We start from the raw sequence: 574,394 nt of genomic DNA, 5'->3' as shown, positions 1-574,394 counted from the left end.
AATAAGTGTGATGTGGTGCTGAGAAGAATGTATATTCTGCTGATTTGGGGTGGAGGGTTCTGTAGATGTCTATTAGGTCTGCTTGGTGCAGAGCTGAGTTACGTTGCTGGATATCCTTGTTAACTTTCTGTCTCATTGATCTGTCTAATGTTGACAGTGGAGTGTTAAGTCTCCCATTATTATCGTGTGGGAGTCTAAGTCTCTTTGTAGGTCTCTAAGGACTTGCTTTATGAATCTGGGTACTCCTGCATTGGTTGCATATATATTTAGGACAGTTAACTCTTCTTGTTGAATTGATCCCTTTACCATTATATAATGACCTTCTTTGTCTCTTTTGGTCTTTGCTGGTTTAAAGTCTGTTTTATCAGAGACTAGGCATGCAACCCCTGCCTTTTTTCGCTTTCCATTTGCTTGGTAGATCTTCCTCCATCCCTTTATTTTGAGCCTATGTGTGTCTATGCACGTGAGATGGGTCTTCTGAATACAGCACACCAATGGGTCTTGACTCTTTTTTTAAAGTTATTATTATACTTTATGTTCTAGGGTACATGTGCACAACGTGCAGGTTTGTTACACATGTATACATGTGCCATGTTGGTGTGCTGCACCCGTTAGCTCATCATTTACATTAGGTATATCTCCTAATGCTATCCTTCCCCCCTCCCCCCACCCCACAACAGGACCCGATGTGTGATGTTCCCCTCCTATGTTCAAGTGTTCTCATTGTTCAATTCCCACCTATCAATTCCCACCTATGAGTGAGAACATGCAGTGTTTGGTTTTCTGTCTTTGCAATAGTTTGCTGAGAATGATGGTTTCCAGCTTCATCCATGTATCTACAAAAGACATGAACTCATCCTTTTTTTTATGACTGCATAGTATTCTATGGTGTATATGTGCCACATTTTCTTAATCCAGTCTGTCATTGATGGACTTTTGGGTTGGTTTCAAGTGTTTGCTATTATGAATAGTGCTGCAATAAACATATGTGTGCATGTGTCTTTATAGCAGCATAATTTATAATCCTTTGGGTATATATCCAGTAATGGGATGGCTGGGTCAAATGGTATTTCTAGTTCTAGATCCTTGAAGAATCGCCACACTGTCTTCCACAATGGTTGAACTAGTTAAAAGCCCCACCAACAGTGTGAAAGCGTTTCTATTTCTCCACATCCTCTCCAGCATCTGTTGTTTCCTGACTTTTTAATGATCGCCATTCTAACTGGTGTGAGATGGTATTTCATTGTGGTTTTGATTTGCATTTCTCTGATGGCTAGTGGTGATGAGCATTTTTTCATGTGTCTGTAGCCTGCATAAATGTCTTCTTTTGAGAAGTGTCTGTTCATATACTTTGCCACGTTTTCATGGGATTGTTCTTTTTTTTCTTGTAAATTTGTTTGAGTTCTTTGTAGGTTCTGGATACTGGCCCTTTGTCAGATGAGTAGATTGCAAAAATTTTCTCCCATTCTGTAGATTGCCAGTTCACTCTGATGGTAGTTTCTTTTGCTGTGCAGAAGCTCTTTAGTTTAATTAGATCCCATTTGTCAATTTTGGCTTTTGTTGCCATTGCTTTTGGTGTTTTAGTCATGAAGTCCTTGCCCATGCCTATGTCCTGAATGGTAGTGCCTAGGTTTTCTTCTAGGGTTTTTATGGTTTTAGGTCTAACATTTAAGTCTCTAATCCATCTTGAATTAATTTTTGTATAAGGTGTAAGGAAGGGATCCAGTTTTAGCTTTCTACTTATGGCAAGCCAGTTTTCCCAGCACCATTTATTAAATAGGGAATCCTTTCCCCATTTCTTGTTTTTGTCAGGTTTGTCAAAGATCAGATGGTTGTAGATGTGTGGTATTATTTCTGAGGGCTCTTTTCTGTTCCATTGGTCTATATCTCTATTTCTGTACCAGTACCATGCTGTTTTGGTTACTGTAGCCTTGCAGTATAGTTTGAAGCCAGGTAGCCTGATGCCTCCAGCTTTGTTCTTTTGGCTTAGGATTTTCTTGGCAATGAGGGCTGTTTTTTGCTTCCATATGAACTTTAAAGTAGTTTTTTCCAATTCTGTGAAGAAAGTCATTGGTAGCTTAATGGGGATGGCATTGAATCTATAAATTATGGTGGGCAATATGACTATTTTCACGATGTTGATTCTTCCTATCCATGAACATGGAATGTTCTTCCATTTGCCCAAAGGTGGGCAAAGTATATGAACAGACACTTCTCAAAAGAAGACATTTATACAGCCAACAGACACATGAAAAAATGCTCATCATCACTAGCCGTCAGAGAAATGCAAATCAAAACCACAGTGAGATACCATCTCATACCAGTTAGAATGGCAATCATTAAAAAGTCAGGAAACAACAGATGCAGGAGAGGATGTGGTGAAATAGGAATGTTTTTACACTGTTGGAGGGGCTGTAAACTACTTCAACCATTGTGGAAGACAGTGTGGCGATTTCTCAAATGTCCTCTTTTATTTCATTGAGCACTGGTTTGTAGTTCTCCTTGAAGAGGTCCTTCACATACCTTTGTAAGTTGAATTCCTAGGTATTTTGTTCTCTTTGAAGCAATTGTGAATGGGAGTTCACTCATGATTTGGCTCTCTGTTTGTCTGTTATTGGTGTAGAGGAATGCTTGTGATTTTTGCACATTGATTTCGTATCCTGAGATTTTGCTGAAGTTGCTTATCAGCTTAACGAGATTTGGGGCTGAGACAATGGGGTTTTCTAAATATACAATCATGTCATCTGCAAACAGGGACGATTTGACTTCCTCTTTTCCTCACTGAATACCCTTTATTTCTTTCTCCTGCCTGATTGCCCTGGCCAGAACTTCCAACACTATGTTGAATAGGAGTGGTGAGAAAGGGCATCCCTGTCCTGTGCCAGTTTTCAAAGGGAATGCTTCCAGTTTTTGCCCATTCAGTATGATATTGGCTGTGGGTTTGTCATAAGTAGCTCTTATTATTTTGAGATAGGTTCCATCAATACTGAATTTCTTGAGAGTTTTTAGCATGAAGGGGTGTTGAATTTTATCGAGGACCTTTTCTGCATCTATTGAGATAATCATGTGGTTTTTGTCTTTGGTTCTGTTTATATGCTAGATTACATTTGTTGATTTGCGTATATTGAACCAGCCTTGCATCCCAGGAATGAAGCCCACTTGATCACAGTGGATAAGCTTTTTGACGTGCTGCTGGATTCCATTTCCCAGTATTTTATTGAGGGTTTTGCTTTGATGTTCATCAGAGCTATTGGCCTAAAATTCTCTTTTCTTGTTGTGTCTCTGCCAGGCTTTGGTATCAGGATGATATTGGCCTCATAAAATGAGTTAGGGAGGATTCCCTCTTTTTCTATTGATTAGAATAGGTTCAAAAGAAATGGTGCCAGCTTCTCCTTGTGCCTCTGGTAGAATTCGGCTGTGAATCCATCTGGTCCTGAACTTCTTTTTATTGGTAGGCTATTAATTATTGCCATGATTTCAGAGCCAGTTATTGGCCTACTCAGGGATTCAACTTCTTCCTGGTTTAGTCTTGGGAGGGTATATGTGTCCAGGAGTTTATCCATTTCTTCCAGGTTTTCTAATTTATTTGCATAGAGGTGTTTATAGTATTCTCTGATGGTAGTTTGTATTTCTGTGGGGTTGGTGGTGATATCCCCTTTATCATTTTTTACTGGGTCTATTTGATTCTTCTCTCTTTTCTTCTTTGTTAGTCTTGTTAGCGGTCTATCAATTTTGTTGATCTTTTCAAAAAACCAGCTCCTGGGTTCATTGATTTTTTGAAGGTTTTGTGTGTCTCTATCTCCATCAGTTCTGCTCTGATCTTAGTTATTTCTTGCCTTCTGCTAGTTTTTGAATGTGTTTGCTCTTGCTTCTCTAGTTCTTTTAATTGTGATGTTAGGGTGTCAATTTTAGATCTTTCCTGCTTTCTCTTATGGGCATTTAGTGCTATAAATTTCCCTCTATACACTTCTTTAAATGTGTCCCAGAGATTCTGGTATGTTGTGTCTTTGTTCTCATCGGTTTCAAAGAACATCTTTATTTCTGCCTTCGTTTCATTATGTACCCAGTAGTCATTCAGGAGCAGGTTGTTCAGATTCCATGTGGTTGAGCAGTATTGATTGAGTTTCTTAATCTTGAGTTCTAGTTTGATTGCACTGTGGTCTGAAAGACAGTTTATTATAATTTCTGTTCTTTTACATTTGCTGAGGAGTGCTTTACTTCCAACTATGTGGACAATTTTGGAATAAGTGCAATGTGGTGCTGAGAAGAATGTATATTCTGTTGATTTGGGGTGGAGAGTTCTGTAGATGTCTGTTAGGTCTGCTTGGTGCAGAGCTGAGTTCAATTCCTGGATATCCTTGTTAACTTTCTGTCTCATTGATCTGTGTAATGTTGACAATGGGGTGTTAAAGTCTCCCATTATTACTGTGTGGAAGTCTAAGTCTCTTTGTAAGTCTCTAAGGACTTGCTTTATATATCTGAGTGCTCCTGTATTGGGTGCATATATATTTAGGATAGTTAGCTCTTCTTGTTGAACTGATCCCTTTGCCATTATGTAATAGCCTTCTTTGTCTCTTTTGATCTTTGTTGGTTTAAAGTCTGTTTTATCAGAGACTAGGATTGCAACCCCTGACTTTTTTTTACTTTCCATTTGCTTGGTAGATCTTCCTCCATCCCTTTATTTTGAGCCTGTGTGTGTCTCTGCACGTGAGATGGGTCTCCTGAATACAGTACACTGATGGGTCTTGACTCTTTATCCAATTTGCCAGTCTGTGTCTCTTAATTGGAGCATTTAGACCATTTACATTTAAGGTTAATATTGTTATGTGTAAATTTGATCCTGTCATTATGATGTTAGCTGGTTATTTTGCTCATTAGTTGATGCCGTTTCTTCCTAGCATTGATGGTCTTTACAATTTGGCATGTTTTTGCAGTGGCTGGTACTGGTTGTTTCTTTCCATGTTTAGTGCTTCCTTCAGGAGCTCGCATAAGGCAGGCCTGGTGGTGACAAAATCTCTCAGTATTTATTTGTCCATAAAGGACTTTATTTCTTCTTCACTTATGAAGCTTAGTTTGGCTGGATATGAGATTCTGGGTTGAAAATTCTTTTCTTTAAGAATGTTGAATATTGGCCCCCTCTCTCTTCTGGCTTGTAGAGTTTCTGCCGAGACTTTTGCTGTTAGTCTGATGGACTTCCCTTTGTGGGTAACCTGACCTTTCTCTCTGGCTGCCCTTAACATTTTTTCCTCTCATTTCAACTTTGGTGAATCTGACAATCATGTGTCTTGGGGTTGCTCTTCTCAAGGAGCATCTTTGTGCCATTCTCTGTATCTCCTGAATTTGAATGTTGGCCTGCGTCACTAGGTTGGGGGAAGTTCTCCTGGATAAAATCCTGAAAAGTGTTTTCCAACTTGGTTCTATTCTTCCCGTCACTTTCAGGTACACCAATCAGATATAGATTTGGTCTTTTCACATAGACCCCTATTTCTTGGAGGCTTTGTTCATTTCTTTTTACTCTTTTTTCTCTAAACTTGTCTTCTCGCTTCATTTCATTCATTTGATCTTCAATCACCGATACCCTTTCTTCCACTTGATCAAATCGGCTACTGAAGCTTGTGCATTTGTCACGTAGTTCTCATGCCATGGTTTTCAGCTCCATCAGGTCATTTAAGGACTTCTCTACACTGCTTATTCTAGTTAGCCTTTTTCTAATCTTTTATCAAGGTTTTTAGCTTCTTTGCAATGGGTTCAAATATCCTCCTTTAGCTCGGAGAAGTTTGTTATTACCGATCATCTGAAATCTTCTCTTAACTCATCAAAATCATTCTCCATCCAGCTTTGTTCTGTTGCTGGCAAGGAGCTGCATTCCTTTGGAGGAGAAGACATGCTATGATTTTCAGAATTTCCAGCTTTTCTGCTCTGGTTTCTCCCCATCTTTGTGGTTTTATCTACCTTTGGTCTTTGATGTTGGTGACGTACAGATGGGGTTTTGGTGTGGATGCCCTTTCTGTTTGTTAGTTTTCCTTCTAACAGTCAGGATCCTCAGCTGCAGGTCTGTTGGAGTTTGCTGGAGGTCCACTCCAGACCCTGATTGCCTGGATATCACCAGTGGAAGCTGTAGAACAGCAAATATTGCAGAACAGTAAATGTTGCTGTCTAATCCTTCTTCTGAAAGCTTCATCTCAGAGGGGCACCCGATTGTATGAGATGTCAGTCACCCCTACTCGGAGGTGTCTCCCAGTTAGGCTACTCGGGGGTCAGGGACCCACTTGAGGACGCAGTCTGTCCATTCTCAGATCTCACACTCTGTGCTGGGAGAAGCACTACTGTCTTCAAAGAAAGGGACATTTAAATCTGCAGAAGTTTCTGCTGCCTTTTGTTCAGCTATGCCCTGCCCCCAGAGATGGAGTCTACAGAGGCAGGCAGGCCTCCTTGAGCTACGGTGGGCTCCACCCAGTTTGAGTTTGCCAGCCATCTTGTTTACCTAGTCAAGCCTCAGCAATGGTGGATGCTCCTCCCCCAGCCTCACTGCTGCCTTGCAGTTCAATCTCAGACTGCTGTGCTAGCAGTGAGTGGGGCTCTGTGGATGTGGGAGCCTCTGAGCCAGAAGAGGGATATAATCTCCTGGTGTGCCGTTTGCTAAGGCCATTGGAAAAGCACAGTGTTAGGGTGGGAGTGTCCCAATTTTCCAGGTACTGTCTGTCATGGCTTCCCTTTGCTAGGAAAGGGAATTCCCTGATCCCTTGCACTTCCCAGGTGAGGCGATGCCCTGCCCTGTTCCATGGGCTGCACCCACTGTCTGACAAGCCCCAGTGAGGTGAACCCAGTACCTCAGTTGGAAATGCAGAAGCCACCCATCTTCTGCATTGCTAACGCTGGGAGCTGCAGACTGGAGTTGTTCCTATTTGGCTATCTTGGAACCTCCCCTCATAAGTATCTTTTTAAAACTAAGCAGAGCTTGAGGAATTGAAAAACTCACGGAGTTTCAAAATACTATTGAAAGCTCTATCAATAGACTAGATCAAGCAAAAGGAAGAATTTCAGAACATGAAGACCAATAGTTCTAGTAACTCAGTCACACAAAAGTAAAGAAGAAAGAATTGTTTAAAAGTGAATAAAATTTTTGGCCAGGCGCGGTGGCTCAAGCCTGTAATCCTAGCACTTTGGGAGGCCGAGACGGGCGGATCACGAGGTCAGGAGATCGAGACCATCCTGGCTAACACGGTGAAACCCCGTCTCTACTAAAAATACAAAAAATTAGCTGGGCGTGGTGGTAGGCACCTGTAGTCCCAGCTACTCAGGAGGCTGAGGCAGGAGAATGGCGTGAACCCGGGGGGCGGAGCTTGCAGTGAGCCGAGATCGCACTACTGCACTCCAGCCTGGGGCACAGAGCAAGACTCAGTCTCAAAAAAAAAAAAAAAAAAAAAAAAAAAAGAATAAAATTTTTTAGAAACACAGGATTATGTTAAGCAACCAAATCTACAAAAGATTGGAATTCCTGAGAGAAGAAGAAAAAGTAAACAACTGTCTTGTAATCTATTTTATCTGATACAAGTATAGCTACTCCTGCTCTTTTTTGGTTTCCATTAGCATAGAATATCTTTTTCCCTCCCCTTATTTTCAGCCTATGTGTATCTGTATAGGTGAAGTATGTTTCTTATAAGCAACAGATCATTGAGTCTTGCTTTTTATTTATTTATTTATTTATTTTATTATACTTTAAGTTCTGGGATGCATGTGCAGAACATGCTGTTTTGTTATGTAGGTATACATGTGCCATGGTGGTTTGCTGCACCCATCAACCCATCACCTATATTAGGTATTTCTACAAATGCTACCCTTCCCCTAGCCCCCACCCCCTGACAGGCCCCAGTGTGTGATGTTCCCCTCCCTGTGTCCATGTATTTTCATTGTTCAGCTATCACTATGAGTGAGAACAGGTGGTGTTTGGTTTTCTGTTCTTGTGTTAGTTTGCTGAGAATGATGGTTTCCAGCTTCTTCCATGTCCCTGCAAAGGACATGAACTCATCCTTTCTAATGGCTGCATCATATTCCCTGGTGTGTATGTGCCACGTTTTCTTTATCCAGTCTATCATTGATGGGCATTTGGGTTGGTTCCAGTTCTTTGCTATTGTGAATAATGCTGCAATAAACATATGTGTGCATGTGTCTATATAGTAGAATGATTTATAATCCTTTGGGTATATACACAGTAATGGGATTACTGGGTCAAATGGTATTTCTGGTTCTAGATCCTTGGGGAATTGCCACAGTGTCTTCCAGAATGTTTGAACTAATTTATGCTCCCACCAACAGTGTAAAAGCATTCCTATTTCTCCACATCCTCTCCAGCATCTGTTGTTTCCTGACTTTTTAATATCACCATTCTAACTGTCATGAGATGTTATGTCATTGTGGTTTTGATTTGCATTTCTCTAATGACCAGTGGTGAGGTTTTTTCATGTGTGTGTTGGCTGCATGAATGTCTTCTTTTGAGAAGTGTCTGCTTATATCCTTTGCCCATTTTTTGATGGGGTTGTTTTTTTCTTGTAAATTTGTTTAAGTTCCTTATAGAATCTTGATATTAGCCCTTTGTCAGATGGATAGATTGCAAAAATTTTCTCCCATTCTGTAGGTTGCCTGTTACTCTGATAATTTTTTTTTTTTTGCTATGCAAAAGCTCTTTAGTTTAATTAGATCTCATTTGTCAGTTTTGGCTTTTGTTGCCATTGCTTTTGGTGTTTTAGTCATGAAGTCTTTGTCCATGCCTATGTCCTGAATGGTATTGCCTAGGTTTTCTTCTAGGGTTTTTATGGTTTTAGGTTTTACATTTAAGTCTTTAATCTATCTTGAGTTAATTTTTGCATAAGGTGTATGAAAGGAGTCCAGATTCAAGTTTCTGCATATGGCTAGCCAGTTTTCCCAACACTATTTATTAAATAGGGAATCATTTCCCCATTGCTTGTTTTTGTCAGGTTTGTCAAAATCAGATGGATGTAGATGTGTAGCATTATTTCTGAGGCCTCTGTTCTGTTTCATTGGTCTATATATCTGTTTTGTCACCAGTACCAGGCTGTTTTGGTTACTGTACCCTTATAGTATAGTTTGAAGTCAGGTAGCGTGATACCTCCAGTTTTGTTCTTTTGGCTTAGGATTGTCTTAGCTATATGGGCTCTCTTTAGGTTCAATATGAAATTTAAAGTAGTTTTTTCTAATTCCATGAAGAAAGTCAGTGGTAGCTTGATGGGGATAGCATTGAATCTATAAATTACTTTGGGCAGTATGGCTATTTTTACAATACTGAATCTTCCTATCCATGAGCATGGAATGTTTTTCCATTTGTTTGTGTCCTCTCTTATTTCCTTGAGCAGTGGTTTGTAGTTCTCCTTGAAGAGGTCCTTCACAACCTTTGTAATTGTATTCCTAGGTATTTTATTCTCATTGTAGCGATTGTGAATGGGAGTTCACTCATGATTTGGCTCTCTGTTTGTCTATTATTGGTGTATAGGAATGCTTGTGATTTTTGCACGTTTTGTATCCCGAGACTTTACCGAAATTTCTTATCAGCTTAAGGAGATTTTGGGCTGAGACAATGGGGTTTTCTAAGTATACAATCATGTCATCTGCAAACAGAGACAGCTTGACTTCCTGTCTTCCTATTTGAATATCCTTTATTTCTTTCTCTTGCCTGATTGCCCTGGCCAGACTTCCAATACTATATTGAATAGGAGTGGTGAGAGAGGCCATGTTTTTCTTGTGCCAGTTTTCAAAGGGAATGCTTCCACCTTTTGCCCATTCAGTATGATATTGGCTGTGGGTTTGTCATAAATAGGTCTTATTATTTTGAGATATGTTCCATCAATACCTAGTTTATTGAGAATTTTTAGCATGAAGAGGTGTTGAATTTTATCAAAGGCCTTTTCTGCATCTATTGAGATAATCATGTCATTTTTGTCTATGGTTCTGTTTGTACGCTGGGTTGTGTTTATTGATTTGGGTATATTGAATTAGCCTTGCATCCAAGGGGTGAAGCTGACAAGATCGTGGCAGATAAGCTTTTTGATGTTCTGCTGGATTCGGTTTGCCGGTATTTTATTGAGGATTTTCGCATCGATGTTCATCAGAGATACTGGTCTGAAATTTTCTTTTTTTGTTGTGTCTCTGTCAGGTTTTGGTATCAGGATGATGCTGACCTCATAAAATGAGTTAAGGAGGAGTCCTTCTTTTTCTGTTGTTTGGAATAGTTTCAGAAGAAACGGTACCAGCTCCTCTTTGTACCTCTGGTAGAATTCAGCTGTGAATCCTTCTGGTCCTGGGCTTTTTCTGGTTGGTAGGCTATTAATTACTGCCTCAATTTCAGAACTTGTTATTGGTCTATTCAGGGATTCGACTTCTTCCTGGTTTAGTCTTCCAAGTGTGTATGTGTCCAGGAATTTATCCATTTCTTCTAGATTTTCTAGTTTATTTGCATAGAGATGTTTGTAGTATTCTCTGATGGTAGTTTGTATTTCTGTGGGACCAGTGGTCATATTCCCTTTATCATTTTTTATTGTGTCTATTTGATTTTTCTCTCTTTTCTTCTTTATTAGTCTGGCTAGATGTCTATCTATTTTTGTTAATCTTTTCAAAAAACCAGCTCCTGGATTTGCAACGCCAAAGATTCTTGCCTTTGCCACGCCAAAGATTTGGTGTGGCAGCAGCCTGCGATGAGAGACACGGATCAGACAAAGAGAAAAAACGCTGTAGTCTTTATTAAGCAGAGTGACAGTACAAAGCTTCCACAGCATGAAAGGGGTCCTGAGCGGGTAGCCAGTGTTAGATTTTTCAATCACCTTTTAAACTCTTTAAGGTGGGAAATACGTGCAGCAGGAAGATGTTACCAGAGCGAGAAACAAAGACAATTAACATGGCTCAGATCTTGAGGAAAACTGGAATTGTAATTTAAGTTTTATATACTTTATAACCTTGCTGTGGCATGACAAAGGAGACAAGATCTCATAGGATTTTACAAATTGTGTTTACAAGGAGTTGGAATTGGGAGCATAGATAAGGTCTGCTGGTCACAGAAAAATGGGCTTTTAACATTCCTTTTAGTTTCATGGGAGGGGGAAGGGAGAGAGGGAGAGAGGACACCAGGAAGCATACAGCAAAATTTTCGCTGTTTATAGCTTTCTTGGGGAAGAAAACACATGCACAAATTCTGACGTTAGGAATATTTTAAGCGTATGTCTTCAGTATTATTCATGCAGGACCAAAGTAAGTCCCGATGCAGGAAATGAGTGAGTTTCATAGCTTTCTGAGCCCCTACTTGACCCAGGAAGCCCAGCAGGCACCTCCTGTCAGTCCCCCGTCTAGACAGGACACCCCGACTGCTGTTGGGAACTGAGCAGCGGTCGTTCTGGCTACTTCCTGTTGATTAGGGGAGAAGAAAGCGCCCTGTAGTTGTGGTGTCCTCCAGAGGGGAACTTTTTAGGCTAGTGAGGGACTAGTGGGTCAATCCAGGGTCCTCGGTAGAAGCTGTGAGTTGAACTCTTTTGAGGTTCCATTTGTAAGTCCATTTGTAGCTTGATGGCCTCGATTCTGGAGGAAACAAAATTGACAATGAGGTTAAAGATGCAAGGCCCCAAAGCGAGTAATAGTAGGATGGCTGTCCCACGGCCTAGAAAGGAGAGGAGCCAAGGTATCCTTTGGTTAAACATATTCCGGGGCCCTGAGTGTTCAAGCTCCTTTTTTCTACTTTCTGTCTGTTTTCTTATTTCTTTGACTTTTTAGTAATGACTCCTGACTGGTTAATGAAATAGCAACATTTTTCTCCTAAGAAGAGGCAGGTTACTCTTCTTTGAGCTGTTAATAAGTCTAGGGCTCTCCGGTTTTGAAGGACTACTGCAGCTAGACAATTAAGCTGGTTTTGTAGGGTCACCAGGGAGTTGGCAACTTGTTCCATGTCATCATTTAATTCTCGTGATAATTTATAGTATAATTGGGTGGAGGAGGTTATGCCTCCAATTTCAGTCCCAAGCCCATCCAGTATTCCAGCTCCTACAATAAAGGCTCGCGTGTGGCAAGATTGGGGTATAAGCAGACTTTGTAACTCTTGTTCAGTATATATGGACATGAGAGGTGCTAGAAAGGAGAGAAAGCATAGTTCTTTTGGAGTGCCGTTTAAGCATCAATAGGCTGTGTTATCACAGATGAAAAAAAATGCCTGAAATTAAACAGGTGAAACCTGAGGTTATTGATATCCAGGACTGATATTGGGAGGTATTCTCGAGAGCCGTGCTTAAGTTTATGCTTGTGAGATTTGAGGCCTGTGTGACTGGTAAATTGGTGATTATGGGATCGATTAATTTGGTGGTGTTTAGGACTGGGGTGGATAATGGCCCCAGCTTTGGCTAATATGTCCCTCCCTAATAAGGGCGTGGGACTTTCGGGCATAACAAGAAAGGCATGTGAAAAGAGCAAAGTCTCCCAATTGCAGCTGAGGAGGCGAGAGAAATCCCTGATTACAGGCTGTCCTAAGATTCCTCAGATAGTAATGGACTTTGAGGACAGTCGTCCGAGGCATGAGATTAAAACTGAGAAGTCCGTGCCAGTGTCCAGGAGGAAGTCCACTTCCTGGCCCTCAATGGTCAAAAGTACCCAGGGCTCTATGAGGGTGATGGCATGAGCTGGCGCTTGCCCCGGGCACCCTCAGTCCTGTTGCTGAATCATCTGGTTGGGTGCTTCTGGCCTAGGAGGCCTTCGTCCTCTGGGGCAGTGTGCCTTCCAGTGATTGCCTTGGCATATTGGACATGGGTGAGGGGGCGGTTTGTTTTTTGTTGGACGGTCTTTCCTAAAGTGTCCTTGCAAACTGCACTGATAACAAGGTAATTGGCCTGCTCCTCTCTTGGTTCCCTCTAGCCACCAAGATCTGCCTGTCTGAGGGCCATGACTAAGGCTGCAGCCTTTCTTTTATCTCACTTTTTCCTTTGCGCCTATTCCTCTTGGTCCCTATTATAGAACACTGAGGTTGCCAAGTTTAATAATGTCTCCAAATTTTGTTCTGAACCTAAAGCAGACTTTTGGAATTTTCTCCTAATATCAGCTGCTGATTGGGTGATAAATTTATCTTTTAAAATAAGTTGGCCTTCTACAGAATCTGGAGTTAGGGAGGTGTGCTTTCTTAGGGCCTCTCTTAACCTTTCTAAAAAAGCGGAGGGGTTTTCCTCTTTTCCCTGTGTAATTGTGGATAGCATTGAGTAGTTCATTGGCTTTTTCCTATTCTTCCTCAACCCTTCCAAAATGCAAGTTAGCAAATGCCTGTGACTCCAATCTCCATGATCTGAGTCAGTATCCCAATGGGGGTCTACAGTGGGGACTGCCTGTTGCCCTGTGGGGAATTTTTCCAACTCCTCCAGGGTCATACAATCATTTACTTGGCTAAGGTACCACAGATCCCCAAATTGCTGGGCTGCTGCTAAAGCTTCTTCTTTTTCAGTAGAACTTAAGGTCTGATCAAGAAGCAACATGATATCTCTCCATGTTAGATCAAAGGACTGTCCCAATCCTTGCAGGACATCTATAGAGTTATCAGGATCATCCAAGAATTTCCCTAAATCTACCTTTGTTTGTTTTCTGCTCTTTATTTGTTTTAAATCTGAGAGTGAGAAGGGGGCATGCATGTGAATGGGCCCAAATACTCCTCCTACTGCTTGTAAGAGACATAGTTTGGGTGCCTGGCTCACAGAGTTTAAGTTCTCTTTCTGGTGTGCTTTTAACACTTTGGTGGGGCCAGATGCTTCTCTAGTTCTTTTAATTTTGATGTTAGGGTGTTGATTTTAGATCTTTCCCACTTTCTCCTGTGGGCATTTAGTGCTATAAATTTTCCTCTAAACACTACTCTAGCTATGTCCCACAGATTCTGGTGTGTTATGTCTTTGTTCTCATTGGTTTCAAAGAACTTATTTATTTCTGCATTAATTTTGTTATTTACCCAGTAGTCATTCAGAAGCAGGTTGCTCAGTTTCCATGTAGTTGTGTGGTTTAGAGTGAGTTTCTTAATCCGGAGTTCTAGTTTGATTACACTGTGGTCTAAAAGACTGTTATATTTCCATTCTTTTCCATTTGCTGAGGACTGTTTTACTTCCAATTATGTGGTCAATTTTAGAATAAGTGTGATGTGGTGCTGAGAAGAATGCATATTCTGTTGATTTGGGGTGGAGAGTTCTGTAGATGTCTGTTAGGTTCACTTGGTCCAGAGCGGAGTTCAAGTCCTGAATATCTTTGTTAATTTTCTGTCTCATTGATCTGTCTAATATTGACAGTGCAGTGGGGTGTTAAAGACTCCAACTATTATTGTGTGGGAGTCTAAGTCTCTTTGTAGGTCTCTAAGAACTTGCTTTATGAATCTGGGTGCTCCTGTGTTGGGTGCATATATATTTAGGAGAGTTAGCTCTTCTTGTTGCATTGATCCCTTTACCACTATGTGATGCCCTTCTTTGTCTTTTTTGATCTTTGTCAGTTTAAAGTCTATTTTATCAGAGACTAGGATTGCAATCACTACTGCTTTTTTTTTTTCTTTCCATTTGCTTGGTAAATATTCCTCCATCCCTTTATTTTGAGCCTCTGTTTGTCTTTGCACGTGAGATGGGTCTCCTGAATACAGCACACCGATGGGTCTTGACTCTTTATCCAATTTGCCAGTCTGTGTCTTTTAATTGGGGCATTTATCCCATTTACATTTAAGGTTAATATTGTTATGTGTGAATTTGATCCTGTCATTATTAATGCTAGCTGGTTATTTTGCCCATTAGTTGATGCAGTTTCTTCGTAGTGTTGATGGTCTTTACAATTTGGCATGTTTTTGCAGTGGCTGGTACTGGTTTTTCCTTTTCATATATAGTGCTTCCTTCAGGAGCTCTTGTAAGGCAGGCCTTGTGGTGACAAAATCTCTCAGCATTTGCTTGTCTGTAAAGGATTTTATTTCTCCTTCACTTATGAAGGTTAGTTTGGCTGGATATGAAAGTCTGGGTTGAAAATTTTTTTCTTTAAGAACGTTGAATATTGGCCCCCACTCTCTCCTGGCTTGTAGGGTTTCTGCAGAGAGATTCGCTGTTGGTCTGATAGACTTCCCTTTGTGGGTAACCTGACCTTTCTCTCTGCCTGTCCTTAACATTTTCCTCTCATTTCAACCTTGGCGAATTTGACAATTATGTGTTTTGGACTTGCCCTTCTCGAGGAATATCTTTGTGGTGTTCTCTGTATTTCCTGAATTTGAATGTTGGCCTGCCTTGCTAGGTTGGGGAAATTCTCCTGGATAATATCCTGAAAAGTGTTTTCCAACTTGGTTCCATTCTCCCTGTCACATTCAGGTACACAAATCAAATGTAGGTTTGATCTTTTCACACAGTTTCATATTTCTTGGAGGCTTCATTCATTTCTTTTCATTCTTTTTTTTCTAATCTTGTCTTCACACTTTATTTCATTAAGTTGATCTTCAATCTCTCATATCCTTTCTTCCATTTGATTGATTTGACTGTTGATACTTTTGTATGTTTCACGAAGTTCTCATGCTGTGTTTTTCAGCTCCATCGGGTCATTTGTGTTCTTCTCTAAACTGATTATTCTAGTTAGCAATTCCTCTAGCCATTTTTCAAGGTTCTTAGCTTCCTTGCATTGGGTTAGAACATGCTTCTTTAGCTCGGAGGAGTTTGTTATTACCCACCTTCTGAAGCCTACTTCTGTCAATTCATCAAACTCATTTTCCATCCAGTTTTGTTCCCTTGCTGGTGAGGAGTTGTAATCCTTTGGAGGAGAAGAAGCATTCTGGTTTTTGGAATTTTCAGCCTTTTTGCGCTGTTTTTTCTCATCTTTGTGGACTTATCTACCTTTGGTCTTTGATGTTGGTGACCTTTGGATGGGTTTTTGTGTGGACATCCTTTTTGTTGATGTTGATGCTACTCCTTTCTGTTTGTTAGTTTTCCTTCTAACAGTCAGGCCCCTCTGCTGCAGATCTGGTGGAGTTTCCTGGAGGTCCACTCCAGACCCTGTTTTCCTGGGCATTACCAGCAGAGGGTGCAGAAGAGCAAAGATTGCTACCTGTTCCTTCTTCTGGAAGCTTCATCCCAGAGGGGCATCTGCCAGATGACAGCCAAAGCTCTCCTGTATGAGGTGTCTGTTGACCCCTGCTGGGAGGTGTCTCCCAGTCAGGAGGCATGGGAGTCAGGGACCCACATGAGGAGGCAATGTGTCCTTTAGCAGAACTTGAGCACTGTGCTGGGAGATCTGCTGCTCTCTTCAGAGCTGGCAGACAGGAATATTTAAGTCCACTGAAGCTGTGCTCACAGCTGCCCCTTTCTCCCATGTGCTCTGTCCCAGGGAGATGGGAGTTTTATCTATAAGCCCCTGACTGGGGCTGCTGCCTTTCTTTCAGAGATGTCCTGCCCAGAGACGAGGACTCTAGAGAGGCAGTCTAGCTACAGCAGCTTTGCTGAGCTGCATTGGGCTCCACCCAGTTCAAATTTCCCAGAGGCTTTGTTTATACTGTCAGGGGAAAAATAGCTACTCAGGCCTGCGTAGTGGTGGATGCCCCTCCTCCCACCAAGCTCACACATCCCAGGTCAACTTCAGTCAGCTGTACTGGCAGTGAGAATTCCAAGGCAGTGGATCTTAGCTTGCTGGTCTCCATGGGGGGTAGGATCTGCTGAGCTAGACCACTTGGCTCCCTGGCTTTAGCCCCCTTTCCAGGGGAGTGAATTGTTCTGTCTTGCTGGGGTTTGAGGCGCCAGTGGGGTATGAAAAAAAAAAAAAAAACTTCTGCACCTAGCTCAATGTCTTCCCAAATGGCCACCCAGTTTTGTGCTTGAAACTCAGGGCCATGGTGGTGTAGGCACCTAAGGGAATTTCCTGGTCTCCAGGTTGTGAAGACCATGGGAATAGCATAGAATCTGGGCCAGAATGCACCATTCTTCACACCACAATCCCTCACAGCACAGTCCCTCATGGCTTTCCTTGGCTAGGGAAGGGAGTTCCCTGACCCCTTGTGCTTCCTGGATGAGGCAACGCCCCATCCTGCTTTGGCTCACCCTCCATGGGCTACACCCACTGTCTAACCAGTCCCAATGAGATGAGCCAGGTCCCTCAGTTGGAAATGCAGAAATCACCCACCTTCTGCACTGATCTCACTGGGAGCTGCAGACTAGAGCTATTCCTATTCATCCATCTTGTCAGTACCCTCCCTTTTATAAAATTTTTCATGACTTACACGGATAATTTCTGACATGCCTCGACTTTCTGACTTGTAAAGATCCCTCTCCTTAAACAATCAGTTAATTTACTTTAGGACAAGAATTTACCATGTAAGATTCTTCTTTATATAAATTCTTTTTTCTTTACTATCAAGATTAGAAGTTAGGGTATTTCACTAAATAGTTCAAGATATAGCTATCTTTATTAAACCAATATTAATGTTTCACTTATTAAAAAATTACAGAAGCAAAGATTATTGTGTTTGGACTGAGTTATAGTTTTGTGGCCTCTATGCCAAATTTTGACACCTTATAGTCTTTGGCAGAAATAACTATGAAATTACTTGATTAATAAATGTAAACAAAAATGTTTGCTGGCAACTCTTAAGACATTTCTAATCTTACTGTACCAGTAAGTTTTAAAGATTCAAGTCACGTGAACTGAAAGTTCCCACAGGTTTTACTTTTCCATTAAATATATTTGATTTAAGTGCTTATTTTTCTTAGGTCAATTAATTAGAGCTTTTTAAATAAGCATTGCACGTATAACACATATATATCCACACAGACAACCAGAAGAAGATCCAGTAATTAGATTTTTTTTTTTTGGCTAATTTCCCAATTGGATCACTGGCCTTTGGGTGAGACCCATTAAGAACAGGGCTAGGAAAACAGTTTCCCGGGCCTAATAAACAAGTCTAGTTGGAAGACAAAGACAGATTTTGAGAGGTACTTATTCATCTTTAATTCCAGGGGTTCCATAAGGAAAACAGATTTTTCCCAAAACGGGATTTGTGGCACCTTTTCTGTTTTCCCAAGGAATCCCAGGCCACCAGAAGTCATTTTAGGATTTTTCATATATGCACCAAGAGTGGCAAGACAGAATGGAGAAAAGTAATTCAGTTGACTGGGAAAACCTTTTCTATGAAAACAAACATAGGAAGAGAAAAACATAAAGACCTTTTGAATATGCTCATAGTTTGAATATTCATTTTAATTAAATCGAGTGCTGTTTTTCTTCAGGGGTGAGGGTGGAGGTTAGAATTATATAAATATCATGCCACATTAAATTAAAGGATTGGGTTATGTGCAGGAATTCGCTGCACTAATGAGGGGGATTTTCAGAGAAAGATCTCAGGCACTGTTTGATCTGCGACAAAATCAGACGTGGAGAAAGGGCATGAACACAAGCAATGCCTTCAACCCCAGCCACTTCCTGAAGAGGGAGAATGACAGAGGTGGTTTGACTGGTTGGAGCAGTTTTTGAACAGGTAACAAATGGAGAAGGAGGAGGAGTGGGGTTTGGGGCTGAGACTTGGGGGCAGGAGGGGTCACTGAAGTGGAGGGTTCAGACAGGTTGAGGAGCAGATGCAGGGGGATAAGAATATGGAGGGAGTTCATCTGCAGGATCAAAGGGGTTTCAGGGGAAGGGGTTTTGGAGGAAGGAGTTTCAGAGGAAGGAGAGACCTAGGGAGGGTTTTCATTAAGAAGAAAGATTTCATGAGGGGCGCAAGTTTAGCACAGGGAAGGTTGGGATCTAAGGTAAAAGAAAACCTGAATATAGAGAGCCTCTTGCCATTTGCTGTTCCTGGTTATAAAGTTGTCAAGGTCCCTGAGAATTTGAAAGTCAAAGGTGCCATTTTCAGGCTATTGGCTGTCATTATCTAATTTGTACTGGGGCCAGGCCATGTTGCAATAAAAAAGCAAATGCTTTGGCTTTATGCTTCCCATAAGCCAAGTTTGGCAACATTGTGAAGAAGACAGCCCAATGGAGAGGACTTAGGAAAGTGGGATTGTTTGACACCCATGTGGACTGGTAAGAGGAAGCTGAGGGTGTCCGTTTTTGTTCTAGGCATCCCCAGATAAAAAACAGAAACCTGGAATCCTCTTTATAAAGAGGATGATCAAGCTGAAGAGAAACTGGGCATCTCCAAGATTTCTTCTAGCTTAGTCCCACTGGTCCTCCAAGGACCCAGGACAGCTGACCTGAGAGAGTGGATCTTACCAGTCAGCTGGATTAGTATCCAATGTTGGATGTTCTGATTGGAATTGGCAAAGGGCCCCTTGGACTGGAGCTGCACAAGGAAGAGAGAGAAAGAGAGAGAAGAGGATGAGGGAGGAGGGAAGAGAGCAAAATACCCATTGTGGGCAACCAGAGGTGGAAGAGTTAAAGAAAGAAGAAAGAAACACGAAAAGTGACTCACCCGTCAAAGACACGAAAAGTGACTCACCCGTCAAGGATGGTTTATTTTGGAGAATAAACCTGAGAGGGGCTTCTGGATGATTTTGGTCAGGAGCACACTCTCTCACAGACTAAGAGCATTTGTTGGTTTTAGGGTCAGAGAGCTTATCATAGGCTTGGAATGTTTCTGTTTGGAGGAGAAGTTTAGTGTGGGATTGGAATGTCTCTGGTAGAAGGGGAGGTTATCTTGGGGCTGACATCTCTCTGGGGAGGGGTTTATCTTATGGTTGAAATGTTTGTGGTCAGAGAAGTCATTTATGGTTTATGGTCATGCTGACCTTAGCCATTAGGCTGATGCCCTTTGGATTTAGGCAGTTTTTGATCAAGGGGAACTTTAGAATGGTGGTGCTTATCCACGATGGTGATGCTCCTGCTCTGTCAAAGTCCTAGGCTGCACACAGCATGGGAATACTGGGTCCAGCCCAGCAAACTACTTTTTCCTCCTGGGACTCCAGGTCTGTGATGGGAGGGGCTGCTGTGAAGGTCTCTGACATGGCCTGAAGACATTTTCCCCATGGTCTTGGGGATTAACATTAGGCTTCTCACTGCTTATGCAAATTTCTGCAGCTGGCTTGAATTTCTTCCCAGAAAATGGGTTTTTCTTTTCTATTGCATAATCAGGTTGCAAAATTTCCAAATTTTATGCTCTGCTTCCCTTATAAAACCGAATGCTTTTAACAGAGTGCAAGTCACCTCTTGAATGCTTTGCTGCTTAGAAATTTCTTCCACTAGATATCCTAAATCATCTTTCTCAAGTTCAAAGTTTTACAAATCTCTAGGGCAGGGGCAAAATGCCACCAGCCTCTTTGCTAAAACATAACAAGAGCCACCTTTACCCCAGTTCCCAACAAGCTCCTCATGCCCATCTGAGACCACCTCAGCCTAGATCTTATTGTCCATATCACTGTCAGCATTTTTGGTCAAAGTCATTCAACAAGTCTCTAGGAAGTTCCAGACTTTCCCACGTTTTCCTGTCTTCCTCTGAGCCTTCCAAACTCTTCCAACCTCTGGCTGTTACCCAACTCCAAAGTCACTTTCACATTTTCTGGTATCTTTTCAGCAATGCCTCTCTACTGTTAACAATTTACAATATTAGTCTGTTTTCATGCTGCTGATAAAGACATACCCAAGACTGGGAAGAAGAAGAGGTTTACTTGGACAATTCCACATGGCTGGGGAAACCTCAGAATCATGGCAGGAGGTGAAAGGCACTTCTTACATGGTGAAGGCAAGAGAAAGTGAGGAAGAAGCAAATGAGGAAACCCCTGATGATCCCATCAGATCTCATGAGACTTATTCACTATCATGAGAACAGCATGGGAAAGACTGGCCCCCATGATTAAACTACCTCTCCCTGGGTCCCTCCCACAACACACGGGAATTCTGGGAGATACAATTCGAGTTGAGATTTAGATGGGGACACAGCCAAATCATACAATGACTATACTAATTTACATTTCATCCAACAGTGTACAAGGGTTTTCTTTTTTCCTCATCCTCTCCAACACTTGTTATCTTTCACCTTTTTTGTAATAGTTAATCTAACAGTATGAGGTAATATATTATTGTGGTTTTATTTACATTTCCCTGTTTAGTGATGTTGAGCATTTTTCTAAATATCTATTGGCCATTTGTGTGTATTTTGAGAAATGTGTATTCAGATTATTTGCCCAGTTTTTAATCAAGTTATTTGTTTCTTTCTATTGAGTAGTTTGAATTCCTTGTATATTTTGGATATTAGCCCGTTTTATGCTGTATAATTTGCAAATATGTTCTCCCAATCCGTGGACTGTATCTTCACTCTGTTAATGATTTCCTTTGCTGTGCAGTAGTTTTTTTGCTTCATGCAATACCATTTGTCTATTATTGTTTTCATTGCCTGTACTTTGGGACCTATCAAAGAAATCACTCCCCAGAACAAGCTCACGTTTCTTACGGTGAGAAGGAAAAGTCTATATTCTGAAAAGATGGCAGATGTTTTATTTAACCGGAAAATAACTCCCTGCAAGGACCCTTTTTTAGATTCTTCCTGAGATTCTTCCTGAGGATCCTTGAAGGGGAGTTAATTTCTGGGAAATTAACTCAGGAAATGGAAGTTTCAAGGACTGTGATTCTTTAGGCATGAGTATAGTCTAGAGGAAGATGTGACAAATCACATAATTGGGCTTCAAGCAGTGATGGCCCAGGAAGGCCTAACTGGACTCCTAAGGACTCAGCAGAACTGAACAGACTCAGCATTTGAGAGCACTCACTCCTTCTGTCAGACTCTTTCCAAAATTAAATCAAGGAAAAATATTGTTTTCCCCATGATGCTGATGAAGCCTGACTACTGTGAGGAAGGTGGGACTTTACAAGGATGATGTTAAAAGTAGAGATAAACAGGCAAAGGAAAGGAAAGAAAATGGCGCTATAAAAATATATTAACTAAACAGCCAAGGTAAGTGAAAGGAGAGAAAAAAAAGAAAATTCAGTGTTGCAAAAGTGATAATTTGCAACTGACAATGTTTGCTCTGATTCTGTTTTTCTACCCTGCCCCTGCCTCTGCCTCTCTTGGCCTCTCCAAGACGTTACACGATCAAGACGTTACACGATGCCCACCACCACCACCCCCAATCCCATCCTTCATATCCACGCTCCATCACAGTGTGAATGTCAACACTGAGAAGCACTTTCCCTAGGGTTTCACATGGCAGCTTTTTGCTTACTGAGGCCTCCCTCACTTCCCAGTCTAATGTACCAACCCCTCTTACCAGATAGACAAACCAGACAGACACATATTTGCAGATATCAAGAGCCTTTCTATTGTACTGTCTTGCTTTACAACCATATTATCCCTTTTCATGCTCTGCCATTCTGTGTACCCATGTTTGTTCACATATTCCAGAACTTTCCTGTCATGTCTGCCTCTGGACTCCCAGCACCTAGATCACACACAGGCTGGAGTGGGAGCTACTTCTCTCTTCTTAGATGGAAAGCCTTCCAATCAGTTATCACCCTTTAGAATATACAGTTGTGTCTCACCCTGGAGGCTGGAAAGAGTGGAAGATTCTGTACAACAATTGCTTCAGCTGCCCTTGGAGGGGTCTGAAATGTGACCTGCATCTTTGCCAATATCTGTTAGGATTTTTGACTTTTTAATAATAACCATTCTGATTCATGTAAGATGATATCTCACTGTAGTTTTAATTTGCATTTCTCTGATAATTAGTGATGTTGAGACTTTTTTATGTGCTTGTTGGTCATTTGTATGTCTTCTTTAAAAAAAAAGTCTATTCAAATCCTTTGCCCACTTTTGTTGTTGTTGTTGTTGAGTAGTTCGAGTTTCTCATAAATTCTGGATACCAGTCCCCTGTTGAATGGTTGAATGGATAGTTTGCAAATATTTTCTCCCATTCTGCAGGTTGTCTGTTCACTCTGATTGATTTTTTTTCCTGTGCAGAAGCTTTTTAGTTTCATTAAGTCCCATTTGTCTATGTTTGTTTTTGTTGCTTGTGCTTTTGAGGCCTTAGTCATAAATTCTTTGCCTAGATCAATGTCCACATGGTTTTCTTCTAGAATTTTTATAGTTTCAGGTCTTATAATTGAGCCTTTAATCCATCTTGTATATTGTGAGAGATAGGAGTCCAGTTGCATTCTTCTGGATGTGGCAATCCAATTTCCCTACCACCATTTATTGAAAAGGGTGTCCTTTCCCTAGTGTATGTTTTTGTCAACTTTGCCAAAGATCAGTTGGCTGTACATGTGTGGCTTTATTTCTGAGTTCTCTGTTCCATTAATCCATATGTCTATTTTTATACCAGTACCATGGTGTTTTGTTTACCATAGTCTTGTAGTATAGTTTGAAGTCAGGTAATGTGTTGCTTCCGAGTTTGTTCTTTTTGCTTAGGATTGCTTTAGCCATTTGGGCTCTTTTTTGGTTCCATGTGAATTTTAAGATTTTTTTTTCCAAGTCCGTGAAAAACAACATTGGTATTTTGATAGATATTGCATTGAATCTGTAGATTGATTTGTGCAGTATGGTTGTGTTAATGATATTAATTCTTCAGATCCATGAGAATAAGATGTTTTTCTATTTGTTTGTGTCATCTACAACTTCTTTCATCAGTGTTTTGTAGTTTTCCTTGTAAAGATCTTTTATCTCCTTGGTTAAATATATTCCTGGGCATTTTATTCTATTTTACTTATTTTTTGTAGCTATTGTAAATGGGATTGCTTTCTTGATTTGGTTCTCTGCTTGATCATTATTAATGCATAGAAATGCTAATGACTTTTGTACATTGATTTTGTATTGTGAAACTTTACTGAATTCATTTATCAGATCTAGAGGTTTTAGGAGAAGTCTTTGGCAATTTCTAGATATAAGGTTATATTGTCAGGGAAGAGAGATAACTTGACTTCCTCTTTTCCAACTTGGATACCTTTTATTCCTTTCTCTTGCCTGATCGCCCTGACTATGAGTTCAGTACTATGTCGAACAGGAGTGGTGAGAATGGACATCCTTGTCTTGTTCCAGTTCTTAGAGGGAAAGCTTGCAACTTTTTCCTGTTCAGTATGATGCTGGCTGTGGGTTTTTTGTATATGGCCTTTACTATTTTAAGGTAGTTCTTGTTAAGTTTGATGAGGATTTTTATCATGAAAGGATGCTGACTTTTATCAAATGCTTTTTCTGCATCTATTGAGATGATTCATGAAGGATTTTTGTATCACTGCCAGGCAGATGTTTTTCATTCTGTTAAAATTTTTAGAAACCAAGTCATGTTTTCCCAGTTAACAAAGAAGCAAAGTTAAATACTAAACTGCAATGTATTGAGAATATGTAACATTGCTTTTACCAATGAAACCACAAAGAATCCTTCTCTAAGTTATTTAGGAAAATGAAATGGATAGCAAATAAGTACTAAGATTTATTTGTTATCATCGCAGTCAAATTGCTTACCTAACAAACTTACTTGAAAGCAAATTTCCACAAATGCTGAGAATGCTGCCACAGTAAAGCACATTCTTAATCTTTTCCATGATCTTCATAGTCAAAACTACCTCAGGTAAGCCACAAATTCTTCATTTGTCTTGAAGCAAGTCTTTAAAGGCAATTCATGCTGTTTGTTTATGAGTAAACTTATACCTCAGATCCAAACTGGCCACATAAGAATTTGCTAAACCCAAGCAAGACTGTCAGAAGGAACATTAGCATAGCTTCATGTTTTAGGTGGCTGTAAGCTGATAAGACTCAAGATAAATTATTTGCAAGCCTGAACCACTTAGGAGCTGTGTGTTTCTCTCAGATCCCAGAGTGAAAACCATAATCAAGACACATATACTTCTATGTTTCATTCATATTCACTAACTTCACTAGCGTGCATAGGATGGCCCCTCCACCCTGCATCATTCCATACTCTAGACCCAGGTCTACAGCCCCACTGCTTAAAAAAAAAAATCAATGCTTTTTGAGAAACAAAGCACATTTCCTTATTTATTTATTTATTTATCATAACAGCTGTATTGAGATACAATTTACATACTATTAAGTTCACTCTTTTAAAGTATACAATTCTGGGATTTTTAGTATTCTCATAGAGTTGTGCATCCATCTTCACTACCTAATTCCAGAACATGTTCATCACCCCAACAAGAAACCCCCATACCCAGAGCAGTCACTCCTCAATCTCCCCTTCCCTACCTTCAGTTCCCGGCAACCACTAATCTACCTTCCGTTCCTACGGATTTGCCTTTTATGGATATTTTATATAAAGAAATACATACAATATGTGTCTGTACTCTTTCACTTACTCAGCATAATGTTTTCACAGCTCATCTGTTGTAGCATGTATCAGTACTTCATCCTTTTTTGTGAGTGAATTTCATTGTGTACCACATTTTGCTCATCCATTCATCAGTTGATTGATGTTTGGACTGTTTCCACTCCATACTATTACGAATAATGCTGCTATGAACTTTTGTGTACAAATTCTTCCAAAGACATATGGTTTTGCTTTCCTTGCTGAGTCATATAACTTTTTGAAGCACTGCCAGACTGGTTATTTGTTTTGTTTTGTTTTCTTAGAGACAGGGTCTCTATCACCCAAGCTGGAGTGCAGTGGTGCAAACATATCTCACTGCAGCCTCCAACTCCTCAAGATCTTCCTACCTCAGCCTCCTGAGTAGCTAGGACTTCAGGTGCACCGCCACATCCTGATGATTTTTTATTTTTATTTGTTATGGAGACAAGGTCTTTCTATGTTGCCCACACTGGTCTTAAATTCCTGTCCTCAAGCAATCTTTCCACCTCAGCCTTCCAAAGTGTTGGGATCACAGGCATGAACCACTGCACCTGGCTATCTTTTCACTTTATTAATGATGTCCCTTGAAGCACACACAAAAATTTAATTTTAATGCAGTACAGTCATCTTTTTTCCCCTCTTGTGCTTTTCCTGTCACATCTAACAAATCATTGCCTCATCCAAGCTAACAAAGATTTGCTCCTATGTTTTATTCTAACAGCTTTCTAGTTTTAGCTCTTACAAGTAAGCCTATGAATCATTTTGAGTAATTTTCTTGTATACAATATGAGGTATAGGTCTAACTTGATTCTTTTGCCTGTGGATATCCAGTTGTTTCAGCACTATTTGTTGATAAGACTAGTCTTTCTCCCATGGAATTAACTCGACACTCTTGTTAACAATCAGTGAATCATAAATGAATTTATTTCTGGGCTTTCAATTCTATTCCATTGATTTATATGTCTACCTTCATGCAATACCATGCCGCCTTAAATTTTTGGATCAAGAAGAGTGAATCGTCTAAATTTGTTCTCTTTCAAGATTACTTTGACTATCATGGATCCTTTGATTTCCATACAAATTTTAGGATCATGTTATCAATTTCTGCAAAAAGAGAAGCTGGAATTTTGATAGAGATTACATTGAATCTATAGATCCATTTGGAGAGTATTGCCATCATAACAAAATTAAGCCTTCCAACTCATGAACATGGAATATTTTTCCATTTGCTTAATTCCTTTAAATTATATCTCATAGTTTTCAATGGACAATTTTTTTTGAGACAGGGTCTCACTCTCTTGCCCAGACTGGAGTGTAGTGATGTGATCATGGCTCACTGCAGCCTCAACCTCCAAGGCTCGAGTGATCCCCCAATCTCAGCCTGCCAAGTAGCTGGTACTACAGGCATGTACCACTATGCCTGGCTAGTTTTTTGCATTTTCTGCAGAGATGGAGTTTTGTAATATTGCCCAAGCTGATTTAAAACTCCTGGACTCAAATGATCCACCAACCTCGGCCTCCCAAAGTTCTGGGAACACAGGGATGAGTCACCATGCTCGGCCGATGGACAAATCTTACATTTTTCTTATTCTTAAGTATTTTATAATCTTTGATGCTTTCACAAATTGAATTGTTTTCTAAATTTTATTTTCAAATTTTGTATTGCTATTACACAGAAATACAACCAATTTTTGTAACTAGATCTTGCCTCTTGCACCTTACTTAACTCATTTATTCATTGTAATAGTTTCCAACTGGATACCTTAGTTTTTATATCATATAATATGCAAATAGAGATACTTTTAGTAATTTCAGTGTCATCTCTTTTCTTGGTCAGTCTAGCTAAAAGACTGTCAATTTCCTTGATCTTTTCAAAGAAACAACTTTCAGTTTCATTAATTATCTCTATTCCTGTTCTCAGTTTCACTTATTTCTGCACTGGTCTGTTATTTTCTTCCTTCTGCTTGCTCTAGGTTTAGTTTGCTCTTGTTTTCCTAGTTTCTTAAGGTGCATGGTTAGGTTATTGATTTGAGACCTTTCTTCTTTTTAAATATAGACATTTACAGCTACAAATTTCCCTATAAGCATTGCTTTAGCTGCATCCCATTAATGTTAGTACATTGTGTTTTAGTTTTTAGTCATCTCAAAGAATTCTCTAATTTCTTTTGTGATTTCTTCTTTGATCCTTGGTTATTGTAGTAGGTTACTTGGGTTGTCATCAAATACCACAGGCTGGCTGCCTTAAACAATAGACATTTATTTTCTCACAGTTAGGGAGGCAAGAAGTCCATGATCAAGATGCTGACAAATTTGGTTTCTGGTGAGGGCCGTCTTTCTAGCTAGTAGATGGCCACCTTCTCACTGTTTCCTCACATGGCCTTTTCTCTGTGCACTTTGGGGTTGGGGGTGGGGAATCTCTGATCTCTGATGTCTCTTCCTATTCTTACAAAAGCCCCAGTTTTATCAGATTAGGGGCCCACTCTTATGACCTCATTTCACCTTAATTACTTCCCTAAAACCTTCAACATGTGAATTTTGGGGGAACACCATTCAGTCCATAAGTTATTTTTCTCATTATATTCCCATGTTCATTAACCCTCATTCTTTCATGTTGAATAAAGATTTCCATAGAATGGGTTGAAACAACTATTGTACAAGATCTTCCACTCTCTCCAGCCTCAGAGTGAGAGCACAGCTTTATATTCTATAGGGTGATAACTGATTAGAAGGCCTCCCATCTAAGAAGAAAGAGGCAGCTCCTGCTCTTGTCAGTGGCAACTAGCAGGTCTAGGTTGTTGGCAGTCCAGAGGCAGACACGACAGGAAAGTCCTGGAATACGTGAACAAATACAAGTACAAGTATAAGGAATAACAGATAAAAAAAGATTGTAAAGCAAGGCAGTACAACAGAAAGACCTCTCAGTATCTATGAGTGTGTCTGGTCTGTCTTCTTGGTAAGAGGAGTTGGTAAATTAGACTGGGAAGTCAGGAGGTCCCACTGAGGAAAGAGCTGTCATGTGAAACCTGAGGGCAGGTACTTCTCAGTCTTGATAACCCCCACAGTGAGGAAGCAGAAATGCCTGAGTCTCTGGGGTAGGGTAGGTATGAAGGACAGAGAGGGGCAGTGCGTCAGGCCTTGGAGGGGCCAAGAGAGGCAGAGGCGGGGGAGGGTAGACAAACAGAATCAAAGTAAACACTGTCAGTTACAAGTTGCTGTTTTTTGCAACACTGGATTGAATTTTCACGTTATTATTTTATACTTCTTTTTTTTTCCTTTCATTGGCAGGATTAGTCAGTATGTTGCCAAAACACATTTTTCCCTTTGTATTATTGTGAAATTCTGCTGTTTATTACTACTTAATATTATCCTCTTTGAAGAACATTTTATGTCTCTCATTGCCTCAGTGTTCCTGGGAGAAATATTTTCCCCTTGACTTAACCTCAGAGAGAGCCAATAGGAGGAGCCAGCCACCCCCAAGTGTTTTGGGTTCTACTGAGTCCATGGAAGTCCAGCTAGGCCTTCTTGGACCATCCCTGCTTAGAAACAAAATCTGTGATTCGTCACTCCTTCCTCTAAAATACAACAAGGCCTAAAGACTCACGAGCCAAAAAGACCTAGATTTTCTAAGAAAAGGAAACTAGAAAATGATTATTTGAATAAGTTATTTTTTTCAGTTATATATATAAAAGTAGTCCCATTATCTGCCTAGAATATAGACTTTTACTTTTCATTCAAGAACTGCACGCTTGAGTAGACATGTTGATCACACATGAGAACCAGCTCTGGTAATTATGTAAGGGATTGAGAAATTTGCTTTATAATCTTAAATACAAGACATGGTCACAGAAAAATGCAAGATTTGCCTATTGTAGAATGACATTCAAAATCTCATAATTGGGCCAGCGTGGTGGCTCACGCCTGTAATCCCAGCACTTTGGGAGGCCGAGGCAGGCAGATCACAAGGTCAGGAGTTCGAGACCAGCCTGGCTAATATGGTGAAACCTCATCTCTACTAAAAATACAAAAATTAACCAGGTGTGGTGGCAGGCGCCTGTAGTCCCAGCTACTCAGGAGGCTGAAGCAGGAGAATCGCTTGAACCCGGGAGGTGGAAGTTGCAGGGAGCTGAGATCGCGCCACCGCACTCCAGTCTGGGTGACAGAGTGAAACTCTATCTCAAAAAAAAATTCATATTTGTTTTGTATCCTAGAGCTGTATGTGCTGATGTTTTAGTACAATACTTCATATAAAGTTTAGAACTCTGACTAGTAAATGTCAGAGTAAGTCCAGACAACAACATATATATATATATACACATATATATATATATATATATTTTTTTTTTTTTTTTGAGACAGAGTCTTGCTTTGTTGCCCAGGCTGGCGTGCAGTGGCACAATCTCGGCTCACTGCAACTTCTGCCTCCCAGGTTGAAGTGATTCTCCTGCCTCAGTCTCCCGAGTAGCTGGCACTACAGGCGCACGCCACCATGCCCAGCTAATTTTTGTATTTTTAGTAGAGACAGAGTTTCACTATATTGGCCAGGCTGGTGTCGAACTCCTGACCTTGTGATCTGCCCACTTCGGCCTCCCAAAGTGCTGGAATTACAGGTGTGAACCACCATGCCCAGTCTTCTCCCCCAGTATTTTATAAAATGGATGAAAACTGTAAAGATATAGCCAAAAATTAGCCAGCAATGGTGAGATGCAGAGAAACAAGCAAACTTTTGTTTCTTTTCTTCATTACTTTTAATGGCAAAAACTGCAATTACTTTTGCACCAACCTAATAAAAAGAATAGTCAAGAAAAGAAACAGAGAATTCTGACCTCATTATATGACTCTTGTCTCTATCCATGCCTCAGAAGCAGAACTGAAAAAGAAGTGAAGCAACAAAAATCTGTTGAATTTTTATGAAAACATGAATTGAAAGAGAAGCAGCTAAAAGGATGAGTGGCAATTCACAATTGCAAAAATGAGGAACCAGCCCAAATGCCCATCAATCAATGAGCAGATAAAGAAATTGTGGTGTGTGTGTGTGTGTATATATATGTATATATGTGTATGTATGTATATATGTGCACACATGTGTGTATATATGTGTATTATGTGCATATATGTGTGTATATGTATATATATGGAATATGACTCAACCATAAAAAGAAATGAATTAATGGCATTTGCAGCAACCTGGATGAGATTGGAGACTATTATTCTAAGTGAAGTAACTCAGCAATGGAAAACCAAACATTGAATGCCCTCACTTATAAGCGGGAGCTAAGCTATGAGGATGCAAAGGCATAAGAGTGATACAATGGACTTTGGGGACTCGGGGAGGAAAGGGTGGGAAGCAGGTGAGGGATAAAGACTACAAATTGGGTTCAGTGTATATTGCTCGGGTGATGGGTGCACCAAAATCTCACAAATCACCACTAAAGAACGTACTCATGTAACCAAACACCACTTGTTTCCCCAAAACCCATGGAAATAGAAAATCAAAAAAAAAAAAAAAAAAAAAAAAAAAAGTGAGTGGGCAGTTCTAGGAAACAGCCAGGAAAATCCTGAAGTACTGGGGCCTCTGGTTTCTTCCAAAGGAACTCTGCAGAGCTGTGCACGTACCAGCGGCTGACTGGGAAGTTCTTTCTGGGTGAGGCTTGGCATTATTTCTAACAAGATTCCAGGTGATGCAAGAGCTGCTAAACCGAAGACTTCACTTTGAGTAGCAAGGGTCTAGAATATTTCCTTTCTACTAGAAATAGATGAATCCCAGATCTACTGACTCAAAATCTGTGTTGTAACAAGATCCCCCATGTGCCTCATATGCACCTTTTAGAAGTGCTGGCTAGATGCTGTCTTTCCTAGGTCCATATTATTAACCTGGTGTATCCCACAGGAGGCCTGGCAGGACACATGTTAAATTAAACTAAATTTGACCTGAGGATGCCTCAATACCTGAGTCCATATGTAACAAATGAGCACCTAACTTACTATGCAAACAAACTGAAAGCCTAACTTAGAGTTTTATCATCTTTTTTGTAGCAACTGAGTCTCAGCCAATCCCAGCAGCCAATCACAGGCTGCCAACTGATTAGACTATGTCCAAATAAGGCAAACGCCATGCTGTAACCAAGCAAGCTGTTTCTATACCTCACTTCCGTTTTCTGTCTATAAATGCTGCCTGCCCACATTGAGGCTCAGAGCCCTCTGAATCTCTTCACAAGTCCTTCTTTTCTCAATTAAATTCTGTTAAATTTAATTTGTCTAGTCTTCCTTTAACAAACACAAGGTACATTTAAAGGCATAATTAGAGAAGAGTTCAAAAGGGACTATTTATAAAGGTGTGGACAGAGAAGAGGGAGGCCACAGGAGATAGTGTATAGTTTGGGGCTATTGGTGAGGGGCAGGCAGCTCTGTTGAGGGGAAGAAGGAGATCTTCCTGGAACCAGGAGATCAAAAGACCTGTCAAGAGGCTGCATCATAGGAACTTTAGCTGTGGGTCTCACATCACTCTCCTCCCTCCCTCTCATCTTCAGCCATTGTCCCCATTGACCAAGCAGCCAAAATTCAGATGGCAAGGGAGCCCTACTGATATTATCCAACAGCCTCTTGCAGCCCAGGGCAGGCTAGAGAAGGATGGAGAATAGAAGCGGAAGGAATAAATGGAGGATGTCCAGCACACCAACTCCCCATTCCCCTCCTACCCCAATCTTATCATTCCTCTGGGTGAAGAGTTAATGTCCCCAACACAATGAAGTGTGTTAAGCTGCCATGGTATCAATTCAGTCAAATGTTTGTTTGAAACCAAAAATGTTAGCTATGGCCAATCTTCTTTTTATAAGGCCACAGGGGAAAGAGGAGAAAGAAACATCAATAATTAGCAATTTTAGATTAAACTAAATTTGGCCTAAAACTGCCTCCGTACATAGCAAACTGTAACCTAATGTAGTATGTAAACAAACTGCAACCTAACTTAAGAATATAGTCTTGTAACAAATAGCCAAGCCCTATCCAATCCCATCCACAGCGGCCAAACTTCAGCCCATCACAGGCTGCCAGCTGATCAGACCGTGTCCACAGAAGGTAAATGCCAAACTACAACCAATCAAGCTGTTTCTGTATGTCACTTCCCTTTTCTTTCTAGAAATACTGCCTGCCCAGGTTGCTAGGGAGTGCTCTCTGGACGTCTCCTGGGTTCTGGATGCTGCCTAATTCATGAATTGTTCTTTGCTCAAGTAAACTCTGCTAAACTTAATTTGTCTAAAGTTTTTCTTTTTGTAAAATAAAACCAATCTGTAGTTGTACCTACTTCTGAAGCTAGTCAGCTAGTCACAAGGCCTCAGTTGATAGTTATAGCATCCTTCTCCCATAACCCTCTCTAAGTTCTGCCTTCCCACCTCAGTTGGATGGGATTCTTTACTGGGTGGGGTTACTTAAACTTTCATTTCCCTGTGGGTTCAAGTCCATGGAGATGGCTATCATTTCACCCAAAATACACAAACATGTATACCCACTTAGGTGACTTCCCTTCATCATTGTCTTGCAGTGTTGCCCCTGAGTGGAGCTGGAGAGTAAAAGCCATCCACTCTTGTTGAGACCTATGGATACGAAGCTTCATTTGCAAACCAGGCCCACACCTTTTTGTCCTCCTTTAGCTGGTCATGTGCCCCAAGAGGTTATTGCTGTAAGTGGAGAGAAAGGCAGTGAAGCAGTGGACATTGATCGTATGCAAGTCTGAGCCACCTGCTGTTACAGCTTATTCATTTCTTGCAGACCTATGAGGCCCCAGTCTTATATATATGAGTTCCATTATGTGATGAATTGTGCTGTGTATGATTTAGTGGAAGGGATGACCCCTATGGATTTGATAAGAGTTCAGGTCACACAGATACTTGGTACCCATGGTCAGATATTCAGTCTCAACAGGGTCCCATGGGAAGTGAGATACTGATTTCATATGGACAGTATTTGTTGGCAGAAGAGGGCATAGCCTTCCTCCAGAACCCTAGGGATTCTGTTATTGGGGATTTTGGTAGATCTCTGACTTCTGCAGAGTCTTCTATTATCATTAGGTCTGCTGGGTCTTTGTGTGCAAATAGTTGGATATGTACACCACAACTTGGACTTGCTAGAGAGAGCTTTCCTTCTCTGGCAGTCTTACTGCTTGCCAGAAAATGGATTAGCCTGTCCAAAATCCAGATAAACCAAGCAAGCATGGGGCTTGGTAGGTTATTCTTTCTTTTAGAGATGCTGTTTCAACATGCCCCAAGGTACCAAACTCCAGAAACACCACTGATGTGACAGGCTCTGAAACCTGTGAAGTTTGTCACCTACCCTCTGGCAAGCATGTATCCAAGGCACACTTGATATACTTATTCATCAGGTCCAATTAGCATAATGTCATCCTTATGGGATAATAAAATAATCAAGAATTATCCTGATTACATCACGACAGAGTGCATTTGAGTTGATGTAGTCATGAAGCAAGATGGCAAACTATCCTCTTGCCCCACCACTTAGATCAAAATGCTTCTCATTTCCTTGTCTTGTGGAAATTGTTTGGAGGAGCAGAGAAGCCAGCAATAGCTGCAAACCAGGTGGCCAGGGACTGTATTAACTTGCTCCAGTGGAGATACCACAACCCAGAAGAACAGGCGATATTGGTATCACAGCCTGTTTGTGAAAATCACTGGCATTCGCCATGTCCATCTACTTTTTCACCAGTCAAAGAGATGGGTTAAGTGAGGATGTGGTAGGAATCACTACTTCCCATTTATTAGGTTGTTGACGGTAGGATTAATCTCTGAAACTCCCCCCAGGAATGTGTGATTGCTGTTTTTTTTTTTTTTTTTGAAACAGAGTCTAGCTCTGTTACCCAGGCTGGAGTACAGTGTTGCCATCTTGGCTTACTGCAACCTCTGCCTCCCAGGTTTAAGCAATAGACTACAGGCATGCACCACCATGCACAGCTCATTTTTTGTGTGTTTTTAGTAGAGATGGGGTTATTGCCATATTGCCCAGGCTAGTCTCAAACTCCTGAGCTCAGGCAATCTGCCCACCTCAGCCTCTCAAAATGTTAGGGTTACGTGAGACACCATGACTGGCCAAGATTGCTATTTTGATGTGGGTGAAGAGTACAATTCTAGGGACTTCTATTTGGCCCTTCCTAACATAATAACTCTCACTTTTTGAATCTGGAAACTGATTTGGGAATTCTGGCAGTTTCCGATTCCTATGTCTACCATACATTGTCCAGACTAGAGAAATAACCAAAGGACCAGTGATTATCTGGCTCCCTGGGCCCCCGCTCTGCCTGCTGGACCAATGTGGCACTTCAGTCTCTGCCAGAATCAGAGCCAGAATCATTCAGAGCCAGAATCTAGGAATCCCTGGATAGTTCCATTTCCCCAGTACAGAGTCACCTTATTAAATGTCTGCAGGTCCCTCTGATGAAGGACTGAGGGAAGATTCATAGAATGTGTCTGCAGCCATGTAACAGGATTTTTCTCAAAGGTCTCTTTCCCAAAAAGTTGTAGAATTTTGGATTAGTTTATATTTGGAGACTGGATAAGGGGTTTTGATTCCCCACCATGACAACTAGAGATAGGGTTATGCCCAGTATATCTGGGATTTTTCTGCCTATGTAAGTCAAGCCACATTTTAGTAGACTGCCCATCTATTTAATTTGTAAGGATGCCATGATCATCACTATGGATCCCTCCTGTTCAAAACATTCAGATTACCACTCCTATCCTATGGTTTATTGGAATAATTATGTCCATCTTGTCTTGGCTGTTCAATAATGACTGCAACCTGGCTTCTACCACTGCGGGATTCCACTACTCCCATTTAGGTAAGGGAAGTCAGTTCCAGTGCTGCATACCCCACTGTCATTTCTGGCCTACAGAGAATAGTCACCAAAGAGCTTCACAAGCTTACCAGTGCCCACGGCTAGTGAAGCACCCTGGCACAAGATATTTAAGGGGGCATTCACTTTCAGGCTCATGCATTCAGGATCAGTACCTGAGGGTGAGTGCCCGGTTAAATGTTGTATCCTGGGTGTCTGCTTGCCTCCCCCCTCACTCCAGCACTGCTAGTACCTTCCTCTCTGATGCATTTCTTAATTCCTTGGTGATAGGTGCATCCCCTGGGCTTGCTCAGGGATTCTGGCTAGGGGGTAGTGTTGAAGCATGTTGCACACAGTAGCTCCATTTCAATATTCTCATATCCCTGAGTCTTTGAGCTCCTTCTAGAACAATGCCTCTCAAACTGTAACGTATAATGTGCATATGAAGCACATGGAAGTGTTGCTAAAATTCTAATTCAGAAGGTCTGGAATGGGGCCTGAGATTCTACATTTTAAATAGCTCCCAGTGATGCTGCTACAGCACCTCCACAGGACACATTTTGAGCAGCAAGTTTCTACCAAATGCCGTGTAAGTCAGGGCATCTCAAACTCATTAACTGTAGACCAACATTGAGTCAAGGCATCAGTAAGCCAAAATCAGTTGGCCAAATCTAGCAGAATATCAACTAATCCCAAGCCAACACATTCAGTCCCCACTGAGTGTCAATGCTTTCAGCCAGATCAAGCCTTTATTTCATTCTCCTTCATATAACATCTTTAGTATGTGTTCCCGTACATGCTGCCCAGGTTCTGCCAATACACACTAATGAGATCTGGAACACTTTTATGTACAAGCTCCGTCTTCAAGGAACAGGCCTTTATTTCTGCATTTGGATTATGTTGAGATCTAATTCTTATTATGGACTGGGGAGCAGTCATTCAGTCAATAGAAGGGTTTTTTGTTTTTTGTTTTTTGTTTTTGCCAAGGAAGGATAGTCCCCTTAGGCACAGTGTAGCTGCCTGTCTGAAAGGTATTTGGGGCTCCAAAGTTCTCAGTATCTGCCCAAATATCCTTATGCCATGTCTCAAGGTCCCACTGCTTCCATACCAGTGCTTTTCCCATAGTGTAAGAGATGTGATGTGGTTGCAGATTTAATTGGCATTGAACTCATCATCCGTTACAAACAGGTCCTTGGCTTGGTGCTCAGTCATATCTACCCTGCATCTATAGAGGATGAGGGACTTGTCCAAAACTGTCATCAAGGAGTTCCAGTTTTCTATGGATACTCTCAGCTGGATAGTTTTGCTTTCAATCTCAATTTTTCCATTGTCTAAACTTCCTAGAGCTATCGAAAATGCCAATTTACAATCTTTATAATTACTATTGTCACCATGGAAACTAAATCCCTTTAGCAACTAAATTCATAAACTGGAATTCCCAGTGCCTTGTCCTCTATCTTCCCTTCATCTTATGCCACCACTAGTGATAATTAGTGTGATCTGATGTGTGTGTGTGTGTATGTGTAAAACTGTTAATAAATAGCCTGAAAGATACCCACCAAAGTCATGATAGTTACTGCCTCTGGAGGAAGGGAAGATACACTTGATGTGAAAGAGAAGAAAGAACTCAAATTTAATTGCAATATTGCATTTCTTTTATTTTTTTTAAAAAGGCTTGAAGCAAATATAAAAATGTTAACACTTATATTTTTGTATATATAAACACTTTTTGTATTTTCTGCATTTTTCAAATTTAACCCCTCCCCACTCTCCACACATCATTATTCATTATGATCATGAGGGGCTTATCCCAGGATATTGATTGATAGAAAACTAAAAGAGTAATTTATAAAATCATTACATGAACAAGTAAAAACACACACAGCAAAATTTACATCAAAACTGTTATGTGGTACAGAATCCAAAAGCCGTAAGAAGCAAAAGCTATCTTTTTTCACCCTGGCACCCATCTGCTCTTTCCTGGAGTCAAACACTGTACCACTTTTTTAGGTATACTTCCAAAATACTGCATTTACAAGCACATACCTATATTGGTTCTACAAGAATAAGATAGACATTTTCAGCATGTTGCTTTGTTCAACACCACAGTACAACTTAAAGACAGCCCGACATCAATACATATAGAGATCTCCCTTTTCTATGGCTTCATAGTATTATCATGTGCTGATATGCCAAAAACTAATCCCTTAAACCCTTTTGGGTAGATACTTACTATTTTGCAGTCTTCTGCTCTTAGGAATAAAGTGAAATTCAATAACCTGTATAGGAGCATTTCACACATGTTTGAATATATATGTAGAATAAATTCCCAAAAGAGAAATTGCTAGAGAAAGAGATAGAAGGATTTACAATTTTGATAACTACTGCCAGATTTTTCTCAGTACAAGTTGTACCAATTTACAGCAATGCATGGAAGTGCTTTTCCCCTGCCAAACAGTTTGTTACCAAGCTGAATAATTTTGTCAATTGATACTTCTGCTATCATGAGTAATGATTCCATATGTTTAGGAGCTATTTTAAATTCCTTTTCTGTATTCTACCACTTGTCAAATCCTTTGTTCATTTTTTCTTTGAGACCTTAGAATTTTTCTCTTTGATTTGTAGAAGCTATTTTTTGAAAATAAGAAATTAACTATTTGGCTGTGATATTTCTTGCAATTCTTTTCCCAGTGTGTTGTTTCTTGATCTTTTATGCTGTTTTTGGTACAGAGATAATTTTGTTTAAAATAGTCAATATTTTCCTTCCTGGTTTCTGATTGAGGGCCATACTTAGAACTTCCCCAGGTTGAGATTATTATTTTTTTAAGTCCTACTTTTTCTTCATGCATTTCCATGATTCCGTATTTTTACTTTTAAACATTTGGTCCTCCTGGAATTAATTTTGGTATCTAGTCTGAGGTATGGCCCAAGCTTAAATTTGTTTTAGCTAGGTACCAGAATTGTTAATCATATATTGAATAATCCATCTTTCCCCAATTAACTTGAATGCCACCTTTAACATATGCTGTTAATACATTTCAACATGTATTTTAAGTTTATTTTTGGTCATTCCATCTTGTTCCATTGACCCTCCACACATCAGCACCACATTGTTTTAATTATTGTAGCTTCATAAGATGTTTTAACATTTGGTCATGCTAACTCACTCAGGTTTCTTCTTTTCTAGATTTTTCTTGGATATTCTTGCCTTGCAGTTTCCAATAATTTTTTTTTTTTCTTTTGAGACAGGGTCTCACTCTAGCTGCCCAGACTGGAGTGCAGTGATATAATTTTGGCTCACTACAGCCTTGACCTCCCAAAGCTCGGGTGATTCTCCCACCTCAGCCTCCCAAGTAGCTAGGCCTATGGTGCGCACCACCACACCCAGCTAATTTTTTGCATTTTTAATAGATACAGGATTTCACCATGTTGTCCAGGCTGGTCTCGAACTCCTGGACTCAGGCAATTCACCTGCCTCAGTCTCTCAAAGTGCAGGGATTACAGGCGTGAGCCACCATGCTTGGCCTTCATTACATTTTAAAATCATTTCAATGCTATTGGGGAAAATCTGTTGGCATTTTTATTGGAATTACACTGAATGTATAGATTAACTTAGTGAAAATGGATATATTTATAACTTTTAATCTTCTTATCAAAAAACGTGGTCTGATTTTTATCTGTTTAAGTTATTTTTTGTGCTCTTCAGTTTCATTGTATAGTTTTATTCTTGCAGAACTTATACTTTCTTCTTGCAGTTATTCTTAATTATTTTATCTTTTTGTTGGAATTATAATATGGCTTTTTCTTTCATCATATTTTCTAATTACAGGTAGTCTGACATAATAGGCAATTAGAAAATAATATGTATAGACTTAACCTTATGTTTCACTAATTTATTTGTTCTCCTTTCCTTCTTAAAACCACTACTTTCTTCTCAATTCATTTTTTTCTTGTTAGAGTACATTGTTCACATACTCTTGCTAATAGCCCATCGCTATATGAATAGTTTTTCTGACTTGGAACAAGCAGGAAGTTTTAAAAAAATCACTTATAGCCCATCCCTATATGAAGATGAATAATATAAGTACATTATTCGTACTTGTTCCAAATCAGAAAATCTATTTATTTTGCCCTTGACTCTGAACGAGAGTTTGGGTAGAGAAGTCTAGGTTCGATGTTGTTTTTCCACAGCAGTTTGAATATGCTGCCTGTATTCTTCTTACATCTACTCTTGCTAGTGAAATAATTATTGTCAAATTCACTCTACTTTTGTAGATTTTCTAAATTTTTTCTTTTAGGATTAAAAAAGAATCTTTGATGTTCTGAATCTTGACTGTAATGCGTTATGCTTGACCTATACATTCTGCACTATTCTGGAAACTCTTTTAGTCAAAAGAGGTATGGTGGTGGTGATTTTATCCCCAAGGGACATTTGGCAATATCTGGAGACATTTTTAGTTGTCACAACTGACAACCAACCCTGGGGTAGGGGAGGGAGGGTGGTGGATTTGCTACTGGCATCTAGGGAGTAGGGCCAAGGATGCTGCTAAACATCCTACGGTGCGTAGAGAAGCCTCTCACAATAAAGGGTTGTCCAGCCCAAAAAGCCAACAGTGCCAATGCTGACAAACCTGAGGTATGGATATTTTAGTTCTAGTCCTTGGTCTTGCCACTGGGGGCAAAATGAATTTGGCCTCAGCCTCATGGCAACACTTTCTGACGGCGAGATTCTGTCCTGGCTTTGTGACAACGGTTGTCCTGGCCTGTGGTGGTGCCAGCCTCAGTGTATTACTGTGGTTTACCTAGCTCTTCCCTACCTGTATGAATGCCTCATAGGTGTTAGTTCATGGAGAGGTGCTTCTTGTTTGTGAGGATGGCTATGCTTATGGCAATGCTTTAAAATATCTTCCCCATTATTACTATGAATTTGTTTTAGTAGAGGGCGATTTCAGCATGTGACCTTCAAGGTCTTTACACAAAGGTGCAAAGTCAATAAAATTAATTCTAGCAATACTGAGAGAGAAAAGGAAGCAATAAATCACTCATAAACTTATCAACTAGAAATCAAGATTAATAATATTCCAGAAAGCTTTAAAAATATATCAGAGAAAATATAGGAACAGCTAGATAGAATTATGTTAAATCGAATAATGTGAACATACTATTTTACATACTATTTTGAAATTATTTTTACATTTATTTCACTTGAATGAAAGAAAAAGCAACTAATAAAATTGAAGGAAGAGTTGAACTACAGAATATTTTTTATTTAACTCAAGAACTTTTAGTTATAGGAAGATTTATCTAATATTAAAATGACTAAATTGCAAAAAGCATAAAATGTTTGGAGCCATTTTAAAAGTTGTTTTGAAATACATATTAGCACTCAAACTTCCCCACTCTCTAACTTTTGTTAATTGCTATAATGGATATCTGTTGTTTTGATGTATCCAACATCCTTTCATCCTACTGATATTCTTTGGGGGAACATCTTTCCACTTTACATCATGTTTTGTGGAAATTTTTCAACCAAGGAACTTGCCCTTTGCGGGCTAAGAGTTGAGTACAGTATGCAAACTAGATAATGCAACTCTCTCACTGTAATTTAACCTTCTTAAATCAAGTAAAGAAAATGACTGTGGCCGAGTCACCCCTGCCACGTAGGTCCTTGTAACTTCCCAGGCACCTCTCCCCTCTAAGGCCTATTTGGTCAGCTTGTCCTTTTATTCTATCAGGTCCTCCCTAATGATTCCAATAAATTATTTTTGTTTGTTTTTTTAAATGATCCAAACCCTGGTTTTATGGATTGAAACAGAAGAATCTATCTGATATGTTTGCAACATTCTTTTCTGTAATTATAATTCCTACACATCTTAATTATATACATGTGAATGGATTTAAACTTAACTTTGGCCCAACTGCAATAATCTTTTATTTTCACATATTGCTTGCTTATCTAGATTTCCTTACTAAGTAACTTTTCTTCAAGAATGATTCATGGGTCCTATATTTCTAGAACTATTTTATGTTCAAAAATACACATGTGTTGCCTTTGTACTAGAATAATATTTTGACTAGGTTTAATATTTTTAGGTCAAAATTTATTTCCCTAAGAACTATACACATGTTGCTTCACTGCCTTCTAAGATGCTTCTGGTCAAGATAGAGGAACAGGGACCATATTTATCCTCCCTCCTGAAACAATTGCAAAATCAGACAAAATATATGAAACAACAGTTCTCAAGATATTGGAAATCAGTCAGTGAAGGATACTGATCCCTGATCCCTGTCCTAATGCAGCATGTGGGAAACAGATGAGGTCACCTCTGTGACTGCCCCAGCTTACTGTCTGTAGAGTTTCTAGGCTGCAGTTCAGAGAGGGAGAAGTTGGGTACAGTGGGACAGGCTTTCAACTCTTGTGTTATTGAATTTATGAACTTCTCAAGTTCTTCTATGGCATGAGACATCAATGGGGAGGTGTTGTTTGTTTTTTGAGACAGGGTCTCACTTTGTAACCCAGGCTGGATTACAATGGTACGATCTTGGCTCACCGTAACCTCTGCTTCCTTGGTTCAAGCAATTCTCTTGCCTCAGTCTTCCGAGCAGCTGGTATTACAGGGGTGCACAACCACACCCAGCTAATTTTTGCCTTTTTAGTGGAGACAGGATTTCACCATGTTGGCCAGGCTGATCTTGAACTCCTGACCTCAGGTTATCCACCTGCCTTGGCCTCCCAAATTTCTGGGATTACAGGCATGATCCACTGCGCCCAACCTGTGGTGAGTTGTCTTTTGTACCCTGAGTTATAATCCTTTCAGGATGGGTTCTTCATCTGGCTCATGCCATGTTTCTTTGCTACATTTTTCCCCATTGTCTTTCTGCCTAATGATCAGACCACTTATCTTTCTAATGCTTAATCAGGGCAGCTGGGTAGAGTCTTTCTTTTTACCTTAAGATGGTATAGAAGGGCTCTCTTTGGCAACTTTCTTAGATGAAGTAGACTTGTTTGGCTTCTTCTCCAGTGTGTAGCTGGAGGCCTGGGTGGTGTCTTCCATCTATTTTTCTGTAGTCTGATCTGATCTGGTGTGAGATGAGGGCCTCGCTGTTAACCTGGTTTCTACTCTTTATTGTTGCCTAGGAAATTCCATTAAATCCACTGAATTCCATGAAGGAGGCAAAGCATCCAGGAATAAGACACAGCTCCCTTCACTGAATTCATGTGAAATCCTGGAAAACCCCTCCTGTATCCACGAAGACTGCTTGGGGACAGTCAGGAGTTTTTGTGCTCAAGGGTCTCCCTGACGTTTCCCTGAGCTGCCTGCTCAATACCTCCGCCACCACCCTTCAAATTGCCATATTAACAAGAATTCTGGTTTTCTTTTCTTTATGTGACATCTATTCATGACTACACTGGGCAGGTGAGATAGTAGCTATGCCTTTATATAAAACTTTTAAATCCTATTTTTTATTTTATTTATTTTTTAGAGACAGGGTCTTATTCTGTCACCCAGACTGGAGTGCACTGGTATGATCACAGCTCACTGTAACCTCAGACTCCTGGGCTCAAATAATCCTTCCTCAGCCTTCTGAATAGCTAGGACTCCAGGTGCACACTACCATTCCCAGCTAATTTTATTTATTTATTTATTTATTTATTTGTTTGTTTTTGTAGAGACAGAGTCTTGCTATGTTGCTCAAGCTGGTCTTGAACTCCTGGGCTCAAACAGTCTTCCCACTTCAGCCTCCTAAAGTCCTGGGATTACAAGCATGAACCACCATGCCTAACCTATTCCAGTTTTTAAATTTTCATACATATCTGTTAGATGTTTATAGTGTAAGGCTGAACTCCATTCTTTGCTTCTCTGTTGCTGGTAAATTTTTGGCTATATTTTTACTAATTGTGCACATTCGTTCACATATTGGTAAAGGAACAGTCTGTGATCTGGATTTATTCAGATCTTTATTCAGAATTACCAACTGTTTTATTAGTCATTTTATCTTAAATGTGTCTCTACTTACTAGTGATTTGCAGTATATTCCAAGTTAGTTATAAAAACATTTCACAATAGACTAATTTCATGCTTTCCTGTGAAACTGTCTTAAATTTAAAAAGTAAAGTTTTTAATATTGTAAGTAGCTGCCAGGAATAAACCAATGCTAGCTTCAAGTTCATACTTCTTACAATGAGAATTTTAAATTTCTTTACTCTTGGGAAATAGCAGGGCCTTGCTGTTTTTAATAGTGAATCAACGCTTTGAATTTTTTAGTTTCTGTCTCTCAGAAAAGATGGATTTGTTTGGCTTTAAATATTGAGAAAGTTTCTAGAGACCCACGGGAAATGAGAAATATGCACTTTTGTAGCAATGACTTTTGAAAGACTAGCTAAAATCCTGAAGACTCAGCAGAAGAAAGATGTTAAACTGACTTTGTCGTTTTGTTGATTATTAAATTAAATGGAAACACAAAATGCAACCTTTGAGTCCAATACATTCATCCCCCTAGGCCCTCTGTCATCTTCAAATCAATCAGTGAAACACAGCGTGTCTCCCTGGGGGACTGTGGCAGTCTTACCTTCATGTAGTAACCTAAGACGCTCCGTAAGAATAAAAAATTAGAGCTAAGAAACAGATTTCAAATAACCAAGAGGCACACAAAAAGCATTTTAAAATATAGTGATCAAAAACACTAACGCCGTTAAAAGAAAAAGCAGAAAATGATAAAGTAATATAATGTGGTCTTGCAAAAAACAGCCTGTGATCTTACATTTCAAAACATGTCTCTCCTGTTCCTGGAACATACAAGGCCAGATGCGCTACCCGCTCCATCCTTCACATTCTCCCTGCACATCCCATTCAAACTTTTCTGCACACGGCCATGTTAAAAAGTAATGAAAAGATCTGAGTCTGCCTGGCACACTCAGAGATTCTCATGACAAGTTCTTCCCTCACTGAGCACTTCCCTGACCACGCAAAATAACCACCCCCTCCCTCCATCTACCTACACACATGTGCGTGCGCACATGCACACATACACACACACACACACACACACACACACACACCCCTCTGAGTCTCACGGTCCTCTAATTACTGATATCCCTTATTACTATGGGAAATTCCTTGTCTATCTATGTACTTGTCAGCGGTATGTCTCTGCCCTAAAGGAGAAATCTTACATCGATTGGTCCTCAATCCCCAGCACCTAGAAAAGTATGTGACTTAGTAAGTGAGTGTGTGCCTACATGTTTGGATCAAATGGTTTCACAGTTAATTAGAGATGAGAATCACTTAATTGTTTCTTAGGCTTGGGTTTTCCTGTCACACAGAAGCCTTCAGAATATACAGATGTCTTTTTGCCCTAGAAGCCAAACAGAGCAGAAGATTGTAGACCCCAGCTTGTTGGGTTACTCCTGGATTGATTCCAAATACGATATTTCTTTCCAGGCCAGAAAATCGACAGACACTGTCCAACACAATGTGATTGGTCAGAACATCCAATGCGTCACCAACCTGTAGTAACAAATCACATTCCTCATCGAGCTGAGACATTTTTCTCTTCCTCATTGCTGTTAGAAGCCTGTCTTTATATTTTTCCACTTCACTTGCTTTGGTGAAAAGCACAGCAATATCCCTCGGAGAATAACCATTCTGCAAGAGGAAACGGCATTTATCCGCTACATAGACCAGTATCTCCTCCAAGTTCAAGTCTTCAATAATCTCTAAGTTGCCTGGGACACCTTGAGCCCATTTAGGTTCATAGAGCATCACCAGGGACCCAGGGGGGAGGTTAGGTGGAAGATTTTGTCTGGCTTCCTGCATTATTTGTTGTAGGTAATTGGCTATTGGATCTGCACTGCGGACCACTCTGGTGATCTCTTCTCTTGGATACTGGTCTGAGAGAGGTGGGAGGCCACTGCAACTCAAGTGATTGGTCTGAAAGTAGTCCAGAAAGATCCAGAGAACTCCTGGGCCATCCCTTGCTGTCTGAGTGATGAACTTTGCTTTCCCATACCAGTCCCCATCTTCAGTGCGGAAATTCTGAGCGTCATCAATGACAATGTGCTGGACACGTTCAAAGTTGTTTTTCATGAAGGTTTTCCGGGTCACTGCCTGGCAGATGTTTTTTTTGCTGAAATAGTAAGAAACACAGTCAAGTTTTTCCCCAATGAAACAAACAAAGCCAATTCTACTCTTAAACCCCTCTGGGCATAGTAAATACAATATGAATTTTAGCAAGTAAACTGAAAGCCACACCAGCCACAGTCACTCAAGAAAAGAAAGTGAACACAGACAGGCAGCATACCTCACCAACTTCTTCAGGGGGTAATTTTCACAGATGTAGAGAATGTCAGTCGGTTCACAGTGAAACACATTCTTGATCTTCTCCATGATCTTAAGAGCCAAGATGGTCTTCCCTGATCCAGGTAAGCCATGAACAAACAACTCTTTGGTCTTGCGAAGGTTCTTTGAAAGCAACTCATACTGTTTATTTGTCAGTAGGTTCAAAACCTCAGAGCCCAGCTCTTCACTTAAGAAGGATTTGAACCCAAGCAAGACTATCACGAGGGACTGTAACAGGGCTTCCATGTGCTGGGGGGTCATGAAGTTATAGGATTCAGGGTAAATTTGTAAATATGGACCGCAAACGCTCTGTGCTTTTCTATCAGAATTCAGCACACAGACCAAGGGGGTAATGCATAACCTCCCAGTGTAGCCACCTTTGTTTACCAGCTTCTGCTTCAAAGAATAAGCAACTACCATAGAATAGCCCTTGCACCCTGCATCCCACTTGCTGAAGATGGTGTAGAGAATAGGGGTGTTGTTCTGGGAAATTAGAAGAGCATCACAGATGACTCCCTGCTTCTCTTGCAGACCTAAGTCCACAGCCCAGCTTTGAGAAAAAATCAATATTCCTTGAGAGAAAGGGCGCATTTCTGTATTTATTAAGTCTCTGAGTCCTTTATGTTGTGAGAAGAGTTCCTTGTAGAGGCTTTCTGGAGTATACACCACTCTGTCTGAAAATACTAGACAGGGAAAGAATGGGAAGAAATTAGAAAAGCCTCAGACAAGCTAGTAATCATCATTATACGTAGAAGGTTCAATCAACACTGGCACTCTACCATGTATCTACAATAGCTTATACATTAGTAATAAAAAGATAAACAATTCTCGTTTTGATGGAGCACTAATTAGCTGGTATAAACAGACAATAATAATTATGGTACAAAGTGGTCAATACAACCAGAGGGAAGGACAGAAAGTATTATGTGAATACCAAGGAAAGGTACAATTTAGGAAAGAAGAAAATATGAAAGTATGAAGAAGGAAACACCTGAGCTGATTCTTTTTTCTCTTTTTTCTTTTCCTTTTTTTTTTGGGATGGAGTCTTACTCTGTCACACAGGCCAGAGTACAGTGGCATGATCTCAGCTCACTGCAACCTCTGTCTTCTGAGTTCAAGTGATTCTCCTGCCTCAGCCTCTGGAGTAGCTGGGACCAACGGTGTGCACCACCACGCCCAGCTAATTTTTCTATTTTTTGTAGAGATGGGGTTTCACCATGTTGGCCAGGCTAGTCTCAAACTCCTGGGCTCAGGTGATCTGCCCGCCTGGGCCTCCCAAAGTGCTGGGATTACAGGCGTGAGCCACCACACCCAGCCCTGAGCTGATTATTAAAGGATGACTTTGAGTTTGTGAGTTGAAGAGGAGAATAGAGAGATGGTCAAAAGAGGGCACATGAGTAACACTCAGGAACAAGAAACAGCAAGGAAGCCGGGCGCGGTGGCTCATGCCTGTGATCCCAGCACTCTGGGAGGCTGAGGCAGTTGGATCACTTAAGCCCAGGAGTTCAAGACCAGCCTGGCCAACATGGTGAAACCCCATCTCTACAAAAAATACAAAAATTAGCCAGGCATGGTGGTGCATGCCTGTAATCCCAGCTTCTCGGGGGGCTGAGGTACAAGAATCGCTTGAACCCAGGAGGCGGAGGTTGCGGTGAGCTGAGGTCACACCACTGCACTCCAGCCTGCGCAACAGAGTGAGACCCTGTCTAAAAAAAAAAAAAAAAAAAAAAAAGCAAGGTCCATTCAGGTCACTCACTCCAAGCAGTTTGTGTTGCTGACATCCAAAGCGTGAAGCAAAGAGGTGGAAATGAGGATGCGGAGGAAGGCATTAGAGTGCCATCTTAACACCTGGCAAGATTACGTACTGTATGGTTTCACTTATGGATGCCAGAGGTTAGGGATTTGGGGAGTGTTTGACTAAAAAGGGACAGCATGGAGACTCTTTTTTGGCGGGGGGAGGGACGTGGTCTTGCTCTGTCACCTAAGCTGGGGTACAATGGTATGATCATGGCTCACTGCAGCCTCTACTTCCTGAGCTCAGGTGATTCTCCCACCTCAGTTTTCCAGGTAGCTGGGACTACAAGTACATGCCACCATATCCAGCTAATTTTTGTATTTCTTTGTAGAGACAGAGTTTCACCATGTTGCCTAGGCTGGTCTTAAACTCCTGGGCTCAAGTGATCCTCCCACCTCGGTCTCCTAAAGTGCCGGGATTACAGGTGTGAGCCACCTCACCCGGCCATCTCCCTTTTTCTTTCTGGTAGGATAAAATGATTCTAAGCTTCTTCCAGAAGAGAAATGCCATGATAATATCATGTTGGTGAAAGTGTATTTGGATATATGTTTTGGATTACAATCTGGCGATATCCATCTAAATTTACAAGCAATTATACTATTTGGAATTTTTTTCTTTTCTTTTCTTTTCTTTTTTGAGATGGAGTCTCGCTCTGTCACCCAGGCTGGAGTGCAGTGGCACAATCTCGGCTCACTGCAACCTCCGCCTACCGGGTTCAAGAGATTCTCTTTCTTCAACCTCCTGAGGAGCTGGGACCACCGGCGCATACCACCACGCCCAGCTAATTTTTTGTATTTTTAGTACAGAAGGGGTTTCACTCTGTTAGCCAGGATGGTCTTGATCTCCTGACCTTGTGATCCACCTGCCTCGGCCTCCCAAAGTGCTGGGATTACAGGCCTGAGCCACTGTGCCCGGCCACCACTTGGAATTTATCCTTAAAGAACACCTCAGGTATATTATGGTAAAAAGTATACTGTAGCAATGTTTAAAAATGAAGAAATTAAACATCATATAAAAGTCCATCAAAAAAATGACTGGGCTGGGTGCTGTGGCTCATACCTGTAATCCCAGCACTTTGGGAGGCTGAGGTGGGTATATTACCTGACGTCGGGAGTTTAAGACCAGCCTGGCCAATATGGTGAAACCCTGTCTCTACTAAAAATGAAAAAAAAAATAGCTGGGTGTGGTGGCATGCACCTCTAATTCCAGCTACCTGGGAGGCTGAGGCAGAAGAACCGCTTGAACCCGGGAGGTGGAGATTGCAGTGAGCCAAGGTTTCACCATTGCACTCCAGCCTGGGCAACAAGAATGAAACTTTATCTCAAAAAAAAAAAAAAAAAAAAAAAAGACTGGTGGCTGGGCATAGTGGCTCATGCCTGTATTCCCAGCACTTTGGGAAGCTCAGGTGGAAGGATTGCTTGAGTCCAGAAGTTTGAAACCAACCTGGGCAACACAGGGAGACTCCATCTCTACAAAAGTTAAAAAATTAGCCGGGCATAGTGGAGTGCCGCTACTTTGTAGAGATGGGGTCTTGCTATGTTGCCCAGGCTGGTCTCAAACTCCTGGACTTAAGCAATTCCACACCTCACCCAAGTGCTGGGATTATAGGTATGAACCACTGTGCCCAGTCTTTTCACTTTCTTTAAGGTATATTTTGAGGAACAGCTCTTAATTTTAATGTAGTAACATTTATCAATCTTTTTGTTTAAGTTTGATCCTTTTGTGTCTGGTTTAGGAAATCCTTTCCTACCCCAATGATATAATTACTCATATATATTTTCTACTGACAGTTTTAAAGGTTTGGCTTTCATATTTAAGTCCTTAAACCTCTGGAATTGATTCCGTATATAATATAAAGTAGGAGTCAATTTTTTATATGAATGAACAATCAACATATTCCAAAGCAACCAGAGATGGCCAATTACCTGGAAAGTAGCGTTTCTGCTGCTCTTTCAGACGTTCCAAATTCTTATGAATGCACACGGTCTTGCTGCGGGGTGTGGCAGATGACAAACTCAACACAAGGACCATCTCAGGACACCTGGAAAGATCTTAGGAAACAAGAACCAAGGATTCAATATGCAAAAAGGCAGACCCCAACTTACAGCTGAACTGTGCTGCAAAGTCTTTCACCTAGTCTTACAACTCAAGCCACAGCCCACAGATATTTGCCTTTACATCTCGGGTCAGCTCAGGAAAGCCTACTGAGGTTTTTGAAGGAAAAAACCTAGCATGAAGCAACACTTTTTAATTTTATTATGTCAAAACGAAACTATATTTCTATTATTTATTTATTTATATTTTGAGACAGTCTCACTCTGTTGCCCAGGCTGGAGTGCAGTGGCATGGTCTCAGCTCTCTGCAACCTCCGTCTCTCAGGTTCAAGCGATCCTCCTGAGTAGCTGGGATTACAAGCGTGCATCACCACGTCCAGCTAATTTTTTGTATTTTTGATAGAGACGGAGTTTCACCATGTTGGCCAGGCTGGTCTCGAACTCCTGACCGCAGGTGATCTGCCCCCCTTGGACTCCCAAAGTGCTGGGATTATAGGCATGAGCCACCATACCCAGCCTGTTTTTATATTTTCAGAATGCTATTTTTAAAAGAAAAATGATGAGAAGATGCAAAGGCCAATGGATATAAATATCCAAGCAGATTCTGAAGTGGACTTTGTTTTTTCTGGACTTTTGAAGAAGTTACTATTGGTTTTCTCTTGTCTAATTTTATCTCAGGCTTTCCTTTTCCAGAGTAGATGCGTGTCACCAACCATCCTCTGGCTTATCACGTACTGGCTCCCCAAAGGAAAAAATGGGAAAACAGAGCGAAAGCCATGATTTGGTCATGTTTTGGTCCAAAAAAGGGAAGTGGGCAGTGAGAAAGGGCGAATATTTAAGAAGGGAAAGTCAGGTATAACTCCCAATGGAATCCCTCCCCCCATGTAAATGACGAGTTGATGGGTGCTGATGAGGTGATGGGTGCAGCACACCAACATGGCACAAGTATACATATGTAACAAACCTGCACGTTATGCACATGTACCCTACAACTTAAAGTATAATTTAAAAAAAAAAAAAAGAAGGGAAAGTCAGAGGAAAGTGTCAGTAAATTAAAGGCGACACATCTGTACATGTGAAAAAAAGAAATTTCCTGACTAATTAAATGCAAGCTCATAATAGAAAAATAAGAGAAGAGGCTTGAATATGTACATAAGAAAGGATGTGAAAATTGAAATAACTAGGTCAAACAGCCCCCTGCACCAGCCTTTAATGGGGCTACTAGCCAGGGCATCTATTGAATGAAGACTAATTAAGATGGCAGAAAAAAGGAAGGGCAATAATCCATGAACTGCATCTACAGGGATTAATAAGTCAGACAATTGCAACTGAGAGAGTAAATCTCTTTCCCCAGATTCCAAGGAATACCATGTCTCGCTTTCCTCCCTAATCTGCCCTGCCTTGCTGCCAGCAAACATTACAACCATTTTGGATATTGCTCCCTAACCTGGGTCGGCTTCCATCATCCAAGCAGTCCATTCTCTTGTGGGCAATTGTCTCACACGGTTGTCCTTCACCTGCCAGGAACTAGGCGCTTTGGCAAACACCGCACAGCAGAATTGCTCCACCTTGATTGCACAGACATATCCACGAAGGGCCCCCTTATCATGCACTTCAAGGAAGTTAAGGACATACTGTATCTCAGGCCTTTGTGTGCAGAAATGATGGACAGGTAGCTTCTTAATACAGCCATCAATAGAAGCCCTCAAGCTCGTAAGGTCTATTTTCTCTTTTTCACATCCGATCACTTGACAAGTCTCATCGTGCACACCAAAAAATACATATCCTCCTTCAGTATTTGCTAACGCAGAAACACACTTCGGAAGCCTGTCTTTAACACGGTGTGACACGTCTGTTGAGAACATTACAAATTCAACATGTTTGGACTCAGGAAAGTTGAGTTTTTCCAGATACTGAAGCCGCTTTCTATCAAATAAAGCAGCAGCTAAGGCCTTTGTGTTACCTTCATATTGTACACTACTCTGAGCTGCCTGTGGACTTAATGAATTGGAAACATTAATATTCGTAAGAGTCTGAGTCCTCCGTTTGAGGAATGCCAGAGCTTCCTGAGAATCCATGACATCAGTGGATGTTCTCTGTCTGTGGTACAAATTGGAGCATAAGGTAGCAAGTGGCACACCAGCCTCTGTGTTCCATGATTTCACAAAAATCAAAAAGTGGTTTTCCTGCTGCATCTCATCTAAATGGCTTCTGAAAATTGGAGGCACATCCAATCCTACTCCATGACTTTCATAATTGTAGCCTTTGTTCTCAATCTCAGCCTTGATTATGCCCCCACCAGAATTCAGCAGAGCACATACTGCTTGCAGGATGATTTCATTCTGTTTCTCCCGCAGGCGAGGGTCCATCTCCTGCCTCCGCCGAGTCCCAAGGATGACTTTTCCTGCATCTACAACACACTCCGGAAAGTTTGTATTCGAATCAATCCTAAGACTCATCTTCTCAGCACTTGGCCTATTCCTATTCTGAAATGTTCTCCTGAAAAACAGAAAGATAGAACCATTAGAACAGGACAAGAATAGGAGAGGCAGGAAAATCAACAGATTAAGGCCATCCTGCTGAGGTTGGTCCATTCATTTATTCGTGATATGATTTGACTGTGTTCCCACCCAAATCTCATCTGGAACTGTAGCTCCCATAATTCCCATGTGTTGTAGGAGGAACCCGGTGGGAGATAATTGAGCTATGGTGGGCATTTCCCCCATTTTGTTCTCGTGGTAGTGAATAAGTCTCACGAGATCTGATGGTTTCATAAACCCCTTTCACTTGGCTTTCATTTCTTTCTTGCCTGCCTCCACGTAAGACGTGGCTTTCACCTTCCGTCGTGATTGTCAGGCCTCCCCAGCCATGTGGAACTGTGAATTCATTAAAGCTCTTTTTCTTTATAAATTAGTCTCAGGTTCGTCTTTAACAGCAGTGTGAAAATGGATGAATGCAATTCCCACATAGCTGGAGGTCAGATTTATACATGAATTTGTAAGGGGAGTTGAGGAACTGAGTCTGCTGGAAGCACACCACCCCTGAGTTCAAACTCCCAGTATTTGCCAGCTTTATGTCTTTGGGAAAATTGTTTTAACCTATTTTCATATACTCTGAAACAGGTTTAAAGGAACCAACCTGGTAGTGTTTTGTGAGATTAAAACAGAAAAAAAAAGCAGATATCCTGGAGAGATGAACAAGAATTTTCAAAGCATTGCTGTTCAAAATAGCAAAAAATTGGAAATAAATGTTGATAAGGTCATTCTCAGTATGGAAAATGACATTCACTTTCACTAAAACAGGCCCTATTTTGTTTTGTTTTTTTGAGACAGAGTCTAGCTCTTGTTGTCTGGGTTGGAGTGCAGTGGTGTGATCTCAGCTCACTGCAAACTCTGCTTCCTGGGTTCAAGCGATTCTCCTGCCTCAGCCTCCCGAGGATCTGGGACTACAGGTGCCTGCCACCATGCTTGGCTAATTTTTGTATTTTTAGCAGAGATGGGTTTCACCATGTTTGCCAGGCTAGTCTTGAACTCCTAACCTCCAGTGATCTGCCTGCCTTGGCCTCCCAAAGTGCTGGGATTACAGGCGTGAGCCACTGCGCCTGGCCTATATGCACTATTTTGAAAGAACTCTAAGAATACGATGTCGTAAAAAATACACAAACCACAGAACACATCTATTATGATTCCATTTATATGAAGTTCAAAAACAGGTAAAACTAAATAGTATATTATTTAGGGAGACATATATAGGTAGTAATATCATAAAGAAAAGTAAGGAAATAATAGACATGACATTCAAAATAGTGGCTACCTCTGGTTGGGGAGGAGGAGGATGGAATTAGGGAGACAGAAATAGGGGAGAAATATACAGGAAGCTTCTTAGCTTCTAGAAATGTGTTTCTTAATTGGGGTGAATACGTGTGTGTTCATTTTAATATTATTTTTAACTATGCAATAAAGTTATATTCTCTGTTGTACGTGTGGTATACTTTACAATAAAATTATCCCAAAATGAAATAAGTTTTCATTTTTTCCTCAGCCATCGTTATACAAGTACAAGCTTTCTGCTTAGGCAGACAATGGTCCCCTGCAGGACTCCATCCATTGTTCCATGTATGCCTTTTCATCTCTAGTTAAAGCCCTAGGGCGCTACCTCCTAACTCTGACAGACACACAGATTAGATCAGATTCTGCTAAAATACCCATGCCTACGCACACATGCGCAGACATACACACACACACACACACACACACACACACACACACGCCATAGAAGTGGTTTTCTAAAAGCAGATTCAGTGTTTTCTACATTGTTTTTATTCCAACTTACATATTTCCCAGCAGTAAATGTAATATGTGCTCCATGTCCAAAAAAACAAAAAAAACCTAAAGGCAGAACTGAAGAAAAAGAACACTTATAAATTCACCATTTAAAGATATAGCATTTCTAATGCATTTCCTTCAGCACTTTTCTCTAAATATTTTTGTGTTGTTGGTTTGCAGAGCGATTAACAATAAGATTTGTCTTTTTTTAACATAATTAATCCTTTTTCTAATTAGAAGAATAACAGGAGATTCCAACGTAAGAATCCCAAGAAAGACGTCTGTCCCTCCTTCACCCCCATAGACTATTGAAAACAACAGTGAGTGTTTTAAAATCCAGAAATTTATTTATCTATTTATTTTTATTTTTTTGAGACAGAGCCTCGCTCTATTGCCCAGGCTGGAGTGCAGTGGCGCGATCTCGGCTCACTGCAGCCTCTGCCTCCTGGGTTCAAGTGATTCTCCTTCCTCAGCCTTCCGAGTAGCTGGGACTACAGGCGCAAGCCACCATGCCCAGCTAATTTTTGTATTTTTAGTAGAGACAGGGTTTTGCCATGTTAGCCAGGCTGTCTCGAACTCCTGATTTCAGGTGATCCACCCGCTTCAGCCTCCCAAATAGCTGGGATTACAGGCATAAGCCACCACGCCCAGCCGAAATTCAGAACTTTAAACCTCGATATATGTGCAAAAGGAATGCCAAGTGCAGTGAAAACCTGACCAGGGAAGTTGATGACACCAAAATAGAATGCCTGCAGTGACGGATGCTGGGCATTGCCAGCAAAATTTGAAGTTCTCTGAAGTAGGAAGAAAACCAGTGACTCATGCATGATTACAGAACCCTCTGTCATAAGAGTTGGCACCGTGAACTGAGATTTCAGATTTCGCACTATCTGGACAGTGTCCTTGCCCTGCCCCCTGCATTTCTTCCCTCAAAAAACTGGATGCAGGAAACAAGAGACTCAACAAGGAAAAGACGTTTAAAAATTCCCTGGCTGTTTGTGAAGGGAGGTCCGGGAACGACAGCTGTACAGCAGGCCTATAGATCACCAGGAAAACTACACAACAGAGCAGTAGGCTTCGGTGGACAGCGCCTAAGACCATGCAATTGACAGATCACTTAATCAGTTAGTAAACTGAAAGGGTGGAGAGTAGGGGATGAATTGGTCATAGGCACTTAGGAAGATAGGCAAATACAAAAGCAGTATAGTAAATAAAAGATAACCATAAAGCATTATTTGGCACCATTGTAAATAAAGTCCTAGTCATGATAATATAAGCCCTGAATATTGTTCTGATAAAAAATGATGATATAAGATACAGTTGTATTGGCAGGATGTGGAGAAGGAAGGCATAGGATAAGAAGTGTTGGCCAGGTGCAGTGGCTCATGCTTGTAATCCCAGCATTTTGGGAAGACAAAATGGGTGGATCACCTGAGGTTAGGAGTTCGAGACCAGCGTGGCCAACATGGTGACATCCCATCTCTATTAAAAACACAAAAATTAGCCAGGTATGGTGGCACACGGCTGTAGTACCAGCTACTCAAGAGGCTGAGGCATGAGAATCACTTGAGCCCAGGAGCTGGAGACTGCAGTGAGCTGAGATCATGCCACTGCACTCCAGCCTGGGTTACAGAGTGAGACTCCATCTAAAAAAAAAAAAAAAAAAAAAAAGTGTTAGCTATACTCAGGCCAGGCACAGTGGCTCACACCTGTAATTCCCCCATTTTGGGAGGCCAAGGTGGGAGGATTGCTAGAGGCCAGGAGCCTGGGCAACATAATGAGATAATGGGTCCCCATCTCTTCAAAAACCAAAATACCAAGCATGGTGATATGCACCTGTAGTCCTACCTACTTGGGAAGCTGAGGTGGGAGGATCTCCTGAGCCCAGTGGATTGAGGCTGCAGTGAGCCAAGATCATACCACTGCACTCCAGCCTAGGTGATAGAGTGAGACCCTGTCTCCAAAGATTAGAGAGAGAGAGAGAGAGAGAGAAAGGGAGACAGAGAGAGGGAAATATACAGTCATCTTACAGAAACAAACAATATCTTCTGTGGTCTGAATGTTTGTAACTCCCTAAAGTTCATTGTTCAAATCCTAACCCCGAAGGAGATGGTATTAGGAGGTGGGGCCATTGGAAGCTGATTAGGTCACGAGGATGTACCCTCATAAGTGAGATTAGTGCCCTTGTGAAAGAGGTCCAAGGGAGCATATATGCCCCCCTACCATTCGAGGACCCAGTGAGAAGGCACCATCTATGAGGGCCCTCTCCAGATACTGAATCTCTCAGCACCTTGGACTTCCCAGCCACCAGAACTGTGGGCAGTAAATTTTTGTAGTTTATAAGCCGCCCAGTCCGTGGTATTTTGTTACAGCAGCCCAAATGGACTAAGACAATATCTAAAATAAGAGAGGGTAGGAGGGAGAACGGAGAAAATAAGCATGCTGTTTAGAAATACAGAAACAAATGCCGGAAGAAAAAGCCAGAGACACAAGAGGCTCCTGGCAAGCAGGAGAAGTGGGAGAGGGCAAGGCCATTCCTTACTGTGTCTAAGGAACTGTGATTTTCCAAACTACATTCATGAGACTTCCACTTCCAGTCAGAATAGAGTACTAGGGACTAGGCTACTCTCCTGTCTGAAACAACTAAAATATTTTTGAAGAAAATTTGATGAACACTAGAAAAAAATCAAGATCTAAGATGTTCCACAAACCTTAAGCACAAGAAATGTGAAAACAAAACAAAACAAAACAAAACAAAACAAAAAACATACTGAGGAACATCATAATTAAGTTGTTCAAAACCAGTGATACAGAAAAAAATCTTCAAAGCATCCAGAGGAAAAAGGCACACTATATAGAGAAACAAAAAGTGACATTAGAATTTTTCTAGTATTATGTTGTTGACAGGTGACACACAACCTGAAAATAGCCTCAGCTGTCCTTTTTGGTTTTTGGTTTTTTAGAGACAGGGTTTCACTCTGTCACCCAGGCTGGAGTGTAGTCATGGCTCACTGCAGCCTTGAACTCCTAGGCTCAAGCTATCCTCCTGCCTTAGCCTCCCAAGTAGCTAGGACTACAGGAATGTGCCACAATGCACAGCTAATTTTTAAAATTTTTTATACAGACAGGGTCTTACAATGTTGCCTAGGCTGGTCTCAAACTCATGACCTCAAGCAAACCTCCTGTCTCAGCCTCTTAAAGTGCTGGGATTACAGGTATAAGCCACCATGCCCCACGGCTCAGCTGTCTTTTTAGTTTTCCCACGGATGTTGATTTAAGACAGTGACCAATTTGTCTATATCATAATGAGTAATTTCATGTAGAAATTTAGCTAATATCCATTTTAAATAATTTGGTGCCAGCAAGTGGCCATTTTGAGAGCACCAAAGATTATCAGAGTAAAGATTCAACCAGATTTTTTCATGGGCGGATCACCTGAGGGCAGGAGTTTGAGACCAGCCTGGCCAACATGGTGAAACCCTGTTTCTACTAAAAATAAATTACAAAATTAGCAGGGTGTGGTGGTGTGTGCCTATAATCCCAGCCACTCGGGAGGCTGAGGCAGGAGAATCACTTGAACCTGGGAGGTGGAGGTTGCAGTGAGCCGAGATCATGCCACTGCACTTCAGCGTGGGTGACAGAATGAGACTCTGTCTCAAACAAGCAAACAATGGAATGTCTGTGTTGCATGAGAAACCATGAGGTCAGGCGAGGAGCGAGCCTAGAGTTAGTTTGGCAGAAGCATCATCAAGTTTTCCAGTGACAGCTAATGACCTAAAACAAGAGAAATAAGCCTTTTAAACAGGTCAAGAGTGAGGCTACAGTAAATAACGGGGTTTTAATGGTTTCCATGAAGTTAAAGGCCCAAGGGCGTGTCCAGATCGCTCTTGCACAAATAGAAAAAAATGGCTGTCTACGGTTGGGGTGCTTTGGGAAGGAGGCTGTTGAAGAACTGATTTCAGGTTCCAGGAGGTCTTTATGTTTGGACTTTCAAAGGAGAGAATCCCTCACTGAAGACAGTCAATCCGTAAAGAGGTGCTCCAATTTCAGAAAACTTTGGCACCTATTGTCTTCAATATCCAGTTAAACCTAGAAATTCTCCATCTGTCATTTTGTGAGGGATTTACAATAACTTTGGATAATCTTTAGTCTATCAGGAGAGAATATTTATCCCTTCTTAGACAGGTTTACCTCAAATAATGAATTGTGTTTTGGCAAAATTGTAACTTAGCCTTAAAAATTTTATGTCCCTTTTCTACTAAGGGTGAGAGCAAATAAATGGAATCCTTTTAACAGGCTTCCTTGTTCTCTGAACAAAGTAGATCATTTTTATATTGTATCAGAAGTGAATCACAAGGGAAAACTTATATCTTTTAACTCTTGATTGAGCATTTGGACAAAAACAGGGGCTTCGATGAATCTCTGGAGCATGACTGTCCAGTTATACCATTGTCCTTCCCAAGGCAAAGGCAGGAAAGTATTGACTGTCTTTGTCTAAAGGTGCACTGAAAAAGGCAGAGAAAATTTCTACTACAGTAAAGCAAGTGACTTCAGGTAATATTGATGACAGATGGTGTGTGAGTTAGGCACTACTAGGAAAAAAGAAATGACAATTTTGTTGATGGTTCTGAAGTCTTAAATCAGTATCTCCATCTACTTGGTTTCTTTGCTGGCAGGACAGGAGTGTTACTAGGGGATATAAGAGGACCTTTGCATATAAGGCCTTCAACTGTAAGTTCGAGTCCTTCCTTTGCTTCTCACTTCAATGGATATTGGGGAAGTTTGAGTAATCGTTTGACAGGATCTGTCTGAATTTAGTAAGTTCTGCTTATTATTTTGCTGCTCCAATTATTCGTCCTATGTGAGTGGAATTTTTAGCCCCTTACACTGTCAGGTTTGGTGTCAAGATATTTATTTGGAGTAGGCATCAAATATAATAGAGAAAGCAAAGGTGTATTCAGAGCAGGTGCAACTTGATTATGAATAGAGAAGTCTCTGAAACATCAGCACATATTACAGTTCCATTTGCAAATTAAGTCTCTATTAAATTTGGCATGGTATCAAAGAGCAGGAAGGAATGTTTTTCAGTCAAGGACTAAGGGCTACAGTTGAGGGCTGGGAGATGGAATAAATATGTGGCTTATATGTGGGTTATTTGAAATACCTACCACCTGTGTGGTATGTTTACTCAGAGGAAGAGATTGAGCAAAAGGGACAGGGTTTAACTTAGAAAGAGTAGCACCATGTTTACCAGAAATCCAGAAATTGATGAGTTTGACCACCTGTATTTATAGTTAAATCATCTTGAGTGTTTAGGGAAAGGCAGACTATTGGGTAGTTTCTCCTTCTTCTGAGCACCCTCGTTGATCTGAACTGATGGATTTTTATTTGTCTTGATTCTGTTTACAATATCTGTAAGTGTCCTTGTCAATAGGTGTTGATTGGGAAGTGAACCACAAGTTTATTTCGAGTCCTGTCTCATTTTAGTTCTAAAGCTCTTTCAAAATGTTCTGCCAGGTGTTACAATTCAGAAAAAGGGGTTGTTTTCCATTCTAATTTCTGTTTTAGAATTAAGTCTCCAATTTCATAATTAACTCCACTGACAAAATGAGATGAAAGGGCTGCTTTTTACCACCTTCTTTAACTGATGTGTTGGAAGGTATTTCCTAGTTTATCCTGAAAAAGTCTGATGGCTTTATTTTTTTGTTTGCATGGTCCGATGGATTTTTATTATAAATGTTTGGGGTATGGCTTTTAGGAGACTTTGCCTTACTTTTTGGATCCTTTTGCTTAAACCCTCAGATTTACTGGAAAGAGGGATACTGTGGGTCCCTTTCTGAGTCTGTCCAATTAGCTTTTGCCCTCCAGGATTTAACACCTTAGCTTCTGACCAACATGTGTACACGTTGATAGAGGTTAGGTAACCCTACGTCATATGTACCTAGAAGAATTCTAAATTCTTTTATGAATTTTTGCTGGTCTTGTCTGGGTTTAGGGAAACAAACTTTAAGTATGATTCTTAATTCAGCTCGGATCCAAGGTTTAAATTCTACAGATGCCTGCATACCTAGCTTAAAGAGAGGGATGGATATTCAGAAGCAACTGGAATTTTGGAGTTTTACGAGAGTTATTGGGCAAAGGGAGGGGGTCTGAAAAAGGGGAAGAGAAGTGAGCAGTTGACTGAAGTACAGGAGAGAGATTATTGAAAGTAATGGCAAAAATCGCAATTACTCTTGCACCAACCTAATAGAAGGACAAGGGGGAAGAGAGAGAGCTGGATACAGGGAGGCAACTGGAAGACAAGAAAAAGAAGTATTTACTAGGGAAATTAGTCTAGTTCGTTGTTGCTTAAGTTTGTCAAATTTCCCATTGGCTTTGGGCAAAGAATCTTTCAATGAAGAAATTTTTGATCAGAATTTCATTTGGAGGCCTCTGCCTACCAACAAAAAAACTGCAGCCCCATTGATCCTGAGAAATCTTACTCCTGCTTTTCTAAGGTGCATGTCAAATGAACAATTTTGTTCAAGTCAAATGTTCCCCAAAGTAGCCAGTAAAGGCCCAAATCATCCTTGGAGTCATGCCATTAGGAAGGTAGGAAAGTAGGTGCATGAGTTAGTATTGTACAAAGAAGAAACAGTTTCTCCTAGGTGAGGAGGGTATGCAGACTTAGAAGACCCCATGAGAGCTGTTGGCCATCAGTAGGAGTATAATTCTTGTGCATTTTGCGTCTCAGGTCCCCAACCTTACAGTTGGCCACCTCCTAACACAGACCAGACAATCTTTGCCCCCAGTAGGCAGAAAACCAGAGAGAGCACTCCCTGTGGACCAAAGTGAAGCTCTCAGGACAAAAACGCAAGACGGAAGGAGAACCTGAGCTGGTTTTATTGGTGACTCCACAATAAAATTTGTTCACATGGACGTGGGTTCAGGGAGAACCACAAACTCGCTGGACTGTGAAGCGAGCTTGAACAGGCTTATAGGACCTATGCCTGTGTCCGACCCTGCCATTCTCCTTCTTCAGACAAACCATTTTTAAACAGCACAACACAAACACACACAAAAGAGAGCCAAAAAAGGTGAAAGAGAATGGCCTGATTCCACCTAGGGCGCCAAATAAATGGACACCAATAACAAAACCCAGGTATCAAACGAGAATAAGTAGCTGAGGAACTCAACACAAAGAGACATTCAGAGCCAGTGCTGACTTATCACATCAGTGCAAACTCAACAAGCCACTCACTGCAAGGTGCAAGATGCCTCCGTAGCAGCCATCCTGTTTGAAAATGGGAGTCCACACAGTGGGCAGTGCAGATGGTATCTTGGTGGAACCTCCAAAGAAACTAAAGACATTAATGAAGTCTGCCTGGATGAGAACAAGCAGAGGCTGTTTATTCAGAGCTCACTATAACGAGGGAGTCAGTCGCCATCATCACTCACATTCGTCAGAGCCTCAAAGACAGGCAGGGGAAAGAAAGACTGATAGTGACAAAAAGGGAATGCTCAGGTATGGTATGATTCAAGGGTGTTGTCATAGGGAAGCTGGAAGCAGGCTAATCAGAAATGAACATCCTGTATGATTAGTTTGGGGAACATATTTGGCTTTCTCTGACTGGTCCTGAGTTGGAATCTGGAGCAAAAATTAAGGAAGCTGTCAGTTATTGACCAGGTCCTGACCACTACCAGTCAACTGCTGCAGAAGCTGTGGTTTGGCTTCCCAGGCTGGTTACTGCAGCAGTTGTGGGTCAGAGTTCTATTTTTGTATATGTCCTGGCCAGAGTTTATATAAAATTTCTAGAGAAAAATATAAGAGAAAATATTTTTGCCTTGGGTTAGGCAAACAATTCTTAAAGATGATGTTAGATGAACAAAAGAATTTTTTTTTTTTTTTTTTTTTTTTTTTTTTTTTTTTTTGAGATGGAGTCTCCCTCTGCTGCCCAGGCTGGAGTACAGTGGCGCTATTTCGGTCACTGGAATCTCCGCCTCTTGGGTTCAAGCAATTCTCCTGCCTCAGACTCTCGAGTAGCTGGGATTATAGGTGCCCGCCGCCACCCCACCTGGGTAAATTTTGTAATTTTAGTAGAGATGGCATTTCACCATGTTGACCGGGCTGGTCTCAAACTCCTGACCTCAAGTGATCTCCCTGCCTCAGCCTCCCAGTGCTGGGTTTATAGGCATGAGCCACTGCACCCGCCCTAGATGCACAATAAATTTTTTCTAAATGATATATTGGACTTTAAGAACTTCTCTTTCTGAAAGACACTATTAAGAGAATGAAAATATAAGCCCCAGCCCATCAGAGGAGGGGGCAATAGAAGGAGCGAGAGCATCAGGATGGTGCTAATGGATGCTGGGCTTAATATCTAGGCGATGGGATGATCTGTGCAGCAAACCACCGTGGCAACACATTTACCTATGTAACAAACCTGCATGTCCGGCACAAGTACCCCTGAACTTAAAATAAAAGTTTAAGAAAAAAAAGAAAATATAAGCCCCTGACTGGAAGAAGATATTTGCAAATTACATAACTGATAAAGAACTTGGACATAGATTACATACAGAACACTCAAAAAGTAATGATTAAAAAACCCGAATTTAAAAATGAATAAAAGACTTGAATAGACAATTTACCAAAGAAGATATATGGATACAAATAAGCACATTGAATTACGCTCAACATCATTAGTCATTAGGGAAATGCCTATTAAAACTTCAGTTTTACACATCTATTCATCTATTAGAATGGCTAAAATGACAAACCATACTAGTTGTTGGTGAAGATGTGAAGGAATGGGCATCCTCATAAACTCCTGGTAGGGATCTAAAGGGGTATGACCATTTTGGAAAATAATTTGGCAGTTTCTTAAGAAGTTCTGCATATGCTTGCCATTTGACCCAGCCATTCCACACTAAAGTGTTTACCTAAGAGGAAAAAAAATAGGCATATGTCCATACAAAGACTTGTACATGAATGTTCATAACATTTTTATTTGTGAAAGCTATAAACTGGAAACAATCCAAATGCCCATCAGCAGGTGAATGAAGAAGCCAATAATCATTATCCATATAATTGAAGACCACTCAACCATAACAAAAAGGAAAGAACTATTGGTACCCACGACAACATAGATGAATCTGAAAACAATGATGCTGAGTGACAGAAGCCAGACATAAAAGAGTGTATATCATATGATTCAATTTGCCATGACAATAATACTGGAAATGATTTCTATTTTCTAATAGCATAGAGTAGTCCTCCCTTGTCTTTGGTTTGGCTTTCCATGCTTTAGTTACCACAATAAGCTCTTGTCCAAAAATATTAAATTAAAAATTCCAGAAATAAATGATTCATAAGTTTCAAGTTTCATTCGGAGTAGCCTAATGAAATTTCATGCCATCCACTGCCTCTCACCCTGGGACATGAATCGTTTCTTTGTCTGGTGTACTCACCCTGTATATGCTACTAGCCCTTAGTCACTTGGTAGCCTTCTTACTTATCAGATGGACTCTAATATTGCTTATATTCAAGTAACCCTTATTTTATTTAATGGCCTCAAATCTCCAGAGTAGTGATGCTGGCAATTCAGACATGTCAAAGAAAAGCCTTTCTTTAAGCGAAACAGTGAAAGTATAGGAAAAAAACATAGTAGATACACAGTTTGGTGCTACCCATGGTTTCAGGCATCTGGTTTCAGGCATCAACGTAGGGTCTTGGGACATATCCCGTGGTTAAAGTGGGACTGCTGTAAACACCTGTGAATTTTTACAATCAGGCCAGGAGTCAACCACAGCATTTTCCTCTTCTTCCTCTTACATGGAAATAATAAAACTGCTTATTTTCTTAAACAAAAGAGTTTAAGTCTCGTGACATTTTTATGGTGGGGGGAGTTCAAGCAATTCTCCTGCTTCTGGCTCCGAGTAGCTGGAATTACAGGCATGTGCCATCACACCCAGTTAATTTTGTTATTTTTTGCAGAGATGGGGTTTCACCCTGTTGGCCAGGCTGGTCTCGAACTCCTGACCTCAAGTGAACTGCCCACCTCACGCGATACGCCCACCTTGGCCTCCCAAAGTGCCGGGATTACAGGCATAAGCCACTGTGCCCCGCCTCTTGTGACATTTAAAGGAAAGTTTCTGACACAGGATGTTATCACACTGAATTGCTTGCCTGTTATCCTGCCACAGGGACTCGCACTTCCCATCAGACAAACAGATTAGGAATCGGTTTCTTTTTCCCCTACAAAGGCAGGCACTGACTCCGCCCCCTTCTCACAGGGCAAGACCAGACAAACTCAAGCCACTGTTCTCACGTCCTAGAGGCTTGGCTCTAAACCAGCGCCCTCCCACCCGCTATTGGTAGGGGAGGGGGAGAAACTATTGAAAAGTTTCCCCTATCCTCCCTCAAGCATCCCCTCCTGCCTGCATTAGTGCCAAAGGATCCCTTTCTGGTACAACCGAGACCCTCGAGATTTCAGCACCCCAACATTTTTAGTGACGAAACCATGAAAATTCTGATGAGGCCCTTGCTTGTTTGCACGTTAGCTACCCGCTTTTTGCCCAATATTCCTTTTTCTAGCAATATAATTATAAACTTTCGATGCACCGTTTCTTTGTCAAGCAGGAGGATATTGCCTCAGAGTCATAAAAAATTTTGCAGAAGGAATGAATGCCTTTAAGGGCATTGCGACCAGCTGCTGACGCCCGGAAGTCCAGTGGTTCAAGGTGTAATCTGAGACTAAGAAATAGACTTTCCCCCTAGGTTCCCTGAAAGTCCCCCTCCCTTCCTTCCTAGTCGCATAAAAACTCCCCGCTACTTATTTTTGTTAGGGTGGATTCGAGAGTCTTGCCCTCTTGCCTTCTCGCTTTTGCCAAATGGAATAAATCTTCCTCTGTCTCCAAGCACCTGTGTGTCAGTGTTTGGCATCAACAGCACATCTGGTTCCTGAGCCTGAGCCTGAATTTGGGCTTCTACAACTCTGGCTCCCGGGACACATGCAAGAGGGAAACGGACGGAATCACACCTTAGTCTCAGCCACTGCGGACAGAACCCACAGGGGCTCTAGTTAGTCACTGTATGGGGGATACAGGGCTTCGTGGGCTGCCCTAGTAGCCTGCCCCCGTTGTTACAGTTTCAAGACTGACGTTCCAAGCCAGGGGCTTATAGGCAAGGCTCTGGAACAAAGCCTCTTGTAATAGACTGGACATTGGCCCTATTTGTCCCCAGGCCACACCCATTTATCTTCATCCTCGGGAGGATGTCCTTCGTGCTCCTGAACCATGGGGAAATGTTGCCAGGCTTGGTTTGGCAAGATTTAGGCTGTGCTAGGTCGGCGTCTCTCCCTCCTCCCCAGCTCGCCCCGCTTTCCGAGCCTCCCCAGCTCCCGAGTCCTCCGCCGCTAGCTGTCGTTGGAGGTGCTCCTGAGTCAACAAACTAAATCTCCCCAGCGGGAAAGACGCTTTTCCGGCAGCGCCCAGACCCGGGGAGCTGCAGTCGCCGCACCTTGCCTTCACCACAGCCCCATAGGAGAACCCGCGCAGACTGGAGGAGGTTTGGGGAAGGCCTGGGCAAAGAAGCGCGGGGGATTCGTTACCCGCCGGGGTTCTCCTCTGCAGCGCGTCTCCCTCCAGGAGCAGGAAATGGAGCCTCCCAAGTCCAGAGCAGAGAAGATGAGCCCCCGGGGTCCCCGGCTTTTATCAGCTGAGCTACGTGACACCTCCCGGGGCGGGGCATCGTGCAGGAGACAGACAGAGGGACAGCCCAATCGCATCGTTACGTAGAGCGGGAAGCCCACTCCTGAAAAGACAACAGCCTTGGTAAACTTTGGGTGAACTGGGGAGAACTGAGGAGGGGAAGCGCTTTGTTGCTTCTCTGTGTTTTCTATTTTATTTTATTTTATTTTTAGATTTTCAGTTCTTATTTCACCCAGGGAAGCAGACCTGGGTATCCACCCCCACCTCCTCCAGAACCTCCTGGGCCCCCCTCGGAGTCTTCCTGGGACGCCACAGGCTTGGAGAGCTCTCCGCAGGTTTCTCCGCCAGCGCCTCCAAATCTTTCGATTTCTATTCGAATTACACAGTCAGCTGCTCCAGCTCTGTGCTGGAAGGAGGGCAAGGCGTACGGCGATGGGGCACTGGAAGGAAGGGAAAGCAGAAAATTAAGCCTCTGTTTTCGCCTCCCTCCTTCCCCCACTAATTTCAGAATGTTGCTTCCTCCTCCTTACTTTTGCTGGCGCTAAGGGCTCGGACCAGCACCTGCCAGGCGTAGGTGTGGCCACCGGGGCGAAACCTGGCAGGCTCTGGAAAGAGCGTTTTGCTGACAGGAAAGAGAAACTGTTCCTTGTATTCATCACCTACCGCAGACTTCATCACGCCCGGGTCTTAGACGGGGCTGTCAGATTTCAGTGTGTTTCTCCTAATTGTAGTACCAATTTGTACTGGGCGCTGGCGAAGGGCCTGGCTCCCCCAAGCGCAGCCCTCCCGAACTGCCCGTGCGTGCGGCGAGCGCTGCTGCCCTGTGTGGCCTGTGCTGGGAATCCGAGGGCCGAAGTGGGCCCCGCCGCAGCACGAGGGGACGAGGGAACCAGGAGCTGGCTGCCTGGGGGCGGATTCGAACCCGTGCTCCCGGCGGATATAAGTAGCACTTGGGGACTCCTATTCAGCCCAATCCTGATTCCAACTGCCCTCTCTAGGTACCTACCCTTTACCCTTTTTCCGTTTTACAATTCTGGTGAGTAGATGTTTCTCTATCCCTTCTCCTCCAACTCCAGCACCCAGAGCCAGGAGGACTCCCGGAGCCCGCCCAGCAAGCCCCTCTCTCTTATATCTTCTGCTCAAGAGCTCGAGGTCTCAGTAGACCCAACTGAGGAAAGGCCGCCTGTGGAGCCTGAGCCAGGCGCAGACTGGGTCGTCACAGTCTGGCCTGGGGCGCTGGAAGTCTTACTTCTCAAGAACGGGCAAGAGATCAGGCCTGACCCTTTGCAAGTGACAGAATCAAAGCTTTGAGCTCATGGGAAAGTGGCTGGAAAGAAAGTCACTGCAGGGCCACACAGGTCTCTGACGAGGCTACCCAAGAACATTTAAATCCCTGCCCAGAGAAGAAGAGGCTCCAGTTGTCTTGCACTTCCTGGGAATTGGCAGTCCCTCAGAGCAGGGGTTCTGCAGCGACCGGGAGCGCGAGGAGATAAGGATGGTGGCCAGTTAGCAGAAAATCAAGGCAGACAGAACAGTCTGGAAAACACCACCTACGGTCACCTCTGGAGCCTGGGATTATGAGATAACTTTTCGATTTTTATACGTATTGTCAAATAGCTAAAGTATACGGAAAGTACAAAATAATAGTAAATTGAACACCCGTGTATTCACCACACATTTTAAGCAATAACATTAGCAATATTTGTGTACCCAGCTGGTCTCATTCCCTCTTTCCACTTATCCCCTACTCACCTGATAACCAGTACAATTTTATGAATTTGAAGTTACTAATTCCCACGCAATTGTTTATACTTTTAGTACATGTGTATATGTCCCTCATCAACAAATGACACTGTTTCAACACATTTATATGCATTTAAACTGCATGTAAATGGCATCATGTTGGCCAGATGCAGTTACTTACGACTGTAATTCCCGCACTTTGGGAGGCAGAGAGGGAAGATGGCTTGAGGCCCAGAGTTTGAGACCAGCCTGGGCAACATAGCAAGACTCTATCTCTACAAAAAAAAATTGTTTGTTTGTTTGAGACAGCATCTCGCTCTGTCACTCAGGCTGGAGTGCAGTGGCGCAGTCTCGGTTTGCTGCAACGTCAGCCTCCAGGGTTCAAGTGATTCTCCTGCCTCAGCCTCCCAAGTAACTGGGACTACAGGTGTGCGCCACCACGCCCAGCTAATTTTTGTATTTTTAGTAGAGATGTGATTTCACCGTATTGGCCATGCTGGTCTACAAACTCTTGACCTCATGATCTGCCTGCCTCAGCTTCCCAAAATGCTGGGATTATAGGTGTGAGCCACTGCGCCCAGCTAAAAAAGTTGTTTTAAATTAGCTGGGTGTGGTGGTGCCTGCCTATAAAGTCCCAGCTACTCAGGAGGCTGAAGCGGGAAGATGGCTTGAGCCCAGGAGCTGAAGGATGCTGTGAGCTCTGATTGTGCCACTACACAGGCAATAGAGTGAGACTCTGTCTCTTAAAAAAAAAAAAAAAAAGGAAAAAAATGTATCATATTGTAAGTGTTCTGTAGAACTTGCTCCCACACTTTAACATTTTGCTTTAAAGATTTGTTCATGTATTTAGATCATTGCTTTTTCACGGCTGTATGAGCTGAGTCATTTCTGCTCTTCTTTCCATCCATACCCATTGGTCTCCAAACTATCCAGGCCTCCCCAAAAGTTCCTGCAGGAGACCTCAGTTCCACTGGCTTTCAGGTCATAATTGTTCCAGCACTTCTTTTCCATTTCTGCTTCCAGCCCACCTCTCCCAAATTCTCAAGCTTCTAGACGGTCATGAGAGAGGAAAGATGCCAAATGCTTTTGATAAAATGTTGCCTTTCCAGTGGTTTGCATGTTTGTTTGTGTGGAGTAGGAGGGAAGTGAGGGCAGATGTGACTTATTCTGAGTATTAATTCAAGTTTAAAAGTAAAATCTTTAGGTTTGCCTTGTCCAGTAACAAATGCCAAGAGCCATAACTGCTCATTCTCTCTCTCTCTCTCTCATACACACACACACATACACACTTGCTTAATGCAATATCTACACTGTTTTTGCTTCAACAAACTAAATAGGAGAAGAGAGGTGGTAGGTTAAAGGGGCATGCTATCTTATTAAGGGCAGTCATTCTCTCACAGAAAGAATCACTGTATTAGTGTAGGGAGAATCACTGCCTACGTCAGCTGTGTGTCAATGACCTCTGTCACTGCCCCCAGTCTGCACAGTGAGACTGGAGGCTGCGTGCCATGGTCTACAGATTCCTCACTACAGAAAACTTGCTCCAACATTCTCCATGAGAGTCACAGCGAGATTGATTATGGCGGTCAATGCTCAATGGCATTGTGGCTGGCCAAGTTTTTTTGCAGACACTTTTACTAGGGGACGGAGGATTATAGCAGCAAGCCATCTTAGCATAGAGCCTTATCTGTGTTTCCACAGACTGTCTTTCAAACCCAAGCAACTTGTTCATAACATTCACTTTTCAGGCAAAAACGTATTTTCCACTTTTTTTCTTTTCTTGATAAAAAGTTTAAAAACTAAAGTTTGCATAAACACGTGTGTGATGTTTCTTAGGAACAATGTTTGCCATTTGACAAAGTGTGGTGAAATTTTGTCAGAACAAGTTTACTTGAAGGAGGGATGAGACATCCTTTATCAATGTTTATATGAATCACACGCATCAGAGAGAGTGGGAGGGAGAATCTTGGTTCTCTGGCACTCTCAGTACCCACATTGAGATCCAAGAGTGTCCTGATGATTTTCCTGTCTCAGTAAGTAATTAAGCTTTTCCTGAAGGAGCTCAGTTAAGTCCAAGCTTAATTTCAGTCCAGTCCAATGTTTAATTTGCTTTTTCAGCTACAGGAAATGAAAGCGTGACTCAGAATTTTCTCTATGTATCCCCTCAGATCTTTAGCACACTGAGAGTAGTTACAGAGTCTCAAAGCATATCCCCACAAGATGCTTTATTTATTACAAAGGAAAAAACACTAATTTTCCAGAGAATCCTGGAATATATCACCTTAATCAAGTTATCAAGGTTAACATCATTAGTAACAGGAAAAATTAAATTGCCTGCCACTAAAAAGAACAATTTTTATTTCTTATGTATTCCTGACCCAATAAAACAAAACAAAACAGCGCAATGAGAACGTAACTATAAGGAAACATTAGAGGGTTCAATGATGCCCACCTGTAGTCCCAGCTACACGGGAGTTTGAGGCAGGAGGATTGCTTGAGGCCAGGAGTTCAAGACCAGCCTGGGCAATATAGCAAAACCCTGTCTCAAAGGAAAAAGAAAAGAAAACATTAAACAAATCCAAACCCAAATTGAAAGACTGTTCTAGATTGAAAAACACTAAAAAGACAAGACAAAGTCACCATGTAATCCTAGGCGGGAGCTTGGACTAGAAAAAAATTTCTTTTTGCTATAAAGGACACTCTGGCAATTGTGAGAATGCACTTCAAAGACCACAACTTGGAGCTTAATTCACAAAGGACCCCAGCTGCCTCACTCTTCCATTGCATGTTTGTATGAAGGCCATGCTTCCATGGGTTGCTCCCAGCTGATGACTGAGTATAGCAAGGACAGGAGGGCAGGCCTTCTCCTGGGAGACAAAGGATGCCTATAATGGCCAACTTTTGCTTGACTTTGAGTGAATATCTAGCATAGTTCCACCCAATCTTTTTCCCCCTCTCCTCCACACAGGATCAGACTTGCATCATGGTGTGACAGCTCTCTCATCTTTCGTTGACTCCCAACTCTCAGCAAGATGGAAATGCCCAAATTCCCCTGACATATGGTAGAGGAAGAAATAAAGAGTTTGAGGGAAATGAGCATGAAGGAATGGCTATATTAGGTAAGACCAGAAGTAATCCTGCTAGAGGATTTTGTTCTATGACATGTCCCAGATTACACACCATTCACCAAGATCACCAGAAAGCACTGGTGAGAGGGGCATCTGCATCAAAGAAGTCCAGTGACGGCGGTCCACTGCATGCCAAAGAGGATGGTAGGTGAGGCAGTCTCAAAGCTGGGCCCATTAATACCCATGGGAATGCATGATGGGGGCCCTCAAGTAATAGAAGCTAGGAGGTCACAATTACCACAGTGACTGGCATAGTTAGTCAGACAGCCGCCGGGACTAAAGCCACAGGAAGTTGTGGAGATGGTTAATGGAGAATGATGTCCTTAGAGGCAAAATAGACAGGCAGCCAATAAAAATGTTACTTAACATCCATAACCCACAAAGAGCAAGAATAAAGGAGCAGGAAGCTGTGGGTGATTTCCCCCAATAAAAATCCACAACTTCTTGTTTAGTTCTCAAACCCAAGTCAATTTGCAGATCTGAAACCCACTGACTGAAGTGATGGGTTCCCAGGAGGAAGGCTCTTACAATGCCATGTCAAGTATATACCATGACAATTCCTCCAGCTCTTCCCCAAAGGTACCTATGGGCATTTATTCATGTGACCATATGCTGGGGAAAGGAGATAACCAGACATTTCAAGGGCTGTTGAATATGGGATCTGAGTTAACACTGATACCCAGAAACCTGAAATATCATCACAGTCCCTGTTACAATGGGACCAGGTAATAAATGGAGTCCTGTCTGAAATCTGACTCACAGTGGTTCATTTGGTCTGTGGATGATTTCCCAAGCAGCCAAGTGCACAGTTGGAATACTCCCAACATTAGGCCCTGGTATGTAAAGTACAACTATTATAGTGGGGAAGGTCAAAAGGAAACCTCTGAAGCTGCCCACAACTCAGCCAAGATGATAAATCAAAATCGGTTTCATATTGTAAGAGATTCATGCCACCATTAAAGAACTAAAGGATGCAGGGAAGGTAGTTTCCATTATATTTTCATTTAATTTGTTAGCCTAGCCCCTGAAGAAATTGGCAAGATCCTGAAGAATGACTGTAGACTACCACAGGCTTAACCAAGGAGTAGCCCTTATTCTGGCTGCTATTTGGTATCATCTAGATCAACATTAGTAAGCCTTCAGGTGAAAAGTATGTGAGCACTGATTTGGCAAATGCATTCTCTTCTATTTCAGTTAGAAAGAAGATCAGAAACAGTTCACATTAATGTGGAACAGACCAAAATATTCAGCTACATTTTGCTCCAGGGTTATTTTAACTCGTGCTCTCAATCATAATACAGTACAAAGAAATCTGCATCATCTGGACAGCCCAGAGAACACCACATGGACCCATTATGTTGACATCATGCTTCTGAACAGATGAACAAGTTGGTGGCTCTGGGGGCCATGGTAAGACATATGCATTCCAGAGGACTGGAGATAAACCATGCTAAGATTTCAGGAACCAGCCACTCCAGTGAAGTTTTAAGGGATTCAGTAGTAAGAGCTGTGCTAGGTGTTCCCTCTATAGTGAAGGACAAATTGCTGTATCTTGCATCCCCTACCACAAAGAAGGAAGCATAGCATCTGGTAGGCCTATTTAACTTCTACAGGCAATATATTCCATACCAAAAATCCTACACTGGACCACAAATCAGGTGACATGGAGAGCTGCAAGCTTCAAGGGGCCTAGAGCAGGAAGTACTGCAGCAGTACTGCAGTATGTGGTGCAATCACACCCTGCAACTTGGGCCCTGTGATCTGACAGCCTGTGGCATTCTATCTGGCAATAGTTGGGCAATGCAGTATAGGGATCGCGGCAAGCTCCATTGGGAGAATCCCAAGGCAGGCACCTGGGATTCTGGAATAAGACCATAACATCTGCAGTAGAGAATTATATGCCATTTGAGAAATAGCACTTGCGTGTTAGTGGACCCTGATAGAGACTGAACACTTATTCTCGGGTCACCAGCTAACCATGCATCTGAAACTGTTCATTATAAGCTGGATTCTGTTGGACCTAACAAGTCCCCAAGCTGGATGGGCCCAGCAGCAGAACATGCTAATGTGGAAATCCAGGATGGAGCTTGAGCAGGAGCAAAGGACACAAGTAAACTGCATGAGCAGGTAGTCCACACTCTCCTATACTCCCCTATGTCAACCACCACACGTGCACTAGTTTGCACCTATTTCTCTACAGGAGCTGGAGAGGTGCCCATACAACTGAGTGAAAGGGAAAAAAAAAAACTCAAGCATGGCTTATAGATGAGTTAGCTTAGTATGAGGGTGCAGACCAGAAATGAACTGTGACTGTGTTATAACCACATGCTGTAGGGAGTAGTTCTGAAAAACAGTGAAGAGGGAAGATTTTCCCAGTAAGCAAAGCTCTGAATCATGCGCTTGATTATTCACTTTGTGTGGAAGGGGAAGTGGCCTGAAGTAAGAATAAATAAGCTGAGTGTAGGGGTGTGCACCTGTAGTCTCAGCTTCTTGGGAGACTGAGGCAGGAGGATCACCTGAGCCTGGAAGTTTGAAGCTACAGTGAACTATGATGGCACCGCTGCACTCCACCCTAGGTGACACAGCAAGACACAGTCTCTTTCTTAAAAAGAATAAGAAAAAGAAGGAGAAAGAGAAGAAATATAGATCCTTGGGTCACACAAAAGAAACTGTCATCAGAGGGAATAGGCAACCTATGGAATGGGAGAAATTTTTGCAATCTATCCATCTGACAAAAGGCTAATATCCAGAATCTACAAAGAACTTAAACAAATTTACAAGAAAAAAACAAACAACCCCATCAAAAAGTGGGCAAAGGGTATGAACAGATATTTCTCAAAAGAAGACATTTATGCAGCCAACGAACATGTGAAAAAATGCTCATCATCACTGGTCATTAGAGAAATGCAAAATCAAAACCACAGTGAGATACTATCTCACGCCAGCTAGAAAGGCAATCATTAAAAAGTCAGGAAACAACAGATGCTGGAGAGGATGTGGAGAAATAGGAATGCTTTTACACTGTTGGTGGGAGTGTAAATTAGTTCAACCATTATGAAAGACAGTGTGGCGATTCCTCAAGGATCTAGAACTATAAATAAATACTATTTGACCCAGTGATCCCATTACTGAGTATATACCCAAAGGATTATAAATCATTCTACCATAAAGACACATGCACACGTATATTTATTGCAGTACAATTCACAATAGTAAAGGCTTGGAACCAACCCAAATGTCCATCAATGATAGACTGGATTAAGAAAATGTGTCATATATACGCCATAGATTACTATGCAGCCATAAAAAAGGATGATTTCATGTCCTTTGCAGGGACATAGATGAAGCTGGAAACCATCATTCTCAGTAAACTATCACAAGGACAGAAAACCAAACACCACATGTTCTCGCTCATAAGTGGGAGTTGAAGAATGAGAACACATGGACACAGGGAGGGGAGCATCACAGACCGGGGCCTGTCAGGGAGTAGGGGGCTAGGGGAGGGATAGCATTAGGAGAAATACCTAATGTAGGTGACAAGTTGATGGGTGCAGCAAACCATCATGGCACATGTATACCTATGTAACAAAACTGCATGTTCTGCACATGTACCCCAGAACTTAAAGTATAATAATAATAATAATAATAATAATAATAATAATAAAACACTACATCCCTAAGAGTCACAAATAGAAAAAAAAAGAAATATATACGTTTGGGAAGTGGCCAATGGTCTGGCTGCCTGGTCAGAGCCTTTAAAGAAAACAACTGGAAAATCAGAGCCAAGGAGGTCTGGGTAGACTCTAGAAGCATATAGACGGACATATAGGAATGGATATAATGTATGAACATTTTGTATCACATGTTAATGCTCAACAGAGAGCATCTACCATGCAAGAGGCACTGAGCAGCCAAGTAGACAAAATGATTCAGCCAATTAACATCAGCCAGCCTTTGTCATCAGTCACTCCAGAACTGGCACAATAGGCACATGAACAGAGTGGCCATGGTGGCAGAGGTGGCTACATATGGGCCCTATAGAATGGACTCCTACTTACCAAAGCCAGTGTAGCCACTGCTGCCTCTGAATGTCCAACTTGTCAGGAACAGAGACCAACACTGAACTCCCAAAGTGGCACTAGTCTTCAAAGAGACCAACCAGCCACATGGTGGCAAGTTAACTGCATCAGCCCCCTTCCACACCGGAAGGGCCAGCAGTCTGAACTCACAGGAACAGATACCTATTCCAGGAATGGACTTGCCTTTCCCTCCCACAGAGCCTCAGCTGTGGGAGTTTGTGGAATATCTAATCCACAGGCATGGAATCCCACATATCACAGCATCTAACCAGGAGCCCCTCTTCACAGCAAAGGAGGTAGGCCTGTGATCATGAGGTCACTATCTGTGTCACATACCACACCACCCAAGGCAGACAGCCTCAGAGAATCTTGTAACCACCTTCTAAGAGTACAACTGAATGGCAGCTCAAAGAACACACTCTAAAAAGATGGGGTGCCATCCTTCGGGAGACAATATATTTATGAAATCATAGACTCCTCGATGTTGCCATATCTGCACGAGGAAGGATACAAGGTCCAGGAGCCAAAGGGGAGAAATAGGAGCAGCCCCACTTACCATCACTTCCAGGGACCCACTAGGGTATTTTGTGCTTCTTGTCCATATAGATCCTGAACCCCAAAAGGGATGCACACTTGCCAGGGGACACAGCGAGCATCCGAGGGAACTATAAGTTCTAGCTGCTGAAGGGGCACTTTGATCTCCTTATGTGTAAGAAGTTACCAGACTGGCAGGGATCATGGATCCTGCTCAGCAGAAGAGGGCAAGGCCATTTTCACACAATGGGGGCAGGAAGGAATATGTGTGAATCCCAAATGATCTACTTGATTGCCTTCTGATACTCTGATGCCCTACTGTAAGGGTGAACAGATACATGCAATAACCCCAAACCGATAAAGGTATGATTGCCAAAGGTTCAAACCACTTAGGAATGAGGTTTCTGGCCATATCCCTGGGTAAGCAAGCCACCAAGACCTGCAGAGGTGAGAGCTGAGGGTGAGAGGTGTTTAGAATGGATAGTGGAGGAGTGGAAGGATGAGAACCAGTTGCAGCCCTGAGATCCATTGTAGTGACAGGGCCTGCAGTTCATCCCACTAACCTTACACTTCTGATTTCCCCTCGGGAGGAATGGCCTACAGGGGCCATGCAGAGGCTGTACGGAGAATTGGTCAGTACACACAGAAGTGGATGGCAGTGGGCCAAGCACAGTGGCTCACACCTGTAATCTCAGCACTTTGGGAGGCCGAGGTGGGTGGATCACCTGAGTCCAGGAGTTCGAGACCAGTTAGGACAACATGACAAAACCCCATGTCTACTAAAAATACAAAAACTAGCCGGGCATGATGGCATGTGCCTGTAATCCCAGCTACTTGGGAGGCTGAGACAGGAGAATCGCTTGAGGTGGAGGTTGCAGTGAGTCAAGATAGTGCCACTACATTCCAGCCTGGGTGACAGAGTGAGACTTCGTCTCAAATAAATAAATAAATAAATAAATAAATAAGAAGTGGGCTGCAGTGGTGTGAGCATGCACCTGACAGACCTCTCATTACGGAGAGCTTATACAGCCAAGAACCCCAGCTGCTGCTCTTTGAAACCCATCCTGCTTTTGTGCCGAGGCCACACTTCCCACAGGCTGCTCTAGCCAGTGACCAAGCACAGCACAGACACTAAGACGGGCCCATTCTGGGAGACACGGGATTCCTCTGATGGCCAACTTTGACTTGGGGACTCCCTGATGGCCTTGCCAAGCCTTTTTGATAAAGCACTTTGGTCTAGGAAGCTTCTACCCAACCTTCCTTCCTCTCTCCTTCACTCAGGGTCAGACTTATAATGTGATCTGACAGTTCCCCCAGCATTTCCTGGCTCTTGCTCCTTTCCTCTCACAGGTGTTTCTCCTGAGAAAATTCTTGCATGTTTAATCCCAATTTGAGGGATTATTGGGATGATTATTGGGACTACTGTTGGAACAGTTGACAAACTGTCACTGGGGGTGTGTAGATTAAATGGCAGTATTGTATAAATCCATGTTAATTTCCGGGTAGTGATAACAGTACTGTGATTATATAGCAGTGTGTCCTTGGTGTTTAGGAATTACACAGTGAAATGTTTAGGATAATGGGGCAACTTACTTTCAAACGGTTCCCCCAAAATCCTAGATAGATAGATAGATAGATAGATGATTGATACATAGATAGATAGATAGATAGATAGATAGATAGATAGATAGGCAGGCAGAGTAAGAAAGAAAGTGAGAATGATCAAACAAATGTATATAATGTTTTGTGGGGAGAGTGAATAGGAGTTTTTTGTAGTATTCTTATGACTTTTCCATAAATTTGAAATTATCAAAAATAAAAAATGTTTAAAACATTCTGAAGACACACATTCGGCCAACAATCATGAAAAAAGGCTCTACATCACTGATCACTACAGAAATGCAAATGAAAACCACAATGAGATGTCATCTAACACCAGTCAGAATGGCGATTATTAAAAAGTAAAAAAATAACAGATGCTGGTGAGGTTGTGGAGAAAAAAGAACACTTATACACTGTTGGTAAATTCAGCCATTGTGGAAGACAGTGTGGTGATTCCTCAAAGACCTAAAAACAGAAATGCCATTCAACCCAGCAATCCTATTACTGGGTATATACCCAAAGGAATGCAGATCATTCTATTATAAAGACACACACACATGTGTTCATTGCAGTACCACTCACGATAGCGAAGACATGGAATCAACCTGAATGCTCATCAGTAACAGACTGGATAAAGAAAATGTGGTACATATCATGGAATACTATGCAGCCATAACAATGAATGAGATCATGTCCTTTGCAGGGACATGGATGGAGCAGGAGGACATTATCCTTAGGAAACTAACACAGGAATAGAAAACCAAATACCACATGTTCTCACTTACAAGTGGGAGCTAAATGATGAGAACACATGGACACATAGAGGGGAACAACAACACTGGGGCCTTTTGGAGGGTGGAAGGGTGGGAGGAAGGAGAGGATCAGGAAAAATAACTAATGGGTACTAGGCTTAATACCTGGGTGATGAAATAATCTGTACGACAAACCCCCATGACACAAGTTTACCTATGTAGCAAACCTGCACTTACACCCATGAACTTTAAAAGTTTAAAAAAAAAACTTAAACAACGCTCAGAATCTTGATTAAAAGTCTTAGTGCAAAAGGGCTTGCATAACTAATATGGTTTGAGTCTGTGTCCCCACAAAAACCTCAGGTCGAATTGTAATCCCCTGTGTCGGAGAATGGATGTGGTGGGGGGTGACTAGATCAAGGGGGTGGATTTCTCCCATGCTGTTCTCATTATAATGGGTGAGTTGTCCTGAGATCTGGTTGTTTAAAAGTTTGTAGCACCTCCCCCTTCCCTCTCTTCATCCTGCTCCAGTCATGTAGGATGTTCTGGCTTCCCTTACACCTTCTGCCACGATTGTAAGTTTCCTGAGGTCTCCCCAGCCGTGCTTCCTGTGCAGCCTGTGGTACCATGAGCCAATTAAACCTCTTTTCTTTATAAATCACCTAGTCTCAGGTAGTTCTTTATAGCAATGTGAGAACGGACTAATACAATAGCCTTCTTCTTTATCTTGAAACTCATCAAGGACACTGAGGCCATTCCACCCAAATTAAAAGTTTCCCTTTTATCCTCCAAAGTGATTTATAGCAGGAAGATGGAATGCTGTTTACACTTTCATTGATTGCTTAGTTTTGTTCATATAATTATACATTTTAACATTCTTGCAGAATTAGTTTGCTAGGGCCACCATAACAAAATACAAAGACCGGGTGGCTTAAACAACACGAATTCACTTTCTCACAGTTCTAGAGGCTGGAAGTCCAAGATCAAGGTGTCAGCAGATACTGTTTCTTCTGAGGCCTCTCTTTTTGGTTTGCAGTTGCTGCTTTCTCACTGTGCCCTCACATGGTCTCCACTCTGTATACATGTACCTCCCTGGTGTTTCTTCCTCTTCTTAGGAGAACACTGATTGTATTGAATTAGGGCCCCACTCTTATTACCTTAGTTAGCTTTAATTACCTCTTTAAAGATTCCATCTCTAAATGTATTCACATTTTGAGGTAGTGAGGGTTAGGGATTCAACATACAAATTTTGGAGAAACACAACTCATCCCATTACATAGAGTATACCTTTCTCCCTTTAGTTAAAGGTTACTTGTGTCACCACCACCCCTACACATACACCAGAAGGCAGCTTTTTCTAAAAGAAAACCACTCTAAGATTCAGTCCTCTGAAGAACAATGTAAATCTCAACTCTTTTGAAAATCTGGTTAATGTTAAACCTATAATTTTATTTTCATTTTCTTCCAACCTGAATGACTTTTCTTAAAGGGTTCATACATTTAAAGTTTTGCCTAGATTTTTGGCCGGGCATGGTGGCTTATACTGGTAATCCCAGCACTTTGGGAGGATGAGGCGGGCAGACCATTTGAGCTAAGAATTTTGAGACCAACCATGGCACCAAACATGGCAAAATCTCACATCTACCAAAAATACAAAAATTAGCTGGCCTTGGTGGGGCACTTGTAGTCTCAGCTACTCAGGAGGCTGAAATGGGAGGATCGCTTGAGCCTGGGAGGTCGAGACTGCAGTGAGCCGTGATCGTGCCACTGCACTCCAGCCTGGGTGACAGAGTAAGACCCCATCTCAAAAAATAAGAAGAAGAAAATTAAATTTTGGCTAGATTTCCTTCCTTTTTTCTGGGAGGGTTTTGAGCTTTCTTATGTTAGATTATTACGCACTTAATAGCCTCTTGAAGCTACTGAAAATAGGAGATCTATACAATTTAAGGAACTATATGGACTTTACTTTCTAATTACATCTGAAGGTGTATTATCTTATCTAATTTGATAAGCTTCTTTCCATTGTCACTCCTTATATGTTCATATGAATCCTCCAGGAACACATACTCTAGACATACATTGTTTCGATCAGAAAGGTTGAAGCCTCTTTTGGGGCCAGTTTAAGAATCTTCACATTCTAATTTCTATTGTACTTTAACAGGACTCAAACCTTACAAAGAAAGAAACTTCACTCATCTCTTATCACAATAAAAACCTAACTTGATCTACTCTCAAGCTTAGAAAGCTTTATTTCAGAAGACAGAATTGCAATAGTTCTACCTATAATTTAAGTAAGAGCAGGGGCTGCATGCAGTGGCTCATACCTGTAATCCCAGTACTTTGGAGGCCGAGGTGGGCAGATTGCTTGAGGTCAAGAGTTCAAGACCAGCCTGGGAAACATGGCAAAACCCTGTCTCCACAAAAAATTAGCCAGGCGTGGTAGTGTGCATGTGTGGTCCCAGCTACTTGGGAGGCCGAGGTGATAGAATCACTTGAACCTGGGAGGCAGAGGTTGCAGTGAGCCGAGATTGTGCCACTGCACTCTAGCCTGGGTGACAGAGTGAGACCTTGTCTCGAAAAAAAAAAAAAACATTAAGTGAGAGCAGCCTCCACCTATCCTATGGACCCAGGACAAAGTGACATCTGTCAAAAGCCATAAGACAACAGACAAAAACAAAACAAAAATCAATGTTTTAATTTTCCAGTGATCCTGATTTTAAGCAAAACTAATCCTTTAGCAACAGAGTTCAAAGTTGGCCAGCACTAGACAGCAGTGACGGGCAACCCTCCTACCTCCCCACCCCAACACTGTTATTTTTACTTATTCAGATTTAGGCTCCAATTGGAGTTACCGCCTGTATTCATTTCCTAAGCCTACTATAACAACATACTATAAATTTGGTGGCTTAAAACAACAGAATTTATTTTCTCTGTTCTGGAAGCTGGAAGTCTGAAATCAGGTTGTCAGTAGGGCCCTTCTCCCTGAGACTCTCAGTAGAATTTTCTCTTACGTCTGCCTGGTGGTGGCCATCAATCTTCCATGTTCCTTGGCTTGCAGCTGTGTCACTCCAATCTCTGTCTCCATCACTATGTGGCCTTCTCCCTGTGTGTCTCTCTTCACACCATCTCCCTTCTTATAAGGACATCAGTCATATTGGATTAAGAGCTCACTCTACTCCAGTGTGACCTCATCTTAACTAATTACTTCTACAATGACCCTATTTCTAAGTAAGGTCACATTTTGGGGTACTAAGTGTTAGGATTCAACATATCTTTTGGGAGAGCACAGTTTAAAAACATAATATCATCCTTCCCAGTTTTCTTGAGTACTTTATTTCATGGTCTCTCATTTGTAGGTTTTATTATTTCCATGCATATTAACAAATGGGAAAGATCAACTGTCATCTTCTGGCTTAATAAATGCAAGGCTGGGCACAGTGGCTCACGACTGTAATCCCAGCACTTTGGGAGGCCGAGGTGGGCGGATAACTTGAGGTCAAGAGTTCAAGACCAGCCTGACCAATATGGTGAAACCCCATCTCTACTAAAAAATACAAAAATTAGCCAGCTGTGGTGGTGGGCACCTATAATCCCAACTAGTTGGGAGGCTGAGGCAAGGAGAATTGCTTGAATCTGGGAGGCAGAAGTTGCAGTCAGCCGAGATCACACTACTTGCACTCCAGCCTGGGCAACAGAGCAAGACTCCATCTCAATAAAAGAAAGAAAGAAAAAGAAATTCACAAATATTTATGCCTTTATTTTAAAAAGGAGGCTATGTCAATTTAAATATTATTACATGAGCAAGAAATCATTACATAAGTAACCAAGCAAAATTAGACTTTTTTTGGAAGTTACTTTCCCAAAATACAATAACTCATAAATCTGAGTGTCTTATCAAACTAATTTGATAGGAGCTAATGGCAAATGCAGTTTGGTGACATGGAAAAGCATCTCATTCTCTGCAGGTGCAAGAAAAAGGAAACCATCAGTTGTTTCTTGCTTGCTGGCTTGTCTTGCTGAGTTTTCTTTCACCAGCAGTAGGAGAGTTTAGAGTTTCCAGGCTAAATACTGGAATTTCAATAATTAGCACTCAAAGAGGAAAAAAAGTAGTCTTTCAAATAAAGGCCCACTCAAAACTTCAAATAACTTCAGTTTCAAAAAATAGTATAAGAAAGAAGCAGAATAGGCTTGTGTTAAAATAGATTATAAAACATATGATATTTGCTGCTTACATTTGTCATCCAAATGTTTTATGGTTAATATCAATTTTATCAATTTTTTACTAATTTTGTATTCACTGGTAAACAAGTACTTCCACTAGCAACATTAAGAATCAAGGTTTTCAGTTAGAGAAATAATCACATGGCTCACCAAGTAATAAGTAAAAAGGAATTATGAGTTGAGAAAAGGGTTAAAATTCGATTATGTTTTGTAAAGCAATGCAGGAAATAAATTCATAACTTTCAGTATGAATTTGTCAGTAAAACAAAAATTAAAATATTAAGCCTTCTAGGGTTCCTTTGAGGAGTATATGTGATGGTATATACAAAATACCTGGCATACAGTATGTGCTTAGTAAACATTAACTTCATTCCACACCCTCCTTTGTTCAGTGTCATTGAACCTCAAACAGTTCCCTGAAAAGTTCCCATTAATTGGGGATGAAGAAACCCACCCAGGAATTAAGTGCTCATTTCATCCCCTACATGTGGAAAAGACAAGTCTCACAGCACCCTGATTGGTATGGAACTCCACGCTGCCCAAGAATGAGTGCCCCTTAGATCTTGAGCTAACCAGCTGGTGGCAAGGCCCTTGCTTCACACCCTCACAGGGTACTCAGTAGCTCCACCGGTAATAAAATTTCCCCAGTTGTCATGGGGGCGCAAGATGCTTAACTGACATGAGACTAAATCTGGTCTTTATGGTTTGAATTTCATTTTGATAATTATTTGTTTTGAAGAATACAAATGTAAAGATCATTTCTGTCTTCATATGAGTCTCAAATTATAATCTTGATTCTATAATAAATCTTCTTTAGCTTTCAACTGGCATATTCAACCGGAAATGGGAGGTACCCATTTCCTCTATATTTCAAATTGACCTTCATATATAAAAACGCGTGAGTTCATAACGATACTTGTTTTTAAAAACTTCATGGTTCACCGTTGTAAGTTCACGCTAGGACATCAGCTCATTGTTTTGAAAACTGATGAAGGGAAGCAATCAAGCATTTGTACTCCTTTCCTGTATGCATTCTATTTCGGGGCCACCAAAGAGATGATGAGGAAAGTCCTTCACAGAAATATTCCTGGTTAATAAATTGAGATGGAATGATGGAATTAGAAAAATTGTCATTTTGCAAGACCTAATGAAATCATAGATCTAGGTAACAATCATCAACTAATGCTGAAACTACCAGGATGGTGGTTTTCAACCTCACCTGCCCCCAAGAGCTGTTACAAGCCTCAGTGTGCAGGCTGCACTCCAGACCAAGTGAATCAGAATGTCTGGGCTGATTGTAAAGCTCCCCAGGTGATTTCAGTGTGCAGCCAAGATTGAGGATCACTCACTAGATGAAAGGGGCATGGGGAAGTTTATAACAGATGGATCAGACAGAAAACACTTCAACCTACTCACCAATTCTAACGTTAGTATGAGTGGGACAGCCAGACACTGTGTACATTAGCACAATGTCTAATACACAGCACTACCTAGGAGGTGTTCTAGCAAAAGCCTTCTCCCTTACTCCTTACCCCTTTACACACATAATTGAACCTACATGTAGTCAGTCCTTCGGGTCTAATTTTCCAGTTTAGATGAAACACAGGCATAGGAGAAGTTAAATGGTACCATGAAGAGGTAATCAGCTGACTCATGAATGTGAGAGATTCAACAGGATATATGAATTGGATTTTTCCACAAATAACTGAGGAGGAAAGGCAGAGGGCTAATGTTATAAATTAAAAGAGACTTAAATTACCTATCAACTAAATGCAATGTGTGGGTCTTGTTTGGCAGCTGATTTTTAAAAAATGAATTCGCCTTGAAGAAGGAGTCTGATTTAAACAAACAAAATGTTTTTTAAAAAGAAAGGAAGAAAGAAAGAAGAAAAAACTTGTGACAATCAGGAAGTTGTGATTTGGTATTAGATTACAATAAAAATGATTATTTTGTGAAGTGTGTGGCTGGACGTGGTGGCTCATACTTGTAATCTCAATGCTTTCGAAGGCCAAAGAGGGAGGCATCACTTGAGGCCAAGAGTTCAGGACCAGCCTGGGCAACATAGCAAGACCCCATCTCTAAAAAAAAAATGTTTTTAAAAATTAGTGGGGGAGCCAGGTTTGTTGACTTGGCTCATGCCTATAATCCCAGCACTGTGGAAGGCTGAGGCAGGAGGATTGCTTAAGCCCAGGAGTTCGAGATCAACCTGGGAAACATAAGGAGACCCCATTTCTACAAAAAAACAAAATACAAATATTAGCCAGGCATGGTGATGCACACCTGTGGTCCCAACTACTTGGGAGGCTAAGGCAGGAGAATTACTTCAGCCTGGGAGTTTGAGGTTACAGCGAGCTATGATTGTGCCACTGCCCTCCAGACTGGGCAACAGAGTGAGACCCCATCTCTACAAAAAAATTTTTTAAAAAATACTAGCTGGGCATGGTGGCACTTGCCTGTAGTCCTAGCTACCCTGGAGGCTAATGCAGGAAGATGGCTTGAGTCCAGGAGTTCAAGGTTGTAGTAAGCCATGATGTTACCACTGCACTGCAGCCTGGGTGGAGAGACAGAATAAGACCCTGTCTCTGAAAGAAAATTCTTTTGGTTAAATCTGATAATGGTATGCATGGTAGTTATACATTTTTAAAAGTCCTTATCTATTAGGGATATATGCTAAAACATTTATAAGTAAAGTCATACGTTGTCTAGGATTTGCTTTAAAATAGCCTAGGGAGTCGCACCATTACACTCCAGCCTGGGCATGCTGGAGTGCAATGAGCGAAACTCTGTCTCAAAAAAAAAAAACAAAACACAAAACCCTAGGAAAAGAAGTTGGGTGGAAGTTAGATTATTAGAAACATGTTGGTAATTGTTGAAGCTAAGCTATGAGTATATGGGGGTTCAATATATTGTTATCTCAACTTTCATGTCCATCTGAAAATTTACATAACAAAAAGTTATATGTATGTGTGTGTGTGTGTGTGTGTGTGTGTGTGTGTGTGAACTACGTGAGGAGCGGTGAGGAATGGCGAATAGCCTTATGTAGCTGATGCAAAATATATAGGAGGTAGGGGAATTTCATGCCCTCAAATTTGCTAACTACTCTGTTAAATACAAATGACATCAAAGAAGCACTTTCTGCTCTCAAGGAATATTTTCCTTGAGGAACATGTGCCATTGTACAGTCAAAGAAAAAAAACTAAATAATGACGTGAATCACGTAAGACACCAACATCAAGGGTTACAGTTGGAACTGCTCACTGTTGGGGAGACGTAGTGATTTTGGCTTAAGATAGTGAGTGAGGTATAGTAGAGAGATAGACTTAGATTTAAACCCTGACTCTGCTGTTTCCTGGTTTTGTGACTGCCTGCAAGTCATTTGACCACCTTGAACCCCAGCCAGTCTCAAAGCCAATGTTACATGTGTTAGATTTTTGTTACATAAGCACTCCAGTTCCAGGTATGCATTTTTATTTCAGTTATTGTTTTATAACAAATCACCCCAAAACTTAGTGGATTCAACCAAAGCCATTTTACGTCCTCATACTTCTGTGGGTTGGGCAGGGCTCAGCTGGACAGTTCTTCTGCTGGCTCTGCTTGGTATCTCATGCAGTTGCAGTCAGTGGGTAGCTGGGGCTGGAACCTCCAAGACAATGCTTCACCCATATTGCTAGCACCTTGGAGGTGAGGCCAGGAGCTGGACTGGGCTGGGACATGGTTTGTCTGGGATTTTCTCTCTCTCCATGTGGCCTCTGCAGGTGGGGATCCATACTTCCTTTTTTTTTTTTTTTTGGAGACAGAGTTTCACTCTTGTCACCCAGGCTAGCATGCAGTGGCTCGATCTTGGCTCACTGCAACCTGCAACTTCTGCCTCCCAGGTTCAAGTGATTCTCCTGCCTCAGTCTCCTGAGTAACTGGGATTACAGGAGTGCACCACCATGCCTGGCTAATTTATTTTATTTATTTATTTATTAGTAGAGACAGGGTTTCACCATGTTGGCCAGGCTGGTCTAGAACTCCTGACCTCAGGTGATCCACCCTGCTTGGCCTCCCAAAGTGCTGTAATTACAGGAGTGAGGTACCACGCTCAGCCCCATACTTGTTATTTGGCAGCTCAAGATTCTCAAGAGCAAGCAGTAGAAGTTGCCAGACTTTTTCAGGCTGAGGACCAGACCTGACACAGCATCACCTCCACCTTATTCTACTGGTTAAAGCCATTCATGGGGTCAGCCCAGATTTAAGAGGAGGAAACTATGCAAAAGCATGGATACCAGAATGCATGGCTCTTGGGGGCTGCTAATGTAACAGACTACTATACAATACAGATTTTATTTTTGCAAGTTTTCAAAAAAGCATTTAAAAGCCTAGCTATACATGAGACCACTTAGCAGTACTTGAGTCAGATGACTTAGAGTCCCAGCTCGGCCACTTTAGTAGCTCTGTGACATGACCAAGCTAATCTCCCTGAGCCACATACGTGGCTCATCTATAGATGTGTCCTTCATAGGGTGATGGTGGAGTTTAAGAAAGATAATGGGTCTAAGAAACTTGCACAAAGTAGGTGTTCTGCAGGTAATAACTGTTGCTATATTGTTAAAATTGTCATTGTTGTTGCTATTATTATTAATTACTGAGACATCTTGCCCTCAATGCAGAGACAAGCAGCTAATGTAACACATTTCCCATAAACTAAGGAGGCATGAGGCAGCTAAAGTAACACACTTCCCATAAACTAAGGAGGCATGTTATTTTTATTATTTTCTTCAATTTCAGTTCACCATTTTACATCTTCATTTTGTCATTTTTTATCAGTATGTTGTATTAACAGGTTTTCAAGTCATTCTCAAATTTAAATTCGTTGTAGGTTCACATTAGCCAAGCAATTGAGAAAACAAATTCTTAGATCAAATTTGGATTTAAAAACTCCTACCTTCCACAAAGTCATGAAAACACATATTTTAAAGGAGATGGTGATATATCTCAGTCAATTTACACACACATACACACACATTGCAGTTTTTATTGTTGTTGTTATTGTTTAAGACAAATCTTCTTCCGTCATCCAGGCTGGAGTACAGTGGTGCGATCTTGTCTCACTGTAGCCTTGACCTCCTGGGCTCAAGCAATCCTCCCACCTCAGTCTTTCAAGTAGCTGGAACTACAGGCACACACCACAGTTCACAGCTAATTTTTTTGTATTTTTTGTAGAGACAGGGTCTTGCCATATTGCCCAGACTGGTCTCGAACTACTGGGCTCAGGCAATCTGCCCGCCTCAGCCTCCCAAAGCTCTGGGATTACAGGCGCGAACCACCGTGCCTGGTCACCACAGTTCTCATGTAGAAAAATATGTTTTATCATCACTGTGTCATTCCATGTAAGTTCAAAGATGTTTCAAATTGGGACTATAACATCAGTATTATGACTTTTTTAGTGAGAAAAAAATACCTGTCACTGTTGTCATGGAGTGTTGTGAAGTAAACGCTCCCTAGACTTTTGGGCAACTTAGTATTGAGTATAACCTTGAAGACTTTTTGGCATTTTGTGAGCTCATCTTCACGTTAAAACTTTAAAAACAGTTGCTTTGGGGTTAAATTCAGCTGTGGTAAAAACTTAGTAAGTTTTAATGGTCTTTGACACTAGAGGTTTTAGTGGAAAATTAGTTCAGAATATTATTAATCAACATGAACAATGTATATTACAGTTTCTTTCTTTCTTTCTTCTTCTTCTTCTTCTTCTTTTTTTTTTTTTTTTTTTTTTTTTTTTGTTGTTGTTGTTGTTGTTGTTGTTGTTTTTTGAGAAAGACTCTCCCACTGTCACCCAGGCTGGAGTGTAGTGGCATGATCTTGACTCACTGCAGCCTCCACCTCCCGGATTCAAGTGATTCTCCCACTTCAACCTGCCAAGTAATTGGGACTATAGGCACATGCCACCACACAGGGCTAATTTTTGTATTTTTTGGTAGAGACAGGGTTTCACCATGTTGGCGAGGCTGGTCTCAAACTCCTGGCTTCAAGTGATCCTCTTGCCTCCGCCTCCCAAAGTGCTGGGATGACGGGCGTGAGCCACCACATCACCTACAGTTTCCTTTTTGAAGCCTTGAGTTGTTTATCATTTTTATTCTTCCTAAATGTACTTTGTTACAAATCACCACAGTTGCTTTTGACATGATGGCTAGATAGCCTTTGAGGCTGAGCAGTTGTCTACCATGTAATACTTGAGGCAGGGGCAAGAATACATGTTAAAGCAGGAAGTGTCTTCAGCCAACATATAATTTACAGGGTTATCTAGGAACTCCTTAAAATGGGATTTGTAGGTACTTAAAAGCTTAGTGTGGCGAAAGAGCATAGTCTCTGGGGTTGGACTGACTTGGGCCCTATGAAGCCTTGGGTAAATTATTTTACTTCTTTGAACCTCACTTTCTTCAATTATAAGCAATACAATTATAATCTCTCAGAGTCATTATAAAGATTTAATGAGTTAGCAGTGAATACATTGGAACATGTCAAGGATTCATGCTTTAGTGCCTCCTATACTTTGAATTCTGAATTAAACTTTAACCAGCCTGGACAACATGATGAGACCCCATCTCTACAAAAACTATTTTAAAAAATTAGCCAGGCATGGTGGTGCATGCCTTCAGTCCCAGCTACTTGGGAGGCCAAGGTGGGAGGATCACTTGAGCCCAGGAATTGAGGCTGCAGTGAGCTGCATTCACGCCACTGCACTCCAGGCTGGGCTATGGAGCAAGACTTTGTCTCAAAGTAAAAAAAAAAAAAAGAAAGAATTAAACTTTAAGAAATGATATTTAGTAAGATGAAAATAGAAACTCAGCTAAAATGTGTAATATGAACATCTGTAGAAAATACCGTAGAAGACAATTCCACTTGTGCAACGTCGAGTATGAAGAAATTCACTCAGCAGTGAAATATGCATTTTAAAAATGAGTTTCATAAAGTCAAAACAAATGAATTTAATTAGATGTGGCTGGATTAAAGATGTCTGAGGCTTTAATTTATGAACTACCTTATGGAAAATAATATAATTCCAAGATAGTATGGCATTTGAAACAGCAATGGTTGGGAGCTATGAACAAAAGGAACCAAGTTTATGAGATATGAGAAGCTGGTTTGGAAATAGCCTTTCGCTTACCTGGCCCTCTTGTTGTTTTTTGTTCACATACTTCCTTCTATTCTGAGGTTCTGAAACAAAAATAAATCATAGGCCCTGCAACAACTGAAGAAACTTTCCAATGCTCTCTAGAAAGGAAACTGACTGGACCTAAGCAAGTACTTCCTGCATGTGCCACACCTATTAAAAATTAAGAAATGACCTTGGTGTTATTGTCCTCAGAGGAGTTTTAGAGCAGTGAAATTATTCCATATGATGCTACAATGATGGATACATGTCAAAATCTGCAAACTGTACAACATTTGTCATTTTGACATTTGTCAAAATCTATAAACTGTACAACACCAAGACTGAGCCTGAATGTAAACTATGCACTTTGGGTGACTATGAGGTGTCAATATAGGTCCATCTATAGTAATTAATGTATCGCCTGATGCATGATATCAATAGTGGGGAAGTTGTGCTTGTGTGGAGACAGTGGGTACATGGAAACCCTCTGTACGTTCTGTTCAAATTTGCTGTGAATTTAAAACTGCTTTAAAAAATGAAGTGTGTTAATTTAAAAATCAACAAATAAACAAATAATGAAAGTGAGGAACCTACCTCCAGGAGAGGAAATTGACTTTACCTAACCAATGTGCTTCCTTTGTGAGCTGCACCTGTTAAAGATCAAGAAACCACCTCAGTGGTACAGTGCTTAACTACAGAGTGTCCTGACATTTGTTGGTGGGGTTGCAAAAGACGTCATAATGTCATAATGTCACCATTTATTATGGTATCTGTAAGGTCTATATGAATCACTCAGATGTTGTTAAAAAATGCAAGTATAGGCTGGGCACGGTGGCTCACGCCTGTAATCCCAGCCCTTTGGGAGACTGAAGTGGGTGGATCACCTGAGGTCGGGAGTTCAAGACTAGCCTGACCAACATGAAGAAACCCCGTCTCTACTAAAAATACAAAAATTAGCCGGGCGTGGTAGCGCATGCCTGTAATCCCAGCTACTGGGGAGGCTGAGGCAGGAGAATCACTTAAACCTGAGAGGCGGAGGTTGCGGTGAACCAAGATCAAGCCACTGCACTCCAACTTGAGCAATAAGAGTGAAACTCTGTCTCAAAAAAAAAAAAAAAATGCAAGTATAAGCCTGGCATGGTAACTCACTCCTGTAATCCCAGCACTTTGGGAGTCCAAGGCGGGTGGATCACTTGAGGTCACGAGTTCGAGACCAGCCTGGCCAACATGGCAAAACTCTGTCTCTACTAAAAACACAAAAATTAGCCGGGTGTGGTGGCGCGTGCCTGTAGTCACAGCTACTCAGGAGGCTGAGGTGAGAGGATTGCTAGAACCTGGGAGGTAGAGGTTGCAATGAGCCAAGATCACGCCACTGTACTCCAGCCTGGGTGACAGAGCAAGGCTTTGTCTCCAAAAAAAAAAAAAAGAAAAAAAAAATGCAAGTGGCCGGGCATGGTGGCTCATGCCTGCAATCCCAGCGCTTTGGGAGGCCGAGGTGGGTGGATCACCTGAGGTCAGGAGTTTGAGATCAGCCTGGTCAGCATGGTGAAATCCCATCTCTACTAAAAATATAAAAGTTAGCTGCGTGTGGTGGCATGTGCCTGTAATCCCAGCTACTTGGGAGGCTGAGGCAGGACAATCTCTTGAACCTGGGAGGCGGAGGTTGCAGTGAACCAAGATTGTGCCACTGTACTCTAGCCTGGGCAACAGAGTGAGGTTGTGTCTAAAAAAAAAAAAAAAGAGAGAAAAGAAAAGAAAAGAAAAAAAATCATGCAAGTATACTTCAGTGGTTTTACCATTGGGTCTGAGATTCTGCCTTTTTAACAAGCTCCCAAGTGATGCTTGAAGAATTTAGAGGGCACTGGGCAAACATGCGTCCCCTTCCTCACCTAAATTACTGCTATTGAAGTCAAATAAAATATAGAGACAAATCTCTGAATTTAAAACATTTTAATCTGTGCAGGAGGTGGGTTTAAATACATATGTATAAATATATTTTTAAAAACCATTTTATTTGAGAAGCAAGAACTGTAATGTGGGGCGTACAGAGAGACCAGGCGGTCTTCAGTATGCCAGAAGAACAAAAACTTCAGAAGTTTTATAAAAAGGAGAAATGTTACAAATTGTTTTGAAAGTAAGTTTATTGACACTAGTAAAGTTTTGGGGAGCCGGCAGACTCAGTGATTGGTGGGTGACAGCGATAACTAAAACTACTCTTAGAGTCCTAGCAGACTGTTTCAGTAGCTATTCAGTAACACGGGTTTCAGATTACAGAAGCCAAGCTAGCAGAGGATTATATCCTTGGTGCAATGCTGTATGCCCTGAGTGCTTTTATTCCCTGGCCTCTCCACCCTGTTTTAGCTGAGTGTGACAAGAATGGCCCAATTTGTATCATCAACTTTCACTGTGCCTTTGCTGCATACCTTTGCTGCATACCCAGAGATTCATCATTAAAGAATAGTTCCTTTGGGTCTTGGACACATGATCTGTTCAGCATCGCTCTCCCTTCTCTAAATCTCATTAGTGCTTTGTTGTGGTTCTCTTATGGAACTTAGGATGTTCTTTTGCTATACTTATGTGTGTATATCTTATACCCCTACTCTGCCCTTCTCCACCTCCACTATCCCCAACCCTCATACTAGATTAAGGCCCCACTATAAAGTGTTCTTATAGATTTCTGTGCTTTTCATTAATAGCAGTTATAAAAACTCTAATTTAGTAATTACGTAATTTTTGTAGGTGTCTCCACTACTAAATAAAAAACTTCATGAGGTCAGGGATCCTGTATATATTGCATAACACTGTATCCCCATCATTACCACATTATCTGGCACGTAACCGGTGCTCAACGAACTGTAAAGTTCATGAAAAGGGAAACTCTGTATTCCCTGAAGAACCCACCATAGAGCCCTGTATATCATAATTATTTGGCAAATAATTATCAACTTAATGGCAATAATCTTAGGAGATAGTAACCATTTTCTCATTTACTCATTAATTCCTTCAACAGCAATTTATTGACTAGCCACTGTATGCCAAGCATGATTCTGTCATCAAAGATCTAACAATATCCAGAGAACACAAATGTAAAAACAACTCACTGCTTCAAATGAAGTTCTCTTTCGTTGATTTAAATTGAGTTATTTTTTGGACTAACAGGTTCCCAAGGTCATGCTTATGCCTTTATGAAAGTTTTTAGGTGAGAAAGAGACATGGTCCAGTCTACACTTTTAGATGGTATATTATTAACTCAGGATAGAGGAAGGATGTGGGGAGGGAAGACTAAAGGCAGAGAGACTATTAGAGGATCGTTGGAATCATGCAGTTGAGAGATGGTCTGGACTATAGCAGTGGCAGTGGGGAAGGAGAGGCTTGGGTAAATTTGAGAGAGATTTAGGAAATCAAATGACCAGGACACTGTGATCAACTGGATTTGGTAGACGAGGAACGTGGAGACTTAAATAACATAAGTCTAGATTTCAAGAAACAGGCCTAGGATGGAGATACAAATCCAGGCACGATCAGCTTGAAGCAACAGGATGGAAGAGATCACCCAGAGACTGTAGAAGAATCTGAAAACATCCCATTCAGAACAAAGGCTGAGGAAGGCCCCCATCAAGGAAGAGGTAAATTAAGTGTACATTGCAAAGTAGCCTGCAAAGAAGACTGAGTGAATGGCTAGAATGGTGAGAGTAAAAGAAAAGCAAGCACCTGTGAGACAATAAATGTGGTATCAAGGAAGTCCAGAGACACCGGACACAGGGGTACATACCTGTATTCCCAGCTACCTGGGAGGCTGAGGCAGGAGGATGCCTTAAGCCTAGGTGTTTGGAACTGTACTATTTTTATAACTTTTCTGCAGGTCTACATAGGTTCAAAATGAAAAAGTTTTAAAAACTCAGAGCTCCTTACAATTTTCAAGTTTGTTTTCTTTTCTCCCATTGGTTAACATACACTGTCCATCTTGACATTTTGGGAAATCTGGAAAAAAACTTTAGAAATAGGGGCAGGGAAGGACATAGATTTATTTATTGTCTGAAGACTGTTAGCATTGTGACATGTTTCATCTGGACTTTTTTTCCCCTAGAATTTTTTTTTTTTTTTGGCAGAGCAGGAATTAAATAATAGTGGGCCTTTTTTTACATTTATTTTTACTGAATTTTTTTACACTTATTTTTACATTTATTATAGAATAGGAGACTTTTAAGATGTTACAGCAAAGACATCTCTGTTCCCTTTTTTGCAATACCACAAACCAAAAATAAGATGTGAGACACCTGAAACCTCAGCCCTGATTATGTGGGAAGAAGGGCTAAGGCTGCCCCATGCAGTGGAGGTCGAGGACACCAGGAGGGAAAACCTGCCACTACAGATGTTGGGCACAGTCAGCGGAACACAGGGTGGTCTGTGTTGGGTGGCTTGTAGACCCTGGGCAGAAGATTCAATGACTACTTGTTTGGAGCAACCAGAATGAAGGGCAGAGGGGGCTTGGAGTTTCCTTACCCTTGTGTTAATCACAGGATTGGCAAAGGACACATCATCTTTGAAATCGGCCTTCAGGGCTGAAAAACATCTGTGAGTGACAAGCAGCCCTGACTAATATCTAGCCTGTGAAAAAGAGGAAATCGGCACCAATTGTCAAAGCAATTATATAACCCTGTACCCTATGCAACTTTTCTGTGAATCAGGGAGGCTTTGGCACCCCCAAGCCCCGTCCTGGCCCTGTTCCCACACTATATCCTGCAAGCATCTCCTTCAAGGAAGTAAGGATCCACCCTGGGAGAAGAGCCCTCTGGATACATGTGAAGGACAGCCCAGGATGACAGCTGAGGGTGGGCCCAGAGAGCCCCCAGACAGGATCTAAGGGCAGAAGGTTCAGGGGGACCTTCCCCTGAGGATACAAAGTTGATGGTAGACTTCATGTACTTGATTAACCAAAAAAAAAAAAAGTTATGAAGCAAACAAAAAGTAAGATGATATGAATCCTGAGGAAAGCAGATAGTTGTGTGAGAAATGAAATGCACCCATAGTACCTCACCTAGCACAGCTGTGACTAGAGAGATTCATAACACGGTGAACATCGAATATTGTTCTAACCCAAAATAGTGATAAAATCATCTTGGCAGGATGTGGGGGGAGCAAAATAGGGAGGGAATGTAACTGAGCTAAATCTTCCGGAAATAGATAATATCTAGTTAAACCTCAAAATGGCACCATTTAGAGCTAAGTACCAAAAGAAACATCAAAGTGATGGCCCCTAGGAACATGATGGGGGCAGGAGCAGGAGACTGCTGGTGTTATACTAAGCCCTGTAGAACTATTTCACTTCCAATACTATGTGCATGCACCACTTAGATTTTTAAAATTTATAAAAATCAGAACTATCTGGAAAGTGGTGGGCAATGTGTCTCCTCTTACAGAGCTTTTTCCCCCATATAATTGGAGGAAAAACCCCGGCAGATTCTGTGATAGATCGGCATTTCATACACCCATATTCATGCCACTCCTGTGGATCTGAAACACAAGATCTATAGTCCACATAATAATCCTATCCTGACCTTTGCCTTGCATCTTCTAAGTTTTGAGCTCTGGGGTGTGGCATTTGTTCTCTCCAAAATAACTAGTGAAACTTCAGTGCTTAGCTCTGAAAATTACAGACCTGGGTGGGGAAAAAACCCAACTCAGCAAGATAAGTAGACAATGTCTCTCTGACCCGTGACAGCTGCTGAAAACTAGGTATGATTTCGCTTCTCAAAATTGTCTTTCCAAATGTTGTGTCTAGCAAAGGAAAACTGTATAAAACATCTAGACTTCAGAGAATATTATTGTGTCCTATGAAAGTAATCACTAACTGCTACCAAGTCTGTCATCCTGAAGGCTTGTTTAACTCTAAGATGTGCTGTTCTGATAACATTGAAATGAATGCTTTTCCCTTCATTTCCTTCCCATGAAGGGCTATACACGTAAGAATTTATTTTGTCGAGCCAGAAGAGAGAGGAAGAGCTCTTTCCTGTTTTCCCGTATGCACAGAGATCACAAAACCTATGCTTCTGTTCAATTTGTTAAGAGTTTAGGAGTTTGTGGTCCATTGAAATGAACATTTCTTACCTGGACACTGCTTCCTTGTCCTGGAGCTGACCATCCCCTCTGGCCTGGCAGCAGAAATTTTCACTCCATCCCTAGATAATGAGAAATCCGTCCCTTGTCCCACTCAACGCACACCAAGTAACTGCCACCTGCTGGTAGCCCCAACCCCACCAAACAGTGGTTGTTCCTCTGTTCTTTCCTACAGCCTCTATTACTTTTTTTTTTCTCTCTCTCTTTTAGACAAGGTCTCCTCTGTTGCCCAGGCTGGAGTGCAGTGGTGCATTCACAGCTCACTGCAGCTTCAATCGCTTGGCGTCGAGATCCTACCACCTCAGTTTCCCAAGTAGCTGGGACCACAGGTGCATGCCATTATGTCCAGCTAATTTTTTGTATTTTTTTGTAGAAACGGGGTTTCGCCATGTTGCCCAGGCTGATCTTGAACTCCTGAGCTCAAGCAATCTGCCCACCTCGGCCTTCTAAAGTGCTGGGCTTATAAGCATGAGCCACTGTGCCCAGCCTACCATTTTTTTTAATGTTAAGATTTTATTTTCAAGGCTTCTCGTGTTGTAGTGAAAGTAAAAATGGTGTTCCAACCTCAGTGTAATTGGCAGCTGTGACTGGCTATGACTCACATGCCAATCACAGCTATCCACACTACCAGAGTCTTACGTGAAAAACTGGTAACACTTAAAATTTTGGGGGGTGAATTCTTCAAGCATGGTGGTGGATTTCCAAGAGGTGCAAATGGAAGAAGGCAGACTACCACTCTTTGGGTGGGTGGGTAGGTATCCTGGCATTTGTATCCTAGGCACTTCAGCTACCAAGCAACTCCATATGAGCAGTAAAACCAATCCTGAACAGTCTCAGCACTTTCCCTTCCCAGATTCCTCTGCTTCCAATATCCTCAGCCCACCTTCTATGCCCCCGACCCAGACCCTGCCCTAGAGGGTTCCTTTCTAGTTCCCACATCCGCAAGCAATAGATGGGAAAGGAAATCTCTTTTCACACAGACCTCAATCTCTGGGAACTGGTACCCAAAAGGAATCTAATTGATTATTGATTGTTGATTGATTGATTGATTGAGACAGGGTCTCACTCTGTCACCCAGGCTGAAGTGTGGTGGCGTGATGAGGGCTCACTGCAGCCTCAACCTCCCAGGCTCAAGCGATCCTCCTACCTCCACCTTCCAAAGTGCTGGTATTACAGACACAAGCCACTGCGCCAGACCTAGTTGATCTTTGAGATGGGATACCCTGGGCTCTATGGGCTAGCCTGGGTCCTGCCAACCCCATTCCATGTTGTTGCCCTACAAAGATTTCCACCACACCTGCTCATACACAGGCAACCATGGGGACCACAACCCCTAGTGAATAATCTCAGGAACCTGTTTTTACCCAAGATACAATACTCACCTACTTGCGCAGGACCTAGAAACTTGGCTCATTGTGTGGCTGTTTCCTGTGAAATCTTTCACGGTTATGAACCGCAGTGAAATCTATTGTCTTGGTATTTAGGTGTATTGGGTTTTGGACTTCCATACTAGTAGGTGAACAGCCCACAGACCTCAGAACCCCAAAGATCAGGGCCACAAAGGTTATATTAAACAGTGCATAGAAAAGAAAGGTGTGGCTGAGCACGATGGCTCACGCCTGTAATCCCAGCACTTTGCCAGGCCAGGGTGGAAAGATCGCTTAAGCCCAGGAGTTCGAGAGCAGCCTGGGCAACATGATGAAACCCTTCTTTACTAAAAATAAAAAAATTAGCTGGGCATGGTAGCATGTGCCTGTGGTCCCAGCTAATCAGGAGGCTGAAGTGGGAGGATTGCTTGAGCCCAGGAGGCGGAGGCTACAGTGAGCTGTAATCACCACCACTGCACTCAAGCCTAGGTGACAGAATAAGACCCTGTCAAAAAAATAAAATAAAATTGGTCTGGGTGTGTTTATTTTCATCAAGCTTGAAATGTGCACTTTTCTGTGTAATGCTATGTTTCACATTGTAAAAGCTTAATTTAAAAAGTGAATAATACCTTTCTCTTAGAGTTGTTGTGAGGAACACATAAAATAACAGATCTAAAGCAACTTTTTCTTAGTGTAGGAATAAATGCTATTCTTATACTAGTAAGAATATACTATGGCATAAATTCTATTCTTATTCTAATAAGAGTATACCATAGAATAAATGCTATTCTTATACTAATCAGAATATACTGTAGGATAAATGCTATTCTTACACTAGTATGAATATATTATAGAATAAATGTTATTCTTATGCTATTATAATAAGAATATACTGTAGAATAAATACCAGTCTTATACTAATAACAATATACTATAGAATCAATGCTATTCTTATACTAAGAACCAGTTGCTTCAGATCCGCTATTTTATGTGTTATCACAACAACTCTAAGAGAAAGGTATTATTCACTTTTTAAACTAAGCGTTAACAAAGTGAAACGTAGCATTACACAGAAAAGTGCACACATCTCAAGCTTGATGAAAGTGAACACACCCAGACCAAAACTTCAAAGCTGCTATGGTGCCCCTCCCCACCACTAACTAACCTTATGCTCTGCTTGCAAGTAACCACCATCCTGACTTTTAACATCACCTACTAGTCTTGCCTGGTTTTGAACTGGTATAAACGGATCATTCACTGTACGGTGTACTCTATTAGGTCCAGCTTCTTTCACTTGAATATTATATTTGTAAGTCACATCCTTGTTGTTGTACTTAGCAGTAATGTGGCATTTACACTGGTGTATCGTTTTCTCCTGTATCCATATTGGACAATTTTTCCATTTACTATGGACATTGGGGTTATTTCCATTTGGGAGCCTGATGAAAAGTGTTCTCTCTCATTGTGACACACAAACACAAGTACATATTTCTGTTGGCTGTGTACCTTGGAGTTGCTGGCTATGCATATGTTCAATTTTATGTCAAGCACTTTTAGGGGATACTGCCAAATACATCTTCCTAAGTTTTTGTAGCAATTCACACTCCCATCTGCAGTGTATAAGAGTTCCAGTTATTCCATATTCTCACCAACACTTAGTTTTGTCAGCATTTTAATTTTTTTTAATTTGCTTTTTTTTCACACAGGGTCTTCCTCAGTCACCCAGGCTGGAGTGCAGTGTCACCATCATGGCTCACTATAGCCTCAACCTCTAGGACTCAAGCAATCTTCCCACCTCAGCCTCCAACTCCCAGGCAGCTGGGACTATAGGCATGCGCCACCACACCCAGCTAACATTTTTAATGTACTCTTTGTAGAGACGGGTGTCTGTACAAGTAGCTTGCTTTGTTTTTTTTGTTTGTTTGTTTGTTTTTCTGAGACAGGATTCCCTTTGTTGCCCAGGTTGGAGCGCAGTGATGCAAATCTGGCTCATTGCAGCCTCGACCTCCTGAAATCAAGCAATTTTCCTGCCTCAGCCTCCTGTGTAGCTGGGAACCACAGGCACAGGCCACCATGCCTGGCTAATTTTTAATTTTTTGTAGAGATGCAGTCTCAATTTGTTGACCAGGCTGGGACAAGTTCTTTACTGATTAAATGTTTAGCAATCTCTTTCCACTCTGTGGCTGACTTTATTACTGTCTTAATAGTGTCTTCTCATGAATTGAAATCTTAATAATGTCTTTTCATGAATGGAAGCTCCTATTTAACAAAGTTGTCCTCTTTATCAACATTTTCCTTTATGGTTAGTGCTTCTATGTCTCATTTAAGAAATACCTGCCTCCTCCAACTCATGAAGATAGTATCTAGTGTTACCTTCTAGAATATTTCTTTTTTATTTTTTTAAACTGTCTAGCCCTGTGTCATAAGAATATTTCTAGTTTTACTTTTCACATTTAGATCTCTAATCCACCTGATGTTTGAGTGTGTTGTGAGGGAGGGGTTAAGTTTAATTTTTTTCATATGGATAGCTAGTTGACCCAATATCATTTGTCGAAAAGTTCATACTTTCCCCACTGTTCTGTAGTGTCATCTTCATCATAAGTCAAGTGCACCTATATGTGTGAGTCTATTTCTGAATTCTCTCTTCTGTTTCATTGGTCTATTTTCATATTCTTTTGCTGACATCATACCATCTTAATAACTATGACCTTATATTGATATTCACGGTTAGTCTTCCAACTTATTCTTGTTTTCTTTTCTTTTTAGTTAAAAAAAATATATGTAGAAATGGAGATTCACTATGTTTTCCAGGCTGGTCTGAAACTCCTGGTCCCAGGAAATACCTTCTGCCTAAGCCCCCCAAAGTGTTGGGATTACAGGAGTGAGCCACCATGCCTGGCCAAACTTTATTATCCTCCAAGATGGTCATTGCTATTCTTGATTCTATGGCTTTTCATAAACATTTTACAAATAACTTACCAATGTTTGTCCCACCAAAAGCCTCAAAGTTTTATTGGGCTTTCATGGAATCTATATATCAATTTGGGGAGAATGTATATCTTTATAATGTTGTCATCCAATCCATGAATATAGTAATATCTCTCTATATGAGTTTTCTTTTATTTTTGTAAATAATATTTTATAGTTAGAATTCTTAAACATCTTTCATAATTTATTTCAAGGCATTGATGTTTTATGATATTACAATGGCACCATCTTTAAAAACTTAATTTCCTGTTATAGGTATGTAGAAATACAATTGATTTTTGAAAATGGACTTTGTATCTAAATTCACTTATTGGTTCTAACAGTTTGTAGCTATCAGATTTTTTACATGTACAATCCTGTCGTGTGAATAATTTAAAAGTTTTATTTCTAAGTTTTCAATTTTATGCTTCTCTTTTTTTCTTCTTTTTGTATTGTAAATTGATAATTTTTAATTGTATAGATTGATGGGTTCCGTGAAGAGGGAGTTGCGTGGGGAAAAAAATTTATGGGGTATAAAATGATGTTAATGATTATGAATGCAGTGTGAAATAATTAAATCAAGCTAGTTAACATTTCCATCACCTCAAATACTTAACATTTTTTCTATGGCAAGAACATTTGAAATTTACTTAGCAATTTTGAAATGTACAACACTCTACTATTAACTATATTCACCATGCTGCGCAATAGAATGCACAAAAAGAAAAATCATATTGTCCCTACTTGAAATATCCTATGACCATCACCTCCCCATTTTCCCATCTTCCAGCTTCTGTCACCACCATTATACTCTCCACTTCTGTAAGTTCATTGTTTTAAATTCCACATATAACTGAGAACATGTGGTATTTATATTTCTGGGCCTGACTTATTTCACTTAGCATAATGTTCTCCAATTCCGTCAATGTTGTCACAAATTTCAGAATTTCCTTCACTCTCTCTCTCTCTCACTCGCGCTCTCTCTCTCTCTCTTTTGAGATGGAGTCTCACTCACTCCGTCACCCAGGCTGGAGTGTAGTGGCACAGTCTCAGCTAACCAAAACCTCTGCCTCCCAGATTCAAGCCATTCCCCGGCCTCAACCTCCCGAGTAGCTGGGATTACAGGCATATGCCACCACACCCAGCTAATTTTTGTATTTTTAGTAGAGACGGGGTTTCACCGTGTTGGTCAGCCTGGTCTCAAACTCCTGACCTCGAGTGATCCACCCACCAAAAGTGTTAGAATTACAGGTGTGAGCCATTGTACCCAGTCCAGAATTTCCTTCTTTTTAAAGGCTGAATAGTATTCCATTGTATATATGCACTACATTTTTTAAAATCCATTCATCTGTTGATGGACTGAGGTTGATTCCATTACTTGGCTATTGTGCATAGTGTTGCAATGAACATAGGAGTGCAGATATCCCTTCGACAAACTGATTTCGAGTCATTTGCATTAATACCCTGAAGAGGGATTTCTAAATCACATAATAATTCTATTTTTAGTTTTTTTTTCTTTTTGGGCGGGGGGATCTCCATACTGTTTTCCATGATGGCTGCACCAATTTACGTTTCCACCAACAGTATACAAGTGTTTCCTTTGTTCTACATCCTCACCAACACTTATCTTTTGTTTTTTCATTTGAAAACACTCTGTTTTGAAATAAAGTACAGGATGATTAAAAATATAATAATAAATATTCTGACAAGTGAGAGATTATATCTCATTGTGGTTTTACTTTGCATTTCTCTAATGATTAGTGATGCTGAGTATTTTTTCATTATCTGTTGGCTATTTGCATGTCTTCTTTTGAGAAATGTTTTTATCACTGGAATGCAAGGATCTATAAATGTGACATGCCACATTAACAGAATGAAAGACAAAAACCATATAATCATCTATTAGATGCCAAAAATCATTTGATAAAATTTAATATCCTTCTATGATAAAAACTCTCTCCTATCTTCCATTCCCTAGGCAGAGAGTCAGAGCAACAGAGAGAGAGAAAGAGAGAGAGAGAAAGATGACAAAAAATTTCACCAAATTAGATGTAGAGGCATATATCTCTTTGAGGATAACCCTGAGTGCAAATTTTTAAAAAAGAAACGTAACTCGGCACAATAAAGGTCATTTATGAGAAGCCCACAGCTAACATCACACTCAAAGCCTTTCCTGTAAGATCTGGAATAAGACAAGGATTTCTATTGTTTTAGTCTGTTTGTGTTGCTCAACAAAATACCTGAGCCCAAGTAATTTATAAAGAAACAAGGTTTATGGCCGGGCGCGGTGGCTCAAGCCTGTAATCCCAGCACTTTGGGAGGCCGAGGCGGGCGGATCACGAAGTCAGGAGATCGAGACCATCCTGGCTAACATGGTGAAACCCCGTCTCTACTAAAAAATACAAAAAAAAAAAAAAAAAAAAAAAAAAAAAAAACTAGCCGGGCGAGGTGGTGGGCGCCTGTAGTCCCAGCTGCTTAGGAGGCTGAGGCAGGAGAATGGCGTGCACCCGGGAGGCGGAGCTTGCAGTGAGCTGAGATCCGGCCACTGCACTCCAACTTGGGCGGCAGAGTGAGACTCTGTCTCAAAAAAAAAAAAAAAAAAAAATATATATATATATATATGCTTATCAAATGGCAAAGGATTAATATGATACAGACCAAGTTATCTGATAGCAACATACTTCAGTTAAAAGTAATGATAAAAATGATGAAATTTTCCATTATATGTTGGGACACTAAGAAACATACCTCTAAGGTATTCATAGGTTTTCTGTAAGAGAATTGGTTGGAAAAACCTAGAAAGTTGGCAGGTATTGGCTGTTCCTTGCTGGTTTTGAGCAAGCTACCTCAATAAAGAGATAATCTTAGGCTAGCATCGGTCTGTTTGATCTCAGGCTAGCATTGGTCTGTTGGAAAGCATAGATGAAAATAAATAGGAATCTGCAAAGAAGGGTCCTCTTACAAGCAATGGTGACTAAGAGTCTAGGCTGGAAAAGCCAACCACTTATGTAATCTAGGCAGTGGGAAACAAAGGTATTTGTCACAGCTTTTCTTAAAGGCCTCCCACGAAGACTTAGCCAGATAGTAGACCAGTGGCAAAAATCAGATGATGGAATTCAGCTTTCCTCTGGATCTTGTTGGACTATTTATAAAATATTCATGTTAAAGAATGTGGTTGCCCAGGCTGGGCAACATAGTGAGACCCTGTCTCTAAAAAAAAAAAAAGTTTTTAATTAGCTGGGGGTGGTGGTGTGTGCCTGTAGTCCCAGTTATTCTGGAGACTGAGGTAGAAAGATCACTTGAGCCGTGGAGACCAAGGTTGCAGTGAGCCATGACTGCACCACTGCCCTTGAGCCTAGGTTACAGAGCAAGACCCTGTTAAAAAAAAAAAAAAAAAAAAAAATCCCTGCAATCCAAACAAGATGAGCTTTATCTAACTAGCCCTGAATGCCACTGGCAGATGTAACCTCATGAGAGTCAAAATGAGTAAGAGTATGGCCCTATCTCTGAAAGAGTTTTGTTTAAAGGAGCTAAATACACCCACTCAAGCCCACATATGAAGAAAGAAGGAAAGGATTTGACAGGGGTCAAATCATGCCATTTATTGATGATGAATGTTGTATATATCTTCAGAAGGGCCACACCTTTTTGAATGTTGTCATTCTCTATCATAAGGATATGATGAGTATAGTTTCCTGCTGTGAAACAAGCCCATGCAAGAGTTAGTAAAATGTAGGCTATATGTAAAGATCTGAGAAACTAAGGTTTTAGTTCTCTAGAGGTATAGCGGGTATTATGTTGGATTTGGCCCATACCGCAACAGTGCAACTTTCTGATAGTTTGTCTCTTTTCCAGGCATATGTACACTTACACTTACTACACAACAGAACGTTGTAAATTGTTTTCACCAAGGACCATAAATCTAAATGTCCCACCCTTTACCCAATGCTGAGATCAGAACTGTTGACCCTTCAATAAATGTAGGTAGAATTGGGACATACCTGAGTGACAGTACTAGATCTTAGCTATCTCAACCATGCTAAAAAGGCAGTATTAAAAGAGAGGTTCTGATCTATGGCACAGTACTTGTGTCATTCTTTTGTGGCCAAGCCTGACGTACAGAACATGTTCTTTGATCTGCCCAGGGTACATTCTCTTGTGGTGGCACACCTCTTCCATTAATACCCCTAATCAGTCCATGTCAATTGGACAGGGATGAAGCTCCTTCTTAACCTAGACTTGTATATATGACCCAGGCCTGGCCAATTAGCATTCCACCTCTGAATATGATTGGTTCATAGATGGAAATGTGACCTGAGACATAGACATATCAGAGTCATTCCTGGGAACTTTGCTGAGTTATTGAGAATGCTCTTCTCTCTTCTCTTCCATAATGAACTATAATAGCTATGTAAGCCTGGGGCTGCTGGGGACTCTCTTTCCTATCACAGAGAGAGAGCCCACCAGGGAATGAGATCAACCTATAATAAATAAAAGACAAGATATGGGGAGAGAAAATGAGAGAGAGAAAAAGACACATCCATGGTGATGACATTTGAAACTCTGGATCTAACAATGTCAGACCTTCCCTGGATGGCCAAGATACATGAGCCAATGAATTATTTATTTTTTGTTTGAAGATGATCTTATTTGTATTCATCATGTCCGTCTTGCTTGGAAGACTTTCCCAAGCAAATAGCAGAGGTCATGTCTCACTGTTGAACATAAACTCTATTTCCATCACAGTGAAGTGATGGGAATGGGCATAGGGCTGGGACAGAGCACTGAAGGTGAAACACATCGTTCTGAACAGACTGATTCAAATAGTGTGGGAGAGAGGTCATGAAAACAGCACAGATCAGCATCCAAATACAACAGCATTAACCTTTATATGCACACACTCGTTAGTTCCTACCTTACCACAAAATCCATTTTCCAAAATATAAAAAACTTCAACCTATTATCCTGGCCTTCAAAATGGGTACAAAAAGAATGATCCAACCTATGTTCTAATCATGGATGAAAATTATTCTTGGAATTTCTGAAACTTGACAGATGTAAGGAGATAGGAAGCAAGAGAGAGAATGAAACATCCAAACTCTGTCAGGACAAAGGAGAAGATTCACAACTCAGGGAACGGCCAAGTCTTTCCTTTATATTGAGACTTCCTTGTCACTGCTATGATCCCTAGATGACCTGACACTCCAGGAGAACCCAACCCAGGACTCTGCACAGTACAGGACCACTCCCAGCATCCCTGAGGGTCCCTGTCTAAGACACTGGTTTAATGAAGCCATAATCCATGCACTTGATGAGACATTCTCGGGCTGTCTGAACCACTTCTGCCTTCTTCTCATCTGGCTCCTGTTTGCCCACCACAGTCAGGATCTCCAGCAGCTCACTCTCCACCAGCTTTTTGGCCAGCTCAGCATCGGCTGCCAGTAGGTTGTAGGCGATGACCAGGCCCCGGTGTTGGACAGACAGCTGGTCGTGCAGGCAAAGCCGCTGGAGGATCTCCAACCACTGGGTTGTCTGGAGGCAGGAAAAAAGGTAAGGAGGGTGCTAAGTTTGAGAGTGTCCCCAGAGTTCATGTGTTGGAAATGTGGGTCCCTGGTGTGGCAATGTTGGGAGGTGGGGCCTTTAAGAGGTGATTAGGTCATTAAGAGGAATTAATGCTGCGTCACAGGAATGTGTCAATTCTTGCAGCAGTGAGTTCTCGCTCTCAAGAGCTAGATTAGTAACCATGATAGCCAGTCATGGCCCCAGTTGCCACCTCTTGTGTTTTATCCTTTTCACACACACACATTTCCCCTTCTGCTTCTAAATCATGCTATGACACAGCATAAGACCTTCACCAAAAGCAAATGAGATGATGCTGTCTGATCTTGGACTTCCCAGCCTTCTGAGCTGTGAGCCAAAATAAACCTCTTTTCTTTTACCTAGTCTCAGGTATTCTGTTATAGCAACAGAAAATGAACTAAAACAAAATAATTAAAGGAATCAGCATAACTTAGCTATGGTCACGCATCTGGAAATAGTAGAGGATTCATATTCCAAATCCATTTATTTCTTAAGCAGCTTAAGAAGCAAAGGGCCAGACCCACTGCAAACCTGAGAAGAACAGGGATGCAGAGTGTTCAAAAGGAGGATTCTCACCCTGGGCACATGGGCAATGCCTGCTTCTGCCAAACCAGGTGCCCTTTGAGACATCAGCTCTAGACATTCAGACATGCTCTCCCCCAGCCCTGTCTTTAACTGGAATCAACACAAGAGTCAAATGTATCCTCACTTCCATTCTTCTCCATTCCCAGCTATGAAGCAACCCAACTACTATTCTTGGGAAGGTAGGACTCTAGACCCCTCTGATCATCCCAGGAGACAGAGATAATGCTGAGAATAGAACCAGGAGGCTTTACTCCTGTATCATTCAACAGATATACTTGGGGCAGCAGAGTAGAATGGTCATCAGCATGGGGATTTGGAATCAGAGAGGCCAGTGTTCAGGTCCCAGCTCAGCCACTTACCAACTACATGGCCTCAGCTAAGTTATTTAACCTCTGTAAGCCTCAGGGTCATCTTCTACACCTACCTCTAACATTGTGGTGATTTAATGAGATAATACATGGAAAGAGCTTAGCATGGGGGCTGGAGCACAGTAAGTGCTCAACAAGTAGAAGTGGATACAGGGCAAGTAGGTGATGATTTAAGACACCAACCCAGGCCGGGTGCGGTGGCTCATGCCTGTAATCCCAGCACTTTGGGAGGCTAAGGCAGGTGGAGCATGAGGTCAGGAATTCAAGACCAGCCTGGCCAACATGGGGAAACCCCCTCTCTACTAAAAATACAAAAATTTGCCAGGCGTGGTGGCACACGCCTGTAATCCCAGCTACTAGGAAAGCTGAGGCAGGAGAATCGCTTGAACCCAGGAGGTGGAAGTTGCAGTGAGCCAAGATTGTACCACTGCACTCCAACCTCGGCAAAAGAGCAAGACTCTGTCTCAAACAATAAATAAATAAAAATAAAAATAAATTAAAAAAAAAACACCAATGCAAAGGTTTTCCCTTGAGCTTCTTTGCACCTGTTACCCTCACCTGGCATTTGTCAGCAGGGCTCGCTTTCCACAAGCACATGGGGAGACAGATGCAGGGGGAAGAAAAGGCAAATTCTTGGCTTTTGAGCATCTAACCCAACTTTTGTAAACTCTGCACTGAATGTCCTTCCAAGGAAAGAACATGAAAACTCAGCTAGCTGTGGCACGGTTCTAGGCTGGAAAGTTTCTATGCTGAGGTGTAACTGATAATGGGTCCCGGGCCCATCAGTCCCTGGGATGAGTCACCGAGGGTCAAAGGAAGCAGTGATAGAAACTCAACAAGGATAGGATTCCAGGGCAGGAAGCATAGCCCAGGGCATAGCCCAGATGACATGAGACTGTAGAGATGTCCAGCATCCAACATGGCCATGGGGTGGCACAAAAGATGAGTCTGAGCAGCTTCACAGAGTCCCCAGGAAGCCCCGTGTCAGAACAAAAATGCAGCCAAGATTTCTGAGCACCGCAAGGAAGAACGAAGAAGTGGACAGGAGTGGGTTGGCAATCCTGAAGGGTTCCAATCCCTTCCCAACTAACAGGCTGTGTGGCCTTGGTCTAGTTGCTTTTCTGCACTTCAGTTTCCTCATTTGTTAAATAGGGATGATGATAATAATAATATCCACCTCACAGGGTGGTTTGGATGATTAAATGACTTAATAAATGTAAACACTTAGGGCAACACCTGGCACTCAGTAAGTGCAAGAAGTCACAGAGGGTCCTGTGAGGACTTACAAGAGTTATGTGCCCAGTAACACCAGAAGAGGCTGCTTTAGGGCAGTGGTTTCAAAGTGTGGTCCCCAAGCTGTTAGCATCCCACCCTCAATCTACTAAATCAGAACATGTGGGGAAACTGTTTTAACAAGTTGCCTAGGTGATTCTTAAACACATTACAGTTTTGAGAAGCTTGCCTTAGGGAAAGAGGTTGAAGTCCAAAGACCATGCAGGATGAACTACATTCAACAGATACACCCTTGTCAGATGCCAGGACAACATAACCCCCCTTGGAACTTAGAGAACACACCCGCTGATACATACACACCTTACACTGACTATCTAAAAGAGCCTGCCTTTAAACCAGACATGAACACCTTTGAATTGAGATGTCCACATTTTTCACCACGGGGAGAGATGAGTGCCCACAAACTCTTCAGTTTGGTAAAATAAGGAAAGTTTCATTGTGCACTCCCATGTTTGTGACTATACAGAGATCATTTCCATTACACCTGCTGCAATGGAAACAGTCTCATAGCAGCTGGTCATTGTGTCCACTTAAGAGAATCTGCAGCTTTTTTGCCAAACCTTAAGTTCCTTATGGCATCCCAACCACAATCGTGCTTCTCTTGGGAAGCTCTGAAGCTCCCTGGCAGTGATTAGCATTGCTGTTGTTCTTAAGCAATGAGGTATATGCACCTCTAAAGGCAATGGGTGAAACTCCAGTGGGAGGGGTTGAGCTAGCACACTTGGGAAGACCAAATAATGAACGTAAGGCACTGAAGGGAATAGACACTCCTTTCCTTAGGCAGTAAGAACAGATGTCTGGCAGCTGTGAGAGGTTTCTTTAGGAGCTGGTCTCCCCAAAGGATCATCCAGTGTGGTCTGTGAGTGGGGAGATTCCCTGGAGCCCATCCAACCTTTCCTATCCCCAGGGCCAGCTCTTACCACTTGAGTCATCTTGAGGCACAGTTTCTTGTGTGCTGCTGTCAGCATGGCCAGAGCCCCTGCAGCCGCATTCTGCACCTTATCATCATCCTCCCCGCAGAGCAGCACCACCAGCTTCAGCCGGTCGTTCCCATCAGCCAAGAACCTTTCCTGTACCTGTGGGAGGCAGGAACATGGCTCAGAGAAAACTGTCCCCAATCTGCCCAGCCTGAAGAGGGTAAGATGCATCTGAAGTTCTCCAACCCAAGATCCCTTAGCGTTTCCCTCTGAGCAGCTCACTCATGCTACCTCCCCCAAGAAGCCTTCCCCGATTGGTTGAATGAAGGGGCTACAAATTCTTCCAAGTAAAGAAAACAAAGAATTCCCCGTCTAGTGTGCTTCACCACCTCTGTTTGCATTCAGCCTCCACAGCAGGGGAAGGAGGCAGGCGCAGACTCCTGCAGGGTAGATGATGCCTGAGGAACTGTATTTCCCATCGCTTTGGGGAAGCTTGGAAGGTTTCTCCCACAATGGATGGGCCTTCAGGGTCTTCCATAAAATGATTTTGCAGGGACTGGGGCAGAAGCAGGGAACAATTAGGTGGTTTGCTCGGTATTAGAAAGCTACAGTGCCGTCTCCACCAGGTGAGAGATGAGGCTTCCCAAGGATCTGAAAACCAGGAGAAGAGCTTCCAGGGGACCAGTACCCTGACATGTCTCAGAGAGGTATTAACCCCTCACAGCATCTCATCCTCAACCCTCTGCACTACTGTAAAATCTAGGTGGTCAAGTCTCAGAGCATTCTACTGGACCAGGTTTCTTAGAAGTGGAACTCCAAAAGGGGACCAAGATCACAGCTTCCCAGGTGTGACCCTCTATCTTCATCTCCCTGAAACTGGAGTAGTGGTCATCGGAGGTGAGAGCATGGCAGAGGTCACCATATATCAGACGGGTCAGCATGGCCCCTTCTCATGGGATACAGTTGTTTCTGGGAAGCAGCTGCCCTTACATGGACTACATTCCCCCATTTCTCACATCTCGATGTGGTGGTGGCCTAGTTCTCATAGATGGAACATGAGCGGAAGTGATGTGTGTCACTTTTAGGCACCTCTCCCTCGGTCTGTCTCCCCATTCACCATCAGAGTGGAATCCACTCCCAGTGTGGCAGAGGAGAAGGCAGTTCTTGATGATCAAAGAAGCCTGGATCCCTGAGTCAGCTTGAAAGTGAGCCACCCGGCTGGGCGCAGTGGCTCACGCCTGTAATCCCAGCACTTTGGGAGGCCAAGGCGGGCAGATCATGAGGTCAGGAGATCAAGACCATCCTGGCTAACACGGTGAAACCCTGTATCTACTAAAAAATACAAAAGATTAGCCAGGGGTGGTGACATGCGCTGTAGTCCCAGTTACTAGGGAGGCTGAGGCAGGACAATCGCTTGAGCCCAGGAGGCGGAGGTTGCTGTAATTCGAGACCACACCACTACACTCCAGCCTGGGTGACAGAGCCAGACTCCATCTCAGAAAAAAAAAAAAAGTGAGCCATCAAATCCAAATCCAAATACGACTTTGACATGGTGAGCAAGAAATGAACTTCTATCCTATTGGGACCACTGAACATTTTGACTTGAGTTGTTGTAGCAGCCGGTACTCCCATAGGAAAGGTTGCCTCCCTCCTCCCATTACCTCCCTCAACCTCTCAGCCTCTCAACCCCATCTCCCTGGACACACTCTCTGTCTCCCCCATGGCTTCCAGGCCCCCAGCCTAGCCTTAGGCCAGCTCCCTGGTAGACCCTGGTAGCTTCATTCCCCCTGACTTTAATATGCTTTTTTTTTTTTTTTTGAGATGAAGCCTTGCTTTGTCACCCAGGCTGGAGTGCAGTGGCATGATCTCGGCTCACTGTAACCTCTGCCTCCCAAGTTCAAGCAATTCTCATGTCTCAGCCTCCAGAGTATCTGGGACTACAAGCACCCACCACCATGCCTGGCTAACGTTTTGTACTTTTAGTAAAGACAGAGTTTCACCATATTGGCCAGGCTGGTCTCGAATTCCTGACTTCAAGTGACCCACCCACCTCGGCCTCCCAAAGTGTTGGGATTACAGGTATGAGCCACTGCACTTGGCCTTTAATAGGCTTTAATGGGTTAGGTTTTCCCCCTAAAACAGTGAGAAGATCTAAGGTTCAGGCGTTGGGGGTAAACAGACTGGGTCTCTCGCTAGTCCCTATATGGGGGCCCAGGAGGGTCATTCAGCTTGGCCCTCATGTTAATGAAGGGCCTCATATTTAGACCCTGCTGTTATATCTGATAAGATTATACCTACAGGCACAGCAGTACTCTGACAGGATGGGAAGAAGAAGACATTCACCAGATGGGTATCATTTGTCCCATGACTGGACCATGAGGCCTATAGCATGTTCTGAATTCATTTTATTTTTATAAACCCTATAATTATTCTGTGATGAGTACAGTTATATTGCATTGCAATTTCTATGGGAACAGTGGTAGCTCATTAAATGCTGACATTTAAGACATCCCGAAATGGTTGATAACTGTATTTGGCATTTCTTCATTTTTTTATGTATGTGGAGTTTCAATAAATGCAAGCGGTCTAGCCTTCCTTGACCTCTGAGAGGCCCTGGTCTCATATCCTGCTTTGTTTTAAGTTTATTAAGGCCTAAGTAACTTAGGGAAATGGTGTCTTCCACCTCATCTAGCCCAGGGTTTGGATTCAAAGCCCTAGCTTTGTATTTTTTCTTTTATGCATATCTGTCTCTCAGGGCCCCTACAGGGAGGGGGACTGTTATCTAGGAAAGATTTAGGGATTCCTGGATTTTCTGCCCAAAGCGTTACCTTAATGCCATCATAACAGCCCCCGATCTCACCCCAGGGTCTGACGCTGGCCTGTCTCTCTGTGCCTTGATCATGCCCGGGTCTCCGTCCTGAGCCCCTGCCTCACCTCCTTGTGGAGCACCATGTTGCACATGCACTCGGTGGCTGCCTGCCGCAGCTGATCATGATTCTCAAACATGTAGTTCTCGATGTCCGGCAAGGCCCTCTCCTTAAAGATCTTCTGCCTAGGGTAGGAGGGTGGAGGAAGACAAACCCTTGAGTCTTCTGCAGTGATCATGGGGGTTTTCTGGCCATCTAGGGACCATTCTTCCATTCTGGTGCTATCCTTCCCACATCCTCAGCCAGCATGGTTTATGTGGCATCAAACAGCCCCCAGCTCTAGTAGGGGCACCATGGGCCTAAACTAAATGATATAGCATGGCGTCCTGGCCACAGCAGTGGGTTCTGGATGTCACCCAACTGGAAAGCCTCTGTATTATTGCAGTAAAGAAATTCTCTCTCTCTCTCTCTCTCATCCTGGATGTAGATCCAAGAAGATGTAAGGGCCAGAGCTGCCCTCACAACCATGAGAGAGCAGAAAAGCCCATTGAGAATTAAAACAATACAGAAAGGAGAGGAGAGACAGAGAGAACAGGAACCTAAGACAGCTTTGTAAGCCCTGCATCAAGCCACACCTGAATCTTGCTACCCCAGACTTCTTATCTACATGAGCCAATAAATTTCCTTTATGCTTAGGCCTATTATAGTTGAGTTTTCTGCTACTGGCAACCAAAAGAATCCCAACCCAGTACATGCTGACATACTCCTGCTTCCACAGAGGAATACATTTCATCCCACTATCGACCTGGATATCTTTTTTTTTTTTTTAATACTTTAAATTCTAGGGTACATGTGCACAACGTGCAGGTTTGTTACATAGGTATACATGTGCCATGTTGGTTTGCTGCACCCATCAACTCATCATTTACATTAGGGTATTTCTCCTAATGCTATCCCTCCCCCAGCTCCCCACCCCACAACAGGCCCCAGTGTGTGATGTTCCCTTCCCTGTGTCCATGTGTTCTCATTGTTCAACTCCCACCTATCAGTGAGAACATGCAGTGTTTGGTTTTCTGTCCTTATGATAGTTTGCTCAGAATGATGGTTTCCAGCTTCATCTATGTCCCTGCAAAGGACATGAACTCATCCTTTTTTATGGCTGCATAGTATTCCACAGTGTATATGTGCCACATTTTCTTAATCCAGTCTATCATTGATGGACATTTGGGTTGGTTCCAAGTCTTTGCTATTGTGAATGGTGCTGCAATAAACATACGTGTGCATGTGTCTTTTTTTTTTTTTTTTTTTTGAGACGGAGTCTCATTCTGTTGCCCAGGCTGGAGTGCAGTGGTGCAATCTTGGCTCACTGCAAGCTCTGCCTCCTGGGTTCACGCCATTCTCCTGCCTCAGCCTCCTGAGTAGCTGAGACTACAGGCACCCACCACCACGCCCAGCTAATTTTTTTGTATTTTTAGTAGAGACAGGGTTTCACCATGTTAGCCAGGGTGGTCTCGATCTCCTGACTTCGTGATCCACCTGTCTTGGCCTCCCGAAGTGCTGGGATTACAGGTGTGAGCCACCACTCCCAGCCATGCATGTGTCTTTATAGTAGCATGATTTATAATCCTTCGGGTATATATCCGGTAATGGGATTGCTGGGTCAAATGGTATTTCTAGTTCTGGATCCTTGAGAGCCAAATCATTAGTGCACTCCCATTCACAATTGCTACAAAGAGAATAAAATACCTAGGAATCCAACTTACAAGGGATGTGAAGGACCTCTTCAAGGAGAACTACAAACCACCGCTCAACAAAATAAAAGAGGACACAAACAAATGGAAGAACACTCCATGCTCATGGCTAGGAAGAAGCAATATCGTGAAAATGGCCATACTGTCCAAGATAATTTATAGACTCAGTGCCATCCCCAATTCTTCAGAGAATTGGAAGAAACTACTCTAAAGTTTATATGGAACCAAAAAAGAGCAGGCATAGCCAAGACAATCCTAAGCAAAAAGAACAAAGCTGGAGACATCACCCTATCAGACTTCAAACTATACTACAAGTCTACAGTAACCAAAACAGCATGATACTGGTACTGAAACAGATACACAGACCAATGAAACAGAACAGAGGCCTCAGAAACAACACCACACATCTGTAACGTTTGACAAACCTGACAAAAACAAGAAATGAGGAAAGGATTCCCTATTTAATAAATAGTGCTGGCAAAACTGGCTAGCCATATGTAGAAAGCTGAAACTGGATCCCTTCCTTACACCTTATACAAAAATTAACTCAAGATGGATTAAAGACTTAAATGTAAGACCTAAAACCATAAAAACCCTAGAAGAAAACCTAGGCAATACCATTCAGGAAATAGGCATGGGCAAAGACTTCATGACTAAAACACCAAAAGCAATGGCAACAAAAGCCAAAATAGACAAATGAGATCTAATTAAACCAAAGAGCTTCTGCACAGCAAAAGAAACTATCATCAGAGTGAACAGGCAACCTACAGAATGGGAGAAAAATTTTGCAATCTACCCATCTGACAAACGGCTAAGATCCAGAATCTACAAAGACCTTAAACAAATTTACAAGATAAAAACAACCCCATCAAAAAGTGGGTAAAGGATATGAACAGACACTTCTCAAAAGAAGACATTTATGCAGCCAACAGACACGTGAAAAAATGCTCATCTTCACTGGTTATCAGAGAAATGCAAATCAAAACCACAATGAGATACCATCTCACGCCAGTTAGAAGGGTGATCATTACTACTTTAGAAAGAAGTGCTGGCTGGGTGCAGTGGCTCACACCTGTAATCCCACACTTTGGGAGACCAAGGCGGGCAGATCACCTGAGGTCATGAGTTTGAGACCAGTTTGGCCAACATGGGGAAACCCTGTCTCTACTAAAAATACAAAAATTAGCTGGGTATGGTGGCACACTCCTGTAGTCCTAGCTACCCGAGAGGCTGAGGCAGAAAAATAGTTTGAGCCCTGGAGGTGGAGGGTGCGGTGAGCTGAGATGGCGCCACTGCACTCCAGCCTGGGCAACAGAGTGAGACTCAGACCAAAAAAAAAAAAAAAAAAAAAAGCCTTACAGCATCTTTTGGCTTTGGTATATTCACTGTGTGGTTTACTAAGTGCTAACTCAAATCCCACACCTTGCCTTTGATGTTTTCTTCTGAGAAGAGCATTCTCAGCACATTATGTGAAATTTCAAACAAACACTTTTTGAGCCACCTCTCTCCACCCCTGCCACACTCACCACACTCACCGGAGTTTGTCACTCCGCCCAGACAGGTTGGTGAGGCCTAGGAGAGCCTCATAGTTCTGAAGCCCATCCCTCTGTGTGTCCAAGAGGCTTACGAGGGGCCGCACCACCTCATACACCTGTTGGGGAGGGGTCAAGGGTTTGGTCAGGTGAGGACTTTGTTCCCTGAGTGCCTTACATTTATAGGTGCCCAGCTGCAAAGTTTCCAAAACACTTTCTCGTACATTGTCTGATTTAATCCTCGCAATGATCCTGACAGGCAGGATTATTTTCTTTATAGACAGGATAACGGAATTTTGGAAAGGGCAATCCTGTTTGTCAGGGGTAGAACCAGGCCTGGAATCCAGGTGCCTCCAATGCAGCACCCTTCCTGTGACAGTACCATGCTCCTCTCCCAGGCTGGAGGTATAGTGACGAAGGGAAAGGCCTCTAGGAGCAGAGGAGACCCCTCCCATCGCCCTATCCCATCTACCCAAGCACCTACCCGCTCCCCAGGGAAAGCAATGTCCGGATTGGAGACAGCAGCGATCTTTGCTAGAGCGTGGGCTGCCTTCACCTTGCCCACATCTGTGCCCTCCAAAGCCAGGGGAATCAGGGCCTGTAAGAAAGGGCAAGGTCACTACTTAGTCACAGACATCCAGAGGCTTCCCTCCTATCCTCCTGCTCCAGGTGGTGTCTGTCTGTCCCGGTCCGGGAAGACTCTGCCATATAATCAGCCCTTGCACATCATGGAAAACAATTAAATCCTTAATCACATATTCACTCCCCTTCGTTCCCAGTGCACATCCAGGTCTTTGCCCAACTTCCTCCCACCCACCTAAATGTTCCTTCAGCTTTTGGAAAAATAAATAATTCAATCAACAAATTTTTTACTTTCTGTCCAAGCCAAACCCAATCTTTTTGTTTGTTTGTTTTTGTTTTGTTTTTTTGAGACAGAGTTTCACTCTTGCTGCCCAGGCTGGACTGCAATGGTATGATCTCAGCTTGTTGCAACCTCTGCCTCCTGGGTTCAAGCAAGTCTCTTGCCTCAGGTTCCTGAGTAGCTGAGATTACAGGTGCACGCTACCACGCCCAGCTAATTTTTGTATTTTTAATAGAGATGGAGTTTCAGCCAAACCCAATCTTAACATCAGACATCTATTGAGCACCTACCATGAACCAATACTTTCTATATTTTCTCTAATTCTTGTGACAGTCTGCAAAGTGAAAGTGTGATTTTTTCCCCTATTTTACAGATGAAGAAGCTGTGGCTGAGAGATTAAGTATTTTGCCTGAGGTTATGCAGACAAAAAGGGGCAGAGCAAGAACTCAACTACAAGTCTTCTACATCAAAGTCCAGGGTCTCTATCTTTGCACGGTGCTTCCTTCCAATAGCAAGGAGGATAGATGGGATTCCAAAGTACATACCATCATAGCATAAAGTCAAGCAGAAATTGGCTTGGGGCTATGAGCACAGACAGCACAGATAAGTGGTGGCCATATTCCAGGAAGTTGAGTTGGGGCAGAGGGTACATTATTCTTGGGCTGGGCAAAGAGCATGCACAAAGGCACCTTCTAGGATGGCAAGGACCATGTCCTGCCCAGTTACCTTGCCACCACCTTGAGCCACAATGGTGCCTCGGTCCTTTGGGTTGTCACACAGTGCCAGGAATACCCTGTGGGACCGAGAAGAAAGGAAAACATTTAATGCACCGGAACACCTTCCCAGGCAGCAGCAGCAGCAGCAGCAGCAGCAGCAGCAGCAGCAGCAGCAGCAGCAGCAGCAGGCCAGTTAGTCGGAGCCAGTGAAATCCTGGGATGAAGAGGGAGACCATGGAAAGTGCCACTTGTGTGCCTGTGCCCCAGAATTAGCCACCTTGGGAAGATGACCTCATGGAAATAATTGTCTGGGAAGGAATTAAGGCCAAGTGAGGTTGCAAAGAGCGCCCTCGCTATCCCTATTTAGGGACACAATCACCCAGGAGAAACTTTTCAACATGGATGTGCCCCAGGGCCTCCATGATCTGGCTCTGGCTTCCTCTCTTGTCTCATCTAGCACCAGTCCCTCCTGTGTATTCCCTGCCCCAGACATATTGCAGGAGAACCCCAAATTCACTCATTCTCTCTCCATCCTCGGTGTCATTGCAGATGCTATTCTCTCTGCCTGGAACCTTCCCTCTCCTGCATTTAGGTGGCTCCTTTCCTTCCTTCAGAGCTTGATTGAGTTGTCACATCCCCCAGGAGGCCTTACCAGCTGCCCACCCACTTCCCCTCCAGTCTGGCTGGTTGGGGGACACTGCTTGTGCTCCAACCAGCCCTTTGTGCCTCCCACATCATGGCACCCATTGTATTGGACTGTAGCTGTGATCTTGCCTGCCTCCCTGGCCAGACTGCACAGAGACTGTGCCTTTAACCTCTGGGAACAAGGTAACAAGAAGGAACAGTGGCCTCCTTTCTCCTGATGCAAACTTCCACCTGTGATCACCTGCCCACCATGTCACTTCTCTTCCTTCCTTTCCTTCTTTCCCTCTTTCTTTCCTTCTTCCTTCCTTTCTTTCTTCTTTCTTTCCCCTCTTTCTTTTCTTTCTTCTTTCTTTCTTTCCTTCTTTCTTTCCTTTCTCTCTCTCTCCTTCCTTCCTTCCCTCCTTTCTACCTTTCTTTCTTTCTCTTTTTTCTTTCTCTCTCTCTTTCTTTTTTATTTCTTCTTTCTCCTTCCTTTCTTCTTCTTTTCCCTTCCCTCCTTCCTTTTTTCCTTCCCCCCTTCCTTCCTTCCTCTCTCTCTTTCTTTTCTTCCCTCCCTCCCTCTCTCTCTCTTTCTTTCTTTCTTTCTCTTTCTTTCTTTCTTTCTTTCTTTCTTTCTTTCTTTCTTTCTTTCTTTCTTTCTTTCTTTCTTTCTTTCTTTCTTTCTGTTTGTCTTTCTTTCTTTCCTCTGTTGTACAGAGACAGGACCTTGCTGTGTTGCCCAGGCTGGAGTGCAGTGGTACCATCATCATTCACTGCAGCCTTGAATTCCTGGGCTCAAGTGATCCTCCTGCCTTAGCCTCCCAAGTAGCTGGGAGTACAGGTGCACACCACCAGGCCAGGCTAATTTTAAAATTTTTTGTACAGATGGGGTCTCAATATGTTTCCCAAGCTAGTCTTGAATTCCTGGACTCAAGCAGGCCTCCCACCTCGGCCTCCCAAAGCCCTGGGATTATAGGCATGAGCCACCACCCCTGGTCCCATGTCACTTTTCAAAGCTGATCCCCTCAGACCTTTCTCCAGGCTTTCCCAATATCTTATCTCATTTAGGCCCCCAGCATTTCTATCTCCCTGCCCAACATGCTACACTCCAGGCCCCTCAGCCCTCAGCCCTAGTTCCAAGCCTTGGTCCACTGCAGCCCCACCTGGCCAGCAGCTCCTTGGTCTGGTCGGTGAGGATGGCACTATCTGCTTTCACCATGCAAGCCAGAGCAGAGATGACACCCGCCTTCAGAAGCCGCTTCACCCGCATATCTATAAAGTCCTTTTTGTCCTGGGGAGATGAAAAGATGGCAATGTGAGAGGGTCCTGGGTGCTAGGTCAATCTGAATTGGAACCAAAGATGGTGCATTTCTGAATTCTTGGGGTCGGTTGAATAATGGCCTCCAAAGATGTCCACGGCCTAATCTCTGGAACCTGTGAATGTGGGACCTTACATGGTAAAAGAGATTTTGTAGACACAATTAAGTCAAGGATTTTGAGATGGGGAGGTAAGCCTAGATTTCTGCGTGGGCCCAATATAATCACCAGGATCTTTATCAGAGGGAGGCAGGAAGATCAGAGATAGCACTAGGAGATGTGACAATGGAATGGAAGTGAGGTCAGAGTGGTTCAAGGTCACCAGCCAAAGCATGTAGGTGGCCTCTAGAAGCTGAAAAAGGCAACAAAATGATTCTCCCTTAGAGCCACCCGAAGAAACCAGCTCTGCTAACACCTTGACTTTAGCCAAGTGAGACTCATTTTAGGACTCTTGACCTCCAGAACGATAAGATTTTTAAAACTGGGCCAGGCGCGGTGGCTCACGTCTGTAATCCCAGCACTTTGGGAGGCTGAGGTGGGTGGATCACTTGAGCCCGGGGGTTCGAGACCAGCCTGGGCAACATGGCGAAACCCCGTCTCTACTAAAAATACAAAAATTAGCTGGGCATGGTGGAACATGTCTGTAACTCCAGTCACTCAGGAGGTTGAAGCAGGAGAATTGCTTGAGCCCAGGAAGTGGAGGTTGCAGTGAGCCAAGATTGCACCACTGCACTCCACCTGGGTAACAGAGGGAGACTCAGTCTCAAAAAAAAAAAAAAAAGTAAAAATTGTGTTGTTTTAGGTTACAGTGCTTGTGGCAATGTGTTCTAGAAACAATAGGAAACTAAGACACTTCTCCAGATTCCCTCTTCCCAAACAACTGCCAAGGGGTATATAGCACGCTCTGCTGTCGTGTGTCACTGTCTCTTTTCTTCCTTGCCTTCCCCAATCCCAAGACAGAGCCTGAGGAGTTGATACCATAGAAAACCAGTCCCAAAGGTTCTCTCACTCACAGAGGAATGAAATAAAAGAAAGATAATCCAAAAGACTAAATGATGCTTATATTGTTTTTCTTGGAAAAGGCTGGGGTGGGAGGGGAGGTAGAGAGTATAAGCAGGAGAGAAAGGACACAGCGGATGAAGCCACCATAACAATAGATTGGGTTTGCTGGAAACCCAAAGTCAACCCAGGGTTAAAGAGTCCCTACAGACAATCCTCAGAGTGGGGAGTGGTGGGGAAGGGGATGACAACCCTGGGCAAGCCCTGGAAGCCACCTTGGAACTTCACAGCCACAGCACGTGCTCTGCACCCTTGCCTGGATGAAACATCATTCAGCTTTCAAAAATGATTCAGAGGCCGGGTGCAGTGACTCATGCCTGGATTCCCAGCACTTTAGGAGGCCGAGGTGGATGGGACACTTGAGGTCAGGAGTTCAAGACCAGCCTGGCCAACATGGTGAAACCCTGTCTCTACTAAAAATACAAAAATTAGCTGGGAGTCGTGGTGCATGCCTGTAATTCCAGCAACTCAGGAGGCTGAGGCAGGATAATCACTTGAACCTGGGAGGCAGAGGTTGCAGTGAGCCTAGATCTCACTACTGCAATCCAGCCTGGGTGACAGAGCCAGACTCTGCCTCAAAAAATAAATACAATAAAAATGATTCAGAGAATGAGATGGCAATGTGGAAAACATATTTTTCCAAAATCGGGCACAAAATGATAAATATATTCTGATTGTAACTGTGAAAAGAAAAAAGATACATAGAAAAAAAGCCCCTGGTAGGTAACATAGCGTCAAAATGCCAACAGCAGTCATGTGGAGATGACGTAATCATGAGTGGTTATTCCCTTTTCTCCACATTTTAACTTGTTTTGCAGCATGATTATTTTACTTTGATTATTAAAAAAATCTAAATGATTTTATTGGCTGGCTATACCTTGCATATATTCATATGCAAATCACACACAAATCATATCTTCATGTGTAGGGAATTGTTGGAGAGGTGTCCAGGGGATCCGTGACTTCTGGGTTAATGCTGAGCATGCCTCTCCACTCATGATTCCTACTTAGCACCCATGTCACAAAACCCAGCAATCTGAGAAAATCAAATTGTTATCTGTTGGAGACATGAAATAAAACTGTCTTTAATCCATAAAATCAACAACACAAATTGCAAAGTGTCCATCATAGCTCCGTTTGTTTTCTCAGATTACAAATTGTTGGATTTTTTTCAAAATAGAAAATAAAAACAAAGAAAAAGCATGAGCACCATCTGGTGGGAAAGTTTACCATTGACATCTTCGGTGTATGTGTATCCTACCCCCGACCACCCAGACACACACCACGCCGCTCCTGACACCACTCCTTTTGCCATGCCGCCTCCTTTGGAGGCCTGGTGGCACAGACCAGATCCCTCCCACGTCGCGCCTGACCCTACCTTGGGGTGCTCCTCGGGCACGTGCTGCTTGGAGAACTTGGCGAGCTGGACAAGCTCCGGGATGACCTCCTTGACATCGTAGCTGTTGGTGCAGTTCACCAGGGTGGTGGCCACCGAGTACAGGATGGTCTTGTCACTGGTCTGGAAGGCACAGGGTCGGGGAGAAGGAAAGCAGAAAGGAAACTTTAGGACAAATCCCTGCTTCCAGGATGCTCCCTCACGTGGCCGGCAGGTTGGTGTGGGAGGAGTGCAGCTGGTAGGGCCCATTCTGAGGAAAGACAGCAGTGCAGGAGAGGCTCTGTCCATAAAGGCGGGCAGCAGTGTCTCCTGTACCCTCCAACAGCAGCTCTGGCAGTATGAATAGGAGCTGTCTCACAAAGATCCTCAGTTTGTGCCTATTCCAAAAGCCCAGTCTAACACTTTCCCATCCAACTGGAGATGGGGCGGGAGCTGAACATTCTCAGGTCCTGGCGAAAATCTCTCCCAAACTTTCTTCCTTTACTGGTAGAAAAGAGCCAGGGAGTTGGCCCGGCAGACAAGGAAAGGAGTCTGGGAGGGTCTCGGAGGGAGGGCAGGTTCCCAGAAAGGCCAGGCACAGCCTCTTTTATTTATTTATTTTCTTGAGGCAAGGTCTCTCTCTCTGTCACCCAGGCTGTAGTGCAGAGGTGCAATTCTGGCTCACTGCAGCCTCGACCTCCCAAGGCTCAAGCAATCCTCCCACCTCAGCCTCCCGAGTAGCTGGGATTACAGGTATGTGCCACCACGCCCAGCTAATTTTTTTATTTTTTGTAGAGATGGGGTTTCACCATGTTGCCTAGGCTGGTCCCGAACTCCCCTGAGCTCAAGCCATCTGCCCGCCTCAGCCTCCCAAAGTGCTGGGATTACAGGCGCATGCTACGATGCCCCCTGCTTTTTTTTTTTTTTTTTTTTTTTTTTTTTTTTTTTTTTTTTAGCTGCCTCAGGTCCTTCAAGACCTTACCTCCTGAGGACCCCAGGAAAACAAACTGCCCTCCTGTGCATCTTCCCACTCTGGAAGGCATTAGGAGTTGGGAGTCCATTTTACAGTCAGGTAAAATGAGGGCCAGAAAAGGGGAAATAACCGATCAGGTTTACACAGGGGTAAGGAGTAGAGCCAGGAGGAAGACTGGGATCCAATCCCTGTGGGTCTGGACCCAACAGACCTTTCCTGAGGTTTGTGGTCAGGCCAGACTCCTCCACACTTGCCTTGGCCAGCTCAAACATGGCCTGCAGGGCAGGGATGTCCTGGACAAAGTCGTCCTTCACATCGGCGTCCAGCGTGAGGTAGGCCAGGCCCTCCACTGCCCAGCGCCGGGTGCGGGTGTCTATGGACGTATTGCACAGCCACCTGGAAGTGAGGAGGGAGCACACGTGGGAAGGGGCCCAGGGCTCAGGTCAAGAGGGTGAGGCGATTTCAGGGTGGTGAACCGATGATAAGGTCCCTTTCACACTTCACTGGAGCACACCCCAGAGACTCCTGCCCGGAAGGCGCGTGAGGAGGTGGAGGGCCTGGGAAACACACCCCCCTTACTTGCGACACTGTTTGGCCAGCTTTTCTGTCGACCCTTCCGCAAACTGCCTGAGACCGTAGTCTGTGCCACCTGCGGAGCCAAGCTTACAGAGCCCCTGTGGAGGAGAGGAGACAGCGGACGCATGCAGGATCAGAGACACCAAGGCTTGTGGATGAAGCCCTGCTCCAACTGGTTTCTATGGCCAGAACACTTCGCCCCTCTTTCTTTGCTTGGATCCACCTCTGTGCAGACTGTAAAAGTCAGCTCAGGTATCACCTCTGCTGAGATACTTTCCCTGATGCTCTGGGTTAGAGGCCCATCAAGTTGCAAGTTCTTGCCCTCCATTTTGACCCCCACCATTTTGACCCCACAGATGTATTGTGCCTGCCATTTTGAAAAAAACAGCAAGACCAAGTTAACCACATCTGAAGCTTCAATAAGGAACCTTATTATGGCACAGAAACTGGCAGAGAAATCCTATCTTCTGGATAACAGATTCAGATGTGCAAAATTCTACCCAGAGAAAAATGGACTTTTCTTAGGGGGGCCATTTCATAAGAGAAAATTCACTTTTTTCAGAAGCTAAAATTTGTTTTTAAAAAATTGATGCTGGGTGCAGTGGCTCACGCCTGTAATCCCAGCACTTTGGGAGGTCAAGGCGGGTGGATCACTTAGCCCAGGAGTTTGAGACCAGCCTGGCCAACATGGTGAAACCCATCTCTACTAAAAATACAAAAATTAGCCAGATGTGCTGGTAGACACCTGTAATCCCAGCTACTTGGGAGACTGAGGCAGGAGAATCATTTGAACCCAGGAGGTGGAGGTTGCAGTGAGCCAAGATCATGGGGGTTGCAGTGAGTCAATATCGTGCCACTGGACTCCAGCCTGGGTGACAGAGGGAGACTCTGCCTCAAAAAATAACAACAACAATAATAATAACTTCAGGCCAGGCACAGTGGCTCACGCCTGTAATCCCAGCACTTTGGGAGGCCCAGGGGTTGGATCACCTGAGGTCAGGAGTTCAAGACCAGACTGGCCAACATGGCAAAATCTCGTCTCTACTAAAAATACAAAACTTAGCCGGGTGTGGTGGCACACATCTATAATTCCAACCACTCTGGGCGCTGAGACACGAGAGTCAGTTGAGCCTGGGAGGTGGAGGTTGCAGTGAGCTGAGATTACGCCACTACACTCCAGCCTAGGTGACAGAGTGAGACTTCATCTCAAAAAATAAATAAATAAATAAAATGAAAGTGGAAAAAAAATATCTTATAGAAACTGATTAAGGAAACTGGCTTTTCAGAATTTGCTCTGAAAATGCATCGCAAGCTCATCAGTGTTCGTGTTATTCGTAAGCAGGGAGACGAACGTCCTCAGGGTTAAGCAGCAGAGTTCACCATTCTGAATCTACAACCTCACAAACCCCCTGGATATGCCCGTTCTGCAGGGGTCTGTGGCTGGGTCTGGTGCCCCCTTGAACCTGGTCTCCCCAAGGACAGCGGCCTCAACTCATTCATTTCGGTGTCACTGGTGCCTGGCATGGCTCCTGGTACCGAGTAGGAGGGTGGTACCGAGCCCACTCACCACCAGTGTGCGGATCTTGATCTTCTCATTTTTGGTGGTCTTGTAGATCTGTTTGAGCAGTGACACTCCATTGGTGATGATGAAGGTGGCACGGCTGAGCTTGGTGGAGGCATGGATGAGGGCCTCCACGGCCACCAGCTGGTCCGTCTCACGCTCTGAGCCACATAGTGCCACCATCATCTCCATCACACCTTTCAGTCCCAGCAGTTGGTTGCCCAGGTCAAAGGGGCCCTGCAGGATCCCTGACACCGTCTGGATGGCATTCAAATTCTTGTCCATGTCCTGGGGGTCAAACTTGCCCCTAAAACAAAGTCAAGGGTGGTCAAGAGAACTGGTCCAAGAGAGTGGAAAGAGTGTGAGATTTGGAGGCAGACGGATTTGGATTTGCATCCTGGCTCCACCACTCATGTGCTGTGTGATACTGGGCAATTCAGCGAACCTCTCTGAGCCTCAGCTCCTGTAAACTGAGGATAGTACTACTAGTTCTCAGAGTTGTGGTGAGGATAAATGACATAACAGATGTGTCACAGGGTGTGCCTCTGGGAAATACACTGTGACTCAGGGATTGGCATGCAGGAACTTTATTTGAGAGAGCTCTTGGGAAGAGAAGGAAGCAGGACTGGGGAAGAGGGAGGCACTTTGCAGTCACCACAAAGCCTCAGCCTCCAAGAAGTTCTGGAGCTGGAACATCCTTCACAGTTGTTCCAAGTTGGAGTGAGTTTTTTTTTTTTTTGAGACTGAGTCTTGCTCTGTTGCTGGAGTGCACTGGTGCCATCATAGCTCATTGTGATCTCAAACCCCTAAGCTCAAGCAATCCTCCCACCTCAGCCTCCTGAGCAGTTGGGACTACAGGTGCACACCGTCATGCTCAGATAATTGTTTAAATTTTTGGTAGAGACGGGATCTTGCTTTGTTGCCCAAGCTGATCTGAAACCCCTGGCCTCAGGTGATCTTTTCACCTGGCCTCCCAAAGCACTGCTATTATAGGTCTGAGTCACCTCAGCTAGCCTGGGGCGAGTCTTTGCACACTGGCTTCCCTGGAGAGGGTGAAACAGCTCTCCCCAACTGAGGCAAGTCCCAGAGAGAGAGAACAGCTGAGAGCTGTCAATTGACAGCCTTTCCAGAAGCTGCTGTGTCGGGGAAGACAGTACAGCATCGACAACACAAAAAGGCCTAGCATGATGCCCTTCACACTATCTCACTGTGACATGGCCTGGGCCGGTCACTCCCCTCTGGTGATCTGGTTTCAGTCCGTCCCCTGTCAGTGAGCATGTGGGTTAGATATCCAGGAATGTTCTGCCTTGCTTTCAGAATCTATTACCATCTACTCTAGGGGAGAATCTCTACATGGGAATGTCAGAGGTGACATGCCTTCTGATGCTTCTCATCTGCCCAGATTGGTGCATTGTGGGAAACAGGGCAGATGTGCACAGTGGACATGCAGCTGTGTATAAATGCAAGAAGGTAGTGTGGACTGGTCAGGAGAACTTCACACCGAGAGTCCAAGACCTGGGCTCTGGTCCCATGTCTGCCTCTGATTGTTGGAGGATCTCGGGTAAGTTCCCCTGGGGAAGAGGAGTCAGCTTTGGAAGCTCTGAGAGCCCCTCCAGCTTCAGTATCGCATGTCCTGTGCCTCATCTCTCCACTCAGTGCCAGGGAACCAGCATCCTTCATAATTAGTTGGGGTCTGACCTTTGAGCTGGCACTGGGTCCCCACACAGCCCCCGCCCCTGATGAAGCAGGGTGTATTCCACTCTTGCTAGGGGCAGGCTGGGGTACCATTTGATGAAGGCAGTGATCCCTCCTCTCAGCATTCCACAGGCTGACAGGAGGGGGGGTTCAATCAACAAGCCCAAAAAAGAACTAGCTGGATGACAAGTAATGGAAGTCAATTGGGGACCTCATGAGGGACTCAAGAAGTCAGCAGGAAAAGTTGAAACTGAGATAGAGAAAGAGAGAAGCCTTAAGAAGAGATCAGTGAACCAAAGTCAGGGTGAGTAGAAGCCATGGGGTAGAGAAGGAGTTGGCAAATCCAGGGAGTTGAGAATAGCTTTCACATGATTTTATTTTATTTGAGACAGGGCCTCACTCTGTTACCGAGGCTGGAGTGCAGTAGTGCATTCACGGCTCATTGCAGCCTTGACCTCCTGGGCTCAAGTGATCCTCCTACCTCGGCCTCTCAAGTAACTGGAACTACAGGGGTGCACCATCACACTTAGCTAATTTTTAATTTTTTTTTATTTTTAGAGATGGGGTCTCTACGTTGCCCGGGCTGGTCTCGAACTCCTGGCCTCAGGTGACTCTCCCACATCGGCCTCCCAAAGTGCTAGGATTACAGGCATAAGCCACCACACCTGGCCAGCAGCTTTTTGCATTTTTTTTTTCTTTTTAAGATGGAGTTTTGCTCTGTCACCCAGGCTGGAGTGCAGTGGTACGATCTTGGCTCACTACAACCTCCACCTCCTGGGTTCAAGTGATTCTTCTGCCTCAGCCTCCCTAGTAGCTGGGATTACAGGCATGCGCCACCATACCCGGCTAATTTTTGATATTTTTAGTAGAGATGGGGTTTCACCATATTGGTCAGGCTGATCTTGAACTTCTGACCTCAGGTAATCTGCATGCCTCAGCCTCCCAAAGTGCTGGGATTACAGGCATGAGCCACTGCACCCAGCCAGTTTTTTGCATTTTAAAGGATTTTTTAAAATATGTTGACAGAGACTTTTATGTCCCACAAAGACTAAAATATTTACTCTCTGGCCCTTCGTAGAAAAGGTTTGTTGACCCCTGGAACATAGAAAGGAAAAGCAGAGTAAAGGCAACGTCTTCACCCACCTAAGACTCACCTGGAGTGTTTTTAAGCATGCAGCTTCCTGAGCCACATCGCAAACTACTGAGTCAAGAGGGGATATCTCAGAAATCTGAATAATTTACAAGTCTTAGAATCACTGCAATAAAGAATTAAAAGGTCATGCACTGGAGTCACACTGATGCTGGAGTGCCAGTAAGGAGACCCAGGAACTGCAGCTGCTGAGGGCCCTAACCCCTGTCTAACTCTGCAAAGCCACACAGTTCTTAGTCTTGAAAGAACGGGGCCTCCCTCCTTGACAAGCTGGCATTTGTTCCTTTCAACCACAGAAGCCAGTGGTAGGTTTAAAATGTCCATGGCTGGGCAAGGTAGTTGATGCCTGTAATCCCAGCACTTTGGGAAGTTGAGGCAGGAAGATTGCTTGAGCTTTGGAGTTCAAGACCAGCCTGGGAAACACAGTGAAACAAAAAATACAAAAATTAGCCAGGCATGGTAGTGCACGCTTGTAGTCTCAGCTACTCGGGAGGCTGAGGCAGAGGAAGGAGGCTCACTTGAGCCCAAAAGTTTGGGGCTGCAGTGAGCTATGATTGTGTCACTGCACTCCAGCCTGGGGGACAGAGTGAGACCCTGTCTCAACAAATAAATAAAATATGTTCAAAAATATGTTGACACTCCTCCCTGCAAAAAGTGAAACCTAATTTTTTCCCCTTAAATGTAGGCCAAACTTACTGACTTGCTTCTAATGAATAGAATGTGGCGGAAGTGATGACATGTGTCTTCTGAGGCTAGATAGAGAAGACATCTCCCTGCGGCCTTGCTCCCTCTTGGATCTCTTACTGTGGGACAAGCCAATGGCATGCAGTGAAGACGCTTCAGCAGCCTCTGGAGAGGTCTGCAGCGGGGGGAACCGAGGCCTCCCACCAACAGCCGGCACCAATGTGCCAGCTGTATAAGTCCATCATCTTGGAAGCATTTTCCAGCCCCCATCAAGCCTTCAGATGGCTGCAGCCCCAGCCAGCACATGACTGTAACTTCATGAAAGATCATAAGCCAGAGCCACCCAGCCAAACCACTCCCAAATTTCTGTTCTGGTGTGAGATAAAAAAAAAACATTATTGTTTTTAGCTGCTAAATTTTGAGATAATTTGTTACACAGCCGTAGATAACTAAGACAGAGCCTGACCCTGTGAGTCCTCCAGGAAACTTACGTGATGTATTCCTCGCAGATCTTGCGGAAGTGATCGCGCTCCGGGTCACAGCGCAGGTCATCGTAGAGCTTGTTGATGAGGATAGAGGCCAGCATGCGGGTGTTGTCAGTCAGGGGCAGGCAGGATGGCAGATCTGGAACCTGCCCCACGACCTTCAGGATCTTCCTCAGACCTGCAGGGTAGACAGTGGCAAGCCTAAGATTCCTGCTGGGCTCCATCCTCACAAACACCCCTCACTCAGTGACGTGTTATCACCAGCTTCTCTCCAGCCCTGTCTGTAGAACACATGTAGTTCATCCAGAATGAAGGGACCTAGAATGGGGTCAAGGGACCCAGGTTCTACACCTGACACTGCCCCCACCTTGACCAATTCACCTCCCTCTAGGGGCCTCTATTTTCATATGTACAAAATCAGGACTAGTTGATCTCAGGGAACTCTACCAATGCTGACATTCCACAGGTTGATGTATAGACTTCTCCAAATACTATTTCATATTCTCTTCCTCAAGCCTCGGCTTCTTCATTTATAAAATGAGAACAATACTACCTACCTCATAAAGTTTGAGGGCTCAATGAGATAACGTATGGAAACCCTGCTGTCAATCCAGACACATCACTATCACTCAATAAATGTTCATTATTGAGTGTGTAATTATTATGTATTTAGTAAATGCCATATTTACATTTATTACGATGATGTCTTCTCATCTCTTCTGTTGAAAAATCTTCAATGGCTTCCTATTACCATCGGGCAAATTCAACAGTCATGTCTTTGTTGAATAAATGAGCACCTTTGGGGTACTGGCTACCAAAATAAACGATACGATTCTGACCTCCAAAAGCTCACAATACAATAGGGAAAACTGACATATGAAGATTACAATGAGATGTGATAAGTATAGAAGGGTAGCACTGAAAATGGGGTCATTCACTTCAACAAAATAATATCTGCAATTTATTCTGAGCACTTATTACATGCCAAGAGCTTTATACACATTAACTTCATCTAATCCTAACAATACCCCTACCGGTTAGATATCATTATTCCCATCTTTCAGAGAAGAAAAACAAGCCTTAGAGAAGTCAAGTAAGTTGCCCAGTGACATAGCAAGGACACACTCCCAATCACGTCTGATTTCAAAGCCTGTGATGTAAGCCGTCACACTATATTGCCTCTGGGGCAACAGACAGGTGGATTTCAGAGCCAGGTTTTAGAGGTGGCTTGGGGCTGGTCAGACCTTGGGTAGTACAAGGAAGTGGGAGGAAGAACATTCCGGGTAAAAGCTGGGAGGCATGTAACTCTAGATGTTAGGAGGGAATTAAAAGTGCCTGGAACCAGCCTGGCCAACATGGCAAAACCCCGCCTCTACTAAAAATACAAAAAAATTAGCTGGGCGCAGTGGCGGGTGCCTGTAGTCCCAGCTACTTGGGAGGCTGAGGCAGGAGAATCGCTTGAATTCGGGAGGTGGAGGTTGCAGTGAGCCAAGATCACGCCATTGCACTCCAGCCTGGGCAACAAGGGCAAAACTCCGTCTCAAAAAAAAAAAAAATAGTGCCTGGAAGTGGCTTAGTGGTTCATGCCTATAATTCCAGCACTTTGGTTAGGTCGAGGTGGGAGGATCACTTGAGCCCAGGAGTTTGAGACCAGCCCGGGCAACATAGCCCATCTCCACACATGAAAGAAAAAGAAAAAGAAAGTGCCTGGCATTAAATTTTGTGCAACCTACATTTCACCACTTAAAGGAAAACTTCTGTTTCCTCCCTAAACTGCTTCTACTCTCAGAGCCTACTTCTGACACCAGATGGGTATCCTACAATTCAACTCTGACACTATCTATTTGGGGTTAGCACAGACCCCATAGGTTAAGGGCTCAGTCCCACAAGACTACCCTCCTTCAGATGCCAGCAGTCCCAGTTGCCACCTGTGCTTCTGACTGGCCAAGTATAAATCAGAGATTCCCATGACCCTCTCCCTCGGGTTTGATAATTTGCTAGAATGGCTCACAGAACTCAGAAAACCAGTTTAGTTACTTGATTACCAATTTATTATTTAAAAAACAACAACAACAAAAACAAAAACTCAGGAACAGCCAGATGGAAGAGATGCAGAGGGCAAGGTATTGGCAAGGGGCATGGCGCTTCCATGCCCTCTCCAGGTAGCCACCTCACCAGCACCTCCATGGGTTCACCAACTTGGGAGCACTTTAAGCCCCTTTGGTTAGGGATTTTTTTAAAACAGAGGCTTCATTACGTAGGCACGGTTGATTAAATCATCGGTTATTAGTGATGAATCCCACCTCCAGCCCCTCTCCCCTCCCTGGAGGTAAAGGGTAAGGGGCTGAAAGTTCCAATCCTGTGATTGCATGGTTGTTTCCCCTGGCAACTGGCCCCCATTCTGACATTCTGAGGTTACCTAGGGGATTCCAGCCACCAGTTATTACATGAGCATACAAAAAGATACTTATCACTTCAGAGGTTAGCTGTGTGCCAGGAAACAGCAGCAGAGACCAAATATGTATATTTCTTATTATGTCACAACCACACATTTAAAAAGTGCTCAACAGGGCTGGGGAGTAACAGGAAGTGCCTGATGAGCCAACCCAGAGTCCCCAGCCTGGGTCCCAAAAGCCTCCCTCAAATGCACCTCTCCAATCCCATCTCCCACTCTCCCCTTCCATTCTTGCCCACGCCTTGAGCATCTCGTTTCTCTTCTGTTCAAACACTCCAGACCTTCTTCCTGTTAATCTTTGCCCCTTCCCTCACCCAAAAGCTCACTTCAGGTTTGACATCCTGACGGCTCCTTTACCATGTCTCCCAGCCCAGTCTGCACAACACGTAACACCTCAACATTGCAGCTTTGTATTCGAATATTGGAATTTTTAAATCCACATTATTTTTACCCAAGTGCTATCCATGTTGGTGCCCTTTGCAAAAAGAACAGAATAAAAAATAGTGCTCTCCACCTGTCCCAACCCGTAACACGTGGATGAGCCTAGATCCTGGTGCAGAGAGAGAAGGTCTGTTGTTAACGCTCACGTTTCATGATACATGCGGAGAAGACCAGAATGAGGCAGGGAGGAAGTGGGGTTTGGGCGTTTAGCAGTAGAGTAATGTGCTGAAGTCTAAGCACTTGCACATGTACTTTGTTGAGGTCTGTAAAAACCAAACAAGGGAAGTGCAATATCAAAAGATATTTTTTAAGCTGGGAAAAGCTGATCTGAGTCTTTTAGAACAAGGGATAGTCTGTGTGTCATAAAATCTTTGGAAGAATTTACCATAGCAGATCATAAAACCACAGGTATGATTCCTTAACAATCAAAGAAGTTGACTGAGGAGAGGGGTAACATCTCGGAGCTGACAAATTGAGTGACTGCCAGAACATGTGAAAGGAAAATAAAATCTTGGCCTGGTGCCGTGGTTTGTGCCTGTAATTTCAGCACTTTGGGAGGCCAAGGCAGGAGGATCATTTGAATCCAGGAGTCTGAGACCAGCCTGGGCAGCATAGCAAAACCACATCTCCACAAAACATAAAAAAAATTAGCCGGGCATGATGGTGTGTGCCTGTGGTCCCAGCTACTTGGGAGGCTGAGGGGGAGGAGGATCGCTGCAGCCCAGGAATTTGAGGTTGCAGTGACTATGATCACGCCACTGCACTCTAGCCTGAGCAACACAGTGAGACCTTATCTCTAAAAAAATAAATAAAAATAAATTTAAAAACTAAAATAAAATCTTGGGATCCCCCCCGATTCCCTAAACCAAAGGAAAAAAAATTAAGCTGAAAGCTGAGTCATGCAAGAGACTGCCTTTCCTTTTATTCCTAAGCAGGTAGCTACAGATAAAAAATTAAATATCTCCACAGGTTTAGTAAATTAGTGCTTAAATATGTCCACTCTATGTTCACCTTATCTTGTGTAAAGTGGTCATTTACTGAGCAGGAGACAAATATGTAATTGACTATTTCCCTGCCTCCTCCTTTCTCTTCCAACGTGTGCATTCATATAATGTGAACGTACCCTTCCTCTTTCCCCTCCAGGCTGCTTTTCCCCTTGAAATATTGAAGCCCTTAAAATCATCTTTGGAGAAAGGCTCAGACCACAGACTGTTTCTGTGATTCTGTGTTTCCTCTCTGCGGGGCGTGTCTGTAACCTTGGCAAAATAAATTTCTAAATTGATTGAGAACTGTCTCAGATACTTTTGGGTTTACAAACATTCTCACTGTGCTTTATGTAAAGTATACTTGATACAATTTCCTCCCTTTTGAAAGGCCTGTGAAGTATTTTACCAACCATGAGACTTCTGGAATTTTACCCTGCGGTTGGTGGAGTCCTTGTCCCCATTTGCTAGGTAGCTCCACCCACACGTTTTGGGGATGTGTTTGGGCACTTCCTGGGCGTGTTCAGACTCTGAATTCAGAGCCTTGACCTGCACCTTCACAAGCCCACTGGTGATCCTGATGTGCCAACGCGTTTTCTCACCTTTTCAGTTAGGACTAAAGACCTCTTCAAGAGCCTCACATCTTCCATTTTCTGTTTAGTGCCCTGGTGCCCACTTAAAAGGCTTGAGCAAGCCCCAAACCCTCCCCTCTTCTCACCGTTATCCACCACATAGATGGTGCGTGAGTTGTCGTGAATGGCAAGGTCCTTCCTGGGGACGTTCTTATTGAGCAGGTTGAGCGCCTGATCCCTGCCCTGGCCAGATACCTTCTTGCTGACTAGCATGTCCAGCAGGTGGCTGGTGATCTGCTTCAGGTCCTTCTTGGTGTCTGAAAACAAGAGGACAGGGGTAAGTAGAAAGGGGTAGGAAATCTCACATATATATGACCAGGAAGGGCAGCAGCTTCTAGACTCTGGAAATACTGAATCCACTACTTCCTGAATATGTGAATTCCCAGGAGAGTATAGTATTGCCCATCTCACCTGAAAAAAGGGAGAGAAATCCCTAGACAACACCCGCAAGCGGTCCTCCAGCCACCCTGAACACTGACTTCTACAACAGCTCATTCCATCCTTGAGCAGTTTGGATTCTTAGAAAGTTCTTCACTCTTAGCAGTGAGCGGCAGAGCTCCAGGGATGCTTTATGTGGTTTTTAATAAACTGATTTAATAAAATGCTTTTCAGAAAGGGAATTTATACTCTTTAGAGACATTTCACTCCCCACAGATTCAGGCATGCTGGGTACCTGAATTCAAGCTTTTGCCTGTGACACCAGGACTTCCTGCCCACTGGTAGATCTTAAAAGACAAATGCCTTTTTCTGATTTTGCCCTCCCTGAGACTTAGAGATTTTTGTTCTCATCCTAGGATGGAGCCCAAAGGCAGGCAAACTGAAAAGCAAAGCTCTCCAAACCACGTCAGATAAATAACTGATGAAGGAATACAGCTCCATCGCCTAAAGAAGGAAAGATGTAAGTCGATGTGACAGCTCATCTTCAGACAAAGGCAAGTCATGAGAGTGAGATAATAGACTCCTTCTGTGAGACTCCAGAGGGCAGACTTTGGGTCAGAGGCAGATGGAAGCTACAAGGGGATAGAGTGGAAATCAATATGTGGAAGAATTTTGTAGCAGAGATGCTCAACCCAAGGAAGTCATGGAAGATTGTGAATTGGTGTCTCCCTGGGAAACACGACCCTCAGTATAAATGCTCTTGGGTAATCTCCTCCCACACTGGCCTTGGGCTGCTTACGTGACCTGTGGCATAACCAGAGACTTACATGGCACTTGCACGTTGGGGCTTGTCCATTTAGAATCCAGCCACCATGTTCTATAGAAACCCAAGCTGGCCACTAGCAAGGCCATAAGGTCAACATTTCCAGTTAACTGCCAGCCACACAAGCAGGGCCATCTTGGATCTTCCAAAGATTCTAGCTCAGAAAAGGAAAGTGACTAGTTGACCATTATAATAATAGTAAGTCAGAGTCACATCTAGAATCCGGGACTTCAGGGCTGGGTGCAGTGACCTGTAATCCCAACATTTTGGGAGGCCACAGCAGGAAGATCACTTGAGGTCAGGGGTTTGAGACCAGCCTGGGCAAGAAAGTGAGACCCTGTCTCTATGAAAAATTTAAAAAATTAGCCAGGCGTGGTGGCATGAGCCTGTAGTCCTAGTGACTCCAGAAGCTGAGGTGGGAGGATTGAGCCCAGAGGTTTGAGGCTGCAGTGAGCTGTGACTGCATTACTACTGTCTAGCCTGAGTGATAGACAAGACTCTGTCTAACAAAAAAAAAAAAAAGAAAAGAAAAAGAAAAAAGCCTCTTATAAACAAATAAGGAAAACATTAAAAAATAGGTAACAACATGAACAAACCATCCAGATAAAGGAATCCAAATGGCTAACAAAGATACAGAAAAATGATCAATCTCATGAGTACTTCATTTTGAATCAAACAAGATAATTTTAATCTACATCCAAGGCAAATATCCTTAAGAAGGATAGCATTCAAATCTGATGAGAATGTGTTGAAATGCGGACTCTCATCATTGCTTGGTGAGAGTATAAATTGATGCAGCCTCTCAGAAAGAAATTAGAGAGCAAGATATAGAAAGAACATTAGTTATGCTCCATTTCTAGGAATTTGACCCCAGGAAATAATTATAAATGAGGCCAGGCATGGTAGTTCATGCCTGTAATCCCAGTACTTTGGGAGGCAGAGGTGGGCAGATCACCTGAACTTAGGAGTTTGAGACCAGCCAGGACAACATGGCGAAACTCCATCTCTACTAAAAATACAAAAATTAGCCAGGCATGGTAGTGTGCTCCTGTAAGCCCAGTTACTCAGGAGGCTGAGGCAGGAGAATTGCTTAAACCTGGGAGGTGGAGGTTGCAATGAGCCGAGATCATGCCACTGCACTCCAGCCTGGGCAACAGAGCAAGACTCTGTCTCAAAAATAATAATAAATAAATAAATAAATAAATAAATAAATAAATAAATAAAAATTATAAATGCAAGCACAGATGCAAAAATGGCTCCTGGAGAGTTTTGTATAAACATACAAATTGGAAATAATTGAAATCTCCAATAATATAGAGCTGATTGATGAATTATCCATACAAGGGAAGATTATGATGTTCTTGAAAATAAAGTTTTCTGAGCGAACCTTCCTCTTTGACCTTCCTGGCCAGAGCAACATTTTCTTTATTTTTATTTTTATTTATTTTTTTTTGAGACGGAGTCTCGCTCTGTCGCCCAGCCCAGGCTGGAGTGCAGTGGCGCGATCTCGGCTCACTGCAAGCTCCGCCTCCCGGGTTCACGCCATTCTCCTGCCTCAGCCTCCCGAGTAGCTGGGACTACAGGCGCCCACAACCGCGCCCGGCTAATTTTTTGTAATTTTTAGTAGAGACGGGGTTTCACCGTGGTCTCGATCTCCTGACCTTGTGATCCGCCCGCCTCGGCCTCCCAAAGTGCTGGGATTACAGGCGTGAGCCACCGCGCCCGGCCCAGAGCAACATTTTCTAAGTTGATGCCTAGGACCTGGATGTGCAGGGAGAAGCATGAGTCTGTATATGCATGTGCAGGAAACAAATGTAAAATTAATTATTAAAATCAAAGGAATCCTTTTTAAGAATATTAAATGGTATGCAATATTAATATAATGCTCAATGAAGAAAAGAACATGCAACTATTCATAGCAGAATTCCAATTTTGTTAGATATTGATATGGATGGTTTAAAAAAAAAAGACAGGAAAGATACATGTGGTAATGGTAATAGTGATTATCTGAATGGGTAATTATAGGCATTTATTCTCATTTTTACATAGTTCTATATTTTCCCAAATGTCTTCAATAAGTCTCTGTTACTTTTTCTAAGTTGTGGTAAAATTTACATAACGTAAAATTTACCATTGTAACAATTTTTAAGTGTACAGTTCAATGGCATTAAGTATATTCATACCATTGTGCAAACACCACAATCTATTCACAGAATTATTTTCATCTTGCAAAACTGAAACTCCATCCCCATTAGACAATAACCCCCCATTTCTCCTCCTCCAACCCCTGCCAAACACTGTTCTACTTTCTATCTCCATGAATTTGACTACTCAAGTATCTCATATGAGTAGATCCATGCAGTATTTGTCCTTTTGTGGCTGGCTTATTTCACTAGCATAATGTCCTCAATGTTCATAGACATTGTAGCATGTGTCAAATTTTCTTGTCTTTTTAAGACTAATACTCCATTGTATGTATATACCATATTTTTCTCATCCAGTAACCTGCCAATGGACATTCGAGTTGTATCCATCTTTTAGCTATTGTGAATACTGCAGCTATGCCTGTTGCTTTTATAATCAGAAAATACATATGACAGGCCGGGTGCAGTGGCTCATGCCTGTAATCCCAGCACTTTGGGAGGCCAAGGTGGACAGACTACCTGAGGTCAGGAGTTTGAGACCAGCCTGGCGAACATGATGAAACCCTGTCTCTACTAAAAATACAAAAATTAGGCGGGCATGGTGGTGTGTGCCTGTAGTACCAGATACTCAGGAGGCTGAGGCAGGAGAGGTGCTTGAACCCAGGAGGCGGAGGTTGCAGTGAGTCTAGATCGCCCCGCTGCACTCCAGCCTGGGTGACAGAGTAAGATTCCATCTCAAAAAAGGAAAAGAAAAGACATCAAACCAAGCCATCCCCACATACAGGTAATGCCCAGTCTGAGGTGGCAACTGACTCTTTCTTTCCCCATCCCCTTGAACTAAAACTGAAGAATATTTCCTACCTAGAACCAGGGCCTCCTCCTTCCCTCGATGCTCCCGCTTGTCCTCCCCAGACAGGGAGTCAATGATGGCTTGGAGCAGATTGCAGACAGCCAGAGACATCTCCTCATTCTCCACCGCCATGAGGCTACAGATTCGGTCTATCCGCACTGCATGCAGAATCACTGTGGCCTAGAACCCCAGCAAGAACCATGGTCAGCTGCCTTGCCCTTCCATTCCAGCTGCCATGCAGGTTAGAGAGGGTGCGATAATCCTCCCCACCCCATCCCATGCAGTAGAGAAATCAGCCCAGGCAGCCATTGCCTCATGGGGCTCCCCGGTCCTGGAAACCTCTTGACACAAGCCATGCCTGTCCCCAGAGGTCAGAGCTGTGCCATCCAATACAGTGGCCACTGGCCACATGGGGCTGTTGAGCTCTTGCACTGTGGCAAGACCATATGGAGATGTGCTGTAGTGTAAAATACACACTGGGTTTCAAAGACTTAGCATGAGAAAATGTAAACTATCATAGCCTTTGCATTCACCACTTCTGCATTAAGCACTTTCAATAACTTGTCTTTGCTTAGTCAAACCCATTTCTAACTCAAAGGGAAAAAGAGACTGGAACACGCTTTGACTTTTTATGAGGTTCCATTGATGCCAGCCACAGCCCTGACCACGCATCACCCTCCAGATCCTTGGACCAGTAGCCATCTGCTCCACATGCCCTACAGCCAGGGGCTCACCCTGGCTCGGTGGCTGCTGCACATGCCCGACAGGGTCCGCACTGCAGCCAGCACCAGCTCAGGCTTCTTAGTGTCCAGAAGCTGCAGTAGTAAGGCTACCCCATTGTTCTGGAAGATCTTCTCAGCTCCTGCTTCCTCACGGCCTAGGACAATGAGATTGTTGGCAGCCTGAAGGAGGAAGAGGTAATGAGGGTTACGAGGGAGGTATGGCCACCCAGGCCTGTACCGTGGGCCAAGTACAAGAGCCAGTGCAAGGACTGGATCTTCAGAACATTGTTCTGTTATCTCACCTTGTAATCCCCCTCCTGGAAACACAGCCCAAGAACATAATTCAAGAAAAAAAGCCAAGTAACTTGCATCAAGACCAACTGGATGAAATATATTGCAGTCATTAAAGTCATGAATAAAAAGACTAAGAGCAATGGAAAAAGCACTGGTATGCAGAATCAGAATCATATGTTTACTCCAATTGCACTTATGCTAAAATAAAGATGTGTATAATGCTTATAGAGAAGGACTAGAAAAAAGGTGGAGAAATGTAGTGTTTTTACACGGAGAATCATGTCCTTAAACATTTTGTTGATTTTCCTGTTCAGAGGAATCTGAAGTTCCCAGGAAGTGAGCAGCAAAAACACTAGATGAGACCTGAAAACCCTGGGTTTCAGTTCTGATTCTGCTCCCTGGTAGCTGTATGAGCTCAGGTGAGTCACGGCACTTCTCTGGACCCCAGACTCCTCATCTGTAAATTTCAGCAGTTGAGCAAGCAGGTTCCCAAGTCTCTTCCCACCGAAAGCCTTCCAACTTAAGGATGCACGAACCTTAAAAGGCTCCAGGTCTCAAGCAGGACCTGAGAACCCAGGGCTGAGAAACACAGGAGGTAGAAGAAGGTGAGGAGGTGGGCAAAGAGATGTTGAGTTGGGTGCTGGGGAGAGGGCTTAATAGAGAATTTCAGGCAAGCATGCCCAGAACCATCACTATCAGCTAAGGGCTTTGCACTTTAAAAAAAAAAAACAAAACAAAACAAAACAAAAAACTTGTTTTATCTGTAACAACTCATTATGTTCTCACAAGAGTTTGTTAGGAAAGATATTTGCCTAGTTTATGGATTTATTGACCATAAAACTAACAAAAATTCCGTGGACATTGTTTCTCAAGTTCTTACAGATGTAAAACACTCAAATGTTCAATTTTTTTCCTTTGCAGAAGCACTAGAAGGGAACATAAAAAAAAAAACAAGATAACAAGTTTGGTTATGAGGATGATTATGTCTGTAAATATTTAAATTTTTCAGAAAGACTTCTTAACAATATTTTTTAATAAAATAAAACATGATTTTAACGGGCTGTTATTTCTTAGGGCTGAAGTTACAGTGAGGCAAATGAGGTACTTGCCTTGGGTGCAAAATTTAAAGGGACACCAACGAACTCAATAATCAAATAATAATCAATGCTATATTTTTAAAAATCAAAATCAATGCCAAAAAAAATCCACGATGAACAAAACATCAAAATTTCAAATAAAGACAGGATCCAACCCTGCTGCATGACCGTCCTCACTGGATTCACCCAAATCTCAGTCTTTCTTACGGTTTACACTGTGTTCCAATGTGATTAATCTTTGGCCAATTTTCCTTCCTGGGCTGCAAAGACAGGCCTCCGGTCCCCCTTCCCCCTCAGAATGATGTCACTGTCCAGACTAGTGGGTCCTTCTGCTGGCTGGATGATATTGGCCAGCACTTACCTTTTCCCGCTTGTCAGCCTCACTGTTTTCGTCCAAGAGGATTTCAAACATTTTCTGTACCCTCAAGTCTGTGGAGAACTGCACTCGGAGCTGAGGAGAGAGGAAGGAGTAGGGAAGGAGGCAGGTGGGGTCCACGTCATTTCAGCTCCACATTCAGTTCATCTCAGTAAATATCAGGGCGTCTACTCTGGGCTCTCACACATACATTCATTCATGTATTCATTCGACAAACACTTACCGGATAACTACGATGAATGAATAAATACAGTCGAATTGTGGACAAAATCAAGTCCTTGCCCCTGAAGGCTTACCATCTGGTTACATTCGTTATCCCACTGAGACATCGCAATAGTCTGGGAAGGCCTAAAGGGTCTTCAGCCCAGTTTTAGAGTCTAGTAAACCATTTGCTATTAGACATTTAAATAGGGATAAAACAGAAATATGTCTCCATGCTCAGAATCCTGAAGCAGCTTTCTTTCTTTTCTTTTTAACACACCTGAAGTGTAGATGAAGCAGCTTTCAAGCTCTGTTTCAGGCAAATCAAACTCATTTTGTTGGGATATCTAGTCCCTCGCAGTCCCCAGTCCAACCCCACTGCTCTGGGTGTTTCATAAAGTGACCGAACTGATCAACATCCTCCACCTCGCCAGCCTGTTTTGAACCTCCTGCTACTTTGTTCTGGGGGTCCACAGTACTCCCACCTACTTCTGAGCTCATTTTTTAATTTTTTTTTTTTTTTGATATGGAGTCTCACTCTGTCACCCAGGCTGGAGTGCAATGGCACGATCTCGGCTCACTGTAACCTCTGCCTCCCAGGTTCAAGTGATTCTCCTGTCTCAGCCTCCTGAGTAGTTGAAATTACAGGCATGTGCCACCATGTCCAGCTAATTTTTATATTTTTAATAGAAACGGGGTTTCACCATCCTGGCCAGGCTGGTTTTGAACTCCTCATGCCAAGTGATTCACCCACCTTGGCCTCCCAAAGTGTTGGGATCACAGGCGTGAGCCACCCCACCCAGCCTATTTTGTGATCGATTACCTTACCATTCTTACAGAGAGGAAACCAACACCCCAACAGATGCCCCACAAAACTAGCAGCTGAGCCAGGACTAGAGTTCAGGATTTCTCACCTCTTGTCCAGGTTCTCCCTACCCTACTCCATTTCCTAAAAAATATTTTATGCTCCTGGCTCACATTGTAATCCCAGCACTTTGGGAGGCTGAGGTGGGTGGATCACATAAGGCCAGGAGTTCGAGACCAGTCTGGGCAACATAGTGAAACCCCATCTCTATCAAAAACACAAAAATTAGCCAGGTGTGGTGGTGCACATCTGTAATTCCAGGTACTCGGGAGGCTGAAGCACAAGAATTGCTTAAACCCAGGAGGCAGAGGTTGGAGTGAGCAGCTGAGATCATGGGCCACTGTACTCCAGCCTGGGCAACAAAGTGAGAGTCTGTCTCCAAAAAAACAATCACGCTCCTAATGGGGCCTGGCTCTCCTCTATCCCTCATCCATGTGCTCAGTTCCCAGGTATTTTATAATACTTAGAAAGAGGGATAGATCATGTTGCAGACATACTAAGTTATAATAATATTTCTAAGTCTCCATCTGGAATTTTTTTTTTTTTTTGTGGGGGGTGTGAGGGACAGAGTCTCTCTGTGCCATCCAGGCTGAAGTGCAATGGCACATGATCTCAGCTCACTGCAACCTCCGCCTCCCACGTTGAAGCAATTATCCTGCCTCAGCCTCTTGAGTAGCTGGGATTACAGGCACCCCCACCCATACGGCTATTTTTTGTATTTGTGATAGAGACGGGTTTCACCATGTTGTCCAGGCTGGTCTCAAACTGCCTGACGTCAGGTGATCTGCCTGCCTTGGCCTCCCAAAGTGTTGAGATTATAGGCATGAGCCACTGCACCAGGCCCCATCTGGAATTTAAAAGACCTGTGTTCTAGCCTTGGCTGGCTTGTGCCCTCAAACAGGCATCACAGATAGAAGCACCTGCTTAGCTGTTCTGTGCAGCCTGCCCATGACACTTGCTGTCTCTATCTCAGAGTGTGGAGGTAGGGCTAGCCCTGCTCTGATGACCCACCTCCCTAACCCATTCCTACTAGGAATGAAGAGAGGGACTGGGCAGCCAAGGGTTGTGGGAAGAGGCCCAGCTCACCTTCTCCTGAATGCTGGTGTTGAGTCTCCTCAGCGTCTCCTGGAAGTTCTGGTTCCGTGGCTCGAGGGTGGCACAACGCTGCACGTCCTTGAAGGCCTGGTCCAGCTTCCCCAGGTGCTCCAGTGCCTGGCATCGCCGATACAGAGCCTTGATGTCCGAGGAGTTGATGTCAATGGCTATCGAGGCAAGTCGGAGGATGAGGGCCTTAGGGAACCAGACTACAGACCACCAGCCCCACTGCCCCAACCCCAGGAAGCATGCTCTTGCTGGGCTTCTGTGTCTTCCTTGGAGATTATCCACCCATGTGGACTCTCTGGCCCATACCTCCCCTTTATTAGACAGACAGTAAGAGCCACAGAGTTTCAAGGTGGAAAGAGAGCTTGAGGGTCATGTCATCCAATTCCTAATGCTCCAGTCTCTGCTACAGGATCCCTGCCAGGGGCTTAACCAATCGGTGCTTGCATACCTCCAGCAATGGAGAGCTCCCTCCTTCTCAAGACAGCCAGGTAGGCCTGGTGCAGTGACTCACGCCTGTAATTCCAACAGTTTGGGAGGCCATGGTGGGCAGATCACGAGGTCAGGAGTTCGAGACCAGCCTGGCCAACATGGTGAAACTTTGTCTGTACTAAAAATACAAAAACTAGCCAGGCGTGGTGTCAGGCACCTGTAATCCCAGCTACTTGGGAGGCTGAGACAGGACAATTGCTTGAACCTGGGAGGCAGAGGTTTCCGTGAGCTGAGATCGTGCCATTGCACTGTAGTCTGGGCAACAGAACAAGGCTCCATCTCAAAAAAAAAAAAAGAAAAAGACAGCCAGGCAGCTTAATCAGAAAACCTTGCCCTCTCCACACCTGAAATGCGTTCCCTGTAACATTGCCCAGCCCTGGAGCCCCTGAGATGAAATCCAATCCTTCTTCCTTGTGACAGCCTTTTAGGAATTTGAAGGCAGCTCTGTCCCACCTGGGAGTTGCCTTTTCTGGGCTAAATATTGCAGCTTCCCTGAACGGCTCTTCAGAGGGTATGTTTCTAGTCCCTTTTCCAGCTTGTTCTCTCCCTTCTGAAGTCACTCCATACTCACTGTTTCTTCCCCCAAAATGGTAACTAGATTAAAACCCAGGCCATGCAGAGGAGAAGGTGACAGGGCAAGCTCGGGGGTGGGAGGGACTCACCTCTGGAGGCATCTGAAGCTGCCTGGACATAGCTCTCCTGAGGAAAGGGGAAGGAGAAGGAGACACGGTTAATGTGGGCCCAATGCAGAGATGGCCAGAGAGTGTCCCCACTGTGAGTGGAGAGGGTTTGCTGGGGGAGCTGCAGGCTGTCAGAGGCCCAGGGCATGCTCCTCGTAGGCATGGCAAAGAGGACAGGCTTTGACATCAGGCAAACCCAGGTTTGAATCTCGGCTCTGCTACTACTTGGGAGAGCTTGAGCAAGTTAATGAAGCCCTCTGGATCCGAGTTTCGTATCTGCAGTAGGGGGAGGACAGCAACAGCTATCTCATAGCCATTAGTAAGATGCCATGAATAACATATGAAAGCACCTGGCGTTGGGCTGATTCTGCTCTGGATGAATTTCTGCCTTTCCAGGGCATGGGTCAGGGGAGACACCCTTCTCTAACCCCAGGCACCCAGTGGAGCTGGCTGCGATGAAGGGCAATTCCTATCAGGGTGAAGGGGCTGCCACTCAGCCCCAAGGCCCCTCTGCCTCACTCCCGCCCCGTGCCCTGCCCTGCCCCAGACCGTTTTCAGACCACAGGCTGCCCGGTTCCGATAAAGTGTGGCCAGCAGGGCCTTGTCCTTGGTCAGCTTCAGGGCCTGGCTGTAGCTCTTTGTGGCGGCCTTGTAGTCCTGGAGCTGGAAATGCCGGTTCCCTTCCTCCTTCAGCTGTACCGCTTCCACCTCTGCCATCTGCCGGGACAGGAGCAGCTCTGTCTGGTCAGCCCCTTACTCCAGACCCAGGGCTGGGCTCCTGGTCTGAGGTCCGGAGCTCCAGGGTCCCCTCACACCAGAGAGGATGGTGGGGATTCTGCCTGGAAGGGATCCACCCCCAGAACCCCCAAATTTATTGCCCCATGAAGGCATTAAAGCATCTGCTCAGAGCTTGGCCCAAGTTGAAAGTCCCTGTGCCTCACTCTCTGTCCCTCCCAGCCTGAGCAGGTGAAGCCACTCAGTTGGTGCCAAAGGCCTGAACTCTCGTCGCAGGTCTTAGAAGTCCGCGTCTCCCTCCCCATTCCGAGGCACACCCCAGGCCCCTGCTCACTTTCTCAGTGAGGACAATGCTTTCGATCTGCCCTCCTGTGATGCTGCTCCCCTGAGCACTCCTGCGTCAACCTCCAGCCAGCCAGCCTCAGTCTGCCCCTCCCAGCCCCCACCCAAAAGATTTTCTTGCCTCAGCCAGTGGCTCTGGACCATATTTGGCCACAGGGGCAGGTGCCCCTGGAGTCTGTCACTGATACTCAGGGCCCTCCCCCTCCCCAGACTGGTCAGTCATGACCACGTGGAGGTGCTGACCGGCCTATACCCAAGCACCCCACTCTGGGGTATCCTGGGGGGGCTCAGGCACTCGCACGCAAGAGAGTGGCAGAAAGATCCAGAAGGGACAGGAAGCCCCCAGCAGACTCCCTCCCTGGGCACAGCTCTAAAGCCCCTTTCCACCTCTCTCTCAGATAAACAGCGCCCTCTCCCTCCCCTCAACCACTGCTATTTTTGGGAGCAGAGTGACAGCTGAGGGGCTGACAGACTGGGACACACAGCAGGTGCCCAGATCCCAGACCAACTGGAGACTTCCAGAAATACCTTTCTGGAGGGAGGGGGAAGGAACAGAGGAAGAAAGTCCCTTCCCTTTTCCACTTCTGTGCAACACCTCAACCCACGCTGCTTCCACGTGTTCCAAATGTCTTTGCTTTTCAGAAAGACCGGCAGGACTTGCTAACTCAGTTTAGTGTGAGTGAGTGGTTCATTAGTTTGGTTCCTCATGTGGTCTCCTGTTCCTCCCCCTGTGTATGGAGTGGATATATTCAGCCTACCTCTCCCATCCAACTGGGAACTCCCAGAGAGTGGGTTTGGTGTGTCCCCCATCAGGCTGAGATCTCTTAGGGCAAGGGCTGGGTCAGACTGTGAATTCCCCTGAGACCAAAGGTCCCCCTACCCAACTGAGAACTCTCCTGGGACACACTGAGGCTCCCTCCTCAGAAGGGGGTCTTCCTGGGACAAGAACTATGTATTCACCATTACAGAGGGGTCTCTCCTGAGGCGGGAATGTTTCTCCTTAGCTAACTGGGAGTTCCTGAAGCAAATTTATGACATTGTCCCTACTTGGACCCAGAACTCTTCTGCCTTTCAGTGCCCCCAAGCCTGGGCTGTGAGCTCCCTCCTGGAAGGTAAATACAGCATCCCATGTAGCTTGTCCCCCAACCCCCTTCCTGCACAGGTTCTGGCACAGTTGGTGTCCAAAGTGTGTTTCCTGAATGGAACGAATGGATGAATGAATGAACGAGTGGTGTCTTCATGCTGATGATTTCCTGCACTCATCTCTCGTCCCTCTCCCCTCCACCCCACACATATCTTCAAACTTACCTGACCAGAGCTGAGAAAGACTGGTCTGAAGAAAATCCCAGGTGGAATCACTGACACTAGATTCTATTCCCAGACCTGCGACCTTGGACACACAGCTTTGTGACCTTGGACAAGTTCTACTGCCCTGCTGGACACAAAGCCCAGCCCTAACACATGTTTGTTGAATGAGCAAATAAATGAATGAATAGATGGATGAATTTCCTGCCTTCATGTTACGGCAAGCCCTGGGCCCCTTCGTGGGGCAAGCTCTCTGCAGCAATGAGGTAATAGGATAAGGGATCCTGACATTGGCAGAGACCTGCAGTTCTGTGACTTTAGGTCCAAGGGAACTTATATTCAAATACTGATTCAGAAATTCATTCCACAAGCATTTCTTAACATCTTTTTTGTTGTTGTTGCTGTTGTTTGAGACAGAGTCTTGCTCTGTTGCCCAGGCTGGAGTGCAGTGGCGTGATCTCGACTCACTGCAACCTCCACCTTCCGGGTTCAAGAGATTCTCCTGCCTCAGCCTCATGAGTAGCTGGGATTACAGGCATCCACCACCACGCCTAACTAATTTCTGTATTTTTAGTAGAGATAGGATTTCACCATGTTGGGCAGGCTGCTCTCAAACTCCTGACCTCAAGTGATCTGCCCGCCTTGGCCTCCCAAAGTGCTGGGATTACAGGCGTGAGCCACCATACCTCCTAGTCTCATTTCTTTTTTTTTTTTCTTTTTCTTTTCTTTTTTTTTTTTTTTTTTTTGAGACAGAGTCTTCCTCTGTCACCCAGGCTGGAATGCATGGCACAATCTCGGCTCACTGCAACCTCCGCCTCCTGGGTTCAAGCAATTCTCCTGCCTCAGCCTCCCGAGTAGCTGGGATTACAGGCACGTGCCACCACACCCAGCCAATTTTTGTATTTTTAGTAGAGACAGGTTTTCACCATGTTGGGCAGGCTGGTCTCAAACTCCTGACCTTGTGATCTGCCCACCTTGGCCTCCCAAAGTGTTGGGATTACAGGCGTGAGCCAACATACCTCCCAGTCTCATTTCTTTTTTTTTTTTCCTTTTTCCTTTTTTTTTTTTTTTTTTTTTTTGATGGAGTCTTCCTCTGTTGCCCAGGCTGGAGTGCATGGCACAATCTCAGCTCACTGCAACCTCCACCTCCCGGGTTCAAGCAATTCTCCTGCCTCAGCCTCCCAAGAAGCTGGGACTACAGGTGCGTGCCACCACGCCCAGCTAATTTTTGTATTTTTAGTAGAGACAGGGTTTCGCCATGTTGGCCAGGCTGGTCTTGAACTCCTGACCTCGTGATCTGTCTGCCTAGGCCTCTCAAAGTGCTGGGATTACAGGCGTGAGCCACCGCACCTGGCCCACATTTCTTAAACATTTATTATGTGCAAGGAATTGTGAAGCATAGAACACTCATGAGGGCAAGGATTTGTGTCTATGTTGTTCCCTCACATATTCCAAGCATTTGTAATGGTGTGGGGCACAGTGGCTCATGCTTGAACCCCAGAGATGGAGGTTACAGTGAGCCAAGATCTTGGCGACAGAGCAAGATTCCGTCTCAAAAAAGAATAAAAAAAGAAAAAGAAGGTGCTCAATGTTATTTGTTGAATGAATGAATGAAATAATTCCATGGATCTGTGATTCTGTGATTTCTTTTTTTTTTTTTTTTTTTTTTTTTGAGACAGGGTCTCACTGTCACAAGTGGGATGCAGTGGCATGATCATGGATGACTGCAGTCTTGACCTGCCAGGTTAGGTTCAAGCAATTCACCCATCTGAGCCTCCTGAGTAGCTGGGACTACAGGTGCATGCCACCTGGCTATTTTTAAAATTTTTTTGTAGAGACAAGATCTCACTATGTTGTCCAGTCTGGTCTGAAACTCCCGGGCTCAAGTGATACTCCCACTTCGGCCTCCCAAAGTACTGAGATTACAGGCTTGAGCCACTGTGCCCAGCTGGATCTGTGCTTTCTAAATATGAGGGATACCAGGATGTTTTGAAAACATACAACAGGGAAGTATGACATCATTTCAAAGGTTTCCCTGTGTAAGTGATAAATGAGTTAGTATACACAGAACTCCTATAAAAATGTCTGGCAGAGAGTAGATGCTCAATACATTTATTGGATGAATGAATAAATATTCAAGGCAAGACCTAAATAACGAGGAACTGTTCCTGTATTAGTCTGTTCTGGCTGCCATAATAAAATAGCACAGACCAGGAGGCTTCAACAACAGAAATTTATTTTCTCACAGCTCTGGAGTAAAGAAATCCAAGGTCAAGGTACCATAAGGGTTGGTTTCTGATGAGGCCTCTCTTCCTGGATGCAAACAGCCACCTTCTCCCTGTGTCCTCCTGTGGCCTCATCTTTGTGTGTGCTCAGGGAGGCAGTGGGGGTGGGAGGGACAGAGAGAGAGCACTCTGGAGTCTCTTCCTCTTTTCACAAGGGCACCAGTTCTATTTGATTAGGGTCCTACCCATACAAACTCACTTATTAGCCTTTATTATGTCCTTACAGGACCCATCTCCAGGCCAGGCATGGTGGCTCACGCCTGTAATCCCAGCACTTTGGAAGGCCTAAGACAGGAAGATCATTTGAGGCCAAGAGTTCGAGACCAGCTTAGGCAACATAGTGACAGTCTTGTCTCTACAAAAATTTTAAAAAGTTAACCGAGTGTCAGGTACAGTGGCACACACCTGTTGTCCTAGCTACTCAGAACACTGAGGTAAGAAGAGTACTTGAGCCTGGGAGTTTGAAGCTGTGTGAGCTATGATCACACTACTACACTCTAGTCTGAGCAACAGAGTGAGACCCTGTCTCTAAAAAATAAATAATAATAATAATAATAATAATAATAATAATAGAGCCTATATCCAAATACAGCCACATTCGGAGCTAGGGCTTCAGGATATAAATTAGGGCAGAGGTGTCCAATCTTTTGGCTTTCCTGGGTCACATCGGAAAAAGAATTGCCTTGGGCCACACATAAAATACACTAATGAAAGCTGATGAGCTGAAAAAAAAATCGAAAGAAAATCTCATCATGTTTTATGAAAGCTTATGAATTTGTGTTGGGCTACATTCAGAGCCGTCCTGGGCTGCATGCAGCCTGTGGGCCAGGGGTTGGATAAGCTTGAATTAGGGAAAGGGCACAATTCACTCCATCACCGTTCCAGACAGAAAAAAACTGCACGTGCAAAATCACTGATGCAGGAAGAGCTGTGCCTTGTAAGAACTCAGAAAAAGCCAGCAAGATGTAACCTAAAGAAAGGGGTGGCTGGATGTAGCAAGGCTGAATGGACCATTATAAGGAGTTTTCTTTTTTCCTGCACGTAAGGGAGCCATTGCGGGGTTTGAGGGTGAAGAGCAACAGGCCAGATTTTTTATCTGAAAAGATAACCCTGGCTGCATCGTGGAGAATGGGTGGAAAGAGGCAGGAATGGAGACAGGAGGGTTCATCGGGAGGCTGTTATAGTGGTCCAGGCAGGTGATGATGGGGACTCGGACCAGAGTGGGGCGGTGGAGATGGGGAGAGCAGATCCAAGCTGTGTTCATGAGGATGACTTGGCAGAGCTTGAGACTTCCGAGCAGTAGAGGGAGAGAGAGGAGAGTTGGCAAGGGAGATCCTTCGTTTCAGGCAAGAGAGCTCAAGTTCATTGCTGATAAGTTCATTACAGATAAGTTCTTTATCTGTAATATAGGGAGAAAAGGGTTACAAGAATTAAATGAGCTATGTGGAAAAAGCACTTAGAACAATTCCTGATTCGTTGATGTCATTATCACTGTTATTGCTTTACAGGGTTGATGACTGTAGAAATGGTTTGCTTTTGTACTCAAGTATTAATTGAGTTGATCCATTTTATTTATTTATTTATTTATTTATTTACTGAGACAGAGTCTTGCTCTGTCATCCAGGCTGGAATGCAGTGGTAAGAGTTTGGCTTACTGCAACTTCTGCCACCTGGGTTCAAGCGGATCTACCACCTCAGCCTCTCAAGTAGCTAGGACCATAGGCGCATGCCACCACGCCTGGTTAATCTTTTTGTATTTTTAGTAGAGACCTGGTTTCACCATGTTGGCCAGGCTGGTTTCGAACTCCTGGACTCAAGTGATCGGCTCCCCACGGCCTCTCAAAGTGCCGGGATTACAGGCGTGAGCCACCACGCCCAGCCTTAACTTGACCCATTTTTTAAAAGGATACTAATTTCTAGGCCAGGCGTGGTGGCTCACACTTGTAATCCCAGCACCTTGGGATGCTGAGGCTGGGGAGTTGGGGAGTCTCTGCCTGAGTTCAGGAGTTTGAGACCAGCCCGGGCAACGTAGTGAGAACTCGTCTCTAAAAAAATGAAGAAAAATAACCGGGCAGGGTGTCGTGTGCCTGTACTCCAGGCTACGCGGGAGGCTGAGGTGGGAGGATCCCTGGGTCCGAAAGTTCGAGACTGCAGTGAGCCATGATGGCGCCACTGCCCCCAGTCTGGGCAAAGGAGTGAAACTTTGTTTCAAAATAAAATAAAATTAAAATGGGACTAGAATCCCTGTTGTGAAGAGTCAAAAGTTGACTGTGTCCTCTAAGACCCTGGGAAAAAATAAATGTGAAGGCTGCTGAGGGGCGGGAGGAGCACCAGGTAAACCCATTTCTAATCCCTGAGGCGTGCGCAGCGGGACGCTTCTCCTCCCCAACAGCAGAGGGCGATGTGGCCGGCGGCTACCCCGCCCGACCACGGAGATGGCGCTCTGTCTGCCGGGCTCTTTCTCCTCCACGTGGGTACGCAGGATGGCGGCGGCAGTGGCGGTGGGTGTGCGTGGATGGGGGCGGGGGGCGTCGCGGCGCTAGGGCCCGGGTCCCTGAGGCCGGAGGGAAACGAAGTGGGGCTCTTCCGGGCGGGCGACGAGACTGACTCCCGCCCCGCTTTCTCGCGCAGGACGAGTCGGTGGCGCGCGATGTGCAGCGGTTGCTAGTGCAGTTCCAGGATGAGGGCGGGCAGCTGCTGGGCTCCCCGTTCGACGTGCCCGTGGACATCACCCCGGACAGGCTGCAGCTCGTGTGCAACGCGCTACTGGCCCAGGTGAGCGGCTGCCAGGGCGGTCTCGCATCTCCACCCCCGGGCGGGTGCGGTGGGGGAATCAGATGACCGAGGGTCTGCGGTTCACGGTCCCCCCGCTAACGGTCTGTGGTGACCCACCCGGCGTGAGTTCCCACCTATGTCAGAGATGGAATCTGTGGCAAAGCGCTTTACACGCCAACCATCGGCGTCCACCTGTGGAGACGGGCCTAGCTTTGAACGCATTGGATACTGTATTTCATTGATTCCTTGTCACAGTCCCCCAAGATGGGGCACGTTAATATCTCCATTTTACAGCGTGGCCTGGAGGGACTCAATTATTTGCACGATACTATGTAGTAGGTAGCAGAGTTGGAATTGGAACCCAAAACTATCTGAGTACCCCTGCCTTTTTTTTTTTTTTTTTTGAGACGGAGTCTCGCTCTGTTGCTAGGCTGGCAAGCTGGAGTGCAGTGGTGTGATCTCGGCTCACTGCAATCTCTGCCTTCCGGGTTCAAGCGATTCTCCTGCCTCAGCCTCCCAAGTAGCTGGGACCACAGGTGCGCGCCACCACGCCCAGCTAATTGGTAGAGACGGGGGTTTCACCACGTTGGCCAGGATGGTCTCGATCTTTTGACCTCGTGATCTGCCCGCCTTGGCCTCCAAAGTGCTGGGGATTACTGGCGTAAGCCACCGCGCCAGGCCTTTGCTTTTAAACTTTAAGCCAGTGTGTTTACTGAAGAGCTGCCCTGGGGACAGAAAAGGTCCTTAAAATTGCAGTTCCTGGACCCCGTCCCAGGCTTACTAAACCAAACTCTAGGATGAAGTAGAAAGTCTACATTTTTTTAACAGGCTTTTTGGGTGCTTTTTACAGAAATACAGTGTGGTGTGGTAGTTTGGGAAACACTGCATAATGCTATATGTTAATCCTATCTTGGACCTAAAGAACCTGAATTAATCATTGGCAATGGGACATCGAACAAATTACTTAGTTGTTCTGAGCCTCTGCTTTTGAAACTGTCAGTAGGAATATTAGTATCTACTTCCCAGGGTTGTTATGAGATGCAGATAAAGAATTTCAGGCGGGGTGCGGTGGCTCATGCCTATAATCCCAGCACTTTGGGAAGCTAAGGTCGGCAGATCACTAGAGGTCAGGAGTTCGAGACCAGCTTAGCCAATATAGCGAAAACAGTCTCTACTGAAAATACAAAACTTAGCCGGGCGTGGTGGCAGGCGCCTGTAGTCCCAGTTCCTCAGGAGACTGAAGCAGGAGAATTGCTTGAACCCAGGAGGTGGAGGTTGCAGTGAGCTGAGATTTCACCACTGCACTCCAGCCTGGGCAACAGAGCGAGACTCCATCTCAAACACAAAAAGAAAAAAGAGTTTCGGAGTGCAGTGTAAGTGTCCTACAACTGCTGTTTAGTGATTTAAAAGGTCTTGCTCGGCTGGGCACAGTGGCTTACACCTGTAATCCCAGCACTTTGGGAGGCCGAGGCAGGTGGATCACCTGAAGTCACGAGTTTGAGACCAGCCTGGCCAACGTAGTGAAACCCTGTATCTACTAAAAATGTAAAACAGCCGGGCGTGGTGACGGGCGCTTGTAATCCCAGCTACTCGGGAGGCTGAGGCAGGAGACTCTTAAACCCAGGAGGCAGAGGTTGCAGTGAGTAGAGATTGCACCACTGCACTCCAGCCTGGGTGACGGAGTGAGACTCTTGTCTCAAAAATAAATAAATAAAAGGTCTTGCTCAATGGGCAATGATGGGGGTGTCCCTAGCACAGTGGCTGAAAAGAATAAGCTTCACCTCCCACAGCTCAGCAGGGAGCATCCCCGGCAGAGGGTGCCCCTGCACATCCTTTGATGAAGGGTTGCCCTTTACCATTGTCCTTCAGGAGGATCCCCTGCCACTGGCTTTCTTTGTCCACGATGCTGAGATCGTCTCCTCACTGGGGAAGACGTTGGAGTCCCAGGCAGTGGAGACTGAGAAGGTCCTAGACATCATCTACCAGCCACAGGCTGTCTTCAGAGTCCGGGCCGTGACTCGCTGCACCAGCTCCTTGGATGGTCACAGTGAGGCAGTCATTTCTGTGGCCTTCAGCCCCACGGGAAAGTAAGGACAGCTGCAGACTCATGGAGGGGGTATGTGGGGGTGCAGCCTCTGCCTGGTGTGGGGAGGGTCCCCCAGAGTTGTAACTGATGGGGCCTAAGGGCTGCTTACCATTGACCCAAGCTCTGGACTCAGCTTGCCATTAAGGGACTTCCTCAGTAGGGCGTGGTCCCCAAAGGCTAAGGACCCCTGCCTTGGACAAACCTTTCCTGGACTTGATTTCTCAAGATCTGAGCTGTGTGACTTGTATAAATCACTTAACCTTTCTGAGTTAATTTTTCATCTGTGAAACCGGGATTAGTTGCTTATCTCAAACTTAGGAAGGCAATGAGAACTTCAAAAGCTGGTTATAGCTGTGGAGAGGACAGAAATGGCCTCCTGGGGTATTCTCCCAGAGGGCGGCATCATTATTGTCTTTCTCCTTTTCAGGGTCGAGGAAAGAGTCCAGTTCCATATTCTGTTCACAGAAAGTGATTGAATAGGTGGCAGGAATGCACATATGCAGTATCAAGCATCCTCTGTTCTTCCCCCAGGTACCTGGCCAGTGGCTCTGGTGACACCACCGTGCGCTTCTGGGATCTCAGCACGGAGACACCACATTTCACATGCAAGGGTCAGTATGCAATTAGCCATTTAGGGGATCTTCTTTCTTTTTTGAGACAGGGTCTTGCTCTGTCGACCAGGATGGAGTACAGTGGTGCAGTCATAGCTAACTTGAACTCCTGGGCTCAAGCAGTCCCCCTACTTCAGGCTCCAGAGTAGCTGGGACGACAGGCACTTGCCACCACACCTGGCTCGTTTTTTGTTTTCATAGAGATGAGGGTCTCACTTTGCAGATTACAACCGCTTAATATCCAGTTGGTGGCTGTCTGTTCCTAGGTAGAGACCATGTCCTTGAGCGCAGCCAGCCACTTAGACACAAGCAGAAACTGCACCAAGGAGTCGATATGGGACGTGGGGAAAGGCTGACTGACTGGTAGCAAGGAGAACCTAATTTAAATCCTGCCTCTGCCACAGTGGTTTTCAAACTTGAGCACAAATCAGAATCGCCTCACCTTAGGGGCTTGTTAAAATACAGATTGCTGGCCGGGCACAGTGGCTCACGCCTGTAATCCCAGCACTTTGGGAGGCTGAGTCGTGCAGATCACAAGGTCAGGAGATTGAGACCATCCTGGCTCACACGGTGAAATGCTGTCTCTACTAAAAATACAAAAAATGAGCCGGGTGTGGTGTCGGGCGCCTGTAGTCCCAGCTACTTGGGAGGCTGAGGCAGAATGTCGTGATCCTGGGAGGCGGAGTTTGCAGTGAGCCGAGATGGCGCCAGTGCACTGCAGCCTGGGTGAGAGTGTGAGACTCCGTCTCAAAAAAACAAAAAATACAGATTGCTGGCCAGGCGTGGTGGCTCATATCTGTAATCCCAGCACTTTGGGAGGCCAAGGCAGGCAGATCACTTGAGGTCAGGAGTTCGAGACCAGCCTGACAGTGAAACCCCATTTCTACTAAAACTACAAAAATTAGCCAGGCATGGTGGCATGTGCTTGTAATCCCAGCTACTCGGGAGGCTGAGGCAGAAGAATTGCTTGAATCTAGGAGGTGGAGGTTGCAGTGAGCCGAGATGACACCACTGCACACCAGCCTGGGCGACAGAGTGCGACTCCATTAAAAAAAAAAAGAAGAAAACAAAAAAAATACAGATTGCCGGGTCCCACCCCCAGAGTTTTGGTTCTACTGGGCCTGGGTTAGGGCCTGGGAATTTGTGTTTCTAACAAGTTCTCAGGAGATGCTGATAATGCTGCTCTCGGGACCACACTTGAAGAACCACTGCTATACCAGATTGGTTGAGTGAACTTGTGTGTGTAGGGCATGTTCCCTTTCTAAGCTTCAGTCTTCTGGTCTGGAAAATGGGGATGATACTTCTTGCTTTGCTCCATACCTTAGAACCCTTGTGAGAATAACAAGGGATGACATGTACGAAAACACTTCATAGTATGTGTCACATAAGGAATCATTAGAGAGTGATGGTGTTATCCATGCAGCAAGATGCAGAGCTCTAACACTTGGGTTGCATTCTCTCCATCCCCAGAAAGCCTCATCGCTCCTTTTGTTCGATCATTCATTTATTCAAATGACTAAGGAGTACCTGGCACCTGCCAGGCACCGCTGGGCACTGGGAATAAAGACAGATGTAGTCCCTTATTTCTCCCTTCTCTGCTTTCTTAGGACACAGACACTGGGTCCTTAGTATATCGTGGTCTCCAGATGGCAAGAAGCTGGCCTCAGGCTGCAAGAATGGCCAGGTAGGTGGTGCTCAGGTTAACTAGGCAGAGACTCAAGGGCACCTTCCCTAGGGGACAGTTCAGAATCAGGTTCAGGAGTCTTCGGGGAGGGTTGGGTTGGAAGTGGTAGGCAGGGATTTTTGGTGGAGCCAGAGACCTGTTGGGGAGGATTATTCAGTGAACTTCTATCCTTCAGATTCTCCTCTGGGACCCAAGCACAGGGAAGCAGGTGGGCAGGACCCTCGCTGGCCACAGCAAGTGGATCACAGGCCTGAGCTGGGAGCCCCTCCATGCGTAAGTGACACTGATGGAGCTGGGACAAATGAGTCAGGGGATCAGAGACATCCCCTTTCCCTGCCCAACGCATAGAAGTTTTACGTGAGAGGACGAGATGGGCATGAGCTGAATGACCATGACGGCCTGTCAGGCATGGGAGAAGCGTATTCCAGGTGCGGACCTGCGTTGCTGCTTGGGAGAGGCTGCTCATCACAGGATCTGCTCGTTGCAACCACCTTGCAGTGCAGCCAGGTCTTGGTGTCAGAAAGCTGTCAAGAGATTGTCCATGGCCTTTTGAGTTGGGAATGGGGAGGTGCCATGGGCAGACAGATGTTGCCAGGTCACAGATGAGGTCACATCTCCCTTCTCTGCAGGAACCCTGAGTGCCGCTATGTGGCCAGCAGCTCCAAGGATGGCAGTGTGCGGATCTGGGACACAACTGCAGGCCGCTGTGAGCGCATCCTCACCGGGCACACCCAGTCAGTCACCTGTCTCCGGTGGGGAGGGGACGGGCTTCTCTACTCTGCCTCCCAGGACCGCACCATCAAAGTCTGGAGGGCTCATGACGTAAGCACTGGGAGGGTTCAGTAACCAGTCCAGAAAATCTCACGTCACAAGATGCTGGCACTCAGAACAACCTTGACATCTGCGAGTTCAGTGTTTCCCAGATGTGTGCTGGCAGCCCTGGTCAAGGAAGGTGTTTTGGGAATGAGGAGTTCTGTGGTTGGTGCTGCATCATAGTGGAGATTGCAGAGTCCCCATGAGATCGTCACACTCCGGAAATTCCTCCTGTAGGACACCTGTTGAGCTTTGTCAGATCTACCATATCCCAAACGTATTGGACTGGAGCTGTTTACTCTGCCATACCTAACTCCTCTTCTCTTCCGTGAAACATTTTCATGATCTGGACTCCATTTTACAAGTGGGGACAGACTTGACCCCAGAGGGGTGGTTTGATTAAGATCACAATGCATGAGTGAAGATGATTCTTAGTCCTGTACCACCCATCTCCTGGGGCTAATCTCCCAGGGATGGGGAGGAGTGTGTGTGTCTGACCTGACTCGCTCTGCCCTAGGGTGTGCTGTGCCGGACTCTGCAAGGCCACGGCCACTGGGTGAACACCATGGCCCTCAGCACTGACTATGCCCTGCGCACCGGGGCCTTTGAACCTGCTGAGGCCTCAGTTAATGCCCAAGACCTCCAAGGATCCTGTGAGTGATTGGGAGAAGGAAGAGCTGGGGCTGCTTGGGAAGGAGCCAGTTCTCTAGCTTAATGGGGAGTGTTTGCTCTTTGTATCAGATTTTCTAATCAGCCTTCTTCCTCATCTCCTCTTCTCCCCTCTGGTACCTGGACACAGTGCAGGAGTTGAAGGAGAGGGCTCTGAGCCGATACAACCTCGTGCGGGTGAGTGTGTGCCAGCCACATGCACCCCCAGCTCTGCCAGTCCTTAGCCAATCACTAAAACCCTCTCAGACCCTTCTCCCTTTTAGACCCAGCTCAGAAGTACCTGTTCCAAAAAGTTGTTCTTCATAATCCTAGTTTGCAGTCCTAAAATATTAATGTGCTAGAGATCATTTTATTTCATTTTTTGTTTAGTTTATTTGCTTACCTATTTATTATATTTCCGACATGCTTCTTTTTTATTTTAGTTTATTGTTTTATTTAAGATTGTTTACACATTCACGTTCAAAAAATACAAAAAGGTAGATCACGGAGTCTCCCATCTCTATTGTAGCATCCAGTGCTACCAATATCCTGAATCACCTTCCAGAGATTTAATATACACATATACACATGTCTATATACAGTATGTATGTATAAGCACACACACATACGTACATACATAAAATCCTACTCCTTTTAACACATTATTTTGTGCCTTGCTTTTTCTGTAATTGTGTGTCTTAAAAATATTTTTCTACATGCACGTAGAGTTTCTTTTGCCTTTTGGATGAAGTGACTTGCCTGGGATCACGTGCGAGTGAGTGTCCAACCCAGTCCTCATTGCTTCTAGTGCTGGCCTCTCTCTGTCCCTGGCATTGAGTAATCAGGATGTATGTTTGCTGCCAAAGTCGGGCCCTCCTTCTTTCTGAGACCACACCCAACACAGTGTGCTTTCTGCCTCCCCTAGGGCCACAGTCCAGAGAGGCTGGTGTCTGGCTCAGATGACTTCACCTTATTCCTGTGGTCCCCAGCAGAGGACAAAAAGCCTCTCACTCGGATGACAGGACACCAAGCTCTCATCAACCAGGTGCTCTTCTCTCCTGACTCCCGCATCGTGGCTAGTGCCTCCTTCGACAAGTCCATCAAGCTGTGGGATGGCAGGACGGGCAAGTGAGTGGGGGTGGGTACTGCCCCTCTGTAAGGAGTGAATAGTGGGAGTGGCTTGGCACTGCCACTTACTAGCTGTGTGGCCTTGGCAGGTATTTGGATTTTCTAAGCCACTGTTTCCTCTTTGGTAATATGCAGACCCCCTACCTCTCAGCTTTGTTACAAGGGTTTGTTTGTTTTAGAGATGAGTTTCACTCTCGCCTGGTGTTCAAGTGGCTGGAGTGCAGTGGCACGATCTTGGCTCATTACAACCTCTGCTTCCTGGGTTCAAGTGATTCTCCTGCCTCAGCCTCCCAAGTAGCTGGGATTACAGGCCTCTGCCACCGTGCCTGGCTAATTTTTGTATTTTTAGTTGAGACGGGGTTTCACCATGTTGACCAGGCTGGTCTTGAACTCCTGGGCTCAAGTGATCCAAATGCTTTGGCCTCCCAAAGTGCTGGGATTATAGGTGTAAGCCACCACGCCTGGCCTAGTTACAAGGATTTAATGAGACAGTATGTTTAGGACCCACACTAAATGGTCACTAAAAATGCTAGTTCAGGCCAGGTGCGGTGGCTCATGCTTGTAATCCCAGGACTTTGGGAGGCCGAGGCAGGCGGATCACCTGAGTTCAGGAGTTTGAGACCAGGCTGACCAACATGGCAAAACCCTGTCTCTACCAAAATACAAAAATTAACCAGGCGTGGTGGTACATTCCTATAATCCCAGCTACCCCTGAGGCTGAGGCAGGAGAATCGTTTGAACCTGGGACACGGAGGTTGCAGTGAGCCGAGATCACACCACTGCACTCCAGCCTGGGCAACAGAGTGAGACTCTGTCTCAAGAAAAAGCTAGTTTATGTCTTAGGAGAGAAGTGATCTTAGAGCTAGCTGAAGTGGTAGGGCTGTAGCCTTGGAGAAGGTGAAGTGGTGGTAGGTAGGCTTGTGGTACAAATGTTACTTGGACCTCCTCAAAGTGTGGGCCACAGACCAGTGGCATCAGCATCACATGGGAGCTTGATAGAAATGCAGAGTCCTGGCCCCCACTCAGACCCTGTGGATCTGATTCTTCATTTTAATAAAGTTACCAGGTGACTCTGCTACGCATTCTAGTGTGGGAACCCTTGGTGTGATGAGGCACAATGCCCTTGGGGTTAATCGGATCAGAGGAGAGGCAAAGGCAGAGGCAAGGGGAGAAAAAGAGCCAGGAATACCTTGTTGGGGTTGAAGGGGGACCTCTGCATCAGTCACTGTGTTTTCACACAGCAACCCTTTAACGTAGGTAATTGGGTTCCTTTTTAAAATAAGGAAACTGAGTCTCAGAGAGGCCTGATGGTTTGTCCAAAGAGAAACAGCTCGACTGTGTTGATGTGAAAGTTCAGGTCGGCCTGGCCCACTGTTACTCCATGCCACCTGTCAGCAGGCACCTGCTGCTTGGGGGGATGTCAGGCAGATGGGCTAAGCAGATGGCCACGTTGGAGTCTAAGGCATGCAAAGTTGTGCAGGTATGGAGGGCAAGCAAGAGGCATGCTAGAAGCTACTCATTTGCAGAAGTTTTACAAATTGTAATGACTGGTAATGATTAAAATGGCCTCGGATGGGGACCAGGCAGTATGATTTTGTAAAAGTTCCCAGGTATTTCTAACAAACAGCCAAGGTTGAGAACCATGACCATGAGCATAGGGGACCCTTCAGACGTGTTGGAAGATCTAACTCAGACTAAGATCCATCATTGTCTTCTGGACCAGGTACCTGGGTTCCCTACGCGGCCACGTGGCTGCCGTGTACCAGATTGCATGGTCAGCTGACAGCCGGCTCCTGGTCAGCGGCAGCAGTGACAGCACACTGAAGGTGTGGGATGTGAAGGCCCAGAAGCTGGCCATGGACCTGCCCGGCCACGCGGATGAGGTAGGGTCAACCCTCGGGCAGAGGCGGGATTGGGATTGGAGCCTGGCTGTCTCCCTCTCACCACCTCACCTGCCTTCCTCCTCTGCCTCCCTCCTCTGCCTCCCTTTAGGTATATGCTGTTGACTGGAGTCCAGATGGCCAGAGAGTGGCAAGTGGTGGGAAGGACAAATGCCTCCGGATGTGAGTGTGGGGGAGGTGGTGGTTGGCGTGCTTGGCCCTCCTGACCCTAAGCCAGTCCCTCTTTGCACACTTTCCCTTATGGCATAGAATTCCACAGGGTCCTCCAGGTGCTCAGACTGTCCTGAGGAGGTGTGTGGAGCCAGGTTCTCAGTGGGCAGGTGGGAGGGCAACCGGAATAACAGAGGCAATAGGATACCCTCTTAGAGGACGCGTCCAGGTCTTTCTGTCACTGGACTTCAGAGTCCCAAGACACGAGTTCAAATCCTAGTTCTGCCAATGAGTAATTACAGAGAACTTGGTTAATCAGTCTCCTGGGAATTATCAAACCATCGTAGACAGGATCAAAAATAGGAGGGTAAGCACTCTGGAAGCTAAAGTGTCGTGTGCTTATAAGGAATTGTGACTATTTGGTGGTGGGCATCCCAGGGGCCAGGCCCTGGGTGGAGGTCCTGGAGGCAGCAGACAGTGGGTGGGCAGCCTGAGTTTGGGTAGCCAGAGCAGAGACGGTCGCCTGGCTCTTGGTGACTCTGAGGGTGGACCACAGGCCGTCCGTCAGTTGACACTGGGATTATATGACAGCTTCCCTTTCCTGAGGTGGCATCTCCATCCTGACACCCTTCCCTTCTCCACAGATGGAGGAGATGAGAAGGCCTGCAGTTCTCTCTGACCCCCACCTGGACTCGGCCTCTGCCAGCCGCCTTTCCTGCCAGAGAACAAAGACTCGGGTGGCAGCGCACACACCCTTCCCACCAGTGGGGACCTGAGAATGCGCGTGGCCTGCTGTCCTCGACAGACCCGAGTGGGGTCTTCCCACAGATCCCCTGCTTGTGGCACACCCCAGAGCCAGAAATCGAAGGTCACAGGAAGTTGTCACCGAACTTGGCCTGTGTCTGCTACTCTATACCTTACTGGTACAGACGGGGGTGGTGGGCGGCCAGGCTCTGTGAGTGGGCCGCTAGTGTCAACTCTGTACAGGGTCAGACCCCAGGTTCTATGACCAAATAAATAACTTATGTTTTGTGTGTTGGGTTCTAATTCCTTGTCCTAGAATCCCCAGAACTCAATCAAGGACTGTGCTAAATCAGATTGTCCAGCCCCCTCCCTTGCACTGGACTACGCCAAAACCACACTGACCAGGCACTTGCCTTCCCTGTCTTCCCCCGTGTCGGTAAGAGAGAGGCCAGTCGTGATAGTGGCCAAGGAGAATCTAGGGCTGTATTGTTGTCCACTGCAGTAGGCACCGGCCATATGTGGCTGCTAGCACGAAATAGAAGTGCAGTTCCTCTGCCACACGGGGTAAGGCCTCCAGTATTGGACAGCGCACAGAAAGGTTTTCGTCATTCAGAGGGTTCTGCTGGCCAGCCCTGCTCTAGGGGACACCTCTGCCTTCCCGTAGCACACTGCCTGAGGCCCTGCCAGGCACCAAGCACTTCCCTGGGCCCTCAGGATAGAGCGGGGAAGGTGATGGTTCTTCCAGAGGATTCCCTCAGATGGGGAGGCAGCAGTAAGCTCTGAGCCCAAGTGGGTATGGTTGATAACAGAGGATAGTTCTCTGCCACATGAGAACTTTCAAGTAATGAAAGGAATTCCCATCAGGACTCAGACCGCAGGCCGAGATCTTGCCCTGCATGCACCCTGCCTCCGCTTTCTCCTGCATCCCATGCTAAGCTGGGTCATGGTATGAACTACTCAGATTGGATTTCCAAACCATCCTTGTATAAACTGCTCAGAACTAGCATATGGCTCCTTCTTACCCTCCTCCACCCTTTGTGCTTTTGGGTTTTGCGCGTCACCTAGCTGCGGTGCTTGGCCTCCACCTTGCACATCTCTGCAGTGAGGCTACATGAGAAGCGAACAAAGCTATCAGCCACTGAGCTCCTTGGTGTCAGGTGCTTGTCTGCTGTGCCCTCAGACTGTACCAGGCCTGGAAAGTTCTCAAGCCCCCAAACTTTTGATGAGGAAACACCACAAGAAGCTTAAATGATTAGCCCGCGCCCCCACATCCAGTAAGAGGAAGAGCTGGGATTAAACCAGACCCTTCCCCAAAGCTTATTGTGCACTTTGTACCACATCCCTTCCTCCAGAGCTCAAGCTAGTTTGACAGCTCATGGGCCACCACTTCTGTCCATGACAGCTATTTCTGTGTTTTTCTGGTGTAAGAGGCTTTTAGTCTTACAGCACCAGTCTCCCTGCCCCTGTCCCCCGCCCCACTGGGGAAGGGGTGATGGCAGCATCCTATTGCCTAGCTGCCTGTTTTCCATCTCCCTACTCATGTAGAGTCCGTCCTGGTGGAAACTAAGAGGTGGGTGACAGCCCATCTGAGGCTGTCTGCAGCATAAAGCAGATTTTAGGGTGCTAGATGGCCTGCAGTTCTTTAATGAGGGACCTGGACCCAGCCCAGATTTGTGGGAGGACGGAGTCTAGCAGCTGTGGGCAGTGGCTGAGCCTAGCATGGCCTGGCCTGGGATGTCTCCGGGTGAATGGGGCCCTTATCTATCTAGCCTTGGTCCCAGCCCAGGGGTGGGGTTCCCATACCACTCTGCCAGGCCCTTGGGCCTGCATAGTGCTGGTGGTACGGTAAGTCTCACAGTTCTGGTTCCTAAGGGCCCGGGGCCAAAGCTGAAAGTTGGTGAGGGGTGTCCTGGGGCCCTCCCTGTTAATAGGGAAATAGGTATTCCAGATCCTCCAGCCTCCGCATCTCCTCCAGCCCGATGGACACGATCTTTCGCTGGGGTTCCTTGCGCCGCACGGTGATCTGGATGGGGTTGTTCTCAGGAAAGCTGCTGAAGTCAGTGGCCAGGGTTGCAAACTGAAGTGAAACAAGAAAACCCTTCAGAATTCCTTCCGAGATCTGAGCCTGGCTCTCTATTACCTCCTTTTTTTTCTGTCTGCTAACTCAGACCTGTTTTAAACAGCCTTATCCAACCTAGCCATTGGTGCAGGAAACAGGTACAAAGATGCATGACTCAAGCCTGTGCCTCCTCAGTTATGGGATGTTTCCAACCAAAGGGCTGTCTCTACTCAGGCCTCTACACCCCTGTACCCCTACCCATACCCAGCTGTTCCCTTCTTCATCCCCCTTTAGCCTCTTGTCTTGCCTGTTTCTTTCAATGCCGTTGACTTCCCAGCCTACTCACAATTATTGGCACTGAGTTGCAGAGTCTAAAAACCAATGGCTTTGGAAGGGGAACATTATAGTGATGTTGAAAAATACGTTCGTTGAAAAATACGATGTTGAAAAATGCATTCCTAGTGGGCCCCAGAGGGCTTAATCCGTAAACCTTCCAGAAGCATGCATCCTGGAATTGATGCTTCTTGACCCAGGCGGAAGGAAAGCTAGCCAGATGAGACATGTGGGTATAGGGGTGTTCCCAACCTCCAAAGCCCTGGTTCCCTGGTTTGGGACTTCTCTCCACCCCCAAGACCCCTCTTTTCCCAGGGCTCACTTTGTAGGGCTTGCACCACTTCCCCACCCCAGCTGTATTGGCTGCACGGACAGTGAGGCAGTAACATGTGTTAGGCTTCAGCTCCATCAGCTTGACAGTGGTGCCCAAGATCTTGTTGAAGATCCATGGACGATTCTTTGCCTTGGGCAACTCATTCTCCTGTGTCTCGGCCGCCTCCTGCAACAGGACCTGGTAGAAACTGACCGGCTGCTTGCCCAAGGCGTAGGTCCAGGAAATCTAGGGTAAGAGAGAGCCCCAAGGCTTCCTCATATCTGTCCTGTCCTTCCTGTCCCCTCACCCTCCCAACTGGGGTCAGGATGTCCCACGCCCATCCCCTGCTCCTGCTGCGACCCAGGCAGGTCAGATGGAAGGTGCGAGGTACTGCAGCACTGAGTGTGGAAGCCCTGCCCCGCAGCATGTGCTACTCTCCTGGGCAGCCCCGCCCACTTTAGGGTGCACCCTCGTTCCATATTTCTTCTACACCGGGGTTCCCAACCCTTGGGTCATGGACTGATAGCAGATATCCTGTGCAGAACTGGATAGCACAGCAGGAGGAGATCGGTGGGCGAGCAAGCGAAGCTTCATCTACATTTACAGCTGCTTCCCACGGCTCACAGTACCACCTGAGCTCCGCCTCCTGTCAGATCAGCAGCGGCATTAGATTCTCACAGGCGAGTGAACCTATTGTGAATTGTATGGGAGGGATCTAAGCTGAATGCTCCTCATGAGAATCTAATACCTGATGATCTGTGACTGTCTCCCATCACCCCCAAATGGGACCCTCTTGTTGCAGGAAAACAAGCTCAGGGCTCCCACAGTTTCTACATTATGGTGAGTTGTATAATTATTTCATTATATATTACAATGTAATAATAATAGAAATAAAATACACAATAAATGTAATATGCTGAATCATCCTGAAACCATCCCCCCAACCTGATCCATGGAAAAATGATCTTCCATGAAACCAGTCCCTGGTGCCAAAAAGGTTGGGAACCCCTGTTCTAGACTCTGTCAGCTGAGAAGGACCTTAGAAATCTTCTTAACAACTAGGTCCAGAGAGGGCAAGTGACTGGTCCATCATCACACAGCAATTAAGTGACAGCCAGGGTTCAAACCCATAGCTCCAGAGCCCATACACTTTGTACTACAATGGTTGCTAAGCCTGGTTAAGCATCTCAGGGAGGTTTTATAACTGCAGATTTCTGGGCCTGCTGCCTCCTGTCTGGTTTCTCCTCCATCTAGGCCAGTGGTTGTCAAACTTGGTGTGCATTAGAATACCTTGGAGGACTTATTAAAAGATAGATTGCTGGCCTCCGCCCCAAAAGTTTCTGAGTCAGGAGGCCCAAATGTGATGGAGGGAGACGAGAATTTCTAACAATTTGCTGAGCGATGCTGACACTGTCCATCTGGAGAGCCCTTTGAGAAACACTGCTCTGGGCCATCCAAAAGTGGGAATTCCAGGCATCTTCCCAAGATACAGCTCGAATTGCTTTCATCATCTGATGTGAAGCTTTGTACAAAGCTGTTCCCTGTTAGTTACAGAAAAATCTATACAGTATCCTAACAGTAGAGTACTCTGGAAGATGACCCCAGACTAACATTCCCCGTCCTGACCCCTGTCTTCACTTCCCATAGTGTAGGACGGTGTTGTTCGGCGTGTGGCCTGCGGACTGGAAGCACCAGCATCCTCTGCGAATCTGTTACTAATGCAAATTATCAGGCTTCACCCCAGACCCTCTAGGGAGGAGGCCTAGGAATCCCGAGGAGCCTCACTTGAACCAGGTCCTCATCCAGGGCTTCTCATGCTTTCCTATTCCTACAGATCACCTGCCATCTTGTTCAAATTGAGATTTCCTCCCATACTTTCCTATGAGCTTTTGCTAGGGTCCGCCCCTCCAGGGAATGCTTTCCCTCCTCCACCTCTAGATGTTTACATGCTACCTCTGCTTCCCAGTTCAGATGTTACCAAAAGCCACCAGGCTTATTTCTGCATCTGGAAGTAATATATCTTTCCTCTGAAATCCTAGTGGCACTTCGCCTGAACTTTTCCTACAGCACTGAACGCTTTCTGTCTTGCACTGGAGTTTTTACAGACACGTCCTCTCCCTTCCTAAACCATGAACTTGAGGTCGAGATGCAGGTGGCAGGCACCTTCTCACTACCTATGGAGCTCAGCTCAGTGCCTGGCACAATAAGCCTCTGCTGAACGCATGAGCAAGGGAAACGCACCACAGCTGTGGAATTGCTGACAGTGTGCTCGAAGATGAAGGGGGTGTCCGGCAGGTCCACAACCACAGAAGATTCCGAGTGCGTTGAGGAGGTTTCTGTCTCCAGCTCAGGGTTGTCAAGGTCCAGCAGGCCCCTCGTGGCCATTTGGCACTTAGATGGGCATGGGCAGGGGCCGAGGGCCAGGTCCTCCTTTTCTGTATTCTTGGCCATCGGGGAGAAGCTGAGTTTGTTCAGCTCCCCCTCCAGCATCCCTGCAAAGAAGCTGCTGTTGGGCTGGGTCACAGCTAATTTGATGGGGTTCAGCAAGGTGGATGAGAAGGCAGAGATGCTGGTATCATCAGAGCTGCAATCTGAATCATCCACTGGCATCGGCTTCCTGGAGCAAGAGGGGAGACAGGTGAGTCAGATGAAGGAGGCCACCCCAGCCCGTTCCACCTGAGGGCTCCTGAGGACAGGCCTTGGGCCTGACTTACCAGCATGTCCAGCCACTTGCAAACAGCTTGGAACAGCCTCATTGCTCTATAGCATTGCATTAGAGTCACCAGGGCACTTACTAAAAATGCGGACTTTTAGTCTCTGGTCCCCAGTTAGCATGGGACTAGGGAATCTGCATCTTTAATAAGATTCTGACTGGGCACGCCGGCTCACGCCTATAATCTCAGCACTTTGGGAGGCCAAGGCGGGCGGATTACTTGAGGTCAGGAGTTAGAGACCAGCCTGGCCAACGTGGTGAAACCCTGTCTCCACTAAAAACACAAAAATTAGCTGAGTGTGGTGGTGGACGCCTGTAATCCCAGCTACTTGGGAGTCTGAGGCAGGAGAATTGCTTGAACCCGGGGGGCGGAAGTTGCAGTGAGCCGAGATCGCACCACTGCACTCCAGCCTGGGCGACAGAGGGAAACTCCGTCTCAAAAAAAAAAAAAAAAAAAAATCCTTAGAAAATCACAATTTAAAAAACATGCTAAAATGGCAAGTCCTCCCTCCAAATGCGGTGCAAATGCCCCAGGGAATAACCACAAAGACCTACTGGCCTATGGAAGTAACACATTCAATTTCATTAATATTTATTTACTATTGTTTAAATTTTAATGGAATTACTAATATTTACTTACATTTTAGTAGCATTTAATAATATCTATTAATATCTAGCATGTAAAATTAACAGGAATACAAATACACATATGGGCCAGGTGCAAAATCTCAGCACTTTGGGAGGCCATGGCGGGTGTATTACCTGACGTCAGGAGTTCAAGACCAGCCTGGCCAACATGGTGAAACCTTGTCTCTACTAAAAATACAAAAAATTAGCTGGGCATGGTGGTGGGTGCCTGTAATTCCAGCTACTTGGAAGGCTGAGGCAGGAGGATCGCTTGAGCCCGCTAGGTGGAGGGTGCAGTGAGCCGAGATCGTGCCACTGTACTCCAGCCTGGGCAATAGAGCAAGACCCCGTCTCAGAAATAAATAAAATAAAACAAATGTACATATGTTGGGGTGGATGCTCAAAAACTTGTTTCTTCCATTCTGAATTTTTAAAAATTATGAAGTATTTTAAACTTATACAAAAATATCAAGAATATTATATTAAACCTCCATTTACTCCTCATCTAGCTTTATTTTAAATTGTGTATTTATTAGGCAATGTGCGACTCTATAGGTTTCTTACACATTTGTTATCTCTAGATAAGATCTATTATTTTTCACGTTTGTAGACGTCATATAAATAAAAGATATTATTCGGCACATATCCATCTGCAACTTGCTTTTTTCACTCGACTTTGTGCTGACATTCATCTATAGTGATACATGTAGCTCTGGTTCAGTCATTTTTACTGTTATATGATTTGCCATTACACGGATACTTGTTTTTGTTTTGTTTTTTTGAGACAGGGTCTCCCTCTGCTGCCCAGGCTGGAGTGCAGTGGCGCAAACTCCTAGGCTCAAGCCATCCACCCACCTTATCCTGAGTAGCTAGGACTACAGGTGCACATCACCATGTCTAGCTAGTTTTCATACTTTTCTGTAGACGCAGGGTTTTGCCATGTTGCCCAGGCTGATTTCGAACTCCTGGGTTCAAGTGATCCTCCCAAAGTGCTTGGATTATAGGTATCAGCCACTTTGCCCGGCCTATGTGGATATTTGTTTTGTTATCAATTTTTTGCTATTACAAAGAAAAACCTTGTACATGATCCCCATCACTTAATATTTTTTTTCTGTTTTTACTCTCTTTGTTTGTTTGTTTGTTTGTTTTTGAGCCGGATTCTTGCTCTGTTGCCCAGGCTGGAGTGCGCTGGTGTGACCTCGACTCACTGCAACCTCTGCCTCCCTGGCTTAAGCGATTCTCCTGCCTCAGCCTTCCGAGTATCTGGGATTACAGGCCCATGCTGCCACATCTGGCCAACTTTTGTATTTTTAGTAGAGATGGGTTTTACCATGTTGGCTAGGCTGGTCTCAAACTCCTGACCTCAGGTGATTTGCCCACCTCAGCCTCCCAAAGTGCTGGGATTACAGGCATGAGCCACGGCCCCCAGACAAATAAAAAAAAAACAATATTTTTTTAACTGATGAAGAATACCAAGCCAAAAAGTTTGGCTTTCAAATCTTTTTTTTTTTACCTTTACCCAGAGTAAAATACACTTTCCATGGTAACTTAGTACGGGTATATATACATCTATAACTAAAACAAACATTTTGCAGACCAATACTTACTCTGTGTGCAATGGGCTCTGGAATTTCCAATTATATTATAGTTTATTTATTTATTTGTTTGTTTTTGGGACGGAGTCTCACTCTGTCGGCCAGGCTGGAGTGCAGTGGTGTGATCTCAGCTCACTGCAACCTCCCCTCCTGGGTTTGAGCGATTCTTCTGCCTCAGCCTCTCAGGTAGCTGGGACTACAGGTGCAACCACCATGCCCGGCTAATTTATGTATTTTTAGTAGAGAAGGGGTTTCATCATGTTGGCCAGGATGGTCTTGATCTCTTGATCTCGTGGTCCACCTGCCTTGGGCTTCGAAAGTGCTGGGATTACAGGCGTGAGCCACTGCACCTGGCCAGTTTAGTTTTATCATAGTGGTCTTCACCAACTAGAAGGACTTCTTGACCCATTAATAGGTCATAATCCAGTTTGTGGATCCCTTACTCCCAGCCAGCCTCCCATGTCTTGGTTGATGAATGGGCCAAGTTTTTACTCCCCAAGTTCCAGCCTCATCAGCCTCCTTCTGGGAAATCCTGATTAGCCCAGATGGACATTTGGACAAGGGATAGCACAGGACAATCCTATGCTAGCCCTTGGTGGACATTTGGAATAAATGATTCCCCCACCAAGGTCTTTTGTAGACTGAAGAGTCTGGGTATTAGGCTGCTAGGCACTGGCTACATGCTGAACATCTCCTCCTCCTGATGTTCACAACAGCTCTGCTGGATGGGTGTTAGCCCCATTTGGCAAACGAGAGGTTGAAGGTCCCTGATCGATTTTTTTTTTTTTTTTTTTTTAAATACAGAGTCTTGCTCTGTCTCCCAAACCCGTGGCTGGAGTGCAATGGCACAGTCTTGGCTCACTGCAACCTCTACCTCCCAGGTTCAAAGGATTCTCCTGCCTCAGCCTCTCGAGTAGCTGGGACTACAGGCGCGTGCCACCACGCCCAGCTAATTTTTGTATTTTTAGTAGAGACGAGGTTTCATCACGTTGGCCAGGCTGGTCTCAAACGCCTGACTTCACCGCCCGCCTCAGCCTCTCAAAGTGCTGGGTTTACAGGTGTGAGCCACCCTATCTGGCCTCTGATCTTAACTAACTTGTCTAAGACCATAAATCTCTAAGTGGCAGAACTTGGATTTGAATTTGGGCTTCCAGCCCAAGATTCCCAGTATACCATGAAGTTTCCTACAAGTATCCATCACTTTAGCCACACCTGCTCGCTTATGGGCACTTTCAGGAATGGACACCACAGCCCTTTCATAGAATCAAGACCAGCTATGTAGTTTGTGGGGCCCAGTGCAAACTGAAGTACATTGAGCCCCTTATTCAAAGATTATGAATTTGAAGATAGTAACAGCAAAGCGTTAAACTAAGCACAAGCCCCTTGTAAGTGCAGGGCCATGTGTGCATAGGTCTGCACAGGTCACCCAACCATAAAAATACCCTGCATGAGGCCGGGCGCGATGGCTCACGCCTGTAATCCCAGCACTTTGGGAGGCCGAGGCGGGTGGATCATGAGGTCAGGAGATCGAGACCATCCTGGCTAACACGGTGAAACCTCGTCTCTACTAAAAATACAAAAAATTAGCCAGGCGTGTGGTGGGCGCCTGTAATCCCAGCTGCTCAGGAGGCTGAGGCTGGAGAATGGCGTGAACCCAGGAGACGGAGCTTGCAGTGAGCTGAGATCGCGCCACTGCACTCCAGCCTGGGCGACAGAGCGAGACTCCATGTTGAAAAAAAAAAAAATACCCTGCATGTAATTCCCCCAGCCCATATCACCCTGCACCACCACCCCTTCACTGGCTAACTCCTTTCTTTCCTTGGAGACTCAGCTCAAATATCACTTCCTTCAAGAAGCCTCCCTCAACTGCACCCAGTCTCAAGCTATACTAAGCGCCTCTGGTCCTTCAAGGCATCCTGTCCTGGCACTTACCAGACTATGCTGTATCATTCTCGTTATTGCATGATCCCCGTCCTTTCAACCCTGACCTCCATATACCAGTCTGGGAGCTCCTTAAAGGCAGGGACTGTGCTTTCCAGCTGTACGTTCCCAGAACTTCAACACTGGGCCAGACACCTTGCAGGTGCTCAAAGAGTTTTGTGGAATGAAGTAGAGGAAACCCAGACTCGGTGAGGAGGAACAGCAAAACCCAATCCGAAGGAAGGCAGGCTACTGGGGAACAGTCAGGTAAATGAAGTTGCCAAACAGGGAGGGTTGAGGAAGAGGAGCCATGGGGGTGTTGGGGGTTTGGTGGTGGTGAGGACCACAGCCAGACAAGGCAGGACAACGAGCACTGTCAATAAAACTGACTAATCCAGGAAGGCCTCCTGGAGTGGGAGCGCCATATGCCTCCAAGAAGTGATTTGGGGCTTAGGAATACATAAATAGATCCAACCTGCTCACACACTCTTCTCTGGGAGTCAAGGAACTGGATTGTGACAAGTCATGGAAGTACAGCTTCTTTAAGTCTCTCTGCCCAGCCCCCAGCTCCAGCCTTTCTTAGAAACTATAGGCACGGTGGCTCACACCTACAACACTGTGGGAAGCTGAGGCGGGAGGATTGCTTGAGCCCAGAAGTTCAAGACCAGCCTGGGCAACATGGTGAAACCCTGTTTCCACAATAAAAAAAAAAAAGAAAATGAAAATTAGCCAGGTGTGGTGGTGGCGCATAAATAGTCCCAGTTACTTGGGAGGCTGAGGTGGGAGGATCACTTGAGCTCAAGAAGTCAAGGCTACAGTGAGCTGAGATTGCACTGCTGCACTCCAGCCTGGGTGACAAAGCCAGACCCTGTAAAAAAAAAAGAAGAAAAGAAAAAGAAAGAGAGAGAGAGAGAGAGAGAGGAAAGGACCAGATTTGTGTCTTACGGTAGGTTGATGGTATCATCCTCCAAGAAGTTGACCAAATTGCCCTTTGAGGAAAGTGGGAGTCCTTTGGTAGTGACGGTCCGGTTCATAGACTTGGGGTTTGGAAAGGGTTTTGGCAGTTGGTCGAGGGCATTCATCATGTTGAAGTTTTCTTTCTTCAGTACAGCCTCCTCCCCATCTCCCACTTGATGGAGTGCCTCTGATGCCATCTGGTTTGTTTGGGATGACAGCCGTCACTGTGCAGGACAACCCAGCTGACCAGAAGCAGAGAGAAACTGTGGTGGCAATGGACCACCTTTAGTCTGGGCAGGATGCGGGTGCAACGAGCTGACTTCATAATCATCACAGAGTGTAACAATTACGGGCCAGCCTCCCCCCTTGATTTGAGGCCACTGCTGTCCCGCTAGCTATGTGGCTGGCCAGACCAAGGGCCAGTGTGACTGAGACGCAGCATCATGAGAGGGGTAAAACCAAGGAACAGACTGCATGAGCCCTTGGGCCCCTTCCAGCTCTAATACTCCATGGTGAGAGCAGCCCTGCCCTTCTCTGAAGATCTCAAAATGCCTGACACCTGTGCCCTTCAGCACTGCCCTGCGAAGGAGAAGAAGGATGGTGACAGACGGGCATGTAGAGGATGGCGGTGTGGCCCTGAGAGATAGGCAGTATTAGAAAGTGTCTGTTGGGGAGGGAAACTTTGTCCGTAGATGCCAAGGCTCTCTATCCTGAAACCACAGGCGGCAGATTCCACTGTGCCCAGTAGGTTGGGGAAAGGGAAAGCCCAGACGGTTTATAGGGGTTCATGGCTCACATATGATCAGACTTCACCGCTAGAATTCTAAATGTGCTTCACCGACACTCCCAATACCTTCCTGTGTGGAGGGACAATGGTGGTTGTTGCAGCAGAATACAGAGATAGGCCACACCTGATCTCTGCTCTCAGAGAAACCACGTTACAGTAGGAAAACATGTACACAGCTTCATGGGTGGGGAGGGGAGCTGTTAGAAAGCACTGGCTCTGCAGTCAGACGTGGATGTGAAGTCCAGCCCTGTGCTGCCTAGCTGGGTGACCTTGGGCAAGTGACTTAACCTCACCGAACCTCAGTTTCTTCATTGGTGAAACAGGGATAAAAAATAGCGCCTCCCTCACAGGTTTGTGATGAGATAACCATGTACAGTTTTATTTCTTCCTGTGGATGAGGCAAAGAACATTTAAAAATGCCAAATTATGCCGGGCGCGGTGGCTCAAGCCTGTAATCCCAGCACTTTGGGAGGCCAAGACGGGCGGATCACGAGGTCAGGAGATGGAGACCATCCTCGCTAACATGGTGAAACCCCGTCTCCACTAAAAAAATACAAAAAACTAGCCGCTTGAGGTGGGGCGCCTGTAGTCCCAACTACTCGGGAGGCTGAGGCAGGAGAATGGCGTAAACCCGGGAGGAGGAGCTTGCAGTGAGCTGGGATCCGGCCACTGCACTCCAGCCTAGGCGACAGAGCGAGACTCCGTCTCAAAAAAAAAAAAAAAAAAGCCAAATTATGTATTTTTGTGTGTGTTCTATATAACTAAGGTTTTCTGCCTTAAAAATAAATAAATAAATAAATAAATAATAAATAAAGGCCAGGCACGGTGGCTCACACCTGTAATCCCTGCACTTTCGGAGACGAACGCAGGAGGACTGTTTGAGCCCAGGAGTTCGAGACCTGCCTGGGCAATACGGTGAAACCCCATTTTGTAGAGGTGAAACCTCTACAAAAAAAATACAAAAATTAGCTGGGCAATGTGGCGCCTGACTGTAGTCCCAGCTACTCAGGAGGCTGAGACAAGAGGATCGCTTGAACCCAGGAGGTCGAGGCTGCAATGAACTGAGATCTCACCAGGGCACTCCAGCCTGGGCGGCCGACCAAGACCCTGTATCAACCAAAACAAAACAAACTTTTGAAAAACAGACGCAGGTGTCCCTGGGTGCTTTGCTGCTTCTTGGCACCTGTCGTATAATCTGTAATGATGTGATTTCTGTGATTCCTTTTCATTGTCTGTCCCTCGCTCACAGGTAAGCTCCCTGGGGGTAAAGGCGGGTCGTCTTGGGTCGCATTTTGTCCCCAGCGTTTGGAACGGAAATTGGCACACAGAAGGCTCTTTAGAAGGCCGGTGTGTGTGCTGCGTTAGAAAGTAGAGGCCGGATGCGGCCGTGGGTGGCGTGTTGAGCGCAGAGCGGGTCGTGGGCGGTGGAGAGTGGCGCGCCGCGGGCTGGGTGTAGGGGGCGCAGCGGCTCTGCCCCACGCGGCCCGCAGATGGCGCTGCAGGCCAGGTCCTCGCCGCGCGCCAGCCTGGAACCCGGAAGCGGCAGCGCGGCCCGACCGGGCTGGCGGGCTCTGGAAGCGGGAATCCCGGCGGATCCCGGGAGGGCCGATAACCCCCAGCCCTACCCTTGGTGCCGCCTCCTCCTCCCTCCTTCCTCCTCCTGCAGCCAGCGCGCCTGTGTCCCCTCTAGGAAGGGGTGGAAGAGGGGCGTCTGGAGAGGACCCCGCGAATGCCCACGTGACTGGCAGTCCTCCTTGGGGCTCTTCCAGCCTGCAGGGAACATGGGCGTACTCAGAGTCGGACTGTGCCCTGGCCTCACCCAGGAGATGATCCAACTTCTCAGGAGCCGCAGGATCAAGACAGGTGACCGGGTGTGCGCGTGCCAGAGAGCCGCGCGGGCCGCGCACAGCCTGGGCAGGCCCCGAGGGCTGGCACCCTGCCCTGGCATATTTGCAGGGAGCTTCTCCTCCATTCCTAGAGGGCCACGCTTCTGGAGAGGCTCAGGAATGGTGGGCGTGGGGAGCCAAGCTCTAAAGCAGGGTGGAGGATTCCTATTGTGTGCAGGGCACCGCGCCGGCTCTTGCAGCTTTGTGATTTCACAGTGGCCTCCTGAGAAGGCCTGCTGAGAGGTAGAATTGACACCCCATTTGACAGATGAGGAAGAACCAAGTGTGGGAGGGCCCCCGCCTCTCTGCCAATCCGCTATACGTGTTTTGTTTTCAGTGGTGGACCTGGTTTCTGCAGACCTGGAGGAGGTAGCTCAGAAATGCGGCTTGTCTTACAAGGTGAGCTCCGTATCTATCTCCACACTCCAAACCTGAGTGTCTTTAAAAGTCCATCGCAAGCCAGCTGGGCGCGGTGGCTCACGCCTGTAATCCCAGCATTTTGGGAGGCCGAGGCGGGCGGGCCACTTGAAGTCAGAAGTCAGGAGCTTCAGACCATCCTGGCCAACATGGTGAAACCCTGTCTCTACTAAAAATACAAAAATTAGCTGGGTGTGGTGGCGGGCGCCTACAATCCCAGCTACTCGGGAGGCTGAGGAAAGAGAATGGTTTGAGCCCAGGAGGCAGAGGTTGCAGTGAGCCGAGATCATGCTACTGCACTCCAGTCTGGGCGACAGAGTGAGACTCTGTCTAAAACAACAACAACAAAAGTCTATCCCACGCCAAAGGGAGCAGAGGGGTCTCAGATATTGAGAAGTGGGGTGAATGAGACCCTGGGATGCCAGCTTCTATGGGCAATTCGTTGCTGAGCAGTCTGGGCCCCTTTGGCAGGCCCTGGTTGCCCTGAGGCGGGTGCTGCTGGCTCAGTTCTCAGCTTTCCCCTTGAATGGCGCTGATCTCTATGAGGAACTGAAGACCTCCACTGCCATCCTGTCCACCGGCATTGGCAGGTTTGTATGTGTACTTGGGGAAGAAGGAGAGAGGCAGGAAGATGGGGCTGCCTCTCAGCTCTGCTTTTGATGCTTGAGTAGACAGGAGTTTTTTTTTTTTTAAGCAATAATGGACGGGAAGGAAAGGGGTCAGGACTTCTGAGTTCTTATCCTATAACAGGGTTATGGGTTTCTCAGCCTTGGCACTTGATATTTAGGGACAGGTAATTATTTGTTGGGGGTTGGAGGCTGTCCTGTGCATTGTAGGATGTGTAGCAGCATCCCTGGCCTCTGCCCACTAGATGCTAGTAGCACCACCCTTGCTCCAGTTGTGACCATCAAAAATGTCTCCCGACATGGCTAAATGTCCCCTGGGAGGCACAACTACCTCTGGTTGAGAAGCACTTTCCTATCACACAAGATGTCAGTATCTCATTATTTTCACCATCTTCTCTGGCCCTAATTCTTGTTTTACTTAAGGATATGGCAAGAGAGAACATTTATTGAGTGCCTACTATGTGCAGGCATTGCCCGTATGTTCTAGGTAATCTCTTCAGTGACTCTGCCAGTTAGAGATTATTAACCTTAGTTGACTTTAACCTAAGAGGAGCAAGTGGCAAAGGTGAGGCTCAAGCCCGGGAGTATGTGGCCCAGACCTTGGTTCCTTCACCACATCTGCAGCAGTAGGGAACAGGAGAGTTCAGATAAAGGAGGAGTTGCAGGCTGGGTGCAGTGCTCATGCCTGTAATCCCAGCACTTTGGGAGGCTGAGGTGGCAGATCACTGGAGGCCAGGAGTTTGAGACCTGCCTGGCCTGCCTGCCTGCCCAAAATGATGAAATCCTGTCTCTACTAAAAATACAAAAATTAGTCAGGCGTGGTGGCAGGCACCTGTAGTCCCAGCTACTTGGGAGGCTGCGGCAGGAGAATCGCTTGAATCTGGGAGGTGGAGGTTGCAGAAAGCTGAGATCACACCACTGCACTCCAGCCTTGGTGACAGAGCGAGACTCTGTCTCAAAAAAAAGGAGCAGTTATATTCTGCCACGTTGTTTGGTGGGTTGGGGAAGAGTTGCAAAGACGACAGACGTTTGCTGACCAAGTGAGTCTTGACCTTTTTCCTGGTCCATTTGTTCAGAAATTGATGAATAATTGCCACCACAAACGTCTTTGGATTGGTTTGGCCCTTTCTGTTTCCTTAACACATTCTCTTGGCAGGGTTCATGCAGCATGGTGCTTGCTTTCCCTGGTTGGGGGTCTGAGTCTGTGATCCATCCAGCACTGGCTAAGGGCCTGCTGGGTGCTTGGTACGGGCAGATGATACACACGAATGAGGCAAGGCCCCTGCCCTTAAGGCCTCTAGTTGGGTGTAGGGGAAAAGCAAGTGAATACAAGAGAGGTGTAAGCACCGAGGGAGGCAGCAGTGAGGAGGAAGTGGTGAACAGGAAGCCGATTGGCCTTGGGCTTAGGGAGTTTATAAATCCAACAGATATGGAGGGTGCACTCAAATGGTAAGCTGGGAGGATTGCAGCTGCCTCAGGTCCCTGCAGGGTGATTGTGGAGTGGGTTCAGGAATGCTCTGAAGAAGGCAGAACTTGGGCATGGAGGAACAGATGGACTTTTGCTGAATGCTTTCTATGAACAAGGCACTGCACTGAGCACTTCACGGTACATTATTTCATTTATTCATCATAACCACCAATGAACATGTTACTGTTTAAATCATCATTCTAAGCTGGGCGAGGTGGCTCACGCCTTTAATCCCAGCGCTTTGGGAGGCAGAGGCGGGCGGATGACGAGGTCAGGAGATCGAGACCATCCTGGCTAACATAGTGAAACCCCGTCTCTATTAAAAATACAAAAAATTAGCCGGGCGTGGTGGCGGGCGCGTGTAGTCCCAGCTACTCGGGAGGCTGAGGCAGGAGAATGTCATGAACCCTGGAGGTGGAGCTTGCAGTGAGCCGAGATTGCACCACGGCACTCCAGCCTGGGTAACAGAGCAAGACTCTGTCTCAAAAAAAAAAAAAAATTAATAAATAAATCATCATTCTAAAGGCAAAGAAATTGGGACTCAGGTTAAATGACTTGCTCAAGATCGTGCAGTTAGCAAACGGCAGACCAGTTATTTAAGGTCATGCCTGTCACACTCCTAAGTCTAAGAATGCGGCTCTTAACTCATCTGCCGGGCTGCCTCCCTGGAGGCGGGAGGCCATTGTGAAAGCAGGGTTATAGGCAGTGGGGTAGAGGTGTGCAGGGTGGAAGGGTGGCAGAGGCCAAGCAGGGCCCTGGCAGTGCTGGCCCGGGGTGTGTGAGTCCAATCTAGGACCTGTTGGTCCTAGTGGGAGACCTGTTGAAGAGGAACTGTGACAAGGCCTACTACCAGGAGGAATATATTATGAAGAATCAAAGCTGACTCACCAGGTTTCTAGCCTCTCCCCTCCCCTCCCCTCCGCTGCCCTCCCCTCCCCTCCCCTCCCCTCTCTTTCCTTCCTGACTGAGTTTCACTCTGTCACCAGGCTGGAGTACAGTGACGCGATCTCAGCTTACTGCAACCTCCACCTCCCAGGTTCAAGTGATTCTCCTGCCTCAGCCTCCCGAGTAGCTGGGACGACAGGTGCATGCCACCACACCCAGCTAATTTTTTGTATTTTTAGTAGTGATTGGCTTTCGCCATGTTGGCCAGGATGGTCTCGATCTTCTGACCTCGTGATCTGCCCGCCTTGGCCTCTCAAAGTGCTAGGATTACAGGCGTGAGCTACCGTGCCCGGTCTCTAGCCTTTCTAACGATGTGCTATGGACAGTTAATGGTGTAACTTTAAAACTTGGGAGGAGGGGAGTTCTGTAGTCAAAAGTTTGAGAAATGCCTGACTAATCCAAATTAAAAAGGTTTCTCTGTTGTAGGCTGCCTCAGAGCCTTTAGTGCTGAGGTGCAGTGATTCCTTACAGGGTGTTATAGCGTGTAATGTACCTTGGGAAAAGCTATGTTGATGAGGGAGATTGATTATTCCTTACAGGCCAGAGCTAGGTCTGTTCATCCCAGAGTCCCCTCATTTTAGAATAAGACTCAGGAAGTATGAGGCATTGAGGTGGTGTGTGAATGGATGACTGAAAGAATGGCTAAAAGGCAGTTCAGAGGGAAAGGCAGAGGATAAGTCCCAGAAAACCTGTATTCTAGTCAGTGGTAAAACCCAGGTGCACTTCTCCTTTACAGGGCAAGACAGGGGTCTCTCCCTATTGACATGCCGAGTTAGAGGTGATAGGGACATATTGGTAGGAAGTTCCTCTGGGCAGTAGGAGAGGCATGGAATGGAAACTCAGGTGAGAAGCTGGCTAGAAGGGGATTTGGGAATAACTTATACAGACTGATCTTCACAGCCAAGGATGTGGTTGATTCTTGACTAGAGTCAGCACCAGTTGTTCAACCCCAGCTGCATGTTGGAATTCACCTGGGAAACTTCAAGAGAGAGATTCATGCTCTGGTCCCAACTCTAGAAATTCTAACTTAATTAGTCTAGGCCAGTGGTTCCCAAACTTGTGTGCCCATTGGAATCACCTAAGGACTCTTTTAAATATTATAAAGTCCAAGACTCCCCCAGACTAATTAATCTCATTCACTGTGAGTGGGACACAGGCATCAGTATTTTTTAATTTTTTAATTTGTTTTTTAGAGACAGGGTCTTGCTGTGTTCCCCAGGCAGGAGTGCAGGGGTGCACAATCATAGCTCACTGCAGCCTTGAACTCCTGGACTCAAGCAGTCCTCCTGCCTCAGCCTTCCAAGTAGCAGGGACTACAGGTGCTCACCATCATGCCTGGCTAATTGAAAAGATTTTTTTGTTTTGTTTTGGTAGAGACAGGGGTCTTGCTATGTTGTCCAGACTGATCTCAAATTCCTGGGCTCAAGCAATCCTCCTACCTCGGCCTCCCAAAGTGCTGAGATGACAGGTATGAGCCACCATGCCTGGCCAGGCATCAGTATTTTTTTTTGAAGCTCCCAGGTGAATCCAATGTGCAGACAACTTTGGGTACTGCTGATATAGGCATTTTTTTTAAAAAACTCCCCTGATTTTAATGTGCAGGCAGGATTAAGACTAACTACTCTAGTCTAATGGTTCTGAAACTTAAGCGTGCATCAAAATCACCTGGAGGCCTTGTTGAAACCCAAGTTTCAAGTGTGGGCTGCATTCCCAGAGTTTCTGATTCAGTAGGTCTCGGGGAGGGGAGCTGTGAATTTGCATTTCTAGCTATTCCTTAAAGGTTGCTGATGTACCTAGTCTGGGGACCACACTGGGGTTCCCTTGATCTCCATGGGAAGAATGGAATCAGGAGGGGCAGAGGCTGGATGCTTATTAAACAGAGACGGGGTGAGCACAATTATCTCAAGAAGCCACAGGGCTAGAGTGGTAACCAGAATGTTTTGACTGGTAGGAACCTGTGGGTATAATCGTGGGGGTCCCTGGAATTAAAATGGATGGGGGCCAGGCTCTGTGGCTCATGCCTCTAATTCCGGCACTTTGGGAGGCCGAGATGGGCATATCACCTGAGGTCAGGAGTTCGAGACCCGCCTGGCCAAAAGGGCGAAACCCCATCTCTACTAAAAATACAAAAATTAGCCGGGTGTGGTGGTGGGTACTGTAATCCCAGCTACTCGGGAAGCTGAGGCAGGATAATTGTTCGAACCAGGCGGAGGTTGCAGTGAGCCAAGAGCACACCACTGCCCTCCAGCCTGGTGACAGAGTGAGACTCTATCTCAAGAAGAAAGAAAAAATGGATGGGGTGCTTACTGAAGTGCTGCTTGACATATACAGAGAGGTCATGGGAGGTCTTCAACAACCATCTCAAGGACGGGAACCTGGGAAGGTGATTGTAGGGCTAGGAAAGGGACGCATGTGGTCAGGCATTGGTACAGGCTGTGGGGAAGAAGCTTCAGCCTAGAGATAGGGCAGGGTGTGGAGGGCAGGTGGTGACCTGTTTCATGTGGTTGAAGGACAGAACCTGGATTAGGAATTGGCATGTCATGAGGTTTATCCCAAGTCTTTCACAGCCAGTGTTGATGATACAGAAGCTAAATAAAAGTGATAGCACCTTTCTATTACTCATTTTTCTGGAATGATTATTGGGCACCTCCTGTATTTCAGGCACTGTGCTAGTGCTGGGGATGCAATAGGGATAGGACCCAGTCCTTGCCCCATGGTGCTCTCAGCTAGATGACCAAGACAAACAAAAACAAGCAAATAAAAAATAATGACAAACCCCTAGGACTAGTGAGGATACAAGATCAACACATACAAATCAACTGCATTTCTCTATACTCACAATGAACATGTTGAAACTAAAATAAAAAACACTACCATTTATTGGCCAGCTGCAGTGGCTCATGCCTGTAATCCCAGCACTTTGGGAGGCTGAGGCAAGTGGATCACCGGATGTCAGGAGTTTGAGACCAGCCTGGCCAACATGGTGAAACCTGGTGTCTACTAAAAATACAAAAATTAGCTGGGTGTGGTGGTGGGTGGCTGTAATCCCAGCTACTCGGGAGGCTGAGACAGGAGAATCACTTGAATCTGGGAGGCGAAAGTTGCAGTGAGCGGATATTGTGCCACTGCACTTCAGCCTAGGTGACAGAGTTAAACTGTCTCAAAAAAAACCAAAACAAACAAACAAAAACACAATACCATTTATAGTTGCTTCGCAGAAAATGAAATACTTGGGTATAAGTCTAACAAAGCATGTGTAGAATCTGCCTGCTGAAAAATTTCAAATTGCTGATGAAGGAGATCAAAGATGACTCAGATAAATGGATGACATGTACTTTGTTCATGGATTGGGAAACTGAACATAATGAAGATTTCAATTGTCCCCAAGTTGATCTGTAATTTAATGCCATTTCTATTAAAATCCCAGCAAGGGTTTTTTTTTTTTTTTTTAATAGACATAGGCAAGCTTATTCTAATAATTACGGAAAGACCAATTTTACCTAGATTAGCTAAAACAGTTTGGAAAAAGGACAGTTGGAGGAATCAGTCTACCCAGGGTTAAGACTTGCTATATAGCTACACAGTTAAGCCTAGTGTGGTATTGGCCAAGGGACAGATGGACACAGATCAATGGAACAGAGTAGAGAACCCAGAAATAGACCTCCACAAGTATATACAACTAATTTTTTTTTTTTTTTTTTGAGACAGGGTCTTGCTCTGTCACCCAGGATGGAGGGTGCTGGTGCTATTACAGCTCACTGCAGCCTTGACCTCCCTGGGCTCAGGCAATCCTTCCACCCCAAGCCTCCCAAGTAGCTGGGACTACAGGTATGGGACACCATGCCTGGTTATTTGTATTTGTATTTTTTTTTTTTTTTTTTTTAGACGGAGTTTCTCTCTCTCTTTTTTTTGTTTTGAGATGGAGTTTCACTCTTGTTGCCTGACCTGGAGTGCAATGGCGTGATCTCGGCTCACCGCAACCTCCGCCCCCCCGGGTTCAAGCAATTCTCCTACAGGCACACACCACCAGGCCTAGCTAATTTTTTTTTGTATTTTTAGTAGAGACGGGGTTTCTCCATATTGGTCAGGCTGGTCTTGAACTCCTGACCTCAGGTGATCCGCCCGCCTTGGCCTCCCAAAGTGCTGGGATTACAGGCATGAGTCAACGTGCCCGGCTGGAGTTTCTCTCTTTTTGCCCAGGCTGGAGTGCAATGGCATGATCTCAGCTCACTGCAACCCCCGCCTCCCGGGTTTGATTCATCTGCCTCTACCTCTCGAGTAGCTAGGATTACAGGTGCATGCCACCACGCCCAGCTAATTCTGTATTTTAGTAGAGATGGGGTTTCACCATGTTGGCCAGGCTGGTCTCGAACTCCTGACTTCAGGTAACCCGACCGCCTTGGCCTCCCAAAGTGCTGGGATTACAGCATGAGCCACCGCGCCCAGCCTATTTGTATTTTTTTGTAGAGACAGGGTTTCACTATGTTGCCCAGGCTGGCCTCGAACTCCTGGGCTCAAGCAATCCTCTCGCCTCAGCCTCCCAAAGTGCTGGGATTACACACAATTGATTTTTGACAAAGGTACAAAAACAACGTGATGGAGGAAAGACAGCCTTTGAACAAAGGGTGCTGGGGCTATTGGACATCGTAGGTTAAAAATATGCAATAATAAACCTAAACCTTATACCTTATATAAAAATTGAAAATGGATCATGGACTTTAATGTAAAACCAAATTGTGTAATTTTTTAGAACAAAACAGGAGAAAGTCTAGGCAAAGTGTTCTTAGATTTGACACCAAAAGTATGATCCATGAAAAAATTTTTGATTAATTGGGCCTAATCAAAATTAAAAACTTTTGCTGCACAAAACAGAATGAAAAGAGAAGTACAGAATGAGAATAATAGTTGCAAGCCATGTATTCAACAAAGGACTTGTATCTAGAATGGAGAAAGAATTCCTAAAACCCAACAGTAAAAAATCAAACAATTCAATTAGAAAATGGGCAAGGGCTGCCTCACACCTGTAGTCCCAGCACTTTGAGAGGCTGAGGTGGTTGGATTGCTTGAGCCCAGGAGTTCAAAACTGGCCTGGGCAACGTGGCAAAAACCCTGTCTCTACCAAAAAAATACAAAAGTTGGCTGGGTGTGGTGGCACATGCCTGTAGTCCCAGCTACTTGGGGGAGCTGATGTGGGAGGATCACCTCAGCCTGGGAGGTCAAGGTTGCAGTGAGCTGTGATCATGCCACTGAATTCTAGCCTGGGTGACACAGTGAGACGTGAGACCCTATCTCAAAAAAAAAAAAAAAAAAATGCCAGGTGCAGTGGCTTATGCCTGTAATCCCAGCACTTTGGGGGGCCAAGGTGGGTTGATCACCTGAGGTTGGGAGTTCGAGACCAGCCTGACCAATATGGAGAAACCTCGTCTCTATTAAAAATACAAAATTAGCTGGATATGGTGGCGTATGCCTGTAATCCCAGCTACTCGGGAGGCTGAGGCAGGAGAATTGCTTGAACCCGGGAGGTGGAGGTTGCGGTGAGCCGAGATCATGCCATTGCACTCCATCCTAGGCAACGCTCCGTCTCAAAAAAAAAAAAAAAAAAAATCAACACTATTAACTATTAGGGAAATACAAATTAAAAACAAAATGAGCTATTATTACATACCTATCAGAAAGACTAAAATAAAAAAATAGTGATAATACCAAATGATGAGGATGTGGAAACACTGGACTACTCATATATACATTGCTACTGGAAATGTAAAATGGCATAGTCACTCTGGAAAATAGTTTGGTAGTTTCTTATAAAATTAATAATGCCTTTACCATACCACCCAGCAATTGTATTCTTGGGCATTTATCCCAACGATGTGAAAACTTGGGTTTATACAAAAACCTGTAAAAAATGCTTTATAGCAGTTTTATTCACAATAGCCCCAAAGTGGAAACAACCAAATGGCCTTCAGTGGATGAATGGTTAAATAAAGTGTGGTACATCCATACCATGGAATACTTTTTAGCAATAAAAAGGAATGAACTATCCATATATGCAACAACTGGGATGGATCTCAAGGGAATGATGCTGAGTGACAAAAGCCAATTACAGGGCCGGGCACAGTGGCTCATGTCTGTAATCCCAGCACTTTGGGAGGTTGTATTGGGCAGATCACTTGAGGTCAGGAGTTCAAGACCAGTCTGCCTAACATGGCGAAACCCCGTCTCTCCTAAAAAATACAAAAATTAGCCAGGTGTTTTGGTGGGCACCTGTAATCCCAGGTACTCGGGAGGCTGAGAGAGGAGAATTGCTTGAACCTGGGAGGTGGAGGTTGCAGTGAGCTGAGATCGCACCACTGCACTCCAGCCTGGGCAACAGAGTAAAACTCCGAAACTCCGTCTCAAAAAAAAAAAAAAAAAAAAAAAGGAAAAAAAAAGCCAATCACAAAGGTTACATAGTGTATAATTCTATGTACATAACTTTGTTCTTGAAATAACATAATAGAGATTAGTGGTTGTCAGGGGTTCGGGATTGGGGTGACTGGGAGGAATGTAGCTATAAAAGAGTAGCAGGAGGATGACTTATAGTGATGGAAATGTTCTGTATCTTGATTATAGCGGTTGTGTAAATCTACATATGTGATAAAATGGCACAGAACTAGACACATCGTACGTGCTTGAATGCTAGGAACATTGGTGAAATCTGAATAAGCTCTGTGGATAGTACCAACATCAGTTTGCTACTTGTGATATACTATAGTATTTTCTTTCTTTTTTTAAGGAGAAAAGGGTCTTGCTATGTTGCCTGGTCTAGACTTGAACTCCTGGACTCAAGTGATCCTCTCACCTTAGCTTCCCAAGTAACTGGGACTATAGGCCCCTGACTAGTACAATACATTTTGTAGTACAATTGTTATTATTAAGGGAAACCAGGTGAAAGGTTCATGGACTTTTTGCAACTTCCTGGGAATCTATAATTATCTCAAAGTTGTTTTTTTTGTTGTTTGGTTTTGTTTTGTTTTTTGAGACGGAGTCTTGCTCTGTCAACAGGCTGGAGTGCAGTGGCGCGATCTTGGCTCACTGCAACCTCCGCCTCCCGGGTTCAAGCGATTCTCCTGCCTCTGCGTCTCAAGTAGCTAGGACTACAGGTGCATGCCACCATCAAAGTTTTTTTAAAAACAAAACAAAACAAAAACACAAATTTTGGGAAATGCTATCAAGGAAACCGACAAACGGCTGGGCCTGGTGGCTCACGCCTGTAATTGTAGCACTGTGGGAGGCCGAGGCAGGTGGATCACTTGAGGTCAGGAGTTTGAGACCAGCCTGGCCAACATGGTGAAACCCCATCTCTAATTAAAAAAATTAGTCAGGGATAGTGGCGGGCGTCTGTAATCCCAGCTACTTGGGAGGCTGAGGCAGGAGAATCACTTGAGCCTGGGAGGTGGAGGTTGCAGTGAGTAGAGATCATGCCACTGCTCTCCAGCACTCCAGCCTGGACAACAGAGAGACTCCATTTCAAAAAAAAATAATAATAATAAATAAAAGGAAACCCACAGGGCCTGAGATGAAAAAAATGAAAGGAGGACCTTCTGATGGGGTGAAGAGGCCTCTCTGGAAAGCTGATCTTTAAGAATGGAGGGATGAAGAGAGACCAGAGAAGGAACATTGGGGCATTCCCTCTTTCCCAGAAGAAAACATCAGGAGAAGCCTCCTGGCCAGTGATGTTCAAAGACAGAACCAGTGCTTGAAAGGAATGTCTTGGCCGGGCGCGGTGGCTCAAGCCTGTAATCCCAGCACTTTGGGAGGCCGAGGCGGGTGGATCACGAGGTCAGGAGATCAAGACCATCCTGGCTAACACGGTGAAACCCCGTCTCTACTAAAAATACAAAAAACTAGCCGGGCGTGGTGGCGGGCGCCTGTAGTCCCAGCTACTCGGAGGCTGAGGCAGGAGAATGGCGTGAACCTGGGAGGCGGAGCTTGCAGTGAGCCGAGATCGCGCCACTGCACTCCAGCCTGGGTGACACAGCGCGAGACTCCGTCTCAAAAAAAAAAAAAAAAAAAAAAGAAAGGAATGTCTTACTTTTCTTCTTGGTACCTTTTCCCCTCTCTTCCTACTAACCTCTTGTGTTGATTTTCTTCTTTTTTGCCATCAGCCTGGACAAACTGCTTGATGCTGGTCTTTATACTGGAGAAGTGACTGAAATTGTAGGAGGCCCAGGTAGCGGCAAAACTCAGGTACACGTGAGGCCCGCAGTCAGGAGGATTTGAGGGTGAGGGTGGTAGGTGCATAGCCCAGGATCCCTGGGGGAGCTTCAGCATACTGATGAGTTCAGAGCCCAACAGAGAGAAGATGGGTGATGAGGAATGGGGCTTGGACTCAGCGCATTTGTGTTGCTGGAATCTGGGCAAGGTTTGGTGGGGAGCTCCCATTCTGGACCCTCTCTGAAGTGTCAAGTTCATCCAATGCCCCCACCCCCAGGTATGTCTATGTGTGGCAGCAAATGTGGCCCATGGCCTGCAGCAAAACATCCTGTATGTAGATTCTAATGGAGGGCTGACAGCTTCCCGCCTCCTCCAGCTGCTTCAGACTAAAACCCAGGATGAGGAGGAACAGGTAAGGGGCAGGATGCTGGGTTCCATTGAGATTCTGACACAAGAAAACCCCATTACCCCTTAACATTGTAAGAATTTGGGTTGAATAGTCATTCCTTGCCTTCAAACTTGCTGTTCTGTTAATACATCCCATATTCCTTAAGCCACCCCTGTTGATACCATCATCCTATTTGGGATGCTACTCGCACCGATTCTTCCAGAAAACCCTCCCAGCTCTGTGCATGCCCTAAACCAGGGCTGGTAAACACCGAGCTTTGTGTTTCCAGTCCATTTCTCGCCCATGAGAAGCATCACTAATCAGTCATATCCCTCTTTCCTCCTGAGTTTGAGTACTTTACAGCTCAGCACCCAGGCAGCCACCACCATGACAACTGGCCCATTAGACAAAGCTCATTTGCCACCCTGGACCTGAATCCTTGAATCCAGGTGCCTCTTCCTTCTCAGCCTTACCTCGACCCCCTACTCCCTCTTATCCAAAGCCCTTGCTTCTCTTTTCCACCCCTTCAGGCAGAAGCTCTCCAGAGGATCCAGGTGGTGCATGCGTTTGACATCTTCCAGATGCTGGATGTGCTGCAGGAGCTCCGAGGCACTGTGGCCCAGCAGGTGAGCCTGCTGTTCTGCCCCTCCTTGCTTAACTCAGCTTGCCAGGTGCTATCTCTGTGGGCCGGTGTCCTACTACAGACTGTTTAGAAATGCAGATGTGCAATTTGGTGACTCCAACTATGCTTGCTACTCCCAGGATGGAATTCCCAAGCGCCTAAATCACATACCTCATTGTTTACATGTTCATCTTCCCTGCTGAACAGTAAAGCCCCCTGAATGGAAGTATCATGTCATATTTATCTCTGCATTCCCCACTAGGTGAGTGAGGAATACTTTTAGCTGCCAAGTAATAGAGGTTGTCTGACAGAGACTTGAACCTTGAGGACATTTAATTATGTCACATGAGTTGGAGGTTAGCAGGTCCATGCTATCGGGGCAACAGTTGGTGTGTCTGATTTTCTTGTTCTTCCCCTCACGGTTGCAAAGAGGCTGCCGAAGCTCCAAGTATCTTGTCTTCACACATCCACATCCATATTCAAAGCAGTAAAAGATAGATGGTTCTTTTCTGTACCTCCTCCCTTTTATCAGGGATGAAGAATCTTTCTCCAGAGCCCACTAATATGTCCCTCTTCCCCTTACATCTAGTTGGCCAAAATGGAGTTATGTGTGTATCTTGGACTAAGGCCTGGGCCCACTATCCCTGAAGTCAGATTTCTGCCCAGTGCCCAAACACATTCAGAGTCGTGTTAACGGGGAGGATTTAGAATGGCATTTGGGTTGGTACTTTGCTATTCATGTTGGATGCTTAGACAAGATTTGGTGCACTGATTTATAAATGACTAGATGTGGAGGATACCTTAAAGATAGAATAGTTCATCTCAAACTTTTCCTCTCACCCCAAAGCACGACATGTTCGCACAGGCATCCCCGCAACTATATATAAAGTCAACGATTTTTACAAACTTTAGAACATATAATAGTTGAACAAGCTGGAAGTGGTGGCCCACACCTGTAATCCTAATGACTCCAGAGGCTGAGACGGGAGGATTGCTTGAGCCCAGGAGTTGGAGGTTGCAGTGAGCTATGATCATGCCACTGTACCTTACCCTGGGCAGCACAGCTAGACCCCGTCTTTAAAAAAAAAAAAAAAAAAGTTGAACAAATACTTTTCTCAGAAGTCATAGCTGGTTATGACCCACCAGTTTGTTGAGACATGATGCTGAGTAGTGCTGATCTCACTTTTAGAGATGAGAAGAGTGAAGGCCAGAGAAGTGAAGTGAGTTGACCAAAATTGACCACATATTTAGGACAAGAACTAACCGTATAGCCCAAATCTCTCAATTCCAGATCAGAAGACTGTATTTTTTTACTGTAGGACCATTAGATGGTATATCTTCTATTACTGCATAATAAGTTACCAAAACCTTGGTGGCTTAAGACTTGGATTTTTTATCTCACAGTTTCTAGGGGTTAAGAATCTGAGGCTGGGAGCGGTGGCTCACGCCTATAATCCCAATGTTTTGGAAGGCCAAGGCAGGAGGATCGCTTGAGCCCAGGAGTTCAAGACCAGCCTGGGCAACATAACAAGACCCTGAAAAAAGAAAAGGAAGGAAGGAAGGAAGGGAGGGAGGGAAAGAAAGAAAAGAAAAGAGAGGAAAGAAAGAAATAAAGAAAGGAAAGAAAGAGAGAGAGAGAAAGAAAGACAGGAAGAAAAGAAAAGAAAAAGAACCAGAATCAGGATATAAGAAGTAAGGGAGAAGACAAAAGAAGCATCAAAAACAGTTTAAGTCCAGGGAAACCAGGAGGATGCTCCTTCTTGTGTAAAGACAGAAAATTATGGTTAGAAAGATGGCACCAGGCCAGGCATGGTGGCTCATGCCTGTAATTCCGGCATTTTGGGAGGCCAAGGTGGCCAGATCACTTGAAGCCAGGATTTCGAGACCAGCCTGGCCAACATGGTAAAACCCCATCTCTGCTAAAATTACAAAAATTAGCCGGGTGTGGTAGTGCACACCTGTAATCACAGCTACTCAGGAGGCTGAGGCAGGAGAATCGCTTGAACTTGGGAGGCGGGGGTTGTAGTGAACTGAGATAGCACCACTGCACTCCAGCCTGGGCGAAAGAGCAAGACTGTCTCAAAAAAAAAAAAAAAAAAAAAAATTAACTGAAAACTACACTACCCTAAAGTCATCAAATTTCAGAAAGCCCCATGTAGAGTACTGAGACCTCTGGTCATGGATCTCTCAGCAGCCATCTCTCTCCTGTGTCCAGCCTCCCACCGTGGTGGTAAGGCCCTTCTTTTCCGACCCCCTCCTTTTTTTTTTTTTTTTTTTTTTGAGATGGAGTCTCGCTCTGTTGCCCAGGCTGGAGTGCAGTGGCTGGATCTCAGCTCACTGCAAGCTCCGCCTCCCGGGTTCACGTCATTCTCCTGCCTCAGCCTCCCGAGTAGCTGGGACTACAGGCGCCCGCCACCTCGCCCGGCTAGTTTTTTTTGTATTTTGTAGTAGAGACGGGGTTTCACCGTGTTAGCCAGGATGGTCTCGATCTCTTGACCTCGTGATCTGCCCGTCTCGGCCTCCCAAAGTGCTGGGATTACAGGCTTAAGCCACCGCACCCGGCCCAACTCCCTCCTTTCTTTCCCCTGTCCTGCTAACTACTAACCTCAAATTCCTAACTTCCTTGGCTGAAGAGTTTAGCCTTCTCTTTACTTCACTGTCTTCTTCTAGATCATGCCTCCAGTCCTCATCTTCCATATCTAAAATGCCTCCAAATAAATTCCTTAAGTCTTGCTCTGTCACCCAGGCTAGAGTGCAATGGCATGATCTCAGCTAACTGCAACCTCTGCCTTTTAGGTTCAAGTGACTGTCATGCCTCACCCTCCTAAGTAGCTGGGATTACAGGTGTGCACCACCACGCCCGGCTAATTTTTGTATGTTTAGTGGAGATGGGGTTTCACCATGTTGGCCAGGCTGGTCTCGAACTCCTGACCTCAAGTGATCCGCCACCTTGGCCTCCCAAAGTGCTGGGATTACAGGCGTGAACCATTGTTCCTGGCCACTTTAGTGTAGTTTTGATGTCCTGTGATTTAAACCCTTTCTTTCTACCCAAGTCTTCACTGAAGTCTGTTATACATACCAATGGGACGAGGGAGACATTGCTGCTGATGACATTCTGTGATGCCCGTGCAGCCTGCTGTATTTGGGATGAGGGGGGCTATTTCTTACTAGTTTTAGATAGAAAAGCAAGCTTGTCCTGTAATGTGTCCTAGAGGCCAACAGGTTCATGAGTGCTTCCCCCACATTCCTTTAGGTGACTGGTTCTTCAGGGACTATGAAGGTGGTGGTGGTGGACTCGGTCACTGCGGTGGTCTCCCCACTTCTGGGAGGTCAGCAGAGGGAAGGTGAGTGATGTGGCAGAGCCTGGGGCCAGTGGAACGTGACCTCGCCTCCCAGCTCTGGAGTCTGGTCTCTGGCCAGCCCCGTCCCTGGTTTTCCACTGCCCTGCCTCTCTGCTTCTCCTCGTCCTGCAGGCTTGGCCTTGATGATGCAGCTGGCCCGAGAGCTGAAGACCCTGGCCCGGGACCTTGGCATGGCAGTGGTGGTGAGGAAGCAGACTTGGCCAATGAACTTGATTTCTAGTTATTGCTAGCTCTTTATTTCCCTTAAATGTCAGCTTCTGAACCCCAAAGTGGCCCTTTAGGAAAGGGACATATTCCAGCTTCCCTGGGTCAGCTACAGCTTTGCACCATAAATAGCTACGGGAATCAGGAATTGTCTTGTTGTTTTTTTGTTGTTTTGTTTTGTTTTGTTTTCCTACATTTTTTCTTTTTAGAAAGGTTTATTGAGGTATAATTTACATAGAGTACCTTTCTCTTTGTCTGAAGTTTGACTAATGGATATAGTTGTATCCAGTCTTGTGACCCCACCAAAAGGTCCCCCAGGCCCAGGCAACCACTGATCTGTTTTCCATCCCAATAGTTTGGCCTTTTCCAGAACTTCATATAAATGGATCTTTTTGCTATTGAAGTAACTTTTTCTGCTTATGAGGTAGTTTTTTTAAAGTCTGCATGCTTCTCATAGAAAAGATAAAAAATAAATATAAGATTCAAATTTGTCATCAATCTCCATATCCACAGAAACCATATTGATATTTTTACATATCTCCATACAATACTTTTTCTACATATTTACTTATACTTTTAGTCAACTTTCTTTCTTTTTTTTTTTTTTGAGATAGGGTTTTATTCTGTTGCCCAAGCTGGAGTGCGGGGGCACAATCACAGCTCGCTGCAGCTCGACCTCCCGGGCTCAAGCAATCCACCCGCCTCAGCCTCCCAAAGTGCTGGTATTACACGTGTGAGCCCACTCTTAACCAGCTTTCTAACTAAACTAACCTCATGAGAAAAAAAAAAAAATGGGCCAGGTGCAGTGGTTTATGCCTGTAATCCCAGCACTTTAAGAAGCCAAGGCTGGTGGATCACTTGAGCCCAGGAGTTCGAGACTAGCCTGGGCAACATGGAAAAACCCCACCTCTACAAAAAATAGAAAAACTAGGTGGCCTCGGTGGCAGGAAAATTGCTTGAGCCTGGGAGGTCGAGGCTGCAGTGAGCTGTGATAATGCCACTGCACTCCAGCCTGGGCAACAGAGCAAAACCTCATCTCAAAAACAAACCAAAACAACAACACAAAAAATACCATCTGAGTCCATTTCCTATGTTTTAAAATATATTTTTTACAAATGTAATTTTTAGCAGCTATATATTTTTTCCAACTTCTCTTATTGTGGTAAAATACATATAACATAAAATTTACTACCTTAACTATTTTAAGGTATACAGTTCGGTGGTGTTAAATACATTCATGACGTTATACAACCATCGCTACCATCCATTCTATAACTCTTCACCTTGTAAAACTGAAACTCTGTACCCATTAAAAATAACTCATTTCTCCCTTCCCCAGCCCCTGACAACCACCAGTCTACTTTCTGTATCTATGCTTTTTGACTACTCTAGGAACCTCATATACATGGAATCATATGGTATTTACTTTTTGTGACTGGCGTATTTCACTTAGCATAATGTCCTGAAGGTTCATCCACTTGGTAGCATGTGTCAGAATTTCCTTCCTTTTAAAGACTGAGTGGCCGGGCGTGGTGGCCCACGCTTGTAATCCTAGCACTTTGGGAGGCTGAGGCTGGTGGACTGCATGAGTTCAAGAGTTTGAGACCAGCCTGGACAACATGGCGACATGTGCCCCATTGCCTTCTGGTTTGGGTCAAACCTGAGGCATCGAGATTTAGTGGAAAGAGCAGGGCACAAGTCAGGAGGCCCAGGTTCTAGTTCCAGACCTGCCATTAGGCTTTGTAACTTTGGGGAAGTTATTTCTCTGTGCTAGGCCTCTGTTTTCCTCACTGTAAAATGAAGCAGTAGTAACAGATATACTAGCATTATGGATCTGTAAGTCTGTTTCTGCTGCAGGTGACCAACCACATAACTCGAGACAGGGACAGCGGGAGGCTAAAACCTGCCCTCGGACGCTCCTGGAGCTTTGTGCCCAGCACTCGGATTCTCCTGGACACCATCGAGGGAGCAGGAGCATCAGCTGGCCGGCGCATGGCGTGTCTGACCAAATCTCCCCGACAGGTGAGCCAACCCCAGGAAGATACCAGTAACCTTGGGCCCTGGAGGGTGGTGGTTTCCATACCCACAGATGTCTTCAAGAAGAACTCTTTAGAGGCTGAAACCTTGCAACTAAAGAAGCTACCCACTTGGGTTGCTTAACTCCACTTACTCCTTCCTATTTCTTCTTCCAGCCAACAGGTTTCCAGGAGATGGTAGACATTGGGACCTGGGGGACCTCAGAGCAGAGCGCCACATTACAGGGTGATCAGACATGACCCGTGCTGTTGTTTGGGAAACAGGGAAGCATTGGGGACCCCTCCCAACTTTTCTTCCCAGTGCCTGCTGTTTACTGCCACCTGGCACTGGTGACTACAGAAGTTCTCAGGCTGGCCAGAAAAGACATCTTGGGTTCCTTGGCCTCACTCTCTGTAAGCATATAAACCACAGGCGAAAGAGGATGCTGCAGTGTGAGGACCCAGAAATTCATACTGGTGCCACGTTTCCTTCCCTTATTTCTAATATGTATGTTTCCAGTGGAAACCAAGTTCACCCTGGCTGGGAGCATCTCGGAAGAGGCATGCTGGCGACTGGATGGATAAACCAGTGCATCCCCATTGTGTCCTGTGCTCCCTCCTAGCACAGTGGCGAAGCCGGGAAAGCCTCTAACTTGCCTTTGCTGCTGCTGCTTTTTTTTTTTTTTTTTTTTTGTCTCTGCCTTTCCATTTGTTAAATGGGGGCCCACTCTTCCTTAGCTCTGTCTCTGAGTTACTGAGTTCAAATAAGCTTATAAATGAAATACTCTTCCTTATCTCTGTTTTGCTCTTAAAAATATAAAAAGGCAATTCCCCAAGCCCCAGAGCCACCTGATTTCCCCTTAGAAGGTGGTATTTCAGTTTCCCCCCAGTGAGGCCCAAAGAACAGTTTATTCCTCCTTTCCTCTTGCTGATTTGGTTTCAGACCTGCATGCATCACTGTAACTAGGTGAGAACGTGTGGGCTTGCTGCAGTCCCAGGGATATAATTTAACAGAAAGGGAGGATATGACCTGCACCACTCCCTGGTGAATCTGGCCACTCGTTTAATATGCATGGTGCCCTGTGGGGCCCCTTCACAGTATAGTGTAACCAGAAGTGCTGAACCATGGGGTTCAGAGGTGCCTTGCCCATAAACAGGCAGAGGAGAATTTGCACAGTAAATAGAGCCAGCTGGGAAAATTGATGCTGACGTAAATAATACATGGCAAATCTAGTCCTTTATGCAGAAATTCATTGCTGGTGGCTCCAAGATGCAATATAATTACACCTCTCTTCCTGCCAGCTGTACCACAGCTAGTACCCTAGTACTTTTACCAGCACTGTGGCCATCCATCTGAGAGCCATGACCCTGGCTGGGAGGGGAGGAGGACACCAGGGAATGGAAAATAAAAGGAAAAGTAGAGAACTGATCAGGATTGTTTACTGGCCACATCTTTTAAAGGAAGGTCATCTTTCTTGGTTAGAGAGCCTGTTGTGTAATTAATCAGTTATGTCTTGGCTGCAGGAAAGGAGGGTCAGAGTTACACTCAGAAAGTAATGACATTTAGAGGTGATGAATGCAGCAGGGATAGAACCATGGAGGATTGGGAAGGAGTGGCAAACTGGCACCAGGGTTGGATTGAGGACAGGGTTGGTAAGCCTAAGCCTGGGTTCCCCCAGGCTTGCTTTTACAGAAGACCCCAGGAGAAATTAATCTTCAGTATCTTTATACCATGGGTGATTGGCACATTCCTGCAACCACAGTAAGAAGCAATACATGAAGCTGGAAATTGCAAATTCCTGCCACTCGAGGTACTATTTGGACATCTTAAGCCCATAGCAGACATCACCAATTGGGCACAAGCACTCTTTTTTGTGGAATTCAGTGTTTTTGAAGTTTTTCTCAATACAGCACTCCAGGGAGCCACTACCAGTCAGTTGGAGTTGGTATTCAAGGTGGTGTCTGGTTGGCATCTCTGCCCTATTCCCTGTATGTAGTGAGTTCAGGTACTTAATACCTAACTGAGGACCCTAGGACTGCAGTTTGAGATCATCTGGGGCCAGGCACAGTGACTCACACCTATAAGGGTAGCACTTTGGGAGCCTGAGGCAGGAGGATCACTTGAGCCCAGGAGTTTAAGAGTTTAAGACCAGCCTGGGCAACATGATAAGACCTCGTTTCTACAAAAAAAAAATTTTAAATTAGCTAGGCATGGTGCACCTGTGGTCCCTACTACTTGGGAGCCTGAGCCAGAAGAATCTCTTGAACCTGGGAGGCTGAGGCTACAATGAGCCCTGATCGCACCACTATACCCCAGCCTGGGTAACAGAGCAAGACCCTGTCTCAAGAAAAAAAAAAAAAAATCATCTGGCCCATCCTGTTACTTAACAGAGAAGGTACCCGAGGCTCAAAAAGGATGATTGACAGTCCTAGTGGCAGAATGGAGGTGTGATCTGGAACCCAGAACTTGATTCCTAGGCCAGGACACTTTTTTTTTTTTTAAATCTCCACATTGGCCAGGCGTGGTGGCTCATGCCTGTAATCTCAGCACTTTGGGAGGCCGAGGTGGGTGGGTCACCTAAGGTCAGGAGTTCCAGACCAGCCTGACCAACATGGTGAAACCCCATCTCTATTAAAAATACAAAAATTAGCCAGGCGTCGTGGCGCATGCCTGTAATGCCAGCTACTCAGGAGGCCGAGTGGGGAGGATCGCTTGAGCCCAGGAGGCAGAGGTTGCAATGACCCGAGATCATGCCACTGCACTCCAGCCTGGGCAACAGAGACTCTGTTTCAAAAAGAAAAAACAAAACGAATCCCTGCATTTTATTTATTTAATTTCCAGTCCATACAGGTCTATTCCTGCTAGGGCTGTAACTCCATCTGAAGGCACCATAGCTCTCACTCAAGTTGCTGCTGTGACCATGGGAAGGTGTTCCATTCACTGCTACTTCAGACCACCATGTGACATTCCTGCAGGCTGTGTCCCTCACAGCCACCTTTATCCTTTGGATCCTCCTAGACCAGGGCTTTGTCTTGCCTGCCTGCTGCCACTGCACTCTGTTCTGGTCACATCACACTGTGCAGTCCCCTGGTAGGACTTGGGCTGGGCTGGCTCTCCTGTCCAAGTGCCTTTTGCTCCTTTTGCTTATGTGTCTGTCTCTGCCCAGCTCCCAGTATCTGGTGCACACCCACCCTGACATCCTTTTTTATGCCTCAGCTGTGATCTAGATCGATGCTTACAGTAACTCCCCTGTATTATTTATTCACTGTTCATGTGTCTGCCTACAGGCTCCCACTTTTTGTCAGTTTTTCTCTTTACACATTATGGAAGCTCAGTAATTATTAAATAGATGAATGATGTTTTAAAAATATATTTTTAAAAAAGCAAAGGACTGGCTCTATCTCAGGGGTTCCTTCCATAAAGTGTCAGCTTTCAGTTTCCCCTATGGGAGTGGTTTGAGACCTGAGGGTACTCTCTAGTTCTTAGGAAAAAAAAAAAAAATATATATATATATACACACACACACACACACACACACACATATATATACACGCACATACATATATATACACACACACATTATATATATGAGCCAGGTGCAGTGGCTCATGCCTGTAATCCCAGCACTTTGGGAGGCTGAGGCAGGCAGATCACTTGAGGTCAGGAGTTCAAGACCAGCCTGGCCAACATGGTGAAACCCTGACTCTACTAAAAATACAAAAATTAGCTGGGTGTGGTGGCTCGCACCTGTAATCCCAGCTACTTGGGAGACTGAGGCATGAGAATTGCTTGAACCTGGGAGATGGAGGTTTCAGTGAGCCGAGATTGTGCCACTGCACTCCAGCCTGGGCAACAGAGTGAGACTCCATCTAAAATATATATATACACACACACATATATTCACACACATATATATATATATATGAATGAATGAGTGGGCTTTAATACATTTTAAAGATGGCAAGGGAGGAATGCAGGAACATTTTTCTCTTGATCTAATCACTGAGTCCCCAGAGTGTCTTCTTACAGATTTTTTACAGGGGACTATTGTATGCCCTATGTCTGACATCAGACAAAATTAATGTTGAGATCCTACTATGTGCTAGCGCTTGATGGCCTTAATTAAAAATCTGACGTTTGAATTCCCAAGGACTCAGGCAAAAGGTCCATGTATCATTAAGGCTGCAAGTAACAAAACCTAACTTAAAGAAGTGTAAATAATAGGGACACTTATTTATATATATTTGTTTTATGTTTCAAGACAGATTCTTGCTCTGTCACCCAGGTTGGAGTGCAGTAGCACAATCACGGCTCACTCTACCCTCTACCTCCCAGGCTTAAGTGATCCTTCCACCTCAGTCTCCCAAGTAGCTGGGACTACAGGTGTGCGCCACCACACCCATCTAAGTTTTGTATTTTTTGTAGAGATGGAGTCTCTCTACGTTGTCTAGGCTGGTCTTGAACTCCTGGGCTCAGGTGATCTAGCCACCTTGACCTCCCAAAGTGCTAGGGATTACAGTCAAGAGCCACCATTCCTGGCAGGGACACTTATTATCTCTGATAACATGAAGCCCAAGGTTCATTAATTTAGTGGCTCATTGTCAAATGGCATAGGGCCTTTGCATCCTTCTGCTCTGTTCTTTTATGTTGGTTTTGTCTTCAAGCTTGTTCCCCTTATGAAAGCCTGGCTGCAGCCATTCTGAGCATCAATCCAGACATGACAATATCTACAGGCAGGAGAAGGGTCATCTCCTGTGTGTCCTTTAAAGAACAAGGTGTTAACATGCCAGGAACTATGACTCCTGCCTGTAATCCCAGTACCTTGGGAGGCCAAAGTAGGAGGATCGCTTGAGGCCAGAAGTTCCAGACCAGCCTGGGCAACATAGCAAGACCCTATCTCTATAAAATAAAATAATAATAAAAATTAAGAAAACAAGGTGTTAAAAGACAAAATTAAAGCAAATATAGTTTTGCAGATTGTAATTGACTTTTATTTGCAATTCTAGAATTGGGCTGCCCTCAGAACCAGGACAGGTTCAGAGAATTCCAGAACTGCAACATAGTCTGAAAGCATTTATGGTCAGAAAACAGAAATGAGATACAGAGACAGCTAATTGGTTACAGCTCTGCCTTTGCCTTATTTGAAAATGGTTTGAATAGTTGGCTGCCTGGAACCCACTGAAGCTGATGATATGATTGGCTGAGACTCAGCAATCTGTTACAAAAGTATACTCCTAAGTTAGGTTTTCAGGTAGTTTGCATACTAAGGCTGCAGTTTGTTAAGGGCCCAAGTACGGAAGCCTCCTCAGGTCAATTTTTTTTTTTCTTTTTGAGATGGAGTCTTGCTCTGTTGCCCAGGCTGGAGCGCAGTGGCATGATCTCGGCTCACTGCACCCCCGCCTCTCGGGTTCAAGTGATTCTCCTGCCTCAGCCCCCTGAGTAGCTGGGATTATAGGCACATGCTACCACGGTCAACTTTTTTTTGTATTTTTAGTAGAGACGGGGTTTCACCATGTTGGCTGTGGCTGGTCTCGAACTCCTGACCTCAGATGATCTGCCTGCCTCGGCCTCCCTAAGGGCTGGGATTATAGGCATGAGCCACTGTGACTAGCCCTCAGGCTAAATGTAGCTTTTGTTTGTTTGTTGCTTGTTTGTTTGTTTGAGACAGAGTCTCACTTTGTCACCAGGCTGGAGTGCAGTGGCACGGTCTTGGCTCACTGCAACCTCCGCCTCCTGGGTTCAAGCAATTCTCCTGCCTCAGCCTCCAGAGTAGCTGGGATTACAAGCATGCACCCCCATCCCCGGCTCTTTTTGTATTTTTAGTAGAGACGGGGTTTCACCATGTTGGCCAGATTGGTCTCAAACTCCTGACCTCAGGTGATTCACATGCCTCTGCTTCCCAAAGTGCCTGGATTACAGGCATGAGCCACTGCACCCGACCCCAAATTTAATTTAACAAAGGACTAACTCAGAACTAACTTCCAACCAAAGCTGACTCACCTCAAATCTCACTGGTGCAGAATTGCTTCATACACCCACGTGTAATACAGTAACTGGTAAGAAAAAGGGACTGCTGTGATTGACTCAAACCAACTAGGAAATAGCCCTGGAGCTGAGGCTGGGGACAGGTTTTCCTGAAGCACATGCTGGAGCCACTGAAAGAAAAATGGGAGTTCTGCTTTCTACTAGAAAGGAGAGTGTGTGGATGAACTGGATGCTGGGTGGGCAGCCTCTCACTAGTACCTACCGTAGTCCCCAAGACGAGTTAATCAAGTCTCTATTATGTATTCTTAGGCCCCTGATGCATGTCTCATTATGACCTTAGGACTGCCTTGTGGCAGAGGGACTCATTCCACTTAATAGACAGTAAATGGGAGCTCAGTGAGGTTAAGGACATAAAGCTAATAAGTGGCAGCACGGGAATCCAGACACATGTCTGCCTGATACCAAACCCATTTTGTCCCATCTGCATGCTGCCTTCTGCTGTAAATATGTAAATGTTTCCACAAAATTCTTTTTCATACTTTGCCCTGATAGCAGCAAGGGCTGCACATCCCAACCTCTTTTCAGCTTAGCTCTGCATAAAAAGCTGGATCACAGATCTACTTTCTCAGCTCTTTCTGATTTCCCCCAGAGAAGTTACAAGAGAATGACAAACACTTGGAGAAGGCAGATACCATTAGTATTAAAGAGAACTGGAGGTTTAGGGGGAAATAAAGCTGAATAAAAAACAACAGGACCGGCTGAGTGTGGAGGCTCACGCCTGTCTTCTCAGCACTCTGGGAGGCTGATTCGGGTGGATCATTTGAAATCAGGAGTTCGAGACCAGCTTGGCCAACATGGCGAAACCCCATTTCTATTAAAAATACAAAATTTAGCTAGGCGTGGTGGCGGGTGCCTATAGTTCCAGCTACTCAGAAGGCTGAGGCAGGAGAATCGCTTGAACCCGGGTGGCGGAAGTTGCAGTGAGCCGAGATCAGGCTACTGCACTCCAGTCTGGGCGACGGAACGAGACTGTCTCAAAAAAACAAAACAAAACAACAGGGCCTCTGCAGCCCTGAGATGTGAAGAAGGAGGAGATAAGGGATTTAGATGTATATCCTACTAGGTTTTTGCTGTGTTCTGTCATGCAGTTGTCTGGGTAGGATTTATTTTTTAATTTATTTCAGGGGCCATGCTAATCTTCTTTGTATTGTTCCAACTTTAGTGTATGTGCTGCTGAAGCAAGCACTGGGTAAGGTTTAAACTGTCGAATTCTGGTTGGCATTGGAGAAGGCTCTGCGATGCATAGGCCTTAACTTAGAGTTAGGTATATTATTAATCCAAAGTGATCCTGAATGCTTTCTATCATTTTTTCTTGTCCTATTGCACTGTATAAACTGACTTTTAGTACTACACGGAATAGAAGCAACAGTAACAATCATCCTTGTCTTGTTTCTAACTGTAGTGGACTATTTACAATATTTTACTGAGTTAGATGCCTCAGGTTCCATGTAGCCGCTCTTTATCAAGCACCTCACTGGGTTTCCCTTCAGTCTTGGAGGAGTCTGGGTATTGGCCATGACATTTACCATGAATGATGGAGTTCTCTCTGCCAGGTCCTCATGCCCTGGATCTGTACGGCTGCACTTCAGCTGCTGCACAAGTTTGACTTTTTGAGTAGCCCTTGAATCTCTGGTCTTCCTTGGCCTCTCTGTAGTTTTTGGCCTAATAGCCTCAGCTTAAGTTTGAGTTTTGTAGGAAAATAATGGGCCTGTGCTGACAAAGATACAAAGTCAAGGAACAGGATTTTTTAGATCTCAACTAACTTGGTCCTAGCTTTGACATTTACTTGCCGTATAACATTGGATGAATAACAGTCTCTTTAAATCTTAGTTTCATCCACTGTGAAATGGGAAAAATAACATCTGTTTCATAGAGTTGTTTTAGGATCATGTAGCTTATGTAAAACACTGGATAGTTTTCCAGGCATGACATAGGCACTCAATCTCATATTATGAAGCTTATGATACATGGGAGGTACTGATGACAGCTTTCTTCTGTCCAGGCAGGCCCAGCTACATGGTGATATGACCAGTGCAGTCACACAGGGCCCCATGCTTAGCAGGGCCCTGCACTTAGTTTAATGCTCTGCTGTTGCCATCTTGAAATTCTTAATTTTTAAACAAGGGTCCCATATTTTGCACTGTTTCTTGCAAACAATGAAGCCAGTTCTGTCTTCAGGAATGGATCAAGCGCTAGTACTGGCTCTTCTCTTTGGGCAACATCCTTCCATTGATTTCTTAGGGAGTAAATTCCTTGAAGGGTAACCTCTCTTAGAAAAACTAGGGTTAGCACCCTGTGTATGTTTATCTCTAACTGTTCCATTCTCAGTAACCTACGCATCCTCTCTCAAAAACAGAAGCTATTAGGTCCAGAGAAGTCGGTAGGGCGAAATGGAATGGTGAAATGGTGAATGGTGATTTGGGATTTTGGAATCAGGAAAAAGATCTAAGTTCAAAACCCTGCTAGTCCCTTTCTGGCCGAATTACTTAGACAAGGTAATGTCTCCGTCCTACTGGTAAAGTGTATGTTGCAGGGGAATTACATTTTCTTTGTTGGTAAAATATATGTCTCAGGGGAATTAAACAGATAATTTATGTAAAGTGCCTTTCACAGAGAATCTGGCACATAGTAGGTGGTCAGTCACTATTAATTCTTCCAGCTCTTGCTAGAAGTAACTAAAATCAGGGCACTAGGACTTCCAAGCCATGCTGCTACTAATAAAAGAAATAGTATGATTTATTTTTTCACTACTGTTTAGGGAAAGGCCTGTGCTTCATAAATATGTATTGGAAAGTACTTAGCAAATGAGGAGAAATAATAAAAATATATCCAAATAAACAGCTCCTATAAATATGTCACTTGGTAGACAAATTAGTGTTTTATCAGTATTAAATACTATTGCTTGCCGAAAAGGATTTCAGATTACTTGCACAATGGGTACATTATTGAATGCCTCTGTGGAAGGGCATGATAAAGATGAAAAATAGTGATGGTGGTAATGCCTAAGGTGCAGAAAGGAGGAGCGTGGGTAAACGCAGCTCGGAGGCCTCTGTGCTGCAGTGATATGCACATTATTTAGTAGCATTCCAATGATTTGCTTGTAATATGGACCAGAAGGCCCAGAAAAAAATGATTTCCACAGGATGTCATGAATCTAGACTTCAATTATTGGATCCGATTGGTGGATTATGTGCACCCCCTTTCAGAACTGAACCTTCAGGTTGTAAACTAAGTTTACAAAAGGACATCTCCAGGTCTCACCCCACCCTTGTTCTGGACCTATTAACTTTTTTTTTTTTTTTTTTTGAGATAGAGCCTTACTCTGTCACCCAGGCTGGAGTGCAGTGGCATGATCTCGGTTCACTGCAGCCTCCATCTCCTGAGTTCAAGTGGTTCTCCTGCCTCAGCCTCCCGAGTAGCTGGGATTATAGGTGTATGCCACCATGCCTGGTTAATTTTTGTTATTTTATTATTTATTTATTTATTTATTTTTGAGACAGAGTCTCGCTCTGTCACCCAGGCTGGAGTGCAATGGCGCGATCTCGGCTCACTGCAAGGTCCGCCTCCCGGGTTCACACCATTCTCCTGCCTTAGCCTCCCAAGTAGCTGGGACTACAAGTGCCTGCCACCACAACCGGCTAATTTTTTGTATTTTTAGTGTAGACGGGGTTTCACCGTGTTAGCCAGGATGGTCTCGATCTCCTGACCTCGTGATCCGCCCGCCTTGGCCTCCCAAAGTGCTGGGATTACAGGCGTGAGCCACTGCACCTGGCCCAATTATTGTTATTTTTAGTAGAGACGGGGTTTCACTACATTGGCCAGGCTGGTCTCAAACTCCTGACCTCAAGTGATCAGGTCTTCCAAAGTGCTGGGATTAGAGGCATGAGCCACTGCGACTGGCCTGGACCTATTAACTTTCTATAACTATGATTTCTATCAAGAGAAAGAGTGATGTGGTGGAAAATGCTGTGCCTTCATCACAGCTAGGAATCTATTTCAGAATTGAGAGGATGGACAAGGTCCTGGCATATCTAGGGAAAAGGAATTAGAGGGAAAGGAGGAGATAATAAATGCCTTTGGAGGGTAGGGGTGGAAATAGAGACTTGGAGAGAAGCAGACAAGACAGAATTGCATCAGGGTAAGTTACAAAAACAGCCAGGAAGGAAAACGATGGGTACATTTAATTCGGATGTGGGAGGCCTTTAGCAGGTCAGTCTTTCCATGCATTCCAGGTGATTGAAAAAATCGGTTTTAAATTCCAGCTTGTTGGGGTGCAGTGGCTCATCCCTGTAATCCCAGCACTTTGGGAGGCCGAGGCGGCAGATCGCTTGAGGTTAGGAGTTTAAGACCAGCCTGGCCAACATGGTGAAACTGTCTCTACCAAAAACAGGCAAACAAATAAACAAATTAGCCGGGCGTGGTAGCGGATGACTGTAGACCCACCTATAGGGTGGGAGGATCCTTTGAACCTGGGAGGCGGAGGTTGCAATGAGCCGAGATCACACCACTGCATTCCAGCCTGGGTGACAGTGAGACCCCGTCTCAAAAAATAAAAATAAATTGCAGCTCCGTGTATTCAAGACACTTCTGGTTGAAAGAAAAAAGAAAAAAAAAAAAAGCAATACATTCCAGCTCCATCTTTTTCTAACCATGTGGCTTTGGGTAAATTACTTAATATGTAGATCCTCATTGATAACATGGGAATAATAGTAGTTTGCTGCGTTGTGAGGATTGGAAATAATACTTGTAAAGTGACAGAGTCTGGTATGTATATGTAAGATTATTGTTATTATTATTGAGACACCGTCTCACCCTTGTTGCCCAGGCTGGAGTGCAATGGCGTGACCTTGACTCACTGCAACCTCTGCCTTCCAAGTAGCTGAGATTACAGGCATCCGCCACCATTCCTGGCTAATTTTTGTGTTTTTGATAGAGATGGGGTTTCACCATGTTGGCCAGGCTGGTCTCGAACTCCTGACGTCAGGTGATCCACCCACCTCAGCCTTCCAAAGTGCTGGGATTACAGGCATGAGCCACCACGCCTGGCTCATGATCTTATTTTTTACTTCACTTTTCCTTACGATATTACTTGTTTGAAAATACAAATTGCTCAGAAAAACTCTGGGGGTTCTCAATAGAACCTAAAGCCTAAGAAAATTGTGTCACTAGACACCATTTAAAAGAAGGATTAGAACTTAATATTATGTTCATGACTAGGCATCGTAGCCCACGCTGGCTAACCATCCCCTGGGCCGCCCTGCTGTTTGTACTTAGTAATAAGCACAGCTACATGCATGTGCTCACTAAATCCTCACGCCAACCTGTGTTTCTGGGGTGAGAAAACCAGAGTTCGTAAAGGTTAGGTACCTTGCTGAAAGATGCACGGGTGAAGGGCAGGGGTGGATCCTTGCTGAGTCATTCTTACTCTACCACAGCTTTCCTCAGCAGCTTCCTCAGCTTCCTGAGGGGAAGTAGCTAGTCCTAGGGGTTTAGACTGGGCAGTGCTGGAGTCAGTGGGACAAGCATGGGCTTTTAGGTCCCACAGACCCGGCTTCTAATACCTCCCAGTTGTGGGACGCTGAATAAGCTCGTAACCCCTAGTGGGCCTGGGTTTCTCCAATCATGAAGTGGGGGAAACCATCGCCTGCTCATAGCACTGACCAGAGTCAATAAGACATGAAAGTCAGGCACCTTTCAAAGTTTTATGAACTGCGTTCAGAGGTGTTGAGGGACTCGCTCAAGGTCACCAAGCCGGGTCTTGACCCAGCTAAGACGTGGACCTGGACCCTTGGGCGCCTCCCGCAGAGTTGTGTGACCCAGGTAACCAGCAGCGGCCGACACCATGACTTTCGGGGAAACCACGCCTCCTATGGTCCCACGGCTCCGGCCAGCCCGGCCCCGCCTCCAGGAGCCTCAGCTCCGCCAGGGGGCGCGAGAGGAGGCCGCGCTCGAGGCCGCTGCGCGCCTGGCTCTTCTCTATGGTGGATCGGGCGCGGCGGGAGCGGAGGCGCGCTCCCGAGAGGGGGCGGGGCCGAGTCAGGGGCGGGGCCGCGCGAGGGGCGGGAGCGGCCGGGCCGGGCCGGCTGGGAATGGGTGGGGGGGCCGACTTCCTGGGGCCGCCCGTGAGGATGTCGCGACCGCCCCCGGGTGCCCCTCAGCCCCAGAGACGCCGCCGCGGCGGAGTCCGCAGCCTCCCTGCCTGAGGCGTCCGCGGCCGAGATCCGGCCCCTCCCCTCGCCTCCTCTCCCAGGTGCCGGCCGGGCCGGCGGCCGCAGCAGGTGAGGAGGCTGCGGCGGCGGAGGCGCTGGGGGCCGCAGGGCGCCCGGCTGGGGAAGGATGGGAAGGGGTAGGCTTGGGTGCCGTCAGGCTGTAGTCTGGGGGCCCCTCCTCTGTGTGGGGCGCGGCCTGGGACTCTCTCTGCCCTACAGGGGTGGGGGGAAGCCCTTTCCTGGCTGCAAGTCCCCGCCTTCAGGGCAGCCCACACCTGTCCTTTGAAAAGTCCCCTCAAAGAAAGCGTTTCACCTGTGGGGGCAGTAACAGGAGACGTGCGTCCTCGATTATCCCCAGGTGCCCTGCAGACCGGCAGGTCTAGTTGGCTTGTGGGGAAAAGATCTCTCTTTGTACGGCAAAGGAAACTGAGGCATGTCCGCGGCGGCCTGCTTACCCCTTTGAAGGAACCAGCTCGTCCCTACCTCCGTCTTAGACGGAGGTGGCTGGAGGAGGGAGGTTTGGAGTTTGGAGGTTTGATGAAGTTTGGGAATGCGGCTCTCCCCCCAGGGTCCACTGTTCCCTCGCTTGGGAGTTGTCCTCTGTTCGCGATGTGTGTGAGGTCGCCACTGTGCGGCAGCGGTCAAGACCGAGAGGGAAATGGGGCCTCTCTTCAGCCGGCTGCCCAGGAGACATTTGACCAGACATGGGGAAGTCTGGCGAACCAGGGGAGCCAGAGCCTCCGCTGGCACGTCTGCTCAGAGCTTGAGTTCAGGCTGGCAGAAGAGATAAACAACAGCATATTTTCTCCTTTTTGTTGGTCTGTCATTTGTTCTAGGGAGAAAAAAAAGTGCTTGTGTAATCAAGAGTGTCCTGTGCACCCCCTAGTCTACCATAAGGAAGGATAATGGTTAGCTTGGAAATAGGGTTTTACCCACAACTGTCACTTTGCTCCCTGGTTAAAGGCCAAAGTGACGTGATGAGCAAACATCCTGGGGTGCATGTGGCCTTCTAAGAAAGCAGTAAGTTCCTTATGTATCCCTTTGATTATTGGTTTGGAGGACAGAGAGACTTCCTGTTACCACTGTCGCTGCAACTGTTTGGGGTGCCTTATTCTCCCAGTGACAGTTCAATTTACTGAAATGTGGGCTGGGCTGCCCATTTATTATACCATTCTTCTAGGAATAGGAGTAGGCAGGAGACAAGGTACTGGGCTGAATTCGTGTACAGAGTTCTAGGGCTGCAGCCTAGCGGTGACAATTCCTTTCTGTTCAGGGGATTTCAGGTTTGACAACTTCTTTATCCTTTTCCCTGATTGCATTCTCTTTCACATTCAAGGAAGTAGATGATGGCAAAGGTTTCTGAACTTTTATTGTATATTTCTTAATTCTGAATTTTAGAGTACAGTTCATAAGTTAACAGTTTATTTAGAGGTATTCTTAAGTTTGAAAATATTTGGGTATATTTTCATAACAATTTCAGATTGATGTGGCAGGGCTAATATCTTGATTGTGATTGAAGAAAATGTTCATGTAATCTCACAGTGATTTTAATGCCCATCAAAAACTTTCATATTGATCAGGTAGACAGTTGTGATATCTTGTTTTCATTGGGATCAAGGGTTGTAACTATCTAAGTTGACCAGTTTAGCTGCCAAAATAACATGCACAAAAAAAGAAAGCTCTTCTCAGAAACCTTAAAAATCAATTTCTTTCAAACCTTCTCTCATGACCAACCCAGTTGACATATCTCTGCTTGGTACCATCTAATAGGAACACCTTTTTTTTTTGGAGGCAGAGTCTCACTCTGTCACTCAGACTGGCGTGCAGTGGGGTAATCATGGCTTACTGCAGCCTTGACCTCCTAGGCTTAGGTGACTCTCCCTTCTCAGCCTCTTGAGTAGCTGGGATCTCAGGCACGGGCAACCACACCCAGCTAGTTTCTGTATTTTCTGTAGAGACGAGGTTTTGCCGTGTGGTTGGTCATGAGCTGGGCTCAAGCGATCCTCCTGCCTCGGCTTCCCCAAGTTCTGAGATTACAGATATGAGCCACCTCGCCAGGCTGGAACACCTCTTAAGGGTTGTGGAAAAGGCATTTTTAGTGACCAGCACTTAAGAAGACAAACAGCAACAATAACAAAAAAGGGCACAATTTCTTTTCTAATTACATGTGCGTTGTGATTTAAATACAGTCACACCCATCTCTATGAGTGTCAAGCCTAAGACTTTCTGAAAACACCTCTTAAACCTAAGTAGTTGTTAGGGGGACTAATTCCACCTTGATTTTTTATTCTTGTCATAGAACCTTTAATACTGCCACTGTTTTAATGATAGAGACTTTTATATCAAACTTGTACTAGCCATAGTGTTTATTTTTTTGGAGGAAAGATTTAACCTCTATACCTTAGAATCTCGTAACTTGTTAATACAATAACAGAATTAAGGTATTAGAGTTTAATGAGAACACATAGTTTAAATTGCTGTTGGTGAAGTCTCAAGCGAGGAGCTGCTTCATTATTGTTGTTTGGTAATGGTACTGGTTTGATGACGATTACTCGTTATTTTTGTTTCACTTCTGGTTATTGGTAATGGTTATTTGGTGTTTGTGTAAGAAAGATTTTCCCAATTGTAAATACAGCCTTTTTTTTTTTTTTTTTTTTTAATTGAGATGGGGTCTCACTCTTGTCACCCATGCTGGAGTGCCATGGAATGATCTCAGCTCAATGCAGCCTCGCCACCTGGGCTCAAGCAATCCTCTTACCTTAGCCTCCCAAGTACCTGGGACCACAGGTGTGCGTCACTATGCCCAGCTAATTTCTGTGTTTTTGGTGGAGACAGGGTTTTGCCATGTTGCCCAGGCTGGTCTCAAACTCCTTGAACTCAAGCGATCCTCCAGCCTCGGCATCCCAAAGTGCTGGGATTATGGGTGTGAGCCACCATGCCCAGCCTAAATCTTTTCATATACAAACAGACTCCTGGTTCTTTCATAGGGAAGTATCTGATCAACTTTTTATTTTGTGACTTTATATTAGTTATGCAGTTTAAAAAAAAAAAATTTTTTTATTATTATTATACTTTAAGTTCTAGGGTACATGTGCATAACGTGCAGGTTTGTTACATATGTATACTTGTGCCATGTTGGTGTGCTGCACCAATCAACTCGTCAGCACCCATCAACTCGTCATTTACATCAGGTATAACTCCCAATGCAATCCCTCCCCCCTCCCCCCTCCCCGTGATAGGCCCCAGTGTGTGATGTTCCCCTTCCCGAGTCCAAGTGATCTCATTGTTCAGTTCCCACCTATGAGTGAGAACATGCGGTGTTTGGTTTTAGTTATGCAGTTTTAAAATAGTAAAACTAATTTGGCTCTTAGTAGGGTATCCTATTATATCTCACATAAAAGTCATCTCAGGTAGGTAGGAATTGGCTTCATGTATTTAAAGACCTGTGCCCTCCCTGTTTCCAAGATTTAACAGCTGCCATGGTGAGGACAGCGGTCATATCTAATCCTGTTATGCCAGTCTTAGTTTAAACCCATTATCCTTTCTCTTCATTAAGACTGTCATGAAGTTCCTCCTTTGCTTTTCGTATGCAGGGTGAATATTCCACATTTGTATTGTATTTGGACCTGTTAACATTCTGAAGTGAAGCTCAGCAGTTGGTTAAAAGAGTCCTGCATGTTTTTAAACAGTTTAATTTTTAAAGCATAAAATCTGCATTTTGGCTGGGCGTGGTGGCTCACTCCTGTAATCTCAGCACTTTGGGAGGCAGAGGCGGGTGATCACCTGAGATCAGGAGTTAGAGACCAGCCTGACCAATATGGTGAAACCCCTTTTCTATTAAAACACAAAATTAGCCGGGCATGGTGGTGCATGCCTGTAATTCCAGCTACTTGAGAGACTGAGGCAGGAGAATCACTTGAACCTGGGAGACGGAGGTTGCAGTGAACCGAGATCGCACCACTGTGCTACAACCTGGGCAACAAGAGCGAAACTCCATCTCAAAAACAACAACAACAAAAAAACCCTGCATTTCCTCTGGAGTAAAACCAGATTTTTGAATCTGGTAATAAAACAAAAACTGTTTTTTCCTGCTTTCTACTAATAGAAAGTCTTTATTAACTTTACCGTACTGATTTTGTTAGTGCAGGCACTAGAACTGGTAGTGAATGATAACTTAGTGGTAATGGGAGATCCTGAAGTCTCCTGAATCATCAAAGACAGGTCACATTGTGTTCAGTGCAGCTTTAGCCTTTTGAGCATGTTTTATTGTAAGGAATTCCTAAAAGCTAGCCACTCCTTGAAAGATGAGGTACCTGGTGATTTACTGCTGAGTCACTGACCGAGATTCTTTAAAAATGCAGTTTTCCCAGCCCCACTTCCTGGAGATTTCGATCGGGTGGGTAAGTGATGACCAGGGAACTACCTTTTATTTTTTCAATTTTATAATTTATTATTACTAGTATGAGGCCATACCCCATGGACCTTTTATTTTTGTTATTTTTATTTTATTTTATTTTATTTTATTTTGAGACGGAGTCTTGCTCTGTCACTCAGGCTGGAGTGCAGTGGCACAATCTCGGCCCACTGCAACCTGTGTCTCCTGGTTCAAGCAATTCTCCTACCTCAGCCTCCGGAGTAGCTGGGATTACAGGCGCCCACCACCACACCCAGCTAATTTTTGCATTTTTAGTAGAGAGGGGTTTTACCACATTGGCCAGGCTGATCTTGAACTCCTGACCTCATGCAATCCGCCCACCTCAGCCTCCCAAAGTGCTGGGATTATAGATGTGAATCACTATGCCCAGCCTATGTGTTTATTTTTGAGACGGTCTCAGCTCTGTCATCCAGGCTGGAGTGCAGTGATATGATCTCGGCTCACTGTAACCTCCGCCTCCCAGGTTCAAGTGATTCGCTTGCCTCAGCCACCCAAGTAGCTGGGACCACAGATGCGTGTCACCACACCTGGCTAATTTTTGTATTTTTTGTAGAGATGGGATTTTACTGTGTTGACCAGGCTGGTCTCAAACTCTTGACCTCAGGTGATCTGCCCGCCTTGGCCTCCCAAAGTGTTGGGATTACAGGCGTGAGCCACTGCATCCGGCTGGAAGCTAGCTTAAATAAATCTCCCTTGCATCTAGTATTTTCAGAAAGCTCCCCAAGTGCTTTTTATTTATTTATTTTTTTGAGATGGAGTCTCGCTCTGTCACCCAGGCTAGAGTGAGTGGCATGATCTCGGCTCACCGCAACCTCTGCCTCCTGGGTTCAAGTGATTCTCCTGCCTCCGTCTCCCGAGTAGCTGGGATTACAGGCACCTGCCACTGTGCCTGGCTAATTTTTGTATTTTTAGCAGAGGTGAAGTTTCACCCTGTTGGCCAGGCTGGTGTCAAACTCCTGACCTCAGGTGGTCTGCCTGCCTCGACCTCCCAAAGTGCTGGGATTACAGACTTGAGCCATTGAGCCACTGCGCCTGGGTTCTCAAGTGCTTTTAATGTGCAGTCAAGTTTGGGAACCACTGTTTTTTGCATTGATAGTCTTTTTAAGGTTGGGGGGGCATTATCTCCTGTACATCAAGCCCCATGGAACTTTGAAACTTGGGGTTCACTTTTCTTCCCTTTTCTTTCTTTCTTTCTTTTTTTTGTGACAGCTCTGTCACTCAGGCTGAAGTGCAGTGGTGTGATCTCGGCTCACTGCAACCTCTGCCTCCTGCATTCAAGCAGTTCTCCTGCCTCAGCCTCCCAAGTAGCTGGGACTACAGATGTGTGCCACCACATCCAGCTGATTTTTGTATTTTTAGTAGGGATGTGCCGGTCTCACACTACTGACCTCAAGTGATCTGCCCACCTCAGCCTCCCAAAGTGTTGGGATTACAGGTGTGAGCCACCGTGCCTGGTCCCCCTTTTTTTAATTTTTAGATTGAAATTATTATGCACATTGAAATTCCTTATAAATTGGTAGTCCCTCTAATAGAATCATTATGCTATCCAGGATGTTTGATTTGCTAGAATAGCCCATTTCCTAGTCATGACAGATAACAAAGAGCTTTTATAACTTTTATGTAAATTACTTTACAGTGAGGCCCCCTCTGCTGTATTATCAGGAGTCATGAGGGAGGGTTTTTGGTGAAAGTAGCTTCCTTTATCTTATGAGTGGACAAATGAATGATAATGTGGAAACAACTAGAAGTCTGAATAGGTAGTTGAATCTAGTTATGATAATCAGTGTTGGATGGGAGAGATGCCTGGGAATTCTCTGTATGTCGAATTTTAGAATGAAGTCAGTTTGCCTGTTTTATTTCTATACAGCTGAAGCCTTTATTGAAAATAATAGGTGCTTAACAAATAGTTAATAAAATTTAGTCGTCAGCTGTGTGTTGAGTTCATGGGAGGAAGAATAATTGCTGAAATATAGAACCATCTGATTTAAAACAGATTCAGGCACTAGATACGTTAGGGAATAGACAAGCCTGGTTTTGAACTCTGACTCCCCCACTTCCTGGCTGTGCTACCATAGGCAAATTACTTAACGTCTGTGAGCTTCATTTTTTTCATCTGCAAGATGAAAATACATGGTAGGATTGTTATGTGGATTAAAAGGGGGAAAATATGCATAGGAGGATTAAAAGAGAGAAAAATATGTTTTTTGTACATTGTAGGCAACTCAATAAACGTCCCTTCTCCCACTTCCTCACACAATTTTTATTCTGTAGACTTAAGATGCTTTTCTAAATCCAGCTTTCTCTGTATCTTTTTCCAGGAATATTTACTCAGTCAGCTCTTTTAGAAAATGTATGAAAGAGTGAGGACTAAAGTTAAGAACCAGAGAATATGGGTAAGAAGAATGAGTCACAGGACAATTAGCAACACTTTAAACAATTTTTTAGAATGAGTGGAGTGTTGGCATGTGCCCAGAGTTACTATCTACAGGAATAAATGAATAACATTACCCAAATTCTGCCATCTGTATTTGGACGGTAGCCCAGATTAGGCTAGGAGCCTTTGAGGGTGGCCCCATTAAGTAGCACCTGACATCCATTTCTTTCATTATCTTCTTTTCTCCCTTTTGGTCTTTGTTTCTCGTTCCCTCTCTCCTCCTTTTCCCTCTTTAAAGCTGCCCTTCCTTTCGACTTGCCAATCATCATCATAGACACAGGCCCAGTCCCTGGAACTCGAGGCTAAAAGAGGTTTCTGGTTGCTAACACCTGTCTCCTAGCTAAATGAATAAGCTCTTTTGTGGACAGGATGTTAAAAAAGCTGATTAGTACAATACCAGCTTAAAGGGCCTATTAATGATACAGCATATGTAAATCACAGTGATTTAAAGCCATTTTAGAGATGAATTTCTTATATATTTATTTTCTATATTGAAATATGATGTCAGTTGAATTTTTACATCTAAATCATGAATCTGTTTACTGCCTAAACAGACTAATTTCTGTCACATTGATTGGGAATCATTTATATTCTAAAGAAGTTTCTACCCTTAGGGGCCTTTGTATTGTTTGGCAAATGTCTAACTAGTGTGTAATACAATTAAAGTTTTGTTCACTGCACTGCTGCCATAACTAGTTTAATTTCTGTTCCTTATATATTTCTGTTGGCAGCTGGAAAATTAAAGTACTAGATGTTCCATAAAACTGATTTTTTGAGGGGTGATTTTACTGTCAGTTGAATGGACTTAGGCCCCAGGGTACATTTTTCAAGATGTCTTATTCAACTTTCCCGTAATAGTCTCTCTCTCTTTATAGAATTAATGTATTAGACACATAATTGGCTGTTTAAGCATTCAGAAGAGACAATGTTTGACCTTTTACCCAGAGATTATTTTTTTCTACCTCTCTTTTGAGGAAATGTGTGTTATTTTTGGAAACTCCTAAGTGTATTACAGTTACACTAGCACGTGAATTTTTGCAAAGACTAGAGAATGAACAACTCCCAAATCGTTCTGTTCTTTTTAGATCATTGTATTTCTAACCTGATGTGAAAGTAGAAAGGCTGTGATGTGATGCCTGGTAAATCCGCCTCATAATTTTTCTGTATGTTTCACAGAAATGGCTTTAGCCTTCAGGAATTGAAGTTACTCTCAAGAAGACTTTATGTTTAATTACTCAAATCCACACTTAATTTCCTACAAGGTTCTTGGAGAGACATTCACTAGGCTGCTGATTTCATGGAGTTATGACCTACACAGGTTTTTATCTCTGTTAAAGCTACTAACCCCCCTTTGTTTTAGGTTGAAAAGTGACCTTGGTCTGGTAATTTCTTCATTGTCCTCTCCTCTAAAAAGACAGCAAAACCTTCTTGCTCTCTCAGCAGCGTTTTTCAGCTGCTACTACTGCCATGTGCTGAATTTGAATTTGAGCACACTTCGGTATATGATTTTGTTGAGCTAATGTTATCTGACTTTTTAAAGCTGCTGCTCTGCAATGCTACAGTTAAACCTACATCTTCTGTTTTCATGTTCACATGCCTTTTCTAGAATTGCAGATAAAAATATGTTTTCATTATCTCCGGGTTGTGGAGTGTTCCCTGGGACAATCACTTGTTTCTACCAGTGGCTAGTTCTAAGAGTAGGGGAAATCCACATGGATCTGAACTACTTCCAGCCAGTATGATCTGCTGAAACGTTTTAACTGTCTTGATCCTTTTTAAAGAAATGATGCCTAGTCATCTTGAAACTTACAGGAAGTTAGGCCAAGTGGAGGCTCTGCTGGCTTCTGAGTGGTTAAATGCAACTTATTAGTAATCAACACCGTTGTTTATTTGCAGCTGCTGGATTATGTTAAAAGATTTGAAAGGAAAAAAAAGCTTTACTTAAGTAAATCGTGCATCCTCGTCTCCCACCTCACCCTCTTCTTGTTTTACTGTGCATTTGCTTTGGAAAATCTTTCCAGTCTTGGTACTGATCACATGTGTATGGTCTTAGGGCAATTGAATCAGTGTATTTTATCCTAAAACATACAAGAAACTATGTGCCCTACCCTCTGCATCTGCATTTTCTGCTAATCCTCCCATGCTTTTTTACTTTCGTAATGATTAAGATATCTGCCTGAGAAATAACCAAACTTCATCCTCTATCGACTTCCAACCCTCTTCTAGGTCTTGCGTCGGTAGATGCATAACCAATTGCAGTTGGGTTGGATTGTACCGTCTTCACTATGCTAATTATTATTTTATATGGTGTGGAAGATCAACCAGAGCATATGCTTTATTCTAAAATGCTGGGCAAAGGAATGTTCTAATTTGGGGAGAGAGGAAGGAGTGTTTTCTAGCCTTAGCAGGAGTAGGTCCGCTGAAATTCAGCTAGTTTGAGGAATCTGGATTTTTATCAAGGGGTGGAGAGGAACAGTTAGGGGCTAAAATTATGTGCAAGCAGGAGTGGGAAGGAATAATTTAGGAGATGAGGACTTTCCCAGTCCACAGTGGAAAATTCCTAATCTTTCACATTCTCTTATGTTTGTCTACTTACCATATACTGATGGAAGAGTTTGCATAATCATTCTATGCCAGAGCTAAAGTATACCTTAGCCATTGTTTACTGAGAGGGTGGGAAGAGGGATGTTAGAATATTCTCAGCTTGTCAAAGGGCATTCCACCTTCCTGTGTACCCTTGGCCATATGGTTGAATCTAGCACTTCAGATGATTCTGAATCATCGCCACCACTCCCATTGATCTAGTTCAGTGTTTCCCAACTCTGAAATGTTGACACAGTTAGAGACCAGCAGCTTGAGGAATAGTGACTGTGAACCCACCAATTAATGGGGGACATTAAAATGATAGTAGTTCTGCAGCTCCACCTCTAGATGATCTTCATCAGATTCCTGAATTGCATTTACTTGATAAAATCTTCTCCACAGCACATCAACATGTCTCTTGCACTACCCAAAAGCAGTATTAAAAAGGAAAATATGTTGGCAATTACTAACTAATTTGGTTTTTATTTGAGATACAGGCTATCTATAACTGCATTGTTATTTGTGGAAATGCTAGCACAAAGCAGACTGAAATCTTTCTCCTTTTATTGTCATTTTAGAAGCAACACAAACAGGTCGGGCGATGGCTCACGCCTGTAATCCCAGCACTTTGGGAGGCTAAGGTGGGTGGATCACTTGGGTTCAGGAGTTTGAGATCAGCCTGGCCAGCAGGGTGAAACCCTCATCTCTACTAAAAATACAAAAATTTGCCAGGCATGGCATGGTAGTGCATGCCTGTAATCCCAGGAACACAAACATAAAAATAAGCCTCTAGTTTTATTTGGGAGGGATCGATATACCATATTCGAGTTCTGAATATCATGTCAGGAAAGCAGTTTTTGATGCCACTGGTTAAATGTTTGTGCGTTTTGATATACAGTTGATCCTTCCCTATCAAACATCACTTTTTTTTTTTTTTTTTTGAGAGTCTGTCACCCAGGCTGGAATGCAGTGGTGCCATCTTGGCTCACTGCAACCTCTGCCTCCTGGATTCATGTGATTCTCCCATCTCAGCCTCCCGAGTAGCTGGGACCACAGATGCACGCCACCACATCCAGCTAATTTTTGTAATTTTTGTAGAGATGGAGTTTCATTATGTTGGCCAGGCTGGTGTCGAACTCCTGACCTAAAGCGATCTGTCTGCCTCGGCCTCCCAAAGTGTTGGGATAAGTGCTGGGATTACAGGTGTGAGCCTCTGCACCTGGCCTATCACTTTTTAAGATGGGGAAAAATGGAAATTTGCTGTTATGTATATTACACATATTATGAAAGCATATTAAAATGTGTTTTCTGGGCCGGGCGTGGTGGCTCATGCCTGTAATTCTGGCACTTTGGGAGGCCAAGGCAGGCAGATCACTTGAGTCCAGGAGATCAAGGCCAGCCTGGGCAACATAGCAAAACCTTGTCTCCAAAAAAATACATACAATTAGCCAGATGAGGTGGTGTGCGTCTGCAGTCTCAGCTACTCAGGAGTCTGAGCTGGGAGGATTGCTTGAGTCCAGGAGTTTGAGGTTATGAACTTTGGTTGCACAACTGTACTCTAGCGTGGGCAACAGAGTGAGACCCTGTCTCCAGAAAAAAATAATAAAAATCAAATAACTTCTTTATTGGAGATTACATACAAATTGTGACTTTTTTTTTTTCCTAAAGTCTTTGGTAAGGTTATATGCTTACTGCAATAGATCTTAAATTTTAGTATGGATCAAAAATCTCCTAGGTGCTTGTAAAAATTAGATTCCTGGTTCCTAGCCCAGTCCTACAGAATCAAAGTGTTTGGGATAGAGATGTGGGATTCTGATGTAGCTTATCTGCAGACCCCACTTGGAGAAAGAATTTCTGTGAGAAAGAACCACACATTAAAAAAAAAAAAAAGATTGAGAATTGCTATTATTTTGCAGAGGAGGAATTTAAAGTGCAGAACAGTCAAGAGACTCAGACTTACCTAGGATATTCAGTTAGTTATTTGGCTCTTGCAAACCAGAAGTTAGGTTGGCTGACTACTGTGGATTGGCGCTCTTTCCATTAGATTATAGTCCGGAGTGTGCAATCTTTTGGCCTCCCTGGGCCACACTGAAAGAAGAATTGTCTTGGGCCACACATAAAATACACTGACAGTAATGATAGCTGATGAAAGTTTATGAATTTTTGTTGGGCCCAGAGGCCATGGGTTGATCAAGCTTGGATTATACCATGGTGCCTCCTTGCTGGTTTATCTAATTGCCTTTAAATCAGAAGCTATAAGATAATGAGGGCAAAAGTACTTTGATTCCTTCAGAACAATAATGACTGAATTGGCACTTCATAGTGTGAGAAGATTGTGCTTCTTAAACTATCTGTGGCGAAGGACCAGCTTTATAAGGGTTTCCCTCCACTCCTAATCTGTTGCCAACCAATAATTTTGTAAAGTACAAGAAAAATGAATCACCAGAAAAATCATGCGCTTGGATGTCACAGCAATGTCAAGTGCTGGAAAAGTTTCTAAATGCTTACTGTGATTTTCTGTGTTTACCTTGACATGAATGGGCCTCCCGCAGTCTGACACATACACACTTTGAATAGCATTATTCTAGGTGGTTCTTAGGACATCTTAGGAACTTGATATCAGAGGTCCTTGATCATTTTCTTCCTCATCCCACCTGTAACTCAAGCTACCATCTGATAACTCCCATTCCTACCTGGGGAGAGAAGTTTCATGACTTAGTGATTTCCTAGGTCAGAACCAAAGTTGATAATACTTAGGGATTAGTTAAGGAACATTTACCTTTAATATATTTAATTAATTTTTTTTTAAACTAGAACATTTATTGCATGACTGTTTGTTGAAATTCTGAAGATAAACTGGATGCCGCAGCAGCTACCCTCTTGGGTTTAGGTGGTGTTCTTTCACAGAATCCATGCCTGAATCTGCTGCATACAACTTTTAAGTGCCTCATTTGACCAGTTCCAGTGGTATTTTGTCTTTTAGCCTTGGCACTCCAGTTATACTTCCTCTTGCGCTTGGCAGCATAGCCACATTTGCCACAGGTCGACTTCTGAAGGTGTTAGGCCTTGTTGTGTCTTATTGTGACACTTTCCAAATGATGATGTTCCATTCATCATCTTGTTTCTGTTACTGTTTTTATGATTATTATTATTTGAGATGGAGTTTCATTCTTGTTGCCCAGGGTAGAGTGCAATGGTGCCATTTTGGCTCACCACAACCTCCACCTCCCAAGTTCAAGCAATTCTCCTGCCTCAGCCTCCTGAGTAGCTGGGATTATAGGCATGCGCCACCATACCCGGCTAATTTTGTATTTTTAGGAGATGGGGTTTCTTCATGTTGGTCAGGCTGGTCCTGAACTCCCGAACTCAGGTGATCCACCCGCCTTGGCCTCCCAAAGTGCTGCAGTTACAGGCATGAGTCACCACGCTTGGCTTTTTTACTATTATTTTTAAAATTACTGCTCCTTGCAGAGCAGGGCTACCCTATAGGCAATGTGTCCACAGTAGCCAAGCTTTAGTATATTTAAGAGTAAATTGAGGCCAGGCGTGGTGGCTCATGCCTATAATCCCAACACTTTGGGAAGCCTGAGGTGGGTGGATCACTTGAGGTCAGGAATTCAAGACCAGCCTGGCCAACATGGTGAAACTCCATCTCTACTAAAAATACAAAAATTAGCCGGTGTGGTGGCACGAGCCTGTAGTCCCAGCTACTCCAGAGGCTGAGGCAGGAGAATCCCTTCAACATAGGGGGCAGAGATTGCAGTGAGCCAAGATCGTGCCGCTGCACTCCAACCTGGGAGACCTGTCTCCAAAAAAAAAAAAAAAAAAAAAGGATAAATGATAGAATTTGCATTGGGTAGTTGTATTGGGAGGCATATTCCCCTCTTTTGACTAAATACTGCAAAGGAGTTTCTAACTTCTTGGCCTGTAACTTAACTCAGAGTTGAGATGCTTAAAGATGGGAGACAGAAAATAAAATTTAGGGGTGTGCAATTTCTTTGAGACACTTTTGTGTTTGCTTTTTAGAAGCCTTTTGTGAATAGTCTACGAGGATGCATTATTAGTTTTTGTGGTTATAATGTCAAAATTAGTGTTGATTTGGAGCAGGCGGGCAAATCTCTCCATGCATGCTTTTCGTTCTGGTTTAATTGCTTAGCTGGGTGAAATGTCAAACTTGATAGATTATTGGAGCTGTTATTTTGGTAGTTAAACAATAATGAAACTGTTTGAATGTTTTTGGAGAACACTGCTTCCTGTGTATGGACTTTGCACTGGAGAAAGTTTCAATTGTTCACAAGCAATACTGGTTAGAAAATGCAGCTTCTGTGGCTCCTAACACAGCTGTCTAAATTACTAGCTATATGGGGGCCTTTGGACAAGCACTGCTTAACACTTTTGGAAACAATTTGTTTCTGTTTCCAAAAATGTGGATGGTGGTTCCCTGAATAGTTGACAAAACTAGAAATGGGAGAAAGCTATTGCACGTGTCTAGGTTATGACAGTCAAGTGTTTTTTCTTTAAGCATCTCTAGAACAAATTTACCTTTTTAACTAAGGATGAGAGGTTTATGGAAATGTAGCAGCCCCCTGGGCCTTTCTTTCTTCCTTGATGACTATTCAGCAGGGTAACATGTTGTTAGCTTGTGTGCCAGCTTACAGAGGGCTTGGGTTATTATAACCTTGATTAGGAAAGAGGGATGGGGAACAGGAGCGAGAGGATAGATGTTTTTGAAAGTCCCTCTGCCTGCTATGTGAAATCTTGAATTTTCACTTTGAACTTCACTGTTGTTTGGTGACAGATGTTATAAAACTGTCTTTACAAACAATCCCGTTTCCTATTAGAATTGTGTGTTGGCCACAGGAGCTAGGGAAGCAATGGGCATGCTCAGCAGGATTTGTTTCCCTCATTCCACTGTGTCAGATGATGCTTTTTCTGAATGAAATTGTATGCATTCTTCAGTGGCAGTTAGGGGAAGGCTTCTTCTTGTCTAAAAGTATGGGAGAATTTGTGTAAGACTTATCAAAAGACTGGCACTTCTTTTGCTGTGTGATACTTCTCTTTGTGCCATAGTTTACCTTTATGAAAATTACCAACAGTTATTATGTGCTCTCCAGGTGCCAGGGACTTTGCTGTATTAACAGGTTTAATCCTCCGAACCATCCTATGAGGTGTGTAGGTGTTATCTCTGTTCCACAGATGTGAAAATGCCGCACAGAGAAATTAAAGGGGGCCCAAAGCCACACAGTGTTGAAACTGAAGCATTCCAGCTTTAAATGTTGAGCTGTCAACTACTGGGTGGCAGCTGCCTCACACTCCATCAGGATGATTACCTTTTGAATAAGTCTTTACAAATATGTGGGCTGCAGAAGTAACCAGTCCAGAATGAATGAACTCTCACTACAATTTTAGCTCAGCAAGCAGTGCCTGCTCTCAGAAACATCCAAAAACCACAGCAGTTAGACAAATAAGTTGTGAAAGATATGGTTTCCAGGTAAGATATGTGACAGGCTTCTTACTGCAAATAGTTTTTCTTACAAAAGAAGAAGACTGGTGGGAGAGATGGTGGAAAAATGAAAACAATCCTTCTTCTATGATTCTCTGGGCCCATCTTCACAGGACTTCATATGTAATGAAGGCAGAATATTTGCTTCAAGCCCAGATAACCAGCTTTTACTTTCTACACTGACTCAGGCTTCTTACTGAAAATGGTGTTTCACCATTATTCCACTAACATCACTTTTTAATTCTTAAATAGTTTTTTATTCATAAAACTATTCTTTTTTAATGGGCCTACTTGTGTGGAATATGATTTAAAAATGATATTAGCAGTACTTGTTAATTGGTTTATTAGTTTTAGTTTTGCTAGTGCTGAAGGATGTTTTATAGTTTATTCTAAAATTGTAAATGTTTTTGATATTTAAGTCAGTTTCCCTTAAAAGCACATTTGGCTAAATAAATAAAGCATTGGGTTAGAGAAGAGTTCACTGGTGGTTATTTTTTATTTTTATTTTTGTGTGTGTGTGTGTGTTGGGGGTGGGGGTCTTCCTGTTTGTCAATAGGCCTTCCCAATGAATTGAATTCTCCATATGATACATAGATGTTAGTGCCCCATAGGGCCTCATCTTGTAAGCGATGTTAGTGGAATAAATGGTGATATACCATTTTCAGTAAGAAGCCTGAGTCAGTGTAGAAAGTAAAAGCTGGTTATCTGTGCTTCAGACAAATATTCTGCCTTCACTACATATGAAGTCCTGTGAAGATGGGCCCAGAGAATCATAGAAGAAGGATTATTTTCATTTTTCCACCATCTCTCCCACCAGTCTTTCTTCTTTTGTAAGAAAAACTATTTGCAGTAAGAAGCCTGTCACATATCTTACCTGGAAACCATATCTTTCACAACTTATTTGTCTAACTGCTGTGGTTTTTTGATGTTTCTGATAGCAGGCACTGTCTGCTGAGCTAAAATTGTAGTGAGAGTTCATTCATTCGGGACTGGTTACTTCTGCAGCCTTCTGGCCCATTACTCATGGCTTTGGTGAGGCTTGATAAAAAAATTGTGATGAATGGGGCACAGGTAGTGCCTAAATATATTTCAGGTAGTTGGGCCAACAACCAATCTATGCTTAAATAATCATCTCTCCTGCATAGTAGAGACTGCAAAAGAGTACGAAACATGCTATACTTTATTATAAACTTTTTACCTTTTTTAGTTCCCCATAGGGGCTGGACAGTTGACTGAATAATTGCACTTTTTTTTTTTTTTGAGATGGAGTTTCACTCTTGTTGCTCAAGCTGGAGTGAAATGGCACAATCTCGGCTCACTGCAACCTCTGCCTCCCGGGTTCAAGCGATTCTCCTGCCTCAGCCTCCTGAGTAGCTGGGATTACAGATGCACACTACCACGCCTGGCTAATTTTGTATTTTTAGTAGAGACGAGGTTTCTCCATATTGGTGAGGCTGGTCTTGAACTCTCAACCTCAGGTGATCCACCTGCCTCGGCCTCCCAAAGTGCTGGGATTACAGGCGTGAGCCACCACGCCCGGCCACTTTTTTTTTTTTATACTTTATTTTTAGGTAATTAAAGATTCACAGGAAGTTGCAAATACACTACACAGTTCCCATGTACCCTTCACCCATTTTTCTCCCAGTGGTTATGTCTCATTTAACCATAGTACAATATCAAAACCAGGAAACTGACACAGTGCTCTGTGTGTGTGCGCTTGTGTGTGTGTGTGTGTAGTTTTGTGCCATTTTATCACATGTATGAATTTGTGTAACTCTTCTACCACCACAAAGATCCCCCTTGTGCTACTCCTTTATTATCACGCATATCCTTTTTCCCTACTGTTCTAATCTCTGGCAAACAGTAATCTGTTCGGTATCTCTATAATTTTGTCATTTTAGAAATATGATGGAAATGGAATCATAACAATATGTGACCCAGTATGTGACCTTTTAAGACTGGGTTTTTTGTTTTTTACTTTTATACGCATAGAACAATTGGAACTTGTTATTTATTTATTTATTTATTTATTTTTATTTATTTTTTCGAGACAGTGTCTGACTCTGCCGCCCAGGCTGGAGTGCAGTGGCGTGATCTCAGCTTACTGCAACCTCTGCTTCCCTAGCTCAAGCCATCCTCCCACTTCAGCCTCCTGAGTAGCTGGGACTACAGGTGCACGCCACCACACCCACCTAATTTTTGTATTTTTTGTAGAGACAGTTTCACCATGTTGCCCAGGCTGGTCTTGAACTCCTGAGCTCAAGTGATTTGTCCGCCTTGGCCTCCCAAAATGCTGGTATTACAGGTGTGAGCCACTGCGCCCAGCCTCGAATGTATTTTTTGTAGAGATGGGTCTCACTGTGTTTCCCAGGCTGGTCTTGAACCCAGCATTTTTCACTTAGTGTCACACCCTCCATCCAAGTTATTGTGTGGCAGCAATAGTTTGTTCCTTTTATCGCTGAGTAGTATTCCATGGTGTGTATGTACCACAGGCTGTTTAACTATTCACCTGAAGGGCATTTTAGTTGTTAGCAGTTTGGGGCTGTTACAGATGAAGCCATAATGAACATTTGTGTACAGGTGTTTGTATGGACCCAAGTTTTAATTTCTTTGGGCTAAGCATCCAGGAATGAAACTGCTGGTTCTTAAGGTAAGTGTATGTTCAGTTTTCCAAAGAAATTGCTAAACTATTTTTTTTTTTTGAGACAGAGTCTCACTGACTCCTTTACCCAGGCTGGAGTGCAGTGGTGTGATCTCAGCTCACTGCAACCTCTGCCTCCTGGGTTCAAGCAATTCTCCTGCCTCGGCCTCCCACTACAGGTGTGCACCACCACTACCAACCAAATTTTGTATTTTTGGTAGAGACGGAGTTTCACCATGTTGGCCAGGCTGGTCTTGAACTCCTGACCTTAAGTGATCTGCCCATGATAGCCTCCCAAAGTGCTGGGATGACAGGTGTGAGCCACTGCACCAGGCCAAAATTGCTAAATTCTTTTCCAGAGTTGCTGTACCATTTTACAGTCTCACCAGCAGTATATGAGAGCCAGTTTCTGTGCATCCTCACCAGCATTTGATATTGTCATCATTTTTAAATTTTTTTTTTTTTTTTAGATGGAGTCTTGCTCTATAGCCCAGGCTGGAGTGCAGTGGCATAATCTTGACTCACTGCAGCCTCTGCCTCCCAGGTTCAAGCCATTCTCCTGCCTCACCCTCCCGAGTAGCTGGGACTACAGGCACGTGCCACCATACCTGGCTAATTTTTTGTATTTTTAGTAGAGACTGGGTTTCACCCTGTTGGCCAGGCTGGTCTCAAACTCCTGGCCTCAGGCAATTCACCTGCCGTGGCCTCCCAAAGTGCTGTGAATACAGGCATGGGCCACTGTGTCTGGCCACCATTTTTAATTTTAGCCATTCTAATAGGTGTTATATCTGGTTTTTAAGTTCATCAGATTACTTAGTAAAACTGATTTGACTGACAAAGATAGGAGGTTTTTATTTATTTATTTATTTATTTATTTATTTATTTAAATTATTATACTTTAAGTTCTAGGGTACATGTGTACAACATGCAGGTTTGTTACATATGTATACATGTGCCATGTTGGTGTGCTGCACCCATTAACTCGTCATTTACATTAGGTATATCTCCTAATGCTATCCCTCCCCTCTCCCCCCTCCCCACAATAGGACCCGGTGTGTGATCTTCCCCTTCCTGTGTCCAAGTGATCTCATTGTTCAGTTCCCACCTATGAGTGAGAACATGTGGTATTTGGTTTTCTGTTCTTGCGATAGTTTGCTGAGAATGATGGTTTCCAGCTGCATCCATGTCCCTACAAAGGACACGAACTCATCCTTTTTTATGGCTGCATAGTATTCCATGGTGTGTATGTGCCACATTTTCTTAATCCAGTCTGTCACTGATGGACATTTGGGTTGATTCCAAGTCTTTGCTATTGTGAATAGTGCCGCAATAAACATATGTGTGCATGTGTCTTTATAGCAGCATGATTTATAATCCTTTGGGTATATCCCCAGTAATGGGATGGCTGGGTCAAATGGTATTTCTAGTTCTAGATCCTTGAGGAATCGCCACACTGTTTTCTACAATGGTTGAACTAGTTTACAGTCCCACCAACAGTGTAAAAGTGTTCCTATTTCTCCACATCCTCTCTAGCACCTGTCGTTTCCTGATTTTTTAATGATTGCCATTCTAACTGGTGTGAGATGGTATCTCATTGTGGTTTTGATTTGCATTTCTCTGATAGTGAGTGATGATGAGCATTTTTTCATGTGTCTGTTGGCTGTTTGAATGTCTTCTTTTGAGAAGTGTTTGTTCATATCCTTTGCCCACTTTTTGATGGGGTTGTTTGTTTTTTTCTTGTAAATTTGATTGAGTTCTTTATAGGTTCTGGATATTAGCCCTTTGTCAGATGAGTAGATTGCAAGAATTTTCTCCCATTCTGTATGTTGCCTGTTCACTCTGATGGTAGTTTCTTTTGCTGTGCAGAAGCTCTTAAGTTTAATTAGATCCCATTTGTCAGTTTTGGCTTTTGTTGCCATTGCTTTTGGTGTTTTAGACATGAAGTCCTTGCCCATGCCTATGTCCTGAATGGTATTACCTAGGTTTTCTTCTAGGGTTTTTATGGTTTTAGGTCTAACATTTAAGTCTCTAATCCATCTTGAATTAATTTTCGTATAAGGAGTAAGGAAAGGATCCAGTTTCAGCTTTCTACTTATGGCTAGCCAATTTTCCCAGCACCATTTATTAAACAGGGAATCCTTTCTGCGTTTCTTGTTTTTGTCAGGTGTGTCAAAGATCAGGTGGCTGTAGATGTGTGGTATTATTTCTGAGGGCTCTGTTCTGCTCCATTGGTCTATATCTCTGTTTTGTTACCAGTACCATGCTATTTTGGTTACTGTAGCCTTCAGGATACAAAATCAATGTGCAAAAATCACAAGCATTCTTATACACCAGTAACAGACAAACAGAGAGCCAAATCTTGAATGAACTCCCATTCACAATAGCTTCAAAGAGAATAAAATACCTAGAAATCCAACTTACCGGAGATGTAAAGGACCTCTTCAAGGAGAACTACAAACCACTGCTCAGTGAAATAAAAGAGGACACAAACAAATGGAAGAACATACCATGCTCATGGATAGGAGGAATCAATATTGTGAAAATGGCCATACTGCCCAAGATAATTTATAGATTCAATGCCATCCCCATTAAGCTACCAATGACTTTCTTCACAGAATTGGAAAAAACTGCTTTAAAGTTCATATGGAACCAAAAAAGACCCCGCGTTGTCAAGACAATCCTAAGCCAAAAGAACAAAGCTGGAGGCATCATGCTACCTGACTTCAAACTATACTACAAGGCTACAGTAACCAAAACAGCATGGTACTGGTACCAAGATAGATGATTTTTGCGTTGTATTTTTAGCTCTCTGGATGAATCTGCCTCCATACAGTGTCACAATGGTCTGCTGACTGGCTTTTTAGCACCCCTGCCATGGTTTCCTTGACAGCAAGGCCCTAGATGAACTCTTTTTATCCAGCAATAGATAGCATAGCACTCCTAGTACAGTATTGCCCATAGACAAATAATACAATTTCAAAACTCTGAATTTCTTGTTAATTTTTTATACATTTGCCTCCATGACTGTAGCTTTAAATGTACTCAAAATTTGGCTTCCAAAGGCCCTAAAACCTTTTTCAAATTGTTTTGGTTTATATTATCAAATGGTCTTAGGTACTTTATTTCTAATACGATTAACTTAAACTGCTCACACCTATAATCTCAGCACTTTGGGAGGTCGAGACAGGAGGATTGCTTGAGCCTAGGTGTTCGAGATCAGTCTGGGAAAGATATTGAGACCCCATCTCTACAAATAATGAAAGAATTAGCCAGGCATGGTGGCATGCACCAGTGATCTCAGCTACTCGCGAGGCTGAGGTGGGAGATTGCTTGAGCCAGGGTGGTCAAGGCTGCAGTGAGCTGTGATCACACCACTGCACTCCAGCGTGGGCAACAGAGTGAGAACCGTCTCAGAAAAACAAAACAAAACAAAACCAGCTGAAGTAGCATAAAGCAGAAGTTAGATCCCCATTCCTACTAGGAATAACTGTTATTAAATGGTTTTAGACTTGTTAAGTATATGTGTGCATGCTTGCTCGCTCTTTTGCACATGCGTGTTATCTCTCTCCCTCTCTCGGTGTGTATGTGCGTATCTATCATATATATCTAAATATATATTCCCCCCTGCTGTTCACAGTGCTTTTTTTCAAATGGGTAGTGTATTATGGGACATTTTTTTAATGTGAGTTTTTTTAAGCATTTAGGACCTGGGATGGAGCTTTGGGTTCCTTTCTCCAACCCTTGTCTGTTCTGTTATAAAAGGGATGAGAGAGGTACCTTTGAAAGACCTAAAGAAAATACGTTTTCTTCCTTGTTACAGGGGTTTGAGTTGAAATAAGGTTTTAGCTTTGTTTGTGAGTAAATCAGTAGAATACTGGATGTTAGGATGCATCTATGCACTTTATTATAAATAATGGAAGGCTGATTTTATGATGTGATCTCTTGCAGAACCTTGGGAGAAGTGGGAACTGTGAGCACAATAATCTTCAGAGAATGCACAGTCCTTTGGGTATTTGTCTACTCATCAGCTGCTTAGTCAGATGGAGTGTTTTCCTAAGTACTACTGAAGTGCACAGTTCAGTCTTTATTTTGAAATCTCTCCTTCTGCCTTCTCTCCTTCTTCCATTACTTTGATTACGTTGATGGGACATTCAAGCTGTGCAGTTGTATCCTTTTATTTCTATAGCCTGCAGAAACCAGGTTGAATATTAACTGTAGGTGAACAGGTAATCTTATCTACTTGGCTAGAAATCACTCTTCAAGATGAAGCACGTGTTGACAAAGGCCCCCTAGACTTGGGGACATGAACAAAGGTAAGTTAATCTTGGGGCATTATTAGTGGAAACCAGGGTAGACATTTAGGAAGTTTGACTTATTGGAGGCAGGGCATGTGTGTCAGGGAGACAGAGCATGTGAGTGTGTGTATTAGGAGAAGAGACGAATTCAGAGGTATATTTTGAATTCAGGTAATCTGCAGAGTTGAATTACAGAATCTTTTTTCTGAGAGTATGGTTACTGGGGCGAGGTAGTAATAGGACATGAGCCTGCTAAGTCACTTACATTATGAGGCTATTAGAGTTTAGGTGATGGAATTTGATGACAGGGGTCTTTTCCCTGCCCTTCTTCTGTATTGGCTGCTCAAGGAAAAAAACAAAAGCAAAACAAAAAAAACCTAAGAAATAGCCTTATATAGAAAATTATATACCTATCAAATGGTTCGAAGATTTCTGTTGCTGGGTTTCTGAAATGAGCTGCCCAAGATAGCAGTTTGGTCATGTTGCTAACTTCTTGCTGACTTCCTTTCTCCCAGTCTTGTCATCAGGTCCTCAGGCTGGGTCCTGACCCCTCTGGATTCTTTCCTGCATGCTTGCTACTTTTTCAATTACTAATGCAGGAACCTAGTATTTCATTGTGCCTGAGGTAGGCAGTTGCTAGCCTCTTGATATTGGATACCTTTTCTGAGCTATGAAGTATTATACCATAGTGGATAATAAAGTACTCACAATTGCATTATAGAATAGATTCTGGTAACTGGACCAGTGGGGACAGACTGGGTTAGCATGCCCTCATGCAACTGGGGGGTTGTTTTGCAGCAAAGTGCTGTGAAGCAGGTTGAGCCTCATGCAGTGCCAGTTCCTGTATCTAAATGTGAAAGTGGCTTGTTAAAGATTAAAGGGACTGCCTGGTCCTTCTGGCCCCAAGACGGAATGATCTCTGCCATGGTGACAGCCTCCATCTCCCAGGAGAGTCCATTGTATACAGCAGGTTTGTGCTTCCAAATGTTACAGTAAGCCTGCACTGGCTGATGCTCTGGCGATAAGTTGACATTTGGGCACTCTCAAGACATATGAGCTTTATAGCATCCCATGGTTTGAATTTCTGGACAAAATTGGCTCATCAGGAAGTCAAAAGCCTCTACTTTCAACCTGTTCCTTGGGGGAGGTTTTCTCCTTTGTTTTATTTGACTATTCTGTTGAGTCAAGTGAACTTTAATTTTTAGCCATAAAAATTCCATTAAGCCCCTTGTATTGCATCCAGGTGTGAAAATGTCTCAGTATAACAAGACTGTGGGTGACAGGTGAAATCCTTAATGGTAGTTAGGATAATTGTCTCTGAAGGTTTGAAGAAAATAATGGTCCAACCAACAAAGTAAATATAGTTTGTTACATTTTTTGTGGTTCTTGTGGGTGAGGGGACTTATGTGTAGGACCTGCTCAGTGTGACTACTGTTCAGTCTTTGAAAAAACTGTTTTTCATTTTACTCTAAACAGTGCTTAGGGAACATAGCTGTGTCCTTTTTCTCAAAACATGATTCAAGACCCATCTGTGTCAGAATTGCTTGGAAGGCCAGGCACAGTGGCTCACACCTATAATCCCAGCACTTTGGGAGGCTGAGACAGGCAGATCACTTGACGCCGGGAGTTCAAGACCAGCCTGGCCAACATGACGAAACTCTGTCTCTACTAAAAATACAAAAATTAGCCTGGCGTGGTGGTGCATAGTAATCCCACCTACTTGAGAGGCTGAGGCAGGAGAATTGCTTGAACCCGGAGGCGAAGGTTGCAGTGAGCCGAGAGATTGTGCCACATTGAGCTCCAACCTGGGCGACAGAATAAGACTCTTGTCTCAAAAAAAAAAAAAAAAAAAAAAAAAGGCTTGGAAGAGAGAGGTACTGATTAAAAATTCAGTTTTGACCGGGCATGATGACTCAAGCCTGTAATCCTAGCACTTTGGGAGGCTGAAGCAGGTGGATCAGCTGAGGTCTGGAGTTTGAGACCAGCCCGGCCAACATGGCGAAACCCTGTCTCTACTTAAAATACAAAAATTAGCCAGACATGGTGGCACACGCCTATAATCCTAGCTACTCGGGAGGCTGAGGAAGGAGAATTGCTTGAAGCTGGGAGGTGGAGGTTGCAGAGAGCTGAGATTGTGCCACTACTCTCCAGCCTGCGCGATGAGAGCGAGATTCTGTCTCAAAAAAAAAAAAATTCAGTTTCTGCGGCCTCCCTCCATGTCTGCTAATTCAGAGTGTCTGAGGGACTGGGATGGGAAATGTTCATTTTCAGTAAGCACCCCTGTTGATTCTTAAGTACCCCTAGAATTAATTGTTGAGTATCATAAAGTTTACTTCATTTTTCATGCTTAACTTCTGTGATTTATTAGATGATAAATGTTTGGTTGCCATCATATTGTTTTTCTTAAATAGTATATTCTATAGTTAAAAAAAAAAAAAAGGAAAAAAAGGTTGTAAGGTCCCTGAACACCAAAGATTAGAATTTGGCAGTCATTAATTATCAACAAGGTGAGACAGGCACTGGTTCCTGGAAATGTGCGTTTATCCATTCACCGACTTCTCAGTTAGAAAAAGGATGTGGACACAAGTAAGATTAATTTTGTTAAAAACAAGAAATGTGCAGTATCATTTAGGATGCTGGGGGTAGGGAAGTAAATAAAAGGGAGATGTTGAGAGGAAAGAGTGTGAAGTGAGAGTAAAGTAGTTTGTAAGCAATACAAAGTTTAAAATTTTAACTGAATTTTAAACTACCAAATCATATTTGAATATATGCTTGTTGTAAAAAAAATTTATATACTGAATTTTTGGGGGTAATTTGGACAAAGCTAAACATAGCTCTTTGATCTTTATTCCCATTACAGTTCTTTCCCCGCCATGTGCATCCTCCCAGATCTTCCGTATGTATTTGGTAATTTTCTATGGATTTGGAAGACTACAGAACCCTGAGAAATGGATATTTTAATTTCTCTTTTGAAACCTGCTTATTGTTTATAATGTCAAGATCTATTGCAGAAAAGAAAGTAAATCTAGGATGTCAATGACATCACATATTTCTGTTCAAGTGAAACAGTGGGCAGGCACACATATGCACAATCATTAAATATCTGTTGGGACCACCCTATTAAAAAAAGTATAAATAGTTTTGGGTGCTAAGTTACTTGAGTTTTAAAATAACGTATTTTTTGTTTCTGTTGTTTTTTGTTTTGAGATAGAGTCTCCTTCTGTCGCCTGGGCTGAAGTGCAGAGGCGCAATCTCGGCTCTGCAACCTCTGTCTCCTGGGTTCAAGCAATTCTCCTGCCCCAGCCTCCCTTGTAGTTGGGGTTAGAGGTGTATGCCACCATGCCTGGCTAATTTTAAAATAATGTATTGAAAAAAATCAGAAAGTCACAGTTATTATTTCTTCCATAGCCTCATATTCTCATAATTTTCAGATAACCTCATAAAACCTCCAGTGCCTGAAACCACTAGTTCAAATAAGTACCTTTTTAAGCTCTAAAATGTAATCCTCAACCTTTCCAGTTTAAAAGGAGGAACTAGGCTGGAGTGTGGCCATAATTTGGGGAAGTTGGTTAAAACTGTATCAGAATCCTAAAGAGGGGAATGATAAGCTGCAGCAGCTCTGCTCACTTGCTCAATGGTGTTTCTCTTAGTCAAGTTAGGAGTTCCATGCCTTTGGCCTTCAGTCTGCTCTTCATATAGTTTGTATCTGTCTCCTGGGTATAGTACTGTCTGGATTTTCTCCCTCCCTCCCTCCCTCCCTCCCTTCCTTCCTTCCTTCCTTCCTTGACTGCAAACTCTGCCTCCTGGGTTCAAACGATTCTCCTGCCTCAGCCTCCCAAGTAGCTGGGATTACAGGCATGTGCCACCACACCCAGCTAATTTTGTATTTTTAGTAGAGGTGGGGATTTCTCCATGTTGGTCAGGCTGGTCTTGAACTCCTGACCTCAGGTGATCCGCCCACCTCGGCCTCCCAAAGTGCTGCAATTATAGGTGTGAACCACCGTGCCCAGCCCTCTTTTTTATTTAAAGTTCACAAATATAGAACAGATCAGGACCTTTTCTAATCATTTTTTTTTTCTGAAGGAGGTTCCATGTTTGTCTGTACCTTGAGAGTTGTTTCATACTAGAATTTGTAACTTATCATCAACTGCAGAAATATTTTTTTAAAGTGTGGTTGAAGAGATAATGGTTGTCAGCTTCTGTAAAGATGTGTTTATCATTTGGAAAGGACTAATTAACATGTACTATAAGGAAACTTCTTTAAACAAAGCCGTTTTCTGAAAGGAAAACACTGAAGGGGAGGAAATAAAACAGGAAACATTTTATAATACCTTATAAAAGCTCAGCATGGCTATCCTACTGGAATAATGTAATTAAGGAGAATTAAGTGAGTTGGATAAATAACTTTTTAAAACTAGCCCCTTGAAAAGGAATAGTATTAAGTAGTATAGTTTTTAAACCCAAATTCTGTTATTGAATGACAAGCTGAGTTGGCAGCTACATCCAGAGTTCATGCCGTGTGAGACCTACCTCAAATGCCCTGCCAAGAAATAGCTGATGGTCGTGGGGAACTGTCATACATTTTAAGCAGGAAACAGAAGGATCTAATAGGAACTTTAGTTTCTCTCTTGTCAAATTAAAGCACACAGAAAGGAAGGACTTTGTCTTTTTTTTTTTTTTTTTTTATGACACCAATGTCAATTCTAGCCTGTCAGGGCAAATTCAGTAATTAATAGCTGATGATGAGCCAGTTATTCTAGAATTAATTTTTTTAAATAAGCAGGCTAATAAATGAGAATTGACATAAATTTAGGGATTTCTCTTTTCAGAGCAAGTATTAAGGTGATTTTCATAGACTTCTATATTCGCTATGCATCCATCCAGTAGGTGTGATGGTGGATGATTTGGCTTTAGCATAGAGAATGATTTAAAAAAAAATTCCAGTATGTCTATATTAATGAGAGAACTTGAGTTGTCTAAAGAAATAGAGAGGTCAGAGGAGGCCTAGTGGGAAAAAAGAACAATGAGCTGACAAAAATTCACCCTAATGATTTGACTGGCTAATGATGACTGGGCAAGTTCTCTGAATCCACTGACCCAGATGTTCTAATTTGTAAATGCAAAGTGACTTCTTTATCAGCCTCCTGGGGAAATCTTCAGAGCTGTGAACCTGCTATGTTCAGTAATCTTGCTGACCCCAGCCTCAGCCTGTTCTCAGATGGAATTTTAGAAACTGGCCACTGGAACTTTTTGGGTAAGGGCTCTGGAGGTGGCCAAATTATCAGCAGTGGGGGAATGAGGTTTACCTGCCCCCAGTAATCAGCACTTGATTTAAAACAATCAGTGGGGTGCCTCTTCTTTCCTAGGTTGCAGTTGATTGCGGTTGGTTCAGGCTGAGTTGTTTGGGAAATACAAGTTTTGCCCAGCATGAGTCAGCACTGTCCTGAGTAAACTCCCTGCTCTGTTGCAATCTTGCTTACCAAAGATACATCCCCAGGCGGCACCATTCACTTCGCATGAAAGCCACTGCTCTTGGTTCCTGCGATGATCTCATCTGAACATGGCTCCAACGACCTCAGCCACAGGAACTAGAGACAGCTTGCTTTCTCTCGTGGCAATGTTTTGAAACTGGCAAAATCGGGTAGCCTCAGACTGTTTTCTTAAATTTCATTAGCTAGATGAAGCTGCATTAGAAACTGGGAAAATCCTGTCTTCAGAAGTGAGTCAGGTTTTTTTTTTTTTTTTGAGACAGAGTTTCACTCTTGTTGCCCAGGCTGGAGTGCAGTGGCGCGATCTCAGCTCACTGCAACCTCCACCTCCTGGGTTGTGATTCTCCTGTCTTGGCCTCCCAAGTAGCTGGGATTTATAGGTGTGTGCCACCATGCCCAGCTAATTTTGTATTTTTAGTAGAGATAGGCTTTCACCGTGTTGGTCAGGCTGGTCTCGAACTCCGGAGCTCAGGTGACCCACCCTCCTCAGCCTCCCAAAGTGCTGGAATTACAGGCATGAGCCACTGCGCCCAGCCAGAAGTTTTCTTTCATTTGGGTTCTGGATGTGGCGTTAGGTCCAATTAAACCACTGATTATATAAATCTTAGAAAAGTAAAACGTTAGGTTTACAGCTTTATCCATCGTTTGCTCTTGTATTTTGTTTTTTTTGTGTGTGTCTTATGAGAAACACTTTAGTCAAACTAAGCCATTGTTAAAGGAAAAGAAGCGAAGGCATTTGGTTGCCTTTCTAATAACTAAATATTGAGTTGTAGAGAACACTGTCTTACCAGTGAGTTTGTTCCTGTATTCCTTTCTGAATTAATAGGAAGAACCTCCTCATTTCTAATTCTACTAGGCTGCTACCCTGTCTCCTTCCTGCTTTTCATCTCCAAACTTTTGAACCCTTCACCTAATCAGACTATGATATCTCTAGGTGGTCGTCACCTTCAAAATTACGTTTCTGCTCCTTATAATTCCAACAAATGCCCATGTTCTCTTTCACCTCAGACTGTAGCACATACAAGCCTTCTTTTACACACCTTCCCCAAGCTTAATCTGGCCAGCTGGTTTCAGCCTAGAAGTCACCTCTTCCACAAAGCCTCTTCTTACTTACCAGGGCTAGGTGAGTACTCAGGAGAACCTGGTATTTACTCCAATCATAGTATGTATTGAGAATCAGTCTGCTTTGTTAGAATTGTAGCCATGGTACGTTGCACATAGTAGGTTCTCAGTAAGGGTAGAATGAGCAAGAGCCTGTACTGTACTTTCTCAACTCCGATCCTCTTATCGACTCTTGTTTTTTTTTTTCCCCGAGACGGAGTTTTGCTCTGTCGCCCAGGCTGCAGTGCAGTGGCACGATCTCAACTCACTGCAACCTCTGCTTCCCGGGTTCAAGTGATTCTCCTGCCTTAGCCTCCTGAGTAGCTGGGACTACAGTCATGTGGCACCACGCCCAGCTAATTTTTGTATTTTTAGTAGAGACAGGGTTTCACCATGTTGGCCAGGATGGACTTGATCTCTTGACCTCGTGATCCACCTGCCTTGGCCTCCCAAAGTGCTGGGATTACAGGCATGAGCCACTGTGCCCAGCCCTATTCATTCTTTTTAGTTTCACATCTTTAAATGTGCTAAACCCTGTTGATTTTATTGGAGTACTGTTTGATGTGTGGCTTTTCTTCATTCACACTGTCATTGCCTTAATTTACTAGAGGTCAAAACTGGACAATTAAAATCAGGCTGGGCATGGTGGCTCATACCTGTAATCACAGCACTTTGGGAGGCCGAGGTGGGTGAATAACCTGAGGTCAGGAGTTTGAGACCAGCCTGGCAAACATGGTGAAAACCCATCTCTACTAACAACAAAAATTAGCTGGGCGTGGTGGCACCTGTAATCCCAGCTACTCAGGATGCTGAAGCAGGAGAATTGCTTGAACCCAGGAGGTGGAGGTTGCAGTGAGTGAGGATCACCACTGTACTCCAGCCTGGGCAACAGTGAGACTCTATATCAAAAAAAAAAAAAAAAAGAAAAGAAAAAAGGAGAGAGAGTTTGAGACCATCCTGGCCAACATGTTGAAACCCTGTCTCTAAAAAAAAAAAAAAAAAAAAAGGCATGCCAGGCATGGTGGCCAGTGCCTGTGGTACCAGCTACTCGGCAGGCTGAGGAAAGAGAATTGCTTGAACCCAGGAGGCAGAGGTGTCAGTGAGCCGAGATTGTGCTGCTGAACTCCAGCCAAGGCACAGGAGACTCCATCTCAAAAATCTGTCAATCAGCCTAAGGGCTTAAAATTTTGTGTGTGAATACTTTTAGGCACCATCAGAGAGAGGGCCTGTACTCTTCAAACAGTACAGATACCACCATCTTCTGACATCTTACACACTGAAGACTTAGCATTTTGTCTGCATTGCCTCTAGGAATTTGAGTTTGTAACTCCTAGTTCAGACCCTTATCAAATGGCCACTCCACCATAAGTCTTACCTTGCTCCTATCTTCTCCATATTATTGCCTAAGTTATCTTTTTTTTTTTTTTTATTATTTTTTTTTTTTTTTGAGACGGAGTCTCGCTCTGTCGCCCAGGCTGGAGTGCAGTGGCGCGATCTCAGCTCACTGCAAGCTCCGCCTCCTGGGTTTACGCCATTCTCCTGCCTCAGCCTCCCGAGTAGCTGGGACTACAGACGCCCGCCACCTCGCCTGGCTAGTTTTTTGTATTTTTTTTAGTAGAGACGGGGTTTCACTGTGTTAGCCAGGATGGTCTCGATCTTCTGACCTCGTGATCCGCCCGTCTCGGCCTCCCAAAGTGCTGGGATTACAGGCTTGAGCCACCGCGCCCGGCCCCTAAGTTATCTTTTAAAAGCCAACATCTAATCTTTTCATTTAAGGTGCCATTTGTTCTGTTTTCCACTTAGCTTGACTTCTAAAACCTTTCACAGTTGGATTCTTTCCTACATGTTGCTGTTAACCATCTTATCTCCCTCTCCCCTGGCCATTTCTCTCCTCTCCAGCTTCACTGAACTTCTCATTTTAACATTCCCTGGATATACCATGTCTTTTAGGACTCTGCCTTTTCCCAATGGCCTCTCCCTTCTCCAGCTGGCAAGATACTCATCCCTCAGGACACTTAGTTCATATATGCCTCTTCTCTGACTTCTCTGTCTTTTCTGACAGACAGCACTGTCTGTCTCTTCCACTAGACTGTTGAGTTCCTTGACTGAACTTGGTATCCCTGGACTAGAGCTTGACACCATCAGAGAGAGTGGCTGACCTGGATCTCCAGGGTCAAACCGTTATTCTGTGCAATATTAGAAAATCCATAAGCTTTTTTGTTAGATGGCATGGTTTTTTATTCCTATTTGATGAACATGAGCCCTTGGCTGCTTACTTTGTATGTTACCTGCAACCGTCAAGTAATCATTCAAAGTTAATTTGAAGATTTAAAGGGCTTGCTGAGATCTAGTCCGACAATATTACAACATTTTCATGGTGTTTTACAAAATTATTTCCCTCATATGGTTTTATTTGTGTTGGGTAGGCTTTATTTATTATCCCTATTTTACCAGTGATTATAAAGCTAGTCTGATACCAAAGCATACTTACTTTCAGGTAAGACTCAGAGAGAAAACATGGTTCTTACACTGCATTAAGCAACTGGTTTGTCTCTTAATATAGTAGTTAAATATACTCTATCAGGTTCCACAGAAATGGTGCTTTTGCTCGATAGGCAAGTGCTAACGGTCTTGCCTTTTACAAGGCCACTTTATCATCAAGGTAGGAGGAGGAGGTGCTCAGAACCTGCCTGACCTATGGGAAGGCCCTGGTTGTGGTTAGAGACCTTGACTGAAATTAATGGTGCACCCACTCCAACCTCTCAAGTTTTTCTATTATACTTCAAATATCTGGAAGTTGTGAAAACCTGCTGCCCTGGTGGAGCGTCAAACCAGGCTGGTGAGTGAAAGCAGTCATCCCAAAATGGAGTAAGCTGAGTGTTAAGAGCAGAAAACCTTTTATAGTTATAGTAAGTAATTAACTTTGTAGATCACTTCACAATTTTTGGAGTGCTAAAATGCCATATTTGGGACTATGAGAAATTTCATTATAGAAAGATGAACCATTAGAGCTAGGAAATAATCTCTGTTAGATATTGGCATGTGACATTCACTTTTGGTCCCCTCATACTTGAGAGGATAATTAAAATGATTAAAAGGTTGAAAAATAGGTCTTATCATTTTAAGTTTAAAAAAGGGGGGAAAGATTTCAGCCTGGAGAAGGAAAAGCTAAGGGAGAGCTTGATTATCATCTTCGAATACAAGAATAGTTTTTGCCAGGGGGATTTTTATTAATTATTCTTCATGAACTTCAAAGATTTAAGAGGAAATGGTCTTAAATTGAAGGAGGAGCAATTTTGATGAGTACGAGAAAGAGTTTTTTGATCATCAAAGTGGGGAAATGTTTGAATGACTGCCCAAGAGAGTGTTGAATTTCTGACTGTTTCAGTTGTCTATTGTGTGACAAATTACCCAAAGACTTTTGGTGGCATAACATGACAACCATTTTATTGCCTATGATTTTGTGGGTTAGTAATTCGGGAAAGGAGGACATATTTTTTTTTGTCCCATATGATGCTGATTGAGCTGTAGGATCCAAGATGGCTGCACAGGTCTATACCTCTGGAGCTAGCTGTTGGCTGGGATATCCTGGTTCTCTGTGAGTTCTTTTTCTTGGTCTCTCATCACTCATAAACCTATATAGAATGGCCAGGCATGGTGGCTCATGCCTGTAATCTCAGCACTTTGGGAGGCCAAGGTGGGTGGATCACCTGAGGTCAGGAGTTCCAGACCAGCCTGACCAACATGGTGAAACCCCATCTCTACTGAAAATACAAAAATTTGCTAGGCGTGGTGGCGGGCACCTGTAATCCTACCTGCTTGGGAGGCTGAGGCAGGACAATCGCTTGAACCCGGGAGGCAGAGGTTGCAGTGAGCCAAGATTGTGCCATTGCACTCCAACCTGGGCGACAGATTGAGACCATCTCAAAAAAAAAAAAAAAAAAAAAAAAAATTCTAGCTCGAACTCCTTTTCATGGTGGCTGGGCCATAACAGAAGCTGCAGGATCTCTTAAGACCTAGGCCTGGCAGTCATACATCATCACTTTTGCCCAGATACAAGAGGCGGGGACATTGACTTCACCTCTAAAGGATAGAGGGTAAAAATCACATTGCAAAAGAGCTTGCAGTGTGGTTTGGATTATTACTACCAATTTTATTTTATTTTATTTTATTTTTTGAAACAGAGTCTCACTCTGTCGCCCAGGCTGGAGTGCAGTGGTGCGATCTCAGCTCACTGCAACCTCTGCCTCCCGGTTTCAAGTGAGTCTCTTGCCACAGCCTCATGAGTAGCTGGGATTACAGTTGCGTGCCACCACGCCTGGCTAACTTCTGTATTTTTATTAGATATGGGGTTTTACCATGTTGGTCAGGCTGGTCCTGAACTCCTGACCTCATGATCTGCCCGCCTTGGCCTCCCAAAGTTCTGGGATTACAGGCGTGAGCCACCGCCCCTGGCCTACCACCAATTTTAGATACAGTTTACCACACTGACCATAGAGATTTTTCATGAGAGAATAATCAATACATGTTTATTAAATGGGTAGTTTGGGCATATGATTTACAAATTTGGCTGCATATAGAGTCATCTGGGAGCTTTTTACAAGCATAAGCTCCTAGGTACCAGACCAGTGACTCAGTATCTCCTGGGGGTGTTGTGTTGGCACATAAGAGACACTCTATGTCCTTTCTTTCAGGTAGCTATCAGTAAAATGAGTGTGGTGCGGGGGACAGATAGGTATAATACGTAAGGCAAGATGGTATGTACGTTGAGATAGATCTTATCTCTCCTGCTTCTAGGACTTGTTTGAATCATTTGTCTAGTATGCTCTTCCTTGCAGTCTGCCTAGGGTAAATTATATTTCATTAAATCAACCCATCATTAGAACAGTGTTTCTTGATGCCTCTCATTTTTTTTCTCATGGTTTCTGGCATTTTTCCTTCATTGCTTTTTTTTAGTTTATAATTCAATATTTATATGATTGTTTGATGTATAATAGACAAAAATATATCTGCTTTGCTTTCAAGTATCTAACATAGTGTCTGCCTCATAAAAGGCACTCAGTACTTGTTGAATAAGTGGTTGAATGCTTGAATGAATGAAGTGATATTTGAATTTAGTTATTTTTATTTTTATTTTTTTTTTTTGAGACGGAGTCTGGCTCTGTCGCCCAGGCTGGAGTGCAGTGGCCGGATCTCAGCTCACTGCAAGCTCCGCCTCCCGGGTTCACGCCATTCTCCTGCTTTAGCCTCCCGAGTAGCTGGGACTACAGGCGCCCACCACCTCGCCTGGCTAGTTTTTTGTATTTTCTTAGTAGAGACAGGGTTTCACTGGGTTAGCCAGGAGGGTCTCGATCTCCTGACTTCATGATCCACCCGTCTCGGCCTCCCAAAGTGCTGGGATTACAGGCTTGAGCCACTGCGCCTGGCCGAATTTAGTTTTAAAGGTGATTGTAATTTTGGACAAGTGAAGCAAATGAAAGGGAAATTTATTGTTCTGAAGTGGAAACTGTGGGTCATATTGCTCATGTAATTTCAGAAAACTGGAGAAACTGGTTTGGGAAAAGATGAAAGCTTGGTTTTTTGTATCTAGTATGCTAAATTTGAGGTATGGAGGTTTAGCAGGCATTTAGAAATGAGACATTTCTATACTAAATTTGAGATATGGAGGTTTAGCAGGCATCTAGAAATCTGAAGGGTGAGACTGATTCCAGATATTCACTTTTGGGAGTTACCTGACTGAAGAATATGAAATCTGTTCCTTTCACAAATACCTGGTAAGCTCCTACTGTGTGCCAGACAGCTATGTTATAGGGAAGGTGAACTGCAGTCTGAGAAGGAGCCAGTCTTGTGAAAAGAGCTAAGGAGAATGTTTCGGCCAGAAAAGGAACCCCAAGTTTGTAGGCCCTGGGGCAATAAATAATTTATAATTTTTGAGGAATTGAAAGAAGGTGACTGAGGACAGAGCGAGGTGAGTGAAGAGGGAGAGCTGCATGAGGTAAAGTGGGAGAGGCAGGCAGAGCCCACATCACATGGGGACTTTGTGGGCTAGATAGTGAGTTTAGCCTTCACTCAAAAGTGTGGTGGTGCTGGGCATGGTGGCTCACACCTGTAATCCTAGCACTTTGGGTGGCTGAGGTAGGTGGATCACCTGAGGTCAGGAGTTCGAGAACAGCCTGGCCAACGTGATAAAATCCCGTCTCTACTAAAAATACAAAAAATTTTAGCCAGGCATGGTGGCTCATGCCTGTAATCCCAGCTACTCAGGAGGCTGAGGCAGGAGAATTGCTGGAATTCGGGAGGTGGATGTTGCAGTGAGCCGAGATTGCACCATTGTACTCCAGCCTGGGTAACAAGAGCGAAAACTCTGTCTCAAAAAAAAAAAAAGGTGGTGGGACACCATTGAAGGCTTAAAACAGAAAGTGACAAGCAGAGATTCTTTTTCTAAATAAAAGGATACCCTGGCTACTCTGTAGAGAATAGAGAGTCACAAAAAAGGGACCAGTAAGGAAGTGTTTGTCTCCCTTCTTGAGAAGGATCATGGCAGATAGGGCAGGTTATGGCAGTGGACATAGAACGGGATACTTGCAGGATGCATTTAAAAAGTAGAACCAGCCTGGGCGTGGTGGCTCACGCCTGTAACCCCAGCATTTTGGGAGGCTGAAGCGGACAGATCACCTGAGGTTGGGAGTTCGAGACCAGCCTGACCAACACGGAGAAACCCTGTCTCTACTAAAAATACAAAATTAGCTGGGTGTAGTGGTACATGCCTGTAATCCCAGCTACTGGGGAGGCTGAGGCAGGAGAATCACTTGAACCTGGGAGGCGAAGGTTGTGGTGAGCCGAGATCGTGCCACTGCACTCCAGCCTGGGCAACAGGCAAAACTTCGTCTCAAAAAAAAAGAAAAAAAAGTGGAAGTAAAATTCACTAGAGAAGGAAAGGAAGAGGGAAGAGTAAGGAGTACAGAGCCCTGGGGCCTATGTAGGGGGCACAAGGAGGAACCAGGGAAGGAAAATAAGGGAGCAAGAGTGGTCATTGATGTCAAAGGTGAGTCAAGCTACTGCGCCTGCAGTGGGAGCCAATGTGGGAAAAGGAGCCTATAAGGAGAATTCAAGTGTATTGGGAGTAAGTGTGCTGCCTGATGTGTGGTAAGTCAATACCCAAGACATGGGGGTGGGGTTTAATTGTAGGGCTGCAGAATGAGGAGATGAGAGAGAACTGCAAATACATCCCCCTGAGGAGTTTGAAGCTAGGGTTTTTAAGGATTTTGGAGTGGGCTGGAGTGTGGTGATTGTTGGTTGACCAGAGAGAGAAAGGTGACGTAATGGGACCAGGAGATGAAAAAACTGTATTATGCTGATTTCGTTTCTCTCTGAGGGTCTTCAAACTGGTTGACATAAGCTGTTTTACCAGAATTCGGGATCTGAAAAATATGTCAAGCAATTCTTAAAAAAAAGCCTTATGCTTCTAAAGTCAGAGATCCTATCTTTAGAAACAGTAGGGATGCAAATGGTCAGTATCTAGTGCTGTGTGACTTACCATTACAAGGAAATGCGTCAAAATCCAGCCTGATTAATGTGTTTTTTGATTTGTTTTGTTTTGCTTTGAGATGGAGTTTTGCTCTGTGGCCCAGGCTGGAGGGCAATGGCATGATCTTGGCTCACTGCAACTTCCGCCTCCCGGGTTCAAGTGATTCTCCTGCCTCAGCCTCCTGAGTAGCTGGGACTACAGGTGTGTGCCACCACACTCAGCTAATTTTGTATTTTTAGTAGAGATGGGTTTTTATCGTTTTGGCCAGGCTGGTCTTGAACTCCTGACCTCAGGTGATCCACCCACCTCAGCCTCCCAAAGTGCTGGGATTACAGGTGAGCCACTGCACCTGACCTAATGCTTAATTAAAGTTATATTTCTGTCCATAATTCTTGGTAACCCTCTGAGGACAGCTTCATAAGGAAGAATATGGGTAGGTTGTGGGTGTATGGGGCTGCAGGGAGATCATGAAGGTTGAGGATGTAGGAAAGAGCCACACATTTATCCATTAGAAGATCATTGGTGACCATGGAGAAAGGGCTTTCTGCAGAATGAAATTGAGTTTATGAATGAGTATGTGATGGAGAAGTGAAGGCAGAGTACCAGCTACTTTCTTAGGGAAGTTGGGAATTGAAGAAAAAGGAAGATCACAAAGAGTTTGCCTTGTACAAACTTCCATAGAGGAGCATGTGTGTAAAGGCAAGATTTTAAAAGCTGTTGTATCGGTATTTACTAAGCACCTACTCTAAGCCGGTCACTGTTCTAGTGTTAAGGATTTGTGTGAATGACCTCATTTAGGTACTTCATTTTACAGATGAGAAAAATGATGCTTAGGGAATTAATCACCTTGACAGGTCACACAGAAAGAAGACTATGAGTTCTGTCTGACCCAGGCCCCATGCTCCTAAACCTTGCATGACACTGTTTTTTTGGAAAGTCCTATCAGGACATCAGCTAGAGATAAATGAAAGGTTTTTAGAGCCCAGTGATGGCTTAGCTCCAGCTGTATGAATTTGTTAGCAACCCAGTTAAATAAAGTCTTCTTATTTTTCTATAATAATCTGGCAGTTTAGGAATGGAGAGGTGGGGGAGGGGAAGGAAGGGGGGAAGAAAAGGATAGAATAAGAGTTCGGTAAATTAGAAAGGGGATTATTTTGTTGTTCATAAGTGTAATGACTGGATTTTCATGCACATGTATGAGATATGCCTCCCTCAAGCTTTGTTACTACAAAGTCAGTGCATTACCCATCTGATGTGGGAAAAATAAATCAGAAAGAGGCCTCAGCTTGTGGGAATGGTGGAATGCAATGGCTTATGTTGTTAAGCAAAATTGTATTTTACAGTAAATATTTATTGTGGTTCTTTTGATGCAAGTTATATTGGGATATGGAGGAAAATGCAAAAATGGATAAGATGGGATATTGGACCTCTATACGGTTAGAGAGGAAGGTAAAGTGCTTCACTATAGTGCGTGATTGAAGAGTATGAGAGGAAGGTGGAGGAGAAGTATGGGAAAGTATTATACAAGTTAGGTAGGGCTGGCCAGGGTGATGCCAATCTAGCTTCTCAGGATGACCCCTCAGGATTTTGGTCACTGTGTCGTCAGTCTAGTCTTGGGTCAGAAAATGTATTTTGTTGAGAACCTGGAAATAATTAGTCTTGAAGACAGGATTGTATTCAGACTTGAGTGATTGAGCTCAGAATGGAATGCCAATTTATTATTTTAGAATGAAGGATTCCTTTTCTGTTAAGAGGATTCTGGAATTTGTTAGGATAATTGCTTTTCAGTGTCAAGAGATCTGGCAATCAAATTTAATAATATCAAGCTTGCTTGGTGAGCATGGATTTATAAGATAGAATGGCTTTTAGGGCAGAATACAGTTACAAAAAAGATTATTGATTGTTTCCCATAATACCTGGTATTGTATTAAGTACTTTGCATACAGTAGGGCATTTTATTCTCCCAGTGATCCTCCTGCAAAGTAGCCACAATTATCTTCAATTTACAAATGAGGAAACCAAGACTCTCTTTAAGCTGATAAGATGCTGAACTGAGATTTGAACCAAGTCCCTCTGCCTCTAAGAGCCCATACCCCTATGTGCTACTTTATATGCTGTTCCCATCTAAGCTTCATGAAATAACCACCTTGTTCCACTGCGGAGATGTTGTGTCACCTCCCTCTAGTATTTCTCGGCCTTGGGCAGTTCTGGAGTCAAAATGCCCCTCCTTGTTTTTTCTAGATTTTTCCAGATTTCTTTGCTAATCTATCTTAGATGTGGTCACATTCTTTGTTTAAATACCTGTGTATTCATATAGTCATCCAAGCCTTTTTGTTCTCTTCTTGCTTTTGGTTTGGAAGATATTCTCTCTTTGGAGGAACTTTACATATCTGTTCTCACTGATTTTGTGTTGATTTTATTATCTTAATTTTATGGGTTAAATTTTTGAGTTTCCTCTGGCTCCTAGTCTATCAACTCCTCCCTGTCCCCTTCCTCTTCCACTAGACTTAAATTCAGATACTAAAGCTAGTTTCTGAATACTCAGTCTGGCTGCAGTCCAGCTATCCAATTTAGACATGGCTCTCTGGATCACTAGCTATTGCCAGTTACTCACTGCTCCTGTATGTCCTTGATTTCCTACTTGAGTATCCTTGTTTCTGTTGTGCTTTTGGCTTGGAATGGCATTCTTCTCATGAAGGCTCCCTAGTCTGATCCCTCACTGGGAGTAATCACTTCTTCCTGAGTCTCATAGCAGAGAATTCTCTTTTATGTCTCATTTGTGGCACATTACACTTTCTGCCATCTATTATAGTTGTTTGTGTACGTACCTATCTCCTACTAGACCATGGCCTCACTGAGCAGATCTGTCTGGTTGACCTTTGTCTTTCCCCTAGTGTCTAGTTCAGTTCCTTCACATAGTGGGCATTCGATATCTATTGGGTGAATGAATGAATAACTGAACAGAATTTCAGATTTTTAAGTTTCTGATCATGGTTTATAGATTCCCTCCCTTTTTGCTTTTCTTCTTCCTTTCACATTTCCTTTTCTTTCTTTTCTATTAACCTGTGTTTTCCCTTGCACTGACTCACTGAACTTCTCTTTACCACTCCTTTTTTTTTTTACCCAGATTTTGCCTCATTCTTTCCCCATTAGCAGTTACTGTGTGGGTGTGCCATATGCTGCTGGTCGGATTTTCTCCATCCTTTTGTGGCTCAAGTTCCTTCATGAATCGGATGAGCAGCATAAGAATTGACTGGTGATTACATTAAGATCTTAATAAAAGACCTTGTATAAAGAACAGGACTTAAAATTTGTCAGTGTATTGCTTTCAAGAGGGGAATTTTCCGATGCATGTTTCAAGTGAAAGGGAAAGGGAAAAAAAATCTTTGGGTACTGGGGAGGTAGATCAGGGCATTTTATTCACAGTGTGGGATGTGGGATGTCAGAGGCATCTTATTTGACCTAAGAAATAATGCAGGAAGCCATAGAAACTTCTGCTAACCGTTAATATTGAATCCTCAATTTTTTTCTATAGCTGGAGAAAACATTAGAGATGAGTGTAGTTCAACCTTCCTGTTTTCCAGATGAGAAAACAGACCCAAAGAGGCTAAATGACTTGTTCATTAAACTGGGGTATTTGTTGCCCAGTGTTTACTTCTAGAACTGAATGTGGCCTAGGAAACCACCAAATCTTTGAAAGTAGTGGAAAGTTGCACTTGAAATGGAGGCTTTAGGTGTCTAAAATTGAAGGCTTTTGCAATGCTGAAAAGTAGACTGTCCAGTTGGTAGCCGGTTGGATTTGAGGCAGTTTTCACCAAAGGGCGGTTTAGCTGTGTCAGTCACTCCGTTCTTGGAATCCGTTCATTCTGCATTTGAAAAGGGGGCTAACATTAAATTATTAAGACATTTTCAATTTTTCTTGCTCTTTTTTCCAGCCCTCATATTCCAAGTTTTGTTTCAGGGTTAATTTCTTTATCTCAGCACTATTTGTGTTAAGTTTTTATTGCTTAAGTCAGATGTCAGTACAAAGCATGGGAAATCCAGAAAGTGTCTTAGACACTCATGATTGGTTTTTGGTGCTTGTTAGGTGGATCTTTTACCTGACTCATATAATAATGTACTTTATTGTCACTGAAATACTGTCTGGTGAACCAGTTGGTGGCAGATATGAAAGGTTACCTATTTGTTGAAGGTCTAGGGTACAGCAATGGAAAGAGATCAGATAGCCCAAAACGGGAAGTCAAGTGCAAACAGGATGTGTTTGTCTACTGTAACTTGTATGCCTGTGTTTTGAAACTTGGTGCTGTTAAAAAGTTAAGACTTCTAATATTTGAGCTTGGCTGAAGAAGTCTCCATTTTGGGTTTGAAAAGAAGCTAACATAACTAGTCTTTACAGCCCTTGCCTTTATCCATATGCATGTCTTTCTTCTAGGGACCATTCTTTCTTCCTGGGCATGGTTGTTTTTCCTAGTTTATAACATACTGCATCCATATGATTTATAAAATGAAGCCACTGAATTGACTGCTGATGTTACTTTTGGTAGATATGGGATTCAGTCTGTGTTTGGCTATTTTTTAAAATAACAGTGGGAAATTTTAGCCTATAATTCACCATCCTTTTATTTTTTATTTATTTTTTATTGTTTTGAGACAGAGTTTCACTCTTGTTGCCCAGGCTGGAGTGCAATGGCGTGATCTCAGCTCGCCACAACTTCCGCCTCCCAGATTGAAACGATTCTCCTGCCTCAGCCTCCAGAGTAGCTGGGATTATAGGTATGTGCCACCACACCTGGCTAATTTTGTATTTTTAGTACAGATGGGGTTTCTCCATGTTGATCAGGCTGGTCTCGACCTCCGGACCTCAGGTGATCTACCTGCCTTGGCCTCCCAAAGTGCTGGGATTACAGACATGAGCCATTGTGCCTGGCCTCCATCCTTTTATTTATACACACACACACACACACACACACACACACACACACACACACATATATATATATATTTTTTTTTTTGGTAGAGCCTGGGGAGTGGCTCATGCCTGTAATCCCAACAGTTTGGGAAGCTGAGGCGGGAGGATTGCTTAAGCCCTGGAGTTTGAGACCAGTCTGGGCAATATAGTGAGACACCTGTCTCTACAAAAATAAAAATAGCTGAGTATGGTGGCATGTGCATATAGTCCCAGCTATTCAGGAGGTTGAAGTGGGTGGATCACCTGAGCCCAGGTCAAGGCAGCAGTGACCAAGAGTACATCACATCCAGCCTTGGCACCAGAGTGAGGTCTTGCTGTGTTGCCCAGGCTGCGAGCTGGTCTCAAAGTCCTGGCCTCAGGTGATTCTCCTTCCTTGGCCTCCCACAGTGCTGGGATTACAGGTGTGAGCTACCACATCTGGCTACCGCCTTCTATTTTTTAATTTTTATTTTTTGAGACTGAGGCTCCCTCTGTCACCCAGGCTAGAGTACAGTGGCTGGAGTGCAGTGGTGCGATCACAGTTCACTGCAGCCTTGGTCTCCCAGGCTCAAGTGATCCTCCCACCTCAGCCACCCAGTAGCTGGGATTACGGGTGTGAGCCACTACAACAGGCCCATTGTTTTTTTGTTGTTGTTGTTGTTTTTTTTTTGGAGATGGAATCTCACTCTGTCACCTAGGCTGGAGTGCAATGGTGCGATCTCAGCTCTATGCAACCTCCGCCTCCATGGCTCAAGCGATTCTCCTGCCTCAGCCTCCTGAGTAGCTGAGATTATAGGTGCCCACTACCAGCCCTGGCTAATTTTTGTATTTTTAGTAGAGACAGCGTTTCGCCATGTTGGCCAGGCTGGTCTTGAACTCCTGACCTCAAGTGATCAGTCCACCTCGGCCTCCGAAAGTGCTGGGATTATAGGCGTGAGCCACCACACCTGGCCCATTCTTTTAAATAACAGTTTGCTTTTGTTGGTTTCCAGAATTTTTAGCCTAACTTTTGAGTGTTTTCTGAGCGTGGTTTACAAATGACTACAGGGTGTTTGTGAACTTTTTTTAAGTCTTTGAATTCAACCTTTCCTTGAGTAATGGAGGCTGCATCTAATGCTAGCTGCTGAATTGCTTCACCCCTTGACAAGTCTCTGGAGAAGAGATTAAGTAAGTAATTTGCTTGGGGTCACTCAGCTGGTAAACAATCTCAGCAGCCCCTATTTTCTGAACCCACCTCCCATTTCCCATTGCTTCCTACTGTGAAATGTGCTTTATTACGTTCATTAGAGGACTGGATTGGTTATAGGATAACCATCTGCTCAAGTCATCTCGGGATCTTTGTGGATCATCACAACCACTTGAACCAGGTCCATTCTGCTGGTCTGATACTATAATGGGACAGATGAAGGTTTTGATAATGTGGGGTGTGTGTGTGTGTGTGTGTGTGTGTGTGTGTGTGTGTGCATTCTGTACTCTTGCCATATTGCAAAGAAAATCGTCTGTCTTTCCACTTTGTAATTCCAGGAGCAAAAGGGTAAAGTAGCAGCATATCTCAATGTGGATGTTGTAGTGACTGTGTGTGAAAGCAGTGAGAACAACATTCCTTTCTGCTATCAGCTCAGGTGTCTTTTTTCTTGACTCTATCAAAGAGTGGTGAAGATGAGGCATTTTGCACTTTGTTGTGGGATATAGGCCAATAATAAAACCTGAAGATCAGGTTGAGCACAGGTATTCCTGGCAAGGAGAGAATTTGGAGACGATACAAAGGTTTTTATGACACCAGGAAAACTAGAAATGTCTATTCATTTATGCTGCTTGGCATAGATACCGGGTAGATCACATCCTCCTGGCAGGAGCAGAAAACATTTCAGAAAGTCAGCATAATTTTCAGATTGAGATCAAACATCAAACCAAGCTAAAGGTCTGTGGGAAGAAGGGGGTGCTTAGTCTCAATTCATCCCGGATTTATCACCAAATCCTATCTGACTTCAGTGCAGTGCAAGCAATTACAGTGCACCACGTGGAGACCAGAGGTGTATGTTCATTCTTTGAATTTGGCAGAGAAGGGTTGAGGAGCTAAGGGAGAAATTCTAAACTGGCTGGACTGCAGAGTTGTGGGTAGTAACAAACTCATTAGCAAGGGGGTGGAATTGGGAAGAGATTTAACAGCCTGGGGCTGCAAAGAGGATAAACCACTCTGACCACCTCTGAGAAGTTTTTCAGGGGATTATATAATTAAGAACTGGTGGAAGAAGTATAGTCATTTAATTCTTAGAGGAGTGGTTTAAAAACTAAATTGAGCCTGATTAGAGGTATTGGCATACCTGCTTAATTAATTAATTAATTTTTGAGACGGATTCTCGCTCTGTCACCCAGGCTGGAGTGCAGTGGCGCCATCTCGGCTCACTGCAAGCTCTGTCTCCTGGGTTCATGCCATTCTCCTGCTTCAGCCTCCCGAATAGCTGGGACTACAGGTGCATGCTGCCACGCCTGGCTAATTTTTTGTATCTTTAGTAGAGATGGGGTTTCACCATGTTAGCCAGGATGGTCTCAATCTCCTGACCTTGTGATCCACCTGCCTCAGCCTCCCAAAGTGCTGGGATTACAGGTATGAGCCACAGTGCCTGGCCCCTAAATTTTTAAAAAGCAGATAGAGGAATAGAGCTGATAAACATTGTCTTTTTAAAGAAACTTAATGGACTGGGCGCAGTGGTTCACCCCTATAATCCCAGCACTGTGGAAGGCCAAGGTAGTGGATTGCTTGAGGTCGGGAGTTTGAGACCAGCCTGGGCAATGTGGTGAAACCCCGTCTCTACTAAAACCACAAAAATTAGCCAGGCGTGATGGTGAGCGCCTGTAATCCCAGCTACTTGGAAGGCTGAGGCATGAGAATCGCTTGAGCCTGGGAGGCAGAGGCTGCAGTGAGCCAAGATCACGCCACTGCTTTCCAGCCTGGGTGACAGAGTGAGACTGTCTTAAAAAAAAAAAAAAAAAAAAAAAAAAAAAAGGCTGGGCATGGTGGTTTGTGCCTGTAATCCCAGCTACCCAGGAGGCTGAGGTTGGAGAGCACTTGAGCCCAGGAGGCAGAAGTTGCAGTGAGTGAGACCATGTCACTGCACTCCAGTCTGGGTGACAGAGGGAGACCCTGTCTCAAAAATAAATAAAAAAGTTGGGAACCTTATTGGGCCTTTCTGTGTTAAAACAACAACAACAACAAAAATAACCTTAAAAAATACTTTGTTTAAATTATTTACAGCCAATTTCTGTTGAACACCCATTGTTTGCTGGGCTCTGGGGTAAATGCTTTGACGTGCATTATTTTAATCCTTTCAATGATCTTTTCAATGTAGCAGGTTTTATTGTTTTGAGGAAATTAAAGGAGTTAACACCAGAATTCATTCTATACCATGGTACATTTGGCTGCAGCTATTTTTCTGCAGTCCACTTTGGAAAGATAAATTGCATAATTTTGAGCCTAGACAGAATTCCTGTCCTGAAGTGCTGTGTTTTCTCAGTGCATTGGAGTGCCAGAAACCCCTTCACCTATGTAATCCCAGCACTTTGGGAGGCCGAGGCGGGCGGATCACAAGGTCAGGAGATCGAGACCACAGTGAAACCCCGTCTCTACTAAAAATACAAAAAAATTAGCCGGGCGCGGTGGCGGGCGCCTGTAGTCCCAGCTACTCAGGAGGCTGAGGCAGGAGAATGGCGGGAACCCAGGAGGCGGAGCTTGCAGTGAGCCGAGATCGCGCCACTGCACTCCAGCCTGGGCAACAGCGTGAGACTCCGTCTCAAAAAAAAAAAAAAAAAAAAAAAATCCTGGTTACCCATTAGTCAGTCATTGTGATAATATCTTGTGAAAGCAGCTTCTTCAGTAGAAGGTACAGAAGAGCTTATCTGGTAAATCCTGTTTCCTGCACCAGAGTAGTAGGGGGATCAGAGTCTCTTTATTCTTGATGAGCTTTGTCATCAGTTTCGATGGAAGAAGGATCCTGCTGTAATTAAACTGCAGGTCCATTTATTCTGTTTTCGGCGTTGTTAGAAGACTTTACTCTGAACTGCTTTGTTTCCTGATTGACTCGCCCTTTGGGGCAGAATGCCTGGGTTGAAATGAAAGTGTAGGTTTCTCTGCTGCAGTGTTCAATCTGTCATCTCTCCTAAACTCCACACTAAGAAGCAGCCATTTAATTGGTCAGACCCCGGGGGTGATATTTTGGCACAGCTCCGTTGGTTAGAATTACTTTTCCCTGAACTTCATAGCAGATGCTGAGGTCCCGCTGCAGATATTTGTCATAGAATAGTTGAAACCAGGGAGTTTCTGAGAACATTTATAACTTGTGATTATTATGTATGTTTTTCAGTTGTTAACAGTTACCGCTTAAGAAAAAGAGCTCACTTATTGCTCTTAGGAAGTGAAATCCTTTCCCCCTTATTCATATTATTATTTTAACAGTTTATGTTCCAAGACCCTCTGCTCTCTCGTTTCCTGTTATCATTTTGTTATGTTTCTCCTTCTACCTTGCTTGGGCTATGTAAGTCAGGAACAGCAGGCAAAGGTACACCCAGACCTGGGTGTGTCTGGTAGAGGTCGGTTTCTTTGATTTCTAGCGTGTCTTTATTTTACGTCTGCATTTGTTGTTTTCATGTTTATTTGTATTTAGTTCGCATTGCAGCACCATTCCAATCCAAAACAACAGTCAAGGCATTGAAGCCTTCTGTGTCTTTTTAGTAAGAGATGGAAGTGACAGTCTTATTCCTCTTCCAGGCTCTCCTTTTCTGGTTTTGTCCTTCTATAATAACAATTTAAACCATTTTTATTTTCTTTTGTTTTTCAAGTAATCTCAGCAGACAAATAATTCTCTTCGGTCTTTCCTTCAAGGTATTGCTGTGGTTATATGTGTTTAAAATCCTTAATTTACTGATCATCCTGGAATCATAATTGTGCAGTTTCTGGCTTTTTTCTTTTTTTTTTTTTTTGAGACAGAGTCTCACTCTGTCACCCAGGGTGGAGTGCCGTGGTACAATATTGGCTCACCGCAACCTTGACCTCGCGGGTTCAAGCGATACTCCTGCTTCAGCCTCCCGAGTAGCTGGGACTACAGGCGTGCACCACCACATCCAGCTAACTTTTTGTATTTGTAGTAGAGATGGGATTTCGCCATGTTGGCCAGGCTGGTCTCAAACTCCTGACCTCAGGTGATCCGCTGGCCTCAGCCTCCCAAAGTGCATTACAGGCGTTTACAGGCTCAGCGATTACAGGCGTGAGCCACCATGCCTTGCCAATTGTGCGATTTTAGCATGAATTTCTGTCCTATTTTTTTAAAAAAGCACTCTATTGCTGTTATTATTAGTTAATAATTCAACAAGTATGTGTTGATTACCTGGCATTAAGGCTGAGAATAAAGCTGTGAAATAGACTCACTCTTGTTTCCTGTTTCACTTTCCACACCCTAAATATAGAAGAAAAATAGTTTAAAAAGAATTATACAGGCTGGGCATGGTGGCTTATGCCTGTAATCCTAGGACTTTGGGAGGCTGAGGCGGGCAGATCACTTGAGGTCAGGAGTTCAAGGCCAGCTTGGCCAACATAGTAAAACCCCATCTCTACTAAAAATACAAAAAATTAGCCAGGCATGGTGGCACGTGCCTATAATCCCAGCTACTCAGGAGGCTGAAGCATGAGAATTGCTTGAACTTGGGAGGTGGAGGTTGCAGTGAGCTGAGATCGTGCTACTGTACTTCAACCTGGGCGACAGAGCGAGACTCTGTCTCAAAAAAAGAAAAAAAAAAAGAATTATACAAATTGTTAGCCAGTTGATTAGATACAGTGCTGCTAGAATGCTCTTTCCCCCAGAATGTAATCATCATGAGATTCAAGGACCTTGCCTGTTGTTCCTCTTACGTTCCCCAGAGGTACTGGAGATTCATGCTAAATAGTCTGATAAATCAATTCTGTTATAAGGAAGTGTATAAGATTCTATGAAGCAAGGCATGGTGGCTCACACCTATAATTCCAACCCTTTGGGAGGCTGAGGTGGGAGGATCACTTGAGCCTGGGAGATTGAGGCTGCAGTGAGCTGTGATCGCACCACTATGTCACCAGCCTGGGTGACAGAGTGAGACCTGTCTCAAAAAAAAAAAAAAAAAAAAAAAAAAAAGATGTTATGAGAGCACAGACAGGATCAGGAAAGGTTTCCCTGAGGAAATAAATGATGTAAATAAATGATAGGTAAGGGAGGTGAGGTGGCAAGAGTGCTCCACGCTGAGAGAATAGCTGAATAGCTGAATAGCTTGAGGGAGAGAGATTCCTAAAGCCAAAATAACCTTGGCGTTGGAAGAACTGAAAGAATAGGGTAGAGTAAGGAGTAAGGCCCTGAGCACTAAGGATTTGCTTTCATTATTATTTACTAGTTACCCAGTGACAATACTTATTTTATTTTTTTTTTGAGATGGAGTCTCACTCTGTCTCTCAGGCTGGAGTGCAGTGGTGCGATCTCGGGTCACTGCAACCTCCGCCTCCCAGGTTCAAGCAATTCTCCTGCCTCAGCCCCGCACCCATCACTGTGCCTGGCTAATTTTTGTCTTTTTAGTGGTGACGAGGTTTCACTGGGATTAAAGGCATGAGCCACCACACCCGGCTGACAACACTTATTAAAAGGAAGGTAGGCCAGGTGCACTGGCTCATTGCCTGTAATCCCAGCACTTTGGGAGGCCCAGGTAGGAGGATTGCTTGAGGCTAGGAGTTCAAAGACCAGTCTGGGTAACATAGTGAGATCCTGTCTCTACCAAAAAAAAAAAAAAAAAAAAAAAAAAAATTAGCTGGGCAAGGTGGTGGGCACTTATAGTCCTAGCTACTCAGGATGCTGAGGTGGGACGATCGCTCAATGCTGGTTTGCTATGATGGTGCCACTGCACTCCAGGCTGGGTGACAGAGACTTGTCTCAATAAATGAATGACTGAAATAGAGCATTAGTTGCAGTTGAGACAAGTCAGAAACCCCTCCTCAACTGGAGCAAAGGTGAGTAAGAAGAGAAACTGAAATACACCTTAAATATCAAAGGCTTTATCTTTAGAAAGTTGGGGGTCTATATCACTGGTACCCTGAACTTGTAGAAACTAGAAATGCAGATGATTTATGGGATGTATAAATTAAAGTTCTATAGTCCCAGGAATGGCTTTTCTATGTATTATACTTTGTACAAGGTGCTTAAGGTACTTTTGAATCCTACAAAAATCAGACCATTTTAATTCTGATTTTCGTAGGATTATTGTGTTAAATAAGACAACAGATGCAAACATAACAACTAACTTGGCACATTTTAGGTGTCTTGTAATGTTTATACTTTGTTATCTTCTGAGAAAGGACTTCAGGAACCCCAAGTTCTGAATAACTCCCCCAATTTTCCCCTTGTCTGCCATCTGAAATAATAGCACAGAAGATTATGTCATGTCTAAAGCTTCAATCCTTTATTAAAGTATGACTTGGGGACTGAAGGAAAGAGGAGACTCCAGTGCTTGTTGTCTTTGATGTTACTGACATCTCAGTGTGAATGGAGGCTCTGGAAGCTGGTTTGGAGAGAGGCAAAGGCAAACATTTAATCCTCATGAACCCGTGCCTTATTATAATGATGGCTATTTACTGAATGTCTATTACTGCCCTCTGCTCTTGATGTAAGATTGAAAAGTCCAGTGAAGTTATGATCCCCCTTTATACTGAGCATCACCTCTATGTCCAGCCTGTGAGGTGTAGGAAATTTGTTCCTGTTACTCTGAAGCTCATAGTGGCAACTTACTCAAGCTCATTCATTTATTCAGTGTTAGAGCCAGGATTTAAGGTTGGTCTGACTGATTTTAAAGCCAGAGTAAAACATATTTGGGAACAGCCTTTTTCCCCCCACCTTTCTCTCCAACTGTTCTGTCTTCTTAAACTTTAGCCCTAAAATAAAATTCTTACCTAGGAAATATGCATGTATCCATTACCCATATCCAAAGGACTGCCTTGGAGGATAGAAAATGTCTGTTAGTATTTAAAGCTCTGGAAGTGTTTTCCTCCCCTGAGTTCTGGCCTGTGAAATATTCCTTGTTTATGTCCAGCCCATGTACCATTTCAGCAGGGCTGTTTTTCCTAATTCAGACCTTGGGTTCTAAAGTTCTACCATATACATGTCTTCTCTGTGACTTAGGTATTCTGAATTCTTTTTTCTTTTCTTTTTTTTTCTTTTGAGATGGAGTCTCGTCGTGTCACCAGGCTGGAGTACAGTGATGTGATCTTGGCTCACTGCAACCTCTGCCTCCTGGGTTCAAGCAGTTATCCTGCCTTAGCCTCCTGAGTAGCTGCGACTATGGGTGCACGCCACTATACCCAGCTAATTTTTTGTATTTTTAATAGAGATGGGGTTTCACCATGTTGGTCAGACTGGTCTCGAACTCCTGGTCTCAGGTGATCCGCCCACCTTGGCCTCCCAAAGTGCTGGGATTACAGGTGTGAGCCACTGCACCTGTCCACTGAATTATTTATTTTAAAATAAATATCTCAGAAATAATCTCACTATCACAGAGAACATGCTTCATTGTCCCACCCCCAGCACATGAGACCAGTTAGTAGTATGGTTTACTCAGCAGGCTGCTTACTTACAAATGCAACAGTTGCCCTATTTTATGCTCATTGTGTTGTCACCAGCATTTTAAATCTTTACAAGTCAAGCTGGATACCTCAGGCAGGTTTACTGCAAAATTCCAGTAAACAGTTTCAAAGGATTTCAAGTTGCTTGCCAGACTAATTTATTTTAAAAGTAAGCAGCCTTCCAAGCTAAGAGATGATTTTAAATTTCAGGTGAGTTCTCAGGACATTGTGATTTTTAAAATTATGTTGTTGGTATACATCAGCTGTGTCAGGGCCTGTCCCACCAAGGGCCTTGGATGGTAAGAAACCCAAGCTTTGGGTGACCAGAGAGAGGAGAGAGACCTTGGGCTTTCCAGCCAGCAGGGCCTATGAAACATGTAGGTCATTGGCATTTTATTTTATTTATTTTTTTGAGAGGGAGTCTCGCTCTTTTGCCCAGGCTGGAGTGCAGTGGCGCGATCTTGGCTCACTGCAACCTCTGCCTCGCGGGTTCAAGCGATACTTCTTCCTCAGCCTCCTGAGTAGCTGGGACCACAGGTGCTGGCCACCACACCACTAATTTTTGTGTTTTTAGTAGAGACGGGGTTTCACCATGTTGTCTAGGCTGGTCTTGAACTCCTGACCTCACGTGATCCGCCTGCGTTGGCTTCCCAGAGTGCTGGGATTGTAGGAGTGAGCCACCATCCCCAGCCATCATTTTAGAATTATACTTTTTAGCTGGGTGCAGTAAAAGAGAATCCTTTCTCAGCCTTCAGGTCTCATCTCAGGTATCAGGTAGTGACCTTTCGGTTCTTCACACACCAGCCCACTATGGCTTGAAGTTAGCAAGTGAGAAAAGTAGCACGGTATGAATTGGAGAAGTGGTCAGGGTCTTTAACCATGTAAGAAGTGATTATTTTTATTCTAAAATGCAATAAGAGTCCATGAAAGAACTTTTTTTTTTTGAAGAGTTTTTAAACATTTTTATGTACAAAGAGTTAACATGGTTTCTTTCAGTGGGTAGATGCCTTGGATAATCCATCCAAGGAAGATCACTTCTAGGGACAAGCAACGTTAAAGAGCTTTAAGTGTGTGTTTTGAGGGGAGGAGGGGAGTGGGTGATGCCTTGTGGAGAAATAGTTGGATAGAGGCAAGAATTAAAGCTAGGAAACCTGTTAAGAGGCTGTTCTTTTACCCAAGAAGCCATTCTAGACTCTGGAAATTCAGTGGAGCACAAAGTCCCTGCCGTCATGGGATTTCTATTCCAGTTAGGTAAAGCAGTTAATAAGTAAGCAAATAATGTCAGCTAATACCAAATGTTATGGTGAAATTAGAAAATGACATTAAAAGGCTGGGTCTGGTAGCTTACGCCTGTAATCCCAGAGCTTTGGGAGGCTGAGGCAGGAGGATCCTTAAGAGTCCAGGAGTTCGAGCTTACAGTGAGCTGTGATCAAACCACTGCACTCCAGTGTGGAAAGAGACCCTATCTCTCACAAAAAAAAAAAAAAAGAAAAGAAAAAAGAAAATTACATTAAAGCTGACGTTTGGATGACAAGAAGGAGCTAAACATAGGAAGTTCTAGGGAGACCAATCCAGGCAGAAGGAACAAACAACAAATCTAAAAGGCCTAAGGAGGGAAATGTGATTAATACATGAAAGACGATGATTTAGCCCATCAGCAGGGGCAGGGAAGATGAAGGTAGGAATTTGTGAATCTTTGATTTAAGAAAAGTGTTTTTAATTTTTTTTTTTGCTTTTGTTTTTGAGAGAGAGTCTTGCTCTGTCACCCAGGCTGGAGTGCAGTGGCATGATCTCAGCTCACTGCAACCTCTGCATTCCAGGTTCAAGTGATTCTCCTATCTCAGCCTCCCAAGTAGCTGGGACTACAGGTGCCTGTCACCATGCCTGGCAAATTTTTTGTATTTTTAGTAGAGATGGGGTTTCACCATGTTGGCTAGGCTGGTCTTGAATTCCTGACCTCAAGTGATCCACCCGCCTTGGCCTCCCAAAGTGCTGGGATTACAGGCCTGAGCCACTGCGCCCCGCCAAGAAAGGTATTTAAAGCAACCTGAGGTATGGGTGGAGAGGGAGGCCCAAGACAGCCTGGACACTCACAACATTTAAGAACAAAGGGAGGGTTAAGAAGCAGCAAAAAGGCTTTGAGGTAGGAGGAAAGCCACGGGTGCAGAGTGCTGGAAGCTAAGAGATGTTTAAAGGGGGAGAGTCGCTTGTGTCCAGCATTGCTGAAAGATTAAGATGAGGATAGAGAAGTGTCAATTAGATCTGGCCACTTGGAATTCCTTGGTGATCTTGAAGAGATTAGGAATAGTGGTTGGCTCAAGATAGACTGGAGAAAGTTTAAGAGTGAATTAGGGGTTAAGAAAGTGGAGTCGGCCGGGCGTGGTGGCTCACACCTATAATCCCAGCACTTTGGGAGGCCGAGGTGGGCGGATCACCTGAGGTCGAGAGTTTGAGACCAGTCTGACCAACATGGAGAAACCCCCTCTCTACTAAAAATGCAAAATTAGCCGGGCATGGTGGTGTATGCCTGTAATCCCAGCGACTCGGGAGGCTGAGGCAGGAGAATTGCTTGAACCCGGGAGGCAGAAGTTTCGGTGAGCCGAGATCGTGCCATTGCACTCCAGCCTGGGCAACAAGAGTGAAACTCCGTCTCAAAAAAAAAAAAAAAAAAAAAAGGGGAGTCAAATATTTGGAGGAGTTTGATTTTAGAGGAGATCACAGAAAAAGAGCTTTACTGGGGAGGGAGAGAATGCGTGGTCAAAATGGTTTTTTTTTAATTTTTTGGGTTTTTTTTTACAAATTACAAATATTTGACTAGGTACTTTAAAAAAATCTGTCATTGGCTGGGCGCGGTGGCTCGCGCCTGTAATTCCAGCACTTTGGGAGGCCGAAGTGGGTGGATCACGAGGTCAGGAGATCGAGACCATCCTGCCCAACATGGTGAAACCCCATCTCTACTAAAAATACAAAAATTAGCTGGGCGTGGTGGTGCGTGCCTGTAATCCCAGCTACTCAGGAGGCTAAGGCACGAGAACTGCTTGAACCCAGCAGGCGGAGTTTGCAGTGAGCCAAGATCACGCCACTGCACTCCAGCCTGGTGATGGAGCGAGACTGCGTCTCAAAAAAAGAAAAAAAAAAAAGAAAAAATCTGTCATATAGACCAGGTGCAGGGGCTGACGCCTGTAATCCTAGCACTTTGGGAGGCTGAGGTGGGTGAATTGCTTGAGCCCAGGAGTTCGAGATCAGCCTGGGCAGCTTGATGAAACCCCGTCTCGACAAAAAAATACAAAAAATTAGGTGTGGTGGTGCGCGCGCCTGTAGTCCCAGTGACTCGGCATGCTGTGGCAGGAGGATCAGGTAAGCCTGGGAGGTCCAGGCTACAGTGAGCCATGGTCGCATCACTGTAGTCCAGCCTGAGCAACAGAGTGAGAGACCCTGTCTCAAAAAAACAAAAAAAACCAAAACAAAAACATAAAAACTTTTAATTCAAGTGTAACTAGAGAAGCATACAAATTATAAGTATACAGTTCGATGAATTTTTACAAAGCCAACATATCTACATAATCAGCATTCAGATTAGGAAGCACAATGTTATCAGAAGCCCCTTGGGCTGCCTTCCATCTATAATCCTGCCTCACAGGATGACCACTATCCTGATTTTGAACACCATAGTTTGCCTGTTTTTGAATTTTATGTAAAACGAATCATTTCCCATGTATTCATTTGTGCCTGTTTCTTTTGTTCAACTTAAGATTCGTCTGTACTATTGCATGTATCAGTTGTTTGTTTTTTCTCATTGCTCTGTAAACATATCATAATTCTACTGTTGATGGACACTTCAGTTGTTTTCAGCTTGAGGCTATTACAGTAGGGCTTCCATGGATATTCCTGTAAACTGTTTCGGTGAATATAAATTTCTCTTGGGTATATGCCTAGATGTAGAATTGCAAAGCCGTGGAAAGAGATGTGTGTGTGCATGTACACACATACACACACACACACACACACACACACACAATTTCCAAATTGGTTGCAGTGATTTACACTTCCACCACCAATATTAGAGTTCCAGTTGCTCTTTTTCCTTTTTTTTTTTTTTTTGAGACAGAGTTTCGCTCTGTCATCTAGGCAGGAGTGCGATGGTACGATCTGGGCTCACTGCAACCTCTGCCTCCCAAGTTCAAGTGATTGTCCTGCCTCAGCTTCCTGAATAGCTGGGATTACAGGCGTGTGCCACCACGCCTGGCTAAGTTTTTGTATTTTTAGTAGAGACGGGGTTTCACCATGTTGTCCAGGCTGGTCTCGAACTCCCGACCTTAGGTGATCTGCCTGCCTGGGATTACAGGTGTGAGCCACCGCGCCCGGCTGCTCCAGTTGCTCTTTACAACATTTGCTAGTATCTCTTTTCCATTTTAGCTATTCCAGTGGTGGTAACACTTGGTGGTCGTAATTTGTACTTCCATTATGACAAGAGTTTTTAACATCTGGGAGATTCTGGAGCATACCTGTATGATGATAGGAAAGTTCCTGTAGAGATGGAAAGCAAAAGCCAGAGGGGATGGGCCACAGGGTAGACAGATTGATTTTTTAAATTAAATCGGGACTACATTTCAAGAGGGTGGGCTTCAAGGTCTAAGTGACCAAGGTTCAAATCTTGGCTTTGCTATCCTCTAGCTGTGACCTTTAACAAGTTACTTTACTTCTCCGAACCCTTTTTTCTCACCTGAAAATGGGAAGAACTAATCTACCTTGCCAGAACTATGAGGATCACATGCGATAACACTAGGTAAAAGTACCTATCTCGGTGCCTGGCAAATAAACATTCTTCCAGCAGAGAGTAGCTACTTTCTTCTTTACTTCTCAAAATATGTAATTACTTATCAGTTATTTTAGAGACTTAGCCTAAGCCCTAATGATAGGCTTTTCACAGAATTTCCTTTCAAAACCATTGCAATTGTACTTTAATTGCTTTTTAATGATAATATACAAGATGAAGCTAAGTCCATTCTGTACTAATGATTCGTAACGTGGGATACTTTTCTTTATGCACTAACAACATAGATAGATGCTTTTAACCATTCCAGAAATATGTTAGTGACAGTAGATGTACCACCCTCAACAAACCGGACATGATTCTGTAAGGCTTGCTTTCCAGCCCTTTTCTGATTTGCCATGTCAGAAAGGCATTTCTTTAAGGTTTGGGGGCATTTTATTTAGGTATTTTAAAAGGATTTTTGTAAACCGTTATACAATGGGTGCACCATAAGTGTGTTGATTCCAAGATGTAGCTGTCTGTGCTTTTGTGTAAAGCCTGTTGTTGCAGAACTACCTTGGTGCACAGAGCAGTTAATTAAAATCAGAATAGATTGGATGAGAACCTTGGGGATTTTTTTACTGCCTTAGTTTTTTGCTGGTTTTGGAGTTACATTGCAAACCAGCATGGCCCTTTTACTCCTCTCTCCCCTTCTTGGGAAGACTCATGACAACCACTGATCTACTTTAAATTATTTGCCTTGGGCAGGTGAACAAGCGGAGAAGTGTTTTAAAATTACTTAGGAATCTAGGACTTTGTAGGTTGAAATCACATTATCTACTCTCTTGCCTCTAACTATGACTGTACCAAGCCTACCTGGAATAGGTAATTTGTTTTATTCTGTTATTAACACTGTTATTTTCCTGTTCAGCAGGGCTAAGTCTCCCAAGAAATACTAGCATACCTATCAAGCTGACAAAATCCTACATGCTAGCTAGCCATTCTTGCCTCATATCACAGGGTTCTTCCACAGGGAATAGTAAATGTTCTTACTCACTACTGGCCCTACATCTCCCATTTTTCTCCCCTTTAGGGAAAGTGGAAGAGGAGACCCTAGTAGGCTTCAAGCAAGCTCTGTAGGACAGCAGTTAGACACTGTTTTTGAGGATTAAATTGCCAAGTCTGTCTTTTAAGAAGAGGGTGAGGGGAGTTTGGGAAGGAATGTTCAAGCCCTGAGTGAAGATCTGATCATTTTCTTTCAACATCAGAAAGAGGTTTGTAGATAAGAGAGAAATTTTTTCAGTTTTCACCTTAGGGAGAATTCTTTCTACACCTCACAATTAGTTCCACTTTCAGTCCTTTAATAGCAATATCAAATGCCATGTATGTATATCTATCTATTTAGGGATGAGGAATGAAAAATGTATTCCCAAGAGAAAAGTATTTTAGCTTGTATAGCGTTGTTACAAACTCTTTCCTTCCACCCTCTGATATAACCCTGAACGTAGTTGTTATTTAGGGTTAGGGCTTTCCAGTTTGGCAGGAGAGTACTTCTAACTGACCACATTAGGACATGTTTTTTTTTGTTTGTTTGTTTCAATACCTGTCAGAGTGGCCAGGCGTGGTGGCTTATGCCTATAATTCCAGCACTTTGGGAGGCTGAGGCAGGCATATCTCACCTGAGGTCAGGAGTTCAAGACCAGCCTGGCCAACATGGTGAAACCGCATCTCTACTAAAAATACAAAATTAGCCAGGTGTAGTGATGCACACCTGTAGTCCCAACACTAGCCTGGGTGATAAGAGTGAAACTCCATCTCAAAAAAAAAAATAATAGAAAAAAGTAATTATATATATATATATATGTATATATATATATATATATAGAGAGAGAGAGAGAGAGGGAGAGAGTAAAAGCCTAGTCGGCTGACTTTGGCAAACCTGTTCTGTTAGACTGAGCAGGTCTAAGGTATGTTAGCATTGGAGAATTTTGCCACTACCTGCTCTTTCCTGTAATAACCCCCTTCCCCACATATGTATATTCCTAGCATAAGACTTCATTCTCCATCTAAACTTGGAGACTATGGGATAACAGAATGGCAACTTTTTTTTTTTTTTTTTGAGATGGAGTCTCGCTCTGTTGCCCAGGCTGGAGTGCAGTGGTGCAATCTTGGCTCACTGCAACCTCCGCCTGTCGGGTTCAAGTGATTCTCCTGCCTCAGCCTCCTAAGTAGCGGGACTACAGGCGCCCGCCACCACGCCCAGCTAATTTTTTTTTTTTTTTTGAGATGGAGTCTCGTTCTGTCGCCCAGGCTGGAGTGCAGTGGCCGGGTCTCAGCTCACTGCAAGCTCCGCCTCCCGGGTTTACGCCATTCTCCTGCCTCAGCCTCCTGAGTAGCTGGGACTACAGGCGCCCGCCACCTCGCCCGGCTAGTTTTTTTTTTGTATTTTTTAGTAGAGACAGGGTTTCACCGTGTTAGCCAGGATGGTCTCGATCTCCTGACCTCGTGATCTGCCTGTCTCGGCCTCCCAAAGTGCTGGGATTACAGGCTTGAGCCACCACGCCCGGCCTCTAATTTTTGTATTTTTAGTAGAGACGAGGTTTCACCATGTTAGCCGGGATTGGTCTTGCTCTCCTGACCATGTGATTCGCCCACCTTGGCCTCACAAAGTGCTGAGATTACAGGCCTGAGCCACCACGCCAGCCAGCCTCCTTTTTAAAATTAGCCAAATACTTGAATAGGCTGATAGCTCTTCTTTCAGAGATGTTCAGAAGAGGCACTTAAGGTTAGAACCAAAGTTAAGAGAATAAAAATAGTATGGAGGAAGATGGGTTCTCTTGACTCCAGCTAAAGAAGAGTTTTCTTCTGTCTTGTATCAAGATGTTCAGGTTGAGTTATATGCCTTTCAAGGCCCCAGATCCCCTCGGGACAAGGACCTAGTCGAAATCACTTTTGGTGTTTCCAGTACCCACAATATAGCTGGTGCTTCCTAAGCGCTTGTTAAAGTACATGGATTTTTGCCGGGCATGGTGGCTCACGCTTGTAATCTCAGCACTTTGGGAGGCCAAGGCAGGTGGATCACCTGAAGTCAGGAGTGCGAGATAAGGCTGGCCAACATGGCGAAACCCCATCTCTACTAAAAATACAAAAATTAGCTGGGTGTGGTAGCTCCCTGTTGTCCCAGCTACTCGGGAGGCTGAGGCAGGAGAATCACTTCAACATGGGAGGTGGCGGTTGCAGTGAGCCAAGATCGTGCCATTGCACTCCAGCCTGGGTGACAAGAGTGAAACTCTGTCTCAAGAAAAAAAAGAAAGAAAAAAAAAAGTACATGGATTTAAACAATATACAACTTTCTAGTTTTTCCTACTGATTGTGCCTTACCAGGTGGGTCTGCCCATTTTGTGCAAAGTCCTTGTAGGAAAAATTTACAACCTGTAGATTCCTTGTGTGGAACAAAAGTTTACTTTTTTCTTGTGGCTAAATCTATCTCCCCTTTCCTTTTTAATTTTTTTAATTTTTGAGACAGAAACTTGCCTAGACTGTGGTGCCTAGACTGGAGTGTGCTATGGCACAATCATAGCTCACTACATCCTCCTGGACTCAAGTGATCCTCTGTCCTCTCACATAGCTGGGACTACAGGTGCGTGCCACCATGCCCAGCTAATTTTTATTATTATTTTTTTATTTTTTGAGACAGAATCTTGCTCTGTCACCCAGGCTGCAGTGCAGTGACATGATCTCGGCTCACTGCAAGCTCTGCTTCCTGGGTTCACGGCATTCTCCTGCCTCAGCCTCCTGAGTAGTTAGGACTACAGGTGCCCGCCACCACACCCGGCTAATTTTTTGTATTTTTTTAGTAGAGATGGGGTTTCACTGTGTTAGCCAGGATGGTCTCTATCTCCTGACTTCATGATCCGCCCGCCTTGGCCTCCCAAAGTGCTGGGATTACAGGTGTGAGCCACCACGGCCGGCCTATTATTATTGTTTTTTATAGAGATGGAGTCTCAGTGTCTTGCCCAGGTTGATCATGAATTCCTGGCCTCAAGCGATCCTCCTGCCTTGGCCTCCCAACATGCTGGGATTATAGATGTGAGCCACTGTGCCTAGCCCCTTTCCTGTTTATTTCGTACTTCCACTTTTCTATTGCTAATACTATAAACGTATATTTGGTTACACCTGCCTTCACCTCTGTCCCACTGTCTGGTGAATGAAGTGACTTTTATCCTGCCTGGGAATAGACCTACCCCCTAATCCTGATCACATGATGACTTCTTTTTCCTATTTATTTATTTATTTTTGAGACGGCATTTTGCTCAAAATGCCCAGGCTGAAGTGCAGTGGCTCACTGCAACTTCACCTCCCGGGTTCAAGTGATTCTCCTGTCTCAGCTTCCTGAGTAGCTTGGATTACAGGTGCGTGCCACCACACCCGGGTAATTTTGTATTTTTAGTGGAGATGGGGTTTCACCATGCTGGCCAGGCTGGTCTCGAACTCCTGACCTCAGGTGATCTGCCCACCTCGGCCTCCCAAAGTGCTGGGATTACAGGCATGAGCCACCGCGCCCAGCCGGATCACTTCTTTTTCTACTCCAGCCTTTACTCCTACTCCCATTTATTGCCAGCTTCACTTCCTCTACAGTCTCTTAATCTTTTGGGGACTTCTCAGCAGTTTGTGAATATGTCTACATTTATCCTGGTGACACTGGATCTTCTTTAGCAACTGCCTTCTCTCTTCCTTTCACTTTATAGTCAAGTTTCTTGAAATAATAATTTATCCTTGGAATTGTGTGAATTCTTACTCTCACTTTCCAACCTATGATTATCAGCTTCTTTCTTCCTAAACTGCTTAGGCAGAGAACACATATGGACACTTTCCTAAACCTTAGTCCATTGGGCATTTTGCATTCTTCCTTGTATTCTGTTCTCTGAGACATTTGACAGCGTTGATAATTTCTTCTTGAAACTAAAAACACTCTCCAGTTCCACCTTCTCTGAGCATTCTTTTTTCCTCTGTGCTGCTGTGGGCTTTCCCCTGCTGCCTTGTAGATGTGGTTTTCCCGTGCCTTCTTCTCTTCTGACCCAGACCATCTAATCAGTCTCCGGCCCCACTCTGGCTTTACGTACTTCGGGTGGGCCACGTGTTCCCAAACCTTTATCTTCAGCCCAAACATGTATTGTATTTACCCCTGGCTAAATACAAAAATTAGCCAGGCATGGTAGCAGGCGCCTGTAATCCCAGCTACTCGGGAGGCTGAGGCAGGAGAATCACTTGAACCTGGGAGGCAGAGGTTACAGTGAGCTGAGCTCCCGCCTCTGCACTCCAGCCTGGGCGACAGAATGAGACGCCATCCCAAAAAAAAGTTAGTGAATTGTCTACAACCTTGTCCTCTTTGCAGGGGACAAGCCTGGAAAGCCAGATGGTAATTGTTGTGAAATCTGTAGGTTTATTAGGTTTATTTTGTACCTTTGCCTTCCCAGAAAAATTGTAGTTAAAAGCATTGTTATAATGCAGATAACAACAACTAATGTTTATATAGTGCTTTATAGCATACAGACTGTCCAGATGAGAAAAATGAAGTACAGAAAGTCTATTACTTGTTAGAGGTAGATAACACAGCCTTTAAGTAGTAGAGCAGGACTTAGGACTGAGGCCTTCTTATTCCAGATTCTATATTCTTTTTATTATTACACACTGTCTCAGATTTGTCTATCAACATGTGATTTAAAGAATTACAAAATTTGGCAGGGCATGGTGACTCACACCTGTAATGCCAGCACTTTGCGAGGCCGAGGCAGGTGGATCACTTGAGGTCAGGAGCTTGAGACCAGCCTGGGCAGTATGACAAAACCCAGTCTCTACTAAAAATACAAAAATTGGCCAGGTGCGGTGGCTCACAACTGTAATCCCAGCACTTTAGGAGGCCAAGTTGGGTGGATCATGAGGTCAGGAGATCGAGACCATCCTGGCTAACATGGTGAAACCCCCATCTCTACTAAAAATACAAAGAATTAGCCAGGCATGGTGGCGGGCGCCTGTAGTCCCAGCTACTTGGGAGGCTGAGGCAGGAGAATGATGTGAACCCGGGAGGTGGAGCTTGCAGTGAGCCGAGATTGCACCACTGCACTCAAGGCTGGGCGACAGAGCAAGACTGCATCTCAAAAAAAAAAAAAAAATTAGCTGGGCATGATGACACACGCCTGTAATCCCAGCTATTCAGGAAGCTGAGGCAGGAGAATCACTTGAACCTGGGAGGCGGCAGTTGCAGTGAGCTGAGATCATACCACTCCACTCCAGCCTGGGTGACTGAGTGAGACCCCTGTCTCAAAAAAAAAAAAAAAAAAAATTACAAAATATCTATTTCAGAGGGCTATTCCTCCTCTGTTATCTCCATTCTCTTGCCAACAAAGAGCTCATTTACTTTATCATACACACACTCTGTGAAGAACTCTTTACTTCATTATTCCATGTGAACTGTTAATTGCAAGTAAAGGCCAGATTACTTGCAATTCTTCTTCTGGGAACTTAAGTTCCTGGGAACTAAGTTCCTCTTCTGGGAACTTAGAACCCTCAAACAGGTTATATCGAGTCAAGAGAGAAATGTTCTTGATGTGCTGAAGACTGAACAAATGTGTGATTAGTTAAGACTTAGATATTGGATATGATTCATTCATTTGCTGGTTCTTGTTGAGCTACCTGTCTAACTGGGCACTGTTAGACTATCACAATCCCTGTTGTGGTCGGGGTCAGAGGCAAGTTGGGGAGACAGGTGTTAACCAGGGCCCCCTGCAGGGGAGAGATTTATATCACAGGTGCAGTGGAGGCAGTGTTGGAAAGCTAAAAAGGACCTAGAGAAGTGAAGAGGTCTAAGGTTATGAGCTATTTGACCTAGGAAGTTACTTCCCCTTGCTGGTTCTCATTCTTTTTTCCTCTATAAAATGACCCAGGTCGAATCAGTTGGCTTCTTAGTTCCTTCCACTTTATGAAAGTGCCTTTGTTAAAACAATGAGTCAGGAGGCAGCAGAGCATTCTATTGTGTGAACTGATTATCGAATAATAACACTAAATGTTTCGTTTATTATCTCTGTAAGCAAAGAGTTCAGGCTCAATGTGTCTACATTGGCTGCTTTAGTCGACTGAGAAAAACACTCATATCTCACATCAATGCTTGGCATTTCAGTGGGCCCTCTTACAATTGTTGGGTTATTCTGACATTTGAGGGATTCAATCCAGATCTTCTTTGTTTTCTGATCATAGAAATCATCACCCCTTTGTCCCCAGTACCTGCATTTGATATGTAAAATGGGAGTAATAAACCAACACTTCTTTTTTTTTTTTTTTGAGACAGGGTCTCACTTTGTCACCCAGGCTGGAGTGTAGTGGTGCAGTGGCACAATCTCAGCTCACTACCACCTCCGCCTCTCAGGCTTAAGTGATCCTCATATCTCAGCCTCCTGAGTTGCTGGATTACAGGTGTGTGCCACTACCCCTGGCTAATTTTTGTATTTTTTTGTAGAGATGGGATTTTGCCATGTTGGCCAGACTGGTCTTGAACTCCTGAGATCGAGCGATCCTCCCACCTTGGCTTCTCAAAGTGCTGGGATTATAGGCGTAAGCCACCATACCTGGCCAGCACTTCTTTTTTTTTTTTTTTTTGAGATGGAGTTTCACTCTTGTCACCCAGGCTGGAGTGCAGTGGCGTAATCTCCCGTCACTGCAACCTCCGCCTCCTGGGTTCAAGCCATTCTCCTCTCTCAGCCTTCTGAGTAACCGGGATTTCAGACATGTGCCACCACACCTGGCTAATTTTGTATTTTTAGTAGAGATGGAGTTTCTCCATGTTGGTCAGGCTGGTCTCAAACTCCTGACCTCAGGTTATCCGCTCGCCTCAGTCTCCCAAAGTGCTGAGATTAACAGGCGTGAGCCACCACACCTGGCTCTGAACACTTCTTAATAAACCTACAGAGGCTCTGATTCAGGAAGGAAGCAAATATTTGTTGAGCTTCTGCTACGTGGACAATAGTGCTAGGGAACAGTACGGTACATAATGAAAGAATATTCCCTGCCCTTGGAGGAATTTATGGCTTAGTAATAGAAAATAAAGAGCAAGATATACCTGGGCAAGAAAGTATAATAGGTGCTGTGATAGAAGTTTATCTAGGATTGGGGGTACAAATGTAAGAGTAGTTTTACTGGCTGGCAGGAGGAGAAATCAATGAATGGACAACATAGTATGGGGAAAAGGATGTTAGGTTTGGAGTCAGAAAACCTGGGTTTGTAGAATCTCAACTCTGTATATTAACTCTCTATATATTACCTATATATTTTATTTCTTTGAGTCTGGGTTGCATTGTTTATATAAAGCAATTAACAATAGTCTTCCCCAGCCCAGTGCCATGGCTCACGCCTTAATCCTAGCACTTTGGGAAGCCAAAGTGGGCCCATCACAACATCAGGAGTTTGAGACCAGCCTGGCCAATGTGGTGAAACCCTGTCTCTATTAAAAATACAAAAAATTTAGCCAGGCATGGTGGCGGGCACCTGTAATCCAAGCTGTTCGGGAGGCTGAGGCTGGAGAATTGCTTGAACCCAGGAGACGGAGGTTGCGGTGAGCCAAGATCACACCACTGCACTCCAGCCTGGGCAACAAGAGCGAAACTCTGTCTCGGGAGGATTAAAAAAAAAAAAAAAAAGCTGTGATCCTTGAAAACACATCCACCCCTCTACCTTGGTGGCATGTGTGGATTGAGTATCACTGCTCACCTGTGCTCTCGGACATCAAAAGGACAGTAGAGGTGTATCTTAACTCTGACCTTTTCCCCTTTCCTCCCTTGCACCAGATTTTATCATGTGGGCAACCTGTTGCAACTGGTTCTGCCTGGATGGACAGCCTGAAGAGGTCCCACCACCCCAGGGAGCCAGGATGCAGGCCTATTCCAATCCTGGGTACAGCTCCTTCCCTTCCCCAACAGGCCTGGAACCAAGCTGCAAGTCCTGTGGGGCTCACTTTGCAAGCACAGCCAGGAAGGTGAGTGCTGACTTCTTGGCCTGCTCTGCCACTGCAGCCTATGGACCATGGGCAAGCACTGCTGACCCCTCTGAGTGCCTGCAACCTTGCCTTTCCCTGTGTAATGCTGGTGACCGAGACCTGTCCCTGTCACAAAAATGTTCAAGAAGAACTAACCAAGTAAAAGCAAAAGCAAAGCATGTCAGCATAGATTTGGAGTCAGTAGACCTGAATTCAGTTATCAGCTTTGCTGCTTACTAGCTATATGATTTAACCTCTCTTGAGATTCAGTTTCCCTGTCATAAAATGGGATGATTGTTGTCCTCATCTTTCAGTGTTGTGGGAATAAAGTGAGACAAGAAAGCCATGAAGGGTGCCTAGCACGATGCTTAGAATGTCGTAGGCACTTGATGTTATTTACTTCATTAGCCACCATCACAAAAGACCTGATTGCAGATTAACTTGTTCTTTTTATCAAAAACAATGTTAAGGATGCCTCAGATACATTAGGACCATAACAAAGACTGGAGCTTATTTACTGTAGCAGATTTCATTTGAAATGCTTGGGAGCCATGCTTCCCAAATGAGTGAACTGGAAGTAAAATTACTGGCTGGATTATGGTGTCTAGGTGTGCACCCTCCCTCTTCCAGAGACAGTGAGTTATCTGTGATCAAGCAGGATTAGGGCAGAAGGTAAACCCTCACCTGGATAAAGAACTCCTGCATTCTGCATTTTTCTGCAGAATGGGAAGTTTGCAGCCCAGAATAAGTGATAGGATATGATGTTAAAATGGTGATCATGCGAAATTTGAGAGGAAATCATACTTTTAAACCATCTGCTATGTGCAAAGGACTGTTTAAGGAATTTAAATTTTTTTTTATTTCATTTAATCCGCACAATAGCTATGATATACATTTTAGAATCTCCCAAATCCCATTTTACATATGAGAAACTAGGGCTCAGGGTTTAAAATTTAAGAAGAACATTGAATGTGTTAAATTCCTGACAAATAGCATGAGAGATATTAAAATACTCATTCTTTTCCCTTGACTTCAGTAGCGCTCAAGATCACATAGTTATTAAATGACAGAGCCGAGATTCAAACCCAGGTCCTTGATTCCAAAGCCCCCTCCAGAAGACGTTCGGCATGTCGAGTAGAAGATGACAGTTATAGGCCTGGGTGCCTACAGAAGCAAGGCAATGATTAAAATAAGGTGCTTTTTTTCTTATTTATTGGAAAATGAATTACTGAATATCTACTGTGTATCAGGAATTGCCTGGGCTAGGGAGGCAGAGATGAAGAAGGTCATTCCTGCTTAACAGGGAGCTTGCAGTCGCACAGGGAGGTGAGGACAGTGCACACCATACAATGTGACAAAAGAAAAGTGTGTGTAACAAGAAGAGCTTCTGTGAGGGGAAGAAAAATTCCAGTTTGGATGGTAAAAGATGATTATTGGTACAATATTTTCTTGCTACAAAAGTATGAATTAATTTTGTGCAATTTACAGTGAATTTTGTGAATATTAAGGGTGTTTTCATCTATGAGAATTTTTCATTTGTAATTTCATGCTTAAGTGGATCAGCATTCTTATCTTAAGGGTTTGGCATTTAACAGCCAGGGGCTTTCAAAATGTCTTTTTCTAGAAGTGCTTGAATTGAAATGATTACATGGATCCTACTGTCTTTTTCTTTTCCTTTTTCTTCATTATGGTCAGTATTTTCTGATTGCTTTCTGGGTGCAAAGCACAGATAACATTCAGGACTTTATAGAGAGAACATAAGGAAGATGTGGCCCTTGCATTCCCTGAGTTTTCAGTCCTAAAGAGAAATGGCAGACTGTAATTTTGCCACAAGCCAAATACCCCACCTCTATTGGTAATACCTCTCTGTGGTTTAGCTGTGACCGACAGTTTTGGAGGGAGTCTGGCACCCAGCCTCTTTAGTTGGACCAGTTGGAGGAGGAGGTTATGCTTGGAGCCATGGAAGTGATATTCAGATCTCAGAGTGTTAAGAGAGGACTGGGTCTTAGGTGCCGGTAAGGGGAAAAGAAATTAAAGGTGACTGTTTTACCTTTTCTGGAGCATCTACCTTGTGCTAAGGTTTTATATACATTCTCTCATGTAATATTTCCCATATTCCAGGGAATAGGGGTGGGAGGGAGTAGGAGCAAGGGAAGGGCAGTTGGCAAACGGGAGCCAGCAGAGCCCTGCACACAGCATCCTTGAAGTATGGTGCCCACCTGAGGTGCCATGGCCAGTTCTGTGATGCTGGATATCTCAGTGCACTCTGGGCATTTCTGCAGGCACGTTGGTTGCCTCCACTAATTCATCTTTCATACTACCTGGTTACTCAGTTGTTTTGAACCATTTGGTAGAATTTATACATAAGCGTGTCCTTTGCTCATTCTGCCTGCATTTGTTGACAGCCCTTTTTTCCTTTCCTCTTGTTCTCTCCTTCCACTGCAAACTGGGGTTTTAGCCTCAAGCCCTATCCTGTTCCTGTAGGGTGTGTTTCAGATGCCAGCTTATTTCAGAGTCCCCTGTGAGCCAGTGGGTGTATAGAAGCCAGGTTGCTGTCTGCATTCTGATCTTGCATCCAACAAGCCACACACATTTGAAGAAAGAATAGAGAGTTGTTTGGATCTGGCTGATTGAGCAATGCAGGCTTTATAATTGTGTCAAGCTAGGTCTTGTCAAACTGCATTGACTTAAGTAATATTCCATGTCAGGCCCACAGGTTTATGACATTGAAGCCTGTTTGTTTCAGTCTCAGTCATCCTAAGCACACTTCATTTCCCAATAGAAAAGCTTTAGATGTGAATGAACCCCAAATACCTGAAAACATCCATTTTCTGCCTGCGTGGCTACTGGTGCCAACACCGTTACACTGCTAGTGCAGCCATGCATCCTTTTAAGTCTGTCTCTGAACAGTGTATTGTTTGGTTATAACTGTGTGGAGAATTAGGGAGCTTGATATATGTCCCTTTGCAATGCCTTCTAAGTCTTAATAGCCAAAACTGGGTGGTAAATATTATTTTCTTTTCCTTTTACTATATGAATGATACTTAGACAAAACATATAACTATCTTAACTATGCAGACATTTACTTCAGTCCAGAGTGCCTGTGATCTTGACTATGAGAATCTTGTCTCTTAAGCATTTTTTTAGCTTGAACAGCTTTCTATATTTTGAAAAGATGGACCAGAAATATTTAAGTTACTACTTAAGTCAACACAGGATGAAAAGTTTTTAACTTCTTTAAAGGATTAGTGAGGGTGCCCTCGAGGCCAATCCCGTTGTGCTCAGGAATTACCTCTCTTTTTGGGGGTGTGACATGCTCTTGGCCAGAACAGAGCTCAGCCAGATGTCACTGTGCTTGCTCAGCCTGTGGGGTGAGAGGCTGAGGATTGCTTCCTGTGGGCTGAGTAAGCCTTCGTGTGTTGTCAGTGACTGCCAGAGTAGCTGCTGCCAGGCAGTACCAGCTTGCCCATCAGGCGCCCGTAGCCTAACTGAGACACTCTGTGCTTTCAGTAATGAGAGTACCCTGATGTCCAGACGGTCTCCCGTTGCTATCTAAATATTTGTCTTGGATATGGTCGTAAGCACCACTGGGTTCCCAGCACTCTGAGTGGACCTTCCTGGAGTGGGGAGCCTATGTCGATGGGGCAGTGGGTGGGGAATTTGGAGATGGGAAGCCAGGCCCTTGACTCAGAACTGTTCCGTGCTTGAACGGAACTAAGCTCTGCAGCATGGCCTGGTGGGAAGAATGTGATCATGAGCATTAGCCTCCGACAGACCTTGAGTGTGAATCCCAGCTCTCCTGTTTACTGCCTGACCTTGAATACAGTAGTTGATCTCCCTAAGCCTCGGTTGCTTTGTCTGTGGATCAGGGAAGAACACTAATACCTACTTTGCAGCGTCGCTTTGAGAATTAAATGACAAGCTAGCATATAGAAGCACTTCAGTAAATTAATATTAATTGTAACAACCACCATAACCTTCATGCAGAAATAATTATAGTTTAGGATTTGAATCCTGGCTCTCACCGTTAGCTAATATTTCCTAGCTATAATAAAACAGCTAACACTTGTTGAGGACTCATTTTGTGTTAGATATGCTAAATGAATTCTCTCTTAATCTTCACAACCACCCCATGAGGTAGATACTGTTATCAACCCCATTTCACAGATGTGGAAACTGAGCACCAGAGAGGCTAAATTACACACCCAAGGTGACATTGCAAGAAATAAGGGAGGGAGGCTTAATAAAAATGCAGAACTTTTTGATTCTAAAGCTGGTAGTCTTGATTAATACCTCAGGTGCTTCGTGAATAAATAAAGTAAGCCTCAAATTAAATAATAAACGTGAAGTGTCCTGTACATGGATATACACAATACACACTGGAGGTCTGCCACCCCTGGGTGGCTTTTAATCTAAAATCTGAAAGTGGCTTGCACCCTTAGTTATGTGAGAGAGCTTAGTAAAAGTAAGAATGACTGGAGGAGATCCTGCTGGGCTTGGCAGCTCTGAAGCTCCCATCTCACTCTCTGTCTTGTTCTCTCAATCTGACATGGTTTCCTGTGTCTCTTCCTCTAAGCAGCAGACCTGCTTGGACTGTAAGAAACATTTCTGCATGACCTGTTCGAGCCAAGTGGGGAATGGGCCCCGCCTCTGCCTTCTCTGCCAACGGTTTCGAGCTACAGCCTTTCAGCGAGAGGAGCTCATGAAGATGAAGGTGAAGGACTTGAGGGACTATCTCAGCCTCCATGACATCTCTACCGAAATGTGCCGGGAGAAAGAAGAGCTGGTGCTCTTGGTCCTTGGCCAGCAGCCTATAATCTCCCAGGAGGGCAGGACTCATGCCTCCGCCTTGTCCCCAGACTTTCCTGAGCAGCAGGCCTTCCTGACCCAGCCTCACTCCAGCATGGTTCCACCTACCTCACCCAGCCTCTCCTCTTCATCTGCACAAGCCACCTCTGTTCCCCCAGCCCAGGTTCAGGAGAATCAGCAGGTAAGGGCCCATTTGTAGTCTTTGCCAGTCCGTGCCAGTTTGAGGGCTCATTTTCATTTTCCTCTCCTGCCTGTGTTGTGAGAATGGGGTATAAGGCTCAGTGTCTGGATTATGTGAAGCCTTTCTGACTACTGGTGCACCAGCTGTTTTCTGGGTATCAGACTCCTGTTTTGGCTTTCTTCAGAGATGATATGCACAGTACCAAATTTTTTTGTTTGCTTTTTGTTTTTAATACACACATATCCTAGTTAGACATTTTTTTAAAGTTCATCATTCCAGAAATATTTTGAGAAAAATAACCATTAAGCCATCAGATTTAGTTCTGGTCCAATTTGTCTTCCAACTTAATTCCTTTGTTCTGGTCTTCATTGGCTGGATTGGGAACTTAGTTCCTTAGTAACCGTCACAAGGAATATAGGAAAGCAAAGGGCTATATGGAGGCAAGGAAGGGTGGGGAAACAGACAAAGACACTGCTTCTCTTACCAGTCACTGACTGGAAGCAGGAGTAGCTGGCATGCTGTACTTGTATGCTGCTGCTTCATTATCCTGGGGGGCTTGGAAGCTAAGAGCAGCACGTCAACTGAATCATGACCCAGGCCTGGGGAGTACAGAAATGAGTAATATACTCTCTCAAAAAGCCCCCAGAAGAGGGAAGGTGGACACGTAGACCAGCTAACTCCTGGGTTAGAGTGAGGCCAGTGGACATAACTGTTGTATAAGAAGTGGTGATGTTGCAGAAGTGCCTTAGTGACTCTGTTATTTATAGCAGCAGTCCCTAACCTTTTTAGCACCAAGGACTGGTTTTGGAAGACCATTTTTCCACAGACTGGGGTGCGTTGGTTTCAGGATGAAACTGTTCCACCCAGATCATCAGGCATTAGTTAGATTTTCATAAGGAGCATGCATCCTAGATCCCTCGCATGCGCAGTTCACAACAGGGTTCACACTCCTAGGACAATCTAATGCCACCACTTATCTGACAGGAGGCGAAGCTCAAGCAGTAATGCTCACTTGCCAGCCACTCACCTCCTGCTGTGCATCTGGGTTCCTAACAAGCCATGGACCAGTACCAGTCTGTGGCCCAGGGGTTGGGGACCCTTGATATAGGGCTTGGGCAATATGGGGGAATTAGGAACTACGAGATCTAATTTCCACATCCCCTTTTGTCACTGACTTCTTTGTCCCCTTGGGCAAACGTTGAGCCTACAATAATGAAATGGGGTTAGTAATCACAGACCACTTTTGATCTTGCCAGGATCTTGAGAGACCTGAATGTGTGATACCATGTCTGAAAGAGCTCTGAGCTACTTACAGCTGGTATAGTGCTAGTGCTGTTAGTTCCTACACATGATGTGGATGGCTGCTGCTGCTTGTTTATGATCACTTCCTTTGCCAGGACTGGGCCCCCTGATTCAGCTCTGGACAAGCACTGAGGCATAAAGGCCAATGTGATAGCATAATTTAACTGCAGTAAAATCATTTAACTCCCTTTTTGGCCTGAGCATGTTTTTCTCCACAGCTGTACTTTAACTCTTTCCTAAGCTCTGACTCTTGGTCTGCTAGACAGATTTTAACTCCTGCTATACATTCTTCCCTTTGCGTGTGTGTGTGTGTGTGTGTGTGTGTGTGTGTGTGTGTGTGTGTTTTGTGAGCACTCTGTGTATAAGGAGCTAGGAAAAGAACTTGAGGAATTCTTTTTCTGTAAAGAACCTTGGCTGGGCATGGTGGTTCATGCCTGTAATCCCAGCACTTTGGGAAGCTGAGGCAGGCGGATCGTTTGAGCCTAGGAATTTGAGACTAGCCTGGCAACATGGCAAAACCCTGTGTCTACAAAAAAATACAAAAATTAGCTGGGCGTGGTGGTGGGCACCTGTAGCTACTCAAGAGGCTCAGGTGGGAGGATCATTTAAGCCTGGGAGGTCGAGGCTGCAGTGAGCTGTGATCGTGCCACCACACTTCAGCTTGGGCAACAGAGTGAGATCCTGTCTCAGAAAACAAAAACAAAAAACCAACCAAACCTTCAGGTAGATTTTTCAGTGAAAGATTATAAGCTTCCTGTCATTAACCAGAAATTTCCAGATTGCACCTAAAGGTGACCCTACATACAAGATCTAAGTGGGTACTTTTCCTCTGAGATTTTCAGGAGACCTTAATGTCTGCTTACATCCCCTGTTCTGGTGAGAGCTGCACTTTGCAAGCAGGAAAAACAGGCATGGAAGAATTAAGTAACTTACGTAGTGCTGTCTGACAAGTTCACAAGTGAGCTGCACCTAGAATGTAAATTTCCTTATAATACTTGCTCAACCAGAGTTCTTTCTTCTACCTTTAGTGCTCTAGCAATCAATAGTTGCTAGGAAAGGAAGGTATACAATAAGCACAACTGTGGACAGATACTAGTTTCGGATTTTTATTTAACCAGTGGGCAAACTGGAAAGACAAGAGCATGCTTTGCAGCATGAGGTCGTTTCTCTTTCTAGGAAACAGGACATCTGAAAGATATCTACTTAGGAACAGGTTAGGCTCTGAAGGATTCCAGGGTAATTCCAAGGTGACACTGCCTGAGAGACCAGTGAGGACCTACAGTAAGCTAAGAGAAAACATTGTTGATGAAGACACTGATTTGGATCCATCCCTATACATGTGTACTATGCATTTGATCTTGCCTTCACTTGGCATTTTGTTATTTCTACTTTTCATTTCCATTGCAGTTGGTTGCCTCCTCTTGATTAGCTCCATATTATGGATCCTAGTGTGGGATGAGTGGCTGGGGTCAGTGGGTGACTTTGGTTTCCCAGATTGTCCCTTCACTGGCATCCCCAGAATCTGGTGGAAAAGGCCTGTGAGCTCAGACACCTCTTTGCTCTGAGCTCACAGCAGGCCCTTTGCATGCAGGGAGTAGTAGGTGAGGAGGATCTACTTGAGGGGTTTGTAGCTTAAATGGTGATGGAATTAGGAGGCTCACAGTTCTGCCTACTCTTTGGCCAAACCTCCTAAAGGAGTACTCAGGAGGAACCTTTTGAGAAGTGAAAATTCTAAGCATAATGAAATTCCATAAGCATAGGCAGTGTTTTATAGTATTAGGCTAATAGATTCTTAGATACATTAAAATATTCTTTGACTAGGTCTAGACATAGCACTTAATAATAGTGTGCTCAACATGGAAACACATTTCCAGAATGTGAGAGTAGTTACTAGGCAGAAAAGAGACTAGGGTGGTGATGGTCTGGAAACTTTGTCCCATCACTGTCAGATAAGGAAGCCAGGGAGATTTAGTGTGAAGGAGGGGAAAACATGGTATAAACAGTTTGGGGAAAAAACAAAACAAAACAAAACCCAGCAGACTATGGTTTGAGGAGCAGAACCAGGGATAGGGATGGCAATTTTGGATCAGTGTCAAGAAAAACCTTGATGCCAGATAGAGAGCAGTCCAGCAGCGGAATGGACACAGTGACCTTCCCTTCACCTGTGTTGCTCAAGCTGAGATTAAATTGATGGTGAGTGGTGGCTACTGCCATCCTGGTGTGTGTAGAATTAATGCAATTTTGTTCTAGAGGGCAGCTTTGTCTATTGAAATGTATTTGTGTTGTTTCTCTGCTTGACAAAGTTGGTATGAGAGAGCAGGCTTTTGTAATGATGCTCTAAGAGGCTCCGGATTTCTGGGCGTGATGGGAATACATTGTGGACATTGTGTGAGTTGAAAAGAGGCCCATGCTATGCAGATCTCTGGGACATCTCTAGATGTGATGTTACTTTTCTCTTCCCACAGGCCAATGGCCATGTGTCTCAGGATCAAGAGGAACCCGTCTACCTGGAGAGCGTGGCCAGAGCACCTGCTGAGGATGAGACCCAGGTGGGGCCTCTGCTCGGGTCTGTGTCTTCACCTTTGCTCTTTCACTGGTGGTCTTAGGAACCTCTTCGGGTGGAGAGAGAATAAATGTGTGATGATAGTGCTTCCGAAATTATATTTATGGGATAGGGTTTAGTGTTAGTGTTCCAGGTTAACTTGTGAAGCTGTCAGTGTGTTTATAAGGAGTTGTGAGGTCATAGTGGAGACTGAGAAGCCTCATGGCCAATTATATTTCCAGTCTCTTGACTTTCCAAGAGCTGCCAGAGGGCAGGCTTGTGCTGCTGCTGTGAAAATCTTCTTCTTTTCTCCTGCTTCTAGCACACTGTAGCCACTGTCAAGGGAAGGAGGTCAGACAATTAACCAGGCAGGGCCAGTCCAGAGCACAGACCAGGGAGCTGTGGCCAAGATTGTGTACAGAGGAGTACTTGCCAGGGAAATGTGCCTCTTGTGGGCAAGTAGAAGTCTCCAGGGGAGAAGGGCCAGCACCATGCTGGGTTTCATGTGCAGCCATATTTAACCTCTACAGGACCCTGTGGGGTATGACTGCTCTCTCCCCTTTATGGAGGGGCAAACAGGCTCAGAGTGGTAAGCAACTTGCTGGATATTATTTAGCATTAACCAGCAGAGCAGTCAAGATTCAAAATTAGGGTCATATGACTCAAACCAGCGCTCCTTCTACCATACTTCTATCTAGTACTGTGTCACACTGATTGGTTGGTCTGTGTCTGTTTGCTCCTAAGCACAGAATCATGGGTCAGGAAGAGATTCTAGTAAATTTTGCAATGCAGAGCCCCATGCCAGGTACTCATCCTGTCTCTGTTCCTACCTTTCATGAGGTCAGTCACCAAAATTATGATGTGGTGAGTGCTTTGGGGTCCTTGGAGAAACAGCTTGAGGAGGTAAGAGCTGAGCACACTGATCTCTTCTTTGCCATTGCAGTCTATTGACTCAGAGGACAGCTTCGTCCCAGGCCGAAGGGCCTCTCTGTCTGACCTGACTGACCTGGAGGACATTGAAGGCCTGACAGTGCGGCAGCTGAAAGAGATCTTGGCTCGCAACTTTGTCAACTACAAGGGCTGCTGTGAGAAGTGGGAGCTGATGGAGAGAGTGACTCGGCTATACAAGGATCAGAAAGGACTCCAGCACCTGGGTGAGGGGCTATCTGCATGGTAGCTATACAGAGCTCAGAAGTGTTTGCTGTCACTCCAAAGCCTGATGGCACTGACTTGACTCAATTTCCACACTTTTAGCCATGGAAGGAGACACCTTACATATCTGCACCATCTAATAATAGCTGTCATTTGTGGTTGAGTGTCAAAACTAGATTAGGCATTGCATATATTTATTCCTTAGAGCAACCTATGAAATAGACATTATTAGCATCACCCTTTTACCATAGAGCCCAGTTTTAACTGAGAATTTTCTGGTCTAAGTCCATAGCCTTTCTCACCATATGCTATCCCCTCCCTACTCACCACCACCTTGTAAGTTTTCTTACCTTAGCATAAGAATGCTTGTTCTGAAGATTTGGGAGGTAGAAAATGAATCTACATACATAGTAGGAGAAGGTATATGTTCTGTCCGCACTTGGGCTTTTCCTTTTGTTCATTTCCCAGGGCATTTTACACTGTATCATTTAGCAGATGCCCAGGAAAATATCTGGGTCTGTGGTTAAATGAGTTCAGGGAAAAATACCTCATACTGTATCTTCATTACTGATTTATGGTAGATTTTTATATTAAAGGCAGTGAAGTCCTGCAGAAGAGAAATGTGTTTTGGCTGTTTTGAACTTAGCATTTCCTGAAATTATTTCACCACAGAATCTTCTCCTTTCCTCCCATCCCCAATTGATTCAGTTCCTACAGAGCAACATACTGATTCCTTACTTGGTAAGAGTGGTCGAAGTCAGATTTCAGGCTGTCTTCTACCAGTAGCTCAAATTTATCAGTGTTAGGGGACATCTGACTGACTCTTCACCTGATTACAGACTGAGGACTACTGTCTGTTTTCCCTTTGGGATTGTTTCAAGAGTCTTCTCTTGAGTTGTCAGGACCTGGGGAACAGAACAGATGACTCCACGTGGGAATTTTATCCAGATTCCCTGACTGACTGAAACAGCTAGATAGTTCATTCTTTCTTGACTTTATTGCTGGCTTCAAAATAGAAAAGCATATTGTGCATATAAAGTATCCTTCTACTTGGCAGTTTGTGCAAACTGATGGAATACATTTTTCTAAGAGTAGACCAGGGTGCAATGGCTCATGCCTGTAATCCCAGCACTCTGGGAAGCTGAGGCAGGTGGATCACTTGAGATCAGGAGTTCAAGACTAGCCTAGGTAACATGGTGAAACCCCGTCTCCACCAAAAACAAAAAATTAGCTGGGAGTGGTGGCATGTGCCTGTAGTCCCCAGGTACTTGGGAGGCCGAGGCAGGAGAATCACTTGAACCCAGGAGAAAGAGGTTGCAGTGAGCCAAGATCATGCCACTGCACTCCAGCCTAGGCAACAGAGTGAGGCTCCATCTCAAAAAAAAAAAAAGATCAGATGCTTTGTGTGAGTTCTGAGCATGTATAATGAGTAAAGAGGGCTGATGTCCATTTAGGCTCTTGGCAGGCCTGGTTCCCAGCAGGGAGTGGTAAGAGTTCAGAAACGATGTCAGGGCAGTAAGAGACTTTGTTTGTACCATCATGCCATCACCTATTCAGACTTCCTTCTCTTTCCTTTTCAGTCAGTGGTGCTGAAGACCAAAACGGTATGTAGTTGTTTCTGTTTGGGAATGGGTTTAGGCTCTTTTGTCCTCTTCAACCCCAATCCGTTTAGTAGTCTTAAGAATTCTGAGCATTTCAGCCTCCAGAGAGAGGGTGTGTTGGAAACTCACAGAGACCCAGGGGGCCTCTCACCATCTTTAGAAATTCTCTCTGAGGCCAGCCGTGGTGGCTCACGCCTGTAATCTCAGCACTTTGGGAGGCTGAGGTGGGTGGATCACAAGGTCAGGAGATTGAGACCATCCTGGCTAACACGGTGAAACCCCGTTTCTACTGAAAATACAAAAAAATTAGCCAGGCGTGGTGGCGGGCGCCTGTAGTCCCAGCTACTCTGGAGGCTGAGACAGGAGAATGGCGTGAACCCGGGAGGCAGAGCTTGCGGAGAACCGAGATCGCGCCACTGCACTCCAGCCTGGGCGACAGAGTGAGATTCCGTCTCAAAAAAAAAAAAAAAAAGAAGTTCTCTGTGCTCCCTGTGTAGGAAGCAGCGTGGAGCATATCAGGGGTAGCCTGACTGATGTGTATGTCTCCACTAAAACAGAGAAGGGGTGGCATGTATCACACTCAGCTCATTTTTAAAAAATCCTGGTGTGTTCAGTTCTGGTCTGAGTAGGGAGGGTCTCTGTGTGCACCTTCTGGGGAATCAGGGTGTTTGGCAGCTTCTGGTACTAACCAAAAAGAAAGGGTGGTGACCTAAGACAGCCCTGTTTGTACAGGGCCGGTAATGGTTAGAGCTACTCTGGAGCTAACACATGTGCTACTCTCTGGGCATAAGCTATGTATCTCAGCTCAGCTGCCATTCACTTAAAGACCACGCTGGGCCCTCAGGTACTCCCAGAACACACTGCAGAACTCCTGACCATCTGTGGGGACATTCTGAAATCTGCTATGTGTTTTCAAAAAGCCTCAAGGGTATGTGGTTGTGAACTCCCTCCCAAGAGAGAACGTTCTTAGAGTAGTCTTGGACTAGCCTGCAAGCATTTTAAAACTATTTCAGAAGACTTCCCAAATTTATTTAGTAAAATGGCCTTTTGCTCAGAATGGGCATCAGACATAAAAAACAGCTGAGCTTTTCTCAATTCCCCAAAACCATTTGGAGTTCTAGACCTACCCCCACCATTCCGCCCCCCAGCATCACCTGCTACCAAGATCAGGCTGATCTACTTGGTGCTTCCTTTCTTTGTCTGATTCCCTGGGAGAATGCTGACAGCTGAGTTAATGCGTTTGTTGTTACTCCTCAGAGAATGAGTAATTGAAAATTATAAATTATTCCCACTCATCTTAGGTATTTGTAGTCTCTAAACTTCTGTTAGGGCCAACAGAACCTCAAAAGAGGCAAATAGGTTTCACTCCCTTTCACATCCAGCCTACCTGCTAAGGGGAAGTATTTTTTAACTTTTGAATAGTCCAGAAAAGAGAAAGTATAGATGCAATAAGGGAGAATTCCTCTATGGGGTGGCCAACCCCCAGATGGTAGAGGTGACTTGTGTGAGATCAGTTCCTTTTTATGGGTACCTACTTCAGGCTACAATTTAAGACATGTTGGAGATGGCTGGGCTTTTGAACATGACTTTTTCTGTTTGGGTCAGCTCTACTAGGATACTAGTCATGCCCACTATATTCTGCTAGTGACACAGGCCAGTTAGCATTTATTGAGAACTCTGTGCACTTGGCAGTTGATCTCTGTGGATAGTTTATACTCTTAGGGCAGTTAGGCAGAAGGCCATTCTAGAGCAGGAGCTGTGGGGCCAGCCTGCCTGGGTTTGCATCCTGGCTCCTCGACTTAGCAGCTGTGTGCCCTTGGGTAAGCCACTTATTTTTTTGCCCCGGTTGGCCTCATCTATAAAATGAAAATAACAAGAGGTCCTACTTCATAGTTTTTGTGAGGTTTCAGTGAGTTAATACATGCAAAGCTTTCAGGACCCTGCCTAGCACACGGTAAGCATTCAGTAAATGTGGGATGTTGTCATTCCCTTGGGAAGATGTTCATTCATCAGACATTTAGAGTACCTACCATATGACTGGCACTGGGGGCTTCAAAGACGAGTATCTAACCTCGGAGCATGGAATAAATGCTAAGCATATAATTGTAAAAATTGATTGAATATGTAGAATTAAAGAGCTCACAGTCTACTGGGGCAGTAAGTAGGTAAACTCAAAATTTTAATCCAATGTGATAAACAGTCATGGGGGTATAAAAAAGTTTTGTGGGGGTAGAAAGAGGGAGCAATAATCTCTGCCAGGCTTCTCCACCAGGAAGTTTCCTTAGGAAGCCTGGGAGTAGTTCGTGAGATAGCAGAGGGGTCCCCCATGAACCTTGACTTTATTACATGGAGGATATGTTTATAGATAAGCCATGTGATCCTTAATGAACCATTCACCACAGTTCCATTTCTATCTAAACTTTTCTGAACCAGTTTTATCTTTTTAGCCTGTTCTGCCTCAGGGGATAATGAGTCCCTAAGTGCCACTCACACACTCACTGTATTATAGCCTTAGCTGTCTGAAAATTATTTCTTTTAAGCTTTGAGAACTTTGTCTTAGTTCTCATGTTCTGGGATGTATCTGATCCACAAGTACTGTACTTTTCAAATCTATACCTGTTGGAGGGGAGGAAGTGTGGATCAAACAAGTAACCCGAGTTGGTTACTGAGGAAATGCTTCCTTGGAGGAGCTGTATTTGAGGGAAGCCTGTGCATTGGGAGTTTGTTCACAGTGTACCTGTTATCTCCCACCTCCCTCCCCCAGTTACTCCTATATACTTAAGACAGTCTCCTCACTTACTCCTCTGCCCCTTTTTTTCTGCCCTGTGTGTTTGTACAGGGGGAGCAGTACCATCAGGCTTGGAGGAGAACCTGTGTAAGATCTGCATGGACTCACCCATTGACTGTGTTCTGCTGGAGTGTGGCCACATGGTAACCTGTACCAAGTGTGGCAAGCGCATGAATGAATGTCCCATCTGCCGGCAGTATGTAATCCGAGCTGTGCATGTCTTCCGGTCCTGAGAGCTTGCATCGGTTTCTTCAGTGCCTTACAGGGAAATAGCCTGGGGTGTCTGGGCTCAGGGTTGGCCAGCTTGCAGAAGAGCAAGCTAGTAGAAATACTGCAGTGTTCCCAAGACCAGGGCAAGCAAGATGCATGTCACCCCTGAGCATGCCTGTCTTGCCACAGGGGTGTACCTCTTGGCTGACAAAGCCCAAGGCCAGTGGGAACTTGTATAAATCACATGGGTATGTTCTTGGTTCAGTGATCTTGGAGTGATGATGGTAACTGATGAACAGAGAACTTTCCAGAACTTGGGTCCTGTCTTTCTCCCTGAACCTAGACACAGTTTCACCCCCTCTCCTGTACCCAGCCCATCCCCTCCCCACATGGGAAATGCTTGCCCATGTGTTTCATCAATCAGAAGTCCTCCTGCCCAGCACATTTGGATTTAAATTTCTGGTCTCCAGCTTTCTGTGCTTTAACTCTTTGCTAAAGTCTCTTGCTACACTGCCTAAATCCATTTATTTCTTTGGACCAAAAATGTTAGTTTACCAGACCGATAGTGGTCCTTAGGACAGATTTTAGACCAGTAAACTTATCTTTTGTGAGAAATGAAACACAAATGCTATAGAAAAATTTCAAAGTTATTTGGAGTTGCTTCCTTAAATGCTGGGATTGGAAGCTGTTGGTCTCCTGACCCAACTCTGGGAGCCAACAAAACATCAGGCTCCCAAACTGCTGGGAAATTTGTTTCTGTCTGCAAGGGAGAGTGCATGCATAATCCCTGCTGCTGCTTCTCTTGGGACCTGATTTGCACCATCCTTAGTTTATGTGGAAAGGGGACGCAATGGGTGGAGGCAGTGGCCTTCTGCTTAATATTGACTTGGCTTCTGATCCTTTTCCTAACTCGAAGGAGTCTTAAGCTATTTTCCCCTGAGAATGAAATCCCTCCCTAATCCATGGTAGTTTTAAATTTGGTCTCATTGAAGAAATAGATTTAGGCAAAGAGCCTGTGCTCTTCTCTGGCCAGACTTCTCTTAAAGTTCCTGGAGAGCAAACGTTAAGACAGCACTTAAGAGCTTTCAGGAGGTACTGAATGAGACTGGATTCTGTTGTGAGCCGACAGTTCAAGTCTTTATTTCCCAGGTTGGTGGGGAGTAAGGAGACCCTACTTTCATTTCCTTTCCTAGCCTACTGATTTTTGGGGGCAGGTCAGGGAGAAAGCATTTTCTTTTTTTTTTGAGAGTCTCTGTTGCCCAGGCTGGAGTGCAGTGGTGCAGTCTTGGCTTACTGCAACCTCCATCTCCCAGGTTCAAGCCTAGCCTCCGGAGTAGCTGGGATTATAGGTGCCCGCCACCACGCCTGGTTAATTTTTGTATTTTTAGTAGAGATGGGGTTTCACCATGTTGACCATGCTGATCTCCAACTCCTGACCTTGTGATCTGCCCACCTTGGCTTCCCAAAGTGCTGGGATTACAAGCGTGAGCCACCACACCCAGGAGGAGAAAGCATTTATTCTAGGCTCTTTAGGAAGGACCATACAATGAGTAAGTGATTTTTTTGAGCCCTCACAGTCTTTACACCCCTAGAGGAGCTGGAGGGCTTAAGAGTTTGCTGGAGAAGCGTGGCCAAGCACAAAACACATTATCAGGAGAGCAGTGTTTTCCCATTACCAATGGATAAACTATGCAAACCCTAAATGCCTTGGCAGACAACTCCCACCCCTTATCCCTCCCATGCAGCTGAAAAATCTGAGACTAGAGCCAATCATGACACTGGATGGCAGAGGGAAACCTCTAAAGGGACTTATTACATTGGTACAGACATATTTATGCTTTCCTTCCATCACCAGCCACTAAACCCCTTTGGAGGAATGAAATAACTGCATAAAGTAGTTGTCAGCTGAACACTGGGCCACTTACCTCAACATTATACAAAGTCCTGGATGATTTGATTCTGAACCACAGCCTTTGCAGGAGTTGGGGGAATCAGATTTGCTCATGAAGACATCCCTTTCCGCTTTTCTCATGGGCAGTAAATACTATCGTTTACAATGCCTACCAATTTAGCAAAGGATCATTCATTCAGCTGCTCAGTTCCTCTGTAAAACAGATCTATGTATGTGCAATTCAGTTAAGATCTAGCAGTAACTTAAGGGCAGAAGCTGGCCCTCTACTTACAACCTGCTTTCTCTGCTGAAGCCTTACCTCCTCCTCCAACCCGAAAATAATACACTGATAGCTGGTTAGTAACCTCAGTAAGAATTAAAACTGAGGTCGTTTACTCATTTTGCCTTTTAAGTCTTTTATCCCCTTTTGGTGAAAGTTTCCCTTTAGGAAAAAAGGTGTCAAACAACCCTGATTTTTTTTTTTTTTTTGCATCATTTTTATTACACCAAATAAAAGTTGGGAGTTCCAGGATCCCATTCCAGTTCATATTTAACCAAGATCTAAAATTTAATTTTTTAAAATCTTTGAATCTTCCCTCCTGCCCCTCATGGATCCTTGGTTTTAATTATCATGGAAACATCTAATTCTTACAGTTATTCCGTAGCTTTTGCTGATTGCTCTGAAATTTCAGTTAAGACTTGTTTCAAAAGACAGATAGCTGACTGGTTCATAATACATTGGAATAGTTGGATCCAAACTAATAAGAGTAAGCTGTACAGGAACTAGTGCTCAATATACATTGTATAAATTTGTGGAAATTTCTTGGATGTGAATTGTTACTTCAAGTGGCTTACATTAAGATTTTCTCAGACTTACTTGGAGGTTAAAGCAAACCCAAATGTGTATTATTTTGTTACAGAGCTCTGCTTTATAATTTTGTAATAAAGTTGTAATACAGACACCTGTCTTGTCTGGTGTGAGGATGTTAGAGGTTGATAGCACTGACAAAAGAGCCTGACAGTGGTTCACGCTATAATTTCAACACTTGAGGAAGCCAAGGTGGGAAGACTGCTTGGAGTTTGAGACCAGTCTGGGCAATGTAGTCAGACCTCGTGTCTACTTAAAAAAACAGAAAAGCCAAAAAAACAAAAAATTAGCCATGCATGGTGGTGCATGTGGGTAGTCCCAACTACTTGGAAGGCTGAGGTGGGAGGATCACTTGAGCCAGGAGATTGAAGCTGCAGTGAGCTCTGATTGCCACCACACTCCAGCCGGGGCAACAGAGTGAGACCCTGTATTAAACAAACAAACAAACAAACAAACAAAAAATTGACAAAATAACTGATAAACCACAAGCTAATCCTGGGATGTGCACATGGCCTGGGATTAGCCTGTGGTTGGGTGAAGTGACAAGATGCTCAGTGTTGTTGTAACTTGCCCAGGACCACAAATGTAATATGTGGAAGAGGCCATGGAATAGCCTAGAAGAGAATGAGAGCTGGGTAGGAAAAGGATGAATCCCAAGACCAATTGGGTTGAAGCACCAAGTTCAGATATTTACACTGATCTAGAAGAGATGGGCCTTAAAGATCTGAAATGGAAAGGAATCAGGACAGCTAGTGTGCCCAGTTACGTCTTCAGGTTACCCTAGGAGATACATGGTACCTTTTGGATACAGCTGTAGTACAGTTGGACTATGGCTCAGAAAAGGTTGGCTCAGGCTGGGCGCCATGGCTCATGCCTGTAATCCCAACACTTTGAGTGGCTGGGGTGGGTGGATGACTTGAGGCCAGGAGTTTGAGACCAGTCGGGATAACATGGCGAAACGCGGTCTCTACTAAAAATACAAAAACTTAGCTGGGAGTGATGGTGTGTGCCTGTTAAGTCTCAGCCACTCGGGAGGCTGAGGCATGAGAATTGCTTGTGAACCCAGGAAGCAGAGGTTGCAGTGAGCTGAGATTGCACCACTGCACTCCAGCCTGAATGACAGAGCAAGAGTCTGTTAAAAAAAAAAAAAAGGTTGGCCCAGCCTCGTGACAGACTGCTGTGTTGTGCACAGGCTTGTACAAACCTCCCTGACCAGGCGCCCAAGGCGCAGGGAAAAGACTCCCAAGAATGCAGCCCCTGGGAGAACAAGATTATGTGTCCATCTGCTCTGTGACTGAGAAAGGAATCTTGCCAAAAGGGCATAAAGGATCAAGGATGAGCCCCAACACTTTGCTCACATTGCCCTAGGGAGCTGACCTGTTCAGCGCCCAGTGATGACCTCTGCTTGATGCCAGCCAGCAGCATGTAAAGGTTCAGAAGAGGGAGGCCTCCAGCATTTTGCTGGAGAGATTTATGATGATGATGTTGAGGGTTGCATTGAAATATATGAAAGAAATACATGAAAGGATACAAAATAGTATATACAGTCAGATCTCAGCAGCAAAGACTGGAAGAAAATACATAAAAAACCACTGACATTGAAATGGCAATAACACACACTAAGGCAGAGAAGGGACAAGATGATCACCTGCAGTCAGCAGAGCCCCTTTCCTGTGAGTGTGCACAGGAACTGGTTGCTCTGGGTGTAAGCAACCAGTAAGGGCAAGTGGGGCTGGGTCCAGGTTGGAGAGGACAGTGCCTTTGGCAGGATCCTGAGGAGACAGTCTTGTTCTGCTGCCCTGTCCAGTTGTTTGGCCTGAGGCTGAAGAAATGGAAATCTATGTAGGTCAGTACTCAAAAGAGGAGCAGCTTTTTGTCTCTATAGAGGATGTAATAAAAAGAGTACCTTATTCCTAATACTGAAGCCCGGCTGAACGGTGCCTATTCAAAAACACCAAATGTCCTGGGCTACAGTCAGGAAAGTAACCCCCTCCCCTGTGCTGTCCCTACTCCAACATACACATTTTAAACAGTAGGTGGAAGCCAAAGTCAATCAGATCAAATCTGGGCCGGGCGGGGGCGGGGGCGGTCGTGCAGTACTCCTTGATCTTACAAGCCCAGAGCCTGCTAATTTGTTCATAAGGAGAGAACTGACCCTCAAAAGCCAGGACTGGGACATGGAAGCCAATTTACAACCGTATGGTGTCCTGATGAGCCTGCACTCAGAGTGGAGTGTTAGCTGAAACATGCAAACCTGCAACTGAGGGTTCTAAAATCATAGGCTAGGCCCTTCTCCCAGGTAGGGTCTGGACATGCAAACCAGCGGTGACGTTCCCAACTCTAGATAACTATGTGGTAGGCTGTGGGCTAAGTGCTTTACATAATGTTGCTCGGGACAATAGGACAACCCTATGATTTAGGTGCAGTGGCTATCCCCATTCTACTTGGAGGGATTGAGGCTTAGATGTTACATAACTTGCCTAAAGTTAGAGCCATTAAGTTTCAAGACTCTGATTTGAGCTCCATCTATACCTGCACTGTCCAGTGTGGTAGTCACTAGTGACATGTGACCATTTGAAGTTGAATTAAACTAAGAACTTCAGTTCCTTAGTTGTGCTAGCTTCATTTCAATTGCTCAGCAGCTATCTGTGGCTAGTTTGGTTGGACAGTGCAGATTTATGGATATTGCCACTGCTGCAAAAAGTTCCATTGAATAGCACTTGTTTACACTAAATTGTCTTCCTTTTGTTCTTCAAATAAATCAGCCTCAGGTAGCACAGGAGCTGTTCTTTGTAAGCAGGTTGTATGGATCTGTTCTCAGGTGTGGATTTTTATTCTTTTTTTCTTTTCTTGAAGATATGGAGTATATTTTCTTTAAGAAATTAAAAACTAAGAAAAAAATGCCACTCAACATTGTTGGTATTATCAATAGGGCAGCAGGGAAAAAAAAATACTGTGATAAACTTGTCTCTCTGATACCAAGAAGAAATTCTAGTCCAAGCTTCAATATGCTTCCTGTGTTTTTCGCTAGGTATTTCTTTTACTGCCGCTCTTCATTCTTTCCCACATTTCATATTGGAGGATTGGTACAGCCTGTAAAACTTCATTGACAGGAACAAATCCAGTATGCACTGATGTCTTCTCAAAGGCACTCTAACCCATCAGATAGCCCGGCAGTTTCATTCACATGAATACTCCAGCCATGAGAAAACTCAGTAGGACACAGACGAATCCAATGAATAGAAGAAAAAAAATCGATTGAGTTTTGGGATATTTGGTGCGTTCGATTGGTCCAGGATTATGAAACCTAAACCTCCCATTGTGAACAGGAAGCTGGATGCAAGTCCTTCCATAATATACTGTCCATTTACTCTGTAGGCCAAGAAAGCTACTGGCCTTTGATGCCCACGTTCATCAGCCAATACTTGGGGGGTCAACAATATCACAGAATTATTCCTCCAGTCATGAGGAAGACACCACCACCAGAGCATACACAGTCATGGCTGCTGGCAGGTGCAGCCAGGGTGACTTAGCTTCAGGTTGGGACACTCAAGCACTAAGAACGGGACACGGTACAAAGTCTCCACGTTGGTGGCAACAAGGGCTGTTCTTGGCCTCAAGCCCCACGTGGATTTTTATTCTTAAAGAACAGTCTTGTTTCCAGGTTTTGGGGAGGCAGATCTTCCTGGAGCCCTCTATCCCTCCAGAGGAGTGACCCAAGTAACTTCCCTTTCTTCATAAAGGCCCCATTGTCCTACCTGACCCTAGTCCCCTCCCTTCAAACTGGGAATCCTCACTCTGTAATAGGAGAACACAGAGAAGAAAGTCAAAAAAGTTCATTTTGTTTTCTTTCACATGAGGCTTTGTTCCTGGCAAAGGGTGTCCGGCCGAACACAAGTTCTGCTAAATGGAAGCATTTCTGAGGGCAGTCCTTTAAATACGACTTTAAAATGAGCCTGGAAGTACAAAGGAACAGGCAAGGACGGGAGAGAAGGCTTTGCGGACAGAGCTGCCATAACCCAGCCTTTACTCCTTAATCTCTAGGGAAATTATTAGGGGTGTAGGTGGGGAAAGGACAAAGACAACTGCAAGATATTTTATTTATAAAAAAGGTAACTAAGCTGCTTTTCAAAGAAAACAAAAAGATGGTAAACCCAGCACCCAGATCTGAAAGATCTATTTAAACCCAGCAAGAGAAACTGACTTCAGTTGTGGCACCCACAGCAACTAATTCCTGGTCCAGAAGAGACCGTGGAGAACTGGTGGGTTTGGGAGAAGCAAGCCCATTCCCCCTATACTGTGTCTACCTGCCTCCAGCCTGAGTCCAGTCCAGTAGTATGGTAAAGGAGAGTATGGCCTGAGGGAGAGGGAAGACAGCAAACCTAGCAGGGAGCTACCAGTCTCCGTTTCCGGATACATGCCCAAATCCACTCTGGGGAGACCTGCTGGGCCGCAGGGTTCTTGTCCCTGCTACCCAGCACGTGCGTGGCTGAGGTCATATCAAATTCCTGTACCAGGTCCCCGTCGAATGCCACAAAGTAGCGTCTGAGACGGCTGAAGTCTGGTGTGGAGGGTGGCAAGTAAAGCCGCACTCCAGTGAAGATGTCCAACAGAACCTGCAAATGCAGAGAGGTCACGGTAGGGTCAGACCTACACTGGGTACAGATGGGTCTTCACCCAGATAAGCCCAGGACAGAATGAGGGAGCCTAGAGTTAGGACACAAGCAGAGGAGTTTACTGGAATACTATGCATCAATAACCCCACCCCTCCAGTCACTCCAAGTTATACAAGACTGACATGCCCCTCCATCCCTGCCTAGGGGAAAAGGAGAGGGGATGGGCCTTGACATCTGGGACCTGGAGATGGGAAGAGCATATGTGTGTAAGAGCCACCCAGTCATGGTGGGCAGGCAGAGCTGGCTCTGACTCAGTGCCCCCAGATTCAGTGATGTCCCCTGAGACCAAGCAGTCTACTCTGTACAACCTGCTAGACTGAAGGGTCAGGAGTCCTGCTTACTACTCTCAATGGGTTCAAGGACTTCAGGCTGGGAAGAGAGAGGGGAAAGGTTTCTACAGGTCTGTTGGGGACCGAGTTCAGGACCTGAGTTGTCAGACTTCTATGCTTACTCCTGGATGGCGGTGGGGAGAGTGGGGGTGCAATGACATGGGTGTAAATTATGTTTACTTCTCTATCTGTCCTTTGAGCCATCAGCTCCCCCAGAGTTGAGCCAGTACTAAACCTAGTTCTTGGCATCAGAAAGTGCTCAAAAGAGGCCAGGTGCGGTGGCTTATGCCTGTAATCCCAGCACTCTGGGAGGCCGAGGCAGGCGGATCACTTGAGGTCAGGACTTCGAGACCAGCCTGACCAACATGGTGAAACCCCGTCTCTACTAAAAATACAAAAATTAGCTGGGCATGGTGGCACATGCCTATACTCCCAGCTACTCGGGAGGCTGAAGCAAAAGAATCGTTTGAACCTGGGAGGTGGAGGTTGCAGTGAGCTGAGATTGCACCACTTCACTCCAGCCTGTCAGAGCCAGACTTGAGGGGGAAAAAAAAAAAAAAGTGCTCAGGAGATGTTGCCAAACCCAAGACTGACAAGTAAGTGTAAAAGGGAAAAGGTTCCTCAGGTGGGAGGAGAGTCACCAAGCCAGTGCCCTCTCCCCTTCTTATTGCTCGCTGGACCTGCTTCCAGCCTGACCACAAACTCACAATGCTGCATTCCCACACCCAGACTGGGCTTTCCCATTTAATGTAAATTTTGACTTGGGGCCAGCAGCTGAGTGAGTCCCTGCAGTCTCTCCTGGCTAGGCCGGGCTGTTCTATCTCCTGCCTGCTGGCACAGTTCTCCTTCCTCTCTGCTCACTGGCTCGCCGCCTCTGCAAGGCAACAAGAGGACACAGGGTGAGCAGCAGCACTGCTGACCCTGCCCACGACAGGAGCGGCGGCAGGCAGGGAAGAGGTTTAGCCAATGTTCCCCAAACACCTTTGCTCATCCTCTTTCAAACTTCTTGTGCAGAGGGTTAGGAACACAACCTGGGCTAAACTGGCCCACGTGGTGTGTTGCTGTTTTTACCCTCACCTTTGTTTGGCACAGGGTCTCATCAGCAGCTTTCCGCTTCTCCCCTACTTTCACTGGAGAAGACTTCATGGCCAGCTTCTCTCCCACCTTCACAGCAGAAGGCTTTGCAGTCAGCATGTTGCCTGAAGGACAGAGAGGAAGTTGGGCGTGGTGGTGCACACCTACAGTCCCAGCTACTCGGGAGGATCAATTGAACCCAGGAGTTCGAGGCTGCAGTGAGCTATGGTCGTGCCACTGCACTCCAGCCTGGATGACAGAGTGAGACCCTGTCTCTAAAAAAACATAAGATACAAAAGAACTAAGAGGGTAGGGATTGCTGATAATGCTCCCTGCAGTCAGGGGCAGTAAGGGGAAGGACCAGGGCCTTTCTCTGCTATGCGCACAGGTGAGAGGGGAGTGAAGAGTTATCAGCTAAGCCCTTTAGCTCAAAGGTAGCTTATTCCCTGGTCAGACTGGCTGTCGCCAGGGTACTGCTCCATTCAGGTTTGCTGAGCAGATACAGGGTGCCCAGCAGAAGGGTCTCTGGCCCATGGCTGGACACACACCAGGAATGCAGTCCATGTCCACTGCAGTGGACATAGATAATCATGCGATCTCAGGGCTGGAATGTGAGACTGCGTCCCTGCCCTCGAATCTCCGCCCCTCACACCACCCTCTTCACCATCCCAGCCCCTCCCTATCCTTACCGCCTTTGCTGTTGGAGTTACTCAGCTTCCCTTCTGCTTTCTTGGTACTGGCAGAGGGCTTGCTGGGGGCCTTGCGGGACACAGCAGACCCTGAGGGACCCTTATTCTCTTCACTGCTACCCCCCGTAGTGGAGCTCCCCTCATCTCCAGCCACTACAGTGAAGTCTGCCTTCGCCTTGGACAACTGGTACAGTTCCTGAGGCGGGGAGGGACAATGTCAGAGGGTTTCATTGCCTTCCCAGACTGGCCTCAGAGGTGATGTGTGTGGTGTGTTTTAGGCGCATGTGAGAACAAAGATGTGAGAAAGATAAAGAGCAAGGAAAAGGAGTTGGCTTCCTTGGTACCATTCCAAAGTGTGGCCCTATAGCCTGAGTAATCAGGGTACAAATCATTGTTCTCGGTACAGCAAAGCAGGGACTGAAGGCTGGGGCAACAGGAGCAAACTCTTATTCCCCAGACCAAGGGCTGCTCAGTGGGGCCTCGCAAATGCAAGGTTCTCTGCTCAGAGATGGAGGGAGAAGGAGGTCTAGTGCTGTGCCCCTGGCCCAGCAGCAGTTTGTTTCCCTCTCTAATTGCCCTCCTTGCTCTGCCACAGGAGAATGGGGGAAAAGAGAAGACAGAGGACATGTCAATGGTCCAGATGCCCAAGGCTCCAAGGCCTGGACAGTGGGGTGGAGAATACACATACAGCCTAAGAGCTGCTACCTTGAGTTGGGGAAGGTTAGTGGCAGATTTCCAGTCCTTATCATCTCGGATTCGGGTGCAGCGAGGGAATCGGATGGAGATCCCATCAGCTGTGTGAGCCTCCGATTTGGAGAATTCAGCCCCTGTGATCTCCCACACGGCAGCTTTCTGTCAGGAGTAAGTCAACAGGTCATCACTGGTTAAGAAGATAGTATCAGTGGCCGGGCGTGGTGGCTCATGCTTGTAATCCCAGCACTTTGGGAGGCCGAGGCGGGTGGATCACCTGAGGTCAGAAGTTTGAGACCAGCCTGGCCTCATGGTAAAACCCTATCTCTACTAAAAATGCAAAAATTAGCTGGGCATGGTGGCGCGCCCCTGTAATCCCAGCTACTTGGGAGACTGAGGTGGGAGAACTGCTTGAACCTGGGAGGCGGAGGCTGCAGTGAGCAGAGATCTTGCCACTGCACTCCAGCCTGGACAACAGAGTGAGACCCTGTCTCAAAAAAACAAAACAAAACAAAACAAAAAGATCTCCCAACCAGCTAGAACCAATACAGAACAGTTAAAACCACAAAGGTGGCCGTGTGCAGTGGCTCACGCCTGTAATCCCAGCACTTTGGGAGGCTGAGGCGGGCAGGTCACCTGAGGTCAAGAGTTCAAGACCAGCCTGACCAACATGGAGAAACCACGTCTCCACTAAAAATACAAAATTAGTTGGCCGTGGTGGCACATGCCTGTAATCCCAGCTACTTGGGAGGCTGAAGCAGGAGAATCGCTTGAACCCGGGAGATGGAGGTTGTTGTGAGCCAAGATCGTGCTATTGCACTCCAGCCTGGGCAACAAGAGTGAAACTCCGTCTCAAAACAAAACAAAAAACAAAACAAACAAACAAAAAACCAAAGAAGGCTTTGGCTAGCAGCTGGGAAACTTGGGTCCCAGTTCTGCTGCTGCTGCTGCTGAATAACCTTAGGGAAGTCCTGTTTGTTCTCTAGGTCTCTTTCTTGGTCAGTACAAGAAGGGATTGGGCCAGATTACTTCTAGAACACACCCTTCGCGCTGAGTGGATAGGTACTCTCTTCTTCTTCTCTCTCTCTTTTTAAAAAGCAATTGTATTGCAGAAAGAATTCTATTCAAAATTCCTCAGAGTTGTCCGGCTGTCCCTGTGCCTATCACTTGGCTGGAAATCCAGATCCCCACCCCTGGGTGGACTTTCAGCAAGGTGAGATGGATTCTCTATGGCACTAGAGAACCTGCAAGCTAATTCTATGGGCTGGAGGACCCCAAGCCATTGGGTTGATACCTTTGGGTCTGGGACGATGAAGTCAGGATAGTAGATCTTGTTGACTTTCAGCCAGCTAGGTATTTTGCTGGGGTCCTACAGGAGAAAAGATGCTATTTTGGGCTGTTCCCAACCTGGATCAAGGCTTAAATCCCTTCTCCTGGTAATGAGATTATAAGAAGCCACTTAAACAGCTGACTCTTGAGCAATGTGATCCTCCCAGGCCAGAGTGGGTACGACCTAGAGGCATGCAAGCCATTTTCCACAAGGCGGCATTCAGAGATTTTAAGGCCTAATCCTGCTCCCCTGAGCAAGCTGCAACCCTTCTTTCTGGGGAGACAGATAAACAATACCCGTAATCCCCAAAGCACAGCCTCTGTCTCAGTGATCATGGCCAGTCCAGAGGCCAGGGTCAACCAAGTCCCTTCCTCACCTTGCTGATCTTCACCATGTCTAGTTCATTCTGCAGGCGGGCAAGCGTGGCGTCATCATGGCCTCCTGCACACTTGGTGACTGTGCACCACTTCTGGCTCCCAGGGTCGTAGCAGCCCATGAGGAAGATTGACATCATGCCACCTGGGAGGGGAGTGTGAGATGAGTGTGAGATGAGTGTGGGTTGGAGGAGCCATCTCTGCCAGCCCCAAGAGCCCAGGAGAGGGAGCCCGGGGCCAGGGAGAAGACCTGGGTCCCAGCCGTCAGAGTGCCAGAGTTTACCTCTTGGAGCTACCTCTTACTGGCTGCGTAATTTTAACCTTTGTAAGCCCCGATTTCCTCTTTTGTAAATTAGGGATAATCACACCCAACGTGTTGGGCTGTGGGGCATTGAATTGTGTTGGACACATGACAGATTGCTTAGAAGTATTAGTTCCTCAGACTCCAGCTTCCTCTCCAGTCAGGAAAGAGATTTTCCCTGAGGAGAAAGCTGTCAGGTCCTGACAAAATAATTGGTGGTAAGCGTCCTTCTGCTAGGCTAGCATAGGGTACTCAGTGACTTCTCCCTAACCAAGTAAGCAGGCCAGCTTGGGGCCCCAGATCCTAGGACTTCGGAAGTCATGACTGGCCATGCTGGCAGATCAAGCCAGTAACAAGGCCAGCCTGTACCTCAAGCGATGCCTTCTAAAACAGTACCACCCCAGTGGGCAGAAGCCACCCTGACCTTTGCTCCCTTGCCCATAGAAGGCCCCAAGGACCACCAGGTCAGCTGTGTCGGCCATGGCCCCCTCATTCAAATAGTCCTTCTTCACTTTCAGCCAGTGCCGCTTCCCAGGCTCATATGTACCCTGAGGTGAAGCAAAAGAGAGACCACAGAGTAGAAAGGCAACTCCATGAGGATGGGTTCACCCCTTCACTGCTACACACCAGATCTAGCCCAGTGCCCCTCCCTCAGGGGAAGAGCCCTCAGGCTCCAGGCACTACAGGAGACACACAAACCAGCCCTCCAGATCCAGGACATATCTGCCCACACCCTGGAAAGGCTTCCCCAGCAGCCACCCCAACCACTGCAGGCTGCCACTGCCATCTCCTGGTCAGGGCTGGAAAGGCTCAGGGGAGAGGGCTGTGAGTGAGTCGACAGGAGAAAGCAAGCAGGGCCACCTTACCTTCACATCCTTCAGCACCAGCCCCTCCAATCCCTCCCGGATCACCCGGGTTATCATGTCAGCCAAGTCCGAAGCTTTCTGAGGGACAAGAGAGATGCTGAAGTTGGTGTGAGAGTGGAGAAGGTGGTGAGGGGGTTGTTCCTTTTCACACACTACTTAAGTGCCCAATGGAAACACCCTTACTTGAATATAAGGGACAAAGGGTTAGAAAGCAGGTTGCTTCTCATTCCAACGAGAGGGCTGCTGTGGCTTTGAAACACAGGGGGCTTACCTAGGAAGGATTTCCATGCCCTACCCTTCTGGGTGAAGACTAGCAGACAACATATACAACAGTCAAATGCAAACATTATCAGGAGGCTGCATAAGACATTAAGATTTATTCTTCCAGTTGCAGTTGACCCAAGGAGTTCTCTGCCCTGCTTTCAAACTTCTAGGACACTGCCTAGCATAGGGTCTTCACGTACTGTGACTCGCTTCATTTCTGAGAACATGATCCGGTTTGGAATTTCAACCATGTTGTCATGAAGAAACTTCCGCCGCTCACACAGAGGCCTGAGGAGAACAGGAGAGCTGAGGTTAGGCCGGGATCCTCCCACCCTTATTAGGAATTCTGAGGAAGGAAGGGCCACAAGGATAAAGCTGCTACTTTAAGAAAGGGTTTGCCATGGATCAAAGACCTCATGTGTAACAGCTCTGCTGTCAAGGGCTGCAAGGGCTCCATCGTGACCGAAGATGGACAATTGTGAGCTGTGGCATAGAGCCAGTTCATAGTTGTAGTTCCTATTTCTACTTCATCAAGCGAGCCAAGGGAGAACTGGCCTCTAGCCCAGATTGTATAAATTCTGGTCCCACTTGAAAAGTGACTCCAACTCTCATTTTTTATCCCCCGCACCCTGCTTTGCCCCAGTCCCAAGGCCAACCCCTGGGTAGGCAGGCTGAGACAAGCCTCGGGACCCAAACTCCAAATCCTACCCCCACCAATTCCTTCCCTCTCTACTTCTTTCTCCTTCCCCGATCAAGGATGTGGCTGCTGCAGGAGGAACGGGGTAGAGATACATTTCTAAGTGAGGAAAGGGCTGATATTGGTTTCTCAGGCACAAGCATATGGATGCAGCTAAGTCAAGACTGCTCATTCTCTCCAAGATGGTCCCACCCATAGCCTCCCCTATAATCAGGAGCTTCCTGTTGTCAGTCTCTTCTGAAATCAAAACGTTTGAGCTGAAAACCATCTACCTTATGCCCCCAGGGGTGTCATTGGAGAAATAAACTGAAACCCCATATGCTCACAGTCTATTTCTCTGCAATAGTCCATTTTGCTTTAGTAGAGAAACTTCTTTGGGGGTTTGGGTTTCTTCTGTGACTTAAGCTCTCAGAGACGAGATGGAGTCAACACGTGGGCTCTTTCTTACACTGAACGGGGAGCGGACCATGTAGCAATTGTGCTTCCTCTCAGCTCCCTCTTGCCATTGCCTTTGGCAAGCTCCTGAGTGCAAACGTATGTGCCAGCTGGTTCCCCATACCCTCCTTTCCAACCTGAAGCCCCCATCTTCCTCATCGAGGAAATGAAAACAGATTCCTGGCAGTTTCTGGGTTTAAAGATGCTAGCCAACTCACCTGTCCATCAAGCTGACATCATTAAAGTAGATACAATCAAAAACAAACAGGCAGACATTAGCATCCTGGAAGGCTGCTTTCTGTAAGGGAAAATGAGGTAGTAGGTATACAAAGAACAAAAGTCACAGAGCATGACAAAATAAGGAGTACCAGTCCACTTCTGGAGGCCCCCTAAGGCACCGAATGAAAAAGTCCTATTTCTGCTCTGAAGCCCCTGGGCCATAAGGGCACTGAGCAGATAGTGCTAAATGGAAACCAACCCAATTATAACTTGGCTCCCAATACCAGTCCCTTTTGAGGAGAAAAGCAAAAGACAAAAAACCAAACCAGAAACAGGTCAGAAGCGAAGAATAAGGCCCACACTAAGTGATATTTCCTTCCTTTTCAGACTGCAGCATGCATCCACATGTACATACTCATTCATTCTTGCACATATAGCCCTGAGGCAGTACCTTGTGCACTCCCAGAGTCCCAAAGGGCAGTGGTTTGCCTGTCTTGTTGTCAATCAGAAGCACCTCAGAATCCAAGATCATGCTGTGTCCCCCAGGAAAAGCCTGGGGGATGTAGTCCTTAAAGTGGGCTACCTGAAAGCAGAAGGGGAGCTTTGGTGAGGGATGACATGGCAGCAGGGACCCCAAACCATGCCATATAGGGCAAAGCCTGGGCCCCAGATGGGATACAGAACAACATGTGGAAGGCCCAGCTAATGCGCAAAACATATAGCTAGGCCTTGCGAGCCACCTGGACAAGAGGGAGAGGCCATCTGTTTCAGTACTTCTGTCCAGCCCCAGGAAGAGGTCAGCCCATGCTGAGTCACTTTCTATGGGCTGTAGAGAAGGTACAATTTTTGAGGCAAATGGAAGAAACAGAGAGATTAAACCTGTTGGGGGAGGAGGAGGAGGGTGGGTGGGCAGAGATTAGTGCCTACTGTGGAACATGTGTGACTGTCAGGCTGGGGATTGGATTAGGGGAGAACAGACTGCTTGAAAACAGAAAGGTAGAAATGAACCCCCTCAGGTGCAACAAGGAAACTTGAGCAGTGTCTTCTCTGAGCGGGAGCCCTGAACCCACAGCCATCACTACCCAGGATGCTTAGAGCAGGAACAGGAAAGGCCAGCACATCCATGCCATTCCCCTTCAATCCCTAACCTAGCCCTTTAAGAACCCAAATCACAGGAGAGGCAAAGGATGAGTGAACACTGGGTAAGGGAAAATTAAGGAAAGGACTAAATCTGGAAAAGTGTGCTTAGACTTCTTCCTGGGTCACAGATGGTGTCTATTTAACACCAACCTCACCAGAAGCAGCTCCTCAGTGATTTACAGTGCTTCACAGAACACGTGAACCTGCACTAAAGCTCCACAATGAGGCCACTGCTTAGCCCTCCTCTTGAACATATGAAACAAATGGCCTGCTTTGTTCCCAGTGCTCCAGCAGGAAGGCAAGGCTGAGGTAAGCATAGGGGCCACACAACACGTTCCCCTGAACCCCCTGGGGCTCTGAAAAACTGAATCTGGGCTAGGAAAGAAAAGGATAGCAAGGATAGGAATTCCATCTGCTCACAAGCTACCGGAGCCAGATGTTCCAGCTGCTTTTTCCTGAAGACACCCCCAAAGGTTCACAGTAGCCTTGGGAGTGGAGAAGGGCTAAGGAGTAAGGTTCCAAATGCCACCCCGATTAGAGCAGGAATTTGGCTCTCAGATGTCCCCATAAGACTGTGTTTACATCAGAATGTAAACTTCATGATGGCCAGAACTTTTGTCCAGTTTTCCCACTGCTATATCCCCACTAGCTATAACAATGGGGAAGCATCTGATAAATAATTCTTGAACAAATTAATGAATGACAGCCCAATAGCCTGTGGTATATAAGCCTTAGTCTAGCTCACGGGAAGCATCTGGGACATGGAAACACAAAAGATACACAGCAACTCACCAAGTGAGCTCACTGTCCCAACCAACATCACTGTGGGCAAAAGAAGTATCACTGTTCCAGGGAGCTCTATCCTCACTAACCCAAGTCAGGGCTCTTTGGCTCTCCCTGCTGAGCAGCCCTTCGTTACTGGAAGACTCCAAAAATGAATAAATCAATTAATTCATTCAACAAATAAAAAAGAAACCCTTATTGTGTACCACAGCTGGAATGGCTATGGGACTCTGGGCCTGAGCTTGTTAGAGGCACAAAGGGGAAAGACGGTCCTGGCGGAAAGGAAGGGACTCATACCTTGTGAGGCAGGACGGGCTTGAGACTGCGGCTGAAGTAGCTGAAGTGGTCTCCATTCTTATGCACTTGGACTCGCTCTCCATCGTACTTGATCTCAGAGAACATGCCATTGGGACATTTCTTCATTGCGTACTCAATGGACTTGCAGGCCTCCGCCTTGGGGTGTGGAAAGCAAAGCCTGGAGACTTTCAATGAGGGGCTGCTAAGCAGCAACAGCCAAAGACCTTGTAATTGGGTTAGTGAGGGCAGGACCTGGGTCTTGGGGACTGACTGCCCATAATTAATGCTCAGGGAAGGCTGTTGAAGAGGTGATGGGAACGGAAAGGGCTGGACAATGTTGTATTCTGCCTATAAAATAATCACCAGAGCTGACACAGGAGCTCGCCTTTTGAGGAATATGAATGCTATTCATTGTACAACAAGCAAAAGCCCAGTGAAACAAGATTTAATTTTTTTCTCAATAATTCAGGCTCTTGCAGGGCCTCTGGCTTCTTACTAAACACATCAGTTCTCCCAGTAAAAAAGGTCTATGTGGCTGGGTGCGGTGGCTCACGCCTGTAATCCCAGCACTTTGGAAGGCCGAGGCGGGCGGATCACAAGGTCAGGAGATCGAGACCATGGTGAAACCCCGTCTCTACTAAAAATAGAAAAAAAAAATTAGCCGGGCGCAGTGGCGGGCACCTGTAGTCCCAGCTACTCGGGAGGCTGAGGCTGGAGAATGGCGTGAACCCGGGAAGCGGAGCTTGCAGTGAGCCGAGATTGCACCATTGCACTCCAGCCTGGGCGACAGAGCGAGACTCCGTCTCAAAAAAAAAAAAAAAAAAAAGGTCTATGTGAAGCTAAGGTTAAAGCGTGCCGGTGACAGTGAGGCTGGCAGGGTGAGTGATCGGGGGTCCCTACAACAGGGTTTCCAGATACTGGAGCGCTTACTTACATGCCTACCTGTGCTAGCCTAACTCCAACAACAATAGCTACCATTTTGGGAGTACTTCACACACATAATCTCATTTCATCCCTGCTGTGACATCCTATGTGACAAATATTGTTTTCATCTTTGGATAACAAAACTGAAGGTTAGAGAGATTAGGTGCTTGCTTAAGTTACACTAACGAATGGCAAGAATGAGATTTGAATCTAGGCCCACCTATAAAACCTGTGTGGTTAACCACTAAGCTATATAACCCATGCCAGTCTTTAAATGACAAACTAAAGAACAGACGCCAGGAGGCATTTTTATAAAAGTCAGAAAGGCCACTACTGCAGGTGGCCACAGTCCCATCTCTGGGATGGAGATCTCACTGTTTTGATGCTGGCTATCCCACATTCCTAGCAGGGAGAGAACACTTCCTTATCTCAAACATAAAACCCTAAACCAAGGCGTTAGCATGACACACAAGACAGTTTCAAAAAAAGCACTGTACATCACTCAAAAATCCAAAGAATCTCACAGTAGGCATGGCACCATATGTGGTGGGCCCTGTCACACAGGAAAACTGATGCTGGAAAGGAAACCCCATTTCTTATGAAATGAGCAGAGGCCCAAGATGATGTCTGCCAAAATCAGCCTTCATTCCTTATGTGTCCTCCCTCTTCCCAAGTCACCCTGTCACAGGAAGCCTGGCTCTGCCACCAACTCTCAGATCTACTTTGCAGTAGGTCACAGAATCTCAGGGGTTACTTAATACATCCATCTGTCTTCAGGTAAGGTAACAGATAAACCATTCTAGGGAGATGCCTCAGGCAGTCTCAGACGTCATCCACACAGGAGACTGAAGGACAAGAGAAACGAAATCACTCATCTAAGATTCTACAGCTTCTTGGTGGCACAGCTGGGCCTACGGCTCAGGTCTTTCCACTAGATCTTCTGTGTTCTCCTTTGCCTTCGCTTCCTACTGAGAAATACCCTCTTGCACCTCCCTCTTCCTTCCCCAAACTCCTCCAGTCAATTTGCAAGCACTCTCAACACTCATACCCTATCGGATCTCAGCCCGAAGGATGTGGAGCTTGGAGAGGCTGGAGAGCAGAGGCAGGGCAGCACTCCTCACCAGCATGGGCTGCACAGGTGTCATCAGCGAGGCCTGGACGCTCAGAGCTCGTCTCTGGCCCGGCTCCTTCTCCACCTCCTGCGCATTGTGAAGGACCCGTTCCACCACATCCTGCAGGTTGCGCGAGGCTTTGAAGGCTTCATAGGCATTGGGGTCAAGGGCGTCTAACCTGCCGAGGGGTACAGGAACAAGGAAACAAAACCACTGCCTTTGTTTGACTCCATGGCTTTGGACAGCAATCTGTCCTCACAGGAGAAATCCTCATCTGTAGGGAAGAGGTTGTGTTCTACTGTCTAAAGATTTTTACAAGAGGAGAGAAAACTCTTGGAAAATTCAGCTCTTTTGAGATACTGTGCCTGTGTGCATGATGCCTTAGCGAGGGGCTGGAGTAGGCAAGAGACTCATGAATGGATTCCACACTTCAACTGTAACAACTCTGTGAGAAAGGTACTGTTATCTCCATTTTATATAGGAGAAAACGGAGGCAGAGACAGGTCAAGTGACAGATCAGGGTCCCACAGAAAGAAAGAAAGTTGAATGGGGATTCAGATCCTGATTGGGACTCAGAAGTCCTGATACCAGTTGGGAACAAATGAAGCTAAAAAATGACAGCTCGGGCTGTCAGAGGAGCTGCTACTTACACATGTTTTGCACCTGAGTTCATCTTCAGATCATGTTTGATCAACCTGATGATGCATTTAAGATCATTGGCTGTACACCTAGAGGAATGAGGCACATTTAACTTGGTCTTGAAGAGCTCTGGAACCCCAAGGGAACCTTCCCTTCCCAAGAGAGTTCATCTCTTTATGCCCAATCCCCATTGGGCATGGTTTGACGGAGGCAGCTCCCCCACCTGGAGGCAATGTCCTGCAGGGCCTGTTGCTGCTCATCCTCCTTGGTGAGCCTGGACAGCCGCAGAAGGAACTCATCCACCTCCTGGATGGTAAGGAGGCTCTTGGCAGCTGGGGGGAAAGACTTGCTCTGCTCAAAGAAGACTCTGATCGTCTCTGACACGTCACCCTGTCTCCAAAAACCAAAATGCCACTGCTGCAACCCTAGGGTGGCCACGTGTATCCCCCAAGACCCAGGACTGAACATGAATCAAGAAATTTCAATCATAGCTCCTATCCCAACTCAACATATCTAGCCCACTTCTTAGAGACACTAGCCCATCCACAATTCCTAGAAGGGGATGGAAACTTGCCATGGTACCGGGGATAAGAGTCACGAACAAACCAAAGCTTGGTAAACCCAAGTTACAGGAGAAAACAAGCGAGAAAAAAGAGTACAGAATAAGAGCCCCAGGAGAGACAGAGGGGGCAAGTCTGAAATTCTGACTTTTGAGAACCAGGCCTCTGTGGTTCAGCAGTGGTATGGTTTCCGCCCTCAGAAACTTACGAAATTAACAGCTATAGCCTCACATTCAGCTCCCCCAGTAACAAAGGCTTGCTCAAATGGGTTTCAGTTTCCTAAAACAGTATGTGTCCCAACCAGAAAAAAAAAAAAAAGAGGCTGCAGGTGCCTGGCTTGGCAAAACTCTACCTGGAATGTAGCCTACCCTCCCTCCCCTTCCTCTGACCTGCTCTAGGTCCCGTGCCATATCATCTGGGTTGCAGTTAAAAATGCGACTGAAAAGCTTCACAATCTGCTTATCATTCAAGTTGTAAACAGTCTTAACGACTCCTGGCAGCAGCAGCTTCACCGTTAGGTACACATCACCGTGGAAACCATCTGGAGATAGAAGAAAGGAACCCTTCTTGAGAAATAGAGCTTAAACACATAAATATATAAACTCAAAGAAGACTGCGCAAGGTGGCTCACACCTGTAATCTCAGCACTTTGGGAGGCTGAGGCAGGAGGACTGTTTGAGCCCAAGAGGTGGAGGTTGCAGTGAACTGAGATTGCACCAGTGCACTCCAGCCTGGGCAACACAGCCACATTTTTTTGTCTCAATAAATAAACAAACAAACTCAAAGAAGCAGAGCCCAAAACATATCTATATATCACTGCCCACGCTCCTATAGTGCCCTGTGCATATTGCTACAGTAGGAGACAGCATGGAGTTCAGAGGCTGGTGGACTGTGTGACTGCCTCGCCTTTAGCCTACAGATGAACTCTCGTTGGACACAGTGGTTACTTTCACTTCAGGTGCCCAGTGACAAGGACATTACAGATGCTCATTGACAATTTGTTAGATAAATTAAAGAAACGGAGTTGGAAGATTCTATTCCAAGCTGTGTATATGGTTCACAAAAACCTAATTAAATATGTAGGACAGTAAATTTTCTAACTAGTCAAATAGGATGGGTTCTTCTGGCCTCCTAGGAGCAGAATAATGGGAGAGGAAGAAAGATGCCAAAGTGCTCTGAAAAAAACTGGTTACATAATTTGAGGAGTACAGTGCAAAATGCAAATGCGAGGCCCTTTGTTCAAAATTATTAAGAATTTCAAGACAGACTACAGTAAAGCATTAAACCAAACATGGGACCCTGGGCAACTACACAGCTCACATGCCCTGGAAGGCAGTCATGGCCTTGAGCTCTCTGGAGGAAAGGCCTATTCAGGATGCTCATGCCACACCTCCTGCTGAGCCTTTCCGCAGGAAGTCCTGGATGATCTGGGTCTTCGTGTTGTAGCTAGGATTATCGGCCACCATGGCGCATAACTTTCGAAACTCCCGTAGCAGACAGTCCTTATGCTTGGGGTCACATTTGCTTGAAGACAGACTTCTCTTAGGGGTGGGGCTTGAGGGGGCTTCCCCAGAGTTGTTGGGCTTGGCTGTTGGAGAAACAACAGAGATGAATTCATTCTGCCTTTCTGAGAAGAAAGAAAGGGAAGGAAGGAAGTTAACAGATATTCTGCTGGTACTTTAGCTTTATTTACTCTCCCCGAATAGACCTTTGGGGTAGATGTCATTACACCCATCTTACAGATAAAGAAATGGAGGCCAAGTAATTTTCTCAAATCTTACAGCTATTAATTAATGGTAAAGGAGCAATGGCCTCCTTAGACCAAGCAAAACACCAGACTGATGTGCATCTCTTTATGTGAGCACTTCACAAAAGAATAAAGACCGAAGTCATGCCAAGAATGATCAGGACTGGCTGGGCACCGTGGCTCACACCTGTAACCCTAACACTATGGGAGGCCAACGTGGGAGGACTGCTTGACCCCAGGAGTTTGAGACCAGCCTGGGCAACATAGGAAGATTCTGTCTCTAAAAAATAAATAAATAAATAAATAAATAAAGCGGTCAGAAGATTCTCAGAGCAATTGTAAAGCTGACCCCAGAAAAGTTGGCATGAAAAAGGAGTAAGAAATCAAGGCACATGTTAGTCAATGTGAAATTACTGCTATCACAGGTTGTCAGAGCTGGAAGAAGCCTTAAAGATTATCTAGTTCAATGGTCTCTTACTGATAAGGCGATTGAGGTCTGACAAGAGCAAATGACTTCCTGGCCCACTTCCTTGTTGAAAGAGCCAGGACAAAGACACTACTAAGAAAGTCAGATCCCACTAGTACACTCAACATCCCCACCCCTTGCCACTTCAACCTTTCTTTTCTTATTGTCAAAATAAAACCCTGCTCCCCAAGAAGCAGTTATAAAAAAAAAATACATTTTTACAAAAGGTGGTCAAGGGGCAGGGCTTTCCTCCAGACGCTTAAAAATAACTATGCGCCACTCATCGATCACTTCGTGACCATTTACAAAGCAAATTTTATTCCCAAGCTTGTGGCAGAGCCATTACTAAGCTAACTGCTGTTGTACGCTGCTTCTTGTCTGGGCTTTGTAAATTATAAATCCATCCTCATCTCTGATACGGAATCTAAATACGATTTTAAGGGACAAAATCTCCAAAGTGTCAATGTTCAACCAGGTTGCAAGAACTAAAACACTGTTTCTCTCAACTCCTCTCAAATTCCATCCCCAACACCGGAGCACTTCCAGAAACATGCCGTCCTTCTCATCACCTGGACTCTTCTCTATCTTTGGCCTACCAGCAAACAACAAACCAACCAACCTCAGAATTTTAAAATAATAAAAATCCTATAGAGCCAGGCACCGTTTTTGCAACGTTATCTCTTACAGTCCTCATGAGAACACTATGGGGTAGATGAGGCACGGAGATATGATGAAGCTTAAACAAATAAATACACAACCTCAAGGAAGCAGAGGGGAAAGTAATTTATATACTGCTGCCTATGCTCCCATAGCACCCTGTACATAACACTATGGTAGGAGAGGCCACTGCTGCTTCACGGACAGAGGCTGAAGAGAAGTTAAGGACATGCTCAGGGATCCGAGCTGTCAAGGATCAGAACCCAAGTCTTCTGACCTCAGGTCTAGGCTTCTTTCAATCACATAAAATGTCTTTCAATCTCCAAATGACTTCTAAAATAAGGCCAGGTGGTTTGGCTTTATTTATTTTCTTCAACTGAGTCAATCACAAGAATGTCTCCAAACAATAAACACAGCAACACAGTGTAGTATAAAAGAGCACAGATACTGGAGTCAGACTTCAGTGCAAATACTAACTCCATGATAACCCTGAACTTCAACTTTCTCAGTCATAAAAAAGGCCTAATAAAAAGTACTTCCTAAATAAAAGTACTGTCTAGGGTTAACTGAAGAACAAATAAAACTACACATGTAAAAGCCCCTAGTCCAACGCTGTTTACGTAAGGCCAATAAATGATCCTGACCTTCTCAATTCCCATCTACACCACATGCCCCAGCAAAGTCTTCCTGAATCCCTGTCTATGAAACAGCAATTCCATATTTTATATAAAAGAAACTATATATGTGTGTATACACGTGTGTGCATGTGTGTATTATAGTGAAGAGAAAAGGAAACAACACTTTATTGTTCATCTGTCCTACAAAGAATATACAAATAATAGCCACAGTCCTCCCCTTTAGGAGATGGGATTTGAACCCAGAGCTCACTGATTCCAAAGTCTGCAAGCTTCATCCCTAGGCTGTACTGCCTCCCAACAAATAGCAATATCCTTCAGATCTTTTTTTCCTTCCTTTGTGTTCCATAAAGTTCCAGTGTTTTGAACAAACAGTTGTAAGAATCAAGAAGGGAGATCCATGCATGACATCTCCCTTCTTCCATATTTTCATCTCTAGGCATATTCAGGGGTACAATTTCTCAAAATTCCTTCATTATCAAAACACAAGGAAGTAAAAGACAGGTTCTAATAATCTCTGTCTGACCCAGGTAACTATTTCAAGGGGAAAAAGTCTTGACAAAACAAATCTTTCTGCTGCAATAGAGGTTAAAGTACAGAAAGAAACGCTATACAAGTGGAATGCTGGCCAGGCACAGTAGCTCACGCCTGCAATCCCAGCACTTTGGGAAGCTAGGGCAGGTGGATCACCTGAGGTCAGGAGTTCGAGACCAAGCTGGCCAACGTGGTGAAACCCCATCTCTACTGAAAATACAAAAATTAGCCAGGCGTGGTGGCAGGTGCCTGTAATCTCAGCTACTTGGGAGGCTGAGGTGGGAGAATCGCTTGAACCCAGGAGGTGGAGGTTGCAGTGAGCTGAGAATGTACCACTGCACTCCAGCTTGGATGACAGAGCAAGACTTCATCTCAAAAAAAACCCAAAAACCAACCAACAAACAAACATAAAAATCAAGTAGAAGGCTTAGCATTAGCCATTACCTGTTTCTGCTCAGACAGAAGCAAATTATTTATGAGATGAGATAGCACAGAATTTTCACTCTTAGCCAGAATCCTAAGTAGAATACAAAATAAAAGCAGCACTATAACAGCTAAAGTAGCCCTAACCTATCTTACCTGAAAAGCCAGAAAATTTCCGGGGATTGTTATTGGTGACAAATGAGGCGCTTTTCACTGGAGAAGTCACCTGGCCAGTGGTTGTCAACTTAGCCTGGACAACAGCTTTCTTCTTTGGTGTACTTGCTGCCTTAGAAGACAGATCTGTAGGATCACAAAAGAAGATAAAATATCCTTCAGTGAAAGATCTCTGAGAAAACATCCAAAGAATCTATCAACGGCTTCTAGAGCCTTGCCTGTTAAGTCACTACCCTAGCACTAGCCCAAGGCTGGCTGGTGGCTGGTAGTTTTTGAGTGGGGGTAATAGGTAATAGGGTATTACGGGGAGAGGAGGGAAGGATATTCTGGAGACAAAAGATCCAGTTACGATTTACCTCTATTAGTAACTTAAATTTTCATCAACATTCTCCACTTCTTATCCCATACATAAGTCTCCAGAAATAACAATTTGGGGAAATCAGAAATCATAGTTTGATGGATGAAACTTAGGGAACGCCAACCCCACAGAATTAGCTTCAATTTAGAGATGAACAAAAAGTAAATGAGGATCACGGAGCATGTCAATCTAGCATAGGAAGGAAAATTTCCAGCTGCTTAATTATCTGAGTCATGAGCTCTACCTGTATTTCTCTTCCTCCAAATGAAAGATGGGTCAAGAAGTAACAAAGGCTGAGGCCAATAGCTAAGGCAGTGCAAGGTGGGATGGAGACCCTGAGAATAAAGGATATGGGAAGTAAAGTTTTCCTTCCTGGAAGTCTTTTTTCCTTTCAAAGAACAAGGACAGATACCCATTTTTAGTGCCATTGTTAACTGTCTTCCTACAGTGACCAGAACAAAATTGAAGATATGAACATTATTTTACAGACGCTGAAGGTCAAAGAGGACTAATTGGATTTGGAGGTATTGGCATAAATTCTAAAATATACATATGTAAATATGCGTGTACATGCAAACATGTTATATAGCCATATATAGGTATGAATTTTACATGCATATATTTTCTAGCTCTGTCTGCTGAAAGGGCTTAGAAACAGACACGCCATGGCTGGGTGCTCACGCCTGTAATCCCAGCACTTTGGGAGGCCAAGGTGGGCGGATCATTTGAGGTCAGGAGTTCAAGATCAGCCGGACCAACATGGTAAAACCCTGTCTCTACCAAAAACACAAAAATTAGCCGGGTGTGGTGTTATGTGCCTGTAGTCCCAGCTACTTGGGAGGCTGAGACAGGAGAATCACTTGAACCTGGAAGGCAGAGGTTGCAGTAAGATAGTGCCACTGCACTCCAATCTGGGCCACAGAGTGAGACTCTGTCTCAAAAAAAAAAAATAAAAAAAGAAAGAAACAGATAGCCCATGACAATGTGGACACACAGCATCCAGGTTTTATTCTTTAATACCATTTCCCAAACAGATAGCCCATGACAATGTGGACACATAGCATCCAGGTTTTATTCTTTAATACCATTTCCCACTAACAGAAATCTGTACTCCCCAGAGAAATTGCGAATTTCAGGGCTGGGGAAGGATGCATATAGGATAAGACTAAAAGCATCCTGCTATACCCAAAGTAAAGAAGTATATTTAAAAAAGTAATGAGGGTATACAGGACACAGAGGACAGTGTAAAGGGGTTCCTAATTGGCCAAATATGAGACAATTAAGTATCAAATTAGTTAAGTACAGTAATGAATTATATGCTACAGGAAAAAAGGTAAAAGGATAGTAATCAGTACTCTATTCTTCCAAAATATCAATGTCTAAAAGAGAGAGTATGGAAATTTTTCAGATTAAAGGATGCCAAAGAAATACAACTAAATGCAATATCCGATATGATCCTAAACTGGGATTCTATACTGCAGGAAAAAAAGCTATTGAAGGTATGACTCAATCCATTGACAAAACAGTATACAGATGGTAGATTAAAGTATTGTATCAAGGACAAATTTTCTGAAGATGATAGCTGTATTATAGTCACATAATGGTCATATATCCTATTCTCAAGGTATATACACTAAAGAATTTTAAAGGGCCATGATGTATGCAACTTATTCTTAAATGGTTTAAAGTGAGTGCACGCAGGTGTGTGTGTGTGTGTAAAGAGAGAGAGCACATGAACAAATATGATAAAGCAAATAGAGTAAAATGTTAATTGGTAAATATGGGTAAAAGGAATATGAACGCTCTTTGTACTCTTTTTAATCTTGCAACACTTCAGTGAGTTTAAAATTATTTCCAAATAAAACGTTAAAGGCCGGGCATGGTGGCTTGCGCCTGTAATCCCAACTGCTTGGGAAGCTGAGTCAGGATGACCTGAGTCTGGTAGTGCAAGACTGCAGTGAGCTATGACTGCGACATTACATACTGGCCTGGGCAACAGAGTGAGACCCCATTTCTTAAAAAACAAAGTTAAAAAAAAGAGAAAGCAAGCAATTGAACTCCTTATCCCTCTTTCTGTCAGCACCAGTAAGATGGGAAAGCAGTGTTCTCTACCTTACCTGCAATGTGCTGGGTTATCTGTTCCTTCTCATTATCTTCCAGCTCTTCCCAGCCTTCCAGCTCTGTGAGGTCCTCGATTTTTTTTGTGGTGGCCCGGGCCCGCTCTAGTTTCTCAAACATGCATTTAATGTGGTACCACTCTTTCATATCACCCCCAGACTCTGAGAAGGGATTGGGCACCACTTTGCCAATTCGGCATATGCCCTTCACAATCTTTTCCTTGCATTTTTTGCAGCCAGCTGTGCCACGCTTGGCATAGTCCACACAGAACCGTTGCTCAGCCATCTCACAGGGGCCACTGCAGAGTCCCACATGCAACCCTGGCAAGAAAACAAGGCAGGTGGCACGTGATCTTAGATGGCTTCCCTGGAATGACAGAACAGGCTTTCTTCTCAGGAAGACGGGGTGTCCATGAAGCAGATCTGTTTCTGACCACTGGCTGAATTGTCTTACATCAGGCCTGTGATGTTCTCGGAATAGGTACAGTTCTTTTCGGCTGAGTGCACGGAGGGTTTGTGGAAAGGGGATCTTGAAAGCCAAAGACATATAGCTGCATGAAAGGGTAGGAGGCCAAAAAAAAAAAAAAGATATAAACAAGGAGATAGGCTTCCAATTTTCCAAAGGCCAGCCTCTTATATAATCCATGACGACTAATCAAACACTTTCCAAAGTATTACATTTATTGTCTACTCTACAGCATGAAAGAGTTCTGATACAGGAAAAGCCAGCTCACAAAAGGGTGTTCAATTATCTAATGCACACATGTACATCTAGTAAATCACAATGAAGAAAATCCAAATAACATAAAAGCTCTTTTTAGGTCATCAGCAACATATGATACTCATAATAGATGATGACCCTTTAAGTATTACAAGATCCTGAAGTTTCTTTTTTTTTTTTGAGGTGGAGTTTCACTCTTGTTGCCCAGGCTGGAGTACAATGGGGCAATCTCAGCTTACCGCAACCTCCTCCTCCGGGGTTCAGATGATACTCCTGCCCCAGCCTCCCAGATAGTTGGGATTACAGGCATGCATCACCATGCCCAGCTAATTTTTTTTGTATTTTTAGTAGAGACGGGGTTTCTCCATGTTGGTCAGGCTGGTCTACAACTCCCAATCTCAGGTGATCCGCCTGCCTTGGCCTCCCAAAGTGCTGGGATTACAGGCATGAGCCACTGCGCCCGGTCCTGAAGTTTCTTTTTAATCACCAGTAAAAATTACATTATGTTCATAAAGTTTTTATTGTGAAGTTTAACACATACACCATCCTCAGAAATCAAGCCACTATACAGATTTGGAATTGAGTTAGAATCCCTACATTGAGAGACAACTAAGCAGAGCCTGGAATCAGACTGCCTGAGTTCAAATCCTAACTCGGCCACGTACCAGCTGTATAACTTTGATGGGTTACTTACGTCTGTTTCTGAGCTTCCTCATCTGTAAAATGTGACTAATTATGGGACCTAACTCAAATAGCTATTCTAAGAGTAAAACCCTTAAAACAGTTGGGCACACAGCAAGAGCTCTCACTGATTAACGTCAGCTCCTATCATGATCGGTGAAGTCGTTATGTTTCAAGAAGAGGCTCCCGATGTGCAATTAACCTGTTTATAATTCAGCAACTTGAATCAGAGAGTGCTGAAGTAACTGGGCAGCAAGACTCACAGGAACTCATAAATCAATCCAAATGGAAAAAGATTATATCAGCATCTTCTTATATTCATGTTTTCTAAAGCATTTTATAGTCCTAGTTTTAAGTATACTGGAATTATGTTGTCTGAAGAAGCTGTGAAGCAAAATTGCTATCATGTTAAAAAGCAGGCTTTGCTTACTGTAGTGCAACATGGTGTGAAGGAAAGCTGGTGGACCTGGAATAAGGGATGGGAGTGCAAGTCTGACGGTACAGTTTACCGACTGTTACCTCGGAGAAAACTTAATTTATCTTCATCTGTTTTCTTATTTCTAAAATAGGGTAAAAAATACCTACATCACAGGGTAGTTGGGAAAATTACAAGGAATCCATGAATGCGCTGGTTGTGGGGGAGGGAGGCGGTTCTGAACTCTCTAAAAATGTATACAAAATGCACATTCGAAAATGCACGGATTTTTGGAGGTCTATCACTTTCGTGACATTCACAAAGGGCTATATAACGCTCAAAGTTTAAGAACCACAGAGGTGAGGTGGGTGGAAGTACGGCAGACCCATAAAAGGAGGTCAGAACAAGTGAGTTTCAACACTTTCCCTGGAAGATCAATTTGCAGAGCAACCTCTAGGGCCCCAATTATGAAAGGAGTGGACTTGAGGGAGGCTCGGGAGGCGCTGGGCCACGAGGAGGCACAATGCAGCTTTGAGGAAACCCGTCTGTCCCTCGTTCCGCACCCTCACAACGGCCGCAGCCCAGGGGCCAGAGAGGGAAATCGCTGAGGCCTGGCCGCCGCCGCTTTTCTCGAAGGGCTTCCCGCGCCGCTCTCGGAGAATGGCGGGGACAGTGGGGCGGGCGGAGTAGGCCGCGACCCCCGGCGAGGTAGAAAAGATCGCTCCTCCACCGGGTCCGGGACGCAGGCGGGAAGTGATCAAGGCTCCCAGAGCCCCACCCGAGCGCGCCCGCTTCAGCGCAGGAGGACGCACGCCGGGCCGGGATACGAGAAGGCCCCGTGGGTTCCCCAGGGCGCACGGCCCGGCGCCGGCTTCCCCGCCTCACGCGGCACCGTGGGGGTCCCGGGGAGCCGCGAGCCTCCCACTGGGCTCCCGGGAGGGCCGCCACGTCACGGAGGGTGTGCCCCGGGGCTCTGCAGGCGGGCGGGGGAGGAGCCGGGGGGTTGGCTCCTCGGCCGCGCCGAGCTCCCCGCCCCGGCCCGCTGCCTTCCCCGTGCCGGGCCCCGCCGCGCCGCTCCTCACCTGCCTCTCCAGCTCCGGCGCTCACCGCAGGCCTCGGGACTAGCTCACTACAGGCCGCCGGCAGCCCACGACGGTTGGAGCTCCTGTCTCTTTAAATCCGGGTCCTTGAGCTGGAGGCAGCACGCAGGCGCAAGAACCGAGGCCGCGGCCGCGCTACCTGTCCCCGCCCCCGTCTGCCACGTGGGTCATAGTCACAGTCTGCCTGCCCTGTGATGTTTGGAAGTAGTTTTCAACCTGCAATCGCCGCCCGGGAAGCGGAGGTGAGGGGACGTGGTGGCTCCTCGGAACGCAGCCTGGCCTGAACTTCCGAGGATCCCCTTGATTTTCTCATACTGTTAGAGAGGATCTAGTTTTTAAAGATACTGTAATGAAGTCGGGGAAGGCAAAGATTGCGTCAATCTATTTTTTAAATATAATCCCTCTCTTTGTGTCCTGCAGACTGCCTAGTAAATAGTAGTCAGTAACTTTCATGGAATTGAGACGAGGCACTAAATAGCAGGTAGATATAAAATGTAAAGGAGTGATGGAGGAGAAACTCCTTGATTGTATATCGTTCAAAGTGTATTATCTTAAATCTGAAGCCAGCTCCATGAGAGTTGGGGATGGCGATTTTTACAAGTGTAGCAGCCTGAGGGTAAATGACCTCTTCAGAGTCTAGGAACAGCAAACAATTGGGCCTTGTTAGGTAAGCAAGGAACAGATTCCCGAGAGAATTCTGTGCTGTGTGATGAAGAGTTTCGTCTTTACTCTGTAGAGGGTGGAGAGCCATGAAGAGTCTTAGGGAATACTGTTGAAGCTGGGTGGGGAGAGACTGAGGCAAGGGAACAAATCAGAAGGTTCTCATAGTGACCCATGTGGGAGATGAAATTCAGCTAGTTGGGGTGGAGAGTAAAGTGTGGTTTTGAAGATCATTTAGAATTTAAATGATCTAAATAAAGTGCTCATTTATGGATAAAATAATAATAATTTGAGTGAGCAGAAAGATAAGGGTACCATCAACTGAAATAGAAAATAGAGAGGCAGAGGAGGTGTTAGGGGCAGAAGGATGAGTTTTGTATTGGATACATTAAGTTTGGTTGAGTAAGTTTAACTGCGATTCTAATGTTCGGAGGGGAGTAAAACCTGTTTTTAATGCGCAGCAGAATGAACCAGGGCTTTGGAATTGGAAGGTCACTGGAGACTCACGTCCTAGCTATGATAATTGAGTGATCTTGAGCACATCTCTACATTTGCTACATTTTTTTTAAGTTTCCTCAGTGGTATCTGTCTTTTTCCAGTGCTGTAATCACAGCCACAGGTGACTATTGAGCACTTGAATGTTGCATGGAATTGAGATGTGCTATAAGTGAAGAAAATACAAACCAAAAAATTCATACTAAAAAAAGTAAAATATCTCATTAATAATATGTACCACATAATGACATTTAGGCCAACAATGGACCAAATATAATAGGGTGGTCCCATAAGATTATAATGGAACTGAAAAATCCCTGTCATATAGTGACAGCACATTACTCATGTGTTTGTGGAGATGCTGGTGGAAATGAACCTACTGCATTGCCAGTTGTATAAAAGCATAATACACACAATTATGTACAGTATATAATACTTGATAATAAGGGACAATGTTGCTGGTTTATATATTTAGTATACTATACCTTTTATTGTCATTAAATTAATTAATTTTTGAGACAGTCTTGCTGTGTTGATCAGGCTGGAGTGTGGTGGCGCGATCCCAGCTGACTGCAACCTCCGCCTCCCAGGTTCAAGTGATTCTCCTGCCTCAGCCTCCCGAGTAGCTGGGACTACAGGCACTTGCCACCGCGATGGGCTAATAATTTTTTTTTTTTTTTTTTTTTTTTTTGCGCGACAGAGTTTTGTTCTTGTCTCCCAGGCTGGAGTGCAATGGCAGGATTTCGGCTCATTGCGACCTCTGCCTCCTAGGTTCAAGCAATTCTCCTCCCTCAGCCTCCTGAGTAGCTGGAATTACAGGCACCCGCCACCACGCCCGGCTAATTTTTGTATTTTTAGTAGAGACGGGGTTTCACAATGTTGACCAGGCTGGTCTCGAACTCCTGACCTCAAGTGATCTGCCTGCCTCAGCCTCTCAAAGTGCTGGGATGACAGGCATGAGCCACCATGCCCAGCCTTATTGTTATTTTAGAGTATACTACTACTTACTTAAAAAAATAGCTAACTGTAAAACAGCATCAGGTAGGTCCTTTAGGAGGTATTCCAGAAGAAGACATTGTTACCGTAGGAGATGACAGCTCCATGCATGATATTGCCCCTGAAGGCCTTCCAGTAGGACAAGATATAGAGGTGGAGGATGGTGATATTGATGATTCTGACCCTGTGTAGGCTTACTAGGCTAATGTGTGTGTTTGTGTCTTAATTGTTAACAAAAAAGTTTTAAAAGTAAAAGGATTTTTTTTTAATAGGAAAAAGCTTATAGTATAAGGATATAAAGCAAAAATATTGGCTGGGCACAGTGGCTCACATCTCTAATCCTAGCACTTTAGGAGGCTGAGGCAGGAGGAGTTCAAAACCAGCCTGGGCAACATATTTATAAGAAAAAAATTTATTTAAAAAAGAAAAATATTTTTATACGACTGTGCTGTTTGTGAGTGTGTGTCTGTGTGTGTGTTTGACATAGAGTTTTGCTCTTGTCACCCAGGCTGGAGTGCAATGGCACGATCTCAGTCCACTGCATCCTCTGCCTCTCAGGTTCAAGAGATTCTCCTGCCTCAGCCTCCCAAGTAGCTGGGATGACAGGTGCCCACCACCACACCTGGATAATTTTTTTATATTGTTAGTAGAGATGGGTTTCGCCTTGTTGGCCAGGCTGGTCTCGAACTCCTGACCTCAGGTGATCTGCCCGCCTCAACCTCCCAAAGTGCTGGGATTACAGGCGTGAGCCACTGTGCCCAGCTAAGCTATTTTAATTTTAAAATACTTGATTCTTTTGTAATAACTCTTAGTTTAAAACACAAACAGGGCCCATCGCGGTGGCTCACACCTGTAATCCCAGCACTTTGGAAGACACTTTGGCCAACATGGCGAAACCCCATCTCTACTAAAAATACAAAAATTAGTCGGGCATGGTGGCATGCACCTGTAATCCTAGCTACTTGGGAGGCTGAGGCAGGAGAATCTCTTGAACCTGGGAGGCAGAGGTTGCAGTGAGCTGAGATTGTGCCACTGCACTGCAGCCTGGGCAACAGAGTGAGACTATCTCAAAAAAAAAAAAAAAAAGAAAGAAAGAAAGAAAAATTAAAAAGCTTATAAAGTAAAAAAGTTAACAGTAAGCTAAGGTTAATTTATTATTGAAAAAAGAAGACAGTTTTAAAGTAAATTTAGTGTTGCCTAAGTATACAGTTTATAAAGTCCAGAGTAAGGCAGAATAATGTGCTAGGCCTTCATATTCCCACACCACTCACTCACTGACCCACCCAGAGCAACTTCTAGTCCTGTAAGCTTCGTTCATGGTAAGTGCCCTATGTGGTGCACTCTTTTTTTTTTTCTTTTTTTTTCGAGATGGAGTTTCACTCTTCTTGCCCAGGCTGGAGTGCAATGACGTGATCACAGCTCACTGCAACCTCCGCTTCCCAGGTTCAAGCGATTCTCCTGCCTCAGCCTCCCGAGTAGCTGGGATTACAGACATGCACCACCACGGCCGGCTAATTTTGTATTTTTAGTAGAGACGGGGTTCTCCATGTTGGTCAGGCTGGTCTCAAACTCCCAACCTCAGGTGATCCACCCACCTCGGACCATTTTCTTTTATACCTTTGTGTGTGTGTGTGTGTGTGTGTGTGTGTGCTGTACTTTGCCTATGTTTAGAGACACAAATACTTACCATTGTGTTACAGTTGCCTACAGTATTCAGTATAGTAACATGCTGTATGGGTTTATAACCTAGGAGCAATAGGCTATACCATATAGCTTAGGTATGTAGTTGGCCATACCATCTAGGTTTTGTAAGTACACTCTACGATATTCCCATCACCAAATCACTTTCCAATGCATTTCGCAGAACGTATCCTGTTGTTAAATGACTCAAGACTGTCCTATCTTTATGTTAATTATTTATTGAAGTGATTTTTTGGATATGTTGTGTTAAATAAAATATATTATTAAAGATCATCTCACCTGTTTATTTTTACTTTTTTGAAAATGTGGCGACTAGAAAATATAAAACTGCATGTTTGGCTTACACTATATTTCTGTTAGAGTGCAGTGCCTTAGATTTCAAACCTACATGTGGAGGGCGGCATCTGTGCCATATGCTCAGTGCCTAGAACAGTGCTGGGCACACAGTAGATACTCAACAAATATTTGTGAATAATGAATGAAACTCATGAGTGAATGGAATGAATGAATAAAACTCTGGAAGTGATAAGATCCCCTAGAAGGATGTTTATTATATCGTAACAATATTTGATATAAACTTGCAAAGACTCAGGCTCTAAATGTTGATTTTTGCTTGACGAGAGCTCCCTGGACCCCCTGATTATCTCTGATTCAGGTCCCCTGCTGTGAAATGGAACTAGGTGCAAAAGAAATGGAACTAGGTACAAAAGCTGGCAGTTGCATTTCTTTAGAAAAGTGGGAACTGGCTGGGTGTGGTGGCTCATGCCTGTAATCCCAGCACTTTGGGAAGCCAAGGTGGGTGGATCATAAGGTCAGGAGTTCGACACCAGTCTGACCAACATGGTGAAAGCCCATCTCTACTAAAAATACAAAAATTAGCCAGGCATGGTGGCATGCGCCTGTAATCCCAGCTACTCAGGAGGCTGAGGCAGAAGAATGACTTGTACCTGGGAGGTGGAGGTTGCAATGAGCTGAGATCGCGCCACTGCACTCCAGTCTGGGAGACAGAGCGAGACTCTGTCTCAGAAAAAAGAAAAGTGGGAACTGCTGTACCAAGGAGAATGAGGCAAAGTGTGGTGGGAAGAGCAGGGCTTTGGATTTGCACAGACAGGTTTGAATTATGTTCCACTACCAGCTGTCTGTAACTTTTATCTATTTTCTTAACTTTCTGGGTCTCAGTTTTCACCATGAAATGGGGATAGTTTTACATTTAGGTCTGTGATCCATTTTGAGTTTATTTCTGTGAAGGGTGTAAGATCTGTCTAGATTCAATGATTGCCATGTGGATCCCTTGTTGATCTAACACCATTTTTGAAAAGACTGTTTTCTTATTTGTATTGCTTTTGGTCATTTGTCAAAGATCACTGACTATGTGAGTCTGTCTGTGGGCTGTGTATTCGGTCCATTGGTCTATTTGTGTGTTCTTTGACCAGTACCACACTGTCTTGATTCCTGTAGCTTTATAGCAAGTCTTAACTTAGATAATGTCAGTCCTCCAACTTTGTTCTCTTCCTCCAATATTGTGTTGGCTATTCTGAATCTTTTGCTTTTTCGCATAAACTTTAGAATCAGTTTCTAAAGCCAATATCCACAAACTAACTTACTGGAATTTTGATTGGGATTGTGTCGAATATACAGATCACATTGGAAAGAACTGACATCTTGACAATATTGAGTATTTGTATCCATGAACATGGAATATTTATTGGTTAGTTTGTCTTTGATTTCTTTTATTAGGGCTTTGTAGTTTTCCTCATATACTTCTTGTACATATTGTATTAGATTTATGCTTAAGTATTTCATTTTTGGGGTGGTGGTGAAATGAGGATAAAAATAACTCTTGGGATTGTGGGTACCAATTAATGAGATGACTGATATCAGCTTGCAAACTGCTTGGCACTTAGAGGCATTTCAATAAATGTACATTCTCCTGCACTATCCAACCTGGATTCATTCATACCACTACAGAGTGTAATCACTCAGTCATTGATTGGTCAGTCAAGTATTTATTGAGTGCCTACTCTGTGTCAGGCACAATTCCAGGAGTGTAATACAGTAGCGAAACAAAGCAGACAAAAATCCAGCCCTCATGGAGCAAACTAGTGTGGGAGATAAATTACAAACAGGGAAGTAAAATGCATAAGGTGTAAGAAGTGAGTGGGTGCCATGGAGAAGAAGAAAGCAGAGGAGGGTGGAACATGCAGAGCAGGGGCAGGGCGGCAGTTTTAAATAGAGGTCAGGAAGGCCTCACTGACAAGTAACAACAGAAAAGATTTGAAGAAATGAGTCAGCCCCATGCAGATTGAGGATAGAGGGAGCATTAGATAAAGGCATGGAGGCCAAAAATGTGACTGTCATTTGGGACGATAGCAAGGAGATCCATGTGGTAGAGCAGCTGGAGTTAAGGTTGAGAAAAGCAAGGAGACAGATCCTGTAGGGTCTTGTAAGACATTGCAAAGACATTGGCTTTTATTCCAGGTGAGGAGGGAAGCTAGTGGATTGTACTGAGCAGGGAAATCGTGTCATCTAACTTAGGCTTTAACAGGATCACTATCACTCTGGTTGTTGTGTAGAAAAGTTGGGAGATGAGTCAGGTAGCTATGGTAATAATCTAGGGGAGAGATGAAGGCAGCTTGGGTGGTAACAATGATAGTAAGAAATAACTGAGGCGTATAGACCCCTAGGGGAACTGTGGATGGGCTCAGGGGTGTCCTTGAATTTCCTGAAATGTTATATAAACATTTGTGTGCATGCGCAGTTTTGGTGAAGAGCTTTTATGGAGTCTCAAAGCAGTTTTATGATCCAAACAAGAACTAAGTTGGTGGTGAATAATCCGGATACCTCATGCTTGTTCCTAGCTATTCAAAGTCCTCAATTAAGTTCTTTCCACAGACCTTGACTGTAAATCCTCTAGGGCATCTGTCCTGTTTGTGAGCCTCTTAAAAGTTTCAACTACCTCCTTTAAGACTGTTCTATCCCTGACTTCCAGTTAAGACTCATCAGGATTGTTACGAAGAAAAAGAGCCGTAAGGAAATGGGTAGATTCTGTTCACGTTCTATGCTACTAACTGGTAGCTTGGGAGCCACAGGCAAGAATTGGGAAAAGGCTTGACACCTTCCTAGAGACAGTGAGGGGCACTTGTAAGGCTAGTCTGTTCTCGGTGGATTCCCTTTTTTAATAAGCTGTGGTCTATGAATCACATAAATCCCAGCAGCAAGAGCTGATTTTATGGGTTGGTTTGCTTAATAGTCACACAATTAAAATAAGTTGTAAAAAACGGTGGTGGTATTTGCCAGGATAAATATTTAAAAGGGAACAGCTGTAGAAAGATATAAGAATTCACATCAGCTCATTGTTCTTCATTCTCAATAAAGGCTGCGGAGGTTGGTTCTTAACCAGGGGGGTTTCTTGGCCTCTCCTTTGAATATGTTGTGCTACGGCTGTCAGGTTGAGGAAGGGCAGAGCTGAGAGGAGTCATACTTGCCTTTGGGAGTAGCTGATCCATGACAGAGAGGTTCTGGGATGAGGTTATGGGACGGGGTTAAGAAGATGTGAGGAAAACTCAAAAGTTGCCACCATCTTCCTTGAACTCCTGGGTTGGGTTTTCTAGCGTGAAGTCCTGGTGGTTATGTTTTTCAGGAGACAAGTTAATAATTTTCAGAGGGAAATATGTTTTTTGAAGAGATGAGCCTATTTGAGAGGTAGACCTAAGTTTTCCTTTACAGGGCTCTGGGGCTGGTTGCTAAGGTAGTTTTGATGATAGCTGGTTTTTTAGCTTTGGTGCAGTGGCAGAGGTTGAAGACTGAGCTGAACACTTTACCTCTCTTGTTCCTCCTGCCATTCCTGTACATTGGGAGAGCCTCTACCCCTTTTCTTTCCTTCTCTGGGAAGTGCCACTTTGGCCCTCTTGAAGCATTCCTGACCACCCATGCTGCCACCTCCCCTGCCTGCAGCTCCTATCTTGGTCTTGGTGATAGATCCTCTTGGGAGGGTCCTTAGTACCCAGACATAGCCTAATACTCCAAGAGGATAAAACTAAGGCTCAGGGAGTAAACTGACCAGGTAAATATCACAGCTAATGGGCGGCAAAGTGGGACTCAGACCCTAGACTTTTGATTAGCCCTCTTTACACTGCATATAACCAGTAGTTTAATATTTTGGTCCTGCCCAATTTCCTTTTTTTTTTTTTTTTTTTTCAGAGATGCAGTCTTGCTGGAGTGCAGTGGTGCAATCTTGACTTACTGCAACCTCCACTTCCCAGGCTCAAGCAATCCTGCCACCTCAGCCTCCCAAGTACCTGAGACCCACAGGTGCATGCCACCAAAACTGGCTAATTTTTTGTATTTTCCGTAGAGACACAGTTTCACCATATTGCCCAGGCTAGTCTGGAACTCCTGAGCTCAGGTGATCCATCTGCCTCGGCCTCTCAAAGTGCTGGGATTGCACCACTCCCAGCTAATTTTTATGTAGAGATGGCATCTCGCCATGTTGCCCAGGCTGGTCTTGACCTCCTGGCTTCAAGTGATTCTCCCACCTCAGCCTCCCAAAGTGCTGATATTACAGGCTTGAACCACCGCACCTGGCCCCTGCCCAGTTTCTTATATACTATTTATAATACAACCAGATTGTAATTTCCTTGAAGGTCAGGGCCACTTTTTCACTCATTTATTCAATAAGTATTATTTGAGTGTCTGCTTTGTGCAGGGCATTGAGTGAATAAGATAAACTCAGACTCTGCCTTTAGGAAGAGGTTGATATATACCTTTGAATTCCTTGCAGACCCTTGTACCATAGTGTACACTAAAGAAGTACTCAGTGAACACTGATTATTGTTAATAAGTATTATTGAGTGCTTCTTATATGCCAGTGCTAAGCAACATGTGTGTATGTATTTAATCGTCAGAGTAAACTTGTGAGGCAGGATCTGTTATCAACAGATGAATAGGTCAACAGGTTACGTTATTGCTTTAAGCATTGGTTTTTGCCACTGCAGAACTACGTGAAGAACTTGTTTAACATGCTGTTTCCAATGTTAAACTGACCTAGAATCTCCTTGAGTAGGTCAGCATAGGGCATTGGATATAGTTGGGTTAGGGAACCATTGTCTTTGAAATGGGCCCATTTGCACAGACTAGGTGAGACAGCCCTTCATCCAGAAGCTGCACACTGATGTCTGATGCTGTGAATGTTAGCCAGGTTCCTCCTGCCCAAGCATCTATCTAAAACCTAAACTCTCTTTAACTTGGGTTTTAGCTGTGTTCTGTACTTTTCTATTTCTCAAAGGAATTTTTGGATAATGGGTGCAAGATGTTTGTTATATTATTTTCTGTACTTCCCCGTGTGCTTCTATTTCCTAAACTTTTTGAAAATTAAAATAAAAAGACATCAACCAAAGGAATATATCAGTTTCTACTATGAGAGGTTTTCAAGTAGCTTCAAGGACTATTTGGAGGAGTAAAATTGAGTCTTTTTCTCGAGTGAATCTTGTGTTCTAAAATAGGAGGGCTTCTCTAGTTTTTCTTCCTTCTCATTTGGAGGAGTGTAGAGGCTGTGGGCTGAAGAGCCAATCCATAACTGGAAAGAAAATCCAGATTAAAAGAAGGAATTAGTCATTTTTGTCCATCTTCTCTCTCTTTTCCCAGTTGAGGATGTTAAGTCTTTCCAAGAAATGAATGTGCTTTTTTCTCTTCCTTCCCATGCTGGATTTCTGCCTTTGGGCTGGAGTCTAAATTGCTTAGGGTCACACGCAAGGTTCTTTGTAAATCTAGTCCCAGTGGACTTCCTGTCCTATTTCCACCACATCCTTCCATGTACTTGAGGTGACAGTTTCCCCTGCACTGCATACTTTCCATGTCTCTGTGCCACTATTACCTTAGTCCACAATACTCATTCCCTCCTTCACTGCTTGGCACAGTCTTTCTCGTCCTTCAATGCTGAGTGCAAATTTTCTCTCCTCAGAAGCTTTCTGAGCCCTCCTCCCCGCAGTCAGTTGCTCCTCCAACACACTGCCCACTCAACACTTTGCACAAACATATTTTATCATATTATATTATAGTTAGTTGTAAACAGACCAGTAGATCTCAACTGGGGGCTACTCTTAGCTAACACGATGAGGTGGGGGGTTGTGACGGTGCCACTGACATTTAGTGGGCAGAGGTCAGGGATACTGCCAAACATCCTACGATGCAAAGGACAGACCCCCAGCCCAAATAATTATCCAGTCCCAAATGTCAATAGTGTAGAGGGAAGCCTGGTGTGGTGGCTTATGCCTGCAATCCCAGCACTTTGGGAGGCTGAGACAGGAGGATCACTTGAGTACAGAAGCTCAAGACCAGCCTTGGTAACAGGGAGACACTGTCCCTACCAAAAAAAGGGGGAAAAATAGGTGAGTATGGTGGCTCGTGCCTGTAGCCCTAGCTACTCAGGAAGCTAAAGCAGGAGGATCACTTGAGCCTGGGAGTTCAGGGCTGAGGTGAGCTATGATCACACCACTGCACTCCAGCCTGGGCGTCAGAGCGAGACCTTATCTCAGAAAAACAACCAACCAACCAAACAAACAAACAAAAATAGCGATGGGGTTGAAAAGCTCTGATCTAGACTGAGATCCATTTGTTCAGGGCTACATTTTATTCATCTTTGAATCCCTAGGAACTCTCATAGAGTAGGTTCTTAATAAATGTCAAATATACAAATGAGAGGGAATGAATGGAAGCAAGTGGGTCTAAGCCACCTTGGGAAATAACTGTACTTAATCTAGTGCCTCTTCTACTTCTAAATTATCCCAAAAAGAGCAAAAGCATTTTCCCTCAGATACCCTCTGTGGATGGTCATGTGGAGGAAGGGCAGTCTCCTAGAATACAGAAACCATACAGTACAGTAATAACAGGCAACATTTAGTGAGTGCTTACTATATGGCTCAGATGCTATATTAAAAACATTGACATGCATTTAACTCATTTAATCTTAGGAGACAGGAACTATTACTCTCCTTGGATTATATTAATGGTTGAGGAAACTAAGTGAAGTAACTCGCCCAAGGTCACCTTGTCAAAAAGCGGTGGATCACAGGGTACTTTGTAGCTGTTGTTTCCCATTGGGATTTCTGAGAACTGAAATCATCGTTCTTCCTCCCATCAGAGACCACTAAGGAGTACACACTTTATTGCTGGCGAAATGAGGTAAGGCAGAGCATTTGGGAGTGTGTGGAGAAAGTCTGAGGATAACGCCCTGCAACAAAGAGGACTTCCCAGCCTAGCAAGGGATTGTGAAAAGCACTGAACTGCTTTAACCTTGACAGCAAACTTCCCTCATCTTAAATTATTGCTATTTTGGGGATCCTGTCATGTTTTGCACATTTTATTATTAAATATAGAAAATATATTGGACTGGGAAATCAAGTTACATCTGGTCTTAGTGATTAACTTACTGAGTGACCTTGGACGAGTCATTAAACATCTAAAATGGAGTGATAATAGTTGTTTCACTCTTGGTGGGGGGTGGTGAGATGAAGAAAACCGATGTAAAAGTTGGTGTATTAGTCTGTTCTCATGGTGCTGATAAAACCATACCCGAGACTGGGCAATTTACAAAAGAAAGAGGTTTAATGGACTTACAGTTCCACATGGCTGGGGAGGCCTGGCAATCATGGTGGAAGACAAAGAGGAGCAAGTCACGTCTTACATAAATGGCAGCAGGCAAAGAGAGAACTTGTGTAGAGGAACTCCTCTCTTTAAAACCATCAGATCTCCTGAGACTGACTCAGTATCATGAGAACAGCACAGGAAAGACTTGTCCCCATGATTCAGTTACCTCCCACTGAGTCCCTCCCACAACACGTGGGAATTCAAGATGAGATTTCGGTGGGGACACGGCCAAACCATATCAGTTGGTGAGTAAAAAATACTCTATGCAAGTATATATTAATATTAAATAATAATGAACAAGGGCTTTGGGATTGTTGCCTTGAGTCAGTTGTTTCACTTCAGAACCTCAGCTTCCTCATCTGTAAAATGAAGATTTCATATACTTCACAGGGTTGTGAGGATGTGATGTGGTGTATACCAAGCCCTAGCATAGGGCCACCCATATGGTAGGTATCCAGTCAATAGTAGCTATTGTTAATAACCTGATCAGCTGGCTTGATTGATACCACCTTGTAACTACACTTGGCAAAACAACAAGCAAACAAACAATACACAACAATGAAAACAACGAACACCACATCATCAACCGCTTCGTGTGGTCCTCCTCATTCCCCTAAAGATGACTCTTGGCTTCCCAGTGTGCTTGAAGCTCACCAAATGCTGCTAGCAAAATGGAGGTGCAGCCAGATGGAGCTGGTTTCCTCCTCTGAGAGACTGGGGGTACTTACAGTGAAGGATGGCTAAGTGCATAGATGCACTCTGAAAGGCTTTGACTGCCAAGAGACAAGGGGTGAGCGTGGCTGGGGAATAGTGAGTGCTTGCTGGCTCTGTGATCTTGCCCTGCCACTTTCTTCCTCCTGGTATCAAGGTTGCCCAAGAGCTCCCGCTGACATGTGGAGGTCCCTCTTTGCCTATTTGGTGCTATGAGGAATTCCTGTTGGCTAACTGTGAAGGTGGCCCATTGCACCCTAGAGGCTGTTGTGTATACCTCCTTGCCCTGTTGTGTGCTCAGAATAGGTAAGGGCTTCGTGTGCCAGAGAAGTAAGGAAGACGCATAGTAGGAAAAAAGTACCCCAGCCCTCTGTCCAAGCTGCTGACTGACTGACTCTGGTTCTGATTTCTGTAGTCAGCTTGATCTTTCTGCCACTTTCCCAAGCAACTTCCAGCTATGTGGGGGATATTCATTCAACAGGTGTTTATCGAGTCCTATTATGTGTCTGACATTATTTTAGGTTGCAGCTAAGACAGACAAGATCCCTGCTCTCATGGAGTTTACATTTTAGTGGGGAGAGTTAGATACAAATAAACAAGCTAACTTAAGATAGTGATGTTTAGTGAATTCATAAAGTGTTTTGAGTGACAGGTGGCTGTTTATGCCATCTGAGAAAGGGACTTTAGAGCTGAGAACTGAATGATTGAGAAGACTGCCATGCTATCTGAAGTCACATTCCAAGCAGAGAAAACCACAAGGGTGTGAGCCCTAAGATGTCACATCCGAGGGCTAGAAAGCTAGCTAGTGAACTGGGAAATAGAGAATTAAGGGGAAATGTGTAGCAGATGAAGTCAGAGAGGTATGTCACAAGGTGCGGGTCCACAGATCACACTCAGCCCACAGTGTTTTTGACATTTCACTGAAAAACAATCCTGACTTGCAATTTATCTTAAGTCAAAAAAAAAAAAATTTGGGCCGGGTGTGGTGGCTCGTGCCTGTAATCCCAGCACTTTGGGAGGCCAAGGCAAGCGGATCACAAGGTCAGGAGATCGAGACCATCCCGGTTAACATGGTGAAACTCCGTCTCTACTAAAAATACAAAAAAATTAGCCAGGCATGGTGGCGGGCACCTGTAGTCCCAGCTACTCAGAAGGCTGAGGCAGAATGGCGTGAACCTGGGAGGCAGAGGTTGCAGTGAGCCGAGATCGCGCCACTGCACGACAGAGCGACACTCCGTCTCAAAAACAAAAACAAAAACCAAAAACCAAAAAAAAAAAAAACCACCAAAACCAAAAAACAAATTGTCCATGCCACTATGCCAGGCCGTTATTCCTGAATAACAGTTGCATTCAACGTAGAACAGTTATGCTCTCCTGTCCCCTTCCACACCACTTTAATGGGGCTTAGTGTCATCAGTTTGTAAGTAGTAGACATTTGAATTAGCAACCCCTGAATACCATGTGGACTTAATAAGGGCTTGGATTTCTTACCCCCACCACCCCCCAGTGTGATGGAAGCATATAATGGTTTTAAATGATGAAGTGTCTTAATCTAAAATTTTAAGATCATTCTGACTACTCTGTGAGAATAGATTGTGATGAGGGTGAGGGGATAGGCAACAATGAATGAGATGTTGGTGGCTAGGGCCAGTGAGAAAGAAGTGGACAGATTTTAGGCATATTTTAGAGGTAGAATGGACAGGACTTAACTAGTACATTAGATTTGAGGGAAAGGAATGACAATGAATGATGGCCCCCAGGGTTTGCCTTGAGCATCTGGGTGGGTAGTGGTGCCATTTACTGAGACAAGTCTCAGTAAAATTTACTCAGTAAAATTTATTGAGACAAGTTCTCAGTAAACCTGAGAACAGGTTTGAGAAGAAAATCAAAGCTCTGTTTGAGAGTTATTCTATTTTGGACACCTATTAAACCTCGAAGTGGAATGTTAGGTAGGTACTTAGCCAAGCCAGAAGCTTAGGAGGAAGGACAAGGTTGGAGATATAAAGTGGGAATCTTCAATACATAGGTGATATTTAAACCCATAGGAATGGATGAGATCACTGAGGGAGGAAATGTAGATGTAAAACTGAATGTGGGGAGTTTTGGCATTTTTTTTTCCCCCTGTTCAAACTTTTTTTTTTTTTTTTGAGAGATGGAGTCTTGCTTTGTCACCCAGGCTGGGGTACACTGGTGCGATCTCAGCTCACTGCAACCTCTGCCTCCCGGGTTCAAGTGATTCTCCCACCTTGGCTTCCCAAGTAGCTGGGATTACAGGCATGCACTGCCAGGCCCAGCTAATTTTTGTGTTTATTTATTTTTTAGTAGAGACGGGGTTTCACTATATGTTGACCAGGCTGGTCTCAAACTCCTGACCTCAGGTGATCTGCCTGCCTCGGTCTCCCAAAGTGCTGGGATTATAGGTGTGAGCCACACAGCCCGGCCCTTGTTCAAATTTAAATCTTCTATACTCCTGGTATTATATAGGCTAAGACTATTAGTTTGAAAAAGCAATCTAAGGTTATCTATCTAGTCATCATTCCTATGAATATTTACTCAAACCCCCGGCACAACATCTAGCCAAACAGCTAGCCAATTGGTACTTGACAGGAAACACACTATTTCCATTAAGATCTTCCATTCTGTGTTCATCAGAATGAGTCCATGTCTTGCTGGACTCTCACCATACCCCTGTGAGGAATTACATATCTTCATGTTATAGTGGAGCAAATTAAGGCTCAGAGACGTGACTTGGCCAAGCTCATTAACCATTAAAAAGTAGAGTGGAAACTTGAATGCAGGTCTTCTGTTCCAATTCCATGGTTCTTTCCATTACTACACACTAATCTAGTGATTGTTACTATTAAAGATTTTAGGCCTAAATTACATTTTCTCCTGCAATTTTAATTCCATAGCCTATTTTGTCCCCTGGTGTGTAAAAAGCAGTAATTACTTCCATCATTAAATAGCAAATTTTAAGGCACTGGACACATATACATTTGAAGGCTAGTTGGATCAGCATTTTTTCCTTCTTCCAAGTTAGGTGTATTGATTTAAATTGGTAAGTGAAGCTGGGTGAGAGGATACCTTTATAGCATTTACACTTCTATATTGTGATGATGGCTGAATTAGGGGGCTTTCTAAAATGAGAAGTGACTGGAAGGAGTCCTTGGGAACAATTCTTACAATTTAGGAACAATGATGGTATTCATTCAAATGCCAAAACCTGTTTGACTTAGCTCAGAGAAGGTATAATAATGGAGCTTTCCAATGTATAAGTGGATCAGGAAAGATGCACTAGCTCCTGTAGCTGTTTACACTGACCTCAAATTCAACAAGGACTCATTGGGCACTGATTATGGTCAGGGCCCCATTTCTACTGCTCTGGAATGGAGCTTTGAGAATCAGATTTTGAGGGCTTCCTAAAAGCCCAATGGGGGCGTTCACATTAGTAACACACACCTGGCACTTATTAAGCAGTGTTACAATTAAGGACTCAATCTACAAGGGTAAATTGTTAACTTAGAAAGTTCACATTCCTTAGAGCTTGGTATTTAAGGTCCTCCACATGTTCCTAATCTGTATTTTCAATCATAATTCCCACTGTTGCCAGGAGTGAACCCTCTGCTCTAGTTAAATTGGATGCTGGCTACCTCCTGAGCATGTTTATCTTTTCACCTGGATACCTTACTCTTTAGATCTATGCTGTTTTTTATAGTAGTCACTAGTCACATATGGCTATTCAGTACTTGAAGTGTGGCCAGTCTAAACTGAGATGTGCTGTTCGATACACTTAGATTTCAAAAATGTAGTAAAAATAATTGATTTTAAATATTAACTACATATTGGAACATTAATATTCTGGGCATAAAACACATTAAAACTACTTTTACTTCTTTTTACTTTGGCTACTAGAAAATGTAAAATTTATGGCTTGCATTATATTTTTTGACTTTCTGAGACAGGGTCATACTGTTACCCATGCGGGAATGCAGTGGCACAATCACAGTTCACTGCAGCCTCCACCTCCCCTGGCACAGGTGATCCTCCCACCTCAGCATCCCAAGTAGCTGGGACTACAGGTGCATGCCACCACACCCAGATAATTTTTTTTTTTTTGTATTTTTTGTAGAGATGGGGTTTTGCCATGTTGCCCAGGCTGGTCTTGAACTTCTGAGGTCAAGTGATCCACCCGCCTCGGATTCCCAAAGTGCTAGGATTATAGGCATGAGCCACCACACCCAGCGGCATTATATCTTTAGTGGACAGTACTCCACTAGATTGTTAGCCAAGGCAATACTGGGCCCACCATTCAAACCTATATTTGTACTTTCTTACTGGCGTAATAGTGATGAATGAAGGGAAAATTCTGAGTAACAGTGGGTTCACACATTTGAGGCAAGCAAGCCATGTCTCATCAAATGGAAGCTGCTATCACTGATCAGCTAGCAGCTCAAGGAAGAAGACTGCCAAAGGCAGCAGGACAATTATTAATAATAATTTGTGGTACACAGCAACTGTTCAATAAGTGTTAGATAAATCCTTTTAGGCAGTGACACTAAATACAAAATCTTGAATTCCGTACTTATCCCTCCTGTTTTTCTTCTTCCACTTCTAGTCACTAAAATTTAGCTATTCCTTTGAAAATCTTTCACTTCTATTCCTTTTCTCCCAATCCACAGCTAATCAGTCTTGTCACCTCACTTTTGAAAATATAGTTTTCAAATAGCTCCTAGTTTCCTTCTACCCTCCCTGTGTTCATTCCATTCTATATACTGTTAATGTTCCATATTTCTTTGCAGATGTCATTCTTCGCTCAAAACCTCCATTTTCATATGAACTTCATAAAAAGTTTTCACTTAGCATTCAAAGCTTTTCAAACCTTATCTCTTGGTACTCCTCTCCATAAAAAAGGAATTTAGGGAAACTAGATTGAGTTAATATATGTAAAGCACTTACAACCATACCTGGCCCATACTAAGAACTATATAGGTCTTAGCTATTATTATTATTGCTCACTTTTATTTGAATATGCTGTATGCATTTCTACTCCAGAACACTGCTAAGTCCCTTTTCCTATTTGAGTACCTCAATCTCTAAAGGAAAGAGTGATTTAAACTATCAATGACCAGCAAGTGCCAACTGTTACTGCTGGAAAGACAACTTAAATATTCTTTCTACAATAGATAGGACCTGCAAACAAGGAACTCTAATTTACCACCAAATAACAAAATTTAAGGCTGGATGAAATAAATAAAAGATAATATTTCCTTCATTCAAGAAACAGCAAATTTATGGAATGTTATTTAAAGAAAAACATAAATGGGTTCTGGATTTAGGGCAGTTACTCTTTAAATCCTGGCATATATTGGAATAACCTGGGAGCTTTAAAAAACACAGTTGCCTGGACCTCATCCCAGATTTATTGAAGGGGAAGGCCTCAGACACTTGAATTTATTTTAATACTTCATAGGTGATTCTCACATGCAACCACATCTGAGCAGCATTGGTCTAGTCCAGGGAAACTGGTTTAGGGAGGCTGATCGTGTTTGGCATATATTTTTCTGTTTTTAAAATGAAGCATACTAAGAGAACTGATTAACCTATAATGACTTATGTGTTCATGAAGTGTTCTAAAAAAACCAAAGAAACAAGAAAACAAACCTTTTCAACTTGATGTAGGGTTCAGAAGATAAATACATTACAAATACCACAGTGAGCATTCATCTAAAAGTTTGCCGGTTGGTCTTTCTATTAATTAAAAAAATTCAAAACAGAATTACTTAATATAGATTTAACTATGTACAATATTTACAACGAAAGTATACAGTTAAGTCTGTTGTGGAACAGTTGGCATTTTGGTATATAACACTTCAGAAATTTCAAAAACAACTTTACCTCAAAAACATTTTACACAAATTTTCCAAAGTGCTGTAGCTCACTGGCTCATTTTATCTTAACAATCCAGTTTAGCAATCCAGGTACCCAAATCTCTAGGCATGAAGTAACCGATATACTACTGAGAGACAGCACTTTTATACAATAGCAGAGGCTGTTAGAAACCTTGGGTCTTTAAAACCTTATAACAATGCCCCTTTCACTCTCCAATCCTGAGACAACAAATCCTGTAGTTCCCCCTCATCATCGCTGTCAGCATTCTCTTCTTCCTTTTTCTGCAGTTCTTTTATGGTCAGGATTTCTTTAAGTTTATTTTTTATTTCATCCTGGCGATTCCGTAGCTTTTCCACCCGTCGATAACACTCTATCTGCTCATCGATCTCCCCAATCTGGCGGTCCAACCGTCCCTCCTCATCCTCTTCGGCAACTATGGCTTCGGAAATAGTGTTGACCTGCCTCATGGCTTTTTGGAATTCGTCCCACTCTTTGTCCATCTGATCTTTTGGGGCATCAACCTTTCGCACCCTTGCATCTACCTCAGGGTCGTCAAAAAAACCTTCCGGTAACGCTTCCGCGGTGTTTTCTCTCCTTTCCACCACTTTTTCATGTATTTCTGCTTTCTCAATTGACCCTGAATGAGGAATTATGGGGGCCTTGGGAGGATTAGTACTAAAGAAATCGTCTGGCAGCACACTACTTGTTACCTCCCGCGAAGAAGAAACTGAGTGCTCCTTGCCCTGTGCGTCGGACAGCGGCTTGCTGGCGTCCCCCCCTTTTCTTTCTCCATCTCCTTCCTCCTCCTCTTCCTCCTCCTCCTCATCTTCATAATCGGGGAGTAAACTGAGTCCTGAAGGCTTACTGGAAGTCGTTCTAATGAACTCCTTTCCTATTTTGTCAAAGTTGGTGGGCAACGCAGATGTGGAGGGCTGTACCTGAGGCACCAAGGTGGCCTTCGCTCTCTTGGCGTCTTGGCCGTCTGCGTCCGGCGCTTTCCTCTTGACGGTCTGAGGCGCTGAGCTGGCGGACGAACCCTGGCTGGCTTCCTTCGCGCCTTTCAGCTCGGCCACTTTCTCTCGGTGCTGCTTTCCCAGGACGTGAGTCTGCCACAGGAGCTCGCTCTTAACCGGGGTGTTACACAGGGCACAACTCAGCTGCCCCAAACGGTTGTACTTCGCGAATGGAGATTCTATCCGTTTCCGATTGGTGCTCAGACGCTGCTTCTCCTTCATTAACCGCCGCAATTCTTCCTGATTTACCACTCGCTTCCCGGCCGGAGTCCTAGCGGAGGCGGAGGACGCCATCTTGGCGACCAGACCCAAAGCGATTCTGGTTTCCGTCCGGCGAGGCATGATAATGTCACTTCCTGTAAGGGCGATGATTGGCCGAGGTTCAAGAGAGCGTGGCGTAGCGTTGTCGTTTTTGCTCAGAATCGCGACTAAGGCTTTTTTTTTTTTTTTTTCCTGTGAACGATTAGGCTATGGCTGCGATAAAGGCCGTCAACTCCAAGGCTGAGGTGGCGCGGGCCCAGGCAGCTTTGTCTGTCAATATATGCGCCGCCCGAGGGTTGCAGGATGTGCTGCGGACCAACTTGGGTCCTAAAGGCACCATGAAAATGTGAGACGGCGGTTGGAGCGGCCGTTAGGCGGCCGGGGGCTTGTTGGGTGTCCTGGAGCCCTCTGGGGCAGGCGTCCGTGGAGCGCTGTGGATGTTCTTGCGAGCTTGATTTCCCTCATTCTCATCCCTGTCCTGAGGGTATTTCTCGCCTGGTGCAGGTGGAGGAGAAAAGCCTCCCCTAGAAGGCCCCAGGAGTGAAATTGTGACGCTCCCCCGACACCCTACTTTTCGTCAAGGTTCATATGCAGTTAGAAAGTCAGTTAATTTAGTGTCTTATTGGAAACATAAAGCATTTAACTTCTCTGCTCTTTAAGACTGTATACCTTTAGTCCATAAATTCAACAAGTAGTTAGTTTTGTATTTTGTGTGGCAATGTATTGTAGTGGAGAGGGCACAGGCTTTGGAGCCAGGAGGGCATGAGGTCAAATCCAATTTCTACTTAATACCCTGTGTCTGTGGTTCTTCATATCTATTCATCTTTTCAGTATATATTAAGCACCGTTTTCTCTAGACAAGAGTGAGGAAAAGAGACCAGTGAGGAAAAAAGGGTATAAGAGGAGAGACACATCCTCATAGTAATGAACAAAATAAATTAATATTAATGGTAAAATAAGTCACTTAGGTACTAGTTGCTGGGACACAGAAATGATCAAGATACAGTTTCTGTTCTTAAGGAGATGTGGTAGAGACGGATGTGGTAGAGTAGGATGTGCTAATTATATATAGATGCATATGATTATGCTGAGGAAAGGGAATAATTACTGATGGCAGAAGGACAAGCATCTTAAATGATGTTTGATCAGAGTCTTGGGTTGGAAGAGGGAGTAAAGGCCTTCTGGGCAGAGTAATTTCAGGAATAAGAAAGACCAATGGTGCAAATCCAATAGAAAAAACAAAACATGGTGTATTAAGGGAACCAGAAGATTTGCTTGTGGGAAAGTAGATGAGTCAGGGAAGGGAGACATAAACCAGATTGAGAAAGGTCAAGTGTCTGCTGTGTTTGGATTTTAACTTGAAAATGATGAAAAACATAAAAATCATTGGAGGACTTTTGATCAGGGAACTGACTGAATCACGTTGCCTTTTAGAAAGAAAAATGTGTGGAGGGTGTATTTTAGTTTGGAGATAACTGGATGCTATCCAAGGTAGAGATGATAACAGTGGAGATGGAGAGAAGGGGGCAGATTCAAGAGATATTTAGGTAGTAGAATTGATAGAACTTGGTGATCTAATAAATGCAGGGATGAGGGAAACTAGAGTGACTGACTGAATGAAAACGTTCACCAAAATAAAAACCTGCAGGAAATTTGCAAATTTGTGCTTTGTAGACTTTCAAGTATTCTTTGACCAAACCACTTTTCATAACTCATCAACTGCTTTTATCTTTAAATCTGTACATGGTCCATTTGGAATGAAATTGCCATAAGCTGTCCATCTGGGGAGAAATGATTCTGTGAGCTGCAAATGGTGGTAATTACCATGGCATATTCCCATGGTACAGTAGTTTTCCAAGCCCAGTTCCCTCTGTTGAGGATAATGGGATGGCAAGCACTGGGAGTGTCTTCCTACCACATGAAGTTAATATCGTTGTTCTCTGAACAGGCTTGTTTCTGGTGCAGGTGACATCAAACTCACCAAAGATGGCAATGTGCTGCTCCAAGAGATGGTGAGCTGATGCTGCTGACTTTAATAAACCTTAATAAGCCTTAATTAGGAGCATAGTAGAACTTGTGTATCTGTAAGCCAAGGCTGTCAGCTAAATACTGCAGTCTTGAGTCTTGAGATATGCTTGTTGAATTAGACTTCAATAAAAAAATTTTTTTTGGCCAGGTGTGGTAACTCACTCCTGTAATCCCAACACTTTGGGAGGCTGAGGTGGCCAAATTGCTTGAGCCCAGGAGTTCAAGACCAGGCTTGGTGAAACCCGTCTCTACAAAAAAAAAAAAAAAAGAAAAGAAATTTGCTCAGTGTAGTAGCATGTGCCTGTAGTAGTCCCAGCTACTCAGGAGGCTGAGGTAAGAGGATCTCTTGAGCCCAGGAGGCCAAGGCTGCAGTGAACTTGAGATCGTGCCACTGCACTCCAGCCTGGGTGACAGAGTGAAACACTGTCTCAAAAAAAAAAAAAAAAAAAAGAGTTTTTTTTTCTGGCTCTTTCCAAGTCTTTGTATACTTATACATATGTTGTATACTTAGACATACTTATAAATTAATAATATCTTTTAGGGTACTGCCTTATGTTCTTTGTAATTATGGAAAAATAAAAATATCCTTTGCAAGTTTAATAAATGTATTCATTTTGAGATTGAAGGATTTAATCTTATTGTAGAAATGTCATTGCATTCTGAAGCAAAGACTTATGAAATCTTCAGACCTCATTACCTGTCACTTTTAAAATTTTGGACTTGACATTTAGGTATTGATATTACAAAACTTGTAAACTTGTAGAATGAAGCTTATTTCATTTTTTAATTTTACTGCTGACCCCTAGGTTATCTTGTTTTTGGTGACCTACTTTCTTATCTCATCCTCTTTTTAAATCTGTTGCTTGCTTTTTCCAGCAAATTCAACATCCAACAGCTTCCTTGATAGCAAAAGTAGCAACAGCTCAGGATGACGTCACAGGAGATGGTACTACTTCAAATGTTCTAATTATTGGAGAGTTATTAAAACAAGCTGATCTGTACATTTCTGAGGTATTAGAATTTCACAGAGTTTATATGTTATTTTGAATGGCAAGTTATTTTTTTAACTAGTAAAATGATTGCATTTTAGATGTTATTTTTGTTTTATTAATTAACTATTTATTTTGAGACGGAGTCTCACTGTGTCACCCAGGCTAGAGTGCGGTGACAGGATCTCGACTCATTGCAACCTGCGCCTCCCAGATTCTCGTGCTTCAGCTTCCCGAGTAGCTGAGATTATAAGCCACCATGCCCGGCTAATTTTTGTATTTTTATTAGAGACAGGGTTTCACTATCATGGCCAGCCTGGTCTCGAGCTCCTGACCTCAGGTGATCCACCAGCCTTGGCTTCCCAGAGTGCTGGGATTACAGACATAAGCCATCACGCCTGGCCTAGACAGTTAATTTTAATTAAGATATTCTTGGACAATTATAAATGGAAATAATAATGAACTTTGTTGGCCAAAATACTGCCTTTTATTGGAGTTATATACCTCTTTTAAAAATGAAATATTTAAGAGACATAAAAAAAGTAAAAAATTACCCATGTATCCATGGGTAATTAAGAAAGTAAAACACCATAGATAAAGTTGAAACCAAATTATGCACCCTTGTAAAACAACTGGAGAAAAATTATTGAAGGTTTTCTTTATTGTGAATTTACCTTCCTTTCTAGTTTCATTTTTCTTTATAAATCATCTACTTCAGCCAGAGTCCACCATTCACTGGCCTCTGAAAACATCATGTACGTTTCTACCTTTCTCTAATTAAGTATCTCTTTTCTCCGTATCTGAACTTTTTCTGTCTTTCAGGGACCATTTCAGCAAAGCATAACCTTGTCAGAAATGATTCTCTGTGTTTCGTTTAGTATTGGGAATTTTCTATTAATTCAGTACTTGCAACTTAGGATGCTTTTGGCTGTAAACAACTTGACTGAAACTCACTTGAACAATAAGGAAATGATTATCTCCCATAATAGAAAATGGAGAGATGAGGCAGACTGTCTGGTCATAAAATTCAGTCTTCAAGTACACAGATTCTTTGTCTCTTAGCTCTTCCACTCACAGTGTTGTTTCATCCTAAGAGTATTTCCATCTGGAAAGTAAGAGGCCGGGCGCGGTGGCTCAAGCCTGTAATCCCAGCACTTTGGGAGGCTGAGGTGGGTGGATCACCTGAGGTCGGGAGTTTGAGACCAGCCTGACCAACATGGAGAAACCTCATCTCTACTAAAAATACAAAATTAGCCGGGTGTGGTGGCGCATGCCTGTAATCCCAGCTACTCAGGAGGCTGAGGCAGGAAAATCGCTTGAACCCAGCAGGCGGAGGTTGCAGTAAGCCGAGATTGTGCCATTGCACTCTAACCTGGGCAATAAGAGTGAAACTCCATCTCAAAAAAAAAAAAAAAAAAGGTAAGACTGGCTGGGCACAATGGCTCATGCTTGTAATCCCAGCACTTTGGGAGGCTGAGGCAGGAGGATCACTTGAGCCCAGGAATTTGAGACCAGTCTGGGCAACATAGTGAGACCCCGTCTTTAGAAATAATAAAAAAAATTAGGCTTGATGGCATTCCGCATGTGGTCCTAGCTACTTAGGGAGCTGAGGCAAGAGGACTGCCTGAACCCAGGAGGTGCAGGCTGCAGTAAGCCATGATCGTACCAGTGTACTCCAGCCTGGGTGACAGAGTGAGACTCAGTCTCTAAAAGAGAGAGAGAGAGAAGAGAGAGGACAGGACAGAGGAGAGAGAAGAAAGACTGTCAGAGGAAAGTAGGCAGAGGGCAAGATAAAGCCATTCAGGAGGCTTTTCTTTGGTATGATTGGGCCAACTTTAGTATTATGTCCATCCCAAGCCAGTAACAGTTTTTATGGGAATTGACTTAGACTAATCAGGATCTACTCCTTGAGCTGGGGATAAGATCAGCTTTCTCCAAAGCACAAGTGGGAGAGGGAAACCCAAACCAAATTAGGGTTGGGTTAGGAAGAAAGGAGTTTGGCAAGGGTGAGATGCTAACAGACATTATGAAACTCTGTGACCGTACAGTGATAGAGCTGGGCACAGTATGTGATAGAATCACTGAGGCTGGAGGGACATCCTAAACCAGCCTGAAGCAGTCAGGAAGAACTCTCTGGAGGAAGTAAGACCTGACCTAAATCTTCAGGATGAGGAGAAGTGAACCAGACAAAAAAGCGAGGGTTGAGGAGAATGGCTTTGCAGGCAGAAGGAACAACATAAGCAAAGTCACAGAGAAGACAAACAACATGGTGTTGTATGAAGCTACAGGCATTTTGATGTTGCTGGAATTTCAAGGGATGTGAACAGTAGTGGAGAAGAGGCTGGAGAGGGAAGTGGGAGCCAGATCACAGAGGGCATATAGTATGCTAACCAACAAGCTTAGACTTCATCCAGTGGTATTACATACCAAACATAGAAACATACTAATGACTGATATGGTCAGATTGGCATTTTAAATATTTGGGGGATGGTTTTAAGGGAGTCTAGACCAGAGGTTTTCATAGTAATCTGGATGAAAGATTGTGGGGTCCTAGCTTGAAGACATTTATGAAAATGGTTAATAACATAGCCTCTAGAGTCACGTCTCATGGGTTTAAACAACCTGGTTTCACTTCTTATTATCTTGGTCATCTAAGGCAAATTACATTATCCCTTTAAGCCTCGGTCTTCTTATCTGTGAAACAGGAAAAATAATAATACCCACTTCATAGTGTGGCTAGAGAATTAAATAACTCGTGTAAAAGTCTTAGTCATGTCCAGCACAAATACTCAATGTCAACTTTTAAAGATTATTATAGGATTGATGTAAAGAAAAGAAGTAAGGGAATGAATTAGACCAAGTGCTAGCTTTTACAAGTTTGTGTATTATTTTATGGAACAAAAAATACTATTAAAAATATTTTGTCATAATTTTAGACCTATAGAAAAGTTGCAAGCACACTACAAAGAATTCCTGTATACTTTTTACACAGATTCTTATTTTCTTTTCTCTCATTCTCTGCCTGCCCTGTTCTCTTCCTTAGTATCAGTGTACATATTCTTTTTAAACTCTATGTTGCAGACGTGATCTAAATATTTTAGTGTATGTTTCTTAAAACCAGGGAATTATATAATTGCAGTATAGTTATAAAAACCAGGAAATTAATAACAGTAACACATTGATACATTAGTATTATCTAATCTGCATTCCATTCAAATTTCACCATTTGTATTAATAGTGTTCTTTATAGAAAAAAAAGATCTAAGTTCATGCATTGCATTCAGTTGTTGTGTTCCTTTAGTATCCTTTAAGCTAGACTAGTTCCTGAGGTGCCTTTTATGCTTCATGATATTGCTACTTTTAAGGAGTACCAGCCAGTTATTTTGTAGAAAGTCCCTCAATGTGGATTTGCCTATTTCCTCAATTAAACTTAGGTTATAGATTGTTGGCAGGAATACCACAGAAGTGTTGTGTTCTGCTGAATGCATCATATCAGCAGGCATGTAATGCCTGTCTCTCTCATTACTGTGATGTTAACTTTGATCACTTGGTGAAGTGGTAGACACCACAGTGTTCTGTCTGCCACTTTTCCCCAATTCAGTGGTGGTTCTTTTCCTCTGCATTGAAAAGAATATTTTTGTGTGTGCCCATTCAGAAGGGCACCACATGCCAACAATGTAGTCAAAATTTTTGGAAATAAAAAGGACTTTTGTAATTTTTTGTACTAGACTTGAAGCTTTACTGTAAGTTTGAGATTATTTCAAGTATGAAGCACTAAAATGACTTATAGATTATGTACACTTATATATCATGGCAATAATGTGAGTAACTGTTTTTGGGCATAATATATTAATCAGACAGGTTGGTTACTTTTACATTGGATGACTTATTTTATAATTTATAATTTTACGTTGATGTAACAGGGCCTGCACCCTAGAATAATAACTGAAGGATTTGAAGCTGCAAAGATAAAAGCACTTGAAGTTTTGGAGGAAGTTAAAGTGACAAAGGAGATGAAAAGAAAAATCCTCTTAGATGTAGCTAGAACATCATTACGAACTAAAGTTCATGCTGAACTGGCTGATGTGTTAACAGAGGTATGTTATTAAACTTTTGCATTCAGAATAAATATAGCCTAGCGCATGGTGATATTTTTATTTTTTCTGTAAGATAATCAAGGATTGCATGTGGTTTTTTGGACATAAAATACGGAAGACAGACAGTTATTGTATAGGCCTAACTGTAGATTAGATTTGACTGGTGAGAACAGTATTTGTAATTTTCAGAAGTATCATACTAGGCCTTTTTTGTGTGTGTGTGTGACAGAGTCTCACTCTGTTGCCGAGGCTGGAGTGCAGTGGCATGATCTTGGCTTACTGCAATCTCCACCTCCCAGGTTCCAGCGATTCTCCTGCCTCAGCCTCCCAGCTAATGCCTGTAGCTGGGATTACAGGCATGTGCCACCATGCCCAACTAATGTTTGTATTTTTAGTAGAGAGCAGGTTTCACCATGTTGGTCAGGCTGGTCTCCAACTCCTGACCTCAAGTGATCTGCCCACCTTGGCCTCCCAAAGTGCTGGGATTACAGGTGTGAGCCACCGCGCCCGGCCTCATACTAGGTCTTTTTTTTTTTTTTAATGTGACTTGATAGTTGGGAGAGGTTTCACTGCCTGCAGATCATCTCCTGTGGAAGCTCTTGAATAGTATACTGGTCTTTTTAAACCTAGAGGTCCATATTTTATTATGTGAGGTGACGCATGAGATAGTATTTTTAGCAGTGTACCTTGTAGATAAGGTTACCAATATAATGGAATGTGAGTGATGTGATATATTAATATATTAATATTCACATCTTGGAAATGTATACTTGTGTAGTTTATTTCTTTTACTTATTAATTTTTTTGAGACAGAGTCTTACTCTGTCACCCAGGCTGGAGTGCGGTGGCATGATCTTGGCTCGTTGCAACCCCCGTCTCCCAGGTTCAAGTGATTGTCCTACCTCAGGCTCCCAGGTAGCTGGGATTACAGGCACGTACCACCACGCCCAGCTAATTTCTGTATTTTTAGTAGAGATGGGGGTCTCACTATGTTACCAAAGCTTGTCTTGAACTCCTGACCTCAAATGATCCACCCACCTGGGGCTTCCAAAGTGCTGGGATTACAGGCATGGGCCACCACATCTGGCCAGTGTTTTGTTTATTTCTAAAGATAGAATATATACCATATAGGCCGGGCATGGTGGCTCACGCTTGTAATCCCAGCAATTTAGGAGGCCAAGGTGGGGAGACCACCTGAGGTCAGGAGTTTGAGACCAACCTGGCCAACATGGTAAAATCCTGTCTCTACTCAAAATACATAAATTAGCTGGGCATGGTAGCAGGCATCTGTAATCCCAGCTACTTGGGAGGCTAAAGCAGGAGACTCACTCCGGGAGGGAGGGGGAGTTTGCAGTGAGCCGAGATTATGCCACTGCACTCTAGCCTGGGTGACAGAGTGAAACTTTGTCTCAAAAAAAAAAAAAGAAAACCAAAAAAAAAAATGTATTTTATATAAAGATAAGATTGGCTGTATATTTTGGGAAGGCTTTTATCAGGTGGCAATGATTTGATATCCTTATTGTTTCTCAGCTTTGTAGTTTCTGAAACTTGAATATATTTGTTTACCAGGAATGATAAATTCTTAGGAAACAAATTCATAAGACATTGACATACAAAGCAGAATATTATCTTAATAATTTACTTTGAGAACTACAAATGCCAAATGTACTGGAATACCTGAGTTGTTTCTGGTCGATTCTCCTTACCATTAAAAAAACCAACTTGGGAAATCAGATTAAGATCAGACAATTTCTTGATGAGCAGAGTCAGAAGAAAGGCTCTGCTGTGTTTTTTGCTGTTAGAGTACTTAAATGGCCCAAAATCTTCATGCTGCTAGGGCACCCATTCTGTTTTAGAGTTACAGAAACACCGATATTCTCACTATCCAATGGCCTTTGTCTTACTTGTTATTTGCCTCTAAAATAAAATATTATGTTACCTAAAATTTGCCTAAAATATTAGGCAAAGTGTTCTAATATACCATTTTTTTCTGCTTTATGTATATTTTAGGGTAGTTATAACTTGACCTCTTAATTTCTGCAGTTATTTATTATTTTTATATCATTTTCTGAGCTAAGCAATAAGGTGTGTTGTGCTATGCTTCTTAAATTGTATATCCCTGGTCATATGTGTCAGAATAAATGAGATGTATCTTTTTGAAGTGTCAATTTTACTTTACAATTTTTGGGGAAAACATTATTTTTACATTGAGATAAACATATTATGGGATGACATGGAAACTTCATGATCAAACATGATACTTTAAAATTTCCTGTTATTATAGCCAGCAAATTGGAACTATTACTTTAGATTATATTTCCTTCTTTTCCATTAAGGTGCCCTTTGGTGGAAAAGTTTGGATAGTCTTGGTATGATAGAAAGAGTAGTCACTTGGCAGTTAAGGAGCCCTGAATTCTAGTCCTGGCCCTGTTACTAGCTGTTAGATCTTATTTACAAACTGTAACTTCTTAAGGTCTTATCTCAGTTGCCTTGTGTATAAAATAAAAGGTTTTGACCTAAAGATCTCTGAAGTTTCTTTAGACTCTAAAGTGTCTGTTGGCATTGATTATTATTAGTGTCCATAATAAAGTGGCACATATTGGTCTTGCCCTATGTTTTGAATCCTGAAGGCTTTTATCTCCTTAGTCTGGTGATAGATTGTTTGGGCCATTGGTTTATTTTAGTAGTCCAAATAACTTACTGTTCTCATTCACTTCTCTTTCAGGCTGTGGTGGATTCTGTTTTGGCTGTTAGAAGACCAGGTTACCCTATTGATCTCTTCATGGTAGAAATCATGGAGATGAAGCATAAATTAGGAACAGATACAAAGTAAATTACATAAGCTTTGACAACATATGGGTTCTAGAATTTTTTAAAGATATTCTTTTGTTAAATTTATTACTTACTTTTATTCAACATAAATATATTCATTCAACATATATTAAGTCACTGCTCTGGGTGATGGGAATGAAGAGTAAACAGAACAGAATTTCTTTCCCAAAGAAGCTTATGTTTCTAATTTAAATAGAAAAAAAAAATCATGTGTGTTATTTTATAGTGGACAGGGAAGGCCACTCTGATAAGAACCTAAAGAGCTAAGAGGTCTCTGAAGAAACAAGGCAGCTAGCCATGTGCACATCTGGAGCAGGAGGGTTCTAAGCAGAAGGAATGACCTCTGAAGAGGTCCTGAGGCAGAAGTGTGACTGGGTTGTTACAGTGTGCCTGGAGCACAGGGAGAGGAGGTGAGGCAAAAGGGGCCAGATTATGGAGTACCTTGTTGATTTTGGATTTACTGTTTTAAAACTTCGTATTATAGAAAATTGTGAACATATATAGAGAGAACAGAATAGGGAACTTCTACATACCTGTTAGCTATCTTTATCAATTTCCAATATATGAAGCAATCTTATTTCAACCATACCCCTCCCTCTTTCCCCCTGCCACCCTGGATTATTTTGAAGCAAATTCAGACATCATATACCACCTCTAAATATCATGTAATCCATAAAACATAAACCCCCTGCTTTTACCTAATACATCCACAAAACATGATAACACGTTAAAAAATTAATAACTCATTAATACCACCACATTTCCAGTTTATAGTCTAATTTGTCTAAGAGTTGTCTCAGATTTTTTTCAGTTTTGTTTGGATTAAGATCTACACACAGTCTGTATACTGCACTTAGGTGATACCTCTTTTTAAGTCTCTGTTAATTTGTAGGTTCTTTCTTTCTCTCATTGTTTTTCACCTTGATAATTATTTTGGAAAAGGGAAGATTTTTGATTACTCATGCAATTTTCTTTTTTTCTTCTCTTATTTTTTTTTTTTGAGATGGAGTCTCACTCTGTCTCCCAGGCTGGAGTGCAATGGCGTGATCTCAGCTCACTGCAGCCTCCACCTATTGGGTTCAAGTGATTTCCCTGCCTCAGCCTCCTGAGTAGCTGGGACTACAGGTGCGTGGCACCACACCCGGCTATGTTTTCATATTTTAGTAGAGACAGGCTTCACCATGTTGGTCCGGCTGGTCTCGAACTCCTGACCTCGTGATCCACCTGCCTCCACGGTCCAAAGTGCTAGGATTACAGGTGTGAGCCACCGCTCACCGCCCCACTCATGCAATTTTCTTAATGGCTATAGGACTAGTTAGGTTTTCTACTTATTTTTTGAATCATTTTGGTAAGTAACGTTTTCTAAGAAATGTGTCCATTTTGTTTAACTCTGAAATTTTTGGTATAAAATGTTCATAAATATTCTTATAGGCATACAATTTTTATAAGGATCCTGTTTGCAGGATCTATAGTGGTATCACCATTTATTTCTGGTGTTATTTATGCCTTCCTTTCCTTTTTTTGATAATTTTTTCCCAGAGGTTTGTTTTTGTTTCACAGTGTCTTTCTCTTTATTATTAATTTGCTTTTTTGGAATTTTGTGGGGACTTTTTTGCTGCTTCTGTTTTATTGTGATAGCTACTTAGGTTATTAATTTTCAGTCTCCTGCTTTTGAATACAGTACTTAAAACCTTACATTTTTCTCAAAGTATTATTCAGCTGCATCCTTCAAGTTTTGATATGTAATCATAATTTTTATTCAGTTTAAAATGTTTTCTAATTTCAACTAGAAGTGTGCTTCTTAACATGGGGAAATTTTAGTTATTACTGATACCTAGCTTAATTACGTTATGGTCAGAGAATATGCTCTATGAGATTTTTGCTCCTTTGAAATTTGTTGACACTTGCTTTATGGCTCAGTGTATAGTCAGCTTTTGTTATGTTAATGTTTCGTGTACTTGAAAGGAATGTATGCTGCAGTTGGTAGGTACAATTTTATATACACGTCCATTAAGATCAAGGTATCCTGTTAATCCTGTTGTTCAGAACTTCTATATCCTTATTGATGTTTTGACTGCTTATTCTGTCAATTACCGAGTGAAATGTATTAATATCTTTCAATATTATTGTGCACCTGTTTATATTTTACTTTAGTTTTGAGTAAACTGAATAAAACTGAATAAAAATTAGTTTTGAGAGTTTTGCTTTATATATCTTGAGACAATCTTTTTAGATGCATAGTTTTTAAACTATTACATATTTCCTGGGGCATTGAACTTTTGTACTGATACGAAGCAACTTTTTTCTAGTAATATCTTTAAAAGTATAATGTATCTGATATTGATAATTATATTTAAAAAATCTTTACATGTTAAAAGCTGTTGTACCAGCTTGCCTGCCTGCCTGCCTGCCTTCCTTCCCTCCTTCCTTCCCTCCTTCCTTCCTTCCCTCCTTCCTTCCTTCCCTCCTTCCTTCCTTCCCTCCTTCCTTCCTTCCTTTCTCTCTCTCTTTCCTTCCTTCCTCCCTCCCTCCCTCTCTTCCTCCCTCCCTCCCTCCCTTTCCTTCCTTTCCTTTCTTTTTTTTTTAGATAATGTTTCGCTCTTATTGCCTAGGCTGGAGTGCAACGGTGTGATCTTGGCTCACCGCAACCTCTGCCTCCTGGGTTCAAGCGATTCTTCTGCCTCAGCCTCCCAAGTAGCTGGGATTATAGGCATGTGCCACCATGCCCAGCTAATTTTGTATTTTTTTTTTTTTTTTTTTAGTGGAGACGGGGTTTCTCCATGTTGGTCCAGCTGGTCTTGAACTCCCGACCTCAGGTGATCCACCCACCTCTGCCTCCCAAAGTGCTGGGATTGTGGGCGTGAGCCACCGTGCCTGGCTTTGCTTTGCTTTGCCTTGCCTTTTGCCTTTTTGCCTTTTGCCTTTGGCCTTTCCTTCCCTTTCCTTTTTTTTTTTTTTTTCTGATACAGGGTCTTACTCTGTCACCCAGGCTGGAGGGCAGTGGCACAATTATGGCTCACTGCAGCCTTGACCACCTGGGCTCCAGTGATCCTCCCACCTTAGCCTCTTGAGTAGCTGGGACCACAGATATATGCCACCATGTCTGGCTAATTTTTGTATTTTGTGTCAAGACAGGATTATGCCATGTTGCCCAGGCTGGTCTCAAACTCCTGAACTCAAGGGATCCACCACCTGCCTCGGCCTCCCATAGTGCTGTGATTACAGCATGAGCCACCATGCCAGGTCCATCTGGGTTTTTTTTTTTTTTTTTTGAGTTGAAGTTTTGCTCTTGTTACCCAGGCTGGAGTGCAGTGGTGCGATCTTGGCTCACTGCAATCTCTGCCTTCTCTGGGTTCAAGTGATTCTCCTGCCTTAGCCTCCCAAGTAACTGGTATTACAGGCATGTGCCACCACACTCAGCTAATTTTGTATTTTTATCAGAGATGGGGTTTCACCATGTTGGTCAGGCTGGTCTCAAACTCTTGACCTCAAGTGATCCACCCTCCTCGGCCTCCCAAAGTGCTGGGATTATAGGCATGAGCCACTGTGCCCAGCCCAGTTTTCTTTTAATTAGTATTTGCCTGTCATATCTTTGTGTATGTTTTTACTTTCACTGTTTCTCTCTTTACATGATTTTTGTGTCATATAGGTAGATTAAAATATTAAATCTGATAATCTTTATTAACAGGAGCATTTAATCCTTTATGTTTAATACAGTTATGGATATATTTGATTTAAAATTTACCATCTTAACAGTGGACTTTGGGGACCCGGGGGAAAGGGTGGGAGGATGATGAGGGATAAAAGACTTGACTTTGGGTACAGTGTACACTGCTCGGGTGATGGGTGCACCAAAATCTCAGAAATCACCACTAAAGAACTTATTTTATGTAACCAAACACCACGTGTTCCCCAAAAAGCTATTAAAATTTTTAAAAAAGCAAATTAAAAAGTTTGCCATCTTGTTTTATACTTTCTACTTATCCTTACTTATTTATTTATTTTTTTCTTTTTTGAGACGGAGTGTCACTCTGTCACCAGGCTGGAGTGCAGTGGCTTGATCTTGGCTCACTGCAACTTCTGCCTCCCAGGTTCAAGTGATTCCCTCAGCCTCCCAAGTGGCTGGGACAACAGACATGCACCACCACGCCTAGCTAATTTTTTGTATTTTAGTAGAGATGGGGTTTCACCATGTTGGCCAGGCTGGTCTTGAACTCCTGACTTCAAGCAATCCACCTGCCTCGGCCTCCCAAAGTGCTGGGATTACAGGTGTGAGCCACCGTGCCCAGCCATCTGTGTAGCTTTTTGCATCTCAGCCTTCCATTTGGGATTGCTTTTCTTCTGCCTAAAGTTCATCCTATAGATTTTCCTTAGTGATAGTTTGTTGGAGGTATACTTTCAGTTTTTCTTTGCCTGAAAATGCCTTTAGCTTTATTCTTTGATACTTTCATTGTGTGTTTACTAGGTTGGCAGTTAGTTTCTTTCAGCTGATTGAAGATATTGTTCTATTGTTTTCTAGCTTTCATTATTGCTGTACAGATATTAGCCATGAGTCCTTTATTTACCTAGGTGATTTTAAGATATTTTTCTTTGGTATTGTATACCTTTACTATGATGTAGCTAGGTATGGATTTCTTTTTGTTTATTCTGGTTGACATTTTCTGGGTTTTTGAGTGTTATTGTTTTTATCTGATTCTGGAAAATTTCCATCTATTATCTGTTTAAGCATTTGTTTTGTTCATCCCTTCTCCTTCTCCAACTAAATGTATGCTTGATGTTCTTAATTTAGTTTTTTATGTACTTTTTGTCTTGTTGTCTTTTGTGTTGCATTCTGGATAATTTCTAGTGATATATTTTGTTGTTTCCCAATTTTCTCTTAAACGATGTCTACTCTACTTTAAAACCCTTGATTTTTTCTACTTTAAAATCCCTTGATTTAAAAATAAACTTTCTAATGAAGTGTAATACACACTAAAAATGCAAGTATCATAACAACATGGCTTGATTAATTTTCTGAATATATCTGTGTAATCAGCACTCTTACAAGAAACAGAACTACTAGTACCTTAAAAGCCCCTCTTTTGCTCCCTTTCAGCCATATTTCTTCTAGAGTAATCTGAATTTCTACCACATAGATTGTTATATGTTTCATACTTGTATAAGGAATCATAAGGTAGGTATTCTTTGTTTCTGACCTTTTTCATTTAGCATTGTTTGTGAGACTCATTTGTATTTCTGTGTGATTAGTAGATTGGTCATTCTCTTTGCTATTTAGTATTTTTTTGTGTTAATATACCACAGTTTATTCATTCTGCTATTGATTGGCATTTAGGTACTTTGCAATTTTTGCCCATTATTAATAGTGCTGCTATAAACATTGCAATATTCTTTTATTAGACATATGGATATATGTCTGTTGTTTTCTTGAATTTTTTATATCTGTGTGTATATGTGTGGATATCCTTATTTACTATTTATAGAAGTTCTATTTGTTTCTTAAATCTGCCATGTTACTTTTTATGGTGTTCTATTCCTTGCAAATCTTTCCAAACTTGCCCTTTTTTCTTTCTTTAAACATATAGTTAATGTTTGATAATTATAATATCTAAAGTTTTGACTTGTCCCTTTCTGGTGTTTATTGTATTTTACTGGTTCTCACTCATCATGCTTTGTTTTCATATGTGCCATTCATTGTGCTTGAAAAAGGTATTGGTAGAAATAATTTGAGACCTAGAATGAAGCTGCCTTTCTGCAGAGAGGATTTGCATTTGCTGCCTCAAGGAGCTAGGGACTACTTTAAATTAAATTCACAGTTTGAGGTTTTTGGGAATATCCATTTGACTTGAATTCCAACTGTAAGTCCATGTGAGGGCTGATTATTTCTGGCTTCCTTCTGGATAATCATGAGTATGTAGCCTTTGTGGTTCCAACTTAATGTGAAGAGGGTCTCCTGTAAGACATTCCACCTTGGATGAGCTCTGGGCTTTCTGTTTTCTTCTCATTGTGAAGACATTGAAACCAAACTTCAGATTTGCCTGGATTGTCAAATGACTTTAAGATAAAAGAACCTACTGTTCCTGCAGTTCTCTGCTTACCTTTTGGAGTTTCTGTTTTATTTCAGTTTTGGCCTAGTAATTATATACTATCTCATAGCTCTTCAATGTTGCTAAGGTTTTTTTGCTTTTAAGCCAGCATGTTTAGTTGTTTTTGATAGTAGGATTGATCTCAGTTAGCCTACTATTGCTAAGGATAACAAGTTCTTGATTTATATTTCAGAAGGTTATCTGTGGATTTTGTGTGGGGAATACATACAAAATGGCTGATTGGGAGGTAAAAGAGGGCCAAGGGCAGAAACCAGAGACCAATTAGGAATGTTGGTATAGTACAAGTGAGAAATGAAAATGGTTTGGATTAGGGTGTACTTAGAAGGAAAGGGCAATAGGATTTGTTGAGGGTTCAACATAGGACATGACAGAAACAGAGCAGTCAGGGATATCTCTTAGGCCTTTTCATGATCAGCAGGAAAAGTGGAGGTGCTGTTTCTTGGGATGGAGAAGACTAGGAGGAGCAGATTTGGGGAGATAAATCCAGAGTTCAGTTTGAGAATGTTATGTTTGAGATGCCTATTAGGCATCCATGTGGAGATGTTGAGTAGGAATTTGGAGAGATGTCTGGAGTTCAGAATAGAGGTCTGCCCTAGAAGTATGTATTTGAGAATCATTAGTGTATAAATGACTTAAAGCCATGAGTTAATGAGACCATCTGGGAAGTGAATATAGTAAAGGAAGTTTAAAGCATGATCCCTGGGAAGTTGGATGTTTAGAGTTTGAGAATATGAGGTGGATTCAGCAAAAGGGATTGAGAAGGGGGCAGTCAATGAGGCATTAAAGCCAAGGGAGAGTGGTGCCCCAGAAGTCAAAAGAAGAAAGTATTGCAAGGAGACAATAATCAGCTGTGTCATATGCTACTGAAAGTTTGAGTACATTGCTGTTACTGAGAGTTGAGAGTTGATTGTTATATTTGGAAAACATTTACTTTTTTAGTGGCTTTAATGAGAACTGATTGAATAAAGAGGTGGAAATAAAAGTCAGACTGAAGGTGGGCTCAAGAGAGAATGGTTACTGAGAGAAGTGTAGCTACAAAGGAGAACAGAGAAATGGGGCAGTAGCTAGAAGGGAATATGGGAATGGGGCTGAGGGAGAAGGATTTTTTGTATTAATGACAGGAATTGTTACTGCAAGTTTGTATGCTGGTAAGAATGGTCCTTTAGGTGAGAAGAATTGATATGGGGGATTAGGGGCCAGTGCAAGAACAGAGAAGGAAATGGAGTCCAGTACACAAGTAGAGAGGTTACCCATAGAGAGGAACATGGACAGCTCATTCATAGTAGAAGGAGGTTCAGGTTCAAGTGCAAGTGGATTGGTAGAAGTAGTAATGGGACAATGTTTCTATTTTCTCAAAGAAACAATGTCATTTCCTGACAGTAGGGAGGGAGGAAAGTGAAGAAGGCTTGAAAAGTGAGGAATGTTGAACATAGTGTTTTTGTTTCTTCCTAGATATGTTTACATTCTGTTAAGAGGTGGAGTAATCTAGTTAAAGTAAAATTTTGAAAACTTCCTTATAATTATGTTGAACTACTACAAAATATTTTTAAAATATATAACAAAAATTCGTTATAAAGGATTCATGAGTAGAAATTCCGTCCCCTAAATGTTTTGTAAATGAATTTTATAAAGTTATAAAAATATTGACTCTTGAAAGATTATTTGGAAAACAGGAAGAAACACCTCCTTTCCAAATCATCTATATTCCTACTACCTATGCATAACCCCTACTCTTAGGTCCCTCCCATTGTTTTTCTTTTTAATGCCAAGTTGTTTGTTTTTAAAAAGAACAGTTATAGTCATGCTTCATAAGCAATTTGTCATTCTATGCTTATCAGCTAGCCCTATACATATTTTTCCATGTTATTACATACTTTTTATAACCATCAAACAGTTGGGTCATTATTTGCTGAATAATACCCTATTGTTGGACATTTAGGTTAACAGTTTTTAGTTGTTCCATATAATCATTTTGAATAAATGTTCCTAAGAAACTCATTGTATACATACCTTTCATTACTTGATAAGCTGTGTCATATTTTTTAATCACATAACTTAGAAAATAATTCTGGCTTGACATTTTATTGTGACTTTATAGTCACACTTTGTTAAAGTAGATTCTCTTTCCTAATTTTACTAATTATATGTTAGGTTTAAAGTCAATGCATGGAGGTGGGTGAGGTGGCACACTCCTTTAGTCCCAGCTACTTGGGAGGCTGAGGCAGGAGGATTGGATGTTGAGGCCAGCCTGGACATCATAACGAGACCCTCATCTCTGAAAACAAAAAACAAAAACATCAAAAACTGTTAAAATTGGTACAAGGAAACAATGTGTGTCCTGGAAGTATTGGTATAACTTTAATACTATAATGATAATTTTATACCAAATTTTAGAGTATATATTAAAAGTAAGAAACATTAATATTTTTAATAGGTTGATCCAAGGATTAGTTTTGGATCATGGTGCCCGTCATCCAGATATGAAGAAGCGAGTAGAAGATGCATTTATCCTTATTTGCAACGTTTCACTAGAATATGAAAAAACGTACGTGTTACTTTCTCTTTATAACTTTTGAAATTTTTTTTCTAAAGGTGTTTTAAAATCTTTCTTTCCTTCCAGATATTTGGTGTAGACTATTTCTACCTTTTTTCCTTTTTTCTCCTGCCTTTACTAGCTGGTTTTTATTAATCTTTTAGAGAGGTGAGCTCTGGTTTCTTTTATAAGACTGCAGAAGAGAAAGAGAAATTGGTAAAAGCTGAAAGAAAATTTATTGAAGATAGAGTACAAAAAATAATAGACCTGAAAGACAAAGTCTGTGCTCAGTCCAATAAAGGATTTGTCATCATTAATCAAAAGGTGAGAAAGAAAGTTTAGATTTTAGTTATTTGTAAAAGTTCTTAAGCATTTCTTGAAGTGTGGTCTGTGGACCCCTAAGAATCCCTAAGACTTTTTCAGAGAGTCTGTGAGGTCAAAAACTATTTTCATAATAATAAACACACCTTTTACATTGTGTTGACATTTGCAATGATGCTGCAAAAGCAATATGTAAAACTGCTGGCACTTTAGCACAAATCGAAGCAGTAGCACCAAGCTATATTAGTAGTCATTGCATTCTTTATTGCCATACCACCACACACTTGCAGTGAAAAAGAAAAGGCAGTATCATTTAAGAATGTCTTGATGAAATGGTAAAACTTATTAATTTTATTAAATTTTATCTTAAATATTCATCCTTTTATTATTATGTGTGACAAAATATGAAGTATGCACAAAGCACTCTTTTTTTTTTTTTCTTTTTTTTTTTTTGAGACAGGGTCTTGTTCTGTCATCCAGCTGGAGTGCAGTGGCACACTTACAGCTCACTACAGCCTTGACCTTCTGGGCTCAAGTGATCTTTCTGCCTCAGCTTCCCAAGTAGCCAGGACTACAGATGTGCATCACCATGCCTGGCTAATTTTTAAGTTTTTTCGTAGAGACTGGGTGTTGCCATGTTGTGCAGGCTGGTCTCAAGTGATCCTCTTGGCTTGGCCTCCTAAAGTGTTGGGATTATGGGGCTAGGAACTACAAAGCTCTTCTGTTGCATACCAAAATGTGATGGTTGTCTTGAAGGAAAGCACTTGTGTAATTGTTTGAATTGCAAGGTAAACTAAACACTTTTTCATGGAATGCCACTTTTACCTGGAAGAATGACTGACAGAAAAACTGTCGTTATCTAGATATGGCTATTTGGTAGATTTCTCTCAAAAATGAATGAAGAAATTCTGTGACTTAAAACAACTGACAGTATTTGTTGCCAATAACATTTGAACTTTTAAACAAAAATTAGAATTTCGGAAAACTTGTATCTGCCATGTGAACTTGACAGCTTTCCAATACTTAAAAGACTTTCCTGATAATATTGGTGATATTAACAAAAGTGAGTTTTTGTTCACTGAGTTAGGCAAAGTTTCCACATGTATAACGTGACACAGTTTCTACATGTATAACATAACATGTTATACATGAAATGTGTCAACATGTGGAAACTTTGCCTAACTCAGTGAACTAATGCTATCTATCTACTCGACTAAAAATGCATGATTTTTATAAAATCATACCTGGATGAATAATCCATTCAGTGTGCAAGTTACACTAACGTGTTTTAATGTGAGATAGTATGAAAAGTTCGTTGCTGTGGTTCCATAGTGAAACTAACCTTTGAGAAACTATTACTTGTTGAGTTTTGGTATAGTATCAAAGAAGAATTTCCATAGTTATCTGAAAAGGCTATTAAAATATTATTCCCTTTACAATATTTATCTGTGTGGGGCCAGATTTTCTTCATAAACTTGAACCAAAATAACATATCATTCCAAACTGAATACTGAATCAGATATGAGAATCCAGTTGTTTTCTATGAAAAACATTGAAGAGATTTGCAAAAATGTAAAGTAATGCCACTGCTAGCTCACTATATATATTTTTGTTTTCAAAAGTGTAGTAAATTTTCAGTTAAAATGTTATGTATATTAACATGAAATGGGCTTATTATTTAAATGAATTAATAAATATTTTACAAGTTTATCAGTTTTTGTAATATGATAAATATTATAGATAGAGCTTACATAAGCAAAAGCTCTTTGGGTACTTAATAATTTTTAAGAGAATAAAGTAGTGCTGAGACCAAAAGGTTTGAGAAATACTGGTTTAAAACTTGTTTATAATTTTTATATTAATTTGATTATAGGGAATTGATCCATTTTCCTTAGATACTCTTGCAAAACATGGAATAGTAGCTCTTCGCAGAGCAAAAAGAAGAAATATGGAAAGGTAAGCTTGCAGGTAATTATATATCCTAAGTTTTTAACAGAGTAAATGGAAACTATCCCATGTGTTTTCCTTTTAGCTTATGTGTAAATGTTGTTGAACAAAACAGTGGCATAAAAAAATCCAAATTTTGTTTTTAGTTTCAGTAAATAATTGAACTGTCAAAAAGCAAGGTTGTTAACCTACTGCAGAACTTTGTTGAAGTATAAGGAAAGTTTTTATCTTTTTAAAACAGATTTTAAAAACAAAACAATACAACATAATATAGCATGATCTCACTTTTATATATGGAATCCAAAAAAGTTGAACTCATAGAAGTAGATAGTAGAATGGCAGTTACCAGGGGCTGGGGCAGTGGGAGGGGAGGGGCACTGGGGATATGTGGGTCAAAGGATACAAAATTTCAGTTAGTTAGGAAGAATAAATTCAAGAGATCTATTGTTCAACATGGCAACTATTGTTAATAACAATATATTGTTCTTTTTAAAAATCTTTTGCAAACCCACCCAAGAATGCACAATGTGTTGGATTCTTGAAAAATGCAGATTTTAAGTGTTCTTATCACAAAAAATGGCTAAATCAAGCCTCACATAGGCAATGAGTATGTTTATTAGCTTGATTTAGCCATTCCACAGTGTATACATATTTAAAAACATCATCATGTTGAACTCGATGAATATAGACAATTTTATTGTCAATTAAAAACCCAAAACAATACAATACAGTAACAATGCAGTCTTCTGCATTAAATATCTTTTTTCCTCTAAGAAATTAGTATTTATATTTTCCATAATCAAGCTATGGTGACATATGTGTAATTTCAGACTCTCTCTTGCTTGTGGTGGAATGGCTGTGAATTCTTTTGAAGATCTCACTGTAGATTGCTTGGGACATGCTGGTCTTGTGTATGAGTATACGTTAGTGAGTATTTCTGTGAATAGTGGTTGTAAAGTGAATACTAAGCCCCCTTTTTTAAAAGAAAGATACTACTTGACCTTTTATTTCATGTTTTGTGTTTTAAGATCTAATTCACAGAACAGATTTTACAGTTTATTTACCTAAATGTTTGGTAAGAGTTCAGATATAACTTAACTCCCTTTAAACATATCTTTAGTTATGCTTGATAAGAAAAATTCGAATGAAGATTGTATTCTAGTATAAATTGTTGATTTTATAATGACATTAAATATTAAAGTTCTGTATTTTTGTGCCACCCATTAGGGTGAAGAAAAGTTCACTTTTATCGAGGAGTGTGTTAACCCTCACTCTGTTACCTTGTTGGTTAGAGGACCAAATAAGCATACTCTCACACAAATCAAGGATGCCATAAGAGATGGACTTCGTGCTATCAAAAATGCCATTGAAGATGGTAAGCTCTTTCTTGTGATTGATATGAACCTCACATATATGTGTGTATATATGTATATATACACACACACACACACCCCTATGTATGTATACATATATTTTTAGACAGAGTCTCCCTCTGTTGCTCAGGCTTTAGTGCAGTGGTGTGATCTCAGCCCACTGCAACCTCCACCTCCCAAGTTCAAGCAATTCTTCTGCCTCAGCCTCCCAAGTAGCTGGGATTACAGGTGTGCACCACCACACCTGGCTAATTTTTTGTATTTTTAGTAGAGATAGGGTTTCCTCCATGTTGGCCAGGCTGATCTAGAACTCCTGGGCTCAAGTGGTTTGCCTTCCTTGGCCTCCCAAAGTGCTGAAATTACAGGTATGAGCCACCATGCCTGGCCTTTAATTTTTTTTAAATTTTATTTTTAAATTTTAATCTATTTATTTATTTTGAGACCAGGTTTTGGAACTGGCTAATTTTTGTATTTTTGGCAGAGATGAGGTTTCACCATGTTGCCAAGGTTGGTCCTGAACTCCTGGGCTCAAGGAATCCACTTGCCTTGGCCTCCCAGAGTGCTGGGATTACTGGCATGAGCCACTGCACCTGGCTGCAAACCATATATATATATATATATATATATATTTTTTTTTTTTTTTTTTCCCCTCAAGACAGGGTCTTGCTCTGTCACCCAGGCTAGAGTACAGTGGCGCAATCATGGCTCACTGCAGCCTCAAACTCCTGTGCTCAAGTGATCCTCCCACCTCAGCTGGACGATAGGTGCATGCCACCACACCTGGCTAATTTTTGAATTTTTTTTGTAGAGATGAGATCCCTCTATGTTGCCCAGGCTGGTCTTGAACTCCTGGCCTCAAGCAGGTTTCCCCTCTCAGCCTCCCAGAGTGCTGGGATTTGTAGGCATGAGCCACCACATTCAGCCCATGTTGAGCATCTTTTAATGTGTTTATTCGCCCTCCATATATCTTTGGTGAATTTTCTGTTTAAATCTTTTGCCCTTTTAAAAAATTGGATTGTTGGCCAAGCACAGTGTCTCCCACCTATAATTCCAGCACTTTGAGAGGCCAAGGTGGGAGGATTGCTTGAGCCCAGGAGTTAGAAACCAGCCTGGGCAACATAGCAAGGCCATGACTCTACACACACACACAAATAGCCAGGCATGGTGGTCTGTACCTGTAGTTCCAGCTACTTAGGAGGCTGAGGCAGGAATATCACTTGAGCCCCAAGAGTTTGAGGTTACAGTAATGTAAGCTATGATCACACCACTGCACTCCAGCCTGCGCGACAGAGCGAGACCCTGTTTCCAGAAAAAAAAAAAAAAAAAAAGGAAAGAAAAAAAATTGTGTTAGTTTTCTATTGTTGAGTTTGAGAGTTCTTTGTGTATATTTTGGGTACAAGTGCTTTTTCAGATATATGTTTGGCAAATTTTTCTCCTCTATGGCTTATTTTATTATTAACAGTGCCTTTCAAAGAGGAGTTCTTAATTTTGATGAAGTCTAATTTATTATTTTTATTCTCTCATGGATTATGCTTTTGGTGTGGTATCTAAAAAATCTTTACCTAACCTAGGGTCACAAATATTTTTCTCTAAAAGTGTTGTAGTCTTATGTTTTACATTTAGGTCTGTGATTCATTTTAAGTTAATTTTTGTATATGGTACAAATATGGATACAAGTTCATTTTTTCATATAAAGGTATCAGATTATTTTAGTCTTATTTGCTGAAAAGACTTTCACCACTGAATTGCCTTTTCTCGTGTATAAAAAATCAGTTTTTCATATTTGTGTAGTTCTATCTCTGTGCTCTTTTTTCTGTTCTACTGATGCATTTGTCTATTTTAATGTTAATATGATATTGTCCTGACAACTGTAGCTTTATAATAAATCTTGAAATCAGTATTGTTAACTCTCATTTTTTTAAAAGTCATTTTGGTCATTCTAAGTCTTTGGCATTTCCATATGACTTCCATATGAATTTTAGAATCAGCTTGTCAGTTTCTACCAAAAAGACTGCTGCTGGGATTTTGATCAGAACTTTTTTTTTTAGAAAGGATCTTACTCTGTCACTCAGGCTGGAGTGCAGTGGCGTGATCATGGCTCACTGCAGACTCGACCTACTGAGTTCAAGTGACTCTCCCACCTTAGCTTCCCAAGTAGCTGGAACCACAAGCATGTACTACCATGCCTGGTTAATTATTTTTTTATTTTTTATTTTCTGTAGAGACAACGTCTCATTATGTTGTTGCCCAGACTGGTCTCAAACTCCTGGGCTCAAGCGATCCTCCCGCCTTGGCCTCCCAAAGTGCTGGGATTACAGGTGTGAGCCACTACACCCCGCTTGAATGGAATTTTATTAAATCTGTAGATCGATTTGGGGATAGTTGATATTTTAATAATGAGCCTTCTAACTCATGAATGTCATCTTATCTATTTATTTGACTCTTCTTGAATTTATCTCAGCAGTATTTAATAGTTCTTAGTATATGAGCCTCACACACTTTTTTCCATATTTATCTCTATGTATTTCATTTATTTTGTTGCTATTGTGTATGTTATTTTTAAAATTTCAATTTCTGATTGTTGTTTGCTAATATATAGAAATATATTTTATTTTTGTACATTGATCTTGAATTCTGCAACCTTGCTAAATCACAATTAGCTTTCTTATAGGCTTCATTGAATTGTTTATATAAGTGATTACGTTGTCTGCTAATACAGTTACTTTTTTCTTTCCAATATGGATATTTAAAAATTTTCTCCCTTATTTCATGGGCCAGAACCTCCAGTATAATGTTGACTAGAAATAATGAAAATGGACATCCTTTCCTCATTCCTCATCTTAGGGGGAAAACATTCAATCTTTCTCCATTACGTATGATGTTAGCTGTAGGTTTTTACTAGGTTGAGGAAGTTCTCCCTTCTGCACCTAGTTTGCTGACAGTTTTTAATCAAGAATAAATGCCAGGCTGGGCGCGGTGGCTCATGCCTGTAATTTCAGCACTATGGGAGGCCGACGCGGGTGGATCACCTGAGGTCAGGAGTTTGAGACCAGCTTGGCCAACATGGTGAAACTCTGTCTCTACTAAAAATACAAACATTAGCTGGGCATGGTGGCAGGCACCTGCAATCTGTGTCTCGTGAGGCTGAGGCAGGAGAATTGCTTGAACCTGGGAGGCAGAGGTTGTAGTGAGCCAAGATCACGCCACTGGACTTCAGTCTGGGCAACAAGAGTGAAACTTCTTGTTTTTTTTTTTTTTTTGTCAACACACACACACACACACACAAGAATAAATGCCAAATGCTTTTTGTGCATCTATTGAGATGATCATATGATTTTTCTCAGTTTTTTTTTTTTTTTTTTTTGAGATGGAGTCTCACTTTGTTGCCTAGGCTGGAGTGCCATGGCGCAGTCCTGGCTCACTGCAACCTCTGCTTCCCAGGTTCAAGCGATTCTCCTGTGTCAGCCTCCTGAGTAGGTGGAATTACAGGCACGCACCACCATGCCAAGGTAATTTTTGTATGTTTTAGTAGAAATGGAGTTTCACCATGTTGGCCTGGCTGGTCATGAACTCCTGACCTCAGGTGATCTGCTTGCCTTGGCCTCCCAAAGTTCTGGGATTACAAGTGTGAGCCACTGCACCCAGCCCTCATTTAGTTTTTTAATGCAGTAAATTACATTGATTGGTTCAAATGTCAAACCTTACATTCTTGGGATAAACCATACTTAGTTATAATGCATTTTACTTTTTAAAAAATTAATGAATTACATTTTTTAAAATTATTTTTTAAACTGTGGTAAATATACATAACATAAAATTTGCAGTTTAACAATTTTTAAGTGTACAGTTCAGTGTTAGTAAGTGCATTCACATTGTTGTGTAACCATTATCACCACCCATCTCCAGAACTTTTTTCCCTTGCAAAACTGAAACTCTGTACCCATTAAACAATAACTCTTCATTCCCTACCCACCTCCCCAGCCCTGGGTAACCAACATTCTACTTTCTGTCTCTGTGAGTTTACTCTATGTATCTCATATAATTGGAATCATGCAGTTTTTGTCCTTTGTCTGGCTTATTTCACTTTGCATAGTGTCATCAAAGTTCATTCATGTTGTAGCATGTGCCAGAATTTCTTTCCTTTTTACCATTGAATAATATTCTATTGTATGTATATATCACATTTTATTTGTTATTGGAAACGTGTTCCATTTACCTTTTGACTATTGTGAATAATGCTACTATGTGTATTCTCCTTTTAATGTATTATTTGATTTAATTGGCTAACATTTTTTTAAGAATTTTTACATCTGTATTCATAAGGAGTATTGGTCTGTGTATATTTTTTCTTGTAATGTTTTTATCTTTTTTGGTGTTAGAACAATGCTGTACTCATAGAGTGAATTGGAAAGTTTTTCTCGTTCAAATTTCTGAAAATGTAAAGTTGTTGTGGAGAATTGGTATTATTTGTATTATTTCTTTCTTAAATGTTTGGTAGACTGTCAATAAAGCCATCTGATCCTTGGAGTTTTCTTTGTGGGAAAGCTTTTAATGACACATTCAATTTTTTTTTAATAGACATAGGGCTATAAAGGGTTTTGTTTTTTTTGAGTGAGCTTTAGTGGTTTGTAGTCTTTCAAGAATTTGTCCACTTCATCTAAGTTAAGATCATCAACTACTATCTATGAGCTAAATCTGGTTTGCTGCCTATTTTGGTAAATAAAGTTTTACTGGAATGTGGCCATACTCATTTGTCTATGTATTATCTATGGCTATTTTTGTGTTACAGTGGCAGAGTTGAATAGTTGCAAAAGAAATGGTATGGCCTGAAAAATATTAACTGGCCTTTTGCAGAAAGTACTAACTTCTGATCTACAGTTTCAACTTCATTGTCATAAAGTTGATCATCATATTCATTTATTACTCTTTTTAATATCTGTAGAATCTGTAGTGATGTAACTTTTCTCATTTCTGACATTTATCATTTGATTAATTTCCACTTTCATTCTAATTATTTCCTTTCTTTTACTTATGTTAGGTTTCATTTGTGCTTCCTTTTCTAGTTTTTTTTTTTTTTCTTTTTGAAACAGAGTCTCGATCTGTCGCCTAGGCTGGAGTACAGTGGCATGGTCATGGCTCACTGCAGCCTTGACTTCCCAGGCTCAGGCAGTCCTCCCACCTTAGACTCCTAAGTAGCTGGGATTACAGGTGTGTGCCACCACACCTGGCTAATTGTTGTGTTTTTTATAGAGATGGAGTCTCACTGTGTTGCCCAGGCTGGTATTGAATTTCTGGGCTCAAGTGATCTATCTGCCTTGGCCTCCCAAAGTGCTGGGATTATAGGAATGAGCCACCAGACCCTGCTCTTTTCTAGTTTCTTAAGGTGGAAGCTGGGGTCATTCATTTGAGAACTTTCTCCATTCCTAATATAGGTGTTTCGTGATATAAATTTCTCTTTAAGTACTGCTTTAGGGATGCTAAAATTTTGATATGTTGTGTTTTGACAGGGAATGGGATCAGGGAAATTTTCAAAGGTTCTAGTAATCTCTTTCTTAAGCTGGGTGGTAGGTACATGGATATATTTGTTTATTTGTACATTTATTCTTTATATCTTACACATATAAATATTCTTTTGAGTATATTCTGTATTTAACAAGGAACTTTTAAAAAATGTGAATGGGAGGTAATGATGTAATAATCTGGTGGGTAAACAGCTCTGAGCAGTTACATTGTGAAGTGAAGCCAAGAAAGGGGGTAGTAAGTTTAAAATGATGTGAGATAAAAGGGGAGATTGTTTCCGTATTGTTTTGTTTTAAAGCAAGTTTGCTGATTTAAATAAGAGTCATAAACTTTATGAAACCATACAAGTAGCAGATATAAAAGTCATATACTGATGTGAAATTTGATGTGTTTAACCAAAACTCTTGCTTTAGAATAATAATACCACTTAATTTTTTTCTTAGATAGCAGTTTAAGTTATGCTCCAGCACCAAAAACAAATACTTCATTGAGTTCCAAGAATTCCCTATCAAAAACTAGGGACAAATTATCTTGGCCTAAAAAATTTTCATGTCAGATATTGTAATCAGTTACCTGTCAATATAAATTATAAATAACTACCTCTTAAAAGTAGTCATAAAGCCGGGTGTGGTGGCTTACGCCTGTAATCCCAGCATTTTGGGAGACGGAGGTGGGTGGATCACTTGAGGTCAGGAGTTCAAGACCAGCCTGGCCAACATGGTGCCCCCCCCCCCCCCCCCGGTATCTATTAAAAATACAAAAATTAGCTGGGTGTGGTGGTGCACGCCTGTAATTCCAGCTACTTAGAAGGCTGAGGTAGGAGGATCGCTTGAACCTGGGAGGCAGAGGTTGGAGTGAGCCGAGATCGTGCCACTACACCTCCAACCTAGGTGACAGAGTAAAACTCCATCTCAGAAAAAAAAAAAAAAAGTAGTTATAAAAGAGTAAGATGAAGGTAAAAAGAAATTATTCTTGTTTACCAGAGGATAAGCAGCGAAATAAGCTATTTGCAGCCAGTTATCTGTACTATGCGTATTTATTTAATGACATATAACTTCAGGATGTTTCATAAGATAACTGAGTAATTACTAAGCCGTGCAATTTATTTGGTTTTTGTAGATAATACAACACACTTAAATAGTGAATTGCTTTTCTCTCTCTCTCTCTCTGTCTCTCTCTCTCTCTTTTTTGGTCTTTATGGCATGTCTTGCCAATCATATTTTTTCTCTCCAATAGGTTGTATGGTTCCTGGAGCTGGTGCAATTGAAGTGGCAATGGCTGAAGCTCTCGTTACATATAAGAACAGTATAAAAGGAAGAGCTCGTCTTGGAGTCCAGGCTTTTGCTGATGCCTTACTCATTATTCCCAAGGTACAACTACCCTTTCGGCCAAATAACAACTGGTTAGACATAAAGGTGTTTAATTACAAATTGCCCATATTATCTGATAGTTAATGGAGTAGACAGGTATTTATATTCATTTCCTTACACAGTTTTCTCTTAGATATTTCACAACTAAAGCAGGGAAACTTTTGGGATAACAGCCCAGAATCCTTGTACAATCTCATGAAATAGCCAACTTACCCCCTTGCTTCTTTCTCTGAGTTCCAAAAATTAAAGCAGCTCCAAATATTTCCTTCAGAAATGACTCATGATTAATCATAATGAAAAAGTTTAGAATTTAAAATTTAGTTAGATTTTATGGTACATCTTTGTTTTGTTAGTGGTATCCAAATGTAATCAATTTAAATTGTGGAGAGTGAGGGCTTGAGGCTATTTAGCATTCCTAGATACAACCTTACATTTGTCATCATCATTTTAATTCCTAGAAAAAGAGAAAACAGAATTTTTCCATGTGGCAACCTAAGAACAGAAAGCAACCATTCCTTTCTCCTTGCCTTAATTGGTTTCAAACCACCTTAGAAATATAGTAAAATTACTTCAAAGATGCTATTACCGTGAATTAAAACATTATTAACAATGCCAGCAAAATCTCTTTGCTAATTTTTATTAGAATTTTTCATAATTTGTGAAATCTTTGTGAATTAGATTTCTATTTTTTCTTTCTCCAGAGTAGCAAAGTCAGTATGATCTTGTTGTTGACAGAAAGTGGTAACCCCAGTGTACACTGGTGGTACCTTTTTCCTCATCAGCTGGTGATTTGGGACCACTTGGAAATGAGCCTGGTTTGGAGTGCGGGTATCTCCAACCCTGTTACCACAGGTCGTGACTCTCCTCATGAAGATGAGGGGCACAAAGGTGCTGCAAATATTCTGGTTTCCTTAGCAAGTGCCTATGAAGAATTGGAGGGCATGTGACTAGCAGCACTAGAGGAAACAACAATATCATTCTACTTCCTTCCACACTAAAAAAAAAAAAAAACACCTTTTGCAAGGAGGGAAATTAATGTAGTAGAGTGGAAATGGGGGAACTCTGATGTCCTCAGAATTTACTGTGATGTGCATAGGGGCAATGTTTAAATATAAAAAGTACTAGATAGATGAAATAATAATTTGATTTAGATTGAAAGTGGAATTTTTCAAAAGGAGATGATTGTCATGTTATAGATGTGTTTTTACAAGAGTAAAGAGTATTTTGATATTTGAGATATGTGAAGGTATTATGCATATATATTTATTATTATTTTTATTCCTAAAGGTTCTTGCTCAGAATGCTGGTTATGACCCACAGGAAACACTAGTAAAAGTTCAGGCTGAGCATGTCGAGTCAAAACAACTTGTGGGCATAGATTTGAATACAGGTAAGAAAGGGAAGGAAAATTAGCTGCTTAATAAAGAGGCTATTCTTTAGTTACCCAGATCTTATAGTAAAGAAGTAAAGATTTGGGTAACTTTAATATTTAAATTTTGGATGCCTTTAGTTTATTTTTGAGCTTCTTAAAAAATGTTCATTTGTTTGAGAAATAGTTATTGAGTGCTTGTTTTCCTCTTGGGCTTCACACAGAACAAAACAGACAAAAAATCTGCCCCTGGGAGCTTATGTTGTAGTGGGAGAAGGTAGGCAGTAAATAATAACTTTAATAAATAAACTCCTTCAGCATCTTAGAAAGAAATGAATTACATGAAAAAAAGAGTGGTTTACCAATGATGATGAACACTAGTACAGGAGGGTGGAAAGAGAACGGCAGCTTAAAGAGGTTGGTCATGGTAGGCATCATCAAGATGTCTGTTGAAAAAAAGTGGAAGGAAATGAGGAAATCAGCCATGTAGGCAACTGGAGTTAAGTGTTCTAGGGAAAGAGAACAGCCAGTGGAAAAGCCAGTGTCTGATGTTTTTGAGGAAGGAGGTGAGAGAGGTGACAGAAGGTCAGATCATGCAGGGGCATTTGGCCCAGCTCAGAACTTTGGCTTTTACTTTAGAGGAGCAGGGAGCAATTTTGAGCAGAGGTGTGACATGGCCTAATTAATTAATTTATGAGGCAGTCTCATTCTGTCTCCCATGCTGTGGAGTGCAGTGGCGCGATCCCGGTTCACTGCAACCTCTGCCTCCCGGGTTCAAGCAATTCTCCCTCAGCCTCCGGAGTAGCTGGGAATATAGGTGTCTGCTGCCACGCCTGGCTAATTTTTGTATTTTTAGTGGAGACAGGGTTTCACCATGTTGGCCAGGCACATGGCCTAATTCTGTTTTAAGAGAATCACTCTGGCCACTCTCCACTCTGTAGAGAAGTCAGCTGAATAAGTAGAAGGTTGGAGTTGCAATCAACTGTGGTGGAGAAGACTGGCTGGAGCAGGTTGTGGGTGAGAGGATATTAACATTCAGGTTTGGCAGAGTCAAGGTTGAAGCATCTGTAATCTTTTAATTAAAAAAGTTGGATATATGGGTCTGGAATTCAAGGAAGAGATCTGGGTTGGAGATTAAAACTTGAGAGTCAGGCTGGGTGCAATGGCTCACGCTTGTAATTCCAGCACTCTGGGAGGCCAAGGTGGGTGGATCACTTAAGGTCACGAGTTCAAGACCAGGCTGGCCAACATGGTGAAACCCCATCTCTACTAAAAATGCAAAAATTAGCCAGGGATGATGGCAGGCACCTGAAATCCCAGCTACTTGGGAGGCTGAGGCAGGAGAATTGCTTGAACCCAGGAGGCAGAGGTTGCAGGGAGCCAAGATTACACCACTGCACTCCAGCCTGGGTGACTGAGCAAGATCTCTGTCTCAAAAACAAAAACAAAACACCAAAAAAAAAAAGAAAAAAGAAAACAAAAAACAAAAACACCCAAAAAACCTTGCGAGTCATCAGATATGTATGGTTTAAATCTAAAAGTCTGGATGAGATCACCTAGGGATTAAGGGTAGAGAGAAAAGAGGCTAGGACTGAACTTTTGGGTACTCCAACATTAAGAGGTGAGAGAGGAAGAGGAAGAACCAGCAAAGTAATCAGAAAAGGAGCCACTAGTGCAAAAGAAAGAAAACCAGAGGAGTGTGGTATCCTGGAAGATAACAAAGAGTAGGCCGGAGAGTGTGATCAACTGTGTTAAATACTGATAGATGAGGCCTGAGAATCAACCATTGGATTTAATAATATGGAGGTCATTGATGACCTTGACAAAAGTAGTTTTGGTGTAGTGTATTAAATATTTTTAGAAGATATCAATTAATATTAATAGAAAATAGTAAGATTTTGGTATTAAAATTGTTTTTACTTTTCAGGTGAGCCAATGGTAGCAGCAGATGCAGGAGTTTGGGATAATTATTGTGTTAAAAAACAACTTCTTCACTCTTGGTAAGTTCATGTGAACATAAAGTGAAAGACCTGTAGAGTTATAACTGATAATATTAAGATGAAAATGTTTCTATTATTTTTGTCATTGTACAGTGGAAAAATTGTCAAGTGTTTGAAAGGTATGGTATTGTTATTAGGACTAGCTTCTGTCATTTTATAGTCCATAGTCCCTTTTATATTTTAAGTCTAGCAGTGTTAAGTTATAAGAAAAATTAATCTTACTATTTGAGGGGGAAAGAAAAGGGGAAATTTACTGAAATAGTAGCACATGCATGATGGAGAAAATCAAATGATATTGTAAAAATGAGCTCAGTTTTGCTGGAATATAAATCAGGAATGCACCTTATCAGCAAAGGAGTTTAAATTATAATACAAAGGGTGACATTTGGGCCATTGCAGTGGCTCACACCCGTAATCTCAGCACTTTGGGAGGCTGAGGCAGGTGAATCACCTGAGGTCAGGAGTTCAAGACCAGCCTGGCAAACATGGTGAAACCCCATCTCTACTAAAAATACAAAAATTAGCCAGGCATGGCGGCAGGTACCTGTAATCCCAGCTACTCGGGAGGCTGAGGTGGGAGAATTGCTTGAACGTGGGAGTCAGAAGTTGCAGTGAGCTGAGGTCTCGCCATTGAACTCCAGCCTGGGCAACAAGAGTGAAACTCCATCTTGGAAAAAAAAAAAACCAAAAAACGATGACATTTGTATTTGTATTTATAACAGCCTTGTCTCATAAAATATCATACAAACATCATTAAAGTACCCCACATAGGTAAAGATTGCTGGAGAAAAAAGCTAAGAGTGGGTTAGTAGGCTTTACTCACCCTCTCATCTTTTTTCTTAGCACAGTGATTGCCACCAACATTCTCCTGGTTGATGAAATTATGCGAGCTGGGATGTCTTCTCTCAAAGGATGATTGAATTCAAAATCAACCCTTCTAGAAGATGAAATTTAGTACACTTTACATCTGACTACTATTGTGTAGCCTGAGCCATTCTGAATTTCTACACAATAAATGCAGTTTATATCTTTTGGATCTTAACAGTCTCAAAAAATATTTCATCAAGGTATAAAGAACACAAGAAATACTTTTACAGTAAAGGAATAATAATTGAAATATTTCCCCAGGAGTCCTAACTCCCCACCCTTTGTTGTATGCTACTGCAGTTGTTATAGCATAGGATCTTTATGATTCTTAGACCTTTTGGCAAGTTTTAATTAACAAAATAGAGGTTTTAGTACACCCAAGTAAATTTCCAGTTTATCAGAGGGTATAAATGTAGTAGGACAAAATGTTTCATTTTCTCTCAAAATTCTTTCAGTGACGTCTTGCTGCCACTCTTTCCTCTTGTAAATATGGCATGTAGCTTTGGGTTACATTGTTTATAATGTCTGACTCAATTTATTTTGGATATCATTTCTTATATTTTACCTGGCTTTTTTTTTGTATATATGATCAACAATTTATGCTACTGTGCTAGCTCTGGTAGCTCTCTGACTAGATGGTGAGGTAGAACAGGTTTCATCTGGAAAGAGGAGAATTGTTGACACCAGCAGTGGGAAATAATTGTTTTTGGCTCATAATACAACTGTTCAGTGTGGATATTATAGCAATATCTTTCTTGTTTGAAACTCTAGAATTAATCTATTATGCTTTTTATTGTTATTAGAGTTCTTGTGGTTAACTTCTTTCCATGGATGTTAGTTGATAAGAGACTAAAATATGGCAGGTGCATTAATGGAACTTTGGCCTGTTTGTGCATGTAGGAGAAGGTTCCTTTAACCATTTAATGCCCTAGTTGAGAACCTATGATTTTATAGCCTGTTTTTTTCCACTTAATATGCTATCAACATCTTTCTAAGTCAGTATTCAGACTTCTTCTTCTTCTTCTTCTTCTTTTTTGAGATGGAGTCTTACTCTGTCACCCAGGCTGGAGTGCAGTGGCATGATCTTGGCTCATTGCAACTCTTGCCTCCTAGGCTCAAGTGACTCTCCTGCCTTAGCCTCCTTAGTAGCTGAGATTACAGGTGCACACTACCACACCTGACTAATTTTTGTATTTTTAGTAGAGAAGGGGTTTCACCATGTTGACTAGGCAGGTCTCGAACTCCTGAGCTTTGGCAATATGCCTGCCTCAGCCTCCCAAAGTACTTGGATTGCAGGCATGAGCCAGCACACCTGGTCCAGTATTCAGACTTCTGAACCATCACTATGTATGTTTACACGGCATTGCATTGTATGGTTATACCACAATTTATTTTACCAATTCTGTTTTCAATTTTTTTTGCTGTTATAAAGAAAGATCTCCTTTTTAAACTTGTCTTTATCCTATAGAATAGGCCTTTTAAAATGGGCATGCCATGCATATGGCCATATCTTTTCTGTGTAATATTGTTTAAATTTTGAAATATTTAAAATATACCAAAAAAGACAGAAAGTAATATAATAAACACGTTTGTACCCTCCACCTAGCTTTAACAAATAGTAACATTTTGCCATATTTGTTTCAGATTTTCTTTTCTTTTCTTTTTTTTTTTTTTTTTTGAGGCAGAGTCTCCCTCATGCCACCCAGGCTGGAGTGCAGTGGCACCATCTCAACTCACTGCAACCTCCACCTTCTGGATTCAAGCGATTCTCCTACCTCAGCCTCCCAAGTAGGTGGGATTACAGGAGCCCGCCACCATGCCTGGCTAATTTTACATTTTTGGCAGAGATGGGGTTTTGCCATGTTGGCCAGGCTGATCTCAAACTCCTGACCTTAAGTGATCTCCTGCCTCGGCCTCCCAAAGTTTTGGGATTACAGGCCTGAGCCACTGTACCCAGCCAGATTTTCTTTAAAGAAATACCAAAGTACAAAATGTTAAGATGCCGCTTTCCCCACCCACTCCCCATCATGCTTTTTCCACCCTTCCTCCTTAGGGGTGATCTTTATTGCCTATGTACTTTTATTTTTCCCACTCTTTTTTTTTTTTATTGTTTTTTTTTTTTTTTGAGACAGTTTCGCTGCTCAGACTGGAGTACAGTGGTACAATCGCGGCTCATTGCAACCTCCACCTCCCAGGTTCAAGCGATTCTCCAGCTTCAGGCTCCCGAGTAGCTGGGATTACAGGTGCCTGCCACCACGCCTGGCTAATCTTTTGTATTTTTAGTAGAGACAGAGTTTCACCATGTTTGCCAGATTGGTCTTGAACTCCTGACCTCAGATGATCCACCCACCTCGGCCTCCCAAAGTGCTGGGATTGCAGGAGTGAGCCACTGTGCCTGGCCATTCTTTATTCTTTTGCATACCTGTGACAACATAAAAAATTCGTTTGTGGTATTTATTTATTTAATTTATTTAGAGACAGGGCATCACTCTGTCACCCAGGCTGGAATGCAGTGGCATAATCAGCTCACTGCAGCCTCAAACTTCTGGGCTCAAGCAATCCTCTCACCTCAGCCTCCTGAGTAGCTAAGACTATAAGCACATGACACCACACCTAGCTAACTGGTGAATTTTTCTTTTTTTCTTTTTTTCCTTTCTTTTTATTTATTTATTTATTTATTTATTTATTTATTTATTTATTTATTTATTTTTGTGGAGATGGGGTCTGTTATGTTGCCTAGGCTGTTCTTGAACTCCTGGCCTCAAGCAGTCCCCCTGCCTCGGCCTCTCAAAGTGGTGGGATTACAGGTGTGAGTAACCAGCCTTTTCTTGGGTTTTTAAAATGTATAAATTGTATCGCTCTGTAGATATACTTTTGTGCTTTTATTTTGCACTTAATAGTTTTGAGATTTATCTATTCATTCATTTTAGCAGTTTTGGAGTATTCCAGTGTATTTCTTTTTTTCAAAAAAAGTTACACAAACCTTTATTTAAAAAAAAAACACAAAAATACAGCCTTTTTTCACTTCAGTTATGTGCTATATTGCATTTTCCACTTAGTTCAATGCTTTAACGCTCAAGGATGCCTCTGCTTTTGATTGTACATGGGCCTGAAGCATCCTAGGTTTTGGCAAGCAGACAGGAGACTCAACAAAAATCCAAATAGGAACATTAATGCAGGGCACATCTGTAAACATATTATATATTTGAAAATTACAATATCAGTCAAAGTGACACAGTTTACAGGTGAAATGAAACTATCTGGAACTGCCTTACCACAAGTTTCTGAATCTGGACTGATATAATAAGTGATATATATATATAATGTATTTTAAAAGTTTTGTTTACAACAAGTGGGATTTGCAATCTATGCTTATACTTATAAAATCTAAGCAGGACATATTCAAGTATATTTCTTGTTTGTATGTATATATGTATGTGTGTGTGTATGTATGTATGTATGTATATATGTAGAGACAGGGCCTCACTGTGTTGCCCAGGCTGGTCTTGAACAGGTACCTGGCCTCAAGTGATCCTCCCATCTTAGCCTCCCCAAGTGTTGAGATTACAGGTGGAGGCCGCCCCACCTGGCCTTCAGCATGTTTCTATACTACAATGTCATGTTCCAGTAAGTTAAAGAAAAAAATCTTCAATATCAAAACTTTCAGAATATGTGTCAATGGCTTAGAAGAAAATACCAGAGATAGTCGAAGAGACTTTTCCATGAAATGTTGCATTACCACTTCTTGATGGTGACAATGAGTGTCAGAGACTCTAAGTTGAAAAGTGATTTAGAAGAGTTGGACTCTTGATTATGAAGTCTTAAGAGTATCTTACCTTATTTATTTTGCCTATGTTATTAATGCATAGGAATGATATGATAAAAAGTTGTATGTGTAAGTTTAAAAAACTCTTACAGTAAATATAAAAAATGTATGAATGACAAAGTATTATGTCATAGTTGAAGTGATAGCATTTTCTTTTAGTCTGTGAAGTAATGGGTGCATCTTATGAGTGACATTTTAGATTCAAGGAAATATGATACTATTTATACACTGCTGGACTCAATGCTAATATTTATTTAGGTTTTTACATCTGTTCATAAGCACTGTTGGCCTATAATTTTACTTGTTCTACTTTCCTTTTCTAATTTTCAGATCAGTGACATATTAGCCTCATAAAATGAGTTGAGGAATTATTACTCTTTGTTTTCTGTGGAAGTTTGAGTCGATAAAATGGAGGGTTATCTATTTCTTAACAGTTTGGTCTGAGCCTAGTAGTTTTTTTAAATGGGTGGGATAGATTTTTGACTACTGATTCAATATTCTTTATTATTTTAGGTTTCATGTTTTCTATTTCCTTTCGAGGCTGTTTTGATACTTTATATTTTTATAGAAATGCTTTATAAAATGATACTTTTTCCCTTAAAGACTTATTTTGTTTTATATTCATCTAGCAATGCCAACTCTATTTTGGTGCAGGGAATGGGGAAATGATACTATTTTTCTAGTATGTTTTCGCATCCTTTTATGAAATTTCTGTTTTCAGGTATTAAGTGTGTCTCTAAAAACACATCATTGCTAGATTTTATTAATTTAATTAAACTCACTGCAACCTCAATCTCCTAGGCTCAAGGGATTCTTCTGCCTTAGCCTCTCAAGTAGTTGAGACTACAGGTGTGCACCACCACAGCCAGCTCATTTATTTTTTATTTTATTTTTAGTGGAGATGGGATTTCACTATGTTGCCTATTCTGGTCTGGAACTCCTGAGCTGGACCAATCCTCCTGCCTTGGCCTCCCAAAGTGCTGAGATTACAGGAGTAAGCCTCTGCATCCGGCCAGTTTTATTACTTTAAAAAATTCACTTGGGCAGTATCTTTTAACTGGTGAGTTTAGTTATTGTTGATGATTAGTGATAGATTTATTTCTACCATATAATTTTGATACTTTTTGTTTACCCTTCTTTTTAAAAAATACTTTCTCTTTTTACTACCTTCAATTAGATTGATTCAATTTTGTCTACTCCCCATTTTTTCTCTCTGATGGTTTGGAAATGATATATTCTATCTTTATTACTGTAGGGTTAATTTAAAAATTTTAACTTGCATACTTAACATAGTAACTCTGCCCCTCCCTAACAATACAAAGTCCTTAAAACATTTTAAATACAGTAATTCATCCTGTGTTTAAACGTGTTTTTAAATCTTCTTGTTTTTAAATCTCTTCTTGTTCCTTCTTGTTTTTAAATCTCTTAAATTAGTTATAGTAATAATCACTTTTTTTTTTTTTTTTTGAGTTGGAGTCTTGCTTTGTCACCCAGGCTGGAGGGCAGTGATGCAATCTCAGCTCACCACAACCTCTGCCTCCCAGATCCAAACAATTCTTCTGTTTCAGCCTCCCAAGTAACTGGGATTACAGGCGTGCACCACCACGCCCGGCTGATTTTTGTATTTTTAGTAGAGACAGGGTTTCACCATGTTGGTCAGGCTGAGAATCACTATTATTTTATAAAGTCGATTGATGTTTAGACTTTCCATATGTTTATTCATTTCTTTGTTCACCACTCTTTCTTGCAACTGTCTTCTTCCATCTGGATTCACTTTCTTTCTTACTACTATATATTCTTTTTCCTTCTAGTGTAAACCAGATAGTAATACTCTCTTAGTTTTTCTTCCCTCAAAAGGTCTTTATTGCTCCTTACTATTGAATGATAATTTACTAAGTTACCCATTGTTTTCTCTCAGCACCTTGAAAATATTATCTCATGGTTTTCTGCTACTGTACAGGCTTTGTCATTATGACACGTATTTCCAAGTTCCCTTCCATAGGGTTTATACCAATTTGCACTCTCAGTGGCAAGTTATAAACATGGGACCATTTTTACCTTTTTTTTGAAACCCTCAAGTGGTATAATTTCACAATCCACACCTGAGCATGGTGTAGGCCTAGAGCTTCAGTTTCTTATAGGTATCCTGAGCAGAGCAAGTTTTCCCATTACTTCACTTGGCAGGTGGGTGGAGTGCGTCCAGCCTCTGTATTGGCCTCCGTAAGTATGCCTTTTAAAGCCTCTTTTTTCATTTAGGGGCCTTAGCTTCAACTCCTTCCTTCAAATGTGGCCCTGTTTCTGTGTGGGTGTTAAAAGCCTGACATCTAGACTAGATCTTAATCTAGTTTCTTATTTTCTCTGGCTTCTGTAGTTCACCTTCAGAGTTTGTCACTCTGTTTTGACTTCCTTTGGAAGAAAATTTCCCTTTCTCTTTTTTAAGCTCAACCATATAGTTTTTGTTTTTGTTTTGTATGCTCTTTACTTATTTATTTTAATGGTAAAATATACATAACATGAAATTTACCATTTTAACCACTTTTAAGGGTATAGTTCAGTGGCATTAAGTACATGTGTATTGTTGTGCAACCATCACCACCATCCATCTCTAGTACTTCTTTTCCTTGCAAACCTGAAACTCTGTACCCATTAAACAATAACTCCCCGTTTCCCCCTCCCCCTGGCCCCTGTTAATCACATTCTACTTTCTGTCTCTATGAATTTGACTACTCTATGTACCTCATGTGAATGGGATCATACGGTCTTTTGGTGATTGGCTTATTTCACTTAGCATAATGTTGTCTAGGTTCATTAATATTGTAGTGTGTGCTAGAATTTCTTTCTAAGGCTGAATAATATTCCATTATATGTACCTACCACATTTTATTTATTTATTCATCCATTGATGGGCACTTGGGTTATTTCTACCTTTTGGTTATTATGTATAATGCTGCTATGAACATGGGTGTGCAAATATGTTTGTCTCTACTTTCAGTTCTTTTGAATATATACCAAGAAGTGGAATTGCTGGATCACATGGTAATTCTATTTTTAATTTCTTGAGGAATTTCTTTACATTTTTATACTCACCAGCAGTACACAAGGGTACTAATTTATGTCTTCACCAGTATTTGTTATTTTTTGATAACAGCCATCCTAATGGGTATGAAGTGGTATCTGATTGCGAGCCAAACATTTCCTCTAGCATTTTTATGTTTGTAAATTAGGGGTGAGATGGAGGGTGGTCCACATTAGCTAAGACTGCTATGTGCTAGAACTGCTAGATCCATCTATTTTTAATGCATGTGTTAGTCCATTTTCACGCTACTGATAAAGACATACCTGAGACTGGGAAGAAAAAGAGGTTTAATTGGACTTACAGTTCCGCATGTTTGGGGATGCCTCAGAATTATGGTGGGAGGCAAAAGGCACTTCTTACATGGCAGTGGCAAGAGAAAAATGAGGAAGAAGGAAAAGCAGAAACCCCTGATAAACCCATCAGATCTTGTGAGACTTACGCACTATCACAAGAATAGCGTGGGAAAGACCAGCCCCCATGATTCAATTACCTCTCACTAGGTGCCTCCCACAAAATATAGGAATTCTGGGAAATACAATTCAAGTTGAGATTTGGGTGGGGGCACAGCCAAACCATATCATTCTGCCCCGGCCCCTCCCAAATTTCATGTCCTCACATTTTAAAACCAATCATGCCTTCCCAACAGTTCCCCAAAGTCTTAACTCATTTCAGCATTAACTCAAAAGTCCACAGTCCAGAGTCTCATCTGAGACAAGGCAAGTCCCTTCCACCTATGAGCCTGTAAAATCAAAAACAAGCTAGTTACTTCCTAGATACAATGGGTATACAGGTATTGGGTAAATATAGCCATTCCAAATGGGAGAAATTTGCCAAAACGAAGGGGTTACATGGCCCATGCAAGTCTGAAATCCAGTGGGACAGTCAAATTTTAAAGCTCCAAAATGATCTCCTTTGACTTCAGGTCTCATATCCAGGTTATGCTGATGCAAGAGGTGGGTTCCCATGGTCTTGGGCAGCTCCACCCCTGTGACTTTGCAGGGTACAGCCTCCCTCCTGGCTGCTTTCATGGGCTGGTGTTGAGTGTCTGCAGCTCTTGCAGGTGCATTATGCAAGCTGTTGGTGGCTCTACCATTCTGGGGTCTAGAGGACAGTGGCGCTCTTCTCATAGCTCCACTAGGCAGTGCCCTAGTTAGGGACTCTGTGTGGGGGCTCCAACCCCACATTTCCCTTCCACACCGCCCTAGCAGAGGTTCTCCAAGAGGGCCCTGTCCCTGCAGCAAACTTTTGCCTGGGCATCCAGGCATTTCCATACATCTTCTGAAATCTAGGTGGAGGTTCCCAAACCTCAATTCTTGACTTCTGTGTACCTGCAGCCTCTATGCTTCATGGAAGCTCCCAAGCCTTGGGGCTTCCACCCTCTAACACCACAACCTGAGCTCTATGTTGGCCCCTTTGACCCAAGTCTGGAGCAGCTGGGACACAAGGCACCAAGTCCCTAGACTGCACACAACATGGGGACCCTGGGCCTGGCCCACGAAACCACTTTTTCCTCCTGGGCTTCTGGGTCTGTGATGGGAGGGGCTGCTGTGCTCTGACATGGCCTGGGGACATTTTCCCCATGGTCTTGGGGATTAACATTAGACTCCTTGCTACTTAGGCAAATTTCTGTAGCCAGCTTGAATTTCTCCCCAGAAAATGGTTTTTTTCTTTTCTATCACATAGCCAGGCTGCAAATTTTATGAACTTTTATGCTGTGTTTCCTATTTAAAGCTGAATGCTTTTAACAGTGCCCAGGTCACCTCTTGAATACTTTGCTGCTTAGAAATTTCTTCCGCCAGATAGCCTAAATCATCTATCTCAAGTTCAGAGTTCCACAAATCTCTAGGGCAGGGCAAAATGCTGGCAGTCTCTTTGCTAAAACATAACAAGAGTCACCTTTGATCCAGTTCCCAAAAAGTTCCTCATCTCAATCTGAGACCACCTCAGCCTGGACCTTATTGTTCATATTATTATCAGCATTTTGGTCAAAGCCATTCAACAAGTCTCTAGGATGTTCCAAACTTTCCCACTTCTGAGCCCTCCAAACTGTTCCAACCTCTGCCTGTTACTTCTGAGCCTTCCAAACTGTCTTCTTCTGAGCCCTCCAAACTGTTCCAAACTCTGCCTGTTACCCAGTTCCAAAGTTGCTTCCACATTTTTGGGTATCTTTTCAGCAATGCCCCACCCTACTGGTACCAATCTACTGTATTAATCCATTTTCACACTGCTAATAAAGACATACCCAAGACTGGGAAGAAAAAGAGGTTTAATTGGACTTATAGTTCCATATGGTTGGGGAGGCCTCAGAATCATGGTGGGAGGCATAAAGCACTTCTTACATGGTGGTAGCAAGAGAAAAATGAGGAAGAAGGAAAAGCAGAAACCTCAATAAACCCTTCAGATCTTGTAAGGCTTACTATCACGAGAATAGCAGGGGAAAGACAGACCCCCGTGATTCAGTTACCTCCCATTGGGTCCCTCCCACAAAACTTGTGAATTCTGGGAAATAAAATTCAAGTTGAGATTGGGTGGGGGCACAGCCAAACCATATCAATGCAAATTACTTAACTAATTTTTCTGTCTGTTGGAGAATATCCAACTTTTAAGTACATAAAAAATTCATGACAGTTCCCTTAAAAATAAAAAATACTTTATCCTAAGATTGTTTCATAAATCTCCCAGCTACAGTTAAAGTATCATGAGCCAAGAATCGTTATCCCCCGTCTGCCATTCTCCTAACTGCTTGTTTCTAACCTATCTTTTTTTACAGTCCTTTCTGTAACAATAACTATTTCTTTGCGATCACTTTATTGGTGCCATCACTATTGCTTTATGTTTTGATCGTGTCTCATAGTCATACATTACTACCCTCCCAGCCTCCCACAATACCACTGCCATCCCAGGGTTTTGGCTCTTGAACATAATTCAGTTTAATGTCTCTAGGTATTAAGGCCTTGTAACAATCCATTCACTCTTTCTTTACAGCTGCCTGTATAATTGTCAAAGAGATCTAGGGGAACAAGGATATAATCATTAAGGAGATCCCCAGTGACTCTGTAAATAGTCTTGCTTTCCTTATTCTATTCTAGATTAAACTCTTTAATGAGGAAATCAAGTGCCCCAGAATTAGATTTAATCTTCAATCATACTTTTTCTGGCCTGATGTTTAGGCTAATAGGAAAGGGACAGAGATGGGAATCTGGAATATCAGTGTTTTGGTTGGCTTTAGTGAAAAAAACAAAAACATGCTCTAAGCATTTCATAAAGACAGCCTTTTAGTATTGAATTAATTGTGGATTCCTGAGTACCCTGCTCCTTAGCTACTTCATAAATATTAGCCCTTCTTTAAAGAGGACACTTGGGGCCCCGGGTTGGGCCTTTACTGAGGGATATTATGTTTGAGGACAGAGAGAAAAGGGAAGTGCCAGGGTGCAGGTATTTCCCTAGAGCCCACAGATGGTAAGAATGGTTTTCCCATGGGCCTGACTTGCCATCTTCTCCATGCTTGGCAGAGTTCTTGGCATTAAAGAACTGAGCTAATGATGGTCACAATGAACAATGACTTCTGAGACTTTCTCAACATTTCTCAGTTGCTTAGTCCAAGAATCACCTGACATATCCCTGTGTCTGTTCGCTGCCTGGGCCAGGATGAAGCCAAGCGCCTTGTTGGACAAATATCCTGTGGGCCCGTATCTGGCTTCTGCCCTTAACTTGGAGATAAATTTAGATGCAGAGGTTGAGAAACGGGTCTACGCCATATGCTTGCCTGGTGGGAGCTTCACAAAAGCTCAAAATGCATAGGGAAAGGCTTTGAGAGCAGTGAGCTTAAAATGATTTTTCCTATTGTCTCTTTCTTCTGTAGTCCTGGACTGTATATAAGGGCCAGTTGGTCATGCAGTATTAGTGGGGGCACACCATTCATTGTGTTTGACTGTTCTCTCAACTGTAGAACTTTCTAAAGATTGTAGGATGTTTCACACCCCTGGAATCCAGGCACTAAAGGCCAGTAGCACCCTCCATTCTCTGTGACAGCCAGAAATACCTCTGTGCTTCCAGATGTGCTCAGGAAGACGGTACCACTGAAGGAAACTTTAACTGTTCAGGAGTCTACCTACTAGTATATCGTTTTGGTTACTTGGTTTTTTGTCTTCACTAAACCTTAGTCTCAAAAGTACTCTTTTCTACCCTATGCCCCAATCTAGGTTGGAGAATGTGGTAGACTATCCTGTGGGGAGGTCGATGTTGGAAACCCTTCTGTCATGCAGTTGTATTTGTGAAACAGGGTTATGTTGGCAATTAAAAATGTTGGGACTGGACTTGGTGTCTCATGCCTGTAATCCCAGCACTTTGGGAAGCTGAGGCAGGAGGATTGCTTGAGCCTAGGAGTTCAAGACCAGCCCGGGTAACATGGCAAGACCTCATCTCTAGAAAAAAAAATTAGCCATGCATGGTGGCATGCAACTATAGTTCCAGCTGCTTGGGGGGCTGAAGTGGGAGGATCGCTTAAGCCCAAGAGTTCAAGGTCATACTGAGCTTTGATTTTGCCACTGCACTCCAGCCTAGGTGACAGAGCAATACCCTGTCTCTAAAACAAGAACAAAACAAAACAACTAAAAAGAAGAATGTTAGCTCTGGAGCCATAGTGTGTGGAACCATATTCCACCTCTACCATCTATCAGCTGTTTGACGTGGGGCTAGTCACTTAACCTCAGTTTTCTCATCTATAAATGGATTATATGACATGCATTTGGCTGCCTGAAGTTGAGATCAGGAATGACATTAACTTAAGCAACATAGAAGTTTATTTTTCTCAGGCCGGGCATGGTGACTCACGCCTGTAATCCCGGCACTTTGGGAGGCCAAGGCGGGCAGATCCCTTGAGGTTAGGAGTTTGAGACCAGTCTGGCCAACATGGTGAAACCCCGTCTCTGGGTAATAAAAAATTACCCAGGTGTGGTGGTGTGTGCCTGTAATCCCAGCTACTCGGGAGGCTGAGACAAAAGAATTGCTTGAATCCTGTAAGACAGGTAAAATTTTACAGGATTGTTGTGAGGATAAGTCAGTATGTGTTGATTGCTATACACAGTGCTTGAGCCATACTTTGTGCTTAACAACTGCTTAGCTACTATTTTTTTTATTATCATCAATAGTTATGCATCAGTATGCGTTGGGCATGTAGTTTGTTACATAAATAGAGCAAAATCAATTAATGACAAGAACTCTGCAAACTTTTGCCTCTAGCAGTGGAGAAGTGTCAACACTGCTTTGGCTGTGAGACCAAGATCCTGCTGCTTGGAGGCAGATTGGTGAGTGTGCCATAGGGGTTTGCCAAATACATGTGTGCTTTCCTGTTTTCCCCCTTGGCATTCTCTCAATCTCTGCCCCAGAACTGTGACTGATGAGATGTGCAGTTTGAGGGGGCCTAATGTTGCTGAAAGGCCACAAGGCCTATAAAGCCATTTTTCCTACAGTGCAGGGAAAATATTTCTGCCTAAGCACTGCATGACATGAAGTGAGAGCCCTTTTCTGTTACTTTATTATTATCACATTAAACTTTCTAGAGATACAGGCTTAACTTTACACCTATATGTGGGTAAGCTAAGGGAGTATAGTTTGAAGGTACCAAGAATGTCCCAACATTCAAACTCCCTACCTTCTGTGGCTAAAATTCCAACATTAGTATTTTTTTTGTCTCATCTGGGTTTTTGTTTTAAAAGCAAGTACGTAGAAAAGAGTTATAGCAGGCCCAGGTTTTATCCTTTGAAAGGCCTGCTTTCAAGGTTGGTCCTTGGTTGATATCTGGGAATTTGGATTTGGGAGTGTTTTCACTACCCTATGTTCAGACTGTCAGTGTGATTTATGCTGCATACCTGCTTTCCTTTCGGGAGTCTGGAATTTTGGGTATATTTGGATATGTAGGCATGTAGTTCCTTCCTATATAATCGGCCTCTAATAAAGATCCTGGACTCTGAGTTTCTAATATGCTTTCCTGGTTGGCAACATTTTACACATTGTCAATTTGTTGCTGAAAAAATTAAGAACATCTTGCCTGACTCCACTGAGAGAGGACCTTGGAAATTTGCACTTAACTTTCCTCTGAACTCATCCCATGTGCCAGATGGGATGATTTGCTGATTTTGCTTTGTATCACTTCTCTGTAATAAAGTATAGCCATGAGTGTAACTACATGCTGAGTTCTGATCCATTGAACCCAGAAGTCATCTTGTGGGCCTCTGACACAGCAAGTATTCCTGACATCAAAGAAAAGAACACTACAGAACAATATCTGAGCAAAATTCTTCAATGAAATTTGAGCAAACTAAATCCAGCATCATATAAAAAAGATTATATAATATGACCAAGTGGGATTTATCCCAGGGATGCAAGGTTGGTTTAATATCCCAAAATCAATTAATATAATATACCATATTAGTAGAATAAAGGACAAAACTATACAATTATCTCAATATACACACAAAAATTGTTTACAAAGTCTATGATAAAAACTCAAACTTAGAGTAAAGGAAACTTCCTTAACCTGATAAAAGGCATCTACAAAAAACCTACAGAAAACATCATACTTCAGGGTGAAAGCCTGAATGCATTCTACGTAAGATCAGGAACAAAGCAAGGCTGCCCACTCTTACTTCTTCAGCGTAGTACTAGAGGTTTTAGCTAGTGCCATTAGGCAAGAAAGGAAAATTATTTTCAGACAACATGATCCAGTATCTAGAAAATTCTAAGGAATTCATAAATATAAGCATTCCTGAGAAAAGAGCATGTTATCAAGTTTGCGTGAGAGTGAGTTTATAGGATTTTCTATGGGATCCCTAAAGAATCTGGCAACTTGGAATTTGGAGGCAGAGGAAATGTTAACTGGGAAATTAAAAATCTTCCTTCTGTCTGGCATGTGGTTAACTTACCTACTAGAGTACATAGTTAAGGTGTAAGACAATCTGCTCTGATATGCACCTCTAAGACAAGAGCAGGGGATGTAAAGGTTGTCAGCTGTTCTAAACCATACTGTAGTGTTTGTGCCTTCTCACGAGTTAATGAGAGTGAGTTTTCCAAAGGGCTGTTACCAAAAGGACTGGAGGAGTGTAGCTTTTGGAACCAGAAAGATTCAAGTTTGAATCACACTTCTTAGCTGTTGGAGTTTGGGCAACCTGTCAGCCTGTTTCCAAATGGGGATGATGGTAAAGCTACTGTATAAGTCAAGACATGCATTTGGCTGCCTGAAGTTGAGATCAGGAATGATATTAACTTAAGCAACATAGAAGTTTATTTTTCTCAGGCCGGGCATGGTGACTCATGCCTGTAATCCCAGCACTTTGGGAGGCCAAGGCGGGCAGATCCCTTGAGGTCAGGAGTTTGAGACCAGTCTGGCCAACATGGTGAAACCCTGTCTCTGGGTAATAAAAAATTACCCAGGCATAGTGGTGTGTGCCTGTAATCCCAGCTACTCAGGAGGCTGAGGCACAAGAATTGCTTGAACCTGGGAGGCAGAGGTTGCAATGAGCTGAGATCGTGCCACTGCACTCCAGCCTGGGCGACCAGAACAAGACTCTGTCTCAAAAAGAAATAAAAAAAAATTAAAAAAAAAATCAGGATTTATATATAGTGGTTTCTCACTATTATCTGAGGCCCAGGCTTCTAATTTTTTTGTTCCACTCTTCTGGGCACATAATTGTTATCCTCAGAGTTGCCTTTATGATCAACAATGCCTTTTGGACCTTCAGCCATTGTAACTGAATAGAAAGGGCCCACCTCAGCAGTCTCACTTTCTTTTTTTTTTTTTTCTGGGAGAACAGAATCTTGCTTTGTTACCCAGGCTGGAGTGCAGTGGCGTGATCTTGGCTCACTGCAACCTCCGCCTCCCAGGTTCAAAGCGATTCTCCTGCCTCAGCCTCCTGATTACCTGAGATTACAGGTGCGCTCCACCACACTTGGCTAATTTTTGTATTTTTAGAAGAGACAGGGTTTCACCATGTTGATCAGGCTGGTCTCGAACTCCTGACTTCAGGTGATCTGGCTCACCTCGGCCTCCCAAATGCTGGGATTACAGGCGTGAGCCACCACACCTGGCATTCACTTCCTTTTAAGAAGCTTTTCTAGAAGTCCCACACAATGACTTACTCTGACATTTCATTAGCCAGAACTTAGACCTATGGCTACACCTAATTGCAATAGAGGCTTTAAAATGTAGTCTTTAGTTAGGGGTGCTTCAGTGGATGACAAATATTTGTCACCTCTATGTCCTCACCAAACCTTAAGCAGCAGCAGAGCATGGGCTTGGGAGGTGGGTGTTTCTGTGGCAGGGAATGGGAGGAAGGCTCCTGCCAGGAAGGGTCTCCCGTATCCCCATCCGCACCCATTACAATGGCCTAAGAGACCCCGCACCTGCCTCTCCAGCCTCGTCATCTCTTACCCTCCCAACTCTCTCCAGCCACACTGGCCCTTCTGCTGTTCCCCCTGTCAAGCTTATTTCTGTCTTGGGAACTTTCCCTTTTTTTTTTTTTTTTTCCGAGGCGGAGTTTCACTCTTGTCGCCCAGGCTGGAGCGCAGTGGTGCCATCTCAGCACACTGCAACCTCTGCCTCTGGGGTTCAAGCAATTCTCCTACCTCAGCCTCCTGAGTAGCTGGGATTACAGGTGCACACCACCATGCCCAGCTAATTTTTAAATTTTTGGTAGAGATGGGGTTTTACCGTGTTGGCCAGGCTGATCTTGAACTCCTGACCTCAGGTGATCCTCCCATCTCGACCTCCCAAAATGCTGGAATTACAGGCATGAGCCACCACGCCCAGCCAGATTTTCTCATAGCCAAGAACACTGTTTCCCCAGACTCTTACAGGGCTTACACCCCCATCTCAACTTGGTTACCCTTTCTTTTTTAAAAAAAAAACAGCTCCATCTCCTGCCATGTTCTGTATCTTCTGCTTTATTTTCTTTGGAACAGTCATCACTATCTGAGATTAAATAAAATGTTGGTTTTGTTCATTGTTCGTCTCCCCCCAAATCAAATTGGAAGATGCTCTCTGTTCCTAGTGGGTTTCTCCCTGCCTAGAGCAGTCCCTGGCACGTCTGGGGGCTTTTACTGGTTGAGTAAATGGTTAAGGCTGACCTAGGTACTCCATCTCTGGCCATGCTTTCTTTTTGAGGGATGAGCAAATACTCCAGGAGGTGGAGATGGACTCTAGGGTGGGATAGGGTGGGGGAGGCTGGTTGTGATGGGCTTCCATAGCCAAGGTTGGGAGGCTGTGTGGAGCCCCTGTCGTAGCGGACCCCTACATTCTTCTCTCTTGGCTCCAGATCCTCTGCTGCAACAGTTAAAAATAGCTTCAATCAGTGTTCAAAGCAACTCCATATACACTGTCTTCTCTTGATCTTCACAAATGTAATAACTCAGGGAGGCAGAGTTCCCCTTATTCTAAGGATGAATTTTCTAACAAGAGTTGACCACAGGCTTTGGAGTGACTCTGGGAAGTAATGAGGACCCTGGCCTCGGAGGCCAAGCCACCTCTTGGCAGGAGAGTTTTGGTAGCCATCCAAGTACCTGGGTTGAATTACATGGACTTTGTAATCCTTTCAAGCCTGGAGGTTTAGGATTCCCCAGTCCTCTCTTGCTCATGAGGATACCAAGGCTCAGAGACTTGCTCAAGGTAGAGATCTGGGGAGAGAGGAGTGTGAGATACCTAAAGCAAGGTCTGCAAAGACTCTTCAGGACCGTTTGATTTGTGCACAGTGGCATGTTTCCAACTCCCTCGTTTCTCGCATGCAGGTGCAGGGGAGAGAATCTAGGGTGCGCGGTCTTCTCAAGGCCGCCAGGACGGCCCAGGTGCTGTGTGCCAGGACAGCCAGTGTGGAGGAGACAGGGCTGAAGGGCAGGGCTCCCTCCCTGGCCCAGAGCCTGCTTTGTGCCACCTCCCTCCCCTCCCCAGCCTCCACATTTTGCTGCAGGCTATTAGGGGCCCCCATCTGCACCACCTCTCATTAATTAAAAATGCTACAAACCATCTGTTTAAGGAAGCCTCAGAGAGGGGCTGCCTGCCCGAGGCAGCATTCTCTCATACTTCTCAAGTTTAATTGAAAACGTATTTTTAGAATAAAACCCAGCCCCAAAAACCCTTCTTGCTGCTGTTGGCGGTGATGGTGGAGAGGTGAGTCTGATGAGCCCAGAGTCGGCAGAAGCTCTGGAGTCGGCAACCGTGGTGTTGGCAGAATTCAGGAGGCACGTGCTTTTGCCAGCTTGCTGGAATGAAGACACTCCAGCCTCCAGCGGATAGCGGGAGAGAGAAGCTGCGATGTAGATCGCAGCTTGTCTGGCTGCTAGAAAGACAAGGACAGAGACACAGAGGGGCCCAGCTTAGAAGAGCACACCTTGGGTGTGGGGGGAGCCAGAGGGCCCCTAACTCAGAATCCTAACTCTGCCTGCACTGGGCGTGGGACCAGGGGCACTTCCCTAAGTGAGCTACTTCGCCTCCCTGGGATACTAGAGTCTAGATGGGCTCCTGGCTCTCAGCAATGGGATGATTTAGTGATGGGGATGCGCTCAAGGGTCTGGTCCCCCCACCGAGGGCCCTCTGTGGGGAGCAGGACAGACCCGGGGCTTTTCTCCTGGCTGTCACTCTGCTTTCCTCAGCTCTAGGTCCATTCCCCATTGTTTTTGTTCTGCCTGTCTCCCTGGGAATATTTTAAAAGTTTTGAGGTCATTGTCACTTATGAGACGGGGGCTGGGTGTGGTGGAAATTTCAGCCCAGGGCCTGGCCTGTGGATACTCTGTCTCGTGGCTGGATTCCTTGGAGACAGGGCAGCTCCCTGGCAATGGAAAAGATGGTAGCCCTTCTCCCCTAGTCCATACACAAAAGGCCCTGGGGGTCACTAATTACATTCTTTTTGACTACCCTGCAGTGAGGCAGAATAAGAATTATCATCCCCACTTCCCCATTTCCAGGGAAGGAAACTGATGGTTAGAAACAGAAGGTGGCTCAAGAACACACAGCAATTCAGTTAGAGCTGGTTCCAGCATGCGGGCCTCTGACACCAAGGCCAATTCTCCCATCACACTCCTCTTCTGGTTCTCCCCTCCTTTGAATCTTTTTGGAGAAGAGGTGATGGTGGAGGCAGGGACAGTATACCCTGAACCCAGAATGCCAACCTAGCCCAGTCCATGGTGGGCACTGCTTGCCTTTGATTTTCCTGAGCGTGTCTTTATTGCCAGCCAGAAGCAGCTAATTCATCTCTGTTTCCGGTGCCTCCTGCAGAGCCTCATATAGATCGTCAATCATGTGTATTAAGTGAAGAAGTGAGTGAATAAATGGGTGAAGGAAAGAAGGAAGGAAGCTAGTTCTCTCTGAGGTGAGCCATTCTGCCAGCCTCTAATTCATAGAAATCAGAGAAATCATGAAAGGAGAGACCACTTAATGAATCTACATTAGTCCATCCCAGTCGTTTTAAGGAAGAGGCACGGTGAGAAGTGGCAGGCCCAAGGTCACAAGTTCCCTTCAGGAGAGCCAGGCCTGGAACCTGGGTTCCCCAACTCCTGTTCTTTCCTCTTGCCCTGGGCAGGGATCAAGGACAGGAGGATCTGAGCCGATTAGAATGGGCTTCACGTCAAGTCACAGCAGCCTCTCTCCATCTAATCTCCCCAAATCAATTTGCAAAACTTCCATTAATACTGTCAGGAAATCTGCAAGCTGTTTAAAGCCAGGGCATCGCGGTAACTGCCTGTGTAATGGCTACCTGGGGGGAGACAGACATTAACGGGATAATTAAAGATTAGTGTGGCCTTGGGCAGTTCAACAAAATTTACCTTTATCAGTAGCTGATTTTGGAAAAACTTCATTGTAGAAGAGCCTCATACTCACTAAAAGCTAGGCCAGGTGGTTCTCTGCCACCCCTCTTATTGACACTGTGTTTGCTCCCAGGAGGCCGAGGGTCTTCTGGGAGGCAAGACATTGGAGCAGCAGTTCAGCAACTTGTTTTGCCTGGTCAGGTGAGATTGATCCAAAGTAGCACTGCGGAGCAGGGCTTCTCACTCTCTGCTGGAAGCCACATCACTTGGGCCTCCTGTGAATGCAGATTCTCATTCAGAAAGGCCGGGGTAGGGCCAAGACTCTGCATTTCATTTTTTTTTTTTTTTGAGATGGAGTCTCACTCTGTCATCCAGGCCAGAGTGCAGTGGAGCAATCTTGGCTCACTGCAACCTCTGCCTCCCAGGTTCAAGCAATTCTCCTGAGTAGCTGAGACTACAGGAGTGAGCCACCAGACCTGGCTAAGTTTTGTGTTTTTAGTAGAAATGGGGTTTCACCATGTTGACCAGGCCGGTCTCGAACTCCTGACCTCAGGCGATCCACCCACCTCGACCTCCCAAAGCACTGGGATTACAGGCGTGAGCCACTGTGCCTGGCCTCTGCATTTCTTTTTTTGTTTGTTTGTTTTTTGTTTTGAGACAGTCTTGCTCTGTCACTCAGGCTGGAGTGCAATGGTGTGACCTCAGCTCACTGCAACCTCTGCCTTCCGGGTTCAATCGATTCTCTTGCCTCAGCCTCCTGAGTAGCTGGGATTACAGGTGTGCACTACCACACCCGGATAATGTTTGCATTTTTAATAGAGATGGGGTTTCACCATGTTGGCCAAGCTCATCTCGGACTCCTGACCTCAAGTGATCTGCCCATCTCAGCCTCCCAAAGTGCTGGGATTACAGACGTGAGCCATCATTCCTGGCAGACTCTGCATTTCTAATAAACTCCCAGGTGACACCCATGTGGTGAGTTCTTGGACCACACAGTGAGTAGCAAAGCTGTGGAGATAAGTCCAGAGATGGGGACAAGAGCTGTGGCCCAAACACTAATGAACACGGGAAGAAGAGGCCAGCCACCAGGCTGTTTCAATAATGTTCTAAGCCAGCCCCATCGAGAGCACTTACATGGAGTACCAGGGATTAAGACAGATGCCTCTAAAATTCCTACTGTCTCAGTTCAGAACGTTGGCTCCAGCGTTCCATCCCCAGAAGATGGAGATAATAGCAATACCGACTTTTAGAGTTGATGTAAGGATTAAATGAGATCATTCATTTAAAGCATTGGCTCTGAGCTTGTAGGAAGTCCTCAAAGACAGTTTTAAAGCACAAAAAAAAAATTTCAGAAGATGCTTTGGTTTTTGGAAGGAATGTCTAATTTATTAAAGTCTAGTTTTTCCTTACCTAGTATGATTTACCAAATTTGGGCTGGGTGCAATGGCTTATGGTTGTAATCCCAGCACTTTGGGGGGCCGAGGCTGGTGGATTGCTTGAGCCCAGGAGTTCAAGATCAGCCTGGGCAACATAGTGAGGCCTCATCTGTACAAAAAATGCAGAAATTAGCCAGACATGGTAGTGTGTACCTGTGATCCCAGCTACTCGGAAGGCTGGTATGGGAGGATCACTTGAGTCCTGGAGGGCGAGGCTGCAGTGAGCCGTGATCGTGCTACTGTGCTCCAGCCTGGGTGACAAAGTGCGACCTTGTTGAAAAAGAAAAAAAAGATTAACCAAATTTTAGCAGTAATTTTAAAGGGGCTTTTGGATGCTATCTGTTCCATTTACAAACTTAATAAAATACCTTCACATATTTAAAATATCATTTTATAAATTTAATATATTTCATTTTTAAATGCTATACTAACCCAACTGACTACTTTTTTCCAAGTAATTCTTATAAATCTAAGAGAAACTTAAGCATGTATAAAGTCAATATGATTTTTTTAACTTAAAATCACAAATCTAACTCAATTGTTAAATTATATTTTAGACTGGAATTAAAGGCTGACCAATATTCAAATAGGCCAAATTCTCAAACATTACACACACTTAAGGTACCAAATACACTCAGACTCTTTCACATCTAAAAATATTCATCCTGTGGGTTTGAGAATCTCCAATATTTCTATATTTAAGGATGAAAGAGCCTTACCACTAAGGAGATAATTATACCTTCCCAAGTAGTTTTGGGGGTCACCTTCTCAGACAATTGAGATTGCATAGTAATCAGAATTATCGGCCACAATGTCAGCTGTATTCTTATCAGTGGCATTTATGGAACCCACTAAGCTCCTTTTTTAGATGCTCTTTGTCAGGGGCTCCATAAATTAAAAAAGGTGGTGTTCACACACAGTCCACGTCCCAATATTCTCAGTTCTCAGAGATTGGCAGCCCCCTCCTAGGCTACCAGAGCACATGACTGGATTTTGCATTTGTTGGCTTCTTGGGATATTTGAATATCCTTCTGTTTCCAGGCTCCAAAAAACGTTGACTCTGAGGGCATACTACAATTCTGTTTATATTCTTTCTATTTTTTAGAGTCACACTTACCTAGACAAAGAGATGGCAGCCTTTGGAAATCTGGTTCTCCCTTGGGGTTTGGTTTAACTTTGTGGTCACCATTCCTAGGGACATGGGACATGCTCTGATAAATAAATGTTAGCTCTAATAATTACCATTGTTGACACTGATCATCTTAAAATGAAGGGAAGGGGACTCTCTGGAGGCCCCTGGGGACAAAGGAGGATGCTACACAGTGGCCCTCAGACTCCTTGGGTCCTGAGAATCTTTGGTTGCGTTTTTTCTGACATTTATGGTGCAGAGGAAAGAGCATTGGCTCAGGGGCAGGTCAGAGACTTTGAACGAGTAGCTTTTCCTCTCTGAGACTCAGTTTCCTTGTCTGTATGGTGGAGACTGTAGTATGTTAGTATATCCCTGGACAGGTTGTCAAGAGCAACTGATGAGATGGATGACATAGCATGGCCTCTGACACTTTGTAAGTGCTGCAAAAAGTCATATTCTTTTCCCTTCAATCCATTTTCAACATAGCAGTGGATTACACACACACATGCACATGCACGCACACACACGCACACACACATAGACAGATGGCTCCTCAACTTTGATGGGGCTGTGCTCTGATAAACCTATCATAAATGGAAGATGTCCTAAGTTGAAATGCGTTTAATACACCTAACCTACCTAACATCATAGCTGAGCTTAGCCTGCCTTAAACATGTTCAGAGCACTTACTGTAGCCTACAGTTGAGCACAATCATCTAACACAAAGCTTATTTTATAATAAAGTGTCAGATATCTCATGTAACTTATTGAATACTATACTGAAAGTGAAAAACAGAATGGTTCCCAGCAGTGCTGGAGAATGTTGTACTGCGTATCGCTAGCCTGGGAAAAGATCAAAATTCAAAATTCAAAGTGTGTTTCTACTGAATGGGTATTGCTTTCACATGATCGTAAAGTAGAAAAATTGTAAATAAAGGACTGTTTGTTTACATATCTGTACTTCCATAATTATAGGACCAATCCAAGCCAACAGACCAGACATCCCTTTTTTTAGAAAACTACCCACATACACTACCCACCATGACTGCTGGCTGGGTGAGAACATCATGCTGGCAGTGTGTGTAGGTTGGATGGGGTCTCCGGGGGTGGCAGCTGGCTGGCTTTAGGGAGCCAGCACCATCTGTCCATCATCTCTCCTTCACCCCACCTTGCGCCCACTCAACCCTCACTGCCTCCCCTGCAGCACCCTTCTCCTGGGGATCACACTGGCATCTCTAGAGGCATAGAAGGAGCACAGATGTTGGAGCCAGACAAACCTGTGTTTGAATTCCAGCTCTGCCGTTGCCTGGCTGGGGAGACCTAGGCAAGCCATTTCACCTCCTGGGCTTCTGTTTCCTCATCTGCAGAATGGGTACGACAGAACAACCCCCGCTTTATTAGGGTGACGTGAGTGTAAATAAGATGAAGTGTGCAACAGCATTTTGCAAATGGTAAAGCTCTGTACACATGTTCACTGTTAAGGACCATTGCAGTGTTAGAATGCCATTATTAAAATGACATTTTTCCTCCCCAGGTTTTCTGCCTGACAGATTTCTGAGGGTTAGCACAAATGCCTAATCTACTGCAAAACCTTTCATAGCCAGAGCGAAGCCTTCCCACATCCTCGTTCCCTCGGAACCCAGAACATTCCCTCGAGAGTTTGTGTGATGCTGTAATCCAGCTAGTGGTTTATAGGCACGGCTCCCCCACTGCATGGGGAACCTTGGACTGTAGCTTTCTCATTTCTGTCTCCCTGATGTACAGCAGGCCTGCCTCAGTACATGGATACTAGTTTAGTGAAAGAATAATTAACTCACTAAGGACGTAGTAAAGCAAGCTGAGACCTAGTCTTCCAAGAATTTTTTCTCAAGCTGCCTTCCCTTCCAAGCTCCTCCCTAGAGTCCACTGGCCCACCCACTGCCCCTGGCTGGCCAGCTCCCTCCCTCCTCATTTTATGCTGGGAACCAGATGTGTAGCTCCCGCTCCCCGTCTGAAGGATGAAATGCAGCATGAGAAATGTGTTTTCTTATTGTTTTAGGAAACTGAGCAGGGTGGGGGAGAGGGAGGAAGAAATGGAATCAGAGGCAACAATTTATCTTGTGTTAAAGGGACTGCAAGGATTCCGGGAAGTCAAGCACTGACTACCCACCCTCCCACCAGTGCAGACCCCTCCTTTATTTGGGATTAAGTAATTAGCTGGGACAGCTGCAGTCCACATGTGTCTGCCCTGTGTGGGAGGAGATGAGGCTCAATGGCTTGAAGGGAATTCTGATTCTGCTTGGGAACCCCTTGTCATTGTAGGAGCATGCAGGAAGACCAACTTCACCCGGGGTCACAGCTTCTCCTAAATCCCTCCCTGCCATCACAGCCTTTGCTGAGGTTTCCTAGGCATTGAGGTGCCTGGGGAGACACAGTAGGAAGGACACAGGCAGCTTTGGTTCTGCTATTGCTGGGTGGGCCACATGAAGCCTCTGTTTCTCTCTCTCAAAATAGGGTAAGGACAGAAATGCATGCCTCACATGGGCTGACTGGGTCCCATGACCTGGCCCATGACTTGCTAGGCTCAGAAACCAAATTTTGTCCTTACATTCAATAGGTCCTGCCTTTGAGGCCAATTCACATTGACAGAGACCTATAAGAAGCAGATGCACACAAGCCAGAAGGCTACTCTGTGGTTTATACAGAGAAATGTCACTGCCAGGTGGATGGAATGCCCACCTTGCCAGGTAGCACAGCAGAGATACAGGTCTAAATATGGGCTTTGCCTCTTACCTGTTGTGCAAATTTCTGTAAGTTGGAGCCTCAATCTTCTCTTCTGTGAAATGGGAAGAAAAATGATACCTGCCTGATAGGGCTGTTGTTGGGTAAAATGAACTGTGGTATATCAAGTGCTTAATGCTGGATGACAGTTAGAAAACACATCATAAAATATTAGCTTTTACTGTGATTATTAGTAGCAATTAAGCAAGATCTTAATTAAGCAGGGCTTTCACTCATCACTTGAGTAGATCTGAAAGGAGGAACAGTCCAATCTCCGTAGCCAAAATGCTCTCTTCCAGGATAAGAGAGCTAGGATAGGCACTGTCAAGATTTGCTTCTGGGAAAGCCATTCTTTCTGTTTCCATTGCTGACCAAATATCTGTAGACATCAGGCACAATGCAATGGCAAGTTTCTACTTGCTCAGTTACAGTTGCAATCTCGTCTTGCTGCAGGGAGGTTCCTCCTTAAAGGAGGATGATGAGTGATTTGGCTGTTCCCAAACTCCTTGCTCACATAGTCAGGGTCAGTCTCTGGTTGGGTCCCAGAAAATAAGATTAATCATAACAATGATATGAACAGTAACACTTGTCAAACATTTACTACACACCAGGCCACTATTCTAAGAGCTTCACATACATATATGACAAAACAATCTCTGAAGTAGGTTGTGTTGTTATTTCCATTTTGTAGATGAGGAAACTGAGCCCCAGAGAAGGTAAGTAACTTGGCCCAGTGTCCCACATTTGGTTAATTATGCCCACTGGTGTGGGATTTGTTGTACAGTAATGATAGCCTGGTACATATTGCATGGGTGGAAATATACCTGTTGGGTTCCTAGAAGTGCAAGGGCTGAGCTCAAATTTTGCTAAATTGCCTTCCATATACATTTTATCAATTTTCATCCCTACGAACAAAGCATGAGACTTCCTGTTTCTGTTATCAGAAAGAGGTGCTGATCCAAACGCCAAGAGAGGGTTCTTGGATCTCTCACAAGAAAGAATTCAAGGCAAGTCCGTAAAGTGAAAGCAAATTTATTAGGAAAGTAAAGGATTAGAAGAATGGCTACTCTATAGTAATAAAAGAACGCCCACTCTAAAGGAATAAAAGAATGGATACTCCAAAATGGACTGGTTGCCCATTTTTATGGTTATTTCTTGACGATATGCCAAACAAGGGTAGGATTATTCATGCCTCCCCTTTTTAGACCATATAGGGTAACTTCCTGATGTTGCAATGGCATTTGTAAACTGTCACGGCGCTGGTGGGAGTGTAGCAGAGGTCTACCAGAGGTCACTTTTGTTGCCATCTTGGTTTTGGTGGGTTTTAGCGGGTTTCTTTCCTGCAACCTGTTTTATCAGCAAGGTCTTTATGACCTGTATCTTGTACCAACCTCCTATCTCATCCTGTGTTTAGAATGCCTTAACCATCTGGGAATGCAGCCCAGTAGGTCTCAGGTCTCAGCCTCATTTTACCCATCTCCTATTCACGATGGAGTTGCTCTGGTTCACACACCTCTGACATTTCCACAATGGAATATTACCGAACAGAATTTTTCGAAGTGATGAAAAGCCACAGGTATTCTGCTGTAGCTTTTGCGTGTGTGTTTTCCTTCTTAATAAGACTGAAGATCTTATATGTCCAAGAGCCATTTTCATTTCCCTTTCTGTGAATTCTCCAATTGTGTTCTTTATCCCTTTTTAAAGCTGGGTCTTTGTTATTTTTTCATTAACTTTCAGTTCATCTTTAAAAAATTAGCCCTTTTTCTGAAATACGAATTAAAGAATATTTTCCTTGAACTCATCATTTGTCCATTCACTTCGTGTCTACTGTTTTTCAGGTAAGTTAAAACATTTTTATGTGGCTAAATATACCCATCTTTTCTCTTAGGGTTTCTGGGTTTTGTAGTTTGTGTCCTACTTAAAAAGGTGTTTTGTTCACTTTAAGATTTATCTCTCTTTTCTAGTACATTTATGGTTTCATTGTTTATGTTTAAATTTGAGATCCATCTGGAATTTATTTTGGTGTATGGAGTGAGGTAAAGATCTAACTTAACATTTTCCCCAGATGGCTACTTCCTCAAATACAAAGAAATGGAAGTCTGTAGAGGCTGTGACTTATTTGGGTTCACACAAATCATAGGATTTACAATAATCCTGGATGATCCCTGTCATTCAGAGGCTGCAGTAATCAGACATGTCCACAAAATGATTTCCCAGGACCCAGTGAAGGGGACAGGCAATAGCTCCAGGAGTTTCCTGGGATGAGTGGGGGTTGGGGGGTGTGATTGGGAGGGGGCAGGCAAACGATGACTCCCCAGGGGATTAAACTTCCATAGAACATAATGACGACGAACATTTTTTGAATGTTTGAATGCTTCCTGCAGCATCCTCAGTGTGTTACAGGTATTTGCACATTGAATCCTCACAACACCACTAGGAACTATTATTATTACAATGGTTGAGATTGAGGTTTGGAGAGAAGTGCCTTGCCCAGGCTCTTACTGTGGAGGGAGTGATCCTAGGCTCTGCTGCCTTATATAGAATGTGAGCAACAACAGCCCCCAGGAGACTGAGCCCAGAGCTTCTCAACAGGTGCAGTGGGGTGGGCTGAGCACTGGAGACCCTGCCCCCGCACTGGGCACATCTGACTCTCCTGGGGCAAGGAGGATTCAGCACATGGTGAAACACATTCAGTGTTACAATGCTTGGAAAGGAATCTTCCCTTTGGAAGACAAATAAACAAAAACGCTGTATGTTTTTCATAATACAGATCATAGAACGGGTATGAGATTTTGATGTTGTCCCTGTGTATTGGTCAGGGTTCTCCAGAGGAGTACAGCCAATCAGATGTCTTTCTCTGTGTGTGTGTGTGTGTGTGTGTGTGTGTGTGTGTATACATTTATTACAAGGAATTGGCCTACACAATTATGGAGGCAAGTCCCATGATCTTCAGGATGAATCTGAAAACTGAGGATCTGGGAGAGCCAAAGGTGGAGTTCTAGTACAAGTCTGAAGGTCTGAGAACCAGGAGAGCCAATGGTGTAGTTCCTATCTAAAAGCCTGCAGGCTTGAGACCCAGGAAGAACCAATGTTTCCCTGAAGTCCGAAGGCAGAAAATAGCCCATGTCCCGATTCAAAGGCAGTCAGACAGGAGGGATTCTCTCTCCTTACTTCGGTAAGGGTCAGCCTTTCTGTTCAATTCAGGCCTTTAACAGATTGCATGAGGCCCACTCACACAGGGGAGGGCAGTCTGCTTTACCCATTCCACTGATTTAAATGTTAATCTCATCCAAAAAGGCCCTCACAAAAGCACCCAGAATAAAATTTGATCAAGTATTTGGGGACCCTGTGGCTCAGTCAAGTTGACAGATAAAATTAATATCATACCCTGTTTAAGGGGCATAGATTAAAAAAAATTAGTAAACACTGGTCCAGTCTCTTCAATTTGCACATGAGAACACTGAGATCTGAAGAGGTGCCCAAGGTCATGGGATGGGATTGGGGAGAATCCGAGCTTGGGGGTCAGGGAGGTTAGAGGTCAACACCATGTCCTAGTAACCGCATGACTTTGATCCAGGCCCACATCCCCTCTCAGGTGTGTTCCCTCAGGTAAAATGGGGAGAAGACCACCTAAATCTTAGGGTGGTACAAGGAGTGAGGTGTTCTAAATGATGAGATGGGCATAGCTTGCAAAGCGAGGTGGGTTCCGTTCTTCTTATTGTTAATCACAGGCAGAGGTAGGCTTGGAAGCTGGTCCAAGGACTCCTTATGGGTGCTCTGCCTGACCTTGGCAGACAGGTGTGGCTGTTTCTCTTTTTTGTCTCCCACCCTTGTTTAACTCCTCCCCACTGTAGCACCCCAGACCCTAGGGGAAGATGGGGTGAGGGCCCCCTCTTCTGCAGTGGTAGAGGGAAGAGGAGGGGAGGAGGAGCGCCAAGCCCAGGAGGAGATGGTCGGTGGGAGGTGGGGAACCTGCCTGGGAGCATCTCAGAAGCTGCAGCTCCTGTTTGGAAATACAGATTGCAGCAAATTTGTCGTCTCTGGAGAGAAATTGCATTTGGCAATTTCAATGTTTTTTGTGCTTTGATGCTCCTGTCTGTTTAAAGGGAGGGGAAAGAGAGTGGAGGGAATCAAACTGGGCCTCAGTGAGTGGAAAGAGGGGCTGAAAGTGAGTAGGAAAAACAACTGAGGGACTGAAAAAGGCTCCTCTCCCAGTCCTGGTGGAGAAGGTCTGACTTCTGAGATCTGTCCTTTGAGACTATCCTTCAGCCCTGGTCATGGCTGGGTGGTGGCCTGGGCATACAGCCATGTTCACTGAAACATCACCAGACCCAGACCCAGGGCCTGTCACTGTCCCTTTCTGGGGGCCTTGCCCATGGATGGGGACTTGGGCCAGAGGATGGAGTGAAATAATGTGTCAGGCTGGAAAGGCTCAAGCCCAGTGGTTGACCTTCTCCCAGTTGGTAGTTAAGAGCAGGTAGCAAACACTTCGGTAATAGCTCTTACTCTGTACCTGGCACTACTTTAGGGCTTTAGGTCTATCAACTCATTTGACCCTTACAGCAACTCTGAGGAGGGTCCTATTATTTCCCCCATTTTATGCATGGAAACTCTGAGGCACAGAGAGGTTAAGTGACTGACCTGTGATCACACAGGAAATTGGTGCAGGAACTCAAGCCTCTTGCTCAGGTTTGCTCCTAAGTCTAACCTGTGAGGTCAGTCCTGTCTGATCTTCCAAGACCAGGTGTAGGGGAAAGTAGGGGGTGGGGGAGGAAGTGACCAGGGGATTCTGAATCAAGGAGAATTTTTGGGGTCTGTCTGGTTAATCTTGGGGGCTTGCTGGAGCAATCAGAACAATCTGAGAGGTCCCAGGTTGATGTAGGGGGCACCCCAGCCCTCTGATCCTGCATAGGCAAAGGCTGGGAAGCTGGACTGTGATGAGGGACTTTGGACATCTTAACCAATCTTGGAGGCTTGTCTGAGGAAGGAGAAGAGACATCAGTGGGCGGAACACTAGCACCTTGGTTCATTCATTCATTCATCCCTTTGCTATTTCATTGCAGGTCCTGTGCTGGGTGCTAGGGATACAGAAATGAACAAACCCAGTCCTGGCTCTGGAGTTGCTCACAGTCTTTGCAAGACACACTTGTAACAAGGTGTGATAAGGACTTTGATATTTGGAGGTACTAGGGGCCCTGGGAGCCCAGAAGAAGGGCATATAGCTGAGGCTGGTTTTCTAAGTGATGAGATGATGATTAGCGAAAGCTTCCTAGAAGAGGCGACCTCTGAGCTGATGTATTATAAGAAGCAGCTCTTCCACCAGAGGTTCTCAAGTTTGTTTGGTGGAATCCCCCTGGGGGCTTCCAAAAAAACCTGATAGCCGGGGCCACCCAGACCTATCAAATTGGAAATCTCTGCTGGTAATTCTGCTGTGCAGCCGGCACTGAGCGCTGCTGAGTTAGAGGAAGAAAGGTGGAGCAGGCCTTCCATGTTGATGGGGAAGTGGGTAATAGCTAAGACAAAGGATGACATGAAGGTGGGAAAGAGGCAGGCATGTTTAGGGGGCTGCAAGCCAGACCACAGGGATTGTGAGGCAGTGGACAGATGAAGCAGGAAGAGCTATGAGGGCTGCAAATTGGGGGAGCTTGGGCAGACCCTGCAACCCAGGTCCCAGCGGTCCTGGGCAGGAAGCCTCCATGCTGGTAGGCCACCCCATGCCCTGCACCCATCCTGCTGTGCTAGCCACCTCGGTAAGGGGCAGGAATTCAAGGAATACTTCCGTTCCCATAGCTGCCTTTCTGTGGAGTTGTCCGCCGTGCTGCCAGCAGTGTGCAGAGCCCCACCACTTGGAAGAGCGCTGGATCAGTCATAAAGAGCCCATGGCACTCAGAGGCAGCTCAGGGCTGCCAGAGCAGTGTGGAGGCCTCATGGGGTAGACTGAGTGTGTCTCATGGCCTGTCAGAGACCCTGGGTCCTGGGAGCACCCTTGGAGGGACCCAGTGACTCACAAGGCAGCCCAGAGCACAGGGCTACTGAGAAGCAGAGGCAAGATCCTGGGGTCTTGGGAGGAGGATGGAAAGGAGGTGAGCTGACTGCTGTGTGCCCTGGTCCATGAGGTGTTTTTCATGTGGCAAAGGCCCTCTGGGTGCCAGGCTCTCTGCTAAGTCCTGTCTTTGAGAAGGCTCTGTCTTATGGACTTCTGACGCCAGCCCTGAAATTACAGTGTGCTGGAGTCAGATCTGAAGTCCAATCCCAGGGCTGGCTGCTGCAATTTCTCCCTGACCATGGGCAAAGGACCTCTCTTCCATGGGCTTCAACTGCTGTCTTGGTAAAATGGGGCTCAGAGTCCTGAAAACCTTACAGAGTTTTTGGATTGAAATGGCATGTACAAAATGTTCAGCACACAGTTCAGGATCAGCCACTGATTCCTCTCCAATTCTTTTCTCTGCTTGACGCCGGCTTTCCCCAAGCCATTAGTCCCTGGGATTAAAGAACTCTGGGTTCTTACAACTGTGCCTTCTGAAAAGTGATCTCAGACAACTCTGGACCCTGTCTGGATGGTTCAGAGTGGTCTTTATCCCTTTTTGCTTCTCAGGGCAGAGTTGTGGCCCCACTCCTTTGCCCTGGTCCTGCCCAGCCCAAGCCCACTGGCCCTCCTCTCCACACAGGACGCCCAGTCATCTGGACACCTGAGTACCTTGTGACTGAGGCTCTCCCCAGTGCTTTCCAGGGTTCTGGCCCTGGGAGATGACCCTGGGGGATGTGTGAGGTGTGGATTTCTAGGCGAGAGCAGCTGGTGCTCTTGGTGATTTAGGAAGGATTCAGGAGAGATGCTTGTTGCTAGGTGACCAGCAGGGGCCAGTTGGAAGAGGTGAAGCAGGACTGCAGTGGGGAACCCAGTCCCTTTTCTTGTTCACTTCTGGGTGAATTCCTGTGCCCTTGAGGGTCCTGTTCTCCTTCTCTTCTCCCTTCCCTTCTCCCCTCCTCCAGTGCCATAGGGACCAGAAGTATGCAGGGATGGAATAAAATCCCAGATTGTTGTCTAGAGATTTTAATTTTCTTCCCTTTTAGTAATATTTTCAGTATGCGTTGTGTGTGTGAGTGGGCGTGTGTGTGCGTGCATGTGTGTGTGTCTGAGTGTATAAGAAGAGAGCTCACAGAGGGGTGGCCGTGGTGACTGCTTCCCCATAGTGCATGCTTGTCACGTGCCGGGAACTTGCTACATCCTTTTACATAACTCAGCTCCATCAGCTCCCTGAATCCTCCTAGCCACCCTGGGAGGTAAGCTATCATACCCTCTTTTCAGATAAAATGAATAGGCTCAGAGAATAAATGTTTGTCTGAGGGTCCTTAGCCAGGAAGTGGGAGATTGGGGATTTGAACTGTGGTCTACTTGTACGCTTCAGCACTAAGTACTGTTCTGTCAAGGGTTTCCTGGCTTGGTGAAACCATTCCCAGCCTCAGGACAAAGCTGCATGCAGGAACAGTGCCCCAGCCTAGGACTCAGCAGGCTTGAAATCTGGTTTCAAGTTTGTTCCCAGTGACTCACTCTTTGACCCTAGCCAGTCCCTTGTCTTCTCTGTCCTAAATGTGAATGTCCCCGTTGAACTGAGCCCCATGGTTCTTCCTAAAAAGGAGTCCAGGTCCCCATGCATAGCCTGACTCCTGTAGATATGGGGGCTCCAAGTCAAGAGCAGGCCAGCTCTTGGGGTCCCCCACGGAGCCAGGAAGAAGTCCACACTTCCCGTCTGCTTAGTGGTTCCTGGACTCAGGCAGACAGATTTAGTGTGGTTGATGCAAGGGGTCTCAGAGCTCGAGTCCACAGTGAGCCCAACACTCTGGTGAGGTGTCGGAGATGCAGACAGGGAGCTGACTTGTTTATACATCACTGTGTGCACCAGTGACCCCCATCATCAATCCGTGGGGACATCTTCTCGCTGCTTCTTCTAATGAAGGGTCAGGGGCTTTGACCTGGAATCCAGAGCTCTAAGTCATGAAGAGTTTGACTGTTGGATAGAGGAACCTGAATATTGGAGGGCCCAGCAGGAAATCCCTCAACTGGCCAACAGTTCATTGGTGGTATCTGGTTACTGATCATTCTTACTCTGCACAGACCTACTGTGTGTCAGGAGCTTTATACACAATCCAAGAATCACTGCATCAGTTGGCTGAGATGAGTTTGGAACTCAGTCAAGTCCATCCCTAGAAGGACTTGCTTTTGAATATGTATGTACTTGGCTTTGTGTTAAAGCCTTCAGAAGTCATGTCCCCTTTCAATCTTTACAAACACCAAATGACGCAAGAATTATTTCCCTTCCTTTACAGATGAGGAAACTGAGATGGCTCAGGGAGGAAGTGGTAGAGCTGGGATTCAAACCCAGGGCAAAGCCAATAAGAAACTGCCTAGCCAAGCCCCCGGGCTGGCTTGGCTGGCAAGGAGTGAGCGGACTCCAGTCCCCGCTCAAACTAGCTTTTAAGTGCTGGTTAGCAGTTTTCCTGGTTGGTGTGGGCCCACGCTCCTTGCTACAGACATGTTCTAATTAAGCAAAAGAGCAGTGGGCATAAGGTCTTTCTGGGAAAGGGGCTTTGGGCTGAAGGAAGCAGAGACATTTGTCTTAAGGAGATGCTCATGCTCTTCACATTGCTGCCCTTGGCCTGGAGTTCCTCCCGTCCCACTGGTTCCTTTCCAGTACTTGCTCTGCCCTGTCTCTCCCCTCCAGGCTGCCCTAAGGTCACGACACTGTGTCCATTCACTCATATCCTTCTACTCTGGACTGACCAGGACTGGAGCATTGGGACCTGGTCTTCAGTTGCAGCAGGAGGGATTCTGGTTGGATCCCAGGAACTACTTCTAGGTAATGGGGGGTTGTGGGAGAGTGGAGGATGGAGGTGGGAGGGGATTTCTTAAGGCCCAGAGCCAGCAGGAGGGACAGTGAAAGGGGTGCAGGTGGTGGAGGCTGGCACATGCCTTCTGATCTTGCGCTAGGGGAGGGCTCTGACTCAGGAGTTATCTCTGCTACTCCCCGCCCAACAAATCCCACCTCCAAATGCTGCACCACGAGCCTCTCCACCCTCCTCCCCGACCCCATGCTCTGAATTTGCTCCTGACAGCCTTTTAAATAATGGATTTCTCCCAGCCTCAGCATTTAGGGGTGAAGCTCAGGATCCCAGAGATTCCCAGCAAAGAGATTCTGATACTCCCAGCCTTGGTCCTCCCTCTCATTCTGGCAAAAGGATTTCAGATTTTCTGAGCACAGCAGCCTCCTCCTCTGGCTGCCTGTTGGGGGCAGCCTTACCCCACGCACCCTCTGCAGAGCCTGGTGGCGGCCAGTTGCACTGAGGGTGAGGTGGGGGTGCCAGGAGGAAGAGGGAGAAGGGCTGGGCCCCTCCTCTCCTCTCCTGACCCCATGGGAAGGGAGATGTCATGGCCTGATGAGGGTGGCCAGGGGTACAGCTAGGGTGTGGGGCATGTAGGTGGGCATCCAGGAGTGCTGAGACCCCACTCAGGCTGCTGCAGTGGAGGGATCCTCACCCATGTCTGAAGCTCTCCAGTGCCAGGCTGTGGCCACACAAGCCTCCCCTCAGCAGGGCCCTAGGGGTGCCCTGGGCAGGAGTTTGGAAGTGGGAGTGGGGTGGGGAGGTGGGGAACTGAGCAGATGGCTGCCTGGGTGGGGAGAGAGGGAGGCACTGTGTCAGGAAGTGCAGTGCAGGCAGGGTGTGACCCTGTGCAGCTTCATCCTGGGATCACCTCAGCACCCACCCACAAGATGTCTGGTCACCGTTGCCCAGAAATGCATGGGGGTGGTGAGGGCTTTGGGCTTAGGAAGACAAGGCTGGGGTGGAGTGGAAGTAATAGGAAAAGGGAATCAGAAGACTTGACTCAAATCCCTTCGGCAAGGAGGCCTTAGGCTTTCTGGCCCTCAGTCTCCTGGCAATGAGAAGGCCTGGCCCCTGAGGCTGCTGTGTTGAATGAAAAGATGAGGAAAGTGCTTGACACACAGTAGGTGTCCATCAGGGGCAGCTGCCTCTGGCCACCTTGTCTGGAGAAGTGGACTTTCTCAAGCTACAGCTCTAGAGAGGCAGCAAGCCCCATGTCGAGCGCACAGCCTGGAGCCACAGTGCTCTCAGCTTTACAAGCCTGGCTCAGCACACACCCTCTATGTGTCCCCAGGTAATTGTTCGAAACTCCCTGTACCTCGTTTTCTCTGTAAAATGGGTAATATTAATTCCCTCTTCAGAGGGTTATTCTGAGGGTGAAAGGAGTTAATATATACAAAGCAGTTAGAACAGTGCTTGCTCCATGCAAGGGCTCTGTAAGAGTGTGTACCATTGTCACTGTATCCTTTTTAATTTTTAAGAAAATTTATTTACTTATTTGTTTTTTATCTTTTTAGAGACAGGGTCTTATTCTGTTCGTCACTCCAGCCAAAGTGCAGTGGTGCAGTCATGGCTTACAATAGCCTCAACGTCCTAGGCTCAAGGGATCCCCCTGCCTCAGCCTCCTGAGTAGCAGTGACCATAGGTGCATGCCACCACACCTGGCTAATTTTTTATTTTGTAGAGATGGGGTCTTGCTATGTTGCCCAGGCTGGTCTGGAAGTCTAGGGCTCAAGCGATGCTCTTGCCTCGCCCTTCCAAAGTGCTGGGATTACAGACATGAGCCCTGCACCTGACCTCATTATCAATAACTGTCACATTCTCCTACCTCTGCCCAATCCTGGGCTCCTTACAATGATTTCGTCTAAGTGAGCTGCTTGAGTTTCCCACAGCAGCCTCAGAGACATGCCACCAGGAGTCCCACCCATTTTACAGATGAACACACAGAGGCTCAGAAGATGAAGCGAACTGCTTGTAATCATACCCTCCCCTTATTTAAAAAGTGACACTTAAGTTCTTTCTTTATTTTTACTCTTTAGAGATAGGATCTTGCTCCGTCACCCAGGCTGGCATGTGTGATTATAGCTCACGGCAGCCTCGAACTCCTGGCCTAAAGTGATCCCCCCACCTTGGCCTCCCGAAGTGCTGGGATTACAGATGTGAGCCACTTCGCTCAGCCCCTTACTTTCTTCTCAGCATGTGCATGGTCCTGAGTACCTCACTGCTTGCCCCAAGCCTGGTACCTCCAGTAATCCAGGCCCAGAGTACTTAGAAGCATCACTTGCCCTAGCGCTGGACAAGGGAAGGTGGCTTCTCTTCCTCCAGGTTGCTGAGGGGCGGGGCTGCCATGCGTGGGGGTTTGGTGAAACAGGGGAGGCAGGTTCAAGGTTTCCAGAAGGGACCTGGGGCCTGGGTAGCTGGAGCAAGGGGAAGGTGGGGGGGTCCTGAGCCCAAGGGGCTGAGTGGGAGTTTCAGTCACTTCTGAGATGGGCTTTTCTCTAATTAGCATTTGCAGGTGGTGGGTGCCCCGGGTAAGGACCTCCATCTGACTAACGGTGAGGCTTATCTTCTTAGTGGGGAATTGACTTTGTAATTGACCAGGGTATTTTACCTTTGATGGTATCCCCTGGTAGTTTGAGTCCTGGCAGGGGAGGGGCAGGAGCAGCCCCCTCCAACTCAGCTCAGCCTCCGGTCTTTTTGACCATGAACTCAAACCCAAACAAGAGGGAGTACTGCTCAATGGAGGGGAGTGTGGATCCCAGAGTACAGGGCATATGCTCTGCCTGCATTCCAGAATCAGAGAGGATCTGAGTTCCAGCCACGTCACTTAATACCTTTGTCACCATAGTCAGCTTAATTAATCCCTCTGACCTTCCATTTCCCCATCTGAAAAGGGGGCTAATAGTATCCATGAGACAGTTATTATGAAGAGTACACACAATTGGCACAGCACCCAGCACCCTTGTAAGTGCCAGCTAAATGTTGGCTTTACTCATCATCTCCAAGTGTGGCATGCTCTGAGGACCCATGGGGTGTCCAGCTCCAGGTAGATTCTGCCCTTGGCCCCACTTCAGTGCTTGATCTGCAAAAAATTCCCAGCCACCCTGCCTGACAGCTCCCACCCCAGGGAAAGGACAAATTGCTTATCCACTCAGCTTTTCTTGAGCACCTACTATGCACTGACCCTGTGCATGCCGAGCTGAGTAAGACTCTGCTCTGCTGTCCAGGAGCTCAGTCTCTGGGGCCACGAGTATATCCCAGGGAATGATAAAAGGGGGTACCTCGTCGTGGGAACTGATCAGGGAATAATGGACCCTGAGGGGTGATTGTAAATGACTTTGCAGAGGAGGTGACATTTGCACTCTACATTGAAGCATAAGATTTTTGGGAAGAGTAGGTGGAGTGATTTTTTTTTGAAGACAAAACAGCATTTACAAAGGCCTGAAGGCAGAGTCTAGACAGCTTCCCCACTCTTACAAGAACACTTACGAAGACTTCAGCTAGAGCAAAGGGACACATTCCAGCCTGGGGGATGCAGAGCTGGGTGAGGCTGTTCAGGGAAGGCTTCCTGTAAGAGGCATTGGGAGGCCAGGCTTTACAAGCCTGGCAACAGCAACAGGATTGGGGAGCTTGGGAAGTGGCACTTCTGTTTGGCAGAAGGAGGTTTATTTAACAAAACAAAATGGAAGGTGGGGATAGAGGAGGAAGGCAAGACCCACTGGTGCTCTCTTCCCCTCTTGTGCTGGGTCAGGGGGTGAGGGCTAACAGGTGTCACCTACATCTCACCTCTGGTTGGGGCTGTGGCCCTGGAGATGAGGGTGGGCAGGATGTTAAGAGACATTCATCCCAGGTGACAGAGGGGCACCTGCCAGCCTGAACCTGGGAGCCTTGCATTCAGGGGAGTGAAGAACCTGTTTGTGGAGCTTGGAGGACCTGTAATTAGTTTTATAAGAGGCCTCCATCTTCAAGTATTTCTCTTCACCAAGATTTCCTAGGGAAGAAAGGGGCAGAAGGGAGAAGGGTGCACCTGTGCAGAGAATTCCCCCAAATCTTCATCCCTGCAGCATTTACCTGGGCCTTTCCCCCGCTCCCCTTGCCTCTTGTCCCACCTAGAACAGAGACTCCAGGATCAGAGCTGGGAAAGAGAGCAGAGGTAAGCATGGGGTGCCTGCTTGCAGCTATGGATGTTAGATGTGTGTGTAGAAGATATACTGGGTGATGGGAAGCATGAGGACGGGCTTACTTATTGTAGCTTTGCCACTTACTGGCTATGCAAACCTGGGCATGTCCTTTAAGCCTCTGAGCCTCAGTATTGGAATCTGCAAAGTGGGGGAGTAATGTTCATCATCCACAGTTGTTTTAAGGTTGGAATAAGATGTCCATGAGGCATCTAGCATAGGTCTGGCAGTCTTGTCTTCAGCTTTGACTTGAGCTTGGCTAGATGATGTCATGCTGAGAGAGAGGTATCGGGGAGGAGAGGTCTGTTAGCAGGTGGACGGGTTACTAGGTAAGACCATCAGCCCTTGAGGCACATGCCTCAGATTTTAGATATGCAAAATGGGGTTAATAGTAATACTTACCTCACAAGGTTGTGTGAAGATTAAATGAATTATAGATAACAGTATCTGGCTCAGGAATATGCAGAGTGCTCAATAATGCTATTACTATTGACATTTATTTATTTATTTGTTTGTTTATTTACTTTTGAGATGGAGTTTCACTCTGTCATTTAGGCTGGAGTGCAGTGGCGCGATTTCGGCACACTCCAACCTCCACCTCCTGAGTTCAAACGATCTTCTACCTCAGCCTCCCAAGTAGCTGGGATTACAAGCGTGCGCCACTGCACCCAACTAATTTTTGTATTTTTGGTAGAGGCAGAGTTTCTCCATGTTGGCCAGGCTGATCTGGAACTCCTAACCTCAAGTGACCCACCCCCCTCAGCCTCCCAATGTGCTGGGATTAAAGGCTATTATTGAATTTTAAATTACTATTCAGTTGCCACTAAAGCAAGGTCTCAGGTCCAAGGATTTGGTCACAGGTATCAGAATGGGAGCCTCAAGTGGGACCTGGCCTCAAGAAGGAGGCAGGGAGCCACAGAAACCATTGGTTGGAACCCAGATCCAGGTCAAAGTTGGGACCTCTAGGTCGTCCAACCTGGGGAGTATAGGGCTGGTCCATGGGTTACCACCACCCCTCCAACCTTTCAGTCCCCTCTCAACACATTTTCCTGCTTATTTTGAGTTCCAGCTGGAAGGGCCAGATTAAGGTGGCCATGCCAGGGACACCTGCATCCCAGGCACATCTACACTGTGTTCCTGCAAGGCTCAGAAAAGACCAGGCCCAGCTCTGGGAGGACAGGCAATGTTAGTGAAGTGGGCTTTCATCCCAGCCTTGAGCCCCAGTGGCTTTTTCCCACCAGGGCCTGTCAATCAGGACAGAGCTCCTGGTGCTAAGGGAGGCAGCAGGTTCTGGGTCAGCCAGGCCAAAGCGGAGATTCTGATGAAGCTGGCAAGTATGGTAATGACCCCTCTTAGCCCAAGGACCTATTTGCATTCATGGATTTGTGGAAGAGTAAGATTTTGTGGGGGGCAAGCACTGAATTCTGTCTACAAATAGGGTGACACAAAATGGGGTGACACATATTTAGAGTTGTGTCTGCTGGACCAAAGGGAGGGGCAGTGGAGGCCAGGGTGCTGGAGGACAGTGGGGTCCCTGAGACAGAATTCATCATGGGGGCTGAAAAGGTTTAGCCTTGAGGTCTGGCTGCTGCAGACTGCCTGAGAAACAGAGGGGCAGTCATTCTGGGAATGGGTGTGTGAACCCCTCCAAACTGAGTGAATTTGGTGGTTCAAGGGTCTCCAGAGAGCAAAAGCTGTGTGTGTGGACTAAACATTATTTCATCAACTCTAAGCCTTTGGTGCCCAAGCAGCACCCTGGTGGGTACCCTTCTTGCAGTCCCTGGACAGGGCATGGATGAGTTTGCTTCCTTCCAGGAGCAGGCTGAGCTCTTAGCACGGTGCCGGCTACAAAGTCGGTGCTCAAAATTATTTGTTTAAAATAATCCTATGACTTTTAACAAGCTCATTTAGTGAACGTGTTTTGTCATAGTCAATTTGCAGATTTCTTGGGGGAACAAAGCCACATGCAGAGCAAACTAGAGAGTGGAAACCCAGCCCCATCCATAGTGAGAGACCTCTTGGGGCTCCCAGGAGTGGGAGAGAGGTTTGCAGAGGATTGAGATCCCCTGAGTTGGCAGATAGGTGCTTGGAACTTGCAATATTTGGGTGTTGTTCATGTCATTCACACCCACAAGCTGGTGGACAAAGGGCTATATCAGTGTTTTCTGGATGAAGAAAAAGAGTGGTTTGTCAGCAGGAGCGATGGGATCTAGGTGGGGGAGACTGAAGTCGTTTGGCAATGCTGATAAAAGCTTTACACCTTTGTGTCTCACATGCTGACAACTTCTCCTTTTTCTTTCCTGCTAATCTTATTGATGCACTAACCCAAACGTGTTCACGTGGCTCTTGCTACCCAGGGTGCACGGGCCCCGACAGGAAGGAGTCAGCAGGCTTTCCAGTGCCAGATTCTGCCAGTCGTCTCTCAGGGGGACTTGAAAGTTCAGATAGGCCAGAGAGGGTTAAGTTATTTCCTCTCATACTTTCTCATCTTCTTGTACCCGATGCCCTCATGGTCTTCTCCCTCTCCTTCTCAGCAATATAAGATCAAAGACTGTAAATTATTCATTCGCAATTGAGTGGAGCACATTTCAAAGTCAGGGCTGCTGGGCATCTCTTCTCAGAATTGCCAAGGGTGAAGGCCCACATTTTTGGGTATATCAGCTTTGTTAAGTCACACCCCTGAGATCCGGAGCCTTACTTGCCTAAGCTCTGGCCTCCCACCAGTCCGATTTCCTCCCTGCCCTTTCCCTGTCCAGATTCTACCCAATTCCATCCCCATCCCTACTCCAAATGAAGCTGAGGATCAGTGCTACCTACCTGGGCCACGCAGCAATGGCTGTGGGTGCCTAGGCTACCATTGCCCAGGACTCCTGTGCTGTCTTTTCCATGTGGGAGCAAACATGGGGAACCAACATATTTGAGAAGCGTGCCTAAGACGTGCCAAGCACAGGACAAGTAACAATGCTCAACAACCACCCCAATAATTTGTTTTGTGCTCTCTATGTGTCAGGTATTCTTCCATGCACTTTATATGTAATATCACTATGAATCCCCACAAACAGCTTGTGGGGTGGGTACTATTCCTATTCTGATTTTACAGATGAGGACTGAAGCTGAGAGAAGTCAAATGACTTGTCGAAGGCCACACAGCCTTCCAGTAGCTGGGCTGGTATTGGAACTGAAACAGTGTACAATATTCCACCCTGTTAAAACATTTGTGATTTCCTTTATCCTTACATTGACTCCATGTATAATGTATAGAGGGGGAAACAAGGTGTTTTTAGTTTGTGGAGACAAAGTCTTTCTCTGTCTCCCAGGCTGGAGTGCAGTGGTGCAATCACAGCTCACTGCAGGCTTGAACTTCTGGGCAAAAGGGATACTCTCACTTCAGCCTCTCAAATAGCTGGGAGTACACGCATGTGCCACTATGCCTGGCTAATTTAAAAAAATTGTAGAGATATGATCTCTCTACAACTTCAAACCCAAGTTGGTTTTGAACTCCTGGGCTCAAGTGGTCCTGCTACCTTGGCCTCCCAAAAGCACTGGAATTACAGGCGTGAACCACCACACCTGGCTGGAAACTAGGTTTTGAAAAGAAAAGTACTTATACCAGGTCATGTGGCTAGTGAGTAGCAGAGCCAGGATTTGAATGTAAGACATCCATGATCTTTCTATCACAGCTCCCTGAGGCTGATGGACAGGCTTGCGTTTCAGACATCTGATGGGAGGAATGAAAGAGACATACTCCAGGGCCCAGGGAACCTCAGCCTGCGTGTGGCTGGATGGGTCAAGGGCATCAGGGAACCCTGGCTGATGGATCCAGAGCCTTTGGAATTTCCTGAAAGTGAATTTCAGCATATGTGTCTGTGATATGGCTTAAATCTAACACCAGCACCATCTAAAGATTCCAAAGAACCAACGAAGAAAAAACCCATAAACCTACGTTTTATCTGAGCCGTTGCTTACTATTGGGAGCTTATCTCCAAGAAGCAGAATAATCATAATGCACAGCACCCATGTGTGGCTGATTAGCTTTGTGGTAAGTTTTATTCGATTACAACACAAAAAGTCTGTTCATGATTTAGGTGCAGCTGTATGGCTGCTTGCTCACAAACAAAAAATAGAAGTAGAGGGAGTGTCAGGGCCCAGGAGCATCAGATAATGAGGCTGGTACTCCAAGAGCATGTTAATCAGCAAAGACCATTGGTGCAGCCCCTTCCAGTGTGCAAAGCCACTCTACACGTGTCTTAATGGACCATCACAGCCACCTGATGTTTTCTTCTCATGGGGCAATGATCAGTAGTTTTGGCCATTTGTAGGGGGTGGAAAATAGGTGGAATAGGATAGAGAGAGTGTTGATTTCTGTAAAAACCGTGGATGTGAGGGTTGGACTGCGTGTTTCATTTTTAAGGCAAATGAAAACACTTAATCTTATCTGGTGCCTGAACCTGAGTAGTACTAATCCGATTTACATTTTTTTTTTTTTTCCTTGGAGTGCTTTCTATGTAAGCACTGACACTATAGAGCAACCTTATTGAGTAGGGAACATGACTGACCTCATTTTACAGATGAGGAAAGTGAGGCTTGAGAGGTGAAGGGAGTTTGCTGCAGGGAGTGAGATGCGCAGCCAGGTGGTCAGATACTGGAGCCTGGACCGTTCTTGGGAGGCTGCTCTGCAGGACAGCATCTCTCTGTGCTGCGCAGCGGAATGAAGGGGCCTCGGGGCAGGAGGTGGGACCTGTGCTGGCCTCAGCGTCCATTCAGTTTCTTTGGGGCCTCCAGGGAAGTACATAGAACAGGATCTAGAGGTAGGAGGGTCCTGGTCCTGGTCCACAGGGCCTTGAGCAAGTCCCTCAATGTCTCTCAGTTGCACTTTCCTCCTCTCTAAAATGTCTGCCTGGTCCATCGCACAGGGTGGCTGTGTTCCTGGATAGGAGGTAGTGGTGAGCCAGGCAGAGGGACACCCCCTACCCAGAAGAGATTGGCTTGGACAAGGTGTCACAGGCAAGGGCTTGAGACCTGTGGTCCCTCTGCCTGGAAATGCTCTCCCCTCCCTGTTTAAAACTTTCAGCTGTCAGCTTAAATGTCACCTTCTCAGGGAATGCTCTTCCCTCCCACTTCTGATGGACTGGCCTGAGCCCCGACCTCTGTCAGGAGCTGCTTTCCCCAGTTCCTCCACTTCATCCCATACCTCCCAGTGAGACCCAGTTCTACCCAGGTATGAATTATTCAGATAGAGGCTGAGGGCTCATTGTGAGGACAAATATTTCAGTAAAAGTCGTCTGGCAAGAGCAGAGAGGGAGAGAGATGGGGTGGCATTTATTATCAGGAAATGGTTTCCCACGGCAATTAAATGCTCACACTCACGTGCACCTGTTGTGCACAGCATGTGTCTGTGTGTGCCGGGGAGATGCATTTTATCACTGTCCCCCTCCTACCCCAGGGTTGCATCTAGTCTATGTCACACCAGAGTCCTGTGTCTACACAGAGCCCCACCCCTACCCAGCCACTTGGTTGGGGGAGGGGAAGGGTTGGCAATGGAGGCAGGAGGTTTCCGGACTGCTCTGTGTCGATTGATGTTTTTGATTAAAAAAAAAAAAAGAAAAAAGAAAAAGACTCAGTGCCTCAGTGAGGTTTCATGAGAAATGGTGGGAGCAGCGGGTCGAGAGGAGCTGATTATGTAGATGTGTTTAAGCTCTCAGCTGGGGATGAATGGCTTCCATAAACCTGCTGGGGGCCTCAGACCCCACCGCAGGCTGGCTCCATTGCAGCTGGGGGCCATTTTAGAGGAAGAAGGGGGTGAGTAGGTGCTGGGGTGGGGGCAGGTGGCAAGACTGTAGGGACAAGCCCTTTCTCTCCAGGAGTACACACACAGCCCTGTCCCCACCGGGGCTGGCTTCTTGGGGACCCTTGGCTGGACAGATTCTAAGCTGGCCTCTAGTAGGACATGCTGCGCAGCCTGAGCCATGGCTTTTGTCTTTCTGCACTTGGCTTTTCAGTCTGGAGAATCAGGGGAAGCGCTGGAGATGGAGGGTAGTGATGGTTGCACAACAATGTGAATGCACTTAATGCTGCTCAAATGCACACTTAGAAATGGTGGAAATGGTAAATTTTACAGTATGCGTGTTATACCACAATAAAAAAGGAAACCTCTAAAATATCAGGTGAGTCTGAAGTTTCCTTCCAGGCTTCATGCTTTGGCGATTCATGATCCTGGGCTCAAAGAAATGTGAGGGGATGCGTCGTTGTTCCAGGAGCAGACTGTGTGCCCGGCTAAGTCCATTTCTTTTCTGATTTTACCCCCTTTGGTGACCCCACCATCACCAGCTCAGTAGCATCTCTCAGGGGCTGAGGGGGACCTCTGCTCCTGAAAATTGAAGCCGTTGCTCGCTAAGCCATTGAAAATTTCGTGGATAATTCAGGAACACAAATCAAATAGGAGGCCAGAAGCTCTGGATTTATGAAGAAAAATGAGTCAAACTTGGCGATTTATGAGCACCCCAGAATAGTGGCATTTGGGAATGAGGAAGGGATGGAGGACGGGTCTGAGGGCAGGGGGCACAGTGTGGGGAGGCAGAGGTGGGAGTGGGGCTACAGAGAGTGTAGAGGCCCTGGGCCTCAGCTCCAGGCCATGAGCCTGAGGGGAAGTTGTCTGTGCCCTGGACAGATGGGGCAAGCGTGGTCCAATGAGGAAGCAAGGACTGTCCTCAGGCATTAGAGGGAGGGGCTACTCACAAACCCTAATCTGGTTTCTCTGTAGACCAGGCCTGGGCTGGGTACTGAGGAGAAGAGGATGAGGGCAGAGGGAAGGGGGCACTAGGCCAGAGTCAAGGGGCTTGGCTGGCCTTCCAGAGCAAAAATAGCCTTCTTCAGGAGTGTATGTGTGTGTTTGTATGTGTGTCTGTGTGAGTGTGTGTGTGTGTGTGAGAGAGAGAGGCCCAGTTGTACAAAAGGCTTCTTCTGAGACTTTTGCAGTCTCCCAGGAGGTCCTCTCAGTCTGAGGGTGGTGAGATCCCCTACAGCAATCCAACCCCAGAAGCCTAGAGAGATGTCCCAAAGGCTATTCCTAAGATCAAAGCCCCAGCGCTTTATGGGCCCAGAACAGGTGGGGTGGGAATCTGGCTGACTTTGCCCCCATAACTAACCAGTAGAGGCTGGTCCCTGCCACCTCCCAAGGTGGATCCTCCTGAGATTGTCCTACTTTCTGTCCAGTTTCCTCTGCTTGGGATGGACTCCAAGAAAAGCATTCTCAGGTACATGGTCTGATAGAAATGGCTGTGTCTGAGGATAAAGGATTGAGAGACCTAGAATGAGTTCCAAGTAGACATTACTTGTCAGAGTGACATGAAACAAGTCATACTGCGTTTTAGAATCTCAATTTCTTCATCTCAAAAAGGGGAAAAGCATTCCCTTCCATCAGCCCTTCCTTATAGCTAATAAAGCTGTAGTATTGGTGTAGTATGAAATAAAATTATGAATGGATATGTGCTTGGTATCCTCTAAGGTGCCGTATGAAGATGATGGATTCTTCTTCTATTAATTTGCCATGGGCACCTGCCACAATGATATTTCCTTCCTGGGCTTTAGCTTCCCCATGTCTGAAAGGAAGAGACTAGACAAAGTCAACTCTCAGTCTCCCTCTACCCTGAGTAACATCTGATCCTATGACTATCGTGGTACCTCAGTTCCTGATCAACATGCTTCCAGTTGCAGGTGAGGCTTCCAGGTTCCAGGATTTGGGGGAGGGAGGACTTTGTTCAGACAACCATTTAACGAAAATGATTTCTAGGTAGAGGCCTTGCTACTTTCTCTTCTCTTAATCTCTTCTAGGGCCCTCTTGAAGATATGTCTGAATGCATGCATTATTATGATGCATTCATTATGCATGCATTATGCATGCATTATTAGCATTATTATGATGCATAAACAGATGGGAGGGGCTGTCCCTTAGATTGTATTAGAGAGATTTCTCTAGGACTCAGGGCATTTGATCCAAAACGTTTCCATTTTAAGAAATGAAGGAGATGGGCCAGGTGTGGTGGCTCATGCCTATAATCTCACCACTTTGGGAGGCTGAGGCGGGTGGATTACCTGAGGTCAGGAGTTTGAGACCAGCCTGGCCAACATGGTGAAACCCCGTCTCTACTAAAAATACAAAAATGAGCCAGGTGTGGTGGCCCACGCCTGTAGTCCCAGCTACTTGGGAGACTGAGGCAGAAGAATTGCTTGGGAGGCGGGGATTGCAGTGAGCCAAGATCATACCACTGCACTCCAACCTGGGTGACAGAGTGAGACTCTGTCTGAAAAAAAAGAAAAGAAAAGAAAAGAAGGAGATGGAATGTCAGAGGATTTACAGACTGTTGTGGTAGAGAAGATAGGGATATACTGTTGATTTGAAAATCATTATTTTGAGTCAAGAAATAGTTATTGATCTTATACTATATGACAAATGTCATTCCAGGTACCTTCATATTCATTATTTCATTTGGTTCTATAATAACCATGGAAGGAAGGCAGTGTTATTTTCTTTTGGCAGATTTCTTTTAGCAGATGAGAAAACTGAGGCTCAGATAAGTAAAGGAAGTAATTGTCAAGGTCACATAGCTGTGAGTGTTAGAGGTAGGACACAAACCCAGGCTTATCTGACCTCATAGTTGGAGCTTCTCCTGCAAAGCAATTTCTTATTCCAGGCCCACTTCTGTTCCATTGAAGCCACAATGTCATGTCACCATGGTCTCAGTTGATTGCCTTTTCTCTTGAGTATGGTCACATTTTCCTGTTTCTTCATATGTTTAGTAATTTTGGATAGTATCCTGAACATTTTGAATGATATATTGGAGAGACTCTGGGTTCTATTATATTCCTCTGAAGACTTTTGATTTAAAAAAAATTGGCTGAACTCAGAATTCAAACTCTGTCTCACCTCTGGTGCACAGTAGCCAAAATCTCAGTTCAGTTATTTTAATCTTAGCTGGGTTGTTGGAATCTTCCCTATGTATGTATGCTGAAGGATCAGCCAGAGATTTGGGCAGTTTATACATAGAAATTGGGATTTAATCTTTGTGACTGTCTCCCTTATAGGATTTTTCAAGTCACTTTCCACTGGACGTGTTCACCCACATTTTCTCTGATTCTTCCAGCAACTAAGACTGTGGGTTTCCTATAAATTTAGCTACATTATGTGACACTGACTATGATCTGCCCTCAGGAGAAAAGCTTTAAAAACATTAAGTATACCCATTGCTGTTCTTCCAAGTATCAATTCCCTTCCATTTTTGCCTGATTTTTGTTTCACCAGTGCCTTTAAGTAGCTTTAAAATATATTTTCCAGAGTTTATAGTTGTTATCTGAGGGAGGACAGATCTGATGGTAGCTATTTGATCATTGTTGAAAACCTTGTTTCACTTTTGAGCAGGTGATTCCTCTAATGGCTCTTATTAGGCAGGGTTTGTTCTTAAAGCTACATCAGGCTCAGCAGTCTCTAGGAATCTGGTCTTCAACTCCAAGTAGTAGATGCTTATACCATGACAATGATGTGTTGTACCTGACTCTTGGAAGCGTTTGCAACCATGTCTATGACAACCTTCTGGGTGGTGTTGCCTTCTGTGTTCCCTTTATTATCACCTTCCTTGGGAAGGAGAGCTCTAGGCTACAAGGGGCATCCAGCCTCGGGTCCCTCTTCCAGGTGCCCTCTTGCATGGAGGTGGAGGGGTGGGCTTTGTCCCTCCCTCAAGCACCCTCTTGGCAAAGTCTTGATTGGAGAAGAAGAGGTGTCAGAAGGGAGAGAGAGGCACACTTCCCAACTTGGCAATGTCATCCAAGTGTATGTCTCTTTAAACCCTGCCTTAGGGAGCTTGTCAGATGGCCACCACCTGTTCAGGTTCCCCCAGACACTTCTGGAGCTGCAGGTATGTGCCAAGAGCTGGGAAAAATTGGCTCTTCCCCAAAATTCCTTTCCTCTTTCATTGGAGATATCAGAAAGGCCAGAGCATGACGGCAAAATCGCTGTGCTTTTAAAAATGTTCCTGCTTTGTAGAGGGGTTGTTTTCCTCCCCTGTTTCTTCTTTTAAAAATCTCCTGTGTGTCAGAGAGATGAAGTCAGAAGAGAAATGTCCCTTTGATGGCTGAGAATTATTGTTCTAAAGGCTTTATTTAAGCTGCTCTTAACAAAACTCAAACATCTGGCTTGTGGTGCCTGTGTGCCAGCTTTCAGCTTGAAGGGGAAGGCATAGAGATGGCAGGCTCCCAGGCTTGGGGGAGGAAGGCAGCGCCTGCTGTGGCCAGCTCGGCTGCCGCGGCCACTGTCTGCACTGTGCCTCCTTGCTGGGGCTCCATGGCCGGGGGCAGAGGAAGAAAACCACTTTCTTGAGCACGTCTTTATGATAGAGACATTTTGCTAGAGTAAATGTATCCATGTCCATCCCTCAGGGCTTAAAATATAAGAGAGAATCAGAACTTGAGCCTAAGAGAAGCTGGGCTGTGCAGAAAGGGAAGGAGGGTTGTATTTATCCAACACATATTCTATGCCAGATATTTTTATATCCATTGTCAGGCTCAATTACTGCAACAACTCCATGCAGCAGATATTAATACTCTCTCATTCCACATAAGAAAATTGAGGTTATAACTTGCTCAAGTTTACCGAGTTAGCAGGCAGCAGAGTCAGGACCCAACCTCAAGGCTGCTGTTCCCAGAGTCTGGGTTTCTTCCATTGTGTCTGGCCTCCTCTCACATGAGCCCTGAAACCTGGATTCTCGGGGCAACATGCTGTCTTCCTCTCCCAAAATGCACAGGGGCTCTTCTCTGATTTGGAGAGGAAAGGAATGGGCTCTGATGGCAAATGACTTCTCTGATGATGCAAGGGTAACCATGCACTGCTCCAGGCTGGAATTCTGACCTTGGCAACCAAGAGCTGTGTGACGTTGAGCAAGTTACTTAACTTCCCTGAACCTTAGATTTTTCAGGTGGGGATAAGACCACTCACTGGGAAAATCCCAGCAAGAAATATGTGTAAAAGCCAGTGCTTCTGTGCCCAGCCCAGAACAGGTGCTTAGCAAGTGTTGGTGTTTCTCTTCCTCCTCTTCTACAGCTAAGAGGGGTTCAGGCCCCAGTCCCAGAACCAGGAGTTTAGATGCACAGACCTGGAGGAAATTGAGGGCGACTAGGCCAGGTACCTTGAGGAGCTCCAGCTGCCTCTGGTTATTTGAGGCTGGTGTTCAACCCCATGAGGGGACTAAGTGAGTCTCAATGTGGGGCTGGTCCATGTGTGTCTCTCACCTGGTGGGCCCTGGATCCTGGAGGTCTCCCTTCTGGAGGTCCCTCAGAAACCACTGCATCCAGCCTTCACATTTTACAGGCAGGAAGACGGAGGCCAGAGAAGGACTTGGCCAAGGCTACATAGCAAATAGGAGGACGAGCTGGAGCTAGGCCTCAGCCTTTTAGCCTCCAAAGCCGGTGCTGGATGGCAGAGAGTGCATGTGCAATGCACAGCCTGAAGGCACCAAGGCTGTGGTTGCCCCAGAAACTGCCTCTCCTGAGGCCCAGCGGCCCTTACCTGAAGCCAGCAGGGGGTGTGAAGAATGCCTGGAGTGACTCCCGCTCCTGCTGATGTGGCTGTGATCTGGCTGCAAGCATCTGTTCACCGCTCTCTGATCATTACGTGGGTGGAATCTGCCCATTAGTACTTCACACCCAGGGTCTCAGCATTGCCAGGCAATTAGGATGCCCAAGATCTGAATCGCTTGCTGCTGCTTCGGAATGTACTCAGGAAAGTTTTCTCCCTTTTTCTTGAGCCCCAGTGTTTCCAGCTGTGAAATGAAGGCAAGGGGCCTGCTTTGGAGGATGAGAGTGTTTGGAGAAACACTAACTGATGCTTTGGAGGCCTGAGACGCTAAAACAGATAAATATAGGGCATCCCTATCATGAGTTTGTCATTTGATCTTTTTTCTTCCCATTTCTCTCAACAACCACTCTTCCCTTTTCCTTTCTGTTTCCTCCTCTTTCCTCCTTCCTATCTCCCTTTCTCCTTTCTGACACTTGTTGGGCATCTGAGAGGTGTGGTAGAGGCCTGGGAGGCAGCACTGGGCAGTGGAATCATAGGAGGGAGAGTATGTTTGGAGAGTTTCTTGAGACTCCCAGGAACAGGCGGAGCCACAGGAGAGAATGGAGAGAAACTGCAGAGAAGATAAAGGTGGTCATCAGAGCAGCACCAAACCTCAGGAGAAGCTGGAGAAAGGACATTTAAGAGGATATTGGGCCTTCAAGGAGCTGATAATTAAGCTGAGCCTGGATTGACCCAGCCAGGGACCGGGAATTCTATATCCTTTTCCATAAAAACAGACACCCAGGTGGCTTTTGGTCCATGTTTACCGCAGGGGACTCATGTAGCAGTGCCTGCTGTAGGCCCTGCTGGCTGAGATCCTCTCTGGAGGTTATAGAGTCTGAGCCTGGAGCAGAACCTGTCTCATTGACCTTTGGCAGGGGCACTGCTGTGGTCTAGATCCCAAGATAGCCTATCCCAGTGGGGCTGCCCATGGGTTCCTCCAGCGTCTGCTCTGCCCTTGGCATCCTGTTCCTGAGGAACTGCTTCTCCCAGAGGAATAGGATATCCTAAAGACAAGGACTGTGTCATATTCACCTGGGAATCCCCAGACCCTAGCCCACCCATGACTGATCAAAGTCAAGACAGAGACATTGTGGAAGAGCAGAGAGAGAAAGGGTGTCCAAGTCGATCACATGTGGATTAGAATCCCAGTTCCGCTGTGTTCAAGCTCTGTGACTGCCATAGGTCAGTTTCTCCTACAAACAGATTCTGAGAACTACATTTGTGTGCAGAAGGTTTACAGGGGTGTGCGCTCAGGAAAAATCCCTATAAGGGAGTGAGGGAAGGAGGAGGGGGTGGAGAGAGAAGTTGAATCACAGTGCAGTTGCAGCAGAGGCCTCAGCCAACCCCCTGGGGGAGTTCTGGGACTAGAAGAGCACTTGAACATTGTCCCAGACTGAGGAAAAGGAGGTTGGACCTTTGTACCTCTCATTGAACAGTCATTGGAGGTGGGCTTTCCAGGGAAGGAGCATATGCTTGGGTGAGGCAGCTTTTGACAGAAGGCAATGCCTGAAGAGGGACTCAGCTGTGAGCCCTCAGTTGTCAGCAGACCTGGCAGCTGGGAAAGTGAGAGCCTCAGCCCTTAGGGGGAGACCTTGGCAGCAACCACAGCATCCACCACAGTGACCTTGAGCAAGGTGGTGCTTAACTCAAGTGGGGACTCAATTTCCACTTATGAAATGGAGAGACTTGATTTATTTGTTCAGCATCTCTTTCAGGTGCTGGGGAATATGGCAGCAAACAAAACAAAGCCCCCGCTTACACGCCAGCAGGAAAAGAGAAATGACTGGAGTCAGAGGGTGCTAAGTTCTATGGAGAAAAATAAGACAGTAGGAGACAGGGACTGCTGAGTTAGGCAGCTTTTGATTTTCCACAAAGTGGACAGAGTAGACACCTGAAGGAAGTGAGCCAGGAGACCATCTAGGTCAAGGTTCATCCACCTTGGTACTAGTGACATTCTGGATTGGATAATTCTTTGTGATGTGGACTATCCCGTGCATTTTAGGATGTTTAGCAGCGTCCCTGGTCTCTACCCACTAGGTGCCAGTAGCACTCTCTCTCCAGTTGCGACAACCAAAAACATCAAATGTCCCTTGGGGGCAACACTGTCCCCTGGTTGAGAACCACTGGTCTGGGGGAAGAGAATCCCAGGTAGAGGAAACAGCCAGAGCAGAGCCTCAGAGGTAAGCACATGCTTGGCATGCCGTGGTCCGGTGAGGATCCCAGCGTGGCTGCAGTGCAGCGAGTAGGGGTCAGTGCAGTGAGAGGGCTGGCAAGATGGCAGGTCACGTAGGGCCCTGTGGAGCATCGTTAGGATTTTGGTTTTGACTCCAAGTGAAAAGGAAGCCTTGGAGGGTTTTGAGCAGATAAATGATATGCTTTGACTTATATATAAAAAGAATTCTTTTGGCCGATTGAATGGTGATCGAAGATTAAAGATGAGGTTTCTGACACATTACAGGTGCTCAACAAATGGGCCTGTCATCCTCAAGAACAGGGGAAGCGTGCCTTCGGTTTGCAATGAAGGTCATTGGGCAACTTGGCTACCATGCTATCCTAGGTATATAGAGTTGTGTCTTTGTGATTCAGGCCAATAAAGCAGGACCTTAGAATGTTGGGGGTGGACAGGGCTTTCAGGAGACGGGAGCCCGAACCACTTATTGTAGAGAAAAAATACTGAGCCTAGAGAGGTGAAGCGATGTGTATAGTCAGCCCCTGAGTGAGCGGCAGTGCCAGGGTTAATATCTGTGGAACTGCTCTTTGGGAAGAGCAGTCTTTGATGGTGACCTAATTTGTGTCTCCTTATATGAGTTTTTTTTTTTTTAATTAAAAAGAGAGATAAAATTCAAAGACAAGAAGAATGTGCTCAAGGCTGGACGGGCTTTTGCACAAATAAAAGATTTGCCTGGAAAATTAGTCATAAAATAATAATAATCAAAAGATAGCTTTGGCCCTGATCTTCCCAGGCAGGAAGCTGGATTGCTGAGTCAGCATCTGGCAGTGGCTTCTTTCTGAAGCTGGGGAGCTACCGTTTTGTCTCAGCAGAACGGGCAGAAGGAATGTCTGCTGTGAGACCCACTTGCTTCCGCTTTTGTGGCCTTGAGTGATATTTCTCTAATGGATGAGTCCCATTCTGAGATGGGAAAACAGAGGCAAGGATGTCCTTGAGATGGTCCCCTGCTCCAGGTCCCGTTTGACTCCATTGACTGGACATTCAGCACTGTATAGACAGAGCCTGGATGTAGAGGCCAGAGACCTAGGCTCTATTAGATCAGCACTGTCTGGTTTTGTCACGTTGGTCAGGTCATGAAATGTTCTGGTGCCTACATTTCCTCATCTCTTGGCTAGAGACATTAGTTTCTCCCTTCTCCTAGGCTAATCTAATGATAAAAACACTTTATCTTCCATAGTTTCTCAGCTTAGTGCTTTGCATTGAATGGGCACCTGATACACATTTATTGAGGAATGGATATTTATTGAGAAAAATGAGGTGATGTATGGGAAATATTAAACGGGAGCATGAAGGACTTTGTAAGAATACCTCAACATTATTTGTTGTGTGAGCGCTTGGCCTCTGGTGAGTTGATGGGCCATAGATGGAGAGATTTCTTTTAACTGCTCACCTACCCTAGGCCACACTATACGGAACTTTCCAGGAGGGAGAGTTTCTTTGTTGTGCTTTGTGGTCCTTTCCGAGAAGTGGTTGAAGTACTGCCTCTGGGACAGGGTAGCACCATTTGACTGCTATGGCCTGATGGGGGCCATTCCTGACCCCCACACACAGGGGCAGTGGTGGATGTTCCCCCAGGGCTTGGGGCTGCTGGTAAGGAGAAGTTCAGCCGTGATTACAGGAAACACAGTCCTTGCTCCTGGGGACTTCTCCATGCCCTCAAAGGAAGCTTTGGGGTCTGCAGACCTGGGTTCGAATCTTGGTTCTGTCCATTATTATTATGTGTTCTCAGGCAAGTTGCTAAATTGCTCTGCCTCACTTTTTTAATATATAAAATGGGGTTACTACAAATAACAAAAGAAAAAATAAATACATTGGACTTCATCAAAATTAAAACTTTTGTACTTCATAAGATACTAGCAAGGAAGTAAAAAAATAACCCACTGAATGGGAGAAAGTATTTTAAATAACGTATCAGATAAAGAATTTGTATTCAGAATATATAAAGAACTCTTGCAACTCAATAATAAAAGGACAAATAACTCAATTTAAAAATGGCCAAATGGCTGGGCGTGGTGGCTGACTCTTGTAATCCCAGCACTTTATGAGGCCGAGGCAGGCAGATAACCTGAGGTCAGGAGTTCAAGACCAGCTTGGCCAACATGGTGAAACCCTGTCTCTACTAAAAATTAAAAAATTAGCCAGGCATGGTGGCGCATGCCTGTAATCTCAGCTACTCGGCAGGCTGAGGCAGAAGAATCTCTTGAACCTGGTAGGTGGAGGTTGAAGTGAGCCGATATCGTGCCATTGCACTCCAGCCTGTGCGACAGAGTGAGACCTTGTCTCAAAAGAAGAAAGAAAAGGGCAGAGAATCTTAATAGACACTTCTTCAAATAAGGCATGCAGATGGCCAATAAGCAAATGAAAAGATGTTCAATATCATTCCCCTTAGGGAAATGCAAATCAAAACCACAGTGAGATACCACTTCATATCTGGTGGATGACTATATAAAAAAGACAGATAGTAACAAGTGTTGGGGAGAATGTGGAGAAACTGGAACCCTCATGCACTGTTGGGGAGAATATAAAATGGTGCAGCCACTTTGTCTGGAAGTTCCTCAAAAGTTAAAAATAGAGTTTCCATATGACCCAGCAATTCTGCTCCTATGAATATACCCACAAAATAATGAAGACATATATCTGCACAAAAATGTGTACACAAGCATTCACAGCAGCATTTATTCACAATAGTCAAAAGATAGAAACAACCCAAATGTCCATCAGCTATGAAGTGGGTAAGCAAAATGTAGTATATCCATACAATGGAATATTATTTGGCCAAAAAAAGCATGAAGTACTAATATATGCTATAACATGGTTGAACCCTGAAAACGTAATGCTGAGTGAAAGAAGCCAGTCACAAAGACCACATATTGTATGATTCCACTTATGTGAAATATGGAGAATAGGAAAATCTATGGAGACAGAAAGTAGATTTGTGGTTGTCTAGAACTGGATGGATGAGAGGGCTGGGGTGAAGTGATAACTAAAGGGGAGGGGAGTTTCTTTTTTGGGGTGATGTAAATGTTCTAAAATTGTGGCGATAAGTCACACAACTCTGTGAATAGAATAAAAACCATCAAATTGTGCACTTCACTGGGCAAATTCTGCAATATGTGAATTATATCTTCACAAAGCTGTTGCCAAGGAAAAGTGGGGGTTATTAATAGGTTCTACCTCTCAGTTTTGTTGTGAGGGACAATGAGATAAAGGACAGCCTCTAGTATATAATGAGCTTTCAGTAAGTGCTTACTATTTTATTATTAACATGATCACTGGGCCATTGGAGATTGTACGCGATAAGGAACAGAGTAGCTAGCATACTTCCTGACATGCAACTGTTGATTGCAATATCAGTGCCCACTCCTTTCTTTGTATGGGCAAATCTTGGAGGTGCAGGAAGACTCCCACTGAATCCAGGACTCTGGTCAGCTTACCGCTTGGCAGGAATCTTTACAGCTCCAGTTGGGAGCCTTAAGCAGCCAGGGCAAAGTTTGGTTTTGGCCCCATAACAGGGTTTATTAAAACTACAGACCTCTAAGTTTCTCTAGAGAAACTCAAAGGGGCATTTGTGGTTCAAGCCCTGTCTGCCAACCTGTCCCTGTTTCACTGCTCCCTGTCCCTCCATCCCACTCAGGTAGGAGCTCAGCAATTTCTCCTCTTTGTTCTGGGTTTGCTTAGTAAGGACCTGAATTATTGTCTTTATTATTGGGCCCCCCTGAGCATTTTCAATTTGAATCCTTCCCTGTAGCCTAAGTCTCTCCCCTCAATTTCTCTTTGTAGTGCAGATTAGCTACTTGGAAGGATATTTTACATTATTTTGCTCCCAGGAGGCATTAGGAAGACACAGGGCTGAGCTGGGGGTTGAGGTGGGAGGCTTTGGTGCAAAGATGCTAGTTTTAGTGGTTTTAACTCTATCCCACACTTCTGGTCCAGGACACAGCTCTTGGGCCTGTCCTTATCATGCACCTTCCCTCTCCCCCAGCCATTCCCCCACCCCCATCTCATTTTTTTTAAATTATACTTTAAGTTCTAGGGTACATGTGCACAACATGCAGGTTTGTTACAAATGTATACTTGTGCCATGTTGGTGTGCTGCACCCATCAACTCGTCATTTACATCAGGTATAACTCCCAATGCCATCCCTCCCCACTCCCCCTTCCCCATAATAGGCCCCGGTGTGTGATGTTCCCCTTCCAGAGTCCAAGTGATCTCATTGTTCAATTCCCACCTATGAGTGAGAACACCCCATCTCATTTTTCAGCTACAGTGGTAAGTGTGGGTATGGCAGGAGGGAGTCATGGATATGATGGAATAACACTGCACCGATTCCTTTATTTCCCCATAGTAATATCTAGTCCAGAGAGGGAGTTTCAGGGTCCTGTTTTCACACAGGGCACGTGTGTGTGTGGGGAGAGGGAAGAGAGAAAGAGACAGAGAGAATGTGTGTGTGTGTGTGTGTGTGTGTGTGTGTGTGTGTGTGTGTGTGTGTTGAAAAGAGACCCAGCGGAATATTCCAAGAATTCTAACATCAGAATAATAGGAACTCCAAAACAGAGAAAACAAAAGGGCAAAGGTGATTAAAAAACAATACAAATAATTTCCTACAGTGGAATAATCTGAATCTACACACTGAAAGGGTCTGTTAAGACTGGGCCAATTGGAGATCCATGTGAAAAAGAAATGAATCTTAGTTTTGATATCATACTATACACAAAAATTAATTCAGGATGGATCATAGACATAAATGCAAAAAGTAAAGCAATAAAGTTTCCAGAGGAAACCCGCCCGGACCCCTAGAAGAATTGCTTCATGTCTTTGAGATGGGCAAAGATTTCTTAAACAGAATTGAAAAACCCATTAATTATAAAACAAAATATCATTAGAAAAGACCCTATTAATTTTTTTTTTTTTTTTGAGACAGAGTTTTGCTCTTGTTGCCTAGGCTGGAGTGCAGTGGCGTGATCTTGGCTCACTGCAACCTCCGCCTCCTGGGTTCAAGTGATTCTCTTGCCTCCTGAGTAACTGGGATTACAGATGTGTGCCGCTATGCCCTGCTAATTTTTGTATTTTTAGTAAAGACAGGGTTTTACCATGTTGGCCAGGTTGGTCTCGAACTCCTGACTTTAAGTAATCTACCTGTCTCACCCTCCCAAAGTGCTGGGATTACAGACATGAGCCACTGCACCTGGCCAACCCTGTTAAAATCAAGAACTCCTCTTCAGTAAGAGACCATATTAAGACAGTGAAAAGGCAAGTCAAAAATGGAAAAATATTTGATTTTATATATATATATGAGCTAATTTCCCAAGTGGCTACTCTTGGAAAGTTATCAACTAGGAGGAGACATGAAGGGACTCACTGGGGTCCTGAAAATGTTAATATCTTGATATGTATTATGAATTTGATATATATAGGATATATACCAAATTCCTTTTTTGGGTATATGTGTATACACACACACACACACACACACACACATTATTCACATATACCCAAAAAAGGAATTGTATCTAGAGTCTATAAGGAAACCACATAAATTCATTCATAAAGGAAGAAATATTTGCTTTTAAGAATAAGCAAAGGATTTGAATAGGCACTTTACAATGTAAGCCAATAAAAGAAGTACAGAGTGGTCAATAAACATATTAAAAGTGCTCAATATTATTAGTCATCATGGAAATGCTAATTAAAACCACAATTAAATACCATTACATCCCTACTAGAATTGCAAAAATAAAGGTCTGAAAGTGCTGGCAAGAATGTGGAGCAACTGAAACTCTCAAACATTGCTGATGGTAGTTTAGGTTTGTACAATCACTTTGAAAAGCTGTTTGGCAGGATCTACAAAAGCTAAATATATGCTTACCCTGTGATCCAACCATTCTATCTATAGATATACACTCAAGTGAAATGAATACTTATTTCCACCAAAAGACATGTGCAAGAATGTTGTAGAAGCACTGTTTATAATAGCTCAAAACTGGGGACAATTCCACTAAGAGAAATAACTCAGAAACAGAAAGTCAAATACTGCATGTTCTCACTTACAAGGGGGAGCTAAACAAGGGGTACACATGGACGTACAGGGTGGCATGACAGACACTGGATATATTATAGAAGGTGGAAGGAGGGGAGGGAGATGAGGGTTGAAAAATTACATATTGGGTACGATATTCACTATTTGTGTGATGGGTACACTAAAAGCCCAAACTTCACCAAAACATAACATAGGTATGCAGGAAGCCTGCAATTTTACCCCCTAAATATAGTTTTAAAAATACTGGGGACAATTCCAAATGTCCATCAACATTTGTATAAAGAAATTGTAACATATTCACACAACAAAATATTACACAGTAATGAAAAAGAACTAAAAACCTCTACATGGAACAACATCGGTGAATGTCAGAGAAATGTTAGGCAAAAGAAGTCAAACAAAAAAAGAATACTTATTGGAAAGGTCCATTTAGATGAAACTCAGAAAAGGAAAAACTAATCTATGTGATAGAGGTCAGAACAATGGCTACTCTTGGAAAGTTATCAACTAGGAGGAGACATGAAGGGACTCATTGGGGTCCTGGAAATGTTTCTATCTTGATATGTATTTGTGTAGTTTATAATATGTTACAAAATTTGTTACAATTGCTACAAAACTACATGTAAGTTCCAGCTGAAAATAAGAAATAAAGGGCCCATTAAGCATCCAACACAATAAATGAAAAGAGCCCACACCAATTCACACATCATTGTGAGTCAAAAGAGCCACAGGAGAAGAGAATATTCTAAAGATTTCCAAGAAGGAAGTCAGGTCACTTTCAGAGGAACAAGAATCAGACCTGCACCAGACTCTCATCAACAACATCAGATACACCTTCACATTCTGAAAGAAATGATTTTCAACCTAAGCTTTCTATATCCCACAATCCATTATTCAAATTGCAAGAACCCATAGACTTTGTCTCCCATAAATCCTTTTTAAGGAAGCAACTTGAGGATGTGTTGTAATAAGTAAGGGGGTAAACCAACTAGGGGAAGACTGGGAATGCAAAAAGCTATACATGGAAATCAGAAGAGCTGTGCCCAAGCATAAAGAACAACCAGTCCAGATTGAAGCAAGAAAACTGAGGGCTCCAGCAGGCAGAGGTGGTGGTGGTCCCTAAATAAAAGGGGGAACTCGATAGAATGGGCTTTATAAAGACTTTTACAAAATTGGAAATGTGACAAAGACAATTAGGACTAAACAATAAAGAAAGACAACTCAGAACTTATAAACACACTCATACACATCTGTACCTGAAGTGAAACTGATTATAGTACATTACTTGGCTCTGCAGTGAACAGTCTTTACCTAGGCACAATAATAGAATACTTTTCAGTGATTTTCAACTCTTGGAATCAATCTGAAAGAACTATTGTGGTTACAGAATAGATGTAGATATTATCAGTTTTTACAATGTAAAAGTAGAAGTGTAGATGACAGATAGCATTAGGAGGTAGAAGTGGGAGAGGTGAGGTGAAGGGAAGGATGGGGGTAGAAATATTCTCTTTATACAATGTGCAAATTCTCTTTATCAAGTGCATCTGCAGAGGATGGAAGATCACAAAAGTAACCAATAGAAGAACTAAAAATAGAGATATGGCAGGAGGGATGGAGGTGGTGTGAGTGAGATAAATCCTCGTCTATTCTAGCAGTAAGTCAATAGATTGTGTCTAAAATTGATGAATCAAGAAATATCAGTAGAAGCATATTATTTAGAAAAATGGAGGTAAATATAAGAAAAGACATTTTAAAAAGTTAGATGTAGCTGTCTAGGGGGAACAGAACAGGGAGTAAGAAGTAGTTTAACAGGATACTGCTTTTAACCTTGTATATATATGACTTTGAATAAAAACAGACTTTTTTTTTTTTTTTTTTTTTTTTTTTTACGAAAAATGGATACAGGCCAGATCTAGAAGGAGATTATAAAACCATCATCTTTTCCTAAGGACAATCAAGGCATCAAAGAATCCCTAGTCAGTCCCCCACCTGGAACAGGACTTCTAGTAATGCTTTGAAATCTGGTGACTGTGAACTCATTCAGTCTTTACAGGAGCAGAGATTTGGATACTTTGAAATGTCACTAATTTTCTTGCCAAGGCTTCTTTGTGATAAACTTCAGCTCCCCCTTTATCCCCCTCAAAAATACAATTTTCAATAAATAGCAAACTCATAAATAACATGGGGCACCGTGGCTCCTAATGAAACAGTAACAAATGCTGTATCTTCATGGAATCAGGAGAAATAACAAAGTGGGGTATATGGAGGGAGATGGAGCCCTCAGAGCATGTGAGATTTTATTAAGAATCCTTGAAGTTGCATGTGGCCGCTTACAATCACTCTCTTGCAAACTAATTAAACATTGTTCAGATACATGGCTGCTTTGTTAGGAGAATGCAGTCTACACTTCTACAGGTGAAGGGTAGACTTCAAGTCTGCCCAAGAAAGGTGGAATCGGCTGGCCTGGAGTCCAGAGGCCTGGGTTCTCCCTCTAGCTCCCTCGAAAAGCAACTGTACGGCCTGGGAGAGTCCTTGGTACTCCCTGGGCCTCAGTCTCTTCCTCTGTAAAATGGGAAGGCCAAACTGGATGTGTGTTCCTAATCTGTTTGTATGTGGTGGACAGGTTTTTCTCCCTCTGGAAAATGTGCAGACGCACACATGTAATTTTGCACATAATTTCAGGAGGCTTGCAGATCTCTGACATCCCATCTGTAGTCCTCTAAGGTCATTCTAGCTTGGATACTCAAGGATTCTGTTCTTTTCCTTCTCCGTGGATCGTAGTCTACAGCATCTGGTTATGGTTTTAATCAGATCATTGTTTTAACAGGGTGAAGCAGAGCTTTCCATGAAAGTTCTTGCTCTCCATAGGTACCATCTTTCACCAAGCACTGGCTGATGGTGTGAGCATCTGCTGCTTGGTGCAAACCTGACTTGCAAACATCTGACCTAGGAATGTCCTGCACGATCAGCCAGCTAGCCTGTGCTGGACTCAGCTTCACAGCAGCTGACCCCTGTGGAAGGAGACCAGCTCCTTGAGACTTCAAATGCCTGTCCTTGAGTGGGGCAGTCCTGGGCCTCTTCCTGCAGCTATGATATATAGAGGAGCTCTGTGTGGCTCTCTTTCAGGGTTCCTGGGCCAGCATCTTCAGGTTCCCCACTTATTCTATTCCCTAAATGCTACCTATGACATTGCCTCTGGAATCCCATTAAGCAAATGATTCTCTGCTTCTTAAGCAAATCTTTCTCCCCCTAGACTGGGGAGGCCCATACACCTCATCCTCCGTCCCTGCACAGTGTGTAGGTTCTTCTGTCTGCCTGTATGTGTCTGGCTGCTCATCAGCCCAGTACGTCTATCCTAGCCTCCTAGGCTACTGATACCACTTGGAAGCATAATAACCACCATTTCTTGAGCACCTTTTACATGCCTGATGCTGAACACAGTGTATTCATCCCCATGGTTACAGAGGAAAAAACGAGCGCTCAGCGAAGTTAAGGAACATGGCCAAGGATACACAGCTGGAAATGGCTGTGGTTGGCAAACTTATAAGACAGTCCCCCAAAGACCCCAGAATTCCTGCCTGTTGGTGTCTATGCCCTTGAGTAATTCCCTGTCTCTGAGTGTGGGCTGGACCTAGTGACTTGATTCTAACCAACAGTGTGGCAAAGGTGGTAGGATGTCCCTTTTCTGATTAGGTTACAGAAGATTGTGACATCAGTGTTGTCAGCAGGCTCTTTATTGCCCTCTTGGCTTGCATGCTTTGATGAAGCAAGCTGCCATGCGGGGGAGGCCCATGCAGTCAGGAAGGGAGGCCCTCATTGCGACGGCCTGCAAGAAACGGAATCCTGCCAGCAGCTATGTGAATGAGCTTGGAAGTACATTCTTCCCTATTCAAACCATTAAATGAGACTGCAGACCTTGGGCCAACCCCTTGATTGCAGCCTTGTGAGAAACATGGCTTGCAGAGGACTCAGCTAAGTTGCACCCAAATTCCTGACCCTCAGACACTGTGAGACAATAGATGTGTTTTTTTAAGCTGCTAAATTTTGGGAATAATGGTTACACAGCAATGGACAATGAATACAATGGCCAAGCTGGGATTTGAAGCCAGGCCTGCCTGGCGTGGAAACTCTGGATGGGTTCCTTTGCACCAGGCTGCCTCTCTCCACCTTCGCAGTTCAGTCCTGCGGGGTTCCCAGTTCAGTCCTACCTCCTATAGGAGCTGCGGGGAGCTGGTGGGCCCTCTAGCACCTCAGCCTCATGTACGCAGTGCAGGATCTGGTGGACAATGACATAGCCATGCCTGGAGGCTGGGGGATGGTTAGTAAAAGAGGAAAGCACTGGATCAGGAGCCTCTGGGTTTTGCTCCCAACGAGTCCTGGGACCTCTGATAGGCTTTCTGTGCTTTGGGGCTCTGTGTCTCTGCGTAAAATGGGGTTGTTGGAGGAGGACATCGCTAAGGCCATTCCTACCTGGCTCCTCTGAGTGACAGCTGGATTCTCTCTCTTCCTGAGGTCTTCCCAGGCAGCCCAGCTCCACAGTGAAGTGATCGCAGAGAGAGGATGGAGGGTGGGAATAGAGGCTGTAGGAAGCTGGTCTGGTGGTCTTTGTGACTTGAGTCCCTGGTTGAGGGGAGTCCTGCCTTAGTCCCTGAAATTCCTATCTTCAGAAATTCCAGGGCTTCAGACTCACCCTTGAGACTCACAGTGACCCTTGGTGAATCTCCTCTCTGGCCCTCAGTTCTCTTGGTTAAAAATGAGATGCTGGGCCCAGATCATCTTGGAAGGCACTTCCAGACTGGTTCTTGCTCCCAAGTGGAGCCCAGGTCTGCTTGGTCCTTAGATGGGAGGAGCAAATGTCCTGGACTCTCTCTGGCTTGGTTGCTGATGGAAATTTTCTGCCTCAGGTTCTTTGTGCTTGTTGGAGTCTTGGGCCCTGGACGTCGAGCGTCTTACTTAATTATTCAGAAACCCATATATCCTCCGTAAGCAAGAAATACACTCCGACAGGCAAGAAATGCCACCAGCTGTTTATTACTCTTTGCTTCAAATCTGGAGTGGGAGGCAGGGGTTGGGCAGCACCTCTGGCTGCAGGAGGCAAATCCCTGTTCACATTTGGGCGTAGATGCTCCCATCCTATCTGGCTGTGTTAGGGAATCCAGGTTCCCACTCTCCCATCCACCTGCTGAGTGGCTTTTGGAGACCGATTGTCCCTCTTGGAGCTTCAGCTTCACCTTCTGAGAAATGGGTTCACATACACCCTGCCCTGTAAGAATGGCGAGTTGTGGAACTCACTCAGGACCTGAGAGAATTTCTCAATTATGGAGTTGAATAATGTTGCTGATGGGGTTCGCCTGGTCCATTTCCTGACCTGGGCGCCAGACAAGGAAGGAGAGTATAGAGCAGCGGTCCCTAATCTTTTTGGCACCAGGGACTGGTTTCATTCATTTTTAATTTTTCCATGGACTGGGGGTGGGGGTGGGGATGGTTTTAGGATGATTCAAGCCCGTTACATTTATTGTACACTTTATTTCTATTACTATTACTATATTTTAATAGATAATGAAATAATTATACAACTCACCATGATGTAGAATCAGTGGGAGCCCTGAGCTTGTTTTCCTGCAACTAGATTGTCCCATCTGTGGGTGATGGGAGATAGTCACAGATCATCAGGCATTAGATTCTCATAAGGAGCACGCAATCTAGATCCCTCCCATGCACAGTTTACAGCAGGGTTTGCTCTTGTATGAGAATCTAATGCTGCGACTGACCTGACAGGAGGCGGAGCTCAGGTAGTAATTCGATCCATGGGGAGCGGCTGTTGATACAGATGCTTTGCTTGCTTGCAGCAGCTTGAAGTCTGCTCTATCCTGTCCCTGAGTTCCTCAGTTGTCCTCCATTGACTTCCTTCTTTTCCCTGTCTCATAGCCCTCCTCTCCCTCTGATGCTTCCTGCAGTCACCTCATAAATAAACTTCTTGTACTCAACTCCTGTCTCAGGATCTGTATCTGGGGGAGCCTGACCTAAGACACATAGCCATTAAGACATGGTGGCATCAGACTTAACCCAGATCTGTCCGACATGTAGTTGGGTTGAGTCTGACCCCATCACATCACCACAATATGATTGTAGGCAAGTCACTCAACCCGCTGAGTGTCAGTGCCCCCTCCTGAGAGCTGGGGATGGCGATAATGCCTTGGGTGGTTTTGAGAATTAACTGAGCAAATGCTTCTGATCCATGGCAAATGCTGAATGAATAGGAGCTGTTGTGGTTATTGGGTATCCAGAAAGTTTGAAAACGACCCTCATGTCCGATGATTAGCACAGCATCCGTGGGGCTGGAAAGGTTGGGGGAATAGGAAGCTCCTTGAGACCAGTCAGAGGGAGCCAGACGGGAAGGGGAGGAAGAAGAAATTTGCCTGGACTTTTTGGATACAGGCCCCACTGTCCTCAGCAAGTTTGGCTCCAGGAGCGGGGGACTTGATTTCTCAGAAATGGTGGCAAAGCTGGTGGAGAGCTGAGGGGCAGCCTTGGTTCATTACGTTGGAAGTGCCCCTTGACCCAGGGTTCTGCTAGCCTCAGGCTCAGGTTTGCTCAGCCCCTGTGTCTGCCTGCCATAAAGCTGAACCCCAACACTCAGTCACAGAGCCTCATCTGATCGTTGCTCACCCCACCCCCCTTTTGAGCCCAAGCTTCACTGAGAAGTATTTATTACACGTCAGTGTGATAAATGAAAAGTCATATTTTACTGTGAATTATCCCCAGCCCATGCGAGGCAGAGATCTATAGCCTGGAGAGTTATTAAGTGCTTACCACGAAATGCTATAAAAACCTCATCATTTTCCCCAAGGGCCTCCCCCACCTCCCCAAGGGACTGGGGCGGAAAGGGGACTGAGGAGAGAAGGGGGCAGCAGTCTCAGTTGTGGGAGGGGGACAGGGAAGGGTGGCAGAGCCCCCTTGGCTTGCTCCGCTCGGAGAAGGCACCTGGGGTGGGGTCCTGGGGTTCCTGGCCTTCTGTGTGTGCTTGTGATCTTGATTAAGGTTCTAGGACTCAGTTTCTCCGTCTATAGAACAAGTGGGCATAGGGAGCAATGGTTTGGGAAGTTGTGAGCCACAAGCCACAACTGATAACCTCAAGTTTAGTACCGTAATGAAATGAAGCTGACAACCAAGTGAATCTTACTCACATTTCCTGGAACTACTGACTTAACTGCACAATGAAGAGAGACTGTATCGTTTACTTTTTTTGTCTGATTAGGGATCCTGTGTATTAGTCAGGATCTTGGCAGGAAACAGATGGCACACTCACATTAGGATAATGCCACAGGGGTTTTCAGTACAGGGACAATTTATTAAGGTGTGGGCAGGGTATAGAGAAAGCACACAGATTAGTGCAGTCCCTTGGGGTTAGTAACAAGTATTACCTGGCTGTGACCCTCCTTAGGCAAGCGATTGGTAAGAGGAGAGAGTGATGACCACAAACCAGATGTCACAGGGACTGTGTGATGCAGGAAGGAAGAAAGGAAGCAGTGTGGAAGGAAACTCTGCAGGGAGGCAGCCTGGGAAATGTTCACCTCTCTTCTCTTTGGTCCCCTTCCATGGCTCCCCACTAGTCAGACCCACAGAAGTCAGAAGGAGTCAGGGCCTGTGATGGGGTCCAGGCTGGTCAGTTTCCTTGGGCAGGAACAGGGTGAAGACAGAGTGGATCTGAGAGGGGAGTGGAGGAGACCCAGCCAGCCCTCCATCACAGCTGGTCTCCACTTGAGCATTCCAGGGACCGGGAGTGCACACTGTCCCTCAGCAACAGGTCCCACTGTCCAGCAGCCCTCATCACTGGGACACTCTCCCTTAGAGCAAGCCCAAGTATGCTTTTCTAGAAAATCCTCTCCATTTAACAACAAATACAGTGGTTATCAGGCTGCATTTGGGGGAAATGGGAAATATCCAGTTTGAGTATAATTTGTATTAATTGTAGGTTTTGTACGACCAATGCAAGTTTTCATAGCTTTTTTCTTTTTATGTTTGTTGATTTCCCTGTCTATGAACGATGATGATGCTGATGTTTGCCCTGATTCTGTGTGCTGCTGGATGCTTGCGGAAGGTTTGTGCTCTCATGTTGATGTGTTTGCTAAAAGACCAATATGATGGGTCCAGTATTTCAGTGTGCAAGGAACCCTGTGACCTTGTAAACTGCCCCAGATGACCTGGAGCTGAAATGCTTCTGCTTTTCATTGTATCAGGCATGTAACCTGGTTGGTACATCTAGCAAGGCTGACCAGAAACCCCTGCTTCTGCCCAAACAGGTGGTCATACAGGGCAAAGGTACCTCTTCCAGGACCAGAATCCTTGCTGGGCCAGTCCTGCAGGCAGATGCGTGTGTCCTTCAGATGCTGGTCTGTGAGGACTGGGGACAGGATGGGGAATGTCTGCCTTCACCAATTTCATTTTTTAGGCCAGGTGCCTTCTTCCCAGCCATTGCCCCTAAAATGTACTCTCAGGGACTCAGAGGATCTCAGGAATGGGATGGACCTCAGAGGTCTGACTCTCTTTCTGACTCAATAACCCTTGAGAGCTGACCAGGATAGTGGCCCAGTTTCTGTGTGAATATCTCCAGGGACAGGAAGCTCACCACCTCTAAAGGCAGCCCATGGATGTTTTAGCAGCTCTGATTATTATCCAGTCAAGAAGGCTCCTGGCCATTTTAAGGGTTTCAACTGCGAATGACAGAGGGGAAACAGACAGGAACAAAGAGAATAGCCGACACCCAAGTGACACAGGCAGTGACCACCGGGGTCTGCTCAGCCTTTCCTATCTTACCATCAGAGAAGGCTGGGAAGTGCTATTCACCTTCCCTGCCCACCTCTTCCCACCAGGCCAAGAGCTCCACAGAGCTCCCAGCCCAGACAGCCCTAAAGTTGCCAATCAGTGGGGCCTGGATTAACTGCCAGGTCATTTGCTTCTCAGGGCCCTCCAAGCTGCCTCTCCTGTCATCCCGGGCTACCTGCCTCCTCTGGAGGGGTTGTTATGGGATATCCCTCCTCAGGAGCCTCCCCAAGCTCACTACTGTCTCAGAGGCCTGCCTTCCTCTCACGTGCCCCAGGCTTAGCCTGACAAGCCGGCATCTCTCCTTGGGATTTAATACGGCTCCATCCCTCGCCTCTGCCCTATATGGGGCATCTGTGGGCTTCCATACTAGACTTCTCCCCTCTGAGGAGTGGGAGGACCTCTGAGCTCTGTGGAGATTTGGGAAGGGAAAGAAGATGGAAGAGGCAGGGCCCCACAACCTAGTCTTCGTAACAAGTCCTTTGTCCTATTAGGGAGGCATCTTCTTACTACTTTACCCCCATCCTGGGTGAGTCCTCCCACCCTCCATCCTCCCCCACCTCCATCCTAAGTGAGTCCTTCCACCCTCCACTCACCTTCTCCTGGGTGAAGTCCTTCCACCCTCCATCCTCCCCACCCCTCTCCTGAGTCCTCCTATCCTCCATCCTTCCCTACCTCCATCTTAAGTGAGTCCTTCCACCTTCCATCCTCCCCCCACCTTCTCCTGGGTGAGTCCTTCCACTCTCCATCCTCCTCTACTCCCATCCTAAGTGAGTCCTCCCACCCTCCATCCTCCCCACCCCCTTCCTAGGTGAGTCCTTCCACTCTCCATCCTCTCCAACCCTTCCTGGGTGAGTCCTCCCACCCTCCATCCTCCCCACCCTCCTCCTAGGTGAGTCCTCCCATCCTCCATCCTCTCCAACCCCTCCTGGCTGAGTCCTCTCACCCTCTACCTTCCCCCAATCCCCCTCCTGGGTGAATCCTTCCCCCCCTCCATCCTCCCCCACCCCCCTCCTGGGTGAGTCCTTCCACCTTCCATCTTCCCCCACCTCCTAGATCCAGGTGGCTGGCTATTCTTTTCCTGCCCATACTACCCTGCAAAAATGATTGATATATTTACTTATTTTAAAAAAGCCTTAACCAATTACACAGATAATGCCTATTATAATAAAAGAATTAGAAAATATAGGTAAGTATAAAGATGATAAAAATGCATAATCTACCACCTGGAGATAAGCACTGTTGGAATTTTGGGTGTATATCTTTCCAGACTTGTATAAAGATATTTTTCCCCTTACAAGAATGGCATCATACTGTACATATTATTTTGCAACCTGCCTTTTCACTTGAAATATATGTGAGCATTTTTCCACGTCAATAAATATCCTCCCAACATTGTAGTTTATGGCCCCGCAGTGTTCCGTTGTGTGCATGAGTCAGGATTGTGGTTTTAATTCTCAGGGTGCTGGGGGTACAGGATAGAGATTACCTTCCCCCTCCCCCATGTATGCAGGACAACCTCCTCTCCCTGTCTTCCCTGTTGGCAACTGCCCTGTTGCTCCCCCGCCCCATTTTCAGGCTTAGGTTGTGTTTTTATTCTCTCCAGCTCCCCTTTCTCACTTTGCCATTCACCCTTTTCTGAACCCTCCATTGGTGCTGCTGTTCAGAGCCTGGCCTCAGTTCTGCTGCTCTCCTGGGGTTGGGTTGTTGGCAAGGAGTGGGGGTCAAGTGCTATTGCAATTTTCAATTGGTAGAATTTCTTACACCCCCCTTCCCTAAATGTTGCATGTCCAAATCATCCTGTCTTGCAAAGGCTCAGGCCAGAAGCCACCTCCTCCAGGAAGCCTTCCCTTTCCTGTAGGCCCAAAACATTTTATCTTTACTCAATCATGGGCCTTGTCGCATTTAGCCATGCATTAGAGTTATTTATGCACAAGGTGGCCATATGGTAGAGGAGTTAAGAGCGCAGGTCAAGTCCTGGCTCTGCTGCTTAACTTGCTGTGTGACTTAGGGCAAATTATTGAGCCTCTCTGAGTCTCAGTTTCTTCTGCAAAATGGAGGTAATACCAGTACTTATTTCATAGGCTTTTGCCTGGTGAGCAGAAGGTGCTCTATAACTGTTAGGATCTACTCTACTAGACTGCAAGCCTCCCTGAGAATAGGACCAGTGTCTTTCTTAATCATCTCCGGGTCTCACTTGGTCTCCCCACTCCTAGGGCCCACCCAACGCAGCACCTGGCACCTAGGGAACATGTTTTGTTGCATAAATGAATGAGCCTGAACAAAATCCCAATTTGTGGTCAAGGAAACGGAGGCCCTGAGAGGGATCATGACTTATGAGGGTCACATGGCAAGTTGATGGTGGCACTGGCCTTCAAGCCCAGGGGTCGTGCCTTTTGAGCCACTGCCTTTCACCTGAGTCTGCTGTGACTGGCTGACTTCTGCTCGAATGGATCCTATTTCCTTTCAGTGGTGGTTGGAGGAGTGAAACAGTGGTTGGAGGAGCGAATGCTGCTAACAGGGCTGTTTAAGAATGTTCTCTTGGAAGGATCTGGTGGCTGCAGAACTACCAAGAGCCCTACTCTGTGGTTCCAGAAGGCTCGAGCCCCTCCCCATCCCAGCATCCCCCCAGTTCCCATGACCCCTAACCCTCTAATCCCCACTCCCTCCCCAGTCCCCTGCAGGTACAAGAGTGTGACAGAGCCCTTGCCTCTTCCCAGTTCCAGCTCTCTGGCTCTCCCTGCCACCTCTGCACCTGTCTCCTGGTGGCTGAGGGCTATCATTAGGGGATGCAATTAGAATTCATGCTCCATTACAGGGTGGTCATGAGTCAGGCAGTCAGGGGGCGGGGGCTGGCCCAGCAGGGCTGTGGGCACAGTGTGGCATGGAGAGCTGGGGAGGCAGGGGAGATTGTTCCAGCCCAGGTACTGCACTTCCGGGAGGAGGCTGGGGGTGACTGATTGCTGGTCTCTCCAGTGTCAGGTTCAGAGCAGAGGGGAACAAAGGGTTGTCTGGGCTCTGAGAGCCTCCTGAGTACAAGGAAGGAAATACCCTGGATAGGAGAGGCGGGGGCCTACCTCAGCACACCCTGACTACTCTGCCAGTTCCTCGAAGGGGATCCCCAGTCAGGCTGTATCTTAGGGTCTCTGAGCCCGATGCCAGAGGTCCCATCCCGAGTGCACCTACGGAAAGACCATGTGATTTGGAGTTCGAGTCTTAGTCCTGCCATTTCCTAGATGTGTGATCTTGGGCAGGTCATTTGACCTCTTTGAACCTCAGTGTTCTCATCTGTAAAATGGAGACACCACTGGTATTTCATAGGACTGTGGGGATTAAATGCAGTTATTTATGTGCCTAGCACCTAGCAAAATCTTAGCAAACCTTAGTTTCCTCATGCATCCTTTTCACTTCTGGCACTTCTATTCCTTTCTAACAGAGAAAGCCCTGGGGGCCCAAAGGAAACCAGTCACACTCTCCCCTGAGCTGGGTTAGGGTCTGAGAGCTCACCCCCTTTGTTCCCATTCTCTGCCCACACTTCCTCCAAGGGCCAGGCTACTGGCTTCTTGCTCAGTCTCCCATCCAAAGGTTCTTCCTGGAGGCTAATGCCCGGTTTAGGAGGGAGAGTTGGCTAGTGACCTGGGGCCTTGGGAAGACCAGACTAATACCCTGAGTTCAAGAAAAGGCTCTGAGGGCCTCCTCACCCTGGCCCTCTCTGGGGTGTAGACTCCCGGCCAAGACACACAGATGTTATCCATGCTCTGATGGCCAAGCCTCCTCCCTTTCTAGATGGAGAGAGTGAGGGCAGAGTGGTCAGTGGCTTGCCCAGGATCTACTAGCACAGCAGTGGCTGAGCCAGAAACTGGTACCGGTTTTCCCAATTCCTAGTCTAGAGCCCCAGACATTATCCAACATCCATTGTGCATCTCCTGATGGTTTCTGAGCCCTGAGGGAGTTGAGAAGCAGGGTCTCAACCTTCACCTTGATTCTTTGGCTTAGGTGATTTGGCTTCCAGGGCTGTGCTTAGGGTATGTTTGGTTTGGCCATGGTGGAGTGGGTTTGGGGTCTATGAGGATGACCAGATTCAGGGCTGATGACTTTTTGAAGACAGTGGAGGATTTCATGAGCGTCCTCAAGTCCTTGCTTCACTGGAGCATTTCAGGTGCTTTCCTGCGTTCAGAGAGGGAGGGCAGGGAAGGGGCAGGCGTGGGTATTTGGGGAGGGAAGAGCTCAGAGGTTTCCAAGCCTAGCAAAGCCCAGCTGATAGTATAGTTTCTTTGTGTCTGATCCCAGTTTGGAAAACACAGAAATGGCTCCAGCCCCCTTAGCTCCTGCCCCGGTTGGGGAAACAGAGGTTTCCAGTGGCAGATATAGCCTCATATCCTGCCTGTTTGCCTACTTCCGAGGCCAGGAGGGACGTGTTCTCCATCTCCATCCTGGGAGTCACCAGCTTTGCTCTCAACCTCCCCCAGAAACTGTGCTTTTTCACCTCTTCTACATAGCAGACCCAGGGCGGGAGTCACCTACATGCTAAGGGGACTTAGCAGGCACTAAGGGTATTAGCAAAATATGAGCTGTTTCACTCTGATGAACTTAGGCATCATGGGCGCTTTGCATTGCACAGCTCCGTGCCGTTTTGTTTTGAATTACCTATGTGGGTGCTAGTAGGGCAGCACCACAGTCTTTTCAGTGCTGGGTGCTTCCAAAGGTCTCATTCTGGCTCTCAACAGATCTATTTAGGAATCACTTGAAAGCTATAGTATAGACAAGCATTTTGCGTGCACTTTCAAGCTCCGCAAGTGTCTCCCCTTGTTTGGAATACCTGTTTTAGAAGGTATAGTCACAATCTTTTTAATGCAGGGTGAATTAACCTACCAAAGGGATAGCGTGGGAGGACAGGCATTCTGTCCATACGAGTACCTGGATTGATGGGAGACATGTCTCTTCCCTGGGGGCGTTCCTTGTCTGATGGGGGAAAGGCAGCCAACGTTCTCTAGGAGTTCATGGAATGAAAAGAAACAAACAATTATGGAATGACCTATATTCACTGGGGGCTGAGAAGAGTCCCAGAGCTTGAGGTGAAGGGCTGGGAAATAGATGAGTCTAATCTGGGAAGTATTCCTGGAGAAGGAGTCGAGGATGCGATTCAAAGCAAGGAAAGACTCAAGGAAGCCAAAGGTGGTGGGATGGGGGCCTGTCAGTGTGCACGCCCAGGTACTGGTGCAAAAACTGAACTCAGCTTGGTTGCCAAAAACGGCACGATGCCCCCACACACGTGCGGTGGCTTCTAATGTTCACCTTTAGGAACATCTGCTTGTTTTCTCCCCTGACAAAGGAAAACATAAATCTGGAAGGTTTCAAACATAAATCTGGAATGGCTTCAATGGATTTTTCTACCCCCTCCCTGATTTCAGGGCCTGAGGGTATAGGCAATGCATTGTCTTCTGTGTTTATCACAGCCAAGCAGAGCTTCGGGTGGCAGGCCTGACAGCCTGGTCATGTGGAGGTGATATACAGAGGTTTGGGAGAGGGCCCCAGAGAGGAAACTTGGCATTCGTCCTTCAAACACAAAGTCACGCTCTTTATTTATTTATTTATTTATCTGCTGCAGGGGGACAGCTTGCTTGCAATCCCGCTGTGGGGGTGTGAGACACAGTCCCGGGGAGGGAGGTCCGGGGAGCCTGCTGTACTGGGCGTCCCCAAGAAGAAGCCAATATAGCCCCCCTGGTGGGTTAGGCCTTGGTGGCTGGGCTGATGGGTGGCTACGCTCTCCTGTTTCTTTCCAGGACTGTCCTGGAGCTTTGATTCCTGTGACCCTGGAATTCTGTGCTGCTGTAGACTCCATAATCAATGCTGGGGTCTGTGACTTAGGACTGAAAGACTCCAGAGTTATTTCCAAACTCAAGAAGTCTGTGGTTTTACAAAATGCACACGAGTTCTGTAGGATTCTCACACCCTGTAGAGGTGAGATGGGATCTATTTCTTGCTTACTCTGGAATCTTTTCCAGGAAAGAGGAATGGGAGATCCCCTTGGGTGAAATTTTGCTGCTGGGAAAGAGAAAAACCAAATTGCGCTCAATTCTTCATTAACATCCTCTTGATAGATGGAATCCTAGAGTAAAACCCACCCCCAAACATTTCCTTCTCAATCCTGAAATTCACCCCATGAATCTTCTTCCACCAGACCCATTTTCACTATCAAGCGAAAACTCCCCCTGGGTGCCAGAGAACACCCAGTGTCTCACTCTCTACTTTGGTCACCAGCCCTTCGGACTTCCTGTATATTTCTGGTGCATTAAGATTGGTTTTAAGCGCCTCACTTGAAGAGTTATGGGGAATACAGTGAGGGGGCCTTGGGAAGACTGCTCATTTCATTGTTGATCCTGCCGCATTGTTAGAAAGTTCACTTTCTTTTGCTCTAATGTACCTCTTAGTTGCACTATGAAGCAGTTGCCTCCTAAATCATTTATATAAAACATCCATTATTTGAGTCCTTTTGGGAAAATATCTATATTAGACAAGATAGGTCAGGTTATGCCATGGTGACAATAGCCTGAAAATGTTAATGGCATAAGGTTCTTTTCGTACCTCTACAAAGGTCAGCAGGGGTGTCTTCCAAGTGACAATTTGGCAACCTGGGCTGCTTCCAGCTCAGCTCAGTTCCACCATCTCACCACAAGGCCTTCTGGGCCACAAGACCAGAAGAAACTGCAGGGAGATCCATGCTTCTCGGCTTCTCCGCTTCTCCATGCTTCAGCCCGGAAGTGGTGCTTATTGCTTCTGCCCACAGCCCATTGGTCAGAGTTGTCACGTGACCTCAGCTAACCGCAAGGTGGCTGGGATGTGTGGGGTTCCAGATGGAATATTTGGTGAGCATGGCTGTTTCTGCTGAACTCCACCTGCCTTTCCTCACCCTCAGGCAGGCTGAGGTGCCCCAGTGGCTGGGGAGTGGCCGCGCAGGCACTTGAAGGGGAACCTCCCGTGGAATAATCAAAGTACAGTAGGTGGGAGCTGGAAGGACCCTAGGAAGCATCTAGGCCTACTTCCTCCCACTTTCATTTTATAGATGATTAAAGTGCAGCCCAGAGACACTCAGTGGCTAACTCATGGTCATACAGCAAGTTAGGGGCAGGACTGGCCTCAGGGAGGGCCCCCAGAGCCTCCAAGTTCTGCACGCGTGTCCCTGCACCCTTTCGTCGTCTGGTCCTATGGGGCAGCTTGGGAGGGTAGAGGAGGGGTGCACTGAGAGAGTGCTGGGGCTGGGCAGCTCAGGGTCCCAAGGCCAGGAACTGGCCAGCCGCTGTTGTCTGACTCCATTCATCCTGGGCACGATGGCCAATTAGTCATTGTGCACCATTATGCTGCCTTAACAACTACGTTAGAGGCAGCCAGCACCGGCGTTGTGTGGCAGCTGCGATGGACGGCGGCAGTTGTAATTAGCAGAGAAATCAGGGAGGAAGAAATGTGAAGCTTTTACAGTCAAGCAAACCTCAGAATTGAAATGACTGCTAATTGTGCTTTGTGAGCTTATTAACATGACTCTGGTTAGTAAATAATGCCCCACATCTGTGGGCTTCTCTCTCCATTGTGTTTGGCGCTGAGAATAAGAAAGAAAACAGCTTGTCCTTCTTTAGTGAGCACCTACTATGTGGCAGGCAGTATTCTAACTGCTTTGTGTGTATTAACTCATTTGATCCTCACAGTCATGAGGAAGCGGAGGCACTGGAAGGCTGAGTGTCTTGTCCCAAGTCGTGCAGCATTAACTGAGAAAGCAGGTCTGGCTTGGATGCTCTTAACCACTGGGCTGTGGGCACAAAGCTGGGTCTTTGGTGTAAAGCAGGAGAGTGTGGGAAAAAGTCAGAGGGTCCGTGACCTTGAATGGGAAAAAGTTGCGTCTTTCTTTTCACTAAACTTTAACTGAAATTGAGCATTTCCTTTCATTTCAAAGCAGGTAAGAAACGATGGCAGAATTAGCCACACCTTGGATTTGTCACTAATAGGAATCACAGATGTTTTCATACTATATTACAGATGTTTTAATACTTTGAAAAATAATTTTTGCTCATCAATTACTTCCTCGACCACAAGATCTTGTCATATAATACATCGATAAAAGGCACATATATTACTACAGACTGCATTTAATAAGTATTTTGATGATACTTTGATTGGTTTCTTTTGCAATCCTATATATTTTATTTTATGCTTTTAAGGCATAATTCTGAGAAGGATCCCATATGCTCACCAAAGGCAGCCACAGTGCGAAGAAGATGACAAATACCTCCTAGAGGGTGGGCCTCACTCATGTGCCCCAGAAACCATGTTATCTGGAAGTGAGTCAGTTAGATCTTGGTTCACACTCTTTCCACTCTATATGGAGCTACTGGCAATTCCTGGAAGGTGCCAGTTCTCTCTTCTCCACACCTCTGTGCAAGCTATTCCCCATGCTGGGTCAGCTGCCCTCCCCGCCCCTCCCCTGTCACCTGGCTCCTTGGTGCTCTTTGGGAAGTGAAGTGCAGTGACTCCTCCTTCCTCTGGGAAATCCTCTCCGGACCCCCAAGCTGGGTTAAGTGGGCCTCCCTTTTGTGCTTTCCCAGGGTAAGCTCCAGGGTGATTTCTATCATATTAGATTGACCCTTAAAAAAGTGAATTGTGAAGGAGCACTTTGGAGAGATAGGCTTCTGGAACACGGGGGTGCCGAGCGGGGGCTTTGTTCGGGGACACCAAGGCACCAACTCTGTTTTCTACTCTGGGTGAGGATGCGGCTGGGTCAGCTTTAAGAGTCTGGAGTGTCTATGAACAGTCTCTGAAATGAGAGCTCAGAGACTGTCAGGGTCAAGTGTCTGGTTGGTGCCCTCGCATGCAAAAGGGCAGTGCCGTCGCTGGAGTAGGAGGAGGCCTGCCTTTGTGAAGAGGGTCTCCAGCAGCTGTGCGACTGACTAGACGTCAGGGTCCAGGGACATGCAAAGCGATGCTGTACCTGCTCCAGCTCTGGATGGCAGTTTAGGTTCCCCATAGTGCACTAGCAGATGTCCCCTTCCTGCCAACCCACAGCTCAGTGAGATGCTGCAAGTCCCTGCTTGCTACAGAGCTGCAGGTGCTGTTCTGAGCAGATTGCATGGAAGAAGCCATTTAATCTTCGTAAGCCCCCTAGAGGTTGGCACCATTATCTTGATCATACATATGTGGAAACTGAGGCACAGAAAGGTTCCACGCCTTGCCCAAGATCGCAGTGGTGGATGGAGTCAGGAGTAAAATCCCGGCACCCTGATTCCAGAGCCAGAACTCAGAACACCAGACCCGTCGCATTGTGTCTGAGACACATGCTCCAGAAGGTCTTGTATAATTTAGAAACTTGCATAATTTAGAACAAATCCTGACAAAGGTTGGTAGGTGTTTCTGTTTATCAGCTAAAGTGGCATTGCTGTGCGGTGAGCATGCAGACAAGTGAGTTTACAATTCACTGGACTGCCAGCTTCAACATTCTTCATGCTTAAAAGCAAATGTTTGGGATACATATTATTTCAAATTTTGCATATAAAGTGAGACTTTATTAATATCTTTATATCATAGTGTCAGATTCACATAACGCAAAATCTCATAAAACATGAGGACACTATGACTGCCGAGTGGCTTTGATTTTGATGAGTTTGGGGAGGCTAGACTGTGAGCTGCTCCAGGGAAGGCTGGTATTTATTCAGTGGTGTCCCATGTGCCTAACACGGTGCCTGGCACTCAGCTCCGTGAAGGACCACTCAACAAAAACAATCTAATTCAAAGCAATGCAGTTTGGTTGGCTTTGAGTGTTTTTTTTTTTTTTTTTTTTTTTGGTGGGGCGGGGCGGGGCTGGGATGGGAGCTACCTTGAAGGTTATACATCTAAATAGTTTTGTTCATCCCGAATTTACCCCCTCCTTTTTCTCCCTTAAAAAAGGGACCAGAGGGAAGAGATCTCAGTAGCTGATAATGAAAAAGGGGGGCAGGGGCAGGGAAAAAGCCAAGGATGGGCAGCAGGGCAAGAGCCCCACATTAAAGAAAGAGGACTTCTGTGTCCAGGGAGTGGGAATGACTTATGTATTGGTTGGGGTATTTATCTTTCAACAATGAAAATCAATTCTGGGTAACTTCACAAAAAGGGGATTCAATTTTAGGTTTATGTGTCCTCCCGAGATCAAAATGAGGCTGGGAGGGTAGTCCTGGGGACAGTGTTTAGCGAGGGGGCTACCACAAAGCAGGAAGCCCGGAGATGAAGCAGGGCAGCCTGGTCAGGAGGCTCTACGACGGGTGAGCTTCCAGCCCTGCCCCCAGCACACACAGTGGGGGGGCTTCCTGACAGGGAGGCTGGGTGCTTAAAGGCAGGGGATGTGGCCCCTGGTGTCCTCACTTGCATCACTGAATGGTCAGGTAGCAGGGACAGGGAGGGTCCTGTGTTGCAGATAAGGCATTGAGGCCTTGGCCTCTCTGCAGTAGTGACACAAGCAGGACCAGAGCCTGTCTCCTGGATGCTCTCTCTAGAGGGGGCAGACATATCTTAACATTTTAAAGGGCCTTCAGAGCACTCTCAGTCTTCATCGTGATAGGCCAAAGGCTCTCCCACCAATACGCCTTGACAGGGCCTCCCTCCTTCTCACCCCAATTCTTTCTTAACCCATAGGATGTAGGGTCTGGGACAGTATTGGGAAGTGGAGGGATGGAATTCTGATCAACTCCAGAGGGTGGATGGCACCATTGTACCATGATGGAGGGGTGGTGTATGGGTTGAGGATACAGGCATGTTGGCCCCTAACCACACCCACCCTGCCATGTTTCTAGGTGAGCAACGAGTAAGATGGTACAATGGCCCTGAAGGGCAAAATAAGGAGAGGAGCTTTCCCAGAAGTGTATAAGCCCTGGACTGGTGTGGGAGGGGTAGTGAGAAGTCATTTTCATCTCCCTTTGTGTGCTTTTGTGCTGCCTGCTTGTGAATATATGGGCCCTTGATAACTGACTGCCTGAGGATATGGCCACAGCCTGCACTTACTAATTCACTGGTCTTCGTTCCAGGTAGGGCATAGGAGCAGGGAAGAGAAACTACGATTAACTGAGCACCTACTATGTGCCAGAACTTTGATGTATGTGATCTCATTGGATCCAGTATTTACCCCAACCCCATGAGGCAGTTATGATGACTCAGTCTTACTGGTGAGGAAATCAAGGCTCAGGCAGGTTAAGGGACCGTATAGGCCCCCTCGGCTGAAAAGGGGTATTTTTATTCTGAATAAAGACTACTTTTTCCAGCTTTCCTCACAACTAGGTGTGGCCATATGACCAGGTTCTGGACAATGGAACGAAACCAGAAATGGTTTGTGCAACTTCCAGGAAGTGTCATTAAAGGGAGGAGAGGACCTTCTCTTCTGCTTTTTCCTCCCTGCTGGCTGCAGTGCAGATGTAATGATTAGCACTGCTCCAGCCAGAGGGGGCCACGAGGTGAGGTTAGGGAAGAGGCCATGGAGCAACAAAATGGGTGGAGCTTGAGTCCCTGACACCGAAGGCACCCTGTCAACCCTGGGCTCTCACCTGAAATGTGACAGCTAAGCCCAATTCTGATTTATGTATGCCAACTTACAATCACAAAATCTGTAAATTTGGAAAGGAGAACTTTATTTCTTGTAAAGGATTGCAACCTGCGGGCCGGGAAGCATAGCCTCCCATAGGGATGGAAAACAGGCACTTAGAGGGAGGGAAGATGTTACAGGAGTTTTCTGCTTGGTAGATTAGCTAGACATACATATTTAATCGGGTATAGGAGGAAGATATGAATATTCATGAGGGAAGTCACGCTCGTGCGGAAAGCAAACATGTATGTTACATACATCCTCTGTTTACTTTGGGGTGGAGACAACATTAAAATGTAGTAAAATTAAGCTGTATATGTCAAGAGGCACAAGGAGGACACAGAGCACCCTGGACACAGCTTCTGTGAACTGCCAGACCCAGCTTGGGGTTGGGGTTGGTAGTCACTCACAGGGAAGGAATGCTGGCGAGAGGGGAAGGGAGTCACTCACAGGGAAGGAATGCTGGCGAGAGGGGAAGGGAGTGGCACCAGGCAGTTGGTTGAAGTCAGCGAAGGACTGAGTCTTCCGTTCTTTGTTTCCAGGGCTGGTTTCTGCTTAACTTTTAGAAAAAAAAAGTCTACTGGTGGTTAGCAAGGGACAGGGTATAAAGAGGCAGGACTGACCTGTCTTGTCATGGCTGGAAAACTTAGGTTTTGAGGTTTTTCTGGAATCTTGTTGGCCCAGAGGGCTTCATTCAGTTGGTTGGGAGCTTAAGATTTCATTTGCATCTCACGTGTGACCCCTTCCTTTCTGGGGCTCAGCCTCTCTGGACCTCTGCTGGCTGGACCTCTGCAGTGGGGAGGCGTGACTGGGCAGCAGGGAGATTTCAGATCCAAGGGGACAAAACATGGGAAGGGCCAGGGTCTCAGTTCCTTCAAAAAAGGGAGTTCAGAATTAGCTGTTTGAGAAGAAAATGGTGTAGTGAAGGGGGAGGTGGCATGGGACAGGGTCAGCTCCTGGCCTTGCTACCCACCTGCCAGTCAAGTGCCCTTAAGCAAGTTGCTCCCTCTGAACCTTAGTTTCCTCATTTGTAAAATAGGGACAGTGATACCTACTCCACACCATTGTTGGGACAATCAGAGACAGTGTACAGAAAGGGCCTGTGTGAGACTGGTGCTCCGTGAGTGGTAGCTCTTATTTTTATCATTGGCTGAGAGTCAAGAGATCTAGAATTTTGGGTGTGCCATTGTGATCACGGGGTGAGACACTTAACTTTTCAGACCTTGGTTTGTTTCCAAGTAGAATGGGGGGGACGGTGACAGGTTGGACTCCATGAACTCTGTGGTTCCTTCCAGTCCTGATATTCAGTCTAGTTCACCCTGCCCTCATTTTACAGACAATAAAACTGAGGCCTATGGTGGCAGAGACAACTGGCTGTGCTCCCCTTCCGTGGTGTAGAGTTACTGTTGGGAAGCGGCTGCCCCAAAGGAACTGGATTTTTCCCAGTCTGGTTCTCACCAATAGAACGTGAGCTGACAGGATACTGTATTATCACTCTGGCCAAGTGTCTTCTCCATCCTCTCTTCTGCTGTCTGCCAGTTGAACATTATGTCCAGGGCCATCTGGGAAGCTACGTGTTGAAGATGACAGAGCCTCTTGCAGCCTGGCTCTATAAATGACACCCTCTCTTTCCTCCATCCCAGTGCAGTTTTGGACTCCAGGTGGTCGAGACACACGCTTGCAGGGAATGAAGGCCCTGGGATTTCAGGGTTTACCTGTGTAGCAGCTAGTGAGATCTTAACAAACACACTCAAGAGGTAGAGTGGGTTGGACAGCATCTGGGCCTCCTCTCTGATGCTTGGTGGCATTCTATGTGACAGTCTAGACCTCTCAATCAGTTTGCCAGGTCTTTGAGAGCCCGGATAGCTGCTCATACTCCTGTAGGCTCGTAACAGTGGGCACTGGTCACTTCTCATCCACCCCACAGGAATGACCTGCTGGGACCAGGCACTGACTAATCAAGCCTAGTTAATTTGAACTGGGCATCCACAAGGCACCCTCCTGAGGTCTTCCAGGCTGAGAGCTGACCCTGCCCATTGGGTCCCACTCCCATATCCTTGGAGGCACTAGGGTTTGGGAACCGCAAAGCCATGGCCAAGGGAGCAATGGAGTTAAACTCTCAGAAGAGGGTGGGGGTAGAGGAAGGGCAGGAACCAAGGTGATGGGGTCTGGAAGAGGTGTCTTTGAAGTGGAGGCAATGATTCTTCGTGGAATTGAGGCCAAAGCCCTGATATCAGTCCAGCTCTGCCCCCAACTTGTAGGTGACCCCACACAAGTCTAAGGTCACTGAGGAGTTGGTGGCAGGAATAGAGACCAGAACACAGGCTCTCCACCTCCAGCTACAGATGAGCTATTTCTGGAAACACCATCCTTTCTCTGTCTTCCCTGGAACCTGGGCATCTCTGATTAGGATGCTAATGGAGGGAGGGGAGTGAGGAAGCCAGGGAGCTGCAGAGCCAGAGAAACACCCAGGGACTGGGAAGCCAGTGGCTAATTAAAGGCTCCATGTCAAAGAGGAATGCCAAGTAGGTAATTTCCATGCCATTTGAATAATGGGGAAAATGGTTACCATTTCTCAAGTTTGCTTGTTGAAAAGAGAGAGGGGAAGAATGAAAGGAGAGGGGAGATTGTGGCTGCTGGGATCTCCACTAGCTGTTGAGGAAGCTGGGGAGGGGAGGGGCAGAAGCAGACTTGCTCCAAGAACAGGGAGGAAGGCAGAACCAGAGGGGACGATTTTCTGCCTTCTTCCCAGAAGGTCCTAGGAAGTTCCCTGAAACCTGGGCTAGGGGAGAGAGCAGCCACGCAGAATGGCAGTGATACTAGTTCCCAGGAGAGTTAAGGAAAGCCCTCTTCATGGGTGCACCACACTTCACAGTTTACACAGCTCACATATCTTCTTTGTCTCACTGCATTGCTATGACAAGCTGTGAGGTGAGCAGGGAAGGGATGGTGATCAGGATGATGCTGATGATGATTCTGATCTTAAAGGAGAATCACTGAGCCCCAGAGAGCAGGAGTGAATTGCTCAAGGCCACATTTACTTATGTATTCATTCATTAATTTAACAAAGCTGTTTACTGGGAAGGCCAGACTGAATATCAGGTCCAGTGCCATGTGAGAAAGGCCCAAGGATGATGAAGGCCCAAGGTTGATGAAGACCCAAGGATGAATAAGACGCGGTCCTGCCTGGCAGGAACTTGGATTCCACAGGCAGAGACGGAGGAGGTGAAGCCACACATCACTAAGTGCTGTGGGTGCTGGGTTGGAGGGACCTAGCCTGCCTGGAATCATAGAGACTTCCTGGAGGGACTGCCTGCAAGCTGAGGTTTCAATCAGGAATTTGCCAGGTGACAGGGGAGGAGCACATGCCAGGCCAAGGGAATAGCATATGTAGAGCTGGGGAGTCCCGGGAGGGCTTGTCTTGTTCAGGGAATATGAGAGGCCCAGTGAAGAAGACAGGAGAGGTCATGGGCTGGGGCAGGATTGAGAGCTGGGGCTAGAATGCTTGGTGGGAGAGGGATGAGACCACAGAGGCAGGCCCCAGATGGACTATGGCGTTGGGGGGCTCGTGTACTACACTAGGATGTATGGACTTGATCTTCAGGCCAAAGGACCCTAGAGGGTGGCTGCTGAGGAGCTGGTGGAATGGAGATCACACCATGTCCAGGGCTGCTGCTGTCTCTCTGGAGCCAGCCCTAAGAACCCAGCCTCCCACCCCGCTTCCCCTGCCCCCAGCCTCCCCAGCCCAGTCCCTTGAGCCTCAAGTCATGGACTCCCAAGAAGAGGAAGCCAAGCTGTGGGATGGAGGGTCCCTACTGCTCTGGCCTATTTTCCCTTTTTGTTTTCTGTATTTCTGATGCTTTGTGGTCCGGGGCCTGGCTGACCTTGGAGAGACTGCCTCTCCCATTGCCAGCCAATTCCTAGAGGGTGCATTTCCTACGCAAACCAACCCATAGAGAGTCCCTACCCCAACCACCTTCTTTATTATGCTGATATTCCTCTGCCCTAATCACCCCAACTGTAGATGGCCCCTACATCTCAGAGCTCGCTGAAATAATGCAAACCAGCCAATCTTGCTGCTTGCCCTGCCTCACCCACCCTTCTCAAAAAGACCACAATAAAGGCATTTGCCCATGTTTTCATCTTGCTCCCTCTGCCTGCCGAATAGCCCTTGCTTCCCATGTGGTCCCTGCATGGCATGGCATGCCCCCTCCCCTTGGGAACTGTAACAAACCATCTTTTCAATGGTAGCTGCTCCTAATCTGTTAGCCTCACCACACCTGAATAATAATGAAATGCACATTTTAAAACACCACCTTGCATCAGTTACCTATTGATGCATAACAAATTACCCCAGAACTGAGTGGCTTAAAAAACAACAAATACTTATTGTCTCTCATAGTTTCTTTGGGTTAGAAATTTGGGAACAGCCGGCTGGGCGCAGTGGCTCATGCCTGTAATCCCAGCACTTTGGGAGGCCAAGGCGGGTGGATCACAAGGTCAGGAGATCGAGACCATCCTGGCTAACACAGTGAAACCCTGTCTCTTCTTAAAAAAAAAAAAAAAAAAAAAAAAAAAATTAGCCAGGCGTGGTGGCAGGCGCTTGTAGTCCCAGCTACTGGGGAGGCTGAGGCAGGAGGATGGCGTGAACCCAGGAGGCGGAGCTTGCAGTGAGCCAAGATCACGCCACTGCACTCCAGTCTGGGTGACAGAGTGAGACTCCATCTCAAAAGAAAAAAAAAAAAATTTGGGAATGGTCTAGCTTGGGGTTTCTCCTGAAGTTACAGTCAAGATGCTGGCCCAGGGCTGCAGTCTTCTGAGGGCTTGATTAGGGCTGGAGAATCTGCCCCAAGATATTCCATTCCAAGATGACTCACTCAATGCCTGGCAAGGTGGTGCTGATACGGTCAGAAGACCTCAGTCCTTTACCACTTGGATCTCTCTATAGCTGCTTGAGTGTCCTCACAACATGGCAGCCGGCTTTCCTGAGTGAGTAAGAGAGAACGAGGTGGAAGTGCAATGACCTAGCCTTGGATGTCACCCACTGTCATTTTGCAATATCTCCTTGGTTACACATTGTGGAAGAGAACCACACAAGGGCATGAATGTCAGGAGGTGAGGATCAGCCAGCCTGTCTTGGAGGCTGGACACCACACCCCTCCTTCCAAGGAAGAGCAGACAGAGGTCCTCCTGTAGCAGGACGGTGAGATAAAGTGGCCTGCTTGGAGGAGGGCAGGGCTTCCTAGGTCGCTAGGACAGGGCAGGTCTCAAATTGCTCTGCCACTAACCTGCTGTGTGCCCATGCTCTTCAGGCCTCTGTTTGCCATCTCTGTGCTGTGGGAAGTACTTGTTCTGCTTTGCGGGGCTGGGAGAGGGATGGAGGATCCAGTTTCTAAGGGAGTGGTCCTGAGATTTGCAAAACATAGTCTTTCCCCCTTTCATTCTTAATCTTGTTTCTTCACATAGTCAGATAATCAGTTTCCCTGGAAGTCTTTGCAGCAATCAATTTGCATAACCACCCAAATAAGCAACATTCTTTCCTTTAAGTTAACTCTTGGCCTATGTTTCCAATTAACTGTGCAACTAAACCAGGGTGAGGCTTTGCTTTCCCACCCCCATGACCATGTCTTTCCTGGATGGCTTGGAGCAGAGGCAGAGGCCTGTATCAGCTCTGCTCACCTCCCCAACATTACCCCACACAGTGCGTGGCCAATGCCCAGGGGTCAGTCTGGGCCAGCTCTCCTCTTCTCTCCTTTTCAGCTTCCCTTGGTGGTGAGGGACTCAGGATGTTGGAGCAAAGAAGGACCTTAGGACCGTCTCGTGTGATCTTACATTTTACAGCTAAGACTCAGAGACGGCCAAGAAGGGGTCAAGGTCACATGGCAAGTTGGTGGCAGTAATACTGGGGCGAGAACCAGGTCTTCTGACTCCCCTCCTGGGCTCTTGTTTTCCCTGCCGGGTATGCCCAGGAGATGCCCAACTGTGGTTGTTCTAGATGGTTCTTGGACCACTGTGGCTTAGACAATCCCGTCTCTCTGTGAAAGGTAGGGCGGGTGCCAGGGTGGTGGGAGGGAGAGTGGAAGGGAAGGGAAGCTGTCAGTATGAAATGGCCAGACCCCACACTTACCTGGTGGAGCGTGTGTATGTGGAAGAGAGGAAGGTTAGGGCGGGGGGCATATATAAGAGAAGGGAAATGTGAACTGAACCCTCTAAGCCTATCGTGCTCAGGGGAGGAATGACAGAGCAGGAAGTGCTCAGAAAGCTAGCACAGAATGACCCAGCCTCCGTGGGTCTGGAGGCCTGAGAGGCCCTTGAAGTTTGGTTGAAATCTGAGAGGTGCATGTGAAGAGGAGGGTGGGCTCCCAGCCCCCAGCCTCATTCTGCAGGACACAGAAACAGGCCACCCCAGGAAGGGACGAAGAGGCATGGAGCTACTCAGTGGGCCCCCAGCTGCTTCTTCCACCGTGCTAGGGATGGACCTTGTGCTCGTAGCAGGGTGAGAGGACCCTGCTTCTCTCTGGCCTGGGCTGATGACCAGTTGTATGGCCCTTGGTCAGTGAGGCCCAGGGAGGCTCTGATATCCTGCAGGGTGGCCTCCTCCACTCCTCTTCGGGGTCCTTCCACTGCCTACACTGCCCCATGGGGTGGCAGGAGCGAGCCCGCTCCTGGCCAGTTTCACTTAGTAATTTCTAAGTCTTCAATTTTGGCCATTCCTCTCCCCTCAATTATTCTCCATTGTGAACTGAGAAAGGCAAACACGTTTTGATCTTGGCTTGAGTAAAGCTGAATCTCAGTTTAAGAAAAAGAAAAGAAATCTGCTAGAGCTAGGAAAATATCAGCCCAGGTCCCCAAGAGTAAGTGGCTTCTGAATTATTCAAAGACTAAATTTATCTCCCCATTAGACTAGAAACGCTCTGAGGGCAGGGCAGGGTTTGTGTCTGTAACATCGGATGGCTGGGAAGTGGGCAGGAAGCCACATATGTTGAGGGCCTGTTTGTGTCAGGCACATAGTACCTTGGTGGATGGGTGAACGTTCCGGGTGTGGTGCCATTTCTGTTTCCATTTTATAGCCCGGGAGCCTGAAGACTAGAGTCACACAAGCCAGTATGTGGCAGAGAGGGTTTTGGAAGCTGGGCTTGGGTGATGTCAAAGCCTAGGTGTTTTTCCCTACACCACGCAGGCAGGCAGAGGTGGCAGTTGGGGTCCCACCCCCATCCCCAAGCCCTGCAGTTGTTAGCCTTGCCAAAACCCTCAAGGAGCTGGCGAGGAGCAGGGCCCCAAGGGAAGCCAGACTTGCCACCTGCATGAGACTGGGTAAAAGCAAAACACTGACACTAATTGGGGAGCAAGAGTCCCAACACCCTTATTTCCTGTCTTGGCTGCTTAGCCCAACAAAAAAGTTTCATGTAAGTTGGCCCAGTGACAGCATCTTGTCATGCTCTTCCTTCCTCCTTCAACCTGGTTCCTTCTTAGATTTTTTTTTAGTGCTCCTTCCACTCTCTATTGCCATTTGATATAGAGTCATGGACAGGAGACCCGGAGTACTGCCTGGAGGGCCACCAACTTGCTGTGTGATCTTGAGCAAGTTGCTTAACCTCTCTGGGACTCAGTTTCTCCACCTGCAAAATGGGTGGAAGAGGATTGAATTGGATGGTTGCTAAAGTTCTGTGATGACTTTCTTCCCATCTTGAGGACTGGTATTTGGGAGGGCAGCAGAAAGCCAGGGCCAGGCCCACTTCTCAAGCTGCAGAGATGAGAGACATCCTCATGGAAGGGTGTCTTTATCTGATCACAGTCTCATTAGAGAGAAATGCCGTTTGATTATAATTTACACTTTCTTTGAATGTCAAAATGTTGACATACTCACCCCAATTTCTACCTCCCTGCTCCACTTCCTCTCCCACTACCTGCTTTCTACGCCCCGCTGCTGACCAATGTCAGCCCTGGCTTTGTCTTGCTGAGTTGCCTTATTCCAAAAGGATGACTGAGTTCTCCAGGAGGGTCATGCTGGGCCTCAACTGCAGCCCCTGCCTGGCTTTAGAGTAAGACTCAGGTTTGTAGGATCCATGATATGCCTGGAACTGTGCAGTGTGACCCTCATATTCACCATTTCTTTTTTTTTTTAATTCTTTAAGTTCTAGAGTACATGTGCACAACATGCAGGTTTGTTACATATGTATACATGTGCCATGTTGGTGTACTGCACCCATTAACTCATCATTTACATTAGGTATATCTCCTGATGCTATCCCTCCCGCCTCTCCCCACCCCACGACAGGCCCCGATGTGTAGTGTTCCCCACCCTGTGTCCAAGTGTTCTCATTGTTCAATTCCCACCTATGAGTGAGAACATGCGATGTTTGGTTTTCTGTCCTTGCGATAGTTTGCTCCGAATGATGGTTTCCAGCTTCATCCATGTCCCTACAAAGGACATGAACTCATCCTTTTTTATGGCTGCATAGTATTCCATGGTGTATATGTGCCACATTTTTAAAATCCAGTCTATCATTGATGGACATTTGGGTTGGTTCCAAGTCTTTGCTATTATGAATAGTACCACAATAAACATAAATGTGCATGTGTCTTTATAGCAGCATGATTTATAATCCTTTGGGTATATACCCAGTAATGGGATGGCTGGGTCAAATGGTATTTCTAGTTCTAGATCCTTGAGGAATCGCCACACTGTCTTGCACAATGGTTGAAGTAGTTTACATTCCCACAGACAGTGTAAAAGTGTTCCTATTTCTCCACATCCTCTCCAGCACCTGTTGTTTCCTGCCTTTTAATGATCGCCATTCTAACTGGTGTGAGATGGTATCTCATTGTGGTTTTGATTTGCATTTCTCTGATGGCCAGTGATGATGAGCATTTTTCCACGTGTCTGTTGGCTGCATAAATGTCTTCTTTTGAGAAATGTCTATTCATATCCTTCACCCACTTTTTGATGGGGTTGTTTGATTTTTTCTTGTAAATTTGTTTAAGTTCTTTGTAGATTCTGTATATTAGCCCTTTGTCAGATGGGTAGATTGCAAAAATTTTCTCCTGTTCTATAGGTTGCCTGTTCACTATGATGGTAGTTTCGTTTGCTGTGCTGAAGCTCTTTAGTTTAATGAGATCCCATTTCTCAATTTTGACTTTTGTTGCTGTTGCTTTGGTGTTTTAGACATGAAGTCCTTGCCCATGCCTATGTCCTGAATGGTATTGCCTAGGTTTTCTTCTAGGATTTCTGTGGTTTTAGGTCTAACATTTAAGTCTAATCTATCTTGAATTAATTTTTCTATAAGGTGAAAGGAAGGGATCCAGTTTCAGCTTACTACATAGGGCTAGCCAGTTTTCCCAGCACCATTTATTAAATAGGGAATCCTTTCCCCATTTCTTGTTTTTATCAGGTTTGTCAAAGATCAGATGGTTGTAGATGTGTGGTATTATTTCTGAGGGCTCTGGTCTGTTCCATTGGTCTATATCTCTGTTTTGGTACCAGTACCATGCTGTTTTGGTTACTGTAGCCTTGTAGTATAGTTTGAAGTCAGGTAGCATGATGCCTCCAGGTTTGTTCTTTTGGCTCAGGATTGTCTTGGCAATGTGGGCTCTTTTTTGGTTTCATATGAACTTTAAAGTAGTTTTTTCCAATGAAGAAAGTCATTGGTAGCTTGATAGGGATAGCATTGAATCTATAAATTACCTTGGGCAGTATGGCCATTTTCAAGATATTGATTCTTCCTATCCATGAGCATGGAATGTTCTTCTATTTGTTTGTGTCCTCTTTTATTTCGTTGAGCGGTGGTTTGTAATTCTCCTTGAAGAGGTCCTTCACATCCCTTGTAAGTTGGATTCCTAGGTATTTTATTTTCTTTGAAGCAATTGTGAATGGGAGTTCACTCATTATTTGGTTCTCTGTTTGTCTGTTATTGGTGTATAGGAATGCTTGTGATTTTTGCACATTGATTTTGTATCCTGAGACTTTGCTGAAGTTGCCTACAGCTTAAGGAGATTTTGGGCTGAGGCAATGGGGTTTTCTAAATATACAATCATGTCATCTGTGAACAGGGACAATTTGACTTCTTCTTTTCCTAATTGAATACCCTTGATTTCTTTCTCCTGCCTGATTGCCCTGGCCAGAACTTCCAACACTATGTTGAATAGGAGTGGTGAGAGAGGGCATCCCTGTCTTGTGCCAGTTTTCAAAGGGAATGCTTCCAGTTTTTGCCCATTCAGTATGATATTGGCATGGGTTTGTCATAAATAGCTCTTATTATTTTGAGATACGTCCCATCAATACGTAATTTATTGAGAGTTTTTAGATGAAGGGCTGTTGAATTTTGTCAAAGGCCTTTTCTGCATCTATTGAGATAATCATGTGGTTTTTGTCTTTGGTTCTGTTTATATGATGGATTATGTTTATTGATTTGCCTATATTGAACCAGCCTTGCATCCCAGGGATGAAGCCCACTTGTTCATGGTGGATAAGCTTTTTGATGTGCTGCTGGATTTGGTTTGCCAGTATTTTATTGAGGTTTTTTGCATCGATGTTCATCAGGAATATGGGTCTAAAATTCTGTTTTTTTTGTTGTGTCTCCGTCAGGCTTTGGTATCAGGATGATGTTGGCCTCATAAAATGAGTTAGGGAGGATTCCCTCTTTTTCTATTTATTGGAATAGTTTCAGAAGGAATGGTACCAGCTCCTCTTTGTACCTCTGGTAGAATTTGGCTGTGAATCCATATTCACCATTTCTACAGAAACTGAAGCTCAGAGAGGCTGAGAAACTTGTCCAAATCACACAGTGAAGTGATGGAGTCAGCATTTAAATGTCCATCTATCCATCTCTGAAACCACGCTCCGCTCCCTGCTCCAGGCTGTTCACCTGTTTGGGGATGTGCTTTGGGGCAAGAGCAGTGGCCTGGCCAGAGGTGATGACAATGATGACGGAGACATTACAGTTGGTACTCAAAGTATGATCGATGGACCAGGAGTGTAGACATTACCTGGGAGCTTTCTGGAAATCAGGCCGCAACCCAGACTCCAATCAGGATCTGCATTTTATCAGGACCCCCGGGAGATTCGAGAGCATATTAAAGGTTGAGAACTGTAGAACTCGTTCTAGCACATTGGCGTCTAGGTTCCAGCCACGGGATGCTTTCTGGAGGCAGAACCTCATGGTATCAAAAGGCCCTTAGAGGTCTTCAGGATGGTGGTTTCATAAACTGCCCGTTGGAGCAGTGGGGCTCTCACAGATGTCTCTGTGGCTTCTCTGGTGTGGAGTTGGGCCAAGTCTAGTAGGAAGGACTCCAGAACTCCCACCACCTGCCACCACATGAACCCTGGATTCGGTTTTATTAACTTCTCATGGGACACAATTTCACTGGGGAGTGGGGTGGGGTTGTTAGGGTTTATTGCCTAAAAAAAGATTTTTAAAAACATGCTCTATTCCATCCTTCTAGTTAGAAGGTAAGGAAATTGATAAAGAGAGCATCAGAGACTTGTCAGAAGTCATAGAGAATGTAGGACCAGAATCCAGGGAGATCAATTAGGATTGTTTTTGGCTGCAAAAGTAACAGCAAACTCACTAACAGAGTCTTAAGCAAGTAAAATTTGTTTCACGCAACAGGAAGCCAGGCATAGACTGATGAGTATTGGTACCTTAGCAGCTCAAGGGTGCATCTCAGGCTCAGAGTCTTCCTCCGTTTCCTTTCTGCCACCCTTAGCCTGGGGCTTTTATCCTCATGGCAGAAGACGGCTGCTACTGCTCCATGTCTTACATCCATGTTCCAGACATGGAGAAGAGGGAAGGATGAATGGACAGAGATCATTCTTCTAGTTAGTTTTGTCTGTTTAATTGAAGGAAGGATGCCCTTCTCAGAGGCTTCTTCCTATTGCTTGTAGTTCTGAATGAATGATCTGGCTACTCCCATCTGGAAGATAGCCAGAAGGGGAATGAGGAACAGGTTTGGGTCAAACACCCTGATGATGAATGTCTAGGGATCCTGTCCCAGTGTCCTGAAATTCTTCAGGGTCCCAGAATTGCATCTTTTGGGCTGAGATGGGGTATGTCTGGGTCAGACAGGCACCCGCTCAAGGCTCAAGCTTGTATCTCTCATTACCACAATGGTCTTTATGAGAACTGTTTGGTGTGGGCACAGGAGCTTTGCTAAACAAAGACCTACAGACTTGGGGGCTTAGAGAAAGAGGAATTGGATTACAGAGAAAACCACAAGGGCTAATTCTAATTCTCTGAGTATCTCCACTGCTCACAGCCCCTAATGAAAACATGTGTAAGAAACCCGCAGGGTTAATTTTGCCGAGAAAAATTCCAATAAAGCTCCATTAGATTTTCGCATTAAATTAATGTAATGGATGCTTAAAAGCCATGCTAATTAGGCTTTGTTATTAACAGGAATGTCAGGTGGATGGGATCTGGCCCGGAGCTGCTGACATTTTATTCGGGCAACCTATGGGAGACGGATTTGCCAGTGGTCGGGAGACACCACATCATCCGGCCCAGCTCCGACTCCACTCATGCCTTGGAAAGTCTTTAGTCATTTAGGTTCATTTGCCTGGAACTGGCATTGTTTCTCCAGTAAGATGACAGATAACAAACTTCATTTAGTCTTGGCTTTTATTTTTAGTTTTGGATGTTTCCAACTTTCCCATCTTTGTTTCTCTGCTAGGGTCATGGCTCTAACAGGTCACTGCGTTGCTCAGAGACCTTCAATGGCTTCCTGTTTTCTGTCCAATAAGGAGTCTCTGATCTGGTATTCAAACACCTTCTGGGATTTGGCTCCAATGCACCATTTCGGGCTCCCTTATTTCTCTCCATTTATACAGATGGCTGATTCCTCTCTGAGCAGAACCTTTCCAATACCCCTTAGCTTTGGTTATAACTCCCAAACTCTATCACCTCAGCCTTCCAACACTTTTATTACTCTTTCCACTGTGTAAATGAGGAAACAGATGCTCAGACTGTCAGATCCCTGCTCACTCAGACCCCATGCCTCCCGTATGTAAAAACCCTGGCATGTTTTGGGTGCTCAGGCAATATCTGTCTCCCACTCTTCCTCATTTCCCTCAATCTCCCCGCTGGGCCTGGTAGAACATCTTCAGGGTGGCTACCAGTCCTGCACCAGGGCTTGGGAATTCCAAATACCAGAAGGCATTTGGGATGAGGCTCCATTTGGGAAAGAGGACTTTTACAAAGCTAGGGATGAGTAAAAGGGAAGGCCTGGTCCCTCCCCTCCCATCATCCTAGGACTTCTGGCCAGGCTGTGTGTTGGATACTGGAGTGAGTTTGCATGCCTGTGGGAAGATACTGACCCTCCGCCCCAGGCTTGTCTCAGTTTGGACAGGGGAGAGACTGAATCTCAGCAGTCTGGATCTGACTGCCAGCTGTCGGTCGCCCAGCATCGTGGGGTCCTTGGGACCCATGGGAAGTTGCAGGTCAGAGATGGGCTGAGAGAACCACGAGCATTTTAGGAAGCTAACCTCAAGTGCAGCCACCCTGTGGGAAGAAGGGGACCTAGTTTCCAACAGTCCTATTCCTGCATCACAGTCCAACCCCAACCCTGGAGATTTAAGGCTATAAACCCTTTCACCAGGGGAACTGGCCTCTCCAGATATGAACTAGGAAGACAGGGAGCTCATTTATGAGACTGCAGGCTATCTACAGCACTAAGGAGACACCTGAGAGAGGTCATTTATTTTTTCTTTTTCTTTTCTTTTTTTTTTTTTTTTTTTGAGATGGAGTTTCACTCTTGTTGCCCAGGCTGGAGTGCAATGACACAATCTCGGCTCACCGCAACCTCCACCTCCCGGGTTCAAGCAATTCTCCTGTTTCGGCCTCCTGAGTAGCTGGGATTACAGGCATACGCCACCACGCCCTGCTAATTTTGTATTTTTAGTGGAGATGGGGGTTTCTCTTTGTTGGTCAGGCTGGTCTCAAACTCCCAACCTCAGGTGATCTATCCACCTCGGCCTCCCAAAGTGCTGGGATTACAGGCGTGAGCCACTGCGCCTGGCCTATTTTTTCTTTTTTTTTAAATTTTATTTTTCCACAAGTTATTGGGGGTACAGGTGGTATTTGAGTACACCAGTAAGTTCTTTAGTGGAGATTTGTGAGAACCTGGCACACTCATCACCTGAGCAGTGTCCACTGCACCATATTTGTTGTCTTTTATCCCTTGTTCCCTCCCACTCTTCCCCCCAAGTCCCCAAAGTCTTTTGTATCATTCTTATGCCTTTGCATGAGGTCATTTAAACCTCTTCTTTTTCTGTTCTTTGGGATCTGTCATGTTTACATTCAATCCATGGGCCATTTCCCCTTGGGGGGTGAGTCAGATTTTCCCTTTGGGGTCACCATCCGCAAGGTACCCAGATTCAGGGTAAATTCCCTGGCATCTCACAGGAGTAGCCTCTGTTGGGAGAGTGAACAAGTGGCCCACGGCTAGGGTTGGCAGGAGAAGAGAAGACTTGGATCTTGGGAGCCTCATTAATCATCTGAAGGCTTTTTTTTTTTTTTTTTTTTTTTGAGTCCTAACAACTCAGACACAACAAGGAAGAAGGAACAGAAGAGCTCCCTATCCCCTGAGAAGCAGCTGGAGAAGCTTAATACTTTCGAAACCACCCAGAGGCGTTCTAAAAACCCAGCAGTGTTGGAGATGGGACAGCACAGGGAAAGTAAATGAGGATCCTCTGGGCCAAACCTCCGGACTAGAGGACTTGCTGGAGGCAGAAATGTTCATGTTCACTGCCATCCAGGGAGCCAATCAAGTCAAAGGGCCAGCAGGCACTGTGTATATGTGTGTGTGTGTGTGTGTGTGTGTGTGTGTGTGCACACACCTGTGTGTGGTGTGTGTGGTTAACGCAGGGCTCCCACTGCAGAATAACTTGCCCAACTGACCCAAGGTAGGAGGCACGTTCCTCCTCTCTCTTGCACCATGCAGATCTCTCCGAGACTGAGCTTGTCAGCAACCTTGTCTGAAATGCAAACCTATACTGGCTGTCAGCACATGGCCAGGCCCCAGCACAATGTCAGTGGGGATGACAGGAAAGAAACTCAGGTCTTCCCTTGCTGACCCCATGTACAGCCCCCCTCGCATAACTCTTCTTCATTAGGCAGGTCACGTGGCCATGTGGGATTTACCCCTGAGCCTTGCATGACAGGTGGCACCCAGATGGGACCCACCTTGCCTGACACCCTTCTCCTTGAATCTTCTTTAAATGCCTGAGTGACCTCTCTGCCTCACAAATCCTGCCCAGGTGGCAGGAAGGAAGTCCTGGCAAAGGTGTGTGAACCCAGGTGCCCAGTGTCTAAAATAAATGAAGTGAGTGTGAGAGTGTGAGTGTGCATGTGTGCATATTCAAGACAGAGAGATACAAAGAGAGAGAGGCGGGGGTGGGGGGGGGGAGAGAGAGAGAGAGAGAGAGTCTGGTGGGAATCTAGAAGCAAAGGATATGAATAGCCAGTTTGGGCAAGGATGGAGGGCAGAGGGACCTCATATCAAGGAATGTGCCCCATCTGGCTGGGTCCAGGCCATTGCCACTGCCACTTTGGTGCTGGCCTTTGGCACAGGTGGGCAGGGGGTCTCAGAACCTCTCAGAAAGGGGAGCTTGGCCAGTCTAGCCCAGCACCTGGGGCCTTGGTGCACAGCTTATGACTGTGAGTTCACTGAACACTGGGGTTAAATAACAAGCACTAAGGAGGCAAAGCTGCAAAGGAAAATGCCCAGGAAACCTTTGCCTTTCTGGTCTGGGAGATGAGTTAGGGGAAGAGAGGACCAAAGGTCAGTCTTTGGGAGAAATTTGTGCCTATGTTATGGGTAGATTAGAGGCCATCCTGCTGGGGAGATTGACCCTTCCCTTTGATTCTTCCCTTCCCTCTCCCCTACCCCCACAGTCAGAGGAAGCATAGGGCATTGAAAAAAGGGGAATGGGGACTAGGTGCGGTGGCTCATGCCTGTAATCCCACCACTTTGGGATGCCAAGGCTGGCAGATCACTGGAGGCCAGGAGTTTGAGACCAGCCTGGCCAACATGGTGAAAACCTGTCTCTACCAAAAATACAAAAATTAGCTGGGTGTGGTGACATGCACCTGTAGTCCCAGATACTTGGGAGACTGAGGCAGGAGAATCTCTTGAACCCAGGAGGTGGAAGTTGCAGTGAGCTGAGATTACACCACTGCACCCCAGCCTGGGTGACTGATTGACACTCCATCTCAAAAAAAAAAAAAAGAAAAAAAAAAGAGAGAATGTGGGCTATTTCTGCTCCCTGGACCTCAGACTCTCCATGTGAACAACTGGAACAACCCTAAAGTTTCTGTCCATTGCCTTCCCAACAACCCACTCACCCAATTCTTTCTTGGTATCAGAACTCAGATACCAGCAGCCATATTTTTCAGGGGAGTCTGGGACTCTCCCTACCCCAGGAATGAATCCTGATTTATCTGAAACAAATGTAATAATTCCATTTTGCTTGCTGTGGGGAAGTGGTGCCTGCTAGGAAAAGCTTTCTGAGATCTAAAAAACTGACTTGGCAGAAGTAGTTGCCCCACCCTGCCACCTTTGGATATTGCTGAGTGAGGATGTGATGTCTGGAGTTGTGGCAGCCACATTAGGATTACGGGGCCGGTGGGTGGGGGGTGGGGTGGGTAGATAAGATGCCAAGGAAAGGAGAATAAAGACATAGAAAGAACCTGGTTCCTGGCTGCTATCTCAGGACCCGGCTGAATTAACCACATTCAGAATTGCCTTACTCTTGGACCTGTTATGTGAAATAATAAATACCTTATTTTAAAAACCATTCATACTTGGGTTTTCTATTGTTTGCTTGTGAAAACAGTCAACCTGATCAAATTTCAAAGTCAGGGTAAAATAATTCAGATTCATCTGTCTGCCGTGATTCTTTCCTTGGGGTAATAAAGACATTTTTGAGCTTACTGGAAACTGAGCTTAGCTGGAACTGTTCCCTTTCCTTCTAGGCAAAAGTTGCTGAAGAGTCCGGTTTTGGGGCCAAAAGGACTAGGTTCAAGTGTCAGGGCCTCAGTGCATGCACTGTACGACTTTGTATCAACGATTTAAACCAGGGATTGACAAACTTCTTCCGCAAAGGGCCAGATAGCAAATATTTTAGGTTTGATGAGCCATACGGCCACTAATGCAGCTACTTAATTCTGTCGTTTTAGTTTGAGAGCAAGATATAACACAAAAATAACAAATATTTATTTATAACACATACATAAGTGGCATAGCTGTGTTCTAACAAAATTTTATTTACAAAAATAGGGGGCAGGCTGGATTCAGGCTGTAGATCATGGTTTGCCAACCCTGATTAAACTCTCAGCTTCCTCACCTGAAAAATGAGGCTAATAATTTGTTTTCCTCATGGGGCAAATTTGAGCATCAAATGAGCTGATTTAAAACTATCACCCTGCCGGGCGCGGTGGCTCAAGCCTGTAATCCCAGCACTTTGGGAGGCCGAGACGGGCGGATCACGAGGTCAGGAGATCGAGACCATCCTGGTTAACACGGTGAAACCCCGTCTCTACTAAAAAATACAAAAAACTAGCCGGCTGAGGTGGCGGACGCCTGTAGTCCCAGCTACTCGGGAGGTGGAGGCAGGAGAATGGTGTGAACCCGGGAGGCGGAGCTTGCAGTGAGCTGAGATCCGGCCACTGCACTCCAGCCTGGGTGACAGTGCGAGACTCCGTCTAAAAAAAAAAAAACAAAAAACTATCACCCTATAAAATATGATGTACATGTGAGCTGCCCTTTCCCGTGAGAACCAAAGGTCCTGGTGCTCAAGAATGAAATGCTAGATTTTGCCACTTGCTATCACTGTGTGACTTTGGGCAAGTCACTTAACTTCTCTGAGTGTCACTTTTCTCTTCTGTCAAGTGGGGATGCTAATACCTACTTCTGATAATGTTGCAAGGGTTAAGTGAATAATGCACGTAAAGTGCTGCACAGACCAAGTCCTCGGCAAACAATAGTAAGAATAGTAAGAAGAAGAAGAATAAGGAGGAAAGCCCCCTGCTCCTGACCTGGCAGATTCCATCCCATCTCAACCACCTGTGCCTTGACATTTCATAAATCAGTTTCCTCCCTCAGTTCCCAAGGGCCCAGGAGCTCTTGGGGGCTCCAAACCTCCCCCTGCCATGTGAATTCTCTTCCCCCACCACCCACCCAGTGCCCTCCCCACCACACCCGCTTCCCCTTTTAACGGAACGAGTAATTAACAATGTTAATTCTAATCTCATTTGCTAATGAAGGCAGTCTAATTGCACCATAATTGGCAATAGCAGCAGCAGAAAAACACAAAATAAACCCTGCGTGTGTAATTTGGTTTAACTTCATTATAATTACCTTGCAGGCTGGGACTGGGTGGTTGGGGTTGGGACTGGGAGGTTGGAGAATTAAGAGAGCAGGGGAGTCAAGAGCTGAGGGTAGGGGAAGGGGTTAACAAACCCTTTCTCCTACCAGACTCTCCTGATTATCCCAAGACCTCAGAGATGAACCTCCACAGAGAAGTTTCTGGAAGTACTTGGCAGAGGTTCTTGTCTTGCTAACCTGTTCTTTGACCTTGGGTAGCTCCTTCTGTATAGTGAAAGGCTTGTTCTCCATAATTTCTCATTTTCCACCTGCTCTCAGAGTCTAGGACTTTTTGCAATTTCATGGTTGAAATTCTTTTAACATTCTAAATTCCAGGCCTCTCTCTTTTCACCAGAAGTGAAGTTCTGCACCTAAATTTCTTGCACAGCCTTCTCCCAGCTCCACCAGGTAACCTTACTCTGATGTGGAGGATCCTGAAAAAATAAGTAAACATCTTCTCTAAACCTTAATTTAATGTCTCCCACATCTTACCCAAGTAAGCACTACTTCAATAGCTTCCCCTGCCCAGTTTTGGAAAGAAATGAGCGCCCAAGGTATTTGTTCTGTTTATACGTATAATCATTTCCATAGCAACCAGCTGAGATTTACGATAAGCTACAAACTGCTTTTGGTTAAGGGGTGGTAGGTGAGGAAATTTTGCGTCTTATGTCTTTTAGAAGACATGTCAGAGCTCTTCTTCTGAGCCTGGAGGCTGCAAACACTGTATCAGATGTGCACATCCGCTCCCCCTGTTTTCAACGGCATTATGTGGTCTTTCGGTTTTATTTTTTCCTTGAAAACATCCCTCATGGAGCCCTCCATCCTTCCGCTCTCTCACGCCCTGCATAGCTGCAATCCTGGGGTTTCTTCAGCACCCTCCGCGAAATCCCCTTAGCTTCTCTCCTGTTTGGACATCATGTTTCCTGGATCCCACACCTTCATTTTTTCTTGGCTTTTGCTTTTATTCTGGTGGAGCATGGGAGATAACATTTCTGAGACTGCTTATGAGAAGTTCAATGCTATTCAGCTTCCTGATCCTTAGGATTGGGTCAGATTTTGTTCTTTCCTTTCTGGTGTCTTTAATATCTTTTCTTTATCCTCAGTGTTCTGAAATTTCCCAATTAAGTGGCTTTGTGTCAGGAGGCCCACTAATCTGGAAACTCACATCCTCCAGTACTAAGACATTTTCTTAAGTTACTTCGGTGATAATTACCTTACCTCTGATTCCATTCTCTTTCTGGATCTTCTGTTAGATGTTGGATCACCTGGACAGATTTTCTGAATTTCTAATCAATTTTCTCCTGGTTTTTTTTTTTTTCCATTCTTTTTGTTTGTAATTTGTAGGAGATCTCCTCAACGTTATTCATTAACTTTCCATTGGAGTATTTTCTCTTTTTAATTCTACAAGTTCTTTTTCATTGTCTCCTGATTAAAAAAAAAATAGGATTCATCCTTTTTTTTCCTGTCTTTTTTTCATAGATACAGTATATTCTCTTATTTCTCCAAGGGTAACTTTATGGTTTTAAAATATTCCTCTGCTTCCTGCATTGCTTTTGTTTCATCTGAGCCCCCTTTGCCCCGTTTGTTTTGTTTTGGTTGTTTTTGGTCTCCATCTTTCCTGCTGGATGCTCCAGCTGCCTGGAGCTCGTTGTGCACGTGCCTGGTGTGTGGTGGATAGGGGTGGAAGGTGATCAGGGTAGAGGACGTCATTAGGGGACAGCCTCTCTCCATCTGTCCCTAGGCTGTACTATTTCATCGGAGAGGAATCCCTCCAGCTCCAGATTGGATGGTAGAAACTGGAGGATATTCAGCACCTTACCCTCAGCCAGATCTTATTTGTGTCCTGGATTTTAAAGTCCTACAGATTCACTTTTCTTCTCTCTTGTGCTGGGGGAGTGGGGTGGTTTCTAGAGGATCTAACTGCTTCATATGCAGAATTTCAATCAATGCTTCTATTTCTATTTTCAATTTTTTTAGAGATGGAGGTCTCCCTATGTTGCCTAAGCTGGCCTCAAACTCCTGAGCTCCAGGGATCCACCCCCTCAGCCTCCCGTGTAGCTGGGACCGCAGGTGTGCATCACTGTGCCCAGCAACGCTTCTGTTTTCAGCCTGAATTTGTAGCCCCTCTTTCAGAAGCAGCTGATGTCACCAGTACATGAGACTTTCTGGGCTCCTGCCCTAGGAACTTGCTGGTTCCTGGGCTTCCCCCACTGCTAACTTAGGTTTCAGCCTTCTTGGGGCTCCCAAATCAGTTATTATTCGTCCATCTGCTTCCCAGCCTTGAAAATTTTGTTGCGGGTTGCCTCCTTTTCTGTTCTCTCTGTCTTGTAGGTTTACTTCTTAATGAAATCCCTTTCAGTTACTAACTGAGAGATTGGGAGGGAGAGAGGTAGAGGGTGCCTTCCTCATGTGTGCACAGCACTTTTGAGTTTACACAGTCCATTCACATCCATTCCGTCATGTGTCTCCACAAGACCCCAGTAGTCCAGGCAGGGGAGGAGGTTTTATCTGCCGTGTTTAACTAGAAATCTGAACATAAATCCTTAAGTGGCATTTGAACAGAAGTGGACAAGAGTTGGAAACAGAGGTGAGAGGTGATTTCACTACTGTCTCCTCTGCTTCCCCATGCTCCCCACATGGAATTTAATGAGAAGTGAAATGCCATTGGCGACGAGGGCCCAGTGGGAAGGGGAATTTGGAATCAGGGCTGCTAGAAACAGTCTGGGTCCAGGGCACCTGCAGTAAAATTGCTTTGATGTAGTAACTGATGATGTGAAAATTAAAAGTAGAAAATCAAAGGCAAAGCCTGATAGTGGACGGTAGGCATTGAGGGAAGCCTTTAGAATTCCTTCCCTCTCTTCTCAGTTCCTATTTTTCTCTTCAGTCCTATCCTTTCTGCTCATGTGCATGCATGTATGTGTGCATGCACGTACGTGTCTGCGTTCCATGCACCCATATGTGCACAGGGATCCGTGTGTGAGCATACCTGCATGTGATATGTACATGCATCCATGTGGGTTCCTATGTATGTTTGTGTGTATCTGTGTGAGCACATGTATCTGCATATGCATGTGAATGTACTTGTGTGTGGCGAGGTAGGGAGCAAAAATTACAGCTTGTGAATTTCAACTTGGCATAGTAAGGAAAGCTAAGGATTTAAATTAGACCTAGATTCAAGGACGCCTGTTGTCTTAGGCCACTTGAGCTGCTACAAGAAAATACACAGACTTGCAAACAGTATAAATTTATTTCTTACAGTCCTGGAGGCTGAAAAGTCCAAGATCAAGACGCGGGCAGATTTGGTGTCTGGCGAGAGCCCGTTTCTCAGTTCATAGATGGCGCCTTCTGTGTCCTCACATGGTGGAGGGGCAGAGAAGCTCTCTAGGGCCTATTTTATAAGGACAGTGATCCCATTCATGAGGGCTATGGCCCTATGACCTGATCACCTCTGAAAAGGCTGTACTTTATTTTATTTTATTTTTTGAGACGGAGTCTCACTCTGTTGCCAAGGCTGGAGTGCAGTGGCGCATTGTCGGCTCACTGTAATCTCCACCTCCTGGGTTCAGGCAATTCTCCTGCCTCAGCTTCCCGAGTAGCTGGGATTACAGGTGCACACCACCATGCCCACCTAATTGTTTTTATGTGTTTTTAGCAGAGACAGGGTTTCACCATGCTGGCCAGGCTGGTCTTCAACTTCTGACCTTGTGATCCGCCTGCTTCCTAAAGTGCTGGGATTACAGGCATGAGCCATCGCAACCTGCCTAAGGCCTTACCATCTAGTACCATCACCTTGGGGGTTAGAATTCCAACATGAATTTTGGGGGGAACACGAACATTCAGACCACACTACCCATATACTTTTAGGCAAGGCTCTTGCCTTATCTGAGTCGCTGCTTTCTTACCTGTAAAATGAGGCTTATGATGTCAAAGCTGGCTACCACGTCATGGGGGTGCTTTGAGAGTTCCTAGAGCTGTCTACGGGAAAACGCTTTGTAAAGTGTCCAGGCTTATGCAAGTATCATTCATTCATTCATCTGAGAAACACTTACTGAACAGAGTCCCCGTCCTGAGGAGCATACTTTCTCTTGGAGACAGAGACAGGCATGTAACCTACGCTGCACAGAGAACCTGGAGGAGCACAGGGGAGGGGAAGATGGGCATTAGCTGCAGGAGGAGGAGGCCCTTTAGTGGTCACGGTTGGGAGTGCTGGACATGGAGTCAATATTGGACAGGCAAGTGGAGGCAAGCAGCCTGGATTAAAACCCCTTCAGGCAGAGGAACACAAGTGCAAAGACATGGATGTGAGAGAGAGTGTGACCTGTCAGTGATGTGCCACAAGTGGGTCTCGGGGCAGTGGTCTAGCCCTGAGTGCCACGATGCTCTGGCCCACTGCCTCCCCTTCCACTGGGGAGGGGTTCACTCTAGAGCCCATTCTTTTATTTGCTGTTGAATGTAACAAGTATTTATTACGCTCCCACCCTGTGCTGCTGACCCAGTGGCAGGCTCTGGGGATGCAGCAAGGAACCCACCCGGTGGCGCCTGAAGCCATGAGGAGCCCCTGTTAACAGCCCCAGCTCCCATCACCCCTCCACCTGCTCAGACCGGCTATGAAGATTCATGCAGAACAATGTCAGTGCAGAATTTTATGCTGTTTTTTTCCCCCTTCCAGGGGAACGTCTGCCAATGGCTTTTACGATGCTGAGTAAAATGCTTTTTTTCACCTTTAGATATTTTTACTTCACCTTTAAAGGATGTACAGTAAGGGTGAGAACATCTCGATGAAATATCTGCAGTAAATAACTCTTGGATCCCTTTCCCAGACAAGTAAAAGGACAAAAGGACGATATGCTGAGATGGCCTCTTCACCTGCATCAATGCCAAGGCCAGAGTGGGGCTCAGCTACCCACCCCCAGGTACGGAGGGTCTGGAGGAGGGGGTCAGGGCCCTCTATGGCCCCTGGGGTCCATGTGTCCTAGCCACTCTCCCCATCTATGGGAAGGGGCTAAGGGTCCTTGGCCTGCTAGAGTGCATGCCACATGCTATGCTGGGTACTTCACGTTGGTGTGAGTGTTAAGTGGACAGGACTGCGGATCTGGTCTGCCTGAATCTGGCTCCTGCCTCTTTCACTTGGCCAGCTGAGAGAACTTGGCCAAGTGAATTGACTTCCTGTGGCTCAGTTGCCTCATCTGTAAAATGGGAATGAATGTGTCTACTGATTAGGGTTGTTGGGATGAATACATAAATTCATACCGGTAAAGAACCTAGAAGAGTGTCTAGGATATAAAGAAATGTCAACACATGTCAGCTGTTTTATTATCCTTCTTATTTCCTCGTTGCATCAGCTGAGCTGGCCTTGGCTGCGTGCCTGTCTTACCTCTCAGCTGATGGTGTTTACAAAGCCCAGCCAAGGTCCAGCCTTACACCAGCCTAAGAGAAGGGTGAGGCTTGGGAGAGTTGAGTGACCTGTCTGAGGTCACCGAGGGGAGAGTTCAGGGGGTTTTCAGGGTTCAGTGGACAGTGGGGCTGAGGGAGAAGTCTCTGTATAAAGCAGGCCCCGGGAGACCTGCACAGCCCCTGAAAGTTCAACTCCAGAAGAACCATTGGAACATCTTCCCCTTGGAGCTGGCAGGCAGATCCAGAAGGGGCCGGGGGTGGATGACTTCCCCAGCACAGAGCCAGGGTCTGCACACACCTGTCTCCACTGACTCCTGGGCCTGGTCTCACTCTTCTCTGCAGTGAATCCATTGAGGGAGGGTGGATTCATCCCCTTGGGGGCCTCAGACTTAAGAGGTTGCCCCTTGATCCCCAGACCCAGGAAGGGGGGTACCCATGGTCATAACCAGTGGAGATTCGAATGCTTGACTCTAAGCTGGGCTGTGCTCTGTGTCGTGGGTGGCAGGGGTGGGGACCTGGCCAGGGGGCATGGGGTCAGCTATGATACATGCCCGCAGGCTCTGCTGGACTGAGAGGCACTGGCTGCTACTGTTTTTAATGAAGCTGTCAGCTGGGCCCCTGGGGCACAGGAGCTGGCTGGGCAGAAAATCATCAATTTACACAGATGATGAGTCAGAGGCTTGGGTGGGGCAAGGGCCCGGGGGTCAGCAGGGCAGCACTGGAGGAGCTCTGTCGGGAGATCATGACATAAACAGGCTTGGCTCCACTCTGGTGGCCCTGACCCCACTCACCCAACCCCATTGCAGAGGCTCCCCTTTGATGTTCAGGTCAGTTCAGCAAACCTGGCCTCAGCCTCAGTTCCATGCCAGGAACTGAGCTAGTGCTGGGAATAGAGACAGACCGCAGTCCCTGCCCTCAAGGAGCTGGGTCTGATGGTGGAGATGAATACTTACATAGGCAACCCACCATGATATGATATTCATCATGAGAGAAGCACAGGAGAGGGCTGGCTCCGGAAGTGGATTGCCTGTGTTTAAATCTTGGCTCAGCCTCTCCCTAGCTTTAGGACAGTGTGCACGTTATTGAATCTCTCCTTGCCTCAGTTTTCGCATCCGTGAAATGGGATGAACTGTAATCTATTTGTGACTATTTTTGGTAGGTAACAAATACCTCACACTCAGAGATGTAAAGAAACAACCATTTTACTATGCCTGGACAGATTCTGTGGTCAGGAATTTAGGAAGGGCAGCGGGCGGTTTGTCCCTGCGCCACGATGTGGGGGGGCCTTGGCTGGAGGACTCAAATATCTAAGGGGAATGTGAATGGCTGGAATCATCTGGACACTTCTCACTTACGTGTGACTCCAAGGCTGGACTCAGCTGAGACTACCAACCAGAGCGCCCATGAGTGGCCTCTCTGTGTGGCTTGGGCTTTTCCCTGTGTGGTGCACTGGTTCTGGGAGGCACATCCTGGGAGGAAATGTCTGGAGGGTGAGCATTTCGAGAGACCATGGTGGAAACTGTGTGACTTTTTATAGCCCAGCCTTAGGCACTACATTACATCACTTCCACTGCACTCCTGTTGGTCTAGGCGGTCACAAGCCTGCCCAGGTTTATGCGGAAGGGATGGTTTTAAAACTGTCACTCTGCCTCATAGATTTGGATAATTAAATTAAATGAGACATATGCAGGGTCCAGGGCAATGCCTGGCTTATAGTATTATTATAGTTGTTAACAAATGTATTATGGTAAGTTATACTTGAAGGTTAAGTTTTATATAATTAGTAAAGTATAAATAAATGTTAAGTATTATACTTAGTGCTGTTGGAGGGAGGAAGTGGTAAGGAAAGAATTCAGAGAACAGGTGCTGTCTGAGCAGGGTTTTGAAGGATGAATAGGAGTTTGCTATGAACCTTTTAAGGAACACAATTTAGGTAGGGGAAACAGCCTGGGCGAAGTCATAGGAGGCTTGAAACAATGACGTGCTTGGGGAAACCATGAGTAGTTTGGTGTCCTTGCAGCACTGAGGGCAAGGAAGAGCATAGCTGAAGTGAAGTCGGAGGGTTGGTGAGGTAACAGTGTCTTGTGGGCCTGACTGAGAACTGAGAAGTCTGGGTTTTGTTCTGAGAGGATCAGGGAACCATGGAGGGTTTCAAGCAGGAGAGCGACACGGCCAGGTTTGTCAGATCATTGTGGCAGCATTGTGGAGGAAGGGTTGGAGGGAGTAAAGTGAAGTCTAGGGGCCAATGGGGAGGCCCTAACAGAACAAGGACCTGACCTAAGGGTGTGGCAGTGGGGACTGAGGGAGGGAGATGATGCAGAGCCATCTAAGCCATGATGTTCACTGAGCAGGGGATCACGGGAGGTGGGAGTGGTCCAGGGGAGGTCGAGGTCTGTGGCAGGAGCGCCAGGTTGGATGACATCGTTCTCATTACTGAGCAGAGGCAGGGGTGTGTGGCCACCACTCACCCTCCTCCCGCCCGGGCCCTCAGCCTGCCGCCTCGCTGGAGGACACCTTCAACCACACCTTTGTCTCCTTCCAAACTGGGCCACACCGCTTGGGATCCGATGGGCCATGGAGGCGAGGGAGAAACAGTAGAGGAGGACTCTCTCTTGACAGCAAGGTCAATGTCTTTTGCCTCCAGTGCCCCAAGTTTGTGAAACCTTTCCCAGGAGCAGAGGGGCATCTTTCCTCGGAGACTTTCCCTGGGCTGAGGGCCAAGTGTTGCTCATCTTGGCTGGGGGTGACTTGGGCCACAGAATGGCAGAATCCTAGAACGTTGGAATGGGGAAACCCTGAAGGGAAGCCCCGAGTCTGATACTAGACAAGACTGGGTTTGAGCCCTGGCTGTGCCTCTTCCTGGCTGTGCGGCCAGGGCGCTGTGCAGAATGGAGGCCACACTCCCACCTTCCACACAGACTGTGGGGTGGGGGGTTAAATGGGACCACAGACAGGAATATGATTGAGAAGTGCTTGTTACAGCTGAGATGCCATCCGAGAAGAGAAATCTGGGGCTCAGAGAGGAAAGGAATTGCTCAGTGCCGCCCGGTAAATGAGCAGCGAAGCCAGAGCTCCAAGCTGAGCCACCTGATTCCCTTCCAAGGCTCCTGTCCCCTCCCCAAGCATGCAAGGGGGACAGGACTATTCACCTGTATTTCACACTCCTCCCCAGTGTGGTCATCTGGGAGAATTAGCTGCCTGCCTTCTGGAGCCATCTCTCACTCGTGTCTGAAGCCCCAGTTATACAGAGATGGGAGAGCATAGAACAGAGATTTCTGCCAGTATCCCTACCTCTTGGCAGGAGGACAGAAGTGGACTCTTTCTCAGAGAGAGTACTTCGTCTTCAACCACTAGATCTGGGTTCTAGTTCTGGCTGTGACACTTTCTAGTGGAGCGACCCTGGGCGATCACTTCTTCCTGGCCCCCAGGGTTTCCTCCTCTCTGCAGATAAATGTTTTGTAAGTCTATGATTTGTGAGTGACCATGCTGCATGTGACAGCATAAACATGGGATCTGGGCCAGGAGAGCAACGATCAGCAGAGTATAGCACAGAGGTCAAGATGCGGGTGCTGGAGCCAGCATCCCGGAGCCGGCCGCTCTGTGACCCTGCACCCAGCTCTGTGACCCTTCCCACCCCCACACCTTAATTTCCTCACCAACAAATGGAGATCCAGCGAGATAATACATCCCAAGTGCTATCAGAGTATGGAGCCATGACAAACCCTCAAAGAATATCAGTCATTAGATATGCTGAGAGCCTATGGCATGCATGCATTTTATTTACCTAGACTCCTCAGCTGGTCAAATCATCCTGACAACCCTGAGAGGTGGTGGGGCAGAGGCGTGACTATGTGCTCCCCAGACCCAGGTTCCTTTTCCTCCTGGACACACAGTGGACTACACTTCCCAGCCTCCCTGCAGCTGGGGCCATGTGACCTAGATCTGGCCAGTGAAAAATGAGCAGATGCAACACACGCTATGGTGTGCAGGCGGGCCCCTCAGACCTCCTGTGTGAGGCTTTTGCACTCTTTCCTGCTTCCTCTGCTGGCTAGCTGCAGAGGATCCCGCAAAGGATCTAGAGCAATGATTCTCGTCCGGGGGCAATTTTGCCTATGGGGCGACATTTGGCAATGTCTAGAGACATTTTTGGTTGTCACAACTTGGGGGAGTGCTACTGGTGTCTAGTGGGTAGACTAGACAGGGATGCTGCTAAACATCCTACCATGCACAAGATGACCCCCACAATAGAGAATTATCCAGCAGATGTCAACAGTACTGAGACTGAGAAACCTTGGTCTAGAAGTGGAGTTAAAGCCCTGGGATGGTCTAAAGAGAAGCTCCTGGGTCCTTGAGTGACTGTATGGAGCTCAGCCCTGCTGCCACCTCCATATTAGACTGTAAGAAGAAGAAATACGGTGTTATAATGTTAAACTACGCAGATTTTTAGGATTTTTTGTTGGAACAGTTGGCCTACCTTGATGAATGCAGGTTGCTATTATTATGTCCATTTAGTTGATGGTAACTGAGATATAAAGTTACCGGACTTGTAAGTGACAAATGGTGGGTTTGAACCATGTTTGTTTGGCTCTAAAACCTGTGCTTGCCTTGGTATAGTGGTATAGTGCAGCCTCTTTCCATCTCCTGATTCTGTCCCCTCTGTCTGCATCCCCTGGAGGATTTCACGTAGAGCAGCTGCAGAACCAATCACCAAGTTGCTGCCAGGGTTTCCCAGTATGGGGCCTCCTGCTATTGGGTGGAGTATACTCCCCAGAATAAGCTGGTTGTGTCCTTCATGGTCCCATCCCAGGCAGCTCATGTTGGTTATCTGTGACACCCAGCCCCTTAAAAAGGGTTGGCACATACTCCCTGCATGTGCCCACTGCCCCACTACAAGGAGCCCCCTTATCCACTCTGTCCTTCTCCCAAGCCAGCCCCCAACCAGCTCCTGGTTTGAATTTCCAGGCAGGTGTCTGGAGGCGTCTTGGCTCCCAGTTAATTTCCTGATTTGGCTTCCTGAAAGGCAGGAGGGCTTGGAGGTGGCTGCCTGGAGCGATGAGGAGATAGTGATGTCTGCTCTGGTTTCCTGCCTGTCTGTGGGGACACCCTGCCCATCAGCCTACAGAGGGCCCCTCCCTGGCAGTCCCCGCCATACAGAGGGATTTGAGGGTGGGGGCTGGGAAGCTGAGCTGCAGTGGGCTGCAGAGCCTCATCAGGGAAAAACATGGATGTTCAGGCTTTGAGTGTGTGTGTGCCTGCGAATATGTATAGATGCCCAAGAGTTGTAAGAGCCTCCAACATGTCATTTGGCTCAATCCTCTGTGTCCACACAAGTTAGCACCTTTCCAGAGGATTTTGATCTTTTGAAAAAGTACCAAGAGTAAAAGACCTCTTTTACTTAAGTAACTTTCAAGGGTGAACTCAAGCCTGAACCAGTTCTTTGACACGCAGGAAGTCCTTCCTTGAATCTGCTCCAAGTTTCTCTTGCTGGTCTGAGTCCATTGTCTCTATTTTGTGGAACTAGTGACCTTTTTTTTTTTTTTTTTTTTTTTTGCCTCCCTGATGTAAACCCTTCAAGTACCTGTAAACAGAAATTGAGTGCTTCCCTCAAAATACTTCCAGATTCTCTTTTGCAGACCAAGCAATTCCACCTACCCACCTTTCTTCATGGAGGAGGATGACGACTGGGGACGTGTACAGTAGGAAAAATGTGCTTGCAAGGTGCCTCTTCTCTCCTTTTTGGAGGTTTCTCTCTCTTCCTTTAAAAGTCCTCACGGCTGCAGAAAAAACACAGTTTTGGGGGGCCTAGAAAGCGTGGGCTTCAATCTCAGCCAGGTTATTTAACGGCTCTGAGCAGGGCTCAGTTCCGGCACTTTGCACAGAGCAAGCCACGGAGCAGATGCTCGATCGATGTTTATTTCTCCCCGCTGCCTTCCTTCAGGTGCCTGTGCGCTCCCTACCCTTCCTACTTTGTCTCTGGCTGCTGCTGTCTGAAAAAGGACCAGAGGCGCTCATGACCCACACCAAACCTGGTTAGCTGGGTGGGACCGGCACGTGCCATGTGCGTAGGAACAGGCAGCAGGCCCCAGCCACAGGGGAGGGAGAAGGCTTTCCTCGTTGCCTCTGCTCTTGGAGTCCACTCTCCACCCCTCTGGCTGCTGAGTCATTCTCTCAGCACCTTCTCTCTGCATCTGTGTTATTGTGTCGGCCCCAATGCCTCGTCTGCTGAGGCACTGACCATTTTCCCAGGTGTGACATAGGGTCCCTTCATTCCCGTACAGCGGGATGCCCCAGGTTTCTTAGAATCCTAGAGTGCTGGAGCCATTTTCCAGATGGGGAAACAGAGGCCCAGAATGGGGTCCTCATCTGCCCGAGGCCTCCAATCAAGTGGGGGTGAGACCCCAGGTATCTTGACTGCAGGCCCAGTTTTATCTCTGTTAGAAGTGGAGCTTTGCTGTGAATCTAACTGCCTAGGAGGGTCAGACCTTTCAAATGCCGGGATGCAAAGGTCCCTGAACACAGCACGGGCACGAGGGGTCTGTCTCAAGAGTTGTCTCTCTCTTTTGCAGGAGGAGGAGGAAGAAGATCCGGGACGCCCTGAGCATAGGAGGCTTCAGGGGGATCACAGCTCATTTTCCTGAAGGCTGGTGTAGCATTAAGTTCTTATGTCTGCCAGCAGCCCTTCAGATTGGCTACTGCCACTCCTGTCTGTGTGTTACATAAATCCTCACCGCGAACTGCAGAGACAGGAAGCAATTAGGTGAGTGAGGTAGGGAGAGAGCGAGAGAGTGAGAGAGCGAGAGGGCGAGAGAGAGAGAGTGCACACAGAGATACACCCATAGATTCAGATAGAGACAGAAAGAGAAAGTGAGAGACAGAGACAGAGAGGGAGAGAGATGGTAGGACTCAGGCAGAAACATAGTCATACAGAGACAGACAGTGAGGCAGAGAGATGGAGTCAAAAGAGAAACTGAGAAGAGGGAGAAGCCAAAGAAGACAGACAGAGGATCCGAGACAGAAAGGGACACACAGAGATATACAGAGTGAGGCAGAGAGAAAGGAAAGCAGGAACAGAGACACTCAGAGACAGAGGAGGGAGAATTGTGGACACACACACAGACACAAAGGGAGGCTCAGTTAGACAGACGTAAAATTTGACTTAAAAAGAGAGATTTAGCTGGGGGCAGTGGATCACACCTGTAATCCCAGCACTTTGGGAGGCTGAGGTGGGCGGATCACCTGAGGTCAGGAGCTTGAGACCAGCCTGGCCAATATGGTAAAATCCTGTCTCAAACATTAGCCGGGTGTGGTGGTGGGCGCCTGTACTCCCAGCTACTTGGAAAGCTGAGACAGGAGAATCACTTGAGCCCAGAAGGCAGAGATTTCAGTGAGTCAAGATTGTGCCACTGCACTCCAGCCTGGGCAACAGAGCCAGACTCTGTCTCAAAAAAAAAAAAAAAAAAAAGCGAGAGGGAGAGACAGAGAGAGAGAGAGAGACAGAGAGAGAGAGAGACAGAGAGAGAGAGAGACAGAGAGAGAGGCAAAGACACAAAGCAAGACAGCAAGCAAGGGGATCCAGAGAGACGAGTTTTCCTTTTGCAAAATTTAGAGATTAAAGGGGACTAGAAAAATAATTGTGTAGAAGTTTATGTTTTCACACACACTTGAGCTTTGCCAAAACCCGGTGGGGTAGAATGGATGGTGACTATTATCACCCACATTTTAAAGGCAGGAAAGCGGAGGGTCATTGAGATACAGTGAAATCCGGAGCCCCATGAACCTGCCAAAGGCAGGGTGGTTGCACCTGGACTGGCCTCACTAACAAGGCTGATGTTGCTCTGTGCGTCTTAATAGCATAGAGCACCTTCATTGAGTGGCCCAGGAACCAGGGACGTGCTAAGGTGCTCTGGATTCTGTGTCTAGTATGTCTTCTCACGCTGGGGTGGGGGTGGAGGTCACTGGGGAAGTACAGCAAATTTGTGATTTATGCCAGCCTGGTATAAATCTTGCCCCTGGTTGGAAACTTGCCTCTTCCCCTCTGAGAGCCAGAATGCTCACTGCAGTTAGTTTTGAGCATTGAATGCTCAGAATTAACTGTGTGCTTCTTGTTCACCTAAAACCCTGACCACAAATGGATACTTACTCTTTTTGTTTTGCAAGAGTCTTGCTCTGTTGCCCAGGCTGGAGCGCAGTGGCGCAATCTCGGCTCACTGCAACCTCCACCTCCTGGGCTCAAGCGATTCTCCCACCTCAGCCTCCCCAGAAGCTGGGAGTACAGGTGCATGGCACCACACCTGGCTAATTTTTGTATTTTTTTGTAGAAATGGGGTTTCACCATGTTACCAAGGCTGATCTCGAAATCCTGGGCTCAAGTGATCTTCCTGTCCTGACCTCCCAAAGTGCTGGGATTACAGGTGTGAGCCACTGTGCCCAGCTGACACCTGCTCTTATGTGAGATGCCCAGTGCCTCTGATAGCAACTAGGGACTTTAAGAAGCAGCAACTTCCTGCCTCCATCCCTCCCTTTCTCTCTCCTCTTATTCATTTTTCAAATGTTCAATATGTGTCAGGCAACCGCACTAGGTATTGAGTAATATGACAGTAAACCAAACGGATAAAAATCCCTGCTCTCAAGGACTGCATTTTAGAGGGCAGAGACAAAAAACAAACTAACTAAATAAGATATACAGCATTATTAATGAGGACGAGTGTTGCGGAGAAAGAAGTAAAGTACAGAAGGGGGTTGGGGTATCTGCGGTGCAATTTGAAGATGATAGCTGGGGAAGGCCTTACCTAGCAGATGACATCTGAGTAAAGAACTGAAGGCGGGGAGGAAGCCATGGGAGTATCTGTACATGTGCAAAGGCCCTGAGGCAGGAGCAGGCCTGGCAGGAGTGAGGGACAGCAAAGAGGCCAGTATGGCTGGGGGAGAAAGAATGCAGGGGAGAGTGGGAGGTGACAAAGGCAGACAGACAAGGAGCAGAGCAGCCTAAGCCCTGTGGACCATTCCTCCGACTCTGGCTTTTATCCTGAGTGAGACCACTGGGGGGTTTGGAGCAGAGCAGTGCCATGACCTTACATCTTAACACCATGGCTCTGATGGCTGGGTGGAGCCTAGTGTGAAGGAGGCAAGAACTGGATCGGGGAGATGCATTTTTTGTTAGTGAGGTTCCATGAGGGGCAAGATGAAAAAGCTCAGTACCTACTCTGGCAGAGAGTCGTACATAGTAGGAGGTAAGGGGTTCAGGGGGGTGGGTGACCTTTGCCGCCACACTGTACGCCCCAGAGGGAAGAAAGGGCTGAGCCTGCAAGGCAAGCTTCTGAGCTAGACATAGAAGGGAGGGCAAGGAAAGCAATTTTGTAAAGTACATATTAGGTGCCGAGCACTGTTCATACCAATACAATTTAATTTAAATCATCACACCAGCTTAGGAGGCATTTTCCCCTTTTTATAGACAAGGCCCCTGAGGCTCACAGTAGTTAAGGAGCTTGACTGAGCTTATGCAGAAAGTGGGAGCTTCGGTGTCCAAACAGACGCTGCCTGCTTGTGCAACCCCCACGTGCGCTTCTGGGCCTGATGTCTCCCCAGGTACCCTCTCCTTATTCCCGCATCTAGGAAATTCCAGGGCCTGTTGGTTCCTCCTAAGGATACAGCATCTTGGTTCCCTCCTTTCCTCTTTGTCGCCTCTGCCACCACCAGGGTCTGAGCTGGCATTGCCTCTCTCCAGGACTGTTCTCATGGCTTCCTTTTCTGTTTTTGTTTTTCTTTTGTTTTCTGAGACAGGGTCTTGCTCTCTTGTCTAGGCTGGAGTGCAATGGTGTGAACCTGGCTCATAGCAGCCTCCACCCCCCTGGTCTCAAGGTGAGAGAATCTCACCTCAGTCTCCTGGGTGACTGAGACTACAGGCGCGCGCCACCATGCCCAGCAAATAGTTTTAATTTTTTTTGTAGAGATAGGGTCTTGCCATGTTGTTCAGGCTGGTCTCAAACTCCTGGCTTCAAGCAATCCTCCCACCTTGGCTTTCCAAACTGCTGGGATTACAGGCACGAGCCAGCATGCCGGCCCTCTCACAGCCTGCTAACAGGTCTCCTGTGTCTGCGTTCAGGCTGCAGCTAGAGTGGGCTATTAAAGATGCAAATCTTCTCCAGTTTCTCCCTGTTTGAAACCCTTCAGTCACTTCCAGCCACTCTCAGGATAAAATTCAAAACCTTTACTACCACATTCAAGGACCTGCACCAGCAGGCAGGGGCCTGACCCTTTGGCCGCACCTGCAGAATCCCCATCCCCACCCTGGGGGCTCTCTTTAGTCCTTGAGAAAATGAGTCAAGCCATTTCCTGCCTCAAGGCTTTGAATAAGCTATTTCTTCCCCCTGGAACACTCCTCTGCAATCCTCTTTCTGGAGCAAGCCCCACTCACCTTTCAGGTTTCCTCACCTTTCAGGTTTCAGATACCAAGTTGCTTTCTCAGGGGCCTCCCCTGATCACTGGAGAAGTCGGTGTCCTGAGCACATGCCTTTTCTAGCACTCAGGATTTTCCTTCAACGTTCATCATGGGGCAAAGACAGGACGTGGGGAAGGAAAGAAAGATGCCAGTGGAAGGGGAATAGAATGTGAGGCGTCAGGGCATGCAAGGGTCAGGAATAAGCCACCACTACAACTATAGGGAAGACTGGCTCCAAGGACAAGTGGACCCGTCCAGGGTCATGTGCGTAGTGAGCTGCAGGCAGCACCTGCACCCTGTGCTTCTGACCTTAAGATAGTGACACTTCCTTGATGTCTCTTGTCCAATTCTCATCTTCCTCCCCTGCATTCACCAGAGAGATGGCCAGGGGAGAAAATTAGGGACGTGACACTGAGAAATGAGCCATTTGTTCCCAAGCATTCAGCGAGGGTGGAACTTAGACAGAAACACCAGCACCCATTTCCCAATGGGACCCACTCCCGCCAAGCCACCAACCGGTTCCCATAGGTGGGGCGGGGATCCGTCTTTGCCCTCGTCACTTGCACCCTTCCCAGCAGCTGGAGAGATAGACAGACCTACCCAGTCCGGTCCTCTACACCTGCTGTTGCAGTGGAGTGGGGAGGGGGCTGGAGCCTGCTGTCCCCTCCCTCATTTCACTCTTCGCTCCCTGTTTGATCAGAGCCCCACCGCTGTCAGCTCTCTAGTGGTAGACACATTTTAAGCAGAGGGCTGGGGGGCCAAGGCTGGGGAGAGAATGGTGTTGGCGGTGAGTGATCATGACAGCGAGTGACTCGAGAAGCGGTCAGCGATGCCTCACTTTTCCTCTGGGGAATCTTACCTTCAATACAGCCTTGGAAATGGAATACATTGGCTTAAGAGAAATAAGACCTCAGGCCAAATGAAATCAGGAAGCAAGCTCAAAAGAAGCAAACTTCCCTTTTCTTCTGTTTTGTTCTCCTGTGTTCAGTACCCACAGGGCTCTGAATTTTGCAGGTGCCTGCTTACTCTCACTTAATCCTAGAAAGTGAGGGGTGTCTTGGGGACCAGGACAGGGAGACAATGACAGCGGGTAATGAGGAAGGTCACTGGTGGTGAAACACAATTTTTCCTGTCCTGATCTCTGGGACTTTGATTTTATCCTGACCTTGTTGGGAGCAGATCTGGTCTGACATTAGGCTTGTTATTTGTCTGTCTTCATCGTCTAGCCTCCTGTGACAATTCCCACTGGTGCTGGCTTCTTGCAGAAGGCATGAGGGTGGTGCAGTGAAAAGGACACGGACCAGGAGCTGGGAGCCTGGACTGAAAAGCTGTGTGATCTGAGGCCCTCACTTCTCCTCTCCGGTATCCATTTATGACTACAGGCCATCAGGGCCCCTGGGTAGATGGCGGCAGGGCAGTGTGGCCAATGCACGTGGCCAGGCCCTCTGGGAGGTAACTGGATTCAGCGGGGATAAGGCCTTGGCTGCCACCAGACCCTGCAAGTCTAGTCTTGTTGCACTGGAAACTCCAGGATGGCCTTCTCTTGCCTGGCTCCTTCCCCACACCTTGGCATCCTCATTGGGGTCCTGACCCCCATCTACTTCTCACTCACTGATGGGAATTTCCCTCCAATGTAGCAGTGGCCTCCATGAAGCTCATCTCCTCCGGGGTGCAGGACACTTTATTTAGCAGACACAGGGCTGCGGATCCCTGTCTCTTTCTTCCTGACACCCTGGCCAGAGATCATTGTGAGACCAGATGGAAATGTGGGATTTGCGGAAGGATGCTTCTCTTCTAGATCTGGGCCTGCCTGTTTGGTGGTGGTGGGCATGGGCTCCCCCAGGGGAATGTGGGCTTGCAGGGGTGAAGTCTCTGTTTATCTGTCCTGGGGTTGGTGTTAGGAACCAGAACCAGGGAGTAGAAGACAGGATGCAGCTCTGGCTTAGGCTCTAATTCACTCTGAGCATCTCTTCCTCTCTGTGGGCCTCAGTTTCCTTATCTGTAAAATGAGACCATGGGACCATGGCAAATGATGGTTCATAGGCTCCTGCATCCGAACCATCTGGCTGCTTGTTTAAAATGCCAAGGACCAGTGCCCTTTACAGACCTTCGGAATCAGAGCCCCTGGGGAAGGGCCTGGGAATCTACATTTTCATAAATCCGACCGGATGTTCGGATGCATGTGACGTTTGAGTTGACCACGGCCTGAGCAGGTGGTCCCTAAGCACCCACGGGCATGAGTGCCATCCCAGCTGGACTCTTCATGCTTTGGCATGTGATTGGGTGTTAGGTGCCGTGTGCCAATGTCACATGTCATGTGAAGTCCTAGAAGACAATCGGGGGAGTTCCAACTCAGAGAAGAGACTATGAAGAAGGGAACAGTCATCACGTTCAGGGGATGCCAGGGGGAGAGATTGGGCTTGTTCTGTGTGACCCTGGAGTTGGATCTAGGGCTCTGGGTGAATGTTGCAGGAAAGAAGTACTTCTAACAATCAGAGCTCCACGGGGTGTCTTCCGTGGTAGTGAATGCCCCGTCAGTGTAGGAGTGTGGGCAGATGTTGTGTGCTCTCCTGGGGAAAATGTTGTAGAAGAGATTCTAGCAGCAGGTGGGGAGACACTGGGTTTGAAGATATTTATGAAGGTGGCTTCTAAGTCAGAGCTGCTAGGATTCTATAAAAATCAAGGAGCTTTACTTGCCCAGGGTTTAAAGCAATGTGTATACACCCATGCACACTCCTACTCACATATGTACAAAGAGACATTCATGTGTGCAAACCTTCAGACACGTGTGTACATGCACAGCGTACATGTTTACCGACATGATACAGAGCATGTTTTCATATATAAGTGCACACAAACACAAGACAAATACGGCATCAACAAACACGCACATACACGGCAGTTCACACAGCACACATCTGCCTCAGTCTCTTTTCTCTGGCTGTTTATTTTGCCCCACTCCAGAGCCTGGGCCTCCCCGTGCAGCTTCCACGCTGGTCTCTAGAGTCAGAGCCTTGTTTAATCTCCATTAGCTCTCTTATTTCCTGCACCAAATTAAAAGTGTGACCAAAAGTTAATTATTCTAATTCAATTTGGCCCTAATGTTCTGTACGTGGCGATGGGGAGGCCTGCGTGGAGGTGAAGCTGGCATAGGCAGGGGGAGGAAGCGTCAGAATTTAATATGTCTTAATGACTCTTACAGGAAAATGCCCTGAAGCTTTCTTCTCTGCGGATTTTCCCTGCCACTTCCCCAGGCCCAGCCCCCAGATTTTCTGGAAATCTCAGGGTGCTTTTGGGAGCTTGGCTTTGGGAAATATTTGAGAAGAGAGCAGGCCTCTCTCTGGAGGCCAGGACCGAGGTGAAAAGTCTTGTGTGTGTGTGTTCGTGTGTGTTCGTGCACAGGTGCCCATGTTGATAGAACACAGACCAGACTGTCAGGTCAAAAGGCCTCCAGAGAGATGAGCCAAGGCCTCTCTTGCTGAGCCTTCATCCTTGGGTAATGCTGAGAGAACTGAAGATCACAGATTTTGCCGGACATGGGAACAGCCAGCCCTCCTCTCCTCCACCGCAAATTAATTTTCAGATCAAGCCCCTCCCTCTGCCTCCCCACTACTTAGACTTCTCCACATATTCTTGCTCAGGAGTGTAGAATCTTGGGGGCTCAAATCCAGCTTTCCCCAGTAGCCAGGTCTTTCCCAAACACTAAGCCTGGCCCCCACATTTGAACATGGGGCTCTTAGCGGGTGCTGAGGCCAGGGACAGCTAGGGCAGATTCTGAAAAAAAGTTAGTCCTGTCTCTACAAAAAATACAAAAAAAAAAAAAAAAAAAAAAAGCTGGACATCGTAATGTGTGCCTGTAGTCCCAGCTACTTGGAAGGCTGAGGTGGGAGGATGGCTTGAGCCCGGGGAAGCAGAAGTTGCAATGAGCCAAGATGGCGCCACCACACTCCAGCCTGGGAGATGGAGCCAGATCCTGTCTCAAGAAAAAAAAAAAAAAAAAAAAGAAAAAGAGTTAGGATTCTTGTCCTGAGGGCTTTTTGTCTCCTGAGAGTGTCGAGCCCAGGCCTAGGGAGATCCTAGACTGGTGGAGGAGGCAGCATCCTAGTTGGGGATGACAGATCATAAGATCACAGAATCTAAGGTCTTGAGGATGTTTTTGCGATATGTCACTGATGTCAAGCTGCTAGCTGATGCTCGTGTGGCTTCTGCAACATTCTCACCTGTTTGCACAGCCAGGAATAGAAGCTTGCTGCCTCTTAAGGTCACCCGTTCTACCTCTTGGCAGCTCTGTTAACATTATCTTCCTGTGTGTGGAGCTGTAATCTACATCCCCGGAAATTTCCTCCCACTGGCCGTAGAGCTGCTGTCTCATGTCACTTGGCTCTATGGTGATGGATAAAGTATTTAAGGACAATGTACAATGTTTTCTGTGGAACCTCCTCCTCTACAGGGCAACAGTTTCTCAGCTGTTTGTCATGTGATGAGGTTGTGAGCTAACCTGTGTTAGTTGGGATAAGCCAGCTGCTGTAAGAAAGACACTGTCTGCAAATCTCAGTGGTTTAATTACCAGCAGTTGGTGTGTCACTCACGTATTTGTCCAGTGCGGGTATTCAGTGGACAACTTTCTGTGCAGTGATCCCACATCCCTGTTTCCTTCCATCTTGGGGCTCTTTCCTCTCCATTTAGACAGTGCATGGGGAAGAGAGAACCTGAAGGTTGCCTGCGAGGTTTTTATGAGTTGTGTCTGGAAGGGACGCACGTCATACTTGCCCACACTCCTTTGACCAGCGCTTAGTCACATGGCTGCCCTACCTGCAAAAGAGGCTGCAAATAGAGTCTGGTGGCGTGCCCAAGAGGAAATGGGACACGGTTTGGTGAATAGCCAGTCTACCATTGCATCCTTAGGTCATCCTTCTCCAAAATGCTCCAGCTTGTTCATATCCTGTTTGAGGGTGATGTTCAGACATTTGAAAAAATAGGGGGCTAGGTATGTCCTGATCAGGTACTAATGGAGCTCACCATTTCCTGAGCATATAGTATGTTCTAAGGGGTGAAGTGCTGGGGCTGGCTCACACCAGCTCCTGAAAGCCAATCTGGCACACCTCTTCCCTGCTGCCTTTTCAGGGACATCACGTTGGTATCTTGGAACGAGTCTTGAGGGGAGTGTTGAAATCAAGGAAATGGACACATGCTGCAAGCCAGGGCTCCTCCCCAGCCCCCCAAGCTTGAGTCAGCACCCAACCCTCTGGCTTTAGCTGTTGTTTTGCAGGAGCCTCACACCCTGAAGAAGCAGGCTCTGCCATTTCTATTTTATGGTTTAAAAAACTAAGGTCACAGGACTTGCCCAGCCAGTGCAGAAAGGGGCCAGACCCTGCTTCCCTGTTCTGGATGCATCCATCTCTTAGCTGTTTCCTTCAGATGGCTGTCAGGATGGGAAGAGCTGACCCCGACCTCAGCTGCTGGTCTTATGCAGGGTGCCGTGTCTCCTCTGCATTGTCACCTCCTTGTGGCCGGGACCAGGTCTCAGTCTTTGTTCAAGGAAGTGTCCAGCACATCAGCACACAGTGGGAGTTAAGCTGTTTAACCAAATCTAGTAGGCCTTGTCCTGGGGAAAGTTCCAGCCTGTGAGAGAGAATAGACCTTTTCCCAACAGAACTCCTTATCTGATGGGGGAGGAAGTGCCCTGTTGTGTGGGTTCTCCAGCCTGAAAAAAGGGATAAAGGCCTCCACTCACAGAAGCCCCAGTCTGAAGGCATGAGGAGTCTTGGGGGCTTGGAGTTATTTGGGGAGCCATAGTTCTTTCCCATCAGGAACTCCTAATCAGATGGAGAAGGATTTAGATCTAACCCCCCTCACCAGAGTGTATTGGTGGCTATGGATGAAGTTTGGCTGGGAATCAGGGGAGAGAGGGGGATTAATCTGTAGGGAATGTGGGTGGTATCCTCTACCCCTATAGCCAAGAGCTACTCGAGTCTATACGCCCCAGCACAATGTCTTCCCTTCCAAGAGCTCAGGGATGTGACTGCAGGTCAGGGGAAGTGAATGCTCCACAAAGAGGCCTAATGCCTCTCTTCTGTCCCCTGCAGTTTGAGCCTTCATTTTTATCTTCTCATGAGAATGTGCCCTAGATACAGGGCTGGGCAGTGGATAGGAACAGGGGCTTGGTGCTGGCCCAAAGAGAGGGAATGTGTCTCCAGATGCAGCCCACTGGCCTCCCTGTGTTCCTGCATAGTAAGTGCTGGGGTCTAATTATTAGGAGCACTGATCTGTAGCGTGCATTAGGAAGAAACAAAGGGGAGTTGTATTTTGTTCTTAATCCAATTAGGGAAAAATACCAGGGGTGGTAGGTTTGTCCGTTATTCACTGGCTTAGCCAGCCATTCACCTGGGCTTTCTGCCTTAGCTGCCTCACTCGAGTGAAGCAGAAAGGCACAAGGAATAAGTTAGCAGCCTGAGTGGCTGAAGGGTGAACCAGGAGGGAGGATGAGTGGTGCATGGTAAGGGCAGGGGGTCATCTCCAGGATGAATGAGAAGTTGCCGGGACTTCACCTTTAGGCGACCCCAACACTGACCTTCTCAGTGGACAGCAGGCATCTAGATCCTAACCAACAGGATAGAGTTTGGTATAGGAAACTTCAAGGTTTCCTTATACCCTTGAAGATCGGGCTGGATTTATATTTTCTGATAATCCTTTCTCGTCTTCCACTTCCTCTTCTCTCTCTCCTTTCTTTTCTTTCTCTTCTTCATACTCTAGGATTTATAAGGTTGGGGAAGAGTGGAGAGGGGTCCCCAGCAAAGGATTTAGCATGAGTAAAATCAAGGAGGGATAGAAGAACCGTCCTGAGCTGGAGGAGGTTTGAGAAGGAGAATACTGAGAGGTGAGACTGGACCAAATGTAAATGACCTTGAATGTCAGCCTGAGAGGTCTTTGAAGTCAGGGGCTATGACTGATTCATTGTTGCACCTCCTGTACCTACCACCATCTAGCACATAGTAAGTGTTCAACAAATATTTGCCGAGAAAATGAATGACACTATCCTGTAGACAGCGTGGAGCCTGAACCTCACCCAATAGAGGGGGTTGAAGGGGAGGGTGGATCCAGATGCTTACTAAGTACAGGTGCACAGCAGGGCACAGTTTCTACAATGTAAAGGCACTGGTATGGAGTTATAGCCCTGGAGAAGCTTGCTGTCTGTATTAGTCTGTTCTCACACTGTTATAAATAAATACCTGAGACTGGGTAATTTATAAAGAAAAGAGGTTTAATTGGTTCATGGTTCTGCAGGCCCTACAGGAAGCATTGTGGCTTCTGCTTCTGGAGAGGCCTTAGGAAGCTTCCAGTCATGGCAGAAGGCAAAGAGGAAGCAAGGCATCCAACATGGCAGGAGCAGGTTGTTAAAAAGTGCTATACACGGCTGGGCGCGGTGGCTCACGCCTATAGTCCCAGCACTTTGGGAGGCCGAGGTGGGCAGATCACGAGGTCAGGAGATCAAGGCCATCCTGGCTAACACGGTAAATTCCCGTCTCTACTAAAAAATACAAAAAAAAATTTAGCCATGAGTGGTGGCACATGCCTATAGTCCCAGCTACTCAGGAGGCTGAGGCAGGAGAATGGTGTGAACCCGGGAGGCACAGCTTACAGTGAGCAGAGATTGCCCCACGGTACTCCAGGCTGGGTGACAGAGCGTGACTCCATCTAAAAAAAACAAAAAAACAAAAAAACAAAAAAAACTGTACTTTTTAAAAATTATTTTTTGAAATGGAGTTTTGCTCTTGTTGCCCAGGCTGGAGTGCAATGACATGATCTCAGCTCACTGCAACCTCCACCTCCTGGGTTCAAGCAATTCTCTTGCCTCAGCCTCCCTAGTAGCTGGGATTACAGGTGTGCACCACCATGCTCGGCTAATTTTTGTATTTTTAGTAGAGACTGGATTTCACCTTGTTGGCCAGGCTGATCTCAAACTCCTGACCTCAGGTAATCCGCCTTCCTTGGCCTCCCAAAGTGCTGGGATTATAGGCATGAGCCACCGCGCCTGGCCAAAATTACTATACACTTCTAAACAACCAGATCTCATGAGAACGCACTATCACAACGACAGGACCAAGAGGGATGGTGCTAAACAATTCATGAGAAACCCCCCATGATCCAATCTCTTCCCACCAGCCCCACCTCCAACATTGGGAACTGAACATGAGATCTGTGTGGGGACACAGATCCAAACCATACCACTGTCCAATTAGAAGGATAATCCATTTATGCATGAAGGATTGTAAGGCAATGTGTGTGGGAAATAGCACAGACTTGCTGGGGAGCTTCCAAGTAAGTAACACATAGTTGTGGGGATAATTAGGGAAAGGTTCTTGGAGAAAACTGGGCTTTGATTTGAATTGGTGGAGGGCAGGTGGGAGGGCATTTCTGGTAGGAGGAACAGTAAGAGCAAAGGCAGGGGGCAATAGGTATTTGTTGGGAGGGGGCAGTGAAGAGGCTGCTCCATTTTAATCAGCTCCTAGAACTGGAAAGACCATTTTTTGTTTGTTTATTTGTATTTTTCAGATCAGCAAACTGAGGCTCAGAAAGTGGAAATAGGAAGCCCAAGGTCACACAGCAAATGCTAAGAGGACCAGAACCTTATGGATCCCAGTCCAGTGCTCTTTCCTGTACACCACACCACTGGCTACCCTTTCAGACAGAGCATAGAGCAGACATGTAACCAACTTAGTCACAACATGTCAAGGGAGGAGAAAGAAGCCCATATTGTGGTGTCCTTTCTAGGCATTTGCATTATTCTAAATGTCTTGCGTCTTTAATATGTTTCCATTTGCAGACACTAGAAAGGTCCTGGGCACCCCGTGGGGTGATGAGGGAAGATGATGTGCACGTGTGTGTGTGTGTGCGTGTGTGTCCGTGTGTGTGACGGAGAGATGGCTTGGGTGGGTGCAGAGTTCCAACTCAGTTTTCCCTACGGTAAGCCTGGGTGCCTGTCTCCTTGACTTTTACCTTGACCGGGGAGGGTAAGCAGTTTCTGTTCAGGGCAGACTCACTGGATCTCACTTTGAGATTTGGGGACTTGGGCTGGAGCTCTTTATTTGACCTGTTCCTCTTTTTTTCTTTTGTGGTCAAAATCCTCCCCACAATGACGGCTTTGGGGAGAGTTTTGCTTTTCCTTCGACTGACTCCCTGCTGTCTCAGACTTTGCAGTGTGCGCATCAAGTTTCTTGGGGCCAATCCTGGCTTTGTTTCTGGGACCTCTGCTGTTCAAAAAGAAAAAGAACAAAGTTGTTCTCTTACTTCCAGAGACCGAGTACAATTTGCCAGGACCTTGGAAAGATAATGCTGTGTAGGGTGGTAAGGAATAGACTATGAAGACTGCTAAATTGCCCCGATAGTGTAAGAAAAATATCAGAGTCAGGCCCCAGAGCCAGACCTTGCCACCAACTCTCTCTGTGACCCGTTCTTTGAGCCTCAGTTTCTTCCCTGGGAATATGGGGAGTTGAGCATGCTTTCTTTAAAATGTGTTTTAATTTTAGCCATCTAAAATCCCGTATTTCTTTATACTGCAATTTCTCCCTTAATCAGATATATTTATTGAAAACTCCTTTTGTACAAAACACTCTGCAATTCCCTCCTCCTTACCTCCTCATACGGAATGTCCTAAAGCATAGTCGCACAGTAATGTATCTCATTACACATCTCATTACATAAGCAATGAGAGGGAATTTTAGCATTAGCATCATGGCTAAGGGCATGGGCTCTGGGGCGGACCTCTCTGGTTAGAATCCTGGCTTCACCACTTATTAGCTGTATGACCTTGAGCTAGTTACATAATCTGCCTGGATCTAAGTTTCCTCATCTGTGAACCTGGGGATACTAATAGTACTTATCTTACTGGGTGGAGAGTAAATGAGGTTATCTGATAAATTGCTTAGCACCAGTCTTGGCTCATAAGAAAGCACTCAGTAAATGTTAGCAATGATTGCAATCAGAATTTCTGTTTTGTTATATATCTTTACTCTCCTGACTGAAATTCCTCACCCCCATCCCCTCTGTTGCACATGCCTACAGTACAAACCACTTAGTGTGGCTCACAGTGTTCCCTCTGACATGGACCCTGACCACATCTTGAGTTTCCAATCCATTCTTTTGCAAAAAACAAACAAACAAACAAAAAACCCGTGAAAACTCTCTCTCCAACAATACCCATCTGCTAAGAATTCTCTTAAATTATGACATGGATTCCTCATTCAATGTCCTTGTATAGGAGAGTACCTTTGCCCAGGGATGTCTGCCCTCATCTCAGCTTCAAAACTTGGTCCAGATGCACCCCCATCTGTGATGACTTCTGTAACCCTGCAGGCACCCTGCAGGTTTTACCAAGGACAACCACTTTCCTTGGAAAAATGAAGCACCCAGAGCACACTATCATTGGATGGATCCCATGGTGCTGACAATATTTGTTTACTAATCAGACTTCTTTGCTGTGAGCTACCTGAGGTTGTTCATTGCTCATTTTCATTTTTATTCTTGGTGTCTAACACAGCGCCGGAGTTAACTCTGCCCCCATCAAGCCATCTCTGTCACACACAGAGCACAGAGTTGGTTCTCAGTGAAATTTGCTGAGATCTACATGAAACAAGAAAAGCAGATGTTGGGCATATCAAGAGTATAGAATAAATCAAGTGGTTTTGGGGTGGGTATGCAGGAATAATCCAAGAAGATTTACTGAAGAGATAAGTCTAGAAGTGTGTTTGGAAGCTAGTTCAGAGTCTCCTGCATGGGAGCAGGGGCCTTTGTAGGCCTCATACCAGGTATCGCAGTCCCTACTTGGAAACAAGGAACAGAGTATATGTTCACCTAACCTAAAAACCCCATCTAGGTCCCACCACTACCCCTTTGCTCATGTCTGGAACCAGGAAAACCCTAGGACTCGTTATCTCTAACCCCCTCGTACTCTCTCACAAACACCAAGTCATAGAGTTAACCTCCAAAATATCCCTCCAATCCACCCACTTTTCTCAATATTCACTGCCACCATCCCAGTCCAAGCTACCATTACCCTTTGCCTGGATTCTTTGCCTGTGATAACTTTCTAACTGATGTGTTGGTATTCACTCTAGAGCACTGTGTCAGTTAGAATTAGGTTAAACTGTGAGTAACAGAGACCCAAAATTACATGAAAAGTCTGCAGGTGAGAAGTTCAGGGCTGGCATAGTGGATTTCCTCTATGGTGTTGTCAGGTACTGAAACCCCTTTTTATTTTAATGCCCTGACTTTTTTACCTTGTCACCTCATGGACCAAGATGGCTGCTCCAGCTCCAGCTATTACATCCCCAGTCCACCTGCAGGAAGGAGGACACTCCCATCAAGGATACTTCTTGGATAGCACCCACTACTTTCATTCACATCCCACTGGCCAAAACTGAGCATTGTGGCTACTCCTAGATGTCAGAGAGACTTGGGCTGGAGTCCTGTGCCCATTGAAAGATGAGAGGCACTCAGGAAGACAGGGAGTGTTGATATTGGGTGACAATTAGTGATTTGTACAATAAAGCTCTACAATAAGTTCTTTGTCATTTCACTCTCCAGATTAAAACACTTCAATGGCTCTCAAATTATTTCAAAGCAAAATTCAAACTCTTAATATGGCCTACAAGATTCTTTATGATCCTCTTTTGCCTCAAGTCCCTAACCCCCAGCCCCCATGCTGTAACCATCTTCTCCCTCACTTTCCGTTTTTTTTTTTTTGCATATTCTATTGCTGCTATCAGAAACATTTGCAGCAGATCTTTTTATTTTTTTATTTTTATTTTATTTATTTATTTTTTTTGCTTCAAGGCATACCCTTTCAGCCCATCTGATTTCAGCACAGCTATTGAGGACACTTCCAGGCATTCCTGTCTCAAACACAGGCTACATTGTTTTTCTGTTTTTCTGATGGAGGGCTTTCTCCAAAGTGGCGGAAAGTCGCTGAGCAGGATAGTTTACATCCTCAGGGGAACTAATGGGGGATAGTAGTTAGTGAGCAAGTGTTTCTGTCCTCTGTTCCTAGAGAAACAATTTTAAGGTGTGTTCTATGTAGTTCTTCAGAGGATCTGCAGCAGGACTGAGCTCCAGTTGCCCACAGTGGAATTAGACCAGTCATATGCATTTTATTGGTCTTTCTTCTTTTTTGTCTTGCTGTCCTTACCCCGTTACTCCAGTTTCCTTGGATCATCTCCCAAGTTAACTACCTGCATCTCTGACCTTGTTTCAGGTTCTGCTTTTAGGGGAAGATCAACTATGACAGCTGATATTAGAGGTCACTCTAAAAAGCTCCCCTTCAGTATGGGATTCTGGAACTGGATCATTAACCAGTCAGACGGCAATAAGGACTGCTTTGCAGGCATCCAGTGGGGTGTGTGGCAACTTTTAATTTACTGAGCATCTAAATTCCTGAGACTTTCACTTGGTGGACTGGGTGTGGAACAGGACCAGCAATGCTAAAAACCAAGACTAGGAATGAATGATAAGGAAGGCAAAGCTGCAAAGAGGGTTGAACATGCAGCTTTGACAGGTCTTTTAGGCTCAAGTCAGATCCCTGTTAGAGAAGGAGTGGGACTATGAGATATGACCTGGGGATATTTGCGTGGATACATCTGAGAACATTGAACTCCCAGCTTCCCCTGAACCCTCCTGGCTGGCAATAGCAGCCTCTTCCCCGCTGTTAGAGTAGATCAGCCTCTCCTTGCCTAACGACCATGCAGAAACCTCTCCTGTGGTGGATGCCTTGCAAGATGATACTTGTCCAGCTTCAAGATCTGCCCCTACCTACTTCTAGATTAATAACTTGCGTCAAGCTGGGCGTGGTGGCTCACGCCTGTAATCCCAGCACTTTGGGAGGCTGAGGCAGGTGGATCATCTGAGGTCAAGAGTTCGAGACCAGCCTGGCCAACATGGTGAAACCCTGTCTCTACTCAAAATACACAAAAATTAGCCGGGTGTGGTAGTGGGAGCTTGTAATCCCAGCTACTCAGGAGGCTGAGGCAGGAGAGTAGCTTGAATCCAGGAGGTGGAGGTTGCAGTGAGCCAAGATTGTGCCATTGCACTCCAGCCTGGGCGACAAGAGCAAAACTTCATCTCAAACAAAACAAAACAAAACAAAAAAATAACTCGGGTCAGGTCTTAGCATAGCTCAAAAGAGGGAGTAGAATCCCTGTTAAGGGAGGAAATAGCTTATTCACTGAAAGAGTTGCAGGAGAACCTGGCTACTACGTGGCAACTGGAACTGGGAAATATGTGTGAGAATGGAATTCGAGAAGTTGGACTTGGGTGGGGTGGAATGTAGACTGGAAATAAGACATTTATTGACATGGGGACACTCTTCCAAGACTCAAGATTTAATGTTTTGGCAGGGAATCCTGGAGCCTTCTTATGCTGCTGGGACAGGTCCTTGGAAATGTCAGAACTGTTAGAGAAGTGAGGGTATTAGAACAGATTTTATTACACAAAACCAGAAAACCTACCCTGAGAAGGCCAATAGGACACTCTCACCATTAGAATGATAAGCAATGCACTAGTGAGGGAGGCTCCAGCTTCAATGAATGGCTCAGTGGTGGCTGTCCTCTATAGGCCGGGGCGGACAGGAGATGAAGCCATGGGGTTGAGTTCTCTGTGTCAATGGGGATGAGAAGAATCTGGACTAGCAGAGGTCTGGTGGTGTCATTAACAATCAGAGACAAAGTGGACATAATTACCATAGTAGGAAGCAAGGTCAGAGTGACCACCAGTGTGCCTTGACACACAAGGCACTGAGGTCCTGAAAAACACACTGTGGTGTTCCCAGGGTCTAGACAGATAGGTGGCCAACTAGGGTATTCCATGACTTGCATAACCACAGGAAAATTAAAAAAAAAACAAACTGATTATCTAATGGCTGATACCAGCCACTGCAATAGAAAATCATGATTCCTCATCCTTTGTCCAGATCTGAGCTAGTTCTTAGACCCAGAGCCCATTCACTGATGGAAAACCAGGTCCTCTTGAGGAAGAACCTGAAATGTTACCACAAGTATATATAATAAATATTCCCTTTCTTCTTCAACAAAGGGACTCTTGACCATTCACCAAAGACAGGGGATCACCCAGACTTTTTGAGCACTGTTGAATACAAGGTCTGACTATCACTGCTAGGGGACCTGGCCTGTGGTGCCATCAAAGTTCCCCAGTGAAATCGGGAGTATGTAAAGGCAACGTGATAGAGTCCTACCCTACATTCACTTTCCAGTACCTCTAATAGTCCCTGGACTATTCTTCCCTAACCCTTGTGTGCATTACTGAGATGGATATATTTTGATGTTGTCAGACCCTCACATTGGTGCCCTCACCCATGGAGTAAGAGTTTTTATGGTAAAAAGAGCTAAATGGAATCTCTTGAAACTGCTCCCCTCTCTAGCCAAAATAGAAGGTCAAAAGCTATCTAGGTGAAATTGCAGAGATTAGAGCCACCCTGAAAGATGTAAAAGATGCAGAGTGGTTGTCTCCATCATATCTCTACTCAATTCACTTTTTTGGCCCTTACCCTCATCTGATTTGATTTGTTGTTCCTGTTTGCAGTGCCTCTGCTAGTATGACTACCTGAGTTCTCAAAATATGACTGATTTATCTGCATGGGATCCCACAAAAACACAATCTCAGACCAAGAGATTTATTTCATGGTGCAGACGGTCAACATGGTCATGAGACATGTAATTCACTGATCCTATTATACACCACACCACTTGGAAGCAGGTGGGCTGATAGAATATTGGAATGGCCTATTAAAGCCTTGGAGAAGATGCCAGTTTGTGGAAAATACCTTGCAGGGTTGTGGTACTGACCTCCAGGTTGTGGTATGCATTGAACCAATGGTTCATGTATGGTGCTGTGTCCCCCGAGAGCTAGAATATACGTCTGGGAAACAAGGGATGGAAGCAAGTTGGGTCCATCTATCATCACTTCCGATAACCCTTGAGAAGAAGATGTGCTTTCTGTCTCCCTAATTCTAGGCTCTGGTGGAGGCCAGGTTCTGGTTTTACAGGGAGACACAGCAGAGTTCTGCTGTGACTGACCCTGAGTGATCTCTGGTCACTTTGAATCCTTCATGTCAGTGGACTAGCAGGCAAAAAGAAGGTGGGGGTAATTGACCATGATTTTCACAAAGAGCTGGGGTTGCTGCTACCTAACCAGGACAGGGAAGACTCTGTCTGGAACTCAGGGGGTTCACTGGTGCATCTCTTAATGTTTCCATATCTGATGATAATAGTGAGTGGGCAATTGCGGCAAAAACAGCCTAATGGGACTGAGGCAACCCCCCTTGCCTCTTTCATGGATGTTGGTCTGGGTACCTCACTAAGCAAGTGACCCAGGCTGGCAGAATCAGGTAGGCTGAGGGTAAAGGAAATATAGAGTAAGTGGTAAAGGGCGTAGGGGATGGATATATCTCAGGACCTGCTGTAGCTCTTGGAGCTGTACCCTGACCCACTAACATTCCTGTCTGAAGAACGTTTTAGAAAACAGAGATTAAGGCCTGCCTTTTCTTGAAAATTCAGTGACAAGGTGAACTTATTTTGGATCACAGGCAGATCTGAGCTCTACAAGGGGTGGACTGTAGCAGACACTTTTTGTGCCCCACATCACATTCCCTTCATTGACCTGATTTCAGTGCAACTGTGGTAGACAATTCTGGGCATGCTGCCAGCATCTTATCCCAAGCATGCAAAGTGGTGTCTCTCTGCTTTTCTGACTCAGGGCTTTCTCAGAAGTCTGAGAAGGCTGCTCAGCCTGCAAAAGCAGCATGAAAATGCAGGGAAATGAATACCACTGGGGCTAACCCTCAAACAATGGGGACAGGAGTCAGAGGATAATGTCCTATCCTCCTTCCTTAAGGGATAATTCTGTGGCATATTCAATGTGGTTACGCAGAGGGTCTGGAGTTTTCTACAGAAGTAATTCACTTAATCTATCTTTATTGATTTCCCTTTTTCCCTGTCTCACTCCCCATGTGACTCCCTCCCTTTGGTTTCTTGGGATTACGTCCCAAGTAAATTATCTGCCCCAAAGACCTTGTTTCAGGCTCCTTTTTAAAGGGGGAACCCAAACTAAGACACTTGTTTTCTTCTTTGAGCTTATATAATTCCTATTCAGATCTTCTTCTATGCCTCTTCCTTCCGAATTCTTTCCTGGCCACTGGGCCTGGGAGAGAGACCCCTCTTTATTATGACTGTGCTCCCAGTGCCTAGTAGGGTGACAGGTGAATAAAAGGCTCTCCAAAAATATGTGTTGAACAAACAGCTTTCCCAGTGGACTCTTCCCAGCAAGAGAGGAGTCACTGACGACAATTGTAAGTGTTGCCACCCTCCGACATGATGCCGCAGTACCCGAATACGCCAATGCCAGCTCCCTGTGTGGGGACAGAAGTCCATTATCTGGTCTTATCAGACTCTAATACACCTCAGCGAGGGGCCTTGGTAACTAGGCTGGATAAGTGCTGCACAGACACCATCTCCCTCCCTCGTCTTCCTCTGCTCCCCCTCCCCCTAACCCGCCACATTAAGTGAGTAAGTAATGAGAATGGCTAGAAATTGAATTTTATGAAAAAGTAATCTGTGGCTTAGAGAACAAGCAGGAGGAAGGGGGAGAGATTTGATGAGATGGGGGAGATGATTTCAGGGCCGTCACGGAGAATGAAGGAACATGGGAGCCGACAGGAGAGTCAGGTAGGAGAGTCATTCAATTAGGGAGGCTGAGACGGTGGGGGGACTTGGTCCCCTTCTTTTGCTCTGTCCTTTTTTCCCTCCATCCTTTTCATCTCATCTATGGGTATTTTGTCTTCGTGCTCATGGGGTGGAGAGGAGGGAGACCAAGACGGAGACGGCAGCAGGGGGGAGCAGAAGACGCTCTGACCACGGAATACATTACTCTGCCTGCAATTCAGAGAACACTGGTGACTGGAATGAACAAGGAAGGAAGGCATGGGGCTGGAGGAGGTGCAGGGATAGATGAGGACACGGAGTGCTAGCATGGCCACCACCTACCCTATCCCTCTCCACTAGTCCTGGGCCAACCACAATGGGTGAGCCCTGCTGTTGGGCAAGTTGTGGTCAAAGTAGAGAGCAAGCGAGGCTAAATAGTTGTTACAGGTAGGAGAGCATGTTTGTTGTGCATCCTATGGTGTGTGAAGCCCTCCCTGAGTGTGTATATGAATGATCTTGTTATATACTGACAGCAACTTTGCAAGCATTCCCATTTGCAGGATGAGTAAAGTGACGCCCATAAAGATTAGGGGAATTCCCAGGGACTCTCAGCTGGTGAGATAATCGGCCCACTCATAGAAGGCTGAGAGCTGCTTAGAATGTACCATGGTGCCAGAGCCTGTACTGACCAATGTCCATGCTTGTGATCCGAAGATGGTCAATTTAGGGATTGATTGTGGGCAGGGCAGACCTATGCCCTGGTGCATTCTTTGCTCACAGTCAGCCAGTCTTCATCACAAACCTCATCTTCTTCCCCAACAGACCTCCTACCATTGTGTTTTCTCACAAACACCCTGTTTCCCCTCCTTGGACTACAAGCCTTGGCTCACCCTCCACCCACCCCACTGCCATTTGCAAACAACTAAGTGGAACTCAGTTTGAGCTTGATGCTTGGTGATGATGAGTTTCCCAGCAGGGGAAGGGTTTGCTTTGCAGAGACAAAAGACCACAGCAGCAACATTAAATTTTCCTTCTCGTCCACACTCAGAGCTACCGAGGAGGCCCAGACAGACTCTCTGGGAAAGCAGCAATGGGGTAGAGACAGAGCAAACAGAAGCTCCAGGGGGTTAAATGCCATCAATAGCAATGCCCAAGCAGGGCTGATGGGATAATGGAAGTGGGTATGTGTGTGGCCATTAACAGGCAGATAAACTAACAGAACCGCAGGGGGAAGAAGCCACAGTGAGACTGGGCTGGACTGGAAAGCTGAGGAGCTGGATTCTATCCCTGGGTCCATCACCTAATCATAGAATGATTTGATGCTTCAGAATCTTTATTCAACTTCCTTTAATTGGGGTGGGGGAATTAGATTATTTTTAACTCTAGTCAAACTGGAATTTAACTAGCCAATGAAACTATAAGTTATTCTATCAAAGGAACTGTATTTTAGTATAGTTCCTGCATTCAGAAGGGGCCCACTAATTTATTCATCCAACAACTGTGTAACCAGGTCTGATGTTAGGTCCTGGATATAAAATGGTAAATGGAACTGGTCTGAACCCTGCCCCTGGAGTTCCTATTCTAATGCAGAAGGAGACATTAATAATCACACAAATATCTATATATCATGACAGCCACAACCTGTGCTAGGAAGGAATGAGATAGCATCTGTGGAGATTTAATTTGAACTGCAGTTTTGATGCAGCCCTCCCTGAGGAAGTGAGGCTGAAGCTGAGATATTCAGAATGAGCAGGAACCCTGTGAAAAGTGGGATTCCATCCAGGGGATGGAATCGGAAGCACCTGAGATGGGAAAGGGCTTGGCAAGCCTGAGGAATGGACACAAAGCCCACGTGGTGCACAAGGAAAGGGGAGGAGGCTGGGGAGGTAGGTGGGACAGAAGCGGCTAGGCCCAGATAGCGCAGTGATGGTCCTGGGCGATGGTTGGAGCTGTCCCAGGTGCTGATCAGGAGAGCTCACTAAGCCACCAGTCAGACCTCGGGAACTGTGAGAGGGAAGCTCAGCCTGGCTGTGGCTTCGCATTAAGTGGGCAATGGGTCCCTCTCCCTCAACCCCACAAAGACCACTCTCCCCTTGACCTTTGCGCGATGTGATACTTCAGTGTTCCTGACAATTTTCATTATTCTGAATATTTTATAAACTCTCTTCATCATCTTCTGAGGGAGCAAGGAACAGGAAAGATATTTCCTGCCCTAGGAAGTCAGAAAACTGAAGAACCTTGTGATTTTCTTATAAAGAAGGTGAGGCTAAGAACCCACTAGCCAACCATCTTCTTCATCTTTTCACTCATTCATTTGAAGAATCCAGAATCATAGGACACAGGGAACCTCCTGACCAGGTTATGAGATAGGAACCTAAAAGCCCACAGGAAGGTAGCAGAAATGAGTGAAGCAGGTCAGGCACAAGGAAACTAAGGGATACACAACAGAGAAAGGTGAGGTCTGGGGCATACTGGAGGGGCAATAGTTATGAAGCAACACATGACTGTTGCCATGGAGGGGTGTGAGCCCAGTGCTGTCACAGCTTCTGATTTTTAAAGAGAAACTGAACATTTGGATTTTTTAGGTAAAATTTCCTGATGTATGTGTATCTTAAAACAATTGAATAATTAAAACCCCCCCTTGTGGTTCACAGGCTGTAATTCCAGCATTTTGGGAGGTAAAGGTAGGAAGATTGCTTGAGCCCAGGGGTTCAAGACTAGCCTGGGGAACATGGTGAAACCCCATCTCTACAGAAAATACAAAAACTCTCTGGGTGTTGTGATGCATGGCTGTAGTCCCAGCAACTTGGGAGGCTGAGGTGGGAGGATCACTTGAGCTGGGGAGATTGAAGTGGCAATTGAGCCATGATCACGCCACTGCACTCCAGTCTGGGTGACAGAGCAAGACTCTTGTCTCAAACAACAACAAAAACAACAACAACAACAACACCCCAAACTCTCCTCTTGTGAGCCATACAAAATGCACCTGTGGGGTCAGTGGGCCCCTGATTTGCAACCTCTGTAGTCTATTCTCCTCATATTTTAGAGGGATAATTGGGGTCTATAGAGAGGGTGAAACTTGCCCAAGGTGTCAGGGAATGTACATTATTATGAAGTAAAACGTACATTCTCTAACTTGCAGTTTCCATGATGTACGAGGCCCAGTGGACACAAAGACGTTTTCAAAAGTTCCCAGCCCTGCACAAGCACATGGTCTAGTGGGCAAGCAGTCCCGTCCTCTCCAGGAACAGTGCAATGGATGTTAGAGATTGTACAAGGGATCTCTAAGGAAGCACAAAAGTGGTGCCCCAGAAATTTCTGGCACTAAAATACCAATGGGGCAGAGCCATTCAAAGAGTTTGATGGTTCCTTCTGGCCCCAGCAGGCAAAAGGCTTTCCGGTGCTCGGGGGCCCAGCCTCAGAGGGTAGTCCCTGTGCAGGTCCTGAGGCAGGACACTACCACTTGCTGCTGGAGCCTGGGATGCAGAAGGTTCAGGCAGGGGATCCTCCCTGTGCCTGGTGGAGGGATGTCTGTACCAGCAATTTACAGCCTGCTCTCTGCTGCCTAATTGCACCGTCAGTGCTTGGTGTCGCAGGGCCAGGGTGAGGATAGATGGACCGCTGTTACGGGCCTAATGGCTGCAGTAAAGTGTGGTGTTTACAGCGTTAAATAGCCCGTCCCACCCGTGCGTTGTGGTCACCTTCCAGCTCCATGTTGGGGCTGGGAGCTCAGTGCATCTGGGTTAGGTTTTTTGAGTGACTTGAGAAGGGGCTCCCCATGAGCCCCCTCTGTTCCTTACATCTCCTCCCTGGTCTAGGCAGTGGGGCTCTATGTTGGAAATACAGGCCTCCCTGATGTTTCCTTTTCTCCTCCTCTCTCCAGGTCTCTGAGCCAACTTTGAGAACAACTTCTCAAAGGGTAGCGGTGTGCCTTTACTGATGGACCAGGGGTCCCCCAAGACAAAAGCAATGTCTCCCTTACAAGACTGAGTGGTTCCCACCAGGCAGGGCGGTGTCATCCAGTTGGGTGTGTTCCCAGAATAAAGTTATATCTCCCTCTTTGGACTTGGCCTTCTGAAGACGGGGCATACCCCTGCTCCAACAGACTATGTAATATGTGCTCTGTCTCCCCAGCAGGGTCTCTGGGCTGAGGACTTCGTTCTTTGATTCTTTACCTTGTTAAGCCTCAGCTTCCTAATCTGTAAAATAATCTCTCAACACTCTTCTGCAGGTTTTTCTTTCTCTTTTTGTTTTTGGTAAGGATTCAACCTTGTTCCTCAAAATATGGTCTCCAGATAGGCAGCCTCGGTGTCATCTGAGAGCTTGTGAGAAATGCAGAATCTCAGGCCCCAACTAAGACCCACCAAATCAGGATCTGATTTTAACAAAATTGCAGTGACTCATGCACTCTAAAGTTTGAGAGACGTCAATTCACAAAGCGCCCAAGAGAATGCCTAATGTAAGTTGGCCTTAGTACGTTTCGTTTCTCCTCCATCCTTATTTTTTTTTTGTTTCCAGTGTCACTGTAGAGGCAATGCAGCTGCCATGAGTGGGTGGAGATGGAAAAGCAATTCCAGGGAATGGTGTGAAGTAGGTGCTCAATAAATGTTTGGACAATGCATCAAGAGGTCATTGCATCTGAACTCTTGAAGTCATCCACCCTGGTCACTAGACGTTGGCCTCTCTGTTTCTCTCCAGATTTTATTCCCCTGCCTCCAGCTTGGGGGAGGAAGGATTACAATCTAAGGATCAGCAAAGCTCCATGCTACTATGGACAACAATGTGTGCTGAGGCCACATCACTTGGGGATCGCGCAGAGGAAGGGTAGTGGCCAGACACCATGCTGCCCCCAGAGAAGGGTCTCCAAGTCCCTGGACACAGTCTTAATCCACTGTGGGGAGAATCCTAGGCCAGGTACCCATCCCCATCCCTAAGGGGACTTGTTATGCAGCCCAGGGTAAGTGAGTCTTCCTCTCTGTGGAAAGGAAGACTAGTCCGTATAATATATGTAGGCTTAGAGGGTGACCTAGAGATCCAGAGAGTAGGAGCAGACATAAGCATGCCTCATATCTCTAGGGGGCTTCATACTCAGTTCAAGACTCCCCTCTGCAAGGTCTCTAATGAGGGAGCAGCAGTCCTCTCTTGCATTCCCAGTGCTGGGAATTTCCCCCTCACAGGGCAGCCTTTCCATGTGTGGACAGCTCTCATGGTTAGCAGGAATCCTGATTACAGCCTCCCTATATTTCAATTCAATTAGACTCAACAAACAAAATCAAAGCCTACTCTGTGCAGGGCAAGGGGCTAGGATCTGGGAAGATAAAACATAATCCCTGCTGTCAGGGAGTACTTGGGGAGGATAGGGACATGTGCAGACTTCTGTAACATTAGGCAGAACATGATGATCAGTTTGATAGAGAGCTCGGCGATCTGGGATCACAGAGGGAGGAAATCACAACTGTTGTGGATTTGGAGGAAATCAGGGAAGTTGCATGGAGGAGGGGGTTTTGAATTGGGCTTTGAAGACTGGGTAGAATTTCAGTGGATGTGTTAACTATTCTTCTTGGATGTCTCTCAAATCTGCCCCTTCTCTTTATGCTCACAGACCCTCCCTTGGTTCCAGTGGCCTCTTAACACTTGCTTATCACTCTGTCTCTCTCATACCCTCACTCCCTGCCCCCATCCATCCTTTGCTCAGCTGCAAGCATTTGCTCACAGCTGTCAGTGGCCCTGCTGCATACTCCTTGGCACTCAGACCCTGAGGTTCCACATCTCAGCATTATTCTCCTAGCCTACACTCCTCCAACCTCCCCATGCATGTGTGTTCTTTGTGACTGTGAGCCATTGCACATGCTATTCCCTTTGCTTAAAACACCTGTCCTCCAGCCTTCTTATGCACCTGCTAATCTTCTATACGTATACTTCAGGACCCCACTTGTGCTGCAGGTGCCGTTTGCAGCCCTCCCTCTACCATAGCAGCCACTACACTATATTTTAGTTATTTTTTGGTGAGACTGTCTTCTCTTGTTGCATCAGGCAGAGGCTTATTAATCTCGTCTTATTCAGCATTTTATTAGTAGTGCTAACGTAGCTACTTAGTGCATGTTGAAGGAACAGATGTCTAAGATACTAAGCGGCATTCCAGGCAGAGAACACAGACTGGGCAAAGGCATGGAGGATGGATGAGATGCTGAGCTGCTCACTGTGGCTGGAATGGGAGGTCAGAAATGAGGTAGGAACAGGTGGGAATCAGGGAACAGGCAGGTAGGAAGAGGCAGGAGCTATTAGGTCCTTCTAGATCCTAATCCTACTTTTTGAGAGGGACTGTCAAGCCCTGGGTCCTAGGTTTGGATGGAAGGAGAAGCTGGGCGCCTGTCCAGAATTTCCCAGCCTCCTTGGGCTTTGCCTTCCTCATTGAGATTCCTCCCCAGAGGCAAGGGGGAGGGGAGATGACTTAGGGACAGCAGCTCTCAGATGCGTTCTTATCCAGCACAGGGAGTCCGCCAGCCGCCAGCCGCCCGTATATCAGGGCCAGTGTTGTCTTGTTGCTTGCTGGGAAGGGAAGTGGGGGAGATAATTGTGTCTCCTTGGGAAGAAATATGGGTGCAGGCAGAAGCATCTTTCTTTCAGCTTTGGGAGAAGAGATGTCTAGTCAGCATCTTCCTCCAGAGTAGGGTGGGGTAGGGGAGAATGTTTAACCCTTTCCCCTTAAACACCCTCTGTAAAATCAATTCCCAAAGGTTAATAATGCATAATTACACAAAAGGAATTTGGACTAATTCAAAGAGGTTGACTGGAGAAAAGTTCTTGGGGCTAGGAAGGCAGAGAGGAGGTAGGAGAACCATAGGAATTCAAGGGGGCTGTAGGCAAGCTGGAACAAGTATCACTTTAGAAAGTGGCTGTGGTGGCCGGGCGCAGTGGCTCACGCCTGTAATCCCAGCACTTTGGGAGGCCAAGGCGGGTGGGTCATGAGGTCAGGAGATAAAGACCATCCTGGGCAACATGGCGAAACCCCACCTCTACTAAAAATACAAATATTAGCTGGGTGTGGTGGCATGTGCCTGTAATCCCAGCTACTCGGGAGGCTGAGGCAGGAGAATCGTTTGAACCTGGGAGTTGGAGGTTGCAGTGAGCCAAGATTGCGCTACTGGTGGCAGAGTGAGAGTCCATCTCAAACAAACAAGCAAACAAAAAAAAAAAAAAAAAAAAAAAAAAAAAAGAGGAAAAAGAAAAAGAAAGAAAGTGGCTGTGGTACCCATTTTAGTCTTTTATGTCTATTCCAATGTCTATCTATCTTTTTCTTTTTTTGTTCTTTTTCTCGTTTTTTTTTTTTGAGACAGGGTTTCACTCTGTATCCAAGGCTGGAGTGCAGTGGCACAATCTCAGCTCACTGCAACCTCTGCCAACCCATGCTCAAGTGATCCTCCCACCTCAGCCTCTTGAGTAGCTGGGACTACAGGTGGGCACCACCTGCCCGGCTAATTTTGTTGTATTTTTGGTAGAGATGGAGTTTCACTATGTTGCCCAGGCTGGTCTTGAACTCCTGAGCTTGAGTAATCTGCCTGCCTTGGCCTCCCAGCGTGCTGGGATTCCAGGCATGAGCACTGTGCCTGGCCAATGTCTATCTTTCTAGATGCTCCTGTTTCACCCAGCCCGAGGCATCTCCATTCATCACCCTCCTCTTTCACTCATGGGGAATCTGAGCCCTGGTCCAAGGCCAGAGGCTGGCTCAGCAGGTACAGAAGGGACTTTTGCTCCGGACTAGGCAGCCATCCCTCTCCATCACTCGATTAACTTGATTTCAAAATGAGCTTAATCACACCATCCTCCTTTCATGGCCCCAATCTGCAATTTCCACTAATTAATGATTGCAAATTGCTAAGTAACGAACCACTCGATGGTGCTGCTATTATTAATGGCTGGGAGTGGACCTCGAGTGGGGAGAAAGGGCCATTAGCTTTGTGTGGAGGGCATCTGTGCTGGGGACAGGACCTGCAGCCCATGGGGAGGGCAGAGGAAGGGTAAGAGAACCTCAGGTCCTGTCTGCTCCTTACCAGCTTGGCTGGTGGGCTGACTTGCAGCTAACCGACATCCCCCTGGTGGTGGCTCTGGGATCTTGGGTGACAGGGTTGGGGACTGAGGGAGGTAGGGGTCAAAGCTATGCTAGAAATGGCAAATTGGGAGAAGGTATAGGGCCTAGAGAGCTGGAACTATGAAGTGATCTCCAAGATAGCTGGTGGCAGGGGGCAGGGTTGGGATAGAAGAGGGCTGGGCCATCAGAAGATGCTGAGAGCGGACTCTAGGTGCTCCAAGTTGGCTCAGCCATTGACAAAGCATCCACAAGGCAGCTGGGTTCCCAGGAAGACTGCATTGTGTGCTTAATGGAGACATGACATAGGGCCAGGAGAGGTTGTGGGAATGGAATAGTTGATTGTGCCTGGGGGAAGCTTGGAAATCTCATGGAGAAAGCATTACTTGAATAGGACTTTCTGATGACAGGAAAGACCTAACTGCCAGTGGGCAAGGGAAGGTTGTTTCAGGAGGAGGGGCCAGCATGAGTTAAGCTAGGATACTTTGGGAACAGCTCGTGGTCTGATGTGCCGTGTGTGTGCACATGTGCCCGCATGCACACATGGGATAACTAAGGAGGAACGAGGCAGAGACAGTAAGGCTGGAGAAGTGGGCAATGTCAGCTTGGAGCTGCAGCCTTGGGGGTGTTGTTAAGAGTGTAATAGGCTCCAGAATTGGAACCATATAGGTTTGAATCCCAGCTCTGCCACTTATGGACTATGCTTATGCCACTTATGGCATGTTGCTTGACTTTTCTGAATCTTGATTTCCTCATCTATAAAATGGGGATAACAGCAGTGTCCACTTTATAATAAAGATTTCTGTGAGATTCAAGTGAATTAATGCATATAAAGTGTTTAGAATAGTGCCTGGCATACAGAAGGTGCTCCATGGATGTTAGTCATTATTATCATTATTAGAGGGAAGGGGTCTCACTCTGTTAACCAGATTGGAGTGCTGTGGTGTGATCACAGTTCACTGTAACCTTGAACTCCTGGGCTCAAGCTATCGTCAGGCCTCAGCCTCCTGAATAGTTGGAATTAGCCAGAAATGTACCGCCATGCCTGGCTAATTAAAAAAGTTTTTTTTTTTTTTTGGAGAGACATCATCTCACTACATTGCCCAGGCTGGTCTCCAACTCATGGGCTCAAGTGATCCTCCTGCCTCAGCCTCATAAATTGCTGGGATTATAGGTGTGAGCCATTTGCCTGGTCAGCCATTATTATTACAATTATTCTATAAAAAACAGCACCATTGCAATATTTTCCAAGAGAGTTATACATGATTAGAGGAACTAGAGACAAAGTGCCTAGAAGGGCATTCAGAAATAGAAATGCATGGGGTGTTTTGAGTTTTCACAGTGGCCGGGACTGGGGGGGATCTCCTGGTATTAGGAGGGGACCAGGGATGCTAAATATCCTGCAATGTGCAGGACATACCAGCTGATGAAGACCATTTTCCTCAATATAATAGTGGTGCCCAATGAGAAACTCAGCTTGGATGGCTAGCTCTGGCTCAGGGAGTGATTAGTTTGAAGAGAATGAAGGTCAACTTCAGCTCTTGGTCCATGTGACCATGTGCAGGGCTGGGTGTTAGCAACACAAACTCGTGTCACTTTTCTCTCCCTCCCTCCCTCCCTCTCTCCCTCCTTCCCTCCTTACCTCCCTCTTTATCCTCCCTTCCTTCCTTCCTTCCTTCCTTCCTTCCTTCCTTCCTTCCTTCCTTCCTTCCTTCCTTCCTTCCTTCCTTCCTTCCCTCCTATCTTTCCTCCTTCATTTGCGCCAGATACTGTTAGATTCTGGGAATAAAATGGTGGATGGGTAGCATCTCATGGAGCTTAGAGTCTAGAGAGAGAGACAGCCAGATAAGCAGGCATTATCATACTGGCCTATGATGGGGAGGTACGCGGTGCTGTGGGAATGTTTGGAAGGGCATGTAATCCAATTCTGGGTTCTGTGTTTAGACCTTTGGACTGTAAAAACAGAGACATTCACTCAAGTTTCCTCAAGAAATGGACCTTAATGTAAGGCTCCAACAGCAGGGTAAGCAAGAATCCCATGGGAAGTACAGGATTCAGGCATCAGTCATGGGATCCAGGAAAAGAAGTCAGGATCCAAGGTGACTACTGGCTCTGGTGTTTTCTTGTTCCCCCAGCAGCACTGAGCCTGGCTGTGTGTCTCTCTGCTAAGTGAGACATCATGAATATGGCTCAGCTGTGCCCTGCATGGTGGTGGCTCCTTTCTGGGTCTGTCTGCTTCTCCTGCTATCAACAGCTTTCTCTTCTTCTCGATGTTCTCGTAGTTTCTATTTACCTGTAACTTCTAGTCACTCCTGGTCCCTTGTGGCCCCTGGCAGCCTCATGGCCTTGGCTTGCACTTCTTTACCTCCTTGGTGTATTTTCCAGTTAAAATTATGCAAAGAAAGAATCTGACTAGCTTAGCCCAGCCCTGTTAGGACTTTCCCAGCTTGCCCACCTCCAAGGAGCCTGCATCTGGTCCAATCAGCTGTGACCTGGTCACATGGCACAGGTCTCCTAGTGCTATGGCCAGCAAGCATGGTGGTTCCTTCATTGGCTTGTCTACAATGTTGGGCCTTGTGTTTCAGATACACATACCCTTCTTTCTAAACAGTCAGCCCCAAAGCTGGCCCAGCCTAACAGGGTCCAACAACCACATTCACAATGGTGGGTACTTTCCTTTCTTTCCAAGAATGATGATGACCTAAGTTGTAACTATAACCAGAGGTGAGTTCAGATGGCCACTTTAAGAGCTCCCCCTCCCTCCAGAAGCTTCTTTCCCCTATAACTTGTCTAATTGCTGCTGTTACCAATGGTGAAACTCTTGATGGTTATTCTGGCCATGGTTAGCCTTGATTCAACTGGCACAAAGGCCTAAAGAAGTGGGCCATATCACGATTTTCCCAGAATCCTGCCTACCCTTGGTAGGGTTATTTCTTTTCCTAGAATGTGGTATGGTGAGAAACGGAGTGGCAAGATTGAATCCAGGCTCCGTCATTTACCAGTGTGACCTTGATTATCTTCTTGAGCCTCAGTTTTTCCATCTGTAGAGTGGGGATCACAGTATGGATATCACAAGTTATGACTGAGTGACTGGCTCACAGCATTGCTCAAAGTACTGTTCCCTCCTCTGCTTAAGGACATTGGTTCTCATAAGTTTGATGTGGTGGTAGTGGTGGAATGACTAAAAGATCTTGGATGATAGGGTTGCACCAGGTTCACACCCATGGTATGATTCCATTGGAAGGAAGGAACTGAGGGGGCTACAAGGGGATGATCTGTCCCTCTCTCAGGACTTCCCCAATGCATTCCCCTTGTTCTTTACTCAGCTTAACCAGTGCCTGTCACTGTCTTCCAATTCTTCTGCAAATATACCACCTCTGCTCGGCTTTGTAGGCTGCATATCTCTGCTTATACAGGCTCCCTCTGCTCAGAAGGATTTTCATAATTCCTCCTGGGCCTGGAACCAACTATGCATCTAATTTCCCTCAATTGCACTTTGATGAAGCTTAATATTCACCATCTCCTCCCCGGTTTCTCTGTCTCACCTTCTCTTCATTTCTCCACTTTTCTCTTACCTTTGGTTCCATTTCTTTGGTTCCATTTCCATGGCCAAGACGCTTCAGTAGAGCCTATTTTCACTCCTGCTAGTGTCTCAAGGAGATGGCCAGACATCTAGAAGAACTCCTAACACCTCTTATGATCAAAGCATTTTGTTGACATCTTTCTGAAAAGATAGTTCAGGGGAGACAGATGCTGATTTCTCTGCAGGTCTCCAGGGAAGTTGTTGAGTATGGGAGGGAGATGGGTGAGATTTAGGACTCTGCTGGGTGGATTTGAATGCAATATTGTTCTCCGATTGCTAATTCTCCTCCATCACTGTTGGATAACTTTAAAATCTTTAAAGATTTTTGACACTAAATAACGTTCGGTGGAAAAAAAAACCCAATTGAACAATAAGCCATTTTCATCTCTCCTCATCTCTTCCAGCCTTTGTTAACACACACACTTGTTTTGGTTCGTTGTAACCAATGTGTGAAGACGGTTTCTGCTTTTCCCACTTACTGGTATCTTACATGAATGTTTCTATTGTACCCACTTAGTCTACAGAGCTGTCATTTTTAATAACTATAGCACATTAATATAACCACCGTTTGCTTACTGCTGTTGTTGGGCATTTGGGTGGTGGCCAAATTTCCAATTTTGCAAACAGTGCTGCCATGCACATCTTTGTCAAATTACCCTTTTTTCTTTCTCTTTGGATTATTCCCAAGGGTTTATTCCCAAAAGGAGAATTAACAGGTCAAAGGGTATAAATGCTTTTGTAGCTCATATTCCACATTGCCAGATTGCTTTTTGCAAGGAGAGACTCAAGCTGTAGCACTACCAGCAGCATGCACAGGGATGGAACTGAGCGGTGGGAATGGGTGTTTCTGTTTCTTGGGACTAGGGTCAGCCACCAATTTGCTGTGTGACCTTGGACCAGTCACTTCCCCTCTCTGGACCTAGGTTTTCTTGTTTGTAAAGTGAGGGAGTTGGGCGAGATGCTTTTAAAAGGTGTCTCCTGATCTGATCTGGGATGGGATCCCTCGACAGTGGGCTGGTTTGACTGCGGGACACTGGGGTCTCAGACTCATTGGGTTTTGAGTCCTTTCCTCATCAGTGCAGACAATGCCAGGATGGTTTGCTGTTTGTATTTTAGATGGGTTGTGCTATATGTTTGGGGGTGGAGATTGTGGGGAGGCAGCCTCTGGTGATCCCATGTGGGAGTTGCTTGGTGTCTCTCAGTTCAGCTGTACGTGTTGTTTACATGTGGCAACCATTTTGCTTGGTTGACATCCATGCTGGTTGTTAAGTGATTGGAATCTCATTCCTGGGCACGCAGGAAATATGTGGCAGTTGAACAGAACTGGATTTGAGTCCAACCTGGCTACTTGGTGGCTTTGTTGGATGCAAGAAGATGATTTAATACATCTTGGAACCTCAGTTTTCTCATCTGTAAAATGGGAATAAAACACTCACCTTATAAGGCTATTCCAGAGGTGTAAATGAGATAATACATGTAAAACATGATGGCAGCGCCTGGCCCTCCGGAATACTCAATATTAGTAACATTTTCCAAGAACTTTGTGTTCTCCCAGTCTGGTGTGATGCTTCTCAAATGGAATGTTCACAACACGAGTTATTGCTGTTTCCTCTCCTCTGAGGAGGATAAATGGGGCAGGGTCCTCCAAGCTGTCCAGGAAAGGCCTTATCTTCCTTGGGGGTAGCCCTACCCTGATGTCTTCTGGATTCTGTCTGTCTGCTCACTCTTCTCTTGACCTCCCTTCCCTCTGTACTCACTGGCCCCTTGGCAGAACCTCTTGGCTCTGGGGCAGTTGGAGCAGTCTGAGGCTAGCAGGGCCCATCGCTAGCATGAAGGCAGCCTGCTGGATTCTCTCCCACCTCTGGCTCTGATTCCAGTCTTTGATCTGTGTTCCATTCATGCCTCCACCTTCTCCTGGAGCCTTTCCTGCAATTATGGCGCTTTTAGAATTGGGATCCCTCAACATTTTGCAGGGCTCCTGCAAAACTCTGATCCCTTCCTCAGAGCCGGGCCCCTGCCAGCGGTGCCTGTCCCTCCCTCCTGCCTTGGCCGCAGGCGGGCAACCAGGCTCTTCTGGGTCCAGCTGCTTGGGCTGTCCCTTCATCCATCGTTCTCTGCGGATTTCTCCAGAGTGCCTGCCCTGCCAGCACTTCTCTCCCACCCTCCTTTGCCATGGGATCATCTGCCTGGGGAGAGAAACCAGTGGAAGAACCTCCCAGAGGCAGCCTGCCCATGGGGAGATCAAGCCAGGGCTGCAGGCCCAAGAGCTTCTAGGCCAGCAGGTTTGAAAAGGGTGGTAGCCTCACTCTGGACGGTCAACCATGGAGGGTGCTACAGGAGATGACTGTCGTGGGGCGGGGACTTCTGGGGCTGGGCCTCACTGGCCTCTTTGGAGAGTTGCCAACAATATGGGCCCTCCCATGCTGTTCTAATGCCAAGACAGGAGGAAGATTTGGCACCAATGCCAGGAACGATGCTAAGTCCGTGGATGGAACCAAGGGAACATAGGAGGCGTGGTGCTCAGGGCTTTCAATCCAAGAGATGCAAGTGCTCGCTCTCTTCCCCACGTGCTGGCTGTCAGACCTTCTTTTACTGTCTGCTTCTCTCAGGGAGCAAACCTTTCACCAGTGCTTCCCTGTGCTAAGGATGGGAGGATTCACAGGAGGCATTGTCTTGCTGTTGCCTCCAGGCAGTTTTCACTCAACCAGGAATTGGAAAACTTCAGCCTGCGGGCAAGTCCAGCCCACTATCTATTTTGTCCATAAAGTTTTATTGGAACACAGCCCATTTGTTTCTGTATGGTGGACACGGTGTTCTCTCTACAGCAGCAGAGTTGAGTAGTTGGTGTAGAAATTGTATGGCCTGCCAAGTGTGAAGTATTTCCTACCTGGTTCTTTAGAGTCTAGATGGAGCAATTGGAGCCCAGCTCCTGCTCAGGGACTTGCTGTAGGTTGGCTGTGAAGGGAGGGGTCTCAGAGCCACATGTTCCCAGAAGGGCCGGGCTGAGACAGCTGCCCAAGCACAGATGCCCAAACCCTTCCGTTGCCTGCCGGGCTTCCTAGTGAGGTGTGCAGACCCCAGAGGAGAAGGTTGTAGCCCAGGTCAGGACGGTAGTCCCCCAGGAGGCTTTCCTGACTCTCTGTTGGGGCCCAGTGCTGGGGTCCTTCCCCACTTCTTTGAACACTTCCTCCTTCATAAGTTGCCAGAACTTTGGGGAAGAATCCGCCCTAGTCCAGCCCTGTCCTTTCCACATTCCTTGGCAGATTGAGAGGAAGGGACCATGGAAGGGAGTCCAAGCTGCCAAGCCACCAGATCTTTGTGTCCTTTTTGATCTCGCTTTATCCACCCATACCATGAGGACAAGAAGATTCCTGGATCCTTGGCTATCCCAGAAAAAAGTGGAGGGCTTCATTCTGCAGTCAGTTTGGCTGTTACTGCAGTTCATTTGTGGGGGAGGAGGGGAGATAGACCTCTTCAACAGAGAAGCATCGCTTTTCCTAATGAGCCCAAGGCAGGAGACTCCCATTCCTGAAAAATGTCTTCCCAAGTCCTGGAAGCAATGCAATTAGCAGCCTCTTTGTTCACAGTGTTAATTAACTTGTTTTTTTTTTCTGAACACACCTTCTTCCAGGTACAGCCCGTCATCTCTGGGGTGCTGGCAGGGGGAAGGCAATTAGATCCTCGTTACTGTGCAATTAATTATGGCTTAAAAACTACTTGGGGAGGCTGGGAGAAATTCCTCGACAGCACCAGCCCCAGGAAGAGGCCTGGCTTAGGTGCAGGTGGTGAGCTGATTGGGAGATTAGAGAAAAGACAGTGGAGCCTGATTCAGGAAATTGCAGAAAGGCAGATCTGGACACCTCACTACCTTGCTCAAGAACTTTCAGTGTCTTCCTAGTCCCTACCTAGTCCCTCGGATCTTGCCACAGGATCATCTGCCTGGGGAGAGAAACCAGTGAACATTCAAGGTCATCCATCTATTATCTGGTCTACACCCATCTTCCCAGAGTTATCTCTCATTACAGCTACACAGAGTCTATGCTCCCAGAAAAGCTAGAGGTCATGCTACTTGAACACAATTCCCATGCCTTTGTTCACATTATTTCCTCAGCTGGGATGCTGTTCTCCTTCCATCTCTACCTACTGGAAAGCTCTTTGTCCTTTAGCTTTTTCAAATACCCTCTCCTCCCTGGAGTCTTTCCTGAAGGCAAGTGTGGTCTTAGAAGACAAAGGGGATTGGACCCAGATAAACTTCAATTCAAGTTACTCAACCTGCCAGATCCTCATCCTTCTGCATTCCCTACCTGGCAAAGAGTGTCTCACGGCCTGCCTCACAGATAACGTGTGCCAAGTACCTGGCTTGGGTGCTTGGACATTTACACCCCCTCAGTGCTTGAGCCATAGCTTCCAGCATCAGTCTCAGCAGTAATGACCTCACCCTACCTGGGTAATGGGCTCTCCTGCTTGCAAACCAGTTTCCATCCTTCATCCCCTGTGTCCTTGGTCTCTGCCTGCTGAGGGAGGTACTAGGACCCTGGACATGAGCCTCAGAGAGAGTCTGAGGCTTTAGATCTCAGTGAGGGTTCCATCCCCAGGGAGCATTTTGTGCCATCATCATGATTTGGGGGTGTCCCTGGCTTTTAGTGCGTGGGACAAAAAATGTTACCTGTCCAGTCATTTGTCACATACGTGAAACACCAGTGTATATTTGTCCAAGGTGAGAACCTCAGGCTGTACAGACACTAAGCTGAGGCTGTGCTACTTAGGTTTCACTATTTTTTGGCATGATTTAATATATGTAACATTCTCCAGGAATGCAACCACCAGTAAATTGAGGGAAGATTGGACTTGGTTTCGATAAAGATTTTACTAAGAATTGCTTACCAGCTGGAAAACCACTACATGGATGGCAATCCTGATCATGGTGCCCCAGTCCCTAAAAGAAGCACCTGATCGATCATCATTTGTAGGTGTTCAGATGCCCCAACATTTAGGTGCAAGCTTCTCACTCCTTCCTGTGTCGTCTTGGGGGGTGGTGCTCAAGCATTCACATACAGAAATACACAGGGTTTTATCATAACCTTTCACCCCTGTTTATTTCTCTTTGATATTACAACTGGGCAAAATTATGTATGCAGGTACACAGTGTATGGAGGTAGTTTACATACTGTATAAATTTCATTACAAAATGTTTATTATGAATGGGAGTGGTAATAACCCCAGGCTGGAAAAATGCCCAGCTGTAACCTCATCCTGGCTTGGTCAGGGGCAGAGACAAGGTGGTGGTTCTGGGGGCTGCTGTGGGTCGTGTTGCAGCTTCAGGTCCCCCAACCCCTACTGCTTTTAGTGTGTGTGTGTGTGTGTGAGAGAGAGAGAGAGAGCGAGAGAGTCAGGCTGATGGTCTCCTGAGTGGCAGGCATGTGTCTGTGCACAGCATGAGTGTGCAGAGCCATGCGTGCTATTGTGTGTGTGTGTCTGTGAAGACATTCCCGTTCAGTGGTGCACCCACGTCTGGGCGTGCCCTGGGGGCTGGGTTGTCAGCAGCTGCTAGGTGCTCCCTCTTGTAGCCTTCAGTCTTCTGAATGATAAGGAAACATTGTTCAACTTTAGGGGAGCCTGCCTCCCAGCCTCCCTGGTCTCTGCCTGAGATGGGACAGCCATTCCAGCTAAGGGGGTACCTTCTGCCCTGCCCAGGTCCTGCCAGCCCCACCCACCTCCCAGGATAAACCCATTACCCAGATAAGGGATCATCAGGTCTTCCAGTCTGAGCTGAAGCTAAACCAGGAGAAGCTGTCCCATCCCCACTACATCTGGACGTTGGGCCTCATTTTCCCCAACTGGGCAACCCAGATGTTTCTCTTGCACTCACGTTTCTCTAATCTAAGATTCTCTCTTGAATTTCAGATCTTTCCCCTACTGCCTTTACCCCTTTCCAGGGCTCCCAGGCAAGGCACCCTGCAGCATCTGGAATGGATTAGAGAGTTAATAAAAGGCTTCCTGAAGCATGCTGCTTCTCCCCCACCCCAGGCCATCCTCTACCCTGCCAATCCTCCTCTGGGGCTGTTTGTGTTTGCAGTGGAAAGTGGCTCCTAATAGGAAGCTAATGTCCCAGAACGCAGTGCCTGCCTTCAGGAGCACGGGCCCCTCGTTACCCGGCAGCTAATTAGCTGGTGGCTGTGCCAGCAGCCGCATGGCTAGAAGGTGATGGCTGTGGGGGGTGTGGGAGGGGCTGGCAGCCTCACTGCTTACCAGCTTTCAATCTCCAAGCAGTGAGGCGCTTGTTAGGCTTGGGAGAGCAGGGAGCCGGATGTGCTAGGCAGTGCTGGGAATGTATGTCTGTGTGCATGTCTGTATTTAGGGATGGCACGTGGGACAAGAGGGAATGACTCAATCGCCGGTGGCTGATGACTGATCTTAAACTCCTTCTCAGTCCTGGACCTGGACTGGCTCCGGGCCTTGCTCTGTGGGCCATCATTCTGGGGGTGGGAACCAGCTGCTGCAGGGGTCCCTGAGGGGCTCCTCCTCCTGTGTCCAGGGCTCCGGGACTGGGTCTAGCTGGGGCCGGTCCTCCAGTTGGTAACACAAAAGCCTTGTCCTAATGAGCTCGTCTTCCCATCCAGGCCCTTCCTCTCTGAACAGCCCTGCTCTGTGGCTTGTGGGCTGTTGGAGCCTGGGCTGGCAGTTGGGGTGACAAAGGGATTTGAGGTGACTGAGCCAGTGACTGGCTCACGAGAGGCCAGTGCTGCAGGGTGCTTGAAGCTGACACACGGACTCTTCTTCAAAGACCATCTGCACATGTTGCAATTGGAAACAGCCTCTCCCTGCTCACCTCTCCCAGGCAGTAGGTGAGAATTCCAGGGGATGGCCTCTTTTGCGGCCCCAAGCCCAGAGGCTTAGGAGACCCTTTCATCTAATTGATGACACATCCTTCTATTAAAAACATTATTAGTTGTTTATCTGAAATTCTAATCTAACCAGCCATCTTGTGTTTTATTTCTCTATGTCTGTAAAACCTGGAAGGAAACGTGGTCCCTTGAAAATGGGTTTGCCAGGGTGATGACTTACCCTGGGTGTGGACCGGTGCACCCGTGAGCTTGCTCATGCATGAAGCAGGGATTACAATGGCAAGGTGGGAGGGTGAGAAAACCCATGGATTTTAAGGTTTTTGTTGGACAGCCTCCCACTCTCCTCTTCTGATCCTGGTGTCCTCAGAGGTCACACAAGGTCCTGCTTCCCAAGCCTGATCAGTCTCTTTTTCTGGAAGGAGCAGTTCCCCAGGCCTGGGCTCAGGCATCTGTGTGACTGACAAGCCGTGAGGTGACTCCAAGGCCCATATGGGATGGGGAGGGGCAGTTCCAGTCTGGCCTCCCTGCTGCACAGATGAGGACACGGAGGTGAAGCCACAGTGTGAGTTCTCAAATCCGGCTGTCCTGCTTCCAAGTGCTGGACCTTGTTTCTGCTGCCTTCATCCTACAGCAGGGCAAGCCACAGAGAGAGGTGCTGTGCAGAACAGGGCATGAGAGGGCCTGGTGACTTCAATGGGGCTTCTTCGTGCCCTCCTGAGTCCTCTGCTGGCTTAGGTGCAGGTGCTGAGCTGAGCACGGTTTGGGAGATTAGAGAAAAGGCAGTGGAGGCTGATTCAGGAGATTGCAGAAAGGGAAATCTGGGCACCTCTCTACCCTGCTCAAGAACTTTTGGTGGCTCCCTAGTCCCTACCAAGTCAAGACCAATCTCCTTACTTGAACATTCAAGACTATCTATTATCTGGTCTATACCCATCTTCCTAACTCTAAAAGATAACTCTTCTTAGTTATCTCCCATCACAGGTACACAGAGTCTATGCTGGTCTCTGGGATACACACAGGCCCAATGCTGCCTTCTGGGATTCTTGGGCACATGGAAGAGACAGATTTAAGCAAAGTCACCGCACTGTGGGCTGTGTCCTGGGATAAGGGGCCAGATGGAGTTGTGCATGGTGTGGAAAGATGAGGCATCTAGGTCCATGAGGCCAGTGCAGGACAGTAAGCTCACTGCTGCCTGCCCCACAGACTGGATTCACTGCTCACTCAAGCCCCCTCCTCAGTACTTTGCACAGTAGCTCCTGCCATCAGGTCTTGTTCACACACTTACCCCTCCCTACTGCTAGGCCCTACCCTTTCCTTTAATCCTGGACATAGAACATCATTACTTGACTATGCATCCCCAGCATCTACTGCATTGCATGTAGTAAGTGCTCAATAAACAGCTGCTGAATGGACGGGTGGATGGATGGATGAACGGACACTGGAGTTAGAGTCAGGGGACTTGGATTTTTGCCTCAGCTTGATCACTACCTGGCTGTGTGCTTTCGGACAAATTACTTAACCTCTCTGGGCCTCAATTGTCTACTCCCTAATTCTGTTAACACAGATTGATTGAGTGAACATAGACAATTTGTGATCCCTTATTAATATGGTCTCCTTGGCCATAAGTCCCTAGGGCACTTTCTTCCTTCCACCTAACCACATGTAACAACAGGAGAACTGTGGCCACATCCTGTGTGTGCTTTGTCTTCTAAAAATGGCAGGGTCCAGGAGTTCTGCCACCCATCCACGTGACCATTCATCCACTGAAGTGCTGATCTGTACATCCAACCCTGCCAGCCTCCCATGCTATCCTAAGGCCCATCCATCCAGGCTTCTCATTTCCCTGCTTCCACAAAACTCAGTACACAGGCATCTAAACCCAGCCTCCTCTTCCCTCAACCTATTGCCACCCCTCTGAGTTCCTTCTCCTCAAAGAATGGCCCCACTCTCCAGCCAGTAGCCCTACCAGAAACCCAGGAGTCAGATCTTCTGCTCAGTCTCCAGCATGCATGGTTACCAAGTCTTGTTGACTTGATTTCCTCCCCTCCTCTCTCCCTGCTAAGGCCACCAATCCCACCAGTATTACCCCTCTAGCCTCGCTTCTCAGATGCACATCTGAGTCTATCACTTTCTCCTTTAAAATCCTTCTTCCCTATGTCTCCCTATGTTCCTCAAGGTCAAGTCCAGACCCTTTTAATGCAGGCTTATGTGTTTGTCCCACTGCAGCCCGGGCTTTCAAGACCCTGCCCCTCCTGACTCCTGACTCCAGCCCTTCCAAATGAGCTGCCTGCTCTCAGGGATTTGCTGTCCACCTCCCCACTGCTGGACCTTAGCACATGCTATTCTCTACCTCTTACCTGGCTTACTTATATTCAAACCTCAGGCAGGCCTCTGATCTCTGGAAGCTTTCTCTGGCTTCCTGGTTCTCCCTCAAGGTTCTCCTTCTGTACAGTGATACAACACCACATTCTTATCATGATTTCATCACATCTTAGGTCACCAGCATTTACTATAATGTGTTGCTGTGCCCCGTGTGTCTACCCCAACAAACTAGCTTCCTTGAAGGGACTGTGGCTGGTTCCTCTTTGTGTCCTCAGTGTCTAGCACAGATCCACACGCAGGTAGGTGGGAGATAGCAGGGAACAGTGGTTAGGAATTCAGCTTTATCTCAGCATCCTTCAGTACAGCAGCCATGTGCCACATGCAGCCATTGAGCAGATATGCTGTGAGTGCAAAATATTCACTGGATTTTAAAAATCTGAGACAGGGTCCTGCTCTGTTGCCCAGACTGAAGTGCAGTGGCCCAATCACAGCTCACGGCAGCCTCAACCTCCTGGGCTCAAGCAATCCTCCCACCCCAGCCTCCCAAGTAGCTGGGACCACAGTGCCTGGCACCATGCTGGCCTAAGTTTTGTATTTTTTTGTAGAGACCGGGTTTCTCCATGTTGCCTAGGCTGATCTTGAACTCCCAGGTTCAAGTGACCCTCCTGCCTCAGCCCCTCAAAGCGCTTGGATTACAGGCATGAGCCACCACCACACCTGACATACACCAGATTTTGAAAGTTTAGTGTGAAAACAAGAATGTAAAAAATCTCATTAATACTTTAAAAAATGTTGATTATATGTTGAAATGAAAATATTTTGAATATATTGGGTTAAACAAAATATCTTATTGAAATGAATCTCATTTATTTTCACTTTTTAGAATGGGGTTGCTAGAAAATTTAGAATTACACATGTGGCTCCCTCACACTTTACTTCCATTGGAGGGCACTGCCCTCGAGCTAGACTCTAGATTCAAATCCCTGCTCCACGAAGCGTTAACTGTATAGCCTTGGGTAAGTTGCTTAGATGTCTCAGTTTTCCCATCTGTAAAATGAGGATAGTGTTAGAATCCTTCTTACAGAGTTGCTGTAAGTATTAAATGGGTTAACATGTGCTTTGCAGATAGTAAGCCACATACAAATATTAACCATCATTCTGATTAGTTATTCAATATTTGTTGAATAAAGCATTGAATTCCTGAATCTTAACCTCCTTACCCCCAGACCATCCCTGCATCTACCACTTATCTGTCATTCAACATTTATTCAGCAAATATTTATTGAGAATCTACGATGAACCAGGCACTGTGATTGACACTGCAGACAGAGAGGAACATTTAATCAATCAGTTAATTAATTCAGTGAATCTCTGTTGAGCCTATCTTTTGTGCCAGGGGCTGACTGGACTCTGGGATACACACAGGCCCAATGCTGCTCTCTGGGATTCTTGGGCACATGGAAGAGACAGATCTTAGCAAGGTCACGGCACTGTGGGCTGTGTGCTGGGATGGGGGGCAAAAATGCTGGACAGAAACCAGGCGGGGAGAGGAAGACAGCGTCAGGAAATGTCCCTTGGAGGGGCTACGAAGCACGGGGAGAGTCTGGCCAGGCAGAGGAAGACCACTCCGGGGAGAGGAAAGACATTTCCTCTATCATCCATCATATGCTGAGCAGAGAGAGGCAGGGTCACGAAACTTAACCTGAAACGCACAGCCACATCAATATCAGTCGAGGCGGCTGTTTGTTTCTAAGTGGACAAGTCAGCTGGTTGATTGAATTTTTCACTCATCATTAGGGTGTTGAACAGAATCTGGAAAACAGCCCTCCAGCCAGGAGCCTCAGCATCCTTGGGCTTGGGCTTGGGCCCCCAGACAGTAGCACCCCTCCAACTAACCCCCCTCCAACTCCCCTCCCAAACCCTAAGGCCAGGCTCCTCTGCCGTTTAGCGCACAGCTGGTAAGTTAAAAGCAGTTTAGCGATAATTCCACCTCCGCACTGAAGACTTCCAGGGACTGTTAATGAATTTAAATGCCGGGGATTTTTTCAGATGCCTCATTGCATATGTTCCTCACATTAAGATGCTAATGAGAGATCTGCTGGACGGGGGTGCTGGAGCTGGACCAGGGACGGTGGCTGGATAAGGTCACCAACTGGTCAGGGCTTTTCTAATTCCTTATCGGCGCATGATCAGTGAACTCTCCCAACAGGTTAACCGGCCTCAGTCTCTGTGGAGATTGGAGATTCAGTCAGCTGGGCCTGGGCCACGCTGGCTCGTAGCAGCCTTCTCCTCAAACCCGAAGGCTGTTGGGCACTGGCCTTATCAAGCAGGCTGGAGAATTGCTGCAGGACCCGAAGGCCTGGGACCCCTTCCAAGAAGCCATACCTTACTCAGGGACCCAGATGGGCTGTGCCAAGGCTTGGGACCCATGTCCATGCTCTCGGGAGGTTCCAATCTTGAAGGGAAGCACTGATTCTCATGGGGTAGAAGTGGCTGAAAGAGGGCAGAGTAGGTGGAAGATGGAGGTGTTCACCAGGAACGGAGCGGCTAGGGCATTTGGAGGCTGGGGAACGGTCAGGATGACACTCGGGACTGCCCGAGCGTGAGAGATAGTTGGCCTAGCAGCCCCATGGGGGTGGGAGGATGGGTCTCCTTTTGACAGAAGCCAAAAGCAAAAGAGAGAGGCAAGAGACTAAGGGTGTAGAAGGACAGAGAGGTTGAGAATGGCTGTGCTGGCTTGGATCCTGCCCCCGCCACTTACAAGCTGTGTGACCTTGAGCAATGAGTTACCTAACCTTTCGATGCCTCAGTTTTCCCATCTGTAAACAGTGACAATAACAGTACCTGCCTCATTCCTGATGATGAATTCGTATATGTTCAGCATTGGCGCACTGAAAGTGCTTACTCCTCATCTGTAATTATTTCTATCAGTGGCCGTGGTGACGTGGTGGCTGAGGTCCTCCCAGACCAATTTTCAGGTTCTGTTTCTAGTGAAGAGACTGACAGAGGAGACGTGTAGAGAAGCAGGGTCCCTGCCAGGAGGTACTGGGGAAGGGGTTCTGAGGCATGGAGCCTCCGCATCCCTACCCGCTCCCGCGCAGCAAGGCAAATCCTCCTGGCAGGACAGCAGCTGCCAGCTTCCCCGGAAGCCACTTCCCTCGGCTTCCTGCAAATCCACTGACAATTTTATAAATTTGCTTAAGGATTAAATTAATAAGCTGCTCTTCCTTGGCTCCCACAGCTGTACAGACCTGTGCTCCTGTGCCCCAGGAAGCACCTTCTGAGGCTGAGTTTGGAGGAAGTGAAGCCACCTCGGAACTGAACCCTTCCTCAGGGGAGCCCCTGGGGGTGACCCTGGCGCTTCCTTCTGCAGCCTGTGGCTCATGCATGAGTGTGACAGAAGGTCAAGGGACCTTCTCGCTGGTGGTTGAGTGAGCATTTGCAAGTCCATCTTTGTGTGTTGTCTTCCTCTCTTAGACTGGAGTTCTTGAACTCAGAAATCTGCCACCCCCAACATACTGAGAGATCTGCCAGGATAGGGTCTGTGTCTCCCCCATCAGACTGCACTCTCCCAGGGACTGTTTCTGCTTCTCAGAGGGGAGCTTCTCATACCTCCCAACTTGTAGGTTTAGGGCCTGGAACCCCCTCCCCATGCCCATGTACTTCTGAATGGGGAGGAATGTCTGGGGACAGAGGAAGGGAGCTGGCAGGACCCTCTTCTGGATATCTCCGTACATGGCAACAGTCCCAGTTCAATTCTGGAGGTGGCACAGATCCTGGGGGTTGATTGCAGGGAAATTGTTCTATCCATGCTGCCTTTTCTGGGCTCCTTAGGGCTGGTTGGTCCCAGAGGGAACACAGGGTGATGAGGTTGGATGGAACTGGGGATAGAAAGGGTGTCCAGGTGTTGACAGAGGCCTCCCCACAGTCTTCAGATGCCCCCTGTGTAAGGCTGGCAGCCTTTGGAATGGGAGAGTTGTGTGTGTGGAGCAGCATCTTTCAGGATTCTATGGTCCACTTCCCTGACACCAGCAGGGCCTGGACTGTCCCAAGGTCCCCAGCCTCTCCCCTCCCTCCCCTCAGCATAAGCCTCTCCAGGTGGCTGAAGCTCTGTGGGCCTGGGCTGGGCTGGAAGCTGCCCCAGCCCTGGGCTGAGGCCATGGCTGTGGTCTCCCCTAGGACCGTTCCATCTTCGCTGTCTCCGTCTTCAGCTCCTTCTGCTTCTTGCCACCAGATGAACTTCCTGCTGAGTAATTGGAGCTGGAGAAATGGTGCATCCATCCAGCCGCTGCGCTTAGAGATCTTTGATTAAGGGTCAGCAGGTTAACTTGTCACCATTCAGCATGCAGGTGGGGTGGGGGCACCTCCGGATCCCTCCCTTCCCCCAGCCAGTAGCTTTGCCAGGAGAGCAGCAAATGAGAAGCCTGGAGGCTCTGGGAGGGCAGGGAAGAGAGAAGGCAGGGCCCAGAGCTCTTCCATTCGTCACGAACTCTCTCCTGGCTCCACTTCACCCATGTCCATCAGGGTCCTCCAGCCAAGGCACTCAGCCCCTCCCAGAGATCCTTGGAACCTTAGAGTCCAAGAGACTGCAGAGGTACCAGATCTAACCTTTCTACAGAAGTACTGCTGGTGGGCATTGAGCCTGTGCTTACATGTGTCTAGGGATGGGGAGCTCACCACCTCTCCATATGGCTCATTCATTCCAGAGTGGGATGATTCTGCCTGTTACAAAGCTCTTTCTTATACCAAACTGAAATCTGTCTTCTGATAACATCCACTCCCTCGCATGGTCCTGGACTTTGGAGATACACACCATAAGGCTCCACTCTCTTTTTCTTACTGGCTTTCAAGGACTTTAAGGCAGAGCCATTTCTCCCCTTCTAGAGAGTGTCCTCTCTTCTGTCTGCTGTCAGACACTTCACCTTGTTTGCTGGCTTCCTCTAGACACTCCTGTGGACTTTGGAGTCAAGAGGCCTGGGTCCCTGCTCTGACATGTGGTGGCTTTATGTTCTTGGACTTAGCACTTTCCGAACTGGAAAATGGGTACAGGTTGAATGAGAAGCGGTGTAAAGTACTTAGCATAGAGCCTGACATGGAGTAGGTCTTTAAGACTCAATGCTCCCTTCCTCTTCCCTTCCTCTCCCTTATCTGTGAAGGAATCCCATCCCTGGTTATCAGCCTCACTCACACGCAGAACACTGCTAGATCGGCCCATCTAACCTGTACCATGGCTCTGTCTAAACCAGGCCTCCCTCCATCTGTCCTTACCATCCATGGGCAAAGGGGACAGCCCTTGCCATGGTCTACAGATGAGCCCTGGTGTTAAGAGTTCTCTCAGAAATTGAACTCCCTCTTGCTGCTGCAGTTGGGCGTCCACTGAGTTCTTCCAGGATTAGAGGTCCTGGCCATCTTCTCCTTTCCCACCCTCAGCTCGTCCTCCTGCCCTAAGGAGTCCCTGGTCACCACCCTGGGTTCGGCAGGAGCAGGGCACACCACTGTAGCACTATTTCAAGACTTCCTGTTCCGAGGAGAGATTTTAATTATCCCTGGAGACATGTCTGAATTACAAACCCCCATGGGCCCATGGCACACACTGTTTATGTTCTTCCGTAAGTAATTGTGTCTTGGTGAATTATGCAGTCTTGTGGAAAAACACAAGTTCGGCAGTGGAACTAGAGATGCTAAGAGGGTCTCGCCTTCCTCCCAGCCTGTGTGTCCAGGAGTTGCACGTCCTGGTCAGCAGCAGCAACTTGGGCAGTGCCTCTGTTTCCAGAGTGCACTCACACATCCACATCTTCCCCCCTGTTATGCCGCCAGACATCCATCTGCCCATGTCATTGCTTGATTCGGCTGATGTCTTAATTTGGGGCTACCCCTCCCCACAGCAGACACCAAGTGGCAGATTGTTTAATGGTCATAAATTCCTCCCACCCTGCATGCACGTGCCTTTGCTGCAACTCCCATCCCGAGACAAGATCTGTTTCTCTACCCACCATGAACCCGGGCTGGTCTTGTGTCTTGCCTCGACCTATAGAATGTAACAGAAAGGGATGTTGTTTGTGATCTGGGGCGTGGGCTCAAGAGGCTTGCTGCTTTCTCGTTTGCCATCTTGGGGCATTGTTGTGAGGCTGCCATGCAAGTCCAGCTACCGCAGGGTGAGAAGCTTCGAGGAGGAGGAGGACAGAGCCTTCCCCGGCCAACAGCCTGCACCACCTGCCGAGCAGTGGGTGAGGCCAGCTTTGATCTTCCAGCTCAGGGGACCCTCCAGCTGCGCAGGACCTAGTGAAACCTCAGAGGAACGGCCCAGCCGACAGCAGAATCAGGGGAAATCAGAAATCCTTGCTGTTTTAAGCGATTCTGGGGTGGTTTGTTGTGTAACAATGGTGCCTGAAACACACTGACACAAGAATCTGAGTGCAAGGAGTGTATTTGGGAGGTGATCCCAGGAAGTGCTCTGAGGGAGTGGGGAAGTGAGGCAGGAAGGAGGGAGAACCAGGTATGGGATGTTCACGAGCGTTATCTCTGTGGGCAGCTGGGGCTCAGGCTCATGGCAGATTCTCTGGAATACTTCCCAGTGTGCCTTAGATTGGTCCTACGGAGGGATGAGGAAGTTGGGGAATTTATCCCCCAGCCCCAGCCCTCCTTGGCAGAAGGTTGTCTGAGGGCTGTTAGCTCCCTGGCACTTTTGGCCTGATTTGTACATAGATTGGCACACTCCTGGGGCTGGAGGACACCCATCTGTCACCGTTGGCAGGTCTTTCTGCAGGTGACCTCAGGGCTGGCTGAGGGGATACGCATGGGGTATGAGTGCATGTGTTACAGCTGATCCGAATTTCTTGAGTACTCATCATGTACAAGTTCATCTGTCCTCTGGTAGCTTATAGGCAGGTGAAAGATACAAACTAGAAGAGAAATTCTCCACGAGGGCAGTGCCATCCCTTAGGGACAGTTTTGTAAACAAGTAGGGGGATATTTTCGATGTTCACAATCACTATAGGGGATGCTACTGGCATTTAGTGGGAGTGGCCAAGGATGTTAAACGCTTGTCGACGCAGGGATGATCCTGCTCAATGAAGCATCACTCCACATCCCACACGACTTGCAAATATCCTGGTTGACATTCAAGTAGGCAAAAAACCTGTTTATAATTATTTGAGCCTGGAACCTATGTTATACATATAAACATGAAGTATTTGTGTCATGAATTTAATATACACTGATTTTTCTGGGAATACAACTACCGTGTAAATCGAAGGAAGATTGTTCCGTTGGAAACATTACCAAGAGTTATTCATCATTTTTGGAAAATCACATTTCCAATGGCAATGCTCTCTGTGGCAGTGGAGTCCCAGACACAGCCTCCCGAGTGTCAGGCTGCATTTGAGGCTCTGGCCCTCAGGGTGAGCTAATGTGTAGACACAAGCCTCTGACGACTTCATTATGTCTTCTAGTGCCATCAAACCTGAGCATTTACATATTGAGATACATATTTTATTATACATTATCTTCATTTTACTTTTTTTATCTTACAGTTAGGGCATTATGTTGATTTATTTTCCAATGATGTGTCTAGGTAGGTTATACTGTGTATGAATTTCATTTCAGGATTGTGAAGGAACCATTACAAACTATTTGTTATAAAAGGGACAGAGTCTGATAGGGCTGAGAACTTTTCAAGCATTTCAAGCCGATAGCATGGTTCACTACCACATAGATGTGAACAAGGGGCTTTTGGAGCCTGGAAAAGGAGAGAGTTATTCTCCTTAGAGATGGTGGGTGGCTGAGGAAGGCAAGGATCAGGGACCGCTTCATGGAGGAGGTGACATGTGAGCAAGTTTCAAAGGATGAATCCATGAACCTCCTGTAATCCACAAAATGGTTCTGAAGAGTGGACAGGACAGGAACTCAGTGAGATTTTGGTAACTGTCAGTTTCATGAATGAATATTTATGCTATTTCACAAATGAGCAAATTGCAAATCGAAGCTCAGGGAGGTTAAGTGACTCACCAAATTCACACAGCTATTAAGTCATAGGGCTTGACACATATTCCCTCAGCAAACAGTTTTAGACCACTTACCCCATGTGAAACTTTATTGTAGGCACTGACAGTCAACGTATATGGACTAAGCATCTACAAGGTGTCAATGAGGGTGAACAAGACAGACCTTCTCATGGAGGAGAAAAATAAATAAAAAGTAAACCAGGATTTCTTACTATCAACACTGTTGACATTTTGGGCCAGATACCTTTGTTGTAGGACTTCCCTTTGGAGGCTTAGCAATATCCTGGCCTCTACTCACTAGATGCCAGTAGCACTCTCCCTGCCCAGTTGTGACAATCAAAAGTGTCTCCAGATATTGCCAAATGTTCCCTGGGGGGCAAAAGCCACACTTGGTTGAGAACCACTGATGTAAACAAACACATAAGATAATATCAGATACTGTTAAGTGTTATGAAGAAGATAAACTGGGGTTGGAAGGTGAACAATGATTAGGAGTGTGCTGCCTGGGCTTGGGTCAGGGAGGGATTCTCTGAGGAGCTGGCATTTGAGAAAATGCTTGAATGTTGAGAAGCGGTAGCCATGCAGTGATTTAAGAGAAGGGAGTTTCGTTCTCCATCACCATCATCATCAACAACATCATCATCATCATCACCATCATCATTACCATCATTATTATCAACATCATCATCACCATCATCATCATCACCATCATTACCATCACCATTATCATCTTAACCATCATTATCATCATCACTGTCACCATCATCATTATCATCATCACCATCACTATCATCATCACTATCATTATTATTGCTTCTGATTATATAACACCTTCCATGCCAAGCACTGCTCTTTACATGTATTGACTCATTTAATCCTCGTAACTATGCTATGGAGGAGATGTATGATTTTCTCCATTTTACACATAAGAAGGATGGAGACACAGAAGAAGCAATAAGAGCAGAGTTCTTGAGCTTGTTTTGGAGGCCAAATGAAGGTCACTGTGGCTGCAGCATAGTAAACATCGGGGAGGGCTGGGCGCGGTGGCTCATGGCTATAATCCCGGCACTTTGGGAGGCCAAGGCGGGTGGATCACCTGAGGTCAGGAGTTGGAGACCAGCCTGGCCAACATGGTGAAAACCGATCTCTACTAAAAATACAAAAGTTAGCTGAGTGTGGTGGCAGGAGCCTGTAATCCCAGCTACTTGGGAGGCAGAGCCAGGAGAATCGTTTGAACCTGGGAGGCAGAGGTTGCAGTGAGCCGAATCATGCCATTGCACTCCAGCCTGGGCAACAAAAACAAGACTCCATCTTAAAAAAACAAAAAACAAAACAAAACAAAACAGGTGGTGGTGGGAGGTGCATTGGTGAGAGAGTCAGATCATGCCAAGTCTTGTATGTCTTGTCTAGTAGATGCTGTGGTGGGTTGCCCTCCTCCTCGAGCAGCTGAAAGCAGTCATCTGAGTCCTCTCTAGGAATTGCTGTCAGCTGAGGAGGGCTGCCTGGTCCAATTGAGGTCACACGCTATTCCTGGGTGAAGGCAGCCCATATCCATGATAGGTCGACGCAGGAGTGTAAGGCTTGACCTCCTTTTCTGGGACAACTCTGAAAGGTCATCCCTGCTGTAGAGCTTCTGTGGGATTGACTGAGGCCTCTGTTGCTTCTGCATTGCAGCTCAACATTTCCCCTACCAGTTCTGCTTTCTTCCTTTCCCACAGGCGTAATCCTGAGAGCACTTCCCAATTAACTTCCTACATACCATTTTCCAATCTTTCCAGGGAAACTGAGCTGTGACAGCACATTACAGTATTTGGTTTTATTCTGGTTGTGATGAGAAGCCACTGGAGAGTGTAAGCAGGAGCATGGTGCTCTGGCTGCTGTATAATGCAGCTGTATAATGCAGCTGGCAGTGGAAGGCCAGCAGGGAAGAGATGTGATGGTGCAGGTGAGAGGGTAGCGTGGGACTGTGGCATGGGGTTGGTGATAAATGTTCAGACTTGGGATATGTTTAGGAGGTAGAGCCAATAGGGCTCACTGTACAGTGTGTAGAGATGTACAGTGTGTAAAGATGTACAGCAAGGGTCACTCTGGATATGTGGGCCACTGGTGGATGGAGGTGCTACTTCCTGAGATGCAGAAGGCTTGTAGGGAGTGGGAGGAGTGGCTTTGTAGGTGAAATCAAAGGCTCCTTTTGAACTTAGTGAGTTTCAGATGCCTCTGATATTGAAATGGCAGTTGGATAAATGAGTCTGCAGGCCAAAGGCATGGCCAGAGTTAGATATATAAATATGGAGGTGATCAGCACACAGATGATATAGAAAGCAATATGAATGAGCGAGGTCCCCTGGAGAGACAGGGTTCATTCAGAGGATAAGGGAGCTGCGACACTCCAAGATTTAGGCAAAGGGGAAGTCTTGGAAAGAGATGGAGAAGTGGCCCTGAAGGAGGAAGAAAGCTAGATGAACATGTTACCAAGGAAGCAAGAGAAGCAATCGTTTAAAGAGGGTGGGAGTGGGCAACCATGCTGGACATTCCCAAGAGACTAAACAAGGCAAGGAGAGAGCAGAGACAGTTGGCTTTTACTAAGTATTGGTTCTTGGTGATCTTGATAGAAGTTGTTTCAGTGCGCAGGTGGTGAGGAAGGGGGTCTGGCTTGGACTCTTGCCAGTCTACCTACTTTCTCCTGTGTTCCTAACCCAGCTATGGTCTCGCTCCCCACCTCCCTCCCTCACCTCTCAATTAAAGGCTGGAAAGCCTGGGATCCTCTTCAACTATTGGAATCCTGGGGCTCAGTCTCTTCCGTTTTAAGATGGAAGAGAAATGGGAGGGATTGTTTGGGTGACAGGGGTCCAGAGTCAGGCCTGCTGGGGTTACCTTTTGCCCAGGCCTCAACCTATCTCCTATGTTACTTAATCCCCAGGGTTGGAGTCAGTTCGACTGACTCTCTTTCCCTCCTGCATGGGCAGGCCAGATGCAGATAGCTTGAGCTGCATATGATGGTGATGGGGGTCAGGGGCTCCGGTCTTCCACTTCTCAGATGGTCAGTTCCTCTCTGACCTCAAGCTCTCCCCTTATTTCATGGTCGAGGGTGAAGGCGTAGGTCATCCAGGGGGCAGGATGTGTGCCATGAGACACAGCTTCTCCCTCAGATTTGGAATTAGGGGCTGCTCTGTGCTCCAACCCTGCTTCCTGCTCACTGGAGGAGGGGCAGGTGAGAGGAGGGAACACAGAGTCCTGGCCTAGGTTTGAGCCTTTTCTGCTGCCAACCCCATCCACACCACCCTCATCTGATGGGACAGGAGTCAGATAAGGGTGACATAAATACATGTCACTGGTATGTATTGTTTAATACTTCACTCCACCTCCAGAGGCAAGCTTTATTGTGCCAATTTCATAACTGAGCAAACTGAGGCTCAGAGGAGTGACCCGACTTTCTTAGGGCCACGTACATAATAAATGTAAGAGGTGTGTTTGGAAATAAGCTCTCATGACAGCAGGCTCAATGCTCTCGCTGCTGAATGGGGCCTTAATTTCCCCATCTGGACAGTGGAGGAGTCTGAACTGTTCCTCTGGAAATTTTCCTCTGGCTCTGTGTTTTCAGGTATCTCGGGGAGAGTGGGCATGTTCAGGAGTGGAGATTTGTCACGGGGGAAGGGAGTTGGGGAGCTGGAAGGGACAGGAGAAGCTTTCAGCCTGGGTGTCACAGTCTCAGGTTCAACTCTTGACATTATCTTCAAATGAGGTAATTTCTCCTGTCTCAGTGCTGCCCAGTTGGGCAAAAGAAACAGTTTATCCTATAATGTTAAACTTGGTCCTATTAACAGACCATACCATCTGTAACATATTACGAATTAATTAAAAATAAACCTGTAATTATCTTGTTAACAGAGCAATTACATTACATTGTAATTTTTTGGTTAAAGCATTAAATTGTTAATATTCAAGATGTAATATATAGCACAATTTTTTGTAAGCTGATTTTGGCAAAATCTTCATTGTTTTAACACACTGGCAGCCTTGCACAGCACAAGTGGCCTCTGAGGGACCCTATGGTCACAGGATCTCTCCTCCAGCCTGGTCAGAATGTTGGGCTGGAGAAGGAAGCAGACTCTGCATTTATTTCCCAGGGTTCTCTTCAATTATTTTTTTCCTTGCAAAGAGCTGCCCTTTGCCTGAGCCTGAAAGTCCATGGGCAATCAAAGAACCTGCAAAATCAAAGCAGAAGGAAATTGGAAAAGAGGACAGAGCCCTTACTCTGCAGATTCTCCCGCAGGCCTTGGACCAGGGTCAGAGGCCGGCCCCGTGGGAACGTGTGGCCAGTCAGTGGAGGGCATGGGCTTGCAGGATGGAGGTGCCTGTGTGTATATGTGTGTGTGCACGTGCAGGAGAGGGCTGAGATGGGAGGAACGGGAGAACATGCATTCAGACAGTCAGTACTGGGAACAATCACGAGGGCTTCCTGAAGAAGGTGGCATTTCTGCCTCAAGTTGATGCACAACTTGCATGAAGACATTAAAGTCCTTCTTTTATCCTGTACTCTGCAGCCACAGCACACCCATCTCCAGTCTCGTCTCCCTCTGGAGGATGCTCTACCCCAGGAAGAATTGAGTTAGCATTGCTCCCACCCTCTCCCAATTTCTATCCCCAAAGAAAGAGGTAACCTAATGGAAAACAGCTTCATTTGAATGCTAGAACCTGAGGCTGGTGGAGCTGGAAGAGAACCAAACCACCCCTCCCCACAGTCACCCTGCCTTGCATTTTCAGGTGAGGAAACTGAGGCTGAGTACATCCATGACTTTAACTGGCATGTCTCCTATGCTCATCCTCTTGGTACCTTTGGGAGCTGATGGGGTGAGTACAAGCTGAGTGGGGTGGAAACAGAGCATTTTCATTTTCTTGGATTCTGGGTCTCCAGAAGCAAACCTTGTGGAGGGCTGGCTGTTGTACCATACCCCCACCCCAAATCTGTTTCCTGTATTCCACTGTGCTGACGGCTAGCTCTCAGGTAAAGTGAAATAGTGCAGTGATACTGGACGTGACCTCAGAGAGCATCTTCACACCAATCTCCACTGTCCCTGCCTCCTTGCCTCACTTTATTTCCAAAGGAGAAAACTGGGACCAGAGAGGGATAGTGACTTGTGCCGGGTCACTCAGCATATTTCCTGAAATCCAGGCTTAGGCTGCTCTGAAGCAACTTCTGTCTGCCTCTACTCACCACTTTATCAGCACAGGCTAATGAGTTTTGACGGCATCTCCTGCCTGGCTGCCTCCCTAGTCTCTGCCTCTCTTGTCTCAAACACCCAACTTGGCTTCCCATCCACCTGCATCAACTCCTATCCTGTCTTTTGAATTAAAAAAAAAAGCCACCCAAAGTGCCACCCAAGCTCCAGGGACAGTAGTAAGATCCACTATACGGTACATGGCAGTTTATGGGGGTACCCCACAGCCATTTTCCCGATGAGCTTTCCCTAAAGACACTGTGTGGCAAGCACTGTCACTATCGCCATTCAACAAACCGGAAAATTTAGGGGCAGTGATAAGATGTCCTCTCAGAGTAATTTTGGGTTTGGGGATATTTAGGCCACTGGCTCTGGAATGGAACTGCCTGGGTTTGAGTCCAGGCTCTGCCCTGTCCTGGCCATGTGACCCTGGGCCAGTCACTTACCTTCCTGGAGACCTACCTGTAAAAGGGGACATACTGAGTGTTGTTATCAAGGAGTTAGATGAGTTGATTTGCTTCAAATGCACAGGAGGGCCTGGCAAAGAGAAAGCCTCTGTGATGTTAACTGTCATCACGATGATTGTTTTGGGGACGTCTCTGCTTGCCCTGCTGCCTGGAAGGCATTTTGCATTCATGGCAGGGGATTTATTATTATGTTAATTTGCATTTGTTCTGCCCTCCAAGTCCCACATTGAACAAATGTGGGAAGGGCATTGGGAAGTGACCAATCGCCAGTTTGTGCCTCATGTTGGATGAGATTCTCCACCCACTGTGTGAAGTTGGGACTGTCAGTTCATGAGTCTTAGTTTCGTTATCTGTGAAACGGGGAGAGACCTCATGGTGCTTTTGTGAAGACCGAGTGAGAGAATGTGTATACAATGGCAGTACTGATAACATGTATGGACTAATTACTGACTGGCAGGCGAGTGATTGTCTGAAAGGGGAGGAGCAGTCCCAATGGGAGGGCTTCCTGGAGGCAGCCAACCCGAGCTCCCAGGCCCCACACAGGCTCTGACACCGTGGAGGCATGCTCACAGGCAGCTCCACCTACCCACTCTTCCCCTGGGCCTGGACCACACTGAGAAAGCTCTGGCTCCAAGGGGGGTCCTGGCTTGGTTGAGGTCCCAGCCCTGGGAGTGGCCTCCATCCTTGCCCAAACCCAGCAGGGCTGGAGGGGAACCTGGTGTAGTGGGACTTAAATCACAGCAGTGCTGACTAGCTTTTAAGTAAGATTTCCTTCTAACTATGTAATTCTGTTTCTTAGAAGGAGGAGGGACGCCAGAGCCATGCAAGCAGCTCGTGTTTAAGCCTTCTTCCGTCCTTCCTCCTCCATCCTCCCTCCTGCTAAGGCCCTACAGCTGTGGAAACTGTGGCTCAGCCCAGGCTGTGTCAGCTTTGGGACTGGGTTTGGAGGAGATGGAAGAAAGGCTTCTGAAGCCAAGTCCTTCTCCAGGAGCACTCTGGAAGCTGCTGTGCCTCTCTCTCTTCCCTCCCTCCCTCCCCTGCTGCTTTTACTCATTCATTCATTTGTTCCTTCATTCACAGAGCCTTCTCTGGCTCATCTCCTCACTCAGTCACTTGTCCATCCATCCTCCCATCATGCTCTCAGCATTCACTGACCATCTACCAGGTGTCAGCTGATTTCTAGCTCCTGGGGTGGCATCAGTGAATCAGTGAGTGCATTTGCGGTTCACAATGTGCTGTCCTGTTCGTGGTCTCCTGTGCCCTGCACATCAGCGCTTAGAGGCAGGGAGTCCAGGTTCAAGTCCATCCTGATTCTCAAGTATAAGCTCTTTCCACCACACCACACTGTTCCCTGATGAGTCTGCCTCTGTGGTATCATTGGATTCATCTTGCTGTTCCCTTCCCCATGCCCTGCTCTGGCCTACTTCTGCCTTTACTGACTTTCCTGATAGCCTCCTCCTAACTGCCCTTGCCCTTTCCTAATCTGTCTTATGTGTGGCTGCCAGACTATTGTTCCAGTCTGACTATGGCATTGTCCTGCTCAAAAACCTTCAATGGCTCCCCACTGATTGCCAAATAAAGCCCAAACTTTTAATCTTGGCATCCAAGACCCTCAACTTGTTGCCTTTAATTGATTTCTCTGGTCTTTTCTTTGTCTTTTCCCATTCATGCACACTTCCCTTCAGAAAAATGGGATCATTTTCTCTGCTAACAACATCATTGGATTTCCCACCAAAACACCTGAGGTGTTTGCTTATGCATATTCCTCTGCTTGTGATGTTCACCCTGCCATGGCCACACCATGTCCACAGGTCCAAATCCTGCCCATATGAAAGGTCAAGTTTAAGTGCCACTTGCTCCTGCCTCTCCCCCAGTTGGAGTCATCTCTGTCCTCTGGGTTCCCAAAGCACTTGAGCCTCACAGCGTGGCTGTTTATGGACATGCCTTGTTCCCTCTTCTAAACTGGGAGTTCCCTTGGGGTAGGCTCCATGGCCTGGTCATTTCTGTATCCTTGAGCCCATGGACAAAGCTGTGCATGCAGCAGGTACTTGATTATTTCTGTGCTCTTAGTCTTCCATCGCCCAGAGATACTCCTCTCCCAGAAAGGCAGCTGTGGAGGCAGTGCAGGTGGGTGGCTGGTGGCTTCAACTCTGGACGGATAGACCTAGGCTGACTCCATGACTCGCTGTGACCTTGGATAATTTACTTAACTGCTCCAACCTCAGTTTCCCCATCTGTATAAAGGCAGATATTGATAGTGCTGTCACCAGCTTATTGAGAGGATGGTGTGGGAGAATGCGTATCCCCTAAACATAGCACCTGCCACTCTCAATAAACATCAGTACTTGTTATCAGTTCTAATCCCACCATTAGCAGCTCTGCAGCCTTGGCAAATAAATTCACTTTCTTGAGACTTGACTTTCTCATCTGTAAAATGGGAACAACAATCTCTGCTGGCCCAGCTTGAGATGTCATTGAGAAGATGAAATGAGATGATAGATACTGTGTGAGTCAAAGGCTGTGAATGGCAGAGTCCCAGCTCGATTATGTTTAATGAAGAAATAGGAAATTCATTGGCTCATATCACTTGATCATAGGAGGGTTGAAGCCAGTGGAGCTGGCACCCACTTTCTGTCTCTCATCTCTGTCTCTTTGTGCATGACTTCATCTTTGCCATGAGAAAGGCTGGAGGCATGCTCACAGGCAGCTCCACCTACCCACTGTCCTCATGTCTGAACAGGAAAGAGTGCTCCTCAACAGTCTCAAGAAGAAAAATCCTAGAGAAGGCTCTGATTGGACCAGCATGGTCACATGGCCACCTGTGTAGCAGGAGAGAAAAGGAACACACTGTGCGAGAGAGGAGAAGCAGTTCCCTAAGCAGAGGGGAGATGTTTGTTACTAGATGAAGGAGACAGAGCATTGGGCAGACAAGTGGAACAGATGTCCCCTCCAGGTATGAATGCACTTCTTTCATCCATCCCTATGCATCTAGCACTGTGGTGGGCACAGAAAAATAAAGATGAATAAACCGCTATCATTGCCTGGATAGCGCATGGCTTTGTGCGTGGGCTATAGGGATGTAGACATGGCACTCCATAGTTTAGAGAGAGAGTTCTAAACTATGGGAGAGTTTGAAATTTGCTTTACAGGTATAAGGTGACATTACTGCTATTCGTATCATTTCTCAACATGCAATTGTTTATGGGAACCTCTGGGAGTCAGGAGAGATGAGAAAAAAAGAAGTGGGGATCAGAACAGATCACAGAGCGAGATCACTGAACAGTTAGCAACAGGCTATTTTGCACACTTTCTCATGTCATCTTTGCAAGAAACTTTCAAAGTAGGAATTACAGTCTGCATTTTCGAGGTGAGGAAGGGGATGCCTGGGGAGGTGAAGTGGCTCCTCAGAGGGCATGTGGCTAGAAAGGGCAATGCTGGGATTTGAACCCAGGTCTGTCCCACCTGGGTCTCATGCTTTTTGCCCAGTCCCATGGAGTGGCAGGGAAATGACTGGCCAGCTCCTGCCTTGGAAGCACATCTTTTGCATCTTTTCAGAAGAAACCAGAGCTTACTCAGGCAGAGGTTAGGGCCTGGGAGAATCAAGTGTGGAATGAATAAGTGGCCAACAGAGAAAATAATTCAGGAGGCAGGATTGAAAGGAAAAGACCCTTGTAGGGGTGTGTGTGGGGATCCTACACCCCAGTCCCCATCTCCCTCCCCTACCTCTCCCTTTCTCCTCTTCAACTGAACTCCAAGTGGCAGATTTATTAGTTTTAATTAACAGCCCAAATGCTGGGAAAACGTCCAAATTCCAGCTCTCGGCATCACTGGGTTTCCACGGGAAGGGGTGTGAGGGGGATGATGCCAGGAATAGTAATGAGCGGGGGTGAGACAGCAGGAGAAACCACCTTCCCCGCCTGGACCTGGCCTGGGCACCTCCCATCCATCCTCTGGCCCCAGCCTGACCTAACTTCATAGGAGCTAGAGCTGGGCTGGCCTTGTGGGTAGGGGGAGGCCCAATCCCATGTAAGGTCATGGGGTTTGGGAGCATTTGGCTTGTCTGCTGCTGTGTGACCTTGGCCAAGCTGCTTGACTTCTCTGGGGTTATTGTGAAATTCATGTGCAAAGTGAAGGGGATAATTTCAAGCCCTCTAAGAGTCCTGGCAGCTCTAACTTGTGATTCAGCTTTTTTTCCAGATCTTCTAACTGCCCTGCTTTTCTGACTCTTCCTTGTCCAGGGAAACTCCTTGAATTTCTCTCTTGGACTCTGCTTCTCTCCTAGGGCCTCCTTCTAGTTTGGAAAAAGTTCTCCACTCCCAGCGTAAGCGTAAGGCCTTCACTTGGAATCAGGAGCAATCCTGTCTGAGGTCTGTCAATTTGAGCTTGACCTTGGCTCTGTGAGCCCTTACTGGGTGGAGGTCTCAGGCAAGTCTGTGCCATGCCTGTTTCCTCATTGCACATGGGGATGACAATGCCTGTTTCCTTGGTGTGTGTGTGTTGAGGAGGGGGTGGTAGGTGAGGGGAGGTGGTGGAGATTCAGTGGAATAATTCTAGTGCAATGCCTGTCTGGTACGACGATCAACGTGGGACCTACCCATGACCACGTGAGGCTGGGAGCCACGCCTGAGACCTTTTCCTTCTGAGAACCCACTGAGAGCAGTGCACAGGGGGAGGGGCTGCTGTCATTAGTGGTAACCAGCAACAGTTGGTTGGAAATTCCAGTCACTGGCCAAGGTCAGATTGAAGGGAACTCTTCAGATTCCAGTTCTACCCCTTTTCCCTCACTATAAGCCCTGTGTCTTCAGCTCGACTCTTTTTTCCTGCTGTGCCGAGATCATGCAAAATTATTCAACTAAAATCATTCAGCAGGAAAGGCAACATGAACAATCACAGTTTCTGCTGAGAAGCCATGGCCTTCGCTGAGTCTGGGCAGCAGGAGCTCAGTGTGGCTGGGAGGTTGACTTGTTTCAGTGTTTTCCAGAGACAGAAAATGCAGGCCCGTGCTGACTCCTTTCCTCCAGCAGAGCCTCGAGCCCTAAAAGCTAAGTGGTCAGGTAGTCTGGTCCCACTTCGGCACCAGGTCTTGCTGGGGGTCTTCAACCAGCATGCCAGGACTCTCCGAGTCCCAGGTTCACCAGGCTGAAATTGCTGGTATGAGAAAAGGAGTTTGGAGCTCACACCCATGGCTCCTGGTCTCTGAGAAGCATGTTCCCCTCTGGGTTCTGGAGGGCAATGAGGAAGGGAGAGAGAAGGGGAAATGAGGGCTGAGGGTGGGAAGGCAGGCAGGGGGAGAAGGAGGAGGGCTGGGGGGGAGATCCAGGAATGGAGATCCATAAGACCCCAGTTAGGCATCTCTGGGTGATGTGACTTGCTTGTAGGGTACTTACTCCAAATGTATGTTTCTCTCTCCATCTGGAATGCAATGAAAAACCTAGAGTCCCTTGGTCATAAATATGTTGACTTCTTCACCCCTCCCTCTTCCAACCAACCTTCCACCTACCCATCTGCCCATCCAACATGAATAGGGCCTTTCAGGCAGGCTCTTAGCAAGGGATAAAGAAGTGAATAAGATGTTGAAAGTCTTCAAATCAAGTCCTGGCACTCCCTGCCCCACACCCACCACCCAAAACCTGCTCTTTTCTTTGTTCTTTTACTGATACAGGGTGTTGCTCTGTCACCCAGGCTGGAATGCAGTGGCACAAACATGGCCACTGCAACCTTGATCTCCCAGACTCAAGTGATCCTCCCATCTCAGCCTCCCAAGTAGCTAGGACCACAGGTGTGCATCACCACACCTAGTTAATTTTTGTATTTTTTGTAGAGACAAGGTCTCACCATATTGCACTTCTGGGCTCAAGCAATCCTCCCGTCTTGGCCTCCCAAAGTGTTGGGTGGCATGAGCCACCATGCCTGGCCTAACCTGCTCTTCTCTGTCTTGGAGTTTGGTTCCACTATTTCCTTAGTCCTCCCAGCTGGAAACCTTGCTTTGTTCTCTCAACTCTCGCCTGCCTCACCCCACCCCAACTCTCATTCTTCCTTCCAATTCATTTCACCTTCATCACCACGTACTTCCGGTGCTAATATATCCAGTCCCGTCATTCATCACCACCGTGACGCTCGCAGCCAGGGAAGGAGGGAGTGAGGCCTCGGGACTTACTTGACTTCCTCTCTTGATTCTGTGCCAGGGCTGGGTGTGGAGTGAACATGAAGAGCTCTGGAGTCAGAGGGGCCTGTTTCTAAGCCTGCCTCTGCCTTTTCCTGGACGTGCCACTTTGGGCAAGATCTTAAACTCAGCCTCAGTGTCCTCCTTTGGAAGACGAAGATGTTAGTATTTCTTCTACATGAGGAGGCTGAAGAAACCGGATGATGAATGCCAAGTGCCTCTGCGGTGCTTGGCACACAGTAGGGGCTCAGGGAATGCTGACCCCACCTGCCCTCCCACTCCCTTCCCCCTTCTTCTTTCTCCTCGTCCTCCCCACAGGCGTACACTTCCCAGCACCCAGGCTGCAGAGCCCTGTGCAGCTGGCTCAGCCCTCCCAGGAGAGGTGCAGGTGGTCAGGGGTCCCAAAGTCACATCAGAGGTCTTGATGGGAAGCAGGAAGGATGGAACTCCACTTGGCTTCTGGGGAATTACTCAAAACTAGACTCCAGGCTCCCTGGTGGGGGTGGGGGATAAGCCCACAGAACTGAGTAGCTCCCAGGGCTCCCCACAGATCTCCAAGCAGAAAACCCCAAAACTTCATCTCTGTGGCAGGCAGAAAGAGGCTCCTCCTAGTCGCAGCCCCTAGGTGTGGTGAGAGAGCACCATCTCCTCCCAGGGATGAGGAGGAAGGAAGCACATTCTATGAAGGGGTATCCAGGCACCCTCTGATCCTCACCCATCACCCCAGCCGAATTGTCTTCTTGCTGGTTATTCTGTGAAGGAATATCCAGGCACTGTTTGATCCCTACCCATCACCCCAGCCGAATTGTCTTCTTGCTGGTTTAGGATTCTAGACTGTTTGGGCTGGAGAGGTCCAATTCTTCACTTTACAGATGAGGAAACTGAGGCACCAAGAGGAGATGGATGTGGAACCCGTGACTCTTGCCTTCCTATTCAGTGCTCTTAAATCTCCTGAATTCCAGGAATCTGGGCTTAGCGTAGGAGCCTCCCACGAAGGCTGGGATGTGGTTCCCTGAACAGGGAGGGAGGAATTGGCCTTGGGACAGGGCGCATGGGTGGCTCTGGCACACTGGCAATGTCCTGTTTCCTGGGACCTGGGAGGTGGTTTCCTGGGTGTTCACTTTGTATAACTTATTAAGTTCTACATTTATGGGCTATTCAATTTTTGGTATTTGTGTTATATTTCACAATAAAAAGGGTTTAAAAACCCTAATAAATCCCACTGAAATCGATTACACGTACAAAAAAAAGAGAGAGAAAGGCCTCAGGTGTGAAGGCGGCCCAATCCACGTTTTAGTCTTGGCAACTGTTCGAATTCTAGTTACTCCGTCTATAAAATGGGTACAGCAATCCTCACCTTTCTGCTGTCCAGAGAAGTGAGCATGGTGGTGGGGCAGACATTTTTCAAGCACCCAGCACACTCTGCTATAGGAGGGTGACGGGCATCATGGCTCCCGGGTCAGGGTTGGGTGTGAACACCCTGACGACATGGCCATAAATGCCATCCCTGACCTCCCTTTCAAGGCCATGTACAGTCTGCCAGGCCGCTGCACCGCTGACCTTTCAGAGCACGGTTATTGGAGGTCTGGTGGTCAGGGTCTCGTGCAGGTTCTGCTTTGCCTTTCTGTAACATGGGAGGATTGAGGGGCGTGTCCCCAGAAACACCTAGATTCTGTTCGTTAAGGGAAAGCATGCTGCCCAAAGGTCCAGAGGGGTCATTTGACTGTCTCAGTCACACAATGTTGTGTGCGGGTCTGAACTGAGGATCCTGTTCCCAGGACCTCTCAGGGAGCCCCCGCCTTCCTGCACGCCTTGCCCTTGTCCTGGACCCCATGGGGATGAATGCCAGAGCAGCCTGCATTCCTCTCTGCTGTCCCTGGTGATGCAGGGCTGGCCCTGAGCATTTGTGGCTTTTAAGTTTCCTGAGATTTAAGGCCAGGCTGGCTGGTGGCCTCCACCTCCCCAGGCTGTGGGTGGGAGGCGGGGGATGATTCATCTCTCCTCTCCTGGTGCTTAATAAGAACATGGCTATAAATGTAACTGGGCCGTTTACGAGCCCTGCCGGCTGGCTGCCTCTCCGTATCAGCCTAGCAGCTGCCTCCTGGCCCCTCGGGGTCGGCCTGGCCCTGCCTGCTGTGCCTCTCCCAGGGGCAGGAGAAGGGGATTCTCTCCTCAGGTCTCCACTCCCACCCTGAAAGCCAGGAGTCCTCATGGAGTAGGACTAGGAGAGAGTGGGCAGCTGTGGTGGGATCCATCCTCTATTATTAATTAATAATAATTAATGCGGCTAGTGTTTGCTAAGTGACCCCTATGGCCTGTCAGGCTCAGCACTCGGGGGTGGGACGCACTGATGGGTAATTTCCAGCCCAGACCCTAGGAGCTTGCAGGGTCTGGTGGAGACTCACGAGAGAGCAGATAATTGTTATTCCGTGTGATATGCAGTCTGATGGCTGTCAGCGTGGGGCTCTGAGAGCAAAGTGCAGGGCCCTCCACTGCTATGGGCCAGGTGGCCCGGAAAGAGTTCCCAAAGAAAAAGGCTGCGAGGATAGGGGTGTGGGTTGGGGGGTGTTTGGCTCAGATGGGGAGGGCTATCCAGGCAGAACGAGTTGGCTTACAGGAGAGAGCAGGTCAGGGGTTAGGAAGCCTGGAGGTGTGGCTGGTGCTCAGGAAGGAGTGACCAAGAGGCCATGGGGGCAGGGCCCTACCAGGCATGAGCACGATGAAGAACCTCTAAGGGGTTTTAGAAAAGGGCCAGGGGTGAGGAGTGGAGATGCTGACATGAGTGTCTTAGAAAGATCACCTGTTGGGCATATGGTCACCTTTGCATCCTTATCATCAGATAATAAGGCGGGGTGCGGTGGTTCATGCCTGTTATCCCAGCACTTTGGGAGGCTGAGGCGGGCGGATCACAAGGTCAGGCGTTCAAGACCAGCCTGACCAACATGACAAAACCCTGTCTCTACTAAAAATACAAAAATTAGCCAGGCGTGGTGGCAGGCGCCTGTAATCCCAGATACCTGGGAGGCTGAGGCAGGAGAATCACTTGAACCCGGGAGGCGGAGGTTGCAGTGAGCCAAAATTGTGCCACTGTACTCCAGCCTGGGCGACAGAGCAAGACTCTGCATACAAAAAAAAAAAAAAGTAACCCCTTGCTCAGAGTCTTCCAAGGCAAATACTTATGCTTAAAATAAACCCTACATCCTCATGTGGCCCAAAAGGCGTGGGCAGTGTGGTCCTGCTGACGCTCTGACTTGGTTTTCCACTCACTCATTCTTCTCAGCCATGTGTCCTGTGGCTGCCGGTCCTGCGTCCCTTCATTCAGGTCTCTGGGTAGGTGTCATCTTCTCAAGAGCGCCTCCCTCACCATCCCTGTCGAACCCCCAACTCTGCTTTATTTTTCTCCAAGCACTTCTCTTTCCTGCATGAGATTTTGCTACAGACCACCCATTTATTAAATTGCAGTCTGTTTCTCTACCTTAAATGTAATCTCCACAGATGCAGAAATGCTGTCTGTTCTTTGGGCCCAGAACCCAGAACAATGCCTGGTCCCTGATCTGTCCTCAAATATTTGTGGGTTGAGTGAATGGACGGTGGGTGGAGTGAAAGTGGTCAGGCCAAGATCAGGGCCAGGAAGCCTCCTCGGTGACCCCTGAGGTTGTCAGAATCTTTTTGAGGGGATGCCAGGGGCCAGAATGCTGCTACTCTCTGATGGGCTATGGTGGTGCTGATTTCTGCAATAATATCTTACACACATGCACATACACACACACGCTTTACAAACTGCTTTCTTGTTTTTACCTCTTTAATCATCACAACTACCCTCAATTTGATGGATGTCAAATAAGGATAATACTCTTCCTAGGGCTGTCTTGAGGATTAAATGAGTTAATATGGGGAAAGTGTTTAGATTAGTGCTGGAAAGATGGTAAGCACTCAAATATCAGCTTTTTCTTATTTTTAAGGCTCAGAGAAGTGGTGACTCATCCAAGGTCACACAGCTAAGAGGTGTGTGAATGGGAGGGTCTTAAACTTTGGTGGCCATTTCACCTTGTTGCTGCTTCCCGCAGAGACCCCCCTTCCCATCTCCCTCTTCTACTCCTGCTAGCAATCAGATGTAGCTAAAGGCTTGGCCAATCCACAGAGAACCATTCCTAACAAAACGTTGTAGGCATGCTGAGTTCTAAGCCCCATGTAATCACAAAGGGCTCCTCCAGTCCACAGAGACTGTTCTAGCTGTGAGTTCTTGAAGTTGGCCTAAAGGTGGGCTCCTGTAATGTCCAGCAACTGGATGACTCCACCAAGAGGAAAGGGGCTGAGCTGGAGAGAAAACAAACTGGACCACCCATTTGCTGCTGTGAAGACCACGACTGACCGATGCTGGGAACCTGCCCACTCAGCAAGCACACCTGCATGCCAGCTTGCTCCATTGTCCCTCCCCACTGGTCCTTCTCCACCTCTGCCAGCTCCTCTACTCACCAGGTCCCCTTTCCCCCTTCACCGTCACCATGCCTTTTGCTTTTGACCTTTCTCTAATGATCTCAGAGTTTCCTCATCTGGGGGAATAACCCTCATTACATTGCTGGATTGAGTGCCTCTCCACTTCACAGAGAGGCTGACTGCAGTCTAGAGAGAACCACTTGCTGAGGGCCACCCGGCAAACCGGCCAGTCATAAAACATGAGTCTGGTGGGGAAACAGGGGAGCCACACCTGGCTCTGCTGTTTTCTGGCCATGCAACCTTGAACAGGTTTCTGAATCTCTCACCATTTTCTTCATCTGCAAAATAGGACAAATAATGCCCACCACATTGGCTTGTTTTGTTTTTGGAAGATAGAATGAGGCAATTGGCATAAGTCACCCACACAGTGCCTGGCATTAATAGCTGCTCCATATGTGTTAGTTCCCTTCCTCCCTACCTTTTCCACAAAAATAGAGGAGGTAGTTGAGGTGGGGGTGGAGTGGAAACCTAAATACAACAGAAAATCCGGCAAATACCCAGACTTCAGGAGCTGACCAATCAATGCAACCACAGAACCAGACACATACTATCATTGCTTAACCAATTTTGCAGGGGGAAAAAAATCAAAGGATAGCTACAAATGAAAAACTAACAGAGTAAAACCAATACTCATTTATCTGGAACTAGTTTGCTGTCAGGAGGGGCCAGTCCCTCTGCCTCAGGACCTGTCGATTCCAACTGCTCAGAGAGATGACAGGCAAGAGATGCATTCTCTTCCTCAGCGTTGGATGATGAGGGAGAAGCAGAGAAGGAGGGGTTCAGCCAAAGAAGCAAGAGGAGAACTGCAGCTAGCCAAAATGACAGAGAAGTCAGGCAGCTCCTGTTGAACACTATGTTAGCTTCCCTCATCTGACTAGAAGTACATCATTCAGTTTGCAAAGACTCCCAAGGAGGTCCAGAGAAGCAGAGCCATTCACTGGCTAAGGCATGGACCCCACAGCAGGGCTGTCATAAACTGTTGGGTATGTTGTACACTGCACAAAACGTTCTAGCCAACAGGGGAAACAGGAGCTGAAATCTAACCTACACTTCACTGCAAAGCATGCATCCTTGTACAGGGCCCTGTTTTCCCAAAGAAAGGGATATATTTTTCTAGCTTGCACAAAGGTGTCATAAGGTTTAATGCTGCTCTTGTCCCTAGAAGAGGCTGAGAAGCTGTCTCTAAGAAATAAGTGTGCTTAGACTCAGGGTAGTGAAGAGGGAGGGAGGCAGGAGCTTCTTCAAATCAGCCCAGGAGCCTAGACGTTTTAAGAACTTGTCAAATGACATTCTTACTTATCTGTTATTAGGACTGTGAGCTCCTCCAGGGCAAGGCTGTATGCTCATCTTTTGAAATTGTTCATACTTATCCCAGTCCTGGGCACATGGCACTTGGTGACTGTTGAAGGAAGGAATAAATGAAACTGACATGAAGGAGAGGGAAGGAGTAGGATGAGAAGAAGAGAGTGAAGGAACAGGAAGTGTTGGGAAAAAAGGAAGAAGAGAGAAAAGATGGGGAAAAGGCATTGAGGAATAAGGGAGGAGATGCAAAAGGTGAATGAAAAGATCTAGCAGGAGGGCAGAGGCTGTACCAGAGAGAGGCAGAGTGAGGCTGAGATTTCAGAGGGGGAGGAAGAGGGTGGTGGTAGATAGCTCAGGACTCTGGAGGCCTGGCAGGCTTGGGGTGGGGCGGGGGCTTTGGAGCTTAGAATCTGCTGTGTTCTGAATGTTTGTACCCCCCAAACTTATGTATTGAAACCTAAACCCTAAGGTGATGGTATTTGGAGGTGTGGCCTTTTGTGGAGGTGATTAGGTCTTATGAGCTCTGCTCTTATGAATGGGACTAATGGGACTAGGAGCTGCTGTGGTTTAAATGTGTCCTCCAAAGTTCATGTGTTAGAAACTTAATTCCCAGTGCAACAGTGTTGATAGGTGGGACCATTAAGAGGTGATTAGGCAATGAGGGCTCCATCCTTATGAATGGATTAATGCTGTTATCATGGGAGATTGACCTCCTTTCTCTCTCTGTCTCTCATACTCAGTTACTTTTCTGCCTTCTGCCTTGTAATGTTGAAGCACAAAGGACCTTGCCAGATGCTGGCACCATGCTCTTGAACTTCCCAGCCTCCAGAACTGTGAGAAATGAATTTTTCTTTATATATTCTGTGGCATTCTGTTGTAGCCACACTAAAGGAGACTAAGACAGTGTCCTTTTATGAAAGGCCCCAGAGAGCTGCCTTCTCCCCTCCACTTTGAGAGGAAACAGTGAGAAGACACCATCTGTGAACCAGGAAACAGGCTCTCCCCAGACACTGAATCTGCTGGCGCCTTGATCTTGGTGCCAGCCACTGGAATTGTGAGAAATAAATTTCTGTTGTTTGTAAGCTACCTTGTTTATCGTATTTTGTTATAGCAGTGCAGATGGACTAAGACAGGATCCCTGCCTCTGATCCTGAGGTCACTACCTGAACTCCTGGAGGCCTATATCCATGAGCAAGCCTAAGATTTGCTCCACAACCCTGACCTGAAGGGCAAGGCCGTAAGTGTTCATTGATGCTTGCTTTCATTTGTTATTGATGAGGGAACAGGTGATAAGAGGTACCCTATAGCCTGGGGCACCATTCCCAGGCCTATATCTTTGCTGTTTCCTACTTCAAAGCAGTTAAAAACTTGGTAGCTGAAGCCCTACAGGCTTGACCTGGAGTACCCTCTTGTCTTTGGGTAACAAGGCTTTTTATAACCAGCTCTGGACTCTTCTGCGAGCCCAGCCCATGGGGCTGCCTACTGAGCTAGATTAGAACTGAGGGCTCTTTTAGGGAGTAGTTATGCTCCTGACTTTGGCCCCAGATTGCCTTGGGGAGATCCTGGCTCTCACTTACTGTTATTCACTTACTGTGTGACCTTGAAGTTGGTTAACCATTCTGAGCCTAAGTCTCCTTATAAGGGCAATATTACCTCCCTCAGAGATATTGTGAGGGAAAAACAACATTATATATGTAAAGTGCTCACAACAGGGCATGGCACACAGTATATGGCAGTAGGGATTTATAACTGATCCTCGGTCAGGGCCTTTCTCTATTACCTGCTTTCCATCCTCGTTATGTCCCTTGATTCATCCCAGCTTAACATCCAAATGCTGTCTAACTTACTGGATTCTCAAATGTTAGAATTCATACTTTCCTCTGAAAAGGACTGTTTTGTCCCACCTGACAAGACATAGGAAGGGTTTGTGCCCTCATTTGGACCAAAGGGCCAAACGGTTAAGGGGCAGGTTCTAGTTCCAGATAAGATTGAGCAAGCACATTTTACTCTCCCTCTCCCACTGAATGTAGTAAAAAGTCTAGATAGAATGCATGGTGCCGCTACTTGAGGACTTTGAAAATTAAATAATAGAGGCAGATTAAAGAAGAAGATTAGAATTTGAAGTACTTCTGGACTTGTGGTGAGTTTCCTGTTTTATTTTTTTCTCTTGTATGCCCTGGGCTTGACTTAAGATAGCCTGAAATCCAGAAAAGGGCACAGGGTGCAGACCAGGAGAAGCCTACGGAATGGAAAAGGGGACTCCTGATACTCAGAGACAGTGGGGGAAAATCCCTCCATTGTTTTTTCTCCTGTTTTCTCCCTTTTTGCTTATGCCCTAGCCCAGGTAATCCTTTGACAGTAGGATGGAAGCAGCAATAGCAGTAGTAGTAGGGACCTGCAATCATGTAAATCTCTGTGGGAGGAAAACTTGCCCTTACGACCAGAGGACCTGTGGTTCCAACTGGCCCCAGATGCAGACATAGTCATGGTAAATAAATGGCAGATTAAGGTAACTAAAATTTCAGCTCTCTGGGTGGAGGACTGAAAAGGAGAGTCACAGAAAACTAGGAAGTACTAGGGTAATTTAGAAAGGGAGGAGCTTGGGAAAGATACCCTATAAAGTTATTTATGAACACTAATGGGTCCAGTCCTAAGTAGTGTATTGAAGACTTTGAGAAATGAACCAAAGAACAGACTAACTCACAGGTCCCAGACTTGCCAGTGGGTGGTGCACACATAGGACAAATCTAAATAGCACTGCAGAGGCTTTGAAAACTGAATGGCTGTTAGAACCACAATCCACAGGAGGCTGGTTGAAACTTACCTGAACCCAGCTGGGTTGGTTGTACTAAAACGTAAACATCAACATTCTCTATAAAATTTAAATAAGACTCTGAGTCATAATATAGTGTTCAAAATGTCCAGGATAACAACCGAAATGACTTGGACTATGAAGAACCAGGAAAATGTCAACATTCATGGGAAAAGACAATCAACAGTTGCTAACACCAAGAAAACACAGATGGTGGAGTTATCAGACCAAGATTTTAAGACAATTGTTATAAAAATGCCTCAAGAATCAGGCCAAAGAGTCTTGAAATAAATGAAAAGATAGAAGGTCTCAACAAATAAATAGAAAATATAAAGAAGAACCAAATGGAAATTTTAGAACTGAAAAATCTGACAAATAAAAACACCTCTCTAGATGGTCTCAATAGCAGACTTGAAATGACAGATGAGTCAGCGAAGTTGAAGATGGGTCAACAGAAATGAATCAATCTGAACAATATAGAAAAAATTGATTTAATATAAATAAACAGAGCCTTAAGACCTATGGGACAATACTAAAAGGACAAATACTTGTGCCAATAGGATCCCAGAAAAAGAGGAGAAAGAGTGCAGTGCAGAAAAGGTATTTGAAGAAACAATAGCTAAAAACCTCCTAAATCTGGCAGATAAAACAAACATACAGATTCAAGACTCACTAAGCCATGAGAAGATTAACCCCCAAAATAGTCATTTAGAAACATAAATATCAAACTGATGAAAACTAAAGGCAAAGACAAGCCTTGAAGCAGCTGGAGAAAAATGGGACATTACTTATCAGGGAACAGTGATTTGAATTATAGACAATTTCTTATTGAATACTATAAAGGTCAGAAGGAAGTAGCACAACATTTTTTAAGTGCTGAAAGAAAAGAACTGTCAACTCAGAATTCTGTATTCTGTGAAATCCTTCAGGAATGAAGGTTAAAGAAAGACATTCTCAGACGAAGAAAACTCAAGAGAATTTGTTATCATCAGATCTGCTCTAAAAGAAAGGCTAAAGAAAGTTCTTCAGGCAAAAGAGAAATTACACTGGAGGACAACTTAAAGTAGCATGAATAAAGAGAGAGCAACAGAAATGGCCAATATCTGGGCAAGTATAATAGACTATTCTCCTCTTGGGTTCTTTAAATATGCTAAAGAGTTGCCTGATTAGATTATCAATACATATATTGATATAATATATGAGACAGGCCGGGCGCGGTGGCTCAAGCCTGTAATCCCAGCACTTTGGGAGGCCGAGACGGGCGGATCACGAGGTCAGGAGATCGAGACCATCCTGGCTAATATGGTGAAACCCCGTCTCTACTAAAAATACAAAAAACTAGCCGGGCGAGGTGGTGGGCGCCTGTAGTTCCAGCTACTCGGGAGGCTGAGGCAGGAGAATGGCGTAACCCGGGAGGCGGAGCTTGCAGTGAGCTGAGATCCGGCCACTGCACTCCAGCCTGGGTGACAAAGCGAGACTCCGTCTCAAAAAAAAAAAAAAAAAAAAAATAATAATAATAATATATGAGACAAAAATAACATAAATGGGTGAGGATTAAAGGAACTTCTATAGTGGCAAGATTCTATATTCCACTTGGAAGTGGTAACATAATAATTCTAAGTAGACCGTAAAAAGTTATATATATCATAATCCCTGGAGCAACCACTTTAAAAAAGCTATACAGAGAGATATGGTAAAGAATACAATAGATAAAATAAAATACAAACATGTTCATCTAACCTAAAAGAAGCCAGGAAAGGAGGAAAGAGAGAAACAAACAAAAGTGAATAGAGAAAATAAATAAGGAACTGATAAAATGGGAGACCTAAATCCAAACGTATCAATAATTACATTAAATGTAAATGGTCTAATACTAATTTCAATGTAGACATCATCAGAATGGATTAAAGAAAGAAGCTACCTATAAGACATTCACATTAAATATAATGATAGAGGTAGGTTAAAAGTCAAAATATGGAAGGATATATACCATGCAAACACTAACCAAAAGAAAACTGAGTGGCCATATTAATATCAGACAAAGTAGATTTCAGAGCAAGGAAAATTGCCAGGGATAAAATGTGTTGTTACATAATGATAGAACAGTAAATTCACAAAGAATACATAAAAATCTAAATGTAGATTTAGATTTTTAACAACAGAGCTCTAAAACACTTGAATCAAAAATCTAAATGTAGATTTAGATTCTTAACAACAGAGCTCTAAAACACTTGAATCAAAAACCGACAGACCTGAAAGGAGAAATAAACAAATCCATAATTATAATTGGAAACATCAACATGCTTTCCTCAGTTGCTGATAGACCTAGCAGACAGAAAATAAATAGAATTGAACAACACCATCAACTCAACTGGATCTAACAGACATTTGCAGAACATTCAACCCAACAAAAGTATAATACACATTCTTTCCAAGTGCAGGTGGAACATTCACTAAGATAGGTGATATAATGGGTCATAAAACAAATCTTAATAAATTTAAATTAAAATCATAAGAAGTATGTTCTCTGACAATAATGAAATTAAAACAAATATTAATAATGGAAAGATAACAGAAAAATCTCCCAGGTACTTTGTTTTTGAGGCAGGGTCTTGCTCTGTTGCCCAGGCTGGAGTGCAGCATCATGATCACGGCTCACTGCAGCTTTGACCACCTGGGCTCAAGCGATGCTCCCACCTTAGCCCCATCTTGATTAGCTGGTGCCAGAGGTGCACACCACTATGCCCAGCTAATTTTTGTATTATTTGTAGAAACAAAATCTCACTATGTTGCCCAGGCTGGTCTTGAACTCCTGGGCTCAAGTGATCCTCCTGCCTTGGCCTCCCAAAGTGCTGGGTGCATGAGGCACCATGCCTGGCAGCTCCCAGGTACATTAAATTCAACAATATACTTTTAACTCACCCATGAGAAAAAGAGGAAACCTCAAGGGAAATTAGAAAATATTTTGGAACTAAATGAAAATGAAAGCAACATATAAAAATTTGTGAAATGAAGCTAAAGGAGTAGAGGAAAATTACAGCATTAAATACTTGCATTAGAACAGAAGAAAAGTTTCAATAATATTAGATTCCATCTTAAGAAACTAGAAAAGGAAGAGCAAAATAAGCCCAAAGAAAGAAGGAGAAAAATGGAGCACAGAAATCAATGATATTGGAAACAGAAAAACAATACAGAAAATCAATGAAATCAAAAGCTGATTTTTTGCAATGTCAAGAAAAGTGATCAAACTCTAGCAAGACTGATAGAAAAAGAGGAACAGGGGAGAGAGAAGACAAAATTATCAATATCAGCAATGAAAGAGGGGGATATCATTACAAACATTAAAATGATAATAAGAGAATAATACAAACAATTCCAAGAACATAAATTTGACAACAGATAAAATGGACCAATTCCTCAAAAACCACTGTTGTGCACTGAATGTTTGTGTCTTCCCCAAATTTGCATGTTGAACTCCTAACTCCCACTGTAATGGTATTAGATGGGGCCTTTGGGAGGTAATTAGGTCATCAGAGTGAAGCCCTCATGATTGGGATTAGTGATCTTATTAAGAAGAAACACAGGAGAAATGACTTCTCTCTGCCACGTGAGGATATGAGGAGAAGATGGACATTTGAAAACCAAGGGTGCCCTCACCAGACTCCAGGTCTGCGTACCAGCCCAAACTAAGACAATCACAAACAACCAAAACTCATTCATGATAAAGTAAATAACCGAAACAGTCCTACGATTGTTAAAGAATTTGAATTTGTAGATAAAAATCTTTTTTAAAAGGCTCTTAGTTTCTCTGGCAAATTCTTCCAAATATTTAAAGAAGAATAACACAGTTCTACACAATCTCTTCCAGAAAATAGAAGAGGAGAAAGGACTTCCAAGACCATTTATGAGGCCAGCAAAACTAGACCAAGAAAACACATGACAAAGAAAACTGTAGATCAATTTCCCTTATGAACATAGACACAAGATTTCCTAACAAAGTATCAGCAAATTGATACCAGAAACATAAAAAGAACAACTCACCATGACTAAGTGGGGTTTATCACAAGAATGCCAAACTGGTTGAATATTTGAAAATTAATCAATGTAAGCCACCATATTAAAAATCTACAGTAGAAAAACCACACAATCATATCAACTAATGCAGAAAACACACCTAACAAAATGCAACATTGATTGGTAATAATAACTCTCAGAAAACTGGAAATGGAAGGGAACTACCTTGACCTGATAAAGGATATCTATAAAAAATCTACAACTAACATCATACCTAATGGTGAAAAACAGAGTTTTTTTCCTCCTAAGATTGGGACAAGTCAAGGGTTTTCACTCACCACTGGCAGTTCCAGCTAGTGCAATCAGGCAATAAATAAATAAATAAAGGCATACAGACTGAACGTAAGAAATCCAACTGTTTCCATTCACAGACCAAATGTTTGTCTACATAGAAAATTTCCAAAAATCTACAAATAGAAAAACTACAACCAAGTTGTAGTTTACAGTTGTAGTTTACCAAGGTTGCAGGATACAAAATCAACACAAAAACACCCATCATATTTCCATATACTAGTAATGAATAATTGGACACCAACATTTAGAAACAGTATCATTTGCAATAGCTCCAGAAATATGAAATACTTAGGTATAAATTTGACAAAACATGTAGCAGTTCTATATGCTGCAACTACAAGATGCTGGTGAAAAAAATGAAAGAAGATTTAAATAAATGAAGAGACATAATGTGCATGCATTAGAAGATTTAACACAATAAAAATGTCTATTTTCTCTGTAGATCTACAGATTTAAGGCAATTTCAATAAAAATCCAGCAGGATTTTTTTGTAGATATAGACAAGCTAATTCTAAACTTTATGAAAAAGCAAAGGAACTAGAATAGCCAAACCAATTTTGCAAAAGAAGAATAAGGCTGGAGAACTCACCATACCCAACTTTAAGACTTACTGTAAAGCTACAGTAATTAAGGCAGTGTGGTATTGGCAAAAATAAAGACACATATACAGAGAGAAAAATGATAGCTCAATGGAACATAATAGAAAGATCAGAAACAGCCAACTATAAAAAAGATCACTTACTTTTTGACAAAGTTGCAAAGGCAATTCAATGGAGAAAGGACAGTTTTTCTTTTCAATAAATGATATTGGAGTAGATGGGCATTCATATACACAAAAGTGAACCTTACCATAAGCATTGTACCTTATGTAGAAATTCACTTGAAATGGATCATCGACTTAAATTTAAAACATAAAACTTTTAGAAGAAATAATAGAAGAAAACCTTAGTGATTTGGGGCTAGATGAAGAATTCTTAGATATGACATCAAAAACATTACCCATAAAATAAAAATTTGATAAACTGGACTTCATCAAAATGAAAAACTGTTGCTAAATGAAACATTTTTTTTTTTTTTTTTTTTTTTTTTTTTGCTTTTGAGACAGTGTCTCACTCTGTCACCCAGGCTGGAGTGCAGTGGTGCTTTCACAGCTCATTGCAACCTCTGCCTCCCAGGTTCAAGTGATTCTTGTGCTTCAGCCACCCAAGCACCTGGGATTACAGGTGTGTGCCACCACACCCAGATAATTTTTGTATTTCTAGTAGAGACCAGGTTTTGTTATGTTGGTCAGGCTGGTCTTGAACTCCTGGCCTCAAGTGATCTGCCTACCTCGGCCTCCCAAGGGAGGGATTACAGGCGTGAGCCACTACACCCAGCTGTGAAAGACACTTCTAAGAGAATAGGAAGACAAGTTGTAGACTGGTGGAAGATATTTGCAAATCAGACATCTGACAAAAGGACTTGTATCCAGAATATATAAAGAACTCTTAAATCTCAGTAATGAGAAAATAACTCAATTAAACACGGGCAAAAGACTTAAGCAAACACTTCACCAAAAAGAATATATGAATGCCGTGAAAAGATGTTCAGCATTATTAGCTACTAGGGAAATACAAATTAAAGCTGCAATAAAGCTGGGCATGGTGACACCCACCTGTAGTCCCAGCTACCTTGGAGACTGAGGCAGGAGGATTGTTTGAGCCCAGGCATTCAAGGCTGCAGTGAGCTGTGATCGCACGACTGCACTCCAGCCTGGGTGACAGAGCGAGACTCTCTCTCAAAATAGATAAATAATAATAAAACTACAAATATTAATTAATACCATTACATACCTATTGGAATGGCTAAAATAAAAAAGTTGACAATAATAGCTGCTGGTGAAGATGTGTAGAAACTGAAACTCATACTTTGCTGGTGAGAATATAACTGGTACAACTACTCTAGAAAACAGTTTGATAGTTTCTTATTAAATATACACATCATACAACACAGCAATCGTATTCTTAGGTATTTATTGCAGAGAAATAAAACCTCATGTTCACACAAAAAACCTGTAGGTGAATTTTCATAGCAGCTCTATTCATAATCACCAAAACCTGGAAACAACCCTTTTGCCTTTCAGTGGGTGAGTAAATGTGGTATATCCATGTAATGAAATACTCAGCAACAAAAAGGAATGATTTATACACATAACATTTAGCTGAGTCTCAAAGGCATTGTGGTGGGTGGAAGAAGGCCAATATCCCAAGGTCACATACTGCATGATTCCACTTACAGAGCATCCTGGAAAAGGCAAAACAATAGTAATGCAGTGATGGCTATGGGTTAGGAGGGGTGGAGGGTTTCACGACAAAGTGGCAGCTTGAGAGAGTTTTCTGGGATGATAGAACTATTCCGTAACAGTGGGCATATGAATCTATACATGTTAAAGCATATAGAACCATTTACCAAAAAAAGAGTCAATTTTATACTATGTTAACAAATAATTTAACAGAACAAGGAAAGAAAAAAAAGAGTTAAAAGAGTAGCAGTGCCATAGCAGGCCAGCATGGTGGAGAACCCAGGGATGGAAGGAATAGAGTTGTAGAGGGAGGTGACATCACAGGTCCAGCCTCGCTCCTCACCTGGAGGAGGTCTCCTCCAGAGCCATGCCCTGCAGGTGCTAGGTTTCATTGCCAGAAGGCATTTGATCATCACTTTCCACTGTCACCATCTCAGCTTGAGTGCCCTGGGAAGCCTAGCTTTATCTGACTTTACGCATTTAAAGTCTCTTAAACCCCTCATGCACCTCTTCTCTGGCTGCATCAGCCAATTGCCCACATGGGAAACCAGGCAGCAGCATATATATATATATTTTTTTGAGATGGAACCTCACTCTGTTGCCCAGGCTGGAGGGCAGTGGCATGATATTGGTTCACTGCAACCTCCGCCTCCCAGGTTCAGCAATTCTCCTGCCTCAGCCTCCTGAGTAGCTGGGATTACAGGTGCCCATCACCACACCCAGCTAAATTTTGTATTTTTAGTAGAGATAGGGTTTCACTATGTTGGTCTCAAACTCCTGATCTCATGATCCACCTGCTTCAGCCTCCCAAAGTGCTGTGATTACAGGAGTGAACCACCATGCAGCAGCATTTTGATGCTTTCTTCCCTACCCTGCCTGTCCCGGTCAGTTGACTACAAGTTCCTTAGCATATTTTGAACCTGCCTTGCTGCCTTCCCAAACCCAAGCCACAGCCTGGACCTCCCTCTCCCTACTCTGGACCTCTGTAACTGCCTCTTGCTGATTACCCAGCACAGTCCTGCTGGGCTCCATCCCTTCTTCATAGGTGGCTGGGTTGCTCTTGCTAAAGTGCAGACCTCACTTCCCTGCTTGAAGCTGTAGTTGCTCCTGGGGGCAGGGTGGCGGAGCACAACTTCCATAGCCTGGCCCTGTAGGACTGGCTGCCTCTAATCTCTAGCTAATGCCTCCTCCTCCTAGAAATTTGAACCCCATCCATTCTTCCCCTTGAAAGTTCTCTCCCCTTTCCCTTCACCTGAATCACCTCCCATCCCCTTCACTTGGCTAATTCCTATTCTTTCAACCTCATCTTGGACATCTTCTCCCCCAGGAAGTTTTCCTTGACCTCATCCCACCAAAGATAGCTTAGGTATCCCCTTCTGGGGGCTCCCATGGCCTCTGTGCCTGTGTCCTTTACAGCACTTTTTGAGGGTATTGAGATGGTTCGTTAAATTTTGAAAATGTTTTTGAAGTGAGGTCTGGGAATAATAATAATAATAATGATAATAATAATAATAATAATGTCCTTCATTATTTCCCAAGCAGGTGCCTATGGCGGGCACTCAGTAACTGTTGCTAAATGAATAGCATCAAGCCTCTTTCTACTACCTTAATACTGAGAAGAGGAGACTTTCACAGTATCAGGGGGGTCTCAGCGTATACATGCACATACACAGGCCCTTGCAGAATTTCATCTGTTCCTAATAACTCAGAGCCTGCTTGGGCAGAGGGGAGAAGACAACCAGCCTCTTCTCCACTAGAGCTGTGCCCTGCCCTTTAATGTAGCTTTGTGTAGGAAGAGGATCCCAGCCTGAGTCAGGGACTTGACTGTGAGTCCTGGCTTTGTTCCCACTGTGGCCTGGGAGAAGCACGCTGCCTCTCTCTGGATCTGTATCCCATCTGTCCAATGGGATGAATGAAACCTGTCCAGGCTGTGTCTCAGATGCTTTGAGATGACAGATCTGAGGGCTGGGGGAGAAGTGTCAGCCTTGGACCAGTGGGAGGACCTAGAGGGCAGGTTCTGAGTGGAGAGCTCACAGTGGTTCACAGAGTCACTCACACCCACTCCTGAAACACTCAGCCAAAGCCAGGAGAGATGAAGGAATGTTTGTAGGGTGGCCCCCCTTTTCTCTTACCCCCATCTTAATTGCAGGGTGGGCAGCTGCCATCTCCCCCCTTCCCTCACCACATTTTGTTCAAACCTCTAATTTGTCAGTCAAGGAAGCAGCAAAGCATTAGTAATGGGTGGAATATGCCAGGCAAAAAAGTGGCATTCATTCAGCCCGAGGCCTGCGTGGGGAGGGGTGGTGAGCTGTTTCCCTGCTGTGGGATTAGGGTTGGGGGTGGTGCCTTTCCCCTCTTACCCTTTGATTTCTGTACCCAGAGAGCATGCTTCTGCATGGAGGCAGGCGGCTGGTACGCAGTGGGCTCTTTGCTTTCCTCTGATAGTTGTCATTAATAAAACATTACATTAAATCAGAGCTTGGAGGGGATAATTGGAGCCATTTATCATGTCTACAGCCAAAGAGAGGGTTGGCTCATTGGCACAGAGGCTGGTGACCAGGCATTGAGGGGTGACCCAAGAACCCATGGGGGCTGGGGGAGCTGTGGGAGGATTGGTTTCCTGAGAAGAGGCAGGGTGGTCTAGATTAGAGACCCTCCTGCCCCTTCACCCCCTCAGCATTTTAAGCGGTTTTAAGGGACCCTCCCTTTGGCCTGAACAGAGACCATGAAGCCAGGCTCTGCTGCCACATAGGAGAGGTTGGAGCCCTGGCCCCACCACATACTAGCTGCGTGGTTTCTAACCTTTCTGAGGGACAGTTTCCTTATCTGTCAAATGGGAGTGTTACTAATACCTACATTCAGGGCTTTTGTAAAGATGGCCCAAGTGAATGCATTTGAAGTGCTTAGCACATAACCTCGCACACGGCAGGGGCTCAGGTAACATTAGCTGTTATTATTATTAGTTTGGCTGGCTGAGAGGAGGATGGGACACAGGATCTGTGCCACCAACTTTCGGGGTAAAAAGTCACAATTGCAAAGTGGAAAAAGCATGAGCTTCATTCTCAGGTAGACTACCTGGGCTTGCAACCCTGGCCACTCAGCTCTTCCTCACCATAAGACTTCCGACAAGTTACACAAGCCCTCTGATTCTATTTCCTACTTGTGAAATGGGGATGTTCACGGCCACCTCACAGAGCCACTCGAAGATTCAAGTGTGAGAATGGATGGACAGCTTCTAGCACACTGCTTATCACAAAAGGGAATCAATACGAATGAGGGCTCTTCTTTTAGAACAGAATTGCCTCTGTGGTTAAACCAAATACAGAGTCTGTCAAGGTATGCGCAGGACAAGATTGGGAAAGGAGATCAACTGGACTCAAGTGGTGAAGCTGACTCCGATTCAGCTAGATCCAGGGGCCCAAATGAGACCACCTGTTGTAGATTGCATTCCTGGCCCCAAACCTTAAGCCCTCTTTGAACCCATGCCTTTGATAATGGCACATTTCAGTTCCTTCCACTAGGGAGCAGACTGGATTTCCTTTCCCTTTGACTCTGAGCTGGGCCATGTTACTTGCTTTGGCCCATGGGATGGAGCAGAAATGGCAGATCTGAGTCCAGGCCTTGAGAGACTTGGTGTTTCTTCTTGCTCTCTTGTCCCTCTGCCATTCTTATGAGAACTAGCTAGCCTGCTGACCCAAGGTTGGTAATACCATGTGGAGCAGAGCCACCATAACCAGCCCAGCCTGAAGCAGACTGCCTGGCTGAGCCTGACCTAGTTCAACTGAACCGCAGCTGACCTGCGCATCCACGAGAATAAAAGCTTATTGTGATATACAGCTGATGTATCGTGGTCAGTTATGACCCACAAAAGCTAACTGACACTCCAAGACCACTTCTTCCAGTCTCTCAGCCTTCCTTCTCAAATAGGCACTGCCCTTATGGTGGTAAGTTGGCCATCAACCTGTCCACCTAACCTTTAACAGCTAAAACGCCCTGTACAAATCTCAACAGATCCCACACAAGTCCAGGATCTGACTCTAATTATCTTAGATTAGGTCAAATGCCCATCCCCAAATCAATTACTATAGTCAGGGATGCAGACCACCTTGATTGGCTGAATCTAGGTCATATGCTCACTCATGCAGCTGGGCCATGGGGTCTACCTACAGCACCCCATCGGTCCACATGGACAGAGAGTTGGGGAGGGCCATTCTCCAAAAGACATCAGGGTACACTTATTAGAAGAAGGAGGAATGGATGCTAGGCTGGCAAGAGCCACAGGTGTTCACTACAGGAAGGGAGGGAGTGCATAATTCTATACTTAGGAAGGAGAATATGTAGGCATTGATGACTGATTAGGTAAGAGAAACATGACCCCAAATTTCCAACTGGTGGAGTAGCAGGTGAGGCCATTTCAGCAGAGAAAAAAGACCTAGGCATGAACAGAGTAGAGGGAAGGTTTCAGGACACATAAATCCCCATGGCTTACTCAGAGGGAAAATTAATAAGCCAATCTGACTACATAGGAGGATTTCTTCATTTATGTTTAGTTTTAGGCTCCAGAAAGGTCCCAACATAAATGGAGCATTTCACATTCAACAGGCCTTCCTGTAGCTACATGTTTTTAGGATTAATGAGTAATCCAGGAGGCTCATCCTCTGTAGCAGGGAGAGAGTAGAGCACGCTTTGACAGAGAGCTTCTCACCTGGAGAAGGGGCATGTAGGTCCCCCACCATGCATCAGAGTAGTTGAAGGATAGGCCAGGATGTCAAAGATCATTCCTGAAGCCTAGAGAGAAATCCTCATGACTCTGGGAGTCAGTGAGAGTTGTCAGGGGCTGAAATGAATTCCAATGCCAGCCTGAGATTTTGCCTCTGAAATGTGAGCTGTATACATGTCTACCGTGTTGTTTCAACTATAAATGACTGAATTTAATCTTCTGGAATCTCAGAGGAGAAGGAAGCTGCTATGGGTTGAATGTTTGCGCCTTCCAAAACTCATGTTTGAATTTAATCCCCAATGTGGCAGTACGGAGAGATGGGCCTTTAAGAGGTGATTGGGTCAGCAAAGACATGAAATCAACCCAAATGCCCATCAGTGATAGACTGGATAAAGAAAATGTGGTACAGATACACCATGGAATACTATGCAGCCATAAAAAGGAACAAGATCATGTCCTTTGCAGGGACATGGGTGGAGCTGGAAGCCATAATCCTCGGCAAACTAACACAGGAACAGAAAATCAAATACTGCATGTTCTCACTTATAAGTGGGAGCTGAAGAATGAGAGCACATGAATACAGGAAGGGGAACAACATACACTGGAGCCTGCCCGGGGGAAAAGGGAGGGAGAGCATCAGGATAAATAGCTAATGCATACAGGGCTTAATACCTGGGTGACGGGTTGATAGGTACAGCAAACCACCATGGCACATGTTTACCTATGAAACAAACCTGCACATTCTGCACATGTATATTGGAACTTAAAATAAAATAAAATAAAATAAAATAGAAGTGTTTAGTATATATGTACATATAAATGTATGCATTTGTAATTGTTTCTGTTATATTGCTTCCAATTTATACTGAAAAGAAAGGAAATAATGTCTTTCCTTTATTCCAAATAATAAACTTGTTCATGTATATGTTAAAAAAAGAAGTGATTGGGTCATGAGGGTTATACCTTTATGAATGGCTTAATCCATTCATGGATTAGTGGATTAATGAGTTAGTGGAATAATGGGTTATAATGGGAGTAGGATTGGTGGCTTTATAAGAAGAAGAAAAGGGACTTGAGGTAGCATGTTCAGCCTCCTAGCCATGCGATGCCCCGTGCTGCCTCAGGATTCTGCAGAGTCCCTACCAGCAAGAAGGCTCCCACTAGATGTGCTCCATCAACCTTGGACATCCCCCCTTTGGGAACTGTAAGAAACACAATTTTTAAAACAAATTTTCCTAGTTTTAGGTATTCTGTTATAAGCAACAGAAAATGGACTAAGACAGAAGCCTTTTAAAGCGCTAAGAGACTTTCATGTCTGGCCAAGAATTCTGATTGGAGACTTACTTCCACAACTGCCTAGCAGGAAGTCTTCATCCAGAATTCTCTGAAGTTAAAAAAAAATCTAACACTAGAAAGGCTTTTCAAGTCTATCTAGAGCAACAAGATGAATAAGGAAGAGATGAATACACTGTTTAGAGCAAATGATGTAATAGAAATACAAGCGAATCAGGTTTCTCATCTCTACTTTTGCCTCTGATTTCAGTTTCTTCCTAGGGAATGGTCTCAGTTAGAACAATAAGGTCCCTGTCCCTCTCTGTTCCTCCTTTCCCTCCCCCTATTCCTCCTTTCCCTCCTCCTCCTCTCCCTCCTCCTCTCCCTCTTCCCCCTCTCCATGAGTGTGCACAGACATGTAAGCACACAGTGAGAAGGCAGCCGTCTGCAAGCCAGGAAAAGAGTCCTCACCAAAACCCCACCATGTCGGCATGCTGATCTTTGGCTTCCAGCCACCATAACTGTAAAGGGTAAATTTTTGTTGTTTAAGAAACCTGGTCTGTGGTATTTCATTATGACAGCCAGAGCAGACTAATACAGAGAGGGAGGGTGGCAGTAATTGAGTTACCTGGACCAGGTGTTTCCCAGCTATCATCTCATGTGATCCTCAAGCACCCATCTGGAGGAAGGCTTGCCATTCTCACTTTATAGAGAAGAAACTGAATCTTGTTTCGTGTAGCAGGATGGGTATTGAGTCCTGTACCCACTGGGGTAACATATCCAAGGTCTGGTCTGACTCCCTCACATACTCCAGACCCAAGCCATTGATGGCTTGTGATTCTGAGTGAGGGCAACCTCTGTGATCCTGGAGAGATTATGAGGTACCACAGGACCTTCCTCATCCACTTAATACTCCAAATAATTCTGCAAGGTAGGTAGTAGTACCTATTTCACAGTGCAAGAAACTGAAGCTCAGAGGAGTTCTACATCTTACCTATAGTTGTATGGTATATGGCAGATGCACCCGACAGCGGTAACTTAAGCATACCCTAAGAATGACCTGTATGGCAGATGCATTTGACTGTGTGTTCCAAGCTAAGGAACCCAGGAATGGCCGACTTAGAGTTTCATTTCTTATCTTTGAGGAACATCTGAACCTCCAGCCTGTCCTTTGAAATGTGGTTTGTATAGGGAATCAAGGTGCTTTGTTTTGGGTTAAATGTAGGTTGCTTGATGGAGATTGCTAGGAGAGTGCTAAATGAAAATGCTGTATAAACTGTATACTTCTTATAAGTGGCTATAGTTCTCCTGCCTGGCCTGCCACCACTGGGCTGCTCTGTATGTAAGTTTCCTGCTAATAAAACCGTGTCTTGGCCGGGCGCAGTGGCTCTCGGCACTTTGGGAGGCCAAGGCGGGTGGATCACGAGGTCAGGAGATCGAGACCATCCTGGCTAACATGGTGAAATCCCATCTCTACTAAAAATTCAAAAAATTAGCTGGGCGTGGTGGCGGGAGCCTGTAGTCCCAGCTACTTGGGAGGCTGAGGCAGGAGAATGGCGTGAACCCAGAAGACAGGGCTTGCAGCGAGCCGAGATCGTGCCCCTGCACTCCAGCCTGGGCGACAAGAGTGAGACTCTGTCTCCAAACAAACAAACAAACAAAACAAAAAACAAAACAAAAAACTGTGTCTTGTTTGCTGGCTCTGGGTCTTTGCTTTGGCCTCTTGAACCTGGTGCCATCTCTATTGAAGTTAAGAGAGGTCCAGCATGAAATATAGTTAATTAGTAAGAATTTAAAACCAGGATTGTATGACTGCAGAACCTGCATTTTGGATGACAGACCCAGAGCCCCTGCCTGCCCCTATACCGTGTGCCTCCAGCAGATGGAAGTCAGCTCCCTTCAGACCTATTTTACTGTGTCAATGTCTTAAGGAAAATGATGACTGAAACCTAGTAGTTGCTTAATAAATGTCTCGTGAATGGAACCAATGTCTTGCCCTTTCTAGTAGCCAGCAACCCCTTTAGGTAGGGACCAAACAGTCCTCACAGTAACACACACAGAGTGTCACATCTGTGGACACGTTGGTGGCCATAGCATCATGGGAGAAGACCTCGAGATGAAGAGGGATTGCAGAGTAAGTGGCCCCTTGCCCTTTCTTTTCTGGATTTCATCTTGCTTTTGAGTGTTCTCCAACTTTGGCTAGTCCCTGCCCTCTTTGTAATAGAATTACTGCTCTGAAGAGAACAAATCCAGCCTCTGCCTTGATCTCCCTGGCCCACTGGGCCCCAGCTACTCTGGCTTTCTTCCCTCTTCCAGACCTTTACCCTTGCTGTGCCCTCTGCCTGGGTGTTCTGCCCCTACTCAGACCTTCGCAGAACCAACTCCTTCTCCTTCTTGACATCTCAGCTCACATATCATCTCCTACCTGTGGCCTTCCCTGATTGGGCCATCTAAATTCTCACCCTCTCCCATCGCTCTCGTCCCTTTATAGTGTTCATCACACTGTTGCTACAGACATCATCTTGTTCATTTACTTGTTTGCCTGTCCTCCATTGTTGCATCCCCAGCACCCACAACAGGGCTTGGCTCTTAGGTGTAGGCGCTCACTAATTTTTTTTTCTGAGATGGATTCTCACTCTGTTCCCCAGGCTGGAGTGCAGTGGCACCATCTCGGCTTACCGCAACCTCCACCTCCCGACTCAAGTGATTCTCCTGCCTCAGCCTCTCAAGTAGCTGGGACTACAGGTACAAGCCAACATGCCCAGCTAATTTTTGTATTTTTAGTAGAGACGGTGTCTCACCATGTTGGCCAAGCTGGTCTCAAAATCCTGACCTCAAATGATCCACCCACCTCAGCCTCCCAAAGTGCTGGGATTACAGGCATGAACCACTGTGCCCAGCCACTAAATATTAGTTGAAAGAACAAATGAATGAAGGAACTTTTAAGGAGGGGGCAGCAGGAAGTGCGGAGGGGTGGGACAGTTTCTTCTCTTGGGGAACTTTATTCTTTCAGGGTGTCTTGTGCAGTTGAGGCTGTTTCGCTTTTGAGGGGCTCACCATGGAGCAAACGAGATGGTGTGGACACAGGCGCGAGGAATATGGTTGGAACTGGGAAGCCCAGCCCTCAAGTACCAAGGAGACCCCAACAGGTGCTGTTGACTTTGCAGGAAACCAGACTACAAGGCTCCCCCGGTCACAGCCTCCCACGGCTTCTCCTCGGCTGCTGGGCTGAGCAGGGCTGGGCTAAGCTGGCTGATTTCCACTTCATTATGTGTGATGACTTCCCCCCTCCCTGGAATGATTAGGCCTTAATAAATAACATTTCTCTGTGATATTGTGCCATCATTAATTCTGCTTAGCTCTCCTCGGAGAAAATTTTGTGGAAACATTCTCAGTGCTGCTATTTAAAGCTAAATTAATTCGGCTGATTATTTCTGTCCAAGTAGATTTGTGCCCAGGAGACCAGGGCCAGCACCAAGGAGAAGTGGGGTGAGTGCTGATTCCTGTCCCTGAGGCCTTGGTCACAGTTTCTGCCTGCACCTTACTCTGCACATCTCAAGTTTGAGTCTTCTCTGGTAGGTTGGGGGAGAAAAGGGGATCTGAACTCTGATTTTGGGGGCTCAGATTCTTCCAGCGTTGCCTAAGTTGTTGGTGGCATGAAGAGGATCCATCTGCTCTTCTTTCCCATTGCTGTCCCCACAGAGGCTTGTACAAGTTCGAGCTTCTGAGAAAAGACACCATCATGCCTATAATCCCAGCGCTTCGGGAGGCCGAGGAGGGCAGATCATCTGAGGTCAGGAGTTCTAGATCAGCCTGGCCAACATGGTGAGATTCTGTCTCTACTAAAAGTAAAAAAATTAGCTGCGTGTGGTAGCGGGCACCTGTAATCCCAGCTACTCAGGAGACTGAGGCAGGAGAATTGCTTAAACCTGGGAGGTGGAGATTGCGTTGAACTGAGATCACACCACTGCACTCCAGCCAGGACAACAAGAGCGAGACTCCGTCTAAAAAAAAAAAAAAAAAAAAAAAAAAAGACACCAACATGATACCGGGTGCTGTTCTTACACGAGTACTGGGACGAAGCTGTACAAAACAAGAGTAACCGCTTAAGTTTCTGTGTACCAGTTCTGTAGATCTACATAAAAATCAGGGGTCTGAATGCTCTGGGGGATTCTGTGTAGGTAAGGCAGTTTCTTTAGAGCAATGAGGTTGTCAAGCTGCAGTCAGGCCAACAGCAGGGTCCCAAGCCCCAGCGAAGGAGTTTAAGTAAACAATGCTGGCTTAACAATGCTGAGTTCTCTTTAATGGGCCAGGGCGACCATAGCACACCAGGTTTCTCTGTACAAAGCTGGATTCTGTGAATTCAGATTTCTGTAAAATCACCGAGGGTTTGGCACAACGAAGCACAATTCTGAAGAAAATGGCAGGATTCTGTGCAGCCAGGTAAATTTCTGTGTAACAAATCAGGGTTATGTAGAATAAAGATGATCTCTGGATATCAATATTGGAATCCGTTGAAAAAGCCTGGAGCAGAGTGGAGTTCTGGAGAACCAGTGGAGTTCTGCCTGGAGAGCAGGCGGCTGTGTCCACAAAGCGTGTTCTGGGTCAAGTGCGGGGTTTTGTATAACAATGACATGGTTCTGTGTTTGGGGATGAAAAAGCAGATTTTCAGATGGCAAAGAGGGGCTCTGTGTACTGAATGAGATCTGGATACAGTAGGGGCCTACATAACAGAGCAGATTTTTCTAAGAGCTTGAAGAGATTACAATTCTCAATGACAAAGCAGTCGTGCACATGGGTTCTGTATAATACGGCAGGGTCCTGTGTGACAAAATGAGGCACAGCATACCTTGTGTGATCTGGCCCAGGTCAGATGCTTCTCCTAGCTTTAAGGGAGACTGGAAAGTGATCAGCTGGTACTCTTCATTTGGACGATGGGAAGCTAGCCCTGACACAAAACTGGGGATTCCTTTAACACGGGAAGGGGATTCAGATGTTGGACAGCCAAAAAGAATGACACCTCCAGCCCCCAAATCTCTCTGCACCTGGGACATCTCTATCTGGAGGCCATGTACACACCCAACTCCATGTGTCCCATACTGAGCTTGTCACCTTTCCCCACCAGATCGGCTCATCTCTCCAGTCATGACATAGGACTAGGTATAGCACCATCCTTTCCATTTCTCAAATGAGATACTTTGGAGTCCTTATAGACTTGTGCTTCCATTGCCCTCATCCAATCAGTAACTAACGCAGTCTCTTCATCCTTGATGTCCCATCAATCCATTCTGACCCTCCTCACCCTCAGGTATACCCCTTCAGAATTACTGGAGCAGCTCACAGGTGCATGCCACTTTATTATGTGCAGAGACTTTACATCTCATGTTCTTTTCCACTCCTCACTATTGAGCTGCAGTGGCAGGCTGTGGAGACTCAAGCCAAATAGTGTTATCGTGTCTAGATCCCAGATTGTTGTAACTGGGATACGGGGTCAGCTGTAACACAGATCTAAGGTAACAGTCACTCAAACAAGATCAGAAGTGATTTCTTTCCCAGGCTGACAGGCTGGCCATAAGCAGTCCAACTGAATAGGGTGGTCCCTGGGTCCATTCCTTAGGGTGTTGCCCTCCTTGGCATGGTCAAGAGGAGTCACCATGGTGTCCACTGGGTCTGTCTTCTAACTGAGGGGAGAGAGCAGAGGGAGCTGTGGGGCCGCAGGGCCAGTCAGGCCCCCTTCTCCAAGAGCACAACCCAGAGGTACCCATGTGACTTCTCACATCACTGGCCAAGTTTAGCGGCAAACGAGGCTAGGAAATGTAGTTGATTCTGGAGAGCCATGAGCCCAGTTAAAACCTAGAGGTTCATTATTCAGGAAAGCAGGGACAGCTGACAGTCTCTGTCACTCAGATTTAAACAATTAAAATAATGTAGAACCTAAAAACAAGCATTTATGGAGCTCCTAAAAGGCAGGCAGTCTCATTTGATCATCACATCAACATGGCAAGGCAGGAATTATCATCCCTGTTTATGAAGAAGGAAACTGGGGTGAGGAGGCGTATTAAATGACTTGTGGAAGATCAGAAAATTTAAACGTGACAAGATGGGACCCAAAGCCACCGTGCTGATGCCAGAGCCCAGATTTTCCATCATATCACCCAGAATGGCTTTTCCAAGGAAGGGGGGACATTGTCAGTTTTCTTCACAGCTCTATTCCCAGCACCGAGAACAGTAGGGGATGAATCATTGATATTTCTGGAATGAATGAATTTTTGTTCCCTTCTTCCTGTTGGTCCCTCGGCCTGAGAGAAGGGACTTCTACACTTTCTTGCCATGTGGGAATGTGCTGGTGTCTTCTCCCCCTCTTCTTTATTCCTTTCCCGTTGGGCCACCCACCACTGCAATGTCACTCTTCCTTGTGTGTGTGCGTGTGTGCACGTGTGTGTGCGTGTGTGCACGTGTGTGTGCGTGTGTGCGTGTGTGCGTGTGTGTGTGTGTGTGTGTATGGAGGGACAACACATTCCACGGTGAGGTCTGGTTTTCAAGGGTGACAACTCAGCTAAAAGAATTCTTGTTGTGGTGTCCTGAACCTCCAATCATCTCTCCTTCTCATTCTTTATTTATTTTGGAGAAGGAAGTCTCACTTTGTTGCCCAGTCTGGAGTGCAATGGAACAATCATAGCTCACTGTCATCCCAAGCTCCTGGGCTCAAGGGATCCTTCTGCCTCAGTATCCCAAGTAGCTGGGACTTCAGGCACCTGCCACTGCACCTGGCTAATTAATTTTTTTTTGTAGAGATAGGGTCTCACTATGTTGGTCAGGCTGGTCTTGCAGTCCTGGGCTCAAGCCGTCCTCCTGCTTCCACCTCCCAAAGCACTGTGATTATAGGCATGAGCCACTGCACTCAGCCCCCTCAGTCTTTATACAGCCTGGGAGTTAAGAGGCTGAGGAACCTGGAGGGGCGCTGAGCATGTAAAATAAGTTTCCTTCTGCATAGGACATGAATAGCTGACGTCTATCAGTCCCTTACTATGTGCTGGCTCTGTTCTAAACTCTTTAATGTAGTTCATTTACTTTTCACAATAATGCTATGAGTTGGGTCCCCTTCATAGTCCTCTTTTACAGATCAAGAAATGGAGGCACAGAGAGGTTAAGTAACTTGTCCAAGCTCACACCGTCAGTAGGGAAGCCAGGATAAAGCTCAAGGCTGCACCTATAAATGCTACTCTACAGCTGTATAACACCACACTTATTAGATAGCCAAACGCTCTACATTTTACAGGCCTCGGTGCAGCTATGTTTATTTTGATTCACAATAAAGCTCATTTTTCAGATGAGAAGACTGAGGCTTAGAGAAGCTAAGTCTCTGCCCCAATGGCCCAGTTTACTGCTGGCCTGTTCACAGCTGCCTGTAGTCTCCGGTCAGCGGAGGCCTGTGGAAGTGCTCTATCCCTGAGCTCTCTCTGACTCTGAAGGCAGTCTAGGGCACGTCTGTTGCTCACTTTCTTCCAGGGGTGCCTCTCTTGCTTTCCTTGGGGATCCACAGCCCTTGCAGGCCGCCCTCCCTTCCAGCTGTTGCAGCTGTGCGTGCATGTCAGGGGAGTGCCGGTGCATGGTGGGTGAGTGGGGGAAGAGGGCTGTTTATTTACAAGATGACAATTTTGATGTATTTGCTAGGGGGAAAAACACCCCAGCACCACACAATTAAATTAAAAGAGCGGCAGTTGTGGGCGAAGCTCGTCTACAGCTGACTTAGAACCAAATGGATCTGAGAAAAACAACATAAATTGCTGTGGCTTCAGCTGCTCAGCTGGCAAGTCCCCCCGCTGCAGCTCTTAGATGCTGCTCTGGGGCCGACCTCAGCTTGCCCAGGTGTGCACCCTGCCCACGACCCGTGTGGGATGGAGTGATGAGAGGGCTGGGGCATAGCTCTGCTGTTTATTGGCTTTTGTGGCATGATGGGCCTTCCCCGGGCATCACAGAACAGAAGGCCTTCCAGATCTCCATGGATGGCTTCATTCCTCTCTGCTGTCCAGGCCAGAAATGTGGTCGTGATGTGAACTTCTCCTGCCTCTGTCTTCGCCTCAGCCACTTAGTCATCAGGCCTAGCATTTTCGTACCTGTCTGGTTCTTCCCCTCCTCTCTCCCCTCCTCTCTGATCATTGGAACGCTCATTCTGTGGTTCATCTGAAAAGTGGTGATGGCCTCCTCCCTGCCTCCAGTTTTACCCAGTTAGATATACTCAACATTCAGGCTGGGTGCAGTGGCTCACGCCTGTAATCCCAGCACTTTGGGAGGCTGAGGCAGGTGGGTCACTTGAGGCTAGGAGTTTGAGATCAGCCTGGCCAACATGACAAAACGCTGTCTCAACTAAAAATACAAAAATTAGCCAAGCACGTTGGCACGCATCTGTAATCCCAGCTACAGGAGGCGGAGGTTGCAGAGAGCTGAGATCGTGCCACTGAACTCCAGCCTGGGTGAAAGAGTGAGACTGTTTCAAAAAACAAACAAACAAACAAACAAACAAACAAACACAAAGAAAGAAAGAAAGACAGAAAAAGAAAAAAGATCTACTCTGCCTTTAGCAATTGTCTCCTAAATTTCTTAGCATGTCATTCAAAGCTCTTGAATCAATCAGGCTTCTGCTATGGTGCTGTATAAAAAGCACTCCTTAGATCTCAATGGCTTATGACTACAAACACTAATGTTTCTCATGCATGGGCCTTCAGGTGGGCTGGGGCAGCTCTGTATCAAGTGGTAGGCTGGGTTCAGGGCTGTGCCACATGGCTTTCATTCTGGGACCAGCAGCTCACCAAAGCATGCACTTCCCAAGGCAGAATGGCAGATCACAAGAGGCCTAGCTAAACTATGCAAGCACTTTTAAAGTCTCTGCTCACGTTGAGTCCACTAATCCTTCACTGGCCAAAGCAAGCCACGTGGCTGAGCTCAATGGGGCAGGAAATTATAGTTCACCTCCTCCAATAGCGAGAGACAAGTCACATGGCAAAAGGAGCAGATGTGTAATACTATTACAAGGAGGAATAGAATAATTGGGAATAAAACACAATTTTTCATGACCCTTTACAACCCTTTACAACAATTCTCAAAGGTGCTGTCTGTGGACTGCTAAGTAGCACCAACGTCACCTTAGCCCTACCCCAGGCGTACTGAATCAGAAGCTCTGACGGTGGCGTCTGGCAGTGTGTGTTCTAACAAATCCTTCAGGTCATGCAGGCTAGAGTTTGAGAACCACTGATGGGCAACCTGGCTGCCCCTTTCCTGACCCCCGAGTCTCACTTGTTCTGGCTGCAATGGAAATATGTCCCTTCCCGAGCTGTTCTTTCTCCCTGCTAGGATGCTCATTCCTCCCCAACCTGGCAACTTCCTGCTCAGTTTTCAAGGCTTGGATCAAATGTCCCCTCCTCTGGGGTAGAAACTTCTGCACCCCACCCCTAGCTCAAAGAGAATGAGTCACTCCCTCCTTTGTGCTCTCATGGGACTCCAACAGGTACAGGGAATACAGCAGGACCCACAGGGTATGTCAACTTTGTGCTCGGGACAGGGACTTCTCCGTAGTCAAGACAGTGTCTTATTGGCTATTCCATCCCCAGCACATCACCTATGCCTGCCACATGGTAAACGCTCAATAGCTGTTCCCTGATTTCGTTGCTGATTTTCATGTGCTGTTGCCAGGGTGCGGGTGCATTACTATTTCTGCCCCGAGAACCAGGCTTCCCAGGATGTGCAGTTGGGAATATTGATGGAGGGGGAACAATGGGTGAGGTGATCAGGGCAGCTCAGGCTGGGCCCTGCTTAGACTGTAAGTGTGAATGGGGGAAAAGTTCTGAATCCTTGGGTATGGCGGGGAAACAGATGAGGAGAGCATCTGGTGCCCAGATGCCTGGCAGCTGTCCTTGCTTATGGCAAATCTGGTAAAGGCTCATCCAGGAACACTGCAGGGCTGGGGGAGCTCTGCTTGTTTATTAGATATTGGGAAAGCTAACTGACCATCAGACAGGGGGTCTTGGGCAGAGCTACCTCCCACCTCAGACTAGGATCTCATCTGAGGCAGGGCTCAGATTTCCATTTCAAGGGAAATCTCTATCAGAGTGGAGGCTCCTGGGCAGCATGAATTGTTTCTGTCCCCTCAAACAAGGGGAGCCCTCCTTCCCCAGTTGAGCTTTCTTCCCTGTGTGTTGAGTTCTTCCCCCAGACTTGGGCATCCCTGAGATAGGGCAGGGGCTGACAGATAAATCCTTAGACAGATGTCCCATTGTTCTCCGAAAAAAAGTCAAAAGCATCCTCCCTTAACCTTTAATATTTGACATCCTTATATAGACATTCCGTCCATCTCTCTGCCTTCAACCTGAATACCCTTTCCTTTCCAAAACACCCGTAGAATGAGCAGTCAACTTAAGGATGAAGAGGGATGAGGGAGCTGTGAGATTGGGTGCTGGGTGGAGGGGAAGATGCAGTAGGCCAAGAAGAGCCTCTACCTTCTAATCTTTTCCTTCCGGGCTGACAGGTACGTTTCAAGGGAAATTGAATCTGCACATTTCAGCTTCATTTGCACTTAACGCATCTGGCTGGCAGTGGGCAGGAGGCTTTTGATGTCTGTGTCTCGGTGCCCAAGCCTTTTTAAGCCTCTTTTCTTTGAAGCCAGGGAGACTTGTGTTTCTGCCGAGGAGTAAACAGACTTGTACACCCTCCAGCAACTTAGTCTTTGGAGACCTGGCTCCCAAAGGCCCTGGGGCTACAGGCCTCACTTCTTCATTTGTTCAGCCTACAAACACTTATTCAAGACTTACTGTGCAAAAGCTTCCCCAAAACTGCCTTCCATAGGAAGGGTATAGAGAGAAACTGGTAGATTTCACAATCAAACTCACCAAGCTCATTTGTCTAAGAAGCAAGGGAAGGCAGTTTATGTCCCACCAATATTTTCTAGAGTGACTTTAGCTCCCCCATAATTTCATCAGCCTCCCTACCTTCCCACCCACCTCTAAAGTCATCCCTTGCTGTTCTTATTTGTAATATGGGCAAATTGATGATTTCTCAATGTCATGTGAAGTGTGAATAAAGCACTTGAGAAAGTGTGGCTGTTTTTATTGATCTGAAGTAATGTATACAATGATAGTATTGTGTGCAAAGGCAGGCTGTGCTGCCCAGCCTCATGTTGGAACAGACTGGTGCCCCAAAGCCCCTCCTTAGAGAACCCTTGCAAAAGACACAGGAAGACACCTTGGCCCCTTCTTTCCAATCCCACAATCCCAATCTGATTCCATACCCTTCTCTACTCCTCTTGAGCCTCCAGAGGGAGAAGTCCCGCTTTTGGTCCTGAGCACGGGAAAGCAGCCTGTCGCAGAGCTGAGAGCCAGCAGGTGCATCACTCCTCTCACTGGAGCGATTCATGGCTGGGTGGGAGGGGCAGTCACAGGCCTCCTTCTCTGCTCACCTAGCCTGGCCTAAGCACCCTGGTTTCCAGGTGGCTCTTCTGAGGCCTGGATGACTTTCAGAGCTTCGGCAGGTTGGAGCATCTCTATGCCACTTTCCCACTCTTCATGTGCCCAGCTCAAACACCTCCATGTGGGGCACGTGAGGGGTTTGGCTCTAAGAGGCTTCACCCCAGCCTGGTGCTCTGAGGTTTATGGAGGAGGCCTAGTGAGTGAGGAGTTTTAGGGGGTCTGAGAATAGAGGAGAAGCAGCATTGCTGTGGGAAACAGGGCCCTTATGTGTGGTTGGAGACCCATCCATTTTGATGGGGAAGGCACAGCTCTTTATGGAGGAGGACGGGGACATTCTTTACCACAGCACAGCATCAGAGGAATGAACAGATGCAGATCTTGGCCCTGAGAGCAGAGAGCAGAGTAGATGAAATCATTCCCCTTCTTCATTGTTTCACGGTGTGACTGAAGTGAACAAGGGGCTGCGTGGCTCTATTGGGGTTTGAGCAACAAGATGAGAGTGATCTGCAGACGTTCTCCTCTTTGAACTGTAAACTGACAGAGCTTTCCTCCTCTGGCCCAGGGGTGGGCAATGATTACCCGGAGCTGGGACTGGACCTTGGGTCCCTTGACTCTTAGCCTAGTGTGTGTGCCCTTTCCATTCTAGGTGGAATTTAAGAAAGAACTCCCTGCCTCTGGCAGTTGACACAGACACAGTGGAGTCTGAGTGGTCTGACAGTTTTCCAGGGAGTTCCCCAGTCAAGGGCAGCCTGGGAGTCCCAGGGGTGATTCAGAGAGGTTGAGCCCTTGAAGGCCTGCACATGTACTCCCTGGCCTGAGCAAAAGTTCCCTGTGACTTGGCATGGCGCTTGTGGGAGGCAGGCCTCTCAGAAGAACCCAGGTCACTGTAGGAGGGAGCACCTGGCACCAGCCTTCGGCTTAAGAATAGACATAGAGTCATTATCCAGTAAATCACCATCATCATCCTGGAAGACGCACGGTTCCCCTCAGGTGCCTTCAATCACCATCCCTGAATGGGAGCGGAAACTTGAAGCAGGCATCACACCCACGCAGATGGGAAGCTGACAGCTCCATCTCCCAGCCTGCTCCAGCTTAGCCTGTCTCCCGGCTCAGAGGCACCTGGTGTGCTGGGTGGGAGTGGGGGAGTTGCGCTCAGTCCTCACCAACTCTGGCCCACAGGCGGAAGAGGAGGGGTCTCCACTGGTTCACTGACACGGGAAACCTGGATCCTGGCTGTGCCGCTCAGTCATTGATACAATGTCATCATTGATACAATGACAGTGTGACCACACCGATCTCTCACTTAATAGAGGATCGCCTGAGATGATGTTGGAATACCTGGCACACACTAAGCTCTTTATTACAGTGATCAAACTACAACGTCCCTAGAACTACATCCTTTCTAAATGCCGTGCTGTCTAACTCCTGCTCAAACCTTGAGACACAAGTGCCCACTGGACCAAGGAAGCATGAATTCAGTTATTCTTTCACCCACAAGAGCCACCAGTTGGCACCAGCTCAAGTGCCCAAGCCTGTTCAATGGCCTGGGCTTGTGTGGGCCAGGAGCTCCCACAAGGAAGGTTGCAGGGAGTGAGTGCTGCCAATGTGTCTTTGCCTCCCATGGGCTCCTGGACTTGGCTAGGTCCCTGCTCTTCTCTGCACCTCAGTTTCCCCATCTGCCAAACACAGGGAGGATTGGTTGAGAGCATCTTTCATGGTCTTCTGGGTGCAGACTTCCAGGCTCTTTGAGTTTTCCAGGGCTCTGTGGTCCCTAGAGTGACAGGGAGAATGATCCCTTGACTCCCCAGGACTCAGAATCTGGTCAGACTCCTGAGCAAAGAGGGGTTCAGAAAGTGGCAGGGATTTGACTGCTGCTGGGGGGCACTTCCATGGGCCCATTTTGCTGATAATTTGCCAGGAGGTTATGTCCCTCTCCCCAGAGAGGGCACAGAGACATATTAGCTGCTGGCACAGCCGACAAGGGGACATTTGCACCTCAGGCAGTGTGATGCTGCAGAAAAAATGCAGGCTTGGGGCCAGATGCCCTGGGTTCCAAGCCTGATTCTGCTACTTCCAGGCTTCGTTTGCATTCTATAAAATGTGGACAAAAGTGTTCTCCTCGCAGGACTGTTTGAGGATTAAATGCAGCCCGGGCTGTGAAGGGACACCCGAGGGGCTTGGCACCTACTTATTTCTCAGAAGGCATGAAGTTTCTCTCCTCCCGCTGGCTGGCCTCACTAAGGGGCCTGCATCCTGATCTCAGGGTGGCAGGAGGATGAAGCGACTACTTGGGAGTCAAACTGTCTCCTTCTCCCTGGACCTTTGCCTTCCCAGTCTGTCTTTCTAACGTAGTGCCCCAGCCTCTTGTAGACGCCCAGACACTGTGCCCTTTAGAAGCAAGCCCTAAAGGTCAGATTTGGAGAAAAAGTCACTTGAAGAATTTCTATTTCCTCGTAAACATTTATTCTCAAACACCAAATAAGGCTCTGACTCAGGGCTCTGTTCCTGGAACCAGGCTGCAATGAAAGCTTGAACTGCAGAGTTGAGAGAGGGTTCCATACCCAGGAGCTGCTCCATGGGGGTCTGGTTGCCAGAGCTTGGCGTTCTCTCTCCTGAAGCTCCCCTGCATCGGGGGGCGGCAGGGTGAGGAGGAATAAGTACAGGCTTCAGGGCCAGGCTGCCGTGAGTATGAATCTCAACCCTGCCGCTCATGAGCTCAGTGATCTTGGGAAGTGAAGTTAACCTCTCTGAACTTCAGACCCTCTTCTGCCAGATGGGGACAACCACAATTCTCTGAGCATGTTGAAGTGTAGATGAAATGAGACAAAATATGAGAATTCTCCTAGAAGAAAGCTTGGTTCATCATATGTGCTTAATTAATATTTCTTTCTTCCAATGTGACATATTTATTGAACTTAGACAGAAGGCAGTTCATTGTGTTTGATGCTGAAGACGCAGCCATGAATAAGCCCCAATTCCTACCCTTCAGGACCTCATGGTCTAGTGGGAGGAGCCCGCCCTCATTTTCCTCCCTCCCCTCCTGCTTTATTCTCAGTTGCAGGTGGGACAGGGGAAGACTCATGGAGGCCAGGAGGGTTCCAGCTGGCTGGTGTTTAAAGGAGGATGCTCACAGGTCAAGGGGTTATAACTGGGTGCTCTGTGTGCTCCTAATCCCCAGGGCTTGTCTTCTCTTAGTCTCCCAGTTGAGTGATGACCCTTTCTAGGGTTTTGCGCCAAACCCCTTCTATTTTGTGTCCAGCTGACAATGGTAAAAATCCTGGGGCCTTGCTCTGAGCCTTGAGTTTCATTCCCGTCCCTCCTGCCATTCAGAACCCTCACTTTATTTCCTCAAACCAAACTGAGTGCAAGGTCAGGTTTAAAGAAAAAAAGATTACAACAAAAAAGAAAAGGAAAGAACAAGAGCAGGTCTGGCTCTTCAGGCTGCCCCAGGTTCAGGCTGGAGCTGAGATTCCATGGTGGCATGGGCCTCAGACACAGCCTGCTTTGTTCTTTAGAAGGATAGGGGAGGAGGCTGGCAGGCGACCGGGTTCAGGGGCTGCAAACCTCCACTTGCTTATGACTCATTGTGCCAGTCACTCCTCATTGATCCTCCGTTTCCTTGTCTGTAGAACTAGGAGTGGAGGGTGTCACTGGGCTCCCGCCTGCAGAAAGCTTTGCCACCGCCATTTCCTGCTCACAGCAGCTCCAGTGTGCCAAGGAGCACTCTTGGCCTCCAAAGAAAGGGCCTGGGGAAAATAAGGTGACTCCCTCCTAGGGGGGTTGCAGAATCTCTAAGGGCCAGATAGTGAGATCTCCAAGTCCTCTTCCACCTCTGAGCCTCTGACACCAAATCTGAGGTGTAACTATGCAGCCCGGTGCCTGGATTTTCTATGGAACAAATAGATTGGATGACGCACATCTCACTGAGTGTTCCCACTGCACCTCCATTCTCTTGGGAGACACAGCACTGATTCCTGTGATCCTGTAGTTGCTCAGACTGTGTGGGAGGTCTCCTTTGGGCCTGGCCATTAGAGTCACTGGGAGACTCATGAGGAACTGACAAAGGTGTTGCTTCAGCCTCTGGACTTGGCAGTTTCTTCAAATCATGCCTGGCACCCATGGGATGAGTGGGGGGATGAGTCAGCAGGGCCATGAGCACAAGGTTTCCCTGTGGCTTCTGCCTGGCCCAGTGCCCATCCTGCTGCTCTCCTTGCCTCTGCCTTTGCCCCCTCCGGGTGTCCTCCTGTCCCTCCCTTGCTTAAGATTCCCTAGAGCTCTCTGCATCATCAGGCTGGCAGCATTCATTTCATGGCCATCCAGTCTGCCGGGTGCATGACTCTCCAGCCTAGCGCTCTCCACTTTCTATTTCCCAATCTCCACTGTAGCTGACCATGCTCCTTGCCATTCCCCCAGACAATTTCACTGGTTATGCTGACCTTGGTGCCTTCTCATATGTTGTTCCCTGCCAGGAGTGCCTTTCTCTCCCAGCCCAGGTTCTTACTCAAACTTGAGCTCAGATGTTGCTGCCTCAGGACAACCTTCCCCATCCCCTTGCCCCTCAGTCTGTTCTTTGGCCATCCCAGCATGGATCGCACAGCGTCACTATCATTCCTCCATGGGCTGAAGCCTATAGAACCCCGCTAGACTGCGAGTCCTACATGAGAAGACTTATTTGTTTTATTCCATCTTTGTATCCTCAGGGCCTAGAACAAAGCTTGGCAAAGTGTCAGTGCTTACTAAATAATTTCTGATGGATCAGTTGAGGGTGCAGGCTGTCTGGGACCTGCTAAGATGAGGAAGAATAACTAATAATCACACTTGCTTATTGAGTGTTTGCTATGTGCCAGGCATTTTAGTCGCAATAGCTGAAATACCTGAGTTTATACCCTGCAAGTCGAATTATATTTATTCTCTAAAATCACTAGGAGAGGTAGGTACTTCTATTATTCCTGTTCATACAGTTGAGGGACCTAAGGCACAGGGGAAGTCCAGCACTCGTGACAGAGCTGATTTGTAGACAGAGGCTGTCTGCTCCAGAGCTCAGACTGTTACCCTGGCTCTGGGCCTACGTGTCTCCAGTCAGGGCACCAACTGCTAGGCCCAGAAAGGGTCCTAAGGAATCATTCACCTGCTGTTGCCTCTTCACATAGTGCAGAAACGGAGGCCAGGGCTGTGGAGAGGCTTGTTAGGCCTCTGCCTGCAGCGATGATGGGCGCTATCTTTGCCTGGTTTCCCCTCTGTTTGCCTCCTCCTCAAAAAGAGGGGAGGGGGCTTCTCTCTGGTCAGATCCTACTCATCCTCAGCCCTGTTTCCCAGCAACCTGTTTCCTGGGCAGTACCCCTGGTACAGCTGTGTTGCCATGGTGACTGCAGTGGGTACAGGTACATCTCCAAGATGGTAAGAGATGCAGCTCCAGTTCCTAATTGGCCCTCAGTCCCCCTCCAAGAGAGACTCAGAGTCCCCAAACTCACCAGGCTCATGCCGGGGGAGAACAGGGTTAGACCTCTGGCAGCGAGGAGGGTACTGGGGTCAGAGACTGGAGTGGGTATGAGGGAGGGAACAGGGCCCAGAGCCTGGTTCATGTGAGGGCAAAAAAAGTCCCCTCAAAATTTCTGGCTTCAAAGTGTCCATGGCACCTAAAAATGGACATCTAACCTCTGGCAGCATCTTCCTTGGAGCGGTAAAAAGGGAGGATATTTCATATCCTTCAGGGGAGGAGTCATCTTTTTATTTTCCTTTTAAATTAGAAAACTATATAAAAAATACCTACTGCAAAGTAAAAATCACCCCCAATCCCACTAAACTAAATTACACAAAAATAAATTAAAATTTCCCTCCTCACCACTAAGTCCTATTTTCAGAGGTTAAAAACTGTTAATGGTTTGCAAAATCTACTTGCTGGTGTTTCTTTCTTGTTTTCTTTTTCTTGACACAGAGTCTCGCTCTGTCGCCCAGGTAGGAGTGCAGTGGCGCGATCTCGGCTCACTGCAAGCTCCGCCTCCCGGGTTCACGCCATTCTCCTGCCTCAGCCTCCCGAGTAACTGGGACTACAGGCGCCCACCACCATGCCCGGCTAATTTTTTGTATTTTTTATTAGAGACAGGGTTTCACCGTGTTAGCCAGGATGGTCTCGATCTCCTGACCTCGTGATCCGCCCACCTCGGCTTCCCAAAGTGTTGGGATTACAGGTGTGAGCCACGGCGCCCAGCCCTGGTTTTTCTGTGATTATGCAGATTTCTCTTTATATATACATATATACATATATGCACATATATGCATGTAAAAATGTATTGAATTGGAATTATATTCTACAAATTGGTTTGCATCTTATTTTCTGTCCTTTCTTTAATGTAATGTTATTTTAAATTGACAAATCATAATTATATACAATTATGGGGTAAAATGTGATGCTTTGATATATGTATACAACATGGAATGATTAAATTATGCTAATTAATGATAAATTGGCATAATTTATTAGATTATGCTAACATACCCATCACCTCACTTATCATTTTTCTTGGTGAGACATTTAAAATCTACTGTCTTGGTTATCTTGAAATACATCTTGCTTTTTTATTTTTAACTTTACAATATGTCTTGGAGATTTTCCACATCAGTAAGTACTAACATACCTTCTATCGCTGAGGAAGGTATTAAGAGCAGAGGAAGAGGAGGCCTCAATGGGGCCAATTTTGGGGGCTCCCGAGAGGAGGGGCAACTGACTACCTGAGTGGAGCAGGGAGATGGTTACAAGCAAGGAAGAAAAATAGCACTTGCCATATAACTGCAGTGTGCCAGGTACAGCATTACACTCCCATTATCTCATTTACTTCTCAAAACAGTCCACAAAGGAGGACTGACCCCTCCCGTGTTTACAGATGTGGAAGGTGAGGCTCAAGCTCAACAAACCAGGAAGTGGGGAGAGACCGGGACTTGTTCGCAGCCTGGCGCCCTCCATTTTTGTGGGTCTTCCCCCACCCCGCACAGGCGAGCTGTCTCGCCCCTGGCATGTGGGGATCTGGGGGGAGCCCCCTACCGTCTTTCTAGCCGCCTCCATTCTCCACTGCAATTGGAGCTAGGTGGAGCTCTATATTCCACAGAGCACTCTGGAATTCATAAAATGGAAATTTATTGAACAAGCCTTTGGAGAAGGAAGGTAATGAAAACCGCTATATAAATTATGAAGCCATTGGTATTATACAGCTGGAGCTAATGCTGTTAGTCCCCAGAAGGGTACAGAGAGCCTCCCTCGACTCCACCCTTCTTGGCCGAGACACCTGCGCCTGGGAGCCTGAGGGAGAACTTCAGGGACCAGGACGTTCATGGGTCCACTAGGACAGACAGACCTACACCTGAGTTTAGATGGGAAACTGTGGGAGGTTTCCCCTCACCGCAGGGGAGATCATAGCAATACCTGCACACTCAGTGGGGCTTTGTCAATGGACAAGTCCCATACATGTGTTGGGCTGTGCATCTGTTAGTGTTATGATCACTGTAATATTTCCTCAATTTGAAGATCCCAATTTTTTTCCCAACATTTAAATTCTGAGATCATGATGCATCTTATATGTAGTGTAATATAGCTCCCATTTTGCCCCTGATAAGCTGTTAACTTGACTTTAACTTAAAATCAATAGCATCTCAAAATTGAAGAAACATTATGTTAGTATTGTTGCTGTTTATTGTCATTTGTATTTTGCAGGCCTGGACATCATTACCTATTCCTTACCATAAAAAGAAAAATATTTCCCCTGGGGCAGGAGGGGACAGGAGGCTCACAGGACACATGCAGTGTGGCACTGAGCATGCTGCTCTTTGTCCTGAGTGACCTCCAGTCTGGTCTGTCTGAAACTGATGATTTTCAGGGACTCAGGAACTTTAGTGGTAAAAATAGAAGAGTCCTAGGTGACTCCCAGAGCAGATTGGCCATCCAACTGTTGTCTCTGGGCCTTGATTTGTTTCCTCCATCCAGTGGGGATAACAGCTGCAAAGGTGTGATGGATTTGTCAAAAATGAGTGACTTCCCTGAAGTCAAGGGCCCCTCTGAGGAGGATCCTTCTGGCACAGCCATGAGCTCTTATCCTGAGCAAACCAAGTGGTTGTGCCTCTGAGCACAAACCCCAAAGTTTTGGGGGTGGATCGACGTCTTACCTGGTGACTCATACCCAACACTGTCATAGGAACTGGCCATAGTCACCCCTTGCATTTATTGTCTTCCCTTCCTTTCCTTTTCCTTCCCTTCCCTTCCCTTGCCTGCCTGCCTTCTTTCCTTCCTTCCTTCCTTCCTTCCTTCCTTCCTTCCTTCCTTCCTTCCTTCCTTCCTTCCTTCCTTCCTTCCTTCCTTCTTTCCTTCCTTCCTTTCTTCCTTCCTTCTTTCCTTCCTTCCTTTCCTTCCTTTCCTTTCTTTTTTGATGGAGTCTTGCTCTGTTGCCCAGGCTGGAGTGCAGTGGCACGATCTTGGCTCACTGCAACCTCCGCCTCCTGGGTTCAAGCAATTCTCATGCCTCAGCCTCCCAAGCAGCTGGGATTACAATTGTGTGCCACCATGCCCAGCTAATTTTTGTATTTTTAGTAGAGATGGGGTTTTGCCATGTTGGCCAGGCAGGTCTCAAACTCCTGACCTGAAGTGATCCACCCGCCTCAGCCTCCCGAAGTGCTGGGATGACAGGCGTGAGCCACCGCGCCCGGCCCCTGTTGTGTTTTCATTCTCAGTTGGTTCTTGGCTCCCCTACAGAAGGCAGAAAGGGCACATCTCAGAGACCCAAGTAACAGATGGAAGAAAGGAGACTTAGAGAAGGCAAAGACCTTTCCACAAGGCACGTCCAGGCCAGGCCCAGAAGGGAAGCGGCGTGGGGTCATCAGATTACTTCTTTCCCACAGGATGCCCTGCCTGAGCTTTCCATGTTTGGTTACTTGGAGGGAAGTGGGGGCCGGGGGTGAGGGTAGGGGTAGTGCCAGAAAAGCTCTGGGGCCTGGCTGCTGTCTGCTGATGGACCTCCAGGCAAAAAGTGAATTGGGGCTTAGGTCCTACTTTGGGCTTTTCCTATGTGACCGTGGACTTATTACATATCCTCTCTGGGCCTTGGTTTTTCTACCTGTATAATGAAATATTTGGATTAATAAAGTGGTTTCCAAACCTATCAGTAAATCTGAACCACTAAAGGAGGTTGTTAAAATACAGCTCTCTGGGCCCACGGGAGGCATGGAATCTCTGGGAGAGGGCTCAGGAATCTGTGTTTAACTGACTTCCCAGGTGATTCAGATGCATTTAATCTCTGAGTTGATATCTGGGCAAACTGGGCTGGGTGGTCAGAAAGGAGGTGGGTGGGAGAAGCCAGATTTTTTGGTGGTGGGATGTGGGGGAGGCTTTGCAGGGGAGCAGGGGAAGCACAGTCCTTGCCTTTAAGAAAGGCTGGGCTGTCGTCTCTTAAAGAGGTGACCTTGGACAAGTTACTTAACCTCTCAGTTTTTGTTTCCTCATCTATAAAAAGTGGAGGCAATAATTCCTTGAAAGGGCTGTTGAGAGGATTAAATTCCATGATTGATACAATAGATT

At 45.0% G+C, this 574,394-nt stretch overlaps 10 protein-coding genes, 2 long non-coding RNA genes, 1 other non-coding gene and 2 pseudogenes across 56 annotated transcripts; 7 read left to right on the top strand and 8 right to left on the bottom strand.

Moving 5' to 3' along the window:
• Window positions 1–12,974: 12,974 nt before the first annotated feature.
• On the bottom strand, window positions 12,975–22,569 carry LOC141408730 (uncharacterized). The gene is made up of 3 exons (XM_074018132.1): window positions 22,489–22,569; window positions 19,212–19,300; window positions 12,975–13,788 (listed from the first exon to the last, which is right to left on the bottom strand). Exons 1-3 carry the CDS (start codon window positions 22,567–22,569, stop codon window positions 12,975–12,977), a joined length of 984 nt encoding a protein of 327 aa, XP_073874233.1.
• Window positions 22,570–43,025: 20,456 nt separating this feature from the next.
• On the bottom strand, window positions 43,026–94,741 carry SLFN5 (schlafen family member 5). 3 transcript variants are annotated; one of them, XM_065531233.2, is made up of 5 exons: window positions 94,587–94,741; window positions 50,719–51,770; window positions 49,143–49,268; window positions 45,385–46,105; window positions 43,026–45,210 (listed from the first exon to the last, which is right to left on the bottom strand). In XM_065531233.2, exons 2-5 carry the CDS (start codon window positions 51,728–51,730, stop codon window positions 44,400–44,402), a joined length of 2,670 nt encoding a protein of 889 aa, XP_065387305.1. In that variant the 5' UTR covers window positions 51,731–51,770; window positions 94,587–94,741; the 3' UTR covers window positions 43,026–44,399. The 3 variants fall into 3 exon arrangements, with proteins under 3 accessions (XP_065387305.1, XP_005583518.3, XP_005583516.4); XM_005583461.5 differs by lacking the exon at window positions 94,587–94,741 and adding an exon at window positions 65,094–65,259; XM_005583459.5 differs by lacking the exon at window positions 94,587–94,741 and adding an exon at window positions 65,185–65,259.
• Window positions 65,049–66,971, top strand: LOC141408783 (uncharacterized). The gene is made up of 2 exons (XR_012425537.1): window positions 65,049–65,407; window positions 66,361–66,971. It is a non-coding gene; the product is annotated as an uncharacterized lncRNA (long non-coding RNA).
• A 7,764-nt stretch (window positions 94,742–102,505) lies between the features above and the next one.
• On the bottom strand, window positions 102,506–142,596 carry UNC45B (unc-45 myosin chaperone B). Its single transcript, XM_005583458.4, has 20 exons — window positions 142,503–142,596; window positions 141,983–142,150; window positions 141,416–141,452; window positions 140,247–140,422; window positions 138,080–138,169; window positions 136,340–136,507; window positions 135,617–135,785; window positions 131,497–131,667; window positions 126,906–127,077; window positions 122,892–123,192; window positions 121,328–121,422; window positions 121,003–121,144; window positions 119,779–119,919; window positions 117,188–117,315; window positions 115,411–115,477; window positions 114,307–114,420; window positions 113,826–113,941; window positions 110,607–110,724; window positions 107,676–107,831; window positions 102,506–104,461 (listed from the first exon to the last, which is right to left on the bottom strand). Exons 2-20 carry the CDS (start codon window positions 142,148–142,150, stop codon window positions 104,201–104,203), a joined length of 2,790 nt encoding a protein of 929 aa, XP_005583515.2. The 5' UTR covers window positions 142,503–142,596; the 3' UTR covers window positions 102,506–104,200.
• Window positions 142,597–148,561: 5,965 nt separating this feature from the next.
• On the top strand, window positions 148,562–158,930 carry NLE1 (notchless homolog 1). 6 transcript variants are annotated; one of them, XM_005583455.4, is made up of 13 exons: window positions 148,562–148,601; window positions 148,732–148,875; window positions 150,745–150,962; window positions 151,493–151,572; window positions 153,180–153,256; window positions 153,432–153,529; window positions 153,886–154,078; window positions 154,587–154,722; window positions 154,869–154,915; window positions 155,643–155,845; window positions 157,569–157,728; window positions 157,838–157,908; window positions 158,541–158,930. In XM_005583455.4, exons 1-13 carry the CDS (start codon window positions 148,584–148,586, stop codon window positions 158,551–158,553), a joined length of 1,458 nt encoding a protein of 485 aa, XP_005583512.3. In that variant the 5' UTR covers window positions 148,562–148,583; the 3' UTR covers window positions 158,554–158,930. The 6 variants fall into 6 exon arrangements, with proteins under 6 accessions (XP_005583512.3, XP_073875116.1, XP_073875114.1 ...); XM_074019015.1 differs by having other exon boundaries at window positions 150,745–150,991; XM_074019013.1 differs by lacking the exon at window positions 153,432–153,529.
• A 1,337-nt stretch (window positions 158,931–160,267) lies between these two features.
• Window positions 160,268–169,463, bottom strand: FNDC8 (fibronectin type III domain containing 8). Its single transcript, XM_045375152.3, has 4 exons — window positions 169,146–169,463; window positions 163,587–163,962; window positions 161,355–161,591; window positions 160,268–160,717 (listed from the first exon to the last, which is right to left on the bottom strand). Exons 1-4 carry the CDS (start codon window positions 169,352–169,354, stop codon window positions 160,565–160,567), a joined length of 975 nt encoding a protein of 324 aa, XP_045231087.1. The 5' UTR covers window positions 169,355–169,463; the 3' UTR covers window positions 160,268–160,564.
• Window positions 169,464–171,479: 2,016 nt separating this feature from the next.
• RAD51D (RAD51 paralog D) lies at window positions 171,480–193,094 on the top strand. Of its 7 annotated transcripts, none has more exons than XM_065531231.2 (11): window positions 171,480–171,807; window positions 172,168–172,229; window positions 172,719–172,837; window positions 183,434–183,515; window positions 183,760–183,894; window positions 184,401–184,496; window positions 187,746–187,836; window positions 187,966–188,036; window positions 189,916–190,080; window positions 190,251–190,320; window positions 192,916–193,094. In XM_065531231.2, exons 1-11 carry the CDS (start codon window positions 171,726–171,728, stop codon window positions 192,945–192,947), a joined length of 1,005 nt encoding a protein of 334 aa, XP_065387303.1. In that variant the 5' UTR covers window positions 171,480–171,725; the 3' UTR covers window positions 192,948–193,094. The 7 variants fall into 7 exon arrangements, with proteins under 7 accessions (XP_065387303.1, XP_065387301.1, XP_073875118.1 ...); XM_065531229.2 differs by lacking the exon at window positions 192,916–193,094 and adding an exon at window positions 190,594–191,502; XM_074019017.1 differs by lacking the exons at window positions 172,719–172,837; window positions 192,916–193,094 and adding an exon at window positions 190,594–191,502.
• A 4,146-nt stretch (window positions 193,095–197,240) lies between these two features.
• On the bottom strand, window positions 197,241–197,305 carry LOC123569587 (U6 spliceosomal RNA; annotated as a pseudogene).
• Window positions 197,306–202,275: 4,970 nt separating this feature from the next.
• Window positions 202,276–283,124, top strand: RFFL (ring finger and FYVE like domain containing E3 ubiquitin protein ligase). 8 transcript variants are annotated; one of them, XM_074019010.1, is made up of 9 exons: window positions 202,276–202,397; window positions 242,992–243,110; window positions 265,499–265,686; window positions 266,723–266,880; window positions 270,266–270,676; window positions 274,444–274,527; window positions 275,464–275,674; window positions 277,253–277,276; window positions 280,113–283,124. In XM_074019010.1, the coding sequence occupies exons 5-9, from the start codon at window positions 270,299–270,301 to the stop codon at window positions 280,292–280,294; spliced, it is 879 nt and encodes a 292-aa protein (XP_073875111.1). In that variant the 5' UTR covers window positions 202,276–202,397; window positions 242,992–243,110; window positions 265,499–265,686; window positions 266,723–266,880; window positions 270,266–270,298; the 3' UTR covers window positions 280,295–283,124. The 8 variants fall into 8 exon arrangements, with proteins under 8 accessions (XP_073875111.1, XP_073875110.1, XP_073875109.1 ...); XM_074019009.1 differs by lacking the exon at window positions 242,992–243,110 and having other exon boundaries at window positions 266,726–266,880; XM_074019008.1 differs by lacking the exon at window positions 242,992–243,110.
• Window positions 239,486–239,592, top strand: LOC123569650 (small nucleolar RNA U13). Its single transcript, XR_006693462.1, has one exon. It is a non-coding gene; the product is annotated as a small nucleolar RNA U13 (small nucleolar RNA).
• On the bottom strand, window positions 282,636–310,551 carry LIG3 (DNA ligase 3). 11 transcript variants are annotated; one of them, XM_074018998.1, is made up of 20 exons: window positions 310,440–310,551; window positions 307,541–308,091; window positions 305,048–305,191; window positions 301,820–302,017; window positions 300,819–300,970; window positions 300,093–300,259; window positions 299,881–299,958; window positions 299,167–299,408; window positions 297,195–297,350; window positions 295,426–295,557; window positions 294,974–295,053; window positions 293,824–293,911; window positions 293,360–293,437; window positions 292,918–293,041; window positions 292,195–292,337; window positions 291,783–291,857; window positions 290,504–290,650; window positions 289,799–289,994; window positions 289,113–289,234; window positions 282,636–287,646 (listed from the first exon to the last, which is right to left on the bottom strand). In XM_074018998.1, exons 9-20 carry the CDS (start codon window positions 297,318–297,320, stop codon window positions 287,413–287,415), a joined length of 1,545 nt encoding a protein of 514 aa, XP_073875099.1. In that variant the 5' UTR covers window positions 297,321–297,350; window positions 299,167–299,408; window positions 299,881–299,958; window positions 300,093–300,259; window positions 300,819–300,970; window positions 301,820–302,017; window positions 305,048–305,191; window positions 307,541–308,091; window positions 310,440–310,551; the 3' UTR covers window positions 282,636–287,412. The 11 variants fall into 11 exon arrangements, 7 of the variants coding, with proteins under 7 accessions (XP_073875099.1, XP_005583486.3, XP_073875097.1 ...); XM_005583429.4 differs by having other exon boundaries at window positions 299,240–299,408; XM_074018996.1 differs by having other exon boundaries at window positions 299,240–299,408; window positions 309,528–310,511.
• On the bottom strand, window positions 286,051–286,665 carry LOC141408729 (oligosaccharyltransferase complex subunit OSTC pseudogene; annotated as a pseudogene).
• A 47-nt stretch (window positions 310,552–310,598) lies between the features above and the next one.
• CCT6B (chaperonin containing TCP1 subunit 6B) lies at window positions 310,599–463,811 on the top strand. Of its 14 annotated transcripts, none has more exons than XM_065531223.2 (14): window positions 329,936–330,173; window positions 331,776–331,839; window positions 332,732–332,866; window positions 336,768–336,941; window positions 339,667–339,770; window positions 348,312–348,422; window positions 348,575–348,734; window positions 350,605–350,687; window positions 351,509–351,605; window positions 351,906–352,053; window positions 358,808–358,941; window positions 360,229–360,331; window positions 362,238–362,310; window positions 463,626–463,758. In XM_065531223.2, coding segments are annotated over exons 1-14 (1,524 nt in total). In that variant the 5' UTR covers window positions 329,936–330,036; the 3' UTR covers window positions 463,627–463,758. The 14 variants fall into 14 exon arrangements, 13 of the variants coding, with proteins under 13 accessions (XP_045231082.2, XP_073875100.1, XP_045231083.2 ...); XM_065531222.2 differs by lacking the exon at window positions 463,626–463,758 and adding an exon at window positions 363,154–363,352; XM_074019000.1 differs by lacking the exon at window positions 463,626–463,758 and adding an exon at window positions 363,154–363,352 and having other exon boundaries at window positions 339,667–340,183.
• Window positions 328,392–329,887, bottom strand: ZNF830 (zinc finger protein 830). The gene has a single exon (XM_005583434.5). It carries the CDS (start codon window positions 329,858–329,860, stop codon window positions 328,742–328,744), a length of 1,119 nt encoding a protein of 372 aa, XP_005583491.3. The 5' UTR covers window positions 329,861–329,887; the 3' UTR covers window positions 328,392–328,741.
• A 6,006-nt stretch (window positions 463,812–469,817) lies between the features above and the next one.
• LOC135967633 (uncharacterized) lies at window positions 469,818–539,002 on the top strand. Its single transcript, XR_010581777.2, has 3 exons — window positions 469,818–471,049; window positions 475,957–476,092; window positions 538,664–539,002. It is a non-coding gene; the product is annotated as an uncharacterized lncRNA (long non-coding RNA).
• The last annotated feature ends 35,392 nt before the right edge of the window (window positions 539,003–574,394 follow it).

This window comes from Macaca fascicularis, chromosome 16, assembly GCF_037993035.2.
Source record: "Macaca fascicularis isolate 582-1 chromosome 16, T2T-MFA8v1.1".
Lineage (NCBI taxonomy): Eukaryota > Metazoa > Chordata > Mammalia > Primates > Cercopithecidae > Macaca > Macaca fascicularis.
Note: the sequence above shows the minus strand (reverse complement) of the source record. Positions and strands in the feature narration are given on the sequence as shown.

What these genes read in the sequence shown, in the direction of transcription:
- LOC141408730 (XM_074018132.1), bottom strand. Translation starts at nt 22,569, where the DNA reads ATGCAGGTCACATTTCAGACCCCTCCAAGGGCAGCTGAAGCAATTGTT. An exon ending in CACTCTTTCCAGCCTCCAGG is followed by an intron (nt 19,301 to 22,488) that starts GTGAGACACAAC and finishes TTCCTTGTGCAG; the next exon opens with CTCCAGTCCAAGGGGCCCTT. An exon ending in GGTAAGATCCACTCTCTCAG is followed by an intron (nt 13,789 to 19,211) that starts GTCAGCTGTCCT and finishes CAAAATTAAAAG; the next exon opens with AACTAGAGAAGCATCTGGCC.
- RFFL (XM_005583443.4), top strand. Translation starts at nt 265,507, where the DNA reads ATGTGGGCAACCTGTTGCAACTGGTTCTGCCTGGATGGACAGCCTGAA. An exon ending in CTGCTGAGGATGAGACCCAG is followed by an intron (nt 274,528 to 275,463) that starts GTGGGGCCTCTG and finishes TTGCCATTGCAG; the next exon opens with TCTATTGACTCAGAGGACAG. An exon ending in GAAAGGACTCCAGCACCTGG is followed by an intron (nt 275,675 to 277,252) that starts GTGAGGGGCTAT and finishes TTTCCTTTTCAG; the next exon opens with TCAGTGGTGCTGAAGACCAA.
- CCT6B (XM_065531222.2), top strand. Translation starts at nt 330,037, where the DNA reads ATGGCTGCGATAAAGGCCGTCAACTCCAAGGCTGAGGTGGCGCGGGCC. An exon ending in ATGTGCTGCTCCAAGAGATG is followed by an intron (nt 331,840 to 332,731) that starts GTGAGCTGATGC and finishes TGCTTTTTCCAG; the next exon opens with CAAATTCAACATCCAACAGC. An exon ending in AAATTAGGAACAGATACAAA is followed by an intron (nt 339,771 to 348,311) that starts GTAAATTACATA and finishes TATTTTTAATAG; the next exon opens with GTTGATCCAAGGATTAGTTT.
- UNC45B (XM_005583458.4), bottom strand. Translation starts at nt 142,150, where the DNA reads ATGGCAGAGGTGGAAGCGGTACAGCTGAAGGAGGAAGGGAACCGGCAT. An exon ending in ACCAAGGAGCTGCTGGCCAG is followed by an intron (nt 115,478 to 117,187) that starts GTGGGGCTGCAG and finishes TCGGTCCCACAG; the next exon opens with GGTATTCCTGGCACTGTGTG. An exon ending in GGGCGGAGTGACAAACTCCG is followed by an intron (nt 110,725 to 113,825) that starts GTGAGTGTGGTG and finishes CTCCTACCCTAG; the next exon opens with GCAGAAGATCTTTAAGGAGA.
- FNDC8 (XM_045375152.3), bottom strand. Translation starts at nt 169,354, where the DNA reads ATGGCATCAGAGGCACTCCATCAAGTGGGAGATGGGGAGGAGGCTGTA. An exon ending in GATGATACCATCAACCTACC is followed by an intron (nt 163,963 to 169,145) that starts GTAAGACACAAA and finishes CTCTTGCTCCAG; the next exon opens with GAAGCCGATGCCAGTGGATG. An exon ending in AGTGGTGCAAGCCCTACAAA is followed by an intron (nt 160,718 to 161,354) that starts GTGAGCCCTGGG and finishes GTTTCACTTCAG; the next exon opens with TTTGCAACCCTGGCCACTGA.
- LIG3 (XM_005583429.4), bottom strand. Translation starts at nt 308,087, where the DNA reads ATGTCTTTGGCTTTCAAGATCCCCTTTCCACAAACCCTCCGTGCACTC. An exon ending in TGGCACGGGACCTAGAGCAG is followed by an intron (nt 300,260 to 300,818) that starts GTCAGAGGAAGG and finishes TTTTGGAGACAG; the next exon opens with GGTGACGTGTCAGAGACGAT. An exon ending in CAGAAATGAAGCGAGTCACA is followed by an intron (nt 293,438 to 293,823) that starts GTACGTGAAGAC and finishes CTTGTCCCTCAG; the next exon opens with AAAGCTTCGGACTTGGCTGA.
- ZNF830 (XM_005583434.5), bottom strand. Translation starts at nt 329,860, where the DNA reads ATGGCGTCCTCCGCCTCCGCTAGGACTCCGGCCGGGAAGCGAGTGGTA.
- RAD51D (XM_065531229.2), top strand. Translation starts at nt 171,726, where the DNA reads ATGGGCGTACTCAGAGTCGGACTGTGCCCTGGCCTCACCCAGGAGATG. An exon ending in GAGCCGCAGGATCAAGACAG is followed by an intron (nt 171,808 to 172,167) that starts GTGACCGGGTGT and finishes TTTTGTTTTCAG; the next exon opens with TGGTGGACCTGGTTTCTGCA. An exon ending in GGGAGGTCAGCAGAGGGAAG is followed by an intron (nt 187,837 to 187,965) that starts GTGAGTGATGTG and finishes CTCGTCCTGCAG; the next exon opens with GCTTGGCCTTGATGATGCAG.
- SLFN5 (XM_065531233.2), bottom strand. Translation starts at nt 51,730, where the DNA reads ATGAGTCTTAGGATTGATTCGAATACAAACTTTCCGGAGTGTGTTGTA. An exon ending in GATGATGGAAGCCGACCCAG is followed by an intron (nt 49,269 to 50,718) that starts GTTAGGGAGCAA and finishes TTGTTTCCTAAG; the next exon opens with ATCTTTCCAGGTGTCCTGAG. An exon ending in CCCCTGAAGAAGTTGGTGAG is followed by an intron (nt 45,211 to 45,384) that starts GTATGCTGCCTG and finishes TTACTATTTCAG; the next exon opens with CAAAAAAAACATCTGCCAGG.
- NLE1 (XM_005583455.4), top strand. An exon ending in ACCACATTTCACATGCAAGG is followed by an intron (nt 151,573 to 153,179) that starts GTCAGTATGCAA and finishes CTGCTTTCTTAG; the next exon opens with GACACAGACACTGGGTCCTT. An exon ending in TGGGATGGCAGGACGGGCAA is followed by an intron (nt 155,846 to 157,568) that starts GTGAGTGGGGGT and finishes CTTCTGGACCAG; the next exon opens with GTACCTGGGTTCCCTACGCG.